This window comes from Pan troglodytes, chromosome 22 (assembly GCF_028858775.2).
Source record: "Pan troglodytes isolate AG18354 chromosome 22, NHGRI_mPanTro3-v2.0_pri, whole genome shotgun sequence".
In the NCBI taxonomy this organism is placed as follows: Eukaryota; Metazoa; Chordata; class Mammalia; order Primates; family Hominidae; genus Pan; species Pan troglodytes.
In genome coordinates this window covers 38,235,782-38,758,553 of record NC_072420.2, presented here as the reverse complement: position 1 = coordinate 38,758,553, position 522,772 = coordinate 38,235,782, and the positions used below count along the sequence as shown (strand labels likewise).

At 43.4% G+C, this 522,772-nt stretch overlaps 1 protein-coding gene across 2 annotated transcripts; it reads left to right on the top strand.

Annotated features, from left to right (window-relative positions):
- The first annotated feature begins 136,382 nt into the window (after window positions 1–136,382).
- Window positions 136,383–431,458, top strand: KCNJ6 (potassium inwardly rectifying channel subfamily J member 6). Of its 2 annotated transcripts, none has more exons than XM_016938537.4 (4): window positions 136,383–136,968; window positions 212,559–212,610; window positions 341,548–342,468; window positions 430,436–431,458. In XM_016938537.4, the coding sequence occupies exons 2-4, from the start codon at window positions 212,586–212,588 to the stop codon at window positions 430,759–430,761; spliced, it is 1,272 nt and encodes a 423-aa protein (XP_016794026.2). In that variant the 5' UTR covers window positions 136,383–136,968; window positions 212,559–212,585; the 3' UTR covers window positions 430,762–431,458. The 2 variants fall into 2 exon arrangements, with proteins under 2 accessions (XP_016794026.2, XP_063659751.1); XM_063803681.1 differs by lacking the exon at window positions 136,383–136,968 and adding an exon at window positions 139,572–139,643.
- Window positions 431,459–522,772: the final 91,314 nt, after the last annotated feature.

Genomic DNA, 522,772 nt, shown 5'->3' with positions numbered 1-522,772 from the left:
CATGTGTGTGAATGCATGTGTTTACGTGTGTGTGTGGGGGTGGGGGGTGTGGGTATGTGTGGTGAAAGAGCCTATACAGAGGCAAGTAAAATACCATCCCCCTCCTTCCTCTGAAAATGTGTTTCTGTCTTGGGTCGGGGTGGGATGAGGTCTGATTGTGCACTTAAGGGTCAGGGGTGTGACCTGACAGTTTCTGCGGGTCATGCTGTGGAGAAGGAGGCACATCTATAGCCCTCATTGTCAATGAGATCTCAAAGGCGCTCTGACTTGGGGTCCCCAAGGCTCTCTGCACTGGTCCTGCAGGCTGTGTTCCTGCATGGAGAGGCATGGATTTTTTTTTTTTTTTTTTTTTTAGACAGAGTCTCACTCTGTCACCAGGCTGGAGTGCAGTGGTGTGATCTTGGCTCACTACAACCTCCACCTCCCAGGTTCAAGCGATTCTCCTGCCTCAGCCTCCCGAGTAGCTGGGATTACAGGTGCACGCCAGCACATCCAGCTAATTTTTGTCTTTTTAGTAGAGACAGGGTTTCACCATGTTGGTCAGGATGGTCTTGATCTCTTGATCTCATGATCCACCCACCTCGGCCTCCCAAAGTGCTGTGATTACAGGTGTGAAGTGATTCTTTATAAACTGATGAAGATGTCACAGCTTGGTGAGAAGGGGATGGAGATGCAGACCTAAGTCTGGGAGGTACCTGGAAAGCAGGCCTCCATGAGAGCCAGCTGTGAACGCTTCCTGTGTTCCTGTTTGCTCTTCCAGGGTTAGGGGAGCTTTCTGTTTCATTAAAGTCTTAAATAATGTCTTTTTTTGAGTGATAATATTTTCAAAGTCACAAATTATTAATCTTACCAACTAATTTACAGAGCAGACTCACCGATGAAAGAAGGAACTAGAGAGGCCTCTTACCCACCTCACCCAATTCCTCCTATTTTTTTTTCCTAAAGAGATGACTTAGAGGTCCTATTTCCAGGTCAATCGAGTTGAAGGGGAAATGTATTTGTCAGTATGTTAGCAGTGAAAGAGACCCAGTAGGACATGTATGGAAACTTATTTCAAGGAAGTGGCTTACACGATTGTGAAGTCAGGCTGGGCAAGTCTGAAATCTGCAGGGCAGGTGGGCAGGTCAGAAACTCTCCAGCAGGAAGTGACTCTGTGGTCCACAGGCAGACATTTCTTCCTCAGGGAAGCCTCGGTTTTGCTCTTAAGGCCTTTCCACTGATTAGATCAGGCCCACCCACATTATCAAGGGTGATCTTCTTACGTAAAGTCAACTGATTTTGGCATCTCTCATATATATATATATGCATATATATGTATATCATACATGCATATATATGTATATCATACATGCATATATATGTATATCATACATGCATATATATGTATATCATATATGCATACATATGTATATCATATATACATATATATAAACCACATCACATATATAATCTATAGATGTATATAGTATATATAGTATATATAGATATATAGTATAGTGTATATATATACACTATATATAGAGATATATAGTATATAGATTATATACATATCTATAAAATGTCATCTAGATGTCATCTATAAAATGTCATCATAACACCTAAACTAGTGTTTGAGTGAGTAACTGGATACTATAGCCTGGCCAAGTTGGTATAAAAAACTAACCATTAGCAATAGGACTCATGAAGGAGGCTAGTAGACAGCAGCTGGTTGACCTTAGGGTCTTTGGCATTAGGATATAAAGAGTCACCATCCAATTGCCTGCTGTGCAAAAGAAAGGAGGAGGGTGAAGAAAAGATCAAAAAGGATAAGAACATAATCAGCAAAGGGAGATAAAGCAAATTTTCAATGAGGGTGCTATGCATTCTCCCCATCCACATGCAGGATGGATGGATTAATATAATATGTATGTCAGCCTGAAAGGTGCCTGACCCGAATGCCAACTTCAGCCAGAACAAAGAGCCCAGGCTAAGACTGAGGGACATGGAAGGACCCTCCCAATCTCAGGGAGACCACACGAGGACTGACGCCATGGTCAATCTCAGCCAGGGAAAAGCAGATGGAAAGTCACCCTTTACCAATGGCCACAAGATAACTGGACCCCAGAAGTCAGGGGGCATTTCAAGCAAAGTGATTTAAAGCATTTCAAGCAAGTAATTGACAGGTGCACAGAGCAGGCTTAAATTTGGTTTTTACCTGATCAAAATTCAATTTACTGTCACCAGAGGCAGGCTATAAAACAGGCAATGTCACCAATAGCTACGGAAAGTTGGCAATACTCAAAGTCTTGGCATTGGATTTACTTTTTCAAATAGCAGAAGTAATGCATAATTGTTGGAGTAACTAGAGCAATGCAAAGATTTTTTTTTAAGCGAATCTTCTTCCCCAGACTGCTCTCCAGCTTCACCATCCTGGGGGCCTAATGTTAATAGCTCATTCTTCAGCCACAGTTTTTCCTTTTCCTATAAATCATTTACAAGTATTTATACACATTTTCAGGATTTTTGTTTGTCTTTCTCAAACTGGTTTTCAATGAATATATCAAAAACTCTTAATTGGTAAGTGAATATAGATCTATATTTTATCTCCTCACTTATGCATCTGCATACACATACGTAATTCTATATGAAGGTAGTCATACTGTATGTGCTTAGTATTTTCAGTGTACACTTTACATTTTTTGCTTGCCTCTCCCACCCCGTCATATCTCCCTATGTGTTTTTCTCCATGTTCATTTAATCATATACAAACACGTACACAGTTGTTTCATGGTCTTTGTTTTGCTTTGAATGCAATCACATTGTACACACACCCACGAACCTTGCTTTTCTCGTTCAGCAATGACACTTGGAGTTGGTTTCCTGAAAGTCAACTGCTATTGCCCTTACTGGTTTTTTAATAGTTTATAACTGCATAAGATTTCACATTGTGCTTATACCCATAGCTTATTCTGCCATTTCTTGCTTAATGGGCATTCACTTGATCTTCATGTCTTGAGACAAAGTTACATTAACTATCTGTGTACTTCTGTCCCTACGTAGTGAGCTTTTGTCTCTGGGATAGTTTCCTAATACTGGGCTTGGTGATTAAAGAGCATATGGTTTTTAATTTTAATAGATCTCACCAGATCTTGATCCAAAGAGAATGGACCAACTCATATTTCCATTGGCTATGTCAAGTGTACCCACTTCACATTCTCAACCATATAGGGGCTCTTCATTTCTATTGTTGGGCAATCTAAAGTTGTGTCTTATTATTTTAACTGCTAGTGAATTTGAGTATTTTTACCCCATATTTGATGCTTCTTTGAGTTGGATTTTCTGTAAACTTCTTATTCATATTATTTGCCCAATTTTCTATTTCATTATTTTCTTATTAATCTAAGGCTTTTTTGAGTATACATTTTTCCAAATCCATAGCTCCTTTAATCTGATTATAATAGATATCATTATAAAGTTTTTAATTTTTTATGATATCAAATATATGTTAAATATGTATGTATGGTTTTTTGTTGTGTTTTGTTTTGTTTTTTGAGACGGAGTCTCACTCTGTAGCCCAGGCTGGAGTCCAGCGGCGTGATCTCGGCTCACTGCGAGCTCCACCTCCCAGGTTCCTGGTTCAAGTAATTCTCCTGCTTCAGCCTCCCAAGTGGGTGGGATTACAGGCCCATGCCACCACGCCCAGCTAATTTTTGTATTTTTAGTAGAGACAGGGTTTCACCATGTTTGCCAGGCTGTTTTGAACTCCTGACCTCGTGATCTTCCCACCTTGGGCTCCCAAAGTGCTGGGATTACAGGCGTGAGCCGCCGCACCTGGCCACATATATGTTTTCATACATGTGTGTATATACATATAATAAATACATATACGTGTATATAGCTACATAAATCCAGTCTGGATATTTTAACTCACTTAAAATCTCCTGAATTCCTAGATTGTATTTTTAGTCTCCTAGATTTTCTTCTAATGTTTTTATTTCTACAATACTTACATTTTAATTTTTAAAGCATCAGTTCAATCGTCATTGCCAACTTTAAAAGTTACTCCAAAATGCAGAGGATTAAAATGGTGGCCATTTTATTTTTCCTGTGATTTTGTAGTTCAGGAACTCAGGAAAGACTCCGCTAGGCAGTTCTGGTTTGGAGTCTTTTGTGTGGAAACAGTCAGTTGCCAGTGGGGCCTGAAAGTTCAACTAAGCTGGATGCTCAAGGTAGCCCTTCCATGTGGCTGCAGCCAGCTCAGCTGGGCTGTTAGCCAGAACACCCACGTGTAACTTCTTTAGCAAGTCAATCTCAGCATGGCCTTTTCTTACCCGCCTCTGAAGTTATGCAGCATTATTTCAGAAGTTTAGGTTTCCAGAAGTACCCTGCGGCATTCAAACAATTTCCCTGGAACACACCATTATTTATGCCATGGAGAGAAGGGCAGAGAAGTGTGGGCCAATCCTTTTCCACCTCACCTAAATCTCTTGCTGGAATAATACTATTGATGATTATTCTTCACGTGTTGAAGAAATAACTACTATTTTCCACCCAACATATTGCCGTGATGTCAGGAATAATGGACAGCTATGGCATCCATTCTTATGTCCACATGATGCTGGCACAGTGACACAGTGAACAGGGATGGATTAGCAGGAATACTGCCAGAAGTGTCCGTGTTTAACAATGAGCTCTCTCTTCAGAGAAATTATCTCAGTGTGTTTGCTTAGCAGTCAGGCAACCACTTGTTAAAAACGCCCATATTTCTCAGAGGCATTAGAAACTGGCAGAAACATTTTGCTGCCATCACTTGTGAATTCATGCCAGCTGTGATGAATGCGAATGAGAAGGAGTTCTAAATGGATCCGTGCAGACGCATCGCAGCACTCCCAACATTTGACAAGCTGATTTCCAAGAAGAACGTCAGGGCACGGGTCGGCAGTGGGGCAGCTGGTGTTGCCACTAGGGACCACAATCTCAGCATTAGCATTCTCTGCACAGAGGACGCCAGCTTCAGTGTCTAATTTCAGTGTCTAAAGCCATATTTTTGCATCTCATAATATCATTTAGGTAAAACTAATTCTGATTGATTGGCACAATTCTTACTTTTAGTTCTGGACTTGCTTGCTCTGTCTGTAATAGGATTGAAATATACATAATGGCATGGGGAGAGTTGAGGACAGGCTGGCTCTGTTTCAGTCATTACTGTTCTATAATTTGTCCTCGGACATTAGGACCATAAATAACATTGGAGATCCTCTGGGAGGGACAGATAGTGATATTATGGACACTGATACTATGTATATATTTAACATACATTTGAATTTATAAAAATTAAAAGCTTTATAATGATATACTATATATTTTTTCAGTGCCAGCTATGGATCCCACAACTACAGAGTCACCATTATCTCTGCTTCTGTGTCTGTTTTTCTGACCTGAAATCCCAGAAGAAGGGGAAGATGTGCTTTCTTAGAATCTGACCCTAAGAGGGTTCAAATATTAGCCACCCTTTCCCCAAGATCCCTGGATAAGACAAATAAGACTCCACAATCTGTACCTGTTGGAAAGAAGTCCGGGATGGCTATGACTAAGAGCTGTCTTCTCTTATATTCTCATCGTGTTTTAAAATAGATATAAGATACCTCTGGGAGGATAAATAAGAAACTGACAACATGTTTGCTGCCAAGGATAGGAGTTGAGTAGATGGGAGACACAGGTAGAAGGGACACTTTACTGTGTACTTTTTGTCCCTCTTGATTTTTGAATCATGTTGGAAGAGTAGTAGAGAGAGAGAGAAAACAGGAGATGGTTAATGGGTATAAAAATACAGTTAGATAGAATGAATAAAACATAGTGTTTGGTAGCACAATAGGGTGACTGTAGTTAATAATTTCTTATATATTTCAAAATAACTAAAAGAGTGGAATTGGAATATCCCTAATGCAAAAAATGATAAATGCCTCAGGTGGTGGATCATCCACTTACCCCAATTTGACCACTACACATTATATGCTTGTATCAAAATATCACATGCACCCCATAAATATATACAATTATTGTGTATCCACAATAATTAAAAATAAAATGTCTTAAGTTTTTTAAAAGAAAAAGAACATAAAATATTTCAAAGAAAAAATGGTATAGCTAATTTAAGAATAAATTAAAGAACTAAAAGAATTCATTTTTAATGGCTTTGTCTGTAATCGAATTGAAATATACATAATGATATTGTGGGAATCAGTGCTAAGTACTGACTATTGTTAACCATTTTTCATCTATGATTTTTCTTCCTATAACCATGTCCTCAGGTCCTGAGTTCTCAGGTAGAATGTAGCCTTACTAAAAGAAAAAAAATAAGCCATCACACTTCTTATAGAACCTGACCTAATGTCCTGAAAAAATGCCTTTGATTAATAATTAATAAACAATCTCTTTTAAAAAATCAAGGTCTTTTTTTCTATGCCCAAAACATTTTTTCTAAAGCAGTCATTTTTTTTACCCTAAATTAAGGCCATACAATGTATGGCATTGGCCAAAACATATAAACAAATCTGAGAGCCCCTTGATGCTCGATTCCTGGATCTCAGGACCCCCTCTGGGACTTCAAAGAAGTCCTCAAAGGCCTCCTCTTGTGGCAGAGCATGCTCTTCAGTGTTCTCTGAGCAGACAGGAAAAGGGAGCATAAGCTTGGGCCCAAGTGAATCTCGGAAACCAATGCTTCTTATACTTCTACTGCATTCTCGCCCTTCTTGCCCTAACCTCATCCATTAATTCTATAAATACTGTATTAGTCCATTCCGACGCTGCTAAGAAAGACATGTCCCCCAAATGGGTAATTTTTAAAGGAAATAAGTTTAATGGACTCACAGTTCCACATGGCTGAGGAGGCCTCAAAATCATGGTGGAAGACAAAGGAAGAGCAAAGGAACATGTTGCATGAGGCAGGCAACAGAGCGTGTGCAGGGAAACTCCCATTTATAAAACCATCAGATCTTGTGAGACTTATTTACTACCATGAGAACAATATGGAGGAAACCACCCCCATGATTCAATTATCTCCACCTGGCCCTGCCCTTGACACATAGGGATTATTACAATTCAAGGTGAGATTTGGGTGGGGACACAGAGCCAAACCATGTCAAATACTCATTGAACATTATGGCCAAATTCATTGACCTTTACAGCCACGATGCATGTCCAAAGTCAGTAGTTTTTCATGATTTTTAAAATAGTTCTTGTGAGCAATGACAGCAAATTCGATGTTTACTTTAATTTCTCCTCCCTTCCTGAGTTTATCCTGAGTTCAGCCCCTTCCTCTGCCCAGCAAAGAGCCAAATGCCCAGCCTAAATGTTTAGGAGAAAACTTACAACCAATTCTCTTGCCTGACTTTTGCCATTTAGGGCAGAGCTCCAAGACTTTTGTACAAGGTAAATGCTGTTTTTTATCTTTCAAATGGAGTTGTTGAATGAAGAGATTTGTTTAGCTCATTAGAAGTGCTAAAAGTAAATGCTCAACATTATCTTATAAACATTAAACTCACACTTACCCTCTTCTTTGTGTAAATTAGAAATCCCAAAGTCTATGCAAATGCACTTCTCTGAGTATTGAGTATCAATAATATTCCACTACATGGAAATACCTACTCAGTCATTTTTATTTGATATGCATATACAAGACCAATATTGGTGTGTCATTAAAATGTGAGGTTCCGTACCTAGTGGCATTTATTTTCAGTATGAAGAGTTTGTTTCTGCAAAAACCTGTTTTGTTCATGAATACTTATCCCAGCAGCTCTCTAACCTCTCCCACAACCCTGCAGAGCTCCACCATCCCAGTGTGCCCCCTGGAAGGGCCTTTAATTCCACAGAGAGGCAGAGTAGAAGAATACTGAGAAATGGTGAATACAGTGCCAGGCAAACAGTTGCATGCTTGGTTCATATCTAGAAGGCAAGTTAATGATACACCTTTCCTCTGTAACAACAGAACAATGACAACAAAATGTAACTAGAAGGTCAATTCATGTCTGTGTTTTTAGTAGACACAGAAAAAGGAGGGGACACTTTTAAATAATAAACACAAGCAGTATGTAAATGACATAGTAACCCAATTTTAAAATAAAGGAACTAAAGTCAGCACCAGGACCTTTTCAATAATAGAGTAGTGACATTATCTTACATTTCCAGAATCCTTTGTATTTCATTGTGAATTCACTCTAACTCTTAGACCAACCACATGGGGATAGGGTAGATATTATCCACAATTATAGATGGAGAATCTTGATTTTCAGATACATGAAATAACTTTCCCAAGGTCATAGAGTTAGTAAACTTTTGTGCAGGAACCATGAGCCCTGATGTTTTTTTTTAGATAAGTGTGTGAGATAACCCAGAAGGAGTCATTTCTTCCTCTCCCTTCCTTTACTATGGGTTTGTCAGTCATGTTCCACTAATACCAAGTCAAGTTAGAGAAGGCAGACACAGCCAGTAGAAAGAGGAAAGATGCTGTTCAGGAGGGTAGTAGGTAGCATCCTATCTCAGCTGAGGCACAGCAACTGGGAAAGACCAGTATAAAAATATTTAGGGTTGTCAGAAATTAGAGGAGTCAGTAGGTTAAGATACATAAACTAAGACCACAAGTCAGGACACATAACGTAATGAGAGGCTAGAGAAGGCAGCCCCCTGATAACTCAGGGTAGGCAGTTGTTAGATCAACACGTTGAAATGCCATAGGATGAGCCTCACCTTTTATTGGAATAAGTGAGGATTTTGTGGTGATTGTCACTATTGGTACCTGACATGTTTTGGCTGTGTCCCCACCCAAATCTCACCTTGAATTGTAGTAATCTTCACGTGGCAAGGGCAGGTCTAGGTGGAGATAATTGAATCATGTGGGTGGTTTCCCCCATCCTGTTCTTGTGGTTGTGAATAAGTCTCACAAGATCTGATGGTTATGTAAGTGGGAGTTCCCCTGCACACACTCTCTGGCCTGCCACCATGTAAGAATTCCCTTTGCTCTTCCTTCGTCTTCCACCATGATTGTGAGTCCTTCCCAGCCATGTGGAACTGCGAGCCCATTAAACCTCTTTCCTTTACAAATTACCCAGTTTTAGGTATGTCTTTATTTGCAGCATGAGAACAGACTAATACAGTACCAGCATGTCCCTAATGCAGTAAAGGCAGAAACATGTTTGGCTCATGGGATCATAGATCATTCTACTGACCTCATCATACATCTTGAGAACAGAGATATTGCAACCCAGCTCTAGGAAGCACACTTCCAGAAGCTTAAGTAGAAAAATGCCCTTTTGAAGACACTCGGGAAAGTCACCTTCAACACTCAGGTGCAGAGGCGACTCCCTGTCTTCTCAAAAGGAGTTGTGCTGAGCCTTGGAAGCAGCCAAAGCTTATCACAGGGAAATGGAGCTAAAGGGGACTTTTGTGTTGGAATGTCTGAGAAAGAGAATCTGTCCAAGCCTGGGGATATGGACCCCATGAGGAGGCATGGTGTCAGTGCTCAGGACCCGGAAGGCCGAGGCACATTTTAAGCCATAGACACATTTTAAGAGGCCATGTACAGAGATGATAACAAAGGCTGTGACCCTGGAAAGCTAAGAGAAAATGGAAGTACCTATGGGTGAGCTTGGCATTGAATAAGTGGGATCTTCCACCCTTGACTCAAAGATCTTGGAGGCCCGTGACATGGGTGGCACCTTCCCTGACCCTTGCTAAGAGCGTATTGTTCTAATTTGCATATTCTGCTTCTTCCTCTCAGTACTGCCTGACTGTCACCCGTCAGCCTCTGACAATGCTCTCTTTTGCCTGGGGATCAGGCAATGTATCAGAGCCCTCCACTCAGCAAGAGTTTTTGGTTTGTTGTTTTCCATTTCCCTGAAAAGAAAGATGCTTTTAATACTTCCTCCTTGTCCTTATTAGGCAGAACCATCCCAAATCAAACCTTCGAGCCATCTATGATGTGCAGAATTGATCTTGAAACAGAGCATAATCAATACATAAACATGGGCATAGACTTTGTCTTCTTCCTTTCCTGATAATCTGCTCACTAAGGGTGTGCTTGTTAATGCTATTGACCAGCTTACTGAGACATGAGAGACAAGCAAGTCCTGTGTGAATGTGGCAATAGAGCTTGATTATCCAGAAAATCTCTTAAAGGGCACTATTATTAACTGGAAATTTTTTTCTATTCCATTTTAAGACAAAGGAGAAAATCACAAAACAAGATGATATTTTGTATATTGGTTAAATATGGGTTTTATGTCATCAGCGTCTTAGCTGTGATCTCCAGAGTATGACATGCACACACAAAAGTATCCATTGAGGTAGACAAAGGAAGTATTTTATTTTCATACTAAAAAATGAACAATACTTTACTACTATTTAGTGCATATGGATTGAGATTGAGGCAGAGGATTGTAATGCTCACCAAATACCCATGGGCTCCTTTATATTTCCCAGACCCCTTTGCAGCTATGATCAATTCATGTGGCCAGGATCTGGCCAATGGAATTGGCCTCCTGGCCTGATCACAGCCTTCCTTTCACATTGCACTGACCCTAGAAGCAAAGAGATCATGCAGAGAAGCTGTCTGGTCCATGCTGTCTCTCTTAGAGTGATAAATGAACTTGAATTGTGTTTAGACACTGGTATTTGGGGGTTACTTATTACCACAGCATAGCCTAACCTCCCATGACTAATGCACCTTGTGCTGTAAGTAAATATCAGACCTTCATGTGTCACCCGCAGTGAGCGAGGTGTTCCGAGGGAGGCTGGCTGTTCATTGGCAATAAGGGGTCCATATCAAGTCTTCCTGTCATTGGTTTGATTTCCATATAATACAACATACTGACTTATGCACACCCAGTTAGGTGAATTTAGAAACTACATTATCTCATTTAAGCTGAGCCAATTCTCACACAATGAGCAGCTGTTTTAAAAGGCAATCCTCCAAAAAACAAACCCTGTGGACTGAAGAAAATAACCAAAAAATACAATCGCAAGAGAACCAGGGTAAAACAACAACTAATATGTCTAACCACATGACGAGATAAAAACAATGACAGCCTGATTCAAACTGAGATGAAAACCAATGAAAAAATTCGGTATTATTAAGAAACCTATCTGAAATATAGTCTTTCATTTAATATATATTTATCAAATGCCTTCTACATGCCAGGCATAATCTAGGTACTGGGGAGAAAACAGCAGACAGAGCAAAGCCCTACTCTCTCATGGAGTTAATCAGCACATATATAAAATGTCGGGTGGTGAGAGGTGCTAGGGGAAAATAAGGCAGGGTAGCTAGTGTCAGAAATGCCTGAGAAGCTGGGGGAGGCTTCTCTGGTAAGGAAATATTTGAGCAGACCCTAAAGGAAAAGAGTCTTGTGCATACCAAAGGGAGAACATTCCAAGCAGAAGAAAGTGCAATTGCAAAGGCAGGGAAGGAGGGGTGGGGGGAGCAAGTCTCCATCGGGCAGGGTGCTATGTAAAGGCAATGGGGGCGGCCAGTGTGGGTGAGAAGCAGTGAGTGAGAAGAAAAGTGGGAGGTGACATGATCCAAGCACTGGGGGCTGATGAAGGTCAAGGTCATGCAGGGGCCTGTAAGGACTCAGGCCATTCCTATGAACGGGAGGAAGAGGCACTGGAAACTCTGCCCAGGGATGTGACAGGATATAACCTGCTTTTTCTGGCTGAGATTAACAAAAGGAGTGAGGGTGGAAGCAGGGAGACCATGTAGCCATTGAGTTTGCAATATGGATCGTCCTTTAATAATGAAAGTCATTCTGGGTGTGTAATTGAGCCTTGATATCATCACAATTAGCAGGACACTTAAAATTAGAACCTAAAAACAACTACCTGTTTATTTATTTATCGCTTAAATTTAAAGGTACTATATACTCAGCCCAGTACTTTAAAAATTCCACTAAGCTTAATGATACTTGTTTAGAAGATCTGTTGAAGTCTCTTACTCAGTAGCAAAACCCTCATTAGGGAAGCACTTATTCATCCTCTTGAAGAAAAATGGCTAAATGGATACATAGGAACCAATATATGTTGACAAATTAAAATGCTTTTCATTGTCAACAAATCAGGAAGAGATTTCAGTAAAATCTTGAAGATAAAAGTATGGGATAAATTATACAGTGGAAAATGTTAGATTATTACATGGATGAGAGTATAGATATTTCTAATGCCTCAGCTGATACATTTGCTAGATCCTGTTTCAGCAAGGCAATATATGATAAACTACATTTTTTATAAGCCACCAAGTGGAAGATTTATTAGATAAAACATCTTCATAGGAGTAATTTTTTTGAGTAAAAACAATGTTTGATGGAAAAACAGTGTAGCGGAACCCCTAATGGGGAGGCTGCTTGACTGTAACTTTACAAACAAAATCTAGGTGAGCATTACAGATATAGCTGCACAAATGAAATCCAAGCACTGCATCCTTTGAAAGCAAGTTATTGCTGCAATGATTAGTTGGATTTATGAAACTAATGCAAAACATGTGTATTAGTTATTGATTGCTGTATAGTATAGGTACTGGGGAGAAAAGAGCAGACAGAGCAAAGCCTTACTCTCTCATGGAGTTAATCAGCCCATATATCAAATGTCAGATGGTGAGAGGTGCTAGGGGAAAATAAAGCAGGGTCGCTAGTGGTAGGAGTGTCAGGAGTTCAGGAATGGCTTGTGTGTCAGGGTCTCTTTCAAGATGGCAATCAAGGTAAGGGCCAGGGCTGGGGCCTCATCTGAGGCCCAATTGGGGAAGGATCTGTTTCCAAGCTTCTGTGGTTGTTGACAGGATTCAGTTCTTCACTGGCTGTTAGACTGAGAGCCTCCTCTCCTGCTGGTGTCAGGCTAGAGGACACCTTCAGTTCCTGGCAACACAGTCCTTTCCATATGGCAGCATAATTCATTAATGCCAGCAAGGGAAAGAGTCAGTAAAGAGAGTTCCTTAGCAGGATGCAAGTTACAATCTTATGTAAGATAATCGTAGAGTGACATCTCCTCCCCTGTGCCAGGTTCTATTGGGCAAAAGCAAGTCACAGGTCCCACCCAGACTCAAAGGGGAGGAATTACACAGGCCTGTGATTCCCAGGAGGTAGGAATCCTAGGGGCCATTTTGGAGTCTGTTTGCCACAACCTGTAAAATGTAGTAAAACCAGTGCAATACTTTGTAATGAGTCAGGAATGACCAGGAAAAGTTTTTGCTAGATGGAGTCTTCCTTGGTAGAGTTTCAATGTCTATTTTATGACAAAATACTTAAAAGAGTTGACAAAATGATTTAAAAAAAAAATTTGAGTACGTTTCCTTAATGAAATGGCAAGTGTTCCAGAGAAACAACTGACAGTGATATACTACTTCTTAGATATTTTGAAAGGAAAAGACAATGTTCTCTTTCAAAATAAAGGTGATGCTTAACAACAATTTTAAAATAATTTGTCTTATTCTGTCTGAGGTGCTATAACAGAATACAATAGGTTGGAAGTCTTAAAGAGCAGACATTTATTTCTCATAGTTCTGGGGTTTGGAAAGCCCAGGATCAAGGCACTGGCAGGCCCCCTGCTGGGACAGACCTGCCTCTAGTTTGCAGATGACTATCTGCTCATTGCATCCTCACATAGCCAAGAGAACGAACATCTCTCTCTGTCTCTTCTTTTAAGGGCACTAATCCCATTCGTGAAGTCTCCACCTTCATAAAATAATTACCTCCCAAAGGCTCCGCCTCCTAACATCGTCACATTAGGACTTAGAATGTCAACGCAGGAACTGGGGGGTGGTGGCAGATACTAACATTCAGTTCATAAAATGATTGCTTATGGAGAAAGCACTTTTAAATGGATGTTTGCAAATGCTTTCATCTATTGTTCAATGTGATATAAATGTGTCACCTACAAAAAACTCTTTAGGAAAAATAAAATTGAAAAGAAATCTAAAAACCTTTTATTTTTTATTTATTTTTATTTATTTCTTTATTTTGAGACAGAGTCTCGCTCCCTCACCCAGGCTGGAGTGCAGTGGTGAGATCTCGGCTCACTGCAACCTCCACCTCCTGGGTTCAAGCAATTCTCCTGTCTCAGCCTCCCAAGTAGCTGGGACTACAGGTGTGCACCACCACACCCGGCTAATTTTTGTATTTTTAGTAGAGACCGGGTTTCACCATGTTGGCCAGGGTGGTCTTGAACTGACTTCAGGTGATCCACCTGCCTTGGCCTCCCAAATTGCTGTAATTACAGATGTAAGCCACCATGGCCAGCTCTAAAATCCTTTTAAATGAAGAAGTTTAGTGACTTTTGAATCCATTTGTTAAGTTTAAATATATTTAATTTTTAATTTAGCTTTCAAGTGTGAGTTTTTGAGGGAAGAGAGTGCTTTATTTCTTTCTCTCTCTTTCTCCCACTCTCTCTCTCTTTATCTCTGTATCTCTGCATGTCTCTGTCTTTTTCCCTGAAGAGAGACCCATATCAAGACAAACACACATACACACACACATACTGGTACCCCAGTAAATCATATTTGAAGACCCAATTTGACCGGTATATCCACAGTTTTTTCTTGGAGTTGGTGCCTCAGAGGTGAAGGCAGGGACAGATTGTGTGAAGCCATGCTGAAATCCCCATAGATGTGACCCAATGTCAGACCTAAGAGTGAGACTCACCTAGGATGCTGAATAAATACTGTCCATTTAGCCCTGGGAAGCCCAAGTATCTTGGAACAGGAAGTAAATTTTCTCGTGGGGTTTCAATGATCTTAATTTCAACTCCACTGAAGTTTTAAACTGTGTACAATGTTAAATTAGTTCTAGTTCATGCTATGTTATGATTTCTCCTCTCTATAATGAAAAAGTGAATTGGCTAAGGATCTATATGTAACTAGATTTATTGGGAGAGCAGAACCATTAACATGAGTCTCCACATGCATTTTCTCATGCTTGGAGAACAATCAGAACTGCTTAATTAAGTGCCGAAGAACAAAGCTCTATTATCGTCCACAAGATGAGAATGTCAGTCCTGAGCCTACTTGTCTTCCAGTCCGTTCCCCAAACACCATAGTAATCCATGATCCAAAGTAAGCACTGTTCATTACCTCATCTACTGCTTCTTAAAAATGTGTTTATGCATTTAGTATTTGTACGTCCGTGAGTTAATGAGCGTTATACATTTTGTGGGAAGTAGTACTATGAGGAGAAAACCAAAAAAAGCAAAACCTTGCTCTTCCCAGAACATTGGGTTCAGTTAACCACATCGTAGCTGTTCTTAAGCTGTGTTCTGTGGTGGATGCCTGTGTGTGTGCGCACACACAGACACACACACAGTTGCACTTGCACTGCATTCCACAATCACACATTGCCAAATAACTTTGTATGGTCTGTCTACTTGTCATCCCTGGAGAGTCACTAAATAAATCAACGTATTAAATGTTCTTTGAAGTTTTACAGCTAGGAAACCTACTCGCTTTTGTTTAACCTAGTAGTTCCCAGACATGTCTGAGCATGAATCATCTTTCCTTACTAGAACAATATCTTAGTTTGGATTCCCCTGCTATTCATTCCAGTACAAGGAGTTTATTTGGGAAATGATTGGAGGAAATGCCAATGAGTGTGTGAGAACATGAGCTGAGGAAAGGAGGGCAGCCAGGAAAGGGTCTGTTATCAAGCGACTCACCACCCTGGTTCTAGCTAGTAATTAAGAGCCCAGGTAGAGCATCTGCTTCTGCTCAGTCACTGACTGAGGAATATCCGACCTGCAGCACTCGTGGACAGAGCATTCTAGAGCAAGAGAAAGCAAAGAGACACAGATATTTGCAGCTGGAAGCCAGACTACTACAATGGTAAGACCAAGGTGTCAGCAGAGCACCAGCACCTGACAAGACAGCTTTCAAGACAGTCTTGTAGCTTTCAGAACACTCAGGTTGTGCAGAATACAGTCTGGGGAATACTGGCATGTATCTCGGATTTTTTACATGCAAGCAATGGTGGTATTCTGAATAGACATGGCCCTAGGAAATAAAATGGGAGCCCCTGAAGGAGTAATATTAGTGAAATTCTGCAGAAAGAAAGGAACAAGCATTGACTGGGCAGCAGACTGAAAACTGGAACTCAGTTCCAGCACTCCCAAGGGTTTGATTAAGCTGTGGAAGAAGACACGAAGGCTGAGGGAAGTTTCTGAAACCATGGGGCAGTGGGGGTGGGGGGAGTAGTTCCAGGTTTTTCTATGAAACATGATTAAAATGGAGGGTGTTCTTATGCACACAGAGCAATTGAAAGAAAAGTAACCTACACCAGAAGGCAGAAGCAACAGTAATATCTGGATTGGGAATGTACTTCAGGGAACTGAATGGAAGATAAAAGAACAAACCCCCACCAATAGCCTAGAATTAGAGAGACCTCTGGAGGACTCCAAAATGACATCTTAACAAGCCTGTGCTGATAGATCTGAGAAGCTCACAAGAGCTTCTCTCCAAGGTGTGAGTTGAAATGGAGGAAATGGTGGTCACTTAGCTGACATGAGAGTTTCCATCTGAGAAGGCTTCTGAGAGGCTTCTCATGGGGAAAGGGGGAAGAAATGTCTTCTGGAGAGTAATACTAACAGTGAACACTTGGCTTTAGTTTGGGTCTGCCATGAAGCTGATGTTAAGATAGGATTAGACACACAAGAGATTTTCTGGGGGAAAGAACAGGAGAGATGGAAACGGGGAGAGCCTTCAATTGATGTTACAAGTTTGACATCTGGGAAGAAGAGCAGGAAGGATGAAAGAGTGTATTAGGAAGAGTCTTGGACTGCAGCGCAGTTCCAAAAAGGTTTGAGGAGGCCAATGGGGAGTCCTCAAGTCAAAATCACCTGTTAAAATAATCTGCGCCTCTCTGGAATGTGTGTGCGTTGACAGCCTGCCACACTCTGCTGTTGGCTGGGAGCTGCCTGCAGGAGGCATGACCTCAGTATGAGGACAGCAGTCAGCTACACTCTAAGCAGCAGCAGATCTCTGCAGTGCATTTTCAGGACCGTCACCTCCTTATACAGCGCTCACTATGTGCTAGGCTCAGGAGTCCTCACGTCGGCCCCACAACATGAGCATTTTACAATGATTCTGTAGCAGAGAATACTAATGGACACTTTTCTAGTAGTCAGACTGTAGAGTTTATTTCAATTCTGTCCTAACTTTGTTCTTTAATCCATTGCCTAATCACGGAGTCATTTTTTAGGTTGTTACTGTTTTGTTCAGTTTTATTTACCTGTTTCCAAAGCTCCTTTAAGAATGCTTATTTTTTATTTTATTTATTTTTTTGAAAGGAAAAAGTAAACAATTTTATTTGCAAATCATCTATGTAGAAAATCCTATGGAGTCTATAATACAGCTATCAGAACCATTAAATGAGCTTGGCAATGTTGCAGATACAAGATCAGTATAAATAACCAATTGTATTTCTATATACTAGCAATAAAGAATTGGAGATTAAAATTTTAAATACAATACTATTTAAAATGACTTCCGAAATGTGAAATACTTAGGAACAAATCTGACAAAATTACAAAATATTGCTAAGATAAAATTTAAAAACCTAAAGAAACGGAGAGATACACTGCGTTTATTGGCTGAAAAACGAAATGTTATTTAGATGTCAATTATCCTCCAAAGTGGGTTTCTTATAGGTAGCATCTCTATTCACTCTGCCAATATCTGTGTATTAATTTTGGTGTTTAGATCATTTAATGTGATTATCGATATGGTTAGATCTAAATCTATCATTTTGCTATTTCTTTTCCGTCTTCCCCATCTATTATTTGTTCTCTGTTTCCTCTCTGTTTTTTCTTTTTTATTTATTTATTTACTTATTTTTATTTATTTATATATATATTTTTATTATACTTTAAGTTCTAGGGTACATGTGCACAACGTGCAGGTTTGTTACATATGTATACATGTGCCATGTTGGTGTGCTGCACCCATTAACTCGTCATTTACATCAGGTATATCTCCTAATGCTATCCCTCCCCGCTCCCCCCACCCCATGACAGGCCCCTCACTCATAGGTGGGAATTGAACAATGAGAACACTTGGACACAGGAAGGGGAACATCTGTTTTCTATTAGATGTAAATATTGTTTATGATTCCAAAAAATGCTTATTTTAAAAAATTAACATGTCCAATAGAACTTTCTGAAATTATGGGAGAGTTCCATGTCTGTGTTGTTCAGTATAGCAGACACTGGTCACATGTGGCTGCTGACTGCTCGAGATGTAGCTAGTGAAACTAAAAAACTGGATTATTTCTTCAATTTAATTAATTAATTAATTAATTAATTTTTGAGACGGAGTCTTACTCTGTACCCAGGCTGGAGTGCAGTGGCACAACCTCGGCTCACTGCAACCTCTGTCTTCCAGGTTCAAGCAATTATCATGCCTCAGCCTCCTGAGTAACTGGGACTACAGGCGCCCACCACCACGCCTGGCTAATTTTTTGTATTTTTAGTAGAAATGGGGTTTCACTGTGTTAGCCAGGATGATCTCGATCTCCTGACCTCGTGCTCTACCCGCCTCGGCCTCCCAAAGTGCTGGGATTACAGGCGTGAGCCGCTGCGCCCGGCCTTTTTTTTTTTTTTTTTTTTTTTTTTGAGATGGAGTCTTAATCTGTCACCCAGGCTGGAATGCAGTGGTTTGATCTTGGTTCACTGCAACCTCCATCTCCTGGGTTCCAGCAATTCTCTTGCCTCAGCCTCCTGAGTAGCTGGGACTACAGACGTGCACCATCAGACCCAGCTATTTTTTTTTCTTTTTTTTTTTTTGTTGTATTTTTAGTAGAGACAGGGCTTCTCCATATTGGCCAGGCTGGTCTCAAACTCCTGGCCTCGGGTGATCCCCCTGCCTCAGCCTCTCAAAGTGCTGGAATCACAGATGTGAGCCACAGTGCACAGCCTATTTAATTTTTAATTAACCTGAATTTAATTTTAAGTGATGACGTGTGGCTACTGGCCACTGCACTGGACGGTGAAACTTGCAGATTAATTAGAAAATATCCAGAGCCAGTAGTTCCCGCCCCAGGAACCTCAGAAGGTATCTCATTAAAGTGGAGAGCATGCTATGATCTGGGTTCAGACCCACTGCCTCACAAGTTCAGAATCAGACTTGCCAGTACAGCAAGAGAAAATCCACCTATTAGGCATAAATCAAGATAATCTGGCTTGGAAAACTGAAATAAACTACAGGGACAATTTAATTTATAATAGCTCTAACTGCGAAGCAGTAAGCCAAGCTATTTGCATCAACAAAATCAGCACAGTCCCTTCCTACAGCCAAGTTGACTAAGAATTCCATTGATTAATGAAGAAGTTACACAAATTCACATAAAGAAATTACATCGCAAGGCCTAATTTTAAAAATGGGCAAAGGACTTGAGTAGACATTTCTCCAAAGGAGATCTACAAATGGCCAAAAAGCACATGAAAAGATGCTTAGTACCACTAATCATTAAGGAAATGCAAATCAAAACCACAATGATAACCACTTCACAGCCATTAGAATGGTTAATATTAAAACATGGAAAATAACAAATGCTGGCAAGGATGTGGAGCAACTGGCACCTTCGTGCATTGCCGCTGGGATTATACAATGGTGCAGCCAATGTGGAAGACAGTTTGGAGATTCCTCAAAAAGTTAAACAGAGACTTGCCATAGGACCCAGCAATTCCACTTCTGAGTATCTACCCAAACAAATTCAAAATGGGGACTCAACTAGATCCATGCACACCAAAGCTCATAGCAGAATTGTTCACAATAGCCAAAAGGTGGAAAAAACCCATAATGTCTATGAACAGATTAATAGATGAATGAAATGTGGTATGTGCACACACTGGAATATTATTCAGGCTTAACAAGAAAGGAAATTCTGATACATGCTACGACACAGGTGAACCTTGAAAACGTTGTCCTAAATGAGTGCAGCCAAAGTCACAGGGACAAATATTGTATGATTCAACTTAGATGACATATCTGGAACAAACAGAGACACAGAAACAGAGAGTAGAATAGTGGTTACCAAGGGCTGAGAGGAGAGGGAAATGGGGTTTTATTGTTTAATGTGTACAGGATTTCTATTTAGGATAATGAAAAAGTTCTAGTAATAGTGATAAGGATAGCAAAACATTGTGAATGTACTTAATGTCACAGAATTGAATACTAAAGAAATGGTTAAAATAATTACAAGTTATTTTACCACAATACAAAATATTTTTAAAACATATCACAAAAACACTAAAACTCAAAATGCCTATTCCAAAGCATTTCTTCCTTTAGTTAAAAGATCCACCCAAAAAGCCACTTTCTAATCAGAAAGTTGCAAGCTGACTATGGAACTGGAAATGAGAAAGGAAGGTGGTTGCAGGAATGAAGTGCTTGGTAGAAGTGATCTTATCAGCAGGTTCACTGGCTCTTATCCCCGTGAATCCTCTCCTCAAAAGCCAGGGTCCTGTTCTGTACTAATCAATTGGAATCCCACATGGCTGCTCCCCTGGCCACAGAGCTCAGATGGACAGAGCCAAGTTCCTCCAGTGACTTCCCTGTTCTTTACTTACAGTGATGACTGGCCCCACCTCTTCAGATTGATGCATTCTTTAAACATGCTCATACTTCCAATAAAACTACCGTTATCATCCCCTACACCTGCAAACCATTCCGTCTCTTTAAAGTACTTTCCTTATGTCTGCTGTGATCTGTTGATTGCTTACTTCATCAATTCTAAGTTCTTGTCTTGGGAAGAGGGGTGACTGTACAGATTCCCTTAACAGCAGAAACCACAACTGCCCTTGACCTTACAACTTTCCCCAGAGCAATTTGCATCTGCCTGTGCAGGAGAAAAAGGAAGACATTAACTAAAATCACTTGAAGAGCTTTAGATGCCACATAATTGACTAAGTGCTATACAAAAGATTAGGACAGAATTATTGCCATTAATAAATAAAGATAAAACAGCAGGGACAGACTTAATTTGCTCAGTTCTACTCCATATATCTTTCAAATAAGCCATACTTTGTTTTCTAAGCAATTTATGATGCTAATGGCTTAAGCATGATTCCTGCCACTGGGCAAATAATATTGCATAGAGTTTGGGGAAGGGAAAGCTTGCATAAGGGAATGTTCTTGTATTTGAAGAAATATATGTTCCTCCACTGACTTCCCTTTTCATTACTTACAATGATGACTGGTCCTACCTCTTCAGATTGACACCTTCTTTAAACATGCTCATGTTTAAATTTAGAGCAGGTACTCAAGAGTGTTAACTACTCTGGATTTGGTGCTAGAGTAGTTAACTCTAGATTTGATTTTTGCACTTCTGTGCAAAGTATACCAAAACCCTTCTTGAGTACCTGCTAAGAGCAGTTTCTATGTGAAGTGCTTGGAGATTATTAAAACACATCACTGCCTATGAGACGCTTAAGATGAAGTGAAGGGAACACCTAGGGACCCAAGCAACCTGCTCTAGTTCAAATCTAGAGCAGGTACTCAAGAAGGATTGTGGTATAGTTTGCAAGATGGGTTGTGGTATAGTTTGCATAGAAGCACAAAAATCAAATCTAGAGTAATTTCCAGGGCTGTGGATTTGTTTAAACCAGCAGAGCAGGCAAAATGTGGTACAATTTACATCAAAAGGACTTAGGTAATCATGCAATTTCTTACCTCATGAAATATATTTAATATATGTTGCCATTTTTATTTAAAAGCTATCTCCTCATACTTGTACAGCCAATAGCACCAGAACATGAATGTTTAGGTGAGTTTTACATGTTTAGGTGTGGTTTTAGGTTTCTTATATATGATATTGAATATGTTGCGTTAGGTGAATGGGGGTGGAAAGTTAACAAGCTTAATTTCTCAATCATACTTTATATTAATTGAAAGACTTGAGTGAGGCATTTGTATACTTTTAACAGTATAATGGAAAGGTTCTTTTTATATTGTATTCAAGCTGGTTGTGATTATTGCAAATAATTGGTTGTATACAAACATCACAGAAGACAGGTGTTTTGGTGTTTTTCCATTTCACACTTTTTTCAAGTCTACAGTCTCAGTTCATTAACAGTTTTATGCTGTGAGAAAGCCACCAGTGACCAGTGACGTGACCTGCAAATAACCATTGATGGTGAAACCAAGGTTTTTAGAAGGCCGGGCGCGGTGGCTCACACCTGTAATCCCAGCACTTTGGGAGGCCTAGGCGGGCGGATCACGAGGTCAGGAGATCGAGACCATCCTCATCCTCGCTAACATGGTGAAACCCCATCTCTACTAAAAATAGAAAAAATTAGCCGGGCGTGGTGGTGGGCGCCTGTAGTCCCAGCTACTCGGGAGGCTGAGGCAGGAGAATGGCGTGAACCTGGGAGGCGGAGCTTGCAGTGAGCCGAGATCGTGCCACTGCACTCCAGCCTGGGTGACAGAGCACGACTCCGTCTCAAAAAAAAAAAAAAGATTTTTAGAAATCTTATATCTGAATGTAAGTGGGGAGATGAAGTTGGTGACCTCTGTTAGGAGTTTCAGATGACATTTGACAGTATTGTGATTGACATTACAACCATGGACACCAGAAGGCCTGGATCCTACCCTACTAGTCACTCCTCCCCCATGAACTTCCCAGAGAAGTGAATAGCTATTCACCCAAGAACAATAGCAGATGAAAGTTGGACTATTATATTAAGGGTTACTCAAACTCTTCCTGGTGAGATAGGGTAAAGGACGTGTTGGAGATTTATGGGATTACAGATCTACAAGTCCATGCATCTAGTTAAATATGGCCTGGCCCAGGACACAAAGTTGTCACCAGGACCCCGCCCACATTTTGTCTTCTACATCAGCTTCTTTCCCAGGCACCCTGTCCTCTATGGGAGCTCTGTATATCCAGCTGTGCCTCCTACCTGCTCAGCAGCCATAAAGAGGGTATCTCTTTCTCCATAGGTCCCTGAATGTCCTCAGATTACTCTGCTCTGGTCTGACTTGGGTCACATGCCTATTCCCAAACCAGCCACTGGACAGGGATGTGGAATACACCGATGGGCCAGGCCTCTCATGTGAGTCCTTGCCAAGAAGTGGATCAAGCCACACTTCAGAGTCACATGAACCAGGCATGGCAGAAGGACAGTTTTTCAGAAGAAAAACAGTGTAGTGCCAGCAAAAGAGTGGGGAGAGGGGGACAGAAAAAAAAAAAAAAACAGCAGATAGGCATTATACCCCCAAAATCCAGATCTTGGAAATAGCAAACTTAGGCATGCTAGACAGAGACAGAGAAGCAGAGACAGAGAAGCAGAGTAACACTCAATCAATAGCAGTTGAAGGTATTATGCTCTTTCTAGGCTCCCGTGCTCAGCTGCACCACTGCACTTTCTCATTATGTACAGTTCTCTGGGTCTCTAGGAGTTCCCTTCACTTCACCTTGAGAGCCCCATAGGCAGTGATGTGTTTTAATCATCTCCAAGCACTTCACATGGAAACTGCTCTTAGCAGGCACTCAAGAAGGGTTGTGGTATGAATTTTCAAGATGGAGAACTAAGCTCTACCTGAAATATTCTTTGGGGCATTTGCTTTAGAACTTAGAAAGTTGATCCAGGAAAAAGCAAATCTACCTCTCTCTGAAAATAGAAGCTAATAAACATCTCAGCATAGCATGACTCTATGCATTATTCTAGGCTTGATTTCCTAATACAACCATAAAATCTAAACGAGTTCCTGAAAAAAAAATTGTTACCTGGTGAAACAGACAGCTTGGGTTAGCAGAAATAATGCAGGATTGAGCATCAGATAGCCTCAAATCCCGGTTTCCTTATTTACCAAACTTAGGGAAAATTACTTAACTTGTCATCTTCTGTTTTCTCATCTCTAAGGATTAGTGGACTGTAGGCAATGTGCCTGAAACATAACAGTCATTCAATAAATATTGGCCCTACTGGGCTTAGGTAGATACCCACTATGACCTACCCACTCAGGCCACCAAGGGACCCAAGATGGCTCTGAGGACACCCTGGCCACTCAATGGTGAGACGTTACTGCTGAAGGAAGCAGCTGTGGGAAACAGAAGAGTGACTATCAGGATGGGGAAAACTGGTTTCCTGGTTCCTTCCTCTCTGTGTGTTCCCTGTTCCATTATTTTCTGTTTCTTAGTAAAATCAGAAGACTACACAGGTAGCCTAACTCCCAGTTTCCCAACTTGGAGGACAGACTGCTATACAGAAAGACATAATTCTGAGGAGAAAGGGATTAGCTGATTTAGGAATCTTTCAATCCAAGGAGCACCCAAACTCATCAGTTTATAAATGCCCTCAACATCTCTGTTACCTCTCCTCCTCCTCCTCCTCCTCCTCCTCCTTCTTCTTCTCCTTCTTCTTCCTCTTCTTCTTCTTCTAGATGGAGTCTCGCTCTTGTCATCCAGGCTGGAGTGCAGTGACATGATCTTGGCTCACTGCAACCTCCACCTCCTGGGTTCAAGTGATTCTCCTGCCTCAGCCTCCTGAGTAGCTGGGATTACAGGCACCCACCACACCCGGCTAATTTCTGTACTTTTAGTAGAGACGGGGTTTTGCTGTATTGGCAAAGCTGGTCTTGAACTCCTGACCTCAGGTGATCCACCTCCCTCAGCCTCCCAAAGTGCTGGGATTACAGGCGTGAGCCACCGTGCCGGGCCTCCTTCCCTTCTTTGTTTATGGTACAGAAAGGCCCTCCATCATCCTACTTTAGAAAATTCTGTCTTATTTCCAGGACGGATTTCTCTCCTCTGTACCAGTTTTCCAATCATCTTTAAGAGTGGGGCAGTTATCATCTTAATGCAAACCAGACAATTTAATAGGGAGGAGGAATTTAATAGGGAAAACGAAGAAGACAACCATGAGTCAACTCCATGAGAAAAAAAATCAGTAAAACCAATTAAATGGTGGACTAAATTGGCTGGACATTTTATCTCATAAAACAAAACTTATTGTTCCATTTGGTCATGACTCATATGTCAGTGCAAATCTCCACCCTCTATGATCACTTCCTGGGTGTATCATCCCTCCCTGCTCCCCCGACACACACTCATCTAAGCTATTAATTCAGTCTTATCATCATGGATATTTTTTTCTCCCATTACCATTGCATGATTTCACTTTCTTACTTTCTCAGGCCTAATTTTATTTCTTTTTCCAATTAGTTTTGTGCTTCTTTTGTATGAGTCATATTTCTGAGTATAATTAACAGGAAACTAGGCTTTGCTTATCAAATACTTGCTTGCTGAAATTCCAGAGGTGCCCAGAGCAGGTAGGTAAGTATTCATTATGCTTTCATGGGTGGGAGAACTGACCTGAGTGTTTGGGTGTTGCGGGGAGAGGCACACTGAAAATAGAAATAGGAGATGAATAGACCTAATTGCCCTAAGAAAGATCTGCATCTTTGATTACAGGAGTGTAATCAAGGCAGAGGTGTGGGTGGGTTTGCAAGCGGATGAAAATCTTTCCAAAAGAGAGTGACCCTCAGCTGCTTTCCCTTCCCATAGTTACTGGACTTGGCTGGATGAAGGACTAGTCAGAATGAGCAGGATGTGTGGCTCTAATTCCAGTGATTTTCTGCATAAGCAAATTAAGGTACAATTAGAGAGGTCAGGTTATACATAGGGAGGTTGTTTCATTCCCTTAGGCAGCACCCAAATTTGCTACAGAGCCCAAAAAGTGGATGCAGGACACACTCTCATGTTTTCTCAGAGCTGCCATGCTAGCTATCTAACTTTTACAAACCTGGCCAGAAAGATCTCCATGACTTTGCTGTCAGAGGTGAGGTCACTGAAGAGTTCAGCAAGCAGGTTAAGAAGTAGGTTCCTCTCCTCATAAAGAGGGCAGGCAACCCTTTCTGCCACCTGACCTAGGACTGGTTGCACAGTGTGATCCAAATAGGATATGTACCAAGAATGTCTGATGATCCTCTGTAGAGCAGACCCTTTCAGAGCTTATAGTTGTGAAGTTCCATGCTTTTTCCTTACCATTGTCTCCTCCCCGGCATTTGCAGAATGTGCATAAAATGATAGGCCCAGAATGAAGTTCAGGAAAGACCTAAATCTTAGACTGTGTCGGTTCATACGTTAAAATGACAACCATATTTGGCCAAAGTATGCAAAACATCCTATATTATCCATTAATGGGGACTGCTACAATTGTGGGCCACCTCTGAACTGGAGACAGCCAGTGATGAATTCCAATCACCCAGCAGCAGAAAAACAGGATGCAGAAGGGCTTTCTTCCATGGGGCATGCGTGGGATGGACTGTAGCCCCTACCACGTACATAGACTTTTCTTGCAGAAGTCGCTACGGCGCATGAAGAACACTTTGGATAAAACAACCTGCTTTCCAAGAAGTGAGAGTGTAGACCTGGGTCTGAAAGTTGACCTAAAGTGTGATCCATGTGGGAGAGAAGCTGATCCCTTCTCAGGGGACAGACATGACTTCTGCCCAATGGGATGTTAGGATGTTAAAGAAGCTTACCTGTACAGAGATGTGACATTCTATTTCTCCATAGCTGCACTCAACAACTCATGAGCTTTCGTTTCTTCTGGTATCAGGGGAAAATGTAATCTTGACTCTCACAGGCAACTTAGTGACTTCCAGGCTAAAACCTCTGGGAAAATGCTTAGGCAATTCAAAGCTTGGGTATTTAATCAACAGCTGTATATCAGCAGACTCATTTTGACAGAGGAATGAACTGTGTTCTAAGATATCTACTATACCATCAAGTAAAGTCCTTACCCACCTGCACACACTCCATCAGGGAAGGAAGCACTAAGCATTGGTGCTGGGGTGGGGGATTTGAGGGCCTTCTCTGCAGAAACTCACACTCAGGGAAGAGGAGCACAAGGAGGTGGTGGTATAGACTTGGAGTGGAAGTGTTGTTTTCTTTAACTTGCTGCAAAACAATTACTAAATGCAAAGACTGGCATCTTCTAAACTCAGGTAGATTAAAGAAAAAAAGTAAACCAAACTTCTTTAAACAAGGGATGAATGTATACATTCTGGAAGAAAAAGATAAGGTGAATCAGATGTTTAAGCCATCACCTGGAGCCTCTTGGAGCAAATGTGTTGATTTTGAGACTTGCTGGGGACTCTGGGGCTGAAGTTACTGAGGGCAACGTATGGCCACCGGGGTGACCTGCCCTTTTGGATGCCTGTTCTCCATGTTTCTTCCCTGCAGTCTTAAAGGAAAGCACTGATGTAGGGCTTCATTCCTTCATTGCCCCCAGTTCTGCTGGGGAAGCCATGGTACATTATGCCAAGGAGAATAGACTTGGTGTCATGAAATCGCATGGCATGGTCAGGAAATGGTAACATCTTAAGTGTAACTATAGTCTACAGTTTATAGTGAAAAGCAGAATAAAATTACAGGTGAATCTTGAAAGAAAGCAAGTTCAAACCACAGAGAGTGATGCCAGAGATCTGGGACCTTCTGGGAAACATGCCAGGAGCCCACTGAAGGGTTTCCATCAGGGAAGTAGTGGGATCAGACTGGGATATGGTGAAGCTCCTGTGAAAGAGGACTTCAATTAGGGACTGACAATGAGAATGAAAAAGGAAAAATTATCAATGAAATATGTTCAGTGGATAATACAAAGGGCTTACATTTCTAATGAGATATGGGGCAGGATGGAAAAAAGGGGAGTCAGGGTGGTCCCACTTCTCTTGGGTACATATAGGGCAGATGATGATGATGCTATAAACTAAAATGGGGGCACGGAAGGCAGCATAAGTTGAGAGGGGTAGAGACAGAACAAGGGAGATAATGAGATCAATTTGGGACAAGATAAAGCTTGAGAAAGGAGGACTATTTGTGCCCCAAGCTCCCTTTGTCCATAATGTGTCCATGGGAGGTGGTAAAGGCAGCGATGGGATCGTCTGGTACACAAGATTTCAATTCCTTGTTACTATTCTGCTCCTTCTCCCTGAAGGGAGAAGGTGTGGAAACCTGGAATTCATGGTGTCATATTTTAATACATTGTGCTGTAAAGGCAGGTCTCTCCCTTCTCCTTCTCATCAGTGCAATAGGTCTTCTGTTTCCCTGTTGTCCTTCTTCCTGCTCAGGTATCACAGCCTGTCCTTGCTTTCTGTCTCCTTGCAGCCAGCCACGTGAGTAATACTTGGCTCTGAGCACATGCACCAGAGTGCCAAGGATGGATGCAGGTGGCAGATGGGGGCTGTATTCATGTCCTGTGGCTGCTATAACAAATGACCACAAACTTGCTGCCTTCAGGCAATCGCAGTTCATTCTCCCACAGTTCTGGAGGCCAGAAATTAGAATCACTGGACTATAATCGAGGTGTCAACAGGAAACCCTTTGGTGGCTGCCATCATCCCTTGACTTGTGGGGATGCTATCTTCTAATCTCCTGTCTTCAAGGCCAGAGTCTTCCAACCTCTCTTTGCTCTCCCTTCAAGTCACCTTCTCCTCTGAGTGTTACCAAATCTCCCTCTGCCTCCCTGTTACAAAGAGTACATGCGATTGTATTTAGGACTAGGACTCACTGGGTCATCCAGGAGACTCTGCCCATCTCAAGATTCTTAATTACATCTGTAAAGATCCTTTTTTATGCCACAAGGTAACATTCACAGATTTCAGGGATTAGGACATGGCTATCTTCGGGGAGGCATTATTCAGCCTCCCACAGAAGCTCTGAGCACTGGGCAAATCTGTGTTCTCCACCCAGGCTTCTCAGAAGCCTTCCATTTGGGTAGGCTTTGGGCACTTGCCCAGCCATTGACAGAATAGTGAGGTCTCTTTTAAAAGAGAGAATCTTCATGGCTACACTGCATTGACCAGAATCCTAGAAAGAGAGAGGAGTCTTAGGCTTAGAACCCTTTCTAGCTAATTATGATGCCTGTAGACTTCTGATAGAGAGATCTAGAACTCATCAGTGATGACCAAAGGCCAAAGAGTGAGCATTTTTCTCAGGGGATGTGTTTAATGACACTAGGGAAAAGCCAAGGACCAAAATCCAACTGTGCTGGAGGCAGCATGACATCAGGTCATCTCCAACCCCCTGGGCTATACCTTGGCAGCCTCCTAACAAACAATCCCCTCTGGGTGTTTGAGGAAGGGTAAATGTGTCTCAGGTCTCCTTCTCCGAACTGCAAAAAGTTCTGCTGTTAGAAGTGGTCACTGGCTGTGAGTGAAATTCATCTTAAGCACTTTTATGTTGTAAGATTTGTGTACACATCTAATAACTTAAAGACTATTTCTAGCGTTGTTTTCAACTACAAATGAGTTCAAACTTGTATTCAACTGACCTAGAAATAAATTTTTCTGGAACAGAGTTCTTCTGTATTTTGAGGGCTGCATTTATTCCAAAAACAAACTTGCCCTAGTTAGGGTACAAAAGAATCCTGACTACATTTACTATAAAGAACACGGTAACAGTGATCGAAGAGACAAGTCAAACTTAAATTATGAGGCTTTTTTTAAGTTCTGTGAAAGCCAGGCAACAGACGAAGACTGCTAGTTGTAAAATCTTCGCCAGTGACATTCACGCCACCAACTCTTTTTAAACTTGTTTGTGAAGTCTGTTTATCTCATTGACTTTCTGACTTCCACGGTACACATCTGAGTGTTTCTACTTGGAATTAGGAAGCCATCCACTTGTAACATCTCATATCTTCAGACTTTTCTATCAAAGAACCCCAGTGTAGCAGGTCAGTGTTTTTCTTGTTTTGTTTACATTTGTCTTATTTCTTTCTTTCTTCCTTTTTTTTTTTTTTTTTTTGTTGAGACAGAGTCTCGCTCTGTCGCCCAGGCTGGAGTGCAGTGGCACAATCTTGGCTCACTGCAACCTCCGCCTCCTGGGTTCAAGCGATTCTCCTGCTTCAGCCTCCTGAGTAGCTGGGACTACAAGTGCGTGCCACCACGCCCAACTAATTTTTTGTACTTTTAGTAGAGACAGGGTTTCACTATGTTAGCCAGGATGGTCTTGATCTCCTGACCTCATGATCCACCCACATCAGCCTCCCAAAGTGCTGGGATTACAGGCGTGAGCCATCGCGCCCAGCCTGTCTTATTTCTTTTTTATTTAGTAAAACGTACATAACATAATTTACTGTGTTAACCATTTCCAAGTGCACAATTCAGTCATGTTAAGTATATTCACATTGTTGTGAGACAAATCCCCAGAACTTCTCATCTTGCAAGACTAAAACTCTTTGCCCATTGAACAACTCCCCATTCCCCCATCACCACCCCCACAGCCCCATTCTACTTTCTGGTTTTATGAATTCGACTACCTTAGATACCTCACATAAGTGAACTTATATAGTATTTGTCTGTTTATGACTGGCTTATTTAACTTAGTATAATGTCCTCAAGGTTTATTAATGTTGTAGGATGTATTAGAATTTTCCTCCTTTTTAAGGCTAAACAATATTTCATTGTATGGATATACCACATCTTGTTTATCCATGCATCCATCAGTGGACACTGGCATTGCTTTCACCTCTTGGCTACTTGCAATATTGCTGCTATGAACATGGGCAAGCACATATCTCACTGACATCCTGCTTTCAATTATATTCATTATATATCCAGAAGTGGAATTGCTAGATTATATGGTAATTTTATTTTTAATTTTTAGGGGAAACCTCATACATTTTCCATAGCAGCTGCACCATTTAACATTTCCACCAACACTACACAAGCATTTCAATTTCTCCATATCTATACCAACACTTGCGTGTGTGTGTGTGTGTGTGTGTGTGTGTGTGTGTGTGTGTGTTCATAGCCATCCTAATGGTTATGAGGCAATATCTCATTGTGGTTTTGATTTGCATTCCCCTAGTGATTAGTGATGTGGAGCATTTTTTCCTGTGTTTATTGCCATTTTTATACCATCTTTGGATAAATTCAAGTTCTTTGCCCATTTTTAATTGGGTTACTTGGGTTTTGCTGCTGTTGAGTTGTAGACATTCCTTATATATTCTGGATTTTAACGCCTTGTCAGATACATGATTTTCCTTTCACTCTATGCACTTTGATGCACAGAAGTTTTAAATTTTGATGGAGTCTAATTTGTCTATTTTTATTTTTCTTGCCTGTGCTTTTGGTGTTAGGCCAGTACTTTTTATACTTTATGTGCATACAATTCATGCATGGACATTGCCAAATGCGTATTCTGATTGAGCAGATTTTAGGTGGGGTCTGAGATTCAGCATTTCTAATTGGCTCCTGGGAGATGCCAATGCCACTGGACCACAGGGACCACCATTTACTAACCAGGTTCCAGAAAAACAGAGAGAAGGGCCACCGATACAATTAGCCATAAGTTATTAAGTACTTTCCATTTTCCAGAGGCTCTGATAATGAAGCCCTTAACATAATACAAAATTTAATTTTCACAACTCTGTAAAGTCAATATTTTATTTAGCCAGAACTTTTTAAGTTCCAATCGATGAAAACACAACCAAAACTAATGCCAATGAAAAGGAATGCTAAAGAAGCATCACAGGAAAGTCTAAGGGTGAAGTTAACCTGAGGGATGACAAGGGTGGGTGTCTCCTCCACTGTTACGGGCCCCTTCCTCTCTCCCTGATCCCCTTATTCTCAGCTCTTTTTGGTTTATTCTTTCCTGTTACAGACAAGATCTCTCCTGTGCGATGGAGACCATGGCTGCCCATAGTTTTTTTTAGCTCATGGGCCTAGGAAAGAGTCAGGGTCTCACTCATCATCTGTAAATAAGACCCCAGAGAAGGATTGATTGACCTTATTTGAGTCACATTCACAACCTTGAGCCTGACTCTGAGGCTAAAAGGATAGGTCACTATCACTGGCTGGGCCTGAATTTCATGGCCCCCTCCATGACCAGAGAGGTGGGACTTGTGGCATTGGCAGTGCCTCTCCCCAGCACCAGATGGTGCATGGCTGCTTCTCAAGGAAAGGGATGCTGAGCAGACAAAAACAACAGAAGCCAACAACAGTGTCATCATCCCTACTGTATTGCTATGGACTCAATATTTGTGTTCCCCCCAAATTCATATGTTGAAGCACTTACCCCCAATGTGATGGTATTTGCGTGGTGAGGCCTTTGGGAGGCTGATAAAGTTAGATGAGGTCATGAGAGTGGGGGTCTCTATGATGGGATTAACATCGCTGTAAGAAGAGGAACAGAGACCAGAGCTCCCTCCCTCTTCACCATATGTGAGGATACAATGGGAAGGTGGCGGTCTGCAAGCTAGGAGGAGAGCCCTCACCAGAAGCTGAATCAGCCAGCACCCATTATTTTGGACATCCAGCCTCCAGAACTGTGAGAAAATAAATTTCTCTTGTTTAAGCCACAAAGTATGTGGTATTCTGTTATAGTAGTCTGAGCTTATTAGGACATTTATCAGTGAGAAAACTGAGGTTAGCAGAGTTTCAATAACCTGCCCTAGTTACACCTCTAGTAAGAGGAAGAGACTGGTTCCCCCAAACCGTGTGATGAGTGCTATTCAGATGCATACTGTAGGGCCTGGAAAACCCAACTTCTTGCTTACTTACATTGTGCCCACAATGACAGAGTCACCCGGTAACTGCTGGGAGAATTTGACTTCAACTCTGTTGGAAGAATATTCTCACCTGCAATGAAGGGAATCTCACAATTGCACCACATATTTTATTGAATAAGCTTTTCTTGGCATCTTGTAATTGCTGATAAGAATAGAAAATTTCTCTCCTAATACACGATTCTCCTATTGAGAAAAGACCTAGTATTGGACCTAGCTGAGTCAGAGAGAGAAGGATGTGTAATAGAAGAGAGAAACAGCAGGTATGAGCAGGGAGCAGGCTCAGAGCTGGACTCCCAGACCTCCAGGCTCCTGACCCAAGAAAAGAGCCACAAAGTAAGGTAGAGGGGCAGGAGAGGCAGAAGGGGAGGCTTCTTACAATGCTAAGATGGTAAGTTTGAAGCTGCACCTAAAACATGGAATAAATATGAGATTATCATGTCTGGACAGACCAGCTGTTTCCCTGCTATCTCTCTCTCATTCCTCAGATATCAGCTCAAATGTCCCTTCTTCCTGTAGTTCCTTCTTGACCTTCAAATTAAACCAACCCCAGCCCCATTTCAGCCTCTCCTCACACCCTGCATGTGTCTTCATTAATGACTAACTCCTCCACTCAACTGAAAGTTCTGTGAGCTCCCCACTCTATCCCAATACCTCAAATGCCTGATATACAGAAGATGCTCAATTAATAAACCCTGAACTATTATCTATTTTAAAAGAAAAGTTCTATGGTATTTTCATCACTGAGCTAAACAGCTAAAAATAGTATATAACATGATACCCTTTTAACTAATTTTATGGAAATATAAACCAAATTATTTATATTGCTTATTAGTGGGTGGTGACATTGAGGCAGGCTTGTGATATTTTAATGTTTTCTAATTTTTTTCTACAGTGAAAACTTTACCACACAATTTCTGGCATAATAAAAATAAAAAGGGGAAAGCTGTTGTGTTCTAAGTTACTGTGTTTAAAACTAATCAGAAGTTTCTGGACATTAATCCAACACAGAGTTTCCAGCATTCTTAATCTTTAATGCTATCCATTATACTCACAGAAATGTACACCTCATTTGGTGAACATTTGGCAATTCCAAGGATTCTGCATGCTAAGGTTTGCATTTGCATGTGCCATTTGGGTTTGTGTGTGTCGTTTTCTAAAATGTTACTATAATTTCAACGAAGTTTGAATTGGTCTTTGAATCACTTTACCAGATGAAAGTGTAAGACAAATGCCTCCCAGTTTTGTACTTCCTAACAAGGTAGCTTCCAACTGTGGCATGTCATTAAAAAGAGATCACTGTCTTCAGAAATGTCTGCCCACCTCAAACCTTAGTTAAGCTTGCAAGACAAAACAAATGAGGGAGTTAAAAATGAAGGTGAAAATTGGTCCAGCAAAATATGGAAATAAAGCCATTGGAGGGAAGGTGTATTAGTCTGTTTTTACATGCTGACAAATACATACCCAAGACTGGGCAATTTACAAAAGAAAGAGGTTTATTAGACTTACAGTTCCACATGGCTGGGGAGGCCTCACAATCATGATGGAAGGCAAGATGGCAGCAGGCAAAAAGAGAGCTTGTGCAGAGAAACTCCCATTTTTAAAACCATCAGGTCTCATGAAATCCATTCACTAGCATGAGAACAGCACAGGAAAGACCCACCCCCATGATTCAATCATCTCCCACTGGGTTCCTCTCACAACGTGTGGTAATTATGGGAGCTACAAGATGAGATTTGGGTGGGGACACAGAGCCAAATCATATCATTCCACCCCTGGCCCCTCCCAAATCTCATATCTTCACATTTCAAAACCAATTATGCCTTCCCAACAGTCCCCCAAAGTCTTAATTCATTTCAGCATTAACTCAAAAGTCCACAGTCCAAAGTCTCATCTGAGACAAGGCAAGTCCCTTCCACCTATGAGCCTGTAAAATCAAAAGCAACTTAGTCACTTCCTAGATGCAATGGGGGTACAGCCATTGGGTAAATACAGCCATTCCAAATGGGAGAAATTGGCAAAAACAAAGGGGCTACAGGCCCCATGCAAATCTGAAATCCAGCAGGGCAGTCAAATCTTAAAGCTCCAAAATGATCTCCTTTGACTCCACGTCTCACATCTGGGTCATGCTGATGCAAAAGGTGGGTTCCCATGGTCTTGGACAGCTCTGCCCCTGTGGCTCTGCAGGGTACAGCCTCCCTCCCAGCTGCTTTCATGCTGGTGTTGAATGTCTGAAGTTTTTCCAGGTGCACAGTGCAACCTGTCAGTGGATCTACCATTCTGGGGTCTGGAAGATGGTGGCCCTCTTCTCACAGCTGCACAAGGTGGTGCCCCAGTAGGGACTCTGTGTGGGGGCTTCAACCCCACATTTCCCTTCTGCACTGCCCTAGTAGAGGTTTTCCATGAGGGTCCTGCCCCTGCAGCAAAATTCTGCCTGGACATCCAGGCATTTCCATACATCCTGTGAAATCTAGGCAGAGGTGTCCAAACCTCAATTCTTGACTTCTGTGCACCTGCAGGCTCAACACCACACTGCCAAGGCTTGGGGCTTGCATCCACAGAAGCCACAGCCTGAGCTCTACATTGGCCCCTTTCAGCCACAGCTGGAGCAGCTGGGATGCAGGGCACCAAATCCCTAGGCTGCACACAGCATGGGGACCCTGGGCCCAGCCCACAAAATCACTTTTTCCTTCTAGGCCTCCAGGCCTGTGATGAGAGGGGCTGCCATGAACATCTCTGACATGGCCTAGAGACATTTTCCGCATGGTCTTGGGGATTAACATTTGGCTGCTCATTACACAAATTTCTGCAGCTGATTTGGATTTCTCCTCAGAAAATGAATTTTTTTTTTCTATTGCATTGTCAGACTGCAAATTTTCTGAACTTTTATGCTCTGCTTCCTTTATAAAACTGAATGCCTTTAACAGCACCCAAGTCACATCTTGAATGCTCTGCTGCTTAGAAATTTCTTCCACCAGGTGCCTTAAATCATCTCTCTCAAGTTCAAAGTTCCACAAATCTCTAGGGCAGGGGAAAAATGCCACCAGTCTCTTTGCTAAAACGTAACAATCACCTTTGCTCCAGTTCCCAACAAGTTCCTCATCTCCATCTGAGACCACCTCAGCCTGGATTTCATTGTTCATATTATTATCAGCATTTTGGTCAAAGCCATTCAACAAGCCTCTAGGAAGTTCCAAACATTTCCACAATTTCCTGTCTTCTTCTTAGCCCTCCAATCTGTTCTAACCTCTGCCTGTTACCCAATTCCAAAGTCGTTTCCACATTTTTGGGTATCTTTTCAGCAATGCCCCACTCTACTGGTAGCAATTTACTGTATTAGTCTGTTCTCATGCTGCTGATAAAGACATACCTTAGACTGGGCAATTTACAAAAGAAAGAGGTTTATTGGACTTACAGATCCAAATGGCTGGGGAGGCCTAACAACCATGGCAGAAGGCAAGGAGGAGCAAGTTACATCTTAAGTAGATGGCAGCAGGCAAAAAGAGCTTGTGCAGAGAAACTCCTGTTTTTAAAACCATCGTGCCTTGTGGGACCCATTCACTATCATGAGAAAAGCATGGGAAAGAATTCCCCCGTGATTCAATCATCTCCCACCGGGTCCCTCTCACAACACGTGAGAATTATGGGAGCTACAAGATGAGATTTGGGTGGGGACACAGAGCCAAACCATATCAGAGGGGCAGGGCATTTTTCATTAGAATTGGAAGATAAGGACAGACATATACAAAATAGGGCACTCCCTTGCAGCTCAATACTTCTATCCTACTCGTACTGTGAGATTCCCTATTCTATTTGCCATCATCAGAAAACCTTTCCCTGAGACAAATAGTGAAATAACTGAGACATATTGTCCAGCATGGGTAAGACACACTGAGAAATGTTTCATTTATTTGTAGAATTCTAGATTTAAAAACAAAAAAGGTAAAGAAGATTGGATCTGCAGAGATAGAGTAATTAGATAAGTTATGGTTTGGGGAGGGATAGGTTTGAACCAGGGCATGCATCAGAATCACCTGTGCAGCTTTTGATGGTCAATGAAAATACCTAGATATACTAGATATATTCCATACCTACTAAAATAGAATACCTGAGGGTGGATCCAGGCACATCAATTTTTTTCTTAAAAAAAAAAAATGCTCTGTTTACCAAGTGCAGTGGCTTGCACCTCTAGTCCCAGCTACTTTTGAGAGGCTGAGTTGAGAGGATTGCTTGAGCCAAGGAGTTTGAGGCTGCAGTGAGCTAGGATTGCACCACTGCACTCCAGCCTGGGTAATAGAGTGAGATCCTATCTCTTAAAAAAGAAACAAAACAAAACAAAAGGAAAACCACACACAGAGAAAAAGCTCTATTGATGATTCTGGAATATACCTAAGTTACCTGATTAAAAATAATTCATCTTAAATAAAGCTTTAAGAAATATATTTACCATAGACATAATTATCACCCTCTTGAGTACATCCATTGGTGTCTCTGAGAAACCATGAGGAACATCAAAGCCATTTCCCACTGGGAGAATGCTGACTGTACTTGAAACTGGATGACAGCATATGAATTTCCATGTTGTCAATCTTCTCTAATCCCTTCGAGAAGTAATTGAAGGATAAATTATGTAATAAGCAAGAAGCCAGTAATAAGTAATAAGTAAACAACTGTAGCAGGATATTAAAATGTTCCTCCAAGGTACAATAGTTATGCAGTTCCAAACTAAAATGCCAGACCAAGAAGCAAATCTCAACAGATGTAGCCCCAAAATGAAAAGCAGATACAATCCCCATGAGTTCCTCGTCACCACAGGTGTTCAAGGGTGGGTGTGTGTGAAGACAGGAAGGGCTTTGAAGAGAATTTCTTTACCAAGAGAAAAAGGGCAAGGGACAAGGGGCAACACATAGGTCTGATTTTTCCTAAGACTTCCAAGGTTCTAAAGACCAGCTGGCTGGCTTCTTCCAGAGGATTCTGAGGCAAGGTGGCTGTGTCGGGATGGGCCTGCCGCCCAGGAAAAGGTCACCTGCAAGAATCCCACCACTTGCCTGGCATGCATGGTGTAGAGCCTGCTGGGAGATGAGGAGTCTGCTTGGCTTTAGCTTTTGGGGCTTCCCCTTCTTCTTCCTTGTGCCCCACACCTGGACAAGCTGCAAAGAAAGCCTGGGGCCTCCCTCTGTTGGCACTGCCCGGAGGTTCAAACCATGTAAGCATGTGCTCACTGGCTCACTAGAGCACTCTTTCAGCCTGCTCTAACCCTTAACCACCAGGTCAGTGTCCTTTCCTATTCTCTAAGCCATTTTAGCCTGTTTGAGAGGCCCACTCTGCCCTCCCCAGAGACCACAGTTATGTAAGTTGCAATGCTTTTCGTGCCCTCTTGGATTGTGTATGGATTGGATTATGTGCACCTCTGTCTGCGCACTCAAAACAAACTTTGGGTGGGGGTCCATCTGCCCTGCGGGGAACCATAACACTGTTTGATTGGGACATTAGGACAAATTGCCCTTGGCAAGAGAAGCCACAGGGATTGAGGGCTCCTGAGGTCTGCAGAAAGAGTCAGTGATGAGCTGTGGTAACAGACATCACCTCCACCGAGGGATTACTCAGCAAGAGAACAATCTATGAATAAAAGCAACTTACCAGAGAAATAAATCAGCTTTACACACTGCCTAGGCCCCTGGGGTGTGATGCCAGCCTTCAGCAAGACCTGTTGAGAGAGATTCTTCCTCCTTTCTTATTGCTTTTCTGTCCCCATGCTTCGTGTCCAGACAGGCCACACCAAATCTTTCAGAAACAAATAAGGATGATGACTCATAGAGGAGACAATCAATCCCTCCAAACTCCCTTCCCAAGAAGACATGCTTCATTTCCTTCTTCTGAGAGTCAATATCTATCAATGGCACATGCATATACATATTTGACATTATATAGTAATTTATGATTTACAGAACACTTTCCCACATGTGGTCCCTAGCTTTATAGCAGAATCAACACCTATCATTACAGCATATATGTACATGTGACATTTTGCAGTGACTTACGGCTTATAAAACACATTCCCATATGCTGTCTAGCACTTATAGCAGCCAAATCATACAATGAACTCATTTCAAAAATGTTAATCATTAGACCCTCTAGTCTTTTTTGTAGATGTCATTGCTGAAAAACTTCTCACTTCTCTATATTTGCGAGGAGAGTTTTAGGATGCCAGGGCAGCTTCATGAAGTAGTGAATCATGATAAGTTTCATTTTGAAGGATTCCTGTTCTCATTCAGGGTGGCCCAGATTCTCACAGACATCCCCTGCCTCGATCCCAGCTGCAAAGCAAGCACGAATTTGAATCACTGGGCAAGAGCAGAGTCTTGTGGTTAGGAGCCTGGGCAATGGAATCAGAAAAACTGGGTCCAGATTTTTGCTCCAACCCTTTGCCATCTTGGGTATACTTCCGTTCTTTGCCTCCATTCCCTTGGATAATAGTAGGTTCATTACAAGACCTATGTTCTGTGGGTATTAAGTGAGATCATCCTACAGAGTCCTCTGCACACAGCTGGGGCATGGTTAGCACTTACTCACTGTCACTTATGTTTACTATTGCTGCTGGTAATATTTTGGGTGTCACTGATACCTGTTTCCAGAGTATTTGTTGATAATATTGAAGACAAGTGCTATTGCACACCAAAAGAAAATTCCCCCATGCAGACACCAACTCATTTATTAATCATTTAACATAAAAATTAATTTCTTAATTTATTTTGAATATGATCTCTTCAAATTTTTCATATTTTCATATTTATCTAACCTATAAGCCTAGTAATACATTCTTTTTCAACCTTTTAAAAAATTTTAAGTTATTTTGCTTTTATCATAAACTTATAACCTATTAATAAAGCCCTTAAAATGTTCTACAAATTCATTTCTTATTAAGACAATCAAAACGGAGTTTCAGTCAGTTATAGATGATTTGGTCCAAAATGTCTTTGTCTAAACACAAATGTGTGAATGAATGAAGAGAGAGAGAACTCATTATTCTTCCTAGCCTGTTATTAATCTGGATATGCATTTCAGTGTATGCATCCTGGTTGGAATGGTGACTTACAAATCCATGTTCACAAACTGAAGAGCAAAAGAGAAATTTCAGAAATCATGGTGGATTTAATGACCTTAAACTGACATGCAAACTGTCTGACAAGGAATGTGATTTAGGAATTTCTTCCATCCAAATCTTAAGGAATTGATAGAAAATGAGGTGTAGCTGTTAATGGTGCTGTTATGCAGGAAACAACTCCCAACCGCATGAATACAGAAAAAGAATGAAACTCAAATGCAAAACCAGCATCAGGCACTGAGGACGGCAGCGTCACAGCAAACATTCACAGTGCAGCTTGCATAATGAAGCAGGGACAGCTTATTCTGCAGCAAAGATGCTGACTATACTAATTCTAGAAAGCCTGACAAAGCTCTGACCAGCTTCCATGAGGCATAGCATTTACCAGAAACAGCAGGGGAATTGTGATTCTCAAGTTGAACGAGACATGTTATCCCTTTATTTTGCCAGAAGTTCTGATTTCTGTCTTTGTTCAGTCCTGCACAGCTGATGTGAATAATAGTGTCTAGACTGAAGGACACACGAACAATTGTGTTAAATTACTTTTGAAGTCTGTTTGAGAATACAGACCTAACTGTTGATGTCTGTTTGCATATATGTTGCCATCATTTTTTGCAGTTGCTCCTCCCAAGCCTAGGAATCCTAACAGCTCCCCACTCTTGCTAGCTGCAAAGTACTGCACTACCCCAAGAGTCTCCTTCCACTTGCCCGTAGCTCTGTGAATAAATGTCTTAACGTGTCCTCAGTTGCTTCACTTGAGTTTGTCATGTTTTCTACCAGGACTCTGATACGGCCTTCCTTCTTCATCGTTTTAAAAAATGTAGAATGAAGAAAGAACCATAATTGTAAGACATTTAAGGACTCTGTTTTGTTGGGCACCTCAATATGTGGATTACACAGTAACCCCAGGAGGAGGGCCTATTGTATTGTTGCTTAGTTATTCTGCTTAAACTACCACAGATAAAAGCACATATTTGATAATCATGGCTAGTATTCTTTCACAGCGAAAATGAGTTCCAGAAATTTGAAACAAGTGATTTAAATTAGGTAATTATATTGTATTCAAGAATGAGAGATATAAGACCTTTAAAAACTACTAATCTGTCCAGACCATCCTGGCTAGCACGGTGAAACCCCGTCTCTACTAAAAATACAAAAAATTAGCCGGGTGTGGTGGCGGGTGCCTGTAAACCCAGCCACTCGGGAGGCTGAGGCGGGAGAATGGCATGAACCTGGTAGGCGGAGCTTGCGGTGAGCCGAGATGGCGCCACTGGACTCCAGCCTGGGTGACAGAGCGAGACTCCGTCTCAAAAAAAGAAAAAAAAAACCTACTAATCTGCGCTTTGGGAGGCCGAGGCAAGCAGATCACCTGAGGTCAGGAGTTTGAGATGAGCCTAGCCAACATGGTGAAACCCTGTCTCTACTAAAAATACAAAAATTAGCTGGGCATGATGGCAGGCGCCTGTAATCCCAGCTACTCAGGAGGCTGAGGCAGGAGAATCGCTTGAACCCGGGAGGCAGAGGTTGCAGTGAGCCGAGATCATGCCACTGCACTCCAGCCTGGGCGACAGAGCAAGACTTCATCTAAAAAAAAAAAAAAAAAAAATTCCTAATCTGAAAGATGGGTGAGGAGGGAGATATTGCAGTGATCCAAAGGTAAACCTATATCTGAAGCCCATTTAGTTTAGTTTCAACAAGCTTGGTTTCTCAGATTCAACGAGTGCCCTGTGGTGACATAAGACGGTCACATTAAGGGAACAGAACCTGGGTGAGGGAGATCCAAGGGGAGCTCTCAACACTCTCTTTGCAACTTTTCCGTAAATCTAGAACTCTTCCAAATTTTAAGTTTATTTATTTAAAAAAACTCAGCCTAAGGAAATACAAAACTTTCCATATTAAAACTTTTCATTATAAGTCATTTGACCTGTACTCACACATTGATAACTAAGAAAACAGAGTATTCTGAAAAAAAACTTAATTTTCAAAAGGGGAAATCGTATAAGCAAGCTTCTGAGAAGCAGTCATCAAGGTTTTTTCCCCTGCTTTATTTCTTGGTTATTTTTTAGGTTTTATAAGACAAACTTGTATTAATATAATTTAAATGATATTTTATGATATCATAACAGGTATGATAGAATATTTCATATACAGAGTGCCAAGATATATTGAATATATGTTTCAATATAAAATATTTTGTATTTTAATATGATGTGATATTTTATAACAATTCATTTCAGTTTTAGTTTTTAAAAATAAAAAAGCTCCTTGTGGGGAAAACAGTGTCCACTGCTGAGTATACTTCCAGCCCCACCTACCCTTTCATCCTATAATGGAAGATCGCCTATTGTCCAAAAGTTCCTTCTTTTTTTTTTTAATTTTATTATTATTATACTTTAAGTTTTAGGGTATGTGTGCACAACGTGCAGGTTTGTTACATATGTATACATGTGCCATGTTGGTGTGCTGCACCCATTAACTCGTCATTTAGCATTAGGTATATCTCCTAATGCTATCCCTCCCCTCTCCCCCCACCCCACAACAGTCCCCGGTGTGTGATGTTCCCCTTCCTGTGTCCAAAAGTTCCTTCTTAGGTATGGGGATCTCAACAGTTTCGTTTCAGTGGCCACAGCTTGGGAAACAGACTTCTCCCAATATCAAAGGGAATCAAGTCCCCCTTTTTTTCTCCAGGCCTCGGTCTGCAGCATCTGTGATGCATCATGTGGGTTTTGTCTGGGGTTTCTCTCTCCCTTTTCCAGCCACTGATTGTGCTGCTGGAAATGAAAAGCAGCCCCTCATTCCAGAAAAACTGGTGCTCCATCAACAAGAGGTGCAAGGACATTTGTAATAAGGAAGAAACACACTGCTTAGCTACAACAAAAGTGGGCAGAAAGTGATGAATAGGTAGAAAAGCAGGCTTTCAGTTCACAGCTAACATTTTTGGAGTGTTGATAAACGGCAGGAGCTAACTACTCCAAGTGCTGTACAAATGGTACCTCCCAGCAACCCCATAAAGTGAGCATTGCTGTCAACATCATCCTCATTTTACAAATGAAGAAACTGAGGCACAGAGAGATTAAATGGCAGTAAAACAAGAAGCTGGAATTTGAACAGAGACATCCTCATTCTAAGACATGAGCTCCTAACATCTGGGCGATAATGATCATTGCCAGTACCTGAGCATGGAATATCTATCACAAGAGAAAAAAAAAATCTAAATGAATGTCTATTATTCATTAAAAAATCACAAGGCCATCTTGTTTGCTTTTTTCTGAAAGAAGAGCACGTAGTTTCATATGTAGCTTGAGTATACTTAATGGTTTTAATGCACCTATTTGACAGTCTCATAATTTATTGAATTCACACATGTGAAAACAAAAATCCCCTCAGGCCATTTTAGATCACAGTTTTCTCACCATCATTAACAGTGGTTTCTTCTCCTCCTGATTCCCCCTTCACACGGATTTAATAACAGCATTTGACTCTCATTATTATGTCTCATTTTCTAGGCAGTCTGTCATGTGTATTGTTTATCATCTCATCATCAGAGAAAGCCAGTAGGTCTTCCTCGTATTAAATCTTGTGCAAGAGGGCAATTGGTTTATGATCTATAACAAAATTGCTCAGCTCATTCTTGTGATCAGTCAAGTGATGAACAAGTATTCTCTGTGTTTTAAAAGGGAATTGTTTTCTGCTTTTCTCAACCTTATCTCCCTTGGCATCTCCACGTGAAATTGATTTCAGCCAAAGTGGTCTACGTCCCGACTCCTGAAATGCAGTTTTCCTGTGGCTCCCTCCCTCGTCTCTGTGTGCCATTATCGTCCTCCATTCAGCCCTCCGCTCTGGGGCTATTCCAGCCAAGAGTCATATATTCGAATTCCTATGGCAACCACTAGTTTATGTTCCTGCAATATCTCTTCTGGTGTTGTCTGGAACACTTATCACAATGTCATACTCGTTTAACTTTTTTGTGTTACTGTGCTGAAATCTACAGATTGTAACTTTCTTGAGGCAAGGACTGGAGTCTGTCTCCTTGTACCTCCTGGAGCATACTGCCTTCTCCATAGAGGAGGGCCATAAATTTGTTCATTTATGGATTCACTCCAGATCTCTGGCTCCTCTCTGCCTCAATGCAGGCTTCCCAATGGAACAATGAGGCAGCCATCTCCTTCACACCCCACATCCAGCCCACCGGCAAAGCCTTCCGGCTCCACTGTTAAAACAGCCAGAATCTGACCACTTCTCTCACTTCCACCGCCACCATCCTGCATTAATGCAGCAGCCTCTTCAGTAAGATCCTGCCCCCCCTGCTTATAAGTCCTGTACAAGATTCTTTACAGAGCAGCCAGAGTGGTCTTTTTAAACAGCTTTATGAAAATTTAATTAATTCACATATCCTATAACTCACCCATTTAAAATGTACAAGTCAGTTTTTTTTAGTGCATTCACAAAGTTATGCAACCACCACCACAGTTAGAATACCTTCAATACTCCAAAAAGAAACCCATGCCCCTTAGTCCTCACCCCTTCATTCCCTACTTCCTCAAGGCCCTGGCCTTCACTAATCTGCTGTCTGTCTCATTGAAATGTCTGGACATTTCACATAAACAGTATCACACAGCACATGGCCTGCTGGGTCTGGCTTCTTTCACTTAGCATAATGTCCTCAAGATTCATTCATACATGTCGTAGTATTTATCAGTTCTTTACTACTTTTTATTGCCAATTAATATTCCCTTGTATGGATATACCACATTTTATGTATCCATTCATCAGCTAATGGTTATTTTTGGTTGTGCCTTTTTGGCTATATGAAAATCCTGCTATGAACATTTGTGAACAAGTTTCTGTGTGGGAATATTTCATTTTTCTTGGACATAGACATAGATGTGGGATTGCTGGATCATATGGTAATTTTATGTTTAACCTTTTGAAAAACTTCTAGACTTTTTTCAGAATCAGTTGCACCACTTTACATTCTCTCCAGCAATGCACAAGAGTCCCAATTTCCCCACATCCTTGTCAACATTTGGTACTGCCTGTCTTTGTGATTCTAGCCATCCTGATGGGTGTGAAGTGGTATCGCATTGTGGGTTTGATTCGTATTTCCCTAACAATGAATAATGTTGAGCATCTTTTTATGCTCCATGCCACTAGCCATTAGTGAAATGTAATGTATATTGGCCACTCGTAAATCTTCTTTGGCGAATTATCTATTCACATCCTTTGCCCGTTTTAATTGGGCTATTTATCTTTTTATTACTGACTTGTAAGAATCCTTCATATATTCTATCTGTAAGTTCCTTGTCAAATGTAAGATTTGCACATTTTTGCCCATTCTGTCTCTTCTTTTTTTTTGAGATGGAGTCTCATTCTGTCACCCAGGCTGGAGTGCAGTGGCATGATCTCGGCTCACAGCAACCTCCGCCTCCCGAGTTCGAGTGATTCTCCTGCCTCAGCCTCCTGAGTAGCCGGGACTACAAGCACACACTGCCACGCCCGGCTAATTTTTTGTATTTTGGTAGAGATGGGGTTTCACCGTGTTGCCTAGGCTGGTCGCAAACTTCTGAGTTCAGGCAGTCCATTCACCTCAGCCTCCCAAAGTGCTGGGATTACAGGCGTGAGCCACCGTGCCTGGCTCCCATTCTATCTCTTAACAATCCTTTTAAACATATCTCATTTCTCTTCTGGCATTCCTTCTCACTAGAGAGGGAAATTGTGAGAACTTTGATTTCTTGGCTTGCTATTCAATCTGCCCTGCTCCCCGTCACTGACCTGACCTCATCTCCTACTACCCCCAGTTCACTCACTCCATCCCAACCATGGGGGCCTCTTTGACAATCCTCCTGCCTTGAGACCTGTGCATCTGCTATTCCCTCTTCTCCCAGATGTCTGCATGGCTCCTTCACTTCCTCTAAGTCATTACTCAGATAAAAGGTTCTCAGAGGAGCCTTCCCTGCCCACCTGATTTACCTGACAACCACCCCCCTACCTGGAGCTCCTCACCCCCATCTTTGCTTTTCCTTTCTCTGTAGTACTCATCACCAAACATACTATCTATTGTTCTTATTTATCTGTGCATTTCTCTCTCCCCCACTAGGCTATGAGTCTGTAAATCCAGGGTTTTATGTTTTGTTCACTGCTTATATTCTCATCACCTACAGTGGGCTCGTAGGATTTGAAGTAATGTGCTTCTGAAAACCTGCAAGGAAATCAAAGTCTAACAACGAAAACATATTTTAAATTCAATCAAGAAATGTATTTTATAAAGTAAATACGCATGTTTTATGACACATAGCCTTAGAAAAAGAGATTCTTCCAGACCTGTCCATTTTATAGTTTTTCGTAGAATCTTTTTCTTTAATTTCAACAGACTGCAATTGAGCCATCCAAGGATACAATCATAGCAATCAAAAAGAGTGACTGGAGGAAGAAGGAAATGAACATAGAAGAGGAAAAAAAAGAAATCTTGATTTTCCCTCATGCTATAGAAGGGAATGGTGCTGTTATATTTGTGGCCTATCCAGAAAACCAATTATGAAAATAAACATAAATGGTTTTCTGCCTCATGGTTTAGAAGCACCTCTGTGTGTTTGCTCACTGAATTGTCGTGATGTTTTGCTCTCCATGATTTGGAAGCCAAACCAATAAAGCAATTTTATCCTCTCAATTTGCTTATGTTGCTTTCTGCCATTATTAATAATGAGCCCAGCAAGTGGGTTAGTTCTGTAATTTTAGGGTAGATTGACAGCTACAATGTTTTGACTAGGATACCAGCCACTTACCTCTGCTGTATATAAATATCAAGCATCCTGCCCATAAGTCCATCTCTCTTTTCATTATTCCTTGATCTATCTTGATTTTATTTACCCAGATTTTCTACGACATAACATCACATCACTTCACCCATCTCCTGTCTTCCACGAGCATTGGTAGAAATCCTTCAAGTCACTACTTCCCCTGCTACCGTGTGGTTCAGATGTCATTATTTCTCACTAGATTCTTGCAACAGACTCCTAACTGGTCTGTCTTCATGCTTCCCCACTACCAGTAAGCAAGCAGCTCTTCCCCACAAAGTAGCCTGAGTGATCCTTTTAAAGCCTAAGTAACAGGAAAAGCTTCATGTCATTCCTCCGGAACCCATTTCATTCAGAGCAGAAGTCATAACCCTCAGACAGCCACACCGACCTGCTCACATCCAGCTCCTCTGGCTTTGCTGTCCCTGAAGCATGCCAGGCACACACACAGTCCCACCTCAGAGCCACTGCACTCGATGGCCCTCTGTCTAGAACATTCTTCCTCTAGATGCCTGCCTGACTATCTCCTGCACATCCTTTGGGTCATCATTCAAATTACATCTTTTTCAGTGAGGACTTCCCTGATCATCATATTTAAAATAGCTGTGTCTCCCCTAACCCCAGAACCTGTCTAACCTATTCCATGACCTACTTATGTGCTGATGGTCTGTTCCTCCTCCCCACAGTGCTGTGAGGTAAATGAGGGCACAGCTTTTTATCCATTCTGTTCACTACTGCTTCTCAGTGCCTGACACATAGTAGACACTCAATATTTTGTTGAATAAATGAATTAAATGTGTGAATGCACACTGTCTGCCTACGTGGGTAATAGCTGTAATCGCTCCTGAACAGCTTTTCCAGCACCTTAGAAGAGAATAGGTTTTCATTTCCCCTGGGTATACACCAAGAGGTGGAATTGAGGGGTCAGGTAATAAACCTATGTTTAACCTTTGGAGGAACTTCCAGACTGTTTTCTAAAGCAGCTTCACCACACTACATTCCCACCAGGAATCTATGAGGGTCCCAATTTATCTACATCTTGGTCAACAATTGTTCCCATCTGTCTTTTCTATTCTAGCCATCCTAGTGGGTGGGAAGTAGTATCTCACTCTGGTTTTGATTTGCATTTCCCTGTAGAAGACATCTGCTGGGTAGACCTCAAAGGGACAGAGGGACACAACTGTAGCAGCTCAGGGATCCTGGGCTCACCTCCAACAGACCCTCGGCCAGAGGGAAGAATGAAACTTAGTTGACTGTGGAGGGGCTGGAATGTAGCCACTGTTTGCTTTCCCTGGCATGGTCAGAAAACACCAGTGGGAAATAAAGGAGACCCAACTGGGATGATAAGCCCACACCCCAGTTCTTTCAGGCTCCACCTCTGGCAGGTGAGTGGGTTGAAAGCACAGGTTTATTTAAGGGTCTTCCAGGGAACAGTTCCTGTTTGAATGGCAGGAATGACAAAAGTGTTATTGGAGATGCCAGTCTTACGAATAGTTTGAAAATCTCTAAGTAAGCTCAGTTTGTCAGCTGCATTTTGGCCTCACCAATCTTGCCATCTTTTAGAGCTTATCGTCAACTAGAATTGAGGGACGTATACCAGACTTCAAAATTAACATGACAAGGGACTGAAATGGAAACTGCTCAAATTAATATTCCCATTGTGCGTCTGAGCTGAAGGGTGTTACAGGCTTTCCCTTCCCCTGCAGTTGCTAACTATTGAAAAAAAACACCAGGGATTACCTGCAACTGTCTCCTTTAAAGAAAAGTTTGCCTTCGCCTTCCTGGTTAAAAGGCAGCACTTACATCCTTGTATTCTATCAATGCTAGACTTTAGGAAAGGACCCTCCAGCCAAGATGACAAATTGTCCCAAAATAGTGTTCTCCAGCAGAATTAGGAGGAGAGCACCCTGAATGAGTAGCTGCCACCATAATGGTCAGTGGCACCTCTCCACTCCCAGTCATCTCTTCCCCAGCTACCTGCCACCCTCTGAGAGAAGACAGGAACTGAGAAAGGGGAGATAACTGTTGGGATCAAACGAGCATCGTAGGTCTTACTTACGCTTGTCCTGAAGGTCAGTACAATCTGCTAGCGTTCTGTGAGCCAGACTAGCATGAAAACAGTCCTGGATCCTCATAACTCCATTTGCTTGACTTTTTATCCTATTAAGCATTACACCCCACTGTGTAGTTATTTCACTGTGCCTGGGCAAGTGTGTTATCTTCATAACGAGCTTGAAAATGTTTCAGGGGCAGAAACCGCATCTTGTCATTTTCTATTTTTTCCCTCAGAGTGCCCACCAAGCCCAGTGCCAACTCCCCAGTGGGTGCCCAACTGACCCCTGATGAATCAAACTCACCAGTGTTGCCTTCCTAGCTTCGTACACCCTTGACACATGGTTAAAATGTGTGGGAATATATGTAGGGTTAAGGAAATGAACATATAAGTGGAAGGGGAAGCTGAGGCAGTACCTGCTATCCACTAAGATGGGGGCCCTCAGCTGATTTCCATGTGATTATTTTCCAGATACCTCTAAGCATCTCTCCAGACAGCTCCATGAGTTAAGCCTACATCCTCCTACCTTTAAAGACATGAATCTGAGATCCACTGAAGTCAAGTTATTGGCTTAAAGTCATAAGAGTACTTGGTTGTGAAATTGACACACATCTTTAGCCACCCTTCTCAGGGTTTAAAAATGCTAGTTTTTAAAGAACTTTTAAAACAACCCTTTTATCCCTTTCACAAGTCTAACTTTCACAAGTCTAACTTGGTCTTCAAAAGCTGTCTCTGTTCTCTTTGCACTAATATCCCATTGCCTTATGGTCTACAGTCTGTTCAGCAGACCCATGGAGTGAACTCAATAAATATGGCCAACACGTGAGAGCCACTGGAGACATGGTGGAGCAGGAGTCCTGTGTGAGTTCACAAATTATTCATGACAGGTGAGCACAGCACCCCGTGTGTCCATGACAATGAGTGGGTCCTCAGTGCGTCACATGGAGCAGCTGTCCCTGGGAGTTGCTTTCTCCTTCAGTGTCCTTCCAATTTATCTTCTTCCCTGCTGGACATTATTCCACTTACTACCTAGATTTTTTTTTTTCCTGGGAAGCTAAATGGCACTTTGGTGCTCAAATGGACCACCTGCCAGGTCATGAACATTTTTAATTTCTCTGCTAGATTTAAGTACTGCTGAGAGCCTCTTTTGAACAGATATTCCCTCTTGGTCTGAGCAAGAGGCTGCTGATGGTTTCCATGGAGCGGGCTGTGCCAACAGACTCCAGAGGCTGGCTGGCAACCACTTTGTCCACAGGCAGTCAAATCCCTCAGCAGATGGTCTGGGGGTGCTTCATTTTGGCCAAGGCTGCCCCTGCACATTGATTCTATGTCCCATGTCCAGATCAGGAAATGTATCCAGAGGAGAGGAAGTCAACCAGAAGGGAAGTCATCTTCAGGCTTATTTGAAGAAGTGATGTACAAGTTCATGTTAGGGTGCTCACCTCATCACACAGAAAATCCAGCGTCCCATGACTCAAGCAGATAAACTGCATCCTGCTCATAAATCTCACTTCAGTTCATAAATTGTGCAAAAAATAATGGTGTTGCCTGTTTCCACTACTTCTCTGGGGAGATATTATGGCAAGAGCAATTTTCAAATCACCGTTTCTCTTTTCCAGACCAGGTTAATGCAGTATTGTTAACATAGAAAAGGGCTCACTGGTTTTACTTTGCATCGTGAGGACTGGCTCAACAAAGCACCAGCTGTTTTTCTGAACCTACCAAGTGTTCCCAAGCCAGCAGTTTGACAGCCTCAAAAGATACTTGCATCTAACTGGGAGCATCTTAGTAAGAATGCTTTCTTCAGTCTACAAACTGTAATTCTCTATTCCTCTCCTACATGCTCAGCCTGCCAGTAAATAGCCTGTTGTATTCAACTTTGATCACAACTTGTTCTTGATGTTAGGTTTTCTCCATGATACACTGAGCACCAACAATGACACTGAGTCTCAATTTGGTTTCTCACTTGGATGCTGATGGTCTACTGCATCCGAATTTGGACTGCATGTTCAGTCAAGGCAAAATTCAAAACTTTTTGATAAAAGTTCAAATCAATGGAGGAAGGATGGTTTTCTCAACAAATGCTGCTGGGGCAATTGGATATCCATAGGTAAAAGGAAATTAACCTTAACCAAAACTCACACAGTACACAGAAATTTACTAAAAATTGACCATAGATTTAAAGGTAAAATGTGAAACTATAAAACTTTTATAGGATTACAGAGTAAAAACCTTCATGGCCTGGGCTATGCAACGAGTTCTAGACATGATGTAAAACCACAGTGAATAAAATAATAAATCTGTGAATTGGACTTTATTAAAATTTAAAATATTTGTTCTGTGAAAATCCTGCTAAAATGATAAAAAAACAAGCTGCAGTTTGGGAGAAAAATATTTGCAAGCCATGTTATCTGACAAAGAACCCATATTAAGAATATAGAAAGAAATCTAAAAATTTAACAGTAAAAAACAATCCAATTCAAAAATAGGCAAAAGATGTGAAAGGACACTTCACCAGACAGACTATGCAGATGGCAAATAAGCACATAAAAAGGTGTTCAATATCATCAGCAATCAGAGAAATGCAAATTAAAACCATTATATCACTTTATATCACTATGTATCTATCCAAACAGCTAAAATATAAAATGATGACACCACCAAATGCTAGCATTGCTGATGGGAATCTAAAATAGTGCAGCCACCCTGGAAAATTTGGCAGTTTCCTAGCAAACTAAATATACACTTACCATACAACCCAGCAATGGCATGCCTGGGCATTTATCCTAGAGAAATGAAGTTATGTCCACACAAAAACCCACACATGAATTTTCATTGAAATTTTATTTGTAATATCCAAAAACTCAAAACCATCAAAAAGTCCCTCAACAGGTGAATGGTTTAGCAAACTGTGATTAATACCATGGAATACTTCCCAACAATTAAAGGGAGGGAAGTATTGATACATGTAACAATTTGGATAGATCTCAAAGGCAGTATCCAGGCTGGGAAAAGCCAATCTTAACAAGTCATATGCTATATGATTTCATTTATGTAACATTCTTGAAAAGAGAAAATTATAGACATGAACATATTAGTGTTTGCCAAGGGGTGAGGGATAGTGGAGAGAGTACTGGAGGAAATGACTAGAAAGGGATAGTATAAGAGAGGTCTTTATGTTGATGGGACAATTCTGTATGGCATGGAACTATATGCATACATTGCACCATTATAAATATTCTAATTTTGATATAGTGCTGTAGGTAGGTAAGATGTAATCATCAGGGGAACCTGGTGAAGGATACACAGGATCTCTCTGTACTGTCTTTGCAACTTCCTGCAGATCTATAACTATTTAAAAATAAAAACATTGAGAAAATAAATAAACCAAACCATGAAGAACCTTTGAGAAAAGGCAGGAACATGCGAGGAATATGTTACTACAATTTTTGTGTGAGCTGTGGCTCACAGCTATGAGGTTGTCGTGGGCTTCCCTGACACTGCCAGAGTTCTCAGTGCCTGAACAGCCTCCAAGCAGATGTAACCCTGGCCAGGTGATGCTGCATCCTCAGCATGCCGTGTGAAGTGGGGTGTTGGCTGTGGAGCTGCATGAAACAGGTCTGCAAGGAACACACCATTGGAGGCAAAACTTTCTGGAAAGCAGAGGAATGAAGAAAAATTGAATTTACCAGAATTCTCAAGAGGATTAGCACGCATAGGTGAAAGGAGTTCTTGGATAAGGTGCTGAGAGGACAGGCAGGTGGATGTGATATCACAGATTCAGGTAAACTAAATCCCGCCAAGTGACCTGAGTCCCCTCACCCACGGAGTTTCCTTGTACAGATTTGGGAGTGCTTGGAACCAGGATAGAATCCCTTGAGACTACTGAGGAGGGACCAGGGATGTAACGGGTGACCTTCCTTCCACACTGAGGCCCCCTAGAGACAGACCCACTAATCAGAGATTACTGATGTGGAGGGGCACTGAGATGTGAGCCTGGCACTAGCCTCCGAAGCCGCTGCTGCCACCGAGAATGGGTGCAGAATCTCGCAAGACCCAGCATGTCCCAGGCTGAGTCTCTCCATCAGCCTGGGAGAAGCCTTGTGTGGAAGGAATGGGTTTGTGACAATGAACAAGCGGAGAAATGCAGCAACCGAAGCCCAGAGTCAGGCTTCCAGGTCAGTTTTATTCTCAAAGCATGACTTCGCCACCTGTTACCCTTCCCTTAAATATAATACTCATAATTTTGTTATTAGGATCCTTGTGAGTACATTGCTCCTACCCTAGAAATCCCCAAGGCCCTCCCATTTCAGGATCCTTAATTCAATCACATCTGCAAAATCTGTCTCACCATGTCAGGTAACATATTTGCAAGTCCCAGGGATTGGGACAGGGATATCTTTAAAGATTGTTATTTAGCCCACCACAGATACCAAAACAAACAAACAAACAAAAAGCTGGCGGTGGCAGTTTAATAAACGCCAGGGTGCGGGAATATACGAGTATTTGAAATTAGACAATTAGGTACCATTTATGAGGATAAGTCTGACTAAAAACAGAAACATCCTATAGTGGCAAATCTACAGGGCTATTTCTTCGTTAATTCAAGAGCTGAAATTATTCTCTTTCTTTTGTCAATAAAGAACAAGGCATGTAAATGGTAAGCACGTGATACAAAATAAATTTCTAAAATTAATTATTTTCTACATATCATTAACAACCAATTTAAAAACATGGTTGGGAAAGATTTCAGTCACCGTTGCAACAAGGTAATCAATTAATGAGAAATCTATTAATACAAATTAATAAGAAGTGTGTGGAAGCCATATGAGGAAAATTTTTAAACTTCATGGAAGGATGTAAAAACACTTACGTCATTATATTGATTCTTTATGTTTCTGGATGGAAAGACTAGATATGGGAAAGATAGCAATTCTCTCAAATTAATTAAATGTTCAATGCAATGACATTATTAAGATGGAACTTAAAATTGAATTCTCAAGTTTGTCTTGAAAAATAACAAAGTTTTTTGAAAAATAATTTTAGTGAAGAATGGTTCTAATATTTTATCAGGTATTTGAGAATATTTATAAAGTTATAGCAATTTCAGAAATAATGGTTCTGGCTAAAGAGTGAGCAGACAGAACAATGGAACATAATAGAAACCCTGGGACAGTCCTGAATATATACATGAGAATTCAGTTTATTATGTAAGATGGCATAACAATAATGGCAAAAAGAAAAATCATTATTTGAAGTAGTTTAGAATAACTGACTAAATATTTAGAGAAAAATATTAGAACCTCAACTTAATACTATACTCCAAAGCAAATTCCTGGTGGATTAAAAAAAAAAGTCAATAATGAAAAAGCCTGGAGAAAAATGAGTTTGATCTTGAGATGAAAAAGCAAACTTCTGAGCATAAAAAATGAGAGAAGTCACAAATGAAAAAGAAATTCATAAAAATGTGAAATATCCATATGTCAAAAAGCTAACAAAATATTAAATAACAAAATGAGAAAAGATGTATATCAGAAATATTACCAATAAAATGTTAAGACTCTGAATATATAAAATGGTTACAACCCAATGAAAAATGGACAAGAATATATTATGTAAGATGGCATTAAAATCATGCAAAAAATTATATCTCAATTTGAGTGAGGCTGAACACTTTATGTGAATTAGTCATTTATGTTTCCTCTTCTGTAAATCTGCTCACTGATGGTGAAGTTGTGATGGCTGTTTATACAGAAGCTCTTCTCTCCCTGGGAGCCAATACAAATGCATTGAACCACTAGAAATACTTCATAAGATATTTTTATAATCATGCATTCGGGAAAAGCATGGCTTGATCACAAATGAAAAACATTTTTCTACAATGTGTGGCATATGACGAAGCCACCTTCAATTGGGGATGTCAAGATGGGCTCATCTCATGATCTTGACAGACAATGCCCCTTAGGTAATATGATTTTGTGGGTAACAGCATCAAATAAATTCATTATTTTGGTTATAGTTACCAAAATCTGGAAATGTCAATTAATCTGGGGCAGGTCAGATCCCAGGCATTCTGGGAAAATGGTATTTTATCCTGTGTATAAACTTTCAACCTAAGGAACCTTCAAAATTAAATAGAAAAATTTAAACCTCAGAGCTCAAGCTTATTAATTTGTCCTCCCCTAAAGACATTGTTGGCAAATGTATCAAGCAGTGATAGTCATGATCATCAGATCGGTTTTTGGTTTATAATTCATTTGCTGAGTTCAGTTCAGTTTTGAGTGCCTTAGAAGCAACACTAATCCCATCATGTCTGATAAGTATAAAATCAAAAAGTGGGTGGAAAATGTTAGAATGCAGATGGATAAGATTATTACAGAGAAATAGAACCAATTAAAGCAGAAGAAGTAAGATAAAATGACAAATTTCATTTGGATGTTATTGTGGCAGAATTTCCAAATGGGACTCCCAAGGATTTCCTACCTTACTCCCCAGAATATGTGCATATGATGAGATACAGTCACATGTCCTGTGAATACAGAACTGTACCATGTGCTGTTACATGGCAGAGTCGGGCTTAAAATTGGAAGATGATCTTGGGTGACCCAATGGGACTAATGCAATCCCACCAGCCCTTAAAAGCAGACAGCTTTCTCCAGCTGGTGACAGAAGTCAGAGAAACTGGAAGTATGAGACGGCCTCCATAATCATTGCTGTTTTGAAGATGGAGGAGCTATATGAGCCAGGAACACAGGGGGTCTATGGGAGCTGATAACAATCCCTGTCTCAAAGCCAGCAAGGAATAATCTATCTTGCTGTTGTTGTGATAGTGAGTGAGTTATCAGAAGATCTGATGGTTTTAAACCGTGGCCCTTCCCCCACCACTCTCCCTCTCTCTCCTGCCCCTGTATAAGACGTGCCTTGCTTCCCCTTCGCAGTCCACCATCAGTGTAAGTTTCCTGAGGCCTCCCCAGCCATGTGAAAGTGTAAGTCAATTAAACCTCTTTTCTTTATAAATTACACAGTCTCAGGTAATTCCTTATAGCAGTGTGAAAACAGCCTAATACAGTCGGTGTGTGCTGGAAAGTGAATGTGTCACCCATGATAGCCGAAGTCACTGTCATTAACATATGAGACTACCTTGATATCCAATTCATTTAGCTTTTAGCAGGCTCTATTGTGATGGTGTTCAAGTGCTCCTTTGATGGTCTTTTAGCCTTGAATCAAAATAGCTCTCAAGGCCAGAAGTCTGAGACCAGGCGGGTCTGGTTCCTTCTGAGGCCATGGGAGAGAACCTCCTCCAGGCCCTCCCATAGCCTCCAGTGGTTGCTGGCACTCTTCGGTGTTCCTTGGCTTGTAGCTGTGTCACCTCAATCTCTACCTTCATCTTCACATGGAGTTCTCTCTCTGTGTTTCAAATCATGCTGATTTCCAAAAGTATTTAATGACCTAGAAAATTTTTCAAAACATAACACCAAATTTAAAAATAAGCATGCAAAGCAGTCATATAATCTTAATTTTATAAAAATAATGTGTATGCATTTTTTCAGAGATGGAAATAAAATACAACCAAGAGATTAATGTCAATCCCTGATTTTTTTTTACATTCACGTTTTCTACATTTTCCTCCAAAAGCAAATATTATGTTTACAACATGAAACATGAACAAATGTGATAAAAGAAGTGTGTGTAGAAATTCTTTTAAAATGGACTCTTGCATATGTGGGAAATACAAAGAGATGTTCCACTTAATCACGATACCATGATAAGTATTCGTTAGGTACCATGCACTGTTCTAAGACTCGGTGTGTAACTCATTCTATCCTCACAAAAGCCCTGTGGGGGCCACCACCTCTCTAGGCCCACTTTTCAGCTGAGGAAAGGGCAGTGTGATCAACAGGTCCAGTCCAATTCAAGCGTCAAGGTGACACCCTCAGGCTCTGACCACTTGCCAGCCCATTTGGGGGAATCTAGTTTTTCAAACATCATTTGACTTTAGTACAATTAAACTCTGTTAGTGATGAGGCCAAGAAAGGAACTGGTGAGTTGTTGAGTTTTTTGTTTGTTGCTTGCTTGGTTTGCATTTGTTATGTGTGAATATTTTGACTGCATTTTCTGCTTTTCAGCCTTAAAAATAGTAATATTGCCTTGCTATCATTTTACCCTAGGAATCACAATGTGCATTATTAAGCAGAAGTTTTGACTTCACGGTCTCTCCAGCCCTTCCTCATGAAAGTAGATAGGGGAGAGAAGAATTAGCTTAGTCTTGGATCAGAGGTCCCAGTCCTGCTGAAGTCCAGCAGTGTGGCCTTTCTCTACATTCATTCCATTTGTGAAGTGAGTTGCCTGGGGTAGATTTCCACCAACTCCTTTCCAGTAGCCATAGTTGGTAAGCGATAAACCTGAGCTGACACTGGCTTCTAGGTCCACGACTTTAAATTAGCCTTTAAATTTAAGGCCAGTCTTTCTTTTGTGAAGGGCTAGGCTACAGTGATTTTCTTTATGTTGTCCCATCAGGCTTTACTAGGAAAGCTGACCTTCACTGCACTGGTCAGCGTTTCTAAATCAGCCATTCTTTTGTTCACTCCTTGAATGCTTCACCTGGAGAGCTGACTGATGGCTTGGTATCTGTGTGGATCCTACACAGCTTAGAGCAATCACAGGTCCTGGGACAGCCCGCAGGTGCTCACCGCAGTGCCTCTCCTCCCAGATCTTCTCAGTACCTGTGAATGTAACCTTACTTCAAAAGAGGGTCTTTGCAGGTATAATGTTAGAGGAGGTCACCCCAGATTAGGGTGGGCCCTACTCCACTGACTGGTGTCTTTATGAGAAGGAAACTGGGACACATGCACATCCACAGGGAGGAGAATGTGATGTGAAGACAGAGGTAGAGATTGAATGCATCCGCATTGACAAACCAGGGAATGCCAAGGATTGAAGCAACCATCAGAGGCTGGGAGAGAGGCAAGGAATGGATTCTCCCTCAGCACCTCCAAAACGGGACCCACCCTGCTGACACCTTAATTTTGGACTTCTGACCTCCAGAGCTGTAAGAGAATAAATTTCCATTATTTTGTACCATCCAGTTGTAGAGACTTGTTACAGCAGCTCTGGAAAACTAACAGACTAGGAGTTAATTTCACTCCAGTGGTAGATGCTTCCAATACAGGAACCATGCCTTTCCACTGGTTATGAGCCGAAGAGTATCTACGCCTTCTTATTAATAGGTCCATACATCTAAGTAGCTGGGTCCGTTTGGAAAGGTTTACTACAAAACCACCAGAGGGAAAGTGCCCCCACACCCCAATCCCTTCCCCAACTGGAAGAAAACCTGCACCTAAAACTTCCAAGGCAGATGGTTGTTGTCCTCTTTTGATATACCTTTCAAGATTAGAGTTCCCCAGCCACCCTTAGGTATTATTTCCCATCCTTCCCAGACAGTGCCCTTCAGGCTGGTTTTTCCTTAAACCCAGCACTCCATGCCCATACTCACAGGGTTTCCTCAGGCAGCAAAAGATAGAAGGAAGTCATTTCCCTCCAGCTTGACAAGCTCTGGCCTCCTGAACCCAGTTGTGTGTCCCTTCTATCAAGGTGGCTAAAGTCTCGGGAATTTCTCCTGGTTTTCCAGGCCCCTTTTTAAATTCATACGCTTTACTTATTTCCAGAATAATATGAAGTGAGTGACCATAATTTAGAAATGACATTAAAAGGAAGAAAAATTATTTTGTTTTAGAGTTTTTCACAAGAATCATTTTTAAAGCAGTAGCAAAAAAAAAAAAAAAATCATTGCTCTTATTTCATAGGGAAAAAGAAAGCTGAAAAGTGGTAGAGTGTAAATGTGGGAATTGGGCCATTTTTATCAGGCTAAGTTTGTATGGGAGATGTAAAGGAGGCTGCTGAGAGCTTCTTGGCAATGCCCTCTGTTCTCCAGCAAAGGCAGAATGAAATGACCTGCCTTATGACTCAGCAACATTCAAAACCTGTTTCCAAGAATGTGCATTGAAGTTCCTTCTCCCCGTTCTGATCCCAGATGGACACAGGATTAAACCTAAAACATTCACTACTATCTGATGATATTTTTGTTGTATGTTTTTGACGGTTTGCATGGTATTCATCGCAATCGTAATTAGATACATATCTCCTTGCTCGATGTGAATAAAGTTGAATGAATTGGGATCAACACATTCCATTGCAAGTAACATCATTTGTTTTGGATTGAGATTCATGGAAGTGAAGGGAGGTTTCTTGTCATCTCATGAAAACTAGGACATAGAGTTACTCTAATAATACCAATTTCCATTTCAGACTTCGTGAAGTTTATCTAAACCAGGAGTTGGCAAATATTTTATGTTAAGAGCCAGATAATAAATATTTTAGGATTTGCAGACAAGGTGATCTCTGTAGGATCAACTCTGCCATTGTAGCAGGAAAGCAGCCATGGAGAATCCATAAATGGCAGGTGGGTAGGTAGAACATCAGAAGGGGTTGGAACAAGAATACCCAATATGGGGATAAACTGACTGCAGAGCCAAATGATTTAATGGAGAAAATTGAGCTCGTAAATACAGAGTAATTAATAAACACTCAGTAAGTTTCCATTTTTTCTTACTTTACCTGAAAAGGTTATTAATTCACTCCAACACAGTAAGATAGAAATATAGTTCTCTGCTGTATGCATACAAAGTTGAATATTCCAAAATACTAGTCCAGACCCATGTTCAGCCATAATATAATGGCACAATGAAGAAATTCAAAGACAACCGATGGAAGTCATTGTTTATTTTTCTCATATTTTTATCCTACCCAATCAATTCAGCAAATTCAGTTTTATTATCATATTTGATAGCTGTGTATAAAAGAGAGGACTCTGTATATACAACCCACAAGTAAATATTATGATAAAACTTTGGATTTTATATATATGTATATATATATATACACACACACACACACACACACACACACATATATAATATTTATTTCATTTCTTTCTAGTTTTTCCTCAAACTATGTAAAGAGCAATTCTTTAGATGAAAGAATATCATCCAATGATTGGAGAACATAGGAAACCATCACCCTGTTGCCCAAGTTTCCCAATACATGACGTAATAATAGATTATCTCAAACCAATGGGATGTTTGATGTGTTGATAAGCAATCTAGGAAACATTAAAATGAAGCATTTTTACTAATGAATCATAATTGCACCTGAAAGAAGTTAATTCTAGAGTTTTGGTAATTTATGACTTTTATAGACAGCCAAAAATGTTAAGTAAAATTTAATTGGAGGTGATCCAAAAATAAATCTAAGAAATCACATTTGTTCAACTCTTCTACCAGAAATATTTTCAGTTTTGAGAGGAAAATGCTACCCTTTGGTATTAAATATCAATGTTCATTTAAAATAGTCTACTAAGACAAAATCACATTATATAAATTTTAAAAGATGAGATATATGCTGACAAGCAGTGAGGCTCAATATAAAGCATTTTCTTGAACTTGACTATAGAGACACGTAATTATTCAATATTGAGAAATTGTATTAGTTAAACCAGGACTCAGGCCTTCGAGAGCTGCCCTTTTTGGGAGAAAAGGCATCCACGGTCACTGTGGGAGAGAAACCAGAGGATCAGGCTCCAGCTCTTAGAGGCCTGGGCCTGGAACTGACATCCATTATTTCCTCTTTCAGCACATGGGTGTCAGCCTGAAAAAAAAAAGACAGTGAAGAAAATTATCTCCAAATATATGGAGTTTACTCAGGAGTGAGAAATGAGGATTATAACATAGAATGCATAGGATGGTAAACTGCCAGTGCCTCCCGTGAGGGAAGGCAAAGGGAAGATTTTATTAGCAAAAGAGAGAGGTCCACATAAGCTGCTTAGAAACAGAGTCCATTGGTCCAGAGGCTCAAAGCCAGTTGTTGTCAGTTCATTGGTAAAGATGCTGTCACTGGGCAAGTGTTCTTTCAAGAGCATCTCATCTGGATCACTGCAGTCCTAGAGAATGTCTGGTGGTAAACCTTGTCAAGGCCAGAGATTCGTGAAGGACATGAAATGGTTTCTTATGGGATTTTTAGCAAGTCCTTAGAAGCAGTATTTATCTCAGACACATAAGCCTCTTCTCCTTCACGCCTTCCCTGTCCTATTTTGGCAGGGTCTGACCAAGCAATTTCATCCTGGTATCTGCAACTTGCACGTGGATCGGGGCTCTGTCTAGATGAGCCCATGGAGAGCTGGTGAACAATCATTACAGCATGTGATGTTATAAATACCAGCTAGAAATACAAAAGAAGTTGTTAACTTAATAGATGAATTTGAGTCTAAACACAGGGGAGAGATGAAGAAGCCAGCTAAAGGTGATGGGAGAAGGGAGAGGATGGATGTCCTGCCCAGAAGTTCAAAAACCCAACTACCTCCATGAATTTCATGTGGGAGACATGATTTAACAATAGCAGTGAGGACTGAAAAACAAAACCTAGAGGTCTTGGGAGATGATAGACACAATTTATATCCGTGAATAAATTTTATATTCGGCTGCCAGAATAGAATTTTATTTTCAACAACAGGGAGGTGTTAATTTTGTTCTCGTCTAGAAATCTATCCAGGTGTGGGTGTGTGTATGTGTGTGTGTGTGAGAGAGAGAGACGTGTGTGTGAGTGTGCATGTGTAAGGGTGTGGAAGTAAGAGTGTGAGAGACTGTGACAATGTAGAAGTGGGTGTCAGTGTGCACAAGTGTGAGAGTATGTGTGAGTATAGTGGTCCCCCTTATTAATACATTATTTTTAACTAAAGTCTATATTTTTTTCAGATTTCTTTAGGTTTTTTAAATATATATATACTTTAAGTCTTGGGATACATGTGCAGAATGTGCAGGTTTGTTACATAGGTCTACACATGCCATGGTGGTTTGCTGCACCCATCAACCTGTCATCTACATTAGGTATTTCTCTTAATGCTATCCCTCCCCTAGCCCCCCACCTCCTGACAGGTCCTGGTGTGTGATGTTCCCTTCTCTGTGTCCATGTGTTTCCATTGTTCAACTCCCACTTATGAGTGAGAACATAAGTGTGTTTGGTTTTCTGTTCCTGTGTTAGTTTGCTGTGAATGATGGTTTCCAGCTTCATCCATGTCCCTGCAAAGGACATGAGCTCATCTTTTTTTTATTGCTGCATAGTATTCCATGGTGTATATGTGCCACATTTTCTTTAACCAGTCTATCATTGATGGGCATTTGGGTTGGTTCCAAGTCTTTGCTAATGTGAACAGTGCTGCAATAAACATAGGTGTGTATGTGTCTTTATAGTAGAATGATTTATAATCCAAGACCTGCAAGTGTCTCTGGCTTCAGTCTCCCTTGAAATGTAAATATGCAGGAAGATAGTCTTTAGGTTTTCCTAGCATAGCACCTAGGGGGCTTAACTTGGGTTTCTACTCTGGGTTGTGACTATTTGACCCTTTGGAGAGAGAAGAGAAATTTTACTATCCCCTTGGAAAACAACAACTAACTAAACAAAAAGCTACAGATCTGATTCTCCTGGTATGTGAAGAATCTTTGGTGGCTGGGGCTTTTTACAGGAACCCAGAAATCGGGGGGTGGGAGGAAGAGGGATTATGTCCCCACAGCCACCTTCCTACTTTCAGACACTGTCATTTGAGGACAGCCATCTGGCAGCCATGGGGGACAATGTTCCTGGCACTCTGAGGTTGACAGAGGAGAAAGATGCTAAACTCCAGCCTTGTAAGCATCTCTGATCCACTGAACTGCTTTTCTTCAAACTTCTCCTACCAGAGATAGTAAATATCCTTACTTGTTGAAACCACATTTAGTTGGATTTTTTATCTACAGCCAAAAAGCATCCTAATTCATATAAAATTACAGGAGAATCTTCTTGTTCTCCTTCCTTTCTTCTTTCCTTTCTTCTTTCTTTCTTTTCTTTCTCCTTCCTTCCTTCCTCTTTCTCTTTTAAATTAATGAGTGCTAATGGAATTAATAAATCATTTGATCTCTGTGAAAAACATCACTAAAAGTGGATGTCCAAGACAGTTTGTGACTTAAGGAGGGTCCTAGGTCACAGGGGGCCAGAACTCAGAGGTGAGTCAGGGGAGTGCACAATGGTTAGCAGATTCACACCTCCTTTGAGGCCACTGAGAACAGCAAAGGAAACAAAAAGTGGGCTTTGCCCTGCCTCCATGTGGCTAACACTCACTTTCTGAGATTAGCTCTCAGGGACCCAGGCAGGCCAAACCTTCTCGCAGAGCAGACTTGCCCTCAGACCATGATAAGCATGTGCTAACAGGTGTCTCCACCTGCTGAGTACTTCAGTGCTAGGCATAAATGCTGAGGGGCTAAGAGTAGGACATGCAGAAAGTCTAAGGACATCATGGGGCACCTGATGGCATGAACTGATGCCCTTTGCTCTGTCTGCAGTAACAGAGCCAAAGAAGCCAAGAGGAGAGGTACTTGGCATTGCTGATATTTCCTACATGATTTCTCACACTCTGCCAAAGTGTACAGGTAGAAAATGAGTCAAGAAGCAATTCGAGGTTTTAGTTTTTCATTGGAAGCTAATTTTGGAGTGTATCAACAGCCATCTCTCCAGAAAAGCCACCAGAATTACCTGTTAAACAAGCAAAGTGAAGTTTCTTATTAACTGCAGAGAGGGAGGCATGGCTTGCCAGGGTCAAGGGTCCAGGCCTGCTGACCTGGACTCCTCAGTGAGCCTCCCCAGGTATCAGTGGGGTTGTTCTCTCACCGTGTGTTTTAGTTTGCTCCTGCTGCCATAACAAAGTACCACACACGGCGTGGCCTGAACAATGGACATTATCTCTCACAGTTCTGGTGGCTGGGAAGTCCAAGGTCCAGGTGCCGACCAATTTGGTTCCTGATGAGGGCTGTCTTTGTGGCTTGCAGAGAGCCACCTTCTTGCTGTGTCCTCACAAGACCTCTCCCCAATGAGTGCACATGGAAAGAGAAAGAGATCTGGCATATTTTTTAAAAATACGCTACTCCTATTGGATCAGGACTCCACCCCAATGACCTCACTTAACCTTAATTACTTCCTTAGAGGTCCCATCTCCAAATACAACCACACTCTATTTGGTTGTATTTTCAGCATATAATACCAAGTCTCACTAGAGTATTTTTGCTCCCCCACTTTCTGGTAGTCTGGTTGTTTTTGTCCATGGCCTCTTGAATGGATGGTGCCTCAACTCCATGACTCTGCACAAGTGCTGGAGCACAGGGTTGGCCCCTGTCTTGGTCCTGTGTTCTGTCTACATTTCCTTGTGAGAACTCCATCCACCATGAGAGGGTGACAGTCTTCCTAACTTCTGGACCACTAACCCCCCTCTGAAATGCCCTGGAGGAAAACTTGAATTCCAAGTTTCCATTGCCTCTCCTTGTGTCTTTGTGGAAACTGGCACTGGCTCTGTCTCCATTGATTAAAATTCTAGGAAATGGGCCTGGTCCATCCCTGATTCATTGTCTAAGGAAGACTTTGGTAGCGTCTGGAGGCCAATTCTGCATCTATCTTTGCAGACATTTCCAGAGGCTCGTCTGTCTTCACATCAAACTGTATTGCACTGGTGAAGTTGCATTCCCAGAGGGAATGTTGCGATGGGCTAAATCATGCCCAAAATGTTGATGTCCTAACCTTCAGAAGCTCAGCATGTGACTGTATGTGGAGATAGAACCTTTAACAAGGTGATTAAGGTGAAATGAGGTCATAAGTGTCACGCCCATCCATGTGAAGAGACCACCAAACAGGCTTTGTGTGAGCAATAAAGCTTTTTAACCACCTGGGTGCAGGTGGGCTGAGTCCGAAAAGAGAGTCAGCAAAGGGAGATGGGGGTGGGGCAGTTTTATAGGATTTGGGTAAGTAGTGCAAAATTACAGTCAAAGGGGGTTGTTCTCTGGCAGGCAAGGGCGGGGGTCACAAGGTGCTCAGTGGGGGAGCTTCTGAGACTCATTGTCCAGGAGAAGGAGTTTCACAAGGTAATGCCATCAGTTAAGGCAGGAATGAGCCATTTTCACTTCTTTTGTGGTTCTTCAGTTGGCTCAGGCCATCTGAATATATACATGCAGGCTTGGGCTCAGAGGCCTGACAATAAGGGTGGGCTATAAACCAATCTGCCTAGTGTCCTTATAAGAAGAGATTAGCAGCCGGGTACTGTGGCTCATGCCTGTAATCCCAGCATTTTGGGTGGTCAAGGTGAGCAGATCATGAGGTCAGGAGTTTGAGACCAGCCTGGCCAACATGGTGAAACCCATCTCTACTAAAAATACAAAAAATTAGCCAGGTGTGGTGGCAGGCACCTGTAATCCCAGCTACTCGGGAGGCTGAAGCAGGAGAATTGCTTGAACCCAGTAGGCGGAGGCTGCAGTGAGCCGAGATTGTGCCATTGCACTCTAGCCTGGGCAACAGAGCTAGACTCTGTCAAAAAAAAAAAAAGAGGAGATTAGGACACAGACAGATATGCACAGAGGAAAGACCCTGTGAGGACACCAAAAGAAAGTGGCCATCTACAAGCCAAGAGGAGAGAGGCCTCAGGGGAAATCAATTCTGATGACATCTTGATCTCAGACTCCCAGCCTCCAGCCTGAGAAAATACACATCTGTCGTTGAGGCTACCCAGTCTGTGGTATTTTGTTATGGCAGCCCTAGCAAACCAATAAAGATACCAAAGAGCTTCCCACAGAGTAGGGAGTGAGAATAAATTGTTGCAAAATAGGCTTTTTCACAAAGAAGGCTTTGGATCACTCATAACTTTATTGAACATGTATTCTTCCCTATACCTTCTCTAGAAATGATTCTGTTAAATGAGTAAGGAGATGACAGATAGATAGACAGATAGATAGATAGATAGATAGATAGATAGATAGATAGATAGATACATACATACATACATACATACACACACACATACATACATGCATACATACATACATACATACATAGACAGATACATAGATAGATGGCAAAGGAAGCTCTAAGCTATGTTTTCATGTGGCAGCCATCACAATAGTGCCAGGCAGGTTGATAAGGGTGTTGTCCTTACAAACTACAAACAAAGCTGAAAGAGGAAGCACTTACGATTTCCCCAAGCAGTTAGAGGGAATTTTACGAGAAAGAAAAATGTTAGTTGTGGTTTATTCCAGGATACATGTTTACTGCCTTAGGCAACCTGGAGGGCAGCCTCAGGCAAGTCACCCACCCCATAAACAAGTACAAGACAAATGACTGCCTGAGCCCCTGCTTGGAAGGCTGTGCCCTAGAACAGAGAAAAGACTGCATTTATATAAAATGCTAATTACAGGGAGAAATGAGAGATACGCTGTCTAAACACACAAAATGGGTAGTAATGACTTGTGCAAATATTTGCTAGCAATATCCATCTAGAGGGTATGAAGCCATTGGCCAAGTTAATTTAGGTTATGTTTTATAGTGCCATATAGCTGGAAATGGTTCTTAGGAGTTGTGATCTGATACAGACAATTTGGAAAGTCATGAGGCTGGAATGGATCCAATACTCAGTGTATAATTGGAATGAGTCTTTTATTACATCGAGATAATATTTGTGACATCTGTGAGCCAAGTCGGAAGGCCAGACTCTCCCATCTGCCTGCCTTGCAGGCAAGGTAATGAGGACTTGAGCACCAAAGGAAAATCTGATCAGGAGAGACTGTATCTCTTATGAAGTGAAATGCACAAGGTACCAAAGCAGCAGCCCAATTCATTTTGTTTTAATAATAAGGACACTCTTTTATATACACTTAAGTACACCAAATACACTAACTTCCCTTATTCTTATCTTCTTAAAGCAATTTAAAATAGTAACTTTCCATTCTTTATCTTGAGAGAATAAATTATTACTTCAATGCATATGTATTAGTTATCTACAACTGCATAACAAGTTATTACAAACTTCATGGCTTTAAACAACATACATTTATTAGTTCACAGTTCCTGAGGGTCAGGATTTCAGGCATGGCTTAGCTGAGTTCCCTGCTTAGTGTCTTTTTGGGCTGAAATCAAGGTGTTGGCTGGGCTGCGTTCTCATCTGGAGGCTTGACCAGGAAGAATCCAGCAACCCAAGTTGTTGGCAAATTTTATCTTCTTGCGATTGTGATTAAGCTCCCCAATTTCTTGCTGAATGTCAGCCAGGAGTCAATCTCAGCTCCCAGTGGCCCCCCAGTTCCCTGCCATATGGCCTTCCCCGTATACTCCCTCACAACATGACATCTTATCTTTAGAGCCAGCAACAGGAGCTGCCCTCTCTCTCAGGGAGAGCTGAGCCCCTCTTTTAAGGGTTTTCACCAATTAGGTCAAGCCCATCAATAATAACCTTCCTTCCAATTTTATAATCAACTGATTTGAGATCTTAATTGCTTATGCAAAATACCTTGACCTTTGCCTTATTCTATTGGCTAGAAAGAAGTTGTAGGTCCTCCTGTCACTCACAGAGAGAGGATCATCTAAGGGCATGGAGATCAGAAGGTAGCTCAATGGGGCTCACCTTAGGGTCTTCCACTGAAGCATAATTCACTGTTTTGTTTTTAAAATTAGCACTACATACTAATATTTGTATGGAGTTCTCATGAACATTGAGTATAATGTGAAAGAAAATTAAATCTTGGGACCCCAAATTCATTAAGCCTGAAAGAAAAGTCAAGCTGGGAACTGGGTTACACAAACCTGACTCCCCCTTTTTGCTTCCTAAATAAGATGGCTACAAGATGAAAAGCTGCACACCTCCCCTATATTTTTGCCCTCAAGGAAATTCCTAGTGAGCTGCAAAATCTTTACTCTAAGGTGCTTCTGTAAAATTTCACCATGGCAATGCCAATTGATAGCTTGTCTTTACAGGTGCAGCCATCACCCCTGCCGTCCACCAGACACAAATGCATATCTGATTATTCCCCTGCCCCATTTTGTCTATGTTATCTTATGTAAAATGCAGATTCCCTGCATTTTTCCTCTGCTCCATTTGTCTATATCATCTTATGTAAAAAAATGCAGTTTCGCTAAGCCAGACAAAAGCATGAATGACTATTTTTCCCCACCCCTCTCTTACATGAAAACTGTGTAATTCTTAATATCCTGCCCTTTCCCCTTTAAATTTGCAGCCCTCAAAATTATCTTCGGAGAAAGGCATAGACCTGTCTCCCAGGCGCGCATCCTTATCTTTGACAAATAAACCTCCTAAAATGATTGACACTTGTCTGGTCATTTTTCTTGATTGACAATAACAACTTTTAATGCTTGTATTCCCTCAATACCCTTGGCATCTGTGGATAGAGTATTCATGGGATTCTTGAGATGCTGCAGGGAACAGGGGTGGAGGAGGGGGTAAATGGGAGGGGTGATTAGGGGTGTTATACAGAGTCTGAGTCCATTTGTTAACTGACAACAGCTTTCAGGACCCTCCTCCCTCTACCCCTTTTCTCGCATTGGGACAAACTAAGAAAGCCCAAGTGCTTCCTCCTTCTGCACCTATGGGTAGCTCAAACTGCATGAGCTCTAGTCTATGAACGTTCCCAAGTATGGGAACCCTCATCCCAGCCCCATCCACTAACCACCACAAAAGTCAAGCCAGCCTCATGTCTCTGCATTCTCAAGCCATTGTCAGACCTGCTTAGGAGCCCACCCTACTCTCCAAGGAAACCTCATTATGTGAGTAACAAACCTCATCACACCCTCTTTACAGGGGGGTGCAGCTTCATCAGACTTGACATCCAAGCCAAATTTGAGTGCCAGGTCCATCTTGTTTACTCAGGTAACCACAACAAAGAGATTTATTTTGTACTTGTGGAATCCTCACCACACCCTCAAAAAAAAAAAAAAACCGCCAAAACAATGTACTAGTGAGACCAAGCTGAGTATATTACTCACCCTGGTAAGAAAGACCACCATCACAACAGAGTCTGAGCAGTGTCTTGGAAAGGAAAGGGATATTTATGAGGTATAGAGTTTGCTTGAAGGTGAACATTTTAAAGAAGAGAAGTGTTTATTAGGGCTGGGAAAATTATCATCTTATAATAGCCTAGAATTCATGGACACAAAAGCATAAACACTTGTTTGATGCTATCTATTAAAATGTTTAACAGTTTTACTGGGCAAGGTGGGGCACGCCTGTAGTCCCAGCTACTTGGGAGGCTGAGGCGGGAGGATTGCTTGAGCCCAGGAGTTTGAGGCCAACCTAGGCAACGGAGCAACACCTCTCTAAAACATAAATGAATGAATAAATAAATTTTTTAAGTCTGTTTGATGTTTATTTAATTTTTCTCAGGAAATTACTGAACATCCTGCAAATAGACTTATTTGCAATGTTTAATCTCCTGGGCACAAGTTTTCTGGCATAATAAAGTTTGGTGACGAAGACAGTGGAATAGTGAGGGCAGGTCGAGGTCAATGTAGACACTAAGTTTTATGAGTTCTGAGTTCCATGCCTGGGGGTATTTTAAGTTAGACACACTGAAGGAATGTCAGTAAAGTGAGTCAGTGGGAACTGAAGCTATGAGAAAAGGCTCTCTGGAAAATGGGGCACTGGGGCTGAACCTCAGGGGTGAGTTGGATTTGTGTGGGACAGGAAGAAAGGCATCCCAGGAGGTGGGAAAGTAAATGTTTGGAGTTAGAAAATGTAGCTGGTGGTTGAAAACAATGTTGAGCCCATCTTTGCTTCGAGACAAAGCAATCCTGGAACATAAGGTTGGACAGGAAGATGTCAGATCTTTGCAAGTCTTAAATGAAAGGAAGACTCCCCACTTCATCCTTTACAGTGAGGATTCCCCTGAAGGGAGCTTTGAGATTTTCATGAAACTGGTCATTTAGAGAGTTCAGTACTGCTGAGTACTTGGCAACCTACAGGGAAGAAGAATCAAAGGCAGGAATATCAAGTCTAGGAAGCCAGCATACTAATTCTGTTGTGAAGTCATACAATGGCATTCCATGCATCTGTTTCTGCATCTAGGCATTTATCATTTTAGATAGAGGGGTATTGCCTGTCAAAGATTTTGTCAAATCTTTGACAGGCAATACCCCTCTATCTAAAATGATAAATAATACCAAAAGAAGATCCTGGAGTTGTCTGATATTTTGTGTAAAATATATTTCTAACTCTTTCTAAAAAAGAAATCTAGAGGAAGGTAAGGAGGAAGGAAAGAAGGAAGGAAGGAAAGAAGGAGAGGGAAGAGAAGGAAGGAAGGAGGGAAGGAAGGAAGGAAAGGAGGGAGGGGGAGGAAGGAAGGAAGGAAGGTAGGAAGGGAGGGAGGGAGGAAGTAAGGAAAAGGAAGGGCTGGGAAAGGAAGGAAGGGAGGGAGGAAGGGAGGAAGGAAGGAAAAGGAAGGGAAGGGGAAGGAAGGAAGGAAGGAAGGGGAAGGAAGGAAGGAAGGAAAGGAGGTGGGGAGAGAGGGAAAGGAAGGAGGGGACAAAGAGAAAAAAGCTCAAACTTTACAAGCTGATAGTTGACATTAGTCTAAAATTGTTCTAATATTAATAACATCATCTAAAAGTTACCTTATTTAATAGTATTTCTTCTATAATAATATTTTCATTGAATACAAGGTGCAGATCTAAACCTCACTAGAGAAAAATACACCAAGAGGCACATAAGTAAAGAAAAATAAACTTTTATTAGCCCAGTGAGGCATGAGTTTGATGTTCTTAAGAATCAGAGGCAAGCAAGCATATAAGTGTGACCTATGTTGGTAGTTTAACCCGGGAAGGAAATCCCACTTCCTTCTGATTCATAGCTCCTTCCAAGAGTAGAAGAAAGGGACATTATGTGTTTGCCCAAAGGTGTTCAGGCTGAAGAGGGGTAAGGAAATGCATTTAGCAACATAAAGGGCTTAAGAAAAATGGCTTCTAAGTGTAAATCAGAAAGAGTGATGAGAGACTTTTATTCAAAATCCACAAGCCAGGTGTACTATACCCTGCGCCAGGTTAAATACTCACAGCCCTTGTATTCAGATGGAGGCCTCCATGTGGGACAGCATGGTACAAACACACAGGCTGTATAAACAACACACCACTGCACATGCCACAGCCCCAGGAAGGTGAGTTACGGGAGTGATTGGGGATTACGGGTCTGCTCCATTGTAGAGGACAGACATACAAGTAGAGAAAGAGAATTTTGAGGGAAATTACTATTTCAAACCATTTTCATATATTGAGAATTTCTCTTTTCCATCCAGCCCCCCTCCCAAGTGACCATCTGAATTCAGATACCCTTCCTGATGGCCAATGAGCTACATGCACAGAATCTAAATTATAAAAGGACTTCACACATGCTCTCCTAATTTGCATGATTCAAAGACAATGACCACAGACCAGACTTCCCACAAGGGGGAAACGACAAAGACGGGGTTGGGAGGGGTTTGCCTAGGTCTAAAGCTTTCAGCTTGAGTAGACAATTGAAATTTTGATTCAGTACCCCAGAGGTGAGAGTTCTTTAATATTCCTAATTTATCCCACAAATAGAATTTCCTCTAGGCCCCAGCGCTCAAAGATGCCATTACTCACTGTGGTTTGAAATGGAAAATGGAAAGGGATTCTTTTCTTATTTTAGGAAGTCAAAAGGTGGGGCTGAAAAGCAAGCATCTTGTTGTTGTTTAACGAACTTGCATCTAAATATCAGTATAGCTTAGTCTGTTCCATCAATGATTTCACCTCGACTCCTGCTTAGCCGCCAAGATGCCTTTGGCCCCTCTTGCAACCAGGTGGAATCTAAGGATAAGAGTTTCCACATTTGGCCAGGCGCGGTGGCTCACGCCTGTAATCCCAGCACTTTGGGAGGCCGAGGCGGGCGGATCACGAGGTCAGGAGATTGAGACCATCCTGGCTAACATGGTGAAACCCCGTCTCTACTTAAAAAATACAAAAAATTAGCCGGGCGTGGTGGCAGGTGCCTGTATTCCCAGCTACTCGAGAGGCTGAGGCAGGAGAATGGTGTGAACCCGGGAGGCGGAGCTTGCAGTGAGCCGAGATCGCGCCACTGCACTCCAGCCTGGGCGACAGAGCGAGACTCCGTCTCAAAAAAAAAAAAAAAAAAAGAGTTTCCACATTTTGACCCTCACTTCAGCACCCATCTCCTCTGCATGGTTGAGAATCCTGCCACACACCTGGTTATTTCGCAGGGAGGGGGTCAGCAGGTCGAGGAGCTCAGGGCCCCTACTTCCCACAGCACAAGAGATAACTTTCTGCAGACAAGATACACGAGGAGTGTATGAAAGTCAAAATAAAACACCGTCTTGAAAAACAGCTGGCTCGCTGGCTCCCTGTGAAGTGATAAGAATCTGTTCATTGGTTTTAGATTCAAATCAATTACTATTCAGAGGAATCCATCAGCTCTCCACCACCATCACCCATCCCATTTGTTCTTTTATTAATTCTAGTTATTTGTGTGTGGAACTGAGGGTGATCATTCCTCTGGGCCTCTGTTCTAACTAAGTTCCTTTAAAAAAAAAATCCCGGTTTTTTTTTTTTTCTAAATAGAAAAGCAATCTATGCCTGTTATATAAAATACAATAGTAAGGATAACAATTGTTCTTTTATCTTTTACCTTCTAAGTGTCATATTGTGATATTTCAATGTTTTCTTACATCACCCTTACAATTAACATAAGTAGATATTACTTATTCCTAATTTATAGATGACACAACTGAGATTTAGGGAAGCTCAGAATTTGGCCATGACCATTCAGATGGCAGGTGTGAGAATATAATCTAGTCACTCTGGTCCAGAATGGGCACTCACTCTGTCCTGTTAGTTATAGCAAAATGTGGGAAAATCAGACATAAAAGTTCCCCCCATTGCTGCCATGCAGAGATGACTGCAATTATAGTTTGGAGACTTACCATTAATTTTCCACTCATTTGTAACTGACCAAACAATTCATGCAGACAGAACCATTTTGTAACTTGCTTTTCCCCCATTTAACAGTATGTCTCTAACGTCTTTCTACATCAGTACATGTAGATCATTCATTTTCTTCTGTGTACTCTTCTTGCAGCTTTGCTGGTAGTGTCTTCTCTTCTGCAGCCCTGACCTGGAGGCAAGTGTGATCTCTCTGCAGCATTTGACACAGTGTTCCCTCTCTCCCTCCAGAGCAGACTTTCTTTCCCTCCATCAAAACACCAGCACTGAGTTTCACGTCATCAGAATACACCACTTTCCTGCCCTGCTGGTCATCATCCTTGACCGACTCCCATTCACTGCCGCTCATTCCTGGGAGATTTAGCTCCTAGTTTACTGACATGCTCATCAACACTACTGAGGATATCAACAATTCGAGGTTTCAATATCCATGAGATAAATCTTCCAGTATTCTGTCTTCTCCATTCCCTGACCTCCTCTCTTGCAAAGATTTTACCTTCACTTTCCCTCAACCTCTTCCTTCCTAGACCTTGTCATCCTCAATCATTTTATTTTGTTTGGTTTCAGGCATTTCACTTTCCCAGCACTACCTCACATTTCCCAACACTACCTCACATTTCCCAACATCTTTCTTGCACTAACTCAGTTCCGACTTCTTCAGCACCAACAGGATCAACCACGCAAATTCTACTTTTTCCTATCCCTTACCATCGTTTCGTCCTTACCAACATCTTAAGCCAACTTGCAGTCTATGGTCAATCAAGATAATAACTTCATCAATTTCCCTCTCCCCTTCTAACTTAGTATTGCTAACTTGGCAAAACCAAAACACTATTAAAACCCAAGTCTACACTCATTGCCCACCTACACTGGCAGGGCTGCATAAGACTGGAGGAAAACTCAGTGTTGCAAACTGGCCTCATTTTAAATGATTGGATAGTAATCCTGCATCAGTGCCCATTTAGAATGCCATCTCTCTTATTCCAGAGGAACCCTTCCCAACGCCTAGCAAAGGCCAGCGCCCTACTTGCATTCCTGATCCCTTCCCTCCTCCCTAGTCAAGGACCTCCCTCTTGTACATCTGCTCACTTTCTCCTGAACCATTTATTTTTCCTCTCTGTTGCTAATCTTTCTCATCAGCAAACATACATGCTATTACCTCTCCCGTCTAAGAAACAGGCAAACAAACAAAACTCTGAACCTTCCTTCCCCTCCAGTCACCACTCTACCATTCCTTTTCCCTTTTCCCCTCCAAGTAAAACTCCTTCAAGGAGCAAACTATTCTCATTGTTGCTAATCTCTTTCCTCCTATACCTCCCCAACTTTTCTAATTGGAGTGAAATTGGCAAACAGTAAAAGGCACATATCTTAAGTATATAGTTTGGTGAATTTTGAAAGATGTATGCACCCACACAACTCCCACCATGATTAAGATCATCAAGGTGGAAAGCTTTTCCATCACTCAGAAACCTCTACTGAGTCCCCACTCCCAAGAGCAACCATTGTTCTGATTTCTATCAGCCTAAGTTAGTGTTGCCTGTTCTTTCCTGTCACATCAATTAAATTATGCTGTGTATATTCTTTGTGACTAGCTTCTTTATACGCAACGCAATGTTTTATGGATTCTCTTATGCTGTTACCTGTATCAGTGACAAACACTTTTGTGTGTATACCACAATTTTCCCTTTATTAATTAAATTTTTAGTAATTTTCCCTTCAATGATTACACGGATTATTTTCAGTTTTTGACTGGCATGAGTAACCTCCTATAAATATTCTTATGCAAGACATTTTGTGGACAAATATTTTCATTTTCATTTGTCTTGGGCTATACCTTGGAATAGAATAGATAGGTCATTAAGAAGGTGTATAGACCAGGTGCAGTGGCTCATGTCTGTAATCCCAGAAATTTGTGAGGCCACAGCAGGAGGACTGCTCGAGCCCAGGTGTTCAAGACCAGCCTGGGCAACGTGACGAAACCCAGTCTCTACAAAAAATACAAAAATTAGCCAGGCATGGCGGTGCACGTGTTTAGTCCCGGCTACTTGGGAGGCTGACATGGGAGGATCACCTGAGCCTGGGGAGGTAGAGGCTGCAGTGACCCATGACCATGCCACTGTACTCCAGCCTGAGTGACAGAGGGAAACTCTGCCTCAAAAAACAAAAAAGAAAAACAAACAAACAAAAAAAAACAAAGAAGAAGAAGAAGGAGGAGGAGGTATATAGTTAACTTTGTGAAAAGCTGTCAAACAGTTTCCAAAGTGGTTGTGTCATCTTAGGCTGCCATCAGCTGTGTATGAGAGTTGCAGTTACTCTGCATCCTCACAAACATTTGATGTTATCAATCTTTTTAATTTTAGCTAATTCTAGAGGGTGTGAAATTGCATCTTGTGGTTTTAATTTGCATTTTCCTAGTGACTAATGTTGTTGAGCATCTTTTCATGTTCCTATTGGCTATTCCTGTATCTTCTTTTGTGGAGTTTCTGTTAAGAATTTTGCTCCATTTTTTTATTGGATTGTGGCTTTTTCCATATTGATTTGTAGGAGTTCTTTATGTGCTCTGGGTACAAAGCCTTTGCCAAGTATACATGTTGCTAATACTTTCTCAGAGTCTGCAGTTTGCCTTTGCATTTCCTTAATAGTATTTATCAATAAGTAGTAGTTTCTAATTTTGCTACTGTGGTCATATATTTTGCTTTTACCTTAAGCTGCCATTTGTTCTTTAAATAAAGAGGGCCTTCTGTTCTCATCTAGTAGTGTTCTTCCCTTAACCAATCCTGCAAATTAATTCCTTCAAATTGTCTGTGGCCTATGATGAGTTTTATTGCCACCCAGGTTAGCCTTTTTCACAACAGTAATTTCACACTGATGTGTGTCAAAAACACAGTGGTGTAATGACAACTTACTGAGGATGATACAATGAGCTCTCTCATTTCACAAAGCCCCCCATGATCTCACCCCGATCAGTCTTTCCAGCCTAATGTTATAACCTTCCTCCCTTCTCCCATAGGTTCCAAGCTCCAGCTTTATGGTTCCGCCTCTTTTTTCACCTTCACATGGTTGGTTTCTTCTTCATCTTCAAATGTCACTTACATTTCCTGACCAATTTAGAGTAGGCATCATAGTTCTTCTCTATTGCATCTCTCTACTTCATTCTCTACAGATGCCACTATCAATATTTCACTGTTGCTTCATTGATTAACTCTTTTTACTCTCTCCTTTCATTCTCCAGCTCTAAGCTCCATGACAACAGGGACCACATTTGTCTTATTTCTTTGCTGTATTCCAGCACCTACAATAGTGTGCTCGACATATGAGTTGAATGAATAAATGAATGAGATGGTAAAATCCCCTCCCACCCCCCAAAATCAACTATTTTGCTTTGCTTTCCTTCATTTTGTTTTGTTTTCCTTAAGCTAAAAGAATCTGGTTTTATTTTCTAGGTATCAGACAGCGCTTGTTAAAAATATTGCTGGCTCAGTCTGGCAGTCATTCTTAAGATGTCTACTTTATTTTTTAAAACTTACTTGTTTGATGTATTAATTATACATCCTGATTGTTCTATTAATTCCATTTCCTCAAGCAGATGATTTTCCATTTATTGAGCCTGTTGTCTCTCTCTAACATTGTTAGAGATCAAATGTCTCAGGAAGGGGAGACATAATGGAGTGAATCCGGCTGATGACCACCATGGTCATTCCCCAGCAAACCACCCCTTAGGTTTCCCCTGGACTCTGCCTGCCCCGACTTCTTCCATCCCAGATAAGGAGGACCCTGTATGCTGCTAACATCTATGGACGTGTATGCATGGCCATCTCTTGGCTTGTGGCATCCCTCTTCCATCGTGTCCCATCTGCTCTCAACCTTTTAGGGATTATAGAGTAGGTGGGAAAGGGCAGCATGCTTCTAATCCACCGTTTTGGAAACAAAGACAATAAAACTTGAAATCAATTTCCAGGGTTTTCAAAAGCTCAAAGCTTAAGTTCAGGGATTCTTACCGTGACTGCAAAATTAATTCACAAATAGGCCGGGCGCGGTGGCTCACGCCTGTAATCCCAGCACTTTGGAAGGCCAAAATGGGCAGATCATGAGGTCAGGAGGTCGAGACCATCCTGGCTAACACGGTGAAACCCCGTCTCTACTAAAAATACGAAAAAATTAGCCAGGCGTGGTGGCCGGCGCCTGTAGTTCCAGCTACTGGGGAGGCTGAGGCAGGAGAATGGCGTGAATCCAGGAGGCGGAGCTTGCAGTGAGCCGAGATCGCGCCATTGCACTCCAGCCTGGGCGACAGAGCGAGACTCCATCTCAAAAAATAATAATAATAATTAATTAATTCACAAACAAGGCTGCCTGCTCCACGTGTAATTTATGTTTCCCAGTGAAATTACCCCTGAAAACTAAAAGAAAGTTTGTTTTGAGATGTCCATGATGTGATTTCATATTGGATATTGGTTTTGGAGTTAAAATGGAAAAAAAATTAGCTGGGAGTTTAAACTTAGGTTAAATAATGCTATCTCAACCACTAAATAAGCAGATGGACCTTTGACAAATCACTAGACTCTTTTTTTTTTCCTGTAGAGTCAGGGTCTTGCTATGTTGCCCAGGCTGGTCTCAAACTCCTAACATCAAGTGATCCTCCCACCTCAGCTTACCAAAGTGCAGGATTATAGGTACCTGCCACCATGCCCAGCCACCAGACTCCTTAAGTTTCAACTTAGTGACAGGAATTGGACCAGATAAACTTCAGAGTTACTTCCAATTCCATGACACAATGAAAAGTGAAAGAAAGGGTGAACTCAACTGACATTACTCCAGTGCAACTCTTTAATTTTTTTTACATAACTGCTAACTAACAGCTGAACCTCATGGGGTAGTAATAATGGCCATATGCTCTGTTCATGAATGGGAGGACACTGATGAGAGTATTTCTGGAAGTATGTAATTGTCCTCTCTGTAAAATTCAGCCTGGGAGATATAGGAGTAATTAGAGATAAAGAAGCCAAAAGAAAGTGACTAGAAATGGTCAGGAACGTTGAAGGAAAATCAGGAGTAAGTAACATGAAGGAGGCAATAGGAGTGAGGGAGAGAGGTGGAATGACAAAGACAGGGGACAATATATGAAAGTGATGAAAGTGTAGATGGAGCAGTGGCTTCAATGTTGGCTACAGGTGGTTTTGCTTCATGGCTCACGAGAACAGAATGGTGAAGGGAATGAGAGGGGGAAGGCTCTATCTCCTGCTGCAGAGAGCCCCTTTTCCTTTGGCAATGACAGAAAATAGGACTCTTTTTTTAATGCTGTGTCCCAAGGGCCTTGTTTTTTCCCTCCTCTTAGGATTTGTCAGTGTCCTGGGTAGAACCTGTGCACTAGGATGGTGCTGTACAGACCCTCCCAGTCTCCAAGGAGTTTGTATTGGTCTATTCTCATGCTGCTAATAAAGCCATACCTGAGACTGAGTAATTTATAAAGGAAAGAGGTTTAACGGACTCACAGTTCCACATGGCTGGGAAGGCCTCACAACCATGGTGGAAGATGAAGGAAGAGCAAAAGGATGTCTTATATGACGGCAGGCAAGGGGGAATGTGCAGGGGAACTCCCCTTGATAAAACCGTCATATCACATGAGACTTATTCACTCTCATGAGAACAGCATGGAAAGACTGGGCCCCAGGATTTAATTACCTCCCATCATGTCCCTCCCATCACATGTAGGAATTATGGAGGTTACAATTCAAGATGAGATTTTGGTGGGGACACAGCCAAACAATATCAGAGTTTATGCTCATTGGTCAGAGATGGTTTGGGAGAAAAGGTGTACTTCTCATCCCACCTCCTGCAGGCATGAACGGCACAAAAAAAGTGGAGGAAAGGGGGATTCTCTCTTTCTCTGCCTAACTGCTTGAGCTAGGACGTACATCTCCTGCCCTCAGACCCAAACCAGGACTTGCACCACTGACCTTTCTAGTTCTGGGCCTCCTATGCTGGGAATTACAGCACTGGCTCCCTGGTTCTTAAGTCTTTGAGCTTGGATTGGTACTTACATCACTGGCTTTTCTGGAGAAGATGGTGCTGTCCAGGCCCTTCCAGTCTCCAAGGAGTTGATGTTCATTGGTCAGGGATGGTTTGGGAGAGAAGATGTACTTGCCATCTTAACTTTGCTGCAAAACCCTCATGCTATGGATGAGGCTCCAGGGAGAGAAAATGCTTACACACAGCCACCCAGCCAGGTCAGGAATAACTAATTCCACACTCCAAATCCAATGCTTTTCCCCATAACACTAAACTGTCACCTACGTAAAAACATGAATCACTGCATATTAGTGGTTTAACAGTGGCTGTGGGTAGTAAATGTCTTGACCTCAAGGAGTACCTGTGACATGAGGCAACTCAGCAGAGGTGAGAATGGGGATCTCAGGCCACCGTTTCAGGACCGCTCCTCCCTCACTTTGTAGGGCCTGTGCTGCACCTACCTGAGCCTGGTAGCAGAAGGAGCATCTCTCTCCATAGCCGGCGTTGAAGGGTTCCCATGGTCTCCCAGAAGGCACAAAGATAGGCTCTTAACTAAATCAAACTCACCTTAGGTAAGTCTACCTGGACTGTGGTGGTTAGTTATATATCAATTTGACTGGGTCACCAGATGCCCAGATATCTGGCTAAACATTATTTCTAGGTGTGTCTGTGAGGGTGTCTCTGAAAGAAATTAGCATTTGAATTCATGAGCTGAGTGAAGCAGATGGCCCTCTTCAATGTGGGTCAGCATTATCCCATCTGCTGCAGGCCTGGATAGCACAAAAAAGTGGAGGAAAGGGGGATTCTCTCTCTCCCTTTCTCTGTCTAACTGCTTGAGCTAGGACATAAGTCCCCTGCCCTCAGACCCAGACGAGGTCTTGCACCATTGACCTTTCTAGTTTTCAGACCTGATTGGTGGGAATCACAGCACTGGCTCCCTGGTTCTCAGGCCTTTGGGCTTGGATTGGAACTTACATCACTGGCCTTCCTGGGCCTCTGGCCTGCGGAGGGCAGATTACAAAATGTCTCAGCCTCCGCAATCACGTGAGTCAATGCCTCTGTATAAATATCTTTCTTTCTCGCGTTCTCTTTTTATGTGTGTTTGTGTGTGTGTGTATATACATATATGTGTGCATGTGTCTCTTTATATGTGTGTGTATATATATATATCCTATTGATTATTTTTCTCTGGAGAACCCAGACAAATACATGGATCAATGGTGATTTCTAACATGGAAGTAGCCATCCTGATGTGGCTTATTTTGGTCTGTGAATAGGGAGAGGGCCTTCTCCTCTCATGGGCCGAGCACACACTCAAGGAGGCTGTCTTCAGGCCAAGGTCACCCTTGTGAACACTGATTGGTATGAAGAAGAGGTGAACACAGGTGTGATGGAACCAACGTCTTTGTTCCCACCTAATAGCTACCTGCCTTCTCTTCCAGTTTGGGAGGGTGACGTGCCAGGTCCTGACAGGAAGGCAAAAGTGGCTCATCCCAGCTGCTCTATCAAGTACCCTACAGAGGGTAAGGAGGTTTCCAAACCAAAAAGTTTTGCCCACCCATAGTTTTTGGTTAAACCTCATGAAACTGCCAAAATTTAAATTTCTTGACTTAGAAAAATGGTAATTCTGTGGGGTTCAATCTAATAATAACTGACATTTATTGAGCACTATGCTAAAAGCTTGCTTGTATTATCACATTTAATCCTCAAAACAGTCGTAAGTGTTAGCAACAGACACTGTTACCTTTCTTACAAATAAGGGATTGAGGCACAGAGAACTTAGATAACTTACCCCAAATAAATCATGCAGCCAACAGTTAGCAGCCTGACTCGGGCACCCACATTGGCTGTCATCTCTCAAGAAGCATGAGGACCCCTCACTAAGCAGAGGAGAGACCAGGAGACACTAGAAAGGCCATTGGACAAAATCAGAATGACAAATGGGAATTCTCATTTTCACTACACAGAGGTGTGAGAGTCCATCCCGGCCTGTCGCAAGCTTGGCAGGTGAACAGGAGAGAGAATACCTGCAGGTGCCTTGTCAAAGGAAGATGAGAACGACGCTGTGGAGGGGAAAGGGCAAGGGCCTGCCATGTCCTGAGTGATGGGAGCTGGAGGTAGCCGCCACCATCTGTGGTCTTGACCCATATGCAGTGAAGCACAGGACCTGACAATACCAATGGGCTTTGTGGCCTGTGGACCTGGGCACTATCACCCTGCTGCTTCCTGGTGGAGAAGCCTGTGAAATGCCCGTCCATAGAGGGAGGCTGCTCAGGGAGATGTCTCTGCATTGCAGAGCACAGGGTCTCCTCTCATTTCCCTCTGGCCGCCCTCCGTGATGCCAGAATATAGCCATTGTCTGGCACAAAGCAGGTATTTAATGGAGGAACATTCTCTAGTTTAAGAAAAGTGCACTGTGGCAGCCTCTGGAACACACCTCACAGACTCCAACTCCAGAGAACACCACCCACTGAGGGCTCAAGATGTGGTGCTTTGAAATCCATCATAGCTGCATTTGCAGGAGGACTTGCTTCCCCAGGGCTGCTCCCAGTGAATGACTGTTTTAGGTCACTAAGGCAGACACAGGGGCCCCCAACACCCTGCGGACCCTCCAGAGACTGCAGCAGGCAGTCCAACGTGCCTTCTATCAGCCTCCCCTCCTTCCCTCTTGACATGGAGTCAGATTTGCATCAAGGCTTAATGGCCCTCCCGGCCTTCCCTGGTTCCCTCTTTATCTTCCCTCATGTGATAGTTTCTCCTAACAAAATGCAGGCAAGTTTAATCCCATCTCAACACATGCTTCCCAGAGGACCCTGACTAATAAATAAGCTGACATGGCATGCCAGGAGATCCTGCCCAAATTGCCTTTATGATTCTCAAGCTTTCTAATCTTTGCTACACAGATAGTGATGGCTTCCCTCTTTCTTCGGGGAAACCGCTGTAATCAGCAAATTGTCACTCTTGTACTGAAGTGACCCTGAGATATGAGTCCTTTCCCTGGAAGGTAATTTACATGCTCTGATACACGAAAAGCATGTAACACTTCAATGATGCTTAAGGCAAAGGTGCTGAGGTTTTTCTTTAATACTACAGAGCATCTCGTAGGACAGAGAAGGCTCTGCAGTGAGCCTTCTCAAGGGATGAAATGGAACTATGAGGTCGAGTTTAACACCTTAGCCCCAAGGAAGTAAAAACCAGAATCAGGACACTTCCCATTTGAAGCAACACCCACTATTGGGCAAAACCATCTACATCCACCACTCCAAACTATAGGAAGGCTACTCATATCCTATCACACCTGAAAAGTAAAGCACTCAAGTAGGGGCCTGAAATTAACGTTGCCACATCTGCTCAAGTAATACCATTTGGAGTAGAGGAGTAAGAGGCAGCAAGAAAACATTCCCAAGCTTGCCAAGAATCTTGGTATCCTAGAAATTCTATCAGTGTTTTCAACAGATTAAGCTTAAAAGTAATCGGGCATAGCCCAGAAGAAGCATGCCACTCCTCATTTTTGACCAGCACCTAGTATACTAGTCTGAGGTCACCAAACTACACATTAGCAGATATTCCCGGGTACCATGGGGTGATGGGGTGAGGATGAAAGAGGTTCCCAGTCCAGCTCACACTGAAAGACTTTTCCAAAGCTCAGGGGTGATAGCAAAATCTGGATGGTTTAAAAGTTGCTTTTCCCTGAGAGTTCTGCCAGTCCCAGGGACATAGCAACCCCATGCTGCCAGACCAAGGAAACACCCCAGGAGACAGGCACGGATCACTCTCAAATGGGGAACTATGGCAAGTGCCCAAAGCTCTTAATCAGGCTGTCAACACGTGCAAAAGAAAATGAAGAATGCTCCTCACAATCTCTATGATGAGGTTTGGAGTAAAATTATTTGTTTCCAACACAAGCTTATGATTCAGATCATTCATAGTAATTCTGCCTGAAGCCCGTGGCATTTGTACCACTGGCCAGGACATGGTCTCATTAATATTTATTTTTTTCTAGCTGAGGCAGTGATCACATATATTTGGGATTGTTTACAGGCAGGCTCTTGCCGATGTTCTGTTTCTAAAAGCTGAATTAACAACCAGAGGAAAATGGCATTTATTCCTATTTCGAGAGCAATGACAGGGGAGGTTAGAGTCTAATAACTTCTCTGAGAGTGTTAAATTGATGTTAATAATAAAAGTGAGCCTGGACCATTAAAGCCTCACAGTTATTAACTTTTATTATGAACATTAACACTGGTAACTTTACATTTATTTTTCTAACATTCAAACACACACACACACACACACACACACACACACAAACACAATATTTCAAGCAAAATGGAGAGGACAAATTTACCTAAACTCAGTCCTGTTAACCTCTTGAACTCCAAAACCCAGCCAAGGCTCCATCTAGCCTCAAGTTTCTTAATTTCCTCCACAGCTACCCTTGGTTCCTTCAATCCCTCTTCTCCTAAAACAAACAAAAGCATGTTCCTTTGTCATTAAAAAAAAAAAAAAAAAAGCAAAGTAAGCATGCATCACACAGGCCAGCAGCCAGAAGTTTCCAATGCTCAGTGTCTGCTGCATTCTACGCCTCTATCACACAAAACCCACCACCCTCTAGTTCTGGTTGAGTCTGTTTGTATGAGTTCTAGCCCAGCCAATAGGTGATGCCCTGGACCATCCTTGGGCCACCTTGCTTCTGGGAGTCCCAGGAAAACTCATGGAGAGCAGGTTCCCTAATGGATTGGTCACACAAACTATGGCATTACTTATTCTCCTCTCAGAGCCCAAGATGGGCTTTTCAAAAACCCTGGGCCTAAGAACGTGGTACAATTACAGATATTGAAATCAAATGGATCTAGATTCCAGCCCTGCCTCTGCTCTCTATTGTGTAACTCTGGGAACATTGTTTAAACTCTCTAAGCCTCAGTTTCTCCATCTGTTCAGTGAAGATGTTACTACTACCTATCTGGCAAGGTTACTGTGAAGAATAAATGGGAAGATGGGTGTGAAGCGGTTAGCAGAATGACTAAAATAGGAATGCTGATTCTTAATAGGCATTATAGTTTTATTTTAACTCTTCTCTGCTTGAGTGCAAGGACAAAGACATTGAAGGCAAGAGGACCCACTGGGTCTCACAGCACAACACTGGAGAAAGGCCTCAGGATGAAGTGGGCCATCCCATCTACACTCACAGCAGCAAAACGGGAGCTCTCTGACCTGCGTTGTACACACACGGCCAGCTCCATGGCCTTTGTCACATGGAAAATGAGAACTGCTATGGAAACAAAGGGTTTTCTGAGAAAAAACACAAGCAGTAATAGTAGCATAGTAGGCTGCAACAAACTATGCCGACATCAGTGATAAAATATCTACTGACAAGTTACTGTTAAAATACTACAATCCAAGAAGCTGTTGTAAGCCAACGTTTTGGAAAGGTCAGTATCTAGCTATTCAAATCATATCATTACATTCTCTAGGCCAAGAGGTAGCAAGTGGGTTTTATTACAATCAACAGGAAGGGACTTCCCAGCTTTATGCTGAGAAGGACTCTAAGGCTCAGTTAGAGTGACATCACCACTTATTGATGCCGTTCAGTTGACTGGAAGAATGGGGATGTCATGCTACAAGCACATCCTCCCTTCCCTAGACAAGGCAGAAATTAAAAAACACTTACACAAACACAATATTTAGAAATATTTATCTTGATCAGAAAGGAGTTGGGTCATCCTCTTCAAATAGTATTGATAGCATAACTGTTAGAGGTGCAGAGAAGGCCTGGGAAGTTCTACGCCCACCACCCACTGAGGGTGTGTGCACAACCTTGGAATCCTAGCTGCTCCTTGGGTGAGCCAATTGGCTGCTGATTTTACCACCTACACTTGCATCGGTCAAGGGCACTGTTGGAAGCAGCCCCTAGCCCATCCTAGGAGCCACCTACAATGGACCACCCCAGCCCTGGAATTGGAGCTCACCGCCAGGGCCTCATCACTCACACCTTCTCCCTGGCAGTTCTCCCACCCTTTGGCTGGCGATCCCAGATGCTGCAGAATTGAGGTAGCATCATCCCTCCTGTGAGCTGCCCCAGACTCTTGCCCGGTTCTTCCAGCTGTCTGTATTATCTGGTTCTCCATCTCAGGTTTGTCTGAAGTCTTCTTATTGTAATAACAAAAACATACTCATAATTTTTTTGAGTAATAAATATAAATGTAAAAAGGTTAACACAGAGTTGTCATACTTCCTTCCAGGCCAGCTATTTAGACTTGAGTTGAAATCTGACCTCCTTGTCTCACCCAGGCCCATGTCCAATACACTCAGGTGTCATCCATGTTAAGGACAACAGGAATTGGTGGGGAGAGCTGGGAGATGCAGGATGCCCTCCCAACTTCTGGCTATAGCTGATTGGCTCCTGAGCAGATATTTAGTGTCTGGAAAGTCACCCTAGCACATGGGGTGCTGGACATTCCCATCCCAGCCATTCAGTAAAGTCCTAATTGATCAGCTACCGTGCACAGTCCACATTAAATGTGTGAGGAAGAACAGGCCAGTTTCAGAGAAGACATTCAGGAAGTCAAAAATTATGAGCAGGGCTCTGGAACATACTTTAAGTAAGGCAATGGAAAAAAAATCAGCACTTTCAAGAAAATGATAGCTGCTAAACCTCAAACACATTCCCAGACATAAGCCTTTGAGGTTAACATGACTGCATTGGAAAATCACTAGATGTGAAATGACATTCCTATGAAGATATTGAACATGGGTTTATATGCTGCAGAATAATTGGTTTCCTTGCACAGTACTGTGAATAATAGGTGTTGCACTTGGTGTTATACTGCAACAACAAGAACTGTGGATGTCCAAGTTATCATTTTGAACTAAATGTCATATTTAGTCAACTCCAAAATTAGCTCTTTAGCCATGGTGGTGACTGAGTAAATAGGAAGAGAAGAAAGATATTTAGGAGATTTTAAATTTCTATACTATAGTAAATTCCATCAAATTGGACTCTTTGTCACCCATGTTTCAGAATAATGAAAGAAGAAGAATAGAAGAAAGTAATAAAAATAAGTTCCCTTTTATGCATGAAGTGAGTTACTGGAATTCAAAGGGTCATAAGGGTTTCTTTCATGTCTCCTTTCTTTCTGCATTCTGTCTTCCTATTTATGGCTTTTATAAACAAGCATGTGGGATGTTTTCTCCAAATAAATCCACAGATTTATTTAAGTGCATCTTATGTCATACTTGTCATGAGGGAAAAAAAACAAGAAGCATGTGGGTGCATTATTCTACTACATTGCAACACTCACAGAACATTCTGACATTAGACTTGCAAACATTTCCTATGAAACAACAAAATCTCCCATTTTTGTTAGTATCAACTTATAACAGGCTCCATTTCTTATCATATGGGACCAAGTTCTCCATAAATTTACCAGGAGTGGAAACTTTTCTCTGTGCTCAGAAATCCCCAGTGCAGAAAGAGAGAAAACGCCTTAGAGCAGAGCTCGCTGGAACTGAGTGGAAGGAAGTCACTTCAGCCTCCCGCGGCAGGGGTGTGGACAGTGCAGTGTCAAGGCCTGTGCATCCCGATGAGGGCTGTGGAACATGCCTGAATCCTCTCGGGTGGAGAGCAGCACCCCTCATCCCTTTCTGCTAATGCTTCCTTCTGTTTTCAGCAGTGTATTGATGTGGGGATCTCAAGTCACCAGCAAAGAGTGAATTAGAAAACCCTTTTCCAACTCCTGTCTTCCATGTGAACCAAGTCCTGTTGCTGTATTTGAACAAGGGCAGGTGTTTCCAGCACTAAAGAAGAACTTTCAGGTTACAAACTAGTTTTCTTCTTACCTTGTTTTAGACTCTTAAATGAATAAATGTAGACACCAAGGAGGCAAGAGGTTAACATAAGAAAAGGACCAAAGAGAAAAAGGGATATTTGAGAAACCTACAAAGAAGACAAAGAGAAAAGAAGAGTGGCAAGAAGAGAAGCCAGTGAGAGGGGAAGCCTGTGAGGAGTCAAGACCCCGGGCCCAGTTCAGCTGCCATGGGCTGTGGAGGTCCAGGGCAGAGAGGGTTTGTTCCATTGGTCACCACGTGACGGAGTACAGCATTCCTGTGTGTGTGTGTGTGTGTGTGTGTGTGCGCGCGCGCGCACGCGTGTGCTTATTAAATATGTATGTAGACACATATTTTCACAGCTAGATCTCATTAAGCATTCAGAATAGGTCCAAGCAGTCTCATGTTTTTATAAGCATCATCTCCTTTAATCCTCTCAACAATCCTATGAGAGAGATACAGTTAAAATCACTCCATTACAGAAGAGGAAACCCTAACTGCTTCAGTGCCTTGCCTGAGGTTCCAAGGCTGCTAAGCAGTATTGATAATCTAATTTTAACACAGGCCGCATGTGTCCCCATATTTTAATTGTGTCATGCATTTTAATAATTACCCAAGGACATCCTTCCTCCTCTCGAAAGCAATAATTGGCCTGTGACCTTTTGTGGATCTTGCCCACCACCCTTATGATTTCTAAAATCACGTTTCTGCCTCTGCCCTCGGCTGGGGTCTGCCTTTCCTTCACTGGCTCACAGGCGATGGAGTGAATTTAAAATATATCTTGAAAATGCTCGGGATGTGCCGCTCTGCTTTACCAAGCTGGGATCTTCACCTTCTACCTCCACTGGCCCAGAGCCTTAGAACCCTCTCTCTGAGCGATTGAACCCACAAGAGCAGGTGGTGGTCCCAGCTCCAGGGGTTCTGAGCAGTGGTGCTAAACAGCTCAGGAAGTGCACACAAACGCCAGGTTTCCTGAAGTGTCACGACCAGCTATGTCCTGCTGAAAGCAGGAGAGGAGGAAAATAAAGCCAGAAGGAGCGCGCAGCCAGCAGCGTGCTGACCAGCTAACAAGGCACCTGCAGACAACCCCCACCCCACCCCGGCAGCAAGGGCAGACTGATCTCATGGACTGGGAAAATCTGGCTGGGAGCATTCCAACAGCGGTCCCAGATCCCAAGCAAGTGCCTACGGGAAGAAAGCTCAGCTCACTGCACCTGAAGGAGGGCAATCTCCAACTCAGCCCAGGTTTTCTTACTCGAAAATCGTAAGAAGTCCAGCCCCGGCCCAAATCCCATGTGTGATCTTTCAGGTCCGACCACAGGCAGTGACAAGGCTTTGCCTTGCAGGCCTCTCCAGGGAAGTTGCCCTCCCCACAGCAGTCTTGGTATACAGCAAATGTATTGCAGTCCCCAGAGGGAGCTGCAGTCAGGGACTTGAGCCCTGCCTGGCCAGCCCAACTCATGAACATATCTGCACTCCTAGTCCAGGGTCCTCTACCATAACCTCCTTATCAGGATCCATGGCTAAAGAACATCCTTGTCCCCCTTCTCTCCCCAGCCTCTGTGTCCATAAAGAGGCAGTAGACCTTAGACTGGCACTCCTCTGCAGTTTCCTATTGCCCAGGTCCATGCTGATCTTGACCTGGCACTGCTCCATGGGGGAAATGGAACACGGGGAGGGAGGTGGTCGGCACTTCTTTTTCTGCCTCTTGCTCACACTGTCATAGTAAGCATATAGAGGCTTGATTGCTACTATCAGTTTAGCTCATTGTCGTCTTGACCACCTGGATGCCTAGTAGCTCAGCAAATACTTTGGATAGGAAGTCTTCTGGTGTTCAGTGCTCATTCTGACCCTGGCACTGGCGCTTGACTCTGGGGAGACAATAATTCCAGCAATATAGGATCTCTTCCTTAGTAATCATAATTGGGCATTTTTATTTCGTGTGATCAACTGTAAGTACTCAAATTTGGTGGGGCAGTGATCTCTCACTTGATTATCACAATCTTCCAAGGAGCTCGATTTCAAGAACAGCCAGATTTTACCAATACTTCCTCATGCCACCCCAGTGGAGTCTGCATAGTCCAAATCACAGCACCCAAAGAGAAACGGATATCCTCATGTTTCCTTTGTCCCCCTAAACCACATGTGAGTATCTCTGGGCCCAGCTTATCCCCATAGCAACACCATTTTCATCTGGGGCTTTTTTTTTTTTTTTTTTTTTTGATGGAGTCTCACTCTGTCACTCAGGCTGGAGTGCAATGGCATGATCTTGGCTCACGGCAACCTCCACCTCCCAGGTTCAAGTGATTCTCTTGCCTCAGCCTCCTGAGTAGCTGGGAATACAGACACGTGCCACCATGCCAGGCTAATCTCTGTATTTTTAGTAGAGGTGGGGTTTCACCATGTTGGCCTGGCTGGTCTCAAACTTCTGACCTCAGGTGATCCCCCTGCCTCGGCCTCCCAAAGTGCTGGGATTACAGGCATGAGCCACTGTGCCCAGCCTCATCTGGGGGTTTAATCAGAGCCTGAGGTCTCTAAGCTTCCAGTCATCATTCACTCATCACTACTTAGCATCTTTCCTCAATTTTTAAAAGCTTTTTACTTCACAGTAATTTTGAACTTACAAAAAAGTTGCAAAAATAATACAAACTATTCCCATGTAGGTTTTACTCAGATTTATCAATATTTAATATTTGGCCACATTTATTTTTCATATTCTCTCTCCTTCAAAGTCTATTGGTAAAAGACTGTGTATACACACACATGCACACACACATAATTTGTTTTCTTTGAAAGTTTTGAGAGTAAATTTCATACATCATGCCTCTTTACCTTTTAATACTTCAAGGCATATTTCCTAAGAACAAGGATATTCTCTTTAAAAAGAAAACCTAGGTTTTCTTCTAGGATTTTTATCGTTTTGGGTCTTACATTTAAGTCTTTAATCCATCTTCAGTTAATTTTTGTATAAGGCATAAGGAAGGGGTCCAGTTTCAGTTTTCTGCATATGGCTAGCCGGTCTTCCCAACACCATTTATTAAATAGGGAATCCTTTCCCCATTGCTTGTTTGTGAACCATCATTCTCAGCAAACTAACACAAGAACAGAAAACCAAACACCGCATGTTCTCACTCATAAGTGGGAGTCGAACAATGAAAACACAGGGACACAGGGAGGGGAACATCACACACCAGGGTCTGTTGGCGGGTGGGGGCCTAGGGGAAGGATAGCATTAGGAGAAATACCTAATGTAGGTGATAGGTTGATGGGTGCAGCAAACCACCATGGCAAGTGTATACCTATACAAAACTGCACGTTCTGCACATGTACCCCAGAACTTAAAGTATAATAAAAAAAAGGAAATCTAAAAAATAAATAAATAAAATAAAGCAAAAATAAAAAAAGAAAACCATAGGTAACAATTCAAGAAATTTAACATTGATCAAATCTTTTGTCTAAACACAGACTGTATTCCAATTTACCAATAGTCAAAAAATGCCCTGTGTAGAAATCTTCCCTCCAGTTTAAGATCCAGTTTAAGATCATGAATAGCATGTATTTATTGTGTTCCCAGGCTTTTTAATCTGGACTATTTCCTCAGCCTCTCCGTAGTATGACATTGACATTTTCGAAGACTATAGGCCATTCATTTTCTAAAGAATTGCTCAAAGTGGTCTCTGATGTTTCCTTGTGCTTGGATTCAGGTACCACCTCCCTGAATGGAAATCTACATGGAGAAGATTTGTCCTTCTCAGGGCATCACATCAGAGGCCACAGTGTCCACGGCAGTTCAATGAGGATGCTCATTTTGGTCTCTGGGGCAAAGAATTGTATAGAACCTCTGCTGTACACTGACAATTTTTACTCTTGCTTTTACTTAGTGGTCAATAGGGAGACTTTTTTTTTTTTTTTTTTGAGATGGAGTCTCGCTCTGTCACCCAGGCTGGAGTGCAGTGGCATGATCTCAGCTCACTGCAACCTCCACCTCCCGGGTTCAAGCAATTCTCCTGCCTCAGCCTCCCGAGTAGCTGGGATTAGCGCCACCATGCCCGGCTAATTTTTGTATTTTTTTAGTAGAGGCGAGATTTCACCATGTTGATCAGGCTGGTCTTGAACTCCTGACCTCGTGATCCGCCCACCTCGGCCTCCCAAAGTGCTGGGATTACAGGCATGAGCCACCGTGCCTGGCCGGGAGACATTTTTAGACTATGCAAGTGTTCTTCCATAGATTTGGCATCCATTGATGATCTTTGTTCAAATAGTCTTCACTATGATGCTCAAAATGCAAAACAGTTTTAAGGTTTTTTTAAACAATAACCTTTAATCAACAGTCTAAAGTAGAATACTTAAATTTCTTTAACAACTAAAGAAACACATGGAATTATCCACACTTCTTGATTTCTTGACTCCCATAGAAGAACCTCCTTCTTCTATGGAAGGAGGGCCCCAAGCCTCATCTATTCACGGGGAGGGAGTCCCCTGGGAGGTATGAGTTTCTCCAGGGGGACAGTCATGGGACTATGCTCCCAGCCTTTAGAAAGTCTCCACCTTAAGTGAGCAGACGTTGCTTAACAAAGGTGCCTCTGAGCTCTCAGGTCCAAAGGCAAGACCATGTTTTCTTAATTTTCAGATCCAGTGATGTCAGTTATCTCATTTTTTATTGATAGCATCATAGTTACACATATTTTGGGGCTACATGCCATAGTTTGTTACACATATACAATGTGTATGGACCAAATCAGGGTAACTGAGACAGCCATCGCCTGAAACATTTATCATTTCTTTGTGTTGGGAACATTTCAATTCTTCTCTTCACCTATCTTGAAATACGTAATAAATTACTGTTAACTATAATTTCCCTACTTTTCTATCAAATACTAGAACTTATTCCTTCTATCTAGCTATATTTTTGTACCCATTCACCAACTTCTTCATCCTCCCACACCCCTCTTTCCTCAGGTGGTACCTTTTTTATTTTTAAGAGGCATTTGTGGATGAGTATTAGCTTAAGTGTCCCTTATATAGAGATGACCAATTGTCTCTAATTTCCCCAGATCATTTCAGTGTATGACACTTGCACTGGTGTAATTAACGATAGCATACTCTTTCACTTTCAAAACTCATCTCCATAGAAGATAAATTCTATCATCACCTCTACTTATGGACCTATTTTTCAAATAAATATCTAAGTACTTATTCCAGGTCTACAGCATCTTTTACTGAAATGGAAATTACTTTTTTCCTGATTCTAAGAAGAATCCATAATCTTTGTGAAAAAGACCAGAAAATCTAGGGGAATAAGTAAAAAAAAAAAAAAAGAAAGAAAGAAAAAAAAGAAACTTACACTTAATCCCATGTATTAGCTTGTTCCACTTGTGAGGTTGCTTTAGTTTATCAATATTTTCACATCCACTTTCACATTTGATTTTCATAACTACACTGTAACACAGCTGAGCTGTGATGATTATATTTTCCTGTTTTACAGTTGAAGACATTGAGCCGAAGGATCCTGAAGCCCAAATATTCTGCCTTGAAATCTTGTCTCTCCACTGTATCACATTGCCCAAGAGACGCATGTAAAGGGAAACACACCGTAATGATAGTAGCAGCAATAACAGCTGAAATTATTGAGTTCTTACTAGGTGCATGCCCTTAAAGCTCTAATCAGTCTTAGGAGGTTGGCACTAATGGAGAAAGTGATGTTTAGTGAGGATAAGCAATTGCCTAATATCTCTCTCACAGCTCATAAGTGATGTATTTGTGCTTGTCAAGTTCACACCTGCCCAGCTTCTATGCCTGAGCTCATGGCCACTATGATCTACCCACTTGATATTTGCCAAAATATATTCAATTGAGGTATAGTTCACATACAATAAAATACACCCATTTTAAATGTATGGTTCCATAAATTGTGGGACATGTATATACAATGCAACCATCACCAATGCTATGGTTTGAATATTTCTGTTCTCTCCAAATGTGTATGTTGAAATCCTAACCCCCAAGGTGATGATATTAGGAGGTGGGAGGTGATTAGGTCATGAGTGGGGAGCCCTCCTGAGTGGGATTAGTGCCCTTATAAAAAGAGACTCCAGGGAGCTCCCTTGTCCCTCCCACCAGGTGAGATCATAGTGAATAGGTGCAGTCTATGAACCTGGAATGAGGCCCTCACCAGACACTGACTCTGACAGCATCTTGATCTTGGGAGTCCCAGTCTCCAGAGCTGTGGGAGATAAGTTTCTGTTGTGTACAAACCACTCGATATATAGCATTCTGTTATAGCCACCTGAATGGACTAAGACAACCACAATCAAGATTTTGAACATTCCTGCCACCCCCAGTAGTTTTCCTGTGCCCTTCTGCAGTCAGTCCCTACTCCTTGGATGACCTCAGGCAACCACCATCTGTTTTCTTTCACTATAGCTTAGTTTCGTCTTTTTTTTTTTTTTTAGTATTTCGTATACATGGAATCATATGGTAATGTACTTTGTAATGTGACAAGGTTGAATTTTAGCTGAGTCTGGGCTCCTGAAAAAACAGCAAAGTTTCAAAGAATTCCCCCCACCCTTTCATGCTCTGGGAAACACCGTTCCCCACAGGACTTAGCTACAGTTCATGATGTTCTCTGTTACTTAGGACAAGGCCAGACCCAGACCCTCCAACTTCCCATTCTTTGCCTCATAAGTGATTGGCTGATCTCCTTGTTGTCACTGATCAAATGGAACAAAATACTTGTTAGACAAAGATTAAGATTTGGTTATCCTCAGCCAAAGCCTGCAGACAACCCCTCCAGAGAATAAACTAGCTTCAGGTAAAACATTTTCACCCCACTTTCCCTCACTCAGTTCTTCCTAGCCTTGTTCACTCCTCTCTATAATAGAAAAACGCTGCTTGCCTTAACCTTTGAGATAAGTGTCCACATTATAGATAGAATGTTTTCTCTATGGCAATACCCTTCCCACCCCCACTGCAATAATCCTTTTATATAAAGTCTGTCCAGTGAGTCCAGATTTGTTTTTATTTGATGTGTCTGGCCTCACTTGCTCAGCATGATGGTTTTTTGTTTTGTTTTGTTTTTGAGACAGAGTTTTGCTCTTGTTGCCCAGGCTGGGCTGCAGTGGTGCAATCTCAGCTCAGTGCAACCTCCGCCTCCTGGCTTCAAGCAATCCTCCTTCCTCAGCCTCCCGGGTGGCTGAGATTACAGGCATGTGCCACCACGCCCAGCTAATTTTGTATTTTTAGTAGAGACAGGGTTTTGCCATGTTGGTCAGGCTGGTCTCGAACTCCTGACCTCAGGTGATCCACCCGACTCACTCTCCCAAAGTGCGGGGATTACACATGTGAGCCACCACACCCGGCCGCAGTGTAACATTTTAAAGAGTCATCGATCATGTTTTCCATTGTATCAACAGTTTGTTTCTTTTTGTTGCTGAGTAATAGTCCAACATATACAATTTGTTTATCCATTCTACAATTGATGTCTGTTTGAGTTGATTTTATTTTTTTAAGAGGGGCAGGGATTGACAATTACACAATTCTCGAAGAAGTCTTTTTGTGGACAGGTGCTTCATTGCTCTGGGTAAATATCTAGGAGTGAAATTGCTGGGTAACCCACATTACATCTTTAAGTAGAATGTCATAGTATCCTCTCCTATGATACTCCCTATGTGGCAGGCATAGGAGAGCAATTTCTGATTAAAAGGCTTCCAGAAGTGAGAAGCTTCAGGGTTTCTTCACTTGTGTTTTACTCACACATGGGCACATACGACAATTCCTTAGAAAACATACGCTTTAAATCAAATTCCCCTATCACCAAATAGCTTGGCATTCAGTGCAGTTCCATAGATGAGGCTGGAACATGTGCACATGAGTTTCTAGCAATACATATGCCCCATCTGCTGAGGGATTGCTTTAATTTGCCCATTTTTAATGCTTCATTCACAGTGTTATAAATATTATGCCCTTTTTTTTTTTCCGGGCATCTGTTGCTCCCCCCTCTAGTTCTCTCCCCAGTAGAGCCTGGTTTATTGTGTTCATAAATAAGAAATGGCAAACATTCATTCTTTTTAAGAACACAAAGGCACATTTCTTTTTATCCCATCAAATTAAGTTCAGCTACTCCACTAGCTAGGATTACATAAGACAATTCCAGTGAGGAGGGAAGAAATCAGCCTTAAAAACACAATCCCCATTTGAATAGGGAGGGAAGAGAACAGATGAGGATGAAGTGCAAGCTTCCCTTTGTGAATTTTCAACTCCACCTTCTGCTCAGATGCCCATTTCACTCTCCAGCCTGTTTTCTTTCTTCCCATCCGGACTTCTTTTGACCAGAGAAGAGAGCTGATGACCAGAGTGTGGACACAGGGCGGAGGTCTGAAGGGAAGAGATGGAGAATGGATACCAGCAGAGGTGGAGAGAGCTGGCAAGAGATCTTGCTCCCTGGCGGTCTTATGGATCTGGAAAAGCATTTGCCACGACTCTATTTTTACCCTGCACATTTCCACCTACACGGATCAAATGTGTTCCAACTTTCCAGCACTCAGTCTCCCTGTTTACTGCTTGTCAGAAGCACTGACTACTGCCATCAATAATTTACAGCCTTTAAATGTGGAAGCTACACTGTTCCTGGAACACACACTTACCTGGTAGTGGTGGATTTTTAACCAGAGCCCATAGTCTCAGGTTAATTAAGTCGTAGTCACTATTCCACCCTCCAATTAATGCCATTTAATTCCCAAATAAATATATTGCAAATTTATAATCATTGCAACACCAGTTACTTGTAATTACAGATTTATAAAACAGAACATCCAGCCATATATTAAGAAAGACATTTTAGAGGGATAAATAAATACACTTCTGGTGAAATGTGTCTGTGGCTTTGTTTAGTTCGTGGTATTTTGGTTTTTTGTTTTTTTTGTTTGTGTTCTGGAACAAAGCAGCTTGTTTCTTTGCTTTTGTTTTTCAACTGGTGTGGGCCAAATTGTAGTCACTTTTAACAGGTCCCTTAACCACCCTGTTCTTTTCCATTTCTCTCTGTTTCATTACATGTGGCTGAAATTTATCAACATGGAGCCAGGTGAGAGTCCTTCTGCAAGTCCCTGGCCATGCTGAGTCTTTACAGGCAGCAATAAAGGTTTCTGAACCCGCATCCTGAAAGCAAACAGATAGGTTTACATTGGGGACCAGAGTCCTTTCTCTACTACCAGGAGTCAATTCTTTCTGCTCAAAGGGCCACTGCTGTCCAGGCAGTAGAGTTGCCAGATTTACCAAATAAGAGGGGAGATCAGTTACATTTAAATTTCAGATATCAACAAAGAAAAATTTAGTGTATGTCCCAAATATTGCATGAGACATACTTATACAAAAAAGAATTATTCATCTAAAATTCAAACATAACTGGGTCTCTGTATTTCATCTGGCAGTTGTACCAGGCAGAGATACCCAAGCCTGCACCAAGAATTCCATGGGAGACCTGCAGCCTGTGGTCAGTTCTATTTTTGTTTTTAAATGTATACTAGTTGATTATAAAGGATATAGCAAAGGATACAGATGTGTAGGGCGAGGTATGGGGGCAGGGGCACGGAGCCTCCATGCCCTCCTTGGGTGCTTCAGGGAACTTGTCAGTTCCCAAAAGCAGGAGGGGTCTCGGTAAACATACAGCTTCGCCCTTTCAGGCACCTGGAATAACTGAGCTGGCCAATGACGTCATCTCTTGCTCTGAGACTCTTTAAAAGGGTCGTTAATGTACTATTGGATTTCCCTCAATCTATAACACATTTATTCATTTCTTACCCTCAGCTATTATTCTTTCTTTTTTTTCCATTTGTCATTTACTTTTACCCAAACTTTTCCACCTTTGAAAGGGACATTAACTTCAGCCATTGTGCTGGTCCAGATCGCTGGTAGCAATATCAGCCTAGTGAGTGCCTCTACCTCAGTCTGTTCCCATTCATTCAAGACAGGGTTACACAGATTCCAAACTAGTGAGCCACTTCTACCACCAGGAAATATAGTTGTATTTATTCTTTTATTTTCTTCAAGTTTTATTTTTAAGTTCGGAGGTACATGTGCAGGACGTGCAGGTTTGTTACATAGGTAAACGTGTGCCGTGGTGGTTTGCTGCACAGATCAACCCATCACCTAGGTATTAAGCCCAGCATCCATTAGCTATTGTTCCTGATGCTCTCCCTCCCCACACCCCACCCCAACAGCCCCCAGTGTGTGTTGTTCCCCCAACCCCATGCGTCCATGTGTTCTCATCATTCAGCTCCCACTTGTAAGCGAGAAGACGCAGCATTGGTCTTCTGTTCCTGCCTCAGCCATTGTGGAAGACAGTGTGGTGATTCCTTAAAGACCTAGAGGCAGAAATACCATTTGACCCAGCAATCCCATTACTGGGTGTATACCCAAAGGAACAGAAATCATTCTATTATAAAGATACATGCACGTGTATGTGCATTGTATTTAGTCCTAACCCCAGTTTTGCCAGATGAGATAAAGACACAGTCCACCCCCAGAATTGTTAGGAATTCTGACAAAGTTTAAAAACACAGTGACAGTTTCTTGCTTAGAAATCATTCCTGCTTCCAGAACTTGCAGTTGCACCTCTGGTTCTAGGACCACTGCATCAGGTAAGGGAGGAAAAAAAAACAAGACATTTTTCAGAGGTGATTTGGGAAAGAAAGAAAAAAAATACATAGTTGTTGTACCAGTGTATTCCTCCCATAGCAAGAATTGCAAGGTCATGCCAGCATCCTCCCCAACCCCTCTTCCCCAGAGCAATCAGGGAAACAGTCAAAAATCTAGTAGGGACACTCCTTTAGTCCCACACGTGTTGAGTGTGAGCACAGACTAGTGAGGGTGTGTAAGGCAGCCTTCATGCTTTTATCTCCCCATGTTTTAGACCAGGGGTCCCCAGCCCCCAGGCTATGGACCATGGCCTGTTAGGAACTGTACTACAGAGCAGGAGGTGAGTGGCGGGTTGAGTGAGCAAAGCTTTATCTGTATTCGCTTATACGACCATCTGAGCTCTGCCTTCTATCAGATCAGCAGAAGCATTAGACTCTCAAAGGAGCAGGAACCCTATTGCGAACTGCTCACGCAAGAGATCTAGGCTGTGTGCTTCTTATGAGAATCTATGCCCGATCATCTGTCACTGTCCCTCATCACCCCCCAGATGGGACCATCTAGTTTCAGGAAAACAAGCTCAGGGCTCTCACTGATTCTACATTATGGTGAGTTGTGTAATTATTTTATTATATATTATAATGCAGTAATAATAGAAATAAAGTGCACAATCAATGGAATGTGCTTGAATCATCCTGAAACCATCCTCCCTCCCCCTGTGATAAAACTGTCTTCCAGGAAACTGGTCCCCAGTGCCAAAAAGTTTGGGGACTGCTGTTTTAGACAACCAGTGTTTCAACTGCCCCTTCTATCCCTCTATCAAACTGTTACTCTAAGGATGATATATCTGCCCTTTGTTGGACGTCAGGGGCTGTTCAGTATATTCCTTGGTCTGAAGAAATGATGTTTGGCCTTCTAAATCCATGCAATACCTTCTGTTGAGATTTTTATTTTTATTTTTGGCACTCTGAGCGTTTTCATTTTCCCCCAGGTAAACAAAGCCCAGTCCAGGGTCCGTGTTTATTCCAGGCAAGACCCATTTTTAGTCCCCCAAGGCAGCCAGCATCAGTCCCGCTCGCCAGCTGTGCTCAGGGCCCTCCCACCAGTGAATCTGCCCCATAGCCAGTGGCAGTCTCTGTCTCCCTTGTTGACAAGCAAAGCAGTTCTTCCTGGCATTATGCTCCTGAGAGGGTGCCAAAGGAACATGTCTAGATTCAGCCCGTCTTTGCACTGCTGCATTGAGTGCCCCCATATCCATTCATTTCATGGACACAGGCGGCCACCTCGAGGGAGCACATAGGGATCTCTTCTTGTCTATTCCAGCCACCTTCTGAAACTGGAAGGGAGCTCTTCTGATGGGCATTGACTTGTTCTCTTTGAATACATCCCTCAAATTTCCATAGCGCTGTGCTGCCTGTGGGCATTCTTTTAATAGGCCGGGTTTTCACTGCCCTCTCTCCTGACTGTATGGCCAGGCAATTGGTCACTGCATGTGAGTCAGTAAAAAACCAACACAGGGGCTTCTACGTGCTCAGTTCTTGAAATAAGTATCTAAATGGACTTACATAATAACTTCAATGCAGTCTTTATTTTTATGGCTACACCCTGTGCTAAGTCCTTTTCCTGACTTCTTTCACCCATCCTTACGGTCCCTTTAGAAGGTAAGCATTGTTCTTATCCCTATTCTACACTAGAGGAAAGAGAAGATGCAGAGAGGTAAAATCAGTTGCCCAGGGCTCTTACCATCCTTCCCCACCTGCAGCCTGTGCACTTCACCTGCCTGCAGATGCGATACTGGCCTCGCCATCCACTCTTCCCTCCTCTGAAGTCATTGCCATGGAGTGTGGCCATAAGACAGAACCATAGATCCACATGCCCCCTCCACAGACGTCAGTCCCTGCAATTGTTTATTTGTCCACTGGGATTTTAAACATAGAGATGCTGCCCTGTTAGCAGAGGCAGCGCGTGGACTGGTTCCACCCGTAGTTCTCAGGTATTTGTCTGCATCAGAATCACCTGGGGGTAAGAATTTGCTTTCTCACAAGCTTCCAGGTGATGCTGATGTTGTGGGCCCAGGGACCTCACTTGGAAAACTGCTGGTTTAGAGGAAGCACAGGCTTTGCCCTGAACCACCTGTATTTGTGTCTCAGCCCAGCCAACCAGTAGCTGTACACCTTTGCCCACATCCCTTCAGCTCTCTGTGTCTCCATTTCCTCATCTGCAACATATATACTAGTGCTACATCACAGAAATGCATGCAGGGTTACATGAAATACTATGTGTAAAATGCCTAGCACCTTAACTGGTAGTCCAAAAAAATGGCAGCTTTTGTTTTTATCATCATTTGATTATTGAAAGGGCATTTTGCTAAGTCTTTGTGATGAAGGAGAGCTGGCTTCTCCATTATGTACTAGATCCATGGGTCAGCCCCTTCCCTCTCTTATACTTCTGTTTCTTTAAATGTAAACTAGTTTCAGCATTTCATTCTAAAGACCACTGGGTACTGGACCAGATGATGTTTAGCCCTGAGGGCTTCAGTTCTCTGCTGTAGTTGAAAGGCTCATGCTATGTGATTTTAGGAACTATTATAAAACTATAGTAACAAAAACAGTGTGGTATTGGTGTGCAGTTAGCCATATAAAAGAAAGCAGAGTCTAGACTCAGACCCACACAGAAATAGACAACTGATTTTTGATGAAGGTGCAAAGGCAATTCAGGGAAGAAGGGATAATCTTTTCACCAAATGGTGCTGGAACAATTGGATATCCACAGGTAAAAACAAAAGCTACAATTTGTACCTTCTACCATGCACAAAAATTAACTCAAAATACAGCTCAGAGCTGCCTGCATAAGTCAAATCTTTGTGACTAAGAGTAAGTCAAAGATTTCTTAGACAGAAAAACATAAAAGAGCAAATGGATACCTGTATTCCACCAAAATGAAATTTCTGGGGACCACTGAGCCATGCTTACACTCCCATCCCACCTGTTCATGACCTAAGACAAGCCAGAGACTTGGGATCTCAGAGAGCATTTGCTAATCTTCGCTCAGCAGGGATCCTGTGGCCTCCAAATCCCAGTTGGAACTCAGCTCAAGGCCAGCAAAAACAGAGCCTAGAGCCTGGAGCGCACAGTTTGGCAGGTGCAGTGCGCAGCCCCAACCCCAAGTGGATTTTCTACCTGCAGAGAATACCTGCTCTGGGTGACCACAGCTGCTGAGAAATCTTCCCAGAAGAGGTGGGTCTCTGATGAGAATAAGACCAGGTGGGCAGTGCTATCCAAGGGGGGTTGCTGGAACAAACACGTCACAGCATTTACCTTCTCCCCCTCTGAAGCTCCACTCTCCCCCTGCACCCCTGGTGTGGGTGCTCTGTGAAAACACAGAGGTGCAGGCCACGTCTTTGCCAGGGCTCAACTGGCCAACCCCCATGGAGAGCACAGGCTCATCTCTGAGGCTGCCAATTACAGAATGCAGACAAGGCTGCTGTCACCAGGTCTTGCCTTGCCTCTCCTGGAGGCAGAGAACCCATTTTTTGTTGTTGCCATCCTGGTTCCCCATGGCCTCGTATGAGCCATTCTGCAGTGCACAGGAGCACAACTTGGTATGGACATGGGGCCCAGCGATGCAGCCTACCCCCTCAGAGGGCTGATTTAAAGCCCAGACCTGCCCCTTAGCTGCCTTGTTTTCTCGGAGAACAGGCTCTTTGTCTGTGCAGCAGAGCCTATCAGGCAGGTGAGGGAGAAAGTGCTCTAACGATTTTCAGCAGGTTTATTTTCCTGCCAAGGCGGCGTGTTATTTTGGCCCAGATGGGTGGGTTTTCCCTCAGCAACAGAAAAGTTTTACTTAGAAATAAATACATGAATTCACTTTAAGCTGTCTTTGGGAACTTATAAATAAATTGCCAACTTACCAATTAGGGAAAGAGAATATGAAACCTAAAATGGGGACCCAAACTCTGATTCTCCAGAAAAGGTCATAGCTGCAAATACTAGAAATCGTGTCCATTTCACAGATGAGGGGACTGAGGCCCAAACGGGTGGTGACTTCCCCAAGACCTCACAGCTGCTAATTGGCAGAATAGTTCCCTGATTCTCACACCACTTCCAGCACTGGGCAGTGCACTGCAAGCTCTGCGGAGATATGGTCACCAGATTTAGCAAACAAAAATATAGGACAGCCAATTAAACTCAAATTTCAAATAAATAATGAAGCATTTTCAACATAAGTACACCCCATATATTGCATGGGACATATGTGAAAAAACTGCTTATTGAAATTTATCATATCAATGTATGATATTATTCAAAGCCTCCGTTTATTTTTGGTGCATTTATTTTACGTCTTTCCAAAAGGCAGGATGGGATGGAATGCTGGGATTACAGATGAACTTTCCTGGCCACCCTGGATAAGCAGAACCTGAATAAAGTAAATCATGATCACACCCCAAGGCAAGACAGAGGCCTCTGGCATGTAAGAAGGCTCCCCAGTGGTCAAGACAGAAGCAGGCTTCAAGAAATGGAAAGTATTGGTGGGCAGAGTGGGGTCAGTGAGGGATGAGGGTGCAGGAGCACTCAGAGAAGCACACAAGGTGTCCTTCTGAGCTGGATGCTTGTGATAACTGGAGAGGGAAGTGAGCAGGGACTTGTGTCCACACAGGCTGCAAGCCTGCCTCAACGTTTGCAGGCTATGGGCTGGTTTACTTCCCGCGACCCACCAAGAGATGTGAATCCATGACCTGGAGCCAAAACACTCTCATCAAACCCCACACGATGTTCTCATCTCATTCTCAAGCTCCCAAAGTGTTCCAGATCTTCCAAACTAGAGTCACATCAAAGTCCCTGGAGCAGTCAAAACACGATATGGCAATCGTGGACCAACAGGGCCCTTGGCTGGACCAAAAGCAGAGACGGTCCAGCCTCTTGATTCTCAAATTCAGTATTTGCAAGGTCGCCTACTCCATAAAATATACTTGAAACTCCAAAATCAACACTCAAGGAGTTTTAGTGGTCATTTATGAGCATGTGCACGGTGGCAAAAAATTTGAGCAGGCGTATGTTCCCAGCTGAGCTGCAATGAGGCATTGTTCTGCCTTCTTCCGTCAGCTCTTCTACCGTAAACAAGTGTTCTTTTCACAGTCTGTTCGATGCCATGTTTTTCACATTTTTGTGTTTTTCGTCAGTGATTTCATTTTTTAAAATGGCCCCAAGCACAGCGCTGAAGCGTTGTGTGGGGTTCCTAAGTGCATGAAGATTGTGACGTAACTTGCGGAGAAAATGTATGTGTTAACCGCATGTTCTCACTCATAGGTGGGTATTGAACAATGAGAACACATGGGCACAGGAAGGGGAACATCACACACCAGGGCCTGTTGTGGGGTGGGGGGAGGGGTGAAGGATAGCGTTAGGAGATATACCTAATGTTAAATGACAAGTTAATGGGTGCAGCACACCAACATGGCACATGTATACATATGTAACTAACCTGCACATTGTGCACATGTACCCTAAAACTTAAAGTATAATTTAAAAAAAGAAAAAGAAAATATATGTGTTAAGATGAGCTCAGTTCAGGCATGTGTTATAGTTCTGTTGGCTGTGAGCTCCATGAAAATTAATCAACAATATATAATAAATAAGTAGTCTTTAAACAGAAACACACATAAAACAACGTTATGTATTGATGGGCTGACAAAGATATTGGGACCAGAGGCTCGCAGGAACGTAATCCTAGATTTCTCCTGGGAGCAAAAGTTCAGTATTGACTAATTCAGTTTTCTTTTTTTGGCAATGTTACAGAACTTAACTACTGGAATAATGAGAATCGATTGTACAAGTAGAAAGACAGGCCTAGTAATTAGGTCTATGTGAGAGAATATGGGGGATGGGAAGGAAGCACATCTCCTATGGGCGTAAACCAAGGCCAGTATTCCCTCTTCCCAACCCATGTGCCACTAACACAGTGTACTGCATATATTTTTTAAATAGATTTTTCTTTTTTAGAGCAGTTTCAAGTTCATGGCAAATTGAACAAAACATGCAGAGATTCCCCATATATCCTCCACTCCCTCCCATGCACAGCCTCCCCCACTATCAACATCCCCCACCAGAGGGTTGTATTTGTTATGATGGATAAACTTTACACTGATTATTTTTTAACATACACACACACACACACACACACACACACGCCACAATATATCAAGCAATATGGAGAGGACAGATTTACCTAAACTCAGTCCTGTTAACCTCTTGAACTCCAAAATCCAGCCAAGTCCCATCTAGCCTTGAGTTTCTGAATCTCCCCTACAGCCACCCTTGGTTCCTTCAATCCCTCTCCTCCTAAAACAAAACCAAAGCATGTTCTTTTGCCATTAAAAAATAGCAAAAGTCAGCATGCATCACAGAGTGCAACAGCCAGGAGTTGTCAATGCTGAGCGTCTGCTGCTCTCCACGCCTCCATCACACAAAACCCAACCTGACCCATCACTATCCCCCAGAGTGCATTCTGTGGGTTTGAACAAGTGGATAATGACATAGATCCATCATTATGGTATCACCCAGAGAATTTTCACTGCTGCAAAAATCCTCCGTGCTATGCCTATCTATCCCTTTCTCTACCCCAACCCCTGGAAACTACTGATCTCTTTACCGTCTCCGAAGTTTTGCCTTTTCCAGAGTGGCAGGTGGTTGAAATCGTACAGCATGTAGCCTTTTCAGACTGCCTTCTTTCACTTAGTAACAGGCATCACTGTGAAACATCAGTGATTAAATTCCACATATTTTGGCCAGGCCTAGGCTTGTGTCTACAACCGAGCTGATGATGCCTGTTTGCCTGAGAGGTGACAGACAGCCACAAATAAACCCCATCACAGGCTCTTACTCTGATGGCCTAAGTGCAGTATAAGCTACTTTTCTAATGCAACCTGGGAGGATAATTTCTCCAGAAGAATTGAAGATTAAAGATAGAGTTTTCAGTGTTGTTGTTTTTTTAAAAATAGATTTGAGGAAGAGGTGGATATTATTTAAAACACATTATTTTCTTGGTGTTTCAAGTTGAGCCTTTCCTGGCATTTTTCAACAGAGCTGCGTGGTCTTTGGAATATGTTTCCTCCCCCACAGCAAGACAGGGCCGCCCCTTTGCTATCAACCCTCCCATGCTCTGCTTAACAAGTAAATGCTGCTTCACCAAGCACCTAAAAGTAGAACATAACACGGGGTTAAAACTGGGAAATTTTAAAATTAAAATCCTAAGCACCTGAACAGCCATGCCACGGAATTTCAACTCCTTGCAATCTTCATCTTCCCTGCTGCCTCACTATTCTGAATCATGCTGGAGATGACAACGGCATCTCTGCTATTCTTGAAGACTGAGTCTTGCTTTTCCTCAAGATTAGTGGGGTCAGGGCTGCTCTTCATTTTGGTTTTGTCTGCCTCGTATTAAGCTTCCAGGGTCTCCAGGCAAAGCTAACTTTGTGATGACTAATTTTTAGCCCCATTGCTTTCTAAGCTTCAAGGTTCAGAGACAAATTCTTGGGATGTCTGCAGTGGGGTACGATGGTGATAAAGACTCCTCCTTGGCCAGACCTTAGGCAGGCGTCTTGGAGCCCTCTTCTCCACTAGTCTTCGGCCTTGGCCTTCCTTGTCTGTCCTTGCAAGTCCAGTTTTAGCAAAGAATTTTGCTAGATGAGTTTAGAGAAGATCTGCCACCCTTAAAGTCCGGGTCCCTGGGTGCCTTTAGCAAGAATCCCATTAGGCCAATTTAGCAAGAATCCCCTTCCCTACCTGGATGTCTCCTCTTTGAAATTTTTCAGGTGTCAACCCCCCTCACTCTGCTCTTGGCTTCAATCTTGCTGTGTTTGCATTTGAGTTCTGTCTGTGTCCCCCAATTACAATAGTCTTGATAAAGTGTTCCTTACCATTTTAATAAGCGTCAGAATCATTTCTCTTTAACAATAGCCAAATGCTGGTTTCATGATTGGCTTCATGATTGGCTCCGCCTCCCCATCCTCACTCCTCGTGAGTTACAGGCAGGAAAGCTGTGCATCAAAGCCCCATAGGGAAGAATCTGCATCTGTATATTGTTGGCTTCTCAGGTAGAGGTTTCATCCAATCAAAGCCCATCTTACTCAACTTGAAAATATCTTTTAAGGCTTTGGTGAAAAGAAGGTCTCTTTTCTGTCTGAAATGCTACAGAAGTAATTTTTTGCATAAAACTAATTGCAAAACAGTAATCTAAAAATTTAGCAATCAAATGTGGAAGCTGCAAAGTATTCTGCAAATAATAATAATAACATAGTCATTGAGGGTATTAGTTCCCAGAAGATGCTGAACAAATAATTTTTTTTTCAATTAAAGCAACCAGCATTAAATTGAAGCAACTCAAAAGGCTAGAACTTCTCAGGGAACTGACAAAAGTACTCTGCACTGTTTTAGATGTTGTTGGTGCCCCTTTGCCCAGGCAGTGCACCCTCCCAACAGGCGCTGCCTGACAAGGACTCACAGCTGACCTCTCTCTGGAGCATTGGCCTTGGCCATCAATGCACCACCTCACCATCCCCCTTCCTCAGCCTGCAGCCAGTAACTGACCAATTCCAGGTTCAGAATGCCACACCCTTTCCTACAGGCAGGACCAGCTCTGTAGTGGGGTCTCCCTTCAGATCTCTTGGTAGGGTCAGGCTGCAGCAGGCTCCAGCTGAGACCACAGCCCTGCCTGGCATCATCCCCTGCTCCACTGTGCTTCCATCTCCTGAAAGCAGCCCTCTAGAAACCACATGCTTCTGAACCCTGCCCAGGCGCTGCCTCTGTGCTTCTGAACCCTGCCCAGGTGCTGCCTCTGTGCTTCTGAACCCTGCCCAGGCACTGCCTCTGGGGAGCTCCACTTGAGACATCTTCCAAAGGCTTAACCAGGCTTACAGCCTGACCTTTTCTATCAGGTACCACCTCCCTAAATATCATTCAGTGGGTTGCTAGAAAAATAACCCAGAGCCAGCTTTCTCAATGTGGTGCTCAAGGATCTCCATGATCTGTCCCCACCAGATTCAGAAATACAGAACTGCTCATATTCCTTGCTTCCACCCCTCCTTTGCCAATCTCACTGTGAAGGCATGCATGCCCTCACACACACCCACACAGATGAACACATACACACATGTACACATATACAGATACATACACACAAACACACATGCATACACAAATACACAAACACACATGCACACACCCACATATACACACATAGACACAAACACATATGCATACATGCACACATACATCCTGTATTAGTCCATTTGCATTGCTATAAAGGAATACCTGAGGCTGGGTAATTTATAAAGAAAAGAGGTTTATTTGGCTCATGGTTCTGCAGGCTGTACAGGAAGCATGGCACCTGCATCTGCTGGGCTTCTGGTGAGGTCTCAGGAAGCCAACAATCATGGCGGAAGGCAAAGAGGGAGCCAGACCATCACATGAAAGAGAGGAAGCAAGAGAGAGAGGAGTTTTAAAAAACAGTTCTTGCTTGAACTAACTGAGTGAGAACTCACTCATTAACTAGAGGATACTCTAAGCCAGTGGTCCCCTACCTTTTTGGCACCAGGGACTGGTTTCATGGAAGACAATTTTTCCACAGACCAGGGATGGTGGTGGGGGGATAGTTTCAGGATGAAACTGTTACACCTCAGATCATCAGGCAGTAGATTCTCATAAGAAATTTGCAGCCTAGATCCCTCACATGTGCAGTTGTGAACCTTACAATAGGGTTCATGCTTCTATAAGAATCTAATGCCACTGCTGATCTGACAGGAGGCGGAGCTTAGGCAGTAATGCTCGCTCACCCACCACTCACCTCCTGCTGCTTGGCGGGTTCCTAACAGGCCACAGACCGGTACCAGTCCCCAGCCCCTGCACTAAGCCATTCATAAGGAATCTTCCCTCATGATCCAATACCTCCCACTGGGCTCCACCTCCGACACTGAAGATCACATTTCAACATGAGATTTGGAGGGACACACATCCAAATCAAATCACATCCACACACCCACACATACAGACATGCACACACAAATACACTTTTGCACACATGAACACATGCAATAACACATCCACATATGCACATGTACACACACATAAATATGCATGCAGTAACAAACACATGTACAACCTATGAATGCACAGACACAAACACATATGCACAGACATATACACATTGCTATTTCTTGCCTTTGTTCCTCTGTTCATACCTTTCCCTCTCCCTGAAATGTCTTGTCCCCATTCTGAACTAGTGAACACTATTCATATTTCCAGGCTAATCCCAGGGGCCACCTCCTCCAAGAAGCCTTTTCTGATTGCATTAGATTTTCCTCTGTGCTCCTAGACCACCCTGAACACACACGTATCCTAGTTCTTTCATATTATATTAAAATTGTCTGTTTATCTCCAATTCTAGATAGCTCTAGATTGTGAGCTATCTCAGCTTCCTGAAGTCACGGACCTTTCTTGTTGGTTCCACGTCACAGTGCTCGGTATCCAGGAGACATTCATTAAATGCTTCCTGAATGAATGGGAAAAAAAAATTTAAAAACTAAAAGGACTCAAGGTAGTCTGGGACAGTGGCCCAGGTTAACTTTTACCATCAGAGTAAAAGGAATTTTATTTTAAGCATATATAAATTCTTTCCTAGAACAAAAGGTCTAGTATCTTCTTTGAGAGATTTTCCACAGCTTGCACGCAGAAGGGAAATGAGAAATTGGTAGCTAGATCATAAAAGCAGGAGCAGGTGGCATCTGCTGTAAAGGGAGGTGGAGCTGAGCACAGGATCAAGGCCCAGGTGGAGCATCTGGGGCCTGTGTATGGTCCTCAGTGAGAGCTGCCAGACACAGAGAGACTCGGGGGCTAAGCCAAGACTCTATGCACCTGCCTTCCCTCCCAGGCAAGGAGTTCTGGGAACTTCCCCACCTGTGCATCCTAACTCCTGGGGATGGGCTCAACCTTCTCCATTTCAGCAAGGGCCAGATGTCATAACCAAGGCAGCAGGCTGCCACAACTGCTAACAACCTACACCAGTTCTTTAAGGTCCTCATGCTAAGAGAAGTGGTCCCGCTTTCTCACAGTCCTGAGGTCTTCTCTCCTGCAGCAGGGACCACCAGGAGATCTGAGGAGGCAGTGCGTGTCTATGAGCCATTCCATTTCTTGACAATGATCAACTGGTTTGCCATACAAGAGGCCCGCAGTAGCAAAGAACACCAAGGCTGCAAGCAAGGAATTGTGTCTTTCATTTACAGTCTTGAGACACAATCCCTGCATTGTATCCCAGCAGCCCCCTGCCCAGACTCCCTGTAGACAATGGGAGGAGGCTCTTCCACCGTTATTTACTGCTCACTCTTTAGTGTGAAGCTTCTCTCCCTGTGCCCATGGTAACCATGGTTACCAGACGGAAAGCCTACACACATTCACCTATTTGAGACATTGTTCCATAGGTAGTTCTAGCTTGTGACAGTCTATGATCTCAGGATTGTGACATTTCTTCAGCCTCCTCTTTCTTCCTTCCTAAGGCCTCACCCTGGACCTAATAAATCAAAAAGTCCAAGAGTTGGGCCCAATAACCTGTGTTTTAACAAGCCCTCCAAGCAATTCTGATGGTGATTAAAGTGTAAGAGCCACTAGATTACAAGACAAAAAAATCATAATATTACTATCGCTTGCTGACTGTCCAAGGCTTGTCATATTGATTGGTAGGAAGAGTCCTGGAAAAGGAAAGACTGCCACTGAAGATGGCAAGGGAGACGGGGTATCAGGGAGAGGCCCTTTTGCTCATTCTGTCTTCAAGGGCAGCTTCCCTACTGTGTATTAAGTAGACCAGACACCAATATCAGCTGACATTTCCTTCTTACCTCTTTGGACTAATCAAGATTCCTAATTCCCCAGGATACTGGATTCCAACACAAGGATGTTCTCATTTTCTCCCTAGCTTTTCTGACTTTAGAAAATACCAGAATTTGCATGAGAGCTGTCAAAGAACCCCAGGGACCCAGGAAAAGGTGAAGGAGACCAAATACAAACAAGACTATGGATTACAAGGAAAGGGCATGAACAGCTGAAAGTTTGCATTATCACATCTTAGAAAAGGCATCCAAATAAAGTAGTTGGGGATTGAGGTCAAAGAGAACTGGTGAGAATGAGGTGAAAATGTGCACATTGCAGGAAGATGAGCTTTCTATTCTGGAAGAACTGGAATTGTCCACTACCCCCAGGCTCAGGGGAGAGATGGAGGGGACCTTCAGGAAATGACTTACAGGCTAGCAATGCCCCTGAATAGCCCTATATAAAAAAGAAATTAAATTTGTATTTTAAACCTCCCCACAAAGAAAACTCCAGGCCCAGATGGCTTTACTAGTGAATTCTATTAAACATTTAAGGAAGAAAAAAAATGCCGGCCAGGCGCGGTGGCTCACGCCTGTAATCCTAGCACTTTGGGAGGCTGAGGCAGGTGGATCACGAGGTCAGGAGATCGAGACCATCCTGGCTAACATGGTGAAGCTCCGTCTCTACTAAAAAGACAAAAAATTAGCCGGGTGTGGTGGTGGGCGCCTGTAGTCCCAGCTACTCGGGAGGCTGAGGCAGGAGAATGGCATGAACCAGGGAGGCAGAGCTTGCAGTGAGCCGAGATCGTGCCACTGCACTCCAGCCTAGGCGACAGAGCCAGACTCTGCTTAAAAAAAAAAAAAAAAAAGCCAGTTCTGTATAAACATTTCCAGAAAATTGAAGAGTAGAAAACAGTTCTCATCTCATTGTTTCAGGCCAGCATCCCACTGATACTAAAGTCACATCACAAGAAAAGAAAACTATTGACCAATATCCCTCATGAACAAACATGCAAAAAAAATTTTAAATAGCAAATCAAATTCAATAATGTATTAAAATGATGACATATTGTGACAAAGTGGGATTCATCCAAGAATGCAGGATTGTTTTCATATTCAGAAAACAATATAATTCACTATATTAACAAACTAAAAAATAAGAAAAAAACATGATTATCCCAACAGACACAGAAATGCATGTAACGAATTCCAACATCCATTCCTGGTAAAAATGCTCAGCAAACTAAGAACAGAAGAGAACTTCCTCAACTTGATAAAAAGCATATACAAAAAATCCCACAGTTAATGTCATACTTAACAGTGACAGACTAGATGCTTTATCCCAAAGATCAGGAACAAGACAAGGATGTCTGCTCTCACTGTTTGATTCAACATTGTACTAGAGGTTCTGGCCAGTGCAATGAGGCAAGAAGAAATCAGAGGCATCAACATTGGAAAGAAAGAAGTAGAACTGTCTTTATTCACACATGACAGGATCATTTATGTAGAAAATCCTTAGAAACATACAAAACAGCTACTAGAACTACTAAGTGAATTTTCAAGCTTTCAGATACAAGAAAAATATACAAAAAACCAATTGTAGTGATATACACCAGCAATGAACAATAAGTTACTGCTTTTTTTTTTTTTTTCTTGTTTGAGATGGAGTCTCAACCCTCTGTCACTCTGTTGCCCAGGCTGGAGTGCAGTGGTGCAATCTCAGCTCACTGCAACCTCCACCTCCCAGGTTTAAGCAATTCTCCTGCAGCTGGGATTATAGGCATGCACCGCCACACCCAGCTAATTTTTGTAATTTTAGTAGTGATGGGGTTTCACCATGTTGGCCAGGCTGGTCTCAAACTCCTGACCTCAGGTGATCTGCCTGCCTTGGCCTCCCAAAGTGCTGGGATTACAGGCATGAGCCATGGCACCTGGCCAATACTGCTTTGGTTTTAATGTTTGTCTCCTCTGAAACTCATGTTGAAACTTAATCCCCAATGTAATAGTATTAAGAGGTTGGGCCTTCAAGAATTGATTGGGTCATGAGAGCTTTGCCCTCATGAATGGACTAATCCATTCATGAATTAATGGATGGATGGGTTATCACAGGAGTGGCATAGTTATCACTAGAAGATATCTGTTATAAAAGTCAGTTTCACTCTCTCTCATGTGTCCTCTTGCCCAGTGATGCTTTCCACCATGTTGTGACACAACAAGAAGGCCCTCACCAGATGCAGACCCTCCATCTTGGACTTTCCAGCCTCTTCCACTGCAAGAAATCAATTTCTTAATTACCCAGTCTCAGGTATGCAGTTATAACACCAGAAAACAGGCTAAGAGATATTTAGGGATGAATATGACAAACGATGTGAATAACTTCTAAACTGAAAACTAAAAAAAATCCTGACAGAAATTAAAGAAGACACAAATAAAGGGAGAGTTAAACCTCTTTTATGGGTCATAAGACTCAATATTTTCAAAAAGTAAATGTTCCCCAAATTTATCTGTAAAGTCAAAACAATTTCAATCAAAATCCCAGAGAGATTTTTTTGCAATAATTGAGAAAACAATCCTGAAATTAATTTGGAAATGCAAAGAACCTAGAATAATCAAAGCAACTTTGAGTATGAAGAATAAAGTTGGAGGGCTAACACTATGTGATTTCAAGAAATATTATAAAACCATAATAACCACAGCAGTGTGGTACTGGCAGGTAGATAGATACATGAAGGAATGGAGCAGAACAGAGAGTTTGGAATCAGACCCAAACAAGAATGGACAACTGATTTTTGACAAAAAAAAAAAAAAAAATGCAAAGGTAATTCCTTGAAGAAAGGACAGTCTTCACCAACAGTGCTGGAACAATTAATTGGTTATCCACATTCAAAAACAAAAATAAACTACAAATCATGCATTTCACTATGGACAAATTTAATTCAAAATGGATCTTAGACCTACATGCATAACCTAAACTTAAAACTTCTAGAGAAAAAAAAAACATGAGGATAAATCTTTGGACTTTGAATAAACAAAAGAATTTTTAGATAAGACAAAAAAAGCACAAACAAAACAACAAGTTGTTAAATTGGGCTTCATCAAATCAACAATTTCTGCTCTTCAAGAGACTTCAGAGAATGAAAAGACAAACCACATGAGAATCAAAATAGTATGGCCCCTTTTTTATTTGATGGCTTCTTAGAAAGCTAAACATAGTCTTACCATACAATCCAGCAAGCTTACTCCTTGGTATTTATCCAAACAAGTTGAAAACTTACATCTACACAAAACCCTGCACATGAGTATTTATAGCAACTTCATTCATAGTTGCCAAAACTTGGAAGCAACCCAGATGTCTTTTAATAGGTAAACAGCTAAACTGACTGTGGTACATTTATACAAGGAAATACTGTTCATTAATAAAAGGAAACACAGGAAACTAAATTGCATATTGCTAAGTGAAAGAAGCCAATTTGAAAAGGCTACATACTGTATGATTGCAGCTATACAACATTCTGGAAAAAGCGGACAGTAGACAATAAAGGCAGACAATAGATACTGGTTACCAGGGGGTTGGGGGAGGGAGGGATGAAGAAGTAGACCACAGATTTTTAGAGCAGTGAAACGACTCTGTATGATATTATAATGGTGGACCCATGTCATTACACATTTATCCAAACAGATAGAATGTACAACACCAAGAGTTACAAATGTAAACTACGGACTTTAGTTAAAAATAATGTATCACTATTGGTTCATCAATTATAACAAATGAGCCGCACTAATACAGTATGTTAGTAACAGGGGAAATGAAAAAAGGGAGAGTATATGAGAACTCAGTGCTTTCTATTCAATTTTTGCATAAACCTAAAGCTTCTCTAAAAAGTAGTCTACAGTTAACAACAAAAAATAAACCATAGATTCAGAGAAAATACTTGTAAAGCATATATATGTGATAAAGCCCTTGTATCCAGAATATATATATATATATATTTAACTTTCAAAATTAAAAAATAGAAGACACACTTTTAATAATGGGTAAAATATTTGGACAGTTCATAAAAAAGATGTGCAGATGGCAAATAAACACATAAAAAAATACTCAACATCACTAGTCATTAGGGAAGCAAATTAAAATCATAATGTGATACGTACCCATTTGATTAATTAAAAAGACTGACCATACTAAGTATTGGCAAAGATATGGAGCAATTAGAACTCTTCTACACTGCTGGTGGGAATAAAATGGTAAAAACAAAACAAAACAAAAACATTTTGGAAAAAAGTATGGCAGTTTGTTAAATAATTAAACATATACCTACTATATGATCCAGACATTCTACTTACTCCGAGGTATCTACCCAAGAAAAAATTTAGCACATGTCCCTAAAAAGACTTGTACACAACTGTTCATAGCAGCTTGATTTATATTAACCAAAACCAGAAACAACTGAAATGTTTATCAATAGAGAAATGGATAAACAAATTTGATATGTCCATGCAATAGAATAATAGGAGGAAGAAAGGAATGTACTATACACAAAACAGGATGAATAAATCTCACAATGTTTACACAGAGTGAAACAAGTCAGTCAAAAAAAAAGTCTATACTAAATGTTTCATTTATATAAAACTCTAGAAAATGCAAACTAATCTAAAGCAGCATACCACAGTCAGTGGCTGCCTGGTTAAGGGAGGGTAGGGAGAAGGGCAAGAGAGAACAGCTGCAAAGGTGCACGTGGAAACTTTCCAAGGGTGTTGTGTAGGTTCACTACAGGATTGTGGGGCTGGCTCACAGGTATGTACCTGTGCCAAAACTTATAAAATTGTACACTTTAAACATGAGTCGTCTGTGGTAGGTCAATTATACCTCAATATAGCTATGAAAAAATATCTTGGCAGCAACTTGCAAGCAGGGTATCAATGGGGACAGGCTGGTTCCAGGGTGGCCATCGAGAGGCTGTTGCAGCAGGCATGGTGACAGCAGACAGCCCCACGATGCCGGTGCCATGAAGCATGGGGAAGGAAGAGTGTCACAGAAGTAGCGCCTACCAGGTATTGGGTGTTTATTCTGTGACACACATTGAGATAAATTCTTGAACATGCTAAAAAAATTCTCATTTAATCTCACATAGCAACTCTAGGCAGTAGGTGCTATTATGAACCACATTTTATAAATGAGTATGTTGGATTCATAGATATGAATGTATTTGCCAGAGTTCACCCAACTATAGTAGCATAGCCCGGATTTGATTGTAAGAGCTATGTTTATAGCCACCTGTGTAAGGAAGTGGTCAATATTTTTTTAATTTCAATAGTTTTTGGGGTACTGGTGCTTTTTGGTTACATAGATAAGTTCTTTGGTGGGTATTAAAATCTCAGGATTTTAATGCACCTACTACCCAAGCAGTGAACACTGCACCCAATATGTAGTTTTTTATTCCTCACCCCCTCCCAACCTTCCCCTTCCTGAGTTCCCAAAGTTCATTACATCACTCTTACCCCTTTGTGTCTTCAAAGCTTAGCGCCTACTTATCAGTGAAAAAATACAATATTTGGTTTTCCATTCCCGAGTTACTTCACTTAGCATAATGGCCTCCAGCTCCATCTAAGTTGCTGCAAAAGACATTATTTTGGTTTTCTTTTTATGGCTGAGTAGTATTCCACAGTATATATCTACCACATTTTCTTTATGGAAGTGGTCAACATTTGATGACCAGCTAAATAACCATAGCATATCATATATCTGATTTGCTGAGGTCCTTGTCTTACTCTTCTTTTTTTTTTTTTTTTTTTTTTTTTGAGACAGAATCTCGCTCTGTCTCCAGGTTGGAGTGCAGTGGCGTGATCTCAGCTCACTGCAACCTCCACCTCCCAGATTCAAGTGATTCTCGTACCTCAGCCTCCCGAGTAGCTGGTACTACTACTGGTGCCATCACTCCCAGCTAATTTTTGTATTTTTAGTAGGGACGGGGTTTCACCAAGTTGGCCAGGATGATCTCAATCTCTTGACCTTGTGATCTGCCCCCTTCGGTGTCCCAAAGTGCTGGGATTACAGGCGTGACCCACCATGCCTGGCCTGCCTTACTCTTTAGTTTTGTGATATCATAATCATTTATACAAGTGCAGGTAGGTGTTACCTATTTTCAAAAATATATATATATATTTTTAGGAAAAGTAAAGATATGCTTGGAACTAGCTGCTGTGCCCAGCAGTGATAGTAAAGTGGGAAGAACAGGCATCGACTCCTAACATGACGTGGGAATTTTGTACAAGACTGGAGAGGGATCTGCCAGGTGAACAGTCACTTCCCACTTCGCCCACGCATAGCCTAGTTGCGGAATTCAATCTAAAATCCACCAGGCTGGTTTCAAGGCCTGCATGTTTACTTATCCTGCTGCCCTTCTAGACATTTGTGTGCTCTTGTTCTCAGCGGAAACGCAGCCAGCCTAATCCAAAAGCATATTCGTCTTTCCTGCCTTCACTGCTCAGTGTCCACTCCCAATAAACTACAGGGGAATCCAGCCCAAGGTCAAGGCTCTCAGTCTCCCAGGGGCGCCCTTGGAAGTTGTGATTCTGCAGCAGGACAGGAGTGGTTTGCTGCCTTTCTCAACAAACTGACAACTCAGCCTGCAGCTTATAACACAGAGTACTTGGGACTAGTGACAAATCGTCCCTCACACATTACCTTGGCAGATAAGTTTCTAATTGCATCTGATCATTCCACTTGGCATTTATTATTCCCCTTCTGTTTTCCTGAACAAAAGCCCTACTCTGGTTGGAATTTTATAAGCAGGAACAATGACTAGCATTTTCCATCAACCCTTTCTTTTCAAAATCCGCATACTGTCTGAGGGAGTTTTCTGCAGAAGACCTAAAAAACACCTGCTACTGTAAAAAATACTTCCCAGAAACTTGGCTCTAAAGGCAGATATCTATTATGCAAAGAAATTGAGCAGCATGAATAAATGTTTACAAAGAAGAAGAGGAAAGAGGTACATGTCCCAGATTAATACCTTGGCCATTAGGCATTATCAGCTGCTGTTACATATGAGTTATCTCCAGCTAATCAAACTTTCTTATCTAGCATGAAAATTAATTTAAATAAACTATTTTAATGGAAATTATCCTAAAATGCACAGCATAGTTTCTGTCTTTCTAAAAAGAGAACAATGAACATAATTTAAAATGTTCTTGATGAATCATAGTTATTTAATACAGTGCATGAAATAAACACAGTGGGCTTTTTTTGGTGTTTTTTGTTTTTTTTAATCAGCAGTATTTCTGCTATTAGTGGGTATTTTCACCAAGACCTTGCTTATTCTCACTTGCCATGGCTGGAAGTGTAAATAATTAAGTTTGTTAGGATTATATGTAAAGAAAAAATCAGTAAGAAATAAGCAATAAAGTACATGGCTTTAACCCCAAAGACCTTGGGAAAATTATTCCTCATATTTAAAGACCTTTTATTTTTGCATTTAGTGGTAGGTTCTAGAAAGTTGGTATGCATGTAAAGAATATTACCTCCAGATAAATGGGAATATAGGGAATATAACAACAGTCATCTCCAGGAATTCTGTAATAAAAGTGCTGCTCACTCAGTCATCTCTTAAATCCTCACAGCTGAGTCCTGAGGCCAATAAGTCATACTCTCACAGCTGAGTGATAGAACACTGGCTCAAAGCCTATATATGTAGGAGATGAAACCCAAAACCTTGCAAATAATAACATTTTAGATACTTATTAAATATAATAAGTTTTCAGAGACTTACGTGCATTTGGTGCTGATTTAGGTCAATGCCTCCATACATCTTCGCTGTATTTTGCAATGAGATTTTTTTACATGGGGACGAGGTGAAGCTAGAGCACCTTATGAACCATCAGATAAATTATATTCATCACATTCATTACAACTATGAGGACAAGGTCTCTTATTGTACTCTAACACCTTGGCCCTAATAAATTACATAGTAACCAGATACTTCTTAAACACAATAGTCCATGACTACTGTAGATGAGCAGGACTTTATGCAAGGGTGGGCAAAGTATGACTCATAGACTAGTCACCTGTTTTCTTTTCTTTTCTTTTTTCCTCTTTTTTTTTTTTTTAAGACAGGGTCAGGGTCTTGCTCTGTCACCCAGGCTGGAGTGCAGAGGCACGATCTCAGCTCACTGTAGCCTCCACCTCCTGGACGCAAGCATCCTCCCACCTCAGCCTCCCAAGTACCTGGGACTACAGGCATGAACTACCACACTGGACTATTTTTTTGTAATTTTTGTAGAGATGGGGTTTCTCCATGTTACTCAACTCAAATTGGTCTCACACTTTGGACTCAAGCGATCTACCCACCTCGGCCTCCCAAAGTGCTGGAATTATAAGTGTGAACCATTGCGCTGGCCCCACCTGTTTTCATAAAGTTTTGTTAGAATACAGACACACTCATTGATTTACATATTAACTATCTTTATTTTTGCCCTATATTAACAGAGTTGAGTCAACTGTTGTGGGCCAATAACGTAAACTGTTGGCTAATAAAGCTGAATATATTTACTATATGGTCCTTTAAGAAAAAGTTTCCCTGCTCCTGCTTTATGATATAAATGTTGACATTTCACAAACCAACATTTTGGAGATGGTCTGACAAATATAAACATACTCATAAAATAATACTTCATTCATTCAACGAATATTTACAGAGTGTATACTATAGGTCAGGCAGCATATACGTAGCTATGAATAAAAAAGACAATATCCTTGATGAATGAATGAAGAATGAATGCACGTGATGAATGAAGAAGACAATATCCTTGCCAATTAAGATAAACACATAATCAAAAATCAAAGCAAAATTACAACTCTGATCAGTTTCATGGGACAAAATAATAGTACATGTGAAAATTTTGCAAGAAATTGGCTTATCTAATTGTGGGGCTGACAAGGCAAGTCTGAAATTCATAAGACAGACCATTGGGGAGGGCAGGCTGGAACACTCTGCACGGCTGAAGCTGCCATCAGCCTCCCTTCTCTAAGGGAGACTCAACTGGGCTTTTGAGACCCTTTGTTTGAGTCAGTCCAGGTTACCTAGGATATCCTTCCCTACTTAAAGTCAACTGATTATGAGTTTTAATCACATCTATAAAATGCCTTCGCAGTAACTCCTGGATTGGTGTTTGAATAACTAGAAACTATAACATAGCCAGATTGACACATGAAAAAATCATCATGGTGCTGGACTATTTTTTGTTTTGTTTTATTTTCATTTACTTTATTTTATTTTACTTTATTAGAGATGTTTATATTTTTAACAACTCGAGTTATAATTTACACACAATAAAATTCACCCATTTTAAACGTACAGATGGATATTTGGTAAATGTACACAGGTGTGCAAATAGCATCACAGTTAAGGTTTAAAGCATTTTCATTGCCCTAGAATGTTCCCTGTGTCCTTTTACAGTCAATTTTTGTTCTTATCTCCAGCCCCTGGTAAACATTGATCTGCCTTCTAACATTTTAGCCTGGCTTTTCTGGAATTTCACATGAGTGGAATCATACAGTATCAAGTCTTCTATATCTGGCTCTTTTATTTAGCATGCTGTTCTTGAGATTCTTCCATGTTGTTGTATGTATCGTTGGTCATTCCTTCTTAGTGCTATGTAGCATCCCATTGTGTGGATATACCACTTATTTATTTACCAGTTGATGGACACTGAGGTTGGTTGGTTCCATTTGGGGAGTATTATGAATAATGATGCAATTAACATTCATGTACAAGTCTTTGTGTAGACATATGTTTTAACTTCTTTTAGGAAAGTAGCTAGGAGTAAAATTTCAGATCATCTCTTTGTGAATGCTTATGAATATGCTTTCAGAAAAGGCCAGGTCATTTCTTGAACACTTTGCTGCTTAAAAATTTCTTCTGCCAGATACCCTAAATCATCTCTCTGAAGTTCAAAGTTCCACATACCTCTAGGGTAGGGAAAAATTCCACCAGTCTCTTTGCTAAAGCATAGCAAGAGTGACCTTTGCTCCAGTCTTAATAAGTTCTTCATCTCCATCTGAGACCACCTCAGCCTAGACTTCACTGTTCATATCATTATCAGCATTTGGGCACCTATGAGGGAGGCTGGGAGGAGGGAGAGCATTAGGAAAAATAGCTAATGGATGCTAAGCTCAATAACCTGGGTGATGGGATGATCTGTGCTGTAAACCATCATGGCACACAGTTACCTATGTGACAAACCTGCACATCCTGAAAATAAAAGTTGAAAAAAAAAACCCGTTAGACAAGTCTCTAGGAAGTTCCAAATTTTCCCACATCTTCCTGTCTTCTTCTGAGCCTTCCAAACTGTTCCAACTTCTGCCTGTTACCCAGTTCCAAAGTTGATTCCACATTCTCAATTATCTTTGTAATAGTACCTCACTCTCAGTACCAATTTTCTGTACTAGCTAGTTTTTACAATGCTGTAAAGAAATAGCTGATACTGGGTAATTTATAAAGAAAGGAGGTTTAATTGACTCACAGTTCCACATGGCTGGGAGCCCTCAGGAAACTTACAATCATGGCAAAAGGCAAAGGCGAAGCAAGGCACATCTTACATGGTGGCAGGAGAAAGAGAGAGAGTAAGGGAAACTGCCACTTTTAAACTATCAGATCCTGTGAGAACTCCCTCACTATCATGAGAACAGCATGGGGGAAACTGCCCTCATGATCCAATCACCTCCCACCAAGTCCCTCCATCGACATGTGGGGATTATAGTTCATGAAGAGATTTGGGTGGGAACACAGAGCCAAACCATATTATGTGCCAAGTCCTTCTCACATTGAATCATTCTTCCTTTCTCTTCTGTAGTTATATCTCCCTCTGCCTTCATGTGTCCCTTATGGAGACCGTTATGATTCCACTGGGCCCATCCAGATAATCCAGGATAATCTCCTCATGTCAAGGTGATTGACGCTAATCACATTTGCAAAGTTCCTTTTGCCACTTATGGTAATATGTTTGTAGGTTCTGGGGATTTAGGACATGGACATCTCTGAAGGGCCATTATTCTGCCTTTCACATATGGTGTACTATACTAATGACATTTGGATGTTAAACCAACCTTGCATTCCTGAGATAAAACCCAGTTGATCATGGTGTATTATCATTTTTACATATTGCTGGATTCAATTGGCTAAAATTTTGTTTAAAAAACTTTTGCATCTGTGTTCATAAAGGATATTAATCTCTAGTTTTCTTACGAAATATTTGGCTGGCTTTTGTAGCAAAGTAATACTGTCCTCATAAAATGAATTGAAAATTATACCTTCCCCCTCTCTTTTCTGAAAGGATAATTTGTATTATTTTTTCCCTAATGCTTGGTAAAACCTCACCATCAAATCCGCCTTAATATATTTTGCAAAGATATTTTAAATTACTATTTAAATGAGCTTGCTTTGTAAAGAGATATTCAGATTTTTTGCGGTTTTTTTTTTCCTTGAGTCAATTTCAATAGTTTCTACTTTCTAAGGAATTTATCTATTTCACATAAATGCATAAATTTTTTGGTATAAAGTTGTTTGTAACATTCTGTTATCATTCTTTTAATGTTTGTAGGGTCTATAGTGATCTCAATCATCCAGATATTGATCATGATTTCTCTTTTTTCTTGATCAATGAGCTAAAGGTTATTCTACCTTATTAGTCTTTTTTAAAAGCTAACCTTGGCATTCTTGGTTTCCTCTATTGTTTATCCATTTCACATTCCACTGATTTCCATTCTGATTTTACTTTTTTCTTTTTTCTACTTGAATTTAATTTCTGTTTCTTTCTAGCTTCTTGGAAGCTTAGATCACTTGTTTTGGATCTTTCTTCTTCTCTAAAGCTACATTTCTTTCTCAAAGGTTTACTTAGCTGCATTTCAAGTTTACTTAACTGCATTTTTTAGCCAGGTACAGTGGTGCACAGCTGTAGTCTCAGTTACTTGGGAGGGAAAGCTGAGGTGGGGGATCACTCAAGGCCAGGAGTTCAAGGCTGCAGTGAGCTATGATTGCACCACTGCACTTCAGTCTGGGGAACAGAGTGAGACCTAGTCTCTAAAACAAAAAGGAAAAGAAAAGAAATTTTGTTATACTTACATGTTCATTCATTTTATCATTTCCACATACTTGGGGTTTCCCACATCTCTCTCTTTCTCTTCTTGATTCCTAACTGACATTGAAATCAGAGAATACATGCTGTGTTATTTCAGTATCTTTAAGTTTTTAAGACATATATTATGGTTTAGTACATGGTCTACGTTAAAGAATGTTCCAAGTGCATGAAAAGAATGTGTTCTGCTGTTGTTTGGTGAAGTGTTCCATAGTTATCACTATATTTGATCCAGTTGGTTGATAATGTTGCTCAAGAGGCCAGTATCCTACTGGTTGTTTATTTACATGTTCTATCAATTACTGAGAGAAGAATGTTGAAATCTCCAACTGTAATTGTTGACTTCTCTATTTCTCTTTTCAATTATGTTTCAATATTTGCTTCATATATCTTGTAGCTCATTGTCAGATGCATTTATGCTTGTTTTCTCTCCCTACTGTATTCAGCCTTTCGTCATAATAAAATACCTTTCTTTGTCTTTAGTAATGTTCTTTATATTAAAGTCTACTTCATCTGATTTTAATAAAACCACTCAACCCTTGTATGTTTATATTTGTACAGGATACATTTTTCTATCCTTTTACTTTCAACCAATTTGTGCCTTTGAAATTAAAGTCCATCTTTTATAAGCAGCACATAATTAGACCTTGATTTTTCATTCAGTCTGACAATGTCTGCCTTTTGATTAGAATGTTTGGCACATTCATATTTAATATGATTATTGACATGATTTAACTTAGGCCTGCCAACTTGCCATTTGTTTTTTCTCTTCCTTTTTTTGTCCTATTCTTCTTTTCCTACTTTAATTGTGTTAAATATTTCTTACTATACAATTTTAACTTTTCCAACTATTAGTTATATTTATTTGCCTTCTTTATCTTTTTGGTTGTTGATTCCTGATGAAAATATATATCTTTAACATATTACAATAGTATTCAAGTTAATATTTACTTACTCCAAGTAAAATATAGAAATTTTGTGACAAGTTCAGTCATTCTCCCCACATTATATGGTCACATGCATTGCACACATATACAATATGAACCCCAAAATACAGTCATATGTCTTACAAATAAATTAAGAGAGCGAAATAAATACACACATGCATAGACACACACACACACACGCACGCACACACACACACACTCTATTACCATTTCCAGTTCTATCGATTCCTTCTCATAGATCTGATTTACTGTCTGATGTCATTTACCTTCTGCCTAAAGGACTTCTTGTAGCAATGTGGCACAAGCGTATTACCAATAATTTATTTCAATGCTTTTTCTTTATCTGTAGATGTCTTCATTTTGTTCTCATGTATTTTAAGTCAAATGTTCTGAGATATAATTTATATACATTCAATATTATCCTTTTTAGCTGTGCAGTTCTGAGTTTTGATTGACAGAAATAGTCCTGTAACCATTTCCAAAATCAATATATAAAATTAAAGAATTCTCAAATTATTTAATACCTCTTTGCAATAAATCTCTCTTCCCATTCCCAGGCCCTGGCAATCATTGATCTATTTCCTGTTTCCATGGTTTCACCTTTCTTAGAATGTCATATAAATGGAGTTGTCCACTATGTAGCCATTTGAGTATTGCTTATTTCACTTGGCAAAATGGAGTTGAAAATCTTCCATGTTGTTGGATTATCACAGGTTGTTTCATTTTATTACTATGATACATGGTATAGATGAAAACAGTTTGCCCATTCCCCCTATTGATGGACATTTGGATTGGTTTCCATTTTCAGCTCTTATGAATAGAATTGTTCTAAAAATCCACATACAAATTCTTGTGTGAACATAAGTTTTCATTTCCTTTGAGTAAACAATAGTAGTTGGATTACTGGATCTTGTTGCAAGCATGTGTTTAACTAAAAAATGGCCAACCTGGTTTCCAAAATGGCTGCATCTTTTGCATTCCTACAGAAATATGTGATCATTCCAATTTCCCTGTTTCCTTACTAGCACTTGGTTTTGTCAGGTGTTTTTTTGTTTTTGTTTTTGTTTCCATTTGCATAGGTATGTAGGTCTACCTCATTGTACTTCGAATTGGATTTTATCTAATTTCTAGTGATGTGAGCACATTTTCGTGTGAGTTTATCATCCATGTATCTTCTTCTATGTAGTGTCTACTTGAACTTTTGCACATTTAAAATGTTCATTTTTAATTCAGAAATAATAATTATATATATTTATGTTGTACAATGTAATGTTTTGAAATATATATACATTGTGGAATGATTATATCATATCATTAACACAAGGTTAACATCAAACTAGTTAACATATCCAATATGTAAGAAACTCTCAAAATGTAATAATAAGAAAATAATCTTATATATTCTGAATGCAGGTTTTTATCATACATATTTTTTGCAAGAACTTTTCCCTTTCTATGGCTTGTCTTTTCATCTTAACAGTCTTTCAAAGAACAAAAATTTTCAATTAATTCAAATTTATCTGTATTTTCTTTTATGAAACATGCCTTTTAGAATCATATTTTAAAAATTTTGACCTATGCCAAAGTCATGATTGTCTTTTATGTATTCTTCTACAAGTTTTATATTTTTAGATTTTACATTTAAGTGTGTAATCTATTTTGAGTTAATTTCTGTATACGGGAGAAGGTAAGGGTCGCTTTGCAAGCGAGTGATGAGCAAAAGTCATCTAATGATGTGAACCTGAGTCTGCTTGCACTTCACCCCCTAGCAATTTATATCACATTTTATTTGGCTTAGAAATAGTTACCTAAAACAGTGGGACTGCTTATCTTTCTCATTTTTCTTCAAATATGGGTGCTTCAAAATTACTTCTATAATTATATTAAATTTATTTATCTGAATTTATTAGTTAATGATTACGGTTTAAATGTCTTTTGACGTCTCACTCTGAGTTCAAAGCTGTAGTCAAATAAAGAAGCAGGGGGTGCATCCTATTTCTCTCCATTCTCAGGCATAAAGGCTAACAAAGCCAACATAAATAAATAAATTATAATGCACACTTTTGAAGACTGTCCTATTAGAGCAAAGATCTAGCTGCTTTTGTAGCTGCATGAATCTGGCATCCCCCAAACCCTTCAGCATTTTCAACATTACTATAATAAAATTCCTTACCTAGTGTCTCTTGGTATTGGTAACTCCCTGTCTACTGAGTTTGTCATCTTATAATTAAGCATCAATTCTTCCAGGATTCCTCCTGCTTCTACTGCAATAATCAGGCTACCTAGGGTTCCCAGAATCCACCAATAATAAAACATCCAAAATAAAACAAATGAATTAAAAATCTACATTGAAATGGCAAATGCTTTGGAAGCCATAGCTGAACTTCCATTCCATAGTATGCCTCAAGAATGGAGTCGTGATCAATGTTTTGATCTGCAGGGATCTGACTGGTTATGGGACCTCCAAAAATGAAATAAATGCTTCCTCCTGAGGTTATTGCTCTGCCTGCAAAATCAGAAAAACGAATCTGGCAAGTGGGTCTAGTCCTAACTCAAGTTGCCTTCCTGGGATTCACAGTCTCGGTCCAGTTCCCGGACCTAAGTCCGTTTTAGACACGGAGTCCTTATGGAGGAGGAGGTCAGTTTCCTTGAGGAAGAGCCCTGTAATGTGGCTGTTTATGCCAAGCAGGGAAGTAAGTGTATGGAGACTCTGGCAAGTCCCCATAGGAGAATCACAGAACAGACTCTTAGGCTTTGGGAGTAAAGCCATGTTCTCTCACGCTAACAGTAATTTTCCATTTGAAAAGCAACTTCTTGCTTGATTTCAGGATCTGGTCAAGATAGAATGTTCACCGTGGATCCCTGAGTGACCATGTAACTAAACTGTTCTTCATTAATTGGATGTTATCTGACCCACAAAACCATTAAAAATGGGATGTTCATAGCAGCGTTCCATTATAAAATGGAAATGGCATTCTACACTCTATCAACTGTCCATTGCTACACTCTTCCGCTGATTTTGCCTGGGCTCACAAGGGTACAGTGGGATTCACTGGGAGCCATTGGTGTAACAATGTACCATGTGTCCATATAAGATGGGTCCGATCAGGCCTGGAAAGTATGAGAAATCTGCTTAAGCAAGTGGCCAAAACTACTATAATAGTTGATACTTCTCTTCATCTCTTTTCCATCAACCACATCTATGACCTCACCAATCTTTCAGTCCTCCCCTAATCCAATGATTCATATGCTTCTCACATACAAAATACACTCACCCCCTCCAAAGGCCTCTAGAGTTTCACCCAATCATGTCACCAGGCTACAGACTTATAATCTCTTTATCTTTATTCAGGTTTAGACAAGACTTTTTGATATCAGTAACTCTTTCTTTCTTTCTTTCTCTTCCTTCCTTCCCTCCCTCCCTCCATCCGTCCATCCTTCCTTCCTTCCTTCCTTTTTCTTTCTTTTTTTTTTTTTTCTTGAGACAGGGTCTCGCTGTCACCCAGGCTGGAGTGCAGTGATGCCATAATGGCTCACTGCAACCTCAACCTCAAACTTCTGGGCTCAGGCAATACTCCTGCTTCATCCTCTTGAGTAGCTGGGACCACAGGCATGCACCACCACGCCTGGCTAATTTTTTTTTAAATTTTTGTAGAGGCAAGGTTTTGCTACGTTGTCCAGTCTGGTCTCAAACTCCTAGCTTCAAGTAATCCTCCTGCCTCAGCCTCCTAAATTGCTGGAATTGTTGGTGTGTATCAATAACTCTTAATCTAGAGATATGTGAACAAAAAGTCAAATTATCTGTTCCCACGTATCCAACACACAATGTTGAGACAAGAACAGGGTAATTGCAGTCAATGTTCCCACTTAAAATAGAAAGCAATGAGAGGCATACAGTAGTCATTGGCCCATAGCAATTCTGAAATACACCCAGTTATGCACCTCCAAGGATCCTGAAGTGTTCCACGATTAAGGCTTAATTCTGCTCTCTAATAATTGTTTGCAGTTCTTGGTTCCTTCCTCTAGAAGTTCTCAGCTTTGATCTGTGAGAGCTTTTTCCTTCCCATAAGCAGTGTCTTGCACTTGCATGCGAGCAGTTTTCTCTTCCTGTTTCCTGCCCATAGAAAATCAGGGAACCAAAGCCTCGTTGCCTTTTGATTTGATCCTGTCTCTTTCAGTTCAAGTTGGTAAATCCCTTTAAAGACATTGTGAGCTTTTTATAGAATGTTTGCAGTTTACCCTGTGTCCCAATCTAAAACCATCATTTCTTTCAAGACAGATCACTCTACTTTGGGCCTCACCTAGAACTTCTAGAGGACAATTCCCTGAAGATTCTTTAAAGTGCTTTTTTTTCTAGCTGAGGAAGTAACCAGGCACCATCTTAAATCTTCAGAGATCTTGCATATCTCTGAAGCCATATAGATGAAGCCATATCCTTCATCTGATCCTTATCCTGTGACTATTTTTTAGTTTGAGACTTTCTCACTCTAGGAAAGACTAGGGATAATAAACTGTATTATTTTCCAAACAGCAAGTTGTATCTCTGTTATATTTCCCCTAAATTCTGCTTACAAACAGAACAGTTCTCTCTTTTCCAATGGTTATTATACGCAGCTAAGAAAGCCATTTGGCACTTTCAACATTCTACCTGGAAATCTCCTTAGCCAGATCCATACGTTCGGGTACATTTTCTAACTTCCAAGTTACTGCAGGTGACAATTCTGCAAATTGATTAGCTGCTACAAAACTCAAAGTGCCATCTTTCCAGCTTCCAATAGCAGTTTCCTTGCTTCTCTTCCAGCACCTGCTCACTACCTGGTCCCAAAGTCAAGGCCTCGTGTTTTACTTTTATTACAGCAGCACCTCAATTCTAGATACTGATTTTTGTTTTGATTACCTATTTCTGAATAACAAACCACCCCAGAACATAGAGACTTATAAGAAAAGCAAAAAAAAAAAAAAAGGATTTACTATTTCTTATGATTGTGTTGATTGGCTGGAAGTTTCTCCTGTTGAGCAACAGCTGCTTGGTGGAATGGTGGAATGGTCTTCTGAAAACTCTTTTATGACACCAGCTGGGAGACAGGTTTGGATCCTGCCTTACAAGGTGTGGTAAATGCCATAAACTGGCAACCAATGCATGTGATGTCACTTATCCAGAATGCATATAATGTATAGCCAATAACCAATAGGGCAAAGGGGGTTTGGCCCCATCACTATTTTACCAAATAATGTTTGCTTCTCCTTCCTACTACCTTGGCCTGATGGGTTTAGAGGTCCTAGTGTTTCAGGGAGGAAAGCGTCTACCAAGGAACATACAGTAGTCCTGATGCATTGGAAGCTGAGATTGCACCCTACCCTTTTGGGACTCCTTATGCTACAAAACCAATAGGCAGAAAAGGAGTCCCTAACTGTTGTGATGATTACCAGAGAGAAATTGAGGTGGTGCTCTTTAGCATGAGCAAGAAGACACATTTTTGAATCCAGGAAATTCTCTAAAGCATTTCTTATTAGTTGTTCAATAATCCTGGAAAACTGGCAACGTAATAATCATACCACCAGGGTCCCTCGTGCTAAACAATGAAAGTTGGAGTCACCTATTCAGGTAAAGAAGTTCATCCTGCTGATGTGCTGACAGAGGGTAGAGAGAACACAAGACGATAATAGAAAATGACATCTACTACTATGATCTTAGCCCTTAGGAGACCAGCTAGAAGTGTAGGTACGATAGCAGTGATGTAATACGGTACAAACAGGCTGGAACCCATAAGCATGTGCTGAAACACCACAAGGATGAACTGAACCTTGTGTCAATTTTTATTGTCTCTGGCCTTGGTGAGAGCCCTTCATCACAGAGCTAAAATCACACACATCTGGCTGGGCAGTTGGAGAAGCTGGAGGAAGATCCAGAGGAAGGTGGAGCAGTTGCAGGCCCAGCTGCTGCTTCACACCAATGAAGTGATCCAGCAGATCAGCAAAAATACATGTTCCTTAGTGTTTCCAACAAAACTTAACTTTTAATACACTGTTTACCCATGTATTATCTCATTTAGTAAAAGATCTATGAAGTAGGTATGTGGTAGCAGAATTCCAAGATGCCCCCAATATTCCTATCCCTTGTGTACACACAAGATAGTCAATCAAACATTAACCTAAATAGTGCTGTGAAGAAATTTTTCAGACATAATTAATGTCCCAAATCAGTTGACCTTAAGATAGAGAGATGATCTAGGTGCGCCTTACCTAACCACATGAACCTGTTTAAAAAAGAGAAAGAGAGTTTTATGTAGCTGGTAGCAGAAGATGTCAGGGAATTAAAACATGGGAAGGATTTGATGCGACATTGCTGGCTTAAATATGGAGGGGCCACATGGCAAGAAATTCAGATAGACTCTCAGAGCAAAGGACAGCCCTCTCACTGACAGCCAGTAAAAAAATGGAGACACCAGTCCTACAACTACAAGAAACTAAATTCTGTCAATAACAAGAATAAGCTTGGAAGTGTATTCTTTCCCAGAACCTCCAGACAAGAACCCAGCCTGGTTGACACCTTGATGTCAGTATTGTGATATCCTAAGCTGAAAACCCACCCACATCCTGCTGGGACTTCTGACCTACAGAACTATGAGCTAATAAATGGCTACTTTTAAAGCTGTTATGTTTGCAGTAATTGTTTAGCAACAGAACACTAATACTAGATATTATTGTTATTACTACTTTAGAGGGCCTAAAAAGTTAAGTAATTTGTCCAAGATAACTTAAATTCTGAAGGTTCTGCTATTATTTTGTTACTTCATGAAATATCTTGGCAAAAATTTATCCTGGCATTATTGTATTATCTTATATCCTTGTTTTCTCCTGAATTATATTTGTTTGAAAAGGACCACATAACTTCATGGAAAATAAGTGTGTGATTTTCATTTTTATGTTACTATAAATAGTAACACAAAACATACTACCATGTTTAATGCATAAGACAATTGTATTCCAGTAGGCTCAAAGATAAGGAAGAAGCTAGAGATTTGAGAGATGATGTAAAAGGCTTTCACATGGTGAATAATAGAAAGGCTATCCAAGAGTTTAAAAGTAAGGGAGACGGAAACAAATCAACATGTTTAGGAGGTAAAGGATGCCTTGGGGTCTTAGTTGTGGGTCAGAGAATGGCTGATAGAAGTTGAAAAGGAACCAGATAATCTCTAAGGGGACTTCCAGCTCCTACGGTTTTTGGTTCTATGATCTTTATATTGTCTTTTTTTTTTTTTTTTTTTTTTGCCAGTGTTCTCTTTCCCACTACTAAATGGGTCTTGAGCCAGCAGATAAATTCAAGTAGGCACAACAACTCAGAGAATTGAGGCCACAAATAAGATCTGTTCTTCTTTATTTGCCACAGCAATCAATTTCATGGATCTCAGTGTTAAATTGTAGCATCACTCCATCCTGGCTGGGATGCTTGTTTCCCTTGTGGACTCTTTGGAATTTTTATTGATTCTACATTTTATTTCTTCCACTTTAGTTCTAAATAAAGAGAAAATAGGCGGAAATACCTACCTAAACAAATCACTGAGTGTTGAGAAATACTGTAAGAAGAGAAAGTGAATCCGTTTATATGGTTACCAAAGTTTCTTATAAGCCTAAAAAAGATAATTTGCTACTATCTGTTTTCAACAAAAAGAAAGAAAACCAAACTTTTCTGTGTTGTAATTAGAGGATTATATAGTATTTCTTGAACATTTACTATCCACTAGGCCCCTTCCCCTTCAGACTGAAGGAGAAGCAATTAATGCCAAAGTCTTGGGTTCTTTTTATTCTGAAGAATGGTGTATTCCTGAGTCAGGGCACCAGAGGTAAGTGGAAATATATGTCAGGGTCCAACAGACCATATCTAGCATTCCATCCTTCTGGCCACAGTAATTGATTCAGAGATGGGGTTTATTAACTAATCAGAGACAATAAGAACCATTTTTGGTATTTTACTGTTACTAGAAGAGGGGGATTTGCAAATGTCCATCAATGATAGACTGGGTAAAGAAAATGTGGCACATACACACCATGGAATACTATGCAGCAATAAAAAAGAATGAGTTCATGTCCTTTGCAGGGACGTGGATGAAGCTGGAAGCCGTCATTCTCAGCAAACTAACACAGGAACAGAAAACCAAACACTGCAGATTCTCACTCAAAAGTGGGAGTTGAACAATGAGAACACATGGACACAGGGAGGGGAACATCACACACTGGGCCCTGTCAGGGGGTGGGGAGCAAGGGGAGAGAGAGCATTAGGACACATATCTAATGTATGCAGGGCTTAAGACCCAGATGATGGGTTGATAGGTGCAGCAAACCACGATGGCACATGTATACCTATGTGACAAACCTGCACATTCTGCACATGTATCCCAGAACTTACACTAAAAGTTTAAAAAAAGAGGGGGATTTGAAATTGGATTGAAGTCCCAGTGGACTTGAAACTGGGTGGATACAAATCTGGAACCACTTGAAAATACACAGTCTTCAGTTTTCTTAATCTTACAGATGATTAGCATCATGAATTAATAAATATCTGACATGTATTAAGTGTTATTATATACCAGAACCTGTGCTCCACTGTTTCTATGGGTTATTGCAGAACAGCTTTCTGGGTGGCCTTGAACCAGTTCTTCCTCCTTACACACTTGTTTCTCAAGAATAACTGTAGTATATGCTGGGAATGCAACATCCTGAAATTAAAAAAAAAAAAAAGTAGTCTGGAATAGCCTGTACTCTCCTGCTCCCCCTGCACATAGAATATCTTTCAATGCTTTAGCTCAGCAAATCTTGCTCTGAGGTATAAAACCCAGGGCAGGGTGATTTCTGGGGGCCCTCAGCTGCAGCGTGAAGTGGAGCACATCCAGATGAGATTTCACCCACCCGGGGCAGCTTTCCTGAGTCTTGGGAAGCCAGCTCACCCTGGTCCTAGGCTTCTCTTGTCCCTTGCTGCCTGTCTGCAGGTAATAAACCTACTTCATGTAACTTGTTGTGTGTATGAGTATTCTATCTCGCCAGACTCAGACAAGTAGTAAAATTGCCACCCAAGATGGGCTGAAGTGGTAACCAATGCACAATGAAGCTGCTTCACAGTTACGGTATGTAGCAGTCATAATAATCCTATGCAGTAGGTAATGTTATTATCCCCACTTGTGGCGGGCAATGAGATATGCCCTCCGGATCCCCCTTCCAGTAAGGGCTTGTTGACCTAGCTGCTAGAAGGCTGTTGTAGACTGCATTTTGCTGTCAGGTGCAAAGAGCTGCCTGGCCCAAAGTCATGCCCTTGCCCAACTGATGGACATCCAGTGACTGAGCTGGTGGAGGCCATTTGGAACCAAATCAGGACAACTCCAATGGGCCATTTTAGCTCAGAGCTCCCAGTGAGGTCAGCCAAGGCAAGGGTCCTGTGCCCAGTCCTACTTCATTTCTATCCCTTCCATAGGTGTTGATCACACAAACATTACATCCTTTAGAAACGTCCCTAATAAACATTAAGCACACAAAACTTCATCTCAGAGTCTGCTTCCCAAAGAACACTATCTACAACACCATTTTTCAGATAAAATGATAAAGCAGAAAATTCTTGCCTTAACCCATCACTTGGCATAGGTGCTGGGGGCTGAGACTGCCTAAGTATTTGCATCTGGCTTAAGATCACCAAGGATGACCTGGAATTTGGAACCGGATTCTGAACTGTATTTCTAAGAGGGAAGGTAGGTAACGTCCTAGCAGGAGAAATATGTAAGCTTGGCAATGCGGGGCAGGAGCTTCACTTCTGCTGAAAGCAGACAAGATCCAGTAGGTTAATAATTGCTTGTTGTCCAGGGTGGCTATAGGAGGTGACTCACAGAGAGTTGCAATAGCACACAAAAAAAGGAACTTTATCTCATTCTCTCCACCTCATATCCTCATTCCTTAAGAATTTCAGTAGAAAATAAAGAATCTAGGCATTTTAGCAAATGAATGAGAAAGAGCAACGTACCAATTTAATTCACTTATTTTGGCCTTGAATGTTTTTGTTGTGCAGATGTCATGCTAATTAGAATTAATTCCAGTAAGAGGTAAAGGAAGATTAACTAGGTTTCATTTATGTAATTTTTGTAATTGTCACCTCCCCTGGTCTTTTGAAATATTATATTCAAAGCTCTTATAATTTTCTAAATTGCATTTTAATACATTTTTGGGGAGAAGACTATGATTAAAAAGGATATACCTGCTAAACAATGAACTAATAAAACATCATATAAGAAAGAATCTATCAAATAGTCTTCTGACTGCACTTATTTATCAAGCCATGAAATTAAACTAAAAATATATGATTTCAGGACATTCATAAGTATTTATGACTTAAGATTAGTAGAAATGGTGAACATCATTTTAAAGTGTTAGTATCGGCAAGTCTGTGTGGTCTGCAGGATCCTCAATTCTTGCCTTCTCAGAAGAAAGAATTCGACTGAGGGGCATAAGGCAGAGTGAGAAACCGAGGCAAGTTTTAGAGCAGGAGTGAAAGTGTATTAAAAAGTTTTAGAGCAGGAACAAAAGGAAGTAAAGTACACTTGGAAGAGGGCCAAGTGGGCGACTTGCGAGATCAAGTGCACTGTTTGACCTTTGACTTGGGGTTTTATGCGTTGGCATACTTCCCGGGTGTTGTGTGCCTTCTACCCTGATTCTTCTCTTGGGGTGGGCTGTTTGCATGTGCCATGGTCTGCCAGCACTTGAGAGGGGCCACATGTGCAGTGTTTACTGGAGTTGTATGCATGCTCACTTGAGGCGTTCTTCCCTTACCAGCCAAGTGTTCCTAGAAGAAGTTTAGATGACAGTTAAACTGTGCCATTTTGCCTTAGTCCACATGCTTGAGCCCACTCAACTAAGTCCTGAGATGTCATCAGGAAGCTGCTGATCACCAGCTTCAGGTATTTCTGTCTATTGGGAGACCACTTTTCCTGGTGCCAGCTGTGACCAATTATTATTGTAGACGGACAGTTTAACAACTGCCTGACCATCACCTGACGGTCTCCTGGCATGCCTGGTGGGGAAGGCCCTCTTCTGCCCTGCTCATGTCTGACTAGCTACCTACTGTAACAAAAATAAGGAAAACGCGTAGGAGATAAAAGTGTATCAAGGGAAAAGGGCATAACTCAATAATTGTTCTAAATTATCCTAAAGTTCTAAAGACCAGCCCCAAAATGCCTCAGAGCTAAAACCCCTCTGAAACCCCCTCCTTAGCAAAAATTCTTAACTTTTTACACCTAGAAATATTTCTTAAGAATTAAGATGTATTTCTTAATACATCTCCAAATTTATAATCAAAGAAATACCAACAGCTGTTTACAGATATTCCCTAAATAAGAGACATGAATGAAATCCATCTGAAGCGGCTACTGCTGTCTGTGGTATATACCCTGGGGTTCATTGTCATGCACTGAGAAAGAATTCGGCACACAGACACAGGTGAGTGGGTTAAGGAGCAGAAAGTGTAATAGAAGAAAGGAGAGAGGAGGGGAGAGCAGCTCCTCACGAGCAAGAGACACGTGGAAAAGGGAGAAGGTAGAGGACCGCAGCAGATTTTATACGCAGGCTGGAGAAGGCGGTGTCTGATTTACAGAGGGCTCACAGGTTGGTTCACTCAGGTATGATGTCTACATAGTGTGCTGGGAAGGCTAGTTGCCCCACCCTAATCTTCTTATGCAAATGGACTTTCCAGTTGATTGGCACCATCTTGTCTGCTTGTTTACAGTACACGTGGCTAACAGAGACGGGAAGACGGACCGCCTTATTTAACATCTTTAGTCCTTAGTTCCTGCCCCCATTCACCTGTGCAAGCTCCCAGCTTGCAGGCTGCTTGCTCTCTTAGAAAATTATTTGGGGCTGATTTTCATTAAAAAGAAAAGCCTTACCTGGGACTCCCATACCCTTACTATCTGCCTAAGTAATTGCTTCTTAACTCCTATATCACATTCAGTACACAGGAAGTACAAATGTAAAATAGAATAATTTTAACACTTATCTCTTGATACTCTTTAAGATGTCCTTTTATAGACAAAATAAATTTTTTAAAATTTATGTTCCCATCTCTGCATTTTAAATATGTTGTTTATCTGTGGTAGGGTTTTTGTGGAGAAAGCAGGCAGGGGAGTGAAACTGAAAAAGAACTAGGTCTCTTAACAGTTAGACCCACAACAGCTAAGGTCTTAAATCTAAAACAAGTACTGGCCCAAGGGTGGAGACCAAAAACTCCCAACCATCTTAGTTCTGGCGTCAGCCTGTCTAAGGCAAGGCCAGATCTACACATGGGCCAAGAAGATAGAATGGTTTATAAATTGCCGCAATCAATGACAGAGAAAAACAAGATTACCCAAAACAAATGACACCCCGTCAAGATAATTCAGTTTGTTAATTTTACTAGCTAATAAGTCTCCATTACAGCTTTATATGTGGGAGACAAACCAGTCTCATCTGTATGACATAATCAATCAATTATAAAAGTCACTGTGAGATTTGGAGCACTGATTTACCCTGAAAGATCTTCTCCCCCAGGCCTTGCCTTCATCTGAAATCATAAAATAGATATATAAGTGAGATTTCAGACAAGCTAAACACAATGTAGTTTGAGAGACCGGGCTCTCAGGAGCTCAGACGAGCCACAGTTTGCAGCTCTGAAGCACAGCTCGCCTGATTTTCAGATGTGGCTGCAGTTTCTTAGTTACACCCATGCAGATCACTTTATCAGAACTCTACGGAATAAATGAATGAATTCAGTTAAGCCAATTGCTCTTGTCTCTGGTGTTTATCAAATCCCAGGCTGTGTTAATGGGATCCATCTCATTCAACACGTGCTCTTATGCCATTCACAAAGTGCTATTGCCCACATCACCCCAGCAGCTGTTTCAAGTAGGGGAGTTTTCAAAGTATTTGAAGGAGACAAATAGGTTACTTCCAACTCTTGACTTTCTTATTTAGTCTAATATCTTGTAAGAAAGACACTTTGTGAAATCATTCTACTGGTAAAAGTATATATCATCAAAATTAGCAGGCATACCCATAGCAGCTTCACAGATTAAACAGAATGCCCTTTACACAACTATAGTCAACATAGGTTGTTCTTTTAATGTTCTAAGGCTGTGTCCACCGAAATCCTGCATCTTGCATTTGTATTCCTGGTCTCTCAGGGATTGTTTGGTTCAGTTGTTCTTTGTTTCTTTCTAACACTATCACTAGATCCAGCAGGCATTGTGGAGCACGTATTACACATACTACAGATATGACACATACTCATATCTTCTGTATATGGGATATATGACTCAGAAGCAATAGCAAGTCAGATTACAACCTCTTAGGGAAAATCAACAGCAAATACAAGCTCACAGGCTGTGTGTACGGTTGACTTTTACATGACTTTGGATGCAAATTGACACAAACACCTCTCCATATTACAGTCATTTTTAGAGGGCAGACAGCATTCTTGAGGGGACCTGAATTGCTAATTAAAATGTATGTATGTAGAATAAAATAATCTTGGAAATAAGAGGTTTCCATAAGCCTTCTCTCTAAAATAAGGTCACCTTCTTTGAGGTAGAGATTCTGTGCCTTGTGGAAGGAAAGCCACTTCATAAAGCAGCACAAGAATAGCCAGTTATTGAAAGGGCCATTATAAAATTACTAGCCAATGGTATTCGCTGCTCTTACAATTTGTCAATCCATTCATCCCTAGGAAAAAGACAGCATAAAAGAGAGTTCTGTTCATAGGTAGAAGCAATTTATGGAAAGACTTTGGAGATGTAGAACCATTGTTTTTGATGACCATAAGAAAAAGAGGGGGTGCAAGAGGGGAGCACTATGAGGGGCCCCTGGAATAACAGCACAAAGCAAGTTAGATTCAAAGAGTGGAGTAGACCTTTGTCTAAGGGGCTTATCCTGACAAATTCAACTTTGAAGGCAGCCTGGGTCATTCTTGGAAAAGGCCATTCTTTGTCTCCAGTGACCCCAGAGACATCATATAAGGGTGGGGTGATGATGCAGCAGCCGGGACCAGTTCCCAGTTGCAGTGGACAGGACAGAAGGGACTGAATGGGGCAGCAGGCTGGGGCGCCACCAGGTGCAAGCAAAGCTCAGGGATAGGGCCCCTCCCCTCCGTCCCGGCTGCTCGCTGCGCCCCCTCTGGGCGGTGCAGGCTCCGGCTCCCGCGCCGGGGCTGCCTCTCACGGATTTCAGCCCGGTGGGAGGCAGTGCCCAGAGCCTCTTTTTCCTTATCTCACAAAACCCTAAAAGCCGAACCCCTACAACCAGCAGACAAAACTGCTCCCCGAGCTTCGGCTCTTTCCTGCTTTCCAGGCGTTTCTCCGGGAATAACTTACTTAGTGGCACGGGGAGAAAGATTGGGACTGGGGGGTCGGGGACCGAAACCCAAAAGATTCCCCCAGCATGGAGCACCCACGTTTCCAGTGGCGGGGGATGCACGTTGGTTTGTGCCCAGCCCGCCCCCACCAAGCCCGGTCCTCGGCGCGCTGACACGCTAGCTGGCATGGGCGGCGGGGTGGGCGTCTCTGGGTCTGTGGCTCTGTCCTGCTCGCCCCCGCCCCTTCCTCCCGGACCGCGCCGGCGCTGTGCGGCTTTTTCCCCAGCACGCGGCGCTGCGCTCGCTTTTATCTCGGAGCCGCGTCGCTTCGTGCGCTGCCAGCGGGGCTCAGCCAGTCGGCTGGAATTGAGTAGCATTCATTGAATCTGCGGATTTCATGACGTCTCTCTGCGTGGTCCACCACTTTTCTCCTAACCGGGGATTTTTTTTTTCTTCTGCCACTCTTATCTTTCCCCACTTCATTCCACCCAGTCTCCCTCCCCCGTCCCTGCCCAAACGCGCGCCCCTCCGCCCCTCCTTTGGCCCCAGCGCCCAGCCCTGCTCTCCGCGCTCGGCCAGAGGGAGCCAGTCCGGAGACGGCCGCACCTGGCTGGAGAGGCTGGGCGGGCGGAGGGGTGGAGACCCGCGGACGCCGGGAAGCCGGACCTGGAGCCGGAGCAGCCGCGAGCAGAATGGAGTCTCCTAACAGCCTCTCGGGGCTGATGTGAAATTTGACCATCTGATTCCAGTTTTTTTCTTTTCCTTTTCTTTTTTGCATTTCCTTCCCTCGCCATCCGTCGTGTAGTGAATTGTTCAGTCTTGCTCCGTTTCAAGAGAGGAGATCATGATTGAGTGAAGCCACCCCGTCCGCAGCCAGGTAAGCGGTGCGCTGAGCTGCTCGCAGGCGAGGAGCTGGCGTCCACCTGGGCGAGGCGTTCCGTGCTCTCGGGTCCCCGCGTCCCCTTCCCCAGCTCCGCCGTCGCCGCAGGCATCTCCACTCTCATGAGAAACATTGTGCCCAAGTCAGCCGAAAGGCGAGGGAGAAGCCGGTTACATAACAGAAGGGGAATCTGTTTCATACGGTTTTCATTAGCGACTGAAACTCGCACGGGGGGCGGGGGGAGGAGGGGTCTGCATCCCTGGGCTCGCAGAAACCCAGTCAGTTATTGCAGACATCATTTCAACATCCGCTGGCAAAGACTAAATGCACTGATTAACTGACAGGTGCAGCTTGTGATGTAGTCATTTACAGTTGGGAAAAGCCTATTGTCTTTGTGGAAGGCAGTCTTCTTGTTCTGCTTTGCATGGAGAGGAGAGGAGACAACACGAGAGGGAGGAAAAGTGAGGGTTGGGGAGAAACATGCGGAGAATGGGAAACAGAATACTGTAACTCCTAACTGTTCTCTATCCTTAAAACCGAAGATGTGCTAGCATGACTAAAAACAGTGAATAGGAAGATCTCCCTAGGAGTAAACTGAATTATTTTGTAATTGGAAGGGAAGAAAAAACGCTTTAGATAAAATGAGATGTGTGTGGCATTTAGAGGACTGGGTGGCTGTGGATATTTGCTTCCCTGTGGATATATTTTCATTTTCATCAAAACATTAAGCTTGGATTAGTTTTTAAGTGAAATAACATCAGTATTCCCAAAACCCAATAAAAGCCCAGTGGATCCACAGGTACATCTGTTGTACTAGGTGCAATATGGAGAGATTGTCAGGGGGAAAATATATCTTAATAGAAACAGCCACAGAGGGTGAGGTTAGTGGAGAAAAAAAATACCAGAATTTTCCAAAGAATTCCGCCTCCAACCCCCCAAAAAAGGAAGAGAAAAAAAAAAAACCCACAACTCCAGTGTTTGGGAGTTGGAGATGTATTATATGTTTAGAGTGTTTCCCAACTGCTGTTATCCAAAGTCTGTCGGTCCCGGGGAGCCCCACGGTACAGGGAGCAATGCCACATCCTGCTAGCCCTGTTCCCTGCCTGCCTTTCTTTTGCTGAAAAAAAAAAAACGGAAAAGGGTGATGCCCAGGAACTGCTTAGGGAGAAAAAAGGGCTTGCTACAGTCAGGGCTGAGCTAACTGAGCTTCGCCCATTTTGCCTGGAGAAAGAAAAAGAGCTCGAGTCTCCATGGCGACCCAGGTGGGAGGGGAGACCGCAGCTCCAGTTATAGGGGGAAAAAATTGGACAAAACTTTCCCGGCTCCAGGCAAAGGAATACGCCAGCCGCGTGCCCTGTGGCGGGTCCCAGGGCATCGGTTGTGCCCAACTCCCTGACGGCGACGCTCGAGAGGGCGCCCAGAGCTGGCCGGGTGCCCCTGAAACCTCCCGAAAGTTGCCTGGGGGCCGCCGAGGTGGTGGTTCCCCAGCGGGTTCCGGATTCAGCACCAAGGCCAGAGCCCAGGCGCCGAGGGTGCAGCCTCACCTGTCTGCAGCCCCCAGCAAGCAGTACCCACTCCTTTGGTCGCTGGAGGTCAATCACTTTCTATAAATAAATGAGTCTTTGGCTCGTGCAGAATCTGGATATCAAATTACCCACGGAATTACGTGAGGCAAAGAAGCTTGCAAACCATCCATTTTATGCATGGCGGTGCATCAGAGGGCCTATTCAGAATCAAGAACACTGGGACAGGGAAAGACCTGAGCTGAACTGAGAGTGGAGACAGGATTCTGTCCTCAGGGGGAGAAAAAGGACGCGCGCGCGCACAGACACACAGACACACACACACACACACACACACACACCGATCCGCCTCTGACGAGGGTTGCTAGTTTCAGCTGAGTCCCTTTGGCTTTCAAAAGCATGCATCCCTTGCCCTCTCACGCTCTTCTCTTTAACTTTTTGTTGGGCATAGATGGCAGAAGGGAGCTGTGGAAGCACCCTGGTCAGCGAGAGGCCAGCCAACCAAGTTTGTTCGTTCTTTCTTTCTTTCTTTCTTTCTTTCTTTCTTTCTTTTTCTTTTTTAGACGGAGTCTCGCTGTGTCACCCAGGCTAGAGTGCAGTGGCTCGATCTCGGCTCGCTGCAACCTCTGCGTCCCGGTTTCAAGCGATTCTCCTACCTCAGCCTCCTGAGTAGCTGGGATTACAGGCGCGCACCACCACACCGGGCTAATTTTTGTATTTTTAGTAGAGACGGGGTTTCACCATGTTGGTCAGGCTGGTCTCGAACTCATGACGTTGTGATCCGCCTGCCTCAGCCTCCCAGAGTGCTGGGATTACAGGCGTGAGCCACCGTATCCGGCCCAACCAAGTTCTTTCTAAGGGTCCTAGGACTGAAGAGGGTGGAGATATAGTTTCCTCTCGGTCTAGAACTGGAAGGAATCAAAACAACACTGGTGAGCTTCCGAAAAGGAGAGAGAGTTTGTTAGCAAGATGAGAGCCAGTGATCACATCTTCAAGCCTGCGTGTGAGCAAGGTGGCTACATTTCCTAGGTTGCAGTCGTAGGAAACCGAGAGGAGTCACTTCTCTTAATACAAACAAGGAAGAAACTGCAGGAGGGGAGGATTTATTACCATTCAAGTTCCATTTCAACATTCATACAGGGAAAACAGGTAAGTCCATCAAGCCCTTCTGCTCTCACTTTACGAGAAGCTGGTCTTTGCCCTGCTCTCATCCTTGGTAGTAGGTCCCCCACCACCACAACTGTCACTGATATGAAGAGGAAAAATAATACAGGAAGGTGACAGTCATATTTGAAATAGAATGCCTGTAAGAGTGCCATCCAGGTGTTACAAGGTATACTTTGAATTGCAGAGCCCAGTCAAGGTTTGGCAACTGGTTGGAAATGTTGATAAAGCTTCAACAATATCCCTGGCTGCTTTCCTGTTTTGTGGATGCACTTGTGCATGAGGTCTTGAGCTGGTTCTGGTTTGTTATTTTTAATGGTAAACAAGTTATGATCCTGGTTTTCCTTGCTGGGCTTTCCAAGTGTGACATGTTGTTTCTAAAGATATTGCATGCTGAGCACTCAGGATGTGGTTAAAGCAGTGTGTTTCTACCTTCCAGTCTTTTCAAATGATTGCTAGTGAAGACAGAGCAATCTATTTCAAACCTAAGCAAAACGATGAGTTATTACACTATTTCTTACATTTCAGTTCCTGATAGGTATTGACAAGTTTATCCATAATTTAGTTTATGAAAAGGTTGCTACCTAAAGTAGACAGAAGAAGTGACGCGTGGAGAATTAAACAACACAGCTGTTCCTTGGCCTTGTTCCATCTGACATTATCAGCAGAAGGGAAGTAGACATTCATTATGAGGATGAAGCTATACGAGAATATAGACTGTTAGATAAACAAAGTAATGTATTTCTGAGTTCTAAAGTTCAATTTCTCTAATAAATTAAAAAGGAGGGTAGTGTCAATAATCTAGGTATATGAAATTGTTCAGTCAATAATCTTTACTTCTGGTAGTTTCCATGCTCACATATTCAGTGCTTATTCACCGAACTATGACTTGCTTTCTTCCTGGGTGGCTAATTGATTAACAAAGTGTCACTATGCCCTTTTCAGTCAATAGCATACTCCAAAATAATTGGTTTACTCATTTCAAGTAAGATTTGTTAAGGAGAGCAACTTGTGAAAATTCGCCCCCATTCACTTGGTTCCATTTTGCTATTTTAAAAAATCATTTTGATACCTCTTCTAGGTATTGCCTAAACAATAGTTACCTCATCTAGATATTGCCTAAACATTAGTATGTTTTCCCTTGTGTGAGACAGGTCTTTATTTAATACATAGGACTTACATGAACTATTTTCCTTGAGAATATAGAAGGGCTTTTAATTCAGTCTCATATTCCTCCCTATCATCTCAGTCTACCTCTACTTTATAGGGAAAAAAATTAGAATAGTTATTTAAGAAGTTATAGAAAAAATTCATTGGAGATTAAAAATAAAATACCCTTATGGAATCTTAACCCCATTCACTGATTTTCACAGGTAGAAAATGTTGCTGTCCTCAAGGGTTTAATGTTGACCATGTAAACCTTAATGAAAACAAGATAAATGCTCTTTATGGAAAGGCAGGCAGATAAGGTGAAGCTCTTCTCTTTTTCACCAGTTCTTCCTTTATCAAATGATATGTAAGTAATATGGAAATGGAAATGGAAATGGACCAGAAATAGGCAGAGTAGGAGGAAAGAAGAAAGTGAGGGGAAAAGGCAGTTACTTATTGCTACCAGCTTTAAACTGACAATACTTTTCAAAGTGAGGTTGGTTTTTCTAAGTTCATTGTATTAGAACTTTAAGTTTGGTGGAATTAAGATGTTTAAATTCAGTGAATTTGGATTTATAGCTTATTGAGATGGCATTTCTTGTTTCTTCATTTTATCTTTAATAATTGGCATTTAAGTACCAAAAGAGAATTGATTCACTCTGGAGTTTTACAAAATTATTAACTTTGGTAATACCAGTAAGGGGGAAATTGGCAGTTAAGTTGAAAAATCATCAAAACACTTTTGTTGAGTTAGAGTTTTCTTTTTAATTTTAGTGAAAGTATTTGGAGAGATAGAAGAATAAAATGTAGCTGTTTAGGATAAAAATACATTTTGAAGTGCATTTTAAATAATTATTTCTAGAAATAATTAGGCTCCAATAAAAAGAAGAGATAATCACAATTGCAGTTAGTGCTCTAATGGTATTCTGAATTTCCTCTGGCAAAGTACTAGAATATACATATACTTGCTTTCATTTTAATAACATTGAATAATAGTGAAATTATTTTCCTCAAATAAAGAGCGGTCTCATCATTAAAAGAATAGTCTGTATCCTCTCTAAACTATAGCTTTGATCTAATCATACCTGCTATAATCAGTTGTAAATATTCATTTATTTATTTGTTACTAAATTGAATCATTGTTTAAACAAAACCTCAGAGAATGATTTTGTGCAGTGTGCAATGTTCAAATGGTCATTCAGATCTGATTTTATATGGAATGCAGTAAGGCCATCAATCAATTTTCCCAGTTACAATGTGTAAAGTTAACCCTAAATTTTAACCAAGTGACTAATTTATGTCTATACAAATGTATCCAAGTCAGATTAAACCCATTATCTCCTTGAGTCTCATGCTTCTCATTTTTTCTGTATGGCTGTGCTTAGGACCAGGAATCATACAGTACTGGTGATTCTTTTAGTGAATAGATTTTGGCTAACATGTATCACCGGTCTTATTCCCAGTCACAGAGATGTGGTTTCCGACATGAAATCCTTACAAAAGGAACCAGAAAGTGCATCTGTGGCTAAAAAGATCCATGTCCTTGCCAACAACTGTTCTGTGGGACTAAATCTGAAGGTATTATATGCAATGTGAGAGACATATCTATAAATTAAGTTTAAATCCTGTGGCAGTTTCCTCTTTAAACTTACAGACATCTACTTTTTTCTTATCCAGGATAAGAATTGATTTTTTTCATGATGCTTTAAATTTCTCTTGTATCATCTAGCAGGAATTGTGCAAGTTTGACAATGTGCTTGGTAGGCGGTGTTGCTCCGTGATTAAGAGCACAGGCTCTGGTGTTTCTCACTAACTGAATCTGCATCAAGGTCTAGGTGTATCTGTCCATTTTTTGCCAAGTTTGGGGCAGTAACAGCAACCCCAGCATCTCAGTGGCTTACAAAACAAAGGCGTATTATTCTCTGGAGCACTATGCCTCTGCTGGTCAGCTGTGGCTCTGCTCCTGTGACTTCATTCTGGAATTCAAGATCAAGAATTGGTCTGGAACACTCTATCCCAGTACCAGAGGAAAAGGAGACTCCCAAGTTAAGCAATGGCCCTTAACATTCCTGCTCAGACATGGCACAAGTTATCCACTCACATTCCATTGACCAGACAATTCACATGTCACACCAGTGTCAATGATCAATGGGAAGGAGATGTATATTTCTCCCACAGTGAAGCACTGCAAGCCGTGCAGCAACAGGTAGAGACATCTAATCTTTCAGAGAGGGAAGAGAATAATTGGAGGCAATAATATAATCCACTATGCTAACTATGTGACCTTAATCAACTTTATGCCTTGCTTTCCCTATCATAAAATAATAACAATAAGAGTAATAATAACAACATATACCTCAGAGATGTTATGAGGATTCATGTGATAATGTAAGTAAAGTTCTTAGCACAGGCCAAGAGCGGTGGCTTACACCTATAATCCCAGCACTTTAGGAGGCCGAGGCGGGTGGATCACTTGAGGCCAGGACATGACTTGAGACCAGCCTGGCCAAAGTGGCAAAACCCCATCTCTACTAAAAATACAAAAATCAGCCAGGTGTGGAGGCACATGCCTGTAGTCCCAGCTACTCAGGAGGCTGAGGCACAAGAATTGCTTGAACCCAGGAGGCAGATGTTGCAGTGAGCTGAGATCACACCACTGCACTCCAGCCTGGGTGAGAGGGAGACTCTGTCTCCAAAAAAAAAAAAAAAGTTCTTTGTGCAGTGTCCAGCACAAAGTAGGCACTTTAAAAATAGCAGATGTTTTTATTCATTTATTGCAATGTGGCATTAACTTCAGTTCTTGATGAGCCTGTGTATACTGTATTAATTAGAAAGTTCTTGAAACAGAAAATATCTAAATCTCACTAATTTAACAAAATAGAAGATTTCTTTCATTCACATAAATCTAATTGGTTGATGCCGTACAAGGACCCAGGCTGAGGGACACTTTGTCATCTTTAGTACATGGCTTCTAAGATCTGCTGAGTGGTGATATCCAACTAGCAGACAAGGAAAGAGGGAGAGTCGATGATTATGTAGAAGATTTTAATGATCCGGGCCTAGAAGTAATGTATATCACTCCTATTCATATTCTATGGTCATACCTAACTGCAAGAGTCGCTGCAAATTGTAGTTCAGCTCTATATCCAGGAGGAGGGAAACTGGTAGGGTGAACACACTGGAGTCTTTGGTATGCATGCCCAATATAAATGTCTGGCAGCAAAGAAATACAGCTAATGTGAATCAGGATAGAGTAAGGCAGAGGAAATGATTTGTCCCAGTGGTGAAAAGATTCCTGGTAGAGACAATATTTCCTGGTGCCCTTGAATCATTCTTTAGTGGTGTATTTTTTTAAAATAAATTAGTTGGGATATGTTGACTTTTGGAGTAGGTGTAGATGATTCTTAACAAAAGAGATGCAAATACATATTGTTTGATTTCTGTTAGCTGATCTGTTAAAGTAGACACAAAGGAGAAAAGCCAACTTCACAACCCATGCTCAAAAGCAATGTTCTAATCTTGACAATTACACCCACACTGTGTCTAAGAATGCTGAAGAATTAGATGCTGTCTTCTAATATCTGGCACTTGATGTTGACTAGCAATTTGCATTTTGTTTTAAATCCCCTAAATGTCCATAGGCTAGACACATGCTGTAAGTTTAGGTTGAATTAGTCTACTAATAGTCATTGTTTTCCTGAAAATAGACCATGTAATTTGTAAGCAGTGTTTGAGAACCTCTGCTTCCCTCAAGGAGAAAACTTGGAAACTAAGTTCCATACCTTTTCACTAGAAGCAAAAGAACAGCTTTAATGCCAAACTTACAACCTAGAAAAGAGAAATGTCAGGGAGAAATATCTGAGAAGACTATGAGAGGAAGAACCAGAAGAAACAGAGTGGTGATCCATAATACTTCCAGTTCTCTTACATCGTTTCCATTTCCCTAACTCAGATATCACAGCCACATACATTCATGCAGGGGAAAACATTATCAAAATGAAACAGTAAATACCAGTAATGCATGTTAATCCTTCCATGGGGCAGTAATACTGGATTAGAAAACTCTTGACCTCTTCAAATATCTTGCCATTCCAAAGTAAATAATGTCTCATAGTGGAACTTCTGTTTAATGAAGAGAATGTTTTTGAGGACAGGATTTATTTCACTGCCGCATTCAATCATTTCAATTTAAAAGGGATATAATCCAACAATCTATGTGCAGAAGGGAATAGGCAGGACAGTATGTGAGTCCAAACCATGTAATATTAGAGTAGATGAAAGAATTAGGAGTGTTTTCCCTGGAGAATATGTGGGGGAGGAGGCATGATAGTTGTTTTCAGGCACCTTGATATTTGAAGATGAAGGAAGGATTATAATTGTTCTGCTGGGCTCTAAGGGATAAAAGTGGGACCCAGCAGTGGAAGCTACAAAGTGACATATTTTGGTTCAATATAAGAAAGCATTTTCAGTAGTCAGAGCGGGGAAGAGGTGATGTGATCTGTCTTCTCTGCATTTACACAGCTCTGAATTCTTTGTCACTAGAAGCATAAAGAAGCTGAGAGAGCTAGGAACTGGGGTTGGAGTGTATGTATTTCAAAGTCTCTGCCAACACAGAGCACTTCTAATGGCTATGAGAGAAGCGATGCCCTTCAGGCTCAGTCAACAAATCAGACTGGACCTCACCACTCTGTGGGGCCATTGCTTTATGACTGAGGGAGCCATCATTTCTCTATAAAAGAAATGAATCACATTTAACCAAAAATGATATCTCAGCCCCTACACGAACCTTGTGTCTATGAGAGCAGGTCTGGAATGCAGTAATCATATGACTAAGCAGCATCACATGACTAAGAGGCAGGGTACAGGACTCACTGCTCATGGAAAAGCTTTACCCTTGCTTTTTGTTGTCAACACACTACCTTCAGTCAAAAGACAAGGAATGAAATCTCTCTTTGGAGGTTTTTGCATCACCTTACAACATTTTCAGAGCCAAGACTCCATGACGAGTTAGGCAGAGCACACTTCAGATTTTTAGACATCTCTAACGTGCAAAATATAGTGCTACTAACATATAATTCCTCCTCTCAAGAAATCTAGTTTCAATAATGGCAACGAATGGGGTAGATTCCTTCCTCTTCAGCTGTCTCCCGAGGTCTCACCAGTCAATACCCTAAACATATTCACCCTCTTAAATTTTCATTAGCCCTCCTGGGGTGGCTGGGCCCACAGCAGTAAAGCATATAAAGAGAGGGCAGAAAGAGGATGGCAAATAAAGAACCTATGACATTATGTGTTGTCATTGGAAGAGAGGCCGCATTAGGTGGCCCTCTTTTTTAATCAGCACTCAAGGAGTGTTGGGCCCAAGCCCACACTCCACATGTCTCCTTGACTGGCCACAGTTGGGGGTCTCTGTGGACAAAAGGAGGCATCAGAGCTGATGAAAGTCAGCTGAGGTCAGTGGTTCCCATAGTGTGTCCCTGAACCAGCAGCAGCATCACCAGGGAGCTGGCTACAAATGCAAATTCTCAAGCTCACCCCCCAATCTACTGGATCAGGAACCCTGAGGACAGGGCCAATCATCTGCCCATCCCCTCCAGGGATTCTGATGCACTCTAAAGGGTGGGAGCTACTGGCTTAGGTTTTCCTCAGATCTGCTTAAAGAGGAACCCAGACACAATGCCCCTTCTCACAGCCTTCTTCCCACAATAAAGACCTCCAAGTCCAGGCTCATGCAAGAGCCAGGTAGGGTCACAACTAGAAATGGAATGCCAGAATGCCCACTGCAGAGGCAGATTTAACCTGGACTCAGTGTCTAAGGGGGAAAAACAGCAAAAACAAAAAGCTTTTGGTCCATCAGAAAAAATACTCATGATTACAATAAGTTGCAAAGATTATGAGCACAAAGCAAGGGCTTCTCTGTTATGCAGGTTATTTAAATAAACTGCTTAGTATTTTGGAATTATAGTTAATCCATCCTGAAGTTTATTTGTTCTTTTCAAAATTAATAGTCTCATTTATTATCCTTTAAATAAAAGATGCTATCAGTGAATAAGAATGTTGTACTCTTGAGAAAAGCCATATTAAGAAAATTGAGCCGGGCGCGGTGGCTCACGCCTGTAATCCCAGCACTTTGGGAGGCCGAGGCGGGCGGATCACGAGGTCAGGAGATCGAGACCATCCTGGCTAACACGGTGAAACCCCGTCTCTACTAAAAATACAAAAAATTAGCCGGGCGTGGTAGCGGGCGCCTGTAGTCCCAGCTACTCGGGAGGCTGAGGCAGGAGAATGGCGTGAACCCGGGAGGCGGAGCTTGCAGTGAGCCGAGATCGCGCCACTGCACTCCAGCCTGGGCGACAGAGTGAGACTCCGTCTCAAAAAAAAAAAAAAAAAAAAAAAAAAAAAAAAAAAGAAAATTGAATAGAGGGCTTACCACAGCAGACCTTCATGCAGTCAAGTGAGGAACAGTTATAACTATATAACATTTACTTTCATTCTAAACATCTCCTGACCACCTTCATATTGCCAGAAATTGGCGTTTCATAGCTATGTCCAGAATTGTCTTAGCTTCTTGGGTTAGTCAGTTGACAAATCTCTGCTAAGTACCTACTACCTAAAGAAGACAAGGGGACATAGGGGAAAAAATGCCCTGATTTCAGTTCCCAGAGGCCTTAAACTTAGAAAATGAGAGTATTGATGAAACAATAATGTACACAAAGAAGCATAGCATTACACAAGAGAATGGTGCTAGAGTTTAAGTGAGGGAGGAGAACATTAATAAGGGCTGGTATCTGCAGAAAACATCCAGGGATGTGGGGAAATGTGAAGGAGTCTTGGAAGAACAGTAGCGTTTTAGTGCTTAGTAAGGTTTTCCCAGGAGAAAGGAGGGCTTTCCTATGAGGAACCCACCTATAGGTTGGTGCAAAAGTAATTGCGGTTTTGCCATTACATATATATAGGGTGTATTGGCAATGAGGATTGATCAGGCAGGGGTATGGTCTACCACACCATGGAAATCAGAGCGCCGCGCATCGGCATGGTACATGAGCTCATAGCTCTTGGAAAAGTGACTGCTTTGATTGGGGGCAAGTGGGAGGAAATACAGGAATTTTAATCTGTCAGTCATGAGCAAGACAGAGTTAAATACTGGGATTAGGACACACAGCTAGGACACTGATCAGAAGGCAAGAAGCCCTAAGCATGTGTGAAGCAGTAAATGAGTAATAGAAAAATGGACCTGCTTTAGTGTCATCAGTGGTGCTGAGAGCAGATAATCACTCATGAGCCAAGAGAGCAGGCTGATGATGGATTCCGCCCAAAGAAAGCTCTCACACCACACTGCATGGGCCAGAGGGAGCGCACGTGGCTGCAGTCCAGGCGCAGAGTGTTGAGGTTGTTCCAGTGAATAAATAGCGGTGCTGGGCAGAGAGCTAGGTGAGCTGCTGCAGCAGCCAGATAGGGGCTGTGGTGTCTTGTCACTTTCATGTGCAAGGTTTTGGCTGGCAGAGTTTAAGAGCATGTTTTTGGGGATTTGCTGTGAATGGGAAACTTGTTCATCCTGAATATGATGAGACCATTTTATTTTGTGATCTGGAGCAGAGAGTAGACAAGACTCCTTTTTTTCTCCTGTGCAAAAACAATGTTGCTTGATGTTCATCTCCTAGTCATTCAGCCATATCTGTCAAACTACAAACCTTCTCTCTGCCCATGAAGTAAAACTCACTTATGCTTTGATAGAAGTCACTGGGAATTTAGCCTGGCTCCCAAACAGCATGAATGGAGACCCCATGAAAACAAGGAGTCTATAGTAAAAAAATAAAATGGGGTTTACGTGGAACTTAACCTTTATGGCACAGCCCACTACTTCAGTATAGTGATAAGTGTGGGTCAGTATAGAACTTCTAAGTAAGTGAAGATAATTTTTTTTCAAGACCCCAAAGTGATACCAAAAAAAAAATGAACAAAAATACCTTGCTGTCAATGAATTTTATTTTTCAGGGAAATTGTTTATTTGGCTTGCACCACTGAGATAGTCTTCTCTATTCCTGTCGTGTGCATAAGTGGAGTTTATTTTAAGTTAGCAAGGCTGAGTCTTTTGTGAGATTCAGCTCTCATGGGAAGTACAAAGTGGTTATCTTGGCCACTGGGATAATAGCTAGAACATGGGATCCAGCATCAGAAGGTATATTTCACCTGAAAATCCTTGGGTTATAAATCACCCAAACAATACCAAAGTCATTCACAATAGCCCACCCACAAAAAGTGTGAAACCTGGACTTTAGAGCAGCTAATAGAAAGGATCACATTGTGGTTTCAGCAACACAAAAAACTGTTGTAGGATAGGAGAATTTAATTAAACCCCACCAGCCATTTTCAAATAAACCCCCAATATTTTCATTGCATTAATAAGGTTTTCTTAAAATGATCAGTTATTCAACAATATCTGGATGTTTTTTGGTTACTCTCAACCAATATAAAGTAAATTGTCCTTTTATTACAAAATAGGTGTCAGGAGGCTGTTAGCACTAAAGACAGACCCTGGGTGTCCTGGTGAAAAATCATAACCTCATTTGACTACTTGAGCCCTTGCAATGTACAAGTATTGTTGCAGTTCATTTCTTTCTTCAGGTAAAGAATCTGGACTCAAGTTGCTTCTTCGTTTTTTGTTTTGTTTTGTTTTTAATTTCCAGAGGAACTATTGATATTGCTAAAATAAGGCAAGACTTATACATGGAGAGTGATAAATTGAGGAGCCCTGTGTGTCTGTCCTGGCTTCTTCTCATGTCATTTCAGACACCGGTAATCTGATTGAGTCATCTGTGCTTCATATTCCAACCACAAAACAGATCCAATTACTCTGTCCCCTTAAAGCACCCCAAGATTCCATAAGATGGCCAATTGCATTACATATTAGTCCATTCTCATGCTGCTAACAAAGACATACCTGAGACTGGGTGATTTATAAAGGAAAGAGGTTTAGTGGACTCACAGTTCCATATGGCTGGGGAGGCCTCACAATCATGGTGGAAGATGAAAGAAGAGCAAAGGCACATCTTACATGGTGACAGCCAAGAGAGCTTGTGCGGGGGAACACTTCTTTATAAAACCATCAGATCTCATGAGACTTATTCACTACCATGAGACAGTAGGGGGAAACTACCCCCATGATTCAATTATCTCCACCTGGCCCCACCCTTGACACATGGGGATTATTACAATTCAAGGTGAGATTTGGGTGGGGATACAGCCAAATCATATCATGAGAAAAGGCAAGAGGGATCTCACTGAGTTGGCAAAGAAAGAGAAAACACTGAGTAGGGCCTTGAAGCTCTTAGCCCCTGAGAACGAATCGCAGACAGCGTAGAGAAGAAGGGACAATTGTTTCTAATAAAGAGAGAAGAAAAAAAATGGGCTTAAGATATGTGCAAGAGGGAGTTGCTGAAAACAGAGGTTCTCACACCCTGGCGTTGTTTTAAAAGGAAGGAAGGGTAATTTATATGCTGTCATGTCAGAGAAATCAAAACAATAAACTAGGTGGCTTCTTGAGTTAGATGTCCAGGTCATTGAATTTGAGATGTCAATTAAAAGTATATTTGAAAATGCCACCAAAATGCAAAGTCATGTTCTCAGGCTTGAGCTTTTATCTTCTCACCATGGGCACTGTCTGTGGGGTTTCTTCTGCAGCCACCCTGTAGGCTGGTGCCTTCCTGCACACTTTTCCTCTCTGCCAGATGCAAACTTCTTTGCCAACAAGAGTCAGCCTACATATTATTGTATCCCCTATGTGTCTCTTCAAGGAGTTTCATGGAAGGGCCATTCAATATATGATATTTGAATAATATTTCTATAATCCTTAAAGTGTACTGAGAACTACCAGAAACTATTAAAACTATTGAAAATAGTTATCTTTGGAAAAATAATACAGAATCTATTATTCCATGTAGGCACATTGTAGCCATTTCTATGAATGCTGTGAGGACCCACTGTACAAGAAATAAAACACCAAAATACTGTTATGTAGGTCAGAGGGGAGATGTCACATGGGAAAGAGCTTTCTTCTTTTCTTAGTAACTTGTACTGGCAAAAACATCCATTCTAGATGTCACTCAGATGTGATGTTTAAACGATGGAGGAGAAGGAATAAATTTGTGTTTCAGATGGGACAAGGGAAGTAACATTCACTTCTCTAAGCCATATAAAAATTGAAGCACAGTCCAGGTCACTGATTTCTGGTCTTCCTGTATTGACATTGTTCTTCTGGGTTGCCTTAAAGATCTTCAAAACCTAAGTCCTCATGCCCTTGGACATAATCATATTTCCTTTCTAGGAGCCTGAGAGATTGGAGTTAACCTGGAGTCATGTGGTTCTATGGGATGAGCTTTGACAGACACTGAGCTCTATTAGATGAGTTATTTTACTTCTCTCTATATCAGGTTTTCTAGCTACAAAATTGGGATAATTAAAAAAAACAAATTAGTTAGCTGGTTTTCCTGTCCCCTGCTTCTAAGAGGATATGAAAAACTGTAATAAACAATTTAATGATTTTATAATTTTTAATGCCAAGCATATGTGTTACTTCAGAAGGCAGATATGCTACTTACACTACTCTTCTAGGACTTTAAAGGAGAAATAAATGAGTTTAGAATAATGACCCAGTTACATCCCAGGGCACCCACATCATCAAAGACTGAACTGTGTCCAGCACAGCACACTTACCAACATAGAGAAGGGAGCTCACTTTTTAGAAAGATTTTTAACAACTGAATTTGAAATCCTAACTTGAACGTCTGCTTATTCCTGGTTGAGTCAATTATCCAAATAATTCAAATTAAACTGGAACACTCCAGTCCTGAAGCATTCTCAATCATCAAAGTTTTACGGTAAAGTCAAGGTCAATGCTCTTATGATTACAGATGAGTTTGAACATGTCTGTAGATACATGTGTGGGGGTGGAGGAGCTCTCCACCTTTAACCCTCTATTTCCATGTGGTTTCCATACACATGGCACTTTTCAGATTCACCCTGGGGAAATTTCACCAATAGAAATGCAGAGAAAGTGTATTTTGGGTATAGCCTAACTTGTAGAAACCAACCTACTCTTCCTCTAAGACAACACTCACCTTTAAAGTAACTTCCCAATTTGAGCTCTTCCACTGTTTTAACATTTCTACAAAGCAAATAGTGTTTATTGCTAATTCGGAAAAGTAAACACATTTTAACATTGGTGAATTCTGTGCTCAAACAGCTTGACCAAAGACAATAAAATACTGTCAATTTATTTTACCTGAGCCTTTCTTGTTTGTTGCACAAGTATGTTCACTGTAGAAAAATGTGAACATTCAGATAAGCTAAATTTTTGAACAAAGGAAGGCAGGAAGGAGAGAAGGAAGGGGGAGGCAGAAGCGGGGGAGAAAATAGCACAGACCGTAAATAGGAGGGTTTACTTATGTTTTATGTTTTATAACTAAAATTGGATCATATATTGTTGACTGATATTGTTATTTGATAATTCATCATCAACTTCTCTCCAAGTCAGGAATGAGGAGTGGTTTGCAGATTTCTTTGGGCTCATTGTCTTTTACTGTGGGTCTCACTCCCTGCTCTTCACGCACCTTGCTGATGGCCTCATGCTGTTTCTCTAACATGATGGATACTTGCTCCATATGTCCAGGCCTCCTAACTCACTCCTTCTGCTGCCTTGGATGTCCTTTCCCCAGATTTGCCTTTCTCCCATCAAATCCACCCAGAATTGCCCCTTCTCAGCAAGCGTCTTCATTCCCACCTCCTTTAAGTTTGTGCTGGCACCCATCCTTCACCTCTGCTGCCACCTCCTCCTTCCTGATTAAACTTCCTCCATAGTATGCGTTACCTTCTAACACGCCATGCAAATTGCATGTGGCTTTGTTTATTTTCTGTCTCCTGCAATAGAAGGCAAGCTCCTAGGGGTAGAGTTCGTTTGTTCGTTTTGTTCACTGATGTTTCCCTAGTTGATGTCCTGCACATAGTAGGTACTCAATATGGTCAACGAAACATAGACTATCATTGTGGTGGCTGCATTGTAAGTGATTCTAAAACATACTTACTGTGGATTTATAGCATCCTATGTTTTGGACATTTGGGTTGTTTTCCCTTTTTTTGTTGTAAACAGTGCTGTATAAGCATCTCCCACACACTGTGTCTTTCTACACACTATATCAGAATGCCTTTTTAGTATAAAGCATTATACATGTAATTGCTGGGTAAAAAGGGTAGGCACTTTTTTGAAAGCTCTTGTTACATTTCACTAAATTGCCCTTCAAAAAGGCTGTGCCTATTTACATTCTAACATTTCCTAGTGAAAGAACAATCTCTAATCCCTCATCCATTGACGACAGAAGCAATCTGATTTGACATGAAAACATTCAAAGAAGCTGGACAGGTCATTCTCAGCTGCCAGAACCTGTGCCCAAACTGAGCCTCTCAGCCACACGAACTGGGCGAGTTGTAAAGGAGGAATTAACATCAGACACCAAGCAAACACCTTTGCATAGTGGAACTCATATGCTACTAGCTTTCAGCAATAATGTCCCAGTCATTAAGCCAGTTGGTTCTCACAAGCGCCCAGGAAGGAAGGGAACTTACTGTTTTCCCATTTTGTAGGTAGGGAACTGGAAGCCAAGTTCACAAGGTTAGGTTGTACCAGGTAGCTAGGATTTGTGATCAGGGTCAGGAGACTCTGGCCCTGCATTTTGGACATCTGGCCTTGAACTCTTCCCACCTCTGGTCTTTTTCAGCATTCTCCCAGACACTACCAAGGTCCACTCTTCAATTAACATTCACTGGCTGTGAGGGTCCAAGGTGTGTACTTTACAAGAGATTTTAAGAGTGTCAGCAAAAGTGTGGTAGTGTATTAGCTTCTTGAAATGCTGTTATAATTTTTAGACTTGAGGGTGAGACAAGAGAGATGGAGAAACAGAGAGAGAAAGAAGCAGAGTGAGGGGGAGTGAGAGAGAACGAGAAGAGGACAATCCAGCTAAGGACAGTTTCCTTAACAATCGCTTTTCTAGTCCAACTTGGCTGTATTTCAGGGCAAAACTGGTTTTTCCCTCTGGGCTCACAAACTATTATTAGTTTCACATGTGGAAGAATATCATTAAAGCGATGTCATGATTTCTACTGAGATTATACACAAAAGACAAAAATCTCTTCCTCTCACTGTTCTTCCACCTTTACCCAGGAGAAACTCAAAATGACATTTCTCAACAGACGGAGCCGTCTCTCCCTTTCTTAGCTGTTTTGCCCCCTGAAAACTTGAGAAAAGTATACTTATTAAAGGGTTGAAAGCCTTTACTTCTTAACAGAAGGAGGGAAATATTTGCATTTTTACTATGTAAGTTCTTTTTAACCTTTCTTATTTTAAAACATTGGATAATATTTTCTTGTTAAAGCAGGATATTTAAAACTTTTTTCTGTATTCAAAGCTTCAACAAAGAAATATAGCAAAGAGAGGGTCATCATCATAAACAACTGTAAATTACACCTAAACTAATGAAAAAGGAAATGTTTTTCCCTGGCTATGCCTCCCTTTTAAAAAGTACAATTTCACAAATATTATAACAATTCAATTCTTCTAATACCTCTGTATCCAATGCTTTGATATTACCTGCAGATGGAAATACTGAGGCTGAAAGGGAAGACGTCTTATTGCCCAGGATGCATAACATCTGTGGAGCCTGGTCTGCAACTCCACCCACCATCTACAGCCTTTCTAGGGCAATAACAGAACAGTAACACATTATTGGCTTTTTCTTTTTCTTTTTCTTTCTTTCTTTTTTTTTTTTTTTTTTTTGAGATGGAGTCTTTGCTCTGTCAGCCAGGCTGGAGTCCAGTAGTGTGATCTTGGCTCACTGCAACCTTCGCCTCCTGGGTTCTAGCTATTCTTCTGCCTCAGCCTCCCAGATAGCTAGGACTATAGGCATGTGCCACCATGCCTGGCTAATTTTGTATTTTTAGTAGAGATGGGGTGTCACCATGTTAGCCAGGCTGGTCTCGATCTCCTGACCTCATGATCCACCCACCTTGGCCTCCCAATACTGGCATTTTTGAAATTTAAAAGAAATGAAATCCAATGGGAACAATCCTTGACAGACACTCTGCAGTGGCCTACCTGGAATAGAACTTTCCATGACCGGTAAGGGCACTAGAGCCCATTTCATGGCCACTCAAATGTACAAATCAGATTCCACAGATGCCAGGCTAGCGTCAGCAACCAAAGCTGCTCAGACACACCATGTGTGGTGGCCCCCATCACGCTCTGCCTTCCCCTCCCCACACGGATACTTCATCGAGCCTCCCAGATGGTTTTAAAGGGCGGTCAACATGGAGAACCCACAGTAGGGAGCACACGCAGCCCAATGTCCAGGGTTCACTTGAATAACAGTCATTTAATAGGAATCTTCCCTTCTTCTTTCTCATGATCTCCAACTCAGGAGTGATTTCCCATCTCACTTAATTTTTACTCCCGTAGCAAATAGGGGTTGGATCCCACTGGGTCTTAAGTGCTGTGGCAACTTTGGGAAAACAGATGCAAAAGACTTTTTATACTAACAGGTGGTACAGAATACAATGGCTGTGATGATAAGCCTGTCCCTGAGATGGACGCATGCGATCGTCCAGTCTGCACGGACCCCTGGTTGAGCCAGGACTTCAAAGGCAGAGACTTCCCTGATGGATGCAGGAAATCCGAGGTAGCCCTGGGGACAGAGGCTTAGAAAAGTGAGGGACTAGAGGGCAGTGTGACAGTGGAGTACAATCCCAGGGAGAGACTGTGAAGAAAGGTCTGCTTTGGGGAAATGGGGACAGGCCACGGGGCATGGAGAGCACCAGGGTCAGGACCACAGGTGGCCTCTCAGAGCCAGTCAGCAGCTAAAGCAAGATTTTAGACAAGGCAGTGGAACAGACAACTTTGCTTCTAGAAAGAAAGTGTTGTGTGGTGGGTCATTTCTCCCAGCATGGGAAGCTTTGGGCTGAGGCTCCCTCTGCTCATTGCCATTGCTGTACCTGGATGGATTTGGCTGTCATCGGGGGTCACTGTGCACACACCTTCCAGCCAGGACTGAACAACACTGCTCTGTCTCCCTGCTGGGCTGCACCTTGGGTGGGGCTCCCACACTAAGCAAGGGGAGGAGTCCATGCACCAATGGGGGTTCTGTAAGGTAATAGGAGAGGGGACTTCTTTTTAGAGCTGCCTTCTTAGAAGCCAAAGTGGCCTTGTAGAATGGAAAGAACCCAGTTATACCCAAAAACTGTCAACCCAGCATTGAGATGCTGTTTAAATCCCTTAGCAAGAGCAGCCACAGTGTTTGTTCCTACAGGCAAAGCTCAGCCTCCCACACGAACTAGCTACCAGCTGCCCTCCTGGCTCTGGCAGGAGCCCCGGCTTCTGGCCCTCCCCAGCAGCGCCACAGCTCCTGGATGAATTCCCAGCAGCCCGGCTGTGGGCACTCATTTCTTCTTTTCCTTTTTGAAGCTCAAGTGCCTTTTCCAAAGCAAACCGTGAGCTCCAGGCACTGTCAGCTTGCCTCTGTTTTTGGTGGCGGTGTGTCTGTCAGCCTGGGGTCCTCCGCTGCCTCTGGGGCCCGGGTGTCTTCTCTGTCAAAGGCTGTCAGCTTGTCTCTTCCTCTGACAGACACTGGCTCCCGCCAGAGAAACCCTGAGTGTTCCTACAAGGCTTCCATGAGTTTGTTCATCCCCAAGCCCACATGCCACCCTTGAGTCTCCCCCAGGAATCGGGGGTGACAGCTTTGCCCTCCTAGTGGTAACACAGTCCCAAGAAAAGTGGAGACCCAAGAAAAGTGGCCTCTGCACCTTCACGGCCCACAAGAAAATGCATGTTCCGTGCCCGTAATGTTCCAGGCACCACTAGCAAAGACACAGCCGAACCCCATGCCAGGCAGGTGAGAAGCAGTCAGCCCCACATCAGCCTGGTCATCTCAGGTGGAAACAGGTGTGTGCACGATGACCAGACAGGTGGCTTCTGGCAGCCTACGAAGGGCTTCAGAAGCCTCAGCAGTTAGCATGGGTGATACAGTTTAGGTCTCTGTCCCTGCCCAGATCTCATGTTGAGTTGTAATCCTAATAATGGAGTTGGGGCCTGGAAGGAGGTGATAGGATTATGGAGAGGAATTTCTCATAAGTTGTTTAACACGATCCATGCACTGTCCTCGCCATAGTGAGTGAGTTCTTACGAGATCGGGTTGTTTAAAGGTGTGTGGCACCTCCCCCTCTATCTCTTCCTCCTGCTCTTGTCATGTGACATGCCTGCTTCTCACCTCTTCCTTCCGACATGACTGTAAGTTTCCTGAGGCCTCCCCAGAAGCCGCAAATGCCAGCATCATTCTTCCTGTGCAGCCTGCAGAACCGTGAGCCCATTAAAACTCTTTTCTTTATAAAGTACCCAGTCTCAGGCATTTCTTTATAGCAGTCCCAGAACGGCCTAATACAATGAGCCTGCAGGCATTTATCAGACTTGTGAGAAAGTTTCTGATTTTAGGGGTGAGATTTCACCCTGGGAATACCTGAGAAACTGCAACATTTTACAATAAGGCTTTGCCTCAGATTTCCAACTTTTAAAAATGGGGAATGGGGCACCACTGTCAGGGCAGGAGAGGGAGGGAGATGGCTCTGAAGCCCTTTGTCTTCATCACACAGCCTCCCTGATTCGGGTACCTTCATTCCAATGTTCCTCTTTACTGAAGTAATCAGGACAATGTACTTCACCCTGAGGGCAGGTTAATGGGAAAGTCTGCCTCTTTCACCAGGTGGGAGGGACAGAGGAGGAAAGGGCTGTGCATCTTTTATTTCAGGTGCTTCCAAAGAATGACCTCTATGGGGTCAGTGAAGGTAGCTAGAAATGGGGATGGGTCAAGGAGAGACACGTTGCATCATGGAGAGGAGGATTTACTAAAGCAAGGATGTCATCTTCAGCCAGAAACAAAGCTGGTTCTATTCAAAAGTCTGGTCATACTTCTCCCAGTAGGAGCAGACACCTCCAAAGGTGCTACTAATGGGGTCATATTGAAGCTAGCTGCACCCTACTCAGCCTTGGCTGTTTCTAAGCCCTTCACATTTCTAGGCAGCTAAAGTTGGCAAGATAAGGCATGATCATTAAGGTCTTTAAGGACAAAGCCGTGTTGCCTCCTGAATCCTTAAGAAAAGCCCTTCTCTTGCTCATCTCTAAATCCCAGGGCTATTATTTGGGTTTTAGAAAGAAGCTGAACTGCTATAGCTTGGAAGTTCTGTGTATTTCTCTCCCCTGCTTAGCATATGTCATTTTAGTTAGAAAATGGAAAATATGGAGCTGGGCACAATGACTTGCATCTGTAATGTCAGCTACTCAGGAGGCTGAGGCCAGAGGATCACTTGAACCTAGGAGTTTGAGACCAATCTGGACAACATAGCAAGATCCCATCTCTGAAGAAGAGGAAAATAGAAAATATGACACTGTGAACATAATTTTAAAATAAAGTGAACATCTCTAGATTCTTTAAAAAAAAAACTGGTGAGACTGTAATTATCACTCTCACATTAACAAAAGAAATTTGAAGAAAATGCTTGTATCATTGGTGCTTTTTTTCCCTAAAACTGCCTCACCTAGAGGGGACCTAAAAGCAGTGTCAAAAGTAGTAAAGCCACATTTTGTAGGCAGGTAAGTTAATGCTGCATGAGGGAGCTGAGTGGTACAATGTTGATTTTTTTTTTCTTTTTTTTGAGACGGAATCTCACTGTTGCCCAGGCTGGAGTGCAGTGGCACGAACTCAGCTCATTGCAACCTCCGCCTCCCGGGTTCAAGCAGTTCTCTGCCTCAGCCTCCCAAGTAGCTGGGATTACAGGCACCCACCACCATACCCAGCTAATTTTTTTGTATTTTTAGTAGAGGCACGGTTTCACTATCTTGGCCAGGCTGGTCTTGAACTCCTCACCTTGTGATTCACCTGCCTCGGCCTCCCAAAGTGCTGGGATTACAGGCGTGAGCCACCACACCCAGCCAAGTGTTGATTTTTATGCTGTAAGTTAGTGTTTCTCAAACCTCAATGTGCACAGCAGTTATCTGGGGCTCTTGTTAAAATGCAGATCCTGGTTCAGTAGATCGGGGGTGGGGCCTGGGATTCTGCATTTTCCAGCAAGCTCCCTGGTGATTGTGATGTTGCAAGGCTGTACCTAACTTCCACATATCTGCTAAGTGACTTGTGTTCCTTTGTATGAGTTTAGACAGATATCAAAGAAGGATAAATAAGCTTCTAGAACTAAGCTTGCTAGACCATCCCCTGATATATTTGTTTTGTTGAATGGTTAAGCAAGAATTATAAGGCTTCCTGAAGTTATAAGTGATGGAGGGTGACAGGGTTTTGATTATACCGTAATTTAACAGATCATGTTAAGATTGCAGAAGGCAGGATGTTGAATAGAATCAGTGAAAAGAAAGAGAAAGGAAGAGGCCAGAATTGAGCAGGGTTTGTTTGTGTCTATTTTTGACATTGCTCTGGGTTATCTGTCTATAGCATCTCTCTGCCAAAGTGAATCATGGCAACTTGAAAGTGGTTATTTATTGAAGTATTTTAGAAGTCAATTCTACCTTTCTCAATCTTTTTAAAATAAATATTTTCAAATGGAAGGATCAAAGAAATGTCAGCTGCTTCCGTAGGAATATAATCCAGAACCCAAGGTAGTATTTGTTGGACAGAAATGTCAAAAAGCATCAACTCCAAATAAGGAAAGGCAGAGGAAAAAAAAAAAAAAAAGGCTTCTCCAGCCGTAGGTGAGAGAGGGCACAGGCTGCCATTTATACAGACAGTGCTGGAGCCGAGTGCTGTTGCAAGAAGGTATGGACCAAAGAAGTCAACATTTCCCTAGAAAATAGGGGGAATAGGCTGGGCACGGTGGCTCACACCTGTAATCCCAGCACTTTGGGAGGCCAAGGCAGGTGGATCACAAGGTCAGGAGTTCAAGACCAGCCTGGCCAAGATAGTGAAACCCCATCTGTACTAAAAATACAAAAATTAGCTGGGCACGGTGGCAGGTGCCTGTAATCCCAGCTACTTGGGAGGCTGAGGCAGGAGAATTGCTTGGACACAGGTGGCAGAGATTGCAGTGATCCGAGATCACACCACTGTACTCCAGCCTGGGAGATGGCATGAGACTCCATCTCCAAAAAAAGAAAAAAATAGGGGAACATTCAAAAGGGTACCCAGGAATGTAACATAAGACTATGAAAGAAACCGGCCGGGTGCGGTGGCTCAAGGCTGTAATCCCAGCACTTTGGGAGGCCAAGGCAGGCGGATCACAAGGTCAGGAGATCGAGACTATCCTGGCTAACACGGTGAAACCCCGTCTCTACTAAAAATACAAAAAAAAATTAGCTGGCCTGGGTGGCGGGCGCCTGTAGTCCCAGCTACTCGGGAGGCTGAGGCAGGAGAACAGTGTGAACCCGGGAGGTGGAGCTTGCACTGAGCCGAGATCACACCACTGCATTCCAGCCTGGGTGACAGAGCAAGACTCCATCTCAAAAAAAAAAAAAAAAAAAAACTATGAAAGAAGCCATATGGGGACAAAGAATGCTAAAACTGGGACTTCTCACTCTCCTGTACAGTGATTTCTTCTTAAAAACTCCTCAGTGAAAAGATTTTACCTCATTGCCAGGGTCAACAGTGGACAACCTGGGGTTGCCATAGACATCCTAAGCCCTATGCCCATTCTGCACCCCTTTTCCCAACTTGCCTCTCCATCTTTGCCCAACCTTAAGTCTCTACCATTGCCTTCACCCTGTTGCCTCACTTATACTAAAGTGCAAATGACCCAGCAGGGACCTAAGTGAGCAGCCTGTCTTCTCAATACATTTTGCCCAAAGGTATCCCAAATTTCCCAACCCAGTCAGAGCCACCAGATTTTTTTACAGCTGTATTTTCTAAACTAATAAAAAAGAAATATAGCCAGATACTAACAGTCATTAAACCTGGAGGTCAGAGCATAGAAATTCCATATAATTTCCTGAATGCTTGAAATATTTTGTAATAACTATTAAAAACTGAGGTAGGTGACTTTATGATCAGCCAGGACCACATCAGTGCTGTTCCTGCAGAGGAAATGGCTGCGCCCAGGGCTCCCTCTCACTCTTACTGCTGTATTGGGATGCCCCATTTGACCTGAAATGATTCAATGCCCGGTCTGCACATTTGCATCTCCTGAAGAGCTCCTCACTCTAAAACCCCAGACTGATTAAATCAGAATTACAATGGGGAACAGTCTCTGCACTGGTATGTTTCAAAAGCTCCCACATGGTTGTAGCAGGCAGCCAGGGTTGAGAACCATTGATTTAAAGAAGAATCACAAGAATGCTTTAAAAAGATACCTGCAAATTCTTCAGTGTTTAAGCTCCCAACATGAAAATCTTTAATTGTCTTCTTATTGCCAAGAATCATTTGAGAGTCATGTGATGTGTGTCTCCACCCCCACCATCCCACACCCCTTCCCCATCCCACACTTGAGACCATCAACCCACACCCAGCCCAGCACCACCACAACTGCCGCCAGCATCAGCACCAATGTCCTTGCTACCTCCAACAGGAACAGCAGCTGCAAGAAGAAAGAGTGAAATGCAGAGCTGAGGCCCTTATCTCAAATGATCGACTTTGGCACTTGGATATTCAAGCCTTTAAAATTTATATATGAGGGGGTCACTGAGAGGGCTTGGTATCTGGTAATTCAAACACTTGCAACCTGGGCCCCCGAGGGTCTTCCTAGGTTCAGCTGGGTCTAAGAAACCCTGGAAATGTTCTCACCCAAACAGCCTACAAGTACTCAATTCATAAATCCCCCGTTACACAAATTAAAATACATATTAAGGGATTTTTTTAACTTTGTAGATTTTAGGGACACATTTCTAAGCAGTGCTTAATCATCCATGGTTTTCTAGCTAGTCGGAACCATTCATAGATATGAGGCAAAATTTTGATCTCTATATAAAATTATTCTCACTACACCTAAAATGACATCGTGTACAGTGCAGAGTGTACGTGCCTGTGTCCGTGCATGTGTGCCTGTGTGTTTGTCTATGCGTGTCTGTGTTCGTATCTGTCTCTGTGTCTATGTGTGCATGTTTATGTGTGTCTGTACCTGTCTCTGTGTGTGTGTCTGTGTGTGTCTTTGCCTGTGTGTGTCTGTGTGTGAGTTCCCCCAACCTGCCTTTGCAAAACCTGCTCACCTTTCATCCATCCAGCACACTGCTGAGAGGCCCACCTGTGAAAGTATCCTATGAAAGCAAGGAGGAAAGCCCGTCCCCGATGCCTTCCCTGCTTCCCAGTCCTTCTGTCACTCACCTTTCTGAGATAGGTAGGTGAGCATCGTACAGTTAGATTCAGGAGATCAGAGTAAACCCTCAGGATCCCTTGTGTTTAACTTTAGGGAGAAATTTCCAGAATTTATAACCTGACTTTCAATGCGCAATATTTTACAGGAAAGATTTTTAATAAGGTTGCCCCCATGTGCCATCTTGCCAGATTCGATTCTGTAAAGGTTTTTGGAAACCCACAGTAGGCTACAGCTTCACTGGGGCTTGTTTTGTTTGTTGGCTGCTTGCTTGGATGCGGGGGAGGCGGGCAGAGTCAGAGGCAGTGTTCTCCTGAATTGCACCGATGTGATGCACTCCCCATGTCTGTGGGACTTGCAGGGGAAAACCTTTTCACACACAGAGCTGCCATGTTTTATTCCTTTGTACATGATTTACAATTGCATGGTTCTTTTCAACTCTCAGAAATCAGAAATCTCAGCATGTGTTTCACACATAGAAGGTTTGTGTCAAACCTTGAGTGGGTTTGCTGTACAGACATGCAGCTGAAGGCAGGTCAGCCTTCTTGCAGGAGTGTCTTCCAGGGCACCAGGAGGCCACGAAAGCAGAAGTCTTTTATGTCGTAGGTTAAAATAGGTCTTAAGCTCTTTTACTTAGAAATGTGAATTGACTGTAAAACTCTTTTGAGAAGTTGATGTGATTTGGCTGTGTTCCCACCCAAATCTCACCTCGAATTGTAGTCCCCATAATCCCCACTAGTCATGGGAGGGACCTGGTGGGAAGTAATTGAATCATGGGGGCAGTTACCATCATGCTATTCTCATGATAGTGAGGGAGTTCTCATGAGATCTGATGGTTTTATAAGGGGCTTTTCCCCCTTTGCTTGGCACTTCTCCCTCCTGTTGCCGTGTGAAGAAGGATGTGCTTTCTTCCTCTTCTGCTATAATTGTAAGTTTTCTGAGGCCTCCTCAGCCATGCTGAACTGTGAGTCAATTAAAGCTCTTTCCTTTATAAATTACCCAGTTTCGGGTATGTCTTTATTAGCAGTATGAGAAGACTAATATGGAAGTATATAAATTTTTCAGGCTGATTTATCTAAACCCAGCATCCAGAAATAGGAAGAAAAAAAAATGGATTTGTGCAGGCTAGCTCACTGAGTTGAATTGTGTCCCTCAAAAAGACATACTCAAGGCCTAATGCCTGGTACCTATGCATGTGGCTTTACCTGGAAATAGGGTTTGTGCAGATGTAACCAAGTTAAGATGAGGTCATTAGGATGAATGTTAATCCAGTATGACTGGTGTGCTTGAAAGAGGACACGATGGGATGGCCATGAGAGAGGAAGACCATGTGAAGATGGTGGCAGAGATTGGAGTGATGGGTCTGTAGACACATCAAGGAATGCCAAGGGTTGCTGGCCAGTGAGAAGCTCAGACAAAGGCATGGAGTGGATTCTTCCCTGGAGCCTTCAGAGGGAGTGTGGCCCTGCAGACACCTTGATTTAGGGCTTCTGGCCTCCAGAACTGAAAGAATGAATGTTTGTTGTTTAAGCCACCCAGGTTGTAGTACTTTGTCATGGCAGCCCTCTAGGAACACCACCCAAAACCTTCTTCTCAGGGTCAGCCGGCCCTGGGCAAAATGGTGAACCACACCCACCCCTTTCCCCAGCCCAGCCCTCCCCTCTTACCCTGTTCTTCTGCCGTCACCTCCTCCTATTAAAGCCTGCACCAAGGAATGCAGCATGGGGATTCTGGAGGGCTCCTTGCTTGTCAAACATTGAGGCTCGTTTCTTATCATAAAATGATAGGCTCTTCTGCCTGTTGAGACAATTTGTGAGGGATTGCAGATAGGAATCTCACAAACACAAACCTCAAAACATCCAGAGGTAGAACCTCGTTTCTTTAGACCTGAACTCCACTTAGCTCACAAGCCCCCATGTCTAGGGAGTAGCAGAACAACTTGCCAGTTTAAGGTTCCCTCAGTCACGTGTGGTTCACATCTGACTTTGAAGCCACCACCCACACAGGTCAAGGTTTCAGGATGCCCCACCCTCAGCATCTCCTACCTTCCTTCTTGCAGACAGCAAGTGGGTTTGGGGAAGGCTGACATAGCCTTATGGTGTCAGGTGGAGAGAGGAAGCAGGCTTCTGGCCTGAGGTCTCAACTTCTGTGAACTCCACTGAGGTGTAACTTGATAGCCTCAGGTTATACCTTGATGACCTCAGTCTCCCGGCTCTGTCTGCTGCTTAGGCCACAGCATGGCCTGGCTGCTTGTCCAAACCACACACCTCTGCTGGTGCACACCCCACCTGTCACTCCAACTTTCAGTACTAGGAGTGGGGCTCACTAACTGGTTTATGAGCTCTCTGGGCCACGTATGAACAAATGAGGTGCAGATCTCTTCTGCGTTGTGATCCCCAAACTCACCTGTGGGCTCGTATCTCCTGCCCCACCAGGTCTCCATCTTCACGGAGATGGCTGGTCCTGGGCCCCATACATCCTTCTCTCCTTGCCAAATTTTATCCACCTTCCTCCCATCCCCATGGTAGGATTCTTATCTTCTATTTGTTGAGAAAACTGCTGTTACAACATCATATCTTCTTTCCAAATCTTTATGCTCTAAGTCTTCCAAGGTCTAGTGCCTGGTTCCAAAGTCAACCTTTGGAGAACTTAAAAAAAATCCATCTGGCCCTTGTATTCCAAAACCCAGACTTCCAAGACTATCTGGGGTGTCAAAGCTAAGAATGTTGCTATCTGTTCTTGCAGTGTTCTTTTTGTTCCTGGGCCAATTAGCTTCAGCCTGTGGCTTGAATGATGGAGAGGCTGAAGAGGAAAAGGGAATTACTGAGAATGATGTGGGAGCAGTAGAAGAAGAGAGAGAGGAAAGTGTCTGAGGGAATCAGAAAGGGTTACCAGCACCCCAAAATCACACGCACCATGTAATGAGGCTGCCTATGTTACACACACCACCTGCAATCCCCATCAACCCCACTAAGTCCAGAATAGCCAGCCTTGGTTTTCATGGGCCTGTCATGGAGACAATTGGGAACAGCCTGTCTCAGAGTGACCAGGAGTCCAGTGGTATCTCACCCCACCTTCCCTACACAACTCCAGCTGTGGCAGCAACAAGCCTTGGTCTGGCCAGCCCAGCTGACTGCCTCAGGCCCACACAGCTTCAGAGGCCACCTGCCCAACAAGCAGGTGAAGGCTTCCTCTGATCTTGTCTTCCTTTGCCTTGACCCAGCTCCCGTGACTTTCCTTCCACATTCTGCAGGACAGGAAAAAGAGAAGCTATTGAATATAGATTCAATATTCAAAAAGAATATAGATTCAATCACTGAGGCATTTTTCATGGTGAAGGGCTGGAAGTCAAGTTTGTTCTAACCTCAGGATCTTTGCACTTACAGATCCCTCTCCAGATCACCTTTTTCCCCAGAACTTTGTAAAATTTGCCCCTTCACATCCATCATGTTTCTTCTTGAAGGTCATCTCATCAGAGAGGGGATCCCAGACCACCCTAAAATCACCACCACACATCACTCATTATCTTCTTACACATCTTGAGTTTACAGCACGTAACATTTCCTGAGATTTAGGTTACAGCTAGAATACACAGCTGTTATTTCTGGCTTTTATCTCCCACCAAAATGCAAGCTCCATGAAGGCAAGGACTTTGTCTTATTCACTGCTGAGTTCCAGTACCTGGAACAGTAACTGGCCTATAAGGGGCACTTAAAAAAGATTTGAGGAGTGGATGCATGATAGCAACCACTGAAAACTATAACCCAACTTGGAAGGGGCTTGGTTTTGCAGCAAGCCAACCTGGGATTCATAACCAAGCATGAGGATGGGGCTGGGGGAGGGTTAGTCAATACAGGACCCTGTGCTAACTCTGGGGTAAGGTATGGCTATAAAACAGAGCAGCCCTACCGTGGTTGTTTGCAAGGTTGGTCTAAGAGTTATTTCACTTTGGGAGCCTCCCACACAAGGGTGACTTGACCAAAGTTCTCAGCAGGGGATAACAGGATGCGGGAAACTCCTTGGTCACCAGGAGACCACAGCTGAGCTTCCCAAGCAGGCTCGGAAGCCTTCAGGCAGTGGTGAGGGTAGGAGAGGGAAGGAAGGGCTTTCTTCCTGGGAGTGGGGGTGGATGGCCCACACTACTGTCTGTCAGCCGGAACAGAGGATGAGTGAAATTTAGAAAAGAAAAGAAAAAAAAAAACAAGGTTGGATCAAGCGGCGGGGGAAATAGTTGAATTTTAACTAATTAAATCAACATTCCCTGAGGGCTTTCTGTGTGTCAGCAAATTGCTAGGGGCTGGGGAAAAGATACCTGAAAGTCACGATTCCAGCCCTCAAAAAGTGGAAGCCAGAGGTTCTAGAAATGGCTCTGAAGCCAGAGTGACAACTAGGCTTTGAAGGAGGCTGAAGAGTTGCAAAGTGAAAATGGAGAGGCAGCAGGCAGCTCTTCGTCTGTTAAGAGAGGTTCTCAATTTCAGCTTCCTTCAGCGGGCAAATCCAGAGACTTAATCGTAGGTTATACTTAAAAGTAGCCTATATGCGTGATGCCTTATTAAAAGTGCCTTTAGCTAACTCTATTTTTAGAGGATATTAATCATGTTACCTTTTGATTTGAAATTGGGACAGGTTAGCTCTAATTACATGAGATTCTTTAAGGAGCTTGAAAAGACCCAGGATGATCCATCCCCAAACCCAAATTATTAACTCTGTCTTCTTACTTTCGGGGAAAAGCTACTGGTCCATGGCAGCAAGGACCTGCAGGTGGTGCCCAGGTGTCTGGCTGTCACCAGGCAACACTGAGAAACCAAGGGTGTCTCAGTAAGAGTGAGCAGCTGCATACTCTAGTCCAGCATTAAACATGACCCAGGCCTCTGGTGCAGAGTTAGGTTAACTTGAAGCTCTGATAACAAAAGATCAAGAGTTGGGTTTTTAAAAAATATAACCTTTCCCCCACCCCCAATTTTTTGGAGAGCTGTGGTTAACAGGCTAGGAATTTTGGCAGCAGGTAGCAAAAAGAGTCTTGAGAAATGGAGGATCCTCATTCTTTCCAGCCCACTCTGCTCTGGGAGAATGTCTGTTGGATCCATAATAAGCAAATCATGTCATTTTATCCACCAAGAGATAACAGCCTTCCCAGGACTCCTTGGTGCAATTCATGAGCCTGGTGATGCCATGTGTTAATAAATTATAAAGGAAAATAACCTCGAGAAAGGCAAGTTTGGAGGGCAGAAGGCATGCAGTAGTCATCTACTGCTGCATGACAAGTGACTGCAAACTTAGCATCTTGCAGTACCATCCATTGATCATCTCACAGCTTCCAGATGTCAGAAGTGCAGGCTTGGCTGGGCTTTGCCCAAGGCTGAAATCAAGGTGTTAGCAGGGCTGCATTCATTCCTGGGTCCTCTTGCAAACTCACGTGGCTGTTGGCAGAATTCAATTTCTTGAGGCTGCAGGACTGAGATTCCCATTCTTGTGGCTGTCAGGTGGAGACTGTGCTCCCCTCCTGGGGCTGCTGTCTCAGTGCTTCACCACATGTCCCCTCCATGTGGGCTTGCATGCTTTGAATCCCTCTCATGTTTCAAATCTCTCTTGCAAGGAAGAACGGGGTCACTTTGAAGTGCTCAGGTCTGCCCCCACAGGATCATCTCCCTCTCTTAAAGTCAACTCATTGGGAATCTTAATTGTATCTCTTCTTCTCAGAAGTCTCTGTTTAGCATTTGATTGGATAATTGGGAGAAGGTGTGTGTCCCCCAAGCAGCAAGGATCTTGGGGGACACCTTTGAATTCTGCCTACCATAAGACACAAGCACCTGTGTCCATGTCTTCCAGGCTTTGGGGCAATACTGACAAAGGTGGCTGTGTCAGACCCTTTCCTCTGCTCCCCACCACTGTACATCCCCCAAGAGGACCCCATGAGCCCTGCTATGTGATGAAGTGGCCTTTCCTAGGAAATGATTTTCAGTTCAGAATTAATTCTAACCTGTTTCTTCACCAAGCACTCAGGGTGCAGTCAATCCAGGGATAGGATGGACAGAATGAGATAGGACTGGCTAGACAGATGGATCCCAACACAGGGAACCATCTACAGTGCTCAGAAAGCATGGCAGAGAAGTAACAGCCATAAGTGCTGAGATAAAAGGAAGAAGATTTCTCTGAGAACAAGAAGCTCTAGACCAGCATTGAAGGCAAAGGAGGCAGAAAACTGCAGCAGAAGGTTGAGAAGCAGGAGGGCAGGTAGTCATTTATAATTAATGCCCTCCATTATTTTATTCTGACTGTAGAAGTGAGACGCACATTATTTAGGGCCCATAAGTAGCCTAGCTTGGTTTAAGCAGTGGGTTCCTGTAGGCCACAGCTCTCAGCCCAGTGCCTGCCCCCGTTCCTGACCCAGTGGTCCTAGGTCCCTGGGGATGAGAGCCAGGTGACTCTACTTATAAAGATATTCTGAGATAAAGATAGAAGGGTAGGTTGGGGGCAGATAGACTATGGAACTCTGAGTTTTTGTGAAATTTGACTTTTACTTTGGGGCTTTGGGCAGGCCTGAAAGTTTTCTGAGTAAATGGTAACTTGGGGTAGCAGAAGGCAATGTGGCTTCTGGGGAAGGTTAACCCAGCAACAGGGTAGACAATGGAGTAGCAGTTTTTAAAAGACTACAGATGAGGGCAGAGAGATGATGCTCCCTGGAAGGCTGTGATGGAAACAGAGAGGAGGCAGGAAGCTGGAGATGCAGAGAGAAGCTGGAGAGGAGGAGTGAGGGAGACGAGGGGCTCAGTCGTGGTAGCCCGCCAGCCCAGCAAGCATGACCGTGAACTTGAGAGGAACAAGGTGAACACCTGTGCCTCCCTCTAAGCTGCAGAAGGCACTGCCATTGCTGCGCTACTTGATGCATTCTTAAGTGAGATGGATGTGAGGTGCGGAAATGCATCCATAGAGCCCTGATGACACACCTGGCTTATCTGGCCCAGACATACTAGAGAATCAAGAATCCTGACATGCAGTTCCCCGAGTAGAAAGATTTCTACCCGAGCAGAGTAGTAAGGTGACTTCATTGCTTTAGACTTTTTAAACAGATGCCAACCTTCTGGAACACTTTTCAGGAGACACATAGACTTACCACAGACGCATCCCATGATGAAGAACAGGTGAGTGGACGAGCATTCATGCCTCTGTGGATTGCAGCTCAGCTTCTGGCAAACAGGCAGCTTCCTTGAACACCAGTCCTCTGGGGTCACCAACCTGGAAAGCCAACAGGGGCTCACTTATTTCTTAGCCCCTGCAAACATTAAAGGTTTATACCTACAAAGGGATTCAAAATGCTTAGCTGTCAAGCATCACTAAGAGTCAATCTGACAATTTCAAATCTGAAAGGAATCTGAACAATTTTGAACACAGTTGTCCAAGTTCCAGAGTAGTGACATGACTTTCCAAGTGCTAAACAATCAGAAAGTGACAGAATGAGGATTCAGACCCGTGTCTGTCTGGTTCTGAAGCCCGGGACTTTGGGAGCAGGGAAACTTCAAATGCATTTACATAAGCCTTCCCCTAGGCAGAGAAGCCAAGACGGTGCCCGCCTCCTGGCCCCTGGAAACACAGCCGTGTCCCACCTGGCACTAGGTGCTTGGTCAAGCAAGACCATCAGATGACAAGCTCCCCAGTAACGTGAAGCATGCATGCTAGTGACAACTCATTCATTTAGGCAGGGGCTCAATCCTGCTGGGGCTAAAAGGGGTAATCTGTAGGGGTCTGCAGGCTGTATTCCAGGGCCACAAGACCACTTGTTTTTGTAAGGCTTGAGCTAAGAATGGCTTTTACATTTTTAAAAGGTTGGGGAGAAAATAAAACTATTACAGAGAGTACATGGGACTTGCAAAGAGTAAAATACTTAATAGCTGGCCCTTTCTAGAAAAGAGTTTATCAACTCCTAGATTCTGGGGCAAGCCTACATTTTCAGCAAAAAGTGCCAAAGGCATAAGGAGGTGAAGCAACTCCCAGGTTACCCAACTACTTGGAGACAGAGCTGGGAGCTAGACTTCAGGTCTCTTATTTCTACTATCTAGAGTGAAGGCCTGCACCGGCGTAAAAGCGCGTGAATACACATGCACATACAGACCCACATATGCATACAGACACACAGGCACATGAGCATACACACATGCACTATCACTCATGAGTGCACACACACAAATGTGCATGCCCACTTGTTTGCACACAACACACTCACGCACACACAGGCCCTATGACTATGGAATAATATTGCTGCCTTTTCTTTGTGTCCTATGAAACATTCCATGCATGAAGGCAGTTTGCAAACTCTAAAGTGCCTGTAAGGCAGAGACTGCTTTTATTTTGGTCGAGCTTAAGTCGATTTAGTAGCAGTAGGATGCTGGGCATGGCAAACGCACTAAAAGTGCCCGTGGTGACTGGCCTGCTGTGTCCCTGCCTGCCTCCCACCACAGTTGGAGCTTGTCCATTCTCACAAGCCTTACCTCTTGCTGTTTTCTATAAACCATGAGGAATTTGGCCAAAGTGAAGAAACATAGTCACACCTGTCTGCCTTCTTCCATTAATGGGTGACCCTGCAAGAGGAAAGGCTGGGGGCGAAGGGCTGGTATTTGCTGCGTGTAAGTGGCACATAAAGGAGCATGGAAAAGTGCAATAAATCCATGCCCAGCCATGCAGTGGTTTCCTGATGCCACCTGCCCATGTGCTGTAGTTTTCATCGCCCTCTGTGGATAAGGTTTATGAAAGTCAACTTTAATAGAGCAGCCCCATCTCCCCAGCACTTCTATTACCAAGAAACCCAAGCCTGTTGTGTGGATTCTGAGCACACATATTGATTGTATACCCAGCACGCTCATCTGTCAACCCAAGGCTACAACCTCCTCCTGCTCACACTGCTTTGGAAACAGGACAGAAAAACCATCCTGGGCACACAGTAGAGAATTAAAAAGGAAGAAAATGCTTATGGAGTGAACCCACATAAAACTGTAGAGGTGGAGGGTCTGGGAGCTTCTAGCTGAATTCTCACCTACGTAGGAATCCCACTTGTAACAACCTTAAGGTGAAAACTGCCAGCCCCTGCTTGGATGCTTCCAAAGACAGGGCACTTGCTACCTAACACAGAAGGCCTATAATATTTAAGCAGCTTTAGCTGTGAGACCCCCAAGTCACTGGTCACAAATTTCCTCCTGTTTGTCTTAGCACTGCCCTATTTACTGTCCACCTGAAGGCAACTGTCAGGACCCAGCTGTCCTTTTGTCTACAGACTGCTGTAGACTGAATGTTCATGTCCCCACAAAGTTTATATGATGAAGCCCTAACCCCCAGTGTGGTGGAATTTGGAGATGAGAACTTTGGGAGGTATTTAGGATTAGATAAGGTAATGAAGGTGGGGCCCATCATGAGGGCAATAGGATAGGTGGTCTTAGAAGATGAGGAAGAAGAGGTGGAGACTCATACTTGTAATCCCAGCACTTTGGAAGGTCAACATGGGAGGCTCCCTTGTGCCCAGGAGTTGGAGATTATAGTGAGCTGTGATCGTGCCACTGAACTCCAACATGAGCAAGATGCTGTCTCAAAACAACAATAACAACAACAACAAAAGAAGCAGAGGAAGAGCTCTCTCTCGCTCTCTCTCTCTCTCTCTCTCCATGCAGAGAGGAAAGGCCAAGTGAAGATATAGCAAGAGGTCTGCCCATCTATAGGCTAGGAAAGGAGCCCTTACCAGGAACTGACCCCTGCCAACACTTCATCTTAGAGTTCCCAGCCTCCAGAGCTGTGAGAAATAAATGTCTGTTGTTTCAACCATCCAGTCAATTGTATTTTGTTATGGTAGCCCGAGATGACTAAGACACTGACTAAATATATTTACTTTCTACAACTTTCTCCACATCAGAATCCCGGAACCTTCCACTCCTGACTGCCTTCCTTTGGGTGCATCCCAGCTTGTGCTAGGCTCAGCTCCTGATACAGAAAATAGGCTCAATAAATATTTAGTGAACCCCTGAAAAAAAAGCACAGAGGGAAGGTTGCCTGCCTGCCTCCAGACTCTCCACGTCTGCATCAGCTCAAGTTGTCATGGGCAGTCTTGACTTGAGTTGCCTTGCCCTTCTGCCTCTTCTGTGCCCTTTGAGCTTTTCTTGTCAGATTTTAATTTTCAGATCCTCCCATCCCTCCTGAGCCATCTCTATCCATGGGCTCTTATCCATATGTTCTCTGAATTCTTTTGAAGTTTGCCTTCTGAAAACCTAGAGCAGGGTTCTCATCTGTTTTCCTTGGAAGATGAGATCCGTGAGTTGTCAATAGGTCTTCCACTAAAAAGACTCTGATGTCAAGCCAGCTTGGGAAATATGCTTCACACCTGGAAAGCCCTGGATAAAAACACTTACTTTGTTGATCCCAAAATTTCCTAAATGTATTCCTGAGGAAGTCCTTTGTTATGGCCCATCTATTAACCTTTGAAGGACGGTAACAGAAAATGCAATAACAGAAAATGCAAAGCCATCTGATTAACCCTTGCTTGACTGTGCACTTCCTTCTTCCTCCCTCACTCTTGGGAATCCCATTTTCTGAGGCTCCCATCCCTGCCATTTTATCAACCAGGACTTCTTTGTTTGGGGATCTTACAGAGGAGCATTCCCCACTTCCCTCCTTCACTTGAGTGGGAAGAAGATAGTGAGTTTGGCCCATAGCCCTGGCATGGCCCATGCCCTTTGTAGATGTGAGAGTCTGAGTTTCCCCCAAACCAGGACTAACTTCCAATGTTTCTCTGCAGAGGTGAGAGGTGGTGTACAATGTGCTTGACAAAAGCTGTTGTGACTCCTTTTTTCCTGGACAATGCACATTTTGTTCTTTTTTGAGACGGAGTCTTGCTCTGTCACCCAGGTGCAATCTCGGATCACTGCAACCTCTGCCTCCTAGGTTCAAGCAATTCTCCTGCTTCAGTCTCCTGAGTAACTGGGATTATAGGTGCCTGCCACCTGTAATTATCAACCATACTCGGCTAAGTTTTTTTTGTTTGTTTGTATTTTTAGAGCCGGGTTTCACCATGTTGGCCAGGTCTCGACTTCCTGACCTCAAATGATCCACCTGCCTCAGCTTCCCAAAGTGCTGGGAATACAGGTGTGAGCCACCATGCCCAGCCAACATTTTGTCCATTTGAAATAAGAAATTAGGTGTAAATTTCTATAAAAACCTATAGGTGAGTCAAAGGGTTTTTTTGCTTCCGTTTTGGACCCTATAGAAAATAACAGGCCACCTTCAAATCCAAGATTCTTTTTTGAAAATGTTTTTATCCAACCTGGAGCCATCTCTCCTCCCAATCCGACATGCATGTCTCTCTCTCTCTCTCTCTCTGTCTCACACACACACACACACACACACACACACACACACTTCATTTCAAGGCAGACATTGAGTTTTTCCTGATACCTGGCGAGTTCCATAATTTTACTTTGTCTGTAACCCTAGAAACAAACAGGACCCAGTCTTCAGCCAGGGAAGAGAGCAGTGTTATTTTGGGCAAATAGGCCTTCCTCTGTACCTGGACATGATCTCGGATGAACTGAGGCACAGTGAACTTAGTGTAGTCCTGGATATCACTCACACAGGGAAGGAGCTGGGAGTAGCCAGTATAGGTCATAGCCAACCCCCTTACCACTCTGCCCACTGAGCTGCCTTTTTCCAGTGCAGAGAAGCCTCATAATCACAAGTTTAGTGCTGGAGCATCACTAGGAATCCAGTGGGAGCATACGTGCTGCAGGGGGTCCAGTAAATGCAACCCACCTTTGTTCTGGAGGCATTTCACGCCACCTTTCCCTGTCCTCAGAGTCAATTTCAGCTAACATCCTCACCTGTACAAATTCTCTATGGAGTTAGTCATAAACCTGCCATGGCCCTATCTAGACACTGAGCAATTTGGGGGAAGGGAATATGTCTCATGCATGACCACTCCCATTACTCAGTACTCAGCTCACTACTGTACTTGGCACCTAGCCAGATCATAGCGAGATCACCGTCTGTTGCATTGACTTGCTGTTGAGGATAGATTCCTATGGTCTTTCTCAATCATCTCCTTTACAAACCTCCCTGAAGGTTTGTATATGTGGGCATGAATGATGATCAATACACGGTCCCTGCCCTCAAGAAGGTCACAGTCTAGTACTGGATTCAGGCATACGCACAAATAATTGTGAAACTCTGTGGTGTTGGTCTATCAGGAACATCACACAGGATCGCCATTTTCACAGCAAGCATGTGACAAGGCAGACAGCCTTCCAGTGGGGGTGAGTGCTGGTCGTCACATGCCCCTGTCCCCGTCCCACATACCGCTCTACCTTTCCCTCCCGGACCCTCTTTCCCCACCCAGCCCCACCTGTATTTTTCCCTTTGTGATTCAGTGGTAGACATAGTATGTTAGACACATTTGGTACCCTGATCAAATTTCAACTGGGCAAAAAGAAGCACATGCTTGGAGCACACAAGTTTCCTAGTTTCTGGTGCTGGTAAGGGCCTGATGCTAAGCTCTTCCATCTTTCATGCCAGTCCTGGTTTCTTGCCATAGGGCTGGGCTGGACTTGGTAACAGGAGGCTGGTAGACCTGCAAGCCTGCTGGAAGGGCAGGCTGGCCCACCACAGGGATGCCTAGAAAGCAGTTGCTGTGCTGAGCTGGTTTCACTACTTGCCTAACTCAGAACACTGCTAAGCAAATCATCGCAATTCTGCAAAGCTATTTGCTTAGAATTTCAAGTCACAGTTTAGGGAAAGAGGTTGAATATGAGGATATTGATAAAAAATACTTATTATCTCTGTTCCTCTCTAAAGAAGGTAATTCTTTAAAAAAAAAAAAAAATCCCACAAATGCAGCAGTAGTCACAATGGGATATGACATTACAACTCCATGCTCAGGAATAATTCAATTATGCTTGAAGGTTATTTATTTTGAAACTAGCATTTTACTGTGTTTTCTCCCTCAAACCTTGGTTGTTCAAAGCTCAGTGCTTATTGTTTCCACCATGCAGATTGATAGAGGACAGAAACTCACAAAAAGAGCTGTCTCTAAATGAAACCATTTAGTCATCCACTCCTATGGAGTGTATTCTCAGAATTAAGTCATTTCTTTGACATACACTTCCTTTAAGAAAAGTCTTATGATGCCTTTTCTTTCTCTTGAATTTTCTCTTCTCCAACTTGTGCTTTATCTTGCAAAATGTCAAATAAATTAAGTGTATGAACTTCCGGCATGCGCCAGAAAAAGAGACAGACAATATACACCCACTTTTGTTCTGAAACCTGGTATTCTATTAAGTTCCAACTAAAACAATGGAGTGTTCAAATCCACAGTCCCAGGAAATCAGCCTCTGGAGAGGAAGAAGTGAGAGGGACAAGTGTCCTCAAAGGCCACCTGTGGCCGATCCGACTGTAGGTGGGGAAATACACGTTGAGCAGCAGTATTTCTGTTCTGCCTTCCATAAGGAAGAGCCAACTTAGCCTGCAGGTCTAAATCTCGGTGGCCTGTTAGCCTAGCCAAGATTTAATGTCATTTACTCCACATTAGGTTTGATGCATTAACAGAATATTCCAGCTCTTTTCCTTTTATTTGGAAAGCAACTTGTTCATCTGGATTTTATACTTGACACTCAAGTTTTTCTGTTTGAGGGAAGAAGCATCTCACAGATCAGTGATTCTTTCCCTCTGCACATCCTGCAGAGAGCTGTTTTAACATCATTAGATAAAAACTGCAGGAATGTTCTCATGCAGTCAGTTTTCCTACCAACTGTTAACCCGTGTATTTCATGGTAGAAACTGCAGATAATACCTTTGGCAGGGAAGAATGGTACTGCTGTTTTAGACTTTCAGAGTTATCAGGAGAGACCTGGGGAGAAAAGGTGAGAGGGTGGATTTTTATTTTATCACTGTGATTAAATCAGAGTTTGCTGTTTCCCCAATTAGGCTTTGGTGGGTTTGCCTTTTTTAACTTAATCCCACCATTCTGGGTTCACTATAGCACATGCAAATAGTGTTTCAATGACATCCAGGTACAAAAAGCTTGTAAAACCATTCGACATCAACTCAAGGGCAGAGCACTTTGGAACATGACTCATAGTAATAAAAATGTTAAGTTTATTCTGACTTGGACCCCACAAGAAAAACTAAATAGTGAAGCTACAGATATTTACAGGGGACTCTTCACTCTTTGAGCACTGGCAGTCCATGATTTTTTGGGTGGTTGAAGCAAGCTTGCCTCAGGTCTTGCCTCAGGTCTCATGTTGCTTCTACTTCAAAGTATGTGATATCATGTATTACATTATCCCCGCAGCCCCTCTGAACTTGGACTTGGCCAACTTGTCCAATTGTTGCTGGGTTTCCCAGCCTGTGTCTACATGGATCCACCCACGTATGTTTCATAGTGAGCCTGTTTGTTCAACTCTCAACCCAAAGACATGCAATGCTGTAAATGAGGTGTTGAATTTATATATATATTTCATATATACATATATAACATAAATTTGTTTTGTATATAAAATATACTTTGAAAAAAGGACAACATATATGCACTGATATCATTATTTTAGGTGATTTTAATTGTCTTCTTTAGGCTTTTTTCTTATTTTTTCAAATGTCCTGGGATAAGTAATGACTATGATGATGCAAAAATGAATGTTATTTGTAATAGGAAAGCATGGATAGTAAAAATATTAAAAATATAACTCTTTGAGGACGGCTTCTCTAGGGATCAGACTACCTGGATTTGAATCCTGGCTCTCTTTTTTGTTAATTGGGTGACTTTTGGCAAGTTACTTAACCTCTGAAACCGTCAGTTAGCTCATCTGTAAAATGGGAATATTATGGGTGTCTGTCCCAAAGTGTCTGGTGAGCGTGAAATGAGACAGCCAGGTCCAGTGTGTACCTTAGAGCCTGGCACAGCCTGTGCCCAGACACAGGCCTGCCACCAAGGCAGTTGCACAGGACCCCATGCTCAGAAGGCCCCATGCTTGATTTAATGCTCTGCCATCATTGTCTTGAAATTTGTAACAATTTTTGCACAAAGGGCCCTGCATTTTTGTTTTACACTAGGCCCCACAAATTATATAGCTGGTTCTGAGCCCATTAAATGTTGGCTAATACTATCGATGGTCCCCATTGATTCTTCATTATTTCAAAGCTCAACACAGAGTCAAAACTTGCAGATCTTTACAAATTACTTTTCACCTTTATAAGCCACCCTCCAACGCTGTTAGAGCCCTGAATTATTTAGTACTAAAAGAATAAGTGAGGGGCTGAGAGGCCCACCGGAGGTGTTCCTTGTATGGAAACACCTGCAGACTAGCACAAGAGTTCCATTTCCTGGAGGCCGGGTTTGTGGGCACTGATAGGCACTGACCCTGAGATGGCTGCTGTGGAAAAGGCCACAGTTTTCCTTCTACCTTCTGAGCCTGGTTCAAAGAGAAAATTACTTTTAAGTTTCACATAAGTATTGAAGTGTGAGGCCAGCAATAAGGGAAAATCGAAACAGTAAGCTGTTAGCAGCTGCACAACCTGCAGCAGCTTCAGAAGCATAAAACCACCGGCAATTAAACCCCGAGGAACCCTAGGGTAGAAGCCGGGAGCCTCCTGTGACCTGGCCCCCAGGAAGATTAGCGCCCTGGCTGCTCACTCTGTCCCCACCTCTGGCTCTCCAGGTTGGCTTGGGGTCAAAAAGCACTGGGAAGAAGGGGGAGGAGGAAGCAGGATGGGCGAGCTTGGCATTTTGAATTCATAGGAAAGGTGGAGGCTCCCCACTAAGCACTGTGCTGGGGAGAGAGGGAATAGGCCAACTGTGGTTCAAGTCCTTGGAAGGCTTCTGCTTTTCAATTCTTTTTTAAAATAAGATTTTTTTATTTTACAAAAATAATGCCTGTTCGTTGGAGAGAATTATAATTCACTCTGGAAGGGGATAACTGTGTTCCAGAGAGAGCTCCACCAGCCTTGCACATTCATTTCTAGAATCACTTATGGCTGAGGGCAGGGGAGGAGCATGTGTCCCCATGAGACAGCCCTGCTCTCAGGACCTCGCCAATCATCGGAAACAGACTGCTGGGCATAGAGTGACTCTGGCTTTGTTGAGAGAAAGAGGTTTGGAGCAGAACTGCCAGAATCTGACTTATGTTTTGAAAGGACTACCGTGGCTTGCTGTGCTGAGAATAGTTTTGCAGGGCACAGCAGTGGACACAGAGAGGCCAGTCAGGTCATTGCAGAGATGGTGGCTTGGGTCAGGAGGGTGGCAGTGGTGGAGGTGGAGCTGTGCTTGGATTGTGAATGTGTTTAAAGGGCTTTCTAAGAGATTGAATGTGAACTGTCACAGAAAAAGGACAGACATAGTGACTCTAAGGTTGAGGCCTGAGCAAATGGAAGAAAGCATTGTCACCCTCCCATCATTCCTCCTAGTGTTCATCAGAGAGCCCTGAGGACAGCTGAGTGTAGGCGTGGGTGTGGCTGAGTGGGACAGTGAATAATTTGTTCATCTTTCTATCCTTAGACCCTACAGAGTGGGTTCATCGGAAAGACTTTTGAATGCATAAATACTTATAATTTGGGATAAATTAAATGACATTAAATCCAGACTAGTATCAAAGTTCAGTTTTGGTCAGGTGAATTTTGAGATATTTATTAGACATCCAAATGGAGAAGTCAAGCTGTCAGTCTGTTATATGAGTCTGGAGTTCAAGGGCTGGAGATAATAAATCTGGCCACTGGGTATTGAAAATGAGAATGAGGATAGAGAAGAGAACATGTCCTAGTGAGCCCTGGGGCATCCCAAATAGTGAGAAACCAGCAAAGAAAAGGAAAAAGAAAAGAGGAGTTGGTGAGAGACCAAGTGAAAGTGACATTTCAAGGGGGAGGGATGATCAGGTGTGGCCTGCGGCTGATGGGCCAGCAAGACAGGCCTCCTCCCCCCGTGATGACATCCACTGGGCTGGGTGCTACTGCGGGCCCAGACAGGAGCAGCTTCCAGGGAGCAGGGAAGGGAGAGGGTGAACCCCTGATTAGGATGAGTTTAAGAGAGATGGAGGCAGAGGAAATGGGAAAAGCAAGTATGGCCGAGTTTTCTAAGGAGTTCTGCTGTGAAAGTGAGCAGAGAAATGGAGATAGAAGTTGAAGAGGGAGTGGAGATAAGACACCGTTTTCTTTGCAGGGTGGAGTGGTAACAGCTGATGGGAAGGACTGGAAAAATGCTGAGGAATGAGGTAAATGCTGAGCAATGCTGTCCAGGACAGGGCAAAAGGGAGGGATAAAAGGTACAAGTGGAAGCGTGGATAGATGTGATCTGGTAGTTTGTGGATGTTCCCTTGTAATGGTGACAGATTTCTTGGTGAAGGTGGAAGCTGTGTCTTCAGCTAAGAGTGAGGATGGGGAGAAGATGCTGGAGGTTTAAGAAGAGAGAACAGGGAGAGTGAGAAAGTCAATAATTTGCTCATATTTCTATTTCTAGTCCTACATAGTGGGTTCTAAAAAAGGCTTTTCAGTGCAGAAACACTTACAGATTAGGGTCAATGAAAAGACACCAAGCCTAGACGAGTATGCACACTGCTAGCAGTGCTCAGCTAGTTGTGGTTGGTGTGTTTAGAGAGCTGGTTTAAGAGATCAGGTCAATGGACGGTTAGGTACACTGACTGCACTAGTCTGCCTGGCCTCAATCCAGTTATCCCCATTGGCCACCAGTGATGAGATCTTTGGAAAAGTTATTCACCTGGTTTAGTCTCAGTTTTCTCCTCTGTAAACTAACACCAATAATGGTATCTGCCCATAGAGTCACTGTGAGGATTTACTGCAAGGATTCGCGTAACGTGCTCGGCATGTGGTAAGCTGGAATCAATGACAGCCATCGTCGGCACTCTCAGTGTGATGATATTAATAAGAAACGACTGCAGCGCATGCCTGGCTGGGATGGTGATGTTGTGCTGGGTGAGCCTGGCAAGTAATGATTAGTCATCACTGTGTTCCAGAGTCTCACCTTCAGCCCAGCAGGAGAAACAGCTAGGTTTTGTCAAGGGCCTTGACATTATTAGTCTGTTCTCAGTGTTGCTATGAAGAAATACCTGAGACTGGGTAATTTATGAAGAAATGAGGTATAATTGACTGACAGTTCCACATGGCTGGAGAGGCCTCAGGAAACTTACAATCATGGTGGAAGGCACCCCTTCACAGTTCGGCAAGAGAGAGAGTGAGTGACAGCAGGGGAAATGTCAGACACTTATAAAACCAGCAGATCTCATAAGAACTCACTATCATGAGAACAGCATGGGGGAAACTGACCCCATGGTTCAATTACCTCCAACCAGTTCCCTCCCATGACATGTGAGGATTATGGGGATTACAATTCAAGATGAGATTCGGGTGGGGACACAGTCAAACCATATCAGGCCTATAGAGAGTATTGATCTTGGAGGCGCAGATTCACATGAACTAAACTCACAGAAGACTGATACATAAACCACAAAGCCAACTTAGGAAACATCAGTATTGGGAGAAAAATTGATTGAGGGAGCAAAGTTATGATCAGAAGGTTGGGCAAAGAGCCTTGGGAGTGCAGTTAGGTGAAGCAAATGAGTGTTATTAAGCCATGATCATCAGTCACCTATTCCTCCTGTATGCTGCGCCTCCTGGGTGCACTGAAAACTTCCTGTTGGTGGCCAAGGTGCCCCATCCCCTAACTAATGCCAGTGACACAGAGGAAGCCTTGCCCTTTGACTTTGTAAGATCCAGACTCCAGGCAACTGATTTGCTTAGGTTTGCCCACATATTATTTCTAGGCATGTTATTGGTTATGGCTTCTTGAACATCAGGCAGCCTTGATTAGACTTCTAGGTCTGGGGTGTGCTACTCCATCCTGATAGATATACTCATTCTTGATGACTCCTTCAGATGTCATTTCACACGTTAGTTAATGAATTAACCAGGTAAGCTCCCTGAGGACAGCCTTGTTTTTCTGCCTTGCCCTGTGGTGATGGACCAGAGTAGCTCTTAGGACATCCGTGCCCCATACCTCTTTACTTTGATTTGTGTGCTTACATTTGTTTGTTTAATAACCAACCTTCTCCCACAATCCCCGTCAAAAAAAACTGAACTGTATTTTCCTGGGAAATTTGCTTCTCATTTAAAAATAAGCACATTTAACTTATGAAAAATCAAATCCATATGTTTCTGAGTTATTTATTCTAAACCCATCAAAACATTTTAACAGCTGCCTAATGTCCAAGAATCATTTTGTTTCTTAACAGGTTTTTAAAAAGCTTTTCGTTAAAAAATAGAAGAAAAAACAGGTGGTTATACTTTGCGAATGGGAAATAAACCACAATACCAAACTTCTGTGACTCTGGGCACATTGCATGCTGCAGCCTCACCTCTCTCCATCACTGTTTATCTAGAAGTCCACCCATCTGTCTGCCGGTTTACTCATCTGTCTGCAAGAGCACACTGTTCTTCAGGCAACTTCTTCCAGATTTGAAGAGAGAGCCATGAGTCATGTAGGAAGAATACCCCAGAGTACAAATCTTACTGTTATTCAGGAAAAAGTCTCAGAGCCCAGGGTGTGGTTGTGCCCAGATTTCTGTCCTCCTGTCAAGGGTAGAGCTGGCCTCTGCCCTCATCGGGCCCTCTTCTAGCCCTTCACCTGAACATTCTGCTAGATACGTGGGTGGGAGGTGTACAGGGTTTATATCAGCCTTGCATTTCTTGCTTCAATTCCCACCCACCTGGAACACGAAGTCCAGGTTTTGGTTTGAGCTCTGGCATTCGTCTGTGATTACGGTGCAAGGCAGAGCAGAACACCAGGATCAGAGGAGTGGACACAACACATGTTCAATGACTATCATGGCTATGATGTCATGCAAGCCATCTTCATGGCCATGGCTCCCCCCACGGTACAGGATGCAAGGTGTGCCCAATCCAACTATCCTGTCATTTGCCATGATAGTTCTCATCCACTTGAAACTGTCCCCTCCATCCATACTAAGCTCTTGTGTCAATGGCAGTCAGTGGAGCCCTCAACATCAAGAGGAGGGAATGAAAATAGGAAAAAAGAAGGTAATGAATGGGAGAGAAGAATCAGGAAAGTAAGAAAATGCATGATTGTGGCCAAAAAAAATCTGGGGAGATAGAGATAATGGTGCATCTTCCAAGACTTGGGATTGGTGTTTGAGTCTGTAAGATGCACAAAGAATTTCCCAGATCACACCACAAGGCTCACATGAGTAGGCAGGCCAAGCTACAGTTCAAAAGCAGAACCCACCGGGTGCAGAAGCTGTAGGAAGAGAATGAGCCGTGATGGACAATGGCATCATCAGATCACCCTTTGATGTTAGCAAGATGACCCCCTTGAAAAGTCACTCAAAAATTTATAGACATCATCAAATATAAATGTCTGATAATAAAGGAACCAGACCATTTGGGCATACATTGTACTGTGTACAAATTCACTTTCAAATGATTTACAGTTGGTTTTAAATGCCTTCCTAAGAGCTGCTTTTGGAAACCAAAAAAAAAAAAATTTTTTTTTGAATTGTTCTAAGTATTTTTAATGTACTGTCTGAAATATCTGAGAATTATTCTAACAGTGCTGAAAGCAAGGCAGAGAGAGAATGTTCCATCCTGATGGACCGGCTATTTTGGATCCCAAGAGGCAATTCTGGGATGGGTTTGGGTCTTTGCCAGTTAGGTAGCTGGGCCTGAGCCAAAGAGAGAAATACTGAGCTTCAAAGAAAACAGATGCTTAAAAGGTCTGTTCCACTCCTGCGATCTCTGTTTAATGCTGGCTATTGATGGCATATTGCTTTCAGATCTTTAATTTATCTCACCAGAGATACAATGCCATGTGCCTATCTGTTTTCAGCAGGCTGGGTGGCTGGGGCCGGGGGGTGGGGGCGGGGGTGGGTGGGAAATCCTCCATGGATTGCATGCCTTCCTGGTCATTGCAACATACATGAGCATCAGAAAAGGGAAAATGTATCATCTGGCTACAGCTCCTGTCTCCCTCTTCCAGGAAATATGTTTCTATGCAAGATGCCCACTCAGAGAAGTGTGTTCTCCTTTCTCCTTCCCTACATCCTCCCAGGGACCTGTGCCATTCTCTGCAGCAAATGCCTTGTCTTGGCCTACCCTCTGCCTGAGCTGGCCCTTTGCTTTTCACTTCCTACTATCTATAGCACCCCACCCCTTGGGTCTACCCTTGGAAGCCACTCAGTCTTTCCTTTAAGCTGCCAAGTCCTAAAGCCCAGACTTTACTACTTAGCATCTGCTAAAGGGACCACTGCCATCTGGTCAACCAATAGGCCAGTGGTAGGGGATGAGTAGGTTTTCCAGGCTGGCCTCTTAAAGGAGCCTAAATAGGATTTTGCTACCTAATTCAGATGTGTGAATGACAAAGTGGAATTAAATCATTCAAGGATAAAGACACCATGTAGCTTGAAGGGTGAGGGAGGCTACTCAGGGTTAGCTAGAACCCGTCTACTTCCTTCAAATCAGTCCATGTCATCAGCCACCTACATCGCAGGTAGAAATTGTTCCAGCTCCTGACAGGGTTTGAAATGAGCAGGTGAGCTAAACCCAAATTACACAAACATGTAAAAGCCCGAGGCAAATGTTCCTGTCAGGAGCCAGCTTAACCAGATCCAAGAATTATTGGAACTGACAACTTAGGAAAATGGTTGTACATTTAAAACACAAACTAACTAACTTACCTGATGAGTTTCTCCACTCAGATCTGTAAAAACACCTCTTGGATTATTTCTATGAATTATTACCCAGAAAGGAATGCTTGGCATACAGCAGGTGCTCAATAACTGTTAGCCAGTAGCGTATTAAGGTTAGAAGAGGGGTCACTCATATGAGGGCTTGGCCGCGGAGGCCATGGAAATGGGAGAGCAGCCCCTTGTCAATCAAAGGTGCCTCATGATGGGCATGGCTTCTATCCCTCCATGTCCCCAGAGTGTGTGATTCATGATTGACTCCAAGCCACCCAGGCGATCCACTCACAGCCTGCTTCCATCATCCCTAAAGAATTCACTGCCTAGAGCACAGCTCAGGGATCCACAAAGCCTGGCTGTCTATCCCAGGGCCACTGTGAATTTCTTGCCCAACAGGCAATGGGTGCTCCATCACCATTCTCTACTGCGTTTTTCCCTCTTCTAAACTGTGAGTGAAACACCAAACACACAGCTTGAGAGCCATGTTGTAAAACTGTCATCCACATAAATAGCTTCCAAGAATCTTGTGTACTGTGGATTCTGAAGAACATTTTCATTTTGTTTGATGATTGCCAGCGCCTCTGTCCTCCCCTCCCCACCCAACCCCAGCCATGCCTGCCTGTTGTGAGAGCCCTTTGTAATTCTGCTTAGAATATTGCACAGGTCTTGAGCTGTGAGAATTTACACAGGGATTGTCCCCTGACTGGTACATGTCCAGGGTTCTGAGGTTAGTCCTCTGATTTTCCGACTAACACTTAACATCTTCCCTTTGTGTAAACATGCATGGACCGCTACTTCCTCAGGACCTTTCAAGTTCGATTTATATTTTTCCCACAAATCCCAGAGAGATGTTTCTCCTCCCTTGTCTGGAACTCAGCTTTAATCTGGATCCTTCTCTGAACAGCAGCCCCTAGATGGTAAGAGAATTCACATTTTATCTTAGTTTTCCAAATGCTTCTCTTGATAAGATGTATAATTTACTTGTTGAAGGCACACCATGTTTTATAGGATACACACACATTCAGTTTAATTCTGTGATATTTTCCTTAAAAAGGCTTTCTGGAGAATTTTTAAAAATTATATTCCAGACAGTACAAATCTCTGTAATCGCAGATCTCATACAACTTGCCCTAAACTCTGCAGTAATGATCTTGCTAGCTGTAGTCATGTATATTAATAGGAGAATGTGCTACCCTCCACCGTATTTATTGCATTGTTTGCAAAGTGCTCTGAGACCCCTGACATAGCCATCCCCACTGTCCCCATAGTGCTGGAGGCAACATGGCCAGATACATAGGATGCCCGGAGCAGCCAGAGAGCTGGGCTTCAACTTCATTCTCCCAGCTGGCTATGAGGTCTTAGGGAAAAGATGGTCCCCATTCCTGCACCAGTGTTTCCATCCACACAATAACTAGCGATTTCTGCTGCCCAGCCCTGGACCTTTCTGTCCCCAGCTACCTGCTATGTAAAGGCCAAGTCCTAATGAAAGTGCAACCACACCTGGCTCTTCAGAGACTGTTGACATATAAACCCAAAGTGCAAGGTACCATTAATATCTCAGAGATCATGACCTTGGATGATCCTTGCCCCCTGGCTTTTCCCTTTCTGTTCACCAGTCTCTTCGCTGCCTGATTGTTGTGGTAATATATTTACCATGTAGCCTTCTGTTATTTTTATCATATGGTTTTTCACCATCTGCTGTGTGGTTCTACAGCTGACATCACTCTTTGCAAGGTAAGGTCTGGTCTGCTACACAATCTATTATTGTCGCTTTTATTACCGTTTGGCCCATTTCAATTGTTGTTTTTGGAAGCAGGTAGGATATAAAGTACAAATACGTAAACAAATGTTTATATAAAGATGAGGCAGAGATGGATTTCACTCTTCTTCAAAAAACTATAAAAGCATCTCCTGATATTACTCTCAAAAGGCAAGATAAAGGATCTGTATTTTGCCCTAATTTTTAAAAATAAAAATAAAACAGTTTGCTTTCATTCATATTATCCCTGCTGCAAGCTTGGCTGCATGGGGCTTTCTGGGGGCCAGTGACCCCTCAGCTCTCCTCACTGGACAGATTTTTGTCCCTGACTCTGAGTGCGATGCTGCCTCTGATGTTGCTCCCTGTAGTACCCTAGACACCTCAGGTGTTATTAAAGGATGATTTTTAAATAGCGTAAAATCATGACTCTCAGGCAAATGTAAAACTAACATATGGAAAATATTTTATTACACTTATTAACTAATAAGGAAATCATATAAATGTTACAAAAGATTCAAAGAAGAAGTCAAAGAATGGCACATTTCTATGGAGTTAAGGAATGTCAAGATGGCTTTTTCTATGAGAAGGGAGATTATTTGAGCATCCACCTAACAGAATTTATTTGCCAGTCTATACACAATAATCATTTTTGCGTTGCCAATTATAACTGCACTGCCATCAGTTCTCTACAATTTAGAGATTATAAAAATAGCTGAATGGCAATGAATAGCTAGAATCAGAAAACCTAGAAGGATATGTTCTAAGTAATGCGTAGTTTTGTATTGAAGACATCCAGTAATCTTCATTGCGTATTCGTCATTCCCATCCTCCTTTCTCTTTCCAACAGCCGTTGGCCATCTCTAGTTCATCCTGTGGCCCCCAGATCTCAAGAGACATGGTCCTCTTGACCATGGCCTGGTGGCAGGTGAATCTGGCTGAAGTGCTGTTTCGTGGGAATTGCCAATGGACCCTTTGGACATTCTCTGTACTTAGTTTCTGATCCACACTTTTCTTGCTCATTCTCCCCAGTTGCCAGTAGGCAGGGACCAATGTCCAGCTGGTCATTCCATTTGAATGCAACCCTGGCCTCACTGTCCAGCTCCAGCCAGGTCTGTTCCTTTAGCAAAAGCTGCACAAAAGTATGTGAAAGGTCGGGCTCCTGGTTCAGTGAAGAACCAGCAGCCTGTGCCCACCCAAGGACCCATTTCCTCCTTCCATCCATCTATAGAAACCCAAAGGTATTCTCCCAACTCATCAGATCCACTTGTTAATTGTGATGTCTCTCCTGGTATACCAGTCAGGGTTCAATAGAGAAGCAGAATGAGGAAGTGATATACAGTAAGAGGCTTATTACAAGACATTGTGTTATGTAATTGTGGGGGCTGACTAAGCAAGTCTTAAAGCCTGAAGGGCAGGCCACCAAGAACAGTAGGCAGGAGCTCTCAGGCAGGAACTGAAGCCACCATCCACAGACAGAATGTCTTCTTTTCTCAGGGAAGCTTCAAGCCAGCGTTTAAAGAACTTTGCCTAATTGAGTCAGGCCCACTCAGATTATCTGCGATAACCTCCCCTTAATTTAAAGTCAACCAATTATGATCACATCCACAAAATATCTTCACAGCAACACCTAAGTTAGTAGTCTAAGAAGTTTCCTGATATGATTTTTTTTAATTTGTTGAAATTTGTTTTGTGGTCTAACACACGATCTACACTGCTGAGAGTTTCATGTGCTGATGAGCACATAAATGTGTGTTCTGCAACGGTTGAGTGAGATGTTCTGTAAATGTCTGTTAGGACCATTTGGTCTTGAGTGCAGTTTAAATCCAACACTTCTTTGTTGATCTTCTATCTAGATGATCTGTCCAAGACTGAGAGTGGGGTGTTGAAGTCCCCAGTCACCAAATTATAAACCACCCCATAAAAACCAGACAGTGGGAAAGTGCCTGAGTTATCATTTATGAAAGCATCAGCAAGAGCACATAGTGCCTCAGCCCTTAACAGGGGTATGACATGGACAAGTTCTTTCTAAGCTGGCTCCTCCATTCATAAAACGATTAATTAGATAAGCTATAAGGAGCTCAAAAAATTGCTTGTTCTACCACTGGCTTCTCAAAGAGGAGCTGGATCCGTATTGTACAGAATGAGACAGTTCAAGCTCAGAAGAGTCAGGCCCCTGCCTCCCCCTCCAGCCAGTGTCTTTCCTTTCCTCTCCTGCCCATGCAGACAGCTGAGAACTGGGGGTGGACATGATGGGACACGACTGGCAAAAAAACAGTATATACGGTTATCTGAAAATATTTGCATAAGGCCTCCTCCACTTTTTTTCTGTGTAATGGTAACTTCTGTTTTTCGTATCAAGTGAAGTAGAGTATTTCTTGGTGATTTCAGCATCACATTAAAAATACAGCTCTTTCCACCAGACACACACTTTACATTATTCCCAGCATATCTGAATCACCTATCAATAGGGCCTCCAGCTTTTCTAACACTCCTACACGGAGTTTCTGTACACAAATTATGTTTGGGGTCAGGATTAGGGCTCTATCCTGGAGGTACTTGGGATCTAGCTCTAAATAGTGAAGATAAGGAAACCAGCTTCTCTTGAAGCCTCATGGGCATAGAGAACATCTTTTTCTGGGCCAGGCACAGTGACTCATGCCTGTAATCCCAGCACTTTGGGAGTCCAAGGCAAGAGGATCACTTGAGCCCCAAATTTCAAGACCAGCCTGGGCAATACAACAAGACCCTGTCTCAAAAAAAAAAAAAAAAAAAAAAAAAAAGAGAGAGAGAGAGAGATGGGGAGAATGGGGACTGATGGACCCACAGAAGTGCTAGAGACCCCTAAAGCATGCCTTGGTGTTTTCACTTCAGTAAAAGTAAAACAAAGTGTCCTCTACTCATTTTTAGAGGAGACTTTGGAGAGGCATAAGTTTGCTAGGAGCAAGTGCCTTTGAAGAGACAGCTCCTGTAACAGTCCAATAAGACAATGCAAACACGTGGCCCTACCAGAAGGGCCTGAGTCCCTCCACCTCTGAAACCCCTGCACATCTTCAAAGCTTTGTATTTGAAGCTACCTAATCATGCACAGAGCTTACAAGTCTGGGTAACTTGTTGTCTAGTTCTCTCTAGGTTTCATCTCTCACCTGACTTGTTTTTGCGGTGTATTAAACAATGGCATACAGATATTTAATCTGAATGCCAATGTTTTAAAAAAGAAACACTATTAAAGAACTGGATATGCCTGGCCGGCCATGGTGGCTCACACCTGTAATCCTAGCTCTTTGGGAGGCTGAGGCAGGTGGCTCACCTGAGGTCAGGAATTCAAGACCACCCTGGCCAACACGTGAAACCTCCTCTCTCCTAAAAATACAAAAATTAACCAGGCATGGTGGTGCACACTTGTTGTCCCAGCTACTTGGGAGGCTGAGGTGGGAGGATCACTTGAACATAGGAGGCAGAGATTGCAGTCAGCCAAGATCACACCATTGCACTCTAGACTGGGTGACAGGGTGAGACTCTACCTAAAAAAAAAAAAAAATAGAGAATTGGAGAATTGCATATTCCTTTCCTGTGTCTCTGTCAAGCGTCAGCTGTTGGATGACGTAGGCTGAAACCGGCCTCAAGCCCCACAACCCGGCTTGTGATGCCGGATGACTCACTGGCCTGAAAAGCTGATATTTTCATATGGTCTTTCCTGAGGTCCCATCATTTCAAGCAGTTTAAACTCAATCTCCAAACTGCCAATATAGCAGAAGCTCACCTTCTCTCTCTTCACCAAAAAAAAAAAAACCTTTATATTTTAAAATTGCTTAAAGAGACAATGTAAGCCAATAAGACTTTTAGGAGCCATGGAGCATTTTTTTTCTTACACGAGTTACAGCAGTGCACATAAGTAGCAGCTAAACATTATTTTAGAAGTGGGGCATTTATGTTATAAACCTATTAGCTCTTAATTCCAGCTAATTATGCATTTTGTCACATGTAGCAAAGTGCCTGTGGAAACCTATTTTAATAATATTTTAATAACCTTATTTCCTGATGCACAAAAACGATTTTAGATATCAACCACACACTGTGAATAAAGCAAAATGCATCCAAATCATTAAAAATATAAATGTCTGGCACCAGAGGTACTTCCTGAAGAATAAACTCTCAAAAATTCAGTAATAAATGGACACAGCCCTTTCAAGTCTCTCTGTACCCACTCTAAATCAGATTTGCAATAAATCAAAGTTGGTACCTGTGCGATACCCATCAATATTAAGAAGCTGAGGGTATAGCATATGGGCAAAGAGTCAAATTCGCTTCCAGCCATTGGGGCTACTGTGTTGGTTACTGTGGAGGCACAGTAAGTAGTCAGGCATAACAATCTCTGAATTTCAAAAACTAAGAACCTAAAATTTTATTACTCCATGTTTTACTCATTTAAGCAGACATACTAATAAATCAGGAATTACTGTGCCTAAAATATTAATGAATCAAATCACACAAAATAAGCAAAATGTTAAAGAAAAGACTATAAAACACGTTTTGCCTCATTCCTCAGTTTTACTACATTGATCTTCACCAGTAATTCTCTGCTGTGGATGTCGAGTGTCTATGCTCTCCATGAGTGTCTGTGCTCTTCATGAGCACGGCTCTGCTGTTGGCTCTCTCCATTCACCTTGTCCGAATCTTCCTAGCCTTTTTAAGAGTCTCTGTCCTACCTTTTGAAAAACAGTAGCTGTGGCTACTCTCATGTAGGTCTGACCGCTTCATCTTGGAGCCAGTCCTGCTTTTTCCTCCTGGCAACAAATGATGTCACACATCAGTCAAGATGTCTGCCCTGTCTCTCCCCTGGCTGTTGAGGGGACCAACTTAGCAGCTCAAAATTCTAAGGCATTGTACTCTTTTACAAAACTGCCAGAATGTGTTCAACTAAGTCAGCCTACCGCTAGCACAAATAGAAGAGGAAGAACCCCCAGTTTCTTCATATTTCTCTGACTATCTACACAGGGTAAACACAGTCTCTGCAGCTGCTGTTGCAAAATACAAATTTACCAGGTGGCTGCCCAGATAGAAGCAAGATCACCCAAGTCGACAGATGCTGTGTCTAGGCTTTTTCGTGATATATTAGCTTAAACTCAGATCATAATTTCCCCTGCAGTTTGAGCTACTTAACAAAGCCTTCCCCTTTTAGAATTAAAGCACAGCTAGATACTTGGTCCTCACAGACTTGAATGCCACAATGTGTATACATGCATGCATGCCGGTGTGTATAAAGGTGACATTTACAAAACAGAAAAGTTAAAATAGAAGACTTCTCTGCTTGCCAAAAAAAGCACACTGGATATTTACTATAAATAGTGACCCCCTCCAGCCCTGCCTATTTAAGGTAGACTTGGACTTAAAATTCACACACAATGTTTGGGGGATTCAACTGTTGTATAGAGTGAGGTTCACCTGATTGTAAGCAAAATACAGCCCTTTTCCACAGGTCTCATGGAAGAATTCCAACCACTGGCGATTCTGACACCTTATGTAAGATTGGAAACTGGTTCCAAGAAGGGCTGTCTTCTAAGCCTTACTTGGGGCTTGAGGAGCAGGCCAAGGAACGAGATAGACATGGGCTTGTTTGATTAGAGTGGAGGTGTGTTCTGCAGCGGGGCTTGAGCCACCCACTTGACTGAGTGCTGACCTACAGCCCCACTACTGGAAGCTCAGGGTACCCACACCTTCCTCTCCTTTCCAGTCACCAGCTTGCCCAGGGGCCCAGCATCAACACCTCAGTGAGGCTGATGGTCCCCTACTTGCCACTGGGCTATGAAGGAGTCATTTAAATTTTAGTGAACACAATCCAAGGCCCGGAGTGTTCCCCAGTTTGGTGCTTCTCAAGGACGTTCCTCAAGTACCTTCTCAGCTTGGCACCCAGTAGTCACTCCATGTTTTATGGCTGTGGGGCAGAGGGACCAGCTCTGTAGGAAATGCTCTCAGGCTTCCAAGGGGTCATTACTGAGACACTGAAGTGTGCTGGAAAATGCATGTCTGCCTGCTGAGATACAGGGCTAACCATGTCACAACCCTACTTCTCCAGATGTTAGGGGCTAAATTGCATGCCCTCAAAATTTGTATGTTGAAGTCCTAACCCCCAGTACCTCAGAATGGGACTGTATTTGGAGATAGAGCCTTTAAAGAAGTGATTGAGGTAAAATGAGGTCACTAGAGTGGGCTTTAATCCAAGCTGACTGGTGGTCTTATAAGAAGAGAAGATGAGGACACAGGCACACACGGAGGGACAACCCTATAAGGACACAGGGAGAAGACGCCATCCCCAAGCCAAGGACAGAGGCCTCCAAGGAACCAGCCCCACTGAAACCTTGGTCTTGGACTTCCAGCCTCCAGAACTTTGAGAAAATAAATGCCTGTTGTTTAAGCCCCCCAGTTTGTGGTACTTTGTTACAGTAGGCTGAGTTGACTAATACACCAGAGTTGACAGTCTAGGGTAGGGAGTCGGGCAATAATGAGTAAATAAAGAAACAAAGATTGATGTAGTCCTCACCTCCTGCCTGTCAGCCTTCTAAGTGGTTTTCATATCATTAATCTCTCCTTTTATTCTCACTGTAGTTTCATAAACTATGTATAACATTATCCCTATTGTACAGATGAGGAAAATGAGGCACAAGGAGGTTAAGGACATTCCCAATGTCATGCAGCTCAAGTAGTGGAGCTGAGATTTAAACTCTGAGAGTCTAACCCCAGATTATACTGTCTACCCACATACACAATGAAGATGAAAGCTACAATAAATTAAGCAGGGAAAACATTGGGAAGTGATGAGGGAGTGAAGATGGGAACTATGCTAGATATGGTGTCAGGGAAGGCCTTGGAAGAGGTGACATTGTAACCATGACCTGGATGATATGACATAGAGAGCCACTCCAGGGGGGTAGTGGGAGAGCTTTTCTGGCAAGTACAATGGCCCCGGGGAAGGACTGGGCAAGAAAGTCAAAGACTGCAGTGTGAGTGATGGGGAGAAGGCTGGGAAATGAGGGTGGAAGGAGCCTAGGGACAGATCCTGCAGGAACTCCATGCCACCTGAAGCTTAGATCTTATCACAAGTGTGCTGGAAAGGGTTTTAAGCCAGGGAAATAAGTCAGCTTATTTCTACTTCGAAGCCAGTGATGGCTCTGGCTGCCATATAGGGAACAGACCACAGGAGGCCCAAGAGGAAAAGCAGGGAGACCTGCCTGGCGTAGATCAGGCGAGAAAGGAGGGTGGCCTGAGCTAAGCTAGTAGCTGTGAGGATGGTGGGAGGCCATAAGATGTGGGATCAGCTTAGAACACAGAGTCCCATGGTCTTTCCCATGAAGGAGCTCAAACTCAAGTTGGAGAAAAATTATCACCAATGAGGTAACTGGAGAACAATTAAGGGCTAAATTATGAGCTATTACCTGGGTGTAAAATAGGATTCAGGAGAAAAAGGAATCAGTGTAGGACCGAGCAGCAGGTGGGTTTGGGATTACTCCTGCCTGGGGAAGAACAGGAGCAAAGATGGAAATAGCCATTGCACCGGGCGACCTGTCCACCTGCAGGATGTGTCTTGGGGCCGTGTTACTCTGGGCATCCAGGGCACGGGGTGTCTCGTGGAGTGCCCACAAGGAGTCATGATGCAAGGGACCAGCAGGGTAAAGGTGGGAAAGAGGGAGAACTGAAAGGCAAAGAGGCCAGAATCCAGGAGATACGCTAAGAAGCCATTCTATTAATTCAGAGGAGTTGAAATGCAGGCACTCTAGCATGAAGACAAAAGTATCAGTGGTAGCTTAGAAGACCCAAAGCCCCAGTACTTTATAGCTTCATAATTGGGCTTTTGTTGCTATTTTTATGTTTTTTTAGTTGACTGTAACCTTCTTCTGAAATCAGGAAATTTCAGACACAAGTAAATCAATAAAATTCTTTGCTGGTCTGCCAAAACCCACATGAAACAGAGATAGCAATCATCACTTTATCCCTACCACTGAGATACAATACAACTGCCATTAGCTTGTCAGAAGCCCTGGAATGAAAAACCAGGGCTGCTCAACACCCAGTGCTGGCTAGAATCATCTGTAGAGCTTTTTAAGTATTATATATATATAGAAAAAGTAATATAAGCCCATAGTTAAAATAAAGAGTATCAAATTGTGGACAATGAAAAACCCTTCCTAGACTCCAGTTCAGTTTCCTATCCCAGAGACAACCACTGTTATGAGTTTCTTGTGTATCCTTCCAGAGATATCCTATTCATATGCTTACACATATGTGTGTTTTTGTGTCCTTAGGTATACATCTTATAAAATTTAAAAAAATATATATGTATGCTTTCTTAAACATAAGTGGAACACTACCATATATTCTTTTTTATAAATAGCTTTTTTACTTAACAATGTATCTTGGGAATTTTTCCATAGTAATTACCTATTGCTATATTTTGGTCTTTTATTTATTGAAGTTGTTTTGCATGAAGCCTCTAGATCTTAAAAATATGTTTATTGTTCTTTATCATATTTTATTTTGTGTTCTTTGTTTGCTTTGCTTTGTTGCAATTTGCAATTTTGTAAATTCGGTAGAATGAGAGTTTCATTTTGTTCTTCTATCATATGTACTGTACTTACATCTTTGTTCTTTAGACAGAAACTTTTGTCTCCCTACCATAAAGTATGTTTAAATTGAGATTCTTTGATTTTCTATTTTCATCTAGTTTCTTTCCTCCTTCCCCTTCCCTGCCTGGTTTTAATTGGTTACGCTGTTATTCCTAGTTCATCTAGTGCTGACCTTTATTCCCTTAAGTTATATTTCTGTAGCTCCCTTTATGATATCTATGAAGATATCCTTTATGATATCTTCAAAAAAAACCCATGGAGAATTTCATTCCTGAGTGCTTGCATCTTTAAGATATCTCTCAGGCATTTCTTTGCTTAAACACCAGTGTGGCTGAGTATAAAACTGTAGTATCTCACTTTATTTTCCCAAAGACTTTAGATCTTATCCCATTGTCTTGTTGAATGTTTCTAGAGAGAAGGCTAAAGATAGTCTGTTTTTCCCCTTTTCTATGTGCCCTTTATGCTTCGATGCCTGTAAAATTATTTCTTTTTTCTCTGAAGTGCAGTAACTATATCAGGATATATATCAGTGCCCATGAATCCCCTTTTCCCCTCCAGGACCTAGCATGCTCTATCAATATTAAGAATTGAGCTTAATCTGAACTTTCTTTCTTTTTCTTTTTTTTTTTTTTTTGAGACGGAGTCTTGCTCTGTCGCCCAGGCTGGAGTGCAGTGGCCCAATCTGGGCTCACTGCAAGCTCCGCCTCCTGGGTTCATGCCATTCTCCTGCCTCAGCCTCCCGAGTAGCTGGGACTACAGGCGCCCACCACCACGCCTGGCTAATTTTTTTTGTATTTTTAGTAGAGACGGGGTTTCACCGTGTTATCCAGGATGGTCTCGATCTCCTGACTTCGTGATCCACCCGCCTCGGCCTCCCAAAGTGCTGAGATTACAGGCATGAGCCACCGCACCCGGCCAATCTGAATTTTCTTAATGATGTATCTAAATATTTTTCTGCTAATTCTGTTTTCTTCTCCTAGGATACAAACTCTATATATGTTGAATCATCTTTTTCTGTCTTCCATGTCTGTCATTTTCAGTTTGATATTTATTTTCTTTTTATTTTGCTCTATCTTCTCAAATTGCACTCTGTGTCCCTGATTATATTTTCATCAGTGTCTTTCTCTTTTTTCTAAATAAATATGGCCTCTATTTCAATATTCACTTACTATATTCAGTGTACTATTTCTATATTTGCTTTACCATTTACTAGTCACCTTACTTTTCTAGGTCATTGTTCAGTTTCCAGCTTGTCTTTTTTTCCTGTAATATTTTGGATAGATCCACTGCTGGCTCCTCATGAAACAGGGGATTTCTTTCTGGGTCAGTAATTTGTGAAAGGAAGTGTTGAGAAGGGCCCAGGAAGCATAGCACAGAGCAAGAAGTCTCTTGGGCTAGAGTAAAGTTCTGTCTAATTCCGGGCTTTGTCAGAGGTTTAGTCCTTACATCACACAGCTAACAGAGGTTGGCAGCCACAGAGCTGCTCACTGTCCACAGTTTCTTTTCCACTCAGCCACACAAAAAGATTCCCTTTGCAAAATGGCAGATCTGAGCATTTTCTTCTGTCCCTCTGCTTCCTCCAGTCCCTTTGTGGTATCACACACTGTCCAGGAAGGCTCTCATAGCCAGTACCACATCTTCATCTTGTTGCTCTAAACATTGGTAATGCTTTGACTATGCCCCCAGGATGGAGAAGGCTGTGGGCAGCCAGCTCTGCCATAGATTTCTGGGGCTAGGCATCGTTTCTCACTCACCACCTTTATCCTGCCCCAATTTCTGCTGCATGTAACAATAGCCCTCCCTTTACATACATGTTCTGAGGTTGTAGGCATTTCCTAGTTTCATCAAAAGTGAAGATTTCCTGTGGTTTCTTGGTATCTTTACTGTTTTCCAAAGGAGACAAAAGTCTCTGTCTTACCATCTTAAAATTAGATATGTCCATAGGAATGGTTTAAAGAAATGCATATTCTTTACTTTTATCCGCAGAGATTTTGATTCAGTGGGTCTTCATTGGAGTATTGGCACCTCAAGGCTCAGAAGAGCCACAAGCAATGCATTTAAAATATTAGGGATACCACTCACTACTCCTACCAGAGCATGGCCTGGTGAACCATGCAAGAGCATCACACACTGGAATGAAACCAAGTAACTGGTACATCCAGCCAGGTCAATACCCAAACCATACAACTTCCCCAGGTCAGAGGCCATTGTTCTGACCTGGGGCTTAGGAGAAGCAGTTTACACTCACCATACTGATTTTTTATCTTTTTTTAATTTTGAAAAATGACAAATCTGTAGAAAAGCCACAAGAATAATATAATACACATGATATACCCATTACCTGGATCCCCCCGGTTGTAAACATTTGTCACATTTGCCTCCTTTATTTGTGTTCTCTCTCTCTCTCTCCATTTAAGAGTTATAGTCATCAGGATATGTTGCCCTAAGTATTTGAGTGTATATCTCCTGAGAGCAAGGGCATTTTCCACACTGACTTGAAGTTCACCTAGTCCACAGTCTTGACTTGCTCATCAAGGCAGGAACCTAGGCACGTTCTCATAGAGAACCAGGAACAGAGAGGCTGGCTCTGACTAAGGCCGGAAGCACAAAATCACAGAGTTGAGAAATGAACAGCAAGGAGTAGGGAGAGGACGAGGAAGATGATAGCAGGATTTCCTGGTGGAAGAGCTAAGCCACAAGAAGGAAATGAAAATGTTTAAGCTGGTTGCTGCCTTAGGCACAGTAACTCTTCTCCCATCTCACTAGGGAATGTGGCCCAGCAAATGCCACAACATTGTATGGCATTGGCTCTGTGGTATTCAGAGAGAAGAATTACAAGATTTTAAAATGCAGGGAATCTGAAGAGCTTCCAGAAATGATGTTTGGACCTCTTCCCTCCCATTCCCCACCCTCCTGTCTCTGGCCATGGCTTTCTGAGTGATGGAAAATGCAAGCACCATCTGCCCTAGCACCCAGTCCCAGGGAGGATAAAGCCTTGGGAAAGAATTCTTGCCTTGGAGCGCCCTGAATCCTGCTTCCACCCCCTCTCCCCTGCCTTCTGCTGTGCTCTGGGACAGGGAGCCTGAACAGCTGCTGCCTGTCAGGGACAGAGGCCCCTGGCCGTGCTTGGCCAATAGCCCACCTTATAGCTAAAAGTGGAGGGAGTCATTTTTTCTTCCTCACAGATAGATATTTTTAAAAATTAGGAACCACAGAATTGTCAATGAGAATCTCATGATTGTGAATATGTGGTTTTGAAAAAATATTCATCATGGTTGAGCAGAACTGAGTTTCTTGGCTCGGCAGTGCTAAAAGGATGATATAAACAAAGGACGTGATTCTGCAATGACTGGTCCCCGGGGCAGAGAGGGGCTCCCAGCAGATGCAGTCATTCTTGACTTCTGCCTTCTGAATTGGAAGTTTACTGTTGGATTTTTGGTTTCATAAGGAAAGCTATTTTTTCTGCTCTGCTTAATTCTTTTTGTCACAAAACTGTTTAAACTGCACAAAAGATGCAAATCCATCTTCCATGACACAGACTCAGAATCTATCTTCCTCTTTCCTCTAGTATTCTATAGAAAGGTTCCAAGAACAGTCACAATAGAGCGATGTGAGGGTTATGCTAATTCTCCAAGATCAGAGAGAGTGTTCCAATAAAGAAGCTAAAGAGAATGGAGAGTCCATTCCTCCCTTTTCTTTAAAACTCTGAGCCATGAAAGCCACATCGCACTCCAAAAACTTCCGAAGAACTGCACCCTCACTGCAGCATTCAGAGTAATGACATGCTAGACTGGTAGGAAGCAAGCATGGGGGTGGCACAAGTAAAAAAGAGAAAAAGAAGAAAAGAAACCAAAAAAAATTATTTTTTTAAAGTTCGATTCCATTGTGATCAGAGAGCATACTCAGTATGATTTCAATTCTTTTGTTGAGGTCTGTCTTGGTATATATGCTGTGGGCATTTGGAAAGAACGTGTATTCTGCTGTTGTTGTGTGGCAAATTCTATAAACATTGATTTGATCCTGTTGGTTGGCGATGTTGATTTTCTCTGTATCCTTACCGATTTTCTCTGTAGTTGTCCTAACAATTGTTAAGAGAAGGGTGTTGGCATCTTCAACTATATTCATGGATTTATTTCCCCTTTCAGTTCTATCAGTTTTTGCTCCACATATTTTGCACCGCTGTTGTTTGTTGCATACACATTTAGGATTGCTATGTATTCTTGGTTGATTAAACCTTTATTGTATTGGTACTTAATGGTTGTTCATATTTATGAATATCACATGTGATATTTTGATACATACATACAATGTGGAATGATACATACATACAATGTGGAATCCCAATGATGGTTTGGGATATCCATCACCTCAAACATATATTATTCATTTGTGTTGGGAACATTTCAAGTTTTCTTCTAGCTATTTTGAAATATACAATACAGCATCATTAACTATAGTCATTCTACTGTGCTATCAAACAATGGAGCTTATTCTTTCTATCTAAATGTATTTTTGTATACACTAACCAACCTTTGCTCATCTGCCTCCTGATCCTTCCAGGCTTCTGGTTACCGTTCTACTCATTACTCCATTAGATCAATTTTTTAGCTCTCAAGTATGAGTGAGGACATATATTTTTCTTTCTGTGCCTGGCTTTCTTCACTTAACGTAATATTCTCCATTATCTAATCTTTATTATTATGTAATTTTTCTCTCCATCTCTCATATTTTCTTTGCTCTGCAGTCTACTTTGTGTAATAATATTGCCATACTTTTTTTAAATTAATGCTTGTGTGGTACATCTTTTTCCATCTTTTTACTTTCAATCTACTCATACCATTATATTTGAAGTGAGGTTTTTTTAATGATATATAGTTGGAGTTGCTTTTTATATACTCTGCTAATCTCTGTTTTTTAATTGGTGTATTTGGACCATTTATGTTTAATATAATTATTAGCATGTTAAGGCTTAGGTTGGCCATTTAATTTTTTGTTTTCTATTTGTTTTTTGTTTTGTGATTCTCTGGGGTTTTTTTCTGAAATTCTGTGGGTTATTTCAACATTTTCTAAAATTCAACTTTGATTTATCTGTAGTGTTTTTGAATATATCTCTTTGTTTAGCTTTTTCAGTGGCTGTTCTAGGAATTACATTCTGTGTTTATGTATGTATACACAATGTAATTTATATATATATATACATATATATATGTATCTCTTAACTACTGCTGTTAATATTGACCAATTCAAGGGAAACATAGAAATCTTAGCTCCCTTTACATTCATTTCCCTTCCCCTATTTAAAATATAGTTGTCTTAAATATTTCCTCTACATATATTAAGAATCACATTAGACCATGCTATAATGTGTGCTTCAGCCATCAAGCATAATTTAGAAAACTCAAGAAAAGTCTACTGTGTTTGCCTATATATTTTCTCTTTCCATGTTCTTTCTACCTCTAAGATGTGTCAAGATTGCTTCTTCTTTATTTCCTTTTTGTTGAGAGAACTTCCTTTCTTTCAGGGTAGGTCTGCTGATGACAAATTCTCTTTGTTTTCTTTCATCTGAAAATGCCTGAGTGCCTTGATTTTCATTTAATTGGTGGAAGATATTTTTGCTGCTATAAAATTCTGAGCTGAAAAATGTTTTTTTTTTCCAGTGGTTGAAAAATGTTATGCTATTTTGTTCTGACCTCCACAGTTTCTAAGTAGAAAACCTCTGTCACTTGAATTACCTTTCCCTATTGATAATGCACTACTTCTCCCTGGCTGCTTTCATGATTTTTTTCTTTTTCTTTAGTTTTCAGAAGTTTATCATGTGTCTCTGAGTGAATTACCTTGGGTTTTTCTTGCATGGGTTTCATTTGGCTTCTTGGATCTGTAGTTTTTTTTTTTTTTAATTTGAAAAAATTGCAGCCATTATTCCCTTGAATACTTTCTTCAGTCTCATCTTCTTTTTCTTCTCCTCCTGATATTCTGTGTCATAAATGTTTGATCTTTTGTTACAGCCCCACATGTTCCCAAGGCTCTGTTCATTTTTTTAAGTCTATTTTCTCTCTAGTGTCCAGATTATATAATTTCTATTGTTCTATCAACAAGTTCACTGTTTCTTTGCTCTGTCTTACCCACCCTGCTGTTCAGCCCATCAATTGAGTTTTTTATTTCAGTTATTAAAATTTTTAGTTCTGAATTTTTTTCCAGTTCTTCTCCATAAGTGCTGATTTTTTGCTGAGGCTTACTATTTGTTTGTTAGGACTTTTCTTCATTTGTTTCAGGCTGCATTAGGTTCCTTATATAATTATAAAATCTGGGTCATATCAGTGTTGATATTTGTCTTTAGTCATTCAGTTTTAGCTCTTTCTGTTGGTATGACAGGTAATTTTTTACTGAAACCTAAGCATTTTTGGTGTTATTATAAGATTCTGCATCTTATTGAAATCTTGTATTATAGCAGGACTCCTCTGACATCACTCTGGTGAGTTAAGGAGGGAACCACCTCATTGCTCACTAGTAAGGTGTCATCCTTTTTACTGCTGGATGGTAATGAAGGCTCAGGATCCCTACTGGGTCTCCAGCAACACCATCCTGGCTGGGATAGGAGGGGGCACCTCATTACTACTTCTCACGTGGTGGTCTCCACCAACACTTTGCAAGAGTGACCTTGTTACAGCTGGATGGCAGTGAATATCCTGACTCTATACTGGCCCTCCTCTAATACCTCCCCTGTGGCTCTGGGGAGACATACCTCATTATTACCAGAACCGTGTGGAGGACCAGGCTCCCCATGTGGTCTCTAGGGAGTCTCATTGTCCTTTAGCAAGAAGGAAAATTCAGAATCTCCACTCTGTCTTCCCTGACACCATCCTGGCAACAGGTTTGGGTGCAGCATTACACCTGATAAGAGTGGAAGCCGAAGCTCCCCACCCAGCCTTTGCTTTCCAGGTGGAATTGCTGTTTTTTCTATAATGTTTGGCTACAGAGGTTATTGTTCAAAGGTTTTCTGTCTTCTTAGACTACCTCTCTCCTAGGTCTTTGGCTAAAGAATTCAAGCTTGGGGCATTTTTGTCTGCATCTATTGACATTTCCAATTTGCTAACATCTCCAGTATCCAGTCAGGGATAAACAATATAGAAAAAAAAAAGAACTCAGAGAACTCACTCCCATGTTATTCCTCAGATACCAAGGTCCCTAGCTGGTATGGCTTCCTCTATTCGCCTTTCAGAGTCAACTTAACTTTGTCATATATATTGTCCAGGATTTTTTTGTTGTGCTTAGTGAGAGGAATAGGGAAAAAAAATCAATCTGCATCATCTATGCCAAAGCTGAAATGAAGAAATTAACTGTAAATAGAGAAAAAAAAAGAAAAGATAAAAGAACAACAGAGATTAGGACGGTGTTCCTCATTTTCCTTCTCAGAGATCTCTGTTGCTGAGAATCAATTATTAGATACCTAACAAAGGGGTCACCTTCTGTCCCTTCCCTCCTCTATCCAAACAGAAGTTCAAGCTGAAAACACACGACAAGAAGCACAAGAAAATAATACAGTTTCCATCTGTAAATTTTCCTCAGTCTCCAGCCCCAGTAAATGTCACATTTGGTTATAAAATTGAATTTCTCAAAGGAACATTTTAAAAATATTTCCCTGACTTAGTTTCTTTTATAACTATTGACACAGATGAGAGGTTGAAGAAGCACATCTTTCTGCACCCTACACTTTTTTGCACACGTAGGGAACAAGCTGGCTTCCTGGGGTTATTCCAATAACTGGGACTCTCTCCTGTCCTGTTGACAATGCTGTGGCAGAGTTCAGCAGGGATAGTATCCTGTTATGAGAACAGGCAACCACACCACTTCCCTGGATGCTGATAGTGACCAGAGTGGCCTGGCTTGGGAAGGAGCTGTTATCATGCCCCACTGGGCTCCCTGTCTGATTAGGGGGCTGCACATGGGTTATACAGTATTAGGCAGTTTAGGCTTAAATCTCCTGTCACAAAACTTGATCATGGCCCTCCCAAAGGCTGTGTGTTTTCACAGATGCATACAGGCTGAGCCATGAATGAATGAATGAATGAATCCATTACTCTTCACTGCAACCCAGCCAGTTCTCAAGGTGAAGCATGACAAATAGTCCCACAGCAGCATGCATAACCCTAAGCTTCCCTAGGATTCATTACTCTAAATTGAAGTTATAGGCATAAGTTAAAAGGCAGGAGAGAATTGAGCACCATGGTAACCAGAGTCCCCCACAGCACCTTTGCATGGGGCTCCGTAATACAACATTGCATCATTAGACAAACGTAAGCCATTCTAGTGACCATACCAAACTCACCACTGGGCTTGAGTGACTCCTTAAAAACAGGGTCAAGCTGCTGGGCCGGGTGATTATTTTCTAAATCAGCAGCCTCCAACCTTTTTGGCATGAGGGACCAGTTTCATGGAAGACAATTTTTCCACAGACCAGGGGCAGGAGGAGGGGGTGGGGATGGTTTCAGAGTGAAACTTCCACCTCACATCATCAGGCAATAGATTCTCATGAGGCGTGCACCACCTAGATCCCTCACATGTGCAGTTCAAATAGGGTTCGCACTCCTGTGAGAATCTAATGTCACTGCCGATCTGACAGGAGGTGCAGCTCAGGTGGAAATGCTCACCTACTGCTCACTTCATGCTGTGTGGCCCATTTCCTAACAGGCCACGGACCAGTATTGGTCCACGGCCTGGGGATTGGGGACCCCTGTTCTAAGTATCCCTTATATGTCAGAGTAACTAACCAGCCTTACCTTGGGGCCTGCCATCCTGCCCCTATCATCAGTCCCACCTGACCCCTGGCACCCCACAACCCACCTCTGATCAAATAAAAGAAAGAACATCATACAAAGAAAAACAAAAGGAATCAGGGATTTCTTTCCCTTGAACTATCACTACATCCCTGAAACCATTTTAGAAGAGCTCTTACAGGTCATTGTATTGCACTACTTTCTGGGGCAGAAATTCTTCTGGAAAATTCTGAACAAATGACTGGTCAGCATCTCATGTCAAGAAACTCACAGCTGTTCAGGGACATTCCATTCATTCTATGCATTCTTTGGTTGTGATTTGGTATTTCGTTTTACCCTTTTTGGAAACAGAGGAATTCATCCTTTATAGTGTTTCAGTTGCTCCTGGAGTTGTCAAGACTATTTCCTCTGACTTGCTCTGTTACTTTGTAAGTCATGGCTCCAAGAATGACAAGTCCTACATCCACAGTATGTACAGTTGCTAAGGGGCAGAGGGGATGCGCGCTCAGAATGGGTTAGCCAGGGAGAATGTCAAACGGAAGTCAAACCTGAATTGAGGGATGAAGCAATGCAATGTGTTCAGAGACCAAAGGGGCTTGTCGGGCAGGAGCATAGTGTAGAAGTGATGAGCAATGGGCCTGGAGAGGTAGGTGGAGACTATGGCTGGAAGGGAAGAGTCCAGGCAAACCATGGAATGCAGGGAGCTGGGAGTGCAGAGTGGATGTTGGAAGACTCAGTTTGCTTAGAACTTGGATTGTGGGCAACCTGGAAAAGTAAAGGGGAAAGAAAGGAACTAATATGGCATCTGTTCCCTTTCCTCTTGGAAATAGAGATGGTTTGGCAATGCCTGTGGGTTGGATGAAGCCAGGTGGGAGAGGCATTGGCCACCGCAAGGCTTAGGATGTCTGGAAGATCACCCTGGAGGCAAGATAAGAGCCCCCAGAGAGACGCTGAACCAGAAAAGAGGCCATAGATTGAGAGTCATGAGACCAACAGGAAATTCCTGCCTGTTTCCAAGATTCAGCACTGTGGTTGAGTCCTGGGAAGCTAGGGACCAAACCTAGAATAGGTGCATCTTGGAAGCAGAGGTACCTGACAGGGAAAAGACTGCAGATGCTTGTCCACCACGGGCATGGGCTCTGTATGCTCCAGTTACCTGGACATCCTCAGTGCCTCCCTGCAGTCTCGCATAGTATTTTCTTTAAAGAAAATTTCCTGATAGGTCTGTGGTGATAATGCTTGTCCTATATTTTACAATATTTCCAGGAGCTCTAGGAAAGGAGAAATGAGTCACTCACCAATATTCCAAGAAACCAACTCCCCTGGGGAAATTTGTGAAACATTGTCTGGATATTGACGCTGAAAGTCGAGAGCTTGTCCCACAGTATTTCAAGCCAGGGAGGACACACACAGAGTTGGGTTTGGAGAAACTCTGGCAGCCATGTGGTCCAACTGTTTTCTAACTCTTATCTCTGCTACCCATCACTCTTAGAAGGTCACGTGCTCAACATGCTTTCAAGAAAGTACCCAGAGCAATGCTCCAAACACTCTCCTGCCATCTACGAACTCACGCTGAAGCCCAAAGGAATTGAGGCAACGTTAGTACAAACTTAACTTTGAATCTGATTTATCTTTGTGAGATATCCTCATACCTCAGTGTATTAGGACACTCCCTGGTCTGGTCAACAAGACCACAATGATGGCAGTATAAGGAACCAGTCAGGGTGACCTGTACATAGGGACCTTAGAAAGGCTATCCGGTGAGGCTAAGGCTCTGAGCCTTATTGCAAAGAGGGCTTTCTCACCTAAAGCATCCTACATGGCCTGCCTAGCAAAAATGTCACCTCCTTCAAGCACACCCCACAGATGTTTTTACCCCAAATTGTGAAAATTTCAGATTATTTTAGAAACTTTAACTGAGTATATCAGTGGTGAAAACTAACTTTACTCTAAAAAAATGGTACCCCATCCTGATAGGCAAGTTCTTTACTCTTCAAATCTGCTAGTCCCCGGGCTCACAGGAGAGCACACTCATTGGGTTTTGCCTCCACATCTCCCACCATCTTCCTTGGCTCACCAGCGTGGGTTGCCACGGTCTTCACATAGGCACCTTCCTCCTCCCACTGGTTTGCCACAACTCCAGCCCTGGCCTCCCTCCTGAGCAGCTGTCTGGCCTCCAGGGACCTCCAGGGCTTATGTCCTCATTGTCCATGCCAGCCTCCTGCTCTTCTTCTCACACCAAGCCTTGGTCCCCCTGTGACCTGCTGCTCCTCACGCACCAAGCTTCCCCACCTTTCCTCATGCCGTTTCTCCATCTGGAATATTCTTCCTTGCCCTCCCCTCTCCCATCACTCTTCTTCCCCTCCTTCACACCTTGAAGCTGCTTCCTCCGTGAGGCACACCCTGGTTCTGTGAGTTAGAACTACATTTTCTCCAGTCTCATTCTCTGTCTCTATTCTGTTTCTCCCCCTCCTTCTCCCCCTCCCTTCTCTCCTCTCTCTCTCCCTCTCTCTCTCTGTCTCTCCCTTTCTCTTTGCTCCCTCTGTTCCTCTTTCTATCAATGTCCTGTAGAACCCTTCTGGTGTTTTACCCTTGATACCACATATTGCAGCTATTTCTCTACACATCTTGCCTTCTGGACCAAACTGGAAGCTCTCTGAAGGCAGGTGTAGAGCTGGCTTTACCTGGATGTCCTCTTCTATCCAGTGCCCATCTTGTGCACATCAATAAATTTTCAGCATCGGATGATTGAAGAAGGATCTTAGACCTGGATTCTCACTGCTGCCTTCAGCATGAATGGCCTTCATTTCTAGGACTTCTCACCAGTTCTTAGGGATGCAGGTGCAAAAAGAAGACTTCTTGGGTTTGATGCTCAACTCTACTCCTTACCAGCCATGTGATCTGGCATGATCTGCTGAACCGCTCTGTGCCTCAGTTTCCCCATCCTCAAAGTAGAGAAGACAGTACCATTTCACAGGGTCCTTGTGAGAATTAAGGAGATAGTCTAATGTACTAATGCAGTGACAGGCTATAATAAATGTGAAGTAAACATTAGGAGTTACTATTTTTATATATTTTCATATTATATTTTTATGTATTTTATATTTATATTGCCCCAAACCATACTTGCATACTGACTACTCATTTCCATTTGTTTTTCGTTAGGCAAAAAACTAATTAGTGATTCTTAAATGCTGTGGCCTATATTTTTCGGCAGCAACTCAAGGCAACATAAATGATGCTGTACTAAGAGAACACTCACTTGCTTGGCTATCTGAGGATGTGGCATTTTCCATTTAAATCAGTCCTCAGGTGACCTGCCATCGCACCGTGTCAGGGAAGAGGAGGGGGGAAGGTGAGGAGGGGCCGGGGCTGGTGCATTTGTTGAGAACCTGAAGAACAGGGCGGGAGATTTGAGGGCTCCTGGTTTAACCAGAGGTGAGGCCCTGTTGAGGATACTAAGTTCATAAAATGGCTTTATCGTTTCCTACTTTGCATAAATGTTTCTTTAAATGGTTGTATTTTGGAAAAAAAATCACAGTTTTCTGATGAATACAAGCACACATTTTAGAGAGATAAAAATATCTGAGATGCAAATATAACCGGTTTGAAATATATCAACCATGATGAGTTTCCCCCTCATCCTTAAAAGCCTACTTCTGGGTAGCAGAAAGCAAGGCAGCACCACCGAAAATGCAGACCTCACTGGGTTCTGCCAGCTCCTGTCCTCTGTCTGAGGGAGCCCCATGCAGCAGAAAAAAACCCTTTCTACCCTTTCTAGATACTCTGCATTCATGAATCAATCTCCTCTTCCCCATCCTCCTCTCTCCCTCACACACACACACACACACACACACACACACACACACACACACAGAGTGTCTCAGCCTTAGCTCTGAGCTAAAGTCAGACTGTTATAATTGCCCTCATTAAAAACACCTCTGTCATTTTAGACACTCAAAGAGAAGTATGTATCTGGCATGGACTCAGTAGAAAGCCGTACTCTCTTTAGCTGAAACAGATGTGGGAGTATAAATTACACACACACCCCCACAAGCAAGTTGCTGAGCCTTTATTTACTTCCCCAGGTGTGGAAGAGGGAATAAAGTTCAGACAGAAAATTAAATGCCCATTGCCCCTGAAAGTCAATGCTCTACCCGAGGAGTTTATGATTTAAACAAGACACTTAACGTTGTTTTTTTTTCAGCATCTGTGAACATGTTTTACTCAAATATATCATCATGATTCCCCCAAACGTTTGATGTGTCTATGAATGCCTTTTATTAAATGTACAACAATACAACTTTAAGTGGAGTGCCTTCTAGAGCAAAATAGCATAGCTCTTCCAAGCAGTGTGCCTAGGTTCTGGAGACCTTATATTCTGGAGCAGGGGTGTGGAAATACAGGTGTGGGTTGCATAGTCACCAGCTGTTGACACTGTTGATGAGTAGTTCCCTGAGGGGCTGGCAGCCATGGGTCTGGCTAATTTCAGGGAAATTTGCTTTGTTATTTTTGGCACAAATGCTAGAGGTCAATATTTGTCCTCAAATAGCAAGAACAGGTTCTAACTCTGGGTCCCCACACAGTAGCCAAACGGAATAATGATTACAAACCCACACATGGACATTACACTTGACTGTATTTATATACATTGTCTCATTTGTTCCTCAAACAGTCCTGTGAATCAGGCAGTGCAAATTCCACCTATCCCCACTTCACAGATGAGAAAATTAGAGCTTCCAAGATTAGTTAATGAGTGAATAAGAAGTGGTAAAACCATGACAAAAACCTTTCTAGACCCAGGCTTCCAAACTCTTATACATGTGCTCTCTTTCTCTCTCTCCCTGCCACTCTCTCTAAGAACGTCCAAGTGGGATAGACACAATAAGCAAGAACAAAAAATTTTCAGGCCAAAGTTAGTTCTTTTCTCCCAACAAGTATGATTCCTGCTTTTCTGATTTTCTTTTCATTTTAAAAGAACATGAGATGATTACCTCTGATATAAAAACCCTTGGCTCCCCCAGGGAAAGACATTTTTAACACAAGTTCATGAAACAAATATATCTGTCTTTTTCACCTTAAAATATCACCAATAATCACAGTCTATCAAAGCATGTTCAGGTATCCTCTTCATGTTGCTGACTTCCGCGGGAGTAAGGGATGGGGGACGGGGCAGAAAACAGCAAGCAGCGGACCACTTCTGAAATGAGCATACCAGGAAACAGTAGCTCCAAAAGTAAAATGACTTGTCCAGGTTCCTAGGGAGGTTTAGTGGTCAGGGCTTCTGGTCTACCACACACTACCTCCCAGCCATGACCTCCAGATGAGGCTATTGAGATGGGGCTTTGGAATTTTCCAGAGCTTCCAGAGTCCCTCAATGCCATAACAAATTATACAATGTGACACATGGATGCATTTGTGCACAAACAAACCTAAAGATAAAACTCAGGAAAATGGTCAGAAAGAGCAGGGGAGCCAGCAGAGACTGGGTGGTACCCAGCGGAGTTTTTAGGGATGAATTTGGAGAGGACAAGAATGAAGTGGAACTTGGAGTGTCTAGGCAGAGGGAATAGTGCTTGCCAAGGCAAGGAGGTAGAAAATGGTCATGGATTGCAGGGAGCTGGACCTAAGGTATGAGTGGAGAAGAAAGAACCATCGGTCCAGGGGCCCTGGCTCAAAGCAAGGACTGCATTCTGACTTGCTAAAGAACTGATGGATTTCAAGCAGGGAGAGGCCATGTCAGGTTTGTGTTTTAGATAGATCCCCCAGAGCTATTTCATGATAAACCTTCAGGGTTGTAGCTGAGGGTCCAAGCAGGTGGAAGCAATGTTAATAGTCTCCTAAGTAGAGTGCAGCGAGGGAAGACCAACTTTAAAATATGCAAAATAGGCCGGGCACGGTGGCTCAGCCTGTAATCCCAGCATTTTGGGAGGACAAGGTGGGCGGATCACGAGGTCAAGAGATCAAGACCAGCCTGGCCAACGTGGTGAAACCCCGTCTCTACTAAAAAACACAAAAATTAGCTGGGCGTTTTGGTGTGCACCTGTAATCCCAGCTGCTCGGGAGGCTAAGGCAGGAAAATTGCTTGAACCCGGGAAGCGGAGGTTGTAGTGAGCGGAGATCATGCCACTGTACTCCAGCCTGGCAACAGAGCGAGACTCCATCTCAAAAAAAAAAAAAAAATGCAAAATATCAGGGGGTGAGGAAGGAAGAAGAGGTGGACAGTGGGGGTTCCATGGAGAGGTCAGGCAGGCTATGCAAATCTGGGCATTGCCAGCCATTCACGGAAATTAGGGACATTGTTGTGAATGAGAATACTCGAAGAAAGAACATAGAAATGGCAAATCTAGGAAACTTCAACACCGCACTGGGACTGTTGTGTAAGGGATCTTGGCTAAATGGGCTTAGGTTTGATGGACCTTAAGATTTCTGGGAGAGCAGAGGTTGTGGATAAGGGAAAGAGATCGGCTCCCTCTAAATCCTTTCCTGGCACATCACACTCTTCCCTGGGCTTCAGTTTCATCAACTGCATCACTATGGCGTTGGACTTGACAATCTCTGAAAGAATCACTTCCAATTTTAATATGCTGTAATTCTAAATCTCTTCCCAGTAATGTAAATCCAACAACCAGGAAATTTGCTGTGAAGGAAACTCTTGGCTTTAAAATAAGGAGAATTTGCTTGGGACCAAGAATGAAATGTAAATGCTTTATTGGATATACATGTCGTGTAACTGCAAACATCAACTTTCCGATAATGAGGGAAGGACATAAGGAGTTTAGAGACATCCAATAGAATAACTAAACCACTTACACCAAAACATATGTCATGATTTCCACCATAAGTTATGATATAGATGAGTCAGTCTGGGAGAGCTATATTTAGGATTTTAGGAGCCTCTCCCCACTTAATGTCAGAGGATTCCATTTAACTACAGGGAAGAGGAAATTGCTGGTCCAGGCAGTATTTGACATCTCTAGGACTAAGATATCCAGCACATCTGAACAAAAATAGCTGCAAGGACCACCCACCAGCAAGAATGGGGTCCAGAATGTGGCAGGGTCCTTAGGTCACAAGAGATAAAGTGGTGACACACATACTCAAGAAAACAGACACACTAAACAGGGCTTGTTAAAAATGTAATGCCTGGAATCTGGACGCCTATGGTTTGGCGTTGGGGGGTTCTCACTGCTGTTGCCATCAGAGGAGGGTCAGGCTGAAGAGATTTGTGATCCAGAGTGAGGCCTGATGGAGCACAGACCCAGAAAATGGGGAAGTCAAGTCACAGACCAGGACACAAGGAGAGCTAGTACAGCTAGACAGACTGACACAGCAGAGCTGGGCTATGAGGGGAAGCTGAGAGTCACTGACAGGACACGCAGAGACAGAACAAGCTCTGGGACCAACTTCACTGAGTCCCTGCCATGGAACAGCTTTTAGGCCTGAATTGTCACAACCCGCTGGGGTCGGCTGGTGAGCAGCCGCTGTGCACGCTCACATGAACCGGCATTGTGTAAGAGGCTCCTCTCTGCCTGTCTTATTCAGCTCTGTGACGTGCCACCTAGCCTCCCTACTGGCCCACGCCATGCTGTTTCTCTGCATGTTGACATAACCCAAGTGGTAGGCTAAATATCATGGGTGAAATTCCACAGCAAGCAGGTTGACAGATTACAGCTCCTTAGCTCCTTCTGTTCTCAAGGGCAATTATTAGTTTAAGTAAGAGGTGGTGTGCTGATTTCGTTGTCATGAATACAGGGCTGTGGAAATCAAGAATACTTGCCATGTGCGAAGTTGTTTGTTGCCATTCAATCAAAGCATACCCTTCCAGTTTGAGAACAGTGTCATAAGGAGGATGAATAATGATCTTGCTATCCGTACTACAACACCCAAGCCATGACACATCAGTTCAAGTGTTAGCCAAACTGCTAGACTGTACTCAGCATTGTACCAGGGCCATGGGGGAAAGCAAATACCACCCCGGGCTTCCAAGCACTAAAATGTTGATGGCAGAGGGGCTGGAACACAACAATGTGAAACCATGAGTAAACTTCGTAATGATGACATGGGAAAGAACACTACATTTGTCCATAAACAAAAGGTCAGAGAAAGACAACAGTGTAAAATAACAAGATAATGTTGTCTGCCTGTTGATTTAGCAAAGGTTAGGAGTCAAAAGTGCTAGTGCCACTGGCAAGCTGGCAAGAATGTAAGGAACTGAACACTTTTATACACTGTCAGGTACAACCTTTGTGGGGGACAGTTGAGCACTATATGTCAGAATTTTTAATATTTAGACTTTTTGACCAAGCCATACCTCACCTTAGGATTTATCCTCAGAAAATACCTTGCACAGGACAAGTGCACAACCATATAAGTTCCAAGATGCTCATCCCAGTGTTTTATGAAGTAGTGAAAAATTGTAAGTAAATTAAATGGGATCTGGTAAAGGAAATGATGATATAATCCATGATGAATACTATGCAGTCATTAAAAAATGATGACATATTCTACCTTTATTGGCATAGAAAGATACATGATATGATGTTAAGTGAAAAAGTTGCTTCAACACAAAATGTGTATATGACATATTTATCTCTATGAAGATAGGATCATATTCCCATATCTGTAAATATGCACAGGTAAAGAAATAGGCCTAGAAAGCAGTCACCAAAATGTAACCATGATTTCCTCTGGGGGTGACATTAGATTTATAATTTTCAGTTTTTTTCTGAAGTTTTAAAATAATGAACATATTTTAGTTTCACAGAAAAACAAGGCTACAAAAAAAGTATAATAATAGTGGGCAGTGTTGCAGTTACTACATATGTTAGGAACACAAAGAAATTAAACCCAAAGAACTGTGGAGAAGTTAAAGAGAACTTTTCAGTAGAGATGACCAGTATTCTTAATAGCTCCAAAGTCATTTTTTAATTAGGACAGATTCAATTTCTGTATGTATTATTCTGGCTTTCAAACTCAGTGGGTTATAACCTATATCTCGGTTAAAACAAAATGTTTTTAGCCCAAAGTAGATAAGGTTATAAACCCATCAAAACTTATGACTTTTTAAAGGCTCCAGGAACCCAAAAATCTAAGACAAAGAAATATGTATAAAATCTATTTAGTTTTTTGGAAAGAAGAAACCAAATGACTACAAAAATATCAACTCCAAAAATACCAAGAAAGCTTCAATGGGGGAAAACAGAGAGGAAAAAAAAATTGGCATATGGATGTCAAAAATCCAGTGTCAAAGAGGTTTTGAAAACTGGTCGTGCGTCACCAATTATATATATCCAAGATCAGTGTGACAGATGCTCATTTCCAAGAGCAATGGGAAGCTTTTTAATGCCCTAAAAATCTCTTTTCAGTGACTGACTGATAATATAACTATCATGTGGGTTTTTTATTCATTTAATTATTGGAAACCAAATTCTGACCTAGGAAAAAGAAGGAAGAGAGATATAGCTGTAAATGGCAATTAGATCAATTCATATCTAAGACATGTTTTACAGATAATTGTCTTTTCTTCTCACCTCCAGGAAAAGCACAAAGAAGAAACTGCAACAATGGCCAAGCTGACAGAATCCATGAGTGAGTAGCTTCAAATTTATTATTTATCTTTTGTTTTGAATGGGAAAATGCAAAATCGCACAAAAAAGACATCCCGTGTGATGATCTGATTTGTCCTTCTCTTTCGCTCTTACGGGACCGAGATCTGTTTCACACGTACCGCATCATGTTGATGTTACTTTATGCGTTATTTGGAGTTCATCTTGCTTGAGGTCAAATTCTTTGCTGAAGCTGTTACCCACAGTATGGAGCTGAAGAATAAAAATAGATGTTATTTGTAACACTGCATTGGGGATTGGGACTCACAATAATTTCAACCTGACTTTTAGGAGGTTTAGTCAAAGTCAGCTGAAGTTTTTTCTGGGCATCCATCTATTCCACGGGCTGGATGATCTAAAGAGAGGAAAGAATGGTAAATCATTGTTAAACCTTTCAGGTGTCGTTCAGAAATTTCAGACAGAACTGTTAAAAAATGGAGTGCTTGCAGTATAAATAGCTTGTAATGATTTAGGTTTTGAACATAGCGTTATAGTGCTCTTAAGCTAAATAGGATACACAAAGCATTTTTAAGAGGAAAGGGGGCTGGGCACAGTGGCTCATGCCTGTAATCCCAGCACTTTGGGAGGCTGAGGCGGGCAGATCACTTGAGGTCAGGAGTTCAAGATCGGCTTGGCTAATATGGTGAAACCCTGTCTGTACTAAAAATGCAAAAATAAGCTGAGCATGGTGGCGCATGCCTGCAATCCCTATTATGGCTATTCGGAAGCTGAGGCAGGAGAATCACTTGAACCTGGGAGGTGGAGGTTGAAGTGAGCCAGGTGTACTCTAGTCTGGGCAACAGAGCAAGACCTGGTCTCAAAATAAAAAATAAAAATAAAAAGGGAAAGTGGAATTTATTAGAATAAAGCCTTCTTCAAATGAGAAATGCAGTTTTCTATGATGAAGTCTAATTATTAAAGACCATATGAATATGAAATACAAGGCATATTTTTTCCTTTGAAAAATGGAAATTTCTCCTGATGATAGATTTCATATGGAAAGTTACAATGGAGGCTTACGAACACTTCTCCGTGAACACCTTATTAGATTTGGCCTGCAAAAATTAACCATTAATGTTGCCCACATTTAACTGTGCACCTTCCTCCTCCTCTAATCATGAGACTATTAAATACAGGTCTTCCTCTGTAGCATGGTAAGTGAATCTTTATTCCAAAATATCCACCCATACCAAGAAAATATAACGTTAAAAAGTTATTTACATTGATTTCCTTTCATTCCTGACCCCAAACCTCTGTGTAATTTTACAGAAGTCTTGAACACATGCTAATTTCACTGTGATGAAAGGACTGGGTAAAGAAAAAAATCCCTTCAGCACTGACACCCCTCTCCCCTGCTCTTATTTCTGTATCATCTCCTGCCCTGCTCTCTGCTCCGTCCTTTTTTTCCACCTGTAGCCTTGCAAACTGAAAATGTTAAAAGAATTTACAACTTGGTTTGAAAAACCCCAAAATGGTTGTATTAGTCCATTCTTGCACTGCTATAAAGAATTACCCGAGACTGGGTAATTGATAAAGAAAAGAGGTTTCATTAGCTCCACAGTTCCACAGGCTGTACAGGAAGCATGGTGCTGGCATCTAATCAGCTTCTGGGGAGGCCCCAGGAAACTTACAATCATGGTGAAGGGCAAAAAAGGAGCAGGCATGTCACATGGCCAGAACAGGAGGAAGTGGGGGGAGGGGGTTCCATACACTTTTAAACAACTGGATCTCTCGAGCACTTACTCAGTATCACTAGAGCAGCACTGAAGGGGAAATCCGCCCCCGTGATCAAATCATCTCTCACCAGGCCCCACCTCCAACATTGGGGGTTACAATTCAATATGAGATTTGCGTGGGGACACAGAGCCAAATCATATCACTGGTTCTCTGTAAGTGAAAGCATCCTAAAGTGATGAAATGTGCTCTTCTCAGACCTGGAATGAAAGAATGTGGCCAGTGCCATCACAAAATGGACCAGCCTGTATTGTCCAAATATGCAGTGGATCCGTGGGCCTTATCAACTAATTCACAATCCACAGCACATGAGCAGATTTCTTTCTAATCTTTAAGTCCAAATTCGCCAACACGTTCTCTAAATGACAGGAGGATCAGTGGCTTAGAACCTAAGCATCATTGTCCATGAATGGAGTCTCAGGTGTCTGGGTGAATTACATCAGATGGTGTTGCACATAAGTTATGATGCTAACAGTTTTCCCAAGGCTTCTGTTAGAAATGGATACTCTGGTTCAGTGAATATTATTTTTAACTCACCTGACTGAATTGGATGGGTACCGTACTGATTAATATTTCTGATAAAGCTATTTTTATTTTTCCATCTATATTGGTTTCCAGATACATTTAAATAAGAGCTCTTCACCTGACTATCGATTTATTGGTTTTAGGTTTCAGGTTTGGCTGGACAATATTTCTAATGATTTTGGTCTGTGAATCAACTGTCATAAGAGAATTCTATCAAAGTTGAATTCCGAATCCTTGGGTCGATGACTGGGTACACCCATTCTTCTAGTGTGCTCTGTCATTATGAAAAAGATTGCATAAATGTTTCTCAATGCATAAGGAAATTTAAAAGTTGAGAACAGACCTTAGAGTCATACCCAATGTCCGAGTTTATTGGTCCTTACAAAGATACAGCAAATTATAAAATATATAAGATGTGAGGCAACTTCTATAGATGCTACAAATGCTAATCATGTGGTCAACATACCAAACATATCATTTAAATTAAACTCATGACTAATTAAATATACCACACACTTATTTTACATAGAAATCTACAATGAAATACATAATTAGGTAAGGATATTCTATCAGTAGGCTGAGCAAAGAATTAACATATAATTACCACACAATAAAATTGATGGGAACATAAACCATGGCCACACTCTGGAAGAAAAAAAAAAAACAGACAGAACCATGAATACCCAAAACACAATGCTATGAATGGGTTTCCAAAGCCAATAAACACTTTGCTTGTTAAACTGCCAAGCAAAAACCATCTGGTTACTAGAACATCTCTATGTTTAACTAGAACTGGATAGGGATTCTTCTCCCATCACCCTAGGTGTCCACATGCTAGCAAATGGCTAGCCACATCAATGGCTAAGCAAATACCATAATGGGAAAGGAATGTCTTCTTCTAGAGCAGGGAAGAGGTGCATTTCTTTCCGCTACGTGCCATTCATCAACCACCTCCAAAAAGTCAACTTCGATCATTTTTTTAAGGGCAAGCAAGAGATAGATTTTAAATGTTTGATTAACATTAGCAAATTTTAAATGTTTGATTAAAACCACCTTTATTTTTCTGAGGACTTTGCTGTGAAAAAAATTACAGCAACTTTAATAAATTAAAAATACTTTAAAATATTTTACGTCACATTATTGAAACGAGGATGGGCATGGTAAGGATAAGAAAAAAAATGGAGAAGGGAAGAAAAGTAGATGTGGAAGAAGAGATAGAGAAACAACAAAAACACGCACAAAGCATAGAGAAAATATATGTACGGTATATGAGGAAAGCCCAAGAGAAGGGGGTATTAAGGAGGACTGAGACAGAATTACAAGGAGCAAAGACAAGACAGGTAGGCAAAGAGGGAGAGAAGGTAGGGAGAGATTTAACAAAGAGAGGGTCCATGGGGTCTAAAAATTAGCAAACTAAGCGTGGCAGTTCACAGCCTGTGAACTTTCAACCTTCTAAAGGCTGCCAATTTTTTTAAATCTTTTTTTATATATAATACTTTAAGTTCTGGGATACATGTGCAGAACGTGCAGATTTGTTACAGAGGTATACACATGCCATGGTGGTTTGCTGCACCCATCAACCCATCATCTACATTAGGTATTTCTCCTAATGTTATCCCTCCTCTGGCCCCCCAACCCCTGACAGGCCCTGGTATGTTATGGTCCCCTCCCTGTGTCCATGTGTTCTCATTGTTCAACTTCCACCTATGAGTGAGAACATGCAGTGTTTGGTTTCCCGTTCTCGTGTTAGTTTGCTGAGAATGATAGTTTCCAGCTTCATCCATGTCCCTGCAAAGGACGTGAACTCATCCTTTTTTTATGGCTGCATAGTATTCCATGGTGTATATGTGCCACATTTTCTTTATCCAGTCTATCATTGATGGGCATTTGGGTTGGTTCCAAGTCTTTGCTATTGTGAACAGTGCCACAATAAACATGTGTGTGCATGTGGCTTTATAGTAGAATGATTTATAATCCTTTGGGTATATACCCAGTAATGGGATTGCTGGGTCAAATGGTATTTCTGGTTCTAGATCCTTGAGGAATCGCCACACTGTCTTCCACTATGGCTGAACTAATTTACACTCCCACCAACAGTGTAAAAGTGTTCCTACTTCTCCACATCCTCTCTAGCATCTGTTGTTTCCTGACTTTTTAATGATCACCATTCTAACTGTCTTGAGATGGTATCTCATTGTGGTTTTGGTTTGCATTTCTCTAATGACCAGTGATGATGAGCATTTTTTCATATGTTTGTTGGCTGCATAAATGTCTTCTTTTGACAAGTGCCTGTTCATATCCTTCACCCACTTTTTGATGGGGTTGTTTGTTTTTTTCTTGTAAATTTTGTTTAAGTTATTTGTAGATTCTGGATATTAGCCCTTTGTCAGATGGATAGATCGCATCAAAAAGTGGGCTGCCAATTTTTTAACACTACCCTTTGAAATGTTAATATCTATTTGCATCTTCACAGTGGATATTTTCATACTTAGACTACCAGAAGTCCATTCCAAATGGGGCAACCAGAAAGCCCACACTGGATGGTTAGGGTTAGGGTTAGGGTTAGGGTTAGGGTTAGGGTTAGGGTGACTCTCAGCTTGCTCGCTGGTAACCAGCACTTTACCACTACACCCACTGACTGAAATGAAACTGAAAGCCTGATTCTAGTGGAGGCTCCCAATATTGTCTAAAGACAGGCATGCAGTGACCCAAACCGTGCCATCATCAGAGGTGACACAGCCTAGTAGACTCTATCCTGGCCTCTCAGATGATGACAAATTGGAGATGTGCAGAGGCAGGCAAATAGCCTGAAAGTTCTGAATCATGGTCTGCATGTAATACTTTGCAGGCTGTTCTTACATAAATTTCCAAAGGTAATTTTCTTCATGGTCATTGTCTGCTGACACATCACTGCCCTCCAACCTTGGAGGTCCTGGGAATGCATCAAATACAGCCCACGAAGTCTTGCCACATGGCTTCATTGATATTTAAATTGTAATCAGATATCTGGTCTTGTGCATGGTGTTGGAGTTGCAAGAGTTGAACAGGCAGTGGACTTGGCCCTGATGTCTTCTCCTGGCTGCAGGATCCCGTCCCTAGGACCCCCCCCGCCCCACCTCAGGGTTCTGCTGGCAAGCTGAAATCACACTTCTGTCCCCTTCTCTGCATCAGTTGTGTGTCTGCCATGCATTACTGCATCAGTAAGTGGGGGCCGCCTGAGCTACCTGTGGCTGTCTCTGCATCTTGGCAGAAGGAATTGGCTTCCTCTTGCTTTCTGTCTCTATCCTGCCAGTCTCTCTCAGGCATGCCCACTCCCCACTTTTCCTTGGCAGCCAGAGCATCCCTAGGGGTTGTCGTCATGAGCCATTCTACCCCAGCCATCCCTTTGGGCATGGTCCACCTTGAAATCACCACCATAACACATCCACATGGAGCAGAGAAGAGGCACTCATCATTTCCAAATAAATAACAGAGCAGCAGCTTTATTCTGAGTAGCTCCAGGGACTGAATCTTCATCCAGCCAGAAACAGGCAAAAAGACTATGGTTTCTTTTTCTGCAAAGAGTCAAGGACCTGCTCTGTGAGGGGTTCAGAGGTCTTGGCTGTCTGCTTTGATATAGAGGGAATTCCTCCTATGACTAAAGAAACAGCTCAAATTTAGTACAGATTTGAAATGCTGTTGTGTCAGATGAAATGAAGACAGAGAACCAATTACAATCACCACACATTAAATTAGCTCAATTAAAGCAGAGTGGTTTTTAATCATTTATTCCCTTTTTTATGGGGTGGTTATTATAGCTCTGGCATTGTGTTAAGGCACAGAAAGACAAAAAGATGGGGTTCCTGCCTGCACCAGGCGCAACATTTGGGGGCAAAGGAGGCAAGAGAGTAACAGCTATGACATGTGGCATGCGCTCTTGAAGAAGCATCCTGTAAGTCGCTGCAGCTTGCAGGTGCAGGCCACGAGGCTTTCCTTTTACAGACCCCAGTGTGCTCCTGCATCAAAAAGGCACCTAAAGGATGATCAGGGTTCCACCAGGCAGCCAATGGGACTGTAAGTGCTAGAACGTCATGCGGGAGGACAGAGGTGGCGGAAGAGCAAAGCATTGATAGCAGATGACTGGGCAGATAGGAGAGGTCAGATTATAAAAGGGCCTGTATGTGGCTTGGATTTTTCCTGTGGGTAATGGGGCAGTGCTGAAGGTTTCAAAGAAGATCAGCATTTTAGAAGGAATCCACTGAGGCATCATGGCGTGGATTGCAGGTTGGGCATACACGGACGAAAGAATCCAGGAGATGGCACACCACATGAGCTGAGAGGCTCTGGGGACCTAGACAAGAGTGGATCTGAAATGAATTTAAGAGGTGGTGACCAGTGGGATGTAGTGGAGGACAAGAAAGGACTTTGAGCTTAGGGGAGAGGCTTGGCGAAGCTTTCGAGACACCCCAGGGCTAGAAATGCAGGTGGTAGAAGGAGTCATTTGAGAAGCTGTTACAATTGGTTCAAATGCAAATATATTGAGTTTAGGGTTTTCCATTGGTAGGCACAGCCTTCAGTCATTTGGAGTTATTTTTGGTCCACAGTCAGTGTGCCTTTTGGGAAAGAACTCCCTACTCTCTAGGATACAAATAGGGCAGTTGTGTGTATATCAGTGGCATGAGGCTAAGTTATGTTGCAATAACAAAAACATCTCTGTGGCTGAACGTACATGCATATGCACACAGGTTTATTTCTCCTTTATGCTACTTGTCCACGCTGGTCAGCCATGAACTGGACATGTTAGGGTCACCCTGGGACCCCCACAGTCTCGGAGGCTGCATCTCCACCTGCGTTTTCACATCCATGGCCATGGTGGGGAAGAGCACATGGTATATTGACACTGCATCTTAAAAATTCCATCCAGAAGTGCCACATGACACATGTCACTTCTGCTCTGATTGCATTAGCCAAAGCAAGTCAATAACCTCGCCTAACTTCCAAGATGAAGGGGGCACAATTCCACTCTGTGTTTGGAAGGAGGGATGTATGGTCACCAGAGGACAGAGGGGCTGAACTGCATGCTAGAAATTCCGAGAAGTCAGCCGGGTGCAGTGGCTCATGCCTGTAATCCCAGCACTTTGGGAGGCTGAGGCGGGTGGGTCACCCGAGGTCAGGAGTTCGAGACCAGCCTGGCCAACATGGCGAAACCCGTCTCCACTAAAAATACAAAAATTAGCTGGGCATGTTGGCACATGCCTGTAATCCCAGCTATTCTGGAGGCTGAGGCAGGAGAACTGCTTGAACCCGGGAGGTGGAGGTTGCAGTTAGCCAAGATTGCGCCATTGCACTCTAGCCTGGGCAACAAGAGTGAAACTCCATCTCAAAAGAAAAGAAAAGAAATGCCGAGAAGCCAGACTGGGGGACAGGGAGATAATCTACTCTCAGCAATGGCTGGGGACCACCACTACCTCTAGGTCATAGGGATGGAAAGGGGCGACAGAATTGGAACGACAGCCTACCTGTCTGATGAAAGCTTGAGCCATGCAGGAGGTATGGTCACCGCCAGAGACGCCTCTATAGGCCAAGAAGAGGGAGAGAAATACCTTGGTTCTCCCTTCCCACCCACCTCCAGGCTCCTAGTGGAGCCCCCACTGGCTAAGCCCATCTGGATGTCAGCTGACAGAGCTTCCCCGCCCCCCACTAGATACAGAGCTGAGCAGGTTAAGGGTGAGGCAGGGACCTGAGGACAGACAGGCCAGGATGGGCATGGGGAAAACCTGAGTTGACCGTCAGGGAGCAGATGACTGCCCCATGCCTCCAGAACCACCTGCCTACAAAGACAAAGCCTGGGTCCCAGCAACCAAGACAAAGAGCCAGGAAAGCAGGTGTCAGAATTCTAGATGGGAGCCCATTCATCCGGAGGTCCCAGCGTTCCTGACAATGGGAGAATCCTGTAGATTCTGTAGATCCTGTAGCTGGGCTGGGAGTTAAGGGCCGAGGAAGACGTTCTGTCACCTCACGCGGGGCAGAGCTGTTCATCATATATGGTCTTTAAGGTGCTAAATGACCCTTTATCCCCCGGGACAAAAGCTACTCCAGGCCCACTAGATGGTGCTTTTTAAAATGCACTTTCTCCCTACCAATGAAATTTAGGAACTTTAAATACTAAGATCCTTATCTCAGGTTCACACTCACACAGGTAGTTATAGCATCATCTCAAAAGTAACTTGACTTAAACTCATTACTCTTGACAACTCAGTTCCTGCCATTACATACTTTAAGACATGGCTGTGATGTTTTATTTCTGATTATTGTCTAATGAGCTCTGCAGTGACAACCACCCAGGAAAACATTGCTATGTCCCTACCAGAGGCAACGTTTCCTTTATAAAGGAGGTTTGGGGTCTTCTTAAAGTCCCACAGGGACTCCATCCCCCTCAGCTGTCCATCAGTGTGCCTTCTACTGTCCCTGCAGAATGGTACTTACTTCCCTCTACTGCCTTTCTTCTCTCCAAAACCTCCCTTCTCATTTGCCTTCCTCTTCCATAGTGGGCAGGTATCACTAAGGCTGCCCAGTCTCTCCCCGCAAGACCGCCTTCTGACAATTCTCCACTTCCCCTCCTTGCGCATTCGCCTGCCTCCTTTGCCCCGGGACCGTGTGCCCCTCCTGCAGGGTGAGCTGAGCTAGGTGAGCCACAGGACTGGAGGCAGGTGCAGGTTTTGAGTTGCCAGCACAGGTACTAACAGAAGCAGTCATTCCCTTACCAAGAGCTTCTGCCATGTGCTTCTGGGAACAGGTCCTGAAGGCCAACCTAGAGGCGGGTTTTCATGCTCTCCTATGGCTCCAAGAGCTAAATCACACTCCTTCACCACCCCTGTCTGCTCACGCTTGCCAAATTGCCTCCTGTCATCTCAACTTGTAACTGAGGGATTCAGCCTCTCTTTTGTTATTCATTGCTGGATTACCTGCAGGACCAGGCGAGTGAGGCACTCAGTGGATACTAAGAAGGGCTGGCTGGGAGCAGCAGCAGAAACTTCGTTTATGCTTCTTCATCACATTAGTGCAGTCCCTGTACAATGTATCATTTCAGTCCCACCATTAGGCAGAAAAGCATCCTTTGATTGAAAGCAAAAGCAAGCCAGTAGGCTCTTCCCTGTCTGTGCTCCTCTGAAAAGCTGGTATTTTTTCACTGTGAGATACGTTTGTCCTTACTGGAAAACATCTTTTAAACTCAAGGATAATTGCTTCCTGGTTGAGATTACAGGCATGTTCAGTTGGAATCAGAGATCCTACCTACCTCTGAGGCTGACAGGGCTGAAATGGACTAGAAGGCCTGAGCCATGTCTCCATGCAGGGGGGGCTTCCCGCCTTGCCTGCTCTCCCTTCTTCTCCCTCCCATGTCCCTCAGGGTGGGACTTTCTTGATCCTGTAGTTTTTATTTGCTGCCTCCTGCACTCACTGCCCAGGATCTTCCCCCTAACGGCCATTTCCAAATAAGAATGCAATTCCCTCCCTTGCCATATCCAGAATGAGCATGTGGCTTAAAGCATTTAACTGGTACAAACATGCAGGGGTTTGCAAAACAGCAAAATTTTAGAACCATCACGCATGACATTCCTGTAAGTTATTACTGGTCTTTGTGCAAATGGAAATGGGGTTAGAACTGTTACCTAAAAATTCATCTCCTTTCTTTCTGCTGTCTTGGAGATCACGTTGCCCCTCACCTTCTGATGAATGTCCGTTACTTGGTTGGTAAGAAACTCACCTCTCTGATGCCCACACCTTCTCTCTGGCACTGGGAAGGAATGAACTGGGCTTTCTCAGCGTGGCCACCAGTGAGATTTGTCAGCTGTGTAATTCTTGATGTGAATTGTAGGATGATCAACTTGACCTCAACCCACCGGAAGCCAGTAGCACCCTCCCTCTAGGTATGACAACAAGGTGACTTCAGACATGTCTAAATTTTCCCTGGGGGAGCAAAGTCACCCCCAGGGGAGTAGTTGAAAATCAATGCTGTAGATGAAACCAGGAAGGAAGAGGAAGGCCAAACAGACCCAGGCATTTATTCTTCTGCAGTAATGGCAGGATTTGCTAGTCAGTCTCAGACCCTCCCTAGGCCTATGGTCTCCAGGCCTCCCACCTTCCACTTGCCTAACACTGGGATGATCAACCTGAACCACTCCAGGAAGCCACCAGGAGAGTCTGTCTGGTCAGCCACCTGACTGTGGAGACAATTCAGACATAAGAATCTCTATTTAATTGATGATCTGATTGAGGCTCAGAAAGATGCACTTATTTTTCCATCGTGATGGTGTTGTCGGGGAGTTGGAAATACCACTGCCTTGGGGACTGACAGACACAGGAGAGCAGGAAAGTGGGCAGATGGAGGAGGCGGGGACCCTGATTCTGAGCAGAGCTGGCCATTTTCTCCCAGAACATGGAACGAGAGTGTCATTCTTTCCACAACAGCAGGTTTTAGGGCCTGCCCGATGACTTCCTCAATAATAATTTTTCTCACTAATTTTGCCTTTCCAAGTTATTGGTAATGGAAATCCCGGCTCTGGGGCAGCTATGGACCTTTTCACTTGGTTCCATGTGCCCCCATCTCGGGGGCACCCCTGCGTGGGCAAAGCCTCCATGGAGCATTTCACTCCAGTGTCTTCCTCTCTCGCATGGGTTCACAGGGACTTTGGCCTTCCTCATTTGCCACTCCTCTTACAGAAAGTAATCATGGGCAAAGCAGCTGTTCACGACATGAGTCACTGCATTACCAGCCCAGCTTGGCAACTCAGAGAGGCCTGAGCCAGGCGGCCACCACCATCACTGGGGCCACAAGCTCCACACACCTCTGCCTCTGTCTCCATCACTGCCCCCTGGCCCCCACACACCCAGCAGCAGGATGTGTTCCCAGCCCCTTCCAAGCCAATGGGGTGCCCAGGTGACATCCAGGAGCCCCAACCAAACCCAAGTGCAGAAGCACCTCTGCAAAGCTGGAGGCCCCCAGCTCCCAGAGGGAACATGAAAGGCACCTGCCCCCACTTGCCTTTGCTCCAGCCCAAAGTAGAAAAGTAAATAAACACATTTTTAAACTCTCTTGCCTCACACTTCCTCCGCTCGCCTTCCCCGCCTCCCACCAACTGCCACCCCATCTCACTGTGTCTCACTGTCCCTCCCGCCCTCCTCCCACAAGCTGCCACCTGGCTCCAGGAGCCCGCTCCTCCCTCCCACCACCTCCACCCCCGGTTCAGGCTCCATCCCCCACCTCCCGCCACTCCCACTTCTGCTCATCCTCCCATCAACCTCTGGTAACAGCAGGTTCTACCCAGGCAAGGCAGAGGGCAATAGGAGAGGAAGTCTCCCCCAGGATGGCACAGGCCCTGGGTTAGGCTGCATGGCTGGACTTTGGGGTGCCAGCCTTTCCCTGCACCCTCAGAGAGCAAACAAATGGCCATGCAAACAACAAATGGCCATTTGGAAGAGATGCCCAGATGTGTGGCCAAGAGAAAAGCTGGAGGGTGCAGGGTAGACAGCCTGGAGGATACAGGGTAGATGGCTAACTCATCAGGGAAGCGTGGACAGTCCACAGCTGGGGAGAAGGCAGCATGTTTAGGAAGCGCTGAGCCTCAGCTCTGGAAATTGAGTGAGCAGATGGTCAGAGGGAGCAGCAGAACACTGAATTTTAAAGGCTAAAACTCCGCAGAGCGCAGCTACGAGGGTGGGGAGGACAGCCTGCCACGCAGAGCCATGGGCCTCTCCCAGACCGGGACTGATGCAAACACCTCTTGGAGGAATTTGCTTTTCACCTCATGCAGCCCTCTTTGCCTCATGTTACTTTGTCACCGAAAGGAAACTGATCTCTTCAGGGACTTTTCATCAAGAATCTATCACCCCCCAGCTCCCAGGCCTGCCCTTCTCCCTGGTGACAGGTGTGTGAGCTGGGACAGCCCACAGGCTCCCTGAATTCAGCTGGGGAAGGGAAGCAGGCCGGGGAAGCACCCTGGCTTCCAGTGCTGCGGGGAATTAAACTCGGATGAAGGTGGATGGCACCAGTGGGAGAAAGCCACCTCCTCGATGGCTTCCCAGAGAGGAAAAAGTCAAGGCGTCTGGGATGTTCAGCAGTAAAAACATCACCTCCTACACCCCGGTGTGCTTTCCTGATTCCATGTCACCTTTATCACAAGATATGACATTTCAGGCTCAAAGGTGTTGGGGGTTGGGGATATCTACATGTTTAAATATTGACTCAGAATTTCTCTGCAGCCCAGAATTGCATTCATAAAGGTTTCTCCACAATTAGCACATCCCTGCCGTCCACAGAGGGTGTAGTGCTTATCAGGTGAGGCGCGTCAGTGTGGCCTTAAGAGACAGACAGAGCTGATCTAACTGTGGCCCAGCCACCTCCTAGCTGTGAGGCTGCAGGCAACTCACTTAACCCCTCTGGTCCGAGTTTCTGCCACTGATCACACCAGCTCCCCACCTGGGTTTCATAATATACACAAAGCTAATGGGTATGTGCACATGTGTGCTAATATGTATATTTATACATATATAAATATGTATAACTGCATTTGATTATGTTCCCTGTGTATATAAACTAACAGATACACTGAAAGCTGAGAGAGAGATAATATATTCATATATTGAAAACTAATATATAATGCATATAAAATATGTAACATAGCAACTGTCCCATATCAGGCACTCAAACAAAGGTGAAAATGACAAATTATCATTATCTTCCATACCTTGTTTTACTTACTATTCTCAACTCAAGCCCATTATAATAATATTCATATTGTTGAGTTTTATCACCTTGTACTGTATTCAACCCTTTTAAAGACTCGAGGTTAAAAAAAAAAAAAACCCAAGGGTTATGATGTCACTCTATGATTTTATAAATTTCCATTAGGTACTAAAAAATTCTTGTTGACCAATTTCTACTACTTACGGGATTTGGATATGTGGTGTTTGTTACCTGCAGTACGTTTATTCTGACAAGTAACACTGCACCTTACACCTGAAATCTCATTGTAGCCAGAGTATACCTGTGGGTTTCATTGCTAAATACCAGTGATCTTTCCTGCCAAATATGCAAGTGCTTCCCTCCTGGTACCACACACTCCCCTTGGACAGATGGGGATATAGAGGGTGATTGCTTCCTGGACTCACACAGTCCAGCTCACAGAATTCAGGGAGATAAAGCACACTTTTGATTTCCTGAAGTCAAACCCAAACCAAATATCATTCCCTGCTTAGTTGCTAGGGATATTTTTCTTAGTGGAGATTTATTTAATTCAGGTTATAGCTCTCATACTCAGAAGTGTCCAGTTAAACCCAGAGGCCACTGTGCCCTGACTCTTCAATAACCTCCTTCCCAAAATTATTTTCTCCTGAGAGTCGCTGAGTCCCCACATCCCAGGGACAAGCCTTTGCGGTCCCTTCTTCCACCACGCATTCTTAACAAGAACACTCTCAGTAAGACGTGAAAAGGACAAAACGAGTCTGGATTTAAGAAGAAAATCCAGGCTACTCTCTGCTTGTGTGTGTTCCCCACCCTGTTTCCTTGGCTTTAATAAGAGGAAAGGTTTCAGACCCATCTCTAATCTCTCCCATGGAGGTTTTCTCATTATTTTCTCTTGTCAGATTTGGAAATGTTACTCTAAGGCCATCAAGGAAGAAAGAAATCTTTCTTTGAGTAAATCGAGAGTTGCATTCATCAGAATTATTTTACACGATTCTTCCTTGCATTCTCTTTTAAAAAATCTGTTTTTTTTTTTAATAAATTGGAAATAACCAAGTAGTCGCTAAGTATTTATCAGTAGGCACCATGAGGGAGCGGGGAGGAGGTGAGTTACAAAACAGGAGCCATACCCGTGTGTCTGACATAAAAAGTTACACACTACTTTGAACAAGACTTAATTATCATAAGGAAATAGATGATGAGATTCCAAGTGAGAGAGGCGCACCTGCAGACTCCACTTTTTCACTTTTTTAAACTAAGACACGGTATCAAATGAAGTTCAACCTGAAATGCCCCACTTCCTGGAGGAACCCCAGCATTATGCTGTAATTTTAACTTCCTGTTTTAGCTCCAGTTTCCATATTGCAAAGACAACACAATCAATAAAGGGATGACTTTGAAGGTGCTTGTAAAACAAAAAAAAGTAACTATTCGCACATTTCTATACTTGATTATTATTGACCCCAGGGTACCTCAACACTAAAGCTAAAATTTAGAAAAGGGGAGATCCTTTCTTGGGGGATTAAGGAAGACTTAGAGAAAGCTGGGCCTTGGAGAATGCCCAGACTTAATAAGAGAGAAAGGGGTCACAGTGCTGCAAGTTAGGGGTGCAGTGGGGAAGGGGATAGGTGGCTGATATGGCTTGGCTGTGTCCCCACCCAAATCTCATCTTGAATTGTAGCTCCCAAAATTCCCACGCATCATGGGAGGGACCCAGAGGGAGGTAATTGAGTCATGGGGGCAGTTTGCCCCATACTGTGCTCGTGGTAGTGAATAAGTCTTACAAGGTCTGATGATTTTATCAAGGGTTTCCCCTTTTGCTTGGTTCTCATTCTCCCTGCCTCCATGTAGGACGTGCCTTTGTTCTTCCCTCACCTTCTGCCATGATTATGAGGCCTCCCCAGCCACATGGAACTGTGAGTCCATTAAACCTCTTTTTCTATATAAATTACCCAGTCTTGGGTATGTTGTTATTAGCAGTGTGGAAACGGACGAATACAGTGGTCATTCACTTAGGAGAAAAAATAGAGGCAGGAGACCACAGTATGTGTTTGGAGAACAGTGATCAGAACATACTAAAGGTGAACACTTTAAGTAAGAAAATAGTAAGAGAAAGTCTAGGAATGACAGATGGGGTTGGATCGAGTGAGGTATTGAGTGCTAGACAAGGAGTTTGTATATATGAAATGTTGCCCAGTTATCCGTAGGATAACATTTTCTGAAGTACTCCTAGAGGCTTTAGTCTCATGATAGCCTCAGAATAAATTTTTTTAAAGCGGGCTTGAAGAAGGGTGTTGAAGATTCAACAATTTTAGGAAGTTCTTAGCCCTCCTCTTGAGATTCTCAGTGAATTATATTTAGTGTAATAAATGTTTCAAAATGTCCTACGGTATAGAAATCTGCTTAACTACTGTAGAAGATTTAAAAATTGGCCTCGACAATCCAGATCCTAATTCCTGGAACCTTTAAATGGCCAAACTTTATATGGCCAAAAATCTCAGCAAATGGAAGTAAGGATCTTGACTTGGAGAGAATACCCCGCATCATCCAGGTGGGCCCTAAATGCAATCACATGTATCCTTGTAAGAGGGAAGCAGAGAGAGATTTGACCACACACAGGGAAGGAGGTGGCATGCAGACAGAACAGAGACTTACAGATGCCGGTCTTGAAAACTGGGGAGTAAACCCACGAAAGCCAAGGACGGTCAGCAGCCACCAGGATCTGGAAGAAGCCAGAAAGGACCCTCCCTGTATCAGGGAGAATCCTTAGAAAGGATCCTCCCCGTTCTCACACTGCTATAAAGATACTACCTGAAACTGGGTAATTTATAAAGAAAAGAGGTTTACTTGACTCACAGGCTTAACAGGAAGCATGGCTAGGTGACCTCCCTCAGGAAACTTACAATCATGGCAGAAGGCAAAGGAGAAGCAAGCACGTCCTACATGGTGGCAGGAAAGAAAGCGTGCGCAGGAAAACCCGTCACTTATAAAACCATCAGATCTCATGAGAACTCACTATCACAAGAACAGCATGGGGGGAAATGCCCCCATGATCCAATTACCTCCCACCAGGTCCCTCCCTCCACATGTGGGGATTACAATTCCAGATGAGATTGGAGTGGGGACACAGAGCCAAACCATATCACTCCCCTAGATGCCTGGGAGAGAACTTGCCCCCCACCCCCTACACCTGGAGTTCAGACTTTTCATCTACAGAACAGTGAGAATAAATTTATATCGTTTTAAGCCATCCAGTTTTTGGTCATTTCTGACAGGAGTTGAACACGAGGAGAGAGGTTGAAGTAAAACTGCTGAATGACAGTTTTACTTCAGAATTGTGTTTGTCTAACAGTCATATCATAAAAATTATGAAGGTGTTAAATATGACATTAAGAGAAAGGACTTGGCCTATAGGAATTCTGGTGATTTCTCAAATTTGAATTTTGAATTGTCCTGACACAGGCTGACTCTCTACATTAACCAGAACAAAAATATGCATTTTTTGTGTCAAGAACTTTCCCTTTTTAAAAATGCATTTGTCTCTTTTCCCCCCAGTTCCATGGAGATATCATGGACGAATAAAATTGTATATATTTACAATGTGATATTTGAATATATGTACGCATTGTGAAATGATTCAATCAAGCTAGTTAGCATATCCCTCTCACAAACATCATTTTTGTGGTGATAATATTTAAGATCTACTTTCTAGCAATTTTCAAGTATAGATGTAGCAATTGTTGTAGATTTGCGCTGGGTCTAATTGTAGTAGATCTGATCGTGTAGATCTAGCAATTTCAAGTATACAATGCATAATAATTAACCATAGTCACCATACCATATGGTAAGCATCCAGAACTTCTGCTGTCTCACTGAAACTTTGTGTTCTTTGACCAACATCTCCCCATCCCTTAGCCTCTGGGAACCACCATTCTACCTACTCTCTGCTTCTATGGTGTATTAGTCCATTTTTACACCGCTATGAAGAACTACCTGAGACTGGATAATTTATAAAGGAAAGAGGCTTAATTGACTCACAGTTCCACATGGCTGGGGAGGCCCCAAGAAACTTACAATCATGGTGAAAGGGGAACCAGGTGCCTTCTTCACATGGCGGCAGGAGAGAAAGAGTGAGAGTGTGTAGGAGGAAATGTCAAACACTTATAAAACCATCAGATCTCATGATAACTCACTAACTTTCAGAAGAACAGCATGGGGGAAGGAGCCTCCATGATCCAATCACCTCCCACCAGGTCCCTCCCTTGACATGTGGGGATTATGGAGATTATAATTTGAGATGAGATTTGGGTGGGGACACAAAGCCAAACCACGTCATATGGGTTGGACTCTTTAGATTCCACATGTAAGTGAGATCATGCAGTATTTGTCCTTCTGTACCTGGTTTATTTCACTTCACATAATGTGCTCCAGGTTCATCCATGTTGTTGCAAGTGACAGAATTTCCTTCTTTTCCAACTCCTATGTTTATTGCAGCATTTTTCTGGAGCCTCAGGTGTGCCCAGAGCCTAAGTCTGAGGGCTCTGGCCTGGTGTTGGGGTGGCCGTGGGGGCTGGTTCGGCAGATGCTGGCCTGCAGACTGGGGCTGGGGGCCTGCCTGCCATCTCTCTCCATGCTGTGCTGCTCAGGTTTAGGGGAGGGTGACACAGGTTATGTGAATCTGTCCCTCCCTCTTCAACATGTCCTTTCTTATTTCTGTGCTACCCCCTGGTGCTATAGTCTCTTGCCTGGTTTCCTTAGCTCTTGTGAAGGAATTTTCATGCATGAAAAGTTGTTCAAAGTGATGTTTCGATGAAGGAACGAGGACTGAAAAGTCTTATTCCACCCCCTGCTGACATCACTCTCGAGTCCCCCGTTTTGGTGTCAATTCCACTGAAACATTCTGAGCTGTCATGTAAGACCCAATCTAAATATTTATTAAAAGTGATTTAAGTCTATGGCTTCTTGACAGAGCCATAGGTTCTTTTCCTCAGTGAACCTGAGACCAATAGTGGGTTTTACATCCTCACAAAAGACAATCAAAATCGAATCCATAGAGATTAGAGGTCTATGAGAAATTCCCACTCACTTGTCTATGTGAGCAGGCTCCAACAAAGCCATAGACCCCAACATAAAGCATCCTCTCAACAAAAATATGCCTCTCAATGCTGAGTAGGAAAACAGAAGGCGTTTCTTTTGACGGGTAATTTCCCGCATAAAACAATAGCCCGTACCCATTCAGAGGCTTCGGGAGCAGAGAGCTGAGTGGGTTTTCAGGAACAGCTCCCAGCTTGTAGGAGCCCCAGAGCTGGTCCTGGGATATTGGCTGCTGTCTGGTGTTGGGGGAAAAAATGGAACCAGGCACTTGGGCACAGCCCTGGCAGCACCCCCACCTTCCCCATCCACGAGGAATGGGTGCCTATCAGAAGAGATTGGGCATGTTCAGAGTGGTATGGCCATAGACAACAGGTGCCTATCAAACCACGACCCACTCTTCATTGTGAAATGGTGTCTGGAAGCCACTCCCCAGCTCCTAGCATGACAAGGGACCTGTCATCCTCCACGTGCAGCCAGGTTGTTATTACATCTGTCTCTCCAAACAGCAACTCTGGGAAGCTGGCTCACCTGAGAATAGTAGCTTCAGGTTGCAGTTCAGTTCAACCTGGCTCACCTGAAGCAGTGTGAGAAATACTTATTTTAACAAACAGGTGTGACAGCTCCTCTGTGTTGATTATCCTCCTCTGGTGGAATCTTCACATTGACTCAGATATGCAGTCATGTCTCTGGCTGGTCATGACTAATGCCTGCTAAAGAAATCTTTAAAATAATACAACCGTTAGACAATATAATTCTAATCCAAAACCATTACAGGAAAACTGTCATTCAGCATTTACTAGGATTTGCTGTGTGTCTGCCATTTTTTCTGGATAAAATAAAGGATATAGATTCTATTTATAGAGTAGAATTTACTATTTGATTAACCAGACCCAGTAGACTAAAGTCTTCCTATAACCATATACAATACATTTAGGAAAAATGAGAAAGTGATAAAGAAATAAAGTACCCTAACACAGTTGGCATAAGTGGGTGTTAAGTGGACGACTGATAACAAAGATTTCATTTAAAAATAATTACCTTCTGGAACACATGGACACAGGGAGGGAAACAACACACATTGGGGCCTGCTGGGGGGGCAGGGGAAAGGAGAGCATCAGGATAAATAGCTAATGCATGTGGGGCTTAATACCTAGGTGATGGGTTGATAGGTGCAGCAAACCACCATGACACGCTTACCTATGTAACAAACCTGCATGTCCTTCACGGATAACCTAGAACGTAAAATTAAATTAAATTTTAAAAAATTAAGAAATAAAAAAATTGCCTTCTGAAGGAGAGAATTGCTAAGTGAGTACAGGATTTCCTTTTGGGCTGTTGAAAATGTTTGGGAACTAGATGGAGGTAGTGGTTATACAGCATTGTGCAACAATGTAGGTAACGTTTACTTTAAGTTAAAATTGTCAATTTTTTGTTATGTGAAATTCACCTAAATAAAAAAGTTATTTTCCATATTATGTGCTGGTATACTGGGGTCAGAACAAATTTAGTCACACCTTCACAAAACCATGCAACAGTGGTTGTGATAATATTTGCAAGAGGAGACATGGCAAGAATGAGCATCATTAATGGAAGATAAGTATCTGTCACACTCTCCTAAGATAGAAAAACCAGCTAAAACATTTTAAATAGAAGATTAGTATCTGTCACACTCTCTTAAGACAGGAAAGCCAGCTAAAATGTTTTTAAGTTTTTCAACAAGAAATAATATTGAACACAGAGGGTTATTTTCTACTTAAGACATTGTTCACAAGAAAATCCAACTAGTCAAAACAAGGCACATCCCTCAAGGGCTGCCAACATATACCTCATGGTTTTTGGTCAGTGTATCTCCTGAGTTCTTATATCCTAAGCTCTTCAGAAAAGCAAATAAAATAATAATAAGCTTTCAAAAAGAAACAAATTATCTGAATATTTGGGTTTGCCAAAGTGATGAGGAGTAAGAACAAGGTTAATAACATTGACATGGCACTTTCTTGAGTTCTGTTAGTCATTCTAGTAAATTATGGAACCTGAATGGGTCATAGGAACCCCAGAATTCGTAGCAGGAAGTTTGATCAGAACATAGGTCAGAAGTGAGGATAGCCTAGGACCCCGATGTGCAGCTGACATCTGAAGCAGTGTCATCTAAATGCAGTGCAAAATGGCAGACACACAGCAAATCCATAGTAAATCTGTGGCTTCCAGGACAGAGTCCCTAATCTGTGAAGTCTAACTCCAGGTGGTTAGTGTCAGAATTGAATTGCAGCACACCCAGCTTGAGCAGGAACCTGTACTTCAACAGATCAATCCGAAACAATTAAGAAGAATCAGAATACAGTTTTAAAGAGTTTATTCAAGCAAAAAGCTGGGAGTAGCCATCCGGAAAAGAGACTCCACATAAATGGGTCAGCGCTTCAAAGTTAAAAGTTAAGATCTTGCTTATATAGGAAGAAAACAAAGAAATGTAATCAGATTACATTTTCTGTGAATTACAACCATGTAATTAGTTGCAGTTTGTTTTCTTTTCTATACAGCTTTTTAGTTCCTTTCCAATTTAAAAGAGTGGGCCAGGCACAGTGGTTCACACCTGTAATCCCAGCACTTTGGGAGGCTGAGGCGGGTGGATCACCTGAGCTCAGGAGTTCGAGACCAGCCTGACCAACATGGTGAAACCCCGACTCTACCAAAAATACAAAAAATTAGCCAGGTATGGTGGTGAGTGCCTGTAATCCCATCTACTCAGGAGGCTGAGGCAGGAGAATCAGTTTGAACACAGGGGGCAGAGGTTGCAATGAGCCAAAATTGTGCCATTGCATTCCAAGGAGTGAAACTCCATCTCAAAAAAAAAAAAGTGTATTTAACATTCCATCTTAGACAATGTGATAGCCATGAAGTCTTTGCATGAGAGAAGTAAGAGAGGAGTTAATCTATAATGAAAATAAACAGTAAGAGCAAAGAGGCCTTACCTGGCCCCCTTCAGTCATTTACAACATTTTACAAAACAATGTAGGTAAAGAAGGAGGCTAATCTATAATCTGAAAAACAAAGGTTACTGCTGCCTGGTTATAGCTGTGCCTGTCACATGACTGGGCAGTGACATGTAGTACATTGTTGAAGAGGATATATGGTTCTGGGTTTTTTTTTTTTCCTTAAAAACATAATGTCCTTTCAGATTTGTCAGATGGAATTTCAATCTCCAAGCATTCTCAAATTGTATTCCCTTGCTATAATCATTCTACTAATAATTTATGATGGTTTTTAAATATCAGGAGTTAAAAAGTCTAAGAGGCAAACAGAACAACCTCAATTTTTGAAGCACTGACATTCTGATCTCAATTCTAAAATGACAAACAACTTGGCACAATTTTTGTCTCACATGATCTGATCCTACATTTTTTTTTTCCCAGAGCATTTCAGGCAAAACAGTTCATCAAGTTGAAAGAGATTTGGAATCATTCACTATCTGTTGCCAGAAGGATTCTGAACAACGAAGAAACTGTAAACAAAAAGTAAAGTAATAACTACCCAAGGCCAATACCCAGCTTGTCTAGTGTGAATGAGACCAAATAATTTGGAAAACTATTACGATATCCAGACAATTATAATGATACAAAAAGAGGTCTAGGGGTGAAGTAATATACCTGTGGAAAACACTTGTGGCTTGATTTTTTTTTTTTTAGCTCACCCCATACCTGCTTTATCCTGTCTGTTAATATTTCTGACTTCCTGAAAAACCTTGGAAGTCTAATATCCAACCACTTATTTCTCTTACAGCAAGATCTACACCTGTTTTGCTTCCTGTCTGAAATGCAAACAGGTTGAATGTATACTGTTTAGAACCTTAATATCCATCCTCTGACAAAGAAAAGGTAGAAGAGGGTGAGGGAAAGGTGAAAAATCAACCAAAAACATTAGGAATATTTCTCCTGAAGTCACTTCTGTTTTCTCAGTGAATCGAAAAGTATCATTGTAACAAGATAAAACGCATTATGACAACATAAGAAACCTGAAAGGCAGTTGGGTTGGGGGAGACGAGTCTTATCGTTATGGAGAAATTATCATTTTAAATTGCATCGTAGGTTACTATAGAGACCTACATTTAGTGGCATGGGAGGAGGGGATGTGGTAAATCCACCAAAGTTGCAGGCCGTCAAAGCCTGAGTCGGGTGAAACATGGGATTCCTTCATCATTCGGGTGCCGCTAGCTGATTAGGAATGGGCATTGCGTTATAAAATGTCATGTTGTGAGTTCTATTAAGTTGCCTCATTAGTCCCTGCCCGCCTTTTAGATAATGTATTAGACGCTGCAGAAGCTTGATGGATTGAGAGGTTGGTTTCCATGGAGATGTTTTGCAGCTTTGCTGGTATTCCCTTTAGGAAGGAAGGAAACTGCCCCAGCATTCAGAGTACACACACACACACACACACATACACGCACACACACACATGCACTTTTAAGCCAATTGGCTATATATAGCAAGAAATGTAAGACACATGAAAGGGGTTCCTAGGGTTTGGGAAATAAGGACAAGACTGGGGAATGCTTGGGGGCAGAGAAAGTATTTTTAAGCATCTGTAGTGTTTGAATTGTGGTTTGCTGAGAATGAAGAGAATGCCATCTTCATGTGCATTCTGGGTACGAGGCAGATGGGGCTTCTGAAAAGCAATAACTACCCAAGGCCGATATCCAGTTTGTCTAGTGCGAATGACACCAAATAATTTGGAAAACTGTTAATGATATTCAGACAATTATAATAATACAAAAAGAGTTCTGTTGTACCCACTCTGTTGTACCTGTGTGGGTCAGACCTGAGGCAAAGCTAAAAAGCCAGAACCCTCCCAAGTGAGCCAGGGAGACAGTGGAATCACCTCCCAGAGTAACTGTCAGTGTGCATCAGCAAATCATATCAGACCAAAACAACGGCAACAACAGCAATCCCACGCGGTTATTTCTGAACCAGGATGAGGGTGCTGTTGTCAGCTGACTTGCAAAGGGTCATGCACAGGCTAAGGTGAACCTCAGAATACCCCCTCTGTCTCTCAGAATAAGGAAAATACTTTGGAGAAATGGGGAAATGTCTCCCCTTTTATTCAGGGATCTAACCTCCTCACAGTCTCAACACTACCATTCATTAGCTTTGTGACTTCTGTGTGACTTCAGGAAAGTTTCTTAACCTCTCTGTTTCCTCATTTGTAAAACAAAATTAATATGTCAGTATTTGCATAGCACTTAGTATGCATCAGGGGCCTTTCTAACCATTTTCATTAATTCTTTGCAATAATCCTCTATGATGAATACTGTTATTCTCCTTGTGCTGTGCAGGAGGAGCACAGAGAGGTTAAGAAACTTGTTCAAGAGCACCCAGCTAGGAAGGAACAATCAGGATTCAAACCCAGGCCACCTGGCTGCAAACCCAGTTACCTAACCTCCATGCTGTAGCACCTCGCCGTGATTCTAAGAGCCATTTTTGTTCTAAGAGCTTTGTGTGTATTACCAGGTTTAACCTTGACAACAGTTCCGTGAGGTTGGTGCTAATAGACTTTCAGATGAGAAAACAGAGACACAGAGAAGTAAAATAACCACAGCTATCCAGCTACAATGGGAGGGGACTGGAATTTGAACTCATGCATTCAGGCTCTGAAACAATCATCAAGGATCCAAAAACATGGCAAGAGAAACTCCCAGAAAGGGGACAGCTTGTAGGAGCAAATGTGGCCAGGGTCAGAGCATTATCTCTTGGATTCAGGGCAGTTGTCTGAGTTAGGCTGGATAGGGGGCGGGGGGCTTGCTTCTCTGTGGACCAGCCTAAGAGAAGCAGGATGGGAAGGCCCACCAGCTACCCTCAAGTAGGGCTAGGACCAACTGCACAATCACATCTAACCCCAAACCTGCATGCATCCCCACCATCCACACTCAGCAGAGGCGGCACGTCTCTATGTTCCTTCTCTGCCAAGAAATCCACCGTAAGCAGGTTTCACTGCTATAGCCACAGAGGTGCCCCCTCCGCCAATCGCCCTGACCCAGCCCAGCAAAAATCTAGGCCAATGCCCAACCTTTTCCAGCATCAGGATGATGTTATAACCTCAGACGGGTCACAGACTTACACAAAAGATTGGGCGAGGAGGAGAGAAAATACATAATGACAAAAAGTTAAAGTCAGTTCGTTTGTAAATGTGTGATCTGTTATCACAGCAGCATGTACTCACGTGTAATAACAGCCACACAGACATGAACTGAGAAATGATTTATTTTATCTGCAGGCAATACCTAGAGCATAGAAGCAACCCCAAGCCCTTGCAATAGCTTCTCCCAGATGCCCTACTAGGGATTTTCGAGTTGAACATCAGGAATGTAAACCGGTCCTCCAAAAACACAGAACCCTTACCTATGCTTGGTCCCTGCAGCACCTACCACAGAGCGTGGCACACAGCCAAAGGCCAATAAAGTGCTCCAGAAAAGGCGGCAGGCATTGGACTCCCCAGTCCTGGGTACTCCTCGGAGACCTTCCAGAACAGGGATGCCGCTGGCACTGCTCTGGTCTCGGCCCCTGCATCAGAGCTTGGTTCCCTTCAGAGGCCAGCATGGCCAACACCCTTTCCTGTGGCCACCTCAAATGAGGAAACTAAAAATGGGTGTTCAGGGAGCAGAGCCTGTATTCACCAAGACACCCTGCCCCTCTATTGTCTGCTTCAGAAGATGCACTCTTAGCGCTCGTTGCAGTCGCATCACTGCCTGCCGTGTTATGCGCAGGGACGTACATCTGGCCTCCGTGAAGCACCTGAAATGTCCTGGGTACACTCATGTTTATTCACATATGGGGGCTAAAGCCAAGGGCTCAAAGCTTTTATCAGCCTCCCAAAGGGAAACAGCTGTAGAAAACTGTAAGATCCCTGCTCCTCCGAGTCTGAGCCTTCATCATACTCACCTGACATACTCAGAGGGGTTCTCTCTGCTCCACCAGAGCTGTTCCATAGACCACCTTGTCTAAGGCCAAGTGGACTGGATTAGATGATCTCCCTGGAGCACCAAGTTTTCAGGACTTCCGTGGAGGACCAAGTCCCCAGAACCCCACTATGGGGGCTCAGCCCTGCTACCTGCCCCGAGTCACTTGTGGGACTGACACTGACAAAGTCTGGTGATGACACTGCACAGAGCCATCACCACTCCAGTGGTCACACCCATTCTTCTCCCCCTCCCCAAGGCTTTCCATCTTTTATTTTTAATTTTTGTGGGTACATAGTGGGTGTATGTATTTATGAGGTACATGAGATGTTTTGACACAGGCATGCAATGCATAATAATCACATCATAGAGAATGAGGTATCCATCCTCTCAAGCATTTATCCTTTATGTTACAACAACCCAGCAATGCTCTTTTAGTTGTTTAAAAGGTACAATTCAGTTATTATTGACTATAGTCACCCTGTTGTGCTATAAAATACTAGTTCTTACTCATTCTTTCTAATTATTTTTTGTACCTATTAACCATCCCCATCTCCCCCCAGCCTCCCACTACCCTCCCCAGTCTCTGGTAAGCATCCTACTCTCTATCTCCATGAGATCAATTGTTTTGATGTTTAGATCCCAAAAATAAGTGAGAACATGCGATGTTTGTCTTTCCGTGCCTGGCTTATTTCACTTAGCATAATGACCTGCAATTCCTTCCATGTTGTTGCAAACATGGACGGAATTTTTCCATCCATGGAAAAATTCTCGTTCTTTTTTTTTTTTTTTTTTTTTTTTTTGAGACAGAGTCTCGCTCTGTCACCCAGGCTGGAGTGCAGTGGCGCGATCTCGGCTGACTGCAAGCTCCGCCTCCCGGGTTCACAGCATTCTCCTGCCTCAGCCTCCCAAGTAGCTGGGACTACAGGTGCCCGCCACCACACCCGGCTAATTTTTTATATTTTTAGTGGAGACGGGGTTTCACTGTGTTAGCCAGGATGGCCTCGATCTCTTGACTTTGTGATCCACCCGCCTTGGCCTCCCAAAGTGCTGAGATTACAGGCATGAGTTGCCACGCTTGGCCGATCTCATTCTTTTTATGGCTGAATAGTATTCCATTGTGTACGTATACCACATTTTCTATATCCATTCATCTCTTGATAGACATTTAGGTTGTTTCCAAATTTTGGCTATTGTGAACAGTGCTGTAACAAACATTGATCACTTCAGGTATCACTTCGGTATACTGATTTCCTTTCTTTTGGATATATACCCAGCAGTGGGATTGCTGGATCATATGGTAGCCCAATTTTTAGTTTTTTAAGGAACCTCCAAACTGTTCTCCATAGTGGTTGTACTAATTTGCATTCTCACCAACAGCATACAAGGGCTCCCTTTTCTTCACATCCTCGCCTGTCTTTTTGGATATAAGCTATTTTATTTGTTATTGCCTGTCTTTTGGATATAAGCTATTTTAAATGGGGTGAAATGATATCTCATTATAGTTGTGATATGCATTTATTTGATGATCAGTGATGTTGAGCATCTTTTCATATGCCTGTTGGACATTTGTATATCTCCTTTTGAGAAATGTCTATTCAAATCTTTTGCCTATTTTTTGATCAGATTATTAGATTTGTTTTCCTATAGAATTGTTTGAGCTCCTTGTATATTCTGGTTTTAATCCCTTGTCAGATGGGTAGTTTTCACATATTTTCTCCTATTCTGTGGGTTGTCTCTTCACTTTGTTGATTGTTTCCTTCATTGTGCAAAAGCTTTTTAACTTGATATGATCCCATTTGTCTATTTTTGTTTTGGTTGCCCATGCTTGTAGGGTATTACTCAAGAAATTTTTGCACAGACCAATGTTCTGGAGATTTTCCTCAATGTTTTCCTGTAGTAGTTTTATAGCTTGAGGTCTTAGGTTTAAGTCTTTAATACATTTTGATTTGATGTTTGTATATGGTGAGAGATAGGAGTCCAGTTTCATTCTTCTGCATGTGGATATCCAGTTTTCCCAGAATCATTTATTGAAGAGACTGTCTTTTCCCCAGTGTATGTTATCAGCAACTTTGTTGAAAACGAGTTCATGCATGTGTATGGATTTGCTTCTGGGCTCTCTATTCTGTTCCATTGATCTATGTGTCTATTTTTATGCCAGTACCCTGTTGTTTTGGTTACTGTAGCTCTGTGTTATAATTTGAAGTCAAGTAATGTGATTCCTCCAGTTTTGTTCTTTTTGCTTAGGATAGCTTTGGCTTTTCTGGGTCTCTTCTGGTTCCACATACATTTTAGAATTTTTTTTATTTCTGTGAAGAATGTCATTGGTATTTTGATAGGGAATACATTGAATCTGTAGATTGCTTTGGGTAGTATCGACATTTTAACAACATTGATTCTTCCAATCCATGAACATGGAATATATTTCCATTTTGTGGTGTCCAGTTCAATTTCTTTCATCAATGTTTTATAGTTTTCATTATAGAGATTTTCACTTCTTTAAGTTATTTCCTAGGTAATTTAATTTTATATGTGGTTATTGTAAATAGGATTACTCTCTTGATTTCTTTTTTAGATTATTCACTGTTGCCATGTAGAAATGCTACTCATTCTTGTATATTGATTTTGTATCCTGAACCTTTACTGCATTTGTTTATCAATTCTAATAACTTTTTGGTGGGGCCTGTAGATTTTTCCCAATGTAATACCATATCATCTGCAAACAAGGACAATTTGACTTCTTCCTTACCAATTTGGATGCCCTTTACTTCTTTCTCTTGTCTGATGGCTGTAGCTAGGACTTCCAGTACTATGTAAAATAAAATTGGTGAAAGTGGGCATCCTTGTCTTGTTCCGGATCTTAGAGGAAAGGCTTTCAGTTTTTCTTCATTCAGTATGATACTAGCTGTGGTTTTATTATATATGGCTTTTATTATGTCTAGGTATATTTATTCTATACTCAGTTTTTAAGGGTTTTTATCATGAAGGAATGTTGAATTTTATCAAATTTTTTCAGCCTCAATTGACATGATTATATGGTTTTGTCCCTCATTCTGTTGATATGATGTATCACATTGATTGATTTGCGTATGTTGAACCATCCTTGCATGCCAGGGATAAATCCCACTTGGTCATGATGAGTGATCTTTTTAATGTGTTGTTGAATACAGTTAACTAGTATTTTGTTGAGGATTTTTGCATCAATATTCATCAGAGATTTTGGTGTGTAGTTCTCTTTTTTTAATGTGTCTTCACACCCATTTCTTAATGACAGAGTAAGATGACCCTTTGGTTAAATTTCCAGTTCTAGTGCCAGATTAGATGGGCACTTTTCTTTTCTCAGCTACCATTTTCTAGAAAATAGGGACTCTCTAGGACTCAAGAATTCCTTGCCTTCCTCAGCACTCTCAGCTCTAAGAGGAACACCCAGGTGGGACTCCCCTGAATCACTGCAGCTGGTGATGGGGCCAAGGGAGTGATTTTAGCCAAGAGGAGTCCCCAAACGCTAGGGTAACAGGACTTATGATTTCCTCAGAAAGTGTGGTATAACCAGAGCATTTTTATTTATAATTAATAATCTAATTTACATGGTTTCCAATTTCAAGGGGGTCAGAAGGACCCCAAATGGTCTAAATTCTTTCAGTAGTTTAGCTATTCCATGTCTGAGACTATTCCCTTCTTTCTACCTAAGCAATATAAATATTTCTGCCATTTAATCATCTTGTCCAACTGGCAGTGTTGCAACTTATCTTTTTGGGATGCCTTAATGTTTGCCAAATGTTTTTCCAATGTTATGTCTTCTGGTGTGTTTCCCATGTCTCCCCTTTCATTGCATAACCACCTCTCCATCTTCCCTAGGTCTGCATTGCCATATTAACCAGAAAACTGCTGCAGAATTTGTTGCTTTCTGGTATGTCTGAGGTTGAAAAGAAGCTCCCTTAAGCCCTCAAAGATCATTTAAATTCTAGAGCTTGGTAGTTATGTCAGTTTTATGAGCATATTCCACTGGTAAAAAAAAAATTCACAAATTTGAAGTGGGGAGGACAAGCTCTAGCTAATTAGTATGAACAAGACAAACTCCCTCTGGAAAAGCACTGTTTATCTCCATTCTCAAACAGAACACTTCTGACACCAGATGTGCAGGCTCTTTCCCACATCCACCAATTCTCTGACACCAGCTCAGCATCCTGCAATTTAATGCAATTCTGACATATCTACCTGGAGTTAATGTCAGCTCCCACAAGTTAAGTCATCAGCCCCTCAAGACTGCCCCCACTTTTGATGCCAATCACAAGTCCTGGACATCCTCCCATACCTCTGACTGGCTATAAACCTGGGGTTCTTCTGATTCTCTCCAGTTCAATAATTTGCTGGAATGGCTCACAGTCCTCAGGAAAACACTACTTATATTTACCAGCTTGTTATAAAGGATATTATAAAAGATACAGATGAGGAGATGCACAGGGTAAAGGGTAGAAAGGTCTGAGAGCAGGGGTTCCTATCCCCATGGAGTTGGGGTGCACCAGCCTCCTGGCATGGGATGTGTTCTTGTTCACCAACCCAGAAGCTCCCTGAACCCTGGAGTTCAAGAAATTTTATGGAGGCTTCATAATGGAGGCATGATTGATTATTAACTCAATCTCCAGCCTCTCTCCTCTTCCCGGAGGATGGATGGGTTAGGGCTGAAAGTTCCAAGCTTTTAATCATGGTTTGATCTCTCTGATGATCAGTTCCCATCCAGGAATCCACCAAGAGTTGCCTCATTAAAATAAAATTACGGGAAATTACAAGGATTAGGAACTCTATGTCAGGAACTATAGTCAAAGACCAAATATTGGAACAAAAGATGCACCTTAGCACCGCTATTGCTCAGGAAATTACAAGAGTTTAAGGAGCTCTGTGCCAGGAACCAGCAATAAAGGCTAAATACAATATGTATATCTTATTATAAATCACAGTATCACACACCCAGTAGAAAAACTGGCAAAATATTCAAACAAATCACTCACAAAAGAGGAAACACAAATGATCAAGGGTCAATAGACACATGAAAAGAACGTCAATATCAAAAGCCAAAGAAGAAATACAAGTGAAATCACTGCTATAAGCTCATATTTAAATGGTCCTGTTAAATGGGCCAAGATTCTATACCTTGACAACACCAGGTGGGTAACGGTGGCAAAAACAGGTACATTTTATTGACTGTTCATTGACAAGTAGATTATCCTCATCTTTTTGGAGAGCAGCTTGGCAATGTGGATCAAACCCTGCTCTTGCCCTTACAATCCCCTTCTAGCCCTGCCTCCTAAAGCTGTAATTGACCAGTTGCACCAAGAGATGTATGCAAGGTTGCTCATTCCAAGTTTGTTGGAAACTGACTAAATTTCCATCAATGAAAAATTAATTTATTTAATTATGGTATAATCATTCAATGGAATAGCATGAAGTCATTTGTAAGGGTGATATGGACACAATATATGGAAAGATTTGCACCAGATATAGTTAAGTGAAAAGGGTGTTACGTATAATATGATCCTACTTGAAAAAATTTTGTGTGTTTGTGTGTATGTGCATGCACACAGGTGTTGCTTATAATCTGGAATGACTCTCACTAAAATGTTACATTGTTATTTCTGGCGGTAAGATATTGTACTAGTTAGGTAGGATAGGCTATGCTGCATTGAAAAATAAACACAGATATGTAATGATCCAATACAATGGAAGCCTATTTCTCACTCACATAAAGTCCAGTGACAGGGGTGGTGGGTTGGAAAGGAAATTCAGGCTTCTGCCACTTTGTGCTTTACCATCTCCAGGGTGTGGATCCCCAGGTCACTCTGGGGGACCTGTCCATGACAGTCTGACATGGCAGAGAGAAAGACTATGCAGTATCGCAAGGAAGGCTACAAATGAATCAGGCCCAGAAGCAGCACACATACCATGCTCATGTCTACCTACTACAAGGGAGGCTGAGATACCAGTATAATTGTGTCCCCACAGGAGGAGAAAATGGAGATGATGAATAGCCCAAATCCCAGATACTGAGATTTTTACTTTTTATATTTTTTCTATATTGCTTGAGTTTTCCAAACAAGCTTACATCATCTTTTTAATCAGAAAAAATTACAGCAAATTTCCTTTCTAAGAATAATAATATCCTTTTTATTTTATTATTATTATACTTTAAGTTTTAGGGTACATGTGCACAATGTGCAGGTTTGTTACATGTGTATACATGTGCCATGTTGGTGTGCTGCACCCATTAACTCGTCATTTAGCATTAGGTATATCTCCTAATGCTATCCCTCCCCACTCTCCCCACCCCACAACAGTCCCCGGAGTGTGATGTTCCCCTTCCTGTGTCCATGTGTTCTCATTGTTCAATTCCCACCTATGAGTGAGAACATGTGGTGTTTGGTTTTTTTGTCCTTGCGATAGTTTGCTGAGAATGATGGTTTCCAGTTTCATCCATGTCCCTACAAAGGACATGAACTCATCATTTTTTATGGCTGCATAGTATTCCATTGGGTATATGTGCCACATTTTCTTAATCCAGTCTATCATTGTTGGACATTTGGGTTGGTTCCAAGTCTTTGCTATTGTGAATAGTGCCGCAATAAACATATGTGTGCATGTGTCTTTATAGCAGCATGATATATAATCCTTTGGGTATATACCCAGTAATGGGACGGCTGGGTCAAATGGTATTTCTAGTTTTCTCAGATCCCTGAGGAATCGCGACACTGGCTTCCACAATGGTTGAACTAGTTTACAGTCCCACCAACAGTGTAAAAGTGTTCCTATTTCTCCACATCCTCTCCAGCACCTGTTAAAAGGGGAGAAAGACTAACAGAGAAGAGAGAGAGAGAAAGGAAATCAAGACCTTCTCTCTGGGAGAGCTAGCCCAAGAGAATACAGAAGCTTGAAGTCTTGCAGAGCCAATGCCCCTTTGTATGTGACTCTTTTGTCCCAGGGATGAGTGGCTTCTGTCTCTGGGTGTTCATGCCTCCAATATCAGTCCGTAAGACCGGAGAATGGAATAATCTTAGCCCTTGAAAATGAATCTTTCTGTTCTAACATCTTAGATATCTAGGGCCTAAAGCAGAACATTATTAAATTTGATTTTTAACACAAGGAAAAGTCAATAGCGTTATTATTGGATTAGCTGCTATCTTTTTTAAAGTGCACTCAAGGCCAGGCATAACCTCATCAAGTGGATGATTCATGTATCTTTGTGCATTTCTGAGAGGAGGTGGTAGGATGTTTGCTAAGGTTTTCCATTCAAGTTTTCAACAGGCCATCTAACTTTTAGTGTTATTCTTGCCTGTGACTTTTATTTAAGGCAGATTATGGTTCTTTAGCTCCATTTCTCAGAATAATATGGCAAAGCTAACTTGATAGCCCAGGACCAAAATAATCAGCCCATTTGAGATCATGCACAATGTTATGATTGACACTTTTAACACCTTGCTCGTATGCCCTACAACAGGACAAATTCCACGGATTTCGTTAGGTATTCTGTTAAAAAGTATTTGGGGGCTATCACACTAGCAGGTTGCTGTTTATTATTAAATTCATAGAATAATTTAAGCAATTAATGCTAATCTTATCCTATAGTAGAGGTGTGGCTACCTTGAATTCTGCAGAGAAAATATTTTTCTAGAAGAGAGGGTCACAATTGGCCATAAGTGGCTGGTAGCACCCAGGACATATCCTCTGCCAACTTTCCCTGCATGTCACACCAGGACATGCTCGCCCCCTATCTGAACCCTGGGTGCCTGGTTGGTTCCCAGACCCTGGCAATACATGGAGGTGCAGGCTACTGCCACATCTACTTGTCAGTCCTAAGGGAGGGTCCAAGGCACAACCATGTCTCCCAACAGGGCTCTGGGCCTGCGGAGCAAAGCCATGAAATGGGTATAAGATTATGCATTGATTAGGGACAGGGATACATTCAGAGAAAGTTCAAGTTGCTAGATGATATGTTTAGATAGATACCACAAACCTAGATGGCATAGCCTGCTACACACCTAGGCTACATGGTCCAGCCTGTTGCTCCTAGGCCACAAGCCTGTGTAGCATGTTACTGCACTAACTACTGTAGGAAATTGGAACACAATGGTATTTGTGTGTCTAAACAAATCTAAACATAGAAAAAAGACAATAAAAATGTGGTATTATAATCTTACGGGACCACTGTCGTCCATGGTCAATGACAGAAACGTTTTTATGCGACACATGACTGTGTTCTTAAATATGACAATGGACATTGAATCTCTCATCATCTTTGAATTTCAGGAAATACGTGACTTTTACATTTTAGAAACTCACTCCAGGGCTAAACCATTACATTTCTTTTTAATGGTTTGATTTAATTATAGCTTGTACTTTTCTGTTCATATTTCTCAAAACCATGGAAAAATGGAATAAATCATTCCCAACCATAGCAGTAATTACTCTAATGAAAATAATTTTTGCAAAGGTTATATAACATTAGCTAACTACACTCAATGTTCCCGACATATGGGGTAAGTGTAGGTCATTAGCTGTTGAAAGCTTTCCCCAAATGCTCAAATAGGTTAGCAACTTAAAAATAAGCCAATCTTCATAGCAATTTCCTGAGAAAATGGAGAAAGAAATTGAAAAACAACCTTTCTAAATTGTTACAAAATTTTTAAAATAAATTATGCTGAGAAAGAAAATGGTTTGCATATCCTATTGAAAGTTATTCCCATTTACTACTCCCAAAATAATAAAACAATATAATCTGTAAGAATTTTATATGCCTTTACAGAAGGTTTATCAGTCACTTCACTGAAAAAACTGAATGCAAAAAATTCCTTAGTTAAGTTTAAGATTTAGTTATTTTTATGTTTCATTTATTGGTTATATTACTCATCTCAGCAATTTATTACTCTCAAAAGAGCAAAAATACACTGCACACATTAAAATATTATCGTTGTTCTATTGATCACAGAAAATGTTTATATTTGTGAATTTAGATCAGGATTGTATAGTTAATGACTAGAAAATGGAGATAATGAATTTTTCATTCACAACTTGAGTTTGTAAGGTAAGTAGATCCTGATCACTTGCCAAATAAACTTGAAACATCCTCCTGATATTTGAAAGCTGTCTGATCAATAAATCTCCTCAGCATGATCAAGGGGAGGAAGACCTTACAACCATAAAGACCCGGGGAGGGGGGAATTCTGGCTTTGCTGTTTACTACGTGACCTTGGACATCCGAGGTCCAGAGGCCCATCTCTGTTTTCATGCCAATTGTCTATTTTGCAGAAATGTGGATAAGAATGCTCATAACACAGGGTCCTTGAGAGAAATAAATTATACCACATACACAGTGCCTGACTCATAGTAGGCTCTCGAAGAGGCTCATTTCTCTTTCCTATCTCCTTTCATTAACTCAGAGTTGAAATATCTGAAGTAAATCCTCAGTCCCCATCCGCTATCTACCTGGGGTAAACAACTTCATCTCTTGCTGAAGTTCTCACTTGTAAAAGCAGGAACTAACTATTCCATTTTTTATCAGCCAGTTGCTGGGGCTTCTTTCCATGTCAGCCATCACAGATCACATAGAAGCAGAAGAGTAATTCACTCAACAAACATGTTTGGGCTTCCGTGTGCCAGATTTCATGTTAGAACGATATATTAGTTTCCTAGGGTGACTGCAACAAATTATCACAAAGTGGGCACTTAAAACAACAGAAATTTATTCACTTGCAGTTCTGGAGGCCAGAAGTTTGTAATTCAGATGTCAACAGGGTCATGCTGTCGCTGAAGGCTCTAGGGGAGGGTCCTTCCTGGCCTCTTCCGACTCCTCGTGGTTGATAGAGATCCTTGGCATTCCTTGGCTTGCAGACGCATCACTGCAGCTCTGCCACTGTCATCACACACCACACATCTGCCTGTGTGTCTTCACATTATCATCCCTCTGTGCCTTTCTCTGTGTCCAAATTTACCTCTTCTCATAAGTACACCAGTCATTGGATTAAGACACTCCTTAATCTAGTCCGACCTCATCTTAATTTGATCACTTCTGCAAATGCCTTATTTCCAAATAAAGTCACATCCTTTTGATAACACAAATCAATAAACAAGAAGGGAACACAGCAGGGACTTCAGGGGGCTCATGGCCAGAAAGGCAGGCTCAGAGAGCAAAGAAATAAAATTCAGGATGCAAAGGGTAGCAAGAGGCCCTTGTCCCAGCTGCTTAGGAAGTGATAACACCGAACGCCAAATGGGGAAGGAAGAGGCAGCTCAGATTGACAGAGCGTATTTTTTTTTTATTTTTATCATCATCTTTACTAAAATAATACAATTTAAGATTCAAGCAGAAGACAGGACCACCTTGGAACCCCAGTATCACTCCCCAGAAGTGATATTTTTCTCATATAATTATTTTCATTGAAATATAATTCACATATCGCAAAATTCACACTTGTAAAGTATACAATTCAGTGTGTTTTGGCGTCTTCACAAATTCATGCAACCATCACCACAATCTAATGCCAGAACATTTCTATCACCCCAAAAAGAAACTCTGTCTTTATTAGCAGTCATTCCACCTGCCCCCTTTCCTGGCAATCCCTTATCTCTTTTCTGTCTCTATGGATTTCCTGTTGTGAATATTTCATATAAATAGGCTTGCACAATAGATGGTCTTTTGTGTCTAGTTTCTTTTATTTAGCATAATGTTATCAAGGTTCATCCATGTTCATTCCTTTTTATAGCTAAATAATATTCCATTGTACCACATCATAATTATCCATTCATCAGTTTGGTTGTTTCCACTTTTTGGCTGTTGTGAATAGTAGTGCCTACTCACTATAGTAAAGACATAGACTCAACAATGCCCATCAATGATAGACTGGGTAAAGAAAATGTGGTACATATACACCATGGAATACTATAAAGCCATAAAAAATAATGAGATCATATCCTTTGCAGGAACATGGATGGAGCTGTAGGCCATTATCCTTACCAAGCTAACGCAGGAACAGAAAACCAAATACCGCATGTTCTCACTTATAAGGGGGAGCTAAATGATAATACATGGACACACAGAGGGGAACAACCTCTACTGGAGCCTATTAGAGGGTGGAGGATGGGAGGAGGGAGAAGATCAGGAAAAATAACTAATGGGTACTAGGCTTAATACCTGAGTGATGAAATAATCTGTACAACAAACCCCCATGACACAAGTTTACCTGTATAAAAAACCTGCACACGTACCCCTGAAATTAAAATAAAGTTAAATAAAATAAAAATTAAAAAAGAATAGTAGTGCTATGAATATCCACATAGTAATTTTTGTGTGGACATAGGTTTTTAATTTTGGGGGGTATGCACCTAGGAGTGGAACTGCTGGGTCATGTGGTAATTCAATGTTTAACCTTTTGAGGAACTGCCAACCTGTTTTCCACAGGAGCTGCACCATTTTACAATCCTACAAACAATGAGTGTTGCAATTTCCCCATATCCTTGTCAACACTTGTTATTATCTGTCTTTCTGATTAGAGTCATCCTAGTGGGTGTGAAAGTGGTTTTGATTTGCACTTCCCTAGTGACTAACGATGCATCTTTTCTGGTGCTCATGGCAGATTTTAATATCTCCTTTGAAGAAATGTCTATTAAAATCCTTTCCCATTTTTTTAATTGGGGGCAGAGTATTTTTGTTCACATGGATTTTGAGCTCAGAAATAAAATTCAAAGTGGGAGACTTGGATAGAAGCGAAGGGCAGGCAACATTAGCAAAAGCTTTCCCCAAAAGGACGCCCCTTCTGTGAGCCCTCCCCTCTATCCAGTGTCCCTGGCCCCATGAAGGAGTGAGATGCTGAGGACACAGTCAAAAGTTGAGCCCAACTCAGATGGAGTCATGCCAAGAGAGAAACAGATGTAGGGAAGATAGTGTTATTTCTTCATGTGGAAGGTAGGTGTCGTGTGTTCATTTTAATTTGAAGCAAATAGGACAGCACTTCCTCATCGTTTTGCCTGCTGGTGTGTGCCCACCATGGACCCCAGTGGGGCAAGGAGGAGGGCACTTCTCTGCCAATTTGAGGGAATAATGGTCAGTGACAGTGGTGACGTCTGCTACAAAATCACCTGGAAAAGCAAATTCCTACAGTGAAATACTGTCCAACACTGTCCTAAGAAGAGACTTTTAAGCCAATTAGAGTGTCAGGAATTATGATAAATGCTCTAATTATGATTCTGGCCGACTCACTATAACCCGTGAATCTCCTGCCCCCACTCCAGCCCCAGCATCACCACAGACTTATTTCTGTGGTGGATTGATGTCTTGTTCTACTAAGTACATTTCAAGATCACGCAGATGCTGTGCTGTGTGGATTTGAGGTCATAGATTCTTGGCCAGCACTGTCTCTGAAAGAAGGCACTAAAATGGGAAAATAAGCTTCAAGGCCTCCTCCAAAGTTCTGTGGCCACTGAGATAGAATAGCCTCTGACAGGATGATGGGTGGGTGTTTTGCTCCCCACCACATTCCTGTTCTTCCAACCAGCCCTAAGGAAGAAAACATAATTTTCAACGTCATTGTCAAAGGCTTAGAATTTAACCAGTTCGCTGTGCGTTGACAACGATGAGCCAAGAACGTCAACTATTTGAAATTTACCAGCCTATAATGGTCTTCAAAATCCATGCCAGGTCGGAAAGCCCTGCTGAGACTGGTGGGTAAAACAGGTCAGGAGTGGAGGATCTGAGTGAAATGCCTAGGGCAGAGGATCCTAGTGGCAGGAGAGTCGAGTATCTATCTGTACCTGCAGTGCTATCACCGCAGTGTTGACTTGATTCCTTAACTATGCTGACCTTTCTGCTCCCCACTGATGTGTTTCCAAGCAGATCTGTTTGCCCATGGTCTCATGTGACCCTTAAAATGATTTAAATGCTCCAGAAGGATGGCTATAAGTCACGTAAATTTATATTATTTTAAGCCACTGAATTTGTAACAATTTGTTACAGCAGCAACAAAAACCTAATATAAATGTATTCCCTTTGAGTTTTTGTGGTTAGAAGTCTAACATGGGTTGGCCTGGATGGGTTCCTCCTGGAGGCTCTAAGAAAGGAGCCATCTTCTGGCCTCTTCTCACTTCTAGAGGTGGCTCCTGGCCTGATTCTTCATCTTCAAAGCTGGCAGCATAGCCTCTTCCAATCTCTCTCTTTCCACTTCCATCATCACATCACCCTTTTTCTTTTCTGTCCCTCCAGCCCTACCCTTATAAGGACTCTTGTGATTGTATTGGGCCCTCTGGATAACCCAGGACCATCTCCCCTTCACAAGAGCCTTCCTTTAACCACATCTGCAAGACCTTTTCACCATGTAAGGAAACCAATTCACGGGTCCCAGGGGTTAGGAAGTGGACATCTTTGGGAGGACATTGCTTAGCCTGCCACAGTCTCCCAGGCCTGGACACTGGGAAGCTTGGGGTGTTCCCCGCTGCAACAACTGCTTCTTGCTTGGAAGGAAGGCTAAGAAAGGACCACAGGATGAGGAAATGAATGGAAGGACGCCTGGATCCTTCACCCCCGCCATGCTATATCCTTCTCATCATAGGTAGTAATAGGCTCTGAAAGGTGGTGATGTCAAAGCCCTAAATGTGCCCTGTTCCTGTGGAAATAACTAAGAATTTGGCATTGGCTCCAGCTTCACCACTCACAAGTTGTGTAATTTTGGGCAAATCACACCTTCTCTGAGCATAGTCACTCTAACTACTACTTTATCAACCCACTTTAGGGACAGTATCTTTCATGCCTACCACACATGGTGACTGGGGGGAATAATGTTGAGATAGTTGATGTTAAGGGGCTTTGAGAAATACCAAATAAAATGCAAGTGGTTTGATGTCATCTTCCTTGTCCTCACCACAGTCCTCTGAGTCGGGAAAGGGGTCCACACCTCCACTTCAATAAGGATGTTTTTTAAAAAAAATCACAGTGCTGGCTAGGAGGGGAAATGCCTTAGCCAGTCACCCAACACACATAGGCTCAGCCTCCAGCAGCTTTGAGGTGGGCAGAAGGAGAGGATGAAAAGTGGGAAGGCTGGGAGAAGCTGAGTCAGGGAGACGTATTCGCTCAGCATTACCCAGTGATGGAGAAAAGCACAAGTAGAGATCCAAGGAGGGTGGTTGAGCCCATGCCCTGGGGCTGCCCATGAGGGTGAAGTGGAGGGAGACTGGCACACAAATAATTGCAGTTGTGCATGGCAAGCAAAGTGATGTGAAAAGAGCTGGGGTCACCAGAGAGGCAGGACAACCAAGCTTCCCAGAAGTGCTGCTTGAACCTGTGCAGGATGGAGTTCTCCAGATGGCATCTTGGAGAAAAGCATGCGGCAGGGGCTCTGCAGAAGCCCCAATGGCTCCTTCGAGTTTTGCACACAGTGGTTGCTCCAAAAATGTTCATCTGGTATCAAAACCCAGACAATAAATGAAGCCAAAAATCGGGGCTGTTTGCAAGATAACTCCGGCAAAATGGGGGTGTGCTTTTATCCAAAATATCCAGGAAACTGAGGCCAAAGGGTTGGGTTCAAAAATCCAGATGATATGCAGAGAACCCCAGCTATCTGATTCTGAAAAGTTAGAAGGTTGAGTATGTTCGGTCAAAGTTGTCCTAAACAAGGATACTCCCTATGAACTGGCCATCTTTAACAACGAGTCCCCCTCTCCCTTATCCCCAACATCCCTCTTCCCTACCTCTCATCAACCTCCGCAGAGGCATCCAGTTCCCTGTAGTTCAGTCTGTCTCTGAGTCAGGATCCTACCCGATAATCCAGTGCAAATGCCTTGCAAAGTAAGATGTGCAATCTTGTAACAGATGTGGGATTTCATAAAGTCATGGGCTGGGAGGTTGGGTACCTCTGCCCCTCTTGGCGGGGGGTACATCACTGACAATGATGATTTAGTGGAGACGAACTCATTCCCTACTGAAGAGGAGAAAATGATCAGGAAGATGGCAAACAGGATGTGCCTTCAGAGAGAATGATATGCTTATCAAGGGTTATCAGCGGCCCTTAGGGAAATAAAGCCCCTGCCTGTCTTTGCAAAACCAACTTTCTTTATGGTCTTGCTGATAAGCTCTCTGTATAAAAGGGAGGCTATTTAATTGTACTAATGTGGATTTTTGCCAGAAAAATCACCCAGATGAGAAATAATCAACACTTAATTCCTGCTTATTTTCTAGGAACGGTAGCTTAGTTAGAACTACGTCCAAAATTATGTTTAATATCAGATAACTTATTTTCAGAGTTTTTGTTTCAGTTTTTGGGATAAAGTCCCCACAATGTAACATTGGACATTTTCATTGTCCAGCATAAAGTTTGGGTCCCTATTTTATTTAAGTGGATTTCTTCATGGCCTTTCTCCAACACCCTGAGGACATCCCACGCCACATCCTGTCTGTCTAGAACCCAGTGTGGACTCAGTGGGCAACTTGGTGTGTCATGCTAGCTCAGCCTCTGCCCAGCTACCTCTGAAGAAGTCTCCATTCCAGGGAAATAGGGCACGGTTTGTTCCAGCCAAGTCTTCCTTTTGCTCTTGATAAATGCTCCATTTCCAACTTCTTCCAGGACTTTAGCTGAGAATTATAGCTGTGGAATGAGTCACTTTTTACAAATGCCTCAGATACATTTGTCTGCAGTTCATGGTGTTATCCTAGGGGTGAGGAGTCCAAGTTTTAACAGATAGAGGCATTTGGGTGCCTCTCTTACTAAAAAACACATTTTCATAGGGTTTTATAGGAATTTTTGAAGAAATTCATAGATAATAATTTTAAAATTGTAACTTTAAAATAGAATCCATAGGAAAAATAACCAGGAAGACAAATCTATTGTAACAGTGCTCTCTCAAAATTAGGCCTTCTGGGAAGATGCCCAAACTAAACCACATTTTAAATATATATAAGTCAAGGATAATCAGTGAGGCTTCTAAATGTCATATAAGAAATGTAACAGACATTCTGGAAACCTCAAACATTTCGAGAGAACTTAGGACAAATATTTGAGTAGGTATTTCCTGAGTGTTTATATCTTTTTACAAAATGGGAATATCTGATTTATTCACACAAAGTTTTGTGAACTAAGCTGCAGTTCACTGAGGCATTATTTTTTCTGCCTCAAGCAGAAGAACTTGCTCTTGCCTGTTGACCCATAATTACCGTGTAGAGGAGACTCATTTTGCTCAAGGGAGTGAAAGAAGGAAAGGAATTCACCCTTTCCTCTCCTGCCTGCTTCTCTCTTCCTGGGTCATGCTGAGCTAACAGGTCTCCCTGACCCCAGCTTCTCCCAGCCTTCCTGCCTTTCATCCTCCCTTGCTGCCCCCCTCAAAGCTGCTGGAGGCAGAGCCTGCATGTGTTGGGTGACTGGCTAAGGCATTTCCCCTCCTAGGCAGCACTGTGATTTTTTGAAAACATCCTTATTGAGAACGAGATCATGTCCTTTGCAGGAACATGGATGGAGCTGGGGGCCATTATCCTTAGCAAACTAATGCAGGAACAGAAAACCAAATACTGTGTGTTCTCACTTGTAAGTGGGAGTTACATGAAGAGAAGGCATGGACATGTAGAGGGGAATGGCACACACTGGGGACTAGTGGAGAGTGGAGCATGGGAGGAGGGAGAGGATCAGGAAAAATAACCAATAGGTACTATGTTTAATACCTGAGTAACAAAATATTCGGTACAACAAACCCCCGTGACACAAGTTTACCTATATAACAAACCTGCACATGTGTACCCTTGAATTTAAAAGTTAAAATCCTTATTGAGATAATTCACATGCCGTATGATTCACCCATTTAAATTGTACAATTCAGTGGTTTAGGTATATTCAAAGATATGTGTAACTATCACCGAGATCAATTTTAGAACCTTTCTATCACCTCAAAAAGAAGCCTTGTGTTCTTAAACTATCACCTTCCCACACCTTTTCCCCGGCCCCAAACAACCACAAATCTACTTTCTGTCTCAACAGATGCCCTATTATGAATGGAATCACACCATCTATAGTCTTTCCTATCTGGCTGTTTCACTAGGCATGTTTTCAAGGTTCATCTATGTTGTAGCACAGATCAGTACTTCATTCCTTTTATGGCTGAATCATATTCCGTCCTGGACAGACCACATTTTGTTTATCCACTGATCGGTTGATGTACATTTGAGTTGTTTTCAACTTTTGGTTATTGTGAGCAACACTGCCTTGGACATTTGTGTATGGGTTTTTGTGTGAGCATATGTTTTCTTTCTCTTGGGGCAGCACTACAGGGTAACTGCACTCAAATGCACAGCTCCCCAAAAGCCTTCCTAAGGAAATACTAGGAGTGAGACTCATGGGACATGAGGCTAGTGGGAAGGAGGACTCAAAGCAGCGCCAGTGCCCTTCCTGGGCTTCTCCAGAGCCCATGTGGAGGGGCTGCTTGCTCCGCTGTGCCCCAGGCACAGAGGAATTTGAAAGCACAGGCTCAAGTCCTGCCTCAACCACCCACCAACCACGTGTTCCAAGGCCAGATACTTCCCATCTCTAGGCTTCAGTTTCTGTGTCTGTAAAACAGGGCTTGTAATAAATGCACTTTCTGGGATTGTTGTTGTATTATTAGAATGATAAAACAGGGAGCCCTTAGCACCCATGCTCAGTATAGAGGAGTGACCTAAAAGGAGTTTGCTATAGCTTATCAACTAGGAAGCTCTAGACTGCAACTGAGAGAATGTTTAGCTAAAGTGATATCAATATTGGAGGATTGTTAATAAGTCCCACCTACAAAAAATCCAAAGGTAACTTGTCCAGTTCAGTAGCTCAAAATTCTCAGAGCTTGCCTGGACCCATTTCCCTTCATTTCTTCTTTCGGCCTTCCCCTCTTGGAGGTAAGAAGGCTGCCATAGCTCCACACATTGTATCCTGCCTCAACCAGGTGCAAATGTGGGATGGAGCAGGGAGAATCCCCTCTTTCATTTCACCTCTACCCACTTATCTGCTGACCTTCCCTTAGGACTGGAAAACACAGGCAACCCCGAGTTGTGAGGATGTTGAAAAGTGAGTATCTGGCACTCATCTCTGTTGTAGGTGGTAGACTGGTTAGAAAAAAAAAAAAATGCAAACCACAGGCGGGAAAATGTCAGTTGGTAGTGAGTCAACAGTGTCACCGTCATGTTTTCATTGGTGTTATAATTCTGTCAGGGAAATACAGCCATATAAAGATAGACTCTAAAACTTGGTATTCTGTCATTCCCTTCACTCCAGACACTGGGTTTTGTGGATTGTCATGATTACATAAAAATTACCTTTGTTTCATTGTTTATAACTCACACTAAATCCTTGTGCATGGTAAATACAAAAAGACACAAAGGGCCAGGCACAGTGGCTCACGCCTTGTAATCCCAGTGCTTTGGGAGACCGAGGCGGGCAGATCACTTGAGGTCAGGAGTTGGAAACCAGCCTGACCAACATGGCAAAACCCCATCTCTACTAAAAAGACAAAAACTAGACAGGCGTGGTGGCACATGCTTGTAATCCCAGCTACTCAAGAGAATCGCTTGAACCCAGGGGGCAGAGAGGTGGCATTGAGCTGAGATCAAGCCACTGCACTCCAGCCTGGGCAACAAAGTAAGACTCCATCTTAAAAAAAGAAAGAAAGAAAGAAATAAAGCCCACAAACACTCAAAGGAGACCCCAGAGAGGCCAACTGCAACTGTATTGACAAATAATACAGGGACACAGGGACCCCAAGTTATAGTAACAGGGCTACATCTGGGAAGTTGGTCTTCCAGGAGGCCCAGTTGAGGTCCAATGAGGGGAGGGTCCCACTCTGACCACCTTGAATCTCAGTATGAGAACCAGGAGGGACCTCAGAAAAGTCTCATCCAAGCACTTGATTGCAAATAGGACAAAACCGAGGCTAACAAGTGAGTCAGATCCAACTAACTCGCAAATGAAATGGGGCCTGGTCCCATCTGCCACCCTTCAGGTCAGGCTACTGGCCTGGAACCTGCCACCTTAGGCTTCTGAAATACCAACCACTTTGCCGCTTTCAAAATGAAGTCAGTCTTTCCTTGGGCTCACGGGGTTGATCCATTTTAATGGAGTCATCTATTTTAATATCACTCTAATTTCGCTTTGTTTCCAACACACCAAGCTCCTAAGAACAGGCAGAGCGAAGGCTGTTGATCCAGCTGAGAACAGTGACTTCAGGCTTGCTCATTCATCTTGGCATCATCCTCGCCTTTTCACCTCCACGCAGGGCCATAAAAAATGGCAGGGAGAAAGCGCTGGATGCAACCACGGGCTACGGCAAATGTAAACCCAGAGCATAGAAGCCGATCACAGCGCTGCTCTCTCCCAACAGACTCCAGTCCTCCATGGCTGCCCTTCCCCTCAGGCTCCCATAGAACGGATTATTTTTCTACATCTCAATTGCAAGGGGCAGGATGAGACTCTATTATAATACATCAAAACTGGGAGAAATCCCAGGGTTTCATGCCCAAGATTGTGGCTAAGGAAAACTCCTTAACCTCTCATGCCTGTTTCCTCATCTGTAAGATGGGCATAATAAAAATAATACCACCTCAAAAACATTCTTGAGGCCCTAAAGAGATTATTTTTCTTTATTTTCTTTTTTAACCCTCAGAAAAATTGTGGTTGCATTCTATGTGGCAGTTTTTTGTTTTTTTTTTTTTTTTGAGACGGAGTTTCCCTCTTGTTGCCCAGGCTGGAGTGCAATGGCATGATCTCAGCTCACTGCAACCGGTTCAAGCAATTCTCCTGCCTCAGCCTCCCGAGTAGCTGGGATTACAGGCACCCACCACCATGCCCGGCTAATTTTTGTATTTTTAGTAGAGACGGGTTTTCACCATGTTGGCCAGGCTGGCCTCGAACTCCTGACCTCAGGTGATCCACCCGCCTCGGCCTTCCAAAGTGTTAGGATTGCAGCCATGAACCACCATGTCCAGCCCTCTATGTGGCAATCTTACTTTCTTTAGGACATGACCCAAGGAAATCCCATATCTTTCTTAAAAAGGGAAGCCTGAGGGTTAGCTGAGCCTCCTCTTGCCCTAATTTTCCTCACCCCAGCACCTCCTGCTGTACACATTGTAAGTGACCTTCCATCACCCGAAGGCATGCTGGGGAGGACACCTCCACACAAATCAATCTTCTAAAACACAGAAGTTTACCTCCATCTGCGCCAACAATTTGGTTTCATTTCATTATCCTGATGGAAGTTTTTCTAAAATGTGTTCTGTTTCCTCAACTTCTTTAGTTTAGGCTAAGTATAATTTTACCTTCTCTTGATGACCTATTATCTGTATTATGAATATACATTAAACTAACATGTAGAGCAATGTTTGAATTTTCAGTTTTTGGTTACCTACTTCATACCAGCCTTCCTGTCTCTAAGAGCTAGGGAAGTGGAGTTTTACATGATCTTTACCCAGACCTCTAACTCATTCATGGGCGGAATTGCATTCTTCTCGTAGATGCCCACTGCCTTAATTTTTTTTTTCTATTTTTTTTCTTTTTTATTTTACTTTAAGTTCTGGGATGCATGTGCAGAACGTGCAGGTTTGTTACATAGGTATACATGTGTCATGGTGGTTTGCCTATCAACCCATCATCTAGGTTTTAAGCCCCACATGCATTAGGCATTTGTCCTAATGTTCTCCCTCCCCTTGCCCCCCAACTCCCGACAGGCCCCGGTATGTGATGTTCCCCTCCCTGTGTCCAAGTGTTCTCATTGTTCAACTCCCACTTATGAATGAGAATATGTGGTGTTTGGTTCTCTGTTCCTGTGTTAGTTTGCTGGAGAAAGAATTTTTTTAAAAGGTTGTTACACAGCAGCTATGAGTGCCTCACCTAATAAAATAAATACGTTGTTGAAAGTCATGTGTAACAATAAAGAACTAACAGCTAACATTAGTGAGGTCTTTGCTTTTCCCAGTCTTTGGTTTAAGCACTTCATATACCTTATTTTACCTAATTCACATAACAACCTTGTTGAACTGGTATTATTTTTATTATGCCCATTTTATAGATGAGGAAACTGAGGCGTGAGGGGTTAAGGAATTGTCTCAAGGTTAAACAGCTAAGAAGTGGAAGATCTAGAAATCCCATTCAGATAGTCTGGTCCAGAGACATGGCCCCCATTAACCACTATCTATGTATGATGAAGGGTCACAACCAACAGATGGAGAAATGAAATGAATTTAACCAGCACTTTAAAACAGTGAAGTAGAGAAATATGGAACAGAAAATCTTTCAGTGCAGAGTACATGTTAAGGAAAAAAGAACTCTTCTATGAAACTTTTGGTTTGGGTCCATACACATACACAGACACACACACACACACATGCGTGCACACACATATATATGAGTGTTTCTACTGAGTCACAATAACAAATATATTTCTTACTGTGAGGTATTGTCAAAAAAGTTTGAAAAGTAATGCACTAAACTACATGGCATTTTTAAAATAGATGCATTATCCTTTACTTTCATCATGCCTGTGTCATTTCCTGCCTTCCATTTATGGTAAAGGCAAATGGTATTAACTTACTTAAGCAAACTTTCACTTCACATGGTGAGTTAGGCACCGGCCCTTGCAGAAGCTGTGTGGCCATGTGTGTAAGATCTGAAGCTCTGAAATCAGACTAGCCTGAGTCTCAGCCCCAGCTTTTATATATACCATGGGCCAAGTGCTTAACATCCCTATGCCTCAGATTGCCATGGAACTAGCACCACTCTTGCATGATTCTTGCCAGGACCAAAAGCAATAATAACACACATCACATGTTTAATAGAGAGATTGGCATTTAGGGAGCCTTAGAGGCTTGATAGCTCTTACTCTTTTTTTTTTTTTTTTTGAGATGGAGTCTCGCTCTTTCACCCAGGCCGGACTGCAGTGGCGCTATCTTGGCTCACAATAGCTCTCACTCTTTAACCATGCCTTTTGATCCAGAACAGATGTGCCAAGAAAGGGATGACTTTTAATTCCGTTGTGTCTGCCTGTGCCACCAAAGGCATCTCAGCCGAAGGCTGAAGGGTTTTGGGGGAGAGAGGTGACTCATGGTGTCACAGGTCTGGTTGTCTTCATAGTGTGGGCCCTCTGGTTGTATTAACACCCACTCACAACCTGCACCATCCCTCCATATGTAAATGAAATAACCTGCTTTGTCTGACAAGCCATGAGAAGTCAGCCTTTCAAAAAGACAGAGCTGTTATTTAATGGATACGGAACATTCTAGAAATAACACTTCAACCATGAAGATTTTCTAACTCTAAATTCCTTCCAGCTTCATCAGGGTTAGGCCATCCTATCCTGATACACAGAAAGAATGACTTTATCCAGGTTCTGATGAGGTCTCAACATGGAGTTGACAAGCCCTAGGATCAGAGTCCCCCCGGAGCACCCTTAGCTGGTACACCTTTAGAGGAGGGGCCTCATGGCTTACTGACTCACCTTGTGATCAAGCCTCACACAACACAGGGCCTTGAGCAATCTATGTAGTGGAAGTAGCAGAACTTCCAGGAACCAACAGAATGTACACGTAGCAAGCAACAGCAACTAACTCTCATGAAGTGCTTCCGAGCTTACCAGTGTGCTTTTGTGTGCCTTCTGTCCTGTAATCTTTACTGGAAAACGCCCCTTGATTAAAATGGGCAGATCTCGTCACAGAGATCTGCTCCCTAGACTCACTGTGTGATATTGGGGAAGTGACTTACCCTGGCTGAGACTCCCGCTCCTTATTCAAAACAATGCCAATGTAAACTAAGCCTACTATGAGGAGTGGATGAGACAATAAGCATACAACCCTTAGCATATAGTAGTTGCTCAATAAATCTCAGCCACTTGCTCCCTCTACTTCCTCTCCTACCCTACTGGACTCTAGAATCTGTGCTTTTCCCATAATATTGCATAAAGTTTTGCTTTGTTGCTGGAAAATTTTAAACATCCTGATCTTCAAGGAAATGGGCAAAGAGAGAGATTGTGCTTTTCACAGTCGGCCACAGAAATAAATGCAGAGAGGGGAACTGAGTTTAAAGGAAACAAAAATAATTAGTGTAGTGATTGATTTGGGCAGCTAGTGGCCCAGCCAGCATATGAACTGAGATCCACTGAACTAGAGATGGGCAGGGTTTGCTGGAGACTTGAAGCCTGTGCCAAAACACCACTAACTGACCACAAAGCAGCAGATAGGAGGGTTGCAGCTGATGCACAAGCATTTGCAGCCCATGGGCTGAAGTATTTCTTCACTTTCTTTCTCTTATTCTGTCTTCTGATAAACCTACTGGCCCAGGAGAATGTGCACCTCTGTGTATTCGTTAGCAATTAAATAGACCACATTACAACTGGACCGCTGATGGAGAAAGTCACATCTCTCCAATATCAATTAAAAAACCCTGCTCAATTCGTTTGAAGGAAATAAGGTGGGAGGATATAACAACATTTTTATCGCTAGAAGAGAAGAATTGGAACAGTTCTAGCATCAAGAAAAGACAAATATTTATGGTGATGGATATTCCAAGTACACTGATTTGATCTTTACAAATTATATGAATGCATTAAATTATCACATGTGCCCTGAAACTATGTACATCTATTATGCATCAATAAAAAAGAACATTTTTAAAGCAGGCTAAAAAAAAATCAATCTTTGCCAACAGATTAGGAAAGCAATGCTGGCAGGCATATTTTATTCACCTGCCACCTTAGAGAACTATTAGAAAGGAAGACAGGTGGCCAATAAAATCTCCCATCAAGAAAACCTCTTCAAATATCAGACAGCTATGGTCAAAATCATTCTAGAATTATATTTTCTTTTATGTACGCTGGTTCCTTCTTTTATTAGAACTAAGATTGTGCCAACAAAAATATTGCTGACCCAGGCTGCCCTCCCATCTCTAAAGGGGCTCTTGAAACCTTTCTTTCCTCTTGTCAGGGGACAATGTGCTTGTTCTCCCAGAGCCCTGGCAAACCTGGCCCCAGCTCAATGTGCAGGTCACCCCTGCATGGACCACAAGAACTGTGACGGGGGATAGTCAGATGATGAAAGTGCTTTTCTTTCCTCAGGGTGAATCTGGTTCACAAACCCCAGGTCAGAGACCTTCAAGAGTAACACTATCATTTTTCTTCTTTTTACAATACACAAGGAAATCTATTTTATTAAATGCCCCCAAATGTAAGGTTAATCAGAAACTGCCCCAGAGGAGAGAGGAGCTGGAGATGTATTCAAGGACGCAGGTCCTCCCATGACCTCATGCCTGGTCCAGCAGACACGGTGTGGCTGGAGGACAAGGTCCCTCCCAGGGCCAATGTTCCAACAGCACCATGGAGCCAACACTTTGAGATGAAGCGCCCAACTGGATTGTGAGACAAATGTAAAAATAGATGGTAAAGATCTAGCAGAGGAGAAATCACAACGTAAATTGGCTTTTGCAATCCAACTGTGATAAACAGTGGGAAGTAATGGAAATGTAATTGTGGAGCCCTTGGATGAGGTATTAAACTTTGAACAGGGAGGATTCCCATTAGCAAACACCAGTATGATCCTTTGGGACGGTGGGCATGTGATTGTGATGTGATTAGCTTTACTGTTTCAGTCCTGTTTACGAAGTTTTCTCCAAATCCTTGCAAAAGAGGAGCAGAAATGAAGACATTCTCTGGCAAGATATCACTCTTGCATTTTGCGGAGACTATAGTCACAGTCCCTTAGTCACATATAGGTCCCCTACAGGTAGCAGAAATCCACACTGGTTCTAAATCGATTGGTTTTGTTATAAAAACCTACACAGAGTGAAGGCACTTGGCCTTTTAATCCTGACTCTGCCCGCCCTGAGGCCTGTGAAACTTTAAGCGAGGTTATTTAATTTCTCTAAACCTCAGGTTCCTTATCTATGAAATGGGGATAATAATGGTGCCTGGAACATAGGGTTATTTTGAGAACTAAATAAGACAATTCATGGGAAGTATTCGGTATTGCTGCCTGGCAAAAAGAGGGCAATAATAAATGCTAGTTATTGTTGGTTTTTAGTTTTGTGTGGTGGTAAATGACAGACAGATGCCCACCTACTGCCTGCTTTTTCCATTTCCTTTACATCTTCCTTTGATCCGCATCTAAGAAATTTGTGTCTTCTCCTTGATGCAGCCAAAGCTGAAGAAAACATATCTCCTAGTCACAATTCAAAGTGTTGCAACCCTGTGCCCCAAAAAGCACTAAGATTGATGCTGACTTCAAATGCAACAGAGTCTTTAAACATGGAATGTCACATTTAGCCTTGAAGGGATGAGTTCTGTGGACCACTTGAGTCTGACCCATCAAAGACAGACTAGACTGGTCAGAGCTGAGACTAGACCTTACTTTATCCCAAACTCATTGGAAATTCGCGATGATCCTTCCCCATCCTGCATAGATCTCTGGCTCTTCCCCCAACTCCATCACTCACACACCTGGGTATGTAGCGGCCTTTGAAGTCACAAGTGCTATCAAGTGTATAGAGCCACTGACCTTCCACTCAAACCACAGACTAATGCATATGTGTCCAAAGGGGCCTAAGACACCTAAAGTTCTCACCTAGAGGAGAATTATATCTATCTGCATGACTTAAGAGGACTTTCTGCTGCAAGTAATAGAGACACTGGTCGACAGCGTACTAAACCACAGGGAGGAGTATGCTTTCCATGCAATGTAAACTTGGTGGTAGAAGTGATTGGTATTGATTCAGCTGTGCAAGGATGCCGTTGAAGACCTAGACTCTTTCTCTCATCTCTGCTAACCTTAACAAGTTAACCTTTCATCCTCAAGTGTGTCATCTCAGAGGGTGTATTAGTCTGCTCAGGCTTCCATGACAAAATACCATAGCCTGGGTCACTTCAACAACAGAAATCTATTCTCTCACAATTCTAGGGGGTGGAAGTCCAAGATCATGGTGCCAGCATAGTCAGGTTCTGATGAGGGCTCTCTCTCTCTAGCTTGCACATGGCCACCTTCTTGCTACATGCTCACATGGCCTTTCCTAAAAGAGATCTCTCTACTTCTTATAAGGCCACCAATTTCGTTGGATTAAGACCCCACCCGTATGACTTCATTTGACCTTAATTACCTCCTAAAAGCTCTATGTCCAAGTACAGTCACACTGGGGGTTGAGTCTTGAACATGTAAATTTGGGGGAACACAATTCACTCCATAAATAGGGTGTAAAGGCATTGTGTGGTCCAGGAATTGCATCTCTAGTAGGAAGAAGGAGAAAAAGAGTACAAAAAAATACATGTCCCTTTTTCAAGAAGAATTTTTTGACCAACTTCCACTTACATTCCATGACCATGCCTAGCTGCAAGGAAGACTTGGAAGTAAGAGAGAGGAGACTGTGGAAAAGAGTCTTGAGAGTAGTGAAATGATAAACTTCCAGAAGAAGCTTCAATCTTTTCAATGATGACTCTACAATACCGGTCATTTTTTTCCTAAAGGGGGCTCTTGATAGAGAACAGAAAACCACTCTTAAGTACTGTTAGTTACTTTTGTTGCATAACAAACCATCCCAAAAGTGAGTCATTCAATAGTCAGCAGTTTGAGCTGGGCTCCTCTTGGCGATTTTTCTTCTAGTCTTGGCAGGGCTCACGCATGCGTCTAGGTCAGTGATCAAGCTAGCTGCGGCTGGCTGGGATGGCTTATCTCTGCTCCACGTGGTCTCTCATCCTCAAATAGGCTAGCCTGGGCTTATACACATGGCACCTGGACAGATTTCTCAGAAAGGAAAAGAACTGACACACCTTCCTTTTTCACTTCTGCCACATTCTGCTGGCCAAAGAAAATCACAATGTCAGCTCAGATCCAAGGGATGGGGAAACAGAACTGTCTCTTATTGAACACATCTGTAAAGCCACATTGCACAGGTCATAAATATGAAGAGTGGTATAGGAGCATTGTGGCCATTTTTACAATCTATCACAGGCACATTGGTCAAATTATAGGAAGTATGCTGAGCAAATGTGGGGGGAAGAATAAGAAGGACATTATAATCAGTATTTTATTGATTTATATTAGTAACCACTCCCAAAGAAAATTAGAGGGAACATCATACACTATATCAAAAAGATCAAAAAGAAGCTCCATGTTCCATGGCTAGCTACTGGAATTGGGCCCAAATTCTGTTAAATCTTCATAGATTCACCTTTCATCAAGGCAAGAATGACAAGTACTTTGAAGAATATTATTTGTCTAAAAGTAATGCAGAACTCTGGAGGAAAACTAGAAATCCATGAACTGCTTCATTATGTGATCAATAACCACTGACTGGTATTAAAACTCCATGAGCAAATGCCTTCAGCAATAACAGATCTTCCTTCTCAAATTCTGGTTTTTGCACACAATAGGTACTTGAAAAATATGAAAGCCAGATCATAATCCCATTAGCTTTCTGTCCATGACCTTAAAGAAGATATCTTCCTATCTGAGATGGTAATGGTGCAGGGATAAGGGTAGAGGTTCTCCAACCCCATTATTATTAATTAAAGTCACTACTGATAGAACCATGACCTTAAAGAAAACATTTCTGACCTTTCCATGACTAGTCTCAAACTTGTAACTTTAATTAATATTTCTCATACTTCCTTTTCCAGTTCTTTCTAACTCCATTTCAGATTTGTATACTGACTTTTTTGTAGGCCCATTCCCTTATGCTTTCAAAAGTAATCAGTATTAGATTCCCATGGCATTAGTCAGCACCTTGTCTGTTTTTTCCCAGCATGACTGTGTCCATTGAAATTCACTTCAAGTTCCCAAACAAATACATTCATGTCCTTGGGGATCCCAAGGCAGATTGGCAGACCCATCCTCAGATATGCCACTTTCAAATTCCATGAATGTGGCTTAGAATGTAGAAGACTGTCAAAGGTCATCTCCTTTCAGAAGAAAATAAGGTTTCTTGCCTTTCTTTGACGTGCCCCACTGTAAAAACAGTCAGCATGTATTATGAGATCCCCATTAAAAGAAGAGTGAGTATGGCCCCTGGCCAGCCTCCCAAAAGGTGTCATGGGGCATCACTATGTGTCCAGGGATGTAGAGCTCCTTGAGGAACATGAAGCTGTTAAACTATTCAGCCCCCTCTACCCCCAGTTCCTTCAAGTCTCAGCTCTTCCTAAGAAGTTTTCCAGGCAAGTTTTTATACAGCTCTAGTCAATCAGTTTCACAGACTATGTGAGATGTCAAATTAGTTTCACAGTCTACGGGAGATGTCAAATTTCTAACCCCCTGCTCATTTGTTGTTTTTTTTAAACTATTTTCTGAGATGCTGGCCTGAATTCAGAGGACAAAAGAGAACAGAATCCAGGTCAACTGAGACCAAAAGTAAAAATGAGTAACATCAACTCTGATTTGGGGAATGTGTTTATTAGGTCCTACTATGTGCAAAGCAATCTCTGTGAGGGGCTCAGAGGAGTGCCTGGCTTTAAAGGAATTTATTGTCTGTTGGAAAAATAGAATATAGACACAGAGAAAGTAACTCTAAACAATCATAGCTAAAACTTGAAGCCATGGTTTACTGAGTCCCTATTTTCTGCCAAGATCTGTGTTAGGAACTTTATGTATCTGGGCAGGTATAATCCTCACAACGGCCCCATTTTAAAATGAAGATACCATGACTCAGAGAAATTAGATAAGATGTCTAGGGCCATGGTGTTAGTAAGTAGCAAATTCAAGAGCCAATCTCTGCTGAATCTCGCTGTAAGACTCAGTCTCTTTCCTCCATGCTAGAACAACAGGTGGCCTTAGCCAGGCAGAGATGAGAGCAGAAAAGTGGAACCATTTGTTGCATACAGTCTTTGAGGCCACCAATTGGGGTAGCTGCACTCATGACTGTTGGCCTATTGTTCAGCTGAATTGTGGGGCACACGACAGTGTCCAGAGGCACCTTATTTTCTTCTGAAAGGAGATGGCCTCTGACAGTCTTCTCCATTCTAAGCCACATTCATGGAATTTGTAGGTGGCATATCCAAGAGGAGGGGCCTACTCATCTGTCTTGGGATCCCCAAGTGGATGCCCCAACAGGAAGAAGCACATGGGGTTCAAGTGCCAACCCCTGTCACTTGGTCCACCTGAGTTCTGAGCACATTTCTAGAATACCCTCTGCCCCAACCCTTCCTCCCTGTGGAAGCTCATATTTCTAGTTTAAGTAGCCAGTGGGTCAGCATCCTATCATCAAGACAGGAAGCATCATATCACCAGGAGGGCAAAGAGGCTTCATGTTCTGTGTCAACACCAACTTCATCTGATTAATATTGACCGCTTGGAGGGCTAGGCTGTAAAGAGTTGTAGGACCAGATCAGGCCTCATCAGGCCTTAGCCCAATCAGGCTGCCATAACAAAATATTTTAGACTGGGGGACGGATAAACTGCAGATTTATTTCTCACAGCTCTGGAGGCTCCGAAGTCCAAGATCAAGGCAGATTCTGTACCTGGAAAGGGCCACCTCTCTTACTCAGAGATAGCATCTTCCCACTGTGTCCTCAAATGGTAGAAGAGGTAAGCAAGCTCCCTTGAGCCTATCTTATAAAGGCACTAATCTCATTCATTAGGCTCCAATCTCATGATCCAATAATCTCTGGCTCTACCTCCTAGTACCATCACCTTGTGGATGACGATTTCAATGTGCGAATTGGGGGAAGGACACAGGCATTCAGACCATGGCACTACTTTTCTGACCCCCAGTTTCTGCACCTGTGCAATGGATAAACCTTCCTCAAAGACTTGTTTTGGAGATTAGAAGAAATAATATTGATAAGGCATTTGTGCATTGTCTCAGAGAATGGACACTCAATGAAGGATACTATTACTTGCTAATAGTGCATCCTGACTAATGCACTTGTTATTCTGTGCTAATGACATATCAACAGCATGTAACAATGATGAAAACCCAACACACTGAGAATACAGTTTCCATGTATGTCATTCCCAGGCATTAAGACATGGATGCCTGTCAGTGATAAGAGGATCACGGTGAGCCTTTGGAAACTGCCACGTGGTTTACTTACAGACAGGGTGGTTTTTCCTCAGCTTAAGCAGTGCTTGTCTAAAATCTTCTTTTAAATGAGTTTTGAACATCTTCTATAATTCTTAGAACTCACTTGTGGAAGTTTTCCTGGTCCTCCCACTTCTTGGGCACAAAGAGTCACATTACAGTGATAACCTGAAGCCTCGGGTTCTCATCCTCATGGGCCCATGCTGGATCTCAGCCTCCACAAATGTCTCTGAAACTCCCAGGAGACTATTGGAATCTCAGGCAACATTGTTCACAAGTGAATCCGCTCCTGTCGGCTGTTGTGCAGCTCCCGAGGCTCTGCAGTGACCTGAGGTCCCTCCTCTGCTCCTCTAGTTCTGCTTAAAACACTTGCTCTCAAAAGCAGGCAGACACGAGTCTGGGGGCTCTTAGGAGATGAATCTCTGTGACATTCTCCAAATTGTGCTCAGAGCCACCTGTCCCCTGGAGGGCTGGGGCTCCAAAGAGCTGACAAACAGATGCTGGAGGAAAATATTAAATTCTCCTGGAAGAACCATTTTATGAGAATCCTGAGAGCATTTCTAAGAGACAAGTCATAACAAGCAGATGGAGAAACCGGGGTGCTTGTTAGGAATTCTAACGTTGCTCTGCCAGCAATTCACACATCCCAGGAGCCAGGCAGGCACAGACTCTATGATGTGAAACACAGACCCAGCCGCTGGGCCCCCAGGCAGGGGGGTGGTAAGAGAGAGCTGCCTGGGGACATTCACTTCGACTCAGTGCATTGTGACAGTTTGCAAGCTCATGGGGTGCTGGGAGCTAGGAAAGGCCCCATGCTATCCAGGTTGAGGTATCTGTCCTGGGGGACAGGTGTGAAATCAAATACCTATAACGTGTGCAAAGACCCTATTTCCAAATAAGTTCATATTCTGAGGTTCTAGGTGGACATGAACTTTGTGGGGACAATGTACAACCCACTGCTCATGGCTTTGTGACACCCAGCTTACTCTAGCCTCCAAGGCAGAAGGCTCGGTCTGGCTGAGGGCAGGGAAAGGCCTTTGGACAAAGCAGTCTTGCAACCAGGCCTTAGCCTGGGGTGGGACTTTAACTTGCGGGGCTGGGAGAGATGGCTCCAGGGTAGAGGGTCATAAAAAGTCAGCAAGACTCGTGCAGCCAGGCACACAGTTTGGAAAAATCGGTGCCCTATTGAGTGAGTAGTGAGAAGAGTTTATGGTGCATGCATGGGAGCATGGGAGACCACAGGAAAGGGAGGGAGTGCATGTTGAGGGGCTTAAATGCCACAAAGAGGTGGACTCAATGGGACACAGCTGTAGGAGTCAGCTCACGTCACTATAACAAAATACCCCAAACTGAGTGGCTAAAACAACAGACATTTATTTTCCCATGGTTCTGGAGGCTGGAAGTCCAATATCAAGATGCTAACTGATGGATTTTTGGTGTGCAGTCTCTTCCTGGCTTGGAGACAGCCACCTCCTGCTGTGTCTTTTCATGGTCTTTCTTCGGTGCATGTGCACAGACACACAGAGGAGAGATTCAGAGTTGTCTGGTGTCTCTTTAGTTAAAGTACACTAATCCTAAAAGCTCAGGACCCCACTCTATGACCTCACTTAACCTTAATTCCCTTCTTAGGGGCCCCATCTCCAAACACAGCCACACTGGAGGTTAGAGCTTCAACATATGAATTTGAACATTCAATTCATGACAAAAACAAAGACTTCAAGCAGGGAATTGATACCCTCTAAGAAGAGATTACAGAATTCCAGGTATTCAGTTTGCAGGCTGGCAAGGTGTATTAGTCCGTTTTCATGTTGCTGACAAAAACATACCCGAGACTAGGAAGAAAAAGAGGTTTAATTGGAGTTACAGTTCCATGTGGCTGGGGAGGCCTTAGAATCATGGTGGGAGGCAAAAGGCACTTCTTACATGGTGGTGGCAAGAGAAAATGAGGAAGATGCAAAAGTGGAAGCCCCTGATAAAACCATCAGATCTCGTGAGACTTATTCACTACCATGAGAACAGGATGGGGGAAACCATCCCCGTGATTCAAATTATTGCCCACCGGGTCCTTCCCACAACATATGGGAATTATGGGAGTACAATTCAAGATGAGATTTGGGTGGGGACACAGCCAAACCACACAGATGTTTTGCTGATGCACGCCCTCATCCGTGGTTAGCTTCTGCATCTCCCTCAGCGTGCATCAAGGATGTGAGTCTTGTGAAAGCATCGCTGGGTGAAGTCAGGATTCTTGAGCTCAAGGCCTGGTCATGGCATTGACTCCTGTGTGATCCTAACCTCTTGAGAACTCAGCCTCCTCCTCTGTAAAACTAAGGATTTGAGCTTGACAGTCTTTTGGGCATCCCATAATTCAGGGAGGTGGTTTCAGAGGTGGGCCGGGTGGCAGGAGGAAGTCAGCCTGGAATTAAAATGTTTGGGGACTAAGACAAATTCAGACAACTGGGAGGTGAGTCAAGATGGGGCAACCATGTAATTTATCACACAAACCAGGTCACATTTCAGTCTGAAAGGGAGAGCTTGTAATATTAATATTTACACCAAGACAACAGGCATAATCCAGACTTCCCTGGGCACCCGAGTGTAGATAAATATCCAGCTCCACACTTACGTGGACAAGGGCAGAGGCAAGAACTAGAAAAGAAGTGTCCAACTTCCCCAGTAGGGCCACAGCCTGACTTGTCCACCCTCTTCCTCCTTGATAAAGTTAGTACCAATACAGATTGTCTGTTGCATAGATTAGAATATGAGGCAAAAATGAATAGGGTGGCTGGAGAACCAGAATTAGGGTCCCCTGGGTGGAGGGAGTTGTGGCCAGGAAGGAGGAAAGCCACACTGGGGAACCAGCCCCAGGAGAAAGGACAAAGGACCAAGAGGTTGCAGTCAGCAAGCATGGCCCTAAGGGAGCAAGTGGGCACTAAGTATATGTAAAGGTTTGCAGGTGGTAAGCATTTACAGGGAGGGGGGTGTGTTATGTGTTTATATATTATGTGTGTACATTAGTTTCCTGTTGATGCTATAACAAACTGCCATGCATTCTGTGGATTAAAGCAACAAAAATTTTGCTTCTGCCAGTTCTGGAGGTCAGAAGTCCTAAGATGAAGGTGTCAGTAGGGCTAGCATTCCTTCTGGGGTTTCTCAGGGAGGACCCTTTCCCTTGCCTTTTCCAGCTTCTAGAGGCTACTTGCACTCCTTGGCTCATGGCCCCATCACTCTGACTTCTGTCTCTGTTCTCTCTCTCTCTCTCTCTCTCTCTTTTCCCACCCCATCCATCTCTCTCTGACACTAACTCTCCTGCCATGCTCTTGTAAGGAGCTTTGTGATTACACTGGGCCCACTTGGGTAATCCCGGATAATCTCCCCATCTCAAGGTTATTGACAGAATCACATCTGCAATGTCCTTTTTGCCATGTAAAGTAACATGTTCACAGGCTCTGAGGATTGGGATGTGGACGTCTTTGGGAGGACATTATTCACCCCGCCTACCTATATGTAGGTAGGTAGGTAGGTATTTCTAGGTGATAGCTATTTGTTCTCTGCCTCTGGGGCTGTGACAATACTGGGCTTTGAACTGTTAGCTATGACCAGGGAATGATCAGAGGTTACATAGTTGAGGGAAAGGCCACAGAATCTTGACCTAAAATACTATGCAATCTTATCCAAGTTACTTACTCTTTCTAGTATCGGTTTTCTCATCTGTAGAATGGGATAATGATAGACACTACCTCCATTATAATGATTAAATACATTTATGTTTATAAAGTGCCTAGACCAGCGCCTGCCTCATGGTATACTTTAGAGGCATGTTGCTATCATCATGTTCCTCATCATCATAATTTTCATAATTGTTGTCATCATTAGTGCCTTGTATGCTGCAAGCTTCTCTGAAGTATGAGTTATCTCTTTGTCATTAGTGATAAATCCTGGTTCAAAGACAAGAAGAGTCACTTCCTAGGATTCCTCTGTCAAGAATGCAAAATGCGTCCCTTCTTTCTAAATCTAACACTGCCAGGCTCTGAGAACACTTCTCTGTCACTGCGCCCTTACCCCAGCCTCTGCCAAAGTTCGGATTATGCTGGCACACGAAAATATTTGTCACACAATCGAGGCAGCTCATATGCTCTGCAAAGGAGAAGGATCACACTTGACATCCCCTGGGGAACATTCACCATGTCAAGAAGCTTCCGTCATGACTCACATTATCGAAGGCTCCTTTTGACTGATGCCGGATGGGTGGTGGTGTGGAGATGGGAATTCTGCTGTTCTAGCCTGACTGATGGAAGCAGCCGGCGTGTGCTGTGCAATAGACTCGACATAGGAAGGAGCCAGGCCTCAGCCAGTCCCAACTTGTCTTTTCCATTCCCCTAACGTGATATTTGGAGCCAAGACCCTTTGTTGGAAGATGAGGCAAATAGGCCATGTTTGTTATTTCTTTCTCTTTCTCCTTTTCTCTCATTCTGCCTTTCTATCTAATTAATAAACTTTATATTTTTATTTTAATTTTTAATGTTTGTGAGTATACAGTAGGTATATATATGTATAGGGTACATGAGATGTTTTGATACAGGCATGCAATGCATAATAATCGCATCATGCAAAATAGGGTATCCATCCCCTCAAGCATTTATCCTTTGTGTTACAAACTGTCCAATTATGTAGTCTTTTAGTTATTTTAAAATGTACAATTAAATAAAACCTAGTATTTCATGCTAAACTTTATTTTTAAGAAGAGTTTTAGGTTTATGGAAACATTGAGTAGAAAGTACAGAGAATTCCCCTATTACCTGCACTCCCTCACCCCCACCACATACACACACACAGTCTCCCGTTACTAACATCTTGCATTCGTGTGGAACATTTGATATGATTGTAACAATATTGATGAACCAGTATTCATATATTATTATCAGCTAGAGTCCACAGTTTACATTAGGGTTCACTCTATGTTGCACATTTTGTGGGTTTGGACAACTACATGATGTTTAAGTAGCCACCATTACATTATCATACAAAAGGGTTTCACTGCCCTAAAATTCCTCTGGGTTCCACCTGTTCATCACTTCCTCTATCTCCCTAGACCTCTTGCAACCACTGATCTTTTTACTACCTTCATAGTTTTGCCTTTTGCAGAATGTCATATAGTTGGAATCACACAGTATGTAGCTTTTCCAGACTGGCTGGCTTCTTTCACTTAGCAATGTGCATTTAAGCCTCCTCCAGGTCTTTTTGTGGCTTAAAAACTATGTCTTTTTATTGCTGAATAATATTCACATTATTTCCTTATCTTATATTTTCAAGGTAATAATTCTTATCCACGCTCTGTCTCCCAACCTCAAATAGGCAGAATGACCTCAGACCAACAAAGGAAAAGTTGGCAGTCAAGGACACCACCTACTGCCTCACCACCCCACCCACATCTGTGCAATGAGATGATACAGAAAGTCTCCACATCTTGGTTTAAGATATTAATCCTGTCCACCTGAATTACACTCAGTTAAATGGAATCACATCCAGAGACATACACTGTTGCATTCTTATTTCAAGGGTAGAAGATTTTCAGTACATACAACCTCACTTGTGACTCCAAAAAGTTCATCTCAGTGCCACACGAGCATACAAGCAAACCTTCAAGGTTACAGTCATCTCAGAATCACTAGCACATGTGCTTTTAGAGAGACATTAGCCTCGTCTCAAGGAACTCATTCCTGCTTCAAACAGAGGCTCCTGGGACCAGCCAATTTTTGAACTCCCTCAGATTCCCCAAGTGGCTTTTCTTCAGTCATACTCCCTATCTGACAGCCTCTGTAACTCTCTCACCAAATGAGCACTAAATTTCTAAAGCAGAGAAAATTTGCTTCCTAGAAGTGCAATGGGGTCTATGGATGGATGCAATCAGACAGGTTAGGGGTAATAATTGGACTTTTGACAAGTTCATGGTCCCCCCAAGGGCTGATTAACACACCTCTCCCCATCTCATTGCTATACCTTGAAATAAATGGACCAACAGGTAGCACCATGTTGACCTGGGAAGGCTAGAAGAGTATGAACTACAGAGCTGCCCTCACAAAGCTTGGAATCCAGTGGGAGAGATGAGTTTCATTATTTGTGAAATGGGCCAGTAATACCACAGGAGGTCCTGTGCACACCTCACAGGACTCTTCTAGTTATAAGGATTAAATGAAGTAGGGTTGGGACTGGCCTGCAAAATTTACAAGGCCACCAAAACTCAGGGATCAAGACAAGTACTATTTCAATGCAGTGGTTTTAAAAGTTAACCCAAATGCAAAATTTTTATGATGAATAAAATATCTAAATTTTAAATAATGACAGGATCTCATCCAGCTCTTGCATGGCCCTGAGAGGAAGCAATAGATGTGCACTTGGTCTGAAAACTGCAAAGAGCTGTACAAATGCCCGTTCACGTGCATTCCGAGCATATGATTATGGCAGATCATAAGGGCAGTAACAATTCAGAGAAAAAAAGGGCTGTGTGTGGATGGCCCCAGGTGCTCATGAGCTTGACAAATGGGTCAGGTTTACAGAGGCAGAAGGAAGGAGGGGGTGCTCCAAGAATAAGTGGGGGGTACACATGCTGGGGAGGGAGGGTACAGGAGATGGGAACATGTTGTCTTGATTCAAACAGAAGATGAGTGTTAAAGCACACACACACACACAACACACGGATACACACAATGTAGTGGGAAGGGGCCAGAGTCCAGGGACCTGAAAGTCCCACCCAAGACTGAGATGGATGCCACATCCAGAGTATTTTCCCAAGTACAGAATTATCTGATGTCAATTCAAAAGTAAGAACTCATGAACAGAGGCAGTCCTGCTGCTGCTGAAATACGTAAGTTATCTTCCATTGCAAAAAATAATACAAGCTCATTCTATAAAATTGGAAAAATACAAAAAAAAGTATAAGAGAAACACCTCCAGAACTGTGATATCTTGTCTTTCCATGTTCTCTAGGAAGCTACAGTTGTCTATTAAGAGGTGGTTATGTTTGGAGAGCTAGTTTTACAATCTTAGAAACAGAGGAGACTCAAAAGTCAGGTTATGGAAACACTGACTTTCAGAAAGCAAAGTAGCAACGGGTTGGGGAAGAGATCCTTCCTTTGAGGATCTTTTACATGGTAAGAACTGACTGAGGACAGAATCATACCCTAGTCAGCATCATGTGTCAGTAGATGCCCCTAGATAGCTTCTGCTCAAATAAAAAACTCTGCTATAGATCAAACACAGTTCTTTTTCTAGCATGGAAAAAAAGCAGAATGCCTGAACGCTTCAGGTCATGTTTTTCTCTCTCCTTGTCAAACATCTGCTCCCAGCTTGATGGGTTGAGAACATCAGGAACACTTTCCTCTTCTAGAACAGGCAACACTCCCAGGTCTCTGACCTACAGAAAGAAGGATGTCCTGGGCTCCTGCCTCCGTGGGCTCCAGGTGTGCTGAACCACCGTCAAGAGTGATGTTCCCAGCTCCCTGCTATCCTTTCTTCCATGAGGTTAAGATTATTTCCCAAGCACGCACAAAGCACCTTTTTCTATTAACAGGTACTGGGAACACTGGTGACAGAGCCAGGTTGAAAAGCCTGCACCAGATGCTTAATTTCCTTCAAATGAATAGGCAAGACTTGTGTTATATGACTTCCAGAAGTGACGCCTGATATGTTGGCCAATAACTCCACTTTATTCTTTGAAAATGCAATTCAACTTGTCAAAAAAGATGTGAGTTTTCTACCTTGAGTCAACTGAGCATAATACTTAGTACCTGGTTCTTAATTAAAAAAATACTAGCCATGAGCTTAGCTCTATTCTAGTGCTAGAAAACATGGCACAATGTCTGGGAGAAGACAAAAAGCAAATGGTAAACATAGGAATTCAGGGTAAAGTATAACAGACCAGGCAAAAGTCCTCAGAGTCAAAAAGCAGAAGATAAATCATTGCTGAGTAAGGCCAATCAGAGAGTCCAGGGAAAGCGAGGCTGGCCACTGGGGAAAGGACAAGAAAGAAAGAAAATAGCAGATAGGGGCAGGGGAGACAGAAATGTCCCTGTTTGATAAAGGGTGCGGGAGGCATGCTAACAAAATTGATAGACCGCTAGCAAGACTAATAAAGAAGAAAAGGGAGAAGAATCAAATAGATGCAATAAAAAATGATAAAGGGGATATCACCACCAATCCCACAGAAATACAAACTGCCATCAGAGAATACTATAAACACCTCTACGCAAATAAACTAGAAAATCTAGAAGAAATGGATAAATTCCTCGACACATATGCCCTCCCAAGACTAAACCAGGAAGAAGTTGAATCTCTGAATAGACCAATAACAGGCTCTGAAATTGAGGCAATAATTAATAGCTTACCAACCAAAAAAAGTCCAGGACCAGACGGATTCACAGCCAAATTCTACCAGAGGTACAAGGAGGAGCTGGTACCATTCCTTCTGAAACTATTCCAATCAATAGAAAAAGAGGGTATCCTCCCTAACTCATTTTATGAGGCCAGCGTCCTGATACCAAAGCCTGGCAGAGACACAACAAAAAAAGAGAATTTTAGACCAATATCCCTGATGAACATCAATACAAAAATCCTCAATAAAATACTGGCAAACCAAATCCAGCAGCACATCAAAAAGCTTATCCACCATAATTAAGTGGGCTTCATCCCTGGGATGCTAGGCTGATTCAACATATGCAATCAATGAACGTAATCCAGCATATAAACAGAACCAATGACAAAAACCACATGATTATCTCAATAGATGCAGAAAAGGCCTTTGACAAAATTCAACAGCCCTTCATGCTAAAAACTCTCAATAAATTAGGTATTGATGGGACGTATCTCAAAATAATAAGAGCTATCTATGACAAACCCACAGCCAATATCATACTGAATGGGCAAAAACTGGAAGCATTCCCTTTGAAAACTGGCACAAGATAGGGATGCCCTCTTTCCCCACTCCTATTCAACATAGTGTTGGAAGTTCTGGCCAGGGAAATCAGGCAGGAGAAGGTAATAAAGGGTATTCAATTAGGGAAAGAGGAAGTCAAATTGTCCCTGTTTGCAGATGACATGATTGTATATCTAGAAAACCCCATCGTCTCAGCCCAAAATCTTCTTAAGCTGATAAGCAACTTCAGCAAAGTCTCAGGATACAAAATCAATGTGCAAAAATCACAAGCATTCTTATACACCAATAACAGAGAGCCAAATAATGAGTGAACTCCCATTCACAATTGCTTCAAAGAGAATAAAATACCTAGGAATCCAACTTACAAGGGATGTGAAGGACCTCTTCAAGGAGAACTACAAACCACTGCTCAATTAAATAAAAGAGGATACAAACAAATGGAAGAATATTCCATGCTCATGGGTAGGAAAAATCAATATTGTGAAAATGGCCATACTGCCCAAGGTAATTTACAGATTCAATGCCATCCCCATCAAGCTACCAATGACTTTCTTCACAGAATTGGAAAAAACTACTTTAAAGTTCATATGGAACCAAAAAAGAGCCTGCATTGCCAAGTCAATCCTAAGCCAAAAGAACAAAGTTGGAGGCATCACGCTACCTGACTTCAAACTATACTGCAAGGCTACAGTAACCAAAACAGCATGGTACTGGTACCAAAACAGAAATATAGACCAATGGAACAGAACAGAGCCCTCAGAAATAATGCCACATATCTACAACTATCTGATCTTTGACAAACCTGACAAAAACAGGAAATGGGGAAAGGATTCCCTATTTAATAAATGGTGCTGGGAAAACTGGCTAGCCATATGTAGAAAGCTGAAACTGGATCCCTTCGTTACACCTTACACAAAAATTAATTCAAGATGGATTAAAGACTTAAATGTTAGACCTAAAACCATAAAAACTCTAGAAGAAAACCTAGGCAATACTATTCAGGACATAGGCATGGGCAAGGACTTCATGTCTAAAACACCAAAAGCAATGGCAACAAAAGCCAGAATTGACAAATGGGTTCTAATTAAACTAAAGAGCTTCTGCACAGCAAAAGAAACTACCATCAGAGTGAACAGGCAACCTACAGAATGGGAGAAAATTTTTGCAATCTACTCACCTGACAAAGGGCTAATATCCAGAATCTACAAAGAACTCAAACAAATTTACAAGAAAAAAACAAACAACCCCATCAACAAGTGGGCAAAGGATATGAACAGACACTTCTCAAAAGAAGACATTTATGCAGCCAAAAGACACATGAAAAAATGCTCATCTTCCCTGGCCACCAGAGAAATGCAAATCAAAACCACAATGAGATACCATCTCACACCAGTTAGAATGGTGATCGTTAAAAAGTCAGGAAACAACAGGTGCTGGAGAGGATATGGAGAAATAGGAACACTTTTACACTGTTGGTGGGACTGTAAACTAGTTCAACCATTGTGGAAGTCAGCGTGGCAATTCCTCAGGGATCTATAACTAGAAATACCATTTGACCCAGCCGTCCCATTACTGGGTATATACCCAAAGGATTATAAATCATGCTGCTATAAAGACACATGCACATGTATGTTTACTGCGGCGCTATTCACAATAGCAAAGACTTGGAACCAACCCAAATGTCCATCAATGATAGACTGGATTAAGAAAATGTGGCACATATACACCATGGAATACTATGCAGCCATAACAAATGATGAGTTCATGTCCTTTGTAGGGACATGGATGAAGCTGGAAACCATCATTCTCAGCAAACTATGGCAAGGACAAAAAACCAAACATTGCATGTCCTCACTCATAGGTGGGAATTGAACAATGAGAACACATGGACACAGGAAGGGGAACATCACACACCAGAGCCTGTTGTGGGGTAGGGGGAGGGGGGAGGGATAGCATTAGGAGATATACCTAATGTTAAATGTCGAGTTAATGGGTGCAGCGCACCAACATGGCACATGTATACATATGTAACAAACCCGCACGTTGTGCACATGTACCCTAAAACTTAAAGTATAATAATAAAAAAAAGAATAGCCCTAAGGTAAACCCTGCATAGGGACAAGCTGCTATTATCTTCTAAAATTCTTACCCCAAACAATTATTCAGCACCTCAAACAATTGTGTCAAGTAAATGCTTTATTGTTATTTTACAGCTGAGGAAACTGAGGCCCAGAGAGACTAAGAAACTTACCTGAGGTCGAGCAGTTAGCAAGGGGCAGAACCTGACTCCAGAACCCTCACTCTTACCTGTTATGCTATCAGTAAGGATAAGACAAGAAGAATGAAGGAAAAGGTAGGATAAGGACACAGAATCCATCTTCGGGGTCAGGCCAGGGAGGTAAGATTCAGTGTGATGTAGGGAGCAATTTTAAGTTCTTGAGGGAATGATGTGATAAAAACAGTGTTTTGGAAATCATCACACGAGGGTGACCCAGAGGAAATACGGGGTCATGAGAAGCACAGAGCCCAGGTATGAATGGAGCAGGGCATGGCCCAGGGGACTGGCCGTGCACCTGGAGGGGATAGATGCTTCAAACTGGAGCTAGAAAACGGATCTTCAAAAGTTCATGACAAGATTGGAGAACTCAGGAGGGATGGAATAACGGTAATCCTAGGACTATAAGAGAATAATATTCCCTAGTACTGTCAGCCCTGGTGCAGGTTTGGTACAGAGGGTCCATTTGGTGCCCATATTGGGGCAGTTAGAGAAAAATAGAGATGATGAATTTAACGTGCAACATGTTAAATTTCAGTTTCCATGTTAAGAAAGCAATTACAAACAAAAGTCGACAATTCCATCCCCCTCTCCAAAAGACCTACTTTAACATGGATGCACAATTACGTGTTGTCTGGGGAGGAAAGGGGGAGGTGAAGGGGATGGATGAAGGGAGATCCGTAGTTAGAGACTTCACACCTTCCCTCTGCTCCCTACTCATAAGAAGGAGAAAATAGCAGCTGTTTCCCTTACCAGGAACTATCTTGGTGCTGGTGAGATAAAGATAAATAGGACATGGTTCCTGCCCTTGAAAATGAAGACAAGAAAGTGGAGTGACTTGCCCAAGACATGTAGCCAGTTGACGGGGCTGAGGCTGGAACCCAGCTTGCTACAGAAATGTCCAGAGAGCCTCAGAGCTACCTCCCAGCCTTTCACAGCCATCCCATGTGGGCAACCTATCTAGGTTGGCAACATGAGTTCAAGAAAACAGTGGAAAAGGATCATCAGCCACAAACAGTTATTTAGCACCTACTGTATACAGGCCACAGTATAACAACACCCCAGTGATACAGACACCCTGAAGGCCCTGGAACTGCCCGAGAATGGCTATCGTGTTAGAGAAGTAGAAAAAGATAGATCTCCCCACTAATTAATTCCCTGATGTATTCCATATGAAAAAGACCTTTCAAATGAACTCATCAGGCTTCCTGAAAGGATTCAGTCATTTCACAGTATCCTTGTTGAGTTAATGCTATAGTATAACATATATATAGCATATTTAATACAGCATAAAGAAATCATGGCAAGTCTCTTCATACTACTGAAACTTGTAAATTACATATTTAGGTTTTACATGTACTTTATCATATTTAGTGAAGAATAAAAATGTTTAGAAGTAATATAAAAGTAAACATGGTAAGAAAGCCAAATGAACTACCTCAAATTTTTGGTTGAAAGAGAGTAAATAGCAAGAGAAATATAGGCTATACAGATAAATATCAGAAAATACTAAGGTGCCAACATAATCATAAGACATTCTACCCAAGTCTCTTGAGCTTTACAATTTTGTCTTTTAAAATTAAACCCATTTAAAATATTTAATGTTACAGCATTGCTTTAGTTTCTTTTTTCACTGTTGGAAAAATTATAGAGTAGAATTTAAAAGTATGACGATTCTAAAATAACTATTAAGTGCCTGAATGAAAAACAGGTAATTTCCATCTGCTGTAATCTGCAAATGGTTAACTTTCTACTGTTAAATATGCATGCATGTGTGTGTGTGTGTTTCTATCAATGAACCCTAAATAAGCAAACTAGAAGATTTTCACTTCACCAACTGGTATAAACATAATAATATGTGCAACCAATAATAAATTGTCTCGGCGTGCTCTGTTTCCATTGGGTAACCTTTTGAGATTAGGACATGAATATCCTTTTTTCAAATATAATTTTGGGGCACTCTTTAATTTTTGGTTCTTTGTTTTTACTATGAAACATTTTAATAAGTAGGACCATTGTGTAATTATGAGTCACTATGGGTGAAGTAAAAGGCAAGCTAATAAGATGCAGATGAGATAATTTTATTTATGGGCCATAGATGTGTGGATAAGTGTCCCTAAAATGTATTTCATGCAATTTTCATGTTGCAGTCCCCAGAAGGGGAAAACATCGTTCCATATTCAGACAAGATGGGTATGAACTGCATATTCTGTTCGTTTTTTGGACCTCTCATTCCCAGTAGCATTGTAGAGGCCATGAAAAATCCTAAAATAAAGAATTATCTTCAACACCACATCTCAGACTTATTTGCCCAGAGAAATTCCTGCCCTTATTTTCCCCCAAAAAAAAGCATACTTTGGCAAGTTCCAAGTAACACATATAAAACTACATCAGCCTCAACCAAAAATCATTCACTAGAAATTAGGTGGTCATTAAAACATCATTTTCTATAAATTGGAAGGAGCTATCTGGCGCATCTCCTTGGATCTAGCAGTGCTTGTAGCCTCACTTCTGGGACCACCTACAGGGGCTCTGGTGGACCATAGACTAATGAGCAGATACCTCACCCACACACCCACTAGAAAGTCAGCTCAAGTGTATCAGTCAACGTTTACCAGAGAAGTAGGACCAGTAGGAGAAATATAGTAAGAGATTTATTGCAGAGAATAGGTTTGTGTAATTGTGGCAGCTGGCTAGTCAAGTCTGAAATGCGTAGGATAAGCCATCTGGAAGAACAGACCAAAACTCTTGGGCACAAGCTGAAGCTTCGGTCCACAGGCAGAATCTCTTCTTATCTCAGAGAAGACTCAACCCTGCTTTTAAGGATTCAGGTCCATCTAGATTATCTAGGATAATCTCTCACACTCAAAGTCAACTGATTATGGGCTTTAATCACATCTGCAAAATACCTTCACAGCAGCATCTATATTTGTATTTGGGTGAGTGAATAACTGGGGACTACTGCTAAGCCATGTTGATACCTAAAAGACCAACAAAGACCATGCCTATCAACTGAGCAACCACACTATCTCCTTAAAACACACTTACTCGCCAAATAAAGACAATAGCCAAGTCGTAATTCCTCCTTATGTGACCAAATATCCTGTGTACAGGCAAAAGCACACCAACTCTTTTCCTAGAAAACGACGCAAAGTCCTTAGTTGATGTTCTGCTTATCCTTTGACATTCTACACTTTAAATGCTGAGATATAAAGTTAACCATTATTAATATATCTTATTAATAGATATACTAATAGGTGATAACAGATGCATTAATAGATGATAATTAGGAGATAAAAGAAGGGGGAAAACATATATATACAAATATATCCCCTCAAAATAGGAAAAAATATAACTATTACAATCTTCATTTCTGCAACTGGTTTATGATCATAGCTGATGTAACTACCTTCTTCCATGACTCATTTTCTATTACCTTTGCCGTGAGCAAACTCCTCAGCTAGTCATGGTTCTTTGTTTAGTGGAGGGACCCAAACCTCATTCTTGAAAGGCCGGGGCCATTATCAGTCCTGCAGAGGACAGCTTTATGATTTTCCATTGTGACATTCAGCACTGGCTTGATAGTACTAAGAGATGCCCTAAAGGATCTCCTGTATTCCAGACACACTCTTCATTACATCAATTATGTAGTAGCAATCCAATTTCCTGTTGTTGATAAGGATCAATCACCTCAAGTGGTATATTAATCCCCTTCTTTGCCTGTTGATTCACAGGCATGAGATGCCCAAAGTGGCCAAATTTTAGTTGCAACTTCCAGTTCAATGGAATCATTGTTGCATCTCCTGGTGGAAGCATTACTCCTTTGGGACTAAGACCTCTAGACCAGCAGAGCCTAAGGCTGAGGAGACAAGAAGGAAAAATTTCCTTAGTGGATAAGTAGGGATAACAGTGAGTGAAGCCACTCTCATTTCCATCCCTTGATTCTTGGATCTGTTAATCTTGGCTGTGGGACAAACTGCACCATATATTGGACACTGATTTAGGGCATGTACTGCATAATAGATGACATTGCCAAAGCCCTGCAAGATATTTCCACCTGGCTAGTACTGTAACTGGGTCTTTAAAAGGCCATTCCACCATTCAGAACAGACCAGCTGCTGTAAAACCAGTGTACTCCCTGAGGTCGAGCCACACTTCATTTGCTTTGATCAGAAGCAATGCTGGGTGGACTATCATGACAGTAGATAAGGCATACTACTAATCCGTATGTGGCAGTTTGGGCAGAAGCATTGCATGTAGGGAAGGCATCCAGAGACAAAGTATCTATTCATGTAAAAACAAAGTGCTGCTCCTTTCACGATGGAAGTGGTCCAATGTAATCAATCTGCCACCAGGTAGCTACCTGATTACCCTTGTGGAATGGTGCCATGTTGGGGAATCAGTGTTGGTCCAATCTACCACTCACAAATTAGACATTTAGCAATGGCTGTAGTCAGATTGGCCGTGGTGATTGGAAGTCCATGTTTCTGACTCCTGCATAGCCTCCACCCCTGCCACCATGGTCACTTTCTTCGTGAGCCCATTGGGCAATGATAGGAGTGGCTGGGGAAAGAGACCAGCTGGTGCCCTCAGAACATCTCATCCTATCCACTTGATTATTAAAATCCTCCTCTGCTGGGGTCATCCTGTGGTAAACATTCATGTGGGGCACAGATTTGTTCACTTTATTTGCCCATCCAAAGAGGTCTGCCCACATACCTCTTCCAGACATCCTTGTCACCAATTTTTCAAGCGTATCTCTTCCAAGTTCCTGTCTATCCAGCCAAACTATTGGCCACAGCTCACAATCTGTAAAGCCTCACATCTCTGGTCATTTCTTCTTCCAGACAAAATGAACACCAGGAGGACTGCTTGTAGTTTATACCACTCTTGTATATATCACTTCCATTTGATTTTACTTCCATGTAATATCACTTCCATTTGATTTTACTTCCATGTATTATCACTTCCATTTAATAATGGAGTTCTGCTGTGCACACCCAACTCTATGGCTTGGTATGTCAGATAATACCCAGTCCACAGTTGGCAGCTGAGTTTGCATGGTAACTTGGTGGCCCAATGTTAGGCATTCAGTCTCTTCAAAGACCCAGTAGTAGCCCAGAAGCTTTTCTCAAAAGAAGAGTAGTTCTCCACAAAGGATGGCAGGGCTCTGTTGGAAAATAGTAAGGGTCTGCACTGTGATTCAACTTTATAAGCCTGCCAATGGCTTCAAACAGTATCTGTATCTACCACTGACTCTTCCAGCATGATGGGATCTGCTTGATCCCACAACCCAAGTGGAAAAGCAGCTTGCACAGCAGACTGAACCCACTGCAGAGCCTTTTTTTCTTCTAGGTCCCACTCAAAGCTACCATCTTTTCAGGTCACAGAGTAGCACATGCAAATGAGGAATATGTGGCATCAAATCTAAAGAGGGACAGTAAGCACTGTGGCTCTTTTTCGGTTATCGGATGAGCCATTGAAACAATTTATCCCTCACCTTAGAAAAGATCTGTTGACATGCTCCACATCGCTAGAGCCTTAGACATCTCATTAAGGCGGAAGTCCTCTGAACTTTTTGTGGGATTCATTGCCCACCCTTTGGCGTGCAAAGTCTAGAGTAGTTGCTATGTTTTGCTTACTAGGCCCTATCTGCATAATATCCATTTAATGAACCAGCATGTCTTGTGGAAGGAAGAAGTGATCAAGACTATATTATTACAGCTGGGCATGGTGGCTCATGCCTATAATTCCAGCACTTTGGGAGGCCGAGGTGGGTGGATCGCTTGAGCCCAGGAGTTTGAGACCAGCCTTGGCAACTTGGTGGAACCCCATCTCTACTAAAAATACAAAAATTAGCTGAGCATGGTGGCAGGCACCTGTGGTCCCAGCTACTCGGGGTAGCTGAAGTGGGAGAATCACCTGAGCCCCGGAGATTGAGGCTGCAGTGAGCTGAGATCATGCCTCTGTACTCCAGCCTGGGTGACAGTGCATTCCACCCTGGGTGACAGAGACCCTGTCTCAAAAAAAAAAAAAAAGAAAAAAACTATATTACTACATTGGACTGGAGAGTTGACATAATATAACCCTGAGGTAGCATAGTGAAGGTGTATTGCTGGCCTTGCTAGCTGAATGTAAACTGCCTGTGACAGTCTTTATTAACAGTCATAGAGATAAAAGCATTTTCCATATCAGTAACTACAAACCAGGTATGAGGGATGTGTTCATTTGCTCGAGCAATGGAGACCACACCTGGAACAGCAGCTGCAGTGGGAATCACCATCCAATTGAGCTTATGATAATCTGATGTTGTTTTCCAAGATCCATATGTCTTCTGTAGAGGCCAAATAGGCAAGTTGAATGGGTAGTAGAAATCACCACTCCTGCATCTTTCAAGCCTTTGATGGTGGAATAAAACTCTGCAATCCCTCCAGGAACATTATATTCCTTTTTGTTTACTATTTTTTGTAGGCAGAGACAATTCTAGCAGCTTTTACTTGACCTGGTCTACCATAATTGCCCTTACTCCATAGGTCAGGGCACCAATATGAAGATTCTGCCAATTGCTGAGGATATCTATTCCAAATATGCATTCCAGAACTCAGGAAATAGATGAAGTATGAGTTTAGGAATCACTAAGCCATCTGTGAGATGGACCTGAGCTAAAACTCCATTGATCATCTGTCATCCATATGCCCCTACTCTAACTTGTGGACCACCATAGTGTTTGGGTCTCCTGGAATTAGTGTCAGTTCAGAGCCAGTGTCTAGTAAGCTCCAAAATGTCTGGTCATTTTCTTTCTCCTGTGAATAATAACTCTAGATATGGGCCCCTCTGGAGAAGACTAAGAAAAGGAATAACAATATAAAATTTTGGTAATGTAGTGGGCTCCTTCCTCAAGGGAACCTGACCTCCTCTTCATTCAAAAGATTCTAGGTCTATAAACTGGCCCAAGTATAGGAATTGATTGAGAGGCCATGACTCTCTGGTTAGTGAGTTAAGTTAGACCTCTGTTCACTAGACCTAAAACCCTTCCACTTATACAGATCGAGTAAGAATTTAGTATACTGCTCATCTGTTTCTTTTCTAGGAACACCATGAACAACTAGCTAATGCCATAGGTCTCTATGAGTCAGACTATAATGATTATTGCCTTGGCTCCACTGTCCATCACGGTAACTATGCCCACCTTGTGTTTTGCGATTAAATGCCAACCCTTGTTCCCTGCCAATCTGAGATCCAATTATCCTTATTGCATTTACGGATCCCAGTTCAATGATAGCAGTTCCCACTGTAATTTGTGACCTACAGATGAAAGCGACCACAGAGCTCTTCAAATTTCCCTCGCAAATTTGTTTCTCATATTCATGGTGAAAGATGTGTTGTGCACCCTCTCTGAGTGAGCAGGTCTGACATGGTAATTCCACTTTAACCTTCCAATCTCCCTAAGCCTTTGGATACCTTCCCCTACAGCATACTGAGGCGACCCTGGCATCTCAAACTTCAATCAGTGTAGCCATCCTTGGGCCCAAGTTCAACCAAGATTTTAGAGCCCTTTCCATCCCCCCAAGATAAAATATTGATTCCAGAATTTTTGCCTAGAAGGCCGATATGAATAAAAATAAATTTGGCCTGCTCCTGTTTTGTGTTTCTTCCATAATGAACTCATGCCCCTAAGATCCATTTTCACACATATTCCCTAAATTTCCTTCTCTATAAATTGAAAAAAAAAAAATTATGCAGTTCTTTTAGAGTGTAGAGCACCTCTTCACAGGTCACACTCTGCCCCTCACCCTTTGGAGCCCGCTGTGACTTGAGTATAGAAATGGCCCGCGAAAGTCTTGAGGAGAATCAGCAGTGTCTTACAAGACAGCTGTCCCAAGAGAGGCCCTTACAGATTCCTGAGCCAAAACAGAGAAAACTTCCTCAGATAGGGTGAAAGTGCAGCTCCTACTGGCCAAGACAACTGGGTAGAATACAGGGGCTGGTAACCCTAGTTTCATAAGGATCTGCCGAAATGTCTCTGTTTTTATCCACCTGTGCTGCTATAATGGAATGCCTGAAACTGGGCAATTTATAAAGAATAGAAATGTATGTTCTCACAGTTCTGGAGACTGAGAAGTGTAAGATCAAGGCACCAGTAGGTTCAATTATCTGATGAGGATGGCTCTCCACTTCCAAGATGCTTTCTCTGGAGGGGAGGAACACTGTCCTCACATGGCAGGAATAAGGGCAAGAACAAAAGGGTGTAACACTGCATGAAGCCTCTTTAGCAAGCACCTTAATCCCTTAATTCATGAGGGGAGGAACCCTCAGGACCTAATCACCTCTTAAAGGCCCCACCTTTGAATACCATCCCATTGGCCATTAAGTTTCAACACCTAAGTTTTTGAGGGGACACATTCAAACCATAGCAGCCCCCATTCCAAATGTCAGGATCCCATTACTTCCCAATCAATTCCGTAACTTGCAGCATTTTTCCAGCTCTGTTCTCTAGAACTCTAGGATTTCTCAGAGGCGTCTCAGTGGGGAAAGGAGATAAGATATTAGGGTGTGGGTCCTAGCAGCCGTTGCATCCAGAGTGGCTTAGCTTTTATATATTGCCTATGTTGAGTTTGAAAATAAAGTGTTCTGCTACTAAAAAATAATAATAATAATAATAATAATAATAATAATAATAAAATTGAAGGCTACAGGACCAGATCAGGTCTTAAGTCTTTCACAACTAAGAAAGTCTAAAGTTGTATAAAACTAAAAGGGGTGGGGGGTATCTGAACACAATATACACCATGTTCAGAGGCTGGCATACACACATCAGCCACCTTTTCCATGTGACCTTACATTTTCAGGAGGAGAAGAGAGTTCAGTTTTCATCTGGAACATCACATAAGCTCTTAGGGGAAATTGCCTGCCCACACTGACACAGTATATCAATGCAGCTTAACCACAGCCTAGTGTCCTAACTATACTCCACATCACCCCGTGCGCAGCATCTGAAGAGCTGAACAATGTCTCTATCCAAAATTCAACTGGCTCAATCAGTTACCATGCGTGCAATGTTCACAATCACATCCTAGGTTGGACTTCCTCAGGCTGATTCATCAAAGTTGGTACTTTCTCCTAAACACACCTGCATGCAGGTAAACTTCCATCTGAGCTATAAATTCCCTTCAGGTAGGTGGGCTCCCCACCACACATTTCTACACTAACTCAAAAAATAAGTGCCCCTTCCCATTCAATTACGTTTTGCCATTTACTTGTGTTATTTCATCTTGCACCAAGAGACAGTTGAACAGAAAAGCATAGAGAAAAATGCTGTGTGTAAATTCCAGGCCGACTTCATATTAGGAGCATGGGGACAGTTTCCTTATAAGCCTGTTGCCTCTTGTGCTTATTGGAGATAATGATAGCTACATCTAAGAGTGTATATGTATTAAGTAAATCAGGTGTGACAACTCATAACACAGTACCTCTTGTACATGGTAAAGATCTGTTCCCACCTTTTACAAAGCAGCAGGGAAAACTGAGAGGGTTCATGAATCTACGCACTATGAACATCCAGTGTCATCCTCCATCTTGTAAATTCAACAGTTGTATTTTGGTTGCTCAGTTTTTTTCCTTTTTCTTCTTCCCTACTTTTTCCTTTAGTTGGATAATTTGGTAAGGAGGAACTGCCAGAAATTTTAGAGATGTGAGTGCAGCAACTCCGGAAGGAGCTTGGATGTCATTCTCTTATGTTATCATTCATGTGAAAATTCAGAAGCTGAAATAGAACAGCACCTTCCCTCCAAGGGTCCCACGAATGCCCCAGAGGTCTCTGACCACCATATCACACAGGAGATGGCCTGACTGACATGTCACAGTGACCCGTATGGAGTGGCCTCAGGGAATCAACTCTGTTAACCCGGCAGCTTGGGAAGGACAAACAGGCTGACATATGGCTGAGAAGAAAAAGTCAGACAGCTCAAGATGACTCACACAGATGCTCGGAAAAAAAAAAAAAAAAGTCCATACACAGCCACCTACAGTATTTTAATTTAAAAATTTTACCCAAGTCCTTTGGAAATATAATTTGCATGAAAGCCCACATGTCTAAAAAGAGTTTTTGTTCTCACGTATGATTTCCCAGACCTCTAGACTCTGTGTCTTCCTCTAAGTACAGATCATTTTCCAAGCTTAGGTGTATAAAATACAAACAACAGTTAAAGCTAAAATCTAATCACTACACTCTTTTAGTGGAAACATGAAAATTCAATTTAAATTCCCCTCTCACGATTTCTCAAAATACAATTTTAGGACTATTGGAGGGAGAGAAAAAAATAAACCTTTTGCCCATAATAGTTTCAAATACTGAAAGAATATTTCTTCAGTATTTTGTAGTATTCACAATATAACCAGTATGGACATGACACAGTCTTAAATCATTTTAAATTAATTCCCCATCACTTTCTTAGATCTAGATCAGAATTTCTCAGCTTCCGCAGTATTGACATTTTGGACTGCTGGGTTTCTCACTTTCCTGCCTCTCCCCGTCACTCTCATTGGGGCTGGGGAGTGGTGAGAGTTCAGGGTTGGCAGTGGCAACTCCCAAGTGTGGCCCAGCCTCTTCCCTGGTTCCCTGGAAGAGGTCACTTAACTGCTCCGGTTGCTTCCTGCTCTGTGAAGGATGAGATTTGAACTAGAGTGTTCTAAGGTCCCTTGCAGATCCTGCGTACCACAATTCTACTGCCCTTTTGACCCTTCTACCCATCCTAAGTTCTTAATCGTAGATTCGAACGTCAAACTGTGAACACAAATGACGACATGCTTAAGATTTCCCTGAGGTGAGGACGAGGCAGCTGGACGCCCTCTGTCTCCCATCTTTCTCACCTAGACAAAGATGTGTGCTCACCAATCCTTGAAGCTGTCAGATCATGGGACACAGAACAATTCCAATCCCATGTACAGTGTGCCCAACACTAATGCGGTGTGTCGAGGATGGGGAGACCCTTGGAATATCCAAGTGGGCTTCTTAAGAGTTGCATCTCATTAGTCTAGATCAGCAGTCCCCAAGCTTTTTGGCACAAGGGACCAGTTTTGTGGAAGACAATTTTTCCACAGATCAGGGGATGTGGGGGTAGAAGAGGGTGGTTTGGGAATGAAACTGTTTCTCAGATCATCAGGCATTTGATTTTCATAAGGAGCTCAAAACCTAGATCCCTCGCAGGTGCAGTTCACAGTAGGGTTCGTGCTTCTGTAAGAATCTAATGCCTCCACTGTGTGGCCCAGTTCCTAACAGGCCACAGACCAGCACTGGTTCATGGCCCACGGTTTGGGGACCCCTGGTCTAGATTCAGTGATCGTTTCCTTTGGTGCAACTGCAAAGCCAGTAAAGTCCATCCATTCCCTTCCTTTGGAACCCTTAGCCAATCACCACCATGTGCTTCCACTGCCCGGGGTCCCATCAGAGTGCCCCATACTGACTTAGAACCCTCAGGGGATTTCCATTTCATTCCTGCTATCCAAATTTACCAGGCCTGTTGGTTATTTTTTTCTGACTTCAGCTGTAGATGGGCTACAGTGGGATCTAACAGATTAAATGCATGATCAAAATCCTGCCAAAACTCTAGGCAGTTACTGTGTTACCCACCCCCATCCCTTCTGTCCCTGCACCCATTCCTTTTTAGCCTAGTGACAACCCACCTGTCTCCAAAGGGGTTCATGTCAAACCCTGGAGACAGGACTCTGGAGTGGATATTTAGGGAGTGGCAGCCTTTCAGCATGCCCAAATCACATGACAGGACAGGCATCCTACTCCACCCACATACAGAGCCGCCATTCTTAGTTACCCCAGTTCTTCCCAAAAACAGTTTCCCGAACCATACAGTACTGAGCTTTCTCCAGATACAAAATTCATGAACATGTTGTGTGGGATGCAGAATGAGGGTGTTACATTTAAAATCTGATAACTCTGTAGCTTCTAACTAGTGGCGTGCTGGTAAATGTTTATCAACAGGCTCTTCAGGAAAAATTATGCACACACACATTTTACTGATAAGAAGGATGTACAGCACTCAACTTACAAATATGCAAAATAATATGCATATTTGTATATATGCAATGCAAAATATGCATAATAATTTTATTATAAATTTTACATAGCCAATTGATTCTTACAGAATGCTTTTGTTGATTCTACAATTAAATGAGGATAGTTGCCATGCAAATAGTGATTGACATCTTCATTTAGTGAAATAAAGAAGATGAAGAAGTGTGTTAGAACTTGACTCATTCATTGACTTGAACAACTTCTTTAATGAATCATATAATAGCTTTCAAACACTGAAAGAAGGCTTCAGGGGTTTTTTTGTAGTATGCACAATGTAACAGGTATGAACTTGACACAGTCTTAAGTTATTTTAAGTTAATTTCCCATCACTTCCTTAAATCTCGACCAGGATTTCTCAACTTCAGCAATATTGACATTTTGGACCAGAGAATTCCATGTCTGGGGCTGGGAGGCAAAGGGGGCTGCCATATGCATTGTAGGATGTTTAACAGCCTCCCTGGCCTCCACCCTCTAGATGCCAGGAGCACCCCTACCCTCTCCATCTGTGACTGTCAAAGGCGCCTCCAGATACTGCCAAATGTCCCTGGAGGAAAAATTCTCCCAGTTCGGAACCACTGATCTTGATCATCGACAGAACAATAAAACAAGCCAAACTGGTTTTGTTTTACAGTCTCCCTGGTATCCATATGCCACCATGGCCAATTTCCAGCTATCAAAGCGATGTCATGAACACAAAATTTAAAAGAGATGTGCAGTGGCATGTCATATGAAGTGTTTCCACCATGCAGACACAACAGACGGAAACAACCCCAAGAACATTGACACAGTAAAATATGACAAAATAAGTAGAAAGATTATAAGCTTTGAGTATTAATTTCCTTTGCTTTTAATATAATTAAGTATTAAGTTTATATAATTTAATTTTGAAAATAGCCTTATTTAACAACCAGCTTATAAAATTCCTGAAAATTTAACAATTGGCTCTCATAAGCCAGTACAGCTGATTCCAGCACAACACTGCTTCACCCCCTGAGAAGGAAGGTTTGGCTTGGAAGTGAAATATTTGTGGTGCCTCTTGGCCTGCATCTTAGAGCAAGGCTTCTGGCTGGTTTGCCTGACTTGCATCTCCCCCATCAACCAACCTCAATTCTCCCCTCAGTTGCAGCACTTTCTGAAAGCACTTTCAAAGCACTGTAAGATCACGGGATGACCAAACACCCATTCAACCTTAAAAATACAACTGACTGCAGACTGCCTGGAAACTCATTTCGGAAAGCACCATCAAAAAGTAAATTTCTGGCCAAGCTCGGTGGCTTACACCTGTAATCCCGGCACTTGGGAGGCTGAGGTGGGTGGATCACCTGAGGTCAGGAGTTCAAGACCAGCCTGGCCAACATGGCGAAACCCTGGCTCTACTAAAAATACAAAAATTAGCTAGGCATGGTGGCTCACGCCTGTAATCTCAGCTCCTCAGGAGGCTGAGACAGGAGAGTCGCTTGAACCCAAGAGGCAGAGGTTGCAGTGAGCTAAGATTGTGCCACTGCACTCCAGCCTGGGCAGCAGAGCAAGACTGTCTTAAAAAAAAAAAAAAAAGTAAATATCTTCAAATTTTTCTTCCAATCATCCCAAGCTAAAGTCTCTCTCTTACTTTGTCCCCTCCATCTGTCATGCTTCCTAAATACTCTGCTAATGGCTCACACCTTTCCGTTTTCTCAGCTTATTACTTTGGAAGGAGAAAGTCCCTTCAAACCAGCTGCTTCTCCATTCATTTCCATGACTAGGTACCTCTTGCATTACCAGACCCTCAATCTCACTCACCATAGTCCGAGAAAGGCATAGCAGCGACTGTCAGTTTCCATAGGTGGTATTTCATCTATGACTCACCTGCATGTTAAACACAAATGTGTTATAATAATTCACTTTGTCAAATCAGGGACTTGGTTCTACTTCTAGACAAACATGGCCTTTGAGTATGTAGATAGATGAGTCAGGGGTAAAACAAAGGTTTTTGTTTTATTTTATTATACTTTAAGTTCTAGGGTACATGTGCACAACATGCAGGTTTGTTACATATGAACATACATGTTCCATGTTGGTGTGCTGCACCCATTAACATGTCATTTACATTAGGTTTATCTCCTAATGCTATCCCTTCCCCCTCCCCCCACATTCTGAGCAAACTATCGCAAGGACAGAAAACCAAACACGGCATGTTCTCACTCATAGGTGGAAATTGAACAATGAGAACACTTGCACACAGGGTGGGGAACATCACACACAAAGATTTTTAAACAAGAGAAAAACAGCCATGTATCTAGAACACATGGCTCAAACACTTCCTGTTTGGGAAGGGCATTGTCCAGATACCAGAAGTACAGGGCGAGGCACACAGTCACTGAGAGGGCCAGCTGTCACTCAGTAATCCCACTCAGTGGGCAGGAAAGTCTCAGGAGCAGGCCCTACAGGACTTCATGACACACAGAGCCACCTGCCTTTAGCTTGCCCAAGCCACATCAAGGCGGGGGTGGGGAAGGGCCGAGCTCTTCTAGGATCAGGAGCAGGAAGTAAGAGAGGAGAAAGGAAGAGGAGGTGATGGTGTTGTCCCAGCTGTTCAGGGAATCAGCTCCTTACCACGAGAAGACAGATCATCGCATCCACCAAAAATTCCACCCTTGCCTTCAAGTCCTGGGTGGGGTGAGAAGGTGTCTGCAGGCCCCCCCTACAGGCAGGCTGCCATCCAGCTTGGGACAAGGTGGGAGCTGCTGCAGGGTCTGGCCCCAGGAATGGCACACAGCTGGGAGCGGGTGATGACTTGCCTTGTACTCTCCCAGAAACTTTGGAAAATTCCTCCTCACATGCCATCATCAGATGCCCAAATCAGTGGGTTCTGATGAATCTGGATTTCTCGGGAGCCCGGGCAGTCACTGGTGGCTGCGTGTCATTTAGACAGCCCTGTTTTCATCTGCCTGTGTTCACTCCAGTAGCATCTGTGTGAAGAAAGATTTCCCCGGCTGAATCGAGATTGGAACATCGTTATTCTCAGTCGCTGATTCTTACCCCCGGCTGCCCATTAGGAACAGCTGGGGCGTGTTGCAGACAGGCTCATGCCAGGCCCTACTTCCAGAGGCTGGAATTTCATTGGCTTGGAGTGGGGCTCAGGCACTGGAATCTTTAAAACCTCCCCAGGGGATCGTCATGTGTAAGCTGGCCTGGGAGCCACAGCTGATCAGCAATCATCACACAGCGCAGCGCCACAAGTCACCGAATGGCCCAGCCTCCCCAGCAGAAGGCCCATGTCATCGTGGTGAGCCCACTCGAATGTCCTCAGAGGAGGCACACAGCTGTGGGCGTTGGTAACATACAAGAGTTGACCTCAACAGGGTCCCCATTGCCTCTTATTCAGGCTGCCGAAAAAAGAAACGGGCTCTGCTTCCAGCAAACTTGGCAGGCAGTTCCACATGGCCAGCACCTGTGGATTTCTTCCTGTGGCTCCTGCCCAGCCAGCCCATCAGCCTTGGCCTCAAGACCTGTGGACCACGTGGTTTTTAAAAATGTCTAATGACTTGAGCAGGAAGCCTCTCACCTGTTCATCCACATCCCTTACTCTAAAGGGCTGTAACTTAGATGAGCTGCTCTCCATGGGCTGAGCGTCTACATCCACCCCAAAGAAGCCACTGGAGTGTGGCTTTGGAAGGAGCCATCTGTGCCGGAGGCTAAGTGCAGGGACACCCAAACACTCCTCAGGGAGCCAGAGGAGTGGGTTCAGATGGGCCTGGCCTGTCTACTAACGAGAAAGGAAGAGGATATTTGGTGCTCTTATCTGGTCAAGACCCCAGCATCAGGTAGCTCAGAGGATAGGTGCAATCCTGCACACACACTGGGGAATTTATGAGCAGCAAACAGCTGACAGACACCCCTGTCCTTCTGGAGCTAAAAGACTCCTGGCCGGCCCTAAACCAGATCAGCGACTCCTCTTTATTCCTAATTAAATCGTTGCAGGCATTCCTCACCACCCTCCTCCCTGGACCTTATCAGGGTCTGGGGCAAAAGGTGTGGAAAGTGTAGCACAGCGAGCATGGGTTGCAGGTGCAAAAGTGAATGCATGAACATGCACTGCACACAGACACGCACAGAGACACCACACGACACACAACACTATACACAACATATGCACACATACCACACACACACTACATACAACACATACCACACACACGACACACACCACACACACAAATATACACATGCACTACATACAACACACACGCAAATATACACACAAACTACATACACACAACACACACAAATATACACATGCACTACATACAACACGCAAATATACACACAAACTACATACAACACACAAATATACACACACACAACACACACACCACATACACAAATATACACACACACTACATACACACAACACACACCACACACACAAATATACACATGCACTACATACAACACGCAAATATACACACAAACTACATACAACACACAAATATACACACACAACACACACAACACATACACAAATATACACACATACTACATACAACACACAAATATACGCACACACTACATACAACACATACATACCACACACACGACACACACACACCACACACACAAATATACACATGCACTACATACAACACACACGCAAATATACCACAAACTACATACACACAACACACACACAAATATACACACACAACACACACACCACATACACAAATATACACACACACTACATACACACAACACACACAAATATACACACACACTACATACAACACACACAAATATACACACACTACATACAAGACACACAGCACATACACAGACACCACTCTACACACATGACACTACCACACACATGCACACACAACACACATATACCACATATGGCACACACCACACACACAGACGTGCACACACACAAATACATACACATCACACACATGCACACACACATACAGCACACACACACAATACATACACACACTTCGCACACACAACACACATACAGCACACACACCACACATACCACACGTACACCACATACAGCACATAGCACACACACACGCAACACCACCATTGGCCCTTACTCTAAGGGGCGTCCCCTGGCAAGGCTTCCCTGCCCAGTTTCCCTAGCCTGGAACCCAGATGCCTAGGACCCACAAAGTGCATCTTTCTTCTGGCTCTTCCCTGACCTGCCTGGCTTTGTCTCATCCACGTGTGCCTCTCTGAGCTCAGCACACTCAGCCCAAGACCGTCTGGCCCTCCCCTCTTGACCCAGGCCTAAGACAGTTCCCCACCCCGCCTCCAGAATGTATGTTGAAGAGAAGGGAGAACAGTCCTTCATTCCCAGCCCAGGTGAGACAGGAGGAACCTGAGCCTTTCTCTATCCCAGGCCTCCCATCCTAGGTGAGGTGCCAGGAGACCACACCACATCTGAGAGGCATTTTCTTGCATCCCGAAACATAGGGATAAAAGGAAAAAGGCAGGTTCTTAAGCATGAGACACTCGCCTGAAGTTCCAGTCAGACCCAGGAGCAAGGGTACTGGCTCGTGACAGCTGGATGGCTGGTGGTCAGGCAGGACTCTGCACCCCTGCCCTGTGTGGAGCACCAAGCTGTCAGAAGCCTCACGCTGTTGGACTTACATCTGTCTGGGGAGGGAAAGATCCTGTGCCTGCCCACCACCTAATCAGGGCTTCACAGGAAAAATGGCACTGTTTGAGATGGTGCCTTGTTTGGAGGGAGATTGTAGTACAGGGCTCAGGGGTGTGGACTCTGGAATCAGACTGCCTCTGTCCAAATTCTGACTCTGTGTGGCCTTAGGTGAGCTATGTAAATTCTCTGTGGCTCAGTTTCCTTGTCCATGAAATGAGGAATCATAGCATTTCAACATTTATATTAATCCTCCATTGCTACCTAATATGCCAAAACATAGTGGCTTAAAGTAGCAGGAGACATTATTCTTGCAGCTTCTGTGGGTCAGGAATTCAGGACCAGCTTGGCTGGGCAGGTCGGGACCAGGACTTATTCTCTTATAGGTTCCATCTGATGTTGGCTGGGTCTGCAGTTATCTGAAGGCTCGACTGGGCTGAGTCGGCTTCTAAAGCAGCTCGTAGCCATGGCTGGCGAGTTGGTGCTGCCTGTGGGTGAGGCATTCGTTCCTTCTGACATGGGCCTCTGGGTAGGACTGCTTGAGTGTCGTCACGACGTAGCATCTGGCTGCCCCTGGGGAGAGCGGTCCGAAAGACAGCAGGCCAGCCAGCAGCTGTCCTTTCGTGACCCAGCCCAGAAGTCCTAACAGCACCTCTTCTGCCATGTTCTCATCTGCAGAACGGGATCACTAAGTCCAGCCCACACTCAAAAGGAGAGGAATGACACTCTGCCTTTGGAAGGAAGGAGTGTCTAAGAATTAAGAACATATTTTAAAACCATCGCAGTGTGGTTGGACAGGTGAACACGCAGATAAAATGGTTCCAGGATGATATAGATGCCAGGAAAGGAAGAGAGGGTTCTATGGAGAAGACCAACAGTGCTACTTAGACGGGATGACTTGTGAGGCTTCCTCAAGGACAAGACCCAGGGGACAATGGGAAGCCAGTGATGGGGATGGCAGGGATGAGCGAGCCAGGCAGATGGAGTGGCAAGCTTGGCGGCACAGGGAGGAGCAAGACCCCGCAGGGTTGTGAGAACACCTTTGCGGTCAGGGTGCCTGCAGCCCAGTGAGAAAGGTGCTGCTGCAACAGGGATGGAGAGGCCGCGTTTCAGCTCTTCCTGGTCTCACTCTTCCCTCCAGCTGTATGTCCAAGCCCTCAAACATTCTGCTGTTCAGTGCAGTCCCGCCATTCATTTCACAGTGGTGTGTCTGGGAACAAGAAGAGGAGGGTGAGGCACCCAGAGAAACCTCAAAGCACAAGGGAAAGACAGAGGCCCTGTGGCAGAGCTGGCGAGAGTAGGACAGAGATGCAGCCCGGACAAATCAGCCTTCCCAGCCAGGACTGCCCCCGCCACCTGGGGGACAGGAAGCTGAACTGCGAGCTGATCTCCTCCCCAGCCTCAAACATGGAACAGTCACCACTCAGCTGAGCCTCAGTTAGGGACCAGGAGGCTGTCAAGAGGAGGACTTAAAAGCAATGGCCTTGGGGGTCAGACTGAGGGCAACTCTTGCAACCCATGTGAGCAGGGCTGAGCCATGTGATCTCTAATCCTCAGTTTCCTCGCCTGTAAAATATCTAAGGCCGGGAAGGCACGGTGGCGCACACCTGTAATCCCAGCACTTTGGGAGGCCAAGGCAGGAGGATCACTGGAGCTCAGGAGTTCAAGACCAGCCTGGGAAACACAGCAAGCTCTCATCTCTACAAAAAAACAAAAAAGTAGGCAGGCATGGTGGCATGTACCTGTGGTCCTGGGAGGCTGAGGCAGGAGGATCACTTAATCCCAAGAGGGTCAAGGTTGCAGTGAGCTATCACGGCACCACTGCACGGCAGCCTGGGCAACATAGCCAGACCCTGTCTCAAAAAAAATCTCTATTGCTTACTCATATGTCTGTACAATCCCTTACTTGGCTTATTTGTACTAGAGCCAGTTCCTCTGGCTCATAAGAGTTGACGGGTAGATATTCAGGAATCCTGTGAATGGTCGATAATCTTGAAATCCGCAGTGGTGAAAGCAATTCACATCATGGCAATCAGCAAACACTACAAATGAGGGATTAATTTTTCTGGACACTTGGTTTACCAGCTTACCACTGTGGATACTCCCATCTTAAGAATGGAAGGAGGAGGTGATATTTACAGCACCTGGCGCAGGGTAACTTCTCCCAAAACAACTGCTATTATTCTACACACACTCTCACCAGTGCAAATACGATGATCTCAGAACACCTTTTGAGTCTAAAGATAATAAAGTTACAGGGCCCTAGAGAACTCACACACCATCAGCCTCACAGACATCTGCGGACACCCACCTCCGTGGTGACTCTGCCCCGTCACTCCCACTGTCTTAATCGCTCAAGGATTCATGCCTAGGAGCACAAAGAGGAAAGTCAGCTGGAGCTGGACCCCTGAAAATTAGGTGAAGCCTCTCCCCCTCCACTAAACCAGGCCCAGGGTCTCCTCCCTCACCATCCCCACACCCTCAACCCACCCAGTGACACCCTGGAACCTAATGCCAGGAAGCCATTCGCAGGAGGTGGGTGAATGCAGGGACACCTGCTGGAAACCTGATCTCATTCTAAGATTTGACATTGTGAGGCCTTTCTGTTGTTGTATTAATTAGGAATCATTTGCTAAGGAAAGCATTTTGTGGGAATTGGATTTCAAGTCAGAACCTGGGCTCGAGCCAGCCAGTGACTAGGCGTGTGGCCTCATGCAAGTCGAAATGGTTTTCTCTTCTCTGTAATAGGGAATGATTGCTTTGGCAACAAATGAGATCAGCACACTGTGAGGGAGTGCTCACTCCGGGCTGGAACCATCATGCTGTGAGGGAGTACTCTCTCCAGGCTGGAATATGTGAGGGAGAGCTCACTCTGGGCTGGAATCATCACACTCTGAGGGAGTGCTCACTCCGGGCTGGAATCTGTGAGGGAGTGCTCACTTGGGCTGGAACCATCATGCTGTGAGGGAGTGCTCACTCCAGGCTGGAATCATCACGCTGTGAGGGAGTGCTCACTCTGGGCTGGAATCATCACACTGTGAGGGAGTGCTCACTCTGGGCTGGAATCATCACACTGTGAGGGAGTGCTCACTTGGGCTGGAATCATCATGCTGTGAGGGAGTGCTCACTCCAGGCTGGAATCATCACGCTGTGAGGGAGTGCTCACTCCGGGCTGGAATCATCACGCTGTGAGGGAGTGCTCACTCTGGGCTGGAATCATCACACTGTGAGGGAGTGCTCACTTGGGCTGGAACCATCACGCTGTGAGGGAGTGCTCACTCCAGGCTGGAACCATCATGCTGTGAGGGAGTGCTCACTCCGGGCTGGACACTCCACTCAGTGCTTCACAGGGTTCACAGTTGCAAAGCAGGAATGTAGTGTGAATGCTGAGGCCAGGGTGGAGACCAGCATAGCGGGGAGATGTCAGTGCTGCCTAAGGGTTGGACCCCTCACCCAGACTGCGCCTCTGTTTCCACGCACATCCCCTGCCTTCTCCCGGGCCCCCACGCCAGCCCTGCTCCCACCACCCATTCTCTGAGCATGGGGTCTGTGGCCCACACTGTCTTCAATGGGTGGTTCCTGCTCTCCAGGTTTATCATAAAGGAATAACCAGGCATTTGTTTCTGACATGGAATGAATGGTTATCTGTGGTATTGTTTCTTTTATTTGCATCAGTTTTCCTACTTTTGTTGGTTTTTAATGAAGGTCCAGCACAGGTCCTAAAGGAGCCACAGACACTGAGTCAAGGGCTAGGAGCTTGGCGGGCAGGGAAATCCCACACAACCCTTGCACCAGCCTCCAAGTGGATGCCACCAGCCCTGCTTTACAAACGAGGGTGCTGTGTCAGCGTCCATCCATCCACAGAACCTGGAAGAGCTTTCATCCAAAAGCATCTAGAGGAAGCTAACCCATTTGGTGTTGATTTTTCTTCTCAAGCTCTGAGCATTTCGAGCCACCGAATAAAGACTTCACAAAGCGCCTGCATTCCGCATTTAGCACTCACACAGCATGGGGCTCTCCAGAAGTCAGTGGCTCCACCAAAGGCCAAGGTGCAGTGTGAGATGTGCTTGGGGAAAGGGGCAGCCTCCACTCTGCTTGGCACAGCTCCTGCTGCCTGTACCGCACCCTCGTATCCATCCTTCTCACCCCGAGGCTGGCCCACGGTAGCACCCACCTCACCCCTTCATGGCTTCTCATGATAGGGTCAGGAGCTCAAGGCAACTCAGCCATGCTCCCTTGCTGGCTAAACACAGAGAGAGGACACCTTTTCTGTTCCCTCAATTACAAATACTTAAATCATGGATAATCCAGGCTCCTCTCTTCCTTCAGTTGCCCCTCATGGCAAAGCACACACAGATTTTTTTCCCTCAACTAGTCTGCCTATTTTCAAGACTAGCTGTTCTCTCCTGCCTTTCTTTTTGGGTTTTAGTTTTGTTTTGGTTTTGACTTTGAATTCCAGATGAAACACTCTCAGGTAACATTTGAAGATTTGCAGGACTTAGGATAACAAAGAAAGTCTCAGGAAAGAGCCTTCTATCCCAGGGGCATAGCTTTTTCTTGCCTTCTTTGAGAGCTTTTGCATGTGTGTTTGTGTAGTTGTTTTTTTCTTTTTTTTTCTTTTTTCATTTTGCCACTGAACATAGATGTCCCAGAAATAGACAACCAGAAGCTATAAAAGTCAGCCAAGTTCCTTTTGATTCTATTTCTTCTTTATTGTAATTTCTGTTCCTTCCACGGTGCTAGAAAATTCTGTTTATCTTGACTGCATCCACTAAGACACTTGCAAACTTCTTTTCTTAGATTTAGAACTGGGTCTCGCTCGGGTCCTTAAGGAATTAAGACTTCTTTCTCAGGCCAGCTTCCAGAGCCTGTGTTTTATCATTGAACACATCCTGGAGTTGTCTAGAGTTTGTCATTTTGCTACCTATTGAGAAGCTCCACCCTTCAGGGACTTCCAGAAGCCCGGCAATACCTCTCCGGCTTTCTGTCCAGCTGCACTGCGGCTTAGCCTTGCTTACTCCTCAGCTCTGAGACGGTGCCTCAAGTCCTAGGAACAGCCCCCAAAAGGGAAACTAGCCACTCCTAATCTTAAAGGAAGAAATCCAGGCCTTTCTTCCACCATCACAAATATCTTAGGCAGGAAATGTACCGAAAGTGAGGACTAAAGCAAACCCAGCTAGGACACCTCACCCCACAGCAACATATTACCTCTCCTTTGTGCTGCAGTTCCTGTTTGCAAAAACCTTTCACGCTCATTAGCGTTGGAATCTCACGTGACCCTTCTTACAGGTAAGCCCACTGAGGCTCATGATGGCATTCAGTCCATTGTCCCGGATCAGCTAGAGCCACAGGAAATAAAGACACAGTACGTTTCTTCTTTCATTTTAAACCTTCACTTATTTCTGTAACCAAGTGACATTTGTGGGGTGTCTACTAAGTGTCAAACCCTAGAAAGACACATCAGTTCATACCACAGGCTTCAAGCTATCATATCCAACTCTGTGTTCTGCTAACAAACGATGGAACTAGAAAAACCCTGATAAAAGCCCTTTCTCCTTATTCAGAAATCTCATGGTTTCTTAGAAAGTCGGTTGCATTTTGCTCAAGCAAGCGGCACTTGAGATTCACAGTACTTTGTCTCCTTGAGGTCTCAGAAGCCCTCCTTTCTGGGGAAGCCTCATTGTTCTAAAGATACCAGGGATGCAGCTTCCCCTAAAGATGGGCCTTCCTTCCCCTAAAGATGTCCTTCCTCTAGTAATGTGTGTTTCATTTGCCAAACCCAGAGAATGAGCTGGCAGGTGGCATCCAGGTTTAATTATTAGCTGGTTGCAGTATCTTATGTGTGGCCCAGGCCCCAGATGTCTTCAAAAATTCATGAAAACTATCTGCAGGCATGTTGTCTTTGATTTCAGACCCCACAAGGAAGGCGCCCCGTGCTCTAAAGAGTCAGGTAGCACATGCTGAAGGGCCCAGCCTTGTTGTCAATGTAATAAACCTAGCCAAGGAAAATGAGAGCATCCCATGGGAATAAGAGGCAGAGTGTCCGATGTCTCAGAGACCAAGGAGTGTAGGGACTGGGACCTGCCCCCTGCCTTGAAAATCGGGAGGGTCCTGGTGATTCTTTTGAGTGTAGTCTCTTACTCGGCAAAGGCTCGCCTATAAAACATAACATTAGTGACAGCGTTCCCTCGATCTGCAGGTAACAGGCACTAACAAATGATGAAAAGAAAAAGGAGGAAGAGAACAGAGAGCCATCCAAATGCATTCTTTTTTAACCTTTTCGATTCCCAGTGGATGTTGACCTGCTATCTCCAGACTGCCCTTTGCACAGTAGGAGCAGAACCTGGCTAAGAGCGTCGTGTTTCTTGGCGGTTGCCAGGCAGCCCGCTCTCCGGCTCTCTAGATTCAGCTCTCTGTTTCTATTTTGTTTCTAAGGCTGGGATACGTTCTTGATGTGCGAACAGAACACTCTGCTGCCCTTTGCAATTTACACCTGGTTGAAGTTTCTCACATCATAGCCTATCTTCATCAGAGATCTGTGTTTCCCAGGAAGAAACGCAGACATGCCTTCAAATGTGTTGATCCCAGGGCACTAGGGGACGTCCAGGATCACAGCTGGCCCCCAAGTCAGGAAATACCATCTGGGCCCTGTCCACTCACTCGGGTTGTTTGACAGGTTCAATCCGTGCTTCTGGTCACTCCAGGCATCCAGAAACCCCTGCAGATTTGCAGAGACCAGAGCTGCCTTTCTCAGCCCAGCTGCACACGCTGCAGGCATTTGCCACCCTGTGCACATGTGTGCAAGGACCTTTCCATGCGGCCGTCTCGCCCACCCTCAGCACTCAGTCCCCAGCTCCGAGGCCTTCCCCGTGTTCCCTGCCCAGCCCACCTTGCCCTCTTCACTTCTTACTCTTGGCAGCCCTTGTCTTTTCTCTCACTTTGGCTACTTAATATATAACACCTTGGACACCTGTGTGTGGATTTTTCTGGCTTTTCTAACTCCAGTATGAATCCCTTCCAGGGCAGGGGCAGAGCCTACAGTTTACAGAACCCCTTGGTTTCCCACAGCACACAGCATCCTACAGTCACAGGTCTTCCTTCTGTGTCATCCACACCAGCCTGGCTCTGGGACCCAAGAAGTGAAATTTGGGAAGGAGGCTCCTCAGGGTTGCAGGAAGAACTAGGGGCTGCCCTGGGTCATGAGGTTTGTTTGAATGTGTCTGGGGCCACCTAGCCGGGATTCCTGGGAACTGGAGCCTCATTTGTCCCCAGGATTTATGAGCATGGTCACATTATGGTGACCCTGTGGCAGCGTGTCTGCCATGTGTGGGACCTAGCACCTCCCTCTCTATTCCTCTTTCTGCCTGCATTGTTTCTCCTCTCTTTCCCTCTCCTTAAAAGCTTCTGCTTAATGCCTTCCCTCTGTATTCCTCTCGGCTTTTGCTGCTGTTGGCTTCTCTATTTAGCTCATATTCAGACTTCCTGGGAGAGAGGGTTTGACTGGGTGATCCAGCCGCCATGCGTGTAGAAATCTACTGGGCAGAGCTTCATGTCAGACCACCTCCTAGGATGCTGGTCAGCCTGTTGCAGCTACCTTTTTGGTCAGGTGTCCACCTCTGGTCCAACCAGCTGTGATCAGTGTAGCAGGGCCACTGGGGCTGAATCAAGGCAACTGATCCTGGAAAACCCCTCCAAAGCATGGCTGGCCCTGGTGCCCAAGGTCTCATGAGGACACAGAGCAGCCTGCCTTGACATACAGTGCTTCTCCATCTCCCACTGGGTGAACGACAGATCCAAGATTCCTGAAGGCTCTTCTTTAGGCGACATACCTATCAGTAGTCATCGAAGGCTGACTCAAATCTGCACAGTAACAAGATTCTGTATGTTGTAGATAGCTTTCCATCACTGCCCATTCTTTAACTGTTCCTAATGCACTCTTCCAACTTAGCGTTTCATTAATCCAGTGGAAATGTCTTCCTTCTCTCATTCATTCATTCAAACAATCACTTATCAAGAATGCATTGAGGAATTATCATATGTCAGGCATCGTACTAGGGCCTGAGGACACACAGATCAAGAAAGCACAGCTTCTATCTTCAAAGACCCCGAGATAGAGTGAAGGAGCTTACACTACATTGGTTTGTGATGAGTTCATCATTCTCCCTTCTGGTAAGAGTGTGGGAATGTTGTGAAAGCTGGCACAATCATACATAGAAACTAAGTACAAAGTGCCCAGATCACTTTTGGTCAGGACCCTCCTGTGATACCATAAACATCACATTTAGAGGGAAACTCACCCTCAGAGTTGGAGCATCCCGGGACAACTGAGTTTCTTACAGCCTCGCAGTCTGCTCATACTTCTTATGCCTCAGTAAGTACATTCCTCTAAACACAGGAATGTTGAACCTTGCACTTCATTCCCAGGGTGCTGTTACGTATCAGTGTGAAAATAGGCACATAATACTGATAACAATAAGCGTCCCACCTCCCGTTTGCTCTCCCTGGTCCCAGTGTTAGCACACAGAGGGATGGGAATGAGCCCATGCTCCTTAGCAGTTCAGCAGGTAACACTCTCCATGTTTTGCTACTAAAATGCTCAGCAGTCCAGGGCAGTGCATGCTACAGCCACATCGTGAATTATTTTAGGCATAAAATATTCCAGTGAGAGATTGGAAAATTAGCAGATTCTCATGAGATAAGGGGCAAAGGCTACTGCATTTCTCTCTCTGTGTGTGGCCCTCTCTTGCTTTCTCTTGGCCTTGCTTAAGCAAAAAAATAAAAATCAGACCATTCCTTCAGCACCCTCAAAAATATTCCCTACTTCATTGTTTAGTGGTTTATTCAAAAAGACATCATGAAACTCAAATACATTTGGGATTCTCTCATTTCAGAGGCCTTGTAGTTTGTGTAGTAAATTTTGTTTACCTTAACATATAACAAAGGTTTTTTGAGTGTGTAACCAGATAGCAATTTCAGGTGGGCTCCCATTCTTACCAAGTTTTAGCTTCTAATAATAATATTCCATTTTTTTATTATTATACTTTAAGTTCTGGGATACCTGTGCAGAACATGCAGGTTTGTTACATAGGTATACATGTGCCATGGTGGTTTGCCACACCCATCAACCCGTCATCTCCATTAGGTATTTCTCCTAATGCTCTCCCTCCCCTAGCCCCCCACCCTAGACAGGCCCTGGAGTGTGATGTTCCCCTCCCTGTGTCCCCATGTGTTCTCATTGTTCAGTTCCCACTTATGAGTGAGAACATGTGGTGTTTGGTTTTCTGTTCCTGTGTTAGTTTGCTGAGGATGGTGGTTTCCAGCTTCATCCATGTCCCTGCAAAGGACATGAACTTATCCTTTTTTATGGCTGCATAGTATTCCATGGTGTATATCTGCCACATTTTCTTTATCCGGTCTGTCATTGATGGGCATTTGGGTTGGTTCCAAGTCTTTGCTGTTGTGAATAGTGCTGCAATAAATATGTGTGTGCATGTGTCTTTATAGTAGAATGATTTATAATCCTTTGGGTATATACCCAGTAATGGGATTGCTGGGTCAAATGGTATTTCTAGTTCTAGATCTTTGAGGAATCGCCACACTGTCTTCCACAATGGCTGAACTAATTTACACTCCCACCAACAGTGTAAAAGCGTTCCTGTTTCTCCACATCCTCTCCAGCATCTGTTGTTTCCTGACTTTTTAATGATTGCCATTCTAACTGGTGTGAGATGATATCTCATTGTGGTTTTGATTTGCATTTCTCTAATGACCAGTGATGATGAGCTTTTTTTCATATGTTTGTTGGCTGCATAAATGTCTTCTTTTGATGTGGCTTTATGCTCTGCTACCAAAAAAGCAGCAAGCATTTTTTTGTTAAAAATGCCTTTAATCCAAATGTTTTATCCTGCAGATAAAGTTTCAGGTCTGTGACTTTTTAGCCCAGCTCTGACCTCTCATTAGATGTTTTGCAGATAGTTGGTTTGCACTGGCTTGGAGCTTTCTTGGCGACGGTGCAAGGCAGGCTGCGTAGGTATGATTACTGCCCTTTGACGAATGTCTTGAACCCTGGCACTTTGGCTCCAAAAGCAACACCTTGTCCTTCTTTCCATTCAGCCTCAATAGATTATGTCCCTGTGTTAAGTTAGAGGACTTTCCTGAGACCGTTTTTCAACCTCCAATATCTTTTAGATTCAATCCTTAAGCTAATAGGGTAGAAGTTCCTTTGGATCATGACCCCAAACATAACTTTCCTAGCTCCTTGCTAAAATTTTTAACCACAAATGGATAATGTGCCTCAACATGAAGCCCCCTTTACACTGCAGTCTAAATCCTCTTGGAAAGGGTCTGGGACAGCCACACCATAGGCACTTTGTCTCCATGGCAGAGAATGACAGCCGGGCTCCAGGTATGGGTGCAATACAAGTTCCATCTCACACCATCTAGTGACAAATCCAGTCCAGGTGGATTCATTGAGCAGTCCCTATGGGGCTCCCTGCATGGTGCCCCATTCTGTCCACGAGCGGAGGGTGTGTCTTCAGGCTGTGCTGGTGCTTGCCTGGCCTTGCCCACGCGTACTTTATTCTCTACTCACCTATGTCCCAAGCACAGTTGCTTCAGGCTGTGCTACGGGCAAACACCCGGCTTCCTCGAAGTGATGCCAATGCTACTTCCTTCTGCCCCCTCTGAGCAAAGATGCCCTCGAGACCAGCTAGAAGGAAGTTTGCATACCTGTGGCTGTTACCCCACCTGTCACCTGAAAATGACCCCATGCCCCAGCTCAGAAGTTAGAAATTGACCTGTACTGCCTAAAACTAGTGTCTCCCATCAAAAAGTGTGCACGCACAGGTGTGTTTATTGTATATAAATATGCACATTGTACACATATACATACACACATGCATACACATATACATCTAGATGAAATGTGAGCGTTAAATATCTACTGCCTGCTCCAGGTTGATAGCTCTATACCTATTAAGACAGCACAGTGCAAAGACCACTCTGGAATGCCTCATATGTAGGTCTCTCCCACGGTTTTGTTCCTGGACTCTTCCCTTGTCATTGCAGCTTCCTGGGCTCCCGAGTTTTGCGGGGATAAAACCTCCGTAGGGCAACTCAGACCCCACTAGGTTTGTCCTTTGTGCTACAAAGCCAAGTATGAATTTGCATAAAGTGAACAAAAAGTAAATTGCAAGCTCCTGGAGCAGCTGTCAAACCTCCACAAAGCCTGTTGGGAATTTAGAGCCAAGGGGAGAAGCGGAAGACCCAGGCAGTTACTGGAAGAACCTGTGGCTTTGAAGCGTTCCACTAAGACTGGGGCTTTTGCTTATGAAGTCTTCCACTTCCTATCACCAGAATCCTTCATATTGCCACATTCCCACTACCACAAAACCAAGCTCTGAGTCAATGGAAAACACTGTTAAGACTTCTAGAGATGGATTCCTAACATCCATTTCTGAACTCTTCTCTCCTCCCATCCACGAACCATGGATCCCAGTCCTCACCCACCCACTCCCACCCTGTTCCAAACACAACTGAAAACTCATCTCTTTTATGAGCTTGCTCTGACAAGTGCAATTCTGCGGCAATTAACATATTCTTTTAGAAAAATCTTGATGAGCAGAGCAGCTGTGAATCTGCTCACCACCCTCAGGTGCAAGATACATCACAACCCTTAATTTTCCTAGATCCAATTAAACTGGCTCTGAGCACCTGCTGTCCAGGGTTGGAAGTGTTCACGTATCCACCATTATTGAGGGACACCACCCGTACCTGGGGTTGTATAAATGGCCCTAGAAACTTACACTGTCCATAAAACGTGTGGAGGGGTTTCTGGTCTTGCTTCTGACTAAGTCTGCACAACCCATTCCAAGTCACAAGCCTGTGGGTACATTTCCTCTATATCCAGGAAAGCCATGAGACCATCACTGGGTCTCCAAGGTCTCAGCCCTGTGACTCAGTCTCCAGGCACCCCCATATCACCCTGTGTTAGTTTCCTTATGCAGCTGGAACAAACTACGATAAACTTGGAGGCTTAAACAACACAAATGTATCTGGCAAGTCTGTGGGTTAGAAGTCTAACTCAGGTCTCACTGGGTTAAAATTGTTTTCAGCAGGACTGCATTACTGCTGCACCTTCCAGGGGAGAATCTGTTTCCTTGCCTTTCCATCTTCCAGAGGCCGCCCACAATCCTTGTCTCATGGCCCCCTCCTCCCCCATCAAAGCCAGCACCATGGGCTGAGTCCTTCTCACATTGCCATCTCTCTCGTTCTCCCTCTCCTGCCTCCCTCTCCCACTTAAAAGGACTCTTGTGATGACACTGGGCTTCCCGGATAATCCAGGATAATCTCCCCAGTTGAAGGTCAGCTGATTAGCAACCTTAACTCCACCTGCAACCTCGATTTTTCTTTGTATAGTGGAACATATTCACAGATTCTGTATATCAGAAAACCCAGCTCACTTCTGCAGGTCTTAGGGGCCCCTCCCTTTCCCTAGTAAGGCCTTTGCCAGCTTTTCCTAATAAAAATCCCAAAGCTTCATCCCTTTGGAGCAATCCAGTGCTTTGCCTACCACAGCCAAAGCTTTGGGAAACCAAAAACCTTTAAAGAACCTCCTCTAAGGCAAGGCATAAATCCCTTCTGGCAAGCCACAAATCCCCTTCTGGCCCTCTCCAAAGGGGGCAAAGAAAACAACTGCCCCTTTTGGGGTGGGAAAAAACAGATCATTTCTCAGTCATCCTTCCTACATTTGTGTCTTTGTGTCTGCTGAACCCTGGCAGGGCGTCTTTTCCTCTGCCTCCATTCCCCTTCCTCTCTTCATGCATGTGTGGGCCTGGGACCACATCCTGTACTTCCGGAAGCTTCCAGCAGGGCTCACACAGTGCTCTGCACACACATTCAAGTGTTCCACTGATCTTGCACCTTATGAACAAGGCTCCAAAAGTCAGCAAAAATATCGGCAAATATAAGGCTTTGCCATCAATTCTAGTAGCTGGAGCACTTAAAACTTTTGCTTGGGATTTATTTGGATGGAATGCTAGAGCTCAAAAGAAAAAATCCACTGAGCAGTCAGAGTGGATAAAGGACAATTTACAGAGTATGTAGAAGTTATAGACTCCCATTCCAAATGGTCAGTCTTAAAGGATCTGAAATTACCTATTCATTTATTCAAGAAAAATTTCTTTAGCTCTTGTTATGTGCCAGGCACTGTCTCAGTGCTGGGTTTAAGGTCGCAGGAGACGTCATGTTGTCTTTTTCTTTTCCACTGTTTAATCAGAGGGGAATTACTCAGAGTCAAGTGAGTATCATGGAGAATACCAGCTTTAGAGGTCAAACACCCTAGGCAAGTTATGGAACTTTCCAGAAACTCCTCTCACCTATCTTAACAATGGTGATAAAAACGACATTTGTTCACAGCCTTTTGGAGAAGACTGAATTGTATACAGAGCACACTCAGTAAACACCCTCTCCTCCCTTCCCCTCTGCCTCAGAGATAGGCCCAAAGCAACCCCAGATCACCAGACAGCTGGAAGAATGAAGGAAGTGGGCTCTCTTGCAACCTCATGATTTGTTACTCTGTTCCCCAGATCTGGATTGTCCCTGGGCCTTTGATTTGCTACCTAAGGACTGCCACTCCTGCTTTCCTTAACCCGCTCCCACCTCACCCAAGACAGTTAGTCCACCATCTCCCCATTCCCATCTGCTATGGACTGAGTTATGTTCCCCATAAATTCATATGTTGACATCCTAATCCACCATGTGATGGCATTTGGGAGTTGGGGACTTTGAGAGGTAATTGGATCCTAAGGGTGGGGCCCTGAGGATGGAGTCAGCACCCTTATAAGAGAGATCACAGATAGAGTTTGCTGTCTGCCATGTGGGCGTGAATAGGTGGCCTCCTGCAAGCCAGGAAGCGAGCCCTCATTAGGAACAGAACTGGCCGGCACCTTGAGCTTGGGTTTCCCAGCCTTCAGAACTGTGAGAAACAAAAGTTTGTTATTTAAGCCACCAGTTGGTGGTACTTTGTCACGGCTGCCCCAGCGAACACACCGTGATCCTGGAATTGCCTCCGCTGCCCTAGTGGGACATGTGTGCTCCTGTGTTTTCTTCAAGGCAGTGAGACTTGAGGGCAGGGGCTGCATCTTTATTCACCCCTGTACCCAGCTCTTAGCACAGGATCTGGCACATAGCAGGTGTTCAGTGTGTATAAATTGAATTGAACGGGAATCTGCCTACTCCTGTTTTGTTTACCTTTGCTGCCGTAACAAATTACTGAAAGTTGATTGGACTAATATCACAAATGCATTGACTTAAGATCCTAGAGGTCAGAAGTCGAACAGGAGTCTCGCTGGGCTAAAGCCAAGTTGTCATCAGGGCTGTGTTCCTTTCTGGAAGCTCTGGGGGAATCCACTTCCTTTCCTTTCCCAGATTCTAGAGGCCACCTGCACTCCTTGGCTCATGGTCCCCTTCCCACATCTTCAAAACCAGCAACCATGGCCAGGCATGATGTCTCACCTCTGTAATCCCAGCATTTGGGGAGGCCAAGGGAGGAGGATTCACTTGCACTGAGGAGTCTGAGACCAGCCTGGGCAGCAGAGTAATACCTCATCTCTGCAATAAATACAGAAATAAATAAATAAATAATACATAACAAAACTAGCTGACTATGGTGGTGCACACCTGTGGTCCCAGCTACTCAAAAGGCTGAGGCGGGAGTATCACTTGAGCCTGGGAGGTCAAGGGGCTGCCATGAGCCCTAATTGCACCACCGAACTCTAGCCTGGGCCACAGCAAGACCCTGTCAAAAAAAAAAAAAAAAAAAAAAAAAAACCAGCAACGTTGGGCTAAGTCCTTCTTATGCTACTATCTCCCTGGTTCCCTCTCTTCTGCTGCCTCCCTCTTCCACTTTTAAGGACCTAGGATAATCTTCCAGCTGACTGACAACCTCCATTCCATCTACAGGTATAATTTCTCCTTGACATGTAACATGCATATCCACAGTTCCCGGGATCAGGATGTGGGCCTTGTTGGGGCCATTATTCTGCCTACTATATGCCATATAAAGAGGTTTGAAAATAACCTCCATCCTAATTTGTGATTCCTGCAACTCAGTGAAATCCTTACACACCCCCCACTGTTGCCTTCCCTATGACACATACTCCAAACAAGCCTGGTCTCTAGACTTGAATATCTCAGGAACATCTGAAAAACATTGCATAGGAGATAAATTACCAGGCCTGCCAAGCTTGAGTTATTGCTCTCTGATCCTTAGTTCAGCAACTACTTAATCTCCACTTCTCTTACTTGAATTATTACCATCAGTGAAAGATGGTGTTTGGGGAAAGGCTGTGGAATAAGGATTCTGCCAGTTTTGTTGCCCTTTTCTCCTCCTCCCAAGAGGACATGGCTTGGTGGGTTGGAAATCCCAGAGGAGACCCGTTCCTAACCTGAGCTTTTCTCTGTCTGGACCTCTCATTCTTTCTGTTTCCAGGGCATTCCAAATCATGTGCATTCCTTCCCAGTCACCTCTCAGCTTATCTCATCTGGAAAAATAGACACCTATACTATCCATTTATTTTATTTTATTATTATTATACTTTAAGTTTTAGGGTACATGTGCACAATGTGCAGGTTTGTTACATATGTATACATGTGCCATGTTGGTGTGCTGCACCCATTAACTCGTCATTTAGCATTAGGTATATCTCCTAATGCTATCCCTCCCCCCTCCCCCCACCCCACAACAGCCCCCGGTGTGTGATGTTCCCCTTCCTGTGTCCATGTGTTCTCATTATTCAATTCCCACCTATGAGTGAGAACATGCGGTGTTTGGTTTTTTGTCCTTGCGATATACCATCCATTATTGATAGAGTAGTGTGGCTCCCTTACTGATTTGGGGAAGAGTTAATTTTTCTCCAAAAAGTTCAAAGCATTTTCATGAATATAACATTTCACTCCCCACAAAAATCTTCGTGGGATTATAAATAGGAGGTATGATAATGGAGGCAAAGTGTGCAGAAGTATTATTGACCATATTAAAAAGTAATCGCTGAGGGTTTTTTTAATGGTGTAAGTGGTTTCCCCATGGAAAGTAGGTGTTTGTATCTCTGTCTAGTACTGTCATAGTCTTTTTTTTAGCTTCTGTAACAGAATACCACATATTGGGTAATTTATAATGAACAGAAATTTATTTCTCACAATTCTGGAGGCTGGAAGTCTAAGATGGAGGGGCTAGCATCTGGAGAGGGCCTTCTTGCTGCATCATTTCATGACAGAAGGTGGAAGGGTAAGAGAGGGTGAGAGAGAAGAAAGTAAGAGAGGGGCCAAACTCATTCTCTTATGAGGAGCCCACTCTCTCAATAGCAACATTAATCCATCCGTGAGGGGGGAGCCCTCGTGGCCTAATCACCTCTTAAATGTTCCACCTCTTAATACCATCACAGTGGCAATTAAATTTCACATGAGTTGTGGAGGAGACAAACATTCAAACCATGGCAGGTACCCAAACAGCAAGCTGACATACAATCAGGGCATCTACAGATATATATGTATCACACACACACATACACACGCATACACATGCACACACATACATACATATGATTGCATCCACCCAGCACCTCATTTATTCAGGCAATGTCTCCTGAGCCTCCACTATGTCTCAGGTACCATCACAGACACTGGGCTGGGGACAAAATGAGTAAAGCATAGTTGCTTACCTTGAAGATTGAGGGTCTGTCAGGGCAGAGACATGAAAGCCAGCCACTGTCATGCTGTGGGCTAAGTGCTGTCCTAGAGGCAGGCACTGGGTGGTGAGGACAGAAACTAAACATATTGGGAGCTCTCTGGCAGGCTTCCAGGGAAGGGCAAGTCTGAGCTGACTCCTGAGGATTTCTCTAGTCTATGGGGGCTGAGGAAGAGCCTGGGAGACAACAGAGGCAACATGTGGGCACACATCTGCAGGAAGGAGCACAGTCCTTAGAGAATCCTGAGTTCCCCCAAGTGCAGAGAAGAGATGGAAGGTTTGGAAGAAGAGGACACATCATCAGTGGCCCAGAGAGCCTTGCTGGGAGCCTGGACTTGATGAGCAACCACTGAACAATTTGAAGCAGGACAGGAACTGATGGAATCTGAATTAGAGAAGAGCCCCATCTGAAGCTCTGTGAGAAATGAAGTGGATGTTGGCAAGACCGGAACAGTGATCTAGATCTGGTGACTGCCACAGCAACCCCAGTGAAAACTGATGAGAGGGCTACAGAACGCTTTGTAGTGGATGGCCACTCATGTATGAATGTGTCAATGCACAGAGAGATCTCTGAAAAGATGTTCCTGGAAATGTCAACAATGGTTACCTCTGCTGGCAGGATACGAGGTGTTTTTCCTTTTTAATATTTTTCTGGGTTAATTAAAATGTTCTGCATGAGTATATACCATCTTTATAATCCAGAACAACAACAACAACAACAACAAAAAGTTAATTAAAAACTGACCCTGAGATTGAATACAGAAATGGACAGTGGCCAACCACATATAAAAACAGCACTTGGACCCACAGCCTGCAGCCACCTGCCCAGGAAACCAACTGCTTTTCTACAATAAACAACCCAGGAAGCCAGCCTGTTGTAAGTCAGACTTGCAAGAAACCAGTGACACTCCAGAAAGCTAAACAATAACTTCTGTAACAATTGGCCCAAATGACCAGGACTTGGTTAATAACCAAATTTCCCTGATTTTTGCTCCTACTTCCAACTTAAGGCCAATTGGAAAAAGTCAAATATGCCCCCTCACCAATCACACAGGATGTCCATTTCTAGGTAGCTCACCTGCAGCTTCCCCATGATGACAGTTTCCATCAGGGCATGCCTGAGGCCTTCCCCCTTTTCCAACATGAAGCTTTCTCACTCCCCTGCCTGCCTTTGGGCCATTACCAAATGCACGTGATGGTCCCTTACTACAGCACGTTCGAATAAATAGCCTCTGTTTTCCTCACTTGGTTGATTTTCACTTATTTCCACAACCCAAAGAGTTCTGGTGCCTTGGGGACAGCAAAGAGGGACCATGAGGAAAGGCTTTTAGGAAAAGGAAGCCACAGGACTTGGCATCTGTTGGCAGCGGGGTGAAAGATGGAGACACAAAGATGCCTCTGGGTGCTGGCTTGGGATCCTGGGCTGGCGTTGGTGCCATGCTCAGAGCCCTGCACAGGAGGGGCCACATGGAAAAGGTCTGAGCTGGGGCCTTGCAGAAAAGAAGGAACAATCATCAGGTGATGAGGATGCTTAGAAAAGGAACTCTGTGGAGGCATAGGCAAGGCTAGTCACCAACAAGGAAAGGAGAGGAACCCAGGGCTGGCAACATCTAGAGCCATCACAACCCTGAGTCTAAAGGGGCCAAGGGAGGAAACCAGACAGAGCTGCAGGAGAGAGGACCACTGAGTGGGACTATGGTTGTAGGAAGAGGAACACAGCCCATTTCAACTCAACCCATCTTAATAGAAAGGTTCCATTCTCCTCCTACTCTTTGATCTCCCACCAGAACCTCTCATGAGCCAAGCCCAACAGGAAGCCAGAGGACATGAGAGACCAGGTACATCCAGAAAGGTCATTCTCCTGGGCTGCAGAGAGAGTCCAGAGGGTGTGGGGGGACTCTTCAGGGACAGATGGAGAATATCTAGTCCAGACAGCATGGGGATAACAATCTCTGTCTTGAAAAAATGTTTATTTTGAGGTTCTTACAGGAAATCCATGTGGAAATATCTTGCAAGCAAGTCAATATGACAGCAAAGAAATTGAGGGAAAGAAAGATCTGACCTGGAGAGCTAGATGAGGAAGTCATCTACATATAGGGAGCGCTTCATCCACAGGAGACCTTTCCCCAAGAAACAGTGAGGGATGAGAAGAAAAAGAGGCTGAAGACAAACCATGGGGTACCCCCAACATTCAAGGGGACAGACAGAAGAGGAAGTCAGGAAAAGTCACTGAGAAGGAGAATTGGTCAGAGATCTAAAGGCAAAAGCTGGAGTGTTTATCAGATTTGCAGTCATGCTTTTTAGCAGCAAAGTCTACTAGTCAATTAGGCAAAGATCTAAACCTAAAGGCATAGGCTCAAACCAAAGCCAAATCACGCTATTCAAGTTTATGGTCCTTGAGCCTCCAGGAACAGGGGAATGGCAGAAGAATGTCAATGAAAAGAGTCAAACTCTGTAAAATATTTGAAGAGATTTATTCTGAGCCAAATATGAGTGACACAGCCCTCAGGAGGTCCTGAGAACATGTATGTGCCCAAGGTGGTCAGGGTGCAGCTTGGTTTGATACATTTTAGGGAGACATGAGACTTCAATCAAATACATTTCAGAAACACATTGGTTCAGTCCAGAAAGGCGGGACAACTCAAAGGAGGGGGGTTATTAGTTCCAGTTTATAGGTAGATTTAGAATGTTTTCTAGTCGACAATGGGTTGAGTTTATCTAAAGACCTGGGATCAATAGAAAGGTAATGTCTGGGTTGCGATTAGAGGTGTGGAGACCAAAGTTTTATCATGCAGCTGAAGCCTCCAGGTTGCAGGCTTCAGAGAGAGTAGATTGTAAACGATTCTTATCAGACTTCGGGTCTGTGTTGATGTTAATGCCAGAGAGATATAATAAGACGTGTCCGATCCCCACTTACCATAATGGCCTGAACCAGTCTCTCAGGTTAAATTTTAGGAGAGCCCTGGCCAAGGAAGAAGTCCACTCAGATGGTTGGGGGGCGTTCAAATTTTGTTTTTGGTTTACAAGAGCTACTGGTTTGTAGTAGTGCTGGCCACAGCATTTGCACTTCCTTGGGCACACGTTTTAAAATAGTCCCAGTGAGCTTCCTCCACAAGCCACACTGGAGTCATGGGCTTGGCAGGAAAGAACAGGGAGACTTGCAATGTTGCCACAGGTGCTTCAAAGCTGGGACCATGATTCATTTCTTCAGCCCTGGATAACAACACCTGATCCTTTTTTTTTTTTTCAAACCTAAAGAATTGTTCATGAACCAAAATTTTTAAATAAATAAATAAAATGAATATTTACCCAAGCCAACGGTACACTGCCCTCTCCCAGTTCACTTTTCCCATTTGTAAATGCCCGTTTTTCCAGGAGCTTTTCTCCCTCTCTCCCTCCCTCCTCACCCCATCATGCATGGCATCAACATAAGATACTGTCAATGTCAAGCTTCTCCAATCAGGCACACATTGGGTTATAAGTGGTGTGCAGAAAGCTGCCACGAGCTCGCATAGCACTCGAAAAAATGAAAAACAATTGAACCAGCGGGCTAAAGTAGCCACAGCTCCCAAACTAAGAGGGAACATGTTTACACACGTTTATCAGCAATTCCCCAACCCTTTTTTGATTAGTTGTGTTCAATACCCCTTATTATATCACATTATGAACTCTTATTAATTTTTTCCCAATTACAGAGCCCTCAGCTCCTTCCACATCAAAAGGTTAAACCCCCCTAATAAGCAGCCCTTTTCTTCTGACTTAAGCCAACCAAGGGACTGCCTTTTGCATCAATTTTATTCCCAACATGCTAAGAGCAGGCGTTCCTCAGTACTGGATGTTCTGTAACAGCCCTGCCCAGTGGAAATATAATGCCAGCCACCTGCATAATCTTAAATTCTATAATATGAACCCTTGAAAGGAAAAAAGAAATAGGTGAAATTAAAATAATGATATATTTTATTTCACCCACTATATCCAGATATTAAAAGCTCAACATGTAATTGGTATGACAATTATTAATGGGATATTTTACTTTTACATTATTACTCTTCAAAAATCCCCTGTGTGTTTAACACTTACTGCACATCTCTATTCAGACCAGGCAAATTTCAGGCTGGTAGCTGCTGTATTGGCCAGCACAGGTCTGCAAGAGACAAGCAGCTTTCTCTCTTCTCCTCTGGTGACTGACACAGGATTCTCTCTGCAGAAGTTACTCATTTTTTCCAGATAACCTTACCCTTCAGCCCATCCAAAGAGGAATTTGCAGATTAAAGAGGATGTTTTTGTTTGTATGTATCAAAAAGTTATTAGGGAGTATTGGTGCTAGAAGGAGAATTATCCAGCACTTAATCCATCTTACTGTGTTTTCAACAGCATTATCCAAGTCAATGCAGGTCCCATTAAAAACAAACACACAAACCAAATCTCTTCTGGTCCAGCTGAGAATATGTTTAAAGAACATTTCTTGGGGCTCAGGGAAAGGGGTATAAATAGAAATGTTAGCACTAAGACTGGGAGCACCAGCATCTTTGAATTTATGATATGAGCCAAAAGTTTGCAAAACTGGGTAAAACATGACTTCTCAAGGACACATCATTCGCAAATGTTGAGTTCTGCAGGCAAGGCAAAGTCGAGACAAGAGTGCAGATTTCTACTTTTCCCTAAAAAAGAGCAGATGTGATTACTTTAGTGTATGTACTTGCATTGAGAATTCAGTCAAGTGACTTTAAAGAAATCAAATAAACCTTTGCTGGAGAAGGCAAGAATGATTCAGGGGAGGCACAGCAAAGCACATAGGCTTTGCCAATGGGCCCCAGGGGAGAAGCATGGAGGCAGGAGAAAATGTAATTTTAAAAGGACTATATCCCAAGTGCATGAAACCCAAACAGCATTGCAGTAGACAAGCCACAGGGCAGGGAAGTACAGGCCGTTTGTAATCTATGAGCTATTAATAAGTCATCCCCAGGAGACACAGAACACCAAATGGGGAACCATAGTTGGCCCCCAGGGCTGCCTGTCTCCATGGCCCATGCTGGCTGTCTGTGTGAGCCGAGACTCAAAAGTGCTCAAAATCTCACTGTTAAAAAAGAGTGTGAGCATTAAACAAATACAGCCCTGGAAAGTACGAGAAACCACTGTCCTGAAACCCATCATTCCACCTGGGCTTCCTCGAGAGCTGGCCAGGTGCAGAGCATGGTTTGACCCCAGGGAGATGCCCAGAGTTTTCATGCTCTCTACCAAAAAGGCATCTCAATGGCAAATCCTTCTATCTCCTTCCAAGTTCACTCACTGTGGCCTTAAAATATACTCTACAAACATAGAACCAGAATGGCTTTGGGTTCCTAGACGGGGCCACTGCAGGGTTATACAAGATCATCGGGCAGGAATCTGCCCCCTTCTGTGCAGCAACTGTCCCAAACCAGAGTACATGGCTTGGTGAGCAGAGAATCAGCAGGGAGACTTTGTGACTCAGACTCTGTCCCCAGAAACCCTGTTCCCAGACACCACTCAGGCCTCACCCTAAATAGACTATGACTGGGCAGAAGGGAATCAAGTCCTCTTTCCAGATATTTTCCTTCCAGGATGGAAGACTTGACTGCAGATCAATTATGATCAGAGCCGCCTAAAGATATCGCAAGGTTATTGCTAGGAAAACTTTTCCTTTTAGCAAGATGATCCTGGAAAAATAAACAAACAAACGCCAACAGAGAAATCGCCCTCTTGACTTTCGTTCTGCTTCACTTTACAAATGCAGCTAATTTTGCAAGAGAAACACTGCCACCCAAGCTGAGAGAAAAAGGAAAATGCAAATATTTCCACTGTCTGATGAAAATCCACCAAGTAGTTCAGGTTAAAGTAGGAATCACCTCAAGGAATAAATGACTGATAAGCACAAATCCAGTTTACTTCTGGCCACTCTGACCCCCAATGAGACGTACTCCTGTAGCACATATACCCAGAGAGAGGCAATATGAAACAGGTCTTCTCTTGCCATCGGGCGCTGATGCACAGTGAGGACCTCAGAGAAAAAACAAGCTGTGCTGTGTAAAGAAGCTCTGCAGATCCCCCCGTAACATATCAGTACAACACAGGAAAAGAACATCGCACAATAAAAGAGAAAGTCCAATCTCACAAAAGGAAAAGCATCGTGCCCCCAACGTAATTTGTTAGGAAACTCATGTCAGGAGAAAAATCACATTGTCCCCCAGTCAACTGCAACAGCCCAGCGCAGCAACTCGTGTCTAAGTTGCCTAAAAGTATTATTAAGGACGGTGCCTCCAGGAGGGTGATCGTGAAATGCTGAAGTCAGTTGGAGCTCGTAGGCATTCATCACAGTCACCAGGTATTAATGGCTTGCCAGATGTTCCAACCTGGCCTCAAGCATGGTTGTCAGCGCTGCAAGCTGCAGAGGTGAACAGTACCTTAACAGGGCTGGGATGTAGGCTGCCCAGGCTCATGGAGGAGTCCCCTGCATTGTGCCTCCCTCTCTCCATCTCCCCATGGGGACACTGGCCCTGGATGGACATGCCACCATGCTTCATCTCTCAGATGTCTACCCTGCACACCCCTGGTTCTCAGGCTTAGGCAGATGAAGACACATAACCTTCCAGAGGTGTTGGACTTCTAGAGTTTTACCATCAAAAGCAACTTCTCTTTTCTCAGGTGAAATTAACCATTTACAAGAGTGCATTTCAGAGGCATTTAGTACATTGATGATGTTGTGCAGCCAACAACTCCATCATGTTCCAAAACATTCTCATTACCCCAAAAGGAAAGCCCATGCTCATAAAGCAGTCACTCCCAACTCCAAAACAGTGTTTAAGAGGATGTCTTATTTCATTCCAAAAAAAGTCTCCTACCCCACCCCACCCTCACCCCCAGACTCAGACCAGTTTTAAGCCACAAAAGAACCCTGAGTTCCCCTGGCAGGGATTTGTGTTTTATTGGTCTTTGCATCCCCAGGGCCTAGCACAGGGCTGGGTACACAGGAGGCGCCTGGTAGAAGTTATGGGACCAAAATGGCAGAGATGGGGCTCCAAGCCTGTGCTTGAGCCATCAGGTATGTATGTTTCAGCTCATCTGTTTTGAGCCAAGCCCCTAGGCTGCACTTTACTATAGACTCCACCTGAAGTTCACCCAAGTCTGTGCTACCGAAAAAGTCAGTGAGAGCCCGGAGGGGGAGAATTCTCCATTATTCTCAGAGTGCTGACCCCATGTGCTTCCCAATGGCTCATCCCATAGATGGGGCTCCATACCCCAGGCTCTCTTCCCTTAGGAAACCTTTCAAGGAAGGCTGTTTGATTGTGTTTCTTTCTCCCCTAATAATTCTCTCCAGCTCTGCACCAGCTGCCACTGCCACTGCCACAGCTGCCGTAGAGGTGGAAGCTGTGCCTTCAGCATCCTCCACATGGCTGCTCCAGGCCTCATTCAGAGCAGGTGTCCCTGTGTCCTCTGCCTCCAGCTGTGGGTTTCCACCAAGCAAAGTCACAGGCTTTACACACCCCTTCCTCCCACAGCCCATACACATCACTCTCGAGGGAAGGTCAGGGGGCTTGCATGGAGTCTATGGGGTGGAGCCCAATGTGGATACTACAGTGACCCTGGCCCCGACCTCCCTAGTTGCCAAGTCATCATTCACCAAGCTGAGAGCTTCAGTGAGAAGGGCTGGAGGAGGGATAAATGCAGAACACATTCAGAGCCTACAGTGCTGAGGTTTGGGGGCTTCCTGGCAGCTGGAGGAGCAGCACCGCACTCGAATATGGAACGATTCCATTTGCAAGCCCATAGGGAAAAACTGGAGTGGGTGAAGGTGAAAGCGCCGTGGGTGGTCTGTAGGTAATCCCAGCCTCAGGCTGTCCCCGTTTCTGGTGATAGGATTCTATTTTAGAACCTTTACTTTCATCTTACCCTCTGAGTCTAGCAACAGAGTCTAAGCTAACCTCCCATTGTGTCAGAGAATCTTCCTCTGTTTGGGTAATATGTCACTCTCCTTTTTGCTTGTTGCTGGTTGACTGAGTCATGTCTCTTTCTACTGAGGCAAGGGGAAGGGAGGGGGAGTCGGTGCACGCTGAGGACAATAGGGGATGCTGACAGTGAATGCTTGGGCTGACAGCTTTGGGCTGTGTCAGGTGGAAACGGGGACATGCTGGGCTGGCCCTGAGCGAATCGTGAAGAAGGCATAGTGGGGGTGTGCCCATCTCCAACGTTCCTGTCATTCATTCCAGGAGCCGCCAAACCAAATACCAAATACGTTCCACAGAACCAAGATGTGCGTAGGTTATCCTAAGCTCAAATGAGTTTGGGAAAGCACATTTAAGAAATTATATATATCATAGGATTTCTCAGAGCCCTTAATAGGCTCACTTGTTCTAGAACTCTCCAAGAGGGAGACAGAGTGGGCAACATTTCCCAAACCTGCATCCCTTTATTTCCCTTCCATGTCACCCCCTCCTTCCCAACACCTTCCAGCAAAATAGGATCCCTTCACCCCCACTGCAAGGATGTAGGACTTGTTTCAGTGGGGGTGCTGCAGTGAGCTCGTATCAGCTCATGACAGCTGATCGTTAAATAGCGGGAATTTTGTGAGCTGGTCAACAGGTGACAGTTTGCAGTCAGCCATGGTGGGAGCTTGTACACCACAAAAATTGACAAATGCTACAAATTGAGGCTTTTTGTTAAGACAGATCAATTTATAGAGGCTTCCTGGGATTGGAGGGGCCCACTGGGTCCAAGAACTCCTCGCTGGTGCTCTCTCCGCTATAGAACCCTTAGACTGGGCTCTCCTCTGTACAACCTTTTAGGATCTGCACAATCTCCACTTTGCACAAACTAGTAGAGCAGAGATCCATGCACAAAGCCACAAGCCCCTCAATTCCTCCCCAGTGGGAGCATCTTCAAGCCACCCCTACCAGGAAAAAAACCAGCTGGTATCTCCCCCCTAGTGAAGTCATTTTGAGAAGAAAAATGATATTCCTAGAACCTGACACAATAGAAAGGTAGGAGCCCACATCTACCCTAAAGATTTCAACCTCTGTCTTCTGGTACCTCAAAGCCTCAGGGTACACAACAGGATGACTCAAACAAATTGAGAAAAACACTTAAAATGCAAGAGACCTGCTGATAATGAAGCTGGCGGGACTGAACATCTCATTCAGCTAAGGCTAAATGGAAACTGGTGGCCTGCTTCAATCCAGGGCCATTTTGAAGAACATGCATGTGCCTGGTTCACAGGAAACCAAGTTGTCTGAGAAATGAAGGCAGAGGCTGAGAGAAGAACTACACCTACATGTTTGACCCATGGAGGAAAAGAATCATTTTCTTCTCTGAAACCTGGGGAAATGCAACACTCACAAAACACAGTCGTGTATGTGACCATACAGGCAGACATTGCGCTCCCATCAACCGAAACCTGCCTTATGAAACCTTTTAACTAAAATTATTTCATTTGCTTTCTAGAAAAAGGACATGCAATTTATTCAATGCATACAGACCATTCAAAGACACATCAAGCTTTCTTTTAAAAGAAATTTCTTATTTTATCCTAAAAAATTTTTTTATCCTAAAAAATCCTTAAAAAGTGAATATTTTTCAGGGTAGAAGTTGGTAGCATAAGCTGTTGACCAACAGTCCCTAGAAGAAAGATGCTGAGATGCAGAGATGTTTGGCCACTGGCCAAAGAACAGGTACCAAGTGATTATCTGAGGACCTGAGTCTTTGAAACCCCAAATCTAGTTAGTGCATGTCTCCTCCACAAAACCCAGGCAAAGGAAATGCCCGTCTCTGAGAGCTCAAATAAAACATGGCAATGATTACAGAGAGCAGACTCCTCTTCAAAAGACCCCGAAATACCAATCGGCAGATTTCTCCAGAACAACACAGATGCAATGAAGTGCAAAACATAGGCCTTTTGCATTCCAATCAAGTATCGCCAGGAATTTAAGCCACATTTAAGTAAAAGTAATTCTGTTTTATTGATGCAGGAATTAGTATAATCACTGAAATACATCCAGAGGGTGCAGCCTTTATAGGAAAAGAGGAAGTCAGCATTAATTTGTTCAAAATGCTAACACTTAACTGCAAGCACAAAGTTAAACAACAGGACGCCTATAGAGTGTGCATTAAAGGTGAAGTCAAGAGGGAAAATGATGCAGAGAAATAACAGTTTTCTTGTAAAATTAAACATACCTTGTTAGAGCAGGGAAAATACCCTTGAACGCTTGCTTGCCAGCCCCCCCTTTTCTTGCTGGTAGCAGGTGGAGCTACCCAACAGGTGTTGAGTTGTGGGGATCAGTTTGTTCTTAACCCTCAATTATGTGGTCACTGCTCTGGGTGAATTACCTGGGACCCTTTTTTCTCCTTCAAAACCCAGTTTCTGTCATCCCCAGGAGAGGGACAGCAAAGAAAATGAAATTCAATTTTCCACTTGCTAGAATTCTTAAGAGAAACGGGTTTGTGGGAAGTGGGTTGGAACATCTGTCTAAAATTGGAACTCCGGCTAATGTGAGGGTTTGGATTGACTATTCTTTCCTCTGTCGTGAGAACCCATGACGTGGTGAAATCAAAGCAAATCCAAATCGGTCTTGCCCCAGAAAATTGACGAGGAAACGTCCTGCCCATCAGTCATGCAGAGACTAGTTCTTCCGAAATAGCTTCCCCGTTCCTCACTCTAAAGCTCACCAGAACCTTTTTAGAAGATTTGGCTTTCCACAATTCTAGAATCTAAGAGAGGGCGACTTGTGTCTTAACTCGAGTGGGAAAACCAAGCAATCACTTTCTCGCTTCTCTCTGCCCCTCTTCAAGACTGAAAAGTCTGATCTAATTTATGGACACTCCAGGATAGGTGACCACAGTCCATTGGAAAGACTGGAACAACTGTCACATTCTGAGCAGGGGTGACCAGTCTGGCCAGCCCCACACACCCTGCTGTGCCTGGCATTGTGTCTCTCAGACAGGGAGGGGCCCATCTTCTCTCTGAGGGCAAGGCTTTGACCTTCATTCTATTTCTTCCCAATCCCTGGGAGATCTTGTTCTTGCTTTCCCTCCAGAATGTCCCACTGCTTCATTTCTACTGGTTGCTTCCCCTCCCTCATTTGGAAAACTAGGTGTCATGCTTGTTTTCCCCAGCCACGCTGCCATCTCCCTTCCTCATCTAAGATGAGTGTGTCTTGCAGCTACAGCCATCATCACCCTCCGTCCCTGCAGTAGAACTTCCATCCTGACCACCCTATTCAGAGTCTCTGGGAGTTTCCTTCCTTGCTAGGAAGGGCCTCTCCCTTGCTAAATGCACCACCTTGGCCTCCCCATCCTGGAGTCTTCTTATCAGCAGAGCCCCCTCATTTCCACTAACTCCTCCGCCCTCTCACTGCCTGCACCCTCTGCTCCTCCTGAGCACTATCTGTGGATGCTTCCTGGAGTATCTGGTGGTCTTGATTCTTGATTGTTGCTCTACACTCTCATCCTCTGAGACAGCCCATCTGTCTGCTCAGCACCCTTGGGTGTTTCATGCTTCTGTGCTGTTTGGTTAATAAAAAGTACCCTAGACTTAGAGCAATCACCCAAGACCAAACCCAATTGCAGCTGTGTAACCTTGGGCAAGGTAGCCAGCCTCTCTCAAATCAGTGATGCTGGCTAACACACAGATTTATTAAGGGGAGGGAATAAAGCTGAAAACAGATGTGAAGCTACAAAGCTCAATGCTGGCACATAGTAGGTGTTCAATAAATGTTCATCCTATTCCCTAGCTGTGAGTTCCCCTTCCCAACTTATGATTTTGTAAGACACCAGGATCTTCCCACTTACCAGATCTCAATCTGCCATCAAATCTTAGAAAGTCTTTTTTTCTCTATTAGCCTTATCCCTTCTCCTCCATCCCCAGCATCCTCTCTCTAGTGTTGACCTATATCCCAAACACAAGCCCCTTAAATCTTTCACTCCATTATTTCCACTTCTTCTGCTCCACTGGGGTAATTTACTCTATTAACACAGGAGTGAGGCAAGATTCTTCTTGTTGCCACTTTTTCTCACCTTGTACACACATGCAGGCGCACACACACACACACACACACACACTTCTCTCATCTATCTGCAATGGCAGAAAGGAAAGAAGACAAGCTTCAGAATGGGACCAACTTGATGGAGGGTTCAATCTCCTATCCCCACCGTATATTAGACATGTAAGCTTCAGCAAGTGACTGAACCCTATGCACCTCCACTGCCTCATCTGTAAGATGGGCCAATACTCCCCCTGTGGGCTGTTGTGCCTCGCCCAGTACTTGGCACATAATAGATATTCAGTAAGGGTTGGCTTTTTCCCTTTCACACATCAGAGCCACAATAATTTCCCACCTCCTTTGTGACGCCTTTGCCAATTAGTCCAGCCACCGTTGGCCTCTGTCTCTGATGCGCTAGAACATTCTTGGCCTCTTGTCCACAGTGTAGAATGCAACTGCACATTGATATGGGGCACTATGCAGGTTTTGTGTTACCAAGCAGGCTCTTAGCTTCCAGATGGGTCTGCCCATCTGTTTCTTAGATTATTTCTGGATTTCCCATAGTTTCCAGGACAATGTTGAGCTTATAAAAATAGTGATTATTGTAGTTACAAATTGTGTACCTTCCTCGACCCAGACACTATCAATCATAATTGCTGTCATTTGTTCAATGGCTGCTGTGGACCAGGTGCCATCCTTGCAGGATTTTTTTCTTTCTCACAGTAACTCTTCAAGGTAAGTCTTATTATTTTCATTATGCAGTTGAGGAAACAGACTCTGAGGCAGAAGTGGCCTGAACAAATACTTGCAGATTGGAGTTAGGAGAACTGGATTCCAACCCAGGCCCACCAGGTACTATAGCCAAGCACCTTGTCACCAGGCTCCCAAAGTGCATTATGTCATTTCATTCTCCCAGCAACCCAGCAAGGTGGACATTTCACCCTATTTTGCATATGAAGACTTAAGGCTGCAGGTCCCTTGACTGGTGGGCAGCAGAGCTGGGATTCCCCAGGACTGGCTGTCTCCAAGCTCCACATTGGAAGAATCAGGAGCAATAGATTTCTTCTTGCTCTCAGAAGGAAACCACCAACTCCACAGTCCCTGGGCAAGACAATAGCCTGAAGCAGCCACTGCTTCAGAGAAACACAGAAGGAGGAACGGACAGCCTAGGATCCCAAGGTCTGGGAGCTCACTCCAGCTCTGCCTCCTGGCAAATCTATTGGCTTCCCTGGCCCTCACTTTCTTCATGTGTTCATCTAAAAAAAAGGAGGATGAAGTGAATGACATCTGAGGTTGCAGGACTGCTGCTAGCCCATACGGTGCCTTTGTGCAAATTACCACAGGTGCCCTTTCCTCTGGGTGGACTCAGGCCTGTGAACGGCCGTGTGTCTTGGCAGGGGAAGCATTGACTAGGTTTCCACCCTCTTTCTCCTCTCATCTGGGCATCTTTGTTAGTGGACAACCTATATCGCTGTACATGATGGTCATGGCAGGTTCTTAATGGTTCTAACTGTAGACAGTCCTGATTCTTGAAATCGCTTTAAAGAAGAATCAGGGGCTGGGCATGGTGGCTCGCGCCTATAATGCCAACATTTTGGGAGGTCAAGGTGGGTGAATCGCTTGAGCTCAGGAGTTCACGACCAGCCTGAGCATCATGGCAAGACCCTGTCTCTACAAAAAGTACAAAAATTAGCTAGGCGTGGTGGCCCATGCCTATAGTCCCAGCTACTTAGGGGGCTGAGGTGGGAGGATTGCTTGGGCCCAGAAGGTTGAGGCTACAGTGAGCTGTGATCGCACCACTGCACTCCAGCCTGGGTGACAGAGTGAGACCCTGTCCCCCCCACCAAAAAGAAGAAGAATCAGGGTATTGAATATCTGTCTCCTTTATCCAGCCCAGAGTGACCTGGCGTTTATCTCCTTTAAGCAATGAAATTGCACATTTTACCCAGCCATATGCCATGAGCAGCCAACATCAGTGTTTTGACCTTGCAGTGGGTACTAGATATTCTAAATTTAAATTCACATTGTGGGGTCCCCAAGCTAAAATGCTAATAGGACTCTTTACCCTTTAGAAGCTGTCACCAGGTCCTAATGGGATGTAGGATCTGTTCTACCACATACACCTATGACTTCAAACTTTCTGGTCTGTCTGGAATAGTCTCCCCTAGTCACAACAGCTCAAGGGACACAGCGAATCAAAACCAGCTCACCTTCACATGACAACACAGACACAAATGACAAGTGTTATCCCCAGTCGCTGATGGGCAAGACTTCAGATAAGGACTTATGCCAAAGGATAAACATCAGGGCAAGGGACCAAAAGGAAACTACTGATTTTGAACTTCTGGTTCCACTTGTAACTACAACTCTGAATTATCTCTCACATGTGTCTAGGTCATAAAATGGAAGCGTCTCTCTCCATACGCTTTTCTCTACATCTGCTTTGCAATTCAAACATATATATATATACACACACATACATACCCAGAGGCATCACTAACTCGTAACTGGTTATAAATCCAAGATCGCAGGAATCAATATGATGGCAAAATCCCACCATTCTTCAGTCTGGAGCTATAGCATCGTAGCTCTTTGTAAGCTCTTCCTGCAATGAGACAAGAATGCAGTCACAAGCTGATCTCTCATTTTAAATATATTTATGCTTTCTGTGTTTAAGCACAATCTCCTTTTCATTGTGGTAAAATATACCTAACATAAAATTTATCATTTTAACGATTCTTAAAGCGCACAATTCAATGATACATTCAAGGTAAATGGAAATACCATCCATTTCCAGAACTCTTCATCTTCCCAAACAGAAACTGTCCCCATTACACATTAACTCCCCAATCCCCCTGCTCCAGCCCCTGGCAATCACCATTCTGCTTTGTCTCTATGAATTTGGCTATTCTAGGAACCTCACATAAGTGAAATCATATAGTACTTGTCCTTTCGTGTCTGGCTTATTTCACTGAGCATAATGTCCTCAAGCTTCACCCATGTGGGAGCATGTGTTAGAATTTTCTTCCTTTTCAAGGCTGAATAATACTCCACTGTATGGATAGAACACATTTTGTTTATCCATTTTTCTGTTGATGGACACTCGAATTGCTACCACCTTTTGGCCACTGTGAATAACGCTGCTATGAACATGGATATACAAATACCCATTTATATATGCCTTTCTTGACCAGTCAAGATGCAGAAGGCTTTGCTTGATCTGTGATTATGCTGAGTTCAGTTTGTTGTTGTTGTTGTTGCTAGATGCAGATTCCATTCAATGAATCAACTGAAATAGAGCATTCTTGAAATTCACACTCTAAAATGAGCCAGTTTGAGGCTTCTTTGTGATACAAACCCTAAGAGAACTGTCTCCAAGGTTCTGTTTCTCCCCCATCTTTCTCCCTTCCTCCCAAATATTCCCCACCACTCTGGGATGAAGTTCATCACTTTTTCCATTTGAGCCTACCCTCCTACCAGAGGTCTCAGCAGCATTTTGTCTTGACTTCTATTCTATCAAACACCCGACTATCCCTCTTCCTTATAACCGGCTATCCCTCTTCCTTATAACATCAACCTAAACGCTTTTGGCTCCTTCTCAACATGTAAAAGTATTCAACACTCCCCCAGTTCACATATACACCCGTGACACATGTGCACACATGCACACACATCCATGCACACACACACACACATGTGAGTCCTCACTCCCTTCAGCTCCCCTCCAGCTCTCTCTGCCTTTAAATACTTCATCTACACTCACCATCCCTCACTCCCTCACAGGTGAGTTACTCCTTAACCCACTGCAATCTGCCTTAGACCCCACCACTCCACCAACACCACCATCACCAAAGTCACCCCTACTGTTAGTTTCCAGGGGTTGCCATAACAAATACCATGAACTGGGCAGCTTAAAACAAAAGAGACTTATCCTCTCATAATCTAGAGGTCAGAGTCCAAAGTCGAGGTGTCAGCAGGCCACCCTCCCTCCAAAAGCTCAAAGGGAGAATCTTTCCTTGCCTCTTCCAGCTTCTGTTGGCTCCGGGTGTTCCTTGGCTTGAGACCACATCTCTGCAGTCTCTGCCTCTGTCTTTACCTGGCTGCTTCTCCATGTCCCTGTGAATTCTGCTCATCTCTTATGAGGACATCTAATTGGACTTAGGGCCCACCTTAATTCAATATGATCATATATTGACCCCTACCTTATTTATATCTGCAAAGACCCTATTTCCATATAAGGTCACCTTCTGAGGTTTGGGGTAGATACGAACTTTGGAGGGGAACCCTTCAATCCACAACACTAGTGAATCCCTATTGCCAAGTCCAATGGACAGCTCCCAGTAGCTCTATGCAGCATTTGTTTTGGTTATTCAAAATAGAAATAGATTTATGTTTCCCACTGGTTCTTTAGATGGTAGAAGCATATTAGGGGAAATTTTTAAATAGAAGAATTAAAAGAGAAAGCAAAGACACCCACAGAAACTTACAACTCAGAGATTAATCAAAATTTATACTTTGGAGAACATTCATTCTTTACACACACACATACACACACATTCACAAACATGCACACATTACTGTAAGATGGCAATATTTGCAAAGTAGACCATATGTTTCTTATGCTGCTGCTTCTCTTAATGCTGTGGCATGGACAATTTGCCAGGTCAATAAATATACACCCACTCATTCAATAAATAAGTGCTGTGGCCCTACTCCATGTACCACGTGCTTTTTCCAGGGCCTGAGCTCTAGCAGTGAATAAAACAGAAAGAGATCCCTACACTCCTGGAACGTACCTTCTGACAAGAGCCAACAGACAATTAAAAATGAACACAATAACATCTACCATATTGGAAGGTGAAAAACACGACAGAAAAAGAAAACAGTAAAACAAGGAAGGATGACCATGAGTACTGGGAGGTAATGGATGAGATTTTAAATGTAAGCCTGGCCAGGTGTGGTGGCTCACACCTGTAATCGCAGCACTTTGGAAGGACGAGGGGGGTGGATCACCTGAGGTCAGGAGTTCAACTCCAGCCTGGCCAACATGGTGAAACCCCATCTCTACTAAAAATACAAAAATTAGCCAGGCATGGTGGCATGCACCTGTAGTCCCAGCTACTTGGGAGGCTGAAGCAGGAGAATTGCTTGAACCCGGGAGGCAGAGGTTGCAGTGAGCTGAGTTCACTCCATTGCACTCCAGCCTGGGTGACAAGAGTGAAACTCCATCTCAAAAAAACAAAAAACAAATAAATAAATGTAAGCTTCATTGAAAAGATAATCTTTGCAAAGAGTTGAAGATCCCAAAATGTTGAAAAATAATTTTTAATGACTGCATGGTATTCCATTGATTATATCTGCAGCAGTATGTTTAACCAATGCTCTGGTGATAGACATTTGGGTTGTTTCTGATTTTTCACTATTATAAAAGAGGCTGTACTACATCCCTGCATACAATTTATGAATATTTGTTTTGTTATGTTAATTCCTTAGAATAAATGACCCTGAATTGTCAGTCCAAGGTGAATTTTCATTTCTAAATTGTGATACCTACTCTTACCCTTCCTTCCGGAAAGACTGTGCTATTACACATAATACGTACAAGTATGAAATTACACTTCCTCTCCCAACACACACCTTTCACATACTCATTTGTCATTTATTTAAAATTTTGCCAATCTTAGGGTAACAAAGTTTATCTTATTTGTATTGCTTTCCTTTGCCATGGATGGACAGTCTTTTTATATGTTTTCTAGCTACCTTTTTTAAGACAGAGTCTTGCTCTATTGCCCAGGCTGGAGTTCAGTGGCATGATCTCGGCTCACTGCAACCTCTGCCTCCCAGGTTCAAGCGATTCTCCTGCCTCAGCCTCCTAAGTAGCTGGGATTACAAGCACGCACCACCATGCCCAGCTAATTTTTGTATTTTTAATAGAGACAGGGTTTCACCATGTTGGCCAGGTTGGTCTGGAACTTCTGATCTCATGATCCATATTCCTTCTATCAGAAACTCCTCATTTATTTCCTTTGACCATTTTTTTCTGTTGGGGTATTTATTGCTTTTGTAAACTGGGAATATATATGTGTCGTGTTGTAAATATTTTTCCTGTTTTTTTAATAGACATTTACAATTTTTACATTGTCAAAAATATTCTTTTAAAATAGTTTCTGGATTTCTGTCATGGTTAAAAAAAGGCCTGCCTAAATCTTAGAATTTTTTTTAAGACATCTTACACTTCTGTAGTTTTATTTTTTGCCTTTAAATCCTTGATCTCTTTAGAATTTATTCTAATAAAAGGAATAAGGAGAAGAGTCATCATTTTTTTTCCAGGAGGGCAATCAGTTGTCCCACAGCCTGCAGTGAATAATGCCCTTGAGAAATGCTTCCTCTGCAACTGCTCCAGGTCCAGGTCGCCCTCAGCTCTAGCCCCACACACCTGATTGCCTACAGGAGAACTCACCTGAATGTCTGCAGATACTTTAAACTGAATATGCCCAAACGAACATGATCCTCTGCCATCCAAAATCCATTCTTCCTGTCTCGACCACCATACTACCCAACCGCCATTGGGTCATTCTCCTGCCCACTCCCCTCCACACTCACTAGTCTCCAACTTAAATCAGTTCTACTTCTTAGCCCCAAATCCACTGCCATCTCTTCACTCCCGTGGCTGCCTCCTTATTTCAGCACCTGGCCATTTCTCCTTCCTACAGGAACCCTTCAACAACCAACTGCCCAGTGAGTCAAAGCCAGACTGCAGACGCTTCCTGTGTTACCCATGAGCTAAAAGCTAGTAATAGTTGTGCATGTTGTAAGGGTTGTAAAAAGTTTTTTTTTTTTTTAATATGCAACAGAGACCTGTGTTTCCTGAAAGCAACACATTGACTAAGCAAAAGTATTTACCGTCTGGCTCTTTACAGAATGCTTGCCGACCCTTGCATCTAATCTATACTCCATACCACTGCTCTTCAGAGACCTTTCTAAAACACTCAAAATACTCACTCAATCATATCACTCCCCAGTTTAAAAACAATCTCCTTAGTCTAGCACAGAGGACTTCAGGGCCCAGCCTGGGCTTCATCCACCTCTCTTTTCTCATTTCCCATTCCCCTTCGTTTCCTCCACGCACACCGCATACCAGCAGTGCAGAATCTGTGCCACTCCCAACCAAAGTTGTTTCATGCCTTTAAAGACTTTTACACATGCTGTTCTTGCTTTTCTTTTTTTTTAATTTGTTTTCTATCAGTCAATTTTTATTTTAGATTCAAGGAGTACATGTGCAGGATTGTTACATGGGCATATTGCTTGATGCTGAGGTTTGGAGTACGACATTCTGTCACACATTTAGTGAACGTAGTACCAATAGGTTTTCAACCCTTGTGTCCGTCCCTCCTTCTCCCCTCTAGTAGTCCCTAGTGTCTCCCAGTGCTATCTTTACATCCATTAATCCTCAGTGTTTAGCTCCTACTCATAAGTGAGAACATACAGTATTTGGTTTTCTGTTCCTGCGTTAATTCACTTGGGATAATGACCTCCGCCTACTATGCTGCAAAGGATGTGATTTCATTCTTTTCATGGCTGTGTAGTATTCCATGGTGTATTGTACCACATTTTCTTTAACCAGTCCACCAATGATGGGCACCTAGGTTGATTCCATGTCTTTACTCTTTGTGAATAATGCTGCGATGAACATACAAATGCATGTATCTTCTTGGTAGAAGAATTTATTTTCCTTTGGGAATATATTCAGTAATGGGATTGCTGGGTTGAATGGCAGCTCTGAGTTCTTTGAGAAATCTCCAAATTGCTTTCCACTGTGGCTAAACTAATTTATATTTCCACCAACAGTATATAAGTTTCCCTTTTCTCCACAGCCTCACAAGCATCTGTTGTTTTTTGACTTTTTAATAATAGCCATTCTGACTGGTGTGAGATGGTATCTCACTGCGGCTTTCATTTGTGTTTCTCTGATGATCAGAGATGTTAAACATTTTTTCATATGTTTGTTGACCACTTGTATGTCTTCTTTTGAGAAGTCTGTTTATGTCTGTTGCCCACTTGTTAATGGGGTTGTTTTTTCCTTGTTAAATTAAATTCCTTTTAGATTTTGGATATTACACCTTAGTCAGATGCAGTTTGCCAATATTATCTCCCATTACCTTGGTTGTCTGTTTACCCTGTTGATAGTTTATTTTGCTGTACAGAGGCTCTTTAATTAGGGCCTGCGTATCAACTTTTGACTTGTTGCAATTGCTTTCAAGGGACGTAGTCATATATTCTTTCTGAAGGCTGATGTCCAGAATGGTGTTTCCTAGGTTTCCTTCTAGGATTCTTATAGTTTGAGGTCTTACATTTAAACCTTTAATCTATATTGAGTTAATATTTGTATATGGTGAAAGGTAGGGATTCAATTTCATTCTTCTGCACATGGCTAGCCAGCTATCCCAGTACCATTATTAAATAGAAAGTCCTTTCCCCACTGCTTATTTTTGTCAACTTTGTCAAAGATCAGATGGCTATAGGTATGTGGCTTTATTGCTGAGTTCTCTGTTCTGTTCCATTGGTCTATGTGTCTGTTTTTGTACCAGTACCATGCTGTTTTGGTTACTGTAGCCTTATAGTGTAGTTTGAAGTCAGATAATGTGATGCTTCTGGCTTTGTACTTTTTGCCTAGGATTGCTTTAGCTATTCAGGTTCTTTTTTGGTTCCATATGAATTTTAGAACAGTTTTTATAAATCTGTGAAAAATGACATTGGTAGTTTCATAGGAATAGCATTGAATCTGTAGATTGCTTTGGGCAATACGGCTGTTTTAATGATATTGATTCTTCCAGTCCATGAGCATGGGATGTTTTTCCATTTGTGTCATCTCTGATTTCTTTCCACAGTGTTTTGTAGTTCTTGTAGAGATCATTCACCTCCTTGGTTAGATATATTCCTAGGTGTTTTATTTTTGTGTGGCTATTATAAGTGGGATTTTATTCTTGATTCAGCTCTCAGCTTGAACATTATTAGTGTATAGAAATGACACTGATTTTTGTACATTGATTTTTGCATCCTGAAACTCTACCGAAGTTGTTTATCAGTTCCAGGAGCCTTTTGGCAGAGTCTTTCATATTTTTTAGGTATAGAATCATATTATCAGCAAAGAGAGACATTTTACTTCTTCTCTTCCTATTTGGATGTCTTTTATTTCTTTCCCTTGCCTGATTGCTCTGGCTAGGACTTCCTGTGCTTGCTTTTCAGATGCCCCCACCATCCCAGTCTTCGTCCATCAGGAAGCAAGCACATACTCACCATTACCTTGGGCTAACCCATCCTGCTCTACACCCAAGACAAATTTAAATGTAATATTGCTGATACCCTCCCCAGTGCCCCTTTCTCCGATCTCTGTTTCCAAATTGTTTTAACTTACTTCCAACCAGCGGAAATCTGTTTCCAATGAGGCCATGTTGTAGCCTGTATCAGAATTTCCTTCCATATATATGTCCTTTTGTGTCTGGTTTATTTCATTTAAATAATGTCTTCAAGGTTCACCCATGTTGTAGCATATATCAGAATCTCCTTCCTTTTTAAGGCTGAGTAATAATCCATTGTATGTACATACCACATTTTGTTTGGCCATTCATTTCTTGACGCAACAGTTGTATTCACCTTTTCACTGCTGTGGATAATGCTAGTATGAACACTGGTGTGCAAGTATCTGTTTGAGTCCCTGCTTTCAATCCCTTTGGGTTTCCTAGAAGTGCAATTGCTGGATTACATGGTAATTCTATGTTTAACTTTTTGAGGGACTAACATACTGTTTTTCATAGCAGCTGCACTGTTTTACACTCCCACCAGTGATATACCAGCATTCCAATTTCTCTACATCCTGCCAACACTTGCTATTTTCTTTTTTAAAAATAATAACCATCTAATAGATATGAAGTGGTATCTCATTATGGCTTTGATTTGCATTTTTCTAATGACTAGTAATGAAGAATATCTTTTCATTTGTTTATTGGCCATTTGGATATCTTCTTTGGAGAGATGTCTATTCAAGTCCTTTGCCCATTTCTGAATGGGTTGTTTATATTTTGTTAAGGTGTAAGAGTTCTTTATATATTCTGGATCCCAGTCCCTTATCACATGTATGACTAGAAAATGTTTTCTCCCATTCTGTGGGTTGGGGGTGATTTTTGATGAGGAAGAAACCACACTTCTGTGTCACTAAGGGCACTGCCCAAGCAACTGACACTTGGTTAAACCCAAGAGAAAGATGACATCTGTCCCTTTCTCCTTAGCTCACCGTGACAGCGCCCCCAGCCCCCAGGCCTCCTGGACACCCTCCTCTTTCAAGGTCCCCTGGACAGTTACAGGGATAGTTGCCTCAAACTTGCATACATTCTCACTCTTCCTTCTAATTCACACCCCCAGTAAGGACCCTGTAGGGTTTAGTTACGATTTTCTTGGATTCAGGTCAAGCAAATGTCTCAGTTTCTAAATTGTCAGCTATATGGGATGGGATACCTTCAGATCAAGTGCTTTATCATTATTTAGCTCTTTGTGTGATACATTTCTTAAATCAGGTATCAAGAGTGTCTCGATGTGTTGTTTGGCAATTTGTTTTTTTAATTATAAAAGTAATATAAATGTACTCTAGAAAATTTCAAAAATGTTTAACAAGAAAATTAAAAGAAGTACCCATGAACCCCCCCACCCAAAATTGCCCTATTAACATTCACATCTGGTGTATTTCCTTCCAATCTTTGACTTTGCAGGTACATTAGAGATCTATCCTGTTTTTCTCAACTAGGTTTTCCCCATGACATTAAAAAGTCTCAAAGTACTTTTTGTATGTTTTCTTGGATACTGGAAGTTTCACCTGCAAAATTCATATACAACTTGAAATGTAAGAAACATCTACTACAGACCAGGGCCACCAGGGGAGGCTTCCCTGCAACAAGAGCTGTACCTGAAATGCAACAACACAATCCCACTGATTCGAGGACAAGGCTCCGCCCAGCTGTGGCTCTGTCATTAATTATTATTTCTTTCAGATTAAATTTCAACATGAGGCTATTTTGTACCTTAGCTAGTTCCATGTAAATTGATAATTTTTCTAAGAGAAGGAGAAAGAAACAAAAGAGAGGAGGAGAAAAACTGACCTTCACACAGGCCCACATTTACTGTGAGCCAAAATCCTGAAAAGCTGCTCTCAAAGTCAGGTAAATCATCAAAGTTCTCAGCGCCATTCTTTGGGTCCCTTTGCACATTTGTGCAGCATTTCATGGTTAACAGAGGGTGTACCCCCTCTACATTATCCTTGGTGGTAAGAAGTTGCCTGTGTCATCAGCTGTGCAGTAACATGGGAGAAATGTCTGCTCTCCCAACCACAGCTGCAACTTGCCCTACGGAGCAGCTCAAAATGCTCCTGGAGATGCGATTCAGATCCCCCGCTCAAATTCACACCTGGGATTCCGAGAAAGAAAGAAATGTCACAAAATGTGATCACCATTTCCTTCTATATTTACCCTGCAACATCTGCATGCATGCCAGTGAGTGCTGAGACGCCGCTCCCTGCTCAGACCTGGACTCGCCCTCTCTCCCTATCCCCATTCCCTGTGATGACTCTGGACACAGCCCTGAGGCTCTGGCCTCTCTTTTGCTCTCACCCACCCCATGCCCCACACCCTCCCCTCCTCCTGGCCCCTCGGGGCTCCTCCTTCATCTCTTCTCTCCCAGAACTCTCACATTTCCTTGGCTTTTTTTATTTCTCTCAACTCCATGCCTGTTCATCCCACCAGCTGCCATGATGCCAGCTGCCATGATGCAAGGCCAAGCCTTCCCTCCCCATCTCCCCATGGATGCACCTGGCCTGCACCCACGGCCTCACCTGTGAGGGACCCACCGGAGCCACCTTCCAAACACACTACCGGGGAGGTTTGGCTTTTTCTCTTTGTTTTGAAATTTTTGTTGTTTTTTTGTTTACCATTGTTACTGTATTTTATTATTATTATTATACTTTAAGTTCTAGGGTACATGTGCACAACGTGCAGGTTTGTTACATAGGTATACATGTGCCATGTTGGTGTGCTGCACCCATCAACTTGTCATTTACATTAGGTATTTCTCCTAATACTATCTCTCCCCTAATCCCCCACCCCCTAACAGGCACTGGTGTGTGATGTTCCCCGCCCTGCATCCAAGTGTTCTCATTGTTCAGTTCCCACCTATGAGAATATGCAGTGTTTACTTTTTGTTGGTTTTTAAAGGTAATGAAGTAGCATTGCATTACATTTCTTCCCCTAATAATCTTCCCCTAATAACAAACACAAGCATTTAATTAACCCCAGACTAATTCATTACAAACACTAAACCCAGACATTCATCTTCGGCTTTCTTTTCTCTGTCTTTGCTCTTTCCCACAACCATTCCCCCTGACCACTCTTCTATCTGCTTATAGGTGTCATATATTTCTGCCCACAACATTAGAGATAAGGCTCAATTTGAAAACAGACGCAAAATATATAATGGGTCAAACACAATCATTGCTTTTCTGGTTTCTAGACAGATAGCAGCTCTCCAACCATGACTCAGGATCCAGGCTCCTTCACCTCTTGACTTCATTGTCCCCCACAGAAGGGGCAAAGGCATAAGGAGGGGGCACATCCACTATTTAGGACAATGGCCCAGGAAGACACACTCAACTCCAGATGGGCCAAGACTCAATCACCATGGCCAACCCTCAATGCAAAGAGGATGGGAAATGTGGTCCAGCCCTGGGAGGAACTGGATTTTAGGGGAGTAACAGATATCCCCCCAGACTTTCCAGAGCACTGATCACTACTCATTCATTAACCTTTCAAAACAGGTTCTTCCAGGTCAGGACAATTGCCTGGAGCTGGGGGTTTGCAGTTTAGTCAGAAAAGGGATAAAGCCTATAAATTGGAGATGGAGGGGAGGCAGGAATAAATTTCCTTTGTAACATTTTTTAAGTATGATATATCACTGAAGACTTGAGAATCAGCTAATTTGACAAACCCTCTTCTTCCACTTAAGGACTCAGAAAGACAAGAGCTTAGGGTGGCTTTGCACAGCTGGGCAGCCTCCCAGCAGTCAAGATGGGATATATACCAGGCCTGCTGGACCCTTCGCAGGGCTCTGCAGACAAGGTCTCCCCAGCCAGGCACAGTTTGAGCCCAGACACCGTTCCATATAAAGTCATATTTAGAGACTTCCACTCAGCACAAAATTAGCAGTGAGAGCTCAGAGTTGACCATTCAAGGACAAGAACACCCTGCCATGTAGGGGGTAGCGGCAGTGAGAAAGACATGGCCTCTGCCTCCCTCCACACATCCCAACCCACCTCCAGTGAGCAGGACATGGCCCCTGCCCTCGATCCATACATCCCAACCCACCTCCAGTGAGCAGGACATGGCCCCTGCCTCCCGCCACACATCCCAACCCACCTCCAGTGAGAAAGACATGGCCTCTGCCTCCCTCCACACATCCCACCCCACCTCCAGTGAGCAGGACATGGCCCCTGCCCTCGATCCATACATCCCAACCCACCTCCAGTGAGAAAGACATGGCCTCTGCCTCCCTCCACACATCCCACCCCACCTCCAGTGAGCAGGACATGGCCCCTGCCCTCGATCCATACATCCCAACCCACCTCCAGTGAGCAGGACATGGCCCCTGCCTCCATTCATACACCCACCCCATCTCCAGTGAGCAGGACATGGCCCCTGCCTCCCTCCACACATCCCATCCCACCTCCAGTGAGCAGGACCTGGCCCCTGCCTCCCTCCACACACCCACCCTAACTCCAGTGAGAAGGACATGGCCTCTGCCTCCCTCTGCACATCCCAACCCACCTCCAGTGAGCCAGACATGGCCCCTGCCCTCGATCCACACATCCCAACCCACCTGCAGTGAGAAGGACATGGCCTCTGCCTCCATCCATACACCCACCCCACCTCCAGTGAGCCGGACATGGCCTCTACCTCCATCCACACACCCACCGTACCTTCAGCCCTCCCAACCTCAACAGCCTCCCATCAACACCTATCCTGGTATTTGTTCTAAGAAAGGGAAAAAAGCAAATTTTCTTACAAATGAATGACTTTTCTTATTTTCAATGAAGGACTACTGAGGGCGATCATCTAAAAGTCAAAGCTGTCAGACTAAAGAGTAGGCTCTGCAGAACAGATGCTGTCTCTTCCTGAGGCTGAAACACAAAAACAGATCCAGGAGATTGATTTTTAAGGCAACTGATCATCCATGAGCAAGGTTAACTCATAAGTTAGGTTGGTGGCACTCAAATCCCATCTCCGGCTATGTTCTTATTCAGATAAATGATGGTTTGTGGACAGATGACATTTGTCCTTTAACCAAGATTAAAAACAGAGTGTCCATAAAGGAAGCACATGGCATAGTCAAACGACACAGAATTTAAGTCTGGAGGAAGAAATTTCTTACCAAACTTTTAGAAGACTTTAGTATTATTGGCCAAATAAATAATTTCATAAGTGGATTATATGCTTTTAAACAGCAGAAATCGGTTACAAAATTCCCCTGCACTCAAGTTTTAGGAGAGCTTTCCTAATGCATTATTAACTAATGAGTGAACCAGTGCATTAATCATGAAAGCCATAAGAAACAACATAACTAGACATGGTGCCTCATGCTTGTAATCCCAGCATTTTGGGAGGCCAAGGTGTGAGGATGGCTTGAGACCAGGAGTTCAAGACCAGTCTGAGCAACATAGTGAGACCCCCGTCTCCATGAAAATAAAATAATTGGCCAGGCATAGTGGCATAAGCCTGAGCCTCCTGTGCCTACTCGGGAGGCTGAGGTGGGAGGATCACTTGAACCCAGGAGATCAACGCTGCAGAGAGCTATGATGGTGCCACTATACTCTAGCCTGGGTGACAGAGCAAGACCCTACCTCTAAAAAAAAAAAAAAAAAAAAAAAAAATTTAACTTTTTTTAAAAGAAAAAAAATAACCACAAGCTAAAATTACAGATGTTGAATGTTGAGGAGGCAGAAACCAAATCAAATATGTAAGCACACAGACAGAGAGAACATTTCCCCACCCTTTTTTACTTACCTTGGCATTGAATCAACCATTAAAGTACAATGCATGCATACTTACCGACAAAAACCAGAAATGTTTTTTAAACCCTGAAATTTGGCCAATAGTTCAAAGAGCTTGTTCAAGATTCTTGCCCTAAACATAAGGAAAGTGACAAGGGAACAATTTATTACAAAAAAATACTGATTGCAAGTCTGTTACATGCAGGCACAGATCACATACATGGTTTTGTTTAACCTTATAACAACACTGTGAATTGGGTATCATGATCATTTTGTAAATGAGGAAACTGAGGCTCACGAATTTGGATAGTGTGTTGTAAGTCAGTTCAGGCTGCCATAATAGAATATCACAGACTGGGTGGCTTAAACAATGGACATTCATTTTCTCATCGTTCTGGAGGCTGGAGTTCAAGATCAAGGTGTTGGCAGGGTTAGTTTCTGGGAGCCCTCGCTCCTTGGCTTGCAGATGGCCACCATCTCCCTGTGTCTCATATGGCTTTTCCTCTGTTTCTGTGCACCCCTGGTGTCTCTCCCTCTTCGCATAAGGATACCAGTCCTATTAGATTGGAGCCCCAACCCTATGGCCTCATATAACCTTTAACTATCTCCTTAAAGGCCTTATCTCCAAATACTGTCACCTTAGGGGTTGGGGCTCAAGCCCCATTGGATTTGGTGAGGACACGATACAGTCCATAATAGATATCATGGCCAAGAGCCCACTAAGAGTTGCTAAGTAGTAGAGCTAAGCCTGTCTGAATCTAAAGAGGACTCCTTCATCAGAGCTTACTGCCTCTCCCATGCCACAGCGTCTCAGAGTTGGGAGGCATCCCTCTGTGAGAGCTGACTCAGTAGAACCTGCTGGCAGGGACACAATTTTGCAGCAATAAGCTCCGTCCTGGTGGGCAGGATGGTGAAGTACTTACACAAACTAGATCGAAGAGCACAGAAGTCCAAATCAACTAGAGGCCTATCCAGATGGTGTGGAATAAAAATGGCTTTGTCTACTTTGTTTATAGCTACACAAATGGTATTTGGTTTCACCAGCCCATACAAAGTGTGCCGTTCCATTGTCCTCAAAGAGCCAGCCTTTCATTCAGTGTTTCTTTTCTTTTCTCCAAACCACCAGCTAACGTCCTGGAGGGCGACTCCATGGATCAGGACGTCGAAAGCCCAGTGGCCATTCACCAGCCTAAGTTGCCTAAGCAGGCCAGGGATGACCTGCCAAGACACATCAGCCGAGACCGGACCAAAAGGAAAATCCAGAGGTACGTGAGGAAAGACGGAAAGTGCAATGTTCATCACGGCAACGTGAGGGAGACCTATCGCTACCTGACCGATATCTTCACCACCTTAGTGGACCTGAAGTGGAGATTCAACCTATTGATTTTTGTCATGGTTTACACAGTGACCTGGCTCTTTTTTGGAATGATCTGGTGGTTGATCGCATACATACGGGGAGACATGGACCACATAGAGGACCCCTCCTGGACTCCTTGTGTTACCAACCTCAACGGGTTCGTCTCTGCTTTTTTATTCTCAATAGAGACAGAAACCACCATTGGTTATGGCTACCGGGTCATCACAGATAAATGCCCGGAGGGAATTATTCTTCTCTTAATCCAATCTGTGTTGGGGTCCATTGTCAATGCATTCATGGTGGGATGCATGTTTGTAAAAATCTCTCAACCCAAGAAGAGGGCAGAGACCCTGGTCTTTTCCACCCATGCAGTGATCTCCATGCGGGATGGGAAACTGTGCCTGATGTTCCGGGTAGGGGACCTTAGGAATTCCCACATTGTGGAGGCTTCCATCAGAGCCAAGTTGATCAAATCCAAACAGACCTCGGAGGGGGAGTTCATCCCGTTGAACCAGACAGATATCAATGTAGGGTATTACACGGGGGATGACCGTCTGTTTCTGGTGTCACCGCTGATCATTAGCCATGAAATTAACCAACAGAGTCCTTTCTGGGAGATCTCCAAAGCCCAGCTGCCCAAAGAGGAACTGGAAATTGTGGTCATCCTAGAAGGAATGGTGGAAGCCACAGGTAAGATGTGTTCTATCCTGGGATGGCTGTGGGATAGATGCTCATTTTAAACTGGACCTGATGTTCTTATCTATTACAAGATCTAGAATACTGAACCTCACTCAATATTGACAACATCCCCTTGCTTCATGACATAGTATGCCTACATGTCTCACCTGAAGTATATCCACCAAGAAGCCTAACCATTTAGTTTTTTAAAGCCCTTTGGAAAATAAATTAATGAACAATGAAAAATCACCATGTAATATATTTTAAGTCTCCAAATATTTACCTAAATTAAATTCTGATCTGTCTCTAAGGCATGTTTTAAATGGCCTTAAAACATTGCTAATTTAATTAAATACTTGGGGTTATTTGTTACCAAGTTAGAAGGAGGAAGTTAAGCCTTTCAAAGGAAGCCTGACAAACTGCTTTAATAAAAATGCAATTTCACCCATTCTTTGAGAGTCATTTATAAGGCCTATAGCATTGGTTTTTCTTTTGTATGAAGTGAGTGCCTAGTATCTCTCCACATTCAACCTGCTGAGCTCCCAGTAAGTATAAAGCTGCAGACACAGTAAATAACTCTAGCAGAAAAGAAAAAAGTTGAAGATCCATTCATCTTAATCCCGCCGGCCCTCCTGCTGTTAATGGCTAATCATTGGGATGTTTTAGGGAAGATGATCTGCTCAGGAAATAGAGAAAATGGTCTGTTTTTACTGACGTCTTCGCTCATGTCTGAAATTTGCACGTTACACATCCCAACAGCAAAGCAGGTTCTGCCCATGTTTGTATGTAACATCCCCCAAAACAGAGCCATCAGCTAGGACTCAAGATAACCATAGTGCCTCATGGGGAAAGTATAAACCAGAACCCTAATTCATTAAGGCCTTTATTGTTCTTTGAGGTAGTAATAGTGTCTTTGGGGTCCTTTTTCCTGATACCATCAGCCCTTTTATGCTTCTAAGTCTTCAGCTTGAGATTCAGGTGGTTTATATTGTCTGAAATTGCATGACCAGCAGGCTGGCCCATGTTCTTCATCAACCTGTGACAAGTAACTTAATCCTGTGATCCCTTTTAGGGAAAAGCCATGGGTCCCATGTTTCTACCTCCCTGTACCCAACAGGCAAGGTCACAACCTCTAACAAATTTCTTTTACGGTGGTGGTGTGAAACTTTTGCTATAGGGTTTTTAAATGCAGCAAACAGTGAAAACGTGAGTAAAGGGCTTTGCATGGAGCTCAATGGTAGGAGCGGTCTCCTTTCCATAGAACAAAAGGCACAGGAACCTAATCGGAAAGTAGCTTTAAAGAATAACAAAAGTCACTGTTGCAAAATAAGACATAAGTGCTCCAGGTGTTAACAGGACTATCTGTACCTTGAGCCTGATTTGGGGGTGCATTTGTGCGGCAATAGTTGGGTGGAGAGGAGGGGAGGAGGAAGGGAGATAGAAGGGAGAAGTAGAAGGGAAGGCAGGGAAGGAGGAAAAGGGGAGGAGGGAAGGAGATAGAAGGGAGGAGGGAGGAGAGAAAGGAGAGGAGGAGAAGGGGAGGAGGGAGGGAAGAGAAAGGGAGGAGAGAGAGAGGAGGAGGGGAGGCTGGGGAGGAGGGAGGAAAGAGAAATAATTCAAACAGGGAGCTGTCACTTTCCTACAGACCAGAAACTTCCCCAACCTCAGCTGAGCACAGGGACTCTGGATCCCCCTAGCGGCCACAGAGCTACAGCCTCTGACACTATGAACTGACCACTCAGGATGCAGTTTTTCTTTTCCCTTTTCACCATAAATTCCCCCAAGAGGACATGAGAGAGGGCAGTGTCTCCAAGCTCAAGAAGCAAAAACCACTGGAGACGTACCCTCTGGTTACTGATGCTAGTCTGAGCTTTAAATTGTGGGAGTTAAGCTTTGTGCTCCCTCAAACCAGAGCCCAATCTCTGTAAAATAAATGAATCTGGAATAAGCAAATTATCTTTGTGATGTCCCTGAGTCAGAATTCTCCCTGGGGCAGGCCCTGGCTTTCTGATGACAGCTGGTAATGAGTGAGCCTTTCCAAAGGGAGGAATATGGTTTTCTTGGTAATTAACAGTGATACTTGCCTCTGAGCACCCTATGGCCTTTCTACAGCTTTCATAGAGAAATCTGAGTAATTACCAGCAAAATCAATCCAAACGCTCACCCCATCCCTGGGAAAAGGCAACTGCTACTCATTTTCTTTTAAAAAATAGTTTTCTAATTTCTAGACTGGGGGGGGGGGCTTCTAGAAAGTTCTGGAGGTGTCTGGAAACTGGAAGTGTCTTGGTCTTTTCCTCAAGGGAATCGTAAAACTCAGTACCCCCAGCACAGCTGATCTCTTACGCTTCAGCAGGATACTGTTTCTTTGTGAATGAAAAGCTCAATTAGGATTTATGGGCATTAAACAGGCCCTTAGGGGAGAAAAATGCTTCAATCTCTCAAAACCACAGGAAAAAAAAAAATGTGGACCAAATGCACACTCGAGGAAAACAAATTCACAGGGATCTAATTATTCATTGTAGTGCTGGACTGGAAATCAGGAGCCGTGATAATAGCAAGCTGACACAAAACAGCTTCCCCTGCGCTCATCACTTCTTTCAAAAATGTCGCAGTTGACCTTAACCTGCTGTGCTCAGTGGTCTCCACGAGCAGGCCTCTTCCAGGGAGGAGGGAAGGCCCACATGGCCACCTTCACGCGGTGCCCTCTTCCCTGATAGGAAGCAGGCATCCTGGGCACAGGATGAGCCCAGCGTGGTGTTTTCCGGAGACCGGAGTTGTCCCGCAGGAGGCCACCTGGGTCCTTCCCTCTGCTGGGAGCTCAGGCCCGGTGCAGGCGAGTGGTGCTCTGTGGATGCACTGCCTTCCAATGCCAGCCGCATTGCAGGGTCAGGTTCCATTTTTAGAAAATGAAAGTGGGCTCCTTGAAGGCTGGAAGTGAGCCCCCCTTTCATGGCCTTGAAGGGACTGCACAAAAGACAGACCCACGCCCACGCAGAACAGCCCCGAGTCCTTTGTGAATGGCTTTGGCCTGGTCCCGCCTGAAGTCAGGAGGGACATGCCAGGCGACCTTTCAAGAACCTTCCAGTCATGTGGTTCTATTTTTGAAAATGAATCAAACCCTGGAAAATTCTGACACCAGCCACTCAGACATCTAGGAGTTGGCTGTGTCTCATCTGCAGATATATTTTTAAAGGGGGCCGTTTATGTTCCTGACACATGGGCAATTTTGAGATAGTGGTGTTTACAGAAGGTTTCATAGCTACGTAAACAAACGTGCTCAGCAGCTGTGGCCCATGTGTGTTAAAATAGTAAAGCATTCATATAGACTGTTATTTATAGAGGGCAAATGGGCCTCGAGGCAAGATGACAGCCACGCAGCGCTGGGCTTGCTGCCAGTCAGCCCCCACTACGGCCTTGCTGATTGACGAACTTCCACATTTACCCCCAGCGATTATACAACTGCGACAGGCAGCACTTGCCCACTCCTCGGCAAATGTGCCGGCAAGGATGAGTCCCCGTTAAGCCTTTTGGTTATTTTACACTTCTTTTGATGGAACCTATCAGACTTACACAAAAACAGACCCAGTAGTATCACTAACCTCTGTGTCCCCTTCATTCTGCTCCAGTGATTATCAATTCAGGGTCAAACTTGCTTCCTCTGTATCCCCACTCATTGGCTGCCCACCAGAATCACATCATCTTCATCTGCAAATATTTCAGTATGTGCCCCTAAAAGATAAGGATTCTTTTAAAAACATAGCTATCATACCATTATGACATCTAAAATAATGACCAATGAATTAAGATCCAACATCTACCAAGTGTTCAAACTTCCAATCGTCTCTTACATGTCACAGTTTTTTCTATTTACAATCAGCTTGTTTGAATCAGGATACAAATAAGGTTAACACATGGTGATTGGTTGAGATATCTTGTAAGCCTCTTAATCTATGACTTCTTCTTCCATCTGTTTTTTTTTTTCCAATAAGTTTTTCTTAAAGAAGATAACTTCTGAAAGATTTAAATACTGCATAGAACACTGGGGAGAGTGGAGGATGAAACACACCAGAGAACACTTTATAGACAAGGAGGCAGGGCCAATTAATCGGAAGTTGCCATCTGGGAGTTAACAAGGAGGACAGCCAGTGTTCACTGGAAATAGGTGAAGGCAACCCATCACCCATCCTTCACCACAGAAAAGCTCAGTTCTGTCACTAGTATAGCTATTCCCAGGCAGAGAATTTTAGTCACATAAATCACACCACAGATCATAAAACTTTTGAGTTGGAGGGAATCTTTGCCCATTTCACAGATGAAGAAATGGAACCTCAACAAGACCCGTGACTTGGCTAAGGTCAAATAGCCACTAGCAGGGCAGGACCTTGAAAGCCACAGCCACCAATGGTGTTGTCGGGCACTCTGTGTTCAGTGCCCTTTGCACCACGAGTGCTGCTGATTCATGATGATTCGGCAGAGAAATGCACCCAGAAAAGACACCTGATATTTCTTTTCTTTTCTTTTCTTTTTTCTTTTTTTTTTTTTTTTTTTTTTTTTGAGACAGGGTTTTGCTCTCGTTGCCCAGGCTGGAGTGCAGTGGCGTGATCTTGGCTCACTGCAACCTCCGCCTCCTGGGTTCAAACGATTCTCCTGCCTCAGCCTCCTGAGTAGCTGGGAGTACAGGCATGCACCACCACCGCGCCCGGCTAATTTTGTATTTTTAGTAGAGACGGGGTTTCTCCGTGTTGGTCAGGCTGGTCTGGAACTCCCCACCTCAGGTGATCCACCCACCTTGGCCTCCCAAAGTGCTGGGATTACAGGTGTGAGCCACCGCGCCCAGTCAACAACTGATATTTCATGTGCAGATGACTGGTATTAATGTGCCCTCAATTCTTTTCTCTCACCATTAGTTCTTCCTTTCCTTTAAGGTTCTTCTGTTTCCAAATGTTATCAATTCATTTTTAAATTACGTAGACATTGACATCAATTTTAAACAACTATATATCAGAATGAGATGTACCACAAAACAATTCTGAAATCAAAATTAAATAAGCATTGTCTACAAAAATACCCCTGGAAGAACATGATGTTCTGTCAGGTCTGATTTCCAGGCACATTTTTCTTTACTGTAATCAAAAATGCCAATCTACCCTAGCAGGGGAGAATATGAGATTGCAGCCTTTGAAAAGATAAGACTGCTGAGGGTAAGCATCACCATGCTCTTAAACTGTTTCTAGTAATGATATTTCATAGCTGCTACATTTTTCAAATCTTATTTTTCTCCTTTTGATAATTTACTACTGATCCCTCCATTGCCAAGCCATTATCTCCAATTTTACCATTTTTTATCTTAAGAGTTATAACCCCAACCACCCAGCCTGGGAAAAGAGTTAATTGGTGAGCTCTGAAATGCTAAGAACTTGGGTGAAACTCTTCATAGAGGCATCTTCCTGGAGAATCTCTGTAAGGAGTGATTTTTTTCAATTTAAAGACATATGAATATGTTTTTCCTAGGTCAAAATCTGCCACCCGTAAATCAAGAAATCCAGCTCTCCTTTCTTTTTGAGCATTAAGTGTAGCTCATTTATTCAGGGCTTCCTTCCAATATGTCTATCTCATTATAATATATCCCAGTAGTATCATTGGCTGGCTGGGTAAAAACTGGTGACAACTGCTCCCCAAATATGGTAAACTCTCTATAATCCTCCACAGCTTGGGGACACTGTGTTCTGGTTCATCAAATGTCTTAACAATTGGATTTTGGATGCTATGGTGCACACATAGTCTTAACTTTTCTACCACTCCTTCCAAAAGGCAGGCTACTGTAAGAAACCTAGCATTATAACTCCACTAAACATTTCCCATACTTTAGAAGACAAGGAGTCAAGGTCACCGTATATTACTGTGATTGAAAAAGGCAAAAATTGTTCATTGTTCACCAATACCAGAAAATCCATTGTTCTTCCTTCTCCAAATGGGCCATAAGAAGCCACTAAATTAGATGCTCAATAGAAGTGAGTGATGATCTCTCAGTATATACAATGTGGAATTCACAGCCATTGGACAAAATTGGACTAGCATCTAAATTTAGCTCAGACCCAAACTCTAAAGTCAATACTCATCTTCCAAAGGAACAGCATCATCCAAATTAGGAGATGAATGTCAAATCGTGTGAAGTCTCTAATTAGCATATCCTTAAACAAATAGAGTTTTATTATTTCCTAGGGCATTCAGTAATACAAGTGCGGACAGCAGGTTGCCAGCAAAGCAGTTTTACTCAACAATTTCTAATGACCGGAAGAGGATCACTGGGGAAAGCTATGTAAATTATTCACACACACACACTCACAGATACTCCCCCCACACACACACACTCCTACACACATACACACACGTGCATACACATGCACACACAAATACACACGTATACATACATGCACACACACATACATGCATACACATGCACACAAGTACATAGACACATATATACACATGCACACATACACACATGCATACACATGTGCACACACATATACACACATGCATACACACACATGCGCACATGTAAATACATGCACACACAAATACATGTACACACAGGTATACACACATGCACATGTAAATACACACACATATACACACATGCAACACAAATACACATACACACAGGTATACACACATGCACACACATGCACACACAAATACATATACGTGTATACACACACACATGCACGCACGTGCATACACATGCACACACAAATACACATACACACACATGGATACACATGCACACACATATACACACACACACACTTACTAAACAGCTAAGCAGCCTGAGGTGCTGCTTCTTCAGTCAATCATGCCCTTGCTCCACAGTGGCACACCCACCCACTTATAACCTTGTTTGTTATATTAATTACTTAGTAAGCTTCTTTTTCCAAATTAACCTCTCTGGCTATAGCTCAGTTCATCTGTGCCCCTTTGTGTCATTTACAGCATCAGGCCATCCTGGGTTCAAGCCACAGTTGTTCCCTTCCCTGCCTTACATAACCTCTGTCTGTCTCCATTTCTTCAACTCTAAAATGGGAACAATAATGGTACCTACTCACGGGTAACCTTTCAACCCTCTGAATTCCATTAGAGCAGATCATCTCTTCCTCTATAGACCACACAGGCGAAAAACAAGAAAGAGTAAAGCTTTGCAGGGACAGGAGGCCGGGCAGTCGGGAGGCCCAGTCCCAGCGAGCATCTTCATTGTCCCCAGGGACCTTGCAGTTAGTGCTGTGATAGAATGACAAATGACTCCCCTCTAAAACCACTCTGAATAGTCAAAACAGCGAGTGTTAACCTGTGAGCACCAAGCCACACAGTGCACAAGCACAATGCAAGGGTAAAAGCCAGCCTGGCCTCTGCCCCGGCTACCTGCCATGAATGACAAATCAATGGGATCTGAATTAATGAGAATCACTGGACTCAGTCAGAAAGGACTTTGCATTCCTATAGATAGTAACGTCTCATCATTCCAATTTCTGCCAAAAGTGGACATGAATGTAGATTACTCCCAGGTCTTCTGAGGCAACTGTTCAGTGAGAACAAGACTAATCGTTTACATTTGAAAACAATATGATTTCTATATTCCCATTTCCTCTCCTAGATTTTTCATAAGAATTCTGAGGTATCAGCTGATGTTCCAATTTAGAAAATGCATTTCTGTGCTGTTAACTCAACCAAGTAATATTTACTTTCATGGTTAGTTCTTATAGATACATCTGCTTTAAAGTACAGCTATACTTCAACAAAGTGGACAGTAAATGTGAATTTCTATGTAGCCAATTTCATTATTCTCTGTTTACATAGAAAGAATGATAGATACTATATCAGTCTGCTTTGGCTAAGTTATGCTGCTGTAACAGACAACCCCAAAGGCTGAAAACAGTGGTTTATTTCTCATTCGCACTACATGGCAGCAGCAGCTGGTTACAGCCTGTTTTCTCCAAGATGCAGACTGAAGGAGCAGCCCCTACATAGGACACACCGTTCTTAAGTCAGGGAAAAACAAGAGGCAGGGCCAAACACTCGCTTCTGCTCACAATTTGTTAGTCATAGCAAGTCATATGGCAGCGCCTAATGTCAATAAAATGGGGAAATATAATTTTTTCACAGGAGCTTCGAGTAAATCATTGAGAGCAACAATTTCAGTTTACCACAGATCGCCTCATGGTTTTGAAAACCAGTAAGCTGAGCTGAAAAATTTTTTGTGAGTTAGGTTTTGAAATGTGTGGTAGTCATTAGTATGTTCACCAAAAATTCCCAGCTTTCATCCTTTCAGACACGTATTAGATTGCATTTCCCTATTCTTGTTGAACAGGGCTATGCGACCAGTAGTCCCATCAATAGAAACATTAAGAGGTGAGTATCCCTCTGGTGGAAACTTTACAAGCCAAAGTGTGTTCCCTTCCCACTTCTAAGGCTCTCGTGGAAGCACATGTCACAGAGAAGCTTCTGTCCTCCTGACCCTTGACTGGCTTTGGAGAGTAGACCTCAAGCCAAGTCCCATGTGATATACAGGATGACTGAGAAATAACCTTATGTTGGGTTAAGCTACTGAAATTTGGGTTGCTTGTCACCAAGGTAAAATCTAGCCTATCTTGCCTGATATAAAATGTCACATTAACATTTTGACAAGTTGGCCATTGTATACTGCCAAGCATACTAGACTTGCCAGGAAACGAATCTGTAGCTGGCTACTTTGCAGAACTTCTCCTCTAGCCTTTAAATTCTTCCTTCACTGGTGAAGACTGAGATCAGACAGACTGAATTCAAACTCTGTCTCCACTCTTGACTATCCTTGTGATTGAGTATATCACATTCCTTACCTTCACAAAATCTTTTTTTCCCCATTCTGAAAAATGGGAATGATACTTGTACCTACAAAAAGATTCCACGAGATAATCCTGCACATCCTTCACTGTGGAGCCTGGTGCGTAGTAGGTGCTCAATCAATTAAGAGAGTGACACTATTATTCTGTGAATCATACTGTTGTCATAGCTGTCATTTATTTCATGCCTAATGGATGCCAATTACCTTATTAGATGTTTTGCATGGATTATTTTAAATCTTCAAAGCAATTCTGAAATGTGGGTACCATTCCCATTTAACAAATGAGGAAGTTGGCTCTTGCAAGGGGGCTGGGAAGACAGTAACTTGGCCAAGGTCACCCAGCTGGTGAAGTGATAAAGCCAGGATGCAGTCTCAGGGCTGCCCCTTCCCCAGTCTATCTGCTCCAGTGCCCCTCTAGAGGAGCCTACACAAATCCTATGACATGTTTGAGGAGCTCCAAGATAGTGGTTATTGATTCGAGTTCATTAATGCACCAACAACTATGGCTCAATGATATATAATTTCTTGATTACAGGCCATGGCTTCTCCACTGGGCTCCCCTTTCCTGACTGCAAGAGGCAGGCAGGAATGATCCAGTCTTGCATAACAGTTGGTATTGAGTCCCTTGAAAGGGCAGTCTAGAGGCTCCCACCCTCCAGTTCTACCCAATTCAGTGTTATCAGGTGACTGTGCCAGTTGAAGCTCTGGGTTAACCCCATCCAAAATGTCCTGGTGCCATGCCAAGTATAACCCAAAGTGCAACCAAGCGGCCAGCTGACAAACCCTTAAGGGAGGGAAAAAAAAGTTTAACATTGAAAGGGAAAAATCTATTTTGACTCTGAATTCCCTGCCAGAAAGCACTATAATAAAAAGATATAGGCTTTGATCAGCCTAATTAAGCTCGGCTGGGGTTTCCATTCCACTGTAAAACATTCAACAAGATCCTTTTTGGAGATGATGATGATGATGATGATGATGACGACGACTCATACTGAGGCCATCCTAGGAAGATTTTAATTATTCATCTGCTAAGTAAATACATTTCCTTTTACATTTCCTCAAGCATGTTTTATATAGTGTAAATATTAATAGAAATCTGTGAAAGACGGATAATGGAGGGCTTGATGAGTAATGGGATTAGAGGAGAATGTACAATAGGGAATAGCTGAGATGGCTAGACTGTAGAGACTGAGTCTAAAATAGACTAAGGCTCCATTCGCATTGGCTCAAAATTATGTATGTTTAATACAACTTGGAAAGCTAAAGTAGTGATAAAAAGCAGGGCTTTGTTTGCTTAACATACTCAGTAATATGTACTTTATGTTTCCTCAAACAAAGTTGGAAAAGGTGTACAACCTCAGGGGAACAAATATGCTGCTGGTTCGTGATCCCCCTAGATGATGTTAAGGTTTTCTGAGGTCCGACACAGATGGGTCAAGAGAGATTTTCAAGCACTTTCCTGGTCCCTCCAGCAGAATTTCTTTTTGTTCCCCCAAAGGGACCTCAGCATGTTCAGCATGGCCTGCAGACCCTGTGTCACCCCATACCCCCAAGGCTAGGGGAAGAGAGAGATCATATCTGTGAAGCCAACAACAGATGGGTCATGACTACAAATGAGAGGGAAGGCAGCTTGAGGGGCCACCCACAAACCAGGCCCAGCAGGGCAAGGCGGGGCTGGATTCCAATACAGCTGCATGGAGTCACATCCTGGGTTTGGTGGATGAATTAGCAAAAGCCTCACCTGTGGCTGGATTTCTCATCCCCGACATTGAAGAGGCTCAGTGTGGGCACTTTGAGTTCCTGTGCCAGCCAGGCAAGGTGTCCTCCACTACCACATTGAAAGGTAGAATGGCACAGTGGCGTTTCTGTCCTTGAGTGCAGTCTGACACATACTTGACCAGGTACAAGGAGCATCTCATGAACAGTGAGCAACCATGACCCAGGAAGGTGGTGGCCCAGTGGAGAGGGGGCACGGAGGGTGTTAGACGTTTTGTGCACTTGCCTTCAGGGGGTACCTGTCACATGTCTCACCCCAGGGTCTCTTCTTATAATGAAACGAAATCCACAGACGTAATATGAATTTAATATAAATGTTTAGTCTTTTTATCTTCCAACCCACTAAACTCATGATTTCTACTTTCTTCCCTCTCTTCAGTCCTTCAACACCATCTCCCCCTTAGATAGCAACCTGGTCTCATGCTTAGTTGAGAAAATAGAAGCAATCAGACCGAACACTGGCATCTTCTCACGACCATTTCCACCACATACCTGGGCCTCTCCCTCTTTCCCATTTCTGCCACACACCTGGGCCTCTCCCTCTTTCCCATTTCTGCCACACACCTGGGCCTCTCCCTCTTTCTTCCCCCCTGTTGCTGTGGAGCCCTGTTCCATCAAGGGCCATCTCCAACTCCCATTCCCTCAGCCTACTCAAAGACTTTTGGACTACAACCATCCTCTTTCTTTCCTCCATCACCAATTTTTCCTAATAGTTCTATTTCCATCAACATCAAAACATTCCCTAATATCCACCACCTCAAAGAACAAACAAAGAAAAACAAAACTATATTTCTTTTGGTGCCATGTCCCTTTCTAGTAGTTTCCCATTTCTCAGCTCTCTTTCCCTCAGGACTTCTAGAAAGAATCACCTGTCCTCTCCTTCGCCACTTTCTTACTTCCCATCTCAAATGGGCTTCCCTTCCCACCACACCACCAAAACTCACCAACAACGTCTATCCTGCCAGATCCAAAGACCACTCCACTGTTCCGGTGTTCCCTGGCCTCTCCACATCATTAGCGCGCTTGACCGCAGCCTCCCTCTCCAGCACTTTCTTCCCTGGCACTCATGACTCCCCTACTGCTTTCCCTCCTACCTCAATAAGAGTGCCTTTCCATTCTCTTCTGCAAGCTATTCTCCTCTTCCCAAAATGCCTCAGAGCCTATTCCAACCAGAGTCCTGTCCCCTACTTTCCTTCTCAGAGACTTCAGCCCTTGGCTTTAATTACCATCTTTTTCTATGTGACACTAAATTTCTATCTTCAGTACTAACCTCTCCCCTGAGCTCTGCACTCAAAGATTTAAATGCATACATGGCCTAACAAGCTTGTACAACCAGTATGGCCAAAGCAGAAGCTAGAGATTTCCCAAGTCCTCTAGAGGCTGTTCGGCTCTTCATCTTCCCCGGGGCCATAAATGTTATCATGAGCCATACAGTGACTCAAGTCAAAAACTACAGCGTCATCGGAGATTCATCTCAGTCCCTTACCATGGAAATCCTATGGGTATTACTTCCAAAATATGTCTGTCTCTATGGCCACCATCCCAGATTAAGTTGTCATAATGTGGAGGCCGTGACGTTCAACTGGTCTATCTGCTAATGACCACGCTACCAAAGTTCACTTGGCACAGAACAGTCAGAGCTTTTTTTTTTTTTTTTTTTTTTTTTTTTGTGAGACAAAATCTCACTCTGTCATCCAGGCTAGAGTGCAGTGGTACGATCTCAGCTGACTGCAACCTCCGCCTCCCGGGTTCAAGCGATTCTCCTGCCTCAGCCTCCCGAGTAGCTGGGATTACAGGCGCCCACCACCATGCCCAGCTAATTTTTGTATTTTTAGTAGAGACGGGGTTTCACTACATTGGCCAGGCTGGTCTCGAACTCCTGACCTCAAGTGATCCACCCACCTCAGCCTCCCAAAGTGCTAGGATCACAGGCATGAGCCACCGTGCCCGGCCCAGAGCACTCTTAATAAGACATAAATCAGAGCAAATCACCTCACTTGCTTAAAACCCTCCAGTGGATTTTCACTGCACTTGGAAAAATCTTTGGCCTGTAAGATCCCCCTGGCCTGGCTCCTGCCTGCTTGTCCGCTCTCACCTCCAACCTCTTCCCAACTACATGTTGCAGCCACATGGGTTTCCAATCCTGAGCACAGAGATCTTGCTCAGGAGGTCTTCTCTGATCACCCAAAAGAAACTAGCTCTCTAACCACTGTGCATCATACAATGCTGTGTGGCACTCATGGCCAGCTGACATCATCTCATTAATTTAATTATTACCAATTAGAATGTAAGCTCTGTGAGAGCAAGGCCTTGTCTTGCTCATTGCTATCCTCTCAGCACCCAGAGCAGTTCCTGGACCATAGCGGGCCCTGGATAAATACATAGGTACAGAGAGAATGAATGGAGGAATAAATGAGTGAAATCTCCTGTGTGGTCACAAACCAGACTGGTCTCTTAAGCACATAGAAAAGAAGTCTTAAGTCACTTAAAATTGCCACACACACACACACACACAAAGTTAACCTGGTCTTGGTCAAACCTGAAGCCTCTACCTTCTGGCAATGGGAATAACTCCAGGCAACCAGTTCCAACCGCCTCCTCCCTGTCTCCTTCAAGGTTCCCTTCCTCTACCTGCAATTCAAAACCTCAGTGGTTCCCCAGGGCTCTGTCCTGCACCCTCAATGCTTCCCTTCTGCACATTTTCCCAGGCAATCTCTTCCTGCCTCTGGGCACCACCTCCGTCAGTATAGAGGTAGTTCCCGCAGGCACAGCCCCATGCCTCTCTCCTAAGCTACAAACCCAGGCAGCTGTGTCCTCCTGGGCATCTCCATCGGGTTGGCTCTCAAGACCCTAAAATATAATGTGTCCTAAAGTCAGATTTGCTTCCTGTCATGCATTACATATCTTGATGAAAGGAACTTTGTCTCCCAGGTGCCCAGGTCGGAAATGACCTGGCCATCATCTTGTGCTCTTCCCTCCCACGTGCTCCACAGCCCAGCTATTCCCATGGGGCTGCTGCCAGACCATAGGCTCTCTTATGCAAATGAGCAAAAGGCACCCCTCCTCAAGACACTCTACTGCCATCTGCTGGGAAGTCTGTGTAATAGGTCTATATAGCTGTACCCCTAAGATGTGGTGAGTTGTGCAGTGTACATCCTGCACAACCATATGAGGCGGCCCTGGCTAAGCTTGTCCATTCCATCTTGTACCTGTCTCTAGTACCCAAACATCCTTTCCTCTCAGGGGCTTGGCCGCTGCCCTGGTTCATGCCACCAAGCCCTCCTGCTGGACCATTACCATGCTCCATACTGATCTCCCTAAATGTAGTCTCTCGTTTTTGCAATTCCCTTCCTCATCATTGTCAGAATAAACTTTGTAACATAAAAATCTCATCCCCTCACTCCCCGGTTCAGAGATTCTCAATAGCTTCTGAGGAGCTAGAGAATAGAGACCAACCACCTTTGCCTGTCACAGACATGGCATCTCTCCAGGTGTCCTGTCCTTTGCCCCACTACCTCCATAGGCTGCAGACGTTCCTGAATATGCCATGGATTATTTCAACCCTGACCTGCACATGTGTTGTGACATCGTCTCTGCCTAGGATACCCTTTTCCATTACCTTTCCAATGACTCCTGCCCACAAATCTCCCTGCAAATGCCACCCCTACGGAACCTTTCTCAAAAGTCCTCCCTCTGCTTCTGCTGAGTTTCTGCAAATCTCCATGATGTCTCATGGGTGACTGACCACATGTGGGTATCCTCAACAGACTACACTTTTGAGGATAAAGATTATGCCTTTTTTTTTCTGTTCCCAGAAAGTAACACAATCTGGCACATGGTCAGTGTTCAATAAAAAGGATGAAAAAAATAAATGATTTTTCTAAAAATAAGGTGTGGCCTTTCTAAATATGTCTCAGACCCTCAAGAGTTTCCTTTCCCCCGGACGCTATGTAATCTGGGCTCTACCAGTTGTGGGCAACATCTGGCTTCCCTATGAAGGCTGTCATGTCATTTAATGTAAAAATTAAAGACACATTTTACTAAGAGTCTATTCTATAGGTTCCCCTCCCACCCAGTATTCACCACGCATCTTATAAACTCCATCTGACATAAATACAGAGAGTTTAAAGCGGACATCCAAAAAGCAAACTTGTCCCCAGATTTCAGTCTCAAAATCACACAAGAGACTCTGCCAACTAGGAATATCCCTGTGCCCCTTTTTAAAGTGGGTCTAGTCCAACAGAGACTCTCCAAGGCCAGGAGATTGGACTCCAAGAGCAGCCATGCCCCCAGGCTTTCATGCTACCTAATTACACGCTCAGGGATTCCCTTTGATGTTATCTGATTTCCCTGGCAAATCTCCTCCCCTCTGCCAGAGGAACAAGCTGGCTCTCAGAAGAGCAAAACATGGGAAGGGTGATCGCTTTCCAGAAGTTTCTAATTAATATGAATATGAGGTATCCATATCAATAAAAAATGCTCTATCCCTAAGTATCCCTTCACCCTGCAGTAATAGAGGAGGAGTGGGAAGGATGAGCCTCCAAAACCATGCAAAAGGCCTTTTGAAAGGTAAAAACTCAACAGGCAAGGGGTCCAAAGCTGAGGTGTACTCAATCTGCAGGCAAAGACCTTCCAGAACCTTCCATGTGCCTGGCATTGTACAAAGATAAAAAGGACAAAGTCCTGCCCTTACGGAACTGGTATTTTAGAGCAAGGATTAAGCAAAGCATTTCCTGTAAAAGGCCAGATTGTAAATATTTCAGGGTTTGTGGATAGTCTCCGTCACAACAGCTCAACTCTGCCATAAATTGTGTTTATGAACACATATCATTTTCACATGTCATAAAGTATTATTCTTCACTTTGGATTTTTTTTAACCATTTTAAAATGGCAAAATTAGCCAGGCGCCGTGGCTTACACCTGAAATCCCAGTACTTTGGGAGGCCAAGGCAGGAGGATGGCTTGAGCCCAGGAGTTCAAGACCAGCCTGGCCAAGATGGTGAAACCCCATCTCTACTAAAAATACAAAAAAATTAGCCAAGCGTGGTGGCACACACATGTAATCCCAGCTACTCAGGAGGCTGAGGCATGAGAATCATTTGAACCCTGAAGGTAAAGATTACAGTAAGCCAAGATCGCGCCACTGCACTCCATCCTGGGTGACACAGCAAGACTCTGTCTCAAAAAAAAAAAAATTACCTGGGCATGGTGGTGCTCGTTTGTGGTCTCAGCTACGAGAGAGGCTGGGGCAGGAGGATCAGCTGAGTCCAGGAGGTCGAAAGGCTGCAGTGAGCTATGATGGTGCCACTGCACTCTAGCCTGGGCAACAGAGCGAGATCCTGTCTCAAACAACAACAACAACAAAAGTCAAAACTATTTTTAATTCTTTCCTCACATAAAAACAAATTACAGTACAATATGGAATGGAATCATATACATAAGAAAACATTTTCGATGAGGAGGGGACCAGCAGGAAGACCATGAGCCCCCCTCCCGCACTCCCAGCCAGAACCGCACTTCGAGTGGGCACCGCATCATCACTGCCAGGATGCAGCAAGGGCAGCCCCCGCCTGGAGAAGCAGGGCAGCCAGCATCCATTTCTCCTGGACAGGCAGAAGTGGCCACAGTCCATGAGGAGATGAGATCATTTGCATGTGTATTTGCATTTGCATTCTCCCTGGATGAGAAAATAAGGGGGAGATGAGGTTTCCTGACCTTTGGGAGGAAGATACAATTAAACTTCTGTTCACAAGCAGAGATCCCGCAGTAAACAGTACTACTATTAACACTCTGTTTTCAAAGAAAATGATAAAAGAGCATGAGTGTCTTTGTTTAACGACTGTTTGCACCAATGCCCCCATTTCCTTTTGGGCTTGCTCTGTCTTTCTTTGGGTGAAAAGTACTCCCACTATTTAAAGTGTCCCAACTCCTCACACCGACATTTATTCTTATCATAAATGCATTTGAACATTAAAAGTCCCAAACTCCACCCACTCCAAAAGAGACTCTCTTTGTGCAAACTCCTCTCTCTCCCACCCCCATTTGCCTAGGAGACTGAGTGTAACTTAGAATAATGTACCATCAACAAATATAAATCACACATCCACACCACACAACCTTATCCTCTCTCAGGCGATTGTGGAACACTGTCTATGCAGAAAGGCACCATTAACAAACTCTTTGAAAATGCATCCAATCACACAGATCAACTATTGCCAACATGGCCTCCAAGGAATATTGTTTGAACTTTCTCATCACCAAACCAACCAAATGTGGTTGGTGGGAAGCCCTCACAAAGACCTGAAGATGTGCTTTGGCTTAATTCCTATCCAACTGATAGGCAGGACATTGGATCAGAATAATTGCAACAAACGCTTGAGTACCAGTAGCACATATGAAATTTCTCAACTCAAAGTCGTTTTCTTCTAGAATGGATTTTCCCTGGAAAACACACATTGGGAATACTCAGGTTCTTCCTGGCTTGCTTTGTTCTCTGTCTTTCCCACCCCACTTTCTATGGCTCCTTTCCCCCGGCCAATCGAAATTCTTCACACCCTGTAAGGTCCAAGCAAGTCTGCCTCTTCCATGAGGCCTCACAGGGTTCAGCCAGTCCTGTGCTCCCTCCTCAAACCAGCTCAGCTCTCCCCAGCAAGGGGAGCACCCCAATGGTCCCTGTTCTGTTTCCTACTTCCCCCATGTCAATGACATTTCTCCAGGCAGACTTAAGCCACATGGTGGTCAAACAATCATCTTATGATCTTCTCGCTCCCTCCTCCCCTTGGCACCATGCTGAGCACATGAAGACTGCAGCACCTGTTGGTGACAATTTAGGGAGCCTGTCAATATACCTCTTGGCCTGACTGTGGATCCAAACCATAGGAGAGTTCATTGAGGACAATTTGATGAGTGAATCTGGCTACAAAAGCTCAACATAGCTAACTCATTTCAGATCATGAAATTGATCCTGTTCGCCATGCTACCTCAGGAGCTAGGGGCAGAAGGAATGATCTTCCACATTTTACCACATTTATCATTCTCTCTAGATATAGACACACATGTAGATGTATGTGTGAATGCATGTATACATGTGAGATTTTTTTAATCATTTGAAAGTAAACTGTAGGCATGATGCAGTTATGTAAAAGTGAAGACAGTCTTACAAAACCACAGTGTGATTATCAAAATCAGAAAATGCGTATTGACATAATGCTACTATATCTAATCTGATATAGTAGCATCTGCAGACTTGATTTAGATTTTGCCAATTTTTCCAACCATTTCTTCTTATATTCTAGGAAATCCCAGGTCATGATTTGTTGTCCTGTCTCTCAATCTCATATTATCTAGTGGAATTCTTCTGTCTTTCCTTATCTTTCATGACATTAATTTTTTTAAGACTATAGAGCAGTTATTTTGTAGCATGTGCCTCAACTTAAGGTTTTTAATGTTCTTTTCATGATTAGATTCAGGTTATATCTGTGGGGCAAGAATACAAAGTGGTGCTGTGTCCCTCCCAGTGCATTATATCAGGAGGCACATAACGTCAGCTTTTCCTAATTTGAATGGTGTTAACTTCTATCTCTGGCTCAGGTGGTGTCTGCCAGGTTTCTTCACTTTAAAATTACTAGTTTTCACCTTGTAAGAAGTATCTCAGAGCAGGTACTTTGAGGCCATGTAAATATCTTATTCCTCCTCAAACTTTGCTTTTAGCTTTCATCGATAATTCTAACCTGAATCGGTTATTTCTACAATGGTTACCTCTGATTGCATGGTTCTTTCTACATTGACGTGTTATCTTTCAGCTATAAGGAAGAGCTTTTCCCCTCCCTTAGTTATCTATTGATCTATCTATATCAGTATGGATTCATGGATTCCTCTTGTATTCAATGAGTTATAATCTGCTACTGATATTATTTGTGATGCTCACATTATCCCAGATCTGGCCAGTGGGATCCCCTTCTAGTGGCTCTTTGCCCTTTGAACATAATCATTTTGTGTGTTCTTCCTTTTTTCTGGCACAAAAAGATGTTACAGGCTCACCTTGGACTTTTTCAGCTCCAGCTCTGGAGTCAGACATTTCTCCAAAGATTCCTTGTTCCTTTTACTATGGAATGGTCTTTAGAAGCCAAGACATAGGCACTTGGTGTACCGAGAAGATATTCATACCAGGTCCCTCCATTTACAAAAGAGGTCAGTTCTAGCCCAGCTTAACTGGCTGCTAAGTACACGTATCTGAACTAAACTCATAGCTCAAAAACACTGCCTTCCAGAAACTGTCAGGGAGAAATTCCAAGCTCCTCACTCCAATACTTACCAGCATGTCGATCTGGAGTGAAAACATGTAGGGAGGTCTGCATAAAGTCACAGCTCCTGCATTCTTCCAGAAGTCTCAGACCCAGCTCTTAACACCTGCAGGAGGATCAAAGAGCCACCCTACACTTAGAAGCCCACTACTTTTATTGAGCTGCATAATGTAAAACCCAGCCCTGTGAAACTGACCCTGTGTCTGCTAGAAGGTGGTGTTAACTTCCCCACCAGCTGCCTTATTGCAAGCTCTCTGGAGAAATTTCTTCATGTCACAGCACTAAGAATAGTTGGACTTTTGCTTAGCCATTGATTTCCTTTTATGGGATGGACACTGTAAGTTCTATAACAAGCCAGGTCTCCCTTGTGGTTGCAACAATGCCTGGAATCAAATTTATGGTGCATGCAGCAAGATTGTGCATCATTATGGTGTGCATGTTCACTTCATTCCTGGTGCTTTTTAGGACCCTACCCTAGGGGCTGCTCTCTCCATAGCACCACCCCTAAAATTGGCTGTGTTATATGCTGTGTATATTAGTCAGCTCAGGCTGCCATAACAAAATATCATAGGCTAGGCAGCTTAAACAACAGATATTTATTTACTAATGGTCTGGAGGCTGGAAGTCCCAGATAGAGGTAGCTTGGGTTCCTGGTGAGGGCCTTCTTCCTAGCATGAAGGCCTTCCCACTCTATCTTCACGGGGCCTTTCCTCTGTGCAGGCACAGAGAGAAGGAGCCCTCTTTTGTGTCTCTTCTGGAATTACTGGATCAGGGTCCCCACCTGATACAATCTAATGAGTAGACAGTGGGACGTTTCACCTTTGGGACCTCCTCTAAGTACAGTCACATTGGGAGTTAGGGCTTCAGCATAGGAACTTGGCAGGTGCACAATTCAGTCCATGGCATTACGCAAAGTACTTCTATTCTTCTTGGACCAAATCAGAGCAATAATAAAGGGACACAATGTTTTCATCATCACTAAAAGTCTGTAGCCTCCACATAAGTTCCCCGACACACCGCTGACACCTGGAATAGAGAACCTGACTTTTTGCAGACTAAAATGTTGCAAGGGCCACACATGTAACTTGATCGATGGTGCTTTACCTAAAGTTATGTAAGGCAAAATCCCTATATGTAAAATGTGGCTTCTTATTCCACAGTCAGGCAGTATTGAAAGATACCAAAAATACTAACAGTACTCTTTCTCCAAAGCTGGCCATGCCCCTTCTCTATTTGAACGTGTGAGCTTGTCCTCACTAAAAGAACCATCAAGGTGGAGAAGGTCAAGGGTCTGGGTGAAGGTAATGGGAGGCTCTCCTGGTGAGAAGCACCAAGATAAACACACAGCTGGCCATCCATGGGTCCAATCGTCACCTCCACAGCAGCAGAAAGTGCCTTCAGGAAAACTCAGGGCCCACAGGTATCTGAGGCTGCAGTGTGGGGAACACCACCTCTGTCCCAGGAGGGGCCTTTCTCCCTCCAGAACCTTCTCAGCACTTTCTTACTTCCCACACCCCTCTGGCAGGAAGGCACCATTTGCCCAGTGGCTGGCACAACACAAAATTATTAGACAAAAAGGCTAGAGGATTAAATGTCAATGTTTAGATAATCAATGTAAAGAAGTTTTATTTGTTCCAATGTTTGTTTTTTTTTAAAAAAAATGGTAAATAATTTAATGAAGATAGTGGGCACATGGAAGAAATGAAAAGCGTGAAAAGTATTTATTTCTGCAGGAATGAGTTCAGGTTGAGGGAAGAAAGTGGGTACCACTGGAAGGAGGGCATGAGGAAGCCAGACTACCAAAACAGTTCTATGAAAAACTTCTTTATAATGATTATCAAAGTGTTACCATTTAATCTATTAGACCATTTGTCTGTGGGCCTGGGGAGCTCTGTTCTAGCTCATCCAATAGTGTTTCTGCTTTTATCCCAAAATCACATATCAATTTTTAAAATTTTCACTATGTTGTATCCCCCCACCCCTCCCACCTCTCTTCCTGCCCACTCTCGTCTGAGAGGATCTAGGTTCTCAGGGGCAAGCACCTGCCTGCTAGAGAGGCCCAAGGGGTGTACGGTGGCCCCTGCTTCTCTCCCGGCTTGTCCCAGATCCACACAGCCCACCTTGAGGGTTTGATTTCCTGGTTCTCCTCCAGGATTCTGTCTTATGGACTCATCCGCCGTGGTTCATTCCTGCATACTCCTTCATTCTGCAACTCAGCCAATCCCTGGGCCCCTCCTTGTGACAGAGAAATTTAAGACCCCCATCCTCCAAATGGTGATGTGAATCAAGAGATGGCAGAACTTACAGTCTTGCTTATGTGGCATTGAACGAGTCATTGCTTGGATGTTGCCTAAAACGTCAGTTCTACCTTCAAGTGGCAAGAAAACATAGCACTTGGTACCATCTATCTCAGAAAGAAAAATTAAGACATTTAAACAGGTCATCTGATGGATTTCCAAGTTGGATTCATGTTTTTAATTTCCTGCTGTCAAAATAGAGGGATGTTTCCCTCTACCCATTAACCATTTTTAATAAAAGCTTGAAAACATGATGGAACATACACAGGGTGCGGCAGTCACTAGTGACACTTTGTAGAAGCTCACTTACAGAATGAGTTTCTTTGTGGCTCTTGTCAACCCAAATAAAGACTTGCGTCAAAAACTGTCCCTTCTTGGTATCTATGTTAAGAGTAAAGCTTAGCATATCTAATCCTACCCTTTCGTTCTAAGTTTAATGAAATAACCATTTAGGTGAGGGGAGTGGCCTTAGAAATTTGGGCTAAATCAGTGGTTCCTTGGCAGATCGCTGAGTAATTTGTGGATATCAATGGAAACATTTTGTTTGTTAGAGAATGTCACATTGTCAATATTCTATGTCTCTTAAAAGTGAATTTGAAGGGTTCTGCCATTTTCCTGATTCACTCCAAAGCCAGAACCTAAACTCTATTTCAGAGAGCAAGAAGGCCCCAACCATTGGGCCCCAACATCCTGGCAGAAAAGAATGTTGTCTCTCAGGCTAGCACATGTCTAATCAAGACACAGTTCCTACTGGCCCCCCACATTCCTGTCAGTTTCCAAATTGTTGCACTAAAATGGGGCTTGGGATAGAGGCAACATCCTTACAGCAGATCAGTGTGGGAGCTGGGACTGGCACTGCTGAGGAGAATATATTGATTCTTCTGTCTACTTTAAATCCACACACTTTAAGTACCATTCACACCCCTAATGCTGCTCCTTGGAAATTATTCTGAAGGAAAAAAAATGCATTGCCTTTTTTTCTCAAGGGTAAAGGGAGAGGCAGTTGAAACACAAATATTAAATGGGAATTTGTCTGCCACTCTATGTTTTTTGTTTTTGGGGATTTTTTGTTTTTTGTTTTTACTTTAAGTTCTGGGATACTTGTGCAGAACATGCAGCTTTGCTACATAGGTATACATGTGCCGTGGTGGTTTGTTGCGCCCATCAACCTGTCATCTAGGTTCTAAGCCCCGCATGCATTAGGTATTTGTCCTAATGCAATCCATGGAAATGGACACACGTATCAAATTCCACTGCCTCAAACCCCAAATGACTAAGTGCTGGAATGCCACGACATCCCAAACTGCTTGAAATAAATGGGCCATCAGCTGAGGTTAGAGAAACCTTTTTTTTAATTATACAGCAAACATCTCAAAAAATATGTTTGATCCAGAGTGGTGGATCATAGCAAAAGCACATTGAATGAATATGTTCATGTCCCTGTCACTATTTAACTTAGCGGGGCCTGCCTGCAGGGTCTAAGGAGTTCTAACAGCTGTGCTTTCCTGTAAGCACAGGTGCGCGGTTACTCACACAGATTCCACCCCTGCCAAGTGGCCTCCAACCATGTCTCACTATATCCCACTGTCATATCCAAAATCAGATTTTGGATTTGCCAAAAACTGAGCAAAGCTAGAACAGAGACCGTAATCACTGAGCAGTGGCTGAAGATGTTCCTGGAAACCATTCCAGCCAGAAGCCAAACTGTGAATCAGGAAGATACGGGACACCTCAGAGGAACTCCTTAGAAGTCGGTCTCAGCTGATGCTCCCATTCAATAGGTGTCAATAGTTCCCACCTTCCAACAAGAGCTGCCAGAGCTCTGAGCAGGCTGTGCCAAGCAGGCTGGGAGGGTGTCAAAATGCCCAGCACTTCACCCTCATTGAAGATAAATCATCAGAAAGTTAAGATTTGGGAGCATCACAGCCCCCAATAAGGGAGGGGAGGGAGATGGCTCTCACTTCCAGTCTAGTAAATGAAGACCCTGTGGGAATCCTTAGAGGTCCTGACAGAGGCCCCCCTACACCTGAGCCTAGGGGTGCCAGGAAATTGTTGTCCTAGCCATACCTGGCCATCTGCCCTTGCAGTGGCTTCAGGGGTTGGAAACCCTGCACTCTCAGCCCCACACAATTCAATTATCTGTCTCTGTCCTTATTCCTCAAAGGTGTGACCTAAGCTTGCTTAGCTTGGAATTGAAAAAGTAACCTGGGCCAGGTATGGTGGCTCATGCCTATAATCCCAGCACTTTAGGAGGCTGAGGCAGATGGATCACGAGGTTGGGAGTTCAAGACCAGCCTGGCCAAGATGGTGAAACCTTGGTCTCTACTAAAAATACAAGACTTAGCCGGGTGTGGTGGCAGATGCCTGCAATCCCAGCTACTCAGGAGACTGAGGAAGAGAATTGCTTGATCCCGGTAGGAAGCAGAGGTTGCAGTGAGCCAAGATCACGCCACTGCACTCCAGCCTGGGCAACAGAGCAAGACTCTATCTCAAAAAAAAAAAGAAAAGAAAAAAGAAGTAACCTGAAGTATCACCCGTTAATATGTTACTTTGATGTACGAATATTTATGTCCAATTTCTGTTTGGAAAAGGAGGGGCTTTGTGGAATTTTTTAAATTCACATTTGTGCCCTGGCTGTGGCCATAGACTATTCACTGAACCAGGTGTCATGGTTGGTAGCTGTGGCACCATGCCGAAATTTCAAGAAAATACTCTTAGGCCTTCGGCAAATTGAAAAATCCTGAGGTTTCCTAAGACTGTCACAGCTAAGACCTTTTATCCCAGCAATGCCCATTACAAATGCAAGCATGCAGCTCCACAGTAGACATTGGCTGGAGGTGAAAATCTACCCCACAGAGCACCCCATCATTTCAATGCAAACAGACAGTTTATTGCAAGTCTTATGGTAGGCAGTCCTTGAATCATTTTAATTAACTTTTTATGTATCATTGACAAGTCCTTCAAGTTTTATAAACTTCAATACAGATTCAAGGAGGAATCGTTATTGTCAGGTTCATGCTATAGAGTAGAAAGCCTTGAATGTAAAAATAATTACATGGAAAATGATAAACCTTTGAACATTGAGTAGTCATAATGATGACATGAAGAAGCATAGTCACTGGTAATTTATCAAATATATAGATATTTTGAAATAATTATATCATATGTCAAACAATTTTAATTGCATAATCTTATACTGAGAAAGAAAGGATTTTTATAAGGACAATCTGTAGTTTATTGCAGAGGGATAAGAGTATTTCTATTTTTTGAAATAATTTATCTAAAATTAAATTCCCTATGAATGCAGGAGTGGGGGTCATTAATGGAGAATCTGTGAGTTGGTGTCTTGGCCATGTGAGACCCAACTTTTGACTCTGCCTGAGCCCCAAGCCATGTAGTTGACAGGGAGACACTACTGCTTCCCTCACAGGAAGCAATGGTGTGGGTGAAAGTCCCAGCCCACCACGTCCCTTGCACTCATCTCCCAATACTTTATGTGTTAAGAGACTAACCCTTTTCTTTCACAGTGGGCCATGAGTTTCAACATAAACATAGCCCGGCATGACATGTCATTTGTCTGATACTCAGTGGTAATTGGTTTCTTCTCACCAACAGATTGTTAATTCTTGGCAGGAATGAATGGAGAGAGGAAGGAAGAGAGAGAAGATAGAAATTTACTGAGTGCCTAGTATGTATTAAGAATGAGGACTGTGGTTAGATAGATGGACAGATAAGTCATGCCGTGAATGTTCGACCTGAACTATAACTCTCTTCTATTGGGAGGCTCTGATAACAAAGAAACAGGATGAGAACAGTGAGCCCCTTAAAAGGTCAGAGGAAAACAAGATGGAACCCACTGAAAGGGGGAAGTAAGAAGAAAAAGAAAATATACTTTGCTTATGAATTTGCTTCAAGTGACACTTCTTATCATTCATCAGACTTTTTAGTATGTATGATTTTGAAGTGATTGCCGAGCAATTAGTCAAAATTTCATCTCACTAAGTATGGTGGAGGGTGGAGAGCACCATTCTCTTCATTACTAGGGCTCTGTCCACCAGAAAGTGACTGCTTTTGAAAAGCTGTAGACTCTGCAAACTTTCCTGTAATGGGACTTCTTATTTCCTCCTGCACTTCAATAGATAGAGGAACAGAGAGAATAGAGATATATTATACATATACATACATCATTCAGATATCCATTGACTTATATCACCTTTGATTCATCACCAACGATATATGGTGATTTATATCACCAATGATATATGCACCTTTGGTGTATATCTACAATACATATATCTAAATGTATCTCTACTACAATAGAATTATATTCATGAAACATATTCAAACCTCTTCCATTTGACTGCCATCATCCCCTCTTTGGATGTGATACTTCAGCCAACACTTTCATCATGTCCTTGTGTCTAGTAAGTTTTTCAAAATAGTAGAACTAAGAGAAAAATATTAATACTTACTAGGCACCTAAGTCTGGGTTCCAACCAACCATCATGGAAGACATGTCTCATAAGTGAATAATCTCTGGTGCCTTATCTGGCATCTGCACCCCTCTCCCCCACCCCTTGGGTCATTGAGTCCAATATCACAGAATAAGCCTGGCCAACAGTGGGTTGTGTCACACATCCCATTAAGCTGAAAAACGAAGGTTAGGCTCAGTAGGAAAAGCCCTGGACTTGTGTCCAGAGCCCTTTCACTCATGTCCTGTCCCTCCTGCTCATTAGCTGTGTCCTTGACTGAGTGATCTGATTTCCCTGGACCTCATATTCTTTATCTGATGAGATTCCTGCCTGGCTAGGTTTCAATGATTATTAAATTAGATGATAAAAAAACATAGCATAGAATCTAGAATGTAGTAGATTTTTTTTAAAAAAATGCTTTTAAAATATGGGTGTATCTCTAGTACTCAAGAGGTTCCATTTGCCTGTAAAATGACAGATGGTTCAAACATCTAAAAATGTCAAGTTAGAAAAAGTGCTTACTAATAAGGAATTAGCAGGTAATGCTTCTTTTTTAGGTTGAATTTGAATGAGATGAGCTGGGAATCCCATCACATATAATTCAAATATGTTAGAACAGTTTTGCTCTAAAATTATCCTTATAAGAGAAAAATAAAGAAGAAGAAACACCTGTCTGCCAAGCTCTTTAAAAATCAGCTATAGAAATAGAGAGTTCTCTATTTCTCATTCATGTGTTTTATGCCTAAAACAGGTCAGATAAGAAGGACACCTTCCATCTCAGATGGTAGGACTCAGTGAACAAAAACACTTTAAATCATCCACAGTTATTGAATATGCTATTGGTAGAACAAAGAAACCATTCCATCATCTGGCACTTGTTTATCTAGCAACTTTATCCATCTAGATTCTAGAATACAACTAAGAACTCCAAACTGAGGGGAGAAATGCAATCACAGAAGATGCCACAATGCCCGTGCAGTCCATCCCAGCATCTAAGACCGATGCTGGAAGCTAAGCAGAGGTGTGTCCTTTTTATTTATTGTTTTTCTAATAAGAAATCCTAACAAGCTCAGAATTGACTGGTCTCCCAGACCAGAGGAGACCAAAGCAGCAAATAAAGGGAGGAGATGGATTTGCTATAAAACAGGCACATTGAGAGCAGCAAGAGGCAAGTCTGACAGTGAATGGAAAAAAAGCCCAGAGCTATAAATCAAAGAAAAAAAGCCCAAACACGTCACTGTCTGGAATCCTTTATGAGAAAAGCCAATGTTTCTACCCACCTTACAATCTCCTGAGGCCAGGTCTGCATTGAAGGACAGAACAGTAGCTGATGTTTCAGCAAGATGGCACGGAGACATGAAGAAAAAGCTTAAATTATACCCAGTGCAGTCTGCTTGTGAAGAAAGGGAAGCGGCTGCCACAATTTAGAAAGATTTCTGGCCTGGAATTGGGAAGTGTTTGCTTGCTTGCATGACAACTGAAAAGTGGTGAGTCTGGGTCAGCTGGAGCACTCATCCTGCGGCCTGTAACCCCGCGTTGCTGAGATACCGGCTGGGACGCTACCCTTAGTCTTTCTCCCTTCCAGCAGCCAATTTTCCAGGCCCAAGAGGCCCAGGTTAAGAGGCGCCTGTCATGCAGTTTTAACCCAAGCCAGCCACTGAAATGCCTCCAAGGGCCTGGGGCCTTTGGATCAAGTGCTGGGAGTGATCAGAACCCTCAGGGCCCTCCCTGATACCATCATGAATCACTTAACCACTCTGGGCCTCACTTTCCTCAGAAATTAGCTTCGTTCAGCAGAATGTGTATTGCAAGTCTGAATTTGCCTGCCTTTAAGAAGAGTGCTCTCTGGGTTTTGTCCCAGCCCACCCCACCTCTGCCCACCCTCCATTTTTTCAACCCCTGCCTTCCTTCCTGTCAAGCCTACATCCTGACACCTGCTGCATGTGAATTTGAGGCCATGACCAAATAAATGCACGGGTCCCTGTCTCCACCCGTGTCCCGATTAAGACTTCACACAGAGGCTGGGCGCAGTGGCTCACGCCTGTAATCCCAGCACTTTGGGAGGCCAGGGTGGGCAGATCACCTGAGGTCAGGAGTTCAAGACCAGCCTGGCCAACATGCTGAAACCCCGTCTCTACAAAAATACAAAAATGAGCCAGGCATGATGGTGGGTGCCTGTAATCCCAGCTACTCAGGAGGCTGAGACAGGAGAATCACTTGAACCCAGGAGGCGGAGATTGCAGTGAGCCGAGATCGCACCACTGCACTCCAGCCTGGGCAACAGAGCGAGACTCCATCTCAAAAAAAAAAAAAAGACTTCACCCGGGAGAGTGAATGCGTGGAGGTTGCAAACTATAAACACCAACTTCAACACATATTTTTTCAATCATAGGCATTCTCTCCTTCCCAGACACTAGCCTCCTCCACCGTCACAGCCAGTTGGACTGGAGTGATGAGTCTCCCTCCATCTGCTTCAGTCTAAAAAAATTAGATTTCACCTGTCCCCCTCCTCAACCGGGTATCAAGAGAGCACGTATGAGTACCCCACAGCAAATCCTTCTTTGTCCACAGAGAAGGATTAATCTTCTGTTCCTCATTTTTTAAATTTTAATTTGGGTGTTTTTACATTAAAAGTAATGCTTGCACAGGATAAGACATTCAAATGGTATAAAGGATAGATAATGAAAAATACATCCCTTTCCATCCTCTGTTCTGCAGTCCCTCTGCTTGGATAGAAGCCGTGCTTACTGTCACTTGAGTGCCTTTCTGGAAACGTTCTATGCCTCTTCAGGTATACTGTAACATGTATTCATACATATTCCTATTTTGTTACACAAATGGAAGTGGATGATTTTGTATATGGTCAACTGCTTTTTATTAATTTAACATATACCACAAATCTTTATTAACACATTAACTTGTTCTTTTTAAATTGCAAAATAATACTTTGATGGACATATGATCATTTCTATAACTAGTGCTCTAGAGAATATTATAGACAGCTTTCTACTTTTTTGTTACAAATAACAGTGCAGTAAACCTCTGATATCCATAGGATAGATTCTTTTTTTTTTTTTTTTTGAGACAGAGTCTCACTCTGTCGCCCAGGCTGGAGTGCAGTGGCACAATCTCGGCTCACTGCAAGCTCCGCATCCTGGGTTCACGCCATTCTCCTGCCTCAGCCTCCCCAGCAGCTGGGACTACAGGCACACGTGCCACGCCCGGCTAATTTTTTGTATTTTTAGTAGAGGTGGGGTTTCACCATGTTAGCCAGGATGTTCTCAATCTCCTGAACTTGTGATCCGCCCGCCTTGGCCTCCCAAAGTGCTGGGATTACAGGCGTGAGCCACTGCACCCGGCCAGGATAGATTCTTAGAAGTGAGATTGATGGGATAAAAGAGGATATGCATATTTTGCTTTTAAAGATATTGCCAAATTGCCCCCCTACAAAGGATCATTTGATTTCCAATCCTACCTCCAGAGACAGGCACGCCTTTGTCTACCTATTTTCATCCACACTGGGTAGAAACAATTCATTGATCTTTGCCAGTAGGATAAGTGAAAACGGGTGTCATTCGTGTTTTCTAGCATGTAGTTGGGCATCTTTCAATATATTTACTGGTGTTTCCTTTTCTTCTCTTTGCCCATTTCCTAATTGATTTTTTCTTTTTTCTAGTTGATTTGTAATGGCCGGCTTTATATAAAGGAAATGACTCCCTTGTCAGTTTTATGTTTTGCAGATATCTTTCATAGTCTGTCATTTGTCTTATTGATTTTTTTGTTAATGGTATTTTACCTGCAAAATATATTTATTTTATGTAGTGAAAGTTATTGACATGTTTCTTTCTGCCATCTCAGTTTTATGTTATACTTGGAAAGGCCTTCTCTATTCCTATAAAATTCACATAAAGTCATTCTCCCTTGTTTTCTCATAGTGCTTTCAACAGTTTAATTTTTAGACTGAGATCTTTGACCCCGCTGACTCGGCTGGGCAGCCAGCTTGCATTGTTTGCTGGAAGACCAGCCAATGTCCTAACACTTTTCACCGAATAATCTGGCTTTCCTCCATGGACTTAAGTGGTCTTCAGCTTTGTACTTCCTGATTTTATCCCACCCACTTTAGCAAAAGAAAACAATGGTTTCCAAATAATATTCCTAACCTTAGGCTAGGGTAACTGTTTCAAATATCAGTCTGAGTTCCCCTAACCTTCCTATGCTAACGTAACACTTCACAATTACTGTTTGTGTTCCCCAAAATTCATATGGTGAAGTCCTAACCCTTAGTACCTAAGAATATGACCTTATTGGGAAATAGGCTTCCAACCTCCAGAACTGTGAGACCATACATTTCTGTCGTTCAAGCCACCTGTTTGTGATACTTCGTTATGACAGCCCAAGGAGACTCAGACAACAATTATAGGGCAGTTTGATCATTTCTTGTTTATTACTAGAGACCAGTTCAGTTGTTGTTGGAGTAGGTGTGACACAGAACATCTTTCCTCTGTTTAGGGCAGGCTCACCAAACGTGGTCACTGTGCCTCTCAGACCATCAGGAAGATTCATGCCTGGCCTCCTGCCCACTCAGCCAGTGCAGTAGGCATGACAAGAAGCCAGCTCACCCCCACTGCAGAAGGGATCCTTTCTCCCTCTGCCACTTCACATAATTGTTCCTTCCCCTGGGACGCACCAAGAAAGAAGCCTGGCCCCGGGTCCAGACCCCAGCTCTGTGGGGCCACTTCAGGCTCCCCACACCAGAACTCTGTGCATCTCACTCCCTTGGGGTTGGCTTCTGTCCTGTCTTCCTTTCTACCTCCCTGCCAGGCTTTGGTCTTTCCTACCTTTTTCATGCAAACGAACAAACAAATATGTTAAGCAAGGAAAACAGAACATTCTGGCCCTTAAAGAGACAGTGCACCTAGAGGTCCTCAGCAGAGAAGTGTTATCTGCAATGTGCAAATAAAAACTAAAGAAGCCAGTGGGCTTAAAGAAGGAAGAGAGGATAGAGAAGACAGCGAAGGAGGAGGGGAGAAGGGAGGAACAAGATGATCACTCCAGGAAACCCTGAGGAAGGATTTATTCAAGCTGCTCTCTTTAAATGCTGTTTTTAAAAAAGCAAGAACCTGGAAAATCCCTCCAGAAAGGGGGGCTTCTTCCCTGCTGCCTCTTGCTGGTAACCAGGGCCATTTCTGTCACAGGGGAAGCCACATTTGCAACACTGGCTCCTTTTTCTGCAAATAGGATTTTTCTTTCAGGCTTGCTTTGTGCTTATGTGTGAATTTTTGGTGATGTCTTGTAGCCAATTTCCTCCCTCTGGGAATACATAGCTGAAGAAATTATAATGTAAATCAGGATGGTAATATGATTCAGAGGACATATTTTTCCAGGAATGCTTCCCTCGCTTGACGCCAGAGACTGAGAAACAGTATGGAAGCAAGCTGGATTTACTTGGGAAAACAAAGGCTGGCTTGAATGTTCCAGCTCTGATTTGGCTGGAGCGTGGTTCCCCACTAACTGGCAGGGCTGAGCTCGCTGCTCCCTGAAGCAGCCCTGTGTTCCTTCCCCATCACTCCTGATCTAGTGGAGGCCACTGGATTTGCAGAACTTCCCAATAGGCTGCAGGGACAGATGGCCCAGGGATGAGCAGCAGGACCCAGAATTGGCCCCACCCCAAGGAACACCCTTGGGCGGCCAGAGGACCACTCTGCTCACTGCTTAAGCACCAACCCATCTGTAGTGAGTTGACTGATGACCACTAAAAAGATATGTCCACATCCTAGGCCCCAGTACCTATGAATGGGGCTTTATAGGAAAAACAGTCTTTTTCCTATAAGGATGTAATTAGGTTAGGGGTCTCAAGATGAGATCATCCTGGATTATCCTGGTGGCCCCTAAATCCAATGACAATTGCCCTTATAAGAGACACACAGAGAAGGTCACGTGAAGATGGAGGCAGAGACTGGAGTGATGCAGCCACCAGCAAAGGAATGCCTGGGGCCACCACATTACACTTGGAAAGGCCTCCTCTATTCCTATAAAACCAACATAAAATAATGCTCCCTTGTTTTCTTGTAGTGCTTTCAATAGTTTAATTTTTAGACTGAGCTCTTGGACCCCGCTGGCTCGGCTGGGCAGTCAGCTTGCATTTTGTTCCAAATGACCAGCCTACGTGCTAACACTACTCCCTGAGAAGCCAGAAGAAGCAAGAAAGGACCTTCCTCTAGAGCCTTCAGAGTATGCACAGCCCTGAGGACACCCTGATTTCAGACTTCTGGCCTCCAGAAATGGGAAGGAATGATTTTTTATTGTTCTAAGCCTCCAAGTTTGTGGTAATTTGTTACTGCGGCTGCAGGAAACTAATCCACCCTCCTTGCGAGCCACCCCTCCCCTTCTATTGTCTACCTGGTGACCACCTGAACAAATAACATTTGTGGAATGAAAGAAGCAACAGGACAGTAATGTGATGGGCCAAGGCCAGTCCCCAGTGTATGCACAAGACAGACTTCTTTCCCCTTAATGAAGAAATAGGGCAGCTCGTGTTCATCCCATTCAACAACCAACTGAGACCAGCATCACACACCCTGACCTCAAATTACACAGGAGCTCCATGGGTGAGTGGTCTCACTGAACCAAGGTTACTACTCAGAGGTATGACCTTCTAGAAAATGTGATTTGGGTCGCTCCCTCTACTTCTCTCTTCGTCCTCTCTCCCGCTCTCTTTCTGGTTGAGTCACTAGCAAATTTCACCAGCCACATGTGTACTCAGCGACAAAAGGTTGAATGAATAGAAAGATTTTTAAAGTCACTCATGTTTTACCTTTTAGCGTGAAAGAAAAGTTATGAAGAATCTGACTCAGTACAGAAATTTCTAAGAAGCAACTCCCTCAAGACAGATCCGAGTGAAACCAACAAGCATGTGCATACACCTGTCAGAAGCACTTGATCAAATTACAGGTTTATGTTCGGCCCAGGACAATGTGAGAGCCAGTGTTAAATTCCCCAACAGGCACCTGTCACTCTTCTTTTAGACCAAAACCAACATAAGAGCTGTCCAGAGAAGAAAAAGAGAAGAGCACATCAGAGGAACTTGGCAAGTTATCAGATTACCACAACTATTTCTAGATCATCTTTCATTATCCCTGCCTACACCTTGGGAATTCCTCCCCTAATTTGAGAGTTTCAAGTTGTCAGCATCAATTGGCAAATGCCAAGTAAGGCAACACACAAGAATTCTCAGCCCCTGAAGAGAATTAGAGAGAAAAGAGGAACCCTACACCTTGGCATTGTTATTTCTGACTAGGGTCGTGAGAACCAAACCTTTTCATTCTTTGACATCTAATGGACAGGTTCCTTGAGATTAGTTAGAAATCTTCCATTCAGCTCTAGAGATAATAGCGACATTCACAACCAACATGATCCTCAGGCCCAGTGTCCTTGATGGGAACCTCTGCGGAGCTACTGAGCGCTGTCTCTTGGGAGAATGGACTGTCCTGGCGAGCAGCTAGGTACTGGGTTCATGGGTTAAAGAAGCGCCAGGAGGGTGTCACAGTGATGGTGGCTGCATTCTATACAGTGTGTATGTAGTCTGGGTTCTCCAGAGAAATATAATCAATAGGATGGATGAAGAGATAGAAAGAGAGAGATATACATCTGTCTATGCAGATACAAATATACATGATTTATTATAAGCATTGGCTCACACAGTTATGGAGGCTCAGAATTCCTAAGACCTGCAGTTTCCTGGAGACCCAGGAAAGCTAATGATGTAGTCCTAGTCCAAGTCCAAGTCCAAAAGGAAGAGAAGACCAGTGTCCCAGCTGTAGTACAGTCAGGCAAAGAGAGCAGATTCTCTTTTACTTTGCCTTTTTGTTCTGTTCAGGGCTTCAGCAGATTGAATAAGGGCAATCAGTTTTATTCAGTCTATTGATTCAAATGCTAATCTCATCAAGAACCACTCTCACGGAAGTATCTAGAAGGTTGTTTAACCAAATATCTGGGCGCCCCATGCCCAGTCGAGTTGACATATAAAATTAACCATCATAGTCTGGATACCCAGGAATTTGACAGCAGCCACGTGCAGCCAAGAGTTCGTTGGTCAACTGTTCTGTGAGCTCGAGGAGTGAAGATCCTTGGATACTGGCTCAGTCTCAGGGAGGGCTGGGGGAGAAACATAATGCTGGGTCTTGCCCAACATTTCACTCTGAATTGTCTCGAGAGGGCTTTCTTCCTCAGGAATTTCTGCACTGAGATGGAACTTTACAACCTTTTTTCACTCCAAAAGGTAAAAAATGAGTAAATAATAGTTGAAAACAAGCTGTTGTTCATATATACTCCTAGCCAGTAGAGGAAACCAGTTGAGAGAGAATGAGTGGGATCTATAAATCTCACTTTTGTATCAGAGAGACAGGAAAAAAGGCATGATTTGCTCTATGCCATTGATATACATACAAATATCTGGCTCCTGCCAAATAAGAATTTTAATTAAAATGGTCACAATGGTATCCAGCCCTTCTGCTGACTTAGGGATTCCCTGAGCACCAGTGACCATGGATACTCTCAGTTGTTTCAAAAATGAATAACGAAGATGTTTGGTAAAGCTCTTCCAGGTTAATGTTGAAGATTTTTCCAACCATGTCTAGAAAGGCGACAGTACGTGATACACCAATTCATACAAAAGGTGGCCCTGAGGATTTAGAGAGATAAACAGAGTGCCAGGCTGAGTGTAATCCCTACCACACAGAAGGCCCCCTCGGTGAAGGTCAGTCAAACTTCACTGGCCAATGAACACACTAACCCTTGGGCTGAGCTTGGATTGACAGTACATGACAAATGGTTAAGACTAGTGTTGATTTCCACCTTTCCTTCATTCAGCAAGCACTCTATTTCTTCCCTGTTCTTTCTGTGTTTGCCTGAGATCATGCAATTATCAATAACAGTAGTTATAACTAACATTCATTGAGTATTTACTGCATGCCAGCCCTGTTCTAAGTGCTTCACACATATTAACTCACAAAATCCTTACTGCTCCTCTATAATGTAGATTCTGTTATTACCACCCTAATTATATGAGTAAGGAAACAGAGGCACAGGAGAGTGAATTAACTTGTCCAAGGGCACATAGCTTTTGTATTAGTTATCTCTTGCTGTACAATTTACCCCAAAACTTAGTGGCTGAAAACAACCAACACTTATTGTCTCACAGCTTCTGTAGATCTAGAATTCAGGAGCTACTTAGCTGAGTACTTATGAGGTTGCAATCAAGATGTTGGCTGGGGCTGCATTCATCTGAAGGCTTGACTGGGGCTGGAGGATCCACTTCCAAGATGATACACTAATATGGCTGTTGACAGGAGGCCTCAGTTCCTTGCTACATGGACATCTCTATAAGTTGCTTGGTGTCCTCACAACATGATAGCTAATTTTCCCCAAAGCAAACAATTCCAGAGAGAAAGAGAAAACCCACAGCGCCCTTTAGACTTAGTCTCTAAAGTTACACACCATCACTTCCATTTTATTTAACAGAAATGAGTTACTAAATCCAGCCAACATGAAAGGGGAAGGAACGTAGGCTCCATCTCTTGAAGAGGGAGCATCAAATATTTTGTGCCTGTGTTTTAAACCATGTAAGCAGTAGAGCTGGGATTTGGCCCCCTCAGACTGACTCCAACAGCTACATGCTTCACCACTACAGTAGGTGCTCCCTGAGTTTACGTGGGTCTCTCAGCCACATGTACAAAGCTCTGTAGTCTTTTCTATTTATTTATCCACCCATCTATCCATTCATTCATCTACCTGTCCATTCATCCATCTGTCCACCCATCCAGTCATCCATCCATCCACCCACCCATACATTCATCAATCCATTCATCAATGGGTTATTGCTCAGTGCAGGTAGTCCTCTCCTCCAGGCTCCTTCCCTCAGAGCTGCAGGTCCAGGCACCACTGCCTATCATGGAGGCTTTCTGGGTATTTCTGGGAACTATGCAAGAAGCCTATGACCCCAGAAAAGAGTTTTCAAACCAATCAGTTAAGACACTTAGGAGAGCGTCCCCACCTCTCTATACAATCCCAGAAGTTTCTCTCTAAAACAGCACCGATCATAACATTCATGGATAACTCCTATTGTCTACAGGATTACAGGATAACATGCAAATTCCTTGGACATCATTGAAGTCCTTTTACAATGCTACCTTACCTGACCAGTATCATCTCATGTCCCCATCTTCACTTCAGCAGCCCAACAAATCACTCACTAGCTGTCGCTTCTAGATAATTACTGACCCCACTGCCCTGCATTTATCCTTCAAGGCTCTCCTAATAGGTCCCATCCTCTTTGAAATCTTCTCTGACACCACCACCCCCCAAGTTAGCCGGCTTCTGTTTGGCCCCATAGGACCTTTGTGCATAACACTCAAATGCATTTAACACTTTGTTTTGTGAATTTCTAGCCTTCCACTAGAGAAATATCTCTGTGACAGTAAGAACTTTTGTAGGGCTAGGCAAAGAGCAGCAATTCCAAATGCTTGCCTTTGCCAATGAATGAATTAATGGATGGATGAATGGATTGTTGGCTGGCTGGCTGAATGAGTGAAGAGAAGGGTGTGTTGATGAATGGGTTGATGAATGGGTAAATGAGTGAACTGATGGATGACTGAAATGACTGGATGGGTGGGTGGATGGGTGGGTGGATAGGTGGGTGGATGGATGGATGGATGGGTGGGTGGGTGGATGAATGGATGGGTTGGTGGGTGGGTGGATGGATGGATGGGTGGGTGGGTGGGTGGGTGGGTGGATGGATGGATGGATGGATGGATGGATGGATGGATGGGTGGGTGGGTGGATGGATGGATGGATGGATGGATGGATGGACAAATGGTTTGGTGTGTGGGTGGGTATATGGGTGAGGAAGTGGATGGATGGATGGATTGAATGAATGGATAAATGGATGGAGAGAAACAGTTTCTGATCTCTTGGAGCTTCTGCAATAGTCAAACAAAAATAATTTTAACACATATTTTGAAGAAATTTGCTAAAGAAAAATGTTATGGAAAACAGCCCAATCATGATGAACTCATATGAAACGTAAAGCATAAATTTCAAATACAAACAACAACAAAAAGGGAGGAAGAAGAAAGAAAGGGAAAGGAGAAGAAAGGAAAGGTCAAATAAAAGCACTCGTTAGTATTTCTGCAAACCCAAGGATTTGGTACTCCTGGCAAAGCAGGGCTCTTTGGAGGTGTTTTTATTGGTTTTCCCCAAAAAACTGAAAATAAATTCTTTTGGCCAAGTTGATCTCTGGATGGGACACAGGGAGCTGCACATGTGTGGCAGGATCAGAGCAGGTGAGGGCTGCCTACCAGGAACTGAGCTGTTGCCATGGAAAAGCCATCTCCCAGGCTGTGTTTACCAGAGTCCTCTCCCTCCCCATCCCCAGGCTGTCACACTGCAGCAGACTAGCTGGAGCTTGTCTTAAGCCACAGGAGGGACCAGTCCTGCAGTCCAAGGCCAGCAGAGTGGTGGGCACTGCCGGCATCGTGGCACCTGGGGAGAGGAACTGGAACCAATTATCGATTTCTGCCACTGGACAGTTAGACTCCTGAGTGCAACGTCAGCCTGACCAGGAGCCCTCTTCCTAGTCAACTGGGACCAGCACTGTAGTCACTCCTAATAAGGTCTCAGGTCCCAGTGGGGACTGGTGGAGGTGGGGAAGGGGACATAGAGCTATTGGCACTAGAAATCTCCACCAGTGCCTGCAGAGCCTGCTGCTTTCTCTCGTGGTTCCTCAACCTCAGCACTATTGGCATTTGGAGCCAGGTCACTCTGTTGCAGGGGCCATCCTGTGCCTTGCAAGCTGTGTGCAGCATTCCTGGCCTCTACCTCTAAGTGCCAGTAGCACCCCCTCCAGTTGGACAATCAAAAATGTCTCCAGACATGGCTGCTGTCCCCACTTGGGCCAACACAACCCTGCTGAGAACACAGCTCTGGCTGGTGCCTTGCTTTCCCCTGGTTTTGCTCATCCACTTGCTACCTCCCCAAGCTGGCCCTGTGCACAGCCAGAAGTGGATGGAGTTTGTCTTTGAGCACAGCCCCCAGGCCAATGCCAGCTGCCCTGCACCTCATACACCCACCCACAGGCCTCAGCACTCCCTGGTGTCCCTTCCACAGGGCACTGGGCTGTCCACTTCATTGCTTCATCCAACATAGATCCATCAGGTGCCTGGTGTTGGCTGGCGGCAGAGTTCAATGGTGAGCAAAGTGCAGGGCCTCCCTCCTGCACTAATAGATGGAGCTTAGCGCCTACCTGGCCTGCCCGGCCTGCCCTACCATGTGCTTCTGGAGGTCATGGGACTCACACCTGGCCCATGCCAGGACCACCTCCTGGAGAAAGGACCCCTGTACCCTTCCTCTGCACCGCTGACCCAAAGGTCAGTCCCCAAGCCACAGACTTGCCACCTCCCTTTCTGCACTCAGACCTGCCCTGTGCCAAAGGTCAGTCCCCACGCCATGGGCCTGCCCATCTCCCTTTCCGCACTCAGCCCTGCCCTCCGCCAGCACTCCTGCAGTTCTGCGGTGCCCACGAATCTCCCACGGACCCTGTTAAAATGCAGGCTCAGATTCAGGAGGTCTGGGTTCTGCATTTGCAACCTGCTGGCAAGGGTGCAGGTATTGCTGGTCCAGAGCTCACATGAGGACAGAGCCAAGCCACAGTTAGAGAAGCTGACAAGCGCATCAGCAGGGTCGGCGCACCCCACCCCCACCCCCGCTATTGACATGGGTTGGGGTCAGGGGGCTGGCTTGCCCTTAAGGTAACTCTAGCATAGGAATTTGGGAGTCAAGGTAACAGTGATGGACTGTTTAGGGGTGGACCTCCAAATTCTTCTTTTGGTGTAAGAGTCTGTAAGAGCCTGCTTGCTGGTTTGAAATTGCTTCCAGGAGCAGCGAAAGCCCCTAGTGACTACCTGCGGAGTCCGAATCAGGAGGTCAGCCCTTTTATGGCCACACGGCCTCTCCTGGGGCCGGAGAATTCCGCTCAGGGCAGGGCGATGCGGCGGCGCCCAGGGACTGGGTGTCATCGCAGCAGCTCCTCCCAGGGGTGCTGGGGACCGAGGGGCAGAGGCGCAGCCCGAGGGTCCCCGCGATGACAGTGGTGCTCATCCCCAGCGCGGTCAGCGCCACCAGAAACCCGCCCCGTACCTGCAGCCCTGAAAGACACAGCAAGCGCGTGCGCCACCTAGCGGTGCGTCGGCTGCACAGCCCGGCGCAGTTTCTTAAAGCCAATGCAGCCACTCGCGGAAAAATCCCCGCCAACTTGATTCCTTCCTCTCTGAGGTCTCATCTGTGTGGCCTTTATATCTCTGAGACGCAGCCATCATATTAACTCCAGATCCTTAAAGGAAAGACTTTTGGTTTTGCACAGGCCAGAAGTTCAAAACGGAGCCCCTGCTACATTGCCAGACGCTGGGAATATCACATTAAATAAAAGAAAGCTCATGGCTCAAGGGCCCAGTCCAAAGGAGACACTTAGAAAGTGGCGCGAAGGGTGTCGATTGAGTCAAACCCGGAGCAGCAGGGGAGCTCCGAGCAGGACTGCGTGAGTCCACCTGGAAGGCTTGGGGACAGGGGCAGTGCAGGGTGGGCTGTCTGGGAAAAGCAGCCCTTACCTCTCCTTAGCCACCCCAAGTGAGTAAGTTGTCCAGATTTCTTTCATTCAATCATTCATTCATTATTCATTCATTCATTTATTCATTCGTCGTTTATTGCCCTCATGCTATGCGCTCTGCAGTGTTCTAGGTAGTCAGGACACAGCACGAGTAAACCAAGCTTACATCCAAGTGAGCAGAGAAAGACTAAACCAGAAAGTAAGCCTGTCGGAGTGAGACGTGCAGAAAGGAAAGGAATCACGGCTCTGGAGGGGGTGACGTACTTGAGGTATAGGGGAGTCAGGGAAGCTGTCCCTGCAGAGCTAATACTAGATCCAACCTGGGTGAGAGGAGGTGTGAGCCCTGTGGGTATCAGGGAGAGAGTGTTCCAAGCAGAGAGGACCTGCGTGCAAAGGCCCTGTGGTGAAAGGAAGCTTTGAGAAGCATCAAGGAGGCCTGACTCGGCAGAGCCCAGTGGGTGAGGAGGGGAGTGGGCAGAGAGGAGGCGAGTGAGGTCACAGGCACCAGGCCAGGGAGAGCTTTGTGTGGCTTTTGCTCTGAGAGGGGAGCCCTGGAGGGTGTCGAGCAAAGAGTGGCATGACACTACATGCATTTTGAAAGGATGGCTGTGGTTGGCGTGTGAGCTGTAGATGACCAACTGTCCTCATTTGCTTGGGACTGAGGGATTTCCAGGATGTGGGACATTCAGTGCTAAATGTGGGTAAGTCCCAGGCAAACAGAGATTAGTTGGTCACACTATGTGCAGATAGCAGCCAGTAGCTGGGGAAAGGTTTGCTGCAGTAACTCAGCTGAGAGCTGACATTGGGGACAGGTTGGGTTGAAGGTGAAAGAGATGCCGTTGAGTTCCGCAAACCATACCTGGGGCATATTTCAGGGATCGGAAGGTCCTCCCCTGGCCCCACACTCCAGAATAGCCTGTTTACACTGGCTAGAGGGCAGTTAGACTTCACATGGTTGGGATATGCTGTCATCACTAAGGGAAATCACAGGGCTCAAAGTCACAGCATGGAAGCAAACAGGTAAACCCTAAGGGAACAGCATCAGCTCTCCCTGCTCTTTGGCCATCTTCTCTCCCAAGGCTCCTCCAGGTGTCTCCGATGTGCAGCCAAGATGAGCCCCAATGAGAGCCCCTTCCCCTTCTTTCCTCCACTGGTTTGCCTGATCAACTCCTACTCATCCTTCAAAGCCCAGCTCATCTTTTGTAAAGACTTCCCTGCTTCAGTCCTGCCTAGAGAATCCCTCCCTTCCCTGTCCCCCTCTAACTCTGAACACACCTCTAAAATTAAACTTACCCATCTGTCTGCTGGTTATGCATGTCAGTGCCTGTGTCCTCATTTCTGCCTCATCCCTGTGTCCCTGTGTTGTGTCCTATCCACAACAGGTGTGTGATGAGTGAGTTGGACACAACACAGACACAAGTGAGCCCAGCCACTGGGCCAGGAAAAGTGCTGCTCTGAGATGCACCCTCATTTCTGAAGCTGAGAGACAAATCCTATGCCTGAGAAAAGGAAGCCTGGAGCCCCAGGAAGGAGGATGGATGACCTCCAAGGAGCCGGCTCCTGGAAAGAAACAGGACTGGAAGAGGGGGAGGGGACAGGGGCAGCCCAGCCAAAGGAAGCTGCAGGACAGTCCAGCTGGAGATGGAAGCCTCTCAGTAATGGGAATACCCAGGAAAGCTGATGGACAACCACCCACTTCCCTAGCTCCAGCAGGCTGCCCCTGGGCCTATCGGCCATAGCCCCAGAGATGGTTCAGGTCCCAACCCTCTTCCTCCGGCCCCTGCTCCATTTCCACCACTCCTCTTTCCCTCACGCTGTCTTACCTGTCCCCCTCTCCTCTCAATTCTTCTTCTCCTCCTTTGTTTTCTCTCTCTCATTTTGCATTCAATAATGAATATTATTGCTCATTAAAAACGTTTTGAGAATAATGTAAAAAGGCGACTTTTATAGCATTTACCACACTTAAAAGAAAAATCTGGCCTGGACAATGTAGCAAGACTCTGTCTCTACAAAAAATAAAATAATTAACAGGGCACAGCAGCATGCACCTGTAGTCCCAGCTACTTGGGAGGCTGAGACAGGAGGACCACTTTAGCCCAGGAGTTCGAGGCTGCAGTAAGCTATGATGGTACCACTGCACTCCCCTCTTAGCCACATAGTCAGATCCTATCTCAAGAAAGCAGAGAGAGAGAAAAGAAAGAGAGAGAAAGGAAGGGAAGGGAAGGGAAGGGGAAGGGAGAAAAAGAGAAAGAGAGAAAAACCTACCATCTCCTTACATGTGTATTACATCTTTATTTCCTTTTTGATTAGGTAAAAAGTCCAAGTGAAACAACCATAGCTGATAAGTTTATACTAAGCTAAGGATATACCATGTATCTTGAACTTTTAACATTTTCAAGTAAAAAGGGATGTCAGAGAACCCAAACTGACTTATGAAAAAAGAAAAAAAAATTGAGGATGTCTTAGCTCATACAACCAAAAACCCAGGGGGAGAGGACTTCCGATGCTGCCGGTTCCTAGGCGCTGAGATGACCCCCAGACCCAGCTCCTTTTCTCCAGGTCTCCTGCTTTCCCTTCCTTCTGCATCACCGTCATCCTTAGACTACTTCTTTCATGGTAGCAGAAGTGTCCACCACATTTCAGGCCCCAACTTCTCACAAGCAGAAGAGTCAGGATCTCTTCCAGAAGCTTCCACAGAAAAGAGAAGCTTCCTTCCTAGAAGCTAAAGCTATATTTCCTTGCATCTCATTGTCCTTAAGGAGGTCATATGCCATTTCCGACCCAATCACTGGGGACAAGCAGATGAGCTCTATGGACTTGCTTAAGCCAAGCAGGGATCACCCTTAAGAGATGGGGTCAATCCCTCCTAGACTACAGGTAGAGAATGGGTCAAGACACAATTCCCTCCAGAGCAATTAAGTAAAAAAAAGAAACAGAAAGTATTCCAATTGGAAAGAAGTAAAACTAGTTCTATTCAAAGATAACATGATCCTATACAGAGAAAACCCCAAAGAATCCACAAAAATACTACGAGAGCCAATAAACAAATTCAGAAAAGTTGTAGAGTACAAGATCAACACAAAAAAACGTTGAATTTCTATACATAAGGACCTAGGAAGAAACAAACTCCACGTCTCGTACTATACTCTTACAACAGATAACACTTCCATGACTCCAGAGGGCTGTTGGGGTTTCTCCAACAACAACCAGTGCTGCAGGTCATTTTCCAGTGGACACCCCTGTGTGTTCCCTAATTCAGTTCAGCTCTGACACTGTCTACCTGCAGGCAGTGTCAGATCCCACAGGGTGAGGGCTCAGCCCCACAAGCCTGCCCCACCCCGGCAGATGCCAGTCGCAAGCACAGGTTGTGGCCTGTGCTTCTGACCAACTGGCTGTAAATTGGGAGTTCCTGCAACCCCATCCTGGGATTCAATTAATTTGCGAAAGCAGTTCACAGAACTCAGGGAACCACTCTACTTACACCTACCCATTTATTATAAAGGATATAATTAAGGGTACAGATTAGCAGCCAGAAGGAAGAAGGGTACAGGGCAAAGTGTGGGAGAAGAGGCAAGAAGAGGGGCACGCCCTCCCTGGGTTAACCCCTTCCAGGAACATCCATGTGTTCAGCTTTCCAGAAGCCCCCAGAACTCAGTCCTTTTGCTTTTCTATGGAAGCTTCATTATGTAGGCATGAGTAATGATATCATTGGCCATTGGTGATCAACTGAACCTTCAGCCCCCTTCCCTTCCCTGGAGGTTGGGGGTGGGACCGAAAGTCTCAACCTTCTAATCATGCCATGGTCTTTCAGGTGGCCAGCCCCCACCCGGAAGCTATCTAGAGGTCTGCAGCTGCCAGTCATCTCAGTAGCAAACAAAAGACATTCTTAACACTCCAGAGATTCTAGTGGTTTTAGGAGCTGTGTATCAGGAAATGGGATAAAGGCCAAATATATATTTCACAATATCACAATACACTAGCAATGGACAATTCAAAAAGGAAATTAAGAAAACAGGTCCATTGACAATAGCATCCAAAAAATGAAATAAAATACCTAAGTTCAACCAAGGAAGTGAAAGAACTCATATACTGAAAATCATAAGGTCCTGCTGAAAGAAATGAAAGAATATCTAAATAAATGGAATAACATCCTGTGCTTATAGGTTGGAGGGCTTAATATTATTTTTGCTTTGTTTTGTTTTGTCTTTTTGAGACAGGGTCTTATTCTGTCACCCAGGCTGGAGTGCAGTGGCACGATCTTGGGTCACTGCAGCCTTTGCCTCCCAGGCTCAAGTAATTCTCCCACCTCAGCCCTCCAAGTAGCTGGGACTACAAGCATGCACCACCATGCCCAGCTAACTTTTGTATTTTTAGTAGAGACATGGTTTCACCACGTTGCCCTGGCTGGTTTCAAACTCCTGAGCTCAAGTTATCTGCACACCTCAGCCTCCCAAAGTGCTGGGATTACAGGTGTGAGCCACTGCACTCAGCCGCGGCTTAATATTATTAAGATGGCAGTACTACCCAAAGTGATCTGCAGATTTAATGTTATCCCTGCCAAAATTCCAATGGCCATTTTGCAGAACTAAAAAGGCCAATCCTCAAGTTCATATGGAAATGCAAGGGTCCCCAAATGGCCAAAACAATGCTGAAAAAGAACAAAATTAGGAGATTCACACTTCCTCATTTCAAAACTTACTATAAAACTATAGTAATTAAAGCAGTGACTGAATTTAAGGTGTAAGGATGGATATCTAAACCAGTGGAATAGAATTTAAAGTCCAGAAATAAACCTGCACACCTTAGAATAATTGACTTTCATGAGGACACTAAGATCATTTAATGAGAAAGAATCCTCTTTTCAACAAATGGTGCTGGGACAACTAGATATATACATGCAAAAGAATTAGTTGAAACTCTACCTCATACATTTGCAAAAATAAACTCAAAATGCATCAAGACCTAAATAGAGGAGCAAAAGCTGTAAGACTCTTTAGAAGAAAACACAGGGGTAAATCTTCATGACTTCGGATTCATCAATGGATTCTTAGCTGTGACACCACAAGTACAAGCAACAAAAGAAAAGTATAAATATGACTTCATCAAAATAAAAAACTTGTATGCATTGAAATACATTATCATGAAAGTGAAAGACAACATACAGAATGGGAGAAAATATTTTCAAATTATTTTCAAATATTTTGAATATCCATCTTAACCATGTTATTCCAGCTACAATTCTGTGAAGACATTTCAGAGTCTCTGCATATTTCCTTATTGTAAGCTCCAAACAGTAGATTCAGCATCATGAAAATGTCCAAAGCATTGTTGTTTTTATCCCTGCATTATAGCACAGATGCATATGCACATTCACACACACACACACACACACACACACAACACACACAGACTTCATGCTCCCCAACACCACCTACCATCTCCCTAAAGATACAAAGAACTGCTTGGCATCAAGCAGAGATTTCTTTGAGGCTTCCCTGTTTTGTTTTCATTGAGCTTTGAATTTGTAGTATGTCAGCAAAAAAAGGCAAACTCTGTAAACTACTTAAAGAGGTTTATTCTGAGCCAAATATGAATGACCAGGGCCCAAAGCACAGTCTCAAGAAGTCCGGAGAACATGTGCCCAAGGTGATTGGGTTACAGCTTGGTCATATACGTTTTAGGGAGACATAAGACCTCAATCAATACATGTGAGGTATAAATTGTTTAGTTCTGGAAAGGCAGGACAACTGGAAGGTGGGGGGGTGCCTTACAGGTCATAGGTGGATTCAAAGATTTTCTGATTGGCAATTGGTTGAAGAGTTAAGTTATTATCTAAAGACCTAGAATCAATAGAAAGGAGTGTTTGGGTTAAGATAAGGGGTTGTGGAGACCAAGGTTCTTGTTATGTAGATGAAGTCTCATAGGTGGCTGCCCTTTGAGACAATAGATGGCAATGTTTCCTATTTAGATCTTTTAAAGGTGCTAATCTCTTCTGGATTGGGAGGGCCTGGAAGGGGAAATACCTAGTTATATTATTAGAGATTCCTTACAGATGCAAATTTTGCATCACGAAAGCCAGCTTTGCAGCACCATTTCAAAGTATAGCAAAGAAACCTATTTTAGGATAAAATATTTTGATATCCTCCTTTACCTGTCATGTGATGTTATACTAGAGTCAGTATATAATTTGCAAAAAGGATCCTTTTCCTTCCTCAGCAGAATTGGAGTGCCCCAAAGTTCAGATGAGTAAGAAAGTGGAGAAGCTCAGAGGCCGTGCAGGCCAGCTTCCTCCAACCAGCACGGGTGCGGCATCCACACCCAGGCTCAGACACGAAGACACAGGCCTCCGGATGCTGCTGTGGGCCGAGGTGTATCTCCCAATCTGCCTATGTTGAAGTCCTGACCCCCCGTACCTCAGCATGTGGCTGTATTTGGAGGTAGGGCCTTTAAAGAGGTGATTAAGGTAAACGAGGCCATTAGGGTGGGCCCTCATCCAACCTAACTGGTGTCCTTATAAGAATAGGAGATTAGGACACAGACACAGACACACACAGAGGGGTGACCCTGTGAGGACCCAGGGAGGAGAGGGCATCTGTAAGCCAAGGAGAGAGAACTGTGTTATTTAAGGCGCCATCTGTGGTTTCCCTTGAGGCAGTTCTGGGGAGCTCCTACAGGCTCCCATTACCCCTGGGGCACTAGCACCCCTCCAACTCCTCATGTGGGGCTGAACATGGGTCTGAAGGCCTCTATGGGTTTTGGAGAGGGCTCTGAGGCAGAAGACCAGAGAAGCCCCCATCAAGCACTGGAGGGGGTATGCTTTCAGCATGCACGGAACTGCCCCACACACCCGAGCTGAGGCCCTGGGGCTGTGGGCTCCGTCCCCAAGGGAGCCAGGCACCAGTGGTTCTCAGCTGCGCCCGCTGATCTGACCATCGCCTGAGCTTTCAGCAAATGTCCACCGCATCCAATGACATCAGAATTGTGGAGTAAAGCCCAGGCCCCTGCGCTTTTAAGAAGCTCCAAGGAGCTCTGGCATGCCTCCTGGAGGACGACCACCACTCCAGGGGTGGCACTTGCTTCTCTGTGCCCAGAGTCGAGGTAGGCTCTGGCCCAACTGCACGAGATGGACCTAGGACAGTGGTTCTCAGTCAAGGGCAAGTTTTGTCCCCTGGGAGACAGAGGGCAATATATGGAGGCATTTTGGATGTCACAATGGGGTGAGAGGACTCTGCTACTGGCACCCTGTGATCAGAGGCAGAGAATGCTGCTAAACACCCTGCAGTGCCGACCCCGGAGCCCGCTACCCCGGACCCGCTACCCGGCGCCTGCTACCCTGGACCTGCTACCCCGGTGCCTGCTTCCCCAGACCCCGCTACCCTGGCTCCTGCTACCCCGGCACCCACTACCCTGGCTCCTGCTACCCCGGCACCCACTACCCTGGAGCCTGCTACCCCGGCGCCTGCTACCCCGGCGCCCTCTACCCCAGCTCCTGCTACCCCGGCACCCGCTACCCTGGCTCCCGCTACCCCGGACCCCGCTACCCCGGACCCCGCTACCCCGGCGCCTACTACCCCTGATGTCCTATTGAGTCATTCCAAGTCCTGGAATTATGTGGACTGACCCTAGGCTTAGCTGAATCCCCCTGGTCCAGACAGGATGGGCTTGTTACAAGAGTTCCTATGTGATGAGGGAAAGGTGTTGCTAAACGCCCCCCACAGTAGAGAATTCTCCAATTCAAAATGTGGAACCCTGGCCTGGAGATATGAAGAGGGACCAAAAGGAACTCACACTCATCGGCCCTTGTTACATATCCAGTTCGGGTCTGGGCACTTTGCCTGCATTGCCTAATTTTTTTTTTTTTTTTTTTTTTTTAGTATTTATTGATCATTCTTGGGTGTTTCTCGGAGAGGCGGATGTGGCAGGGTCATAGGATAATAGTGGAGAGAAGGTCAGCAGATAAACACGTGAACAAAGGTCTCCGGTTTTCCTAGGCAGTGGTCCCTGCGGCCTTCCACAGTGTTTGTGTCCCTGGGTACTTGAGATTAGGGAGTGGTGATGACTCTTAACGAGTATGCTGCCTTCAAGCATCTGTTTAACAAAGCACATCTTGCACCGCCCTTAATCCATTTAACCCTGAGTTGACACAGCACATGTTTCAGAGAGCACGGGGTTGGGGGTAAGGTTATAGATTAACAGCAACCCAAGGCAGAAGAATTTTTCTTAGTACAGAACAAAATGGAGTCTCCTATGTCTACTTCTTTCTACACACAGTAACAATCTGATCTCTCTTTCTTTTCCCCACATTTCCCCTTTCTTTTCGACAAAACCGCCATCGTCATCATGGCCCATTCTCGATGGTCACTGTCTCTTCAGAGCTGTTGGGTACACCTGCAGAAAGGCTGTCACTTTACACTTGGAAGATTGCACAGTGGCCAGGCAGAGGCGCTCCTCACTTCCCAGACGGGGTGGCGGCCATGTACCTCATTTAATTTTTAAAGGGAAAACAATGAACAATGTACTGGCATTGTATCCCCATTTTACAGATTGGGAAATTGCATCTCAGAGAGGCAAGGTGACTTCCCTGAGACAGCACAGCCAGCAAGGGTTGGGGTTGGATGTCCTGGCACCTCTGAGCAGCTCATGGTGCTCATCCCACAGGAGCCCCTGAGCCAAGTCACCCAGTCCAAACCGTGAGGGTCAGCTCAGCCTCAGGTCAGCCTGAGGAATCCCAGGGGAAGGGGAGTGAGGACTTGGTCCTACTCAACAGGATGCCAGAACTAGGGGTTCTTGGGCCACTAGAAGCTGACCTTGCCATTCCCAGATCTCTGCCTGTGTACCCATCTTCTCCTCTCTGAGCCTCTGCCCAAGGATAGGATCCCTTCACTCCTGCTTCTGTGGTTTGGGAAGGATCACTCCACCTGTGCAAGCCATGTCTTCTAACCTGCAACATGGGAAGTGATAAAACCTTGCTTTCAGGTTTCAGGGTGGCTGTGGATATGAAATGACATCATGGCAGCAACTAGCCAATCCAGCAACTAGCTGGGCCTGCTCATTTCTGGCTCCTTTTTCTACCTGCATCCAGTGAGAGGCCACTCTCTGCCCCCAGCTCCACTCCTCCAGGAAGCCTTATGACAACTCCCTGCTTGGAGTAACTAAACCAGCAAACCTCTGGCACCAGCTCACACATCACCCTCAGCTGCTGTCCAACTCTCTGTCGAGATAATTGTGTTTCTCAGATACACTTTGAATTACTAAACAGCAGCAACGCTGCAGTACAAAAATTGTCTGTGATACTTGAGGGAGGGATGAATGATGTCAGCGAGCAGACACTTGGTCGACCTAAAACTGTATTTTAGTCTTGTTCCTCCCTTCCTTGTCCACTGAGAGAGGAAGGAAAGGTTGGCACACCTGCATTGAGCTGTCCAAATCCAGCTCTACCTCATACCAGCATGGAGACTCACTCACCAAGGTTGCAATCTCCCTGCTAGAAATTCAGCGGAGTAATTAAAAATTACTTTCCCATCTGATCTGGCTGTTTCTCTTTACAATTCAGAGCTACTTCCGATTCCCATGAGGTTCGTCCACATCCTGCCAATTGCTAAATGTTTATTGTAAAACCAGAGAACAATGACTACCTCATTCCTGGAGAAATGATGCTTCCAATGATGGCATGGACTTGTACAGACGACCAGCACCATGGTCTGCCTTGCCAGGGAGGCTCTCTTGGGAACCATCAATAATCATAAATAATGATAATAATAGCTACTGTTTATTTAATGCATCCTATGTGCCAGTGAACCTTTCTCTTGCTTGCTGCAAGAGACTTCTATTCATTATCTGCTTTAATCTTCACAGGGATCCAGTGAGATTTGTGCCATTGTTGACCCATTTGGCAAATGACTAAACCAAGGCTTAAAAGGAATATTCTTGCCAGGCGCGGTGGCTCACGTCTGTAATCCCAGCACTTTGGGAGGCTGAGGCAGGCGGATCCCAAGGTCAGGAGATCGAGACCATCCTGGCTAACACGGTGAAACCCCGTCTCTACTAAAAAATACAAAAAATTAGCCGGGCGCGGTGGCAGGCACCTGTAGTTCCAGCTACTCGGGAGGCTGAGGCAGGAGAATGGTGTGAACCGGGAGGCAGAGCTTGCAGTGAGCCGAGATTGCGCCACTGCACTTCAGCCTGGGCAACAAAGCGAGACTCCATCTCAAAAAAAAAAAAAAAAAAGGAATATTCTTTCTTTTTCCAATCTCCATAACGTTGGAATTATCTATTCCTTAAATGTTTGGGAAAACTCAGAGTAAAATACCATCTAGCATTTTCTTTCTATGAACTCTTTTAACTACTGATTTCATTTCTTTAATAGTTATAGGACTATTCAAGTTTTTCTATTTGTAACTGAGTCAGTTTTTGTAAGTAATATTTTTTAGATCTTTGTTTATTTCATCTAAAGTTTCCAATTTGCTGGTATGAATTCATGATATTTCTTAAAATATTTTTACTGCATCTTTTGTTATGCACACTTTTTAATTTCAGATATTGTGTATTTAAATTATATATTTTTTTACTGTATTAATCTCATCAGGGGTTGGTCAATTTCACTTACCTCCAAAGAATCAACTTTAATTCTTCCCATTGCACAGTTGTTTTCTATTTGGTTACTTTCTGCTGTCATCTTTATTGTCTCTTTACTTCTTTTTCTCTGGCTGAATTCTGTTACTTTTTCTCTCTAATTTCTTAAAGTGGGTGTTTCGCTCATTACTTTTCTTTCTTCTTTTTTTCTAATGTAATTTAGGGTTCATTTTCCAAGAGTCAGTTTTACCCCAAAACTTTTGATATGTAGTTTTTTTATTCTATTGTTCAATTCTAAGAGCTAATTCCTATGGTGTTGGATTATTAACTGATAAATTATTTAGATTCAACTTTATTTTATTTCCAAAAGTATGGTGTTTTATTAGTCTTCTTTGCTACTGACTTCTTAATTAATTTCATAATAATTGGATAATGTGAACTGAATGATAGTTTCTTTGGGACTTATAAAGACTTACTTGCTAACTTTGTACATGGTAAATATCCAGTGTTCTGTAGGTGCTTAAAAAGAATGCAGGCCCGGCTGTGGGATGCAGTGTTTGTCATGCGTTCATGATGCTAAGCTTGCTAATTGTGTTCTTCATAGGTATGCGTATATTCTTACTGATTTTTGTCTATTAATTTAATTTTTCAATTACTGATAGAGCTGTCATTATGATGGTGACTGTGTCCATTCCATCTTGTACTCTTGGTTTCTTCTACGGTGAAACTGTATTATTAGATGTATATAAGCAGTATTCTTCTCCTGGTGAGTAGAATCTTTCATCATTATGGTGACCCTTTCATCTCTTGCAATACTTTTTGCCTTAATCCATGTTGCCCCATATTAGTATAGCTATACCACTGTTCTTTTTGATTAATATTTGTTTGCTATATCCCTCCCTATTATTTTAGCTTCAACTTTTCTATGTCCTTTTGTTTGGGGAGTGCCTCTTGTAAACAGTATGTAGCTGGATTTTTTTTTGTTTGTTTCATGAAACTCTCTTTGTCTTTTAACTAGAGAATTAGCTGAGTGCTCTAAGACAGTGGTCTTCAACTTTTTTGCTCACATACTCCTTAAACATTTTGGAAAACTATTAGGCCTCTCACATATTTTTAATTTGACATCCAGAATTTTTATTATAAGCTTAAATAATTATAAAAGATGTTTTTTCTAGCATATTGTAAATACTGACATAAACAATTACAGAACTCATGTAAATAGATCCCATGGAATATAAATTTATAACAATTCAATACCCATCATCGTCCACTAAAAAAACACAAGTCAAGCCTTTCTTTAAACATCTGGAGTTTTAGAGTATCCTTTTCTTCCTTGAACTTTTATTTCCATTTCATCTCACCTACAGAATTTTATCCTAACATATTACTTTTTTTTGCTTCCAAGTATTTTTTAATCACCCTCTCAGACCTCTCTGCAACAAGAATATGTATACAAAATTTAAATATTAAAAATCTTATCAAAAACAAACCACCTCATTAAAAAGTGGGCAAAGGACATGAAAAGACACGTCTCAAAAGAAGACATTTATGTGGCTGATGAACATATGAGAAAAGAACTCAACATCACTGGTCATTCAAGAAATGCAAATCAAAACCACAATGAGATACCATCTCACGCCAGTCAGAATGGTGATTATAAAAAAGTCAAGAAATAACAGATGCTGGCGAGGATGTGGAAAAATAGGAATGTTTTTACACTGTTGGTGGGAATGTAAATTAGTTAATCATTGTGGAAGACAGTGTGACGATTCCTCAAAGACCTAGAACCAGAAATATCATATGACCCAGCAATCGCATTACTTGGTATATACCTAAAGGAATATAAATCATTCTATTACAAAGATACATGCATGCATATGTTCATTGCAGCACTATTCACATAACAAAGACATAGAATCAACCCAAATGCCCATCAATGATACACTGGATAAAGCAAATGCGGTACATATACACCATGGAATACTATGCAGCCATAAAAAGGAATGAGATCATGTCCTTTGCAGGGACATGGATGAAGCTGGAATAATGGAAGCCATTATCCTTAGCAAACCAACACAGGAACAGAAAACCAAGCACCACATGTTCTCACTTATAAGTGGAAGCTGAACAATGAGAACACATGGACACAGGGAGGGGAACAACACACACTCAGGCCTGTCAGGGATGGGGATGGGGAGGGAGAGCATCAAGAAAAACAGTTAATGCTTGCTGGGCTTAGTACCTAGGTGATGGGTTGATAGATGCAGCAAACCACCATGGCACACATTTACCTATGTAACAAACCTGTACATCCTGCACATGTATCCTGGAACTTAAAATAAAATAAAATATAAAAATAAAAATAAATAAAATTTTCTCTGATCACAAGACTGCAAGGATTAAATTGTTTTCTTCTGGATAGTTATTATAACATAAGCAGAACGCAAATGATCAAAACATAAATATATTAAGTTTTGGTAAATAATTTTTAAGTACAAATAGTAAAATTTTATTAGAATTATGTCTCTTAGGCTGGGCGCAGTGGCTCAAGCCTGTAATCCCAGCACTTTGGGAGGCCAAGGCAGGCAGATCACGAGGTCAGGAGATCGAGACCATCCCAACTAACACGGTGAAACCCCGTCTGTACTAAAAAAAAATAGAAAAAATTAGCGGGGCATGGTGGCCGGCGCCTGTAGACCCAGCTACTCAAGAGGCTGAGGCAGGAGAATGGCGTGAACCTGGGAGGCGGAGCTTGCAGTGAGCGAGATCGCGCCACTGCACTCCAGCCTGGGCGACAGAGAGAGACTCCGTCTCAAAAAAAAAAAAAAAAAAAAAAAGAACTATGTCTCTTAAGGAAATGGGTGGAGCTTCTAATTTTTTTACATGTAGCTATAGATTAATATGACTTACTGGTAGTCTAAGGCAGGATTCAGCATTACTTCTGTTCCAGTCTTTATTAGTTTAGATATATGCACTTATGAACATTATTCTCAAAATTACAGAAAAGGGAAGAAATGAGTATTGATGTAGCACATCACTCTGTTCTATGAACCCCTTTGGAGTCATTTGTTATTAAAAATCACGTGTTGATTAATCATGGAAAGTTATTTTAAATTACCCATAAGCTGTTTCCGTTTTGTTAAAAGCAAATAATTAGAACCCACCTATCTTACAAAAGTTACTAGTCATTTGTTACTAGCCATTATAGACAGTCACATTCTCACTTTCAAGGAATTATACCAAAAGGTGGGAGTGGGGAGGGGGTCTTATCAACAGTTATCAAATAACTATTAATCTGTTACTCATAGTTAGAAAAGCCTCTTTTAGCCTGATATCCTGTGAAAATTTCAGAAACATAGAAATAGTATGAATTTCAATAGACCCTTGCAAAAAAAGTTGAATATGGATTTACAATATTCAATTGTATTTTGGCCAAAAGATCATGAAAGCGTTTTCCCTGTAAATGTTGAAGAAACTAAGACACTATCTTACCTCTATCCTATGTGACTTTCTGTCAGAGATGTTCCATCAATCTGCTTAGATGTGCACATTTTCACTTTCTCAACCTTAAAATCATGCAAATGATCCAACCAAGGCACAGACGGGGACACCGATGGGAGACAGGCCTTACCAAGATTAGTGGTGTCAATTAAGGCCAAACAGGTGCCCTCTGGTGCAGTGTCTGGCCCACAGTAAGCGTGCCCTCCAACAAGCTCCCTCCAGCCCTGGTGGTGAGCATGACAGCAGCATGCTCTGAACCTCATGGAGAGTCCCAGCACGCCTTCTCCCCATCCCAAATTATTTCTAACACAGGTACGCCGGTGAGGTGTGTGTTTGCTGCCTGGGTGACATGAGCTACCATCGTCTACAAGTCTTTGTTTGGTCCTTATGGGAACAATACATTCTGTGGCCATAGTAGGGAATGCAAGGGGCAAGGTCATTAAAGGAAAATCAGCATCCCATGTGCTAGCCCACTCTACAACTCAAATGAATTCAGAACCTCACAGCTGGGCCAGAACACCCCACGACCAGTGCTTCCCATTCAGGGTAGAGCATGGGAGAGAAGGAGAGCCCCGAAGCTAGCCTGGGGCACATGATGCCACTATTAGAAGGGTGTCCAACAGCACTGATATTTCTTATCTCTCGCCCCTTTGTCTAGGGCCTTGCACCCTGGGGCAGGAATCCTGGTAAAACATGGCTTTCTTGGTCAAGTTGGAGGGGACCAGTTGTGAAAGAAAAAAGGAAGAGAGTGTAGGTGTGTGCCCAGGCAGGTGCCTCTTGGGAAAGCTGCCTGGACAGTGAGCTCTGCACGTGAGTCTCACCCAAGCTGCTGTGCCAAGTCCCCAGGAAGTGGGCACACCAAAGCCACCTGAGGTCATAGGGTTAGCACCTGCCCCAGGGCAGCCTCCCTCCAGCATTCCTGCAGCTCTCTGGACTTTGGCATCCTCTTTTGACCTCCGAACACTTCCCTTTCTTTTTAACTTTGTCATGTGCAGCCATCTACATTTCTGAAATATAGCCAGCATTTTAAACATTACAGAGGGAGACAGTTTTCTGAGTTCTCTAGACAGCCATGTTGCCAGAGATGATAGTGATGGGTAGTTTTATAAAAGGTTTTGAATCACTGCTCGTTGGAGAGGGCATGAAGAAGCCAAAAGTGGACAAGGTTGAATCCTGAAGCAGCAAACGTTGGAAAGAGTCCTATCTATGGAGGCTTCAGGTATCAGGGATGATTGTGGTCCAGGCACTAGGTCAAGACAAGTCCCACATCAGATGGGGAAACTGAGGCTATAGCCCTGTACCCACTCAGACTCCTGAGTACCCCAGGTCAGGGGGATCTGAGGCAGTGGCTGGAGCCAGCAGCCTGCCCTCCAGCTAGACTGCATTTCTGCTCTCTCCTCTGCTCTTCCCTCTTTTAGTTTTCCGCTCTTGTTTCTCTTTTTCCATTCTCATCTTCCTCTCTGTCACATCTCAGACCTGCCCAAGGAGGGCTGGTAGCCTCTGAAGCACTTGGGGTTGCAAAGGACCTACCATGTGTGAGGGGTTGCCATGGGCCCCTACTCCACCACAACAAGGGCTTTGCTGTCCGCGAGGACGTTCTGAGACATGGGGCTCACCCTGCCTCCCTTGGGTCATACCTTTTGGTGCATGTCCATGACTTATTTGGTGCTCAGTTCGTGGTCAGGAATGCAGCCTCACAGTGACACATCGTTCTTGTGGAACAACATGATCTGATCTGTGATGCAGTTTCCAGGAGTTCCTGGAAAAAAAAGAAAAACAGGGACTGCGTGGAACTCTTCTTCTGGGCTCCACCAGGGGCCCTGAGAGCACAGTTTTGACACAGGTGCAGTAAGTTCTTAGCAACTGAAGCCCTTACAAAGTAGCAAAGCATTCCATGCTGGGAAACTTTATTTTAAAAACATCTTGTTTGAAAAACGAGTTAGGAGTGTTCCCAACTTGGCTTCCAGCTAATGTAAATACTGAAAACAAATTAATCATTTGGAGAAAGAGAACAAGGAGTTTAATGTTTTGAAGTGTGGGAGCCAACATTTCCAGATGGACTCTTCATGTGTTGGGGTCAGAAAGGAAAGAGGACCAGCCTGGGCATTGGAGGATCTGGGTAGCCATGGGCTCCGCTACTGGCCAGCTGAATGGCCTGGGGCAAAGGACCACTGCCTCTGTTTCTTCACCTGCAATAAGAGGAGTGAGGAATGCCCTCTGAAGTCCCTTCCACCCCAGTGAGCCAGCACTCTTGGCCTCAGTGTCCCTTCCCCTCCTGTAAGCGCTGCCTCTGGAGCTTACATTGCCTAGTGTGCACTTGGGAGAGTGAGCAAAGTATCTGGGTATATTTTCTCTTTTCATCTATTCTGCAGACAAGCCAAAAAAGAAAAAAAAGGAAAGAAAAAAATCTCTCTGTATCACTACCACCCATTTCTTCAGGGCTTAGAATCTATCACAAAGTTGCCTGCTAACATCGCTTAGCCTGCTTGCTGCAACATTCTAGCAAATGAAAAGCTCTTCTCAGATGTTCTGCACTGCAGATATTTCAGGACCCATTTTAAATGGCTGCAAAGCAGCAGAAACTTGACAGAGAAATTCCCCCACGTGGGTAGGCATTTCCAAGAAACCTCAGTTTTCTCATCCAAGCTAAATCGCAATGTCATGCTCGTCTTCAGGGACCAAATACTTCCATCTCTCCATTTAATTCACTGTGCGTTCCTGCTGTATGCTTGAGGTGCTCTGATCTCTTTTATTTTCCACTTAATCTCTAAAATGAATGTCTGAGTCATGCCGTGGCCACTGTGAAATCAGTTAATTGAGCCCTTACTGCAGACAGCAGTGTTCCCTGCCCCCACCAGGTTAGAAGCAATTCTGTTCCACATAGAATAAAGTAACCTGTAAATATTTGCAGGAATAGGAGCCTCGTTTTAAGAGAAAACCCACAAATTTAAAAAATGAATCTTGAAGCCTAAGACCAGCCCTGCAAGGCAAGGCAAGGAAAACCTGGGTGGTCAAAGATCTGAGTTCAAATCCCGACTCACCACTCCACCAGCTTGCAGAACCATCACTGGAAAGATACCGTCATGAAATACTGATTTCTCAGATGCCGTTTCCCCCAGAAAATTCCCTTCATGGAGCAGGGACTTTTCTAAACCAGAGGGTGGCCTGGGCAGGTCAGTTATGAGAAATTACCACTTTCTCCACTACCTCTTCTCTAAGACCTCATTTAACTGAATTTTCATCAGGAATGATATGGGCAAAATTAGAAGACTGATTTTCACTGAGTCCAGAAAGTGAGGGGCACCCCTCTGGTTTGTTACAGGCACCCAACGATCCCAGCTGAGTCCCCAATCTCTTTGAGAGGAGGGAGAGAAGGAGAGGAAGGGGTCCTAGTGATCCCCTGTCAAGCTGGGAGCAGGCAGCCTCAGTGCTTCTGCTACTAATGGAGCTGGAACTATTTTCTGGGCACACTAGGCAGACCCTCACCTGTCTCAGAATCCCCCGTCCTTATGGCAGAGAAGGTTCCCAGGGCTCCCACTGCTGAGCCTCACCCCAGGCCCACCCCTAAGGTTTTCAGGGCCAGAACAAGAGCACAAATGGGGCCCCCAGGACATGCCTCTTCTCTCCCACCCTTATCTCCTGTCTCATCCAGTGAGGGTCATTGGTGACGTGTGTAGGTTCACCCCAACCAGCTCCCCAAGTCCCATCCCCAGCTCTGCAGCCCTGAGCCACCCTTCCATGACTAGCCAGCACAGGCCTTGGATCAGGGCCGTTGGAGGAGAGAGTTCCCAGGTCCCAGATACCTGGGGACTGGCTGGGGGTGAGGCAGGGGTTCTGGGTGGACTGGTCCCCTTGGCTTCTCAGACTCCTCACCCTGTGTAGGAAGGCCCATGTGGGTACCAGGGCAGGACACCCCGTCCCCTCCCTCCTCTCCAAGAAGCAACCTCTCTGCATCTTCTAGGACCTCCAATAGCAGAACAGGACAGCGCCATCACTGACATCCCCTGGAACTTTTCTTCGGGTGGGAAGGAAGCACAAGCATCATTGAGTACCCCAGCGCTGGGGTGCCAACTTCTTGGGCCAAAGGACAAGAAAACATCCTCTCATTATAGTCTCTTCCAGCAGAGAGAAGGAAGCATAAACAAAAGCAGCCTCCCCTCCCCAGAGAAGAGAGACAGGAGGCTTGGCCACGTAGAACGTGAATTTCTCTTCCATCCTCAAGTTTTGAGGACAGTGCCCCTGACAGAAGGCAAGCCAAGGGTCTGATCTCCAGCCACCGTCCAGCTCAGGCAGGCCGGGGAAAGGACAAAGATAAGAATCGCCCTTGTGTCCCATGCCAGCCCCGGCCGCTCCAGCTCCACCACCCCTGCAGGGCTGCAGAGCCATGGGGAGGCTGGGAGAGGAGCGGGCAAGGGAGGCTGCTATGCGGCCCACCTCAGAGGTTAGAGAACCACATGTGAGCCTGGGTGGGGGGCCACCATGCTAAAGCTCATCGTCTACCCCACAAACCAACCACTTTGACTCAGCCTGGGTCTGCAGCTGCAGCCCGGGAAGGCCCCAGCAGAGAGAGGAGAGCTGGTGGGGACATCAAGGCAGCCCCTTAGCATTCATGAGGGATCTACAGCTGGCATGCACAAACCAGGCCTGTGTCTTCTGTGTGAGGAGCTTGTCAAGATTCTGTGGACCCTGAGCACAGCAGGAAGAACCCTCAATGATTGGATGAAGGCGCTAGAGCCAGGAGTCAGCATCTCCTGTGCTGCTCAGCAGGGAGAAGGGGTGTGGCCAGCTGATGCCAGCCTGTGGAGCAGGGGCGTATCATTTGGAGAGGGCACAGCAGCATCATGCTGAGTCCAGGCACCATGTCCCGTTATCATTGATGTAATGTGTGCATGCCCGTCTGGCAGCGCCATGGTGATGCAAAACCCCTAAGTCCATGAGGGTCCAGGAAGGCCCCCCCATGGGCCATGGCCATGTGGTGTCACACGCTCTCTCCTATGCCATCCTCCCAGGGCTGTGTGTGAGAAAGAGAGAAAGAGAGAGAGCAAGAGAGACATAGGGGAAGTTCCACACCCGAGTCCATGGAATGATGTCAGCCAAATACAGAAACAGAAGTGCAAACCCTGACCTCCGTGGCTTAGTCTTGCTCCTCTTCTGCCCCAGGGCTGGCCTCTAGTCATGACCTTTGGGGAAAAATGCTTCCCCATGCATGGGAGTCATGGCTGACACAGAGCTCCCTGGTTACCACTAAGAATCACAGAAGGTCCCTGAGTCAAGCACTGGATTATAAGAAGCCAACTACCAACTGAAACATAACTGAAGATAATTTTATACTTAAATAAGACTTTTCACTTTGCAAAGAATTTTCACATCATTCCCCTTGTCCATTCTACCTTCCTATGTCCTACCTTCTCAAATACATACACACACACACAAGTGCACAGCCTATATAAAAACCCACGTAAGACCTGGTATTACTTCTTCCTTAGAAGAAAAAGTCTGTTGAAATTCTTGTAAAGAACAATCACTGAGTTCATTCAGCTTCTTCATAAATAATTTCAGCTTTGATTTGCCTATGATATAATTACTCCAAAAGTGATCTGGCCACTTCTGGGGAGGTTGTTGGTGCAGGAGCTCAGAGGCCCTAGGTATCAATTACCTCTTCATGGTTACTCTCTCTCTCTCTCTCTCTCTCTCTCTCCCACACACACACACACACAATGTCTAGCGTGTGAAGGCAGTGTATTCTAAGACCATGGCAGGACTGGCTTGGATAGAGCTTGACCCAAGAACTCAAATGATGTCACCAGGACCGTCTCTTCTTCCATCTCCCTGCTCCACTTCCTTTGTGCTGCCTCTGTCTCGGTCCGCCTCTCTCTCACACCCTCTCAGGTTCAAGTTTAATGGGAAAGAGCTGTAGTACTTGCCCATAGCTCCCATGAGTTCTGAGAATCACAGTGATTGACTCGGGCCACAGGCCTACCCATTGGCCTTGGGGATGTCCATGCCGATTGGCTGAGGCTGGTCATGCACTCCTCACCCAGAGCCAGGGAGAGAGCTGCATCCCCAGACCCAGCCAGGGGCTGTGCAGACAGGATGAAGATGCAGATGCCAGGAGGCCACCACAAATGCCAGGACACCCAGGTCTTCCATGAATTTGCTCTGTCCCTGGGACCAGTCATTTAATCTCATAGATTTGCTCATCAGTGAAACAGAAGTAGCAAGAACCACCCCAGCCTGCTGCTTCACCAAGCCATTGAGAAGCTCAAAGGAGACATTTAAATGGCAAGGAACAGCATGGGTAGGCCCTGGATGGTGGCCAGAGGGGTCTCTTGACGCACTCAAGGACACATGAGTCAGGGCCCCTACCCCTGACTGGTGCTGTTTCTCCTAAAACTGCTGTATTTGGGGCTGTGAGAGTAAATTGGAGGAAAGCAATATGGGAAGAGTTATCAGGAAATGCCAAAACATTTTTTTTTTTTTTTTTTTTTACCAAATGTCAAGACAGCAGAGAGATGTTGAATAAAGAAGGTAGAAGACCAATCAGAAAGTAGCAGAAGAGCTGACAGACGCTTCCATTTGTTGAGTCTACTGAGGGGTGTGGGTGTCCATTTTCTGTGTTCCAGCACCTTCACCTAGATCATAGGACATGGAGACTGAAGAGATGCTTGCTTCCTGATTCCATGAGTGAATGAATGAAAGGAAAAAGTGTGGATGAACTAACAAACGAGCCACTGTGCCTGGTGCTGCACGTCCATGATCTCTAATGCTCACACACCAAAAAAAAAAAAGCCCACAAAGTGGAATTTTTTTCTTGGATTCTGAGAGACAGTGAGGGTTGCCCAAGGACACCCTTTATAAAATTCCTACCTAAGAGTCTCTCCAGGCTGGCTCCAGAACTTTCTAGGGTCCCCACACTCCTTTCTTGAGCCACCGTAGAGTCCTGGAGTCTCTGTTGGGGCGGGACTATCTCACACTTTGAGTAATGTCTTTCATATTTCACTCCATTTTTCTAGAGGTTGCCCTAACTAAGAATGCATCTCTAACTTTCTGTGGAAAGTGGTTTGCTGGCTAAGACAAGTCAAATATGCTTACCTCGTGCAACCTGATAAGAATGGAACATAGTACATCAGAGAATAAGAAAGGCAAGATAATTAAACTAATACTTTGCTCAGAATACCAAACTAGAATTACAACACGGTTGAAGACAGGATGGAGAGAGCCTATGAAATGTATCAAACATTGACTGAAGTCCTGTAATACCATGCACTGTGGAATTAATATTGGCAGTTGATAACAGCAATTTCCCTAAAGCATTTAAATGTATTTGCTTTATTTTTTAAGCACAGTTAGAAAGCTTGCTTCCATCATCATTCACCCTACGACCCCCTTGAGTATTTTAATCCCTCCCTTCCTTTGTCATAACTTCCCATAAAGAGAATGCATGTTTACATCTCCCCATCTGCTTGTGCAGCCTGGCCAGCACCCCTTGCCACCACACACCTGCGCCACCAGCATTGATGGCAACTAGTTCACGTGTCAACTTCAACCACAGTCTCCATCCTGCAGGCTTGTAACCTTATTTTCAACCTAGTGACCCCACCGATTTTACTCCAAATTCATTATCGTTTCCTGTCTTCACTTCTTTCTTTATCCAGCTCTAGTCCATGAATTCAGTAAAATTCTTGCCAGTTCCTTAATTCCCTTTTCACTCCTTTGTTTTGTGTTGCTGTTGTTGTTGTTGCATCACTGGAGAAAATGTCAGCCCTAGAAGTAGCCAAATATTGACCTTCTGTGAGCTGCACTTGAGCTGCTGATCTCTGCTAAATAATCACACACACACACGGGCAGATGAGCATCATTCTAAATTCATGCAACCCAACCTCACAGGGACCTTCAATACTGCCCAGTAATTTTTCTGTTCAATGTGCTCTCCCAGGCTCCACAAAGAGCATTTCAAACTTTCTCCACTCATTCCCTCTCAGCAAATGGACTTACTCAGGAAATTGAAAACATCAGACAGGAATCCCCTAGCTTCTTCAAGTAAGCCTGCAGTGTTTTCCACATCTGAGTCCATCCTTTTCTTTCCTCCCATTGCAAAAGAGAAAATGCCCCTCTTCCCGCAGAAAATTCCAGCTCCTGTGCTTTAAGTCCCATCTTCTCTTGCCTATATGACAACTAGAGTGGCCAATCATCCCAGTTTGTCCAAAGTTATCCCAGTTTTAGCACTAAAAGTCCTGTGTCCCAGGGTACCTCTTAGTCCTGGACAATCCAGAATAGCCTCACCCTAAAACATTATAAATAATCCCCTCTTTCTCCCAAATATTTGACCTCTCTCTTCCCAATGAATTCTTTGTATGTAATTGTGTCAAGTCTCTCCCATTAAAACAAAACAACAAAAAAAACAAAAACCCTCCTTTGCTTCCACAATTCTCCATCAACCTTGGCTCTTTCTGCCCCCCTAACAAGCAAATTCTTCAAAAGAGTTGTTGATACTTCCATTCTTCCTCTTCTTTTTACCGTTCACTACTCAACAGGCTCCCACAGGTTTCTGACCCCACTGTTCTGCTGAAACATCCCCTGCCCAGCTCATCAATGATCTTTAGTCTTTAAATCCAATACACTAGTTCCATTTCTTTTGTCCATCCAGCAGTTTTTGATGTTGACCACTGTTTCTTTCTGGAACCACTCTCCTCCGTGGGCTCCTATGACCTCAAGCTTCCTGGTTTTTCTTCTGCCTCTATTCACTCAAGCTGTTGTTCAGCCTCCAACTCCTGTAACCAGCCATGAAAATGTTGGTTCATTTTCTCAAGGTTCAGTCTAACTAATCTCTTTTCCCCCCTCACTCTATTCTATCTCCAATTCTCATTGACGTTCCACAACATCAGCTACTGTACACCAGTGACTCCCAAATTTACCTCTAACCCAAAGACTCATCCTAAAGAGATATGGAGTAAAATCAGTGGGTCAGTAAGGTTGAAAATAAGGTTACAAGCCTGTAGGATGGAGACTGTGGTTGAAGTTGACATGTGAACTAGTCACCATCAATGCTGGACAAGTTAGACTTGTCTCTAAAGTTCCAGAAGACTTTATCCAACCATCCTTTGACAGCTCCTCTTAGAGCCTGGGCATCACTCAACCTGTCCAAACTAAACTCACACACTCCCTCTCAATCCAGTCCTCTCCAGGAGTCCATATGTTGGTGTACAGCTCCACTGTCCACCCAGATGCTCAGTCCAGAAACCTAGATGACATCAAGGGAATTTGTATGTTCCCTGTCCCCATTTCCAACCCAGCATCAAGCTCAGTCTATTTCCCTTCCCCGCTCTGTCTTGAATCCTTCCACTCCCTTCCTCTGCATGACCACTCCAATCTACCCGCCATCATCCCTTGCCCAGACCACTGGGAAGGCTCCTCCTTGCTCTTGGTTTGTTCATTCTTGCTCTGCCCCAGTCCGCTATGAGCACTGCAGCTCAAGGGCTCTTTTCAAAACACAGAGAGGAGGATCCTATCTATCTCCTCCAAACTCTCCAATGCCTTCTTACTGCTTTTAGAGGGAAGGCTGAGTTATTGATGTGGCCGACAGGCCTACATGTATGCCCCTGCTCTCCTCTTTAGCCTCACCTCATATCATTATCTCACGTATGACTGTCCCCACAACACAGTCACTGCTCCTTCAGTCCAGGGATACCCTTCCCTGTCCACCCCCTGTAGTGTGACATCGAGAAAGCCATCCCTACTCCCAAGTGACACCAAGCTCCTGCCCTTATATGGTCCTGTGGCTCTCTGTACCTTTCTTTTGTAAAACTCATTACAAGTTTTATACAATGATCAATGTCTTTCATTTCCCTACCCTTGATAAGTTTTAGGAGGAGAAGGTCTGTTTCTAGTTTCATTCATTCTGATAATTAACATAGTAACTGTCTCACAGAGTAAGTGCTATTATAATTCAAGGAGTGGCAATAGAATTGAACTTTTGAGTTGTCATCGAGTATTATCAAGTATTTATCGAGCTTATGGTATACAAGAGATACAAATCTCATTGAGATTATCTGATTAGGAGATGAGGGTGGATGTACAAAGACAGACAAAGCATACATATTTACTAAACGCCAGAGACTGACAGCCTAGTTGGGGAAGGAAGACTTATGCCAAAATTCTTTTGATAATTGTAATGAATGAAACCTCAAAAATTGTCAAGTGAAAAGCAATAAGCAGAGTGTGAAGAGCCTAGCAGGTGCTTCAGACAACAGATGAAGCAGGATTCTTGAAGGAAAGCTGGCTGAGATGCTCAGAGAGGCCTCCTAAAACCACTGGATAGAATTTCAATAAACAGAGGGAGAGGAAGCGTAGTCCAGGCAGGAGAATGACACGCAGGACAGTGAGGAGGCTGTGGCCATCCAGTTGCCGTCTTTGTTGAGAGCCCACAGCGAGGCAGTTATAACGCACTACACACCTGGTACCTACCATATGTGCACCTGACAACAACCTGGAGGTATTATTATTCCTTTTTCGCACATAAGGAAACTGAGGCTCAGGAAAGAAATGGAGCTTGTCACAACTCATGTGGAGAGTGAGAGGCAGAACTCGGACTCAGTCCAGAGGTAGCTTATTGCCAAAGCCCAAGCCTACAACAACCCTATCTGCCCACCCCACCTTGCTGGAACAGAGAGCTCAAGGAAGCGGGCAGAGGGAACTGGCGCCAGACGCTAAACCTGGGCTTAATGTGTGGCCAGGATTATCTAAGGACCAGGCAGAATCAAAGCCACATTCATTGTGCACTGCTTTTCTAGAACGCAGACACACTGGACAGATTGTTTTTAAATGCTGGAATTAGGCCAGGCGCGGTGGTTCACGCCTGTAATCCCAGCACTTTGGGAGGCTGAGGTGGGTGGATCACAAGGTCAGGAGATGGAGACCATCCTGGCTAACATGGTGAAGCCCCGTCTCTACTAAAAATACAAAAAAAAAAAAATTAGCTGGGTGTGGTGGTGGGCGTCTGTAGTCCCAGCTACTCGGGGAGGCTGAGGCAGGAGAATAGCGTGAACCTGGGAGGCGGAGTTTGCAGTGAGCCGAGATGGCGCCACTGCACTCCAGCCAGGGCGACAGAGCGAGACAGACCTATTTAGAGACATAGAACAAACAGATAGGAAATAAGTGAAGAAGCTCAGCTTCTCCCAGTTTTGTGCTTCAGTATCAAAAGGAACATTCATTATCAATGTGGCTAGATCAGAACCTAGGCTGGTTCATCTGGAAACAGCACCTGCAGAAATGTCAGCAAGGCACAGCCTAGCAAAGGTGATGCGGGGTCTGGCTACATCGCGGTGGTGCCGCAGACAGCCTCTTGCAAACAAACTCTCCTGCCCACAGCCTCCCACTACAGATAGCCCTGTCTCCTGGGTTTCGTCATGGGATTGCTGCTGAGAGCTTTTTCGACTTACAAAAACATTTCATCAATTTCGCATTCTATGTTCATTAATAACTCCTATTGAGAAGCATACAATTATAATGTGTTCTGAGTCTGTGGAACAACATTGAACAATTAGTGCAACTGGAGGTGGCCCCAGAGGAAAGAGGCAGCACCACCTCCTTCTCCTAGAAATCTCAGGTCAAGATTCCTTGGGTCGGAACTCCTCGGTCTCTCCCACAACGTGCCATGGTTACCTTGAGGAAATGTAAGATAAGTGAGGAGGAGGGAAAGCAAAAGCACAGTGATTTATAAACTCCCTTTTTTTTTTTTTTTTTTTTGAGATGGAGTCTCGCTCTGTCACCCAGGCTGGAGTGCAATGGCACAATCTCGGCACTCTGCAGCCTCCACCTTCGAGGTTCAGGCGATTCTTCTGCCTCAGCCTCCCGAGTAGTTGGGATTACAGGCACCCGCCACCACACCCAGCTAATTTTTGTATTTTTGGTAGAGACGGGGTTTCACCATGTTGGCCAGGCTTGTCTCGAACTCCTGACCTCAGGTGATCTGCCCACCTTGGCCTCCCGAAGTGCTGGGATTACAGGCGTGAGCCACCGCGCCTGGCCTAAACTCCCTTTCTGTAGGTGACCTGATTTAAATATCTGCAGTTTAAAAAAAAAACTTTAAAAACCCAAAGTAATGAGTTCAGTGTGATGTGATTGGACAAATGACTAACCACAAGAAATAGCAGGAAGAAGGTTAATTTTCATCATTTTGTCAGGTGGCATCCACACTCCAAGAAGCAGCGTAATAAAATTAAGACTATTCCAAGAGAAGTCATTTTAAACTTGCACCTATTGGCAATTTGGTTAGGAGAAAATGCACCTATTGGCAATTTGGTTACAAGTGAAATTAAAGTATCCAGGAAAGGAAATAATCTATTCTGGATTTTGTCCCCCACTCTAATTAGCAAGATGACATCCCATGGAGATCCCAGACCAGCTCTCCAGGGTTAGCAGCTAAAATGTTGATGTCTGTAACGTGTGCCAGTAGCATCCCCCAGAGGAAAGGTAAACCTTACAGACCACAGCTTTCCCCATCATCTTTCCAAGAAGTCCAAGAGTTCAGCCAGCAGGTGCCATTCATGAAGGTTTGAGTGACAAGGCCCGGCTACTTGCAAGACTTCCTCCCCTCCATGGCCCACAGCTCTGTAGACAGAGCTCCCTGACCTCAGTGATTGCAGCCTATGCCCTCAGGGGCACAGCCTCCTCCCCTGTAGATTCCTCCCCCGTTTTACACCCTGCATGCTCAGAAATGCCACCCCTACGAGCTGTGCTTCAGCCTGATGTCCCCCTCCCTGGGCTGTCTGATGAGGGTCAGTGGTAGCAGCAGCCCAGCTCACTCCTGGCTAACCCAGGCTGGAAGGGCTTCCTGCAGCCTCAGAACAGTCACGGATCACAGGCATGACTTCTGACACATTCTGCCAGCTCAGACTGCGTGTCCCAACTTGAGGTCCAGGAAATGCAATCAGTGTTAGCAGTGCCATTTTCCACGCAATATCAACATAAACCAAGGTATAGATGCTGCCTCTGCTGCCACCAAGCTCTGCTGAGGTGTTTGTTACTCACAGTTCCCAAAGTCGGGGCCACACCATGTCATGGGGGGGCAGAGGTGTTCCACATGAGGAAGCACCCTGTCAGCCAGGAGGGAACAAAAGAGGGAAGCTGTGGGCAAGACCCCTTATCATGGTTTCCATGAGAAGGAATGGATGATGCTGGTCAGCAGGCTTAGGATGGGCTAGTTTGGATCATTTCAGCAGACTCTGGAGCATGGAGACTGTCCTTAATGTTTGAGGCCTAACTCTGGGGGGGATTAAGGTGAGTGGATCATGGCCTGGAGTGAGAGAGCTTCATGAGAGAAGTGATTGGGGGTATGGACCCTAGAGCCATTGGTTTGCATCTGAAAAGTGATTCCATGGGCAAATGTTGTTTACTGGTCTCTGGCAATTGGGTCAGCACAGCCTCAGATATCAAAGGATCAGAATACAGAAAATAAAAGACATGGTTAAGACACTAACCCAGGACTAAGCTGTTTCTGACATAGACACAAAATACAGCTTCCCCTCCACCCCGACCCTACTCATACACACATCTGTCGGCCAAGTCTTTACGTCTAATAGGACACTCTTAGAAGTAAGACCAAAAAACCTCATGGATCCAAAGAAATGAGCTAAAAAGTGAGAATTAAGTCAGCCCCTTCAAGTTATAATAAGGATACCAATAATAGCCCATGCATAATAAGTGATGTCATGAAGAACATGTTACATGTTCTGCCCTGTGCTATATCCTCATGTATTACTTCATTTAATACATGACTCGTCTTCCTCAAAATAGGACAGATGAAAGGACTCCATCCCTCCCCGTCGCTCTGATCCCTACACACAGGCTATTTCCACCACCTTGGAAGAGCTGCTGTTGAAACTAAACTGAAACTTGGCCAGGCACGGTGGCTCAGGCCTGTAATCCCAGCACTCTGGGAGGCTGAGGTGGGCGGATCACGAGGTCAGGAGATGGAGACAGTCTTAGCTAACACGTGTGAAACCCCGTCTCTACTAAAAAAGTACAAAAAATTAGCCGGGCGTGGTGGCGGGCGCCTGTAGTCCCAGCTACTGGGGAGGCTGAGGCAGGAGAATGCCGTGAACCCGGGAGGCGGAGCTTGCAGTGAGCCGAGATCGCGCCACTGCACTCCAGCCTGGGCGACAGAGCGAGACTCTGTCTCAAAAAAAAATAAAAATAATTTTAAAAACTAACTGAAACTGCACCGTGACCCAGGATTCTGGTACCTGCTGTTCCTGCTCTCTGGCTCTGCTGAACATCGCCCGGCACACCGGCTGCTGGAGCTGGAACATGCCAACCCTCCCTAGAGGGAGAACAGTGTGTTGAGATGACAGAGATTAGCCCAGAGAGGAACACAGTGCTGTTACTCAGCTCCCCCTCGTCTTTAAAAGCCTGAGCCAAATAAATGATTAAGCTACAAGGATCTCATGTCACCCCGGGATAATAACAAGCTAGAGGTGTGAATATAAATTGATGAGATAATCCTGTTATTACTAGAATTTCACAGTCAGGACAGAACTTGGGCACATGGTGGTGATTTGTGAGCCAAGGGATGTAGCGTGGTGGGGGTTTATTTTGCCACACCAAGTTTTCATTTGTTCCTGAAAATATTTGATTCTTATGAAATATATATTTAAAAAAATATTTGAAATGCTAAACTCTCCCAGGTTACATTACCCCAGTTAATGTAGGAATGTAGAGATCCGTTGATATATACACTTGAAATAAATACTTCAAAACTAGACTTGGACTGAAGGAGACTCTCTGACTTCTAAATGTATTACGCATACATTTACGAGGATGTACGAATTCAGAAGGCTTGTCTCACATTCTATAAACCAAACCAAATTTTCCACAAGTCAGGAAAGACTCCAAGTGTGAAGAAAGGGTGAGAGTTCCTTAACAGAGTCATAAGTGGATTTTTACCCCCGTTTTATTAACTGTTCACTGTTAGTCGAAGAGTGAGGGACTTCCAGCAGATCACAAGAGAGGCTGTGCGCTGGACTCTGGACTTCTTGAGACAGCTCTAATAGTAAAAATGAATCAGATTTATGAAGAAGCTCTGGAAAAGGCTGCTATGTGACTCTACAAGTAATATTTTCTAGTCTAGTAGCTACCACCAAAGGAACACTGTTACCTGGTCGCTGCAGCCCCGGGGCAGCCTAGGCAGAATGGCTTAGAACCTCTGGGACAAAACTTCCCTATTAAACATGGTTCAAACACTTCACTGCCACCAAGATCCACAGACCTTCACAAACATGGAGGATGCAAACTACATTTACTTTTCCAAAATTTGCCCACTATTTCAATTTAAGATTGCCTTCATTAGATGGCCCACGAGAAGATGTGGTTGCTTCGATAAATATGTCTCTATTTTATCATCTTCCTGGTGCTGGATTTGTGAGTCACTCTGTAAGGAGCTTGTTTGGTTTTTTTGTTTGTTTGTTTTTATTCATTTGTTTTTAAAGACAGAGTCTTGCTGTATTGCCCAGGCTGGAGTGCAGTAGTGCAATCATGGCTCACCACAGCCTCGACCTCTGGGGTTCAAGCAATCCTCCCTATTCAGCCTCCCCTCCTGAGTAGCTGGGACCACACCCAGCTAAATTTGTTTTATTTTATGTAGAGACAAGGTCTCTTTATGTCGCCCAGGCTGGTCTCTAACTCTGGCCTCAAATGATCCTCCTGCCTCAGCCTCCCAAATTGCTGGGATTACAAGTTTGAGCCACCATACCCAGCCTTGTTTTAAAAATCTATTGCTTTTGGTTCAAAATTCTTTAAAGTCTGTTTTTTCACACACACACACACAAAATCCCACCTGTTTTCTTGCAACCAATGATGCTCTCCCTTCTTCTTCCCTTGCTCATCAGCCCTCCTCCCCCGTGAGAAGGGCACCTTGGAATCTTTCAGAAAGGATGTGGAGGTGAGGAGGGAAGGCAGGAAGTCCAGCTATTGTTTCGCCAGTCTCCCTTAACTTTAAGAAGAATTTAAAACATGCTCAAGGCATTTCCTTTTGACAGGCTATTAACAAAGCAGGGTACAAACTGGTCCTCAGAGAATGGCGACATTTTATCACTCTGCAAATTGATCAAATGTGGCTCCTGAGGTGCAAAATTAATGAGAATATAAACAATTATGAAAAGGCAATAAAAGTGAACTATAGCTAGGCCAGGCGTAAGCTGTGTTTAATTTTTAGTTTAATTTCTCCAGTTTCTCTATACTTCTGAAATATCAGTCAGATTCATAGACCTAAAAATATGTCAGGGGGAGAGGTTTACACGTTCTATTTCCTTCCAACAAGTAAATTACCCAGTTACTAAATCAAGCCTTAGACACATGCATCTTATACCACAGAGGCAAATCTCGGTTTGGGGAACCAAAAGTTGTTTTAATAGGTATTATATGGCATTATATGCTTTGACAAATCAGTAAAAGTTCTCCTTTTTTTAACTTTTATTTTAAGTTCAGGGGTACATGTGCAGGTTTGTTGTATAGGTAAACTTGTGTCATGGGGATTTTTTATACAGCTTATTTTATTAGCCAGGTATTAAGCCTAACACCCATTGGTTATTTTTCCTGATCCTCTCCCTCCTCCACCCTCTGCCCTCCACTAGGCCCCAGTGTGTGTTGTTCCCCTCTATGTGTTCATGAGTTCTCATAATTTAGCTCCCACTTTTAAGTGAGAACATGTGGTATTTGGTTTTGTGTTTCTGCATGAGTTTGCTGAGGATAATGCCCTCCAGCTCCATCCATGTTCCTGCAAAGAACATGATCTCATTCTTTTTTATGGCTGCATAGTATTCCATGGTGTATATGTACCACATTTTCTTTATCCAATCCACAATTGATGGGCATTTAGGTTGATTTCATGTCTTTGCTATTGTGAATAGTGCTGCAATGAACCTACACATGCATGTGTCTTTGTAACAGAAAAATTTATATTCCTCTGGGTATGTACCCAGTAATGGGGCTGCTGGGTCGATTGATATTTCCGTTTTTAGGTCTAAACTTCTTTCTCTCTAGTAACCCTCCGCCTTCAGGAGAACTTTCTATTCACTTTCACCTTCCTGGATAATTGCCCAGATGCAAATGTGTGGCAAAGGGAGGTCTAGAGACCTAAGGGGTCACAGGGGATTGTGGGAGACCAATAGTTTGCACAGGATGACAAATTTAGCTTTTCCTTAGGTGTCCACATCTAGGTGGTGTCACCTTAGTCCAGAGCTTGTTTGCAAACAACAGATAGAGACCCTGACACACATTGGTCCGATTCCCGTGCAGCAACTCCCTGGCCCCTCCAGCTACCCACCCCGTGCCCATTCTTCAGGGTCCAGCTAAAGGCATTCTTCCTTTTCCAGGAGCAAGGGTAGAGGCAGGGCCAGTCCAGTGAGCTTGCCCACAACAGGAGCTCTGAAACCACTGCACTCACTCTTACCAGGTCCCTTGGCTCTGAGTGTCTTGGTCTGATGGCCAGTCCGTTTCCTGTCCACAGTGTGGCTTCCCTGAGCTCCTGGTTTCATGAAGGGCTAGGTAATTAAGATGAGACCATCATCGAGGGTTTGCCTCTACTGTTTTTTCCACTTGACTGCTACAGAAACAATGTAGACAGAGTTTCCTAGGAGCTTTTGTCTTCTCAAAAGCACAATACCTGCCTTTAACACCAGTGGTAAACATACTAGGACTGGAGCCCATAGATCCATGAAAATTGCCCAACTATGTGCCTGTTGTCCATCAAAAAGATCCTAAGTCTTCTGTTAAGCTGTCCCCCCCACCACTCGTAGCTCTATATTGTTCAGTTATCATACTCAAAACTTGGAGGTCTGTCTGTTTTTTAATAGAATCATAAAGTCCATTGACATAGATGTTTATGTTTCAGCTACACAGAGCAATAATATCACATAAGCTTTCCCAAGACTTGTCAACTCACCAGAGGGCATGCTCAGGATCACAGATCCTGCTTTTATCTTTCATGATGAAGACATTTTAGTTATAAGTAACTTTTTTTGTTTTAGTAGAAAGTTTTTAAATTTTTAAGCCAAATTTCCTTCTCCCAGCCTCACCCATCTCTCCAGAACCTTAAATAGTTGATCACCTCCTCCCCTACCTGTAGATGGAGCCACACCCACTCAAACAGAGCCTTTCTCAGCCATGTTTAAACATGGTCGGGTGCCTCACGGCTTTCAGAACTCACCCAACCCCATATCCCTTGCTAACTTTTGCCTTCTCCCCTATCTTCGGGGTCAGATTCTTGAGAAACTTTTCTATATTGACTTCCCACCTCCTCACCTCAAACACTTCTCAAACCACCTCACTGGCTCCCTCTTTACCCCTCAGCTGTGACCACCATGTTTGAATCCAAGGCATATTGTTCAGTTTGGGGCAGTTTTCTCTTTTAGCATTTTCTGACAGCGTTAACCACTTGCTCTTCCTGAAATATCCTCCTCACGTGGCTTCTGCCGCCCTTTGCTCTCTGGATCTTCTCCTGCCTCTCCAGCCTCTCTCTTTCAACATCCTGGGCAGGCTCATCCCCCTTCTCCTGCCCATCAGATGTTACGTTTTCACAGGTTTTTCCTCCTGCTCAGCCTTTCCTTCTCATTTGACCCTCCCTAGGCAATCTCGCCCCCTCCCAGGCTTCTGTTATCATCCATATGCCACTGATATCCCCACTGTGTATGTCTAACCAAGGCCTCTTCTGTAGATCTGAGATTTGGTTATCCCGATGGCCTGCTCAATATTCTTGCATGTGTCAAAGCCACAACAATCTAAACATGTCCAAAACCAAACATATCATCTTCCTGCATTCAAGATTCCCAGTGGCACCACCATCCATCCGTCCTGTTGCCCATGCCAGAAACCTGGGTGTCCTTCTTGGCTCTTCCCTCTAACTGGCCCTCATGAATAATTCGTTACAGAGGTCTGTCTACTTGACCTCCTAAATATGTCTTGAATCCATTTCAGTCTCCCTATCTTCATCACTTCTGTTCTAGTCCCAACACTATAATTTCTTCTTTGTGCAATTGAAGCAGCTTTCTATTTCCCCCACATCTGCTTACTCTGTCCTCCTCCAAGTCATTTTCTTCTCTGCAGTCAGAGCAGTGTTTTCATTCGGTACCAAAAGCTCCCCCCTGCCCATCCCCCAAACACACTCGTCTACTTTCAGCTTCTTGAACACCCAAGGAGCCTTCCTACAACAGCTCTTCCCCCTGCAAATGCTGTTCCCTCTGCTTGTAGGGCATTCACCCTTACCCCACACGTTGCCTTATCCATCCTTCAAATCTTAGCTCGAATGTCACATCCTCAGGGACATTTTTACTAATTCGCACACAAGACCAGATGCAGTCCTTTTTTACAGTCTCATAGGAGAAGCTACCTTTACTTCATTGCATTTATCACAGCAGTAATTTTATATTTATTCGGATTCTCAGTAGACTATACATCCAATGAATCCGAGGGCCAAGTCATCATTCTGCTCTCAGAACCCATCAAAGTGCCTGACACATAATAGATTCTCAATAACTACATGATGAACAAATAAATGAAATTATTACCAGCTGGGTCTTTTTACTCATTTAGCCATTATTTATTAGACATATAGCCAAATACTATACTATGGAATGGAGATAAAATTGTGGCCAAGACAGAGCTCCTGCCCACAGAAACCCCCATCCCCAGACTTGAGAGAGATACAGACAAGTATTGACAGTTACAATTTGGTGAAAAAGATTCTGATGGGGTGAGCACTGGATACTGTGAAAGTGTGTGAGGTTCCTAATAACCCAGTTGCAGCTTAAGTAAATTCCCTCTTCCTATTCCCTACTTTTTCTTAAACCTCCTCCCCATTACATGCATGCACGCACTTAACCCTGGAAGAGTTGTTTTATTCTTCTACTTCTGCTTTCCTTTGTTTTATTTGAACCTGGGATCCTATGGGCTTTAGTGAGTTCATGAGCACCTGATCACTGGGAAACTTTGGAATGCATGTATATTTTAAGAGAAGAGGATCTGTGAGTTTCATCAGGTTCCCAAAAGGGTCCTTGCCTCAAAAAGTTAAGAACCAGTGCCTGAAAAATGCAGAATAATGAGGGACAATGAAATGAAGGGCGACTCTTTAAATACCACGCATCAAAGAGTATTTTGAAATGTCCGAAGAACAAGTATGTGTAAGGTAAACCCTGACATCAATAGGAAGCCAAGACATGGCGTCACCAGATCTTTCCCTGTGGAGGTTTTTATTCCACTTGAAAGAATCAACAAACAACAAAACATATGATGTAAGGGACAAACGCTATTGATCAATGAGGCTAATTCTACAAGAAAGGTCAGCTGTTGCTTTTACACTTGACCAAGGAAAGGAAGGGAATTAAGAGCATCCCTAGTGGTGTCCTCAGGCAGAGCCATGTGGCGAGTACTTTCACATGTGATGCTTCACATGGATGTGATAGCACCTATAATCTGGTCATTGTTTTCCCCATGTGACTGATGAGGAAGTGAAAGAGGTTAAGTAGCCTGTCCTAGATCCCACAGCCATTCCAAGCAGCCAAGATTCAAACCCAGGCCTGTGTGCCTCCCACTCCTGTAGTGTGGCCCCTATGCTTCATCGAGGAGACTGTGCTCTGTAAAATGAAATGAATGCATTAAGTGATTTCAAATTACTTTCTCAGAAGGAACCTATTATTCAGTTCTTGTTCTGAAACATTGTTTCCATGGGAAAAGACTGGGAAACAAGAACGTGTATGCATATATGTTTGCTTTGCTTATTTTTACAGAAGGAGACACAGGAAGGATTGTATTAGTTCATTCTTTCACTGCTATAGACTGGGTAATCTATAAAGAAAAGAGGTTTAATTGGCTCACAGATCTGCAGGCTGTACAGGAAGCATGATAGCATCAGATTCTGGGGAAGCCCCAGGAAACTTACAATCATGGCAGAAGGGGAAGGGGAAGCAGGTATGTCTTACATGGCTGGAGCAGGAGGAAGATAGAGAGAGTCAGGGAAATGCCACACACTTTTAAACAAAATCTCATGAGAACAGCACCAAAGAGGAAAATCTGCCTCCATGATCCAGTCGTCTTCCACCAGGCCACCTCCAACATCGAGGATTACAGTTCAACATGAGATTTGGGCAGGGACACAAATCCAAACCATATCAAGGATCTAGCAGAAATGAATAAAAATGACCTCACATTGGAGGTGGGCAGAAGGAGTTTAGGATGGGAATGAGACTTTTCTGAATATGTCTTTTTGTGCTGACTAAATTTTTGAACCATTTAAATGGCTTACAAGTTTAAAAACAAAATAGAAAAAGAATGACAAAAGCAAACCCTAAAGGGAAACACAAATAGAAACAAAGGAACCTAACTGTTTATGCAATGGATAACATAACCACATAGAAAAAAAAATAGTTCAGGTAACTTTTGAACACAGTGTTTTGATTGTACAACCTCGTGGGAATATTCTAGGATTTAAAAGAATTGCAAGCAATTTTTAGTTTTACCTCAGAAGTTTGTAGTTGTTGGTATCAAAAGGGCAAAGTGCATCTGTAGAATTAACAAAAGGCTATTTATTGAGATCATACAAGGAAGACTGCTACCATCACTTTCCTCCTAGTGAAAAGTCAAAGGAGGGTGGGTTTTATAGAGTAAAAGAAGGAAGTCTTAAGACAAATAATCTTTGCTTGGTGAGTGTTCTATTAGGTAGAATTTTTGGAAGTAGGGAAGCTTTCTGATTGGCTTTCAAGTGCATCGGGCAGTTTGTGATTGGTCCATCACCTACTGGTACATTATTGGGAGCCCTCAGGCTCAATAAGGTGACATGGGATTTTCTTTTTCAACTGGAGGAATTGCTGGTCCTTAGCTGTGAGGTCTGAGTCTTGCATAAGCAATTCCTCAGTAGAGTTAAGGATGTGACCGTTCCGAAAGTGTTTTGTATGTTTTGTAGGAGAGAGCCTACATATACAGGTTGTTGAGAATTCAGATTCTTACTGTTGGAGAAGGAAGATACAAATATAGAATGGGAGAATTTGAAGAAGTTTCCTGCAGTTTGAGATTTGATTTGGGGCTATCTCGTGATTTCTTAAAAGTAAATGAAGGTTGCCTGGTGTCTGCAAGCAATTTTCTGAAGATGGTAGCCAGGACCCCAGATTTGGGCAGAGAATAAACACCATTTGTGTGGAAGATGAGGTAAGAATGGACAGGCTTAAAAGGAAAGCTAGCGGAGGGTGGAAATGGTAGGCAGAAGGGAGTGGCAATTTGGGACAAATGGTGGCCAGGTGCTGGTGTGCAGAATGCCTTTGGCTATGATCATTCGTTTGCACTCCATTTTATTTTGTAAAATATGTTATCAATCTTTAGGTGTAAGACACTATAGAAGTTATAAAGATCAAAATTTATGGCTGGGAGCGGTGGCTCACACCTGTAATCCTAGCACTTTGGGAGGCTAAGAAGGGTGGCTCACCTGAAGTCGGAAGTTCAAGACCAGCCTGGCCAACATGGTGAAACCCCATCTCTACCAAAAATACAAAAATTAGCAGGGCATGGTGGTACACGCCTCTAATCCCAGCTACTTGGGAGGCTGAGGCAGGAGAATCACTTGAACCCAGGAGGCAGAGGCTACAGTGAGCTGAGATCACATCACTGCACTTCAGCCTGGGCAACAGAGCAAGACTCCATCTTAAAAATAAAAATAAATCAAGATCAAAATTAACATGTGGTCTCTGTCCTCAAATGTAGAAATAATAGTGTTGTGGTTGACAGCGTAGACTCTGGAGCTTGGCCTCCTAAATGAGAACCCTCACCCCACTACCTATTGTACCTACTTGTCTGCTTAGGCTGCCACAGCAACATACCAGACTCAGTGGCTTTAACAGGAGAAATGTATTTCCTTACAGTTCTAGAGGCTGAAAGTCCAAGATCAAGGTGTCAGCAGGGTTGGCTTCTGCTTAGGGCTCTCTGCCTAGCTTGTAGGACAACCACCTTCTTGCTGTGTCCTCACACGGCCTCTTCTGTGTGCATGTAGAAAGAGAGTATACATGCTCTGTTGTCTCTTCCTCTTAAGGATACCCATTCTTATGATCTCATTTGACTTAAATTATCTCCCTAAGGCCAATTCTCCAGATACAGTCATATTGGAGGTCAGGGCTTTGAATATGAATTTTGGGGCATGATATTCAATCCACAGCACTATGTGACCCAGAGAAGTTACTTAATCTCTCTTTGCCTTAGTTTGCTCACACATAAGATCATAGCATCTGTCTGAGAAGACTGTTTCAGGGACCAGATGGTTGGCTCACACCGAGCACACACTGAGCCCAGCACACAGTAAACACTCAATAAATAACATTTCTTGCTTAATTCAATACTTAATTTATACACTTATCAATGACCTTGGTGAGAATAGAATTAGGAGTACACATGTAGGATCTTTTTTAGACATTTTTAAAAATCCACACTTCCATTTGTTTTTGCATAACTGGAGGTGACCCTCACTGGCCCTCTAATATTTGGGTAATAGAAGAAACACAACTGTTCATTGAAGGGATTTTTAACCTGAGCCTAAGGCAGGGCTCATCGTTATTTAAATGTTCGGCAGTTGGCAAAACCTAATGAATTAAAACCATGATTATGCCAGAAATCACACTATCCTGCTTCTTTTTGACACTGGGCTTGGTTAATCACCAACATCATTCTCCCACATGAAAAGCGACCCAGCGCTGACTTATAAATGCACAACACTTTATTACTGCACTGATTCAGCACAGTTCTTATTGAGAATGGGCACAGGAGTAAAGAAAAAGGAAAACATCATCTATGTAGCCTGGTGTTTGAAATAAAATGGTAAAGTGTCTACAATCAGTTCTGTTTTTGAATATTGGCAATATAGATTCATTTTACAGTATTCAGAAGTGGTGAGAGTGGTTTGTATCCATCTAATTTTATTGGAATCGTATCCTCCAGGCTGTTTTCATGTATTGTCTATGTATTGACTGTACCTCTGGCTTTGTCCAGGGGGCTCTCTCATGAGGATGACTTTCATCATATTGGTATTCTGCACACAAACTTCTCCCACCATAATTTGTCACAGGATCTAAAAATAGGGCTTTGCCTGTTAAATCTCCATCTTGCAGGGCCTGCCCCTGTGTTTGCTCAGTGCCTATGGCACATTCCTTAGCTATGTTTCAGTCTGTTTTCCTGGATCCTAGGCAGAGTGAGCTTTGCAATCACCACCCGTAACACGCACTCCCTTCCCCTCCAAGCCCTCCTTCTCACATGGTCTTATTGGGAATGAAACGGCCACCCAAAGACAGGTTGTTTGCATGCATGTCCCTGCAAGCTTAACTCTTGGAAGAATAACTAGGCATCCAGACAGAGAAGCTCTCAGTGGAGAAACTGTGGAATGAAATAATTGTTAAAAGCTACGCACACACGCACACTCCCACACACCCTTTGGAGAAATAACTTAGTTCAGACAACACTGTGGAAATCAAGCAGCCTTCCTGTCCTGGGTGAGTTTGCGTGTCAGTTTGACTGTGCTGGGGATACCCAGGTAGCTAATAAGACATTATTTATGGGTGTGTCTGTGAGGGTGTTTCCAGAAGAGACTGGCATTTGAATCTGAAGTGAGTAAAGAAGATCTGCCCTCACCTGTGTGGGTGGGCACCATCCAATCCATTGAGGACCCAGATAGAACAGGGAAAAGGCAGGGAAAAGGGAAATCAGCTCTCTCTTCTAGAGATGGGTGTCCATCCTCTCCCTCAGACATCAGTACTCCACGTTCTCAGACCTTCAGAGCCCAGGACTTAGACCAGTAGCTCTCCCCTACCCACCACCAAATACGTGAATAGTTAATGGTTCTGAAAGCACTGAACAAGAAGGACCTTTGCATGAATAATTATAAGCAGTGTAATACAAAAAAATTCCAACAAAAATGGAATTAGGTGATTTTTTAATATAGTACTTGATAAGTACAAAATAATGTACCTCACATATTGTTATAAAATATGATAATAAAACACTTGTAATTTAGCTGGGTGCGGTGGTGCATGCCTGTAATCCCAACACTTTGGGAGGCTAAGGCAGACAGATCAATTGAGCTTGGAAACTTGCGACCAGCCTGGGCAACATGGCAAAAACCCGTCTCTACAAAAAATACAAAAATAGTCAGGTGTGGTGGCATATGCCTGTAATCCCAGCTACTCAGGAGGCTGAAGTGGGAGGATCACCTAAGCCTGGGAAGGTTGAGGCTGCAGTAAGCCAAGATCATGCCACTGCAGTGCAGCCTGGGCAACAGAGAGAGACCCTGTCTCAAAAAACAAAATAATAGGCCAGGTGCAGTGGCTCACACCTGTAATCCCAGCACTTTGGGAGGCTGAGGCAGGCAGATCACCTGAGGTCAGGAATTCGAGACCAGCCTGTCCAACATGGCGAAACCCCATCTCTACTAAAAATACAAAAATTAGCCGGGCATGCTGGCAAGCGCCTATACTCCAAGCTACTTGGGAGGCTTGGAGGGAGGATCTCTTGAACCCGGGAGGTGGAGGTTGCAGTAAGCCCAGATCACACCACTGCACTCCAGCCTCGGCAACAGAGTAAGACTCCATCTCAAAATAATAAATAAATAAAATAAAGTAATATTATATAAAACACTTGTAACTTGGCCACTCAATTTAAGAGCTAGAACATTGCTAACAATTATATCCACTTCTATATTCCTTTCTCACCCCAATATAACTACTTGTTTTTAACATTCCCTTGCTTTCTTTAAAAAAAACACAAAGTGATTTGGCTGGGCGTGGTGGCTCATGCCTGTAATCCCACACTTTGGGAGGCCAAGGTGGGCAGATCACTTGAGGCCAGGAGTTTGAGACCAGCCTGGCCAACATGGCGAAACCCATCTCTACAAAAAATACAAAAATTAGCAGCCGTGGTGGTGCAAGCCTGTAATCCCAGCTCCTCAGGAGGCTGAGACACAAGAATCACTTGAACCCAGGAGGGAGAAACTGCAATGAGCCAAGATCATGCCACTGCACTCCAGCCTGGGTGACAGAGTGAGACTCTGTCTGAAAAAAAAAAAAAAATGATTTGTATGTATTCCTAAATATTATACTATTCACTTATGCTTATTTTAACTTCATAAAAGTGGTATATTTTAAAATTTTATAAAACTTGCTTTTTTGTGGAATATTATGTTTCTAAGATTCATCTATATTGGAACCTGCATGTGTAATTTACTTATTAGTACTTCTTAAAATTCCACTAGGTGAATATATGCCATTGTCTGTCAATGGACAGTTGGGTTGTTTCCAATTTGTTAAAAATGATACTGCTGTCCTAGTTCATTGTGTTACTATAAAGGAATACCTGAGGCTGGGTAATTTATGAAGAAAAGAGGTTCATTTGGTTCTTGATTCTGCAGGCTGTACAGGAAGCATGGCCCCGGCCTCTGGTGAGGGCTTCAGGAAGCTTCCACTCATTGCAGAAGGGGAAAAGGGAGCAGGTGCATGGCGCTCACATGGCAAGAAAGAAAGTAAGAGAGAGAGGGGATGGAGGTGCCAGGCTCTTCTTAAACAGTCAGTTCTCATGAGAACTGATAGAACGAGAACTTACTCATTACCTTGGGCGTGGCACCAAGCACCCCATGACCCAAACACCTTCCATCAGGCCCCACCCTCAACATTGGGGATCCAATTTCAACCTGGGATTTGGAGAGGACAAATATCCAAAGTATAACAACTGCTATGAACATAACCATATGTGTTTCCTGTTGCACATGTCCATACTTACTAAATATGTCCTGTGATCTAATAGAGTGAGTCCCTACAGTTTGTTCTTCTCCAGGAGTGTTTTGACTTTTGAGTCTTTGTACTTCCTCATGGTGTAAGAAAGGATTTGTCAAATCCATTTTTTTTTTTACTTTAAGAATGTTTTGTTGGGATTGCATTGAATCTATAAAGTAACTTGGGAAAAACTGACATCTTTAGGATGTTTAATCATCCTATCCATGAACATGATATATCTCTCCATTTATTTAAATCTTCCTTACTGTCTCTCAAATTGTATAATTTGTAAATTGTCATAAAGGTTTTATATTTCTATTATTAGATTGATTTCTAGGTTTTTTTTTTGTTGCTAGAGGAAACGGTGAAGGGTTGTTGTTATGTCTTTTGTTTGTTGCTGGTATATAAAAAGATACGTAAGTTTTCTGCATAGATTTTTAAATTCTAGCCACCTTGCTAAACATTCTTAGTAATCCTAATAGTTGTACTACTCTTGTGGATTTTCTATGTACACAGTTATATTATCTGCAAATAATGAAAGTTTCATTTATTTCTGAATCAAATTATTTTATTTATCTTATTTTTACTGGCAAAGGCCTTTGGTAAAATACTGAATAGAAAAGGTGATAGCAAGCATTTACTGAATCTGTATTTAAAATCACTGGTCCTGACTTTAAACGATCCTAACTTTTGATCATCATCATCAAAAATAATGATTGTTTAGATTTTTGGTAGATACAGTTGGTCTCATATTCAAAGTTTATTAAGAAGTTTCATCATAAGTGGTTTTTGAATTTTATCAAATGAATTCTATGCACATATTTAAATGATCTTTCAATCTTTTAGCATGATAAATTATATGATCAGTATTCTAAGGTTAAACCACCCTTGCATTCCTTGGAATAAACCCAACTTGATCATGGTGTCTTTTTTTCTAAACTGTTGGATTTGGTTTGCTAATATTTCTTCTAGGATTCTTGTAGCTACACAAGTGAACAATATGGGCTTGTGTTCTCCCTTTTTTTCTCTCTTTCTTGTACTATATTTATGACTTTATTGTCGAGATTATTTGCCTTATAGAATGAGTTAGGAAATGATTCTTCTATTTCCTAGGAGAGTTTATGTAAAATTATCATGATTTCTTCCTAGAATATTTCATTGAACTCATCTTTAAGATTGTCTGGGCTTTGTAATTTCTTTATGGCAAGTTTTTAATCACTGGCTCAATTTCATAATTGGTTATAAGGTATCTCTGCTTTTTATTTTTACTTAAATAAGTATTGGTAATTTATATGATTTAGAAAATTGTCCATTTCGTCTATATTTTTAAGTTATTATAATCTCCTTTTGTGTTTTCAGTCTCTGCTGTTTCTATAGTTATGTATACCTTTGAGTTCCCAATGCCATTTATTTTTGCCTTCTACACCTTTTACTTGGCCAGTCTGATCAGAGATTTGTCTATTTTACTAGACTTTTCAAAAAACAACTTTTGCCTTTATTGATTCTCACTGTGGTTGACTTGTTTTATATTTTATTAATTTATACAATGATCTTTGTTGCCTAATTCCCGTGAATTAATTCTGTTGTTCATTTACTAATGTCTTAAATTGAATATTCTAAACATTAATGTTCAGACTTTCTTGTTTTCTAATATATGCATTAGGCATATAAATTTTTCTTACTTTCTATATGCCCTTTAATTTTTATATTTAGAATTTCAATATCACTCAGTCCTAAGTACTATCAAATTTCCATTATGGTTTCTTCTTTGACATTTAGAAGTGTGGTCATATATTCCAAAACGAGGTAATGTTTAAGTTCATCTTTTCTTATTGTTTTCTGTCCTGTGCATGCAAAGCTAACGATTATATCAATTCATACACAGAATCTGGAAATCCTCTTCTCCAGTTCTCTCCTCTGTGAGATCCGCCCCTCCCCCCGGTCGGCCCCCGCTTTCAGCTCCCGGGCCTCCTTTTCTGATACTCCTTTCTCTAAAGCCAAGACTTGCTCAGCATTTGAGCCACCTGGGCTGCTGCATTGTTTTACACAATCTGGGCCACACTTAGGGTAAAGCAGTCAGAGGAAAGAGGAAAATGCAGCCACGAACTCTGGTCCCTGGAATTCCCCTTTCCCAATACTCGGTCCAAAAAGACAGGCTCTCTTTCAGTTTTTGGCACCTGTGTCACCGCCGCACTGCAGAGCAGCTGAGGACAAAGGCTGCACTCAGGGCTGGTGGCGAAGTCCTCACGCTCAATTAATGGGGATTCCCACTCCCGTCTCTGACTCACAGCAGCACCTTTTCCTGGTCCTCCGGTTAGAAAGGCAGGGTTTCTCTCTGAGATTTTCTTGCCAGCACTTGTTCTGCATTGGGGCCCCAGTTCTACACTGGGGCCACTCTCAGGTTAAAGCCAGAAAATAAAAGAGGAAGGCAGAAAAATTTATCCCCAGACGATTCATTCCTCAAGTTTTGACTCCCTTCTCCAATCGTCCTGCTATTGTGAACTTTCTAGAGTCTTTAGGTGGTTTCATTTTGTACATTGTCCAGAGGCCTCAACTATACTTGGTGGGAAGGAACAGGCGTGTTATTCCCTCTTCACCAGCCCCAGAAGGCTCATCTCTTGCTTTTATTGAACTCAGGTTTAATTCAAATTATGAATTTTGTACTTTTCCAGCATTGTATTGTATTTTAGCTGAGGGTCCTTCATCTGCAGACAGACATGACGCTGGAAGCAGTAATCTCCCACTTTCTTTTCTAATGACTCACAAACAATCTTTTTATTTAACATTAATAATACATTTCAGACATGGCCAATGAACGATATTAAGCTGTTTCTGTATAGTTCCCCAAGTCCACTCTTTTCACTTAGCAAGTACTTATTGGGAACCTCCAATATTGAAGCACTGTGCACATGCTAAGGAATATGGAAATAAACAAGACAAATAGATACTCAAGGCATTCACAATACAATAAGAAAAACAGACACCTATGACTGCATGCTCAAAGGAGATCAAGATCAGGTTTTCCACCTTATGCTCTTCACCAAATGAAGCATCTCTTTTTCCAGAAAGTACTTTACTCACAAAATAACCTAGTTCTGGGAGCCTTTATGATGATGTCCCTGATATGGAACATAAACACCACACACACACACAGATATCATCTTGGCAGTTCTGCCTTGCTTATGAGGCTAACTCAGTTGGTTTTATTTTGCTACTTTTCCAAATTCAGTAAAACATCACACTTTTAAAGACTGGACTGGGACTAAGTCAATACGTAAGACAGGAATTTTTCTGAAGAAAATTATCAATTTACCCTAGAAATACTTTTTAATATTTTACTGATAGGCAAACATTAATATTCTTTTTTATCCTTTTTTAAATGAGTTCTGATATAAAAATGATCAATAAAAATTGGAAAAGCATCCATGAGCATTTACTTAAATCTTACTTATCTTATTACATAAATTAAATACTCCTCTTCAAATGGCACTATGGAAAGGTATTTTCCTCTCCCTATAGAAGTCAGTAAGTGTATTGAGTTTGCTGCCATAACAAAGTACCACAGACTGAGTGGCTTAAACATCAGAAATTTATTTTCTCACAAGGCTGGATGGTAGATGTCTGAAAACAAAATGTGAACAAGGCTGGTTCTTCTGAGACCCCTCTCCTTGGCTTGTAGATGGCCATCTCCTCCCTCTGTTCACATAATCTTTCCTCTGTGTGTGTCTGTGTCCTAATTTCCTCTTCTTATAAGGACATCAATTATATTGGATTAGGGCCCACCAGTATGACCTTATTTTAATTTGATTAACTCTTTAAAGATCCCATCTCAAACATGTCACATTCTGAAATACCGGAAATTAGGACTTCAACATATGAATGTGGGGGTGCACAATTCAGCCCATAATAGTACACTTAAGACAACCTACACAAACCAAGCCAATATTATTATTTCCCCCAACAAAATGGAATAGTATAATTGCCATAAAATGGAATAACCTTAAAATCATGCTGGAGAAAAACGTTTATATTTACCTATGTAGTTACTTTTTCCAGTGTTCTTTATTTTTTCATGTGGATTTGAGTTACGGTCTAGTCTATGGCCATACCACCCTGAACACACCTGTTCTCATCTGAGTTACTATCTAGTGTCTTTTTACTTTAGTCTGAAGGACTCCGTTTATTATTTCTTGGAGTACAAGTCTGCTAGCAACAAAGTCTCTCCATTTTTGTTCATGAAATGGCTTCATTTCTCCTTCATTTGTGAAGGATAATTTTGCTGGATATGGAATCTTGGTTGCCAGTCTTTTTCTTTCAGTGCTTTTAATAATGTCTTCTCATTGCCTTCTGGCTTCCATGGTTTCTAATGAGGAATAAGCTATTAATATCATTGAAAATCACTTGCATGTAATGAGTTGTTTATCTTTTGCTGCCTTCAAGATTCTACCTTCATCGTCATGTTTCAACAGTTTGATTATGATGTGTCTCAGTGTGAATCTCTTTGGGTTCACCTTACTTGTGGTTTGTTAAGTTTTTTAGATGTATAGATTAATGGTTTTCATTGAACTAAAGACTTTCCAGTCATTACGTCTTCACATAATCCTTCTGCTATTTTCTCTTTATACTCTCCTTCTGGAGCTCCTATTATGCGTATGTTGGTATGCTTGCTCTGTCCCACAGGTCTCTGAGGCACTGTTCATTTTTCTCCATTCTTTTTTCTTTCTATACCTCAATAATTTCAACTGACCTATATTCAGGCTCACTGATTCTCTTCTGCCAGCTCAAATCTGTTAAGTTCCTGTAGTAATTCTTTTCTTTCATTTATTATACTTTTTACTTCAGAATTTATGTTGGGATTTTACATGTAACTTATTTTTATTATTGATATTCTTTATTTGGGGAAACAGTGTTTCCCTAATTTCCTTTTGTTCTTTAGACATGGCTTCTTTTAGTTCTTTGAACATATTTCAAATAGCTGATTTAAAGTCTTTCTCTAGTGAATCCAATGCCTAGGCTTCCTCAAGGACAGTTTCTATTGACTGCTTGCCTTCCTGTATATGGGACATACTTTCTTATTTCTTTGCATGTATCATAAATTTTTGTTGAAAACAGGCATTTTAAGTAATATAATGTAGTAACCCTGAAAATCAGATTCTCCCTCCTTTTCAGAGTTTTTTGTTGCCATTGCTATTTGTTTTTTAGTAACTTTCCTGAGCTAATTTTGTAAGGTCTGTACTTTTTGTGTATATGGCCACTAAAGTCGCTGCTAAGTTAATTTAGTGATCAGCTAATAATTAGACAGATTCTCTTAAGAGCCAGTAACCAAAAATCTCCCAGTCTTTGTCAAGGGTCTCTATGCACATGGTGGGACGTGCCTTCAACATTCAGTCAGGCACTTTACAACTCTGCATTAACCTTCACCTCCTACTTGCACAGAGACTCGGTGTCAACCAGAAGTGAGAGCTCAGGGCCTTCTCTGGTTTTTCTTGGGCAGGTGCACAGCCCTACACATGCATGTGGTATTCTAGTTTCTCAGGAATATGTCAGAGCTTTCCAAAGCTCCCTGTGAACCTCTTTCCCCAGAATTTCTTTTTGTTCTTTGATTAGCTTGCTGTTTTCCCCAACTGTTATCACAGCCCTATTTTCTAGCCACTTTACCATAAACATGTACTTCCTTGGTGGAAAAAGAGTTATTGGATCACCTTTTCCTCTTGACTTCCTGTTTGTTTCTCATTCTGAGCCCACATATCACTGCCATCACCTGTCTTCACCCCACCCTCAAGCACAAATAAAGAAAATAATTCAGAAGAGAAACGTTGTTTGAGAAGTAAAATCAAATCAGTGTTGATCTTTTTTTTCCTAATACCTAAAAGCCCTGCAATGTTTGTTTTAGAGGCATAAAGGCGGGGCTTCTGTGGGTCATTCAGGGAAACATTGAAAAAGGGTCACATTTCGGTTTTGAGATTAAGAGGAAGAGCACAGAGCTGGCGTGAGGGCTGGTGCTGGCTCAGGCTCTGACAGCTATAGCTGAGTCAACCACATAGGTCCCTGGCACCCCAGTTTCTTCTTCTAGACACAAGGAGCAAATGCAGTGCTGCAGGAATGTTGTGTAGCTCTGGATCCTTCTGTGTAAACATTCACAGGTATTCTCTTCTCCCTAATCCACCTGCATTCAGCACAAAGCAGCTGCGTAATACTTATTGGTGGTCCTAACAGATGACATACTGACTGGCTGGCTGGCTGCTCTCCTGAATGAATGGACACGGGGCCACAGTATGATATTCATGAGTCCCTGGTGATCTTGCCTTTGTAAGCCCCTTGCCCCATTAAGAAAATGTTTTAAGTTATATTTTACAACTGTGTTGGCATAAAGATAAATATATTACCATTCCATCTAAAAGTTTATCTTTTCTGCTTTTAAAAGAGTTAAAACATTTTCACGGGCCTCTAAAAGTATCATGGGCCATAGACACCACGCCTTTTGCCTAATGGAGAAGTCAGCCCTGGATTAATGACTGAATGAATGTTTTCATTTCCTGAGAATTTGTATAAAAGATTTCTTTGACCTCAGAAAAAAATTTTAAAAAACCACACAAGTGTCATTTCTCATATCTTATGCCACACTTGTTGCCTATTTTTATTTTCCAAGGAGGTGGCTGGACTTTTCCTCATTCTACCATTTCGTATTTAAGAGAAAGCTACTTCCTGACTCCAGGGCTGCTGGTAGCTCACGTGGTGCTTTTATGCAAATTACAAAAAGGCTTCTTATCTTTAAGAAAAGGGAAAAGTGGCCAGGAGCAGTGGCTCACGCCTGTAATCCCAACACTTTGGGAGGCTGAGGCAGGCGGATTGCCTGAGCTCAGGAGTTCATAAACAGCCTGGGCAACACGATGAAACTCCGTCTCTACTAAAATACAAAAAAAAAAATTAGCCGGGCATGGCGGTGTGCACCTGTAGTCCCAGCTGCTCAGAAGTCTGAGACAGGAGAATTGCTTGAATCCTGAAGGCGGAGGTCTCAGTGAGCCGAGATCGCACCACTGCACTCCAGCCTGGGCGACACAGCGAGACTCCATCTCAAAGAAAAAAAAAAAAAAGAAGGGGGAAAAGCGTTTAAAGTAGTTATGATTGCACAGTCTGAGCAACTATGACCACTGGGCCTAAGGAAAGTGCAAATTCAGGTGGGCGACCCTTCCAACTGCATCTGGAGCCACAGTCATGGCCTGTGTGTTAATGGCAGGTGGGAGGGTAACACTGATCTGTGGCCTCTAGCTTAAAAGCAGCCTAAGTGTAGTTCCATATATGAAATTTCATTCTAAGTCTGTGGCCAAAGAGCTCAAATCCCATTAGAACCCAGGCTAAACCTCCAAGAGCAGTAGGAGGCCAGAGTCATGGCTTCAGGGTTCTCCCAGAGCAGAGCGGACCAGACATAGCCACACACATGCGAAAACTTGTGTGCATTTGCACACTTGATTTCCTTTGCGTGTGCATGGCCATGCAGGCAAATGTGGCTTGATGTGGGCCAGGACTCTCTCATTGTTCCCCAGGACTCCCTTAAGAGGCCTGGAATCTCCATGGCACATTAGCATGTGTCTACAACATGAATGACACCTACTAAGTGTGGCATCGTATGCAGGTCAGTCTCAACAGCTGCATGCAGTACTCCTCCTGGCTCTCTGTGACTCCTTGGCCATGGAAAGCCCACACTTACATATGCTAAAGCCTCCATTCTTCTCTCTGCAGGGATGACATGCCAAGCTCGAAGCTCCTACATCACCAGTGAGATCCTGTGGGGTTACCGGTTCACACCTGTCCTGACCCTGGAGGATGGGTTCTACGAAGTTGACTACAACAGCTTCCATGAGACCTATGAGACCAGCACCCCATCCCTTAGTGCCAAAGAGCTGGCCGAGTTAGCCAGCAGGGCAGAGCTGCCCCTGAGTTGGTCTGTATCCAGCAAACTCAACCAACATGCAGAACTGGAGACTGAAGAGGAAGAAAAGAACCTCGAAGAGCAAACAGAAAGAAATGGTGATGTGGCAAACCTGGAGAATGAATCCAAAGTTTAGTGCCCTAGCTGGGCAAACCCTTCTCTTCTCCCCCCAACACAATCTTTCCTTGTCTCTCATTCTCTTTCTTTTTCTGTCTCTCTTGCTTTGTTCTTTATTTGTTTATATTTAATTTTTACATGACCAGAAAACAAATCTTCAAGGTGTAAAATATCTACCTGCCCTCTCTCAGTTATTCAGATTGCCAAGGTAGACGTGGATTTGATGAAGGTGCAAAGTGCCCTCATTTGTGGCCCAAGCCTGATCTCCTCCCAAAATACTACACATCCAACTCCTGGAGATTTCAGTTACTTACCTGCATGTGTTGTACAATACCAGATCACTCAAAAAGGTGTGTCAAAGATTTTACCTGGGATATGACAAGCAAGGTTTCTGGTGCCTATTTATTCATTCAGTGAGACACAGAGTGGAGCCCTCAGTTTTATGGATCCCAATTCATTTCATCTACTACAGGGTGAGGTGCTTGCCCCCATGTGGGCGTGGCAGTTACAGGGCCCAGGTGAGCTGAAGACAAACCACTGTACATATATATGCCTTATGTAATTATTTTCTTTTTGTAGTTAGTAATAAAACCCAGCATGTACAAAAGTACCATAGAACAGAACTGCTAAATACTGTACATAGATGTATCATTAATGTAGGTTTAGATATATAACTTTAGAAATAAGAAGCAAAAAAAAAAAAAGAAAGAAAGAAAGATTCCTAACATGCAGTAGGCATTTCTGTTTTGATGTCTGTGTTTTCCAGGTTATTTTGATCCAGTTGATGGCTGGCCCTTCAGTGCATGGCCTTTGTTTGTGTCTCAGACTGGCAGACGTTAGGGTACCTCACTGTTCCCACGCTGATACTTTCATTGAATCTAACAAGCCATTGGTCTGGGGGAAATTGAGAGGTCTGGTAGATGGCAAAACCCACCACCAATATGCTGATATACTGTGAAATGTTACAAAACAGATGTCTTTTTTTAAAAGATAACAAGGGCCTCACTAACTGGCCTGGAGGAGGGGGAATACCAGGAAGGAAATATTCTCTAGCCTGTCACCAAAGGTATGTTTTTACTTTTCACATGAGCTCTTGCCCTTTGTAGTACAATAATTTAGGAAACTTTTCTGCAAAACCATTGATTCTCCAGCTGTAGTTTCTCTACACTCTTACAATGAGACATGGTAAGTTAGCAGAAGATGGTTTGGGTCTAAAGCCGTGAAATTCACAAAGGCATGTAGTGAGTGGCATGCATTATAATCATCGACCTCTCACTTTGACTCTATCTGGCTTTCTGAGAATGACATCTCACCTGTCCCTGGGGCTTATCCATCAGCATTTCTTGCATTGTGATCTTTTATTATTTTGAAATGACCAGAGTTCAGTATTCAAAGATTAGATCAACAATCTTGATGATTGTCTAAGAAATGTCTCTAGAGTATGCCACAGGTTAGAAATCAAATCCAGTGTCTGTCAATCAAAAGAAAACAAATAAAAAAACTCCAGCCTTAATTCACTTTAATCTGCAAAAAGGAAAGAAGGGAGGAAGGGAGGAAGGGAGGAAGGGAGGAAGGAAGGAAGGAAGGAAGGAAGGAAGGAAGGGTATTTGTACTGGAAATCTGAATTTTAAAATGAAAAAAATAAGGAAACAAATCTTAGATCAAACCTCCAGGGCAGGTGGAGATTTTGCACTGTTACAGATCTTTCACATTCACTTTGCATTTATAAACTGTTTGTTCTTTAACACAGTTGCCCATCATAAATATTCATTGAATGGATCCAAGTTTATTTTCAGCTCCTACAGCTGTGCTCAGTTTGAGGCTCTGCACCATGGAGGTCAAAGAGATCAAACTAGCTGTCCCTCTTTGTTTCCCTCGCCTTCCCTGACCTGATTGCACAGGCCTTTGCTGTAGTCTGGGGACCTTGTCTACTAAAAAAGAAGTCCCAGGATAAGGAAAGTGGCTCCTAAATATAACCTCGGGGCCTCTCTTCTCCCATCTCAGAGACCTTGGATCAGGACAACTGCCTCTTGGCACTGACTTTAAGGAAGACAAAACTGTTGGCTATAGCCCTTTCCTGTTTGCCAGCATTTCCTTTTTTGCATTGAATCTCTGTTGAATCATTTCTTTATTTCGCACACTCTAAGAAGGAGGTGGTGGTCCGGGAGGAGGAAGCTCGATACACTCCCCTTGAGGCTGCGGGGAGGAGCCATGGCTTGACCTCTCTGCAGCCTAATGAAGGGCACTCTTGGCTTGGAGAGCTCCCCTGCAACCTTGCCAGAGTTGCAAGGCAGGCCATGGCAGGCACAAAACAAGATGGAATAGGGGCGGCAAAATGTCTTCTAATTTAGCTCTTGAAGACTCACTGGGCCTTTTTAATTCCATTGCTAAGGTTTAAAGGACAGCGCACACCCCCGTGTCTGGTTGGAAGAGCAAGCAGCTCAGGGCCTCATCCCTGCTTGCCTGCCCTTTAGCACAACTGAACGAAGAGCCTTGACAACACGTTGGCCACGCGCACCTGTCAATTCTGTGTCTGTGACGGGCACCCAGATGTGAGGTCTCTCCCTGTTTCTCACTGTCTTTGTTGTCAATGTAGTTGGAGACAGAACTTGAACCAAATCTCGTTTTTGTAATGTGAGCCTCTGAATCTTTACATGGGGATGCTCCTGAAGAACCTTTTACTAGAATGTCCCTATCAAACATGTCTATTTTTCTACAGTTGTTAACACAGTTTAACAGTGTATTTTGTGTCAACTGTTAAAATTTGGAACTGAAAGTTCATTGAGACTGATTTTCTAAGCAGCGAGTAGTGAGTGAATGGTGTTTTCCATTAAGACAGCTCAACAAAATTGACCCCACAATTTCCACTCATTCTATTCCACAATATCCAGTCCTCATTCCCTCAGTCGCTCCATTAGCAAACCAAGTGCAATGAGAATTTTTTAAAAGTCTCTTTTAATACAACAGTATCCTTAACTAATGAAGATCACTCTCGACTAGATCCTTTGGTCTGTTTGGTTAATGTATTTGAGTCACTTTTCCATAAAGCATGGTAGGATCCGTGAGCCAGATAAGAATTTGGAATTTAAGGGTTATGGTTTGCCACAGTTGACCCCAATTTGACAGAACAAAGTGCTCCTGGATGGAAGGGCAGGTTCAGCTGCAAGCATGACCCCCCACCACAAGGCTGCTGAGTTCCTCGGATTCTCACCTCCACCCACCCCAACGTGCTCTCCAACTGAAAGAGCACCCATTCATTTATAAATCAACTTTATGGAACCAATAAAATCATTTCTGTTTTAGCTGTCCCCTGGGTAAGCTATACTCTTTTACATTAACATAGCAAATGTCAACTTTTCTGTTCCTTCAAACATGGCCTTCCAGCCTGGTTGTTCCAACATCTATCCCCTCTATGTCCATGAGGCAGAACTCTCTCTTCCCCCACTCCCTTCCTCCATCTATCCCCATCCTTTGCTGTTTCCCTGGTTCTCCAGTTCCAATTCTATTGTTTTAGTTCAGTACCTTATGTTCCCTAACAGAAATCCAGCTGCAAATGTCAACCTATTTCTTAAGCACAATTTTCTCTTGCAGGTCTAACCAAGCTAGGGCTCTGAAATGTCTATTTTTCACTGCACTCCAATTTAAAAATTATTCATGACTTCATTTAATAGTCTAAATTTTGAATTCTCCAGAGCAACATTCTTAAGCTTTCCATCCCTACATTTTCTTACATTTCAGGTTTCTTACTTTTTTCCCCTTTGCTTTTTTATTTAGATTTAAGCCAGTGTCTTTGGGATATTTAGAAACTGCTTACAAAGGTGGGAACTGGTGGACAGAGAAAGGGGGCATAAGAATGCTATTAGAAAACTACCTGAACTCACCAGAAGAATGGGAAATCATTTGATTTGCTGAGAGAATACAATTAAAATACTCATAGTAAATCATTTCCAAAACAGTTTGCTAATAGTCTGGCTACTCTTCAGTCTTTCTTTCCTTGACTTGGGTGATACTCTGTATGATTTAGAAATGTCAGGAAGGTAGTTGAAAGTTCAGTGTCCTCTATATATTGTAAACATTACCTTCAAGGATGATTTCCTTTCAATGGATGGCTTTAACATTGAAAAACATAGGTAACATATACATAATAGATGATTCATTGATATTACTTTACAATACACTAAAATAACATTATCTTGTTTCTGAACTTTATGGCCAACCGGTATCTAAGAAAATGTTAGCCTTTAATTTAAAATTGAGTAAAGCACGCCTCTTCCTAATATTTCTGCCTTTAATGTCTTGAGTGCTATAGATGCAGAGTGTCATCTAGAAGTCAAAATTCTGTCAGAAGGCTGCTAAGAGATTTTGATAAATCACAGAATGTATAATAATAACAAAACAATATTTTACCCAACATGGTGTGGTGTTTGAGAGCATTAAGAGCACTTGTACAAATTATCTTATTTCATTCTAATTCACCATGAGAGGTTGAGTATTATAATTTACATTTTATAGAGGGAAAACTAGGGTTTGGGCAAATTGGCCAAGTTTAAAGGCCAGTGAATCATAGCTCCTTGTCTCAAATCCAGGTCACAGGGCCCTAAGCTGTGGGCTATTTTTACTACAAAAAATTTCAGCAAACCAAATCTGCTAAAAAAAAAAATCTGGCCTGCTGCCTGTTATCGTACCACTTGTGAGCTAAGAGCGATTTTTACATTTTTTAATAATTGGGGGAAAAAAAAGAAAAGAAGAATATTTTGAGGCATGTGAAAATCATCCTAAATTCAAATTTCAATGTCCACAAACAAAGTTTTATTGGAACACAGCCACAGCCACTTGTCTGTGTATTGCCTATGGCTGCTTCCACATGCACTCACAGAGCTGAGTAATTACAACAGAGACCGTGTGGCCAGCAAAGATTGAAATATTTACTATCTGGCCCTGTATAAAAAAAGTTTGCTGACCCCTGTACTGTACTGTTAAGTACTATTGGTACTATTAAGTACTAGTAATAGTACTATTAATAATAGTATGTAAGAGTACTAAGTACTATGAAATATTGTACTGTACTCTTAAGAGAGTCCTAGGCAATATAGAAGAATGACTTTTTTTCTAGCATAAATTATTGAAGTCACTCATAAGTCTGTTCAAAATAACATAACTCTTTTTTTTTTGGTTGTCAAAGAGACAACTGCTTCACAAGACTTAGAGAGCCCAGTCATTCAGTTAGGGTCTCAAAGGAAGAATCCTTCCTTTTCATGCCATTCCTCCAGAGTAGCAAATAGAGTCAACAGCCAGCCAGGATCTAGTGGTCAACTCAGAAAGTGGATACAGCAAAATTACTCCTTAATGAACTACAGAGAAATGGGCATTCCCAGCCCAGCCGCTGAAATATTGCTTCAATGGCACCCTCAGGCATTGGATGATGTACATAGCTCAGGCTGCCAGTCTCTGCTCAGCAAAGCAGCCCAGACCTGCAGTGGTTGCCACACATCAAACCCGCCTCGCTCCTCCACATGGCTTCTCTCTTAGGCTCTCTTGGAGGAGAGTTAAATAGGTGGCCCAGATGTCTCCCTCTGTTTTCTTGCTATTTTTCTCTAGCCTACAATTTATAACTGATCAAGGTGATGAATGTGAACCTGGAACTAGCTCATGTTTAATTGCGCTAGTTTTTGCTCTCTCTAGCCACTAAGCTAGAAGTTTAATGTGTAATTAAAGAACTAAATGCTTCTTATGGAAAACCAAAAGGTCCTTTGAAAAGAGCTCAGGGAGACACGGAAGTATAGTAAAGGGTTGTTGGATTTCTTGCGCTTTCTGAGTCTGAAGCAAAGACAAAGATTGGTAATTACAGACATAATGGATGGAAAAAGTCCAGACCTTGGGGTTTTTAGATGAGTCAATATTAAATGACATTCTTTGTGTCACTAAGCTGAACTCCCTTGTCTTCTAAGGAAGCATTTCTAATGCCAGATGTAGTCAGCCAAGCTAGGTTCCTTATCTTTTTAGTTCTATGGAAAAACATATCAAGTTCTCTTATGAGTGCTTTCCTGGAAATCAGATGAGAAAGAAAAAATGTAACAATGTAACAAATCATTGTGATGTTGTTATATTGTCGACAGATAAAGGATGGATTTGATCCTGCGTCTGAAACTAAGTAGGTAATGGTATCTACAATATAGATCATGCAAAAAGCTTGTGACCCTTCAACTGCATGGAAGAGTGGGAGGAAACAAATCTCAAAGTTCAACACCATAAAACTTAAATAAATGTAAAAGGAGTCAAACTTTTACTTGGCCTCATTGCCTTGGTAAAAGAAAGCTTCATGTATCCACCTAATTCAATAAGAGAGTCCTAGGAAAAGGAAGGCAAAATACTTTTAAGGCACACAAAAATATTTCACTGGGGTGGTCAACATGATTAAGTGATGGAGATTAGATTTATCACTGATGAAAACAGTATTTATAGAGTTATTTTTAGACACTATACCCCCTAGACGCAAATCCCAACATGCACTGTGGTTGGCCGGAGAATTGTGGCCACATAGTAAACAGATCTTGATTTCAGAGAATGAAATGTTCCTACCGACTTTGTGTAATTGCCCATTTCAAGATTAAGGCTCGGTGCCCATTGTTTTAACACCGATCATCAATACTGTGATATCAACTAAGCCAATCTTTATAAGAATATGAAGGGCTGTTTTTCTCAGGCAATGTAAATATCTGCTACCAACAAGCACTAGTGAAATAAACATGTAATCATCATCGTTTCTAAAACTCTGATAGAAATCACAAAACATTCAAGCAAAAGGGCAAGGTCTTCCAGGAGCCTAGGAGCAGACTTTTGGCTACAAAGAGCCTAGTCCAGCCTGAATGCCTTATGGAGTATGTCAGTCTTGGGTCTTATCACTAAACACAACTAGTAGAACTCGATCAACTGGAGTGCAGAGATCAGAGTTTCGGTCAGCCGTGCATTACCCAAACCTCTGGGTCTTCAGCCAGTCTTCTTAGAAGAGGGGAAGGAGCACTCTCCTCAGATCCGGCCATCACGGGCATCGCCCTGGCATCATCTCTCAGCATTGCTGACTGTGGGCATGGGTATGAGAAATACCCTCCCGTAGCTCAGACTTGGGCAGAACAAAATCCTCAGCCATGCCCACCCACTGAGGTCTCTCTAGGGGAGCTTCTCCCTGCAGGGTCTGGCTCTTGCCCATCTGGACAATGACCCCCTAGAAGTATCTTCCGGGGGACCCTGTATCTTTCAAGCTTAACTTGCCCCACACCCTTGACCCCACAGAGCACCTCCCTGGGTCAGGGACGATGACTAAATTTAGACCTTTAGCATCTGCTAAGCACAGGGGTGCCCTCCCACGTGAAAATCCAAGTAAAATAAATGGAGTCAGGGTAAGGAAATCCCCAAAAGTTCTGATTTTCTCATGGTGATGATCTCAGTGCTTTTCTTTTTCATGACATATCTAATTCTCTTTTCTCTAGAAAGTCTCACATTTTGGTATCACGATGCCGTGGGCACAGACTCAGTCATCGGGCCAATGGCAGAACTCTCTCCAGATAGTCTGACCTGGTCCCTCTTTTTGAGTAAGGCTGGAAGTTTGGTTTGTTTGAAGCCACCCCACAACCAATAGAATCCCACCCTGGCTAAGAAATCTCACAAGGCCGGGTGCTGTGGCTCACACCTGTAATCTCAGCACTTTGGGAGGCCAAGGTGGCAGATCACCTGAGGCCAGGAGTTTGAGACCAGCCTGGCCAATATGGTAATACCCCGCCTCTACTAAAAATATGAAAAAGTTAGCTGGGCATGGTAGTTCCTGCCTGTACACCCAGCTACTCTGGAGGCTGAGGCACAAGAATAGCTTAAACCTGGGAGGGGGAGGTTGCAGTAGGCTGAGATCATGCCACTGCACTCCAGCCTGGGCCACGGAGCGAGACTCAGTCTCAAAAAAAGAAAGAAAGGAAGGAAGGAAGGAAGGAAGGAAGGAAGGAAGGAAGGAAGGAAGGAAGGAAGGAAGGAAAAAAGATAAAGAAAGAAGGAAGGAAGGAAGGAAAGAAAGAAGGAAGAAAGAAAGAAAAGAAATCGCACATCCCCACGTCTATCAGGGTCACCAAATGAAGGCATCAATTTCAAGTCCCGTTATTATCTGCAAGGAACTCTGCATTGCAGCACTTACAGACACAACTTATGCTGTCTCCTGGTGCCCACACAGCTTTCGGGTGATGGCAGATTGTCAGCCAACCATTCCCCCCAGCTGCTCTCTCTTAATTTGCTCCCTCATCTCACCACGAAAACTTCACTTTTCCTGACCCCCGTTGGAAGGTTAATTTCATTTTTGAGCATCCACAATCCAGCAACCTATTATTGGGGTTAGTCCTATTCCTTACCACTTAATAGCCACCACCAATTTTAACTGAGCGTATATGTTCAGAGTCTAACCATATATATATATATAAAAGTACATTTTGTTCCTGCTTCATAATTGCCCAGAGAGTCTATGAGTGATGGTTGGGCGTATACATGGTCTCAGCCCGGTAACTGACGAGAGCAGCATAAAGTTAGGTCTTGTGCTGAAAGGACAGCTGGACTTGTCCAGTGGGATCTTCTTGTCCTTTGCAGCATGCCATTAGGGGACCAGCTTGCCAAAGAAGCTCCTGAACATCTTTATTCAGCCCAGTGCTTCCTCGTCTTAACCAAGAGCCACACAGAGACAACAGTGAACTCACAAGTTCATGGGATTCCAAAATGATTGACTCCCCAAGTGTCTGCCTGTGTTGGCGAAGTGCTCTTTCCTTTCCCACTGTCTGCACAGACTGTACTCTGGGGAAACTCCCAGCACTTGTGGGTGCCTGGTTACCGAGGATGTGCTTGGCTGCCATGGTAACTCCCAGCCTCTCAGTGTGGACCACTCTCCCGCAGGCTCGAGGAGACCTGGCAGAGGGCCCATGGGGCGGAGGCTCCCTAGGGCTGCTCCACCTGCAGACAGCCTTGGGAGAACCCAAGGTAATGTGGAGTAGGACCCAGCACACAGGTGCTCCCTCCGCACGCCAGGTCTGGGGTATTCCCATCCTTTCTTCCTAAGATGGGATGCACTTAGGTGGCCAAATTGCTTCTTTAAAGGCTCTTCTTCAAGCCATCATCCTCATATCACACTCATGCCCACACTCCAGTCACATTTGCCTTTAAAAAATTTTCAAAATTATTTTTGTATTATCCCATGTAACAGATGTCCAAAGAGTTGCCATTTTCTTAACACTAAATAAATTCTGCCTAGAAGATTAAGATTGGTCCAGAACAGGGAGTGTTTTAATAAGCACAAATATAAACAAAAGCAATTTTAAAATTTACTTATGGATTCTTTCAGAAAACCTGATTTCAAATCAGAAATACTCATTTTTGCCCCCAGAGCAAAGTTCCAGAATACTGTTTCTTCTTGAACTTGCCATTTTCCATCTGGCTTTGAACTTGAGAATAGACTCCCCTATATTGGCATAAAAGGTAAAGTGGAATTTACCACTGAAACTTTCAGAGCTCAATTTAGTCTGGCCCCATGGACCAGGCAAGAATAAACTCTGCTCACCAGTAACAATTCTGCAGCCACTGTACTGAACACAAACCCTGGAGAAATTCTGGACATGGTACTGCTTAAGAATGCTGGGAATGTCAGTCGAGGGTCTGATTTCAGAAAGAGGACATTAATATTCAAATCCCTGAACCATGCCCACACTGTGGGAGTCAGGCCTAACAAGATCCCAGGGTCCATAGTTTACCTGGTCAGCTTGCTGTGTCTCATGGGGCATTAGAGGGTAGATGAGAACTTTCCGCAATCTCGACAACTGCACTGTAAGAATTTCTTCTGTGTATTTTCTAATTCTGTGACAACAGGCATCAACAAAACATGTGGCCTGTTATCACATGGTTCCTCCCTGTGTGCACCTTCATAGAGATTTTTTCCTTTTCTAAAAGAATGAGGATTCCTCTGAATGTTACATTATGCAACAATAATGTCCCCAGTCCTTCATAAGTAACAGAGTAACAATATAAGCACCCTCTCCCTACATAACACACACACATACACACACACAAATACACACACAGACACATGCATACACACACACATACACACAGACACATGCATACACACACATACAGAGACATGCGCATACACACACGCATACATGCACATGCATACACACACCAAGACATGCATACACACACACGCATACACAGACACATGCATACACACACGCATACACACAGACACATGCATACACACACGCATACACACATGCATACAGAGACATGCATACACACACATGCATACAGAGACACATGCATACACACACGCATACACACACGCATACACACACGCATACACAGAGAGACATGCATACACACACATGCAGAGACACATGCATACACACACACGCACACACGCACACAGACACATGCATACACACAGATACACGCATACTCACACAGACACATGCATACACACACACACAGATACTCACACACACACACACACACTTATCCTTTCTAATCAGTTATGAGTGACACCACAAAAGTAAATTTCCAGAAATCAAAGCCTTAAGATTGGCATTCCTCCCCTGCATGCACTGTGGCATTATTTTAAAAATGTACCATACACTTCCCTGAACCTGCAGGCAACAGCCTTTCTTCCAGTGTTTGGTAGGAACCCTGGACTCAGAAGACCAGGTTTTGCCCCCAGATGAGCAATGTCGTCCTGGGTATATCATTTCACTGGTCGGAAATAGCTTCCTCCACCCCTTTTTTAAAAACTTGATAAATTTTATTTTTTAGAGCAGCATTAACTTCACAGCAAAATAGAGCAGAAATTACCAAGAGCTCTCATTTACCCCCGGCCCCCGCATGCATGGCCGCCCCCAAGAGTGATATGCCAAACCACAATGGTACATCTGTGGAAATGGATGAGTCTACACTGAGACATTACTATCACCCCAGAGTCCATTGTTTACAATGGTGTTGTACATTCTATGGATTTGGGCAAATGTATAAAGGCATGGATCCACCATTATAGAATCATAGAGGATAGTCCCACGGCCCTAAAAATCCTCTGTGCTCTCCCAATTCATCTTGTGTCCTCCCAACCCCTGGCAACCACTGATCTATTTACTGTCTCCATAGTTTTGCCTTTTCCAGAATGGCATATAATTGGACTCATGCAGTACGCAGCCTTATAAAATTGGCTTATTTCACTTAGTAACATGCATTTAAGTTTCCCTCATATCTTTTTATGGCCTGAGAGCTCACTTTTTTAGCACCAAACACTCATCCATTTTCTGGAGGTACCACTGTTTATTTATCCATTCACCTACTGAAGGACACCTTGGTTGCTTCCAAGTTTGGTCAGTTATGAATAAAGCCACTATAAATATCTGTATGCAGGTTTTTGTGTGGACATAAGTTTTCAATTCATTTGGGTAAATATGATATGTTAAAGCTATATTTAGTCTTGCAAGACACAGCCAAACTGCCTTCCAAAGTGGCTGTACCGTTTTGCATTCCACTAGCGATGAATGAGGGTTCCCGTTGCTCCACGTCTTCACCAGCATTTAGTGTTGTCAGTGTTCTGCATTTGGGCCATTCTAAAAGATGTACGGTGGTGTTTCATTGCTGTTTTAATTTGCAATTCCCTAATGACATGATTTGGGACATATTTTTATATGCTTGTTTTCCATCTGTACATCGTCTTTGGTGAGGTGTCTGTTCAGGTCTTTTGGGCATTTTTTTAAATCAGGTTGTTTTCCTATTGTTGATTTGTTAAAGTTCTTTGTAAATTTTAGATAATAATTCTTTATCAGATGTGTCTTCTGTAAATATTTTCTCCCAGTCTGTGGCTTGTCTTCTCATTATCTTGACCTTGTCTTTTTCAGAGCAGACACTTTTAATTTTACTGAAGTTCAGCTTATCATTTACTTCTTTCATGATCATGTCTTTGGTGTTCTATCTAAAAATCTATTGCCATATCCAAGGTCATCTAAGTTTTCTCTTATGTTACCTTCTAGGAGTTGTATAGTTTTGCATTTTACATTAGATCTGTGAGCGATTTTGAGTTAATTTTTGTGAAAAGTGTTTGTTAGGTCTGTATTTAGACTTTTTTTTTTTTCTTGCCTGTGGATGTGCAAATGTGCAGCTATTTCAACACCGTTTGTTGAAAAGACCCTCTTTGCTGCACTGTTTTGCCTGTGCTCCTTTGCCAAGGATTAGTTAACTATATTTGTGTGGGTCTAATTTCTCAGCTCTCTATTCTGTTCCATTGATCTATTTGTCTATTCCTTCACCAACACCACATCGTCTTGAGTACTGTAGCTTTCTTTCTCCATATAAACTGCAGACTCAGTTTTTTGGTACCAACAAAATAACTTGCTGAGATTTTTATTGGGATTGTATTTAATCTACAGAGGAAGCTGGGAAGTGACATCTTGACAATATTGAGTCTCTCCATGAAATGGAATATCTCTGTATTTACTTAGTTCTTCTTTGATATCATTCACCAGTTTTGTAGTTTTCCTCACGTAGATCTTATACATATTGTTAGATTTATACCTTAAGTACTTCATTTCAAGGGATACTAATTTAAATAATCATGTGCTTTTAATTTCAAATTTCACTTATTCATTGCCGGTATATAGGAAAACAATTGACTTTGTATATTAACTTTGAATCCTAAAATCTTGCTATAATCCCTTATTAGTTCCAGGAAGGTTCTGGGGCTTGTTTTTGTTTTGTTTTTTGGTCAGTTATTTCAGATTTTCTACATAGATGATCATGTCATCTGTAAACAAAGACAAAGTTTTATTTCTTCTTTCTTCCCAATCTATATATTTTTATTTCCTTTCCTTGTCTTATTGCATCAGCCAGGACTTCCAGTATCATGTTGAAAAGCAGTAGTGATGGGGACACCTTTTTTTTCCTGATCTTAGTGAGACAGCTTCAGGTTTCTCACCATCACGCCATTTAGTATGATGTTAGCTGTAAGGTTTTTTTTTTTAGATATTGTTTATCAGGTTGAGGGGCTTCTCCTCTATTCCTGCTTTACTGAGTGTTTTTATCATGAAAGACTGTTTGGATTTTTCTGCATCTGTTGATATGATCATGCAATTTTTCTTCTTTTGCCTGTTGATATTCATTACATTAGTTGATCTTTGAATGTTGAACCAGCCTTATATACCTAGGACAAATTCCACCTGGTCATGGTGTTTAATTATTTTCATATATTGTTGGACTTGATTTGCTAATACTTTGTTGAGGATTTCTGCATCTATGCTTATGACAGGTATTGGTCTGTAGTTTTCTTGTAATGTCTTTGTCTGGTTTTGGTATTAAGGTGATGCTGGATTCATAGAATGAGTTAGCAAGTGTTCTCTCTGCTTCTAGCTTTTGAAAGAGATTGTAGATAATCAGTATCATTTCTTCCTTAAGTCTTTGGTAGAATTCACCAGTGAACCCATCTGGGCCAAGTGCTTTCTGGTTGGGGAGGTTACTAACCATTGATTCAAATTATTTAACAGAGATATACCTATTCAGATTGTCTATTTGCTCTTGTGTGAGTTTTGACAAATTCTATTTTTCAAGGAATTGGTTCATTTCATCTACGTTATCAAATTTGTGGGTATAAAGTCATTCATAAAATTCCTTCATTATCTTTTATTATCCTTTTAACCTCCATGGGATTGCTAGTAACGTCCCCGCTCTCATTTCTGATAGTAGTAATTTGTGTTCTTTCTCTTTTTTTCTTAGTTAGCATGCCTTGAGACTTATGGAGCTTATTGATCTTTTCAAAGAATCAACTTTGTTTCTATTTATTTTATTGATTTCCTATTTTCAATTTCATGAATTTTTAATCTAATTTTAATTATTTCTTCTCATTGGCTTACTTTGGGTTTAATTTGCTCTTTTTTTCTACTTTTTTAAAATGGAAACTTAAATGATTGATTTCAGATCTTCTTTTGTGCTATCTGCATTCAATGTTATAAATTTCCCTTTAAGCATTGCTTTTATTGCATCCCACAAATTATAATAAGCTGTGTTTTTATTTTCATTTATTTCAAAATATTTTTTCACTTATCTTGAGATTTCTTCTTTGACCCATGATATTTACACGTGTGTTGTTTAATCTCCAAGTATTTTGGCATTTTCCAGCTACCTTTCTGTTACTGATTTCTAGCTTAATTCCATTGTTATCTAAGAGCAAACATTGTAGGATTTGTATTCCTTTTTTTTTTTTTTTTTTTTTTTTTTGAGACAGAGTCTCACCCTGTTGCCCAGGCTGGAGTAGAGTGGCATGATCTTGGCTCACTGCAACCTCTGCCTCCGGGGTTCAAGCGATTCTCCTGCCTCAGCCTCCCAAGTAGTTGGGACTACAGGCGCCCACCACCAAACCTGGCTAATTTTTGTATTTTTAATAGAGATGGGGTTTCAGCATGTTGGCCAGGCTGGTCTTGAACTCCTGATCCCAAGTGATCTGAGAATTTCTATTCTTTTAAATGTGTTAAGGTATGTTTTATGACCCAGAATGCAATCTAACTTGATGAACATTCCATGCAAGCTTAAGCAAAAAGACTAATCTGCTGTAGTTTCCTCATCTTTTTCAACAAACATTTGAACCCCATAGTCTCTGCTTTAATAATTCTAGTATCCATTCCAACCTACACCACCATCAGTTCTAGACTGTACCTCTACACAAAATGACCCCAGATGGTTCAGCTTTAAGTCTCAGCTGTTTTCATCATTTAACTGATTCCCTTGCTGGCAGCAGGGAAATTAACTACCAGCCACACACTTGTCTCCAACAGCACCCACCGACCACGTCCTGCTCCCCTGTCCTTACCACCACTAAACCCGGTAGCAGAGAGATGAGCTGTGAGGTAGGTGCCTTCTAGATAAATGAGGTGCTACTGGACATGCACTGTGGTCTTCTCTGCAGTAGAAAAACGTCCAAGGAAGGTCAGCATCATTGACAGAAAATAAATGTGAGGCTGCATCTCGCCAGCTCATCCATGAGCAATTCCTTCAGCTCCAGCAGGCTACTGACAATTTGCTTTTAACCCAAATCCAGCTCTACCCTCCCTAAAGCATGCACCTAGGGCCCCAGTCAGAAAAAAAAAAACAAAAACTAAACCAGACAGGATAATTAAGGAGGCAAAAAGCTTAAACCATAATATTTTAATTAAGCTGATTTATTTTAACCGTAGCACTACTGCTTTATTTTAGTTATATACCAATAATGGAAAATAGTGGCCACTTTTCATTATTAATCATAAGATAATTCATTGTATTTGTCTTTCCTAATAAAATGGCATTATATTAAGGCCCAAAATGTTTACTATGGCCCAGTAAAATATAGGGTTCTTCTGTGAGTTATTTCTTAGGATAGAAAATTATTCCAGAAAGCTATTAGTTCAAAAGTCTCTAGCAGTGCCAAGGTTTCAACAGTCTCTTTAATTTTGAATCTATGCGATTGAAGATAAGACTGCATCTAGTTTGGGGGTTGCATGTTTGTGGACATTCATGTTTCTATGTACCTGGAACTTCTTATTCTCACCATCACACAGAATTTTCAAGAACTAGTTAAGCAAAGAAAGCAAAGCCCAGCAGGTGTCAGAATTGGGTCCCCAAGCTGAGGGTCATTAGGGTGCATGTCAGTGTGCCAACTCCAATATCCACACCTAGAGAACGCACATCTTCCCAAAAGAAATGAAGCACAGATGATACTTGATCCTCAACTTTGTCTCCAGAAATTTTTTTCAGGAACTTGAGTTCTTTATCAAATGCTCACATCCTACAGAGAAATAAAGTGTTCCATTTTCAAGGTTCATGAAGCTCGTCAATGCTGGGAGCAGGCACACACTTGTATTTTTATACTCAGGGATCCCAGCAGGCAACTAAAACTAGACAAGGACAGAACTCCACTCAAAATATTCTGAAAGTTAGCTGATGCCCCATATTTTATTACTCCAAATGTGTATTCACTTGCCTGAGTGCTGGCCATGAGCACTCAGTGAACACTTGCAGTACAGTGAGTGATGTCCTTAACAAGTTACTATGAAGACTCTGAGAAAAAGTAACATCCCCCACTGTCCTCAACAAGCCTGTAATCCCATGGCTGCCAGCCCTTACCATGCAACAACACTGCGCTAAGTGCATCGAACCACACAAAACCCTGTGAGAAAATACTGCTTCCCACTTCACACGTGAAGTAACTGAGTCTAGTTTTAGAAATACCTAAACGAAGAGGGACAGGCACAACAAATTTGCTGGAATGTAAAGAAAGTAGATCAGCTTCTGCGTAAGCAGTAAGAAATGGCCTCATGAGGAAGAAAGGGACATTTGCCCTGACATTTCTCAAAGACTGCTTAGGTTTTGGAAGACAGAGATCCAAGGGCAGGCAAGCACAATGGTTCATGCCTGTAATTCCAGCACTTTGAGAGGCCAAGGTGGGAGGATTGCTTGAGCCCAGGAATTCAAGATTAGCCTGTGCAACATAGCAAGACCCCGTCTCTATTTTAAAAAGAGAGAGAGAGAGAGATCCAAAAGCAAAGGCATTTCAGTTTGCAAGGCCAGCATGGGAGAGGGTCTTAAAACAGAAACACACAAGGTAAGATTGGGGGATGGTACCTAGACCGGCCTAGGATCATAGGATTTGATAAAATATGCATTTGGAAAACTGGTGCTAATTTATAGAGACTTAGAATTTCAGGCTAAGGACAAGGACTAAGAAACGAATAGCATGAACAGTATTATTGATAAACCCATCATTGCATCTTAAAGGCTCTGAAGTCTTTAGTATTGAATTAAAAAATAATTTTCACTGGACAAAACCAAAAGGTATTTACACAACTGTCAAGCACTTTGAAATGATTCAGCAAAAAGCAGAATAAATCACTAGTGGAATTTCAACAGCATGTAGTTGTAAACCATCATGTGTCCAGCAAAATCACAAAACAAGAGTTTATTATAGAAGGGACTTAGGGATATTAAGAAATATAACATACAAAATAACTAAAGTTTTCTCCAAGCAAAACCAATGATCCTTTAGGGATGAACAGAAAGAAAACAAGAAATGCTTCTTTCAAAAGTTGCTACCAAGGCTTCTAAGATTTCTTTGGAATAAAGTCACTAAGATTTGCTTCTGAGGTCAATCTTGCCAACTTTTCCACCATGCTTTTTAGGAAGGAACACCAGGTAGGGCTCAAGTACTGGTTTGGCTCCTGTCCCATTTTTTGGTCCTTTTGTAACTCCCTTTACTCAACTCCATGTATGTCTGTGCACGGACAATGAGACGAAAGCATGCTCAATGCGAAAGCACAAATTATGTATTGAGAAATCACTACAATGCCAAATTTTTTTAGAATAAAATATATATATATATATATATATCTTTAAGAACTCGCTGTGTTAGGGAAACTGTTTACATATTGAGGTGTTCCTCTTTTTTTGACTGGAACAATAAAAGAAAAATTTGATATGGCCTTGGTTTCTTTTTTATGTGTGTCTGTGTCCAAAGAAGTCGGCCTTTTCTACAAGTGAGAGCATGAATTGTTTCAAAGCGCAACACCCTGCCCCAGGGCCACTCAAGATGTCAGGCAAATCAGGCATAACCCAAGGATAGTACCATGGGTTTGGAGTGATCTTCTCTCTTCTTCCCTCCCACTCTTCCTCTCTCTCCATCTCTTTCTTTCTCTCCCTAACTCTCTTGCTCCCTTTCCTCCTTCTCGCTCTCCCCCTCCTGTCTCTTTCCCCATCTCTCCCCCAATGTTCTGCCTATGGCCAGATCCCAGCAATGGGTCAGCTCCGCTCCTTTCCACACCTACTGACCCAAGTGGGACTCCTTTGATACCTGTTTGTACCTTGCACTTCATGGAACTTGAAAAAAACGAAAGGGAATTAGGGACTTGCAGAGCAGTTGATCCTGCCCCTTGTCACAGCTCTAAGAGTCTTAATAAAAGGAGTTTGATCATTCATGATAAAGTTCCATGTTGGACTAAAGAAACATTCCGTGAGAGTTTTTCGTGTTCTCAGCGGTCCATTTTGCATGGGTTGGCTTTGCCAAACTCCAGTGCCTCGGCTCGGCTCTAACTCCTCCCCACCAGGGAATCTCGGGCTGGTGGCTTAGCCAGCTGTCCCTCTCTACCGAGGCGTGCAGGAAGCCAAGGTTTAAAATGACACGTGAGTTGCCTCATACTGTAACATGAATAAAAGTCATGTAAAAATGTGCCTAAGATAAATTCTTTCCCAGAAGCTAGTGTTTGGTGAAACAAACCCTGGGACATCGTGTGTATTTCGTCCTGATTTTCCTAATGTGCCCCTGCCAATATTACTGTTGTGCCTGGTGGAATTATTACCCTGTCCTCTGTGTCCCCCAGCCCCTGTGTGTCTGTCGCACTTGGCACCCATCAAGCCCCACGCAACCCTGTGGAGATGCATCCAGGGAAGAGCCCCATCTCTGCTTTTCTCTGGCCACTGAGGCAACCCTCTGCATTACCCCCAAGGGATTGGCTAAAGCGACTCCCTGGTCAAAACCATACTGGCACTTCTTCATCTATTCCGGTAGTTTTCAAATTAAAGAAACTATGCTCTGAAGGAAAGCTCAAGCAGAAGCTCGATATTTAAGGCAGACAAAGTGGAGAGCTTGGTTGCAGCATGGGTGGAGGCTAAGAGCCCTACCCCTCAAACCCAACTGCCCCAAGACTCTTGCCACCGGAGCACAGGTTAATGCTCACTGCTACGCAGCACTCAGTCCAAACGCCTCAGCTGAGCCTCTCAGCACCAGCAGGTTCTGGGCCGTGGGCCCCTCTGCAGACCAAAACTCTCCCCTTTTAGCCTACCTTATCAAATGTCTACATTCCCTAGACAGGGCACACCCTCTTAGGCCACTTCGGCTTTGACAATATTGTTCCTTTCTTTCTGGAATGTGAATTCAGAGCCATCCAGGGAACTCAGACATCCTTCCCTAACTCCCCTGGGGAGCCAGTAGGCTTCCAAGTATGGGTCTTCAAAGATCTGTAAACTAACGCTGCCCTGTGTGTTCACTCCTCTTGTCTGTCTTCCCCAGTACATGACAAGCTCCCTGTCAGCCAAAGGTGGTCTCACTCATCTTTGTTCCCAGCACCTTTTGTAATGCTTGGAGCTTAGTTGATGTTCAATACTTATTTATTGGATAGATGGATGGATGGATGGATGGATGGATGGATGGATGGATGAAGGGGTGGCTGAGTGGAGGGGTGGATGGATAGGTGGATGGGTAGATGGGTAGATGGGTGGATGGGTGGATGGGTAGATGGGTGGATGGATAGATGGATGGGTGGATGAATGCATAGGTGGATGGGCAGAAAGGTGGATGAGTGGATGAATGGGTAAGTGGATGGGTAGAAGAGTAGATGAGTGGATGGGTGGATAGGTGGAAGGGTAGATGGGTGGATGGGTAGAAGGGTGGATGGTTGAATGGGTAGATGGGTATATGGGTGGATGGATGGGTAGATGTGTGGATAGGTGTATGTGTGGATGGGTGGATGGGTAGATGTGTGGATGGATGGATGTGTGGATGGGTGCATGGGTAGATGGGTAAATAAGTGGATGGACAGATGGGTGGATAGGTTGATGGGTGGATGGGTAGATGGATGGATTGTTGGATGGGTAGATGGGTGGATTGTTGGATGGGTGGATTGTTGGATGGGTAGATGGGTAGATGGGTGGATGGATGGGTACATGGATGGATCGGTGGATGGGTGAATGGGTAAATGGGTGGATAAGTGGATGGATAGATGGGTGGATGGGTGGGAAGGTGGATGGCTAGATGTGTGGATGGCTAGATGGGTGGATGGGGAGATGGGTGGATGGGGAGATGGGTGGATGAGTGGATGGGTCAATGGATGGGTGGATGGGTAGATGGATGGTTGGGCAGGTGGGTGGAGGGATGGATGGATGGATAGATGAGTAGATGGGTGACTGGATGGGTGGCTGAGTGGGAGGGGGTGGATGGAATATTCAGAGTTTGCCATTCAGGTGACTACAGCAGCCACTGAAACCTTTATTATTGCTTTCACAGTTACATTATATTGTGAAATTTTCATTCTTTGAAATTTCATTCTTTGCCAGCTGGGAATTATTGGGTGCTTTCCATCTATAGTAGAAATGTTTATTCTACCAAATTATCTCATATTTTGACAAAACACAACGCACTACTTACATCAGCTCTTACAGGTGATTTCTGTGAAATTAATTAGTATACATTAACTAAAGGAGTCCTTTTATCCAATTATTGCTTGTGGCTGTGACCCAGGTACTTATAACCAGTAGGATACATTTAACCACCTAAGGTCAGTATGTACCCCAGAAAGGCAAGCGCTTCCACATTCACCACCTAGGCAGGGCCCCTCAGGATGGACAGATGTTACACCCAATGGGACTCAAAGAGCACAGTGGAGGAACTCGGAACAGCACGTGTCTCCCACATAAAATATATGTGTATATTTTACGGCAGCTGTCCTTAGCCAGCACGAATACACACATCCTTTTATATGTTTGCTCATATAATATGATCTTTCTTCCCTTATAAATAAATATGTCATTTTGGGTCTTCCCAACAGCTGCTTGATTTACAGTTTTCCTAAATCACAGCTCCATGGTTATTTTCTCTCAAAATCCTGAAATTATCTCCAGAGAGAAGACATGTGGGCCACCTTCCATCCCCCAAGGAGGCTTGGAGCAGATCAGTCTCTGCCTCCCTGTGCTCCAGCATCAAGGAAATCCCAAAGACAAGAAAATGGGAAATGTGGCTCCCCAAACCATTGCTTTTCACTAGTACAGCGGGGTAAAGTGAGGACAGAGCAGCCTTGCCAGAGGCCATGGTCAATACATTTCAGGTCTCATTTCCAACTTCTTTCTTGTCAAGCCAGTCTCAAAAACCATTGTTTTTTCACTTTTATAGACTCAAGGTGAACAGATGACTCCTTCCCTTTGTGGACTGTATCACAGCACAACCACCCCAACTACAAACACCGCCACTCATTAGCACTTTTATGTATAGGTGCAGGGCATTCTTTATACATTATCTTATTTAATCCTTATAGTCCTGCAAGATCAGTAGTATCAGTAGCTATTTTCTAGCTGAGGAAACAGAGGCTCAGAGATTTAAATATTTAGTCCGAAATTACATCACAAATGACAATTAGTATCACACAATTATAACAATGAATGGAAAGTTATACTGCTGGTTACATAGTGAACACTGTGAGATGATCTAATGTCTGGGTCCTTTTGTATTGAAAGGAAGAAATGAACACCAGCATTTACCCCATCATTAGCTACACGGTGACAGGGTCAGTAGGCTAGAGCCAGAGGGGGTATAAGAACGTTAATCAACCCCTGCCAAGGCTGGCAGGGGCACAACACTGGCTAATGATGGAGGAAACAGCTGACTGGGGGTGAGTGACCTCCTAGAAGGGTCACTCCACTAATACTAGGTCCTGCTGGGTCTCTCTCCCAGCTGGCCATCAAGTGGGCACCCCAGCAGCATTGCATCAGCTGGTGGGGATGGCATGTACAGGCCAGGGATTGAGCAGGTCTGAAGACCATAGAAAGTTGCATAAGTGGAGGTAGGGGTTGCAAACTCCTGGCATGCTTAGTCTCATTTCACTGCTACCTATTCCTTAATCCACTCTTAAGGCCTCATGGGAAGTTCTCTATGACCAGTTACCTGGCGAGAAAAGAAAGGGGCTCAATTTACTGGTAGCACTGCCAACCACGTATGCCCCAGCCAGCAGTGGGACAAACACTGCAGCATTACAGCCATTGTTGAGCTGGAGCCGGCTGGGACCAGTTCACAAGAGCCAACCGAAATTTTTCCAGGAATTTTGCAGGCTGGTTGTTAAACACAACCACTATTAAAAACAAAATTATATAAATTTACAGTTAAATAAATTATGTTTTAAAACAAAGATTTTTAAAAAATACTCAAAATTCATCTCTTCTTCATCACTTTATGTATTTCACTATTATCTCTGTTCTTGAGGTCACTGACATCTATTGTATATGCCTGGTGGAAATGCTATCTAATGGAAGACAATAGCACCTCTCTTCCCAACTCTGCAGTCAGTGACGTCAAGCCAGTAGCTTGAGACTGGTGACTGTGGGAATATTTATACCACAGAAATTGGCAAATACTACAAATTACAGCTTCTATTTTTCCAGAGAGCCTGTTGTTAAACATTTCCCAAAACAAACCAGAGATGATTCTGAAAGATGGTGGAGAAGGTAAATATTTTTAGTAGACATAACTTCAAGGGTTCTCTCATTGTCTACGTTGCCTAGGGGAAGAAATAGCTAGACCAGAACATAGGCAGTGGCTATTGGTTTGACTGGGCAGCCAGGGTCTTGGAAGAAGCACAGTTGGATGACTGGTGTCAATAAATTCAGAAAGAAGACCTTAGGAATGAGTGCTGGGTGTGCGAATACCTGTGGTCCACGCAAATGCTCACCAATAAGTCTTTACTGCGGAGAAGAGTCCCGATCATTTGGAATAAGGCCCTGCTACCTATGACTGTCAATCACCAACCTCCCCAACCATCATTGTGCTTGCTTGGGAACCCAGCAACAAAGGGACCATGGTTTCAGGATGGATCCTATTCATGAGCTCAAAAATACAGACAGCTCCTTCTCCAAGGCTGACTCAGCTGCTACACCACTGAGTACTTAATTTTCCAATGCAGTAACCACGTGTGAACACTCAATTCTAGACCAATATGGCAGCTACCTGGCAACCAGTTGTTTCACTGGGACTCCATCACCCCAGCAATACATTCTCAATGGAAGAGACTCTTACTCTGATTTGGGCTTGCTTTTTCCAACACCCTCACTTATACCAACACCATCGCACATGGCCCTACTGGTCACCTTTCTTACTGTCGCAGTATCAGACATGACACTGCTTCTGAACAAGGATTCACTTTATCACATTATTGGTATCACACCAGCAGAAGAACTAAGGCAATGACCAGGTGCCTATGGAATTCACAAGCCTGACCATGTACCCATTATTCACAATCAGCTAGGCTCATGAAGAGGCCTACTGAAGACTCAGTTACACCATCAACTGGGAGGCTACACCCTGCAAGATTGAGGGCCATCTCACAGGATACAGTGTGCATGCTGAGCCAGTGACCTGTATGATATGAGACTATTTCTCCCGTTACGGGAAGACATGGGAATGGGAAGGAGGAGAGGAAGTGGAGATGGGGCATCTCAGGACTACATCTAAGACCCATTTGCAAAATGTTTGCATCTTATCCTACAACCTATAGGGTCTGCCTGTTTAGAGATCTTGGTACCCAAGGGAATAGCACTTCCAACAGAGGACATGACAATGAGTACATGCCGTTCAAAATGTAGAGTTTACTTCCCAACCAGAGCTCAAGCTTTCTTATTTGCATCCAAAATCCTTGAATGGTACAGAAAAAAAGGGAAGGCATGTTTATGAATTCAGTGAATGAAGACTTAAACGGGACTTCACAAAAGTTCACCGTTGAATCAGGAGAAAAGAAAAAGGGAAAGAGAATGAAAGAATGGGAGAAAAGAGAAGAAAGTGAGGGAAGAGAAGAGAGTAAGGGAAAGGAGATCTAGGGAAGAATTCCCCAGAGCAAATATATGAGCCAGACATGCATTTCAGTGGAAGCCATGCCTTGTCCAGAGTAAGCATTCAATCTATTCTAGCCAACGAATGGATGAGTGCATTTTAAAGATAAGCAGAAGTATTGAGAAATAAACACGGTGACACTTGTGAGGACATGCAAATGATTCCCCACTGTTTGTGGGGCTGGAGATGGGAGGTCAGCCTGCATCACCAGTGCCACTACCCTCTACACTCCCCTTTGCATCTCAAGGAAGCCAGGAATTACCTTTACCAACTCTCCATCCTTGTCTGGTTCTGGGTGAGTCTGTCCATGAGAGGAACTTGTGTGAAGCCTAGAAAGAGGAGAGAAGGAGAAGCCCCTCTTGTCCCAAAGCAGCTGCAAGCAGACACATGAGACTCCACGGTCATCTGGTAAACTCTTCAACATCACCTACTTTGCTGCTGCAGTTGGAGAAAGTTGGTGCAAACTGCCCAGAGACCCTCGGTGTCACTCCAGTTTTCTGAAACCCAGATATTTCAGTGCCTCAGGAGAGACCAGTCCTGACCTTCTCTCCTCCAGCTCTCCCAGCAGATAGGCAAGCCCCTAACTCCCTAACTAAGCCCTTCAGACCTGAAATCCATTGAGTGGCTTCTTTACCCCGACCAATACAGAGGCCATCAGTTCTTGGTGCATTACAATTCTTGGGCATTTTAGTGCCTAAAATTCACCAACTCCAGGGACTGACTACTAAGAAACCCTGGAGCTTTCTGTTTCCTTATTCCCAATGTTATGAGAGGAAATAAAGCAGAGAAAGGAAGCTGGAGGGGAAAGGGTGCCATCTTGAAGTAGGGTGGTGGTGGCAGGCAAAACAAGGGGCCCCTGAATGTAGATTCGCTTCCTAATCTTCAGAACCTGTGACTGTTATCTTATATGGCAAAAGAAGTGATAAGGTAGAGATTCTTGAGAGAAGGAGCTTATCCTGTGTTATCCAGGTGGGCCCTAAGTGCCATCACATGTAGCTTATAAGAGAGAGGCAGATCCAGAACACACACAGAGGAGAAGGAGGCAGAGATCAGAGTGATGTGGCCGCAACCCAGGAAGACCACAGGCCACCAGAACTGGAAGAAACAAGGAAGGGAATTCCCCCCGATGCCTCCAGAGGGAGAGGGGCTCAGTTAACACTTTGATTTCAGCCCAGTAGTACTGATTTCAGACTTCTGGCCTCCAGAACCATGAGAGAATACATTTCTGTTGTTTAAGCCACCCAATGCGGTGCACAGTTGACCCTTGAAGAACGCAGGACCCCTACACAGTCAAATATTCACATATAAGTTTTGACTCCCTAAAAATTTGACTAATAGCCTGGAAGTTATTAGTAGTATAATTGACTGGAAGCCCATAACATAAACGGTTGATTAACACACATTTCATGTATGCATTACAGACTGTATTCTTACAATAAAGTAAACTAGAAAAAAAGAAAACATTGTTAAGAAAATCATAAGGAAGAGAAAGTACATGGACAGTACTATGCCCTATTATCAATACCATAAGTTTATGTCATCTGTTTACAAGCTGGATCATCTGTCTGAAATGGCAGCAACCACAGCGGCAGGCCTCAATCCGAGTTCTGTAGCAAGTCAACTTTTCCTTGGCATGTCATGACTTTTGTCTGCTTCTTGGGAGCACTTCCAGCACCACTAGTGGAACTTCGCATGGGTCCCATGATGTTATTCAATGTTTACAATATTGCACCAGACACGACATAAAATTCACAGGATACTCGAGAGATCACTTTTTCCTGTGATGCACAATTTCCTGGAGAAATGAACTGCTCACACAGACAGGATGAGCATCACATGGCATTTTAAGCAGATCCTCACAACACTTGGGCTCACCACAATCACAACAGGAGGTGGCTCTGAAATTAGTGCAGTGGTACAGTGTGTATGCAGTTGTGATTAAATAGCACACCTTTACGTTCGCTTACATTTCTCTCTACTGAATGGCTCCCTATATGGTCTATAAGTGTTCATGTGCATAAGCTTTGATAAACTTTAACCTTTTATAATAGATTTGTGTATATTTTATGGCAGTAAAGGTTAAAATAGACTAGTATCTGCATATGTTTTATGCATTCATGACATACCTTTTTCTCAATTTTTCAATATTTCTATGCTATGCTGTTCATCTGCAAGTGTTTTCAAATTGTTGCAAATCTCCAAAATTTTAAAATATATTTGTATTGAAAAAATACATGTATAAGTGAATCCATGCAGTTCAAACTCATGTTGTTCAAGTGTCAACTGTATTTATGACACAACAGCCATAAGGCAAGTGTGACTGGGACGGTGACATTTTCTGAACCAGAAAATGGAAGTGTGCAGAGGAGAGACATGAACAGAAGGGAGGACTGGAAAAAAACAGGAAGAAATTAGTTCAAGAAAGAGGTGAGTGAGAAGGGCTTGGACTCAGGAGATGGTGGACGTTCTTAATATCCGTGGAAGGCAGAGAGAGGCAGCTGGATTGTGTGAGAGTAGGGAGATGAAAAGGGACATCAGAGACAATGCCCAGGTGTTCAGAATGGTGTTTCCATTTGCTGGGGAAGGAGCAGACTTGCCAAGGAGCTGCCAAACTTCCACACACGATTCTGCAGCCCTCAAGCAGACCAAGGTGTGAGTGTTCCTTTGGAATCAGTGTTTGACCAGCCCAGGAAGCTGGACGCGAAGGGAGGTTCAGGGGCAAGCCACGTGGCCCTTGGGGTGATCAAGGGGTGAGGAGCTACCCCAAGAACCTCACTAAGATGCCCACAGCTTTATCATCCCTGCTGGGCACATTGTCCCCTTAACACTGACCACAGGTGTCCTCACACAGAAGCCATGAATGAATACGAGGAACAGGCCGACCACACACTGTTTGAAAAATGTGCCCATGCAGGCATGAAATCAGACAGAATCAAATCTCAATCAGTCATAGAAATGATGATGAACTTCCCAGCTCATCCCACTGCTGCTGGAGAGTTGGTGATAACATCGTAACGCACACGTCCAGAACAAGAAACAGAAGGAAGTTTCAAATTAGCTCTCCATAAGTAGCTTTGATTAAACTATTGATACGGTTTGGCTGTGTCCCCACCCAAATCTCATCTTGAATCGTAACTCCCATAATCCCCACGTGTCGTGGGAGGGACCCAGTGGGAGGTAATTGAATTATGGGGGTAGTTTTTCCCTTATCATTCTCACGATAGTGAATACGTCTCATGAGATCTGATGGTTTTATAAAGGGAAGCTCCCCTCCACATGCTCTCTTGCCTGCTATGTAAGATATAACTTTGCTCCTCCTTCACCTTCCGCCATGATTGCGAGGCCTCCCCAGCCACGTGGAACTGTGAGCCCATTAAACCTCTTTTTTTAAAATAAATTACCTAGTCTCAGGTACGTCTTTATTTGCAGCGTGAGGGTGGAGTAATACAACTATTGATTAAAACATTTGTGAATTGTCTTTACATTAAGTTTATCCACTCCCTTTTAATTCCCTATTATTAAAGAAATCTGAGGTTTTATTTTATAAACTTGCAGTGCCCTCCTGAGCCCAGGACAAAACCCACAAGCCCCAGGATAAGATGAGCCTCCTCCTGAGGAAAAGTCCTTGGGGCTGCGTCTCACACTATAAGGCACGAGCTGCTGGGAAGAGAAGGCACCACGTTGTGGGGGATCTTCAGCCATTCCTTCTTGCCCAGTAACAAAAACTGGCTTCAGTGAGTCAGGAGGTGTTTAAAATGCTTGTTTCCCGGTGCCGTAAAGAAATAGCACTTGGGCCGGACGCGGTGGCTCACGCCTATAATCCCAGCACTCTGGAAGGCCGAGGTGGGCGGATCACGAGGTCAGGAGATCCAGACCATCCTGGCTAACACGGTGAAACTCCGTCTCTACTAAAAATACAAAAAAATTAGCCGGGCGTGGCGGCATGTGCCTGTAGTCCCAGCTACTTGGGAGGGTGAGGCAGAGAATTGCTTGAACTCAGAAGGCGGAGGTTGCCGTGAGCCGGGATCACACCACTGCACTCCAGCCTAGTCGACAGAGCAAGACTCTGTCTCAAAAAAAAAAAAAAAAAGAAAAAAGAAATAGCACTTGAACATAAATTTAATTTTTTTAGCAAGGCCATTTTTATACTTTCTGCAGAAAGGGTACACTCACCAGCAGTTTTGCCACGACAATACACCAAACAAAGGAGACGGGATCATTTATAACCTGATGCGTCCACCCTACTGCTGTGTCCGGTTTCCACTGGCTGGAACGGTACCTCACATTCTGTATTTGTCTCGATTGGCTAGCAACTTAGAACTTTTTAAAACAGGCAAAGGCAGAGGAGAACAGAGGAAGGAGGAAGTAACTTGTGGAATGCTGAGAAAGGTAAAACCACCTTCAAATAAGGAAGAGGAACAGGCTATGACCTAATGCTTGCTTGGACCAGTATAAGCATGTCGTGGCAAATATTTAGGCTAAATTGTGGGAGCTAAGAACATAAAGCATATTGATTTCTTTATTACGGCTAGCAGATATTTAAGAATGTTAGTGCAGGTCTTTGAATAAATTTTGCTTTTAAGAGAAGTTACTATTCATTCCTAATTAAATGGGGAGAAAATCTTTGAAGAGGAACCTCTACTTTACTTTTTACAGGAGGGCTCAGGGCTACTGCCAAGGATAACAAAGACGAAGGGAAAAAGATCAGGGCTTAGTCCCTAAACATGACTCCCTGTTCCTCGAGGGAGAGGGGTCTCAACAAGTGGTGCCTCAAAGCCCCTAAGGAAATCTCGCCTGTATTTATCCACTTGGATTCAGGAGGTGCTCATGTCATGACCCAGCTATGATACCTTGATGGCCATATTGCTTCCATCGCTAAGACTCCCCAGAGGAGCATCCAGAGAGGTACCAGCTAAGGGAGGCTCTTGGTGGAGCAGCCACCATCTGGGTTGCACTCCCCACTCTGAGTGACCCATGGAAACGCGCCTGCCCCTCCCAGGGATGTGCAGGGATTTCTTGGGACGTGCCACTACACCATCAGTTGCTGAGGGCCCAGGTCACCTGTTTGCTCCTCCTGTCTCAGCAGGCCTGTGGACACGTAATCGGGATGCATTTGCTAAGTGGGGAGATGAACGTTGAGCTTCCCAGCAAGCGGACAGTGAGTTGCTCTTGCTCAGTCCCCTCTCACACCCAGAGGCAGTGAGATGGGGGCCTCCACCAGGCTGCACAGGAAGCCAGAGTCCTCACTGGGCCCTGCCAGATGCCCCTCTCTTTGCCTGGGAGAGCCGCTGAAATCCCCATCCACCAGGCTATTGGGCAGCTCATCTTACAACCTCATCCACATCCCAGCCTTGTCTTGGCTGGATGCTCCGGTGATGTGGTTGCTCCATAGGCAGCCTCCCCACACTTCAAGGCTTCAAATCATCCTTTATTTTCTCATGATTTTACAGGTCAGGGATTGGGAGGACAGGCACAGAGGATGTGTCTCTGACCCAAGCACCATCAGCGGGTGCCTCAGCCTCCTTGTCTTGCTCTGTCTCCGCAGCCCCCAAACTCCACAAGATGTGAGCTCTTCCCAGTCGGGAAGTCTCCAGGTGCCCCTCCTTACAGGACGGCAGCTTCCAAGGGGCTAGAAGCTGAAGCACCTCAGTTAACGTTAATGTCTGTCAGTGAAAAGAGCCAAACTCTGCCCATAACACAGCCCCAGGAGACCCTGAGAACATGTGCCCAAGGTGGTCAGGGCACAGCCTAGTTTTACACACTTTAGGGAGACACTAGACATCAAGTTCATGTTGGATAAACATTGGTTTTGTCCAGAAAGGCGGGACAACTGGAAGCGGGGAGGGGGGCTTCCAGGTTATAGTTAGATTTAAATTTTTTCTGATTGGCAATCAGAAAACTCCTGGTTCAACTCCTGGTTGAAGGAGTTAAGTTACTATCTAAAGACCTGGCATCAATAGAAAGGAGTGTCTGGGTTATGTTAAGGGGTTGTGGAAACCAAAGTTTTATCATGCAGATGAAGCTACCAGGTAGCAGGCTTCAGAGAGAAGAGATTGTAAATGTTTCTCATTAGACTGAAAGAGCCTGTTCTATCAGTCATTCTGAAAGGGAGGAGGGGATAGTGAGGCATGTCCAGCCCCCGCCCCACGTCGTGGCCTGAACCAGTCCCTCAGGTTAGCCTTCCAATACCCTTGCCAAGGGGAGGGGTCCCTTCAGATGGGGAGGGCAGGGGGCGGGGTTAGAATTTTATTTTTGGTTTACCTATCCACACGAGGAATGGAGTGATTTTTCACCATATTCCGATGCTCCATGCAGTCAGATTCCACCACGCAGAGGCTCCACCATCACAGGGTGGCAAGTTCACAGAAGACCATAGGCGTGGCAACAGCTTTGTAGTTAGCTTTGGAAAACCACCTGCCACATGAGGCCTCACTGCCATTTCCCTTCCACTTCTGCGGACGCTGGGCTGGGAAGGGGCCTGGTGAGAGGGGTTAACTCCCTCAGCCCAGTTTCCACACTGTCCCCTCCCTCTGCAGCACCTGCCCAGGGCAACGCCCACCCGGCCCTCCTCTGCTTCCTTCTCCGAATTCACACATCACTTCCCCGCCAACAAGTAGCAACAAGGAAGACAGAACCACATCATATTCACGGCATTCCAACGAGAGGATCACAGCAGCTCCCTGATGAAAACACAACTGTCAGGATCGCTATTCGCGTCATCCCTTGGTTTGCACCCATGCTGAAGCCACGAAGAGCCGCCCTATGAAACCCTCTGAGCCACAGCAACGATCTCACTGCTAATTAGCTCTGGCTAATGCACCCTAACAAGCCCTGGAAGTGAGAAGACTGCAATGGGAAATGCAGGCGGACAGCTACTTAGCCGGCACTCAGACACAGGGTGACCGAGATAACTGGTGTCAAGTGGAATCTGAACAAACCTTCTCCGGGGGTTTATCCATACCTCGAAATGCTGAAGGGAGGCTGCCAGGGCCAAAGATCCAGGAGAAACAAATTAAGTGGAAACCCACAGCCCCACCCTCCCCCTCACCTCCATTGCCAGCAGCTGAAGGTAAACCAAGACCTGGGGCTGAGCCTTCACCCTTCATGGGCCACGCCAAATTAGACACTCATTCTGCAACTCGCGTGTCTGTGCACAGAGCAGTAAGCCTCTAAGTGGGAAATTCTTCCTCCAGGCATCGCAGCGCTGCAGAAGCCATAAGGCACATAAACAGAGAAGCACCAGGGCCTGAAAGGAAGGCAGCGCTGGCTGTGATCACTCACTAGAGCCTGATCCCTTAGGGCTGCCAAGAACCCAGAAGTCTGTTCCATGTGTACAAAGCAGGCAGGATGCAATCCTGACAGAGCCCAAGGGGGTGCAGGAATTGATAACCGAGTCGAGAGGGGACAGACAGAAAGAACTCAGTATGAGCATTTTTGCAGCCCACAACAATTTCACGCATTTACGTATTGTACTTTCTCTCTTTTCAAATTAAAAATAGTTTTAAACAAATTATTGCTTTAACATTTAGAAAAACGTTTGCAGGCTAGGCACGGTGGCTTGCGCTTGTAATCCCAGCATATTAGATGGCTGAGGCAGAAGGATCATTTGAAGCCAGGAGTTCAAGACCAGCCTGGGCAACATGGCAAGACCCCATCTCTACAAAAATTTTTTTTAAAAGCCGGACATGGTGGCTGTCGTGGGTGCGACTGGCTGGGGCCAGCATCACAGGTGGTAGAAGATTTTACCAAGACAGTTGTAAGTAAAGAAAGGCCAATTTATTAGGTAAGGTACAGAGAAATGTTGCAAGGGTTTAATGGACAGCACAGCAGAGAAAGGGCTGTGTGCAGAGAGGCAGGGGCTGGAGGGAAGTTTGATAGGTTCACACTGGAGGGGGCTATGTGCAGAATGAGGTTGTGCTGCTGGCGCTGTGTGGCGCGACGTATTTGGGAACAGGATGTTGTGCTAGTGGGTTGTCTGTGATTACTGGTCTCTCAGAACAATGGCTCTCCCCACAGGGGGCCCCTTTCTCATTGTTGCTTACTAATTTGGACTCCACAGTGGTGCATGCCTGTAGACTCAGCTACTCAAGAGGCTGAAGCGGGAGGATCAATTGAGTCCAAAGGATCACACCACTGCACTCCAGCCTGGGTAACAGTGAGAGATGCCATCTCTAAAAATAAAAATAAAAAACTTTACCCTCTCAATAACCACAACATTCAGACCATGGCTTTGGTTTGATTGCAGGCTACTTGAGATATAGGAAAAAAAGATGCAGAAAATAAAATAGGGCTGAAAAAAGAATCGGGGAAAGCTAGAAAAAACTCCAGGGCTGCCCTGGGTGCTGGAGGAGGGGAGCAAACAAATGTCCTCCAGCCTGGTCAGTGTCAGCAGGCTTGTCCCCAAAGATTAGGGGTCATGAGGGGTCATCTGGGGCAGGAGCAGGGCTCACCAGGTCGGGACCAGGACTCTCAGGGCCTGTCTCAGGCCTAAAGGAAGGAGCTTCCAGCCACTGGGGGTGACTACCTTGCTACCACATGCTGAGCCCAGTGTGAATGCCTGTAAGGGGTTGAATAGTATCCCCCAAATTTCACATCTACCCAGAACCTCAGGATGTGACCTTATTTTAAAATAGGGTCTTTGCAAATGTAATTAGTTGGGGGTTGAGAGGATGTCAGGCCTCTGAGCCCAAGCTAAGCCATCATATCCCCTGTGACCTGCACATACACATCCAGATGGCCGGTTCCTGCCTTAACTGATGACATTCCACCACAAAAGAAGTGAAAATGGCCTGTTCCTGTCTTAACTGATGACATTATCTTGTGAAATTCCTTCTCCTGGCTCATCCTGGCTCAAAAGCTCCCCTACTGAGCACCTTGTGACCCCCACTCCTGCCCGCCAGAGAACAACCCTCCTTTGACTGTAATTTTCCTTTACCTACCCAAATCTTATGAAATGGCCCCACCCCTATCTCCCTTCGCTGACTCTCTTTTCGGACTCAGCCCACCCACACCCACGTGAAATAAACAGCCTTGTTGCTCACACAAAGCCGGTTTGGTGGTCTCTTCACAAGGACGCGAGTGAAATTTTGGTGCCGTGACTCGGATCGGGGGCCTCCCTTGGGAGATCAATCCCCTGTCCTCCTGCTCTTTGCTCCATGAGAAAGATCCACCTACGACCTCTGGTCCTCAGACTAACCAGCCCAAGGAACATCTCACCAATTTTAACTCCGGTAAGTGGCCTTGTTTTTACTCTCTTCTCCAAACTCTCTCACTGTCCCTCAACCTCTTTCTCCTTTCAATCTTGGCACCACACTTCAATCTCTCCCTTAATTTCAGTTCCTTTCCTTTTCTGGTAGAGACGAAGGGACGCGTTTTATCTGTGGACCCAAAACTCCAGCGCCAGTCACGGACTCAAGAAGTCTTCCCTTGGTGTTTAATCACGCGGGGACGCCTGCCTGATCATTCACCCACGTTTCAGAGGTGTTTTACCACGCGGGGACGCCTGCCTTGGTCCTTCACCCTTAGCGGCAAGTACCGCCTTTCTGGGGGGCAACAACCCCCCAACCCCTTCTCTCTGTGTCGCTACCCCTTCTCCGCTTTTCTGGGGGTCAAGAACCCCCCACCCCTTCTCTCCGTGTCGCTACCCCTTCTCCGCTTTTCTGGGGGTCAAGAACCCCCCACCCCTTCTCTCCGTGTCTCTACTCTCTTTTCTCTGGGCTTACCTCCTTCACTATGGGCAAGCTTCCGCCCTCCATTCCCCCTTCTCCCTTAGCCTGTGTTCTTAAAAACCTAAAACCTCTTCAACTCACACCTGACCTAAAACCTAAATGCCTTATTTTCTTCTGCAATGCCACCTGACCCCAATATGAACTTGACAATGGTTCCAAATAGCCAGAAAACGGCACTTTCAATTTTTCCATTCTACAAGATATAAATAATTCTTGTTGTAAAATAGGCAAACGGTCTGAGGTGCCTGACATCCAGGCATTCTTTTACACATCAGTCCCTGTCTAGTCTCTGTTCCCAATGCAAGTCGTCCCAAATCTTCCTTCTTTCCCTCCTGCCTGTCCCCTCAGTCCCAACCCCAAGCATCGCTGAGTCCTTCTAATCTTCCTTTTCTACAGACCCATCTGACCCCTCCCCTCCTCGCCAGGCTGAGCTAGGTCCCAATTCTTCCTCAGCCTCCGCTCTTCCACCTTATAATCCTTTTATCACCTCCCCTCCTCACACCAGTCTGGCTTACAGTTTCGTTCCGTGACTAGCCCTCCCCCACCAGCCCAGCAATTTCCTCTTAAAAAGGGTGGCTGGAGCTAAAGGCATAGTCAAGGTTAATGCTCCTTTTTCTTTATCCGGCCTCTCCCAAATCAGTTAGCGTTTAGGCTCTTTCATCAAATATGAAAAACCCAGCCCAGTTCATGGCTCGTTCGGCAGCAACCCTGAGACGCTTTACAGTCCTAGACCCTAAAAGGTCAAAAGGCCGTCTTATTCTCAATATACATTTTATTACCCAATCTGCTCCCGACATTAAATAAAACTCCAAAAATTAAGTTCCGGCCCTCAAACCCCACAACAGGACTTAATTAACCTCACCTTCAAGGTGTACAATAATAGAGTAGAAGCAGCCAAGTACCAACATATTTCTGAGTTGCAATTCCTTGCCTCCACTGTGAGACAAACCCCAGCCACATCTCCAGGACACAAGAACTCCAAACGCCTGAACCACAGCTTCCAGGGGTTCCTCCAGAACCTCCTCCCCCAGGAGCATGCTACAAGTGCCAGAAACCTGGCCACCAGGCCAAGGAATGCCTGCAGCCCAGGATTCCTCCTAAGCCGCGTTCCATCTGTGCAGGACCCCCACTGAAAATCGGACTGTTCAACTCACCTGACAGCCACTCCCAGAGCCCCTGGAACTCTGGCCCAAGGCTCTCTGACTGACTGCTTCCCAGATCTTCTCGGCTTAGCAGCTGAAGACTGACACTGCCCAATCGCCTCAGAAGCCCCCTAGACCATCACGGATGCCGAGCTTTGGGTAACTTTCATGGTGGAGGGAAAGTCCATCCCCTTCTTAGTCAATACGGAGACTACCCACTCCACATTACCTCCTTTTCAGAGGCCTGTTTCCCTTGCCTCCATAACTGTTGTGGGTATTGACGGCCAGGCTTCTAAACCTCTTAAAACTCCCCAACTCTGGCGCCAACTTAGACGATACTGTTTTAAGCACTTATTTTTAATTATCCCCACCTGCCCAGTTCCCTTATTAGGCCGAGACACTTTAACTAAATTATCTGCTTCCCTGACTATTCCTGGACTATAGCCACATCTCATTGCCAACCTTCTTCCCAATCCAAAGCCTCCTTTGCGTCCTCCTCTTGTTTCCCCCGACCTTAGCCCACAAGTATAGGATACCTCTACTCCCTCCTTGGCGACCGATCATGCACCCCTTACCATCTCATTAAAACCTAATCACCCTTACCCTGCTCAATGCCAACATCCCATCCCACAGCACGCTTTAAAAGGATTAAAGCCTGTTATCACTCACCTGTTACAGCATAGCCTTTTAAAGCCTATAAACTCTCCTTATAATTCCCCCATTTTACCTGTCCTAGAACCAGACAAGCCTTACAGGTTAGTTCAGGATCTGCGCCTTATTGACCAAGTTGTTTTGCCTATCCACCCCGTGGTGCCAAACCCATATACTCTCCTATCCTCAATACCTCCCTCCACAACCCATTATTCTGTTCTGGATCTCAAACATGCTTTCATTACTATCCCTTTGCACCCTTCATCCCAGCCTTTCTTTGCTTTCATTTAGACTGACCCTAACACCCATCAGGTTCAGCAAATTACCTGGGCTGTACTGCCACAAGCCTTCACAGATAGCCCCCATTACTTCAGTCAAGCCCAAATTTCATCCTCATCTGTTACCCATCTCGGCATAATTCTCATAAAAACACACGTGCTCTCCCTGCTGATCATGTCCTACTGATCTCTCAAACCCCAGCACCTACAAAACAACAACTCCTTTCCTTCCTAGGCATGGTTAGTGTGGTCAGAATTCTTACACAAGAGCTGGGACCGCACCCTGTAGCCTTTCTGTCCAAACAACTTGACCTTACTGTTTTGCCTAGCCCTCAAGTCTGTGTGCGGCGGCCGCCACTGCCCTAATACTTTTAGAGGCCCTTAAAATCACAAACTATGCTCAACTCACTCTCTACAGTTCTCATAACTTCCAAAATCTATTTTCTTCCTCACACCTGACACATATACTTTCTGCTCCCCAGCTCCTTCAGCTGTACTCACTCTTTGTTGAGTCTCCCACAATTACCATTGTTCCTAGCCCGGCCTTCAATCCAGCCTCCCACATTACTCCTGATACCACACCTGATCCCCATGACTGTATCTCTCTGATCCACCTGACATTCACCCCATTTCCCCATATTTCCTCCTTTCCTGTTCCTCACCCTGATCACACTTGGTTTATTGATGGCAGTTCCACTAGGCCTAATCACCACTCACCAGCAAAGGCAGGCTATGCTATAGCATCTTCCACACCTATCATTGAGGCTATCGCTCTGCCCCCATCCACCACCTCTCGGCAAGCCGAACTCATTGCCTTAAGTCAAGTCCTCATTCTTGCAAAGGGACTACATGTCAATATTTATACTGACTCTAAATATGCCTTCCATATCCTGCACCACCATACAAGAGGTTTCCTCACTACACAAGGATCCTCTATCATTAATCCCTCTTCAATAAAAACACTTCTCAAAGCCGCTTTACTTCCAAAGGAAGCTGGAGTCATTCACTGCAAGGGGCATCAAAAGGCATCAGATCCCATTGCTCTAGGCAATGCTTATGCTGATAAGGTGGCTAGACAAACAGCTAGCATTCCAACTTCTGTCCCTCATGGCTAGTTTTTCTCCTTCACATCAGTCACTCCCACCTACTCCCCCGCTGAAACTTCCACCTATCAATCTCTTCCCACACAAGGCATATGGTTCTTAGACCAAGGAGATATTCTCCTTCCAGGCTGGACCTGGGCGGGACCAGCCCGGTCATCTACAGCTGAGGTGAGGCCTGGGCAGATTTCCCCTCACAGCCCCAGCAGGAACCAACCCCAGGGACACCTCAACCTCGGACTTCCGGCCTCTAGGAAGATCAGTAAGAGATTTCAGTTGTTCAAACCACCCGGCCTGTGGCAGTTTGTTCCAGCAGCCCCAGCCAACTCCTGACCTGAAATATGTTTATTTGTTTACATATTCTTTGCTGCTTTTTAGAATCTAAGCCCCACGTGGGCAGGCCTTTTTATATTTTAATCACTACCCTATCCCAAGTGCCTGGACGGTGTTGTTGGTGTAAAGCAGTTGCTTAAATATCTGTGGAATAAATGAATGAATGTGTTCATTGCTCACTCTGTGGCTGGCACCACACATACGTGATGTATCATCCATACCCAACCTGCAAGGCAGGCAAGATGATCCCTGTGGGAGGCTCCGAGACTCTCACGGCACACCTGTGCCCAGCCAGTTCAGGATTCAGGGCTGGGTGTGTGACTCCCTTCCCTACGTGGTGCCACTTTCACAGCCAAACAACTGGTTCTTGAGCAGAGGGAGAAGAGGGTAAGGGATGAGGCAGAAGGAGCTCTGTTACCGACACTGGGCTAGGACACAGCATGCCCTTGGGGACAGTCATCTTCAGAGTAAGGTGCTCAGGTGCTCAGGACTCTTAAGTCACACATTAGGGTAGGGTCAGAGTTGACTGCTTCATCTCGCTGGATGGTGCCTCTACTTTCAGAGTTTTCACACCTGAAACGCTGAGTTTACCAACAGATGCTTTAGGTTATGTTAAACCCGTGGAGATTTAGAAAGAGACAAATACCACACGTTCTCACTTATCAATGGGAGCTAAAGGATGTGTACACATGGACAGAGACTGTGGATTACTGGACACTGGCGACTATGAAGGGTGGAGGGTGGGAGGGAGGTGGATGAGGAGAAATGATTTAATGGGCACAATGTACATTATTCTGATGACGGATACACTAACATCCCAGACTTCACCACTACTCAATATAATCATGTAACAAAATTGCACTTGTACCCCTTAAATTCACCCAAATAATAACAAATTAAAAATAAAAAATAGGGCCAGGTGCGGTGACTCACGCCTCTAATCCCAGCACTTTGGGAGGCTGAGGCAGGAGGATCACGAGGTCAGGAGTTCGAGAACAGCCTGGTCAATATGGTGAAACCTCGTCTCTACTAAAAATACAAAAATTAGCCGGGCGTGGTGGCGCATGCCTGTAGTCCCAGCTACTCAGGAGGCCGAGGCAGGAGAATCACTTGAACCCAGGAGGCAGAGGTTGCAGTGAGCAGAGATCGTGCCAATGACTCCAGCCTCAAAAAAAAAAAAATTACAAATAAAAATAAAAAATAAAAGTCAGTGGTGCAGGCAGCACTGATTTCAATGTATATTTATATAAATTAAGAGAGATCTTGTAAATAACTTATAAACTTTTTAAATGGATCATGCATTTAGTGTTGTATATGTAAAACCTCATCAATAGACCTAAGGTTATGCAAATTTTCTTCTAGAAATTTTATAGCTTTGCATTTTATTTAAGAGAGATCTTGTAAAAAGTGTACACAGAACATTCACTATAGAACATATCCAGTGTCAGAAACAGTTTCAATAAATTTTAAAGGATTTATATCATACCAAGTATGTACTCTAACTACAATGAAGTTAAAATACAAGCCACTAAAAGAGATATCTAGAAAATCCACAAATGTTTGGAAATTAAGTAGTACATTTCTAAGTAATTTGGTCAAAGAAGAGATCACAAAGGAAATTAGAAATATTTCAATGCGAGTGAATGAAAATATATCAAAATATGTGGGATGCTGCCATGTAGTCAGAAATGTATGCTTTATTGAAAAACAGGAAAAGTCTAACATCAGTTATCTAAGTATCAACCTAAAGAAATTAGAAGAAAAAAGAGGAGTAATATAATATCAAAATCAAAAGAATGAAGGAAACAGTAAAGAGCTGAAATCAGTGAAATTGAAAGTGGACAAATAATAGGAAAACTTCCAGGAAATCAAAAGCTGGTTGATTGATAAACTTCTAAATAGACTGATTAAGAAAAAAAAAACTGAAGAGACAACACACAGATTATCAACATCAGGAATAAAGAGGGCTCATTACTATAGTACCTACAAATAGTAAAAAATTAATAAAGTTATATTATAAACAACTTTATGCCAATAAATGTGACAATTTAGATGAAATGAACAAATTCCTTGTGAGACACAAATTATAAACCTAGGAGAAATAGCATCTACATATATATATAGTGAGAAATTGAATTTTGTAATTTTAAAATTTTCTCACAAAGAAATTACTCATCCCAGATGGTTCCACCAGTAAAGTCTATCAAATAGAAATAAAAATACCAATCTCTTTCAGAAATATAGTAGGAGGAAACTCTTCCCTACTCATTTTATGGCAAGAGAAGAAAATGATAGTCCAATATCCCTCATGCAGTTAGGTCCAAACATCTTTTTTAAAATACTACCAATAATAACAAGGAAAATATAAAAAATACATCATGACCAATGGAGCTGATTCCAGAAATGCACGGTTGCTTTCCCCCTTACACTGGTAAGAAGGGAAAATTGTATTTGTCCTGACTGCTTCTATTCAACTTTGAAATGGAGACTTCAGGTGATCCTTCAGGAAGTTCTGAGGCTGGGATGGTCCTTCAGAGACGTCCAGCATTAACCTGTGGGGCTGGGCTGTTTTATCCCCACATCTCCTAGTCATTAAATCAGGACTGTCACTGGGCTAAGAGGATAGCATTTGGCCAGGCAGCTCCCAGCAGCAGCTAACCTCCTGACAGGTCGAAAATGGGAGGGTCTTCAGCACTCGCAGCATCATTACAGGCAGACTTTACAAAAGCTGGATGCGTGGGCCCTATGACCTCGCACTTTCGCTCTGTGCGCACCAAAAGGCATGTACCAGAATGTTCACAGCAGCTTTATTCATAATTGTTCAAACATGGAAATTACCCAGATACTTGTTGTTGTTGTTGTTGCTGCTGCTGCTGTTGTTTGTTGTTGAGACAGAGTCTCGCTGCAATGCCCAGACTGGAATGTGATGGCACCATCTCGGCTCACTGCAACCTCCGATTCCTGGGTTCAAGCGATTCTCCTGCCTCAGCCTCCCAAAGTGCTGGGAGTACAGGCATGTGCCACTATGCCCAGCTAATTTTTGTATTTTTAGTAGAGATGGGGTTTCACCATATTGGCCAGGCTGGTCTCGAACTTCTGACCTCTAGTGATCTGCCTCCCTCGGCCTTCCAAAGTGCTGGGATTACAGGCATGAGCCACCACGTCCATCCTACCCAAACATTTTTAACACTCAAATGGATTCATATGAAACTAGGTAGAAACATACATTGAAATACTAAATAGAAATGGGAAATAAACAATGACTGCTGCATGCAACATTATAAATGAATCTTGCAACTTTATAATCAAGTGAAAAAAAACAAAAACGAAAGAGTATATGGTGTGCGACTTCGTCGTATAAAGTTCAAAACAACACAAAGTTACTCAGAAATCTGCATGGTGCTTATCTTGGGAGTGTGGCAGGTGCTAGAATGGTCAGGAAGTAGGGCAAGTTGTATTCCAATTCTTGGATCTGGGTGGTTACATGGGTATAACAATTCATTGAGCTCTACATTTGTGATTTGTGCATTTTTATGAATGTATGTAACTCTATTTTAAACTTTTTACTTATAAAAAAGATAAGATACAGATGGGAGAAGATATTTGCAAAGCATATAACCAAAAATGGGGATTCCTATCAGGAATATATAAGGCAACCCTGAGAATCAATAAGGAAAAAAGTCCAACTAAAAAATAAAAGGGGCCAGGCACAGTGGCTCATGCCTGGCACTTTGGGAGGCCCACAGTGGGAGGATCACTTGAGCTCAGGAATTCGGGACCAGCCTGGGCAACATAGCAAAACTCTGTCTCTACAAAAAACACAAAAATTAGCCAGCCATGGTGGCGTGCACCTGTAGTCCCAGCTACTCAGGAGGCTGAGGAGGCAGGATTGCTTGAACCTGGGAGACAAAGGTTACAGTGAGCTGTGATCCCGCCACTGCACTCCAGCCTGAATGACAGAACGAGACCCTGTCTCAAAACTAAAAATAAAAGGCAAAAGATATCAACAGACCATTCAGAAGAGAAAAAAAATACAAGGCCAAGAAACATAAAAAGATGTTCAATATGGCTACTAAATAAGAAACTATGAATCAAAACAGTATGAAATGTCATTTCATAACCATCAAATGGAAAATATTAAGAAGACTAACAATCTCAACATAAGTGCAAATATAGAGCATGACGTCTTCTTACCTCTGGAGATTTGAAGGGTAATTTGGTACAATACCTCTGGAAAGAAAACATTTGCTCTTTGATCCAGCAGTTCCACATGTAAAAAAATAATAGAGAAACTTTTGCAGAAGTACCATAGGGAAAATGGCACAAGAAAGTTCATTGCATTATTCGTAATAGAAAAAAATACATACAGCATGTCATCAATAAAACAAATTTTGAAAACATGTAAAAAATGGATTCACACATGGGATGTTAGTGGAATTTTTGAATGCCATTAAAGGTACACACAAAATTGGAGCTGATGGTTACCACTGGGTGAAAGACAGGGAAGAGAAAGGGTCGTGGAAGGGTATTTTAGGAGATTTGACGGCATATGTATTGTTTTGCTTCTAATAAAACAGAAAGCAAGTGTGACAAAATGTTAGCACTCAAGAGAGTTGGGTGGGGAATGTGTTGTGTGTTATAAAGTTTTCTGTGTATTTGAAATATTTTATATTTTAGGGAAACCATTCAAAGGTATGCCTCTTAATCTCATGACTTTCTCTCTCTCCAGGAGAGTGACTCTCACCAGCCCCACCCTCATTGCCAGAGGACGTTGCACGCTGCACCTGTCATGCCTCACGCTTGTGCTGTACGTGCCCAGGCCTCTGTAAATGGAGAGAATGGGGTGAGCTGACACAGTTCTTCAGGCTCTGCCCAGCAGAAGATATTATGAAAGGTCTTCTCATCTCTTCTTGAAATGGGCTACCTCCCGCTGACCACTAGGTGGGACATCAGCTTGCCAGTTGCCCAATAAATGCAATGTCTATAGAATTCTTGAAACAGCCTCTGTTTCTGAGAGGGGCCCATGCTCAGAAGACTGTCCATGGACCGGCCTAGTGGTGCACTTCCTGAGTCTGGAAGCAGCACCTCTTTGAACTCCTGCTGAGGACACTGATTTGGGAGTGCAGTGCACATAAATGTAATTTACATTTATGCCTCTAATTTACATAAATGTAAACAGGGATTCAGTGAACTGGAATTTTCTTTGGTTCATAACTGGTTTTTTTCTGGCTAACTATGGGTTGGGAGAAGGAAGAGAAGAAATGGAAAATAGCATTTATTTGGGGTCTGTTATGGGCCAGGAAGCAAATTACAGCTTTATCTCATGTAACGCTCATGTCTATCCGTTGAGAGGGCATCATTTCCCAGTTACAAATGAGGAAGCAGTGGCTCAAACATGTCAGATGCCTCGCCCAACGTCCAATGAGCAAGCAGCAGACAAAAGGTTTGAACCATCTCTTTCTGCCAACAAAGTCTGGTTTCCACCGCACGCCCTCTCCAGAAAACCTTTGGAGTAAAACTCAGAGAGACACAGAGAGCAAGAAAATACTTAGTATAATTTAAACACTTTCAGGTACAGCCATAATAGAAACAGATAAGAAAACAGATAAAAGACCAATCACTTCCTGGTCTTTGTCATGCCTGTGCCAAAATAACAGAAAAAATAAAATAAAAATCACTCTACCTTATGCTTTCTTGTTCTTTCCACAAAATGTGTTTTTTGTTTTTGTTTTTGTTTTTTTTGAGACGGAGCCTCGGAGTCTCGCTCTGTCACCCAGGCTGGAGTGCAGTGGCACGATCTCAGCTCACTGCAAGCTCCACCTCCCGGGTTCATGCCGTTCTCCTGCCTCAGCCTCCCTAGTAGCTGGGACTACAGGTGCCCGCCACCATGCCCAGCTAATTTTTGTATTTTTAGTAGAGACTGGGTTTCACCATGTTAGCCAGGATGGTCTTGATCTCTTGACCTTGTGATCTGCCCGCCTCAGCCTCCCAATGTGCTGGGATTACAGGCATGAGCCACTGCACCCGGCCCAGACATTTATTTTCTCACAGTTCTGGAGGCTGGAAGTCCAAGATCAAGGTGTCTGTAGTGGGAGTTTCATTTCATTTCAGTCTGAAGCCCTTCTCCTTGGCTTGCAGATGGCGTCTTCTCCTGAGTCTACACAGGGTCTTCCTTTTGTGTCTGTTTGTGTCCTAACCTCCTCTCCTTACAAAGATGCCGGTCAGTTTAAATTAGAACCCATTCCTGTGCCCTCATTTAACCTCAGTCACCTCCTTAAAAGTCCTATCTCCAAATCCAGTCACATTCTGAGGTACTGGGGGTTAGGACTTCAACAGATGACTTTTGGGGGACACAGTTCAGCCCTTGACAGAGAAAATTCAAGGTGTCAAGGAACCAGATCAGGCTTTTGGGGGGTCTTTGCAAACAGCCATAGATGGTGTGTATGACCTTGTCTAGCCACCAAACTGAGAGAGAACCATCCTTTCCAGAAATATCTCAGTTGACTGGCACCAGAGGTGGATAATTAGTAAACTATTTTTTTCTTTTATAGTCTTTTGAACATAATTATGACAAGGATTCTGGGGAGATTATAGGGTGTAATAATTTAATCTCCTCAAATTTCCTTATAAAAACAGACTGAATAACTAGCATATCAAAATCAAAGACTTTGTACTTCTACAACAAAATCAATGACCAGGAATCCCAAAGAATCTCACAGTAAGAGTGTGTGGCACAAACCACCAACAGCTGCAGGACCCACGTGGTATGAGGATCTGTGTAAAGGGAAACAACTGGCAAGTTGGGGAAGTCAACTGGGATTCCAACAGTCCAGAGGACAGGAAAAAACAACACTGCTGACCTGTGTTCACTGAAAGCACAGAGCTCCAATCCGAGAGTGGCAGGTTGGGAGATGACTCTACCGGGTTCAGTTCCTGAGTGGGTAAAGGAGACCACAATACTATTCTGACCACAGTGAAGCAGTCTATAAGTCTTCGAAGCTAGCAAACAAAATGTCCAGATAAGAGAAATGACTTAGAAGAAAATGGGGAATGGGATCAGAATGTCAGATCTCAGAAAACACAGGCAGTATTTTTGAAATCATTTTGGAAAAACAACAGAAGAGGGAATGTAGACCCATGAAGTTTGAAAACCTGTCTTGACCTATGCCTCATCCTATGAACAAAGAAAAACTTGTTTCACTTTAAAAAAAGCAATAAAATGGATGATAGCCAAATCTAATATAAAGTTATGATAAGAGAAAGCAGAATAATAACATATTAATAACAACAATAATATTGGCCCTACAGACAATGAAAATACAACAGAGAGGTACACATTCAATGAAGATGAAAATGTAACCTAATATTTGAAATGAGGTAAAAAGAACTAGGAAAATGATAGGTGTCATCAAAGTATCTTAAAGTATCATTTAAATCATAATTAGAAACATTTAGAAATATAAGATTTGAAAGACAGATGAAGATGACAGAACACAAAACAGAATTAGAAGTATAAAGGAAATTTTTCAGAAATAAAAACTAAATTAGAAGGGACATCAGAGCCAATAAACAAAACAAATAATGCCTTAAAAGAAATGTAAAATGCAAAAATGGAAAAAAAGGAGATTTTACAAAATTAAAAAGATATTAAGTGTTTCAACTTCTGGTTAGGATGTAAAAAATCACAAAAGACCACCACTCCCGCAGAGCAAGGATAAAGCACTGGCAAGCTATTAAATTGTCTTTTTCTTTAAAACTATTTAAAACCTATAGATTCGAAATCCAAATAAACTAAATTCCAGAGATGGATAAGCCCATGTCAGGTGAGAAAACTGGTCCCTTCCATTCCTGTGGTAAGTTGTCAAGCATGGGGTTGTAGATGGACAGAAAATCAAGTCTGCTACAGGCAAATAAAATTTGGGGGAATAAGGAGAAACTAACTGGAAATTTCACAGCTAGTGTTAGACTTGAACCTGGAGGAATCCCAAATACAGCATTGGACATCTCTGTCCGTCTTCCAACTCTCTCCCATAGAAATTTATTGAATAAATGGTGTCCAAGAAGTCAGGAGATGACACAGAAAAGCAGAGAGAAATGTTGTGGTGTCATGGTGCTTAGATTTCATAGCCTTGCTGGAGAGAGGGAGATCTCACACTCAAGATATTTGAAACCAGAGGTGAACTAAATCAACTGGAGTGACAACCTCAACTCTAATTCAGCTCAACTAATTATTAGATTGAAGAGATCAGATCCTAATCCAAGATACCTGACACACAAAAGGGCAAGCACTTCCTAGAAAAATTAGTACTTCTCTCAGTCTCCACTGCTATGGTATACATAAACTGCAGCATTCAATAAAAAAACTACAAGCCAGCCGGGCATGGTGGCTCACACCTGTAATCTCAGCACTTTGGAAGGCCAAGGCAGGGGGATCACAAGGTCAAGAGATGAAGACCATCCTGGCCATCACGGTGAAACCCTACCTCCACTAAAAACACAAAAATTAGCTGGGCATTGTGGGCCACGCCTATAGTCCCAGCTACTTGGGAGGCTGAGGCAGGAGAATCACTTGAACCTGGCAGGCAGAGGTTGCAGTGAGCTGAGACTGCACCACTTTACTCCAGCCTGGTGACAGTGAGACTCCCTCAAAAAAGAAAAAAAAAAAAAAAAAAAACTACAAGCCATGCATATAAACTGGGAAGTATGACCCATAATCAAAAGAAAAAGCAGTCAGTAGAAACAGGCCCACAGATGACCCAGAGTTGGCATTAGCAACTAAAGATTTTAAACTAATTAATACATATGGTGACATTTTTAGAGGGAAATATGGGCAAAATGGGTGAAAATATAAAGAATTTTAGCAAAGAAATCAAAACCCCAAAAAAGAACCAATTGTAGAACTAAAAAATACAATACCAAGGTAGAGAATTCAGTGGGTGGGCTTAATAGCAGAATGAACAAAATAAAGCTTTGGTAAACTTGAAATTCTCAGTAGAAATTCTCTAAATTGAAGCATAGAAAGAAAAAAGTATTTTTTAAAAAGCAGAGGGTGAGAGAAATGTAAGGTAATACCAAATGGTCTAATACACATGTAATTGAAGTCCCAGAGAAGAAGAGAGACAAAATTGGTCAGAATAAATATTTGCAGTGATGCTAGCTGAAATTTTTTCCCAAAACTGATGAATGACATCAATACACAGATTCAAGAATTAGACCACTGTCTCCACCCACTTCAGTTTCCCTCTATCACACTTCCCCTCATGACTGGTAGAACTGGAGTGGCTGCCGTGATTTTTGTGTTCTGGCTCAAGGGTGGGATTAAGTTTAGTTTGGGTTTAACAGGATAAATGTATGTGCTTCACAATTACTTCCACATGAACTTATCACTAGCTAGTCTAGTGTAGAAATGACCTCTAGGAATACTCTTCCTACACACTCTTCCAATTCACCCAGCTTGGTGACACAAATATTACAATATATGGGCATTGAACATCTTATTTCTTTGACTCATAGGAAAAGTATCTGCCTACACAGGACCTAAAGTTTTAACTACCCTGATATTCTGCAATAGTTATATGTGGCGGGGGGGCAGTTCAGGTTCATTGATGGAGTATTTAAGCACACATATCAACTGGATTTTTCTTTGATGGGTCTAATTACAGAGATGTCCTTATAAACCTCTCCAACTTTTGAAACATGGTTATAATAGTATTATGAGGATTCTACTATATGTTTTTACAGATTCAAGAGAGGGCCAGGTGTGGTGACGGGTGCCTATAATCTCAACATTTTTGGGGGCCAAGGTAGAAGACCACTTGAAGCCAAGAGTCCAAGACAAGCCTGGGCAACATAGCAGCACCTATCTCTACCAAAAAAAAAAAAAAATATATATATATATATATAGCCAGGTAGAGTGGCACATGCCTGTGGTCTCACCTACTGAGGAGGCTGAGGAAAGGCAATCACTTGAGCCCAGGATTTCAAAGCTGTAGTAAAGTATGATTGCACCACTGCACTCCAGCCTGCATGACAGAGCGAGAGAGAAACCCAAACACAACAGGAATGCCAAAAAAATTTACTCGAATTGTTGACGAAGCTTGAATATGTTAATTTAACTGTGATTTGAAAAGATGTTTTGGAATGTTTCAATAAAACATGGGAGAAATTACAGACTCTTTATGTAGACATGCATAAAAAGTAACTTTTTGACACTTTAAAATTTGTTAAAGGGTTAAAAGAAAAAAATAGAATATTTTAAAAGCTATAATGATGAATAATGAAACAACAGAAATTATTTCTATATTAAAAAAGGAACTTCAATAACAAAAAGTTTACACCAAAAGCAGTAAATCATTAATAGGAAGATAAATTTCTAATAGAAATAATAAATAGTTTCTTGAATGATTTGATATCCAGTTAATAATAAGAAGTGGGCTAGGTGCAGTGGCTCACTCCCATAATCCCAGCACTTTAGGAGGCCAAGGCAGGAGGATTGCTGAGCCCAGGAGTTTGAGACCAGCCTGGGCAACATAATGAGACCCCTGTCTCTACAAAAAATCAAAAAAGTAGCTGGGTGTGGTGGTGCACACCTGTAGTCCCAGCTACATGGGAGGCTGAGGTGGGAGGATTGCTTGAGCCTGGGTAGTTGAAGCCACAGTGAGCCATGTTCACATCACTGTACTGCAGCCTGGGCAACAGCACAAGACCCTGTCTGGAAAAAAAAAAAAGTGAATCATAGGAACACATTGAAATAAGATTCCAATTTCTTGCTTTTGTGGCACTGAATACTGACACTGATCATGAAAAACTCATAATATAGGCATTCGTGACCATCTGGATAACGAGGAAATGTTGGTTCAAAGACTACTTAAGCATAGTCAAGAAAACGTGAAATGCCTTGAACTCTTAAAGCCCATGTGTGAAGGAAACTTGATAGAGGTCTTCCCAATTTTAACAACAATTCTAAAACTTTGCATGACATCATTACCAATAACGAGCTGTGAGGCTAAAATAAATAAATAAATAATGTCTCACCTGTCGATAATAAATAAATATTGATTCCAGATGCCAGGGGAAAGACCAGATTACCAATCCATTCTCTTTTTTAGAAAATTTTAAAAATTTCATCAAATGAAGAGGAGAGCAAAGAATAGGTATCCCCCCCACCAAAAAAAAATATAGTTAGTTAATATAAATAAAATACTAGGTTACTTTTCTGGATCCTTTTATGTGTGTGTTATTAAATTTATAATTGATGGTGATTGCTGTCTCTTCTAAATAGATAGTCACTTTTATACCTAACTTCATATTCATAATTTCCTATTATTAAAGTGGGCCCCCAGAATCATATGTTTTGGACCCCACAAACCTAAATACACCTGCATACAAAGTCCTGGCCATGTTTCAATGACATCAGTCACAGTTCCTGGTGATAGTGAGGTGGAGGTGGTGTGAAGACAGGCCCTCAAAAGTCTTCAAATAAATTAACAATGTCTCTTAATTTTTATTAGCTTTTTTTTATTCTTATGCTTTGTCTTTTTTCCCTAAAAGTATGGTTCAAAGGAAAGAATTTTTTCAATTTTCTCAAGTTTTTCGATCTGGTTTCACTGTTACTCATGAAAGTCAGAGGGCAGGGCTTTGGGCAAAAGGATGTCCAATAATCAGAAAAAAAAAGTAAATACAAATGTAGGACCACAGGATTAAAACTAATGGGAATGGTATAAAATAATAGAGAAAATGTGAGTTGTGCTGTGTAGACGGGGATCAAAGGGTAACAGAGGGGGCAGGGAGGAGATGTCATGAGGCGGGGACAGCTGGGGACACCCAGCCCCTGGCAGAACCGCAGAGCTGCCACACCACCATGCAGTCACTCCTGGATTTATTTTTAATAGTTTGCATGAATGAAGAAAACAGCAAAACCATCTGTTTTGACAGCTGGGCCCATGCACCAGAAGACTTCTTGCAGAGATAAGGAAACCTGGCCTGATCCTAGGAGACCAGAGGACGCCCGTGTCAGCCGTGGTGACAACGAGGCTCTACAGAGGGTGGACTCTGTGCCTTACGCTTTGCTAGGGGCTTGATCATATTTCGTCAAATGTAATCCTTCCACTAACCTCAGAGGTAGGCACCACTGTTATCCTCACACAAGGAAAGAAAGGCCCTGAGAGATGTGGGTGGGAAAGGCAAGAGCTGGCGACAAACTCCCACCCTGTGTTCTTTCTTCCCAGTGAAAGCACTGGGTGAAGCCTGGGGTGGCATCTACAGACATCTTCCATGTTCTTCCGGATGGACCCCACATTTCCTCAGGGGCTGATGAAAGCAGCTACGTGACCAAGACACCAAAAGGAGGTGGCCTGGAGAGTGGAAAGGTAATGCCACCGGAGTGAGAAGACAAGGATTCTAGGCTCCGATGGGCTTCTGGCCAGCTTGGGCCTAATTTTCACCCCCTAAATTTCTCTTTCCCTGTGAGCAAAACAAGAATGACAACAGGCTGCATTGATGCGGCCCAAATAATGAGCTGGGCCTGCTCTCAGTGCTTTCCAGACACTGTCTTTCTCTTCACCCCCAGAACCTTGTCACTATCCCTACTGCAGATGGAGACACTGAGTGGAGAGTTTCAGTCACTTGCCCCTGGTCAGAATTTGAGCCCAGGGAGGCCAGCTCCAGTCTGCACTCCTAGCCACTGAGCACTGATCTGCCTTAGGCATCTGCAGGGGTCCTGCTGGGCCACCGAGGACCCTTAGCACTCTGGTTCTCCAAGTGGGGTCCTTGAGCCAGCAGCACCCGGGAACTTGTTAGAAATGCAAATTCCCAGGCCTCATCACAGGCAACTAGATCAGGCACTTCGAGCACCTGGGGATGTGACCCAGCCATCTGTAACGAGTCCTCCAGAGAAATCTGAAGCTTGCTAAAGTTTGAGAACCACTGTTCCAAATGTTCTCTAAGGTTCTTTGCAGAGCTGAGCTAAGAAGGAGGCAGGGCCAGAAATGTAGGATATGACACAGGTGAGGCAAGGGGGACTCAGGGCCATGGGGACGTGTTTCTTAGTAGACAGGCAGGTGTCTGTCCTGATGTGGCCGTTCTTCTCCCAGGAACGAGTCCAAGGGCATGCTCTAGACATGCAGGGTCTGTGAGGCCAGCCAGAGGCAGAACTGACCAGAACACAGGAACCATGGGTTTGAGGTGTAAGCAACGGGGGAAACACAGCAGATGTCACCCCTCCCGCAGCCTGGCCTTGCCAGGGCTGCTTGCATGGCCCTTGACTCTTTCTACCCCAAGATCCCGGCTTCGGTTACATGAAAGAAAGGAACAGCCTTCCCAAGTGGGGGAAGTCCCACCAAGACCACTCAGAAGCAGAAAGTCACAGAGGTTCACCCGCCAGTCAGAAGGGCCTTATGGAAAGACAGCACCCAAAACACATGCTCCCTGTGAGAAATGCACTCTACAGGGCCCATCCTGAAAGAAAAAAGTTTTTTTTAAATTTTTCGTAGAGATGGGGTCTCACTGTGTTGCCCAGGCTGCTCTTGAACTCCTGGGCCCAAGCAATCCTCCCGCCTCGGCCTCCCAAAGTGCTGGGATTATAGGCATGAGCCAGGGCACCTGGCCAGAAAATGAATTTTTTTAAAAAAACAGAGAGAAAGGAGCCAGGCTGCCCAGAGAAGGGGTATCCTGAGAAAGGGCCTAACCCCTCGGGCTTCCTGGGTAGGGAGGGGGACCCAGAGCTGTGGAGGGTTAATGAAAATTCCCCCTGAGAAGAGAATTTTGATGAGAGGAGACAGATGGGGGTTTCCACTGGATGCATCCTTCCCACTCTCCCTCCTGCGGGGCATTCTGACAAGCAGCGTGGCCAAACAGCCTCCCCAGCAGCAACCAGTTGGCCATCCTAGAGAAGCTGGGACCAGATCAGTAACTCATCCCCTTCCATGAGTTTCCTTCCTTCCCTCCTCAATCCCTTGAGCTCTCGCTCTGGCCCCTCTGGGATTTTCACGTACACCCCAGTGAAGTGTTAGCTCCCTACATCTGTTCTTCAATTTAATTAATTAATTTATTTATTTATTTATTTTATTTATTTATTTTTGAGACAGAGTCGACTCACTCTGTCACCAGGCTGGAGTGCAGTGACACGATCTTGGCTCACTGCAACCTCTGCCTCCTGGGTTCAAGCGATTCTCCTGCCTCAGCCTCCTGAGTAGCTGGGACTACAGGCACATGCCACCATGCCCAGCTAATTTTTGTATTTTTAGTAGAGACATCTCTACTAAAGACCCTACTACATGGGGTTTCATCATGTTGGCCAGGATGGTCTCGATCTTTTGACCTCATGATCCACCCACCTCGGCCTCCCAAAGTGCTGGGACTACAGGTGTGAGCCACTGCACCAAGCCTGTTCTTCAATTTTTAAAAGGTGCATCAAGAAACTGGAAAGTTTAGATATAAAGTGTGTTAAGAGAAATACTTCAGCTGAATTAAGTTTAAAGGAGTTTAATTGAGCAATGAATGATCTGCGAATCCGGCAGCCCCCAGAATCACAGCAGATTCAGAAAGACTCCCAGGGTGCCTCGTAGTCAGAGCACATTTATAAACAAAAAGAGTAAAGCGATGTACAGAAATCAGAGGTGAGGTACAGAAACAGCTGGATTGGTTATGGCTCGGTGTTGGCCTTATTTGAACACAGTGTGAACACTCAGCAGTGTTTGAGTGGTTGAAGTACGGCTGCTGGGATTGGCCAAGATTCAGCTATTGTTACAGGTGCATACTCTGAAATCAGGGCCTCAATCTTGTCTACCTATGAAGTTAGTTTGCAGTTCATCCGCAAGGACTAAAATATAGAAGTACGGAGTCCTTCTCAAGCCATATTTAGTTTGCTTTAACAAGGGTATAACATTTGAATAGAAAGTTCCGTCAAAACTTCACTCAGCCATGGAAAGTGTGATAATTATAGAATCAGACAGCAGTTTCTTCCTGTCCTAGAATGCCTGGATGTGAAGAAGGGCTTGGGAATTAAGTCCAGTGTTCTAGAAATGCAATAGTTACCACAGAGGGGGCAAAGAGCAAGAGGGGTCTGAAAGCGCGCAGGTGAGTTGAATTAAGACGGGATTTGGCAGGGCGCGGTGGCTAACACCCGTAATCCCAGCACTTTAGGAGGCTGAGGCAGGCGGATCACGAGGTCAAGGAGTTCGAGACCAGCCTGACCAATATGGTGAAACCTCGTCTCTACTAAAAATACAAAAAAAACAAAAAAAAAAATTAGCTGGGCCTGGTGGTGGTGCCTGTAATCCCAGCTACTTGGGAGGCTGAAGCAGGAGAATTGCTTGAACCCAGGGGCGGAGGTTGCAGTGAGCCGAGATAGCGCCATTGCACTCCAGCCTGGGCAACAGAGCAAGACTCTGTCTCAAAAAAAAAAAAAAAAAAAAAAAGATGGGATCTAGTGAACAGTGAGCAAAGAGTTTTGCAAATCTGGATGTAAGCAAAATAAATGCAAGTTTCAAGAGAATGGTGAAATTGGCTGTGGCTGAAAATGATGGAAAATTGTTTAAATCAATTCAGAACTGTGGAAATTAACTAAAGGCTTGCAACAATTCCTGGAGATTTATTCAAGAGAAATGACTGAATCTCAGAGAGAACTGTGAGCTGTGCAGCATTTTAACTTGCCCTGTTGCCATCTCCTTCTTCCCAGCTCCACAGCAGCTGTAAATGCAGAAAGCTGGCAGCCGCTGGACAGGGGAGCCAGGGAGTGAAACTCCCCGAAAGTCCTACTCTTAAAGATTGTTATTGTCTAACCTGTCTGGAAGTTCCCAGAAACTCCTCGTAATCATCTGTGACAAAGAACATAGACTTTACACCCTTTATCCAGGGAAGTTATTTAATAAACAGCAGAAACAACAAAGCCTGGGGAGATGTGATTTCCAGAGTAACCACATTATGTTATGTCATATGTCCAGTTTTCAACAGCAAAAACAAGGAGACATAAAAAGATACGCGACATATAGCCCATACATGGGGGGGGGGGAAAGACAGACAGAAACTGTCCCTAAGGAGGCCCACCTGTTGAACTGACTATGTAAAGATGTCAAGTCAGCTATTACAAATAACGTATGGTCAGTCCTCCTATCCACATTCCTGCACTGCAATTTTCAACCCACGATCGGTTGAATCCACAGATAGGGAGAGTCAACGGACTTTGAGCATCTACAAATTTTGGTATCCCCAGGGGTCCTGGAACCAATCCCCCGCAGATATCAAAGGACAACTGTACGTTCAAAGAATTAAAGAAAGCCCAATCTAAAGAAATAAAGGAAAGTACGAGACCCATGTCTCACCAAATACAGAACATGAATAAAGAGACAGAAATTAAGAAATTGTCAAAATATATATCTATAAATTTTGGAGCTGAGAAGTACAGTAACTAAAATGAAAAATTCACCAGTGGCTCAACAGCAGATTTGAAGGTAGGTCCACTAAGATTATCCAGGTTGAAGAAGGGAACCTGTCTTAGTCAGTTCCAGCTGCTACAACAGAATGCCACAGACAGGGTGGCTTCAACGATAACTCTGTATTTCTCACAGTTCTCAAGGCTCAAAGTCTGAGATCAGAGTGGCAGTATAGTCTTTTCTTAGCTTTGGTCCCAAGCTTGCAGGTAGCTGCTTCCTTGCCATATCCTCACATGACAGAGAGAGCTCTGGTCCCTTCACCTCCTTATAAAAGCACCAATCCCTTCACTGGCTCCACCTCGAGATTCATTCAAACCCAATTACCTCCCAAAGACCCCGCCTCCAAATGCCACCACATTAGGGATTGGGGTTTCAACATATGAATTTGGGGGTTGGGTCACAAACATTCAGTCCATAACAGAAAGGGAAAAAATGATTTTTTAAAATGATTTATTGGCCAGTGGCTCATACCTTTAATCCCAGCACTTTAGGAGACCAAGGAGAGAGGATTGCTTGACTCCAAGAGTTTGAGACTAGCCTAGACAACAAAACAAGACCTCATCTCTACAAAAAATAAGAAATTAGCTGAGCATGGTGGTGTGCAACTGTGGTCCCAGCTACTCAGGAGGCTGAGGTGGGAGGATCACTTGATCCCAAGAGTTTGAGGCTGCAGTGAACCATGATTGCACCACTGCACTCCAGCCTGGGCAACAGAGCAAGACCCTGTCTCTAAATAAATAAATAAACAAACAAAGCCTCAGAGACCTGTGGGACACCATCAAGTGTCCCAAGACATTCACAATGGAAATCCAAAAGGGTGTTTTCTGCCACAACCACCTTTGCACTAACCACTCTGCCAGAGTCATTCTACCCTTATATATCAACAGGGCTCACTCTCTTTCCTCTCCCAGGTCTCTCTCTATTCAAATATCACCTCCTTACTGAGGCCTTCCCTGATCTCCCCATATAAAAAGCAATTCCCTACCTCCTCTCACCACAAGCACCTCCAATCCTGCTGCACTGCTTTATTTTCCTGTGTAGCTGCCTTTCATCTGATATTCCGTGTGTCCATTTGCTTCTTTGGTTGTGGTCTTCTCCCACTCCTAGGGGTAGGTTCTAGGAAGGATAAGAGGTCACTGTGAGTCACTGTCACACCCTAGCTACCAGCACAGTCTTGGCATCCTACAGATGCTCAACAAATACTTTTTTAATGAATGAATTCAATCACCCATAAAAATGTCTAAATGCGACCAGGCAGGGTGGCTCATGCCTGTAATCCCAGCACTTGGGGAGGCTGCGTCAGGCAGATCACTTGAGCCCAAAAGTTCAAGACCAGCCTGGGCAATATGGGGAAACCCTGTCTCTATAAAAAATACAAAAATAAGCTGGGTGTGGTGGTGTGTGCCTGTAGTCCCAGCTACTTGGGAGGCTGAGGTGGGAGGACTGCTTGAGGCCGGAGGTCAAGGCTGTAGTGAGTTATGATTGTGCCACTGCACTCCAGCCTGGGTGACAGAACAAGACCTTATCTCACACACACACAAAAAAAGTCGAAATGCTTTCATCCAGTAAATTCACTCCTGGGGGATTATTAAGCAAATAATTCAAGAGAAGAGAAAAGTTATATGAATGCAAATGTTCATAAACATAGTTGTGTTTGTCAAACTTCATTTTACCAAGGGCATAGGGAAGGCTCATCAGGAAAAATCAGCACAGGGAGTCGGGTTTTCAGGAAACGTTCCTGAGATGAGAGAGTTTGGAACAGAATCTTAGAGGAAGTGGCAAATTTGGTTTAGCAGAAGAAAGACACAAGCCAAAGTCCCAGGAAGAATAGTTCCTCACAAATGAAACCTGAAGGGCACCAGTCACCTGAATCCGCGGGACCCTCAGGAGGAGTACAGTTAGGGGCCCAGAGCAAAGCTGGTGATGAAGTGAGAGGCGCGGTCAAGAAACCCACCTGAAATTCGGTACAAACACAACTGAGCTCTTCTCAGTAAACACGGGAGAACTTCAAAATATTGGAAAAGTAATGTTGGCGTCTTACAGAAACTGTTTTAAAATACCTGCAAATGTGCAAAATATCTGAGATTTGCTCTTCCAGATCAGGAAAGTTATTCTTCAGCTCCTGGCAGATCCTGTCAAACAGACGCCCACGGAGTCTCTACCACGGAACCAGCTCAGATTGGCAAGGGCAGGACCCCTCTGTCTGGCGAACACTTCCATGCCCATTAAGGATCCTGTATCAGATCGTTCTGGAGCTGTCAGTGTGTTTGCAACTCTGTCAGAAAAGATTTGAGAGTAATTTCAACAGGAAGAATGAGAAGTAATTCTTCTATGTGTGAAAAGTCCTCAGACAGGAAAACTCTCCAGGCAAAAATATTTGAGAACATGACAATAATGACAATGACAATGACAACAGTCTTGAGGCATAAATGGATCAAAGGACATTTATGGGGTTTCTCTTTTAAGCGATGGGCAAGTTATTTAGGCACACGTAATCTGAGTGACAGTCATGGGAAATTGTAAGTACTAACTTGCTTGTTTGACAAACCTTTATGGAGACCTGTATCACATCAGGCACAGGTTTGGTCCCAAGGCTGTGTGGTCCTGGTGTCTCACCACACCCTCAAGGCCCTGCTGGGAGGCACGAGGTGTGAGAGTCGGTTCTAAAATATCTTCTTCTCCTTCCCAGACCTCAAAAGCACTCCTTTTCCCCCTCTCCCACCACTAAACTTGTGGCAAAGTCTCTTCAACAAGCTCAGACTCACACAAGGCTGGACGAAGGGTGGTCTTCAACCAGTTTCTTGAAGCAAGGACATGTGAAGAGTACAGCTATCTGCTCAGAATGGGCATGGGGAGGAGATGGAAAAAAGAGAACAAAACACTAATAAACTAGCCTGTCTCATTAGTATCACAGGAAACTACAAGCCATTAGCAGTGTCTGAACAGCAGAAAAGAAAATGATCGAAAAGAATGCTGTCATCGGCTGAGCGCGGTGGCTCACACCTGTAATCCTAGCACTTTGGGAAGCCAAGGTGGGTGGATTGCCTGAGCTCAGGAGTTCAAGACCAGCCTGGGCAACACGGTGAAACCCCGTCTCTACTAAAATACAAAAAATTAGCTGGGAGTGGCAGCGTACACCTGTAATCCCAGCTACTCAGGAGGCTGAGGCAGGAGAATCACTTGAACCTGTGAGGTGGGGGTTGCAGTGAGCCAAGGTCATACCACTGCCCTCCAGCCTGGGTGACACCACTGCCCTCCAGCCTGGGTGACAGAGCAAGACTCTGTCTCAAAAAAAAAAAAAAAAAATGCTGTCATCAAATTATGCTTCTGGCCGTGATGGAGAACCAGAGGAATCCTTCTGCTGCAAAAACATAAAATTAAAAAAAATTACTAGACGAAATACATGAAAAGCTTGTTTTCATACAATTGGATGTGAGCAGGAGCTTCAGAGTGTAAACTAAAAATAAAATCCTAAGTGCTCCCCACAAATTAAACGAGCCCTCTCTTGGCCAAAGGGACCCCTGAAAAACCTTAAAAATTGAGTTCCCAGCCATGACAGGATGGGCAGACAGACATGCCTCGTTAACGCCTTCCATTTTGCGGTTTAGACACAGCTGATGAGCATTAATGCTAAAATAGAGATCATAGGACAACAGATTCTGTGACAATAAGATATCACACTATAAATAAGACATCAAACTATAAATAAGACCTATGGCCATGCCAGGTGTCAGGCTCACAACTATGCCAAATGTCACACTCGGGGTCAGGTTCCAGCCCACGCTGAGGTCCAAAGGGAGTGGGTAGATGAGCAGAAAGAACAGTCATGGGGCAGTAGGCAGGTGAATATGGTTTTATTCAACAGCAGCTTTCATCAACAGCTTTCTCACACTGTCCGCCCTGTCTCGGCTGCTTAGTCTGGTAGCTCCCACACACACAGCTGCGCAGCCAGCTCTCCCTTGCCTTCAAGGTTGGCAGCTTAACTCTGTCTCTCTCTGGGCACCAGTGAGCCAAGCTGTGTCCTGGCTCCCCTCTGTCCATCTGCAAAGATGGACAGCTCTGGCTCTCTCTCTTTCTCTGGGTGCCAGCACCTGTACAGTGTCGGCAGGGCAATTATACCTTTTACAGACAATAGTGGCTTAATGCCAAGGGATGGCCTTCCCATGTTATGGCTCCGTGGATGCGATAACAAGTGGAGTTATACGCCTGCGCTCTAAACTCCCTGAGTCACGCAGGATGTAAACATCCCACCTTGGCCTATCCTTGATCAAAGCACAACCATGTTCCTTACACCAAGCAAGGGTTGAATCACTCACCTCTGTGCTTAAAGAATAAATTCTGTTCTAACAGCCACAGAATTTTTCTTTTTCTCTACCGTCTAAATAAGCACTGGTCTCAGGATAAGCAATATTAAAACAATTTGCAGCTCACGCAGATAAGGCACAGTCTAACTGCCCAGCCATAACTACACCTTTGATTGTACAAGACACTGATGTCAGTAACTTTCTCTAGATGAGACACCACCAATCCAATCATGAACTAGTCCTAGCCAGTTTACAGAGGGTGCACACTTGAGTGCTTTTGTGTCCTAAAAAGAACTTTTGACCTATAGGGGCTAATTGTAATACATTCAAATGTTATTTTCCACCCCAAATGAACATGGGTTGTATGTTACATGCATGTTTGTTCAATATGCATGTGTCAGGACCCCCTTCATAAATACTCACATCTCCTCTGATAACCTGTTGAATATGTACATTTGGTCAACATGTTCAACTTAAATTTCTGACTTACCCCTTTTTCCCCCAGAGGGCCTGTCTCTGGTCTTTGAAGGAGGCTCTTCCCAGCCTACAGGATGGCCACCCTGCAGCCTATAACCCCTTATAAGAAATAAAGTCTCCTCTGCAGGCGTGGGGGCTCACGCCTGTAATCCTAGCACTTAGGGAGGCCGAGACAGGAGGACTGCTTGAGGCCAAGAGTTCAAGACCAACCTAGCCAACATAGTAAGTCCCTGTTGAGGCAGGAGAATGGGGTCTAGAAGCAGGGAACCTAAGGCCAATTCATGTTGACTTCCTAGAACTAAATCAAAAGGAAAACCCCAACTTTCCACAACAAAGTAACAAAAGGACCAGAGACAAACCCTCCATACTTTCCCATTTTCTACAACCAGTCAGACTGATTGCAGGCTAAGTCTTTGTTTACATAGAAGTGTAACTTTGTAACTTCAATTTAGCTGCTGATTGGTTGTTTTCCACAACCAATCAGACGTTTGCATAGTGTGTAACCTTTGTAACTTCACTTTGTAGTTACAGTAGATTGCAAGCCACTACTTCATTTGCATGGGTGTACAGCAAGTGGCCAATGGGAAACCTCTAGAGGGCATTTAAACCCCAGAAAATTCTGAAACCAGGCTCTTAGTCCCTATGCTCGGGTCTGATCCCATCTTGTGGAGTGTACTTTCGTTTTCAATAAATCTCTGCTTTTGTTGCTTCGTTCTTTCCTTGCTGTGTTTGTGGGTTTTGCCCAGTTCTTTGTACAAGATGCCAAGAACCTGGACACCCTCCACCGGTAACACTGTCTCTATTTGAAAAAAAAAAAAAAAAGTGAAACTCTGTGTCTACTAAAACACAAAAATTAGCCAGGCATGGTGGCGGGCGCCCATAATCCTAGCTACTCGGGAGGCTGAGGCACGAGAATCGCTTGAACCCGGGAGGCAGAGGTTGCAGTGGGCCGAGATCGTGCCACACTGCACTCCAGCCTGGGCGACAGAGCAAGAATTTGTCAAAAAAAAAAAAAAAAAAAAAGGAAGGAAGAAAGGAAAGAAAGAAAGTCTCCCGGTCCAAATTTCCAGATTGTGTGATTTTCAAGTTAACAAGAGACAACCTGGTCTTCAAAGCCTAACTGCCTGCAAGAATATTGGGTTGCGGGCAGGACGCTGCAGACACGGACGGTCACATGGCCGCTGATACTGACTCACTCAGGGCAGACAGATATGGCAGGGAAAAGCAAATATTCATCCTGGGAAATGCTGAGCTTCAGGTGCCCAAAGGACAACCAGGTGATACCAAGCAGTGGCTGGGGATGTAAAAGTAAGGCACAAGAAGGAAGAACACCACGCCTGGGTTTGGAGGTGCACTGGAATAAGCCTGTTCTGTAGCGTCTTCGTGCCTAAATACTTTCCCTCTCCTCCACATTTATCTAGTCTCCTTTGCCTAAAAAACCATTTCAAATGGAGCCATTAGGAGCCAGCTCCTGGACTCCCGCAAGCAAAGTAAATAGCTTTGGCACCCAGCATCTGACTGTGCTAATTGAGGTCGAGTGGAAAGGCTGGGCTGGGAAAAAGTCTGAACTCCTGGGTCAGAATGACCTAGATTCAAATTTCAACCCTGCCACCTACCAGCTGTGCTTCCCCGAGTCATTCACAACCTCCTGAGCCTCAGAATCCTCTTGAGTGCAACAGAGATAAAACTTATCTCATAGGGTAATGAATATCACAAACCAGTTCCTAACTGGAGGCACTCGGTGGTGGCAGCTGTGGCGTTTGCACTGTAATTGTTGATGGGCTCCCTTTCTCTCTCTCCCCCTCCTAGACTCAGCCCCACTGAGCAGCCCCGGCTTCCACAGGCCCCCATGAGTCACACTGGTGCCTGGTGCTGCAGAGCTGGAGGAGGCTGTGGGGAAGGGAGCTCAAGCTGGCCACCCCAGCAGGGCTCATGGAAATCCTGGGCATGACTCAGCTGTGACGATCTGAATTCACATTTGTGATTTGTCAGACACACAGGAACGAGGCCAGCATCAGCCTGCCACCTTCTGCCAGGAAGAAGATAACCAACGCTAGCAACTGTGAGTCACCACAGAGGTTTCGCTGCAGATCCACCTGGGGGATGCACGGGGGTGAGGGGCTGTCCTAAGGTCCAGTAGACGTTCCCCGGGGGGACAGGAGTGAAAAGCAAGTTGGGAATGGGCTTAGATGTCGTGGTGAGGGTACATGGCCTCTGCAAGGATCTTCCCAGAAGGGTGCCCTCAAGGCACCACGACGTCACGGGCAGTAAGGACGTGCACCCTCGGAGCAAGCCTGCTTTCCTCCAGAGCAACTCCGGAGCTTCAGGGCGTTCGCTGGAGGGCCTCATGAGGGACGGCTGCCCTGCAAGTTGCTGGGCACCAAAGGACGCAGGGCGCGAAGCTCAGCAAGCAAAGGTGACCAGCCCTCCCGAGAGCCGGTAGCAAATACCCGAAAAGCGACTCTGGGCCCACGCCTGCGCGCTCGGAAGACGCCATGGCAACCGCAGCAGCACCGCCCCCCGAAGCCCGGGGCTGGCGCTTAGGGCGTGGCCAGGGAGCTCCCAGTCAATCGACGCCGCGGACGCACAGTCACGAGGTCGCTGCGGACGCGGACGGTCACGTGGCCGACAAGCGGGCTGCGTTCTTTCGCCTTGGGCCCCTCGGAAGCGTCCGCAGCCCCCTGGAACCCTAGCGGTGGGGTCTTCTCGCTGGAGCGGCCTACGCCGGCGGCTCGCGGCCCCCGCCGCTGACAGCCTGCAAGCGTCCCGCTTGGTCCCGCCGCAGCCCCGAGATGGCGCTGCGTTCAGAAGCATGCGTGGGGGCTTCCGAGCCTGCGATTCCCCGGCTTTTGAGCATCTTTGTCTCCACTCTCCACGTCGTCCTCTCAGGAAAACTTGAGGCCCGAGAGAACGTTCCAGCAGTTAATCTGCGGAAATCGGATGGGAGCAGTGCATGCCAGGAACTCGCCAGCTGCTCCCAGATACATGTCTACTTCCTGCAACTACCCTGCGGGGCGGGCTTCCTGGTCCCTGCCTTAGAGATGAGGAAACAGGCTCAGATGGCATTGAAAACCTTCCCCGAGACTGCACAAAGCCAGGCTTTTCCCACCAGGACACCCCACTCGCTGCTTCTGAGTGACCAGCCTCGTGCCACACTTCAGGTGTGAGGGGAAGGGCTCAGCTAAGCTCAGTGCACTGGGCCCTGTCCCGGAGGAGCCAGCTGCCGAACCCAACCTCGTGTCTTCAGGACAAGACAGCCTGTCACCAGTGCCAGCCAGAGTCCCCGGCCTTGGCACTGCGTTGGGCTCAGAGGAAGGAGGAGGCCTACCAGGGACTTCAGCTATAATGAGGCTACTCTGGCTGCGACGGGGCCACTTAAGCACAGAGCCGGCCAGGCGTGAAAAATGGGCTCCCTCACGTACACTTAACCGAGCCAGCTAAGGAGATACCAAAATTGTCCCAACTTTTTTCATGTCAAATGAATGAGGTTTGTCTCAGACCCAACAGCAAAAAAGAAATGCTGTCTTAGTGGAATCAAACTAATAGCCACTAATGGTAAATCCAGCCCTTTCTACCATTTAAACTCTCCCTGGAAATGCCTGAAATTCCATTTTAGCAGTTCTCGGATTCAGAATCATCTTCTTTGTATTCATTGATAGATGAAATGCACATAACCTCTAAATTTCCAATGGGAGAGGAGGTCAGACAAAGCACTGGGCCCTAGGGAGAGGGAAGTGGAGATACAAAAAAGGGAAGAAGGGCCCCCCTCCTTCTGGAGAGACTCTAAGAGGGGCCACTGGATCCACTCGGTGCATGTCACTGAGGAAGCTCTAAACCCTGGTTTGTCCAGTTCGGCACTCCCCAAGCCTTAGAAGGTTGATTGTCTGCTCCTTGTGGGGTTCTGTTCCAAAGACTGCATGAACCCACTGAATGCCTAGAGCCACATGTGGCCACATTCACAGGGATATGAGCAAGGAACTCCAACATGTTCTTCTGGCCACGCTTCCCTCTGAGCAGCCCTGTCATCAAGAGAGTAAGAGTTCAAAACTAGGCTCTACTCTCCCAGGATTCACCAGAACCACTTCTGTTTCCCTTTCCAGGAAGCAAAGCAAAAACCACACTCAGAAAATAATGAGAAAGAGCCATAAGTCAAAGGAAAACAAGTCAATAAATCCACTATCTATGGCTCCAAGGAATAGAGGAAGCACCCAAAGTGATATTATTGTGAAACATTATTATTAATATGGGAAAGCCGCTTCTATGTGGACCTGCTCCTGACTCGTATCTCTTCATCTACACAGACTCTTGCTGATTTCAAAGGAAAGCCCCAGGGTGGGAGTGTGGATACTGCAGGAGGGTGCTGGTCTTAATCATCTGAGAATGAGATCTTACCTTCCTGCCTTACCCTTCTAGAAAAAAGGGCAGGTTCAGAAATCAAGAGCCCCTCCGTTAAGTTTTGAGAAATGTTATCATGAAAATGAAGCACATCGGCCAAAGGAAATTAAATCCATCTTGGCTCCCCACCACTACCAGTACTGCCAAATGCTTGTTCAGGGAGTAACAGTACATAGATACCTGATTAGAATCAATCTGATGTGATCCAGGGAAGGCGGAGTAAATCACTCCCTACAGTAAGTGACCTTGTTGATCCCCTACTAAAGACGTGGAAGAAAGAGCCAGCAGGCATCTGAGGAATTGTGGCCATCATTTCCAGCTACATGGAGGGCCTATACACCAGAACTCCTGGAGGGCCTTTTACATTTTGGTGTGGGCCATTGTTCCCTTTCCCTCTTGCCCTCAGCCCCAGGGGTATGACACATTGTAGGGCTCACTGTCCATGAGTCTGAACATCAGCACCAACAGCAGGGGCAGCAGGGGAGAAAGGGCCTTCATGCAAGGAGAGCACGCCACCACCTCATGCCCCAGCTTCTACACCTGTTACCCACTGTTCTATCTTTAGGAGGCTGACTCCACCTGGTATTTCTACCAGATCTAAATGATCACATCAGGGATCCAGGCACAAGTTGTCAGGACACAGGAAGTAACCACACAATATTTGTGCAGCACTTTGCAGTCTACAAAGCACTTTGATATGATTTTCTGTAAGAATATCATTATATTCCCTAGGTTAAAGATTAGGGCCCTGAGGCACAGTGTTATTGGCTGAAATATGTTCTCCAAAAATTCGTATGTTTAAGTCCTAACCCCCAGTACTTGATAATGTGACTATATTTGCATAAAGCGTCTTTAAAAAGATAAATGAAGCTGGCCGTGGTGATGCGCACCTGTAGGCCCAGCTACTCAGGAGGCTGAGGCAGGAGGATCACTTGAGCCCAGTAGTTCAAGGCTGCAGTGAGCTGTGATCATGCCGCTGCACTCCAGCCTGGGTGACAGGGCAAGACTCTGACTCTTAACAAGTAAGAGTGAAATAAATGAGGTTAAATTAGGTCATAAAGATGGGTCCTAATCCAATATGACTAGTGTCGTAAGAAGAGATTAGGACACAGACACACGCAGGGAAGACCATGTGAGGAGCCAGGGAAAAAATAGCCATCTACAAACGAAGGAGATAGTCCTTGGGAAAAACCAACCCTGCTGACACCTTGATCTCAGACTTCTAGCCTCCAGAACTGTGAGAAAATTAATTTCTGTTGTTTCCCAGGCTGTTGTATGTTACAGCAGCCCTAGGAAACTTAATACACACAGGGTCGTCAAACGAAAGCTGCGGGATTATGCCCCAATTAACTGATTGCAGGAACAGTGCTCTTTTCCCTCCAGGCAGCATGTACCTTGGCATGAACTAGAAAAGGCTCCCATTGCTAGAGATAAATTCTACTATTTGTTAGGAAACTGACCTAGGATGACCCCTATGAGAATGGTGCCCCTAGAGTTGCTCAGTGCCTGGCACGCACTACTGTACCTGGTGACCTAGAGTGGAAAGCACATTTGGACACCCTCCACGGCAGCGTAACACAGGCCATTGATGAGGCTGAGGCTCCCCAAGCACTAGACAGCAGTGAGCTCTGTGAACATGGGCTGAGATGAGCCAGTGAAGCCTCATAATGTCCAAGCAGCCCCTGCACCAGGAAGGCTCAAAGCGGCTTTTGACATCTTCAGTGGTACTCGTATCATCACAGAGGGGCTGTGTGGCCTGCAGGCAACCCTTGCTGTCTTCTCACTGTTTTAATAGTGTAAGAACTTTGAAATCTACATGTAATATAATGCATTAGGTCTCCTTTTTGCCTAAATAATGTGAGATTTGGATTTAATGTTGATTTTGGTCAACTGGTTCAAATATTACATATCATATTGTAATTAGATTGCCTAAAAGTGTTTGTTTTCAATAGAATGCTTTTTAAAACAAGAGCAACAAGCCAAGGGGGTGACAGGGAGTGGTTACAGTTTGGCCATCATCCTAACATCAGCCTTTTGGTCACACAAAAATCTGTCCCAAACACCTTATATTTTTTGAAGTGGTTAAAACAATAAAGGACTTTCAGGAAATGCAACTGTTTCTGGATGCATCCTTTGAAGAAAAAATACTATTCTTCATTTTAAAAGTTATTTTTCTAATACTAAGCAAAGAAAAAAGATAAGGTCATATAAAATGAAAATAATGGGAGGGGTGGAGATAACAAGAGAGAAAAGTTGTCTTAAAGCCTCATGACAAAGTTGTATACGGTACGTGGGTAGACAGTGAAAAGCAAGCGGGATGGAGTTGAAAATAATGTTTTATTCAGCTAGCACCAGTCTCTCTCTGAGAAAATAGATTTTTGTTTGAGAAAAAGACTGTAATGCCAGGCCGGGCACGGTGGCTCACACCTGTAATCCCAGCACTTTGGGAGGCCAAGGCAGGCAGATCACTTAAGGTCAGGAGTTTGAGACCAGCCTAGCCAACATAGTGAAATCCCATCTCTACTAAAAAAAATACAAAAATTAGATGGGCGTAGTGGCGCATCCCTGTAATCCCAGCTACTGGTGAGGCTGAGGCAGGAGAATCGCTTGAACCTGGGAGGTGGAGGCTGCAGTGAGCCAAGATTGCGCCACAGCACTCCAGCCTGGGTGACAGAGTGAGAGACTCCATCTTGGGGAAAAAAAAAAAAAAAAAAAGACTGTTCTGCTGTAGGGTGGATTGATAATTTCCACAGTTACCCACTGTAACATTTCTGGTCTCACATGTTCTAGAATGTTACCATTACCCCTGCTTTAAGAGATAGTGTCTGTTTCCCCATCCCTTTGAAAGTACGAGGGCCTCTGTGAATAGAATTGGAAGAAGACTATAGCCAGAGTGACATTGTGTGACTGCCAAGGCTGGGTCAAAAAGGTGAGAGGACTCTACTCAGTATTCTCGTGTTTGTGTTCTCTCTCTCTGTCTCTCTCTCTCAATGGTTGAAACCCACCCAACCACTATGCTGTGAGGTGCCCAGAGGACAAAGTTGGAGGACTCCAGAGGGAGGGTTCCAGGAGAAGAACAGAAACATGATAAGAGCAAACTGCAGGACAGAGATAAAGGCAACCAGAAAATTGAAGCGTCTGCACTGTAGGAGAAAATCCCCTCCAAGAAAGGACATGAAATGATAGTACATGAGCTGGCTCTGCTGGGAAGGATGGTTGCAGGGTCTTAATAACATTGCTAGAAGATGGGAGAGGAAGTGAGGTAAAGATATAAGAGTGAAATCCTTCTCGTAATAGGAAATCGGCAGGTGATGCGTGAAGGATGGGTTTATCAGGAAATAATGGCATTCGCTCACACGGAGGTGGTTGGCCGAATAATTGGTCCCAAACCTAATCCCTGGAACCCATGACTTTTACCTACTGTGATAAAAGGGACTTTGCAGATGTGATTAAGTTAGGGACTTTGAGATGGGGAGATGGTCCTGGATTATCTGGGTGGGCCTAATATACTCACAGGGTCCTTAAAAGATTGAAGAGGAAGGCGTCATCTTCCGGGAGGTAAGGAACGGATGGCGGCACCACTTCTCACCATACCGTGCCCTTCAGTTCTACACAGTTCTTCGACTACATGCATCTCTTACTTTGATAAAATGTTTAAAAAATGCATCAGGGGATCTTTCACATACTGTGACCCTAAAGAGAGGAATGTGTGAAAAAACTGATCATGGTACTTATGGATACGGAGCCTGAATAATTAAACAATCAACAGGGATTTGTGAGCACCTAATGTGTACTCTGCTGTGTACTAGGTATTATGCATGGGGTACACTGTGAGTAGTATCTGGTAGAATCTTTGGTTTTTTGGTTTTTTGAGATGGAGTCTTGCTGTATCACCAGCCTGGAGTGCAGTGGCACGATCTCAGCTCACTGCAACCTCTGCTTCCCGGGTTCAAGCGACCCTCCTATCTCAGCCTCCCAAGTAGCTGGGACGACAGGGTATGCACCACCACACCCAGCTAATTTTTTGTATTTTTAGTAGAGACAGGGTTTCACCATGTTGGCCAGGATGGTCTCGATCTCTTGATCTCGTGATCCGCCTGCCTCGGCCTCCTGAGTTGCTGGGATTACAGGCATGAGCCACCACGCCTGACCAGTATCTGGTAGTATCTTACTATCTTACCAGATTCTACCTAATCTAAGAGCCCTGGACCTTGGACTCTGGGGTCTGTTGATCCCATGAACAGTCATACCTCCCACTTGGTGAGACCCAGAGCTTCAGTAGCAGAGCCCTGGACTGCAATAGGCCTGGAGCCCATAGGAACTGGGAATCAGGAAACATCAGGATGGGTTGGTGTCATCAGAAGAAATTGTTTCTTGGAGGGCTGGGCCTGAGCTGGCCTTGAAGACTTGGAGGCCCTTGGATGAGTGGAAGTCAGGGAGGGTAGAGCCTCATGAGAACCGTGGTGTCTGGACACTGTGGAGACCAGCTGGGGACTCCCCAAGGATGGGATCTGCTCGGCACAGGGAGGAAGCCACAAACCGAAACTTGCTGTGCTTAGCTGAGGTTGCTGGGCACTCAGGCGTTGCTCAGACTCATTCAGAGCCAGAATTTAGACTTCATGCTCTGTGAGCAGGTCTCAGGGAGAGGGTCGAGAAGGAGCTCCCAGTCACATCAGATCTTCCTCTGAGATAGCTTGTCTATCATTGATTCAATCAACAAAGGCTCTTTGAGCTCCTCCCATGTGTGAGCAGAACATCCCAGAAGCGCCCCCTAGGGTTCATGTTCCAGGAAGGGGACTGGGAATAAATCCAGGCATTTATGCCAGAGGGGATGGTGAGTGCTTTGAGGAAAAGTAAAGCAGGTGAGGGAAGAGAGTGCCCTGCTTTGATGGGTGATATGGTTTGGCTGTGTCCCCACCCAAATCTCTTTTTTTCTTTCTTTCTTCTTTTTTTCTTTTCTTTTCTTTTTTTTTTTTTTGAGAGGGAGTCTTGCTCTGTCTCCCAGGCTGGAGTGCAGTGGCGTGATCTCGGCTCACTGCCACCTCCACCTCCTGGGTTGAAGTGATCTCCTGCTTCAGCCTCCCGAGTAGCTGGGACTACAGGCGCCTGCCACCATGCCAGACTAATTTTTATATTTTTAGTACAGATGTAATCCCATCTGTACTAATGGGATTTAGTATAGATGGGGTTTCACCATGTTGGCCAGGCTGGTCTCAAACTTCTGACCTCAAGTGATCTGCCCTCCTCAGCCTCCCAAAGTGCTGGGATTACACGAGTGAGCCACCGTGCCTGTCCCCACATCTCACCTTGAATTGTAGTCCCTATAATCCCCATGTGTCATGGGAGGGACCAGGTGGAGATAATTGAATCATGGGGGGGCAGTTTCCTCCATCCTGTTCTCGCGATAGTGCGTTCTCATGAGATCTGATGGTTTTATAAGGAGCTTCTCCCCCTTTTGCTCTGTGCTTCTCCTTGCTGCTGCCATGTGAAGAAGGATGCATATGCTTCTCCTTCCACCATGATTGCAAGTTTCCTGAGGCCTCCTCAGCCCTGTGGAACTGTGAGTCAATCAAACCTCTTTCCATTGTAAATTACCCAGTCTCAGGTATGTCCTTATAGCAGTGTGAGAATGAACTAATACAATGGGAGAATCAACAAACAACCAAGAGAACAACATTTGAACAAGAGGGAGTGGCTGCCGGGTGTGCCTTTCCTCTTCTTACCTGTGGTGCCATTGTTGGTCCATCTCCACAGAACCATCTGAGGCTCCGCAGTTTATCCATCCCCAACTGTAACAACACTAATAACAGCCCCTCTACCACGAGCAACCACGGCAGATGTTTGCTCCCATTTGTAAAAGTTCTGGCTCAGCTGCCTCGCTCTGCTTGCTACAGGCATTTATCAGCTGTTCACTAAGCTGGATGGGGCAGTCTGCAAAGATAGATGTGGACACGTGGTGACCTCCTTACAGATCAGCTGCCGAGACACACATATCAGAGTTCTGAGAACACGCACGTTCAAGAGCGTGCGGAACGCGCCGTACTCCGCAAATCCTTCCTGGGGTCTCACCTCGCTATATAAGGCTCTTCAGCTTCACACACATGTAGACACACAGAGTCATCAGCACGGGTTTGGTATTGCTATCTTTGGAAACAACCCACATCTTTGAGTCCCATCCAGAGCCATGTCCACCTGTGGTTATCTTTTGGCAGCATGTTAGCCTTTTAAAGGCACTCACATGTTCACGCCACTCAAGCTGAAGGAATTCAGGCATGTCGCCTTGGAGCTGGGAAAATGATACTCCCCATTTAGGGACTGTGGAGATAAGAGGGAGTTCAGAGTTCAGCTCGACTTGCTGAGATTTTGCAGCAGTGGCTCTTAAACTTTGGTGTGCTGAAAAATTAAGTAGGTGTGTGCTGAAAATGAAGATCTGGAGGTCCAGCCACTCAGATATTTAGACTCATGCAGTCAGTCTGAAGAGGAAGCTGGAATTCTGCAATTGACAGGCCCCTGGGGGCTTCAGGTGCTGACGGGCCACAAAGCACACTTTGAGAAACTGTTTGACTGTTGTACAGCCACAAACCAGTGTTGAAGGCAAGTTTTTGGAGATGCCACCTCCTTGGTAGCAAGTAATCAGCTGTGAGGAACACAGAACAGCTTCCTCTTAAAACAAAAGTGCAAGACCCTCCAAAGGTTAAGCAGGGAAGAGGGCTAGGAGATGCTGCGGAATGGGAGCAGGGGCTCCAGTCATCTTCAGGGCTCTCAGCATTTAACCTCCAAGCTTCACCTTCCCCTTGGAGTTCTGCTTGTTGTTGCTGTTGTTGTTGTTGTTTTTAACTCTGATTTCTACCATGCCCATCAAAATTCCAATCACCTTATCCCCTGAGTATAACTAAAATTAGCTGACATTTGCAAAAAAAAAGGAATAAAGCAAAAGATGGAGAAAACTAAGGGGAATCATGATTGAAACTATAAATAGCAACAATATCCAAGTCTCCAAAATGTAGGTTTCTACTGCTAAGATGCCCGCTCACCAGCAGTGAGTGGGTGTCCCTCAGTTCGCCTCCACCTCCAGGGTCCTTGACTCCTAGACTTCTGCTGGCATACTTCCCCCTCCACCTACCGGCCCAACACAACCGTTGCCTTCTCTGAGAACCAAAGCAGAAAACAGAAAATACGGTTTCCTATCCCACGCGGCTAGGATGACTCCACCAGCTCTGGTCCTGAGGCGCTCCCATCTCTCTGGCTCCAAGCTCTGCCTCTGGCCTCTGAGGCATTCCCTCACATCCCTTTCAGTACACACTTCGTGTGGCACTTCATGGGCACGCAGGATACACAAGCCATAATAACCCATGCACAGAACAGCTTGTGTGAGTGTAGCCTGGGGAGCGTCTGTGGCATACTGTGAGATGTACTATACCAAATGTGGCAAACACTTGTGAACCAGCCCCTTGGGTGTACGTCCAGTTAGAAATGTAAAGCAATTCTGGGCAACATAGCAAGAGCCCATCTCTATAACAAACAAAATAAAAAGTTAGCTGGGGCCGGGCGCGGTGTCTCATGCCTGTAATCCCAGCACTTTGGGAGGCTGAGGCGGGCAGATCACGAGGTCGGGAGATCAAGACCATCCTGGCTAACACGGTGAAACCCCGTCTCTGCTAAAAATGCAAAAAATTAGCCGGGCGTAGGGGCGGGCGCCTGTAGTCCCAGCTACTCAGGAGGCTGAGGCAGGAGAAAGGCGTGAACCCGGGAGGCGGAGCTTGCAGTGAGCCAAGATAGCGCCACTGCACTCCAGCCTGGGCGACACAGCAAGACTCCGTCTCAAAAAAAAAAAAAGTTAGCTGGGCATGGTGGTGCATACCTGTGGTCCCAGCTATTTGGCAGAGGTGGGAGGATCACTTGAGGCCAGGAGTTCGGGGCTGCGGTGAGCTATGATCTGCTACTGTACTTCAGCCTAGGAGACAGCAAGATCCTGTCTCTAAAATTTGAAAAAAAAAAGTTTTTTTTTTTAAAGTGGCCAGACACAGTGGTGGCTCATGCCTGTAATTCCAGCACTTTGGGAGGCCAAGGTGGGAAGATCTCTTCAGCTCAGAAGTTCAAGAGCAGCCTGGGCAACACAGTGAGACCCTCTTCTCCACAAAAAATCAAAAAATTAGCTGTGAGTGATGGCACATACCTATAGTCCCAGTCTTTTGGGAGGCTAAAGAGGGAGGATCCCTTGAGCCCAGGAGTTGGAGGCTTCAGTGAGCTATGATCATGCCACTGTACTCCAGCCTGGGAGTGCAGACACTGTCTCCAAAATGAAAAATGGAAAGCACTGCAACCAAAAAGTTTGTCTGACTCTCCCCCTTACACTCGTTCAGCGGCCCCGCTTTCAACGCACACCTTCCTGAATTCTTATCTACATGAATAGTTCTTAACCTGTAGGAAAAGACCACAGGCAAAATGACTGCATTTTAATAACAAAATAAAGAGAGTCCTGATAGGACAAAGCATTGGCTTGGATTTGTGAATTAATTTATGTGTAACATCGGACACCTCCATGACAGCAAATCACTTTTCCACGTGGAACCGATCACATTTACTGAAAAGAATCTGGTCCCATGGAATGAGACCGCCCTGGAAAATCTGGGCCGTGTGGTTGCCGTAGTAATTGATGCCTTCTAGAACAAATCCATGCTTGGCTAATTACAGCCTTCTATTTTTAAACTCATCTCCATTCTTCTCCCCCAACCCAACATTTCTCACACAACTTTAGCAGTGAAATACTATTACTGTTATCTGTACAGGCTGTGCTGATCTCAAAATAACTCCTTTCCAGTCGGCCTCGGCCTGCCATGGGAGGAGTGAGGCGCTGGTTCCCCATGCACACGCAAGGCCAAATAAAGACCTCTGAGCCAACCCCAGGCTCTTTACACCACGGGAATCAAAACACCACCACGGGCTTCCAGGGCTCCCTCCCACTTGTGAGCTTCTGGGGTTGAGGCTGAGACCTGCTCAGTGGTTTGCAGCCCAGGCCCAGGCCGCCTCGAGGGGGGTCTTGGTGACACAGAGATGAAGGCAGACGGCACGGAAGCCTCCCTGGACCATGTCAGGAGATCCTTCAGGCCATGTCTCTAAGACTGAACACCTGCAGCCCACAAAAAGGCTTCCATCAGCCTTGCCCTCTCCAAAACTGACTCAAAGCCTGGGGTCCTGCAAACTGCACCTCAAGGCCTGTAATTCCCGCAGCAGGGGTGTGGGGGCTGCAGAGACAGATGAAGCCCACCCAGATGAGGACAAGCCTGCTGCAGCCAGGGTGTCAGCCACTGCCGCTGACCAGGGCTGTCGTGACAAAGTACTGCAGACTTGGTGGCCTGCACAAACGTGCCGGAGGCTGGAAGTTCAAGATTAAGGTCTGCCAGCTGCCACTGATGGCGCTGGGAAGCATCTCCCCCGGCCTGTCCCCGGCTCTGCTGCATGCTGGCAGTCTTTGTCCCCCTTGACTTATAGAAGCATCAGCCCCGCTCTGCCTTCATCCTCTTATGGTGTTTTCCCTGTGTGTGTCCCTGGGTCCAAATTTCCCATTTTTATAAGGACACTAGTTATATGGGACCTCATCTTAACTAACTACATCTGCAACCACGCTATTTCCAAGTAAGGTCACATTCTGTGTCACAGGGGGTTAGTTAGGACTTCAACATAGGAATTTCTGGGGGACACAGTGCTACCCATTACAGTTGCCTGTGGCAGAGACTCAAAGCCAAGTCAGGTGTGGACAGGCGGAGTGACCAAGGGGAGGCCACAGTTGGCTGTCCTGCAGGGAAGCTGGCCACAGCAGGGCATCCTCTGGGAAGGGTTACAGTGAGTCATTGCCTTTTACTAGGTGCTCCTGAGTTGGAAGCACTGGCAAAACTTCAGAAGCTGGCCATCGATGACCAAGTCCTGGCCATTTGGGGCCAACAGCTGCAGAGCTCGTGGACTGGCTACCCAGCAGGTCACTGCAGAGGTTGTGGTCAGAGTTTATTTTTATGCAGCCTGTCTCACCATTGTCCATTTGTATGTTCAGCCTCTCAGTGCAAATGCCCACTTGGTGGGCCTCAGGGTGCTGCTGGGGCTGGCAGCCTGAAGGCACCAGGCCTTGTGAGGGTAGGGGGTGGTCCCAGGCAGGCGGCCTGCAAGGTCCAGCACTGGGAAGGCGCGGCACTCACAGAGCTCCCCACCGAGAGCCAAAGCGGCAGCGCAAGCCCCTCAGACCCTCGCCCAGAGCAGAGCATGCACACCGCCCAGGGGGCCCTCCTGCAATCTTTTTATTTGCACAAGGCTTCACGTGGGATGTGTAGCAGGAAACTGCAGAAACACTGCCGGCTGCTGCCGAACAGTCCTCGGGCTTCTTGGTCTTAAGAGTCCTGGAAAGACTCCAGCAAGCTTTTGTGAATGTGGGGCACAGCAATCACTCTTTACCATGTTACAACAGAGACATTTTTAAAATATAAAAGCCATTACAGGTTCATATGAATAACATTTTTATGAAATATAAATATATTTTCTGAAAGAAAAAAATGTGCAAGAATGGCATTGTTTTAAATGTTTGCAAACTCGTGTCTGGCTGAACAGGATCCAGCTGGATCCCAGGTCTGCGTCTGCCTTCAATCTGTTTCCCCCTCGCATGTCATGGGGCCACTGGAAAACTCCACGTTACATGCAAGAGAGTGAAAACAGCTAATACCACGTTAGGATTACTATGAAAAATCGTTTTGACCTTGCATGACTCCTGGAAGAGTCTCAGGGACCCCCCCACAGGGACCCCCAGACCACAGCAGGGACACATGCTTGCGTATTTATGCAGGGGTCAGATCCAAGCAGCAGACAGCAGGGGACTGGCCTGCGGGGACGGACAAGGGTGGCCCATCCCATCTCCGGAGGGTGTGCGTGCTGTGGGAGGGGGCGATGAGGAGCCATCCTGCCTCAAGCCTGAGCAAAGAGATAAGTTTTAGACTTTGTCCAAGCCAAGGACTTTCAACGTCTTAACCTCCTGCCTTAAAAACCACGTCGTTGGTTCCATTTTTCCTCCACTAGTTCCAAAATGATATGCAGCTGGGAATATGGCTATCCGATTCCTGCTTTAACTAATGGTTTTGGGGGAGCATCAGTGCACCCCCAGAACACACAGAGCATGGGGTCTGCTTTAGATGCCCCCACCCCCCCCAACACACAGGGCAGTGAGCAGAAGGCAGCCACAGGCTCATCGTTTGGAGCTTCTTTCTCCCCCAGCTGTCTCCCCTCTCAGTCCTCCCACCTTCTCTGCTTTTTCTCCAGCTGCTCTGGGCTTCTTTTCCCCTTTCCCTCCCTCCTCTGACTCTGGCCTACCTGAATTATGGTTTGTCATAAAACTTAAAATGAAAGAAGTAGCTTACTACCTACTAGAATAGATGAAGACTACTAATGCCCTTCTTTAAAAGGCTTAATTTTATGTTATGTGAATTTCATCTCATTTTTAAAAAACAAATGCCTTTACTTTAGATCTACTTTAATTTTCAAATTTCTTAATCCTATATGAAAGTGTTTATTTTAGCCATTGTTTCAGCAAGGAAGAGCCATCTGGAACTTCTGATTCCATAAAATGTGATGTATGATGGAAGTGTCGATTTTTAAAGAGACGTTGGTAAATTATGTAACATTTCCAGAGGTTATGTTTCAAATTATTTTAAAGTATAAAGAACAACAAACTAAGTGCAGACATGACCATAGAGAATGAGAGATGCCAAACTCAGTTCTCCAGCTGCAGGCTTGTGTCTGCAGAAGCTGCTTGATGGACCTGTTGCTATAAAAAAATACATGTCTGGCCGGGTGGGGTGGCTTGCACTTATAATCCCAGCATTCTGGGAGGCCAAGGCAGGTGGATCACTTGAGGCCGGGGGATTGAGACCAGCCTGGCCAACATGGCAAAACCCCATCTCTACCAAAAATACAAAAATTAGCTGGGAGTGGTGGCACACGTCTCTAATCCCAGATACTCAGGATGCTGGGGCAGGAGAATCGCTTGAACCCAGGAGGCAGAGGTTGCAGTGAGCTGAGATGGTGCCATCGCACTCCAGCCTGAGCAACGAAGCGAGGCACTGTTCACAATAGCAAAGACTTAGAACCAATCCAAATGCCCATCAATGATAGACTGGATAAAGAAAATGTGGCACAAATAAACCATGGAATACTATGCAGCCATAAAAAAAGATGAGTTCATGTCCTTTGCAGGGACATGGATGAAGCTGGAAACCATCATTCTCAGCAAACTAACACAAGAACAGAAAACCAAACACCACATGTTCTAACTCATGAGTAGGAGTTGAACAATGAAAACACATGGACACAGGGAGGGGAGCATCACACACTGGGGCCTATTAGGGGGGCGGGGGGCTAGGGGAGGGAGAGCATTAGGAGAAATACCTAATGTAGATGACAGGTTGATGGGTGCAGCAAACTACCATGGCACGTGTATACCTATGTAACAAACCTGCACATTCTGCACATGTATCCCAGAACTTAAAGTATAATAAAACACAACAAAACAAAACAAAAAATAGATGTCCAAGCCAAGCAGTGCATCTGTCTCTATCTCAAAAGGCACAAAGAAAACGAGATAAAGAATTGGTGGGGAAAGTAAACACATGCAAAGATGAAATGAAATCAGAAGTATCATTGCAGTTGTTAGCTAGTCAGACATGAGTGGGGCAGGAGAGGGTCCCCCCCACCAGGAATGTCAGGTGACCACTAGGTGATGGTCAGGCAGCTGGTAACTGTCTCTCTCAAATAACAATTGGTCACAGCCAGGGCCGGGAAAGGCAGTCTTTCAGTAGATAGAAAAAAAACTGAAACTGGTGATCAGGAGTTGGTGAGTGGGCTCAGGCATGTGCACTAAGAGGCAAAATAGCAGAGTTTAACTAGTAGGTGACCTTCTAGGAACACCCAACTAGTAAGGGAGGAATGCCTCAAGTGAGCATGCGTGCAACTCCAGGAAACACACTGCACACGCGGCCCCTCCCAAGTGCTGGCAGGCCACTGTGCATGCGGACAGCCCACCCCAAGGGAAGAATCAGGGAGAAGAGATACAAGACCCCAGAAGCATGCCAGCATATAAAACCCCAAGTCAATGGTTAAACAGGGCAGATGATCTCACAAGTTGCCCACTTGGCCCTCTTCCAAGTGTACTTTCCTTCCTTTCATTCCGCTCCAAACTTAATAAACTTTCACTCCTGCTCTAAAACTTGCCTTGGTCTCTCCCTCTGTCTTATGACCCTCAGTAGAACTCTGTCTTCTGAGGAAGCCAGAATTGACGTTGCTGCAGACCCTGGTACCAGCCGCCGCTGGTAACGGTATTGGTCAATTCTTGCTGCAATAATGCTGCATGACAGACAGTCCCAACACCCAGTATCTCATGACAGTTTTATCACCGTGTTGCAGGTCAACTGTGCTGGGCTGATCTAGGCAGCATTTTGGGTTCTGGTCTCTTCTCTAAGTTCCTTTCAGGATAAAAGGCAGACACACAAGAGGCAAGGAAAACCACACTAGTACATCTAAGGCCTCCGCTTGCGTGCCATTTGCTACCATTGCATGGGCCTAAGCCAGCCCACCTGTTCAGGCCCAACATCAGTGGGCATAGTCTCTCCACAGTAAGAGGGTGGATTGTTTTTGAATAATCAGCAGGAAGAAGAAAGCCACCGAGATGGAATTTGTGGAGCTGTATCTTGCAGAATCCTTGAAAAGCATGTTGCTTTGATTCAAAGTCTGATGTGGGGAAAAGAGACACCACAGGGGAAGATTTTCATACGATTCTCCTAAAATAATAGTATCTTGCAAAAATGAAATCTATTTCTGACTCCTCATTTTGAAACACATAAATTATATCAAACAGAAAGAATGTATGCTTTGTAAGAAAAACTCTAAATCAAGCCATCCCACCTAAGGACAGAGTGAGCAGAGACCATCTCTACTCATTCATTTGCTTGTCCTTCACACTCAGAGTTTTATTAGGTGACACCCACAGGCCAGATACTGTGCTGGGGCTTGGGGAATTCAAGGATGAAAAAGGCAGCCTGCCAAAAGCACTCATAGTCCATTTGGGGAGGAATAAGAAAAAAATAAATGCTCATAAATAACTAGAACTTGAGATACAAAGTGATAAATATCATTTTTTAACATATAGATAGAATGCTCTGGGGGTTTCAGAGGGAAGTATTACTTCCAGATGCTGAGTAATGATAAGATTGTGGTTGTCAGATTGCAAGGAATTCACACAACTTTCAAACCAGAGAGGACAATTTGTCCAAACTCTTTCTTTTACAGAGGAGGAAACAGGTCCAGAGAGATCAGGGGAAGTTCCTAAAATCATTTTCCCATGGCAATTGTACCTTGATATGGTCCCATGGCAGCCCACAGCAAAAGGGCCAGGAATCAAACTACATCTTCTACTTTTACGTTCTAGGCCTCTTTTCACACTGCTTTCTCTAGTGCCATTTCTACAATCTCGTAAACCGCCTTCCTGGCAACATTTCAATTCTATGTGATGAAAAATGACTCGGCTAAAGAGGACGGCATTTACAAGGTGTGGGGAGGGGGCGTGTCAAGTGAGAATGTGGTTAAATAAATACCAAGTCCCTCCGAAAACAACAAACGGAGTATCAGTCAGAAATATATGATCTGTGTGTCTTTTCTTCGCTTTTTTCTGCCGTGTATATTAATCCAGACTCCCTGTTCTTTGACCAGAATACCCAGAAACGTGCCGATCTCTTTTGGCGCCAGGAGTGGAGACGTTTTCAATGATCCGGCGTGTCTCTTGTTCTAAGGGCCCTTTAAAGATGTGAGTTATGTGGCCTTTCCTCCTGCCGTGATGACTATAAATTATGCTCATAGCTTGGCAAAGAACTCTTAACTGCCTGGCCCATTAATCAGGCTAAGCTGTAAATTTCTTGCCTCATTGCCCTGTGGAGAATCCTTCTGGAAGGTTTTCACGCTGGAGTAGTTCAGGAAGCTCCCGCAAGATCAATGGCCTTGTCAGGTCCTCATCCCCCGTGCACTCGGGCAGCACGGCAGGGGCAGCCCCGGGATGCACGTCCCGGCAATGTAGACACGGCCTTACCGCCTGTGAAGCTCACAGACACCTGTTTTGAGCCTCAGCCCTCCCACTTTGTGGCTATGTGATCGAGGACAAGCCACTTGACCAATCTGGGGTCCTCATCTATAAAACGGGAATGGTCCGACTTACCTCCCTGGACTGTTCTGAAGGTTAATGAGATCGTGTGAACTAGAAGGTGATATTAAAAGATAGTAGGTAATAACAATAGTGCATCCTGGAACCAAAGCACGTGCCTGCCCCAAAGTCCCCCGTTCTTTGCTGTAACTCCACTGGAGGAGACCCACTCCCTTCCTGTCCATTCCCACAACGCCCCTCCTTTGTAATCCAAAGTGCAGCTGGACCCCGGAACCTCAGCCTCATAATGTCTGAAGACATGGTGAGCTCAGGAAATTGGCTGTGAACGAAACCTATTTCATTCTCCTTTCTCTCTGAAATGCAAACCAGGCAGGACACGCCACACAGGACCATGAAAACTGCAAACCCCCGCTGGAGAGGCAGCGTCCTAGTGTCCCGGGGCGCCTCCTGCAGGAGCTCCCAGGCGCGGTTTTGCCTTTTCCACACTTTTTCTCCCAGATCTTTGGCAACAGCCCATGGTTTCTCCCTTAGACGCACCTCACAGTGAGTCTTCAGTGGCTGCCGTATCTTTGCTCAGTTCGATTGTGGAAATAATAATACTGTGATCTCAATCCAGGTGTATAGAGTGTGAGTATGAATTTAGACTCCGAATCTGAGTTCTGGCCACAGCACCTGATGGGTACCAACCCCAAAAGAGCTGCCCACCTCCAGGGAAAGCTCGGATGCCCCATCAGCGATGTGGAATAGGCACATCCTTCAACCTGCAAGTAGGTGGCAAGAAGCAGAGCCCGCATAACCGCTCATCATATCCACGACAGAGCACACAGTCTCCCAGCTTTCCCAGCCCAGCCATATGCGGGAATGCTGCTGTCTCACTCTCTGAACACTGGTCGGTCTAGTCACTGACCACAAGCCCTGGCTGTCTCTCTGAAGCGATCCTCACTCAGGACCCCACCCACCTTGTGGACCTACATCACCATCCTGGAGGAGGAGCATCCACAACAAAAAGGTAGCACCCACCTGGCCACTAAGGTTCCCCGTACTCCTCCCCTACCTCAAAGGAAAGTGTATGATGGGGGCTGGGCACGGTGGCTCATGTCTGCAATCCCACCACTTTGGGAGGCCGAGGCAGGAGGATCACTTGAGCCCAGGAGTTCGAGACCAGCCTGGGCAACACAACGAGACCCTATCTCTACTAAAATTACAAAAATTAGCCAGGTGTGGTGGTGCACGCCTATAGTCCCAGTTACTCGGGAGGCAGAGGTGGGAGGATCACTTGTGCCCAGGAGGTCAAGAATGCATGATCAAGCCACTGCACTTCAGCCTGAGTGACAGAGCAAAACCCTGTGTGGCATCCACATTCACACACACACAGTGTATCACATGTATAGTAAAAACAAGTTTAGCTAATTTTGCATTTGTTGTGTTAAATCTATAATAAATATAAGTAATTTGAAAAGACTACTTTAGTACATATTTATTTATTTATTTATTTATTTAGAGACACGATCTCACTCTGTCAACCAGGCTGGAGTACAGTGGTGCAATCTCAGCTCACTGCAACCTCCGCCTCCCGTGTTCAGTTCTCCCATCTCAGCATCCCGAGTAGCTGAGATTACAGGCAAGTGCCACAATGCCCAGCTAATTTTTTGTATTTTTAGTAGAGATGGGGTTTCACCATGTTGGACAGGCTGGTCTTGAACTCGTGATCTCAGGTGATCCGCCCGCCTCAGCCTCCCAAAGTGCTGGGATTACAGGTGTGAGCCACCGTACCCAGCCATATTTATTACTTTATATGTTTGCATAAATATCTAGAAGTAGAGTTGATGGTTGTAGAGTAGGTGAATGTTGAACTTGGGAAGAAACTGCCAAGCATTTTCCCATGGCAATTGTACCTTGATATGCAATTCATATTTCCCATGATGATGCAAGAGCATTGTGTGATTCTACATCCTTAACGCCTGTTGTTGTCAGGGTTTAATTTTAGCCGTTCTCCTGGAGTATAATAGGATCTATGCTACTAAAATGCATATTAAAACCATAAAAAGTATAATACTACGGTTTTAATTTATTGTATGTATCACTGATGCAAAATAATATTGAACACTTTCTTAAGAATTTACTGGCCCATTAATATTGCTTTTGCTGTGAAATGTATGTTTGAGTATCTTGCCTCCTTTTTAATTGGATTGTCTTTTTCTTACTAAGTTGTAAAGGTTCTTCTAGAAGTAATTTCTTCTGTGTTTTCTTCTTTTATTTAGAGAGAGGGTCTTGCTCTGCTGCTGAGGCTGTGCAGTGGTGCAATCATAGCTCACTGCAGCCTCGAACTCCTGGGCTCAAGCAATTCTCCTGCTTCAACTTCCCAAGTAGCTGGGACTGTAGGCCCAGGTGTGCGCCACTACACCTGGCTAAGATAAATCTTTTTGTATGCCTGTTTTCACTTTGTTTGGGTAAACACTGTGCCCAGCCTTCTGTGTTCTTTTCTATAAATTTTATAGTTTTAGCACTTATATTTAGGCCAAGGATCCATTTCAAGTTAGCTTTCGTACATGATATGAGATAATGGTTGAAGTTTATTTTTTCCTATGGATTTCCAGTTGTTTCAGCACCATTTGTTGAAAAGAATATCCTTTCCCCCATTGAATTACCTTGGTACCTTTGTTGAAAATCAATTGACCATCTAAAAGCAGATTTATTTCTGGAGTCACTCTTCCATGCCAATGACCTAGTTGTCTGTCTCTCTACCATTACATACAGTCTCAATTGCTGTATATTGGTAGTAAATCTTGAAATCAGGTAGAAAAATTTCTACAACTTTGTTCTTTTTCAAAATTGTTTTGGATATTCCATAACATTTCTATAAAAATTTGCATTTCTATAAAAATTTTAGAATCACCTTGTCAAATCCAACAGAAAAGCCTCCTGGAATTTTGATTGGGATTGTGTTGAATCCATAGATCACTTTGGGGAGAAAAGATACCTTAACAATTGTAAATCTTTCAACCCATAAACATGCTATATCTTTCCATTAGTTTAGGTCTTCCATAATTTTTCTCATGAAAGTGTTTTAGTTTTCAATGTATAGGTAGATATTGTCTTACATTTTTGCACATATTTTCTTAAATTTTTAAGTATTTCAAAATGTTATGAAATTTAATGCATTAAACCATCTAAAATAGGGATATGCTGGCCTCATAAAATTAATTGGGAAGTACTTCCTTCTTGTTCATTTTCCAAACAAATCTGCATAATAGGGTTACTATTTATTTCTTAAGTATTTGATAGAATTGACCAGTGAGCAATCTGAGCCTTGTGTTTTCTTGTGGGAAGGTTTTTAATCATAAATTCAATTTCTCAACAGATACAAGGCAATTCAGATTTTCTATTCCTTCTGTGGCCATTGTATAGGCTGGATGCTGTGGCTCACACCTGTAATCCCAGTACTCTGGGAGACTGAGGTGGGAGGGTGGCTTGAGGCCAAGAGTTTGAGCCCGTTTTTTTATTTTATTAATTTCTGCTCATATTATTATTATCTTCCTTCTACTTATTTTGGCTTTAATTTGCTCTGCATTTTAAGCTTTATGGACCTTTGATGTTAAACTTTTCTTCTTATTTCACATATGTATTTAAAGCTATGTTTCCCTCTATGCACTGTTATAGCTGTATTTCACAAATTTTAAAATCCTTTTCAAAGCATTTGATATCCTTTAGGTGTAGTGTTTTGCAAATGATAAACAGGTTAAACTGGTCATAGGATTATTCAAACCTTTGTTGTCTTTACTAATTTTCTGAGTACTAACTGTATCAATTATGGAAAGAGGATTTCTAAAATCTCCAACTATAACTGTGGATGTGGAAATTTCTCCCTGTAGTTCTGTTGGGTTTTGCTTCATGTTTTCTGAAGCTATTATTAGGTACATATACATTTAAGATTGTTATATCTCCTTGTCGTATTGCTCTTTATCATTATAAAATGCTCCTTCATTGTTTCTGTTAATATTCCTTTATATCTGGTAATCTGATATAACTATAGGAAAGCTAATCTGGCTTTCCTATAGTTAGTATTTGCATGATATTATATCTTTTTCCTTCATTTAATTCATTATTCTGTCTTTATACCAAAAGCATGTCTCTTGTAAACAGCATACATTTAATCTTGCTCTTCTATCTAGTCTGATAGTCTCTACCTTTTAAATGGAGTTTTAATTTCAGTTACATTTAGTGTAGTTAGTAAAATGGTTGGTTTTAAATCTCTTATCATGCTACTTGTTTTCCAGTATATGAAGTTTCATAAGAAGCAAAATTAATCTGTGGCAAAAATATCAGAATAGTGGTTGCCTCCGAGTGTTGCAGGTAGGGACTCAGTAGGAGGATGAGGAATCTTTCTAGGGTAATGACAATTTCTGTATCTTGACAGGTGTTGGTTACAAAGGTCAATACATGTTAAATGTACACTTAATATTTGTGCATTTCACTCTCTGTATATTTTACCTAAAAAACAAAAACCATAAATAAATGTGAACTCTAATTAATGATATGCACACTGAAGTGTTTATAGGTGAACTCTACTGATATCTTAAACTTACTTGAAATAAAGAAGAATAAGAAGGTTGAGGGATGGATAAAGAGATGAGAGATGAATAGAATGTGATAAAGGAAATATAGCAAAATGCTAATTATATGATCAAGATGGTAAGTATATTAGTGTTCACTATACAGGTCTTTCCATTTTTTTGTATGTTTGAAATTTTTTATAACAAATATTGGGAAAAAGAGGGTGAGATCAATATTACCTATAGAACTGACCCCCAAACGTCACATTTGAATATGAACAATCCTTTAGATCCAACTACCAATCTTCTAAAAAACCAGAAGAAAAAGAAACATGTTAAACACCACCACAAAGATGCAATCAGCAAAACCCAGACTCTAGGAGATTCTACAGAATAAGGAATAAATTAAAAATAATGTATTCAAAACAAATTGCAGGAAAAAGAAAAGAGATAGAAAGGGGTCTATGAAATTAACAAGATTTAGAGCTATATTAACCAACTCCAACATATGAAACTTATTTGGACATTTATAAGACAATGAGAAATTTAAACACTGATCTAATATGTGATCATATTAAACAATTATATCTATCAAACTCACAGTGAGATACCGTCTCACGCCAGTCAGGATGGTGATTATTAATAAGTCAGGAAACAAGAGATGCTGGCAAGGTTGAAGAGAAATAGGAAGGCTTTTACACTGTTGGTGGAAATATATATTAGTTCAACCATTGTGGAAGATGGTGTGGTGATTCCTCAAAGATCTAGAACCAGAAGTACCATTTGACCCAGCAATCCCATTATTGCTTATATTTGACCCAGCAATCCCATTATTGCTTATTATTGGATATATACCCAAAGGAATATAAATCATTCAATTATAAAGATATATGCATGCATATGTTCATTGCAGCACTATTCACAATAGCAAAGACATGGAATCAACCCAAAATGTCCATCAGTGATAGACTAGATAAAGAAAATGTGGTACATTTACACCATGGAATACTATGCAGCCATAAAAAGGGACAAGATCATGTCATTTGCATGGGACATGGATGGAGCTGGAAGCCATTATCCTCAGCAAACTATCGCAGGAACAGAAAACCAAACACCACATGTTCTCACTTATAAGTGGGAAGTGAACAGTGAGAATACACGGAGACTGGGAGGGGAACAACATACACTGGGGCCTGTTGGGGTTGGGTGAGAGGAGGAAGAGCATTAGGACAAATAGCTAATGCATGCTGAGCTTAATACCTAGGTGATGGGTTGATAGGTGCAGCGAACCACCATGGCACACGTTTACCTATGTAACAAACTGCACATCCTGCACATGTACCTCAGAGCTTAAAATAAAAATAAAATATAAAACAATTATATATTCAGGTATGATAATGGTATTATGATTATATTTCTTTAAAGCCCTTGCTTATGTTTTAGAGACACATAGTGAAATACTTACAGATAAAATAACATGTTGAGATTTGGTTCAACAGAATACAGGGTGGGGAGTGGTAGAGATAGAGATGAATTATTAAGTTGACAATTGTTGAAGCTAAGTCATGAATACAGATAAATTCATTACATTACTTTTGTATAATAAAATATTTCAAAGAGAGAACTCAAGAAAAACAGAATGAAGAGGTTCAACCTCTCCAGTAATACAAGTTGAGTATCCCTCATCCAAAATGCTTGGAACCAGAAGTGTCTCAGATTTCCGATTTTTTCTGATTTTTGGAATATTTGCATATGCATAATGAGATATCCTGTGGATGAGACCCACACAAGCCTAAACAGAAAATTCATCTATGTTTCATATACACCTATTACACATAGCCTGAAGGTAATCTTATAAATATTTTAAATAATTATGTGCATGAAAAAGTTTTGACTGCACTTTGACCTGTTACATGAGATCAGGTGTGAGTTTTTCCTCTTGTGGCATCATATTGGCATTCAAAAAGTTTTGGATTTGGGAGCATTTCATATTTCAGGTTTTTGGATTAGGAATGTTCAATTCGTATCAGAAATGCATTCATTAAGGTGATATACTTTCAGATTGCCAACTTGGTAAGTTTATTCTAACCTCAATGCTCAATTTTCTTGGTAATATAAAGTTATATTTTTATCTCAACACACATACACGCATACTGTCTGTTCCAAATAGATAGAACATTTAAATGCAAACAAGGTTTTAAAAGTCGAGAAAAATATTGGAGAGGGTTTATATTATCCTGGAGCACATAGGTTCTTCTTAGTCTGGCAGGAAAGTAAAAAACAATAAAGGAAACCATATTCTTTATAATTGCATAAAAACATATAATGTTCATATGTCAAAGACATCATAGACAAATGAAAAGACAAAGGGCAAACTAGGAAACACATCTGCAATATACAAAACAGCCAAAGGGTGATTAATATGTAAAAAGCGCCTGAAAAATCAGTAAGAAGTGGCTTTGGCTGCATGAATAATGTTATCTTTAAGTGTTTGATGAGTAAATAAGTTCACAAGTAGAGTGTTCATACCTTTTTATATGTATTACGTATTTTATAATTTTAAGATAATGAAAATGAAAGAAATCAATGAAAAAGAGGAACAACCTAATAGGAAAAATGACAAACATGTAAACTGAGTCTCCTATCACAAGCCAGTGTATGTACATCCAAGCAAAAATGACAAGAGGGAGGGAAATGTACGTGCTGAAATAGAAATGGACATTCTGGTATACTGTCTAGAGAAAGGTACAACCCCGTCAGTAGGACTCTTTGAAATAGCATTATAGTGTAAACATGCATGCACTTTTTAGTAATTCTACCTATAGGAATTTATTCTACAAAAATAACTAGATAGGTGGAACCAACCCAAATGCCCATCAATCAATGAGTGGATAAAGAAACTGTGGCATATATATACGATGGAATACTACTCAGCCATAAAAAGGAATGGATTAATGACATTCGCAGCAACCTGGATGAGATTGGAGACTATTAGTCTAAGTGAAGTAACTCAGAAATGGAAAACGAAACATTGTATGTTCTCACTCAAAAGTGGGATCTAAGCTATGAGGATGCAAAGGCATTAAGAATGACACAATAGACTTTGGGGACTCATGGGAAAGGATGGGAAGAGCATGAGGGAGTCTACATATCAAATGCCATCAGACAAAGCAAGGGTTCTTAACCCATGTATGCCTGAGGCAATCAGACCTTGGTGATGACCTTCAGCAGTAGGATATAAATAACTCCCACATGCTTAGCGTTCCAATAATGGAACACTAGGCATAAATGGGTTTTAATACTGAGAATTCGTATTTTTATTGCTACTCTTACCCTTTTCTCTCACCACACATATCTTCTTCCCTCAATTCTCAAAAGCACACTTTTATTTCACAATACAATGATTCTAATATTGGAACCAGTCTTACAATCAATGGGTCCATTTATGCCATGGTGTTTCTTTTAATTCTTCCTATAAAGCTGTTATAATAAATTCATGGTCCGTCTTACCATTGATAATTATTTTAGACTCAGGGTAACACGACACTAGGCATTAAATAATTGTTTACTGTACTAAGCAGAATTATTACCCTCAAAGCATAAACAGCTGCTACTTTTGAGTAAGGAACAAATAAAAAATTCAGTTCTGATGAGCTCAACTCCCCACAGGCATCTCCTTCTAACAGCTTTCAGGGCTGGGCACAGTGGCTCACGCCTGTAATCTCAGCACTTTGGGAGGCCAAGGCGGGTGGATCACTTGAGGTCAGGAGTTCGAGACCACCCTGGCCAACATGGTGAAACCCCATCTCTACTAAAAAAAAAAAAACGACATTAGCCGAGCGTGGTGGCACACACCTGTAATCCCAGCTACTGGGGCAGCTGAGGCAGGGAAATTGCTTAAACCTGGGAGGCGGAGGTTGCAGTGAGCCAAGATCGTGCCACTGCACTCCAGCCTGGACGAAAGAGTGAGACTCCATCTCAAAAATAAAAATAAAAATAAAACAGATTTCAGTTTTGTTGCCAGTGACCAAACCAGGGAGCAGCATTTTAAGAACATTCCCTCAAAAGTGAGCCTAATTTGTGCTGAACCAAAGGCAAAGAGTTGATCGGTTTTAGAATGTTCTGGGTTCCCCCACAACCTTGAATGCAAGATGGAAGGCAGGGGTGAGCACCAGGCTTTGTAGGAAAGTCTGGGTTACAAAGCCTGAGAGCAAGAACTTTATCAACATTTCTACATTCAAAAAACATTAAAGACAACACCAGTCCAGGTGCAGTAGCTCACCCCAGTAATCCCAGTACTTTAGGAGGCTGAGGCAGGGAGATGACTTGAGCCCAGGAGTTTGAGACCAGCCTGGGCAACATACTGAGACCCCATCTCTACCAAATAATAATAATAATAATAATAACTGGGTGTGGTGGTGCATGCCTGTGGTCACAGCTAGTTGGGAGGCTGAGGTGGGAGATGCTGGAGCCCAGGAGGCTGAGGCTGCAGTGAGCCATGATTGCATCACTGCACTCCAGCCTGAGCAACAGAGCAAGACTCCATCTCTAAAAAAAAATTAAAATAAAGACAACACCAACGACATTTTGTACAGCAGGACCTGAAGACCTGGGTGTGTTTTCTCCATGTTCCCTGCCACCTGCCTCAGAACCCACCGCAGCCCCACTGCCCACCCATGTCAGCACAGGGCGGCTGCCCAGGGTTCCCTGGAGTGAGCAGGAGGCTGGGGCCCTGCTCTGCATGGAGCTGAGTGAGAATCTGCTGAACTTAAAAGCAGCAGCCTCTTGCTAGTACCACGCCATGGTCCAAGGCCTGCTGTGATTTTGAGAACAGCACTTGTGCAAAACAGTAACCCCTAGAATAGACAGGGCTTTTTTTTTTTTCCTTTTATTTTTTGTTTTGTACTTTAAGCTCTGGGACACATGTGCAGAACATGTAGGTTTAGAACTCAAGATTAAGAAACTAATTCAAAACCACACAACTACATGGAAACTGAACAACCTTCTCCTGAATGACTACTGGGTAAATAACTGTGAAATATGGCAAGGTTTCTCTTCAAACAGCCTGCTCAACTTTTTATTCTTTAATTCCAAGTACTACCCCCCACCTTTCTTCCCCTTTTCTTTTTTCTAACTTTACTACATGCTCAGGCATGCCACAGCACCAGTGGCGTTATCAACAACAGCTCACATTCCTTTCCTTATTTAGGAAAAGACTGGCTCTCTAGTTCCCCGCAGATGACCCCTTCCTCCTCTCCCCTCTCTCCCATTATGCATCCACCTTATCTAAGAAAGTTTAAACGTTTAGCCAGTCGGGTCTAATTTAAATTGTGCGGTCTGACCCCAGCCAATGGGGGAAGGACACAGGGGCAGGAGTCGCATTAGGAATAAAAACTTCTACTCTCCTGTGTTCTAAGTGCTCTCGTGGCAACCAGCCATATGGGAGACACCCTTCTGCATAGAAGTAAATTTGCTTTGCTGAGAAATCCTTTGTCTAAATGCTCATTTTTCCTTAGGACTCTGAGACTTATTTCTAACAATAATTAAATTAAGGCAGAGATAGATAAGTTATTTGAAGCCAATGAGAACAAAGACACAACGTATCAGAATCTCTAGGACACAGCTAAAGCAGTGTTTAGAGGGAAATTTATAGCACTAAATGCCCACAGGAGAAAGCAGGAAAGATCTAAAATCAACACCCTAACATCACAATTAGAAGAACTAGAGAAGCAAGAGCAAACAAATTCAAAAGCTAGCAGAAGACAAGAAATAACTAAGATTAGAGCAGAACTGAAGGAGATAGACAGGGCTTTTAACCGAGCTTATTAATGTGTCACTGAATAACAAATACTTGTGTTTCTTACTGTCTACAACAAAAATCTCCCTGAGCAAGCCTAGGCAACATAGCGAGACCCCATCTCTACAAAACATAGGAAAAAATTAGCTAGGTGTGGTGGCACACTCCTGCAGTCCCAGCTACTCAGGAGGTTGAGGTGGGAGGATCACTTGAGCCTGGGAGGTGGAGGCTGCAGTGAGCCGAGATCGTGCCACTGAACTCCAGTCTGGGTGACAGAGCAAGATCCTGCCTCAGAAACAAATAAACAAAAATTCTACTTGAGTAAACACGAAAATAATCATGGGTTGACCTGCCTGAGCCCTGACATTAATTAAATTGGGTCAGATGAACTTCAGATGAGAGACTTCCAGGTAATGATTATGATAATAATTATGAATAATAAGAATGGTTTGGGCTCTTTTCATGATAAGGAAAAGACTCCCTGGGTTACTTCAACCCTGAGGTGACAGTGGAGGTGAGAGCCACGTGAATAGTCTCCAGAGTATTGAGAGGAGCCAGGCATAGCCTTTCTAGCTCGAGTCTGGATCAAGATGGGCCACGACTGTCACAGATGCTGTGCCAAGGGGTCCCGGATGCAGGAAGCCATCTGCCCTCTGCGCAAGCCTCTCCTGCCCCCACTGCCACCTTCCGCCCAAGTCCTCCTCTCCTCCGTGGCTCTTTCTTACGGCTCCCAGATGCCACTTGTAGCTCTTCTACTTCAGGGCACCAAGTCAAGCCAGACTATAAAAAGGGGAGGTAAAGTGAAACTTTGTAGAAAACCTGAAATTAAAAGCATAAGAAGGGCAAGTCGAGTAAAGACTGTGTAGCCTTTCACATCCCATGGCAGCAACACTCATTAATGCCTCTCCTATAACAGTATTCTAAGGAGCGACGTCACCAAGATGGAAATGACACCGATGTCTAACAAAGAGTGCACTCTATTCTGCCTCCAAACCCTCTGGCCAAAGTCATGATCCTTAAACAGAAATCCTTGACATTGCCAATGGAATGAAGCGCCCAGGGTGACACTCAAGGACCTCATGATCTGGGCCCTGATCCCCTCTCTGCCCTCATCTCTCCCCACCTTCTCCTGGATTTACTCTTCCACCAATATGATCTACTTTGTGCTAGTATTCGTTTCTTGTGGCTGCTGTAACAATTTACCACAAAGTCAGTGACTTAACACAAAATATTTTTTGCTGTCATTGTTAAGTCTCTGTTATTTTTTGTTTTTATAGGTACATAGTAGATATTAACACAAACTTATTATCTGGAGGTCAGAAGTCCAAAATGGGACTCACTCAGCTCCAATCAAGCTGTCGGCAGGACGGCATTTCTTTCTGGAGGCTGAAGGGGAGAATCCCTGTCCTTACCTTTTCCAGCTTCTAGAGGCCCCTCCTCCACCTTCAAAGCCAGCAGCATGGGAGTGAGTCCTTCTCGTGCTACAGCCTCTCTGGGTCTCCCTCTCCTGCCTTCCTCCTCTGCTCATACAGCCCCTTGTGATGACACTGGCTCCATCCAGATAACCTAGGCTCATCCCCTCCATCTCAAGGCGAGCTAATCAGCAACCATAATTCCCCCTCGCTATGTAACCTAACAGTCACAGGCTCTTGAGAGTAGGACATGGACAGCTTTGGCCACTATTCTGCCTCCATCAAAGCATGCCACTCACACCTTCCTACCTTTGCTGATGCAGTTCTTTGAACAGCTTCCCTGAACTCCTAATCCCCATGCACTGATCCTCAAACAAATGCAGGCATCATGCCAAACCCTTCTCAAGTGCTACCTCCTCTGAAGCTGCCCACCCTGTTCCTCTTCGGATCCTGCCAATCCTTCAATTAAAAGAAGTATCCATGCATGGTGACCCCTGTCAGACTGCCTCTGATAGAACTGCTCCTTGTTTCACAGTCCCCCTCCTAGGCAGTGGGCTGTGTCTCAACCGGTCTGTCCTTCCTCCAATCCAGTTGTCTCTTCCTGCACCTACACCGTACTGATCAGACTGCAGTGGCTTCAAAGAATATTCCAACATCTGGTGAAGCAAGTCGCCCCACCCCTAATTGCTCTTCTTCCTTGTGCTTTTCTGGCTATTCTCAGGCATTGGTTCTCCTATATTAAGATTATTTTAACCAATCGAAAAGGTGCTACGAGTAGATCAGTGGTTGCCTAGGAATGGGACAGAAAGAAAGATGGACCAGAAATGGGAACAGGGGGTTTTTGGGGAGATGAAATTGACATTCTGATAGTGGTGTGATGACATAAGGGTATACATACATCAAAACTGATCAAGTTTTCATGAACACAAAGGGGAACAACAGACACTGGGGCCTACCCGAGAGTGGAGGAGGGAGAGGAGCAGAAAACATAACTATTGGGCATTGGGCTTAATACCTGGGTGCCAAAATCATCTGTACATCAAACGCCCATGACATGAGTTTACCTATATAACAAACCTGCACACGTACCCCTGAACCTACAAATATAAGTTTTAAAAAACTGGTCAAATTTTACATTTAAAATAGGTCCTTTAATATCCTTGAGCTGTTTTTGAGAGTCTACACTAAGAGTGCCACTAGTCCCCCTAGCAATTTGGCAAGTGAGTAGGTAGTTAGATTGAAACCAAGAATCTTTATTTTCCTTCTCAAAAAAAAATGAAACGAACACTTTACCCATATTATTAATTCAGTTCACTTGGTATCAGTGCTTCTCAGTGCTGCGGGCTGGTCACTTCTCCCTGGATTGCTTCCTGGGCACTCCAGCAGTGAGTCCCCCCATAAGCGGCCTCCATGGCACAGCCCCAGCCCTGGGTGGCTTCCAGCCAGTGCCAGCAGGAGAAACACCCACGGATGGATTTACCTGGGCACATCCCCTAGTGACTGCACAGCACAGCACTGACCATGGGACACCTGCCAATCACCCTCCCACGAGCAGTGCTGGAGAGCCTGCAGCCAGACAGGTTCCCCGCCAGGGACTTCTGCAGCACTGCCCGAGGCAGCCAGCAGCGAGCTCTGAGACGTGGCACCTCCCCGGGGGCCAATTCCCACAGCAGAGGGTGGGTTTCAGTCACGTCTTGCTGGGGAAGTACCTCAGCAAGCTCCTCTGTCGTCCAGTGAGTCACGATCACACCCTCTCCCATGAATGAGTCATGACGGCAGCCCTCTCCACGAGGTCTGGGTCTTAGCAGAGGGGTGCGGGTAGGAGTGGCCCTTCCTTGGGTGCTCAGGATCAGTTCCAGGTGTAGTGACTGCTGGGTGCATTGGTGATTCCTACATTGTTTAGCCAGTTCTCTTATCAGCTAATTCCCCCAACTCCTGTTAATTATATATACTTGTATACGTGTGTGTGTGTGTATATATATGTGTGTGTGTGAATAAAAGCAAGGGTAAGCAGGAAAACCCCGAAGAGAAACGTGATGAAATGAGGTGCACCTGCCTGCTAAGTATTGAAACGGCCCAGAAGCCTCTGTAACTGAAGCCAGGTAGGAGTGGCGTGTGCAGAGGTTTACAAACCAACACAGCACATTAGAAGGTCCAGAAGAAGACCCAGGTAATCATGACAGTTATCATATGATAAGTGATCAATGTGAATCTTTAACTAAGATGGGGGAAAGATGAACTTTTTAATAAGTGGTGTTGGAACAACCAGCCAGCCATTTGGGAAAATATAAAATTGAATCCATGCCTCACAATATATAATAATAGGATAAATTCCAAATGGATCAAAGATTTATGAGAAAAATATGAAACCATTAAAAACATTAGACTGGGGAAGACTTTTCTTTTCTTTTTTGAGATGGAATTTCACTCTTGTTGCCAAGGCTGGAGTGCAGTGGTGCAATCTCAGCTCACTACAACCTCCACCTCCCGGGTTCAAGTGATTCTCCTGCCTCAGCCTCCCAAGTAGCTGGGATTACAGGTGCCCGCCACCACGCCTGGCTAATTT

Excerpts from the sequence above, each read along its gene's own strand:
- KCNJ6 (XM_016938537.4), top strand. The coding sequence starts at position 212,586 with ATGGCCAAGCTGACAGAATCCATGA. Across the intron at positions 212,611-341,547 it reads CAAGCTGACAGAATCCATGA|CTAACGTCCTGGAGGGCGAC; the intron begins GTGAGTAGCTTC and ends CCAAACCACCAG. Across the intron at positions 342,469-430,435 it reads AGGAATGGTGGAAGCCACAG|GGATGACATGCCAAGCTCGA; the intron begins GTAAGATGTGTT and ends TTCTCTCTGCAG.